This window comes from Hypanus sabinus, chromosome 6 (assembly GCF_030144855.1).
Source record: "Hypanus sabinus isolate sHypSab1 chromosome 6, sHypSab1.hap1, whole genome shotgun sequence".
Lineage (NCBI taxonomy): Eukaryota > Metazoa > Chordata > Chondrichthyes > Myliobatiformes > Dasyatidae > Hypanus > Hypanus sabinus.
This window is the reverse complement of record NC_082711.1, coordinates 80,424,686-80,915,764: the sequence shown is the minus strand read 5'-3', so window position 1 is coordinate 80,915,764 and position 491,079 is coordinate 80,424,686. Positions and strand designations below refer to the sequence as shown.

Sequence of the window (491,079 nt, the reverse complement as noted above, 5' to 3'; positions counted from 1 at the left end):
CGGTGGCTGCACCGAGTTTGAGTCAACCACATACCCTTTGAATGTCGCAAACTTTAATAAGGCTGTCTGTTGTTCACAGATTTAAGGAATAGAGGCCTATCTTGCAAAACCTGATCTCATTTCAGAGGTCTAGGATCAGAGGTGAACTATTACTGCAAGTGCATTTTTCTTTATGTAGGGAGACCAACATTATTTACAGTTCTGGGGCCCCTCTTCTTTGTGATTTTTATAAATAACCTGGATGAGGAAGTAGAAGGTGCGGTGATATCATGTGTCATGTGTAAGAACGTGATTGGACAGAGTTCAGATTATGCGCAGAAATGAAAGAATGATCGAGAAGCTTGTGTCATGAAAACGTGGTTGCTGTTTCCTGTTAAATAAAAGTTGTAGTTCTATTCTTCCAGAATGTTTTGTTATTAGAAACCCATGGTATGTAAAAGAATACAACGTGGTGTCAGAAGTCAGTCTGGAAGAATAATACAGAAAAGGGAGAATCAAAGATAATTGAAGAAAAAGAGCGCAAACTTTTTTAGTGTTTGCCAACAGCTTTACAAATCCGAAAACACTTCAGCTGACTGGGGACATAGCTGAAAACTGGAAAAAATTTAAACAGCTTTTTAAAATTTATTTATTGGCGATCGAAGCAGAAAATAAATCGGAAAAAACAAGAGCTGCCATTCTACTCCACATGATAGGGACGACGCAATTGAGGTATATAACCATTTTATTTTTGAGAATGGAGATAGTTTGAATCTAAAAGAATAATGAACAAGTTTGAAGCATTTCGTATACCAAAGCAAAATGTGATGTATGAACGGTACAAATTCTTTACATGCAAGCAAAAAGCTGGTCAAACTATTGGTCAATTTGTCACCAAGTTGAGAAGCCGCAGTAAAACATGCGAGCTTGCAGAGCTAATGGTCTCTCTCATTAAAAATAGAATTGTTTGCGGCATTCTGGATAATGGTCTGAGAGAAAGACTCTTAAGCGAACCAGATGTAGATTTGGAAAAAGCTTTGATTCTTTGCAAAGCTTCAGAGGCTGTGACGTTGCAGGCTAAAGAGCTTTTTATTGAGAGCTACGTAGACGCTATGGAAAAGTGCGAACATGTTAGAAAAAATAATAAAGCAGCAACAAAACCGACAGAGAGCAAGATGTCTTCTGAAAGAAAAAAAACTTTGTGATCGCTGTGGGTGGGAGCACTGACCTAAAAAAAAGTGTCCAGTGTGTGGAAAAATGTGCAAACCCTGCAGTAAGAGTAATCATTTTTCATGCTATTGTAGAAGTAAAAAGGAAATAAAACACATAAATGCAGCACTTGAAAATGAACGTGAGGAGTTTTATATTGATGTGCTTTGTGAAAACAAACAAAGTAAGAATGATTGGACTATGCCATTGCAAGTGAACCAAAACATTATTCTGTTTAAATTGGATATTGGGGCACAATTAAATGTTCTTGCAGAATCTGAGTTTAATGTATTAAAGCCAAGACCACGTTTACATCAGACAAATATAAAAGTGACTGGGTATTCAGGTGCAGACATTCCAGTTAAAGGAACATGTGTGGCAAAAGTATCACACAAAAATAATTAGCACACGCTTTCTTTTGTGGTAGTGCCAAAAAATGTACAGTCAATATTCGGTTTTTCTGCCTGTTAAGAGATTGAATTTGGTGGAAAGAGTCTTAGTCCTGGACAGTGACGCAGAGTCAGAATACAGTGACTTGATGAAAGAGCAAGAGAGAACAGAATTTGATCCCAATTCAGCAAAAGTAAAATAAGGCATAAAGAAAAATCCCAGACCCATCCCTTTGTTACCAGCATCTAGCAAAGCATTGCCACCAAAACCAAACTTGCCGGTACAGTACAATACTGATCTGAAACCAAAGAGTAACAAGAATCAGGATCCAATGAAGAATTGAAAGCACAAGTGAAGGAATTGAGAAGTTTTATTGAAATGATGGAGGCTCAGCATAATAAAGAGATTACAGTTAGTGAATGAATTGCGATTTTTTCTTAAAGACCTCAAGAAAGAGCCAACTTCAGAGTTTCAGTTAACTGATGGAGACCAGACGAAACATGAAAATAACAATGAAGCACAAGAACTGTATGAACCATTTAGGTCTACTCGTGTTCGTAAAGCCCCAGAGAGACTGATAGAGACAAGTTAAATTATGCATTTGTTTTGATAAATGTTGCTAATTGCTTTTCTTTTTATGGAAAGAAAGATGTGCTGATATCATGTGTCACATGTAAGAACGTGATTGGACAGAGTTCGGAGCTTGCACAGAAATGAAAGAATGATCGAGAAGCTTGTATAGTGAAAATGTGGTTGCTGTTTGCTGTTAAATAAAAGTTCTATTTTTATTCTTCTGGAATGTTTTGTTATTAGAAACCCATGGTATGTATAAAGAACACAACAGAAGGGTGGGTTAGTAAGTTTGCTGATGACACAAAATTTGAGAGTGTGTGGATAGTCTGGAAGACTATCACAAGTTTGCAGTGGGAAATCGATAGGATGCAGAACTGGGCTGAGAAATGGTGGATGGAGTTCAACCCAGCTAAATGTGAAGTGGTTCATTTTGGTAGGTCAAATTTAAAGACAGAAGGTAATATTAATGGTAAGATTCTTGGCAGTGTGAAGGATCGGAGGGATCTTGGGGTCCATGTCCATAGGACACACAAAGCTGCTGTGCAGGTTGACAGTGTTGTTAAGAAGACGTATGGTGTGATGTCCTTCATCAACTGTGGGATTGAGTTCAAGAGCTGTGAGGTAATGTTACAGCTATATAAGACCTTAGACCCAACTTGGAGTGCTGTATTCAGTTCTGGTCATCTCACTACAGGAAGGATGTGAATACTATAGAGAGAGTGCAGAGGAGATTTACAAGCTTGTTGGCTGGATTGGAGAGCATGCCTTATGAGAATAGGCTGAGTGAACTTGCCTTTTCTCCTTGGAGTGGTGGAGGATGAGAGGTGACCTGATAGAGGTGTATACGTTGATGAGAAGCATTGATAATGTGGATAGCCAGAGGCTTTTTTCCCCAGAGCTGAAATAGCTAACATGAGGGGACATAGTTTTAAGGTGCTTGGAAGTAGGTATAAGGGAAATATTTCTGTGTTCTATGTAGTAGTAGTACTAGTATAGTTTCACTATGAGACTGGGTGCTGGAGGTCCATTATTAAGGATCTCCAGCACCCAGGGCATGCCCTTTTCTCACTGTTACCATCAGGTAGGAGGTACAGAAGCCTGAAGGCACACAATCAGCAATTCAGGAATAGCTTCTTCCCCTCCGTCATCTGAATTCTAAATGGACTCTGAACCCATGAACACTACCTCACTTATTTAATATATATTTCTGTTTTTTGTATGATTTTTAATCTATTCAATATACTTACACTGTAATTGATTTACTTAATTATTTATTACTATTATTATTATTTTATTTTGTTTTTTTTCTTCTATATTATGTATTGCATTGAACTGCTGCTGCTAAGTTAACAAATTTCATGACACATGCCGGTGAAAATAAATCTGATTCTAATACTGTATAATTGCTATGATAATTATTTACTCCTGTTGTCAAATTGCAGGTGTATGTTAGTTTTCAATGTTTTATGTACAAGGACACCCTGCTCAGCTGAAACAATATTATTCCTCAAGTCTGACCATTTAAAAATGTTCCACGTCTCTGTTATTTCCACAGAAAAATTGAAAGGTGGGAAAGCAAAAGGTAATGGTTGTTGTAAGTTTTATAATGGGAGAGATATACTGGGGTTTCATGGGTCTTAGTACTAAGTTTCTCACTTTTTGAGGTCTTAATTGACTTCAAATGGAAATAAATTGGAATGAAACTGCAAAATATTATGTTTAAGGTGTTAAACAAATTTATATCTGTGTCACTTTCACTGCAAGTTCTTAATTAATAAAATTGTGATTGTTTCCAGAACATTAGAGTGGAATTTGCAGTCATCAGCTTAGTGTTGAAAAGATCTCCTAAGACCACATTCTACCTTCATTAAGAGGCCCAAACAAATGCTGGAAAAAACTTACTGATAGCAGTATGTCATGCTCTATCGCTTTTCAAACTATTGAAACTCCCTTTTTGGCATCCAGAAACAGCCAAAAACATTCCCAAGCTATTAAAATCTCACAAAAATATTCAAAGTCAAGTAAAGAATTAGTTACCTTAAAAAGGACACTTAAAGCAGTTAAATAAACATAATTATAATCCAAAAATGCTAACATTAATTTCCCACAGTTGTTCTCCAGTATACCAGGGTGAATTTGATACTGGCTCTTCAAGCAGATTTCCTAGCATAAGTGCATTGCACTCTGAGGCTGGACTCCACAAGCCATCACGGACTCAGGTGTCTAACATTGGAGCACTATCAGGAAATAACAGATAAACAACTACCAATTATTTTAGGATTCGTGTGTTCATGCAAATATGAGCAGAAATCCAAAACTTAGTTTAGAAAATGCTTTATTGGAAATGTCAATATTTCTTTAAAAAACCTGGTTCATAAGTTCTCATAGCAATGGTCAGTTTTATAAAAGCTGAAACAGTAAAAATCAAGTATAAAAACATTATATATAATTGACCAAATTTAATTGGTGTATGTATGTGTGTGAATATAAGAAACATACAATATTTAAAATTACTGTGTGTGTATGCACATGAATTCAAAAGAGGGGAAAATAAGCTAAACAATGCTGAGTAATACTGGCAGCCACGAAGCTGCTCTTTCTCTGAGAGGATAAGTCTGCCTTCATATGCTAGGAAAAAGCCCACAACCAAACTGTAACCTGCCTGCAAAACATTGGGATGTTTGGCCTCAATCTGTTGCTGTCGGGCAGTAATTGATAGGGGGCTAACAATTCTTTTGAACTTTCCAAGATAATTTTGGGAAAGGTTTTCAACATTGTGATGCTGAGCCTGGGTAGAAACGTGATTAGCAGTCAGGGGATACACCTGAAAAGGGCAAACAGCCATAGTTAAGAAATTGGAAATTAGGGAAGGCAGTCTTGTCCTCACCAAGAGTGACAACTAATTTGTACTAATAAGGTTGGGAAGTGGAGAATTGGGTGGGGGATGTGGGGGGAACAGAGAAGGAAGAAAACTGATGCCGGAGTAGGTGACAAAGGTAGAGTAAACTAAAGAAGGTAGGCGATCAGGGTAAGGATGGGTGTGAGGGAATGGAGCCAAAGAAGAGTGGTTTGGTAAGATCATGTGTTTGTTTCCATTTGCAAGAGTGAGTAACACACACAAAATGCTGGAGAAAATCAGCAGGCCAGGAAGCATCTATGGAAAAGAGCACAGTTGATGTTTTGGGCTGAAACCCTTCGGCAGGACTGGAGAAAAAAAGCTGAGTAGATTTGAACAGTGGGTGGAGGGGAGAGAGAAACTCCAAGCGATAGGGAAACCTGGAGGGGGAGGGATGAAGTAAAGAGCCGGGAATTTGATTGATGTAAGAGACAGAAGGCCATGGAAGAAAGTAAAAAAAGGAAGAGGGGAGGAGCACCAGAGGGAAATGATGGGCAGGCAAGGAGATAACATGAGAGAGGGAAAAGAGGATGGGAAACGGTGAAGGGGTGGGGGGTGGAGGCGGTAGAGGCATTACTGGAAGTTTGAGAAATTGATGTTCATGCTATCAGGTTAGAGCTACCTGGACTATCTCTGGAGATAGCTTATCCACCGGTGCTTATTATAAACCAAAGGACTCTCACAGCTACCTAGACTATACCTCACCCCACCCTGTTACTTGTAAAAAACAGCATCCCCTTTTCTCAATTCCCGTCTCTGCCACATCTGCTTTCTGGATGAGGCATTTCATTCCAGAACAAAGGGGATGTCCTCCTTTTTCAAAGAAAATGGCTTCCTTTCCTCCACCATCAGTGCTGCCCTCAACCACATCTCTTCCATTTCACATACGTCTGCTCTTACCTCATCCTCCCGCCACCCTGCCAGGGATAGGGTTCCTCTTGTCCTCACCAGTCTCTGCGTCCAGCACATTATTCTCCAAAACTTCCACCACCTCCAAATGGATCCCACCACCAAACACATCTTTCCCTCCCTCCACTTTCTTTCCATAGGAAGTGCTACCAATGCAACTCCCTTGTCCATTCATCCCTCCCCACTGATCTCTCTCCTGGCACTTATCCTTGCAAGCAGAATAAGTGCTACACCTACAGCTCCTTCCTACCATTCAGAACCCCAGTCATTCCAGGGGAGGCAACACTTCACCTGTGAGTCTTTTGGGTCATATACTATGTTCAGTGCTCCTGGTTTGGCCTCCTGTATATCAGCGAGACTTGACGTAGATTGGGAGACTGCTTCACTGAGCATCTACTCTCCAGCCACTAGAACAAGCAGGATTTCCAAGTGGCCACCCATTGTAATTCCAATTCCCATATGTCCATCCATGGCCTCCTCTACTGTCGTGACAAAGCCACACTTGGGTTGGAGGAACAACACCTGGTATTCCGTTTGGATAGCCTCCAACCTGATGGCAAGAACATCGATTTCTCAAACTTCCAGTAATGCCCCCCCTTCACCATTTCTCATCCTCTCTTTTTTCTCTTATTTATCTCCTTACCCACCCATCACCTCCCTCTGGTGCTCATACCCACTCCACATTTTTGTTTCTTCCATAGCCCTCTGTCTCTTTCACCAATCAACTTTCTAGCCCTTTACTTCATCCCTCCCTGCTCCAAGTTCCACCTATTGCCTAGTGTCTCTCTCCCCTTCCCCCAACTTTCAAATCTACTCCTCAGCTATTTTTTCTCCAGTCCTGCCGAAGCATTTTGTCCCGAAACGTTAATTGTGCTTTGTTCCATTGATGCCACCTGGCCTGCTGAGTTCCTCCAGCATTTTGTGTTTGTTGCTCGGATTTCCAGCATATGCATATTTTCTCGTATATGAGTGTGTGATCAGTGTGCATTTGTGTGTGCTTAGAATCTGTGTGATTTCAGGATCTGGTAGCTAATTGTCTAAGACTCCTTACCACTGGTCCAAGATCATACACTGTTGTATTGATGTGGCAACAATTCACGCACATTGATACCTCAGAAATAGAAGGAGAGTCATCCTCAAATGGATAGTTAAAGGAAAAGATATGGTATATATGTAATGATTTATTTGGATATTTACATAATTATAGATGAACATGTAAATCATATAAAATTGAGTATTGTGTAATTTCCTGTAAAAGTTAAGTCTGCACTGTCAAGATTTTGACAAGTACACTGCCTTCACAGTTTATGTTATATGTAATAGCTTTAATAATAAATTTCACCTAAGAGAATTAGATACAAGATTGGAAAGATAGAAGATAAGCAGATCGTTGGGATTTTAAATTAATATAAATTCCGGGGACTGGAATCTCACTAGATATGGAAATATTCCTTTTTACTCCTGTACTAAGTGCACTTTTACACTCAGTGGCCACTTTATTAGATACACCTGCATATCAATGCAAGTATCTAATCAGCTAATCACATGGCAGCAACTCAATGCATACAAGCATGCCAACAAGGTCAAGAGGTTCAGTTGTTTTTCTGACCAAACACGAAACAGGGAAGAAATGTGATCTATGTGACTTTGACTATGGAATGATTTGGAGTATGCTAGATGGGGTATTTAGAGTATCTCAGAAACTGCTGATCTCCTAGGATTTTCATGCACAACAGTTGTGAAGCAGTGTAAAGAATGGTGCGAAAACAAAAAAAAAGGCTATTCTGTGGTTGAAAATGCCTTATTAATGAGAGATCAGAGGAGAATGGCCACTGGTTCAAGCCGACAGGAAGGCAACAGTAACTCAAATAACTGTGTTACAACAGTGGCGTGCAGAAGAGCATCTCTGAATGCACATCAAACTTTGAAGTGGATGGACTACAGTAGAAGACCATGAAAAGCACCCAGTGGCCACTTTATAGTAGGTAATATCAGAACTGCTTTTTAGAAAGCCTGAATCATTACATTTGTCAACTCCAAATTTATTTTGAGATTCTTGGTTGAGGTATCATACCATTAGCATCTTCCACTTAGTCTTCTTTGCTTGATTCCATTTCTTGGGTGGTATAATTTGTTTTCCCTATTTTTTGAATTCTTCTCCTTTTAACTACTTTCATTGCAGCTTTAAGCTGAGATCCACAGTAATTTGCAAACTTAAGTGAGTTTGAGGGTCAGAAACAGTAGCACTGAAATGTAACCAAGTACTGCACACAGGTTAGAGGCAATAGATTTGGACCATAAGATATAGGTGCAGAAGTAGGCCATTCGGCCCATCGAGTCTGCTCTGCCATTCAATCATGGTCTGATCCAATTCTTAATAGCCACTTAATAGATAGTGAAGCAAGAAGTTTCTTGGATTTGTGTATTTGGTTGGAGATTTTTAAGACTATTTTGCATCCTGCTCAATTGATCCGCTGGTTTATATTATTTTAAAAATAAACTGTAATGTAGCCATTTGAAATTGTGAAGTGCTTGGATATAGCCTGTGACCATCAATTAGGAATCTTGATAGAAGTTCGTAGAATATAATCACACATATATAGTAGTAAGCATATAACTAGTGGCCATACACTAGTAAAGCACTAATTAGCATGAGCAATTTGACAATATAAACAATGTTAGCATGTAACTTTTACTGTAAGCCACAAGGTATTGTGCTTATTTTACACAAAATTAACTTATTTTTATACATTTACATATTCTAATACACCCATGACTAAAAGTCTACACAAACACTTTGAACATTTACTCTGAAATAATTCTCTCCAAGTACTGATATCAGGAAATTTGCTGGCAAGGAGCCCGATGTTGGGTAAACTTGGATTGTTTTCTGTGGAGTATTGGAGATTAAGGGGAGAACTTAAATTATGGGCTTAAGCCCGTTATGAGAAGCAGATGGAGTTGATAGCTTGAGCCCTCTTCCTATGGTAGAAATGTCAAATAATAGAGGGCATAGTTTTTGGGTGAGAGGGGATAGTTTGAGAGCAGATGTGTGGGACAGATTTTGTTTAAACAGAGTAGTAGGTGCCTAGAACGTAGTGGAATTTAGACAAGAACATGAACCATGTGTGACTCATTTAATTTGGCATCATGGTTGGCAGAGACATCATGGGTTGAAGGGTCTGTTTCTTGCTGTACTGTTCTGTATACTTTCTCAAAAAACTTAATTGTGTTTGAGAGGCATGAACAAGATAAGCTATCTCTACTGTCTATGCCTTTCTAGCTGAGAATAATTACAGTCCATACGAATCTCCAATGACTTCCCGATCAGTAAGGCTCATCTGCCTATAATTTCCTGGATTATTCCAAACAATGAAACAAAACTGGCTATCCTCTGGGACTTCACCTGTGGTTAAAAAGAATATAAAGATCAATGCCGAGGCCCCAACAATCTCCAGCCTTGCTTTACTTGGTTTTCTGGAATAGACCCCATAGGTGAACATTTATCCACCTTAATGTTCTTCAAGAGATCCAACACTTTCTCCTTAATATCAACTTGCACTTCTCTGTTCTATCATCCATGTCTTATTCCTTGGTGAATTGAATATCTGATGCAAAGTATTCATTTAGTACTTTGCCCACTTCCTCCAACTTGAGGCATAAATTTCTTACCTTGGTCTTGAGTGAACCTATCCTTTCCCTAGTTTCCCTGGTTTTTAAATACAGTATATGCATAAATCGCCTTGGGGATTTTCTTAATCCGATTTGCTAAGCACACATCCTGGCCTCTTTTTGTCACCCTGATTCCATGTGTAAGTTCAATCCTGCTTCCTTAATATTTTTCAGGGACTTTGTACGATTCAACTTCTGAAAACTTATTTTATTTAGAGATACAGAGTGGAACAGGTCCTTCTGGCCCAATGAGCTACACTGTCTAGCAATCCACCTATTTAACACTAGCCTCATCACAAGACAATTTACAATGACCAATTAACCATCGGTATATGATAGGGCTGTGGGTGGAAACTGGAGCACCCAGAAGAAACCTACGCATCAAAAGGGAGAACATGCAAACTCCTTACTGATGACACCAGAACTGAACTCCGAAATGCTACCGCAACACCCTTTTATTCAGTATGTTCTTCCTTTTTCTTTTGACTAAATGTGCAACATCCCTTGTCACCCAAGGTTCCCAAGCTCCAGATTTAATATGGTCTTCTCACCGTCAAGTAGCAGGCTTAAGGTCTGAAGAGTTCAAGAGGCAACAAAAGCAATAAGCGCTTTAGTAACGTCAGCATTTTGGCTCTTTTTTGCCTATTCCTTTGTATTGTGTGATCTATTGGGCACGTCCTACAGTTTCTATTATTGGCAACATATTACGCAGCCAAAGCAGCTTAATCAGATTTTAACTGCTACCGTGGTCTGGTGTCCATCTGGTAGAACTATTTTCTTTGTTCTGTCCATCCTCAACCACCTTCTTTGCTGCTGTTTTCTGTCTTTTCCATTCTTATGAAGAGACACTGTTTCTTTTTCCACAGATGCTGTCTGCTCTACTGATTGATTACAATACTTCGCTTTTACTTCACAAAATTTTAAATGTTATTCATATTGTTTCAATAATAAATTAAATTATCAATCCTCAAAATAGCTGTTGAATACATATCCCTCGATAATCAATAAAACATTACAATTAGAGATTGGAATTAAAAACTTAACTAATAGTGGAAACTCTATATCTGATAGTGATATTATTGTTCAGTGAAATAGGAAAGTAGATCAAGGATGGCTGGACTGAAGCTATTAGTAAGAGATTACATACATCAATTTATTAAAAAAATATTTTCTAATGGAAATTTAAGCATTAATACATTATCATCATTCACCTAGATATAATGCTTCATATACAGCTACGTTCATTTTAAACTTTTATAACACTATTTTGATAACCAACATCAAGTATTTACTCAAAGTGCCAAGAAAGAGTAGACGTCAAAGGTTTAACATTCTGAGAGTTAATCTATATGCTCATCAAACCCAGATAAAAGGACCAAATGACTTTCCTAATATTTTTATATGCAGTAAATAGCATTGCCATGCATTATGGATTATCATTTTTACAAAATGAAACAGAAATAAAAAAAACTTACAAAGATGAAAGAAAAACATGCCTTACTCAATCCACATCTTTTACAGATTCTCTCTGCTGCATTTCTATGTATTTTGATATTGAATATTCACACTGTTTCTGTAATACTTTTCAAAATGGTACTGCTCAATACCATATTTTACTTAAAGCCTGAAATTTTGCATCCTTTGTTATTCTGGGACCCAAACAGCAGACCTTAGGTTACAGTACAGTCGGCCCTCCTTATCTGCGAATTCAACCAACTGTGAATCGCAAAAACCCAGAAGTGCTCTTCCAGCATGTTGTTCGAACATGTACAGACTTTTTTTCTTGTCATTATTCCCTAAACAATGCAGTATAACAACTATTTTACATAGCATTTACATTGTATTAGCTGTTATAAGTAATCTAAAGATGATTTAAAGTATATGGGAGGATGTGTGGATTGGGATCGAAAAAAATCGGAAGTTCTCTTACTAGGTAAGTCAGAACAGGTACATCCGGTATTATTTAGCATCAGTTAATCAAATGTTTGCATTCATATATAGTATATATTTTACCTTTCTATGCATATAAAACACTTAAGAACATATGTTTCAGTGCCGGGCTCGGGAAGTTCCCGAGTTCGATCTAGTGACAGATCACTATCGAGTGCGTTCTCCACGGTGCCGGGTTGATGTGGAGGATCAAAAACCCAAAACCCAATAATTAAACCACTGCATTGCTTAGTAATAATTGTAGCTTACATCGGGGTAGGGCCTTTCACATGCTCCATTAAAATTGTTCCGATCGTTGACTGACTGTAGCCTAACGCTTTTCCAATGACCGATGGCGTTTCACCTCTTTCCAATCGCTTTATTACTTCCACCTTATTTTCAATCGCGATTGTGATTATTTTCGTGAATAGAAACACCACAGATTCAGAGCTACGCTGGGTCCTAATGCCCACCGCTCTGAACAGGTTAAGTCCAGGGTTCTGCTGGGTCCTAAAGACCACTGCACTGATTCAGGTTAAATAAGGGACTTGAGCATCCGCGATTTTTGGTATCTGCAGGGGTCTCGGAACCAATCCCCCGCAGATAAGGAGGGCCAACTGTAGTACAAAATCCATAGCAAAAATTATTAAATTTTAGGAACATTGTGACTGATTTATGTCTCACTGCTAAATAATTTTTTTAGCTTTTGCAATTACATATTTAAATGATTGTAATGAAGTATGACTTCAATCTTTTCTTTAAAACCTTTGTCCCTCAAGAGACACAAGATAATAATTGTTTCAATTGATGATTATTTTACTGTACATACTCATGAAAAATATATTCAGTTAGTTTTGAATTTTTTTTAGACAATTATTCCTGTAAGCTTGTTAGTTCTTTATAAAGGGTAAAAGCTTGGACTGAATGCCACTACAATTTGAATACTCTACATTTACACAAAATTAATAACTTATTTAATACAAAGTCTTGCATTGATCAAAACAGAGTTTAAAATGAAATATCTGGTACAATAAATATTTAACAAAATATGCAAAATAAAACTATCCTACAAGTCTATCAAGTTGTCAATTAAGTAGCATGTTAGCTCAGAAATTACTTTCACAGTAATATTAGTAATTGTTCAGTTATAGACCGCTTGGCACATGCAGCATAAGAAAACCTGGCAATAGGGTGGGGGTAGAGATGCTCTCTTACTCTGTCCAAGTAGGCACTCAGTATGGTCCCACTGATCAGCCAGAGCCTCACAAACAAAACGAAGATTTGCAACTCTAATTCTTATTTTTCACATTTTCATTTGTCCAAATGCTGACTATTATTCAAATGTATAGTCATACATTCATTTGAGGGTCCAGTGAAAAAAATATTCTGAAAAGAAAATTTGCATTCATTTTAAGATCAAATATTTTTATGTTAATATTCTTCTGCAACAATTTAGTTATGGAGTCCCCATTAATATGTAGAAAGTCAAAGCAACAATTAATAGCAGGCAGAAAGGTGAAGAGAAGGTTTGAAAAGCTGCAGAAGGCATGAACACATCTTCATACTTGTAAATGCTGACAACATCTTCAGATACTGGTGGAGAGTCAATATCATGCCTGGTAATTGAGCCTTTCAGGTCAAAAAAGCAGAAAAGAAAAAGTTAAAAAATGAAACAAAACATCATGATATTTTAATTGAATTTAGATGCCTTCAATGGTATAATCAAGGATTTTGACATTTTTTGCTACAAAATATTTTACTTCTTCTTTGTCACTCTGATTATTCATAATATTACTGTTTTCATTTAAAAATAATTAAGTGATTTCTTAAACTTGTTTCTAGACCCACAGCGATATGGATGACAGTGGTGGGGCTCATCACCAACAACAATAAGATGGCCTACACAGAGGAGGTAGAAGAGCTAGAGGGTTGGTGCCAGGCAAATAACCTTTTCCTCAATGTCAAGACAAAGATGGCTATCAACTTAAGAAGAACTCACACCCCTCTTTACATCAGCAGCATAGCAGTGAAAACTGCAAACAGTTTTAGACTTCAGGGAGTGCACATCTCACACAACTTCTCAGTGTCAGAAAACATTAAACATAATTAGGGAAGCTCACCAACGTCACTACTTTGAGGAGGCTGAAGAGAGCTCGACTATGAAAATCTATACTCACACCATTCTACGGATGTGCAGTAGAGAGCATCTTAACAAACTGCATCACTGCATGGTATGGAAACTGCACTGTAGTGGACAGGAAGGCTCTATAACGGGTAGCTAAAACTGTCCAAAACTGGCACCAGCCTACCTGCTCAAAAGTATATATACACAAAAAGGTGCTGGAAAAGGGCAAGTAACTTGATGAAGGATCTCATCCACCCTGCTCATGGGCTGTTTGCCCCAGTGCCATAGAGGAGGAGGCTATGTAGCATCCACACCAGGTTCAAAAACAGCTACTTGCCCCAAGCAGTGAGTGTGATCAACTCCTCCAGCCATTAACCCACCCTCTACACCCCCAACCACTACTACTTTATAATTTCCTGTCAATCACTTTATGTACAGACATAAAGTACAGACATGCCCACTGTCACTTTATGGACATCAATCCCTATAAGCTAACCTGCGTACTTATATTTATTGTGTTCTTTATCTTATTGTGTTTTTTTTGTGCTGCATTGGATCTGGAGTAACAATAAATATTTTGTTCTCTTTTATACTTGTGTACTGGAAATAACATTAAACAATTGTGAATCCTGAACCTTGACTCCCTTTTAAAATATCCAGTCCTCCTTGGACAACAAATACTAGACTTGCCAGCAATGCCCACATCCTGTAAACAAACCTAAAAAAGAAATCACTCTGATAACAACTTTCAACTGAAATGCAAACTGCTGAAATCATTCAGTAGGCCAGCAAGTAACTTAACAAATAGAAAATAAATTGATGTTTCAGGTCAAAATCCCTTCGTCACATTGATATCTCCACTTTTTCTTTTCATTTCTTAGTGTTCCCTATGTTTTCTGTTTTAATTTCAGATTTTCAGAATACCCATTTGTTGACTTTCAACATTCTGTAATTTTGCTTAAGTAATTGCAGTAAGGTTGAATATTTGAAACTGTGCATTGTTCTTGATAAGGAAAGCAGAATATCAAGACTAATCACCAAAGATTACCCAATAGTGTTTTTGCAATCTTTACCTTAAAACAATGAATGCTTTTGCTGTAAAATTTCAATTGATTTTCTGAGAACATTTGATTGTAATTGATAAATAATAGTATGATGGCAATGCAGAAATGATTCAATGGGTTATGAAATTATCTGTGATGCCAAGCAATAATACTGTGTTCTGTAACTCTTGAAGATTAGTCAACATCACCTATAATTAAATTTAGTTTAAACCACAAAAATACATTCTTTGTGTTTCTGCAAGTCAGTGCATATGGTTTCTGAATTTAAAATTATGATTAAACCGAACATTGGCTAGCTCAACTGATATGACCAAAAATGGAAAGTAAGTTTCGATCTCTAAGCTTGTAATAGACAGGATAATATTGTTAAAACACAATCCCTACAGTACAGCAATGGGAAACCGATACTTTTTGAAGATGGCAGCATTAGTGCTTTGTCTATCATTTCAGAATTATCATAAATCTTAATAGTCATGTGGAGCATGAGAAAATTAGGAGTTAGGTCTCTGACCTATATATGGAAGATTTATGTTACAGCTGGGAGAAAATATAAAACCTATAAAGCATTTAGACAACACACAAGAACAAAATGTTTTGTTGCAACTTTCTCATATTTCCAATGAGCTGATACTTTTGTGAAAGTATAAGTTTATGAATAATAACCCATTTCTATCATCTGAGCACTTTTTTTCTGGAAGATTAGTCTGATAACAGAAAAGTTACAATGCTATGTAATTTTATTATAATATGTTCGATATAATTCATGTTAATAAAAAAAATCAAATCAAATCATTAGAAAGAGGTGCATAAGATTGGAAGGTGTTGAATTGTTGTGGGTAGGGCTAAGGAACTACAAGGGTAAAAGACCCTGATGGAAGTTATATACAGACTTCCCAAACAGTAGTAAAGAGGTCTACAAATTACAAGAGGAGATGGAAAATGTATGTCAAAAAGACAATGTTACAATAGTCAAGGGAGATTTCAGTATGTGGGTAAATTGGGAAAATCAGGTTGGTGCTGGATCCCAAGAGGGAAAATAGCTAGAATGCCTATAAGATGGCTTTTTGGAGGAGCTTGTGGTTAAGCCCACTAAGAGATCAACTATTCTGGATTGAGTGTTGCATAATGAATTGGAATTGATTAGAGAGCTTAGGTAAAGAAACCCTAAGGGGTCAGTGATCATACAATGATAGAATCCACCCTGCAATTTGAGAAAAAGCTAAAGTTAGATGAATCAGTATTACAGTGGAGTAAAAAGAATTACAGAGTAAAGAAAGAGAGGAGCTGACCAAAATTGACTGGAAAGGAATACTAGCAGTAATGAAGGCAGAGCAGCAATGGCTGGAATTTCTGGGAACATTTTGGAAGGCACAGGACATGTACATCCCAAAGGAAGTATTCTGAAGACAGAATGACACAACCGCAGCTGACAAGAGAAGCCAAAGCCCATATAAAAGCAAAATAGAGGGCATGTAATACAGCAAAGATTAGTTTGAAGTTAGAGGTTTGGGAAGCTTAAAAACAAACAAAAGGCAACTAAAAAAACATAAGGAGAGAAAAAATTATATATGAAGGTAAGCTAGCTAAAAATATTAAAGAGGATACCAATTTTTTTCAGATATATAAAGAGTAAAAGAGGTGAGATTGAATATAAGACTGCTAGAAATGACGCTGGAGAGGTAGTAATGGGGGATAAACGGGCATAAGTATTTTGCATCAGTCTTCACTGTGGAAGACACTAGCAGTATGCCAGAAATTCAACTGCCAATGGGCAGAAGCGAATGTTGCTATTACTTAGAAGAGGGTACTTAGGAAGCTGAAAGGTCTGAAGGTATATAAGTCACCTTTACCCATCTCTTTCAGGGAGAATAAAGTAACTTATAGGCCAGTCAGCCTGACTTCAGTGGTTGGGAAGATGTCAGAGTCCATTATTAATGATGAGATTTTGGGGTACTTGGAGGCATATGATAAAGTAGGCCAAAGTGAGCATTGTTTCCTTAAGAGGAATACTTGCCTGATGTTGGAATTCTTTGAGGAAATGATAGGCAAGATAGAACATAGGAGAGTCATTGGATATTGTTAGCTTGGATTTTCACAAGGCCTTCGACAAGGTGCCAGACTGAGGTTGCTTACCAAGATAAGAACCCATTATGTTACAGGAAAGGTATCAGCATGGATATAAGACTGGCTGATAGGCAGGAGGCAAAGAGTGAGAATAATGGGAATAAGTTGGCTGTCAGTGACTAATGATGTTCCGTATGGTTCAGTGTTACCACTGCTTCTGTTTGACATTACATGTCAATAATTTGGATGATGGATTTGGTGGCTTTGTAGTCATATTTGCAGACAATACATAGATAGTTAGAGGGCCAGGCAGTGTTGAGGAAGCAGGGAGTGTAGAGAAGGACTTGGACAAATTGGGAGAAGGGCAAAGAAGTGACAGATGGAATAAGACCATAAGACATAGGAGCAGAATTAGGCCATTTGGTCCATCGAGTCTGCTCTGCCATTTAATCATGGCTGATCCTTTTTTCTCCTCCTTAACCCCAGTTCCCGGCCTTCTCTCCATAACCTTTGATGCCATGTCCAATCAAGAACCTATCAATCTCTGCCTTAAGTACACCCAACAACCTGGCCTCCACGTTTTCATGTGGCAACAAATTCCACAAATCTACCAGCCTCCGCCAAATGCAATTTCTCCACCCTGTTTTGAATGGATGTCCCTCCATCCTGAGGTTGTGCCCTCATCCTAGACTCTCCCACCAGAGGAAACATTCTTTCCACATCTACTCTGTCCAGTCCTTTCAACATTTGAAAGGTTTCAATGAGATCCCCCCTCATCCTTCTAAATTCCAGTGACTGCAGACCCAGAGCCATCAAACGTTCCTCATATGATAACCCTTTCATTCCTGAAATCATCCTTCTGAACCACCTCTCAACCATCTCTAATGCTAACGTCTTCTAAGATGAGGTGCCCAAAACTGTACACAATACTCAAGGGGAGGCCTCACCACGGCCTTATAAATCTTCAGCATCACATCCCTACTCTTGTATTCTAGACCTCTTGAAAGGAATGCTAACATTGCATTTACCTTCCTCACCATCGACTCAGCCAGCAAGTTAACCTTTAGGGTGCTCTGCATAAGGTCTCCCAAGTCCCTTTGCATCTCAGATTTTCTTCCTGTCTAGAAAATAGTCCGAACATTTATTTCTACTACCAAAGTGCGTGGCCATGCATTTTCCAACATTATATTTCATTTGCCAGTTTCTTGTTGTCTAAGTCATTCTGCATCCTACCCATTTCCTCAACACAACCTTCCCCTCCACCAATCTTCGTATCATCTGCAAACCTGGCAACAAAGCCATCTATTTCATCATCTAAATCACTGATATACAGCATAAAAAGAAGTGGGCCCAACATCAACCCCTGCGGAACCCTACTAGTCACTGGCACCCAACCAGACTTGGATCATTTTACTTCCACTCACTGCCTTCTTCCAATCAGCCAATGCTCTAACCATCTTAGTATCTTTCCTGTAACACCACGAGCTCTTAACTTAGTAAGCAGCGTCATGTGTGGCACCTTCTGGAAATCCTTCTGGAAGTCCAAATATTCAACATCTACTTCATCCCCTTTATCTATCCTACTTGTAATCTCAAAGAATTCCAACAGGTTTGTCAGGCAGTATTTTCCCTTAAGGAAACCATGCTGACTTTGCCCTATCTTGTCCTATGTTACCAAGTACTCTATCACTTCGTCCTTAACAATTGACTCGAACATCTTCCCAACCACCGAGATCAAACTAACTGGTCTATAATTTCCTTTCTGCTGTGCTTTTCTCCTTTTTTAAAGAGTGGAGTGATGTTTGCAATTTCCCATCCTCTAGCACCATGCCAGATTCCAATGATTTTTGAAAGATAATTTCTAATGCTGCCAGAATCTCTAACGCCACCTTTTTCAGAACCCTAGGGTATAGTTCATCTGGTCTGGGTGACTAATGTAGGACACCCCCCCCTTCCTTTTTTTTCTCTCTTTGCCCATCACTCTTTGCCTGTTCTCCATCTCCCTCTGGTGCTCCCCTCCCCCATTCTTTCTCCCTAGGCCACTCGCCCCATAATCCTTTCCCTTCTCCAGCTCTGTATCCCTTTTGCCAATCACCTTTCCAGCTCTTAGCTTCATCTCACTCCTTCCCATCTTCTCCTATCATTTCAGATTTCCCCCTCCCCCTTGTACTTTCAAATCTCTTACTATCTTTTCTTTCAGTTAGTCCTGACGAAGGGTCTCGGCCCGAAACATCAACAGTGCTTCTTCCTATAGATGCTGCCTGGTCTGCTGCGTTCCACCAGCATTTTGTGTGTGTTGCTTGAATTTCCATCATCTGCAGATTTCCTCATGTTACTGATGCAAAATACTCATTGAATTCATCTGCCATCTCCTTGTCCCCCGTTATTATTTTTCCTGCCTCATCTTCTAGTGGTACTATATCCACTCTCATCTTTCTTTTATTTTTTACATACTTGAAAAAGCTTTTACTATCCACTTTGCTAGCTTGCTTTCATATTTCATCTTTTCCTTTCTAATGATTCTTTTAGTTGCTCACTGTAGGTTTTTAATAACTTCCCAATCCTCTATCTTCCCCACTAATTTTTGCTTTGTTGTATGCCCTCTCTTTTGTTTTTATATTAGCTTTGACTTCCCTTGTCAGCCACAGTTGTACTACTTTGCCATTTGAGTATTACTTGACTTTTGGAATACACGTGTCCTGCACCTTCCTCATTTTTCCCAGAAACACACACCCTTGCTGCTCTATTGATATCTTGCCAGCAGCTCCTTCCAATTTACTTTAGCCAACTCCTCTCTCATACCACTGTAATTTCCCTCACTCTACTGAAATACTGCTACTTCAGACTTCACTTTCTCCCCATCAAATTTCAAGTTGAACACAATCATATTGTGATCACTGTTTCCTAAGTGTTCTTTTACCTTAAGCTCCCTAACTGCCTCTGTTACATAACATCCAATCCAGTATAGCTGATCCCCTAGTAGGCTCAACGACAAACTGCTCTAAAAAGCCATCTCTTAGGCATTCAACAAACTCACTCTCTTGAGATCCATTACCAACCTGATTTTCCCAACTGACTTGCATGTTAAAATCTTCCATGACTATCATAACATCGTTCTTTTGACACACCTTTTCTGTTTCCTGATGTAATCTGTGGTCCACCTCCCAGCCAGTGTTGGGAGGCCTGTATATAACTGCCATCAGAGTCCTCTTACCTTTGAAATTTCTTAACTCAACCAACAAGGATTCAACATTTTCCAAACCTACGTCACACAAGATGTTGTGGACACGATCTGTGACATCCCTGACCCTGGCACCTGGGAGGCAACATACCATCTGGGTGTCCCATTTACGTCTACAGAATCTCCTGTCTGTTCTCCTTACTATTGAGTCCTCTATCACTACCATTCCCTTTTTCTCTCCCTTTCTGCACCCAAACCCTGTAAGCTGATTGCCGTGGCATTCCCCCAGATGGTCATCCCCCACAAAAGTATTCAAAGCAGTATACTTATTTTTGAGGGAAATGGCCACAGGTGTGCTCTGCTCTGCCTATTTGCATTTCCATTCCCAATGTAGTGTAGGGAAGTATATGGTCATGCAGTTTGGTAAAAAGAATAAAAGCGTAGGCTATTTTCTGTTACGAATGTACCACAGCTCTGAGGGGCCGAAGGGTGCGGGGTAGCCCCCTCCTTTGTGAGAATCGCAAGATCACTATTAAGTCAGTTCAGGAGACCCAGGAAATGAGAGAAAGACATGCAGAATCCACAAAGAGTTGGAATGTGTCCTGGCCTCCGAAAGGCGGAGCCATTGATATCAGCTATTGTCTCTTGGAGACGGACGTGTATTGAATCCGGAATGATGTATCGAAGCCCCAGGCAATGAACCGAGGGGGAGGTTGGTGGAGGGATTGCATCATTCTTACCTGATTGACATCTGAGACCCTGTGAGTCAGGATAAAAGAGGGTCTGTGGGAACAGCCCCTCAGACGCACCAGAAGAAACGCTAGCGAAAGCCGGTGGGAAGGCCACGTGCGTCCGTTTCCATTTGCCCCGGAAGCGGTGGTCCTTTACCACGGAAGAATGGTTTTGAGCTAACAACGGGGAAATCAACTCCCAACGACTCTCCAAGGATTGACATCATAAAAGGAATGGGCAAGTTTAACCCGTCTTTCTCTCCAACCAAAGAGCTGCAGCTTGAATGAACTAAAGTGACTTTTATATTTCCATCGGACAATACATTATCCCCTAGACAACGATAGAGCTATCTCTTATTGATTATTATTATACCCGCGCTTTTAGATTTAGTATTGATGACGTATATTATCTGTGTGTTTGCATTGATATTATTTCTGTGTATTTTTATCAATAAATACTGTTAAAAATAGTACCATCAGACTTCAACGGACCTCTCTATCTTTGCTGGAAAGTGACCCAGTTATGGGGTACGTAACATTTCTAAATGGAGAATATTTAAAAAATCAGAGGTGCCAATTTGTGAGTCCTTGTGTAGGATTCCCTAAAGGTTAACTTGCAGGTTGGTACCAAATGCAATGTTAACATTTATTTCAAGAGGACAAGAAAGTAAGAGCATGGATGTGATGCTGAGGCTTTATAAAGCATTGGTCAAACTGCATCTGCGATATTGTGATCAGTTTTGGGGCCCTTATCGAAGAAAAGATGTGCTGCCATTAGAGAGGATCCAAAGGAGGTTCACAAAAATAATTTGGGGAATGCAAGGGTTAACATACGTGAAGTGTTTGACAGCTCTGGCCCGTACTTAGTGGAGTTTAGAACAATGAAGGAGGGTGTCATTGAAATCTATTCAATATTAAATGGTCTTGACAAGAGTAGATGTGGAGAAGATGTTTCCTTTAGTGGCTGACTCCGGGATGGAAAGGTATAGCCTCAAAATAGGAGGACATCCATTTAGAACTGAGATGGGAAGGAATTTCTTTAGCCAGAGGTTGCTGAATCTGTGTAATTCATTGCCACTGATAGCTTTGGAGGCTAACCCATTAAGTACGTTTAATCCAGAAGTTGATAGGTTCTTAGTTTTCAAAGATAATAAATCAGCCATAATGGAATGGCGGAGCAAACTCGATGGGCTGAGTATCCTAATTCTGCTCCTATGTCCCATGGTCTTACAAATATATCATTATGTATTAAAATTGCTTACAACTACTTACAATGACCCTATTAACATATTCCTTGAAATGATATGGTCAGAAAGTAGAAAATAAATCAAGACCTCACTGAAATGCCAACTCGTGCTTCTATTTCTTATGTTCTAAAACCAGCCATTTACTAACTGCTAACATTGATGCAATATCTTAAAAGCATTAGTGATCAAGGCAAATTGTAGTACCAGTTCTGATATTTTGGCACTGTTAAAACTTTTGTAAACTTGTAGTGCAAGAAAGAGTGGATGTAATTGGAAAATGCAAAGCAAATTTAAGTATGATTGTAGTTATATGGAGTCACTGTTAGAAACACCAGGTTCCTTAGCACATGTGGCAATGCACATGGCACTAGAAGTAGAAAAATACTCACTTTATTAAAATAATTGGCCTCATTTCAAATTATTTTGAATTGATGATATAAAACCAAAAGAATTGTTATCAATGGATATCTATAGATTTGCGATATTTGAATAGACAACTAAATCTGTAAATCCTTTTAAAATGGTCTGAATGACTTGCACACTATGTAATTCATCAAATATACTCGTAATTAGATATCATTTAGAAATATTAAGATATCATTGATAAGCTAATATAAATTACTTATAATATTCCTGCAACATTTAAAATGTTGACGTACCTTGTATGGCAGGGCCCCATGCAAATAAGTAATACCAGCTCAAGTGAAGGTCGATAATTGTTTCATCTCTAGGAACATACACAGGTCGTTTAAATCGACAGGTTACTCGGTTGTCCTCAAAAATACCTTCTTCATCTCTGGCTGGATTTCTTTTTATTTCCTTTGCCCATTGTCCAACGTTGTAAAAGTGTTGGATTCGAACTCTGCCATTGTCATCATGCACACAAGCCATTACATCATCACCTCCCTACAAGAAGAAAATAGGAATATTTCTGCATTCAAATCAATACAGATATCACATTGTTTACTGTATATGTGCTTTACTGACTGGAAGTCTGTAACCAGTACTGGACTGCAGACATCAGTGCTGAAATTTTTATTTGTGATTCATATTAATGACATAAATGTAAATGTAGGCAGTACATTTCGTAACTTGGAATTATATGAAAGTTGCTGGTATTCCAGATAGCAAGGAAGGTTATTCAAGGCTATAGCAGAATATAAAAAATAGATAGTTGGATGGATTCACAGATAAAATTTAATTCCAAGAAGTGTGAGGTGGGAAATTAAATAGAGGTAGGACATACACAGTAAATCGTAAGGCACAAAGGAATGCTGATGAATAGTGGGACTGTGGGGTTCAAGTGCACATTTCCCAGAAACTGCCATACAAGTCTGTGGCATGTTTGGTCTACAGTAGTCGAGGCACAGAACATGAAGGCTGAGATTTTATGTTACAAGTCTACAAAAGGTGGTTGCACCATACCTGGGAGTACTATGAGCAGTTCTGCTCACGCTATATGAAGGGTGTGGTTGTGCTAGAGAGAGTACAGATAATTAGAATGAGAGGGTATCAGTTTGGTGAGAAAAAGTAGTTTTAAGCATGGATTTGTTGCTGTTTATTTTAAATTATTTTTACATACTGTACTGATCTGAAATTTGCTACCAGAAGAGATGTTAAGAGTCTGGCAGGCACTTAAATAGGCAAGCCATAGAAAGATATGGACTTAATACAGCCAGATGGGATTAGTGTGGATGGGCAAAAAAAAAGTCAGCATGGACAAGGATTTCCCTCTGTATAACTGCAAAACATTATGCTTCAAGGCAATATTAAATATGTTGACAAAGTGTGTAGACATGCAAGAGATGCTATGTAATGTGGAGCTTTTAATTGGCCCGTCTAGTGAGGCCACCAAGTGTCAGCTATTTGTGGTTCTAAGAATGGAAATTGAAACCTTTGTTTGTGTTGCTATGCTGAAAAATATGCCACTTCAGGATATCCATCTACAACTACAACATTTTAATGAATCCTAATTATACCGTATGATCACTAACATATTCTGAAATCCCCAAGGTATGGGTACTTTATATATCCTCCCACATTTCCTCACATACATCAGTACTATCAGTTGTGGTTAATCTGTCCATGAGAATAGTTAGGTGATGGTAGCATATGAATGCTCAAATGTGATCCTTCTGCAATGAATGCTCAAATGTGATCCTTCTGCAATGAATGCTCAAATGTGATCCTTCTGCAATCAAATATTTCACCAGCTCATGCATATCTGCACAAAATAGCATTAACTATATAGACTATATGTGCTAACAGTGACTATTGGCACTGTTTTACACCTTGGCCCCATAAGAACAGTTTGTTTTGGCTGTATTCCTGTGTAGCTGAATGACAACTTAATTTGAAATTGATAACAGAAGCCACTTGTATTCAGCAAATACCAAGGCCTCAGTTTGTATTAACTAATAATCTACCTTCATGATTTTTTTTTAAAAAAAAACAAAATCTAGAGGATGTTAACTCAAACTGAGATGGAGACAGAGGCAGAATTAAGATGGCACTAAACAGCGACTCCTTTGCTCGCATCTTCAGAAACAGCTATATTTCCATCTTTAATTTTCCCTTTCAGGGTTCTTTTGAAGACACTAACATGGAACTACATGCTGACTTTGGTTCTTTGCAGGAATGGGACCCGTTCTCGGGGATTCAAGACTGGCCGATGTGCAGCATGACAAGGGGTAGGCCTGAGAGGCGGCCTAATATTCGAAAGCCTAAGATCTCGGAGCTCTGGAGACGGGCGGATCAAGGGTCAGTGTCACTGCAAGACTCATGTGTCGCCGGGGAGGCCAGAAAATCTTTCACTGTGGGCCCGAAGACCCGAGATCTTTGTGATCTTTGGGCACAGAGCTCGTAAAAAGTGACAAAACGGACTTTTTAGCATTGTAAAGCAGTGGGTTGTTGTTATGTCTCCCACTCCCTGTGAAAATGGGGGAAACCTCCCTCTCCCTTGCCATGGGAAGAGAGAGAAAATCTATGGGTTGATGAATGCCAGATGAAATGCGATAGTCTTTGGGGTAACTGCAAGGTCTGTGTCTTTGCTGTCGCTTACAGTACTAATGTAAGTCTTTCGTAACAGCGAGTTGTCATAAATCGAACGTTTGAAAATTGGGGGACACCTGTAGCTCACAATTGTACTCGGTAACAAGTGCGCTTTTTATTTTGCTGGTGGGGGGGGGATCGCTGCTCACCACTGCTTACACGCGGGAGGGTGGAGCGGGAGGGGGCAGACTTTGGGGTTCTCGCGTTTAACTGTCATTCATTCTTTGGGGCACTTTTCTGTTTTTGTGGATGTTTTGCGAAGAAAAAGCATTTCAGGATGTATATTGTATACATTTTTCTGACATTAAATTGAACCTTTGAAACTGTTAATTACTGTGGAAAGATAAAATTATAGACAATGTATCTTTAAACCCCAATGAATAATCCATTCATTTGCATTACTTTATTAATAATGAAAAATTATAAAATGTTTATGTATTTATTTCTCACATTTCATCCATATTTCTATTAAATATGTTGGTGAGGTGGTTTACCATCAGTTTGTCAGATGAGAATCCAACTGCAACCCAACCATCAGTGTCAGCACTTAATTCAAATTCCACATCAGCACCTATTCTGCGATAACTGAGGAAGTAATCACATGTGTCTGCATCACAGCCAGGTTTCCCATACCTGTAACAGGAACAGAATATCTTCATACAACGTACAAATCACTTTCCTTCATCTGATTCTTTAAATCATCTTGTAGAGATGTAATTTGTAAATTGGAACATTTACTACACTTATATCTTCTGAACATAACCTCATACTTCATGGTTTACTTATATAACACTGCAAAACGTTTACCATATCTGTTAAATGTTTTTAAGTAGTCTATTGCCATTCTTCATTAAAATAAAGTCTCAGGATTCCCAAGAAAAAGAGAAGAAAAGTGATACATGTTATGGAATCTGGATAAGTTATAAAAATAGTCTGTTTCTTAAAGGTAATAATCTCTAAATTAGTATCTCACAATGCATATAGCTTGAGTGTATGTCCTCAGGTTCCTGTACCTCCTCCCTGATGGTACTAATGAGAATAGGGTATGTCTTGGATGGTGATGCTCCTTAATGATGGATGCTGCCTTCTTATACCACCAGCTTTTGAATATGTCCTTGCCGGTGGGGAGGCTAGTGCCCATGATGAAGCAGGCCGAGTCTACAACCCAATGCAGCTTTTTCTGATGCTGTGCATGGAGTTTTCAGTCAGAACGCTCTCTATGGTACTTTAGATCTGAATTAATTTGCTTGAGTCTTTGGTGATTACCAAATCTCCTCAAATTCCTAATGAAGTATAACCACTACTATGCCCTTGTGTGTGATGTCTTTAATCTGTTTCCTTTCCTGCCTTCCTCTGTAGAGCTAAACCTATACGATTCTTCCTCTATGTGCTTAAATTTGCTCTTCAATCCCCTTGAAAGTTCCCACAATCAATGTCCATATGGTCCTTAACACATGCTGCAATGAAGATTTCTATTTATGATATGGCATGGAGAAAATATGGCTCCCACTGGACACCTCTTCTGATGTGGATAAATGAACAGGATCATAGAAGGTTTTGCATGTAATAGAGAATGGAGTAAAATAAATGGGCAAGACTGCCAGAAAATGAAGAGGTGGGAATAAATGAGAGAGAGCAGGTAGAAATGGAGAGTAAAGGATGGGGGCCATGTTTTCTCCATACTTTGCTGCAACATGAGGTGTCACTGAATATCATGAGAAGTCTAAAGAACCAAAGGAGCAGAAGACAGAGAAAGTGGTGTCAAACAAACCACTCTTAATGTTTTACTTGTTAACGTTTGTACAATTGGGAACTTAAGGTAAGATGGGAAGTCTGACTAGATTAGTTAAGGGTTATGTAACTGCATACTTAATATGCAAGCTTAATATGTAGACTTCCGTTAACTTCTACACCGATCGTCAGTTTGTAATTACCTAAGGAGACACAATGAACTAAGATGAGGTGCATCATTAAAGTGGCCTTTATATGGGCCAACCATTGGTGCAATCAGTTGCCTGTTGCCAACTCAAACCTGGAATTAACCAGTTATTAGGTAAGGGATGTGAGCAATTTGTCACAAAATGGAGGAAGAATGAGTTAGAAATTATGTGAAAGAGATAATAGAATGATGGGAAAGATTGTTATAGGTGTAATGATACAAAAACAAACTATCAAAATAATATGAGGTGCTGATTTAAAAGGTCACCTGGAATCTTAAGTAGGAATGTTACTTTCAAGCACACTAGTGACTATACTTCATTAGGAATTTGAGGAGATTTGGTAATCACCAAAGACTAACAAATTTATACAGATGTACGATAGAGAGAATTCTGACCGACTGTATAACCTCCTGCTATGGAGGCTCAATGCACAGTATCAGAAAAAGCTGCTGAGGTTGTAAACTCAACCTGCTCTAACAATGACACTAGCCTCCCCACCATCAAGAATAAGGTGGTGCTCAAGAGAACAGCATTGATCATTAAGGATCCTCACTATCCAGGACATGCCCACTTCCAAACAGCAGCAACTGGAAGGTATTTGTATTTGGAGTTATTGACTGTGATCAGTTTTGTGTTTAGAAGTCAATTTGTGTAGAGTTTGAAGCTTGAATAAAAGGTATTGAGAAGACTGGGCAGTTAGAATTATACATATAACAAGCTTACCTCTTATTTGGTTTAGTTCAGTTGTATCTCTGAACACAAACTGGAAAGTATTGTTGTACCTCTTATGTTTCTAATTGGTACAATTCCATTTTTTTTAAAAGCTGGGCTTTTTGTTTTCTTCAGTTGTCATTAATTTCTAAATACTTAAAATCTCAATGTGGTAAAAAAATGTACATCTACTTAATTTAAACTTTTTCATAATTTAAATGTAATTGGAAGTTAACATTCATATTTGCTGCATTGATGAAATTATAAGGTAATTTAAGATAGTGTATCCCAAGTAGAATGAGTCTTGCACAGAAAGAATCAGCTTGGCAAATAACCAATGTGAGACCTCAACTGCTTTGAGATATTGACAAAAGACACAGCAAGTGTTGGAATCTGGAACAAAAAACAGACATTGGAAAAACTCAGCAGGTCAAGCAGCATCTGTGGGGCAGATATGGACATTGGCATCTCAGATCAAAATTTTGCATTAGGATCAAGAGGGAAGAAAAGGGATACAAAACAATATACAGTATACTGGCATTCTTTCCTCTTCTCTCTCAATCTGGATATGCAGGGCCTCAACCCAAATCATAGACTTATAATATTTGCCTCCAAAGATGCTGCATAACCCATTGAATTCTACCAACATTCTGGTTTTGTTTTGGTAAGTTGGTTTATTGCTTTGCGATATTGCTGACCTGCAATGTTGAGAATTGTAGTTAAAATTGTTGCAGCTCTTTCTATATTTTGCATGAATTAATTATAGTTGTTGTACCCATGGCATAGTTGAACTGTAAACGTAAAATGTAAATGTAAAGCAGTAATCTGAAGTTTAAAAATACAGTTTTGCAAAGGATGTGTAATTTTCAAGAGAAATCCTCTGAGTTTTCTGTTTTAAGTGTTGTTTGCATTTAAACACGTATCACTGAAAATAAATGAACTGTGCTTTAAACTACTTTGATAACTGGAAGTATCTTCTCCTTGGTAGGGAGATGGTACCCCACTGCTCAAATAGTGGGTACTGACAACTAGATTTGCCATGGAGAATAAATAGGGAAGTAAACTAGCTTTTAAAGATTGGGCAGTTACTACTTTTAGTGAGAGTACTTGCGGCTATTTATATCTGAAAGAGCTTAAAATCTACATTTGAGTTTAAAACTTTACAGTTAGCAAACCCAATACCATCACAGTTGCTATAATGCATTGTCATAAAATATTAGCTTGGAACTTTTGATGTGGTAAAGTTTTGTATTAATTGCAGGAAAATCCTAGAATCCTGTTCTCTCCTTGTATCTCTACAACTTTGACTTCATATATTTATTTCTCAAATGTATTTGTGAATGGCAGCAAGGCAAAGGGAACTGGATTATAAAGAAAACTGTGCAGCTATTTCAGGTGTGGAATGGGAGGGAATGGCATGGATATTATTTTGTCAGATGACATTTACAAAATTAACATGCACTTCAAATACCCACCTAAAGCAGCCTTTAGTTTTTCCACAATCATCTACCCGTATTTTTGCAAAAGGATCCACTGGAGGAGGGGATGGGAAAGCATAACCTGCAAAACCAAAATATAAACTACTACTATGATGACTATAAAAATGAATGTTTGTCAATATATGAATGATTCAACAATCTATTAAATGTAAATGGAGTTATTAGTCTGTGAATTATAAATTATTTTAACTTAATTTCAATGTCCTGAAACAAGCTACAGTTGTATAGTTAGTAGAATTAAATATTTAGCATTTATACCTAACTTTGTACAGTAGAAAATCAATGTTGTTTGAAACAACAATATTGCTAAACAAAGATTTCTCTTTGTCCTTTTGCTCTTAAGTTAGAAAGCTAAGTTCATGTTAGCAGGCTACATTACTGATTGCTGCTAAGTGATCTTACAACCATATAACTATATAACAATTACAACACGGAAACAGGCCATCTTGGCCCTTCTAATCCGTGCCGAACACTTACTCTCACCTAGTCCCACCGACCTGCACTCAGCCCATAATCTTCCATTCCTTTCCTGTCTATATACCTATCCAATTTTTTTTAAATGACAAAATTGAACCTGCCTCTACCACTTCTACTGGAAGCTTGTTCCACACAGCTACCACTCTCCAAGTAAAGAAGTTCCCCCTTGTGTTACCCCTAAACATTTGATCCTCAACTCTCAACTCATGTCCTCTTGTTTGAATCTCCCCTACTCTCAATGGAAAAAGCCCATCCACGTCAACTCTATCTATCCTCCTCATAATTTTAAATACCTCTGTCAAGTCCCCCTTCAACCTTCTACGCTCCAAAGAATAAAGACCTAACTTGTTCAACCTTTCTCTGCAACTTAGGTGGTGAAATCCAGGTAACATTCTAGTAAATCTTCTCTGTACTCTCTCTATTTTGTTGACCTCTTTCCTATAACTTGGTGACCAGAACTGTACACAGTACTCCAAATTTGGCCTCACCAATGCCTTGTACAATTTTAACATTACATCCCAACTCCTATACTCAATGCTCTGATTTATAAAGGCCAGCATACCAAAAGCTTTCTACACCACCCTATCCACATGAGATTCCACCTTCAGGGAACTATGCACCATTATTCCTAGATCATTCTGTTCTACTGCATTCCTCAATGCCCTACCATTTATCATGTATGTCCTATTTTGATTAGTCCTACCAAAATGCAGTACCTCACACTTATCAGCATTAAACTCCATCTGCCATCTTTCAGCCCACTCTTCTAACTGGCCTAAATCTCTCTGCAAGCTTTGAAAACCTACTTCATTATCCACAACACCACCTATCTTAGTATCATCTGCATACTTACTAATCCAATTTACCACCCCATCATCCAGATCATTAATGAATATCACAAACAACATTGGACCCAGTACAGATCCCAGAGGCACACCACTAGTCACCGGCCTCCAACCTGACAAACAGTTATCCACCACTACTCTCTGGCATATCCCATCCAGCCACTGTTGAATCCATTTTACTACTTCAGTATAATACCTAACGATTCAACCTTCCATGTGGAACCTTGTCAAAGGCTTTAACGAAGTTCATACAGACAACATCCACTGCTTTATCCTCGTCAACTTTCCTAGTAACCTCTTCAAAAAATTCAATAAGATTTGTCAAACATGACCTTCCACACACAAATCCATGTTGACTGTTCCTAATCAGACCCTGACTATCCAGATAATTATATATACCATCTCTAAGAATACTTTCCATTAATTTACCCACCACTGACATCAAACTTACAGGCCTGTAATTGCTATGTTTACTCTTAGAACCCTTTTTAAACAATGGAACATGAGCAATACTCCAATCCTCCTGCACCATCCCCGTCTCTAATGACATTTGAAATATTTCTGTCAGGCCCTTGCTATTTCTACACTAATCCCCCTCAAGGTCCTAGGGAATATCCTGTCAGGACCTGGAGATTTATCCACTTTTACATTCTTTAAAAGCACTAGTACTTCCTCTTCTTTAATCATCATATTTTCCATAACTACCCTACTTGTTTCCCTGACCTTACACAATTCAATATCCTTCTTAGTGAATACCGAAGAAAAAAAATTATTCAAAATCTCCCCCATCTCCTTTGGCTCCGCACATAGCTGTCCACTCCGATTCTCTAAGGGACCAATTTTATCCCTCACTATCCTTTTGCTATTAATATAACTGTAGAAACCCTTTGGATTTATTTTCACATATCTTCTTTTAGCTTTTCTAATTTCTTTCTTAAGATTCTTTTTACATTCTTTACATTCCTCGAGCACCTCATTTACTCCATGCTGCCTATATTTATTGTAGATCTCCATCTTTTTCTGAACCAAGATTCAAATATCCCTTGAAAACTATGGCTCTCTCAAACTTTTAACCTTTCCTTTCAACCTAACAGGAACATAAAGATTCTGTATCCTCAAAATTTCACCTTTAAATGACCACCATTTCTCCATTACATCCTTCCCATAAAACAAACTGTCCCAATCTACTCCTTCTAAATCCTTTAGCATCTCCTCAAAGTTAGCCTTTCTCCGATCAAAAATCTCTACCCTGGGTCCAGTCCTATCTTTATCCATAATTATAATGAAACTAATGGCATTGTAATCACTGGACACGAAGTGCTCCCCAACACATACCTCCGTCACCTGACCTATCACATTCCCTAACAGGAGATCCAACACTGCCCCTTCTCTAGTTGGTACCTCTATGTATTGCTGCAAAAAACTATCCTGCACACATTTTACAATCTTTATGCTGTTATTCCCTATAATACATTGGAAGAGGAAAGGGGTTGCATCTGAACAATTTACTATTTAGAACTGGAAAGGAATATCTAACTAAAGTATAGCCTTAGAGAACAGAAAAAAATTACAGGTTCTTGGTCCAGCCAGCTATCATAAGACCATAAGATATAGGAGTGGAAGTAGACCATTCGGCTCATCGAGTCTGCTCCACCATTCAATCATGGGCTGATCCAATTCTTCCAGTCATCCCAACTCCCGTCTTCTCCACATACCGTTTGATGCCCCTGCCAATTAAGAACCTATCCATCTCTGCCTTAAATACACCCAATGACTTGGCCTCCACAGCTGCCTGTGGCAACAAATTCCAGATTTACCAGCCTCTAACTTAAGTAATTTCTCTGCACCTCTGTTCTAAATGGACGTCCTTCAATCCTGAAGTGGTGCCCTCTTGTCCTGGACTCCCCTACCATGGGAAATAACTTTGCCATATCTAATCTATTCAGGCCTTTTAACATTCAGAATGATTCTATCAGATCCCCCCCTCATTCTCCTGAAGTCCAGGGGATACAGCCCAAGAGCTGCCAGACATTCCTCATATGGTAACCCTTTCACTCCTGGAATGATTCTCATGAACCCTCTCCAATGTCAGCATATCCTTTCTAAAAAAGAAACCAAAAAACTGCACACAATATTCCAAGTGTGGTTTCATGAGTGCTTTACAGAGCCTCAACATCACATCCCTGCTCTTATATTCTATACCTCTAGAAATGAATACCAACATTGCATTCACCTTCTTCACCACCGACTCAACCTGGAGGTTAACCTTTAGGATATCCTGTACAAGAACTCCCAAGTCCCTTTGCATCTCTGCATTTTGAATTCCCTACCCATCTAAATAATAGTCTGCCCATTTATTTCTTCCACCAAAGTGCATGACCATACACTTTGCAACATTGTATTAATTTGCCACTTCTTTGCCCATGCCCCTAAGCTAAGTCTCTCTGCAGGCTCTGTTTCCTCAACACCACCCACTCCTGCACCTATATTTGTATCAGCAGTAAATTTAGCCACAAAACCATTCATCCCATTGTCCAAATCACATATATTGTAAAAAGCAGCAGTCCCAACACAGACCCCTGTGGAATTCCACTGGTAACTGGCAGCCAACTAGAGTAGTATCCCTTTATTCCACTCTGTTTTCTGCCGATCAGCCAATGCTCCACTCATGCTAGTAACTTCCCTGTAAATCTAAGGGCTCTTATTTTGCTAAGCAGACTCATGTGCAGCACTTTGTCAAAGGCCTTCTGAAAGTCCAAATACACCTTATCTACTGCATCTCCTTTGTCTACCCAGCTTGTAATTTCCTCAAAAAAATTGCAGTAGGGTAGTCAAGCATGATTCTCCTTTCAGGAAACTATGCTGGCTTTGGCCAATCTTGTCATGTCTGTCCAAGTACTCCGTAACCTCATCCCTAGCAATCGATTCCAACACCTTCCCAACCACTGATGTCAGGCTAACAGGTCAATAGTTTCCTTTCTGCTGCCTCCCACGCTTCTTAAATAGCAGAGTAACTTTTGCAATTTTCCAGTCATCCGGCACAATGCCAGAATCTGTCAGTTCTTGAAAGATCATTGCTAATGCCTCCGCAATCTCTCCAGTGACTTCCTTCAGAACCCGAGGGTGCATTCCATCAGGTCCAGGAGATTAATCCACCCTCAGACCATTAAGCTTCCTGAGCACCTTCTCAGTCGTAATTTTCACTACACATACTTCACTGCCCTGACACTCTTGAATGTCTGGTGTACTGCAGATGTCTTCCACTGTAAAGACTGAGGCAAAATACACATTCAGTTCCTCTGCCATCTCTACGTTTCTCATTATAACATCACCAGTGTCATTTTCTACTGGTCTTATATCTACCCTCAACTCTCTTTCACCCTTCATATACTTAAAAAAGCTTTAGCATCTTCTTTAATATTAGTCACCAGCTTCCTTTCATAATTCATCCTTTCCTTCCTAATGCCCTGCTTAGTTTCCTTCTGCAAGTTTTAAAAGCTTCCCAATCCTCAATCTTCCCACTAGCTTTGGCTTCCTTTTATGTTCCCTGTTTTGCTTTTACATCAGATGAATTACACTGGACAACAAAGATTTTGCTTCCTGAATAACTTTGGGTGTATCTTATGGATTTTGGGCTGCTGATTATGAAAATGACCATGAGATTTCCCAACCATGCACCACGTTTTTGAATCACAAACAAGAGAAATGCAGATACAACACAGCAGGACAGGTTTTAGAATGGGTATAAATGCATCATGCACACATTTGCGATCACATGGCCTGCCGAAGGGCCTTGGCCCGAAATGCTGAGTTCCTCCAGCATTTTGTGTTACCATGTTTTTGAAATTGCCTATATTTGTTATACATATTCATAATTCAAGTGAATTAAGATGTTGCCCACAATGTAAGCTGAAAAGTTTTCTACCATGCTTAGCCAGGGTAGATGCTGCACAGCAGGGCAGATTTTAGAAAGGCTATAAAAGCGTCACTCACACATCGTCCTACACATTGCATTTGCAATCAATTTGATATGCATGCTCTACATGCATAGTATATTGTGTGTTTTTCATTATAATAAACTAATTGTATGTTCAGGAGTATTTGTGGTAGTAAAATGTCTTGGCAATACACAACAGCTGCAATACTTTCTGTTATTTGCGGCGAGTGTATGCTTAAATCTCAAAGATGGAGCACAACTCTTATTAAGAAAGCCTATGAGCTCTATTTTGGGTGTAAAATTGGTAACCAAGACAAAGCCAGGGCTCCTCACATTTGTTGTACAACAGACATTGTCAATCTTAGAGGTTGGCTCAGAAGTACTCTGAAATCAACGCCATTCACTGTCCCAATGTTGGCAACAGCAGGATTATGTGACAGACTGCTACTTCAGTCTGACCAGTGTGTCTGATTTCTCTGCTAAAAACAGGAAATCCATTGAATATCCCAATCTCCCTTCAGCCATGAGATCTGTGCCACATGACGATAGTCTTTCAGTACCGAAGCCATCAGACATGGAGTCTTGAGGATGCAGATGAAGATGTCATGATGCACAGACCAGGAATGGATGACCATATTGATATAGATTTTGAACCTTTTATGTCAAATGAGCCTCAGCTGATAACTCAATCTGTGTTAAATAACCTGATTGGAGACCTGGGTTTGTCAAAGGATAAAACAGAATTACTGGGTTTAAGACTGCAAGGATGGAATCTGCTGTCACTAGGCACAAAAATTTCAGTGAATGATTTGAATATGTGACAGATGTTTCCCAGAGTAACTGATGCCAAGATTAAGTAAGGCAATTTTGTTGGTCCACCAATCAAACAGGTCATCAATGACAAATAATTCAAGGAACTTCTGGTGGGACTCAAGAAAATTGCATGGAAGGCATTCAGGTTGACAACATGACTCAAGCATACAAAAGCAACACGTCACTAAAGATTCATTTTCTGCATTCCCATTGAGACTTCTTCCCTGCAAATCTTGGCACTGTCAATGATGAGCATGGTAAAAGGTTTCACCAGGACATTGCGATCATGGAGGAAAGGTACCAGGACAACTGGAATCCAACAATGCTGGTTGATTATTGTTGGACACTTAAGCAGGAAGCCTCAGATACAGAGTACAAAAGAAGATAATCAACAAAACATTTGTAGCTTAATTGAACTATCGCAAAGTGCCAGCACTGTTATGCAATTAAATACATTATATTCAATAAAAGTTAATTTCTTGTTTCTCCAGATTCCTACCTGATACAAATAGTCTGAAATTATATTTGTGTTCAGCTTCAAGAGGTCTATCATTTAAAAAATTCTGAGGAAGCAACACATTAGAAAAAAAATTGCTGCCCAGTGTGACTGTTATTTAAAGCTACCACCTGATTTCCTCAAAGAATACAGTGACTGGCAATACAAGGATTAATGGAGTTTTCTTTATTAAGGGAATTAAGGATATAGATTTGGTGCTGAATTAAAAGATCATCATTGAGCTGAATGACTGAGCAGCCACAAGGAGGCAATTGGCCTATTCCTGCTTTTATTTTTAATTAAGTTGCAACGAATGAAAAGGATACTTATAATTTTATTGATCTCTTCGCCCCCGTTATTGGTAATTATCTATATTTAGAATCTTTGCTGCTACTAATTGTTAACATTTTTTCAGTTAGTAGCTAAGCTTTTTCATCTAATATGAATCCGCAGGCATCACGTTTAGAGGGGTACAAAGCGAAATGCAGAATTTAGAACAAACATTTTTCTGAAACCTCAAGGCCAAAACACCCAACGTTGAGCAACTGTGATGGATGAAAATTTCACTTCCCTTGGTGTTGAAAAAGAGTAAAGCCTCCTGAAACATAACTGCCAAATACAGAACACGGTACGAATTCAAAATGCTGCAGGAAATCTCGCAGGCCAGGTATCATCTATGGAAAAGAGTACAGCTGACGTCTTGGACTGAGACCCTCAGGGCCTCCAGCATTTTGTGTGTGTTGCTTGGATTTCCAGCATTTAAAGATTTTCTCGTTTCAAATTCCTACGCGGCCGAATTATGTCTTTTCCCTCACTCAAATTACTCCTTCTTCCTTTTTACAACGAAACGACTGCACCAACCTTCATCCCCCCAATAACGGGGCTCCAACAGTTCCGCCGCAAACGTGTTAAAGGATTCCTGGTGCTTCTCGGTGGCACCCGAGTCCTCCAGCTGCAGCCCGCTCTTCTCCAGCTCCTCCAAGGCCACCCTGCCTTGCTCCTCCAGCTCGGGCTCGCTCGCCATCGCACCGCGCGGCAGCGGCTCCTCGGCTGCACCAGCGCAGGCGAGCAGAGAGACGACAAGTGCCCATGTCACCGACATGGTGGCGGCAGACAACCGCCGAAAGGCGGCGAGGTAATGAGCAAAGGGGGACGGGTCAGACCCACACCACGGCTTGTCTCAGCATAAGCCGGCGGAGCTGAAAGCGCGCGGAAGCACGCACCGGCTCCGGGCGCGAGCGGGGGTCGGACGCGCGCTGCCCCCCTCCCCTCCCCTCCCCCTGACGGCAACATCTTGGACAGACCGACCCAGTGAGAGCTGCGTGGGTGTGGGGATAACATCGTATCAGCCAGTCAGTTTGAACGAAAAGCAAACCGCAGTAAGGACTCGGCACGAAGATCGTTCCTTTCCCTTCCGCTCCTCAGAGGCTACTCGACGCGCTGTTTCTTCCTGCAGTTTTTTTCCCGCTCCAGATTTCTCCAAGATAGAAGATAGACTGGCAGAGGGCAAAGCGTGGGAATAAAGAAGGCCTTCACTGGTTGACTGCCAGTGATTAGAAGTCGGTGTTGGGACCCGCTTCTTTTAACTTTATGGAAATGATTTGGATGGCGTAATTGATGGTTTTGTGACCAGCTTTCGGACCATACAACAATAAGTAGAAAGCAGTGAGTGGGCAGAAGGACTTGGACAGATTAGAATGGGCAAAGAGGTGGCAGATGGGCTATTGGTGTAAGGAAGTGTATGGTTGTGCACGTTGGAAGAAGGTATATATAAAGATGTAGACAATTTTCTAAATGGAGAAAATTTCAGAAATTGGGTGGAAAGGCACTTGGGAGTCCTTGTGCAGGATTCCCTAAAGATTAACTTGCAGGGGTTAACATTCCTTTCAAGAGGATTAGACTATAAAAGCAAGGATGTGATGCTGAGGCTTTATAAGGCATTGGCCAGACCACACTTGGAGTACTGTGAACAGCTTTGGGCACCTCATCTAAGAAAGGATGTGCTGGCATTGCAGAGGGTCCAGAGCAGGTTAATGACAATGATTCTGGGAATAAAATAGTTAGCATCTGAGGAGTGTTTGATGGCTCTGGGCCTGTACTTGCTGGAGTTTAGAAGAATGAGGGAAATCTCATTGAAACCTATTGAATAGTGAAAGTCTGTGATAGAGTATACACTGAAAGGTTGTTTCCTAAAATGGTGGAATCTAGAACCAGAGGGCACAGACTCAATATAGTACAATGTTCCTTTAGAACGAGATGAAGAGGAATTTCTTTAGCCAGAGTGTGGTGAATCTGAGGAATTCAGTACCACATTTGGCTATGGAGGATAAGCCATTGGATATATTTGAAGTTGGTGGTTAGTAGTTCTTGATTAGAAAGGGTGTCAAAGGTTATGGAGAGAAAGAAGAAGAATGGAGCTGAGAGGGATAATAAATCAGCCATGATGGAATGGTGGACCAGACTCAAAGGGGGGAATGGCCTAATTCCACTTCTATGGTTGTCAGGGACCGGGTTGCCCATCTGGAGCAGCACACAAATGCTGGAGGAACTCAGCAGGCCGACTGCACATCCCCCTCCCACCCCGCAGATGCTGCCAGATCTGCTGAGTTCCTCCAATGTTCTGCATGTTACCTCAGATTCCAGCATCTGCAGTCTCTTGTGCCTTCTTTGCAGGTCAGTGTGAGTCACTGCCAGTGGTTGGTCAGACAGCAAGTTGGACAAGTGGTCAGAGTCGACGAGAGATGACAGGAGTCGGGGGAACCTCTCCAAGGCCTCAGCCTTGCTCAGAATGGGATGAGGTGAAAGACATCAATTGGGTGTGGAAAGTCTGCGAATGTCTCTGAATTAGATTGAGTATGGAAAATTTTGCATGCCACTGTTGCAGATTATCTGTGGTGATGTCAAATTTTAATTTTATAATTAAGAAGGACTTCACTTCAAAGAGAGATAAACATGTGTATTGGTTCCTGCTATCCTATGCACTGTGATGTCTCTTTCGTCAACAGGCACATGTGAATGGAGGCTAAATACCTGCGCCAATTATTTGTAGGTACAGTATATTGCTTTACAATAATGGATATGTTATTTTCTCCATTGTTTACATTTTAGCTTCCTCTTTACTATTACACACCATTATGAAATTAACCATTCATCAGTTTCTGTGACTTAATACAGCCAAATAAGATCATGTTTAGCTGCCCATGCAAAATGACTGCAAACTGCAACACTCATTGAAAGAATGCATTTGTTTCCTGTTGACTGTTGTTTAGCTACAAAGAAAAACAAAAATGTCATGGAGATATCCAGTATTTATCAGATATCTGAATTTAAAAAAGAACAAATGAAGCATATACAATGTTTAGGAAGCTAAAATCAAACAGATAAGACAGACAGACATACTTTATTGATCCCAAGGGAAATTGGATTTCGTTACAGTTGCACCAACCAAGAATAGAGTAGAAATATAGCAAAATAAACCAAAAATAATTAAATGATAATTAAGTAAATTATGCCAAGTGGAAATAAGTCCAGGACCAGCCTATTGGCTCAGAGTGTCTGACACTCCAAGGAAGGAGTTGTAAAGTTCGATGGCCACAGGCAGGAATGACTTCCTATGATGCTCAGTGTTGCATCTTGGTGGAATGAGTGTCTGGCTGAATGTACTCCTGTGCCTAACCAGTACATTATGGAGTGGATGGGAGACATTGTCCAAGATGGCATGCAACTTGGACAGCATCCTCTTTTCAGACACCACCGTCAGAGAGTCCAGTTCCATCCCCACAACATCACTGGCCTTGCGAATGAGGGCCTTTAAGAAGTAAAAAGGAAGCAGCACATAATCAAGAGGGCTAAACAGGTCCATGAAATGTTCTCTGTGAGCAGGATTAAAGATAATCCCAAGCACTTTATACATACATTTAAAATAAAGGGTAACCAGGGAGAGGTTAGCACCACACAAGGAGTAAGGAGTAAATTTATATCTGGAGACAGAAATGTGGGAGAGATATTAAATTAGCACTTTGCATTATTATCCGTGAAGGAGAAAGATATGGAGAAATCAAAGAGAGGTATGCTAATATTCCAGGGCATGTTGATACCCAAAATGAAGAGGTGTTGGAGCTCTTGAAGAGCATCAAGATAGATAAGCTGCAAGGCATCAAACCACAAGACCCTACAGAAAACCACAAACGAGAAAATCTGCAGATGCTGGAAATCCAAGCTACACACACAAAATGCTGGAGGAACTCAGCAGGCCAGGCAGCATCTATAGACAAGAGTACAGTAGACATTTTGGGCTGAGACCCATCATCGGGACTGGAGGAAAAACCATTTTACTGCTCTCACCCCCCTCCCCTGTGATCTCTGCTACCCTCCACTCTTTGCCTTTGATCACATGGTCGAAAAGTTGGAGGGCAGCAGAGATCATTGGGGGGGGGGGGGGCGCGTGGTGTAGGTCAAAGTGAGACAGGGATTTTTTTCTCCAGTCCTGATGAAGGGTCTCGGCCTGAAATGACAACTGTACTTTGTTCCGTAGATGCTGGGTGGCTTGCTGAGTTCCTCCAGCATTTTGTGTGTGTTGTTCAGGATAGTAAAAACTGCCAAGAGGATCACAGGCGTCTCCCTCACCCCTATTTGTGATATTTACCAGAAGCATTGTACACAAAGGGTCCAAAGTATTGTTGAGAATCCCTACTATCTGTCCCACAATCTCTTTGACCCTCTACATCAGGAATTGTACAGTCAAACAGGTTAACAGCTTCTTCCCTGAGCCTGTGAGACTAATGAATACCTTACCACAACCGAGATCTCGTCACTAGGACAGCGAGTGTTTACTGTTTACCTGTGCTGTGCTCTAAAAATATTTTTGAATTGTATTTTGTTAACTTATTATTTTGTTTTCTGTGCTGTATGTGTCATATGTATTGTGGGTGCACAGTGGTCCAGAAGGACATTGTTTTGTTTGGTTGTATATTTGTACAGTCAGATGACAAACTTGAACTTAATAATTCCCCCATCTTTATGTGATATATTTTATTGAAAAGCAAAAGAGCAAGATTGTCATTCAACCATACACATGTATACAGCTAAACAAAAAACAGCATTCCTATCAGGCCAAGGTGCAAAACAGTACCAATAGTCGCACACGGCATTTTCTAGCTTGTAAAGTTACAATAGCAGAAAAACATGCCGTTGCATGGGCCTTCATGTGATATCTTTTGAATCACTGGCAAGCTCTGAGAGCACTGGAGATTAGCTGATGATATTCCTCTTTTTAAGATAGATAATGGAGACCAATACCAAAACTGTTGGCCAATGAGCCTTGCATCAGTGGTGATGAAGAAGATTCTTAGGGATAGGATTTGTACACATCTGAAAAAGCATAGACTTAATGAGAGATAGTCACCATGGCTTTGTGCAGAGATGTCATATCTTACAAACTTAATAGTTTTGTTGAAGAGGTGACAAAGATGATTGCTGAGGGTAGGGTAGTGCATAGATAAAGCTTGCAACAAAGTCCCACATGTAGGCTGATCTGGAAGATGAAAGCACTTAAGATCCATGGAGAGTTGGCCATAGAAGACAAGGGATAAAAGTGGATGGGTGTTTTTCTGACTGGAGATCTGTGACTAGTAATGTTTTGTAAGGATTGTTGCTGAGATCTCTATTATAACTGGGTCACTTACCAGCAAAGATGGAGTCGTCCGTTGAAGTCTGATGGTACTATTTTAACAGTATTTATTGATAAAAATACACAAAAATAATATCAGTGCAAACATACAGATAATATATGTCATCAATACTAAATCTAAAAGCGCGGGTATAATAATAATAATCAATAAGAAATAGCTCTGTCATCGTCTGGGGGATAATGTATTGTCCGATGGAAATATAAAAGTCACTCAAGTTCATTCAAACTGCAGCTTTTTGGTTGGAGAGAAAGACGGATGTTTAACTTGCCCATTCCTTTTATGATGTCAATCCTTCGAGAGTCGTTGGGGACTGGTTTCCCCTTTGTAGTTAGCTAAAGCCGTGCTTCCGTGGTAAAGGCCCACTGATTCTGAGGCAAATGGAAAAGGATGCACGTGGGCTTTCCACCGGCTTTCGCTATTACGTTGTTACAGGAGTTCTAGCATTTCGTCTGGTGCGTCTGAAGGGGCTGTTCCCCAGACCCTCTTTTATCCTGACTCACAGGGTCTCAGATGTCAATCAGGTTGGGATGATGCAATCCCTCCACCAACCCCCCCTCGGTTCATTGCCTGGGGCTTCGATACATCGTACCGGATTCAATACACAATTCCGTCTCCAAGAGACAATAGCCGTTATCAATGGTTCCGCCTTTCGGAGGCCAGGACACAGTCCAAACTCTTTGTGGATTCTGAATGTCTTTCTCTCATTTCCTGGGTCTCCTGAACTGACTTAATAGTGATCTTGTGATTCTCAAAAAGGAGGGGGCCACAGATGTAACAATGGTTTGGATGAAGATGTAGTTGAGTTGTTCAGTAATTCTGCATATGATACAAAAGTTGGCAGAATGCTTTTTAGTGAAGAAGATTGTTAAAAGCAGAACACTGACCATTGGAAATGTTAGGTGGGGTGGGGTGAAACCTGGATAAATGTGAGGTGTTAAGCTTTGAGAGGTGTAACTCACAATTGAACTTTCAGATGTAAAGTGGGGAGCAGTGTTCCAGTCAAAAGGAGTTAGTGATAGTATTGGAACAAGGGAAAAGGCCTCAAATGTTTCCATAAAAGCAGTGACCTCTGGAAATTCTGAATACAGCAAAGAGTCAAATCTTATGAATCAGTAAAAATTAGAATACAAAAGTTAGTTTTGAAACTATAGTCCACTCAAGTACTCATGGATATGTTTGTAAGGAAAATAGCAGCTAATGTGTGTTTCTTATAAATTGTGGAGAATAATGATATAACAGAGAAGTTAAGATTTTGTGTCTAGAATAAAACAGAAAATTTGAGAAATAGCTGTGGGAGGAGGAAGAAACAATTCAACTCAAAACATTAAGACTCTTTGTCAGAACTAGGAAAGAGACAAAAAAAGCTGATTTAAGTTACAGGGATGGTGGATGATGTCTCGGACATGGTAAAACCTGGGTGATCATAGGAATAATCTGTAAACAAGGTTAACTGGCCTCATTGTAACAGTACCTGTCTATCTGTGGCTGCCTGTACTGTTAACATTGAGGCCCAATACAAGCATGAGGACATTGCAGTCTTTTGGATTTAATATTGAATTCTGCAACCTAGGATAACTGTCTGTATGAACCATCCATTTGTGATGTTGGCTCAGCTTGTTTATGGCTTTTATTCCCATTTTTATTTATTTATTTTTACTCTGGGTGAGGGGAATATGCCTAGCCTGGCCAGTTGGGCATGTCTTCCTGCTCTACATTTTGCAACATCTGTGTTCCTTTGTGTATATTCTCACTCTCATTTATTATTAGTTGGCCATTTCACATGGGTTTATGAAAATCAGATTTGATAAATCTGTTGCAGCTTTTTATCTGGCAGAATAAATGATAGTGAACCAATCATTGGGGTGCATTTTGACCTTGAGATGGCCTTCAACAAGGTGCCTTGGAAAAGAGTATTAAAATTAGAATATTGCAAATTTTTGGCTTAAGGATTGAGCAATTGAGAGATTAGATATTTAGTGAAGTTTTAATTATTTGGAAGATTCTGCATGGATTTGTTAACAATGAATTTTGTCTGACTAGCAGAAATGAATGTTAATAAATGGGAATATTGGTGGAGAGAATCTTAGAGATATCTTGTATATTGATTTTCTGGTTCCTTAAGGTTGTTATAGTGGGGGGAGGTAGTGTGGATTAGTTCCCATTACTTACTAAATGGTCCCAATTGTGTGCATCTCAAATAGCTTCTGACAATCAAGTCCAGCTCCTGGCCTTTATGTGTGGTTTAGCTACTAAGTCGGGCTGAACCATTTTTACTGACAGGAGAAGGGGGCATATGCAGGTTACTGGCACCTTAAAGCCAGTTGTTTTAGGCAGATGGGGCTCATAAGTTGTGGTTGGCAACTCATCTAGGAGATGGAAAACTCTGATCTCAAACCTCCCCTGCCTTGCTGCTATACCCACTCATGGAGAAGGATTTGGGAGTAAACCCCAAGGGAATAATCCAAAGCTGGAGTCTATAAGGCAGTCTGACATTGAGTTCAATGGTGACTGGCAACTCCTGTGACACCACTGGTGCCAAAATGTATTGGTCTCTGACGTTCCTTTAGCTATATTAGTTGTGTGGAGAGAGGCAGCCTGCTACATGGGGAATGGCTTGCTTTTCAAATCATACTGCCCTGGCTAGTGTATCACGTCAATGGCTGGGATGGAACATCCATAGTTGATCTTGACCAACAGAGGGCCTTTATCTGATTTCCAGAAGATATTTGACAAGTGATACAAAGGATTAGTGGCATGAACCTGAGACAGAACACAGAGAGTCTTTGTAAAACTTTGACAGACATGAGGGCTCCAGATTATGACATGGTTCTGTTACAGAGAACTGTACATAATCCTAACTGTTCACAAGTCAACAATGAACAAAACTGTGTGGGAGAGGGTCACAGAAACAGCTGTAATAGAAAAAAGGAGGTGGTGTGGGAAGAGTAGTCACCAGCTGGACTCTCAGATTTGGTGTATGAGAGAATGAGTCTGCTCAGGGGTCCGAGCACCGTTTGGCTCAACCCACCTCGATTACTTGAACTAGAATTGGAATAGGATGTGAGGGGGTTGGGTGGTAAGGGAATCTGTGTGGAAACACCCTGCTCCCAAATGGCAGAAGATGCCAGAAGCCCAGCAGCAGCTGGCAAATCCATCCTATGAGTCTCCCAGATACTCATTCATATGTATAGTCTGAATAAGTCAGGCATTTGAAACCTGGGAAGGATCTGTACTGATGTTCACTGGGGAAGTGGTAGGATTTTTTATACAGTATGAAGTACAAAAATGACTTGGATTTGGGCTTGTGGGTGAATTTCAAAACTTTCAGACAGCACCATACCTAAAAGTAGTAAGGAGAATTATGATAGACTACAAGAAGACATAACCAGACTATGAAAACTTAGAGACAAAGGGTTAATGAGAATAAACCATATAGTGAAAAGACAGAGTCTAAATGGTGTGCAGAAGCAGAGGGAACAGGTTGTACATTTATATAAATCTTTGAAAGGACTTGTCGAAAAACTGGTTAGCCAGTACAAAACCAGCAAGGCTGCAATAAACTGTCATGAAGTACTGGCACTGTAACTAAAGCACCATATCCCATTGTCACCACACTTAAGGAGAAAGAAGTCCTGGAGAAGATGTAGGAAACAACAGTTAGAACACAGAAGCCAAGGTTATTTTGCTTTAGAGCAAAAAGTTGAGAGGCATTTTAATGGATGTATGCAGGATTTATAACTGGTTTAGTTAGGAAGAAAGTTAATCTATTTACCCTATTTATTTATTTATTCATTTTCCAGAAACTGCGAGTGACTGCCAGTGTCAGCTCTTTTCTCCCTCAATCTTAAATTGCTCTTGAAGCTTCTTGACCGAATGCAGTCAGCCTGGTGAAGGTACTGCCTCAATACTGTCCTATAGGGAATTTTAAGTTTTAAACATAATAATAATTAAGAACTGAAGATATTTCCAAATCAGAATAGCATATAATTTGTGAAATGTCTTGGTGGTAGTGTTTGTATGCATCTACTATCCTTGTCCATCTTGTTGATAGAAGGATTTGAGAAGTGATGCTATTAGCATTCTGGTTTAAGACTTTAGTGAACTGCATTCATTTGGTAGGTGATGCATATTGTATCCATTGCACAACAGTGATGGAGGGGTTTCTTACAGGTAAAAGATACAAAGTCCAGGGCATACATATTCAAGACTGTGTGCTGAGCCCATGCAGTATACTCTGCTTGCACATGACTGCACAGTGAAACATCCAAGTAATCAAATTGTCAAGTTCGCTTATGACATGCAAGTAGTGGGGCTCGTTACCAAGAACGATGAGATGCTAGGTAAATAACCTCTTTCTTGATGTCAACAAGACAAAGGAGATGGTTATTGACTTTAGGGGAACTCGCACCACTCACATACCTCTTTACATTAGCAGCCCAGCAGTGGAAACAGAAAAAAATTTTAAACTTTTGAGAGTGCACATCTTGCACAATTTCTCATGGTCCCAGAATATATCCTACATAATCAAAAAGTCTGAAGAATGCTGGACTATGCACGTCAATACTCATAACCTTATACCGATGTGAAGTAGTGAGCATTCTAACAAGCTGCATCGCTGCATGGTACGGAAACTGCAATGTGGAAGGGTCTTTAATGGGTAGTCATGTGTCCAATGCATCATTGGCACCAGCCTACTTGCTATCAAGAACATACAGTATATACAGAAAGGTGCTGGAAAAAGGCCAGTAACATCATGCAGGATTGTACCTATCCTAGTTTGTCCCACTCCCATCAGGAAGGAGACTATTGTACGTAGCATCCACGTCAGGACCACCACACTCAAAACAGTTAATTTACCCAAGCAGTAAGGCTGATCAACTCTTCCACAGCCATCAACAAATCAATTAATTCCTGTCAAAGTTACTTTATGTACAAGCACTCCTCTACCTAGCATTGCTTCATGTACATACAATTAATCCATGTGGGTTGTCTTATGTATTTACATGTTTTTGTTGTGTTCTTTGTGCTGCATCCAGAGTAACAATTATTTTGTTCTCCTTCACACTTGTGTACTGGAAATGACATTACGCCATCTAGAATCTTGAAAATGATACAGGTCAAGATGGTAACTGTTTTCAAATCAGAAGGTTGTTTGCTCTGGACCCGACTGACTGCAAAACCAGAATCAGAGTACTTGAAAGGTAATCAGATAGGCACCAGGAAAAGTAATTTTTGGAAACAGCAGGAGAATGGGACTGAATGGATAAACCTGTTGTGGATTTCACAGGTCAAATTACCTTCTCCTGCACGATTACAATTCTGTGATTAATGTTCTTACAGCTCTTGAGTTGTCACTAAAAATTTTTAAAAATCAGTCGACGTTACTTCTTTCCTTACTTAAAAACTGACAATTTGTCTCAATACTCATTGCTAGCCTTTTTGTGTTTATTGTATGCAATATTTCACACACTTTCTTTTTTACTTCTATATATTCTCTTGCAAAGCAATCTAAAGTTTATGTTTTAATTTTAACCACATTTTTCCAACTTTTTGCTTGGGTTTCCTTTTTAGTTTCTTATTTGCTGTTCTAAAAATGTCAATTACTGATAGACAGTGTTTCCTGTTAAATTTAATTTGCTAAAGCTCAATAAATTCAATTCAAATAACTGACATCATTAATTACATTTAACTATATAGTACATTATCAATTACATTTGAGTCAATTTGTATTTATTGTCCAAAGAAGGTAAGTGTTCGTGCTGCCTTGAGGGTTAACTTGGAGAGTAGTGGAAGAAATCTTTTTCGAATTTTCATTTTAACACCAGAGTTGGAGAACATTTTTTTTGACTTTAATAGCAAATAACATCCAAAAAAACTGCATAACTCATTTCAATACTTTACATGAAATAGAATGACTGTATTCAATTTCAGAACATTTTATTGGTACAAGGTTGTGTGTAATCAACATTGATCAGCACACGTAAATAAATGCTATTAGCAGCAGTGTACCACAATGCAAATTTTGTAGGGTTGGTACAGTATTTAATGCAGGAATTGCACAATAGTTGTTGACATAACCTTTAAGTGCTAAATAACTAGAGTCATAAAAGCAGTACAAGACTAATATCACATGGAGAAAATTTACGGGCTTTAACAATGAAATTTTCATAATGGCACCACAGATATAATTTTTTCCGATTATCATTCTGAAAATACAGTCCATCGAAGATTCATCAGTCAGCTACAGCCCACCAAAACACCCATCAATCATCATACAATTCAACACCGGTATTTTACAATTTCTTTCTGAAAATTATTCAAATACCAAGCCTCCAGAAAATTGGTTTCCAACAAAAAATGCTGATTTAAAATAAAAAGCATTTGAAAATCATACACATCATGTAAAAAGTCTTTAATATTCTACTTTAACTAGTTGAGCATCACGTCACTCCTTTCTTAGCATTTTTTAAAATACATATGACCCACTTATTTACTGTGATACTCTACTAAAGTGGAAATAAGTACTGAAGAACGTTGTGTACAATAGTGGAGCAAGATCAGTACTAAATATAAAATCGTATGTTCTGATAGCAGTAATTAACTGTGATTTAAAGGAAATACCAAATTTAAATGACATAGACCTTTAACCCCAACACACTCATTAAAATGTTTCACAGTTAATTGCAATCCTGAGGTCTCCATTAACAGTTCAATGGATAAATGTTACATAAAATTGGGCTATGCCAGTCCAGATGGTTCTGTGCATGTATTTTTGGTCTGTACTGACCATTATTAATTATGATTGGCTTTGGAACTACCTAGGAAAGGATTTGAGAAGGAGAAAGAAAGGTAGAGGTGGACAGCACAGGGGCAGATAGAACCACATGCTCTTCATTTAGGTACTGGGAAACATTTATTGACAAAGAGACATTTTTTTAAACTGTAGGTCAAGTTTGAAAAGGGTGATGGTTATCTGTTGTGCTATCCACAGTCAGAAAGGCTGCTGATCTACTAGACTTGCAAACAAAATTAATGGCTACTTGGATTCTGCAGTGAAGAGCTCCCAGTATCAGTGAAATCAGATTCCTAAATGCCTCATTGACCTCTGGGTAGGAAATAAAGTAAAACAATAAATTCTGAGCATTTATCCTGATTCATTACTGATTATTAATGCATTCTATTAAATTCTCCACTTAAGAATTGCCAAGATAACGCGTGAAAATTATAATTTCATTAATACCTGGGGTACTGACATACACAGTATTTTACAGTAGTACTAAAATTGCTAGGTTTATCAAATGTCATTACTTAAAATTAACAAATTAAGGCGTATTTTCACTGTAAACATTCCACTTATTGTTGATCTTTTATTAATTCAAAAAGTAAAAAAAGTAAATTGAAAGTAAAGGCAATATTCTCAAAAATATCAATATTATTTTACAAATTTCCTGAATCGTTCAGATCTATCCATATTTTGTAATATTTTGGCTCTTTCACAGGATAAAATAAAACATTTACAGTTTGCAATAAAACTATTAATCTTTCACAACATAAAATAAAATCAGCACTTAAGACCAAATCCACTTTTAGTTTGTTTTTACATCAATACAACACAGTAAAACATGACACCTGAGTCACTAATTTGATGTTGTTTCCAATTTACATATCATTTTGGCATCTTAACTGGACTGCCTGAAACATACTTAAATAACTTTACTAATTATTTTGAGCCAATAAATATCCAGTTGTCTTGTTGGCACTTAATTAATTTGAAATTATATTTTTTGCATATTTGACAGGCAAGCAATTTAATGTTAAGTCAAAATGCTACTGATCTGAAATGGCCTATCACTACAAAACAGTATCTGCAATTGTTTTATCGTGCCATAATATTAAATAGGTTCTCAGCATTCAGGCCAACTAAGAACACTCCACATTAACATGAGTATATTATGTTGTTGCTGTTATTTTAGCTATAATGAAGTGTTTATGGCAAGATTGTAGAACAAAACAATGCTCTACCCCACAGTTTGCTGAATGGTTATCAAGGTGTCCTTTACTGTTGAAAACCCTAAGTGTTACTGATTCAACAATCAGTCAGGTGACCTGTGATTTTTGAGTAACGTTGACAAATTTTAGCCAGTTTTTTTCTCTCTGCTCCCACCCCCCAGTCAAAATGAACATAGAGAATAAGATTAAGATTATAGTAATTGGCTCATGCTGCAGTTGATGAAAAACTTTAAATGTTCTTTGCAAAGCATTGCAGAAATATTTATGTTAAAAATGAACAGCAACCTTCAAGAAGCCATGCAAGGAATCAACTGGTGTTTTATCATCTCCTGAAACATTCCAAAATAATTTGACTGAGTAACTTATAAGTAATAGGCAAACACAGTAACAATTTTACACAAAGCCTGATCTTATTAACATCTTATTGAATAATTACAACTTATCAATTGATTGTTGGCCAAGTTCTACACTAACTGTCTACTAGTTTTCAGATGATATCATCATAGTGGGCTGTATTTCAAATAATGATGAGCTGGTGTATAGAAAGGAGATAGAGAGCCCTGTAATATGGTGTCATGATAACAACCTTTCTCTCAATGCTGGCAAAACAGAAGGGCTGGTCATTGATTTCTGTGCAAAAGCTCCTGTTTACATCAACACTGTTGAGGTCGAGAGAATTGGGAGTTTCAAGATCCTAGGAGTGAACATCACCGATAGCCTGTCCTGGTCTAATAACTTTGACACCACAGTCAAGAAAATTCACTAATGCCTCTACTTCCTCAGGAGGCTAAAGAGATTTAGTATGTCCCCTTTGATCCTCCTCAGTTTTTATTGATGCACCATAGAAAGCATCCTATCTGGATGCATCACAGGAAGGTATGGCAACTGCTCTGAACATGACTGCAAGAAACTGCAGTGTGTGTTGTGGACACAGCTCTGCACATCATGGAAAGCAGCTTGCCCTCTATGGAATCTGTCTACACTTCTCATTGCCTCATTAAAGCAGCCAGCATAATCAAAGATTCCATTCATCCTGCTGTTTTCTCTTTAACACGTACCATCAGGCAAAAGATAGAAATGCTTGAAAGTACATACCCCTAGGTTTAAGGACAGCTTCTACTGTTTGCCTTGTACGATAACATGGACGACCTCATTATCTACCTTGTGACATCGTACCTTAAATTCACCTGCACTGTACTTTCTCTGTACTGTTAACGTTTTATTCTGCACTGCTATAGTTTACCTTGTAATACTTCAATGCACTATTGTAATGAATTGATCTGGGTGGGTGGTATGTAGATTTTTCACCAAACTTTGGTACAGGTGTCAATAATAAACCAATATACCAATTCATTTGTTGTACAAAATATTGTCGTGGACTCAGGGAATATTCTAGTTATTTTTAAAAAGGAATAGGAATTTGGGTGAATAGGTTTACCAATGACTGCTCCAAGAAAACAAAGATGGATGCTGAGGAAAAAATTCTCAATAAAACTACTTATGAATATGCATCCTCAGTAGATTTATGCTGACCATACCAATTTCACTACTGATATAAACCTGTAGTATATGCACATACTTCCTCAAGCTTCACTGAATAATTTTTGCTCTGTAATTTGCGATTGTAATTTGTGAACATCTTCTCTTTTCTTTCCAGTATAGCGTTACATTAAGACATTTCTGAAGCAAAATAAAAATGATGCTGCTAATTGAATAAATTATCTCTGTATTTTAAATTCATCTGTAGGTGGTTATCATTAAATTGCTTGAGTGAATTACATGTGATGAATACTAATAAACATTATTTTTAAACACAAAATGCTATCCAAGCTGCTATACAGCATTGTACTAAAGGAAATGGTTGTGTAGTGATAATTGGTATTACCTTGATTGAATAGTACAACCATATTAATAAATGTGTTAGAATAATTTATTCTTTCTGGCCAACAAATGGGATTTGAAAACTGCTGCTACTAAAATTGAAAAACAAATGTTGGAAATATTCAGGTCAGGCAGTAGCTGTGGAAAAAGAAACCGAATTAATAACGCGGGTTATTTTGTATTAATAAACTCTGGTGAAATATGGCAAAAATGTCAGGGTCACTTTTTTGCCAAAAGCTTACTTAATCCACAAAAGTCAGATAAAATTAAGTTTCATTGAATTGAATTTTTTTGTTTTATTGCTCAGATTAAAGACAAGTTTTCACAACAGCTAAGTGAGTAAATATAATGTAAACTACTGAGCAAACCTGAGTCTCATGTTCATGCTCTATGCATGGTAGTACCTTTCCTGTAATAACCATGAACTCTTGTTAAGAAGCCTCATGTGCCTTGTCAAAGGCCTTCTAAAAGTTCAAATACACAGCATCCACTGATTCTCCTTTGTCTATCCTGCTTGTTACTTTCTCAGATATTTCTAACCGATTTTCCCTTAAGGAAACCATGCTGACTTTGGCCTGTTTTATCAAATGCCTCTAAGTAGCTTGAAACCACATCCTTAACAATCGACTCCAACATCTTCCCAATCACTGAGATCAGGCCAACTGGCCTATAATAATTTATTTTCTTCTGCCTCTCTCCTTTCTTGAAGAGTGAAGAGACACTTGCAACTTTCTAGTCCTCCAAAACCATTCCAGGATGTAGTGATTCTTGAAAGATCATTACTAGTGCCTCCACAATCCCTTCAACTATATCTTTTAAAACCCTGAAGAGCAGTCCATCTGGTCTGGGTGACTTATGTACCTTCAAAACATTAAATTTCCCAAGCAGCTTCTCATTAGTAATAGTAACCACACTCTCTTCTGCCCCAAATCTTTTGAAGCTCTGGCATACTGCTAACATCTTCCACAGTGAAGACTGATAAAAAATACTTAATCAGTTAGCTTGCTATTTGCTTCTTCCCCCATTACTACTTCATCAGCATAATTTTCCAGCCTCTCATTTATTCTTTATATATCTGAGAAAACCTTTGGTATCCTCTTTGATATTGTTGCCTAATTAACCTTCATATTTCATCTTTTCCTCCCCTTATAGCTTTTTAAGGTGCCCTCTGTTGGTTTTTGAAAGTTTCCCAATCCTCTAACTACCTACTAATTTTTGCTCTATTACATGCTCTCCCTTTGGCTTTTATGTTGGCTTTGACTTACCTTGTTAGCCACAGTTGTGTCATTCTCCCTTTAGAACACTACTTATTTGAGATGTATCTATCCTGTGCATTCTGAATTGCTCCCAGAAAATCAAGCTATTGCTGCTTTGCTGTCTTCCCTGCCAAACAACTTTGGCAGCACCTCTCTCATGTCCCTGTAATTCCCTTTACTTCTCTATAATACTGACACATCTGACTTCAGCTTCTCCCTCTCAAATTGCAGGGTGAATTCTATCATACTAGGATCACTGTCTACAAAGTGTTCCTTTACCTTAAGCTCCCTAATCCAATCCGGTTTATTAGGAAACATCCAATCCAAAATAGCTGATTCCCTAGTGGGCTCAACCACTAGCTGCTCTAAAAAAAAAAGCCATTTTGGAGGCATTCTACAAATTCTCTCTCTTGGGATCCAGTACCAACCTGATTTTCCCTAGCTACTTGCATATTGAAATTCCCCCCACAACTATCATATCATCGCCCTTTTGAATTGCCTTTTCTACCTCCAAGTATAATTTGTAGCCCACATCCTGCCTATTGGATCTTGATCTAGCATGTGTAGCAAATCACTTCATAGCAACCAATAATGAAGAACCATGAAAGCATCCACTACATGTTCTAGATCATTTCTCCTGTTAGTTTGTAACTATAAATGTTATGATTTTTGAGACCACCTTTCCTCTCAATAGACCAGTGAGGTAACAAGTAAAATATTGGAAATGAAGATTAATTCAATTATATAAAGTATTATCAGGTGGGATCTAGTATCAGATGGTTCAGGCTCATTACAATATATAGTCAGAGGTAATACTGAAATATGCACAGTGTTCACGAGCTGTACATATGGGTTCTAAAAGGAGATTAACATTGTAACTTTCAGGAGACACCATCAATTCATCTGCAAGCCACCCAAACTGAGGAAATGCAAAAAAAATGAAGACAGTTGAAATTATGAAAGTATGTGACAAGATAGAAGTAGTCAAGTCTCATTTTTTCAAAAAAGGAAATGGGTATGTGATGAAATTCATAGCATTTTAAAATTCATTTACAGGGTAGTAAATCAGAGATCATGATCAAACCATAAATTGTATCAATTCCTAGATCAGACTAGATAGAAAAGAGGGCAATAGCCATCTGGGAAATGTAGTTAAACCTTATGTATATAAGGATAAATCCCAACAAAAATTTGTAGCCTTTTGTATTGCCTTTTGATGTTAATTAACATGTATTTTCTATTTTTAGGTCAGAATTATGTCATGTTAATATTTCATTTTCATGTCCCTTTGTCGCTGAGAAATAGTTTTAAGTCCAGTATATGCAGGACTTTCTATTCAAAAACGGTATCATTGCAAAGTTGCAAATAACAAAACATTTAGTTATGCTGGTAGCTATTGTACATTTGAAACACAGAATACCCAATTGTTAATGTTTTATTTTGGCCAATAATGTAAATTGAGGTTATCAAGCTAAAATATAATCCACAGTCCTGTTGAGGTATCACTGCATGGAGATACTGGAGTTAATGCTCATCATTTCAACCCATTAGTTTACATGGCAAAACAATTCATGGCGGACTACCCTCAGATTTGTTAAAGGAAACTTCCCCTAAAGAATTAGAAATACCAAAATGACATTAAATATGGATTTTATATCATACATGATAATCTACACTTTCATACATCTTTGTAATAAGTACCTACAGTACATATTTGCCATAACCTCCAAGCAAAAGCTCTCAAATTTCTGGTTCCATTAGCATAACATTTATAAATTATTAAAGCAACCAGTTTCACATCTTTAAACACTTTAAAAATCATTCCAGTTTGTTTAGACAAATCTCAAAGAATATTATTTACAATGAAATATTTATAATCACAACTTATTTGGCTTCAGTTGGCACTGTCAGGCATGTGCAAATACAGTGAATTCCAGTTAACTGGACCATCATAATTGGGACAGCTGCTTACTTGAGACAACTCAAAGAACAATAATTGCGAAAATTGCCAGAATTCCCTTTATTTGGGACTCTATCCTGCTTAATTGGGGTAGGAGACTGTTGCTAAACAATTTCTAACTAGCATCAGATGTGTGTACTTGTGCGGCATTTGACACTACAACATGCTTAGAACGAACAGTTTTTAAAATGTCAGTTGAGTATATTTCTGTCCAAAAAACAGTGATTATTGTCGCTGATAATTGGCGAGAGTTAGGCAGTAAGACAATTCAGAACTTTTGCTCACTGCAGTTTCAAGCATTCAGGCTTGGAATGGCTGGGAGTGGAAGTGAAATGATTTTACTACTTGGACAAGTTAGGAACTATGAAGAATTCAAAAGTATCGACCATAATCTTGAATGTGATAATGAAAATGAAGACTTAGAGGATGCAATCATCGAAAGTATTGTTAAAAGACAGTCCCTTATCTGCACCTGGTGTTGTGCTAACTTTGTTCATTTACATCAATCAAAAGAATACGGTAGCGCACACTGGATGAATTCCTCCTTCAATAACTATTAGGAACTAACACACAGTTTTATAGTACTGTAGTAGTATTGGTTGTGCTTTAATTCATTCGGTATTTCATCCAAGTACATAAATTATTACTCAGTTTATCTTTTTTATACCTTTTTAACTACTTCCATGAATCTTCAGCTAATTGGGACAGCCATTTAGTTGGACCAAAATGTACTGATCCCAATTAACTGGAATCCACTGCATATCAGTAAAAACAGCCAGTACCATTCTGGAAAATGATTAATGAATCATTGAAGAAGTCTCCTGTCTTCAATGTGTAAGTCACAGTACTGGTATATTTCAACATATATTTGTGAAAATATCTTAATGAAATCAAATAATCTTAAGACATCATCACTGGAAATTTCCTCTGGATCAAAAATGATCAGTTATGTGACTCTGGAGTCGCACTCACAATCTCCATTAATTAAAATAGTCATATGCTTACTGTATGCCATGTGCACCATTCCATCAAATGCAAAAACATACAGCAGTCCACAAGAAGAATGTAAACGATTGTTCAAAGAATCATTTTTCAAACTAGTGTCCTAGTGTTAAGCAATGTATAATGGAAAATACACTATCATTATTATACTCTAATACAATAAAATTTTATATTCTAATACAGAAGTCAGACATATGAGTATCACTGCTCTAGAGGATTTCTCAGTTACCTTCCAAACTTTTCTTCGGAACCCACGGTCTGAGCATTCTACCAAAGTTTTGAAGACTAAAAAAGAGATCCCATCCCCATTCACACTCTGTGCAAAGAAAATATCTACAAACTAGGTTTAGTAAATTGTAATGAAAAACATTTTGGAAATTTGAGTGTTACTGTAAGATTAAACAATTCTGCATCAGCACTAGTATATGATAACCCAAGTATAGTTGTGGTTTCCTGGACCAGTCTTTAAAAAAAAACTAAAATAAAATTAATTACAATTGAATTTTAAAAATCTTTAAATCTGATTTTCAAAAATATTATTTATAAAATGTATACCTATATCCTTCCATTTTGTACACATACACACATAACTGGAGAAATAATGTACCTGAACTGTTCTTTCTGTTCTTTTAAAAAAAAGTCCTGTGACAAAATTGTCTTGCCTTACAGTAAACAATGAACAATACTAAATTATTTGAAAATAGGTTTAACTGAACATGGCCTTTTGTCAACTTTCCTTTTGGAAAAATATCAGTTAAAGGGCATTTTAGTAAAGATTTTCATTCATGGTTCAGAAGTTCTTGTAGTATGCTGTTAGCATCCTATGAATTGTATGTAAAGCACAAATATCTGGCCGAAGTCTATGTCTCAATTTTAGATTTATCTAGATTACTACATTATGGGAATATGCAAATATATTAAATACAAATTTGAGTATTGCACATCTCAATCCTATTATTTAGACATTTAATTTGGCAGCAGAATATACAATTTATGTTCAAATGATTTTTTTTAACAATATTAAATATTATAGTTTACTCTCTCCTTTCACTTAAAACTAGACCATCAAAATGTAGTGGCTCAGTAATAGCTCCAGATATACAAAGTGACGGTTTTCCACAATCCTATGAAAATATTCTCCAAAACGTAGTGCAAATATAGACAAACTTTTTTTCCTTACAATTAAATAAGCTGTGTACAACATTTTTTGTGAATGGCCTTTTTCCCCCCAAAGCAAACCTTCAAACTGTTGCATTGGTGACACTGGTTACAGAGGCAGTGTCAGGGATTAAATGTATGCTGACCCTTGTAAAGCAAGCCCTTCCTGATTATAGCAGGAAAGTAATATAAACATCTAGTTCAGTATGATAAAAAATGCTTTTCCATGAATCACAATGAAGAAAGTGTAACAAACTACACACATCAAAGCTTCTTTGACATTCAAAAGGAATGCCAACAGACAAAAGGCACACAGAGGCCCTGATCCAGTTCTGCAACTTGATCCAAGCTACGCTTTCACAATTCTGTCATTAAAAGACGTTTCATTATCTTCTCTCGATCCAGCTCACGCCTCAAATTATCAGCACTGCAAAAAAAAGGATAACTTTGTTAAAAACTCAAATCTTAAGTGTAGCATTGTACAATAATAATATAATTATTTTACAATAGTACAGGATCTCCCTGTAAAATGAACATCTGAATTAAGGGCTGTTCATACATAACGAATGTGCATCTAGGAACCTGGTGGAATTTGCTAAGTGCCATGGACTGCAGGCACCTTCTGAAAAGTGGGAATGGGGCAACCCACATGCTTTTGCTCCTCAGTGCACCCCCTCCTTCTTACGTGAACCATAACAGGAGGGGCTAAGTCGAGCAAGAGCAGGAAGCGCTGAGCAGACTCTCACTGTGTGACTTACAAACAGTATGGGTTAAAAATAGTTCTCAGGACCAGGACCCTGACATAACCTGGGGACTGCCTGCAGTAGTTTATTATGTAAAAAAATTAAAGGGAGATGAGAGTGGATATAGGACTGCTAGAAAATGAGGCTGGAGAAATAATAACAGGAGGCAAGGAGATAGCAGATGAACTAATAAGTACACGTTTGTATTTTGCTTCAGTCTTCATTATGGAGAACACTAGCAATGTGCCAGATGTTATGGTTTGTGAAGAAAGAGAAGTGAGTGCAGGTACTATTACAAAGGAGAAGGTGCTTAAAAAACTGAAAGACCCAAGGGTACATAAGTCAACTGGACCAAATGAATGCTCTAGGGTTCTGAAAGAGGTAGCGGTAGAGATTTTGGAGGCATTAGGAATGTTCTTTCAAAAATCATTGGAGTCTGACATGGTGCCAGGGGACTGGAAAATTGCAAATGTCACTCCACTCTTTAAGAAAGGAGGAAGACAGCAGAAAGGAAATTATAGACCAGTTAGCTTGACCTCAAGTATTTGGGAAGATGTTGGAGTCAATTGTTAAGAATGAGGTTATGGAATACTTGGTGACACAGGATAAGATAGGACAAAGTCAGCATGGCTTTCTTAAGAGAAAATCTTGTCTGATAAACCCGTTGGAATTCTTTGAGGAGATCACAAATAGGATGGATAAAGGGGATGCAGTGGATGGTGTACATTTGGATTTTCAGATGGCCTTTGACAAGGTGCCACACATGAGGCTGCTTACCAAGTTAAGAGCCCATGGTATTACAGAAAAGTTACTAGCATGGTTAGAGCATTGGCTGAATGGTAGGAGGCAGCAGGTGGGAATAAAAGAATCCTTGATTGCCAGTGACTAGTGGTGTTCCACAGGAATCGGTGTTGGGACCATTTCTTTTTATGCTGTATATCCATGATTTAGATGATGAAATCAATGGCTTTGTTGCCAAGTTCGTAGATCATACAAAGATCGATGGAGGGGCATGTAGTGTTGAGGAAACAGGGAGGCTGCAGAAGAACTTAAGACAGATTCAGAGAATTGGCAAGGAAGTGGCAAATGAAATACAATGTTGAAAAATGCATGGTCGTGCACTTCAGTAGTAAAAATAAATGTGCAAATTATTTTCTAAATGGGGAGAAAATCCAAAATTCTGAGATGTAAAGGGGCTTGGGAGTCCTTGTGCAGAACACCCTAAAGGTTGACTTGAATGCTGAGTCGGTGGCGAGGAAGGCAAATGCAATGTTAGCATTCATTTCAAGAGGTCCAGAATACAAGAGCAGGGATGTGATGCTGAGGCTTCATAAGGCACTGGTGAGGCCTCACCTTGAGTATTGTGAACAGTTTTGGGCTCCTCATCTCAGACAATATGTGCTGAGATGGAGGGGGGGGGGGGGAATCTCATTTAAACCATTTGAATGTTGAAAGGCCTAGACAGAGTACATGTGGAAAGGATGTTTCCCATGGTGGGAGAGTCTAAAAGGGCATAGCCTCAGGATAGAGGGCTATCCAATGAAAACAGAGATGTGGAGAAATTTCTTTTGCCAGAGGGTGGTGAATTAGTGTACATCTTTCTTCTTCTTAACCAGACTCTTAGGTTCCCTAAACCTGTTAGCGGGAACATACAAATTCTGTACTGTTAATATTTCATTTTTGAAGGCCTCCCTCTTACCAAGCATCCCTTTGATGGAAAACAATCTATCCCAATCCACTCACAAACAAGGGGAAATCTGCAGATGTTGGAAATCCGAGCAACACACACAAAATGCAGCAGGAACTCAGCAGGCCAGGCAGCATCTAGGGAAAGAGTACAGTCGAAGTTGTTTCAGGCTGAAACCCTTTGGCAGGACTGGAGAAAAAAGTTGAGGAGTAGGTTTAAAAGGTGGGGACAGGGAAGAGAGAAACACAAGATGGTAAATGAAACCTGGAGGGGGAAGGATGAAGTAAAGAGCTGGAAAGTTGATTGGTGAAAGAGACAGAAGGCCATTGAAGAAAGAGAAGGGGGTGGAGCACCAGTGGGAGGCGATTGGTGGGCAAGGACATGAGGTGAGAGAGGAAAAAGGGGATGAGAAATAATGGGAGGCGTTACTGGAAGTTTGAGAAATCGATGTTCATGCCATCAGGTTGGAGGCTACCCAAACGGAATATAAGGTGTTGTTCTCCAACCTAAGTATGGCCTTATCACAACAGTGGAGGAGGGTATGGATGGCCATATTGGAAAGGGAATGGGAATTGGAATTAAAATGGGTGGCCACTGGGAGATCCCGCTTTTTCTGGTGGATGGAGCGTAGGTGCTCAGCGAAGCAGTCTCCCAATCTACATCTTAGGTTGGAGGAACAACACCTCATATTCTGTTTGGGTAGCCTCCAACCTGATGGCATGAACATCAGTTTCTCAAACTTCTGGAAATGACTCCCCCGCCCCCCCTCTACCCAGCACCATTTTTCATCTATTATCACAACCTTATTTTTCTTGCAGTTGTCTGGCATCACTCTACAAATTGGCTCCTCTAAATCCTGCTGATTGTTGGGAGGAATATAATACGCCCATTAATGTGGTTTTTCCTTTCTTTTTCCTCAGTTCCAACCATCTTGCCTCAGTAGACAAGCCCTCCAATATGTCCTCTCTGATCAATGCTGTGACATTTAGACTGATGAGTAATGCCACCTGTTCCCTTTAATACCTCCCACTCTACCATGTCTAAAACAAAAGAAACACAGGACATTAAGATGCCAGTACTGACCCTCACATGGGTTTTTCTGGTATTGGAGGTCTTGAATTATAAGAGGAGACTGGATAGGCTGGAATGAAGGAGGCTGAGGGGTGAACTTAGAGAGGTATACAAAATCACTTGGGGCACAGATGAAGTGGATTGTCACAGTCCTTTCCCAAGGTAGGGGAAACTAAGAGGTGAGAAGGAAAAGATTTAAAGAGGACCTGAGGGTCAATTTATTCCACACAGAAGTGGTAGGTATATATAACAAGCAGCTGGATAAAAGAGTAGAGGCAGTTTAAAAGATAATTGGACTGGTACATACATGGATAGGAACAGCTTTGAGGGATATTGGCCAAACAAGTAAATGGGACTCGGTCATGTAGGCACCTTGTTTGGGTGAGTAGGGCCTGCTTCTGTGCTGTAAAGCTTCGTCTGTCTCACTGGCCACTTCTTTTAAATTCCTATAATTAAAATTAGGCTGTTTATACTGTATCTATCTGATGAAATCACAATGAACAATAAGGATAAAGAAAGCAAATGAAAAACTTTTCATGGTCAAGCCAAAAGGCAAAGATATTGTAATGTGTATTACGTAATTGGGTCAGGAATGTCTTTAATTGAATCCATTCCATTCTGACAGGGAAGGGTGAGAAGCCAGAGGTTGTGGCCCACGTCAGTACCAATGACTTAGGCAGGAAGAGTGACATTAAAGATATTACAGAACAGAAAAAAATTAGAGTAATCAAATCAAGCTTTGTAAAATGTAAATCGTGTGTGAGTAATTTATTATAATTCTTTGAAGACATTACATTTACTGTGGATACAAACGATCCAGTGGGTGTACTAAACTCAGATCTGCAGATGGTATTTGGTAAAATAATGCAGCTGAGGTTATTGCGGAAAATGAAAGTTTTTTGTGTGGGAGGTAATATACTGACATGGATAGAAATAGTGAATAGACATAAAGAGATCTTTTTTTCTGATTGGCAAGGTTTAAAGAGTTGTAAACCACAGGTATCAAGTACAGCAGCCTCATCTTTTCACAATTTACATCAATGATCTGGATGAAGGCACCAGCTAAATTTTCTGATTTTAGAAAAGTATACAATGAAGAGTACATAAGGAGACTGCAATTGAATGTAGGGAAGTTAAATGAGTGGGAAAGATCTGGGAAACGAACTATAATGTGGGGAAATGGACTATAACATGGGAAAATGTGGAATTGTACATTTTGATAGTGAATGTTAAAAAACATATGTAATTTAGTGAGGCACCCCTAAAATTTAAGATGTAGAGGATATGGGGATTTCATTTCATGATTTGCAAACATGCGTAAGTACTGCATATAATTAGGAAAACTAGCAGAATGTTAGGGGAATTGAATACAAATGCTGTACTTGTGGGACATCTGGAATACAACGTTGGGCTCCTTATTTTAAAAAATATGTTAATACTTTGAAAACTGATCAGAACAAGTTTATTAGAATAATATTAGACTCACATTTATTAACATATGTGGAAAGGATGACAGACTTGACCTATTTTTGCTGGAGTTTGAAGAGTGGCAGAGGATGATTGAAGTATAAAAGACACTAAGAGCTTTTGACAGAGTGGATGTGAAGAGAATATTCTCTTATTTGAGAAAATCTAGAACACTGTTTAAAAATAAGGGGTTACTTATGTACCATAGATAGATTTTGAATTTTGTTTTCCTCCAAGGGTCATGAGTATTTGGAACTTCCTTCCTCAATGATTATGGGAAGCAAAGTCTTTGAATACTTTTAAGACAGAAATAGATAGATTCCCAAAAGAAAAGTTAGGGTGGTTAAACAGGAATATGTTGATATTACAATCACCTTAGTTAGGCATAATCTTACTAAATGGTAGAGCAAACTTGAGGGGCTCAAAAGCCTAATTCTTCCCAAATTTATGTATATAAATTGTCATTTTATTTCAAGTAAGTTATATTGATAGAATGTCCAAATTACAAGCAAAAATATAAACATTCATTCTGTACCACCTGAATCACATCACAATTTTCATCAGAACTGGTAAACATGAAAAGTTCTGCAGATGCAGGACACCTTGAGCAATGCACACAAAATGCTGAAAGAACTCAGCAAGTCAGGCAGCATCAATGGAGGGAATAAACAGTTGACGTTGAAACCCTTCATCAGGTCTCTGATCGTCTCACCCCAAAACATCCGCTGTTTATTTCCCACCATAGATTCTACCTGGCTTGCTAAGTTCCTCTAGCATTGGGTCTGTACATTAACAACACATTACAAAAACAAAGATGTTTAACTCTGACCTTAAATAATATTAAAATGCCACATTACAGTCCTATTCTATCAAATATCTCCTTTGTCTGACCCATTTCCCTTATTTAATCAGTAACCAAAGATTAACTATTTTCTCTTTCCCAGTCTAATGAAGGGTCCTCAACCTGAAATGGTACATGCTTCTATTTTCACAGATGCTGCCTAACTAGGACCTTCAGCCTTTATTTCAGATTTTTAACATCTTTTAAGCTCTTTTGATTTTCATTTACAGGAAGGTATATTCTGTCACTTGGAGGAAGTGATGACCAAACTAATCAAAGCTCATTGTGAAATATTGCATACCAATAACCCCAGAAAAAAGTGAAGTTCCCATAACATGGAATTAAGCTTCTTGGACTATGGAGATCTGCCTGCTTGGTTTATAAACTACTAAGAATGAGGCAGAACAGTCACTGAAGATGTATAGTAAAAGACTGCAATCTTTAAGAATTTATATGGAGGTTTGTGAAATAAAGATACTTGTCAGATAAGATCATCTTTAACTGTGCATTTAACCTGTATCCCTCAAAATCTTTCTTACATATACTTGTCCAAGTTGCTATTAAATGTTGTTAATATACCTGCTCTAAGAGCCATATATCTATTTTCTGTCTGTATTGTATTTTTGGTGTTTTTAATATGGTAATCTGTCACGTGGATTGGGGTGTAGTAAAAGTAAATGAGTAGTTACTTATCTTGCTTTGGGTTAGTTATTAGTGGAGAGGGGGTGAGCCATGGGAAATTTTTTCTGTTGACTGCTAGTTGGCCATTAATTGGAACAGTATTAGATCATTTGAATATGTATAGAATGCCAATTCTGCTATCACTAATTAGAATACTTAGTTACCCTGATTTCAATGCTAAGAGCGCTGCATCGCTAATTTAGTTTTGTACGTTTTTTAAAAAATCGTTAAAAGATCATTAGTCTTTGCTGATTTTGTAACAAAGGATCAAATGTAGATGAGACCGCCTCTGTCAATGGAGTAACAGTAATTTTGTGCTGCTCTTAGTTTTCTCTCTCTCCCCCCAGTTTAAATTTTGAATTTAAAATTTTTAATTGCTGATTCTTGAAGGGGAGTAATATCTCTACGTCTACGAGAAGTGGGAAGAATCTGCATGAACCTACTGATAAAGGTAATGGAAAAGGAAAGGTGCAAAAGGAAAGATCTGATGAACTGCCATCATGGGCGGAAGATATCGTTCGGACACAATTCAATTCAAGATCAGAACAGGGCAATTAAAGATCAACTGGAAAAGAATAATAATTAAATGAAGTTATTTCTGGGAAAACTTAAAGATGTGGAAACTCAAGTTACTAAGCATGAAGAGGAATTGAAGTTAACTAAGCAAAAACTGTCTGAAACTACAACGCGTTTGGAAAAATATCAAAATAAGATTATAGACCTGGACACTAGGTCTCGCCGAAACAATATATGAATCGTTGGATTGCAAGAAGGAACTGAAAATGGAGACTTAACGGTTTACTTTGGTAATTTCTTTCAAACTCTATTTCCAACTATTTTATCACAGCCACCTGCTATTGAAAGAGCTGTCTACTTCGAAATTTAAAGACTCAAGCAGACCAAGATTTATTTTGGTTTGTTTTCATCACTTTAAAATTAAAGATCAAATAATGCGACAGGCAAGAAAACAGAGAGTTTTCAAATTCAACGAGTCTGAGCTCCGTTTTCATGAAGATTATCCGAGAGAAGTAATGGAACAAAGATCAAGATTTGCTTTGGTAATGAAACAAGCATATGATAAGAAACTATTTTCCTCTTTGAGTTACCCGACAAGACTGAAAGTTTTTTCTCCCAATTCTTCTCCACGCATTTTCTTTGACCCAAAAGCCACACTGGATTTTGTTCAGGCTATACCTGTCACCGTCACTGATGTTACTACTGAATGAACTATCTGAAAAGATGTTTGATTATCTGTATATTATTCACATTTTGAAAAGAAGATATATGAAGTTATATGAAGGCTATTTGGATATTTCATTGAGAGATTAATAAAAGAAGATAAGAAAACCTGCTCATCATTACATCCTATTGGATTTTTTTATGGAAAGAAGATTTACGGTTCAAGTTTGACTGTTTAAATGGCTAATTAGATATTTGACTGAGAAGAGGATACAAGGATTTGTTCCTTTTATCTAATTTTTTTGATGTTTCTTTTTGTTGTTTCTTAATTTACTAATTGGTAGGTTTTTTCCTATTAATAGGGTTTCTTTATATATATATATATATATATATATTATATATATCTGGGAGGGTTTAGCTACATATTATATTACTAATTAATATTTTTGTAAATTTAGTTCAGTTAAATATACTATTAACCTTTTTTATCTGTTTGATTATAGTGTCCTATAACCGAATTTAAAGTTTTCTTAGATGTTTAAAACTAAACTTAAGATGGCACTGGTTTTTCTCTCTAAGAGATTATATTATTTTGGTTCTGTTTTTGTTTAATATTTGATGGAATGTAAACACTGTCCTTTGTTGAAACATTATTGTCTTTCTTGCAAGGCCATTTTATTTTTTTCTGTACTGGCTGGGGGAAGGGAGAGATGAGACCGACAGAGCGGCCCATGGCTTTGTATTCTATCTTAGTTCGCTTGCCTTTTGGGAGGGTGGGTGGGTTTAGAGTTAGGAGTTTTTTCCCATTGGGTGGTTCCGGAGCATGTGTGTTTTCTATATGGTTGTATTCTTCATCATCGTCATCTTTGATAATCCCGTATTGGTATGTGTTCTAAGCATGTATAAAGTAAATTAGAATAAAATTATAGTATGGCAGTTAAACGGATTAATGTAATAAGTTGGAATGTACGTGGTTGGAATCATCCTATTAAATGAAAAAAGACTTTTAAAATTATTAATCGATTCCAACCTGATATAAATTTTGCTCAGGTGACACATATCAAGGCGGGAGATCAAATTTTTTTTTTGGACGGTGCAATGGATTACAGCTCCATGCTACTTCTCAGAGTAAAACTAGAGGCACGTCTATCTTTATTAAATCTAATATATTTACTCAAGAGGATATTGAATCAGATTCTAATGATATATTTTTAATTGTTAAAGGATTGATTTATAATAGAAAGGTTGTTTTGGTCAATTTGTATGGCCCTAATTTAGGTGATCCTTCTTTTTTAAAAAAATTATTTGCTTTATTGCCAAATATGTTGATAATGGATGGGGATTTTAACTGTTGTTTAAATCATATGATTGACAAGAGCTCTACTAGTCAGTGACTTCCAAATCGTTCTGCGTCAGTTATTAACTCCTTTTTGACAGATTTTGGGTTGATCGAATTATGGAGGCATTTGCACCCTGATAACAGAGAATATTCCTTTTTTTTTGCATGTCTATAAAAATATTCAAGGATTGATTATGTTATAATTGATTCCGGCCTTTTGCTTAATGTTAAAAACTGTGAATATGACACTATTGCTATATTTGATCATGTGCCTTTGAGTTTGTCCTTTGAATTTGATGTCATTTTTGCCCGTCCACCATGGTGCACGTCTCAGACTTAATTGCAAAACTCTGATTTTGTAAGTTTTATTGAAAGCCAGATAAAAGAATTCTTTCTTTTTAATGATATAGGAGGTATGTCAATTTGACTTTTTCCTTCTCCAAATCCTGTTTAATCTTAAGTAAAGGAAGCTTATCCCATTGTAATAATAAATTATAAATTCTTCCAATAGAACCTTTTATCGAAGGGTTCATATTCAGGATTGGACATGGATTCTGAAGCTGGTTAACTCTTCTTTGATCTGCGCTAGTCATTCACTGATTTAATTTAAAATAGTATATCATTACCATTTTACAAAGGAGAGACTTTCTAAAATATTTCCCAATGTTGATAAGTATTGTGATAGATGTAAAACTGAGATAGCTACACTAACACATATGTCCTGGTCATGTTCTATATTAAAACAGTTTTGGAAGTCAGTCTTTTCGACAATTTCTAAAGCACTCAGAATCAACTTACAACCTAATGAATTGACTGTGCTTTTTGAAATAATTCCTCAAAATATCCATGGTATTTCTGTGTCTGACCAACATGTTATTGCGTTTGTTACATTGACAGCTAAGAGGGCCATCTTGTTGAAATGGAAGGATATATCAACTCCTACTTTGTCACAATGGTTCTCTCAAGTGATGCTGTGTCTCAGCTTGGAGAAAATTAGAAGTCAAACCTAGAAACTCATGTGAGGAAGGAGGACAAATTTCATTTTTTTAGATTTTGGCGGGGTCAACAGTATCACGCAAATTCGAACGCTAAAGTAAAAGGAGTTTCAATTTTTATTGACTCCTCTATTCCATTTGTTCAACATGATATTTTTCGGATCTGAATAGTAGATTTTTGTTAATTATGGGTTTACTTTGTAATAAAAAGGTTGCTTTGGTTAATGTTTATGCTCCAAATGTGGATTGTCCTGACTTTTTTAAGTCCTTATTTACTTCTTTACCCAATCTAAATGAATATAAGTTAATAATGGGTGGTGACTTTAATTGTTGTTTAAATCCTTTGATGGATAAATCTTTATCTATTCAGACTTTACCTAATAAGTCGGCCACTTGTATTAACTCTTTTTTGACAGACAATGGAGTTTTTGATGTTTGGAGATTTCGGCATCCTAATGACAAAGAGTTTTCTTTTTTCTCACATGTTTATCACTCTTATTCGAGAATTGATTATTTTTTTGTAGACTCTTGTTTTATTCCATGGGTAATCGGTTGTAACTATGATATTATAGCTATCTCTGATCATGCTCCATTATTACTTTCTATGAAATTTACGGATACAGCTTCTAATGCCAGACAATGGCGATTTGACTCTACCTTATTGCAAGACTCGGACTTTATAAAATTTATGAAGGAGCAGATCGACTTCTTCTTTTCAACTAATTCTACAGATGATATCTCCTGCGGAACACTTTGGGACACTTTTAAAGCTTATATACGTGGACAGATTATTTCTTATTCTGTTGGTTTGAAAAAACGTACTAAGACGGAAACTCTTTTATTGGTTAATAAAATTAAAGAGATTGATAATAAGTATTCGATTGCTCCTAGTAAGGAGCTTTACAAACAAAGGGTTGAACTTCAAATGGAACATAGTTTATTACTTACATCCTCAATTGAAAATCAATTAATGAAAACTAGATCTGATCTTTATATACATAGTGATAAATCTGGTAAACTGTTAGCTAGTCAATTGAAGAATGCTTTGGTTAAACGTCAAATCACTAAGATTTGTCAGCAGAATGGGAATTTGACAGTTAATCATGATGAGATAAATAAGGTATTTCAAGACTTCTATACCTCCCTGTATCAATCTGAATTTCCTCAGGATCGTAATACCATGTCTGATTTTCTTGGGAAATTAAATTTTCCAAGATTATCATCTGATGATCTTTTCAATATTGGATACTCCAATTACGGATGTAGAAATTAAAGGAGCTATTTCCTCAATGAATTCTGGGAAAGCACCGGGTCCAGATGGTTATACAATTGAATTTTTAAAAATTTTTTCTGCTACTCTTTCCCCTTGGTTATGTAAGGTTTTTGAGGAAGCCATTAGATTGGGGAATTTGCCACAATCTTTTTATAGAGCTTCCATTTCTCTAATATTGAAGAAAGATAAAGACCCTACTAACTGTGCTTCCTATAGACCAATATCTTTATTGAATGTAGACTCCAAGATTTTTTCCAAGTTACTGGCATCTAGATTGGAGAAGGTATTACCCAAAATTATTTCAGAAGATCAAACCAGTTTTATTAAAAATCGCTATTCTTTTTTTAACATTAGGAGATTATTGAATATTGTTTATACTCCCTCACATGACACTTCAGAATGCGTGATTTCATTAGATGCGGAGAAAGCACTTTTTAGAGTTGAATGGCCTTACTTATTTAATGTGTTGGAGAAGTTTAATTTTAGTCCGATATTCATATCATGGATTAAATTGATTTATCATACTCCAGTAGCCTCAGTGTTTACCAATAATCAAACATCTCCCTTTTTTCGCCTATTTCGGGGCACTAGACAAGGATGTCCTCTTAGTCCATTACTATTTAACATTGCCTTAAAACCTTTGGCAATTGCCATCAGACAATCACAGGATATTTTGGGTATTAATCGTGGGACAGACATTCATAAGTTATCTTTGTATGCAGATGATTTATTACTATTCATTTCTAACCCGGAGAAATCTATCCCAGCAGTTTTATCATTATTGGCTCAATTTAGTGAGTTTTCTGGGTATAAGTTAAACCTTAATAAAAGTGAATTGTTTCCTTTGAATAGACAGGTCCCAACTTATGGAAATTTACCTTTTAAATTAGTTAATGATTCTTTTATTTATTTAGGGATCAAAATCACAAAAAACCATAAAGATTTATTTAGATTTAATTTTTTACCCTTAATTGATCAGATTAAAGGTTTATTTACTAAGTAGTCACCATTATCTTTATCCCTAATAGGTAGGATTAATGCTATGAAGATGGTTATTTTACCTAAGTTTTTATATATTTTTCAAGCGATACCAATTTTTATTCCGAAATCTTTTTTTACTAATGTTGATTCAAAAATTTCCTCATATATATGGCAGAATAAAAATCCCAGGTTAGGTAAAATATATTTACAGAAGACAAAAAAGGTAGGCGGGTTAGCATTACCTAATTTCAGATTTTATTATTGGGCAGTTAATATTAGATACTTGTTATGCTGGTTGAAAGATTGGGGTGGATCTTTCGACCCTCGCTGGGTGAGTTTAGAAATTAAATCTGTATCAGCTTATGCTCTGGGTTCTATTTTAGGGACTTCTCTCCCTTTTGCTCTTTCTAAATTGCCGAAACGAATTGACAACCCGATAGTTAAACATATTTTACGTATATGGTTTCAATTTCAGAGATTTTTTGGGTTGACTCAATTCATTTTAAATAGTCCTATTGTATCTAATTGTTTTTTCCACCCTTCCATTATAGATCAAGCTTATTCAGCTTGGAAAACTAAGGGATTACTAAGATTTTCTGATTTATTTTTGGACAATTGTTTTATGTCTTTTGAGCAATTATCCAACAAATATAACTTGCCTAGATTTCATTTTTTTAGATATTTACAGATTAGACATTTTTTAAGTTCTGTACTCCCTACGTTTCCAAATTTTGTGCCTTCGGATATTTTGGAGTGTTTATTTGAATTAGACCCTTTTCAAAAAGGGCTTATTTCAAAACTTTAAAATATAATTATGAAGATACGTTCAGAGTCCCTTTATAAGACCAAAAAGGATTGGGAAAGAGAGCTTAACATTATTTCTAGTGAGAATTGGGATAGAATTCTTCAATTAGTTAATGCATCATCGATATGTGCCGAACATACATTAATACAATTTAAGGTCGTACATAGGGCCCATATGTCCAAGGATAAATTAGCTCATTTTTACTCTTATATTAGTCCCATCTGTGATAGATGTCAATCTGAAATTGCGTCTTTAACTCATATGTTTTGGTCTTGTTCATTTTTGGAAAAATATTGGAAAGATATTTTTGATATTATTTCTGCAGTTTTGAATATTGATTTACAACCTCATCCCATTACCGCAATTTTTGATTTACCAATGTTAGACTCACTGCATTTATCTCCTTCTGCCCGTCGAATGATTGCATTTCTAACTCTGATGGCTAGAAGATCTATATTGTTGAATTGGAAGGAAATTAATCCTCCCATTGTATTTAATTGGTTCTCTCAAACTATGTTATGTTTAAATTTAGAAAAAATTAGAAGTGGTGTTTTTGAGACTTCTATTAAATTTGAAAAGTTATGGAGACCATTTATTCAACATTTTCATATGATGTAATATGACCCTGTTCCAAGTTCATTTGATTTCCCAGCTTTTAGCTTATGTATGTTGAGAGGACCGGAAGTGTCGGCATTGATGAATATTTATTCTTGTGAGATATTATAAACACCCCCTTGTTTTTTTTTTCTCTTTTTTTTTCTTTTTTTTGCTTCTTTTTTCTTCTTTATTAGTTATTAGATTAGTAGATGAGCTAATTTTGCATTATATTTTTTTTTCTTTCTTTTTTCTGTTTTTTTTATATCATATATTATGAAATATTTAGACTTAACATGTTCATACATATATTGTATGGTTTACATCTTGGTAAACTCATTTATATTGTAACTATTGTTTATGTTTTTTTTCATCTGTAATGGAATTTGTATGTTTGTAATTTCTTTATTAATATATCATTTGTATTCTGTCCATATTACTAATAATAATAAAAAGATTTAGAAAGAAAGGAGTCAAACCTTTGAACCTTTATTTGATTTAAAGAGATGGGCCTCATTTGCTCGTTATTATCATTGCAATTAACTGATAGATTTCCTCCATGATCTAAGTGTAATTTTTTCTTCTTGATATATTTTTCTTTCTTGTTGGCGGCTTGATGCTTATTTTTAGAAGCTTTTTGTATGATGCATGGCTCCGGGGTTGTACCCCTAATGGGTTTCTTTTTTTTCTCTCATTTTTCTTGCTTAGTAGGGTTTTTTTATTCACAAAAATTTTCAATCTTTAAGATAATTTTTTTTGGAGGCATTGTAAGTGTTGTTACTTCGATGTACTTGTGTTATTTTTGAATAATAATAATAATAAAATATGAAAAGAAAGAATCAAATGTACCTTTTTCAACTTTGGGACTTCGTTATTTGGAAATGTGTCATACAGTGTTGATCTCCTGGATTAGTCTCTCAGTGGTTTTGGTTTGTTTTAAAGTAGCCGCTGCATTTTGTCAACAAAAGAAACCTGACAAGCTATATGAGCTGTACACATTGAAGTGGTATCTTGTTTAGACACAGATTCCTTTGTCAATGCACTTTGACGCTTTATAGCAAGATGGGAACAGCTTCGTGAATTGCTCTCTGATAGTGCGATAAACTTTGTTAGAGCTGAGTGTGAGTTGAGTAAAGTCATTGAGAAGTGGGGTCATTGATGTCCTTCTTCAAAGAGGAATTGTGGATTTCTAACACTCTAGGTCGGGAGTCGGCAACCCGCGGCTCCGGAGCCGCATGCGTCTCTGGAGCCGCATGCGTCTCTTTCATCTCTGTGCTGCGGCTCCCTGTGGCTTTGGAAAATAAATGGTCAGTATTTAATTAAAATGTATTTTATGTTAGTTTGTTAGTTTTTGAAATGTAATTCTAAATTTGAAGATTATGGTGATCTTGTATAATCTAAATAAAACATTGTGCCGACCCATTTCTTGGCACATCCGAACCGGCTCACAATTAGCCAGCATTCAGGCTAAGGGAGATAGCCTACGGGGGTTTGTGAGTACGTGTCTTTTGGAGCATCCGCGCCCATGGGTGGCGGGTTGAGGGAGGCTTAAAAGCAAGGCTGTTCAGTTCGAATAAAGTTATCTTTGACTGCATTTTACTGACTGCGTGTAGCACACCGCTACAACGTGTTTTTATCGCTGGCTGTCCAGAGGGGAGGTGCTGAAACGCTTTGTCGTGTGTCTGGAAGAAGTGAAAACTTTCCTGGGCAGCAACGGGCTCACCTTTCCTGAGCTGGAACAGCCAAAGTAGCTGGAAAATCTACACTTCATGGTAGACATGACAGTGCACCTGAACACGCTGAACACAGCTCTTCAGGGGAAAGGACGTACAGCCCTGCACATGTTGGAGGATGTTTTGGCATTCGAACGCAAGTTGACAGTGCTTGCCAGAGATTTACAGAAAGGCACATTGTCTCAATTCCCCAATTTGAGATAGTTCAAACAAGGTCACGACATGATAAATTCGGAGTATTTACAGTCTGCAATCAGCGCAATGCAAACATCGTTTGGGAAACGCTTCTGTGAGTTCAGAGAGGAAAAAAACACATTATCCTTCCCGGTCACTCCCCTAAGCATCGATCCATCCCTACTGAATACGACTGCATTGGCAGGTGTGAGTCAACCTGATCTTGAGATGGAACTGGCCGACATAGCCAACAAAGACATATGGGTGTCCAAGTTTAGACGCTTGACAGCAGACCTTGAAGATGTTGCCCGTCAGAAGGCTGTTCTTGCTCAGAATCACAAATGGAGTGATATTGAAAACCTCCCCAAACTGGACAAACTTGTGTTCGAAACATGGAATGCTATCCCTGACATTTATGTAAACATTAAAAAGTATGCGCTTGGAGTCCTGTCGATCTTTGGATCCACATATGTATGTGAGCAGGTGTTCTCCAACATGAACTTTATTAAAAACAAACATTGCGCACGCCTCACAGATGACAGCTTGCGATCCTGTGTAAAGATGAAGGTGACGTCATACAGCCCTGATGTGCAGACGCTGTGCGCTGAGGTCCAGGAGCAGAAATCCCATTAACCAAGTATGATAAATATTTTAATTGCCTATTATTTTACGTATATTCATATTTTTTCATTGTTCAGTGAAATAGTCCTTTTAAATTTCCGGTTGACAGCTGGCTGACGTTATTTTGCTGCTGGCAGACAATTTAAGGTCGGCGTTTTTCATAAATACAAGAAGGACTCAAATAGACATTGAGTATTTTAGTTAAAAGTAACCTTCAACCCAACGTCTTTTTTTCGGAGTTCAAAATGTTTTTGTTGCATGCAGAAATGTAATTTCGTTTTCTCTGCAGGAGTTCATCGATTTCATAAATGCAACACATTATAGTTTGTTTATACATAGCATAAAGGTAAAAAAAACGTTGTATGCAGTGTTATTTCATTTTAAATGTCAAACGGGTTTTGTGGCTCCCAATGTTTTCTTTTCTGTGGGAAACGGGTCCAAATGGCTCTTTCAGTGGTAAAGGTTGCCGACCTCTGCTCTAGGTGGTTCACATCATGGAGAAAACAGGAGAGATTGATCAGGTCTGTGCAAAAGGTCCTCGTGTCCCACCAAATAAATATACACAATCTTTATGAATAGGGTTTCCACACATATCATTGTGAAGTAGAGGCTATTACTGATGGTCATCCAATTACTAAAACATCCTCCAATCCCAATGATTTGCAAGTACAAACACTCAACCAACTATTCCTTCTGATGACCTCATCAGCCTTACCACCAGGAATTTGCAAAAGGAAGACATTTATGCTCATCGTAGATGGAAGCAGGTACATGTCAAACTTGCTTTGGAAATGGTGGGTCAAGAAGTATTTACCACAGTTACAGGAATGTCAGAAATTGTCAGGTATAAAACGCAGTTTCCTCCCAGGAGACATTGCGCTCATAGATTGTGGGAAGATTCATTCACGTCTTTCAAGATAGAAAAGGATTTGTGCGGCAGGTGCACATCGAAGCTAAGACCAGATGTCTGGACAGGCCTATAACCAAGATCTGTCTTCTACAGGAGCAGAGTTTTCAGGAGCTGCAACTCTAGAAGCTTCGTGATTTTGACTTGACTTACTGATTTGACAGAAAGTGATGGTAAAGGTCACACTGTAGTTGGCTAAGTGCTGGTAACCCCTGGCCTAGATGACTGTTACATGACTTGATTGGAAGAAGAAAGAAGAAAGAGGACATTTGTATAAATGTTGAGATGTTTGTCCTTGAAGATTTTGTCCCTATTTTAGCATTATGTTGTAATTATTATAGTGTAATAATTAAGGGACTGGGATGTAGGAGCCATGTGTCTGTTTTCTGCCTGTATTGTATTTTTGGCACATTTATTATGGTAACCTGCCACATGAGTTGGGGTGCGGTAGAAGCCAATGAGTATATTTATATATCTACACTTTGGGTTAGTTAGTTGTTAGTGGAGAGGGGGTGAGCCACGTGACCGCTATTTGACTGTTAATTGGAACACTATTAGATCGCTTAAATACATTTAGAATGCTAACTCTAATATTGCTAATTAGAACACTTAGTTATACTGTTTTGAACACTAAGATTGCTATATTGCCAATTTAGTTTCACTTTTTAAAAAATTGTTACAAGATAGTTCATCTTTGGTGGTTTCGTATTAAAAGACTGAAAACATGTTTTTTTGAGTTTGGAACTTTGTTATTTGGAAGCACGTCATACAATGTCAATGTCCTGGCATAGTCTCCCAGTGGTTTTGCTTTGCGTTGTGTATGTGGCCATTTACACAACAATATCATAAATAAAAACGCTGGAGACTGAAGCTACGTTAACAGGGTTCTTTTTACTAACTAAAACCAAACTGAAAACTTATATACAGATCAATACATGCCCCATAGTGCATGCTCAATTATGTGATACTACGACATAAAATAGTCCCATATTATACAGTAGGCTATATGGTACACTCCTCCCCTTTTATTTAAAAAGTGTATCAACTTTTTTTTAAAACGCTAAACAAATACTGTATGTGTACCCTTAATATCCAAACGCCCACCCATTGTTTAATTAGTAACTTAATAACATGAAATTATAACAAAGTAATGTAATAATAATAATAATAATAATAATAATAATTATTATTATTATTATTATTATTATAATTCAAGTCTTTTCGGGGGGGGTCTTCTCTGCCCCTCTGAGTAATGTCTGTCAATGAACTTGTTTGTTTTAATACAGATTTCCATATAAAAGTCATAAAAAGTTGACCTTTGAGCATAGGGACTTTCCAAGGTCTGCTTCAAAGATGACTTGCCACCAACAAAAGAAGTGGTTGGTGATCTGCTGTCTCTACTAGTTATTCAAAAGTCGGGGCAATAAAATGACTTACAGAAAGATCAGTACTTTACCAGTAATCTTCCAGTTGATTGAAATCCTGTTGTTCATTCCATTGTTCTTAAGCTGCTGTTAAAGTACAGTTTTGCCTATATTAAAGATTACCTGCAGTGCTATCTGTCTGGCTCAGAGTGAGAATTCCTTCAGATACACATTCAGCACAGGTGTGAAAATACACTAACAGAAACCTTACAGTTTGTTGCCATAATTTGCCTCTGCTTTGATGCTGCTGTATCCTAACTTCTTTGTAAAAAATAAGACACATTGGCTGAAGATTCAAAATATGTACGTGCAAAAGAAACTTTCCTGCAAAGGATTAAGTGTATGATTCTCAATGGAGGAAAAAGTCAGTTCAAGATTTACCTTGTGCGAAAGCTGCTGTTTGAATGGAATTGATTTTGTCCTCTGTTAAGTTTACCTTCTTCTCCAGCAACCTGGTTTCCATTTATTTCACCACTGTCAGTAATTTCTCTGAGGCTGGTTGCTATATTGTGGGCAGAGACCATAGCGACAACAAACTAAGTGGGTAACGCTATTTTCTGTAAGGAGTACGATGTTGCTGATTTTGATAATTTTAGTTTTCTCCATCTGTGGCTGACTCTGCTCCATCTCCTTTCTCTCCACCTTCAATGTTCTGTTGGTAATTACATGGTGGACCTTGGTGGCAAGGGTTGCAGCGATGATAATGATTTCTGTCCTTGACGTATCAGCTTCCTTGGACTGGAACTCCTCTGGGACCAGTTACATTTGCTGCTTTGGCACCCTTTTCACCTTCCCCTACATTGAACTCCATAGTTTCACTGTCTCCAACACTGCGGAGGTATTTCCGTTGTTATTCATTTTTATAGCGGTCTAATGTACAAACACATTTTCCTTTGTATCACTCCTGTTGATGAATCCATATCCATTTTGTACATTGAACCACTTTACTGTTCCAAGAACCTTTGTTGCGATGACTTTTTTCTCCCCAGGGATTTGGGTTTGTCTGGCCGTTGCTGCTGCTGTTCTGATTGTTGCTCCGTCTTGGCCTCGCTCATGGTGTTGACAGGCTGCGTGAGGTGGTTGCGGCTCGGGCCGGTCTGAGGTGGGGGCTTCTGCACTCTCTCCGCTTCTTTCTTCTCTCTAATATAATTCCTGTCCACTTTTTCTGTCTCCAGTTGCAGAAAAAGCTCTGCATTTTGTATTCCTTGCTTGTATTGTGATCTAGTTCCTTTATCCTTTTCTGATACTTCTGCAAAGTGCCTTCCTGTAACTGCTGTAGCTGTCTTTTGAGAGATGTCAATTTCTCCTGGTACATCTGCTCTTTTACTTCCAGGTCGTCTTCATCATCCTGCCTATTGGCAATATCTGTCTCCCTGTCGACTCTGTCTAGCTCCTCCTCGTCATTGTAATAGTTGACAATGGGTAAGAGGAGAGCTGCGGACATCTTCCCCGCCAAGGTGCCCTCCTTTGTTGACACATCTAGTGCCTTGCTGGTGTGTCAATTCAACTGGATTTTCCTGAGCCATTCACGTCCCAGCAACGGTGGTCCTCCATTTTCCAGTACATAGAGGTTCAGCTGCTGGGTTTTGTCCCCCGTAGGTCACTGTCACTTTAATTTTACCTTTGGGATGCACTTTCTGTCCTGTGCAAGTCTTTAGCAGTAGTTTAATTCGTTTCAGAGGTATGTGAGAAAGCAGTTGTTTGTAGTCGTGTACAGAGATCACTGTTAAAGCTGAGCCTGTATCCAGCTCCATTTTCATCTCACGCCTGCCACTTGTGGAGTGATCCTTCGATCACCTATCTCTTTCATGCTGTGAAGTTGCAGACAAGACAATTCACTTTCGTTTGAGTCGTTTTCATCAGAACTGCTTTCTTCAGAACTGCCTTCTTCCATTTTGTGTACCTTGTTGTATTTTCCTTCCTGGGGTTTCTTGTTTCTCTGTATTTTGTCCTTTTCCTGCTGTTTACTAGCTTTGAATACTCTGCCAGCGTGGCCCTGTTTGCCACAGTTCCTGCATTCTTTGTCTTTAAATTAACAGTAATCAGGGTCTTGTGACATGTTCCCACAATGGTAACATTTTTTTCCTTCATTTCTGTTCAGCATGTCCCCACAACAGTAACATTTCTTTCCTTTGTTTCTGCTTAGTGACATTTTAAATCGTAGTGTATTCCAGAAATCTTTGTTGTATCTCTGAAGCACCTCATGCGGCTATTTCTAATGATATTGAGATGTTTAGCGCTTTCTCGAATGCAAGGTCTTTCTCACGCAGGAGCTTCTTCTGTGTGGTTTCACAGTACATGCCACACACTAACCTATCCCTCAATGCATCTGATTGACCCGCTCCAAATTGACAATGTTCTGATAATTTACGCAATTCAGTACAATATTCAGAAATGCTTTCACCTTTGCTCTGATTCTGATTGTAAAATTTAAATCTTTCAGCAATGACCAATGGTTTGGGGTTTAAATGCTGTTGAAGAGTGTCTACTATTTGCTTAAACGTTTTGTCAGCTGGCTTTTCAGGGGTTAACAAGCTCCATAGCAGCCTGTATGTTTTCACGCCCATTACACTAAGTAAGACACTGGCTTTCTTTTCTTCATTTACATCGTTAGCATCAGAATATAACTCTATTTTTTCAATATAAGTTGCCCAGTCTTCAATGCCACTATCAAACGCTGTAAAAGTTCCAATTAACGTCATCCTTGTTATGTTAGTTTATTCTTGTTATGTAAATTTAGCCTCAGTCCCTCGTTAATTTAGCCCCAGACCCTTATTTTCTTTTTGACTCACGTGACCTTTTGTTATTGCTAGCGTCACGAGCGTACTCTGGCTAGATGCGTGTGTTGCTCCTTGTAAATTTCTTCTGTGTTCTTTCCAACTTAATGGCATCTTTTCTACAGCAGAGTGGCCAAAACTGAACACAATATTTCAAATGTGGCCTCATCAACATCTTGTACAACAGTAACATAACATCACAACTATACTCAGTACTCTAACTAATGAAGGCCAGCATGCCAAAAGCCTCCTTCCACACCCTTTCAACCTGAGACACTATTTTCAGGAAATGTATACGTCAATATCTCTGTCTTACAACACTCTCCAGGGCCATATCATTCACTGTGAAAGTCCTATCTTGATTTATCTTTCCAAAATGTAAGACCTTGCATTTATCTGAATTAAACTCCATTTGCCAATCCTCAGTCTACTTAACAAGTTGATTAAAATCCCACTGTAATTCCTGATAACCATATTCACTGATAATCATCTGGCCAAGTACTGAAGAACTATGCTAATTTGGAGTGTTTACTGACATCTTCAGCCTCTCGCTTCGGCAGTCTGAAGAACCCACCTGCTTCAAGTGCTCAAGAAGAATGTGGTAACCTGCCTGAATTTCGATTGCCCAGTGGCATTTACAGGCAGTGGCCACTTTATTAAGTACACCTTTACACCTGCTCATTAACACAAATATCTAATCAGCTAGACATGGTCAAGAGGTCCATTTGTTGTTCATACCAAACATTAGAATGAAGAAAAAATGTGGTCTAAGAGACCTGACCATGGAATTATTGTTGGTGCCAGATGGAGTGGTTTAAGTATCTCAGAAACTGCTGATTTCTTGGGATTTTCATGCACAGCAGTCTCTAGAGTTTACAAAGATTGGTGTGAGAAACAAAAAAACATCCAGAGAGCAGCAGTTCTGTGGGCAAAAATGCTTTGCTATTGAAAGAGGTCAGAGAAGAATGGACAGACTGGTTTAAGTTGCCAGGAACGCAATAGTAACTCAAATAACCACGTTACAACAGTGGTGTGCAGAAGAGCATCTCTGAATGCACAACACATTGAACCTTGAAGTGGATGAGCTACAGTAGCACGAACCTACACTCGGTTTACATCCACTATGATGAAATGTATTGAGAGGCTGGTCATGAAGCATATTGACTCCAGCCCGGGAGTGACTTGGATCGACTCTAATTTGCCTACCATCACAACAGGTCCACAGCAGATGCCATTTCATTGGCTCTTCACTCAGCCTTGGAACATCTGAACAGTAAAGATTCTGTACATACATCAGGATGTTCTTTATTGGCTTCAGCTCAGCATTCAAAGGTTCACTTATTATCAAAGTACACAACTCTAAAGTTTTTCAGTTCTCCAGGTAGCCACGAAACCAAGAAAGAATAGAAAGGCAGCACGATCATCAACTCCCAAATCCCACCAACTCACAAAAAAAACAAACAAAAATTGGAACAGGCACATCAACCCCTAAATCCCTCCTCCCGCACAAAATAACAGGAAAGATTAAAAAAAAAAGATGAAAAACACAGAATTAAAATTGTAAGACTTAAAGAAAGTGTGTATAGTCCAAGTCCGCATCTAAAATACGCAAACAACCTGGGCAGCACCCTTCAGGCACAGTGGCATTCTCTCCTCTCACCAGTACAGAGTAATTGATCCAAAGGCAAGCAGCTGGTGCTCACCCTCTGCACTCACTTTGATGCTTCAATCTCCTTTGTTGATTTAATCAGCTTGTGCCCCATCTTGCCTGCTACAAGGTTCGTGCACACTGCCTCTTGCAATCCTCTTGGAGACTGCAGAGTGCTGAAACACCCAAATGATCTCCAAACTTCTGCACTCGCCTTGACATTTCAATTGTCCTCATCACTTTAATTGACAAACAATGGAAGTTAAAACTGGCGAAATGGGGTAAACTCGCATGCCATCTTGCAGCCTTCTCGCTAAGAGGTTCGCTCACACTGTCTCTGCCTACCGGAATCCTCTCGGAGACTGCAAACAGCAAAACACAGGCTCCAACAGTTCCACAATCACATTCAAGACCAGAAACAAATGTAAAATACATAAAAGAAGTGGAAAAAGCTGGTTCCATAATCTATCCAGATGATGTTGATCAAAAGAGCATTATATGCAGGCGCCATCATGACTGGAAGTCAACACTATCGTCCCCTCAAAACTAATCAATACATTCCAAGGTACTTCCTCGTACAACTGGATCCTTCATTTCCTCACTTGTAGTTTGGATTGGCAACAAAATTCCCTCCATAATCAACGTCAGCACAGGTGGATCACAAGGCTTTGTGCTTAGCCCCTTGGTCTCCACATCTTATGCTTATGACCATGAGGCTAAGTACACTTCCAATGCCATATTCAAGTTTGCTGACGTTGGCCAAATCAAAGGTGGTGACAAATCAGCATATAGCAGGTAGATTGAAAATATGGTCAAATAATGTCAACAACCTCTCACTCAAAGTCAGTAAACCCAAAAAGAGCTGATTATTGACTGCAGGAGGAAGAAACCAGAGGTCCATGAGTCAGCTCTCATTAGGAAATTGCAGGTGGAGAGGGTCAATAACTTTAAATTCCTTGGTGTTATCATTTCAAATTGTATCATCATATGGTGTTCTCATATCATATCATATTCTGGGACATGCACGTAAGTGCCATTTCAAAGAAAGCACGGCAACACTTCTACTTTTGTCAAAGTTTGCATAAATTTGGCATGTCATCTGAAATTTTAACAAACTTGGATAGACACACAGTGGAAAGTATCCTGACTGGTTACATTATAGCCTGGTATGGAAACACCAATGCCCAAGAATGGAAAGCATACAGAAAGTGCTGAATACTCCCAGTCCATCACAGGAAAAACCCTCCCCACCATTGAGCACATCTACAAAGAGAGCAGCCACAAGAAAGCAACATCCATCCTCAAAGATAACCTCCATCCAGTCCATGCTCTCTTCTCACTGCTACCATCAGGAAGGTGGCACAGGAACCTAAGGTCCCATACCACCAGGTTCAAGAACAGTTATTACACTTCAACCATGAGGTTCCTCAGTCACCTCAACATTGAACTGATTCCACAACCTATGGACTCACTTTCAAGCACTCCACAACTCTTGATCTCAGTATTATTTATTATTTGTGATTTTTATATTTGTATGGTTTGTCTTCTTTTGCTCATTAGTTGTTTGTCAGTCCTTGTGTGTAGTTTTCCCATTGATTCTATTGTAATTCTCTGTTCTACTGTGAAAGCCTGCAAGAAAGCGAATCTCAGGGTAGGAAATGGTGATATATACTCACTTTGATGATGCATTTACTTTGAACTTTGAATCACTGTTCACTGCTCCACCTATTTTAGTGTAATCTGCAAATTTACAAATCATATTGATATATTCTCATTCTATCATTATAAATGACATATAACAATGGGTTGAGCACTGATCCCCAAGGACACTTCAAGTATGGGTCTCCAGTGCAAGAAATAACCTTTCACCAGTACTATTTGCTTCCTACCATCAACCCAATTGTGGACCCTATTAGCCAGCTCACCCTGGATCCCATGTGTTCTGACTTTCTATAGCATCATGCCTTGTAGAAACTTATCATAGGGGCCTTAATAAACATCATATAGACCATGTCTACTGCTCTGCTCCAAACAACCTTCTTGGTTGGGTATTTCTTCAAAAAACTCAGTCAAATCTGTGAGACATGATCAACCATGCACCAAACTGTGCTTACCCTCATCAACCCAACTTCCCAAGTACATGTATCCCTCAGAATCTCCTCTACTAATTTACTTACCACAGATGTTAGGTTTACCAGTCTATGGTTCCCAGGTTTTTTGCTGCAGGCCTTCTTAAATAAGGGCACACCATTACGCATGACCAAGCATTCTGGCACTTCACCTGTTGCTAACAATCCTACATACAGTATAACTCAGCCAGGGTTCCCTCAATTCCTTCCCTAGTTTCCAGAGTGTTGCTGGATATACATGATCAGGTCCCAGACATTTATCTGCCTTCATACTTTAAAGGTACCGAGTACCTTATCTGCTATAATGTGGACTACCCCCGAACATCCCCATTAACTAATTCAATTTCTGAAGAGTTTCTCCATGGATCATGGATTAGAGGAGAAATAATCTTTCCCTATCTCCTTCATGTTTGAAGTATACTCTGAAACAAGATATGACTCAATACAACCATCAATCCATTACAGAACCATCCTTACCTGTCTGTTGGAGATGTGGCATGTTGAACTGGTGGGAGTGGATCACTTAGATACCTAATTGCATGCAAAGGCATTGCTGATGTAGAAACTGCTGGATCAGTCATATGTCTTGCTGCATGCAATGGTGTTACTGATGATTTTCCTGGATCACTTGGATATCTGATTGCATGCAAAGGTGTTACTGATGATGACATTCCTGGTTCAGTCAGGGGTCTTGTGGCATGCCAAGGCAGCCCTGATGAGGATTTTCCTGGATCAGTCAGATGCCTGTTGCCATGCAAAGATGTTACTGATGATTTTCCTGGATTAGTTGAAGGTCTAGCTGCATGTACGTATGTCATGGTTGAGGGGTCGCTTGGAGCTCTAGCTACATTCAAAGGTGTTGTGGATGAGGATTTTCCTGGTGATGGTGGGAAGTCAAAACACTGCAAAATGTTGTCTGTTAGTTCAACCTGGAAATAATGGATAACAATGATGAGAAATTGCAACATAACTGACCATATTTTAACATACACAGTGGAATCCATTATGTTAAGGGAAAAGATCTATATTCTATAAATATGCATATTGCAGAAATTTGTGAAGACAGTAGTAACACCAGAAAATGCAACATGGCAAAAGTTATGATGAATGAAGACAGAAAAATGACAAACATATCCAGCAGCATATTCAATATACTATATGCTGAGTGTTAAAACAAAACTCAGCAATTAACTACTTTCTTGTTTGCTAAGTACTTACTGGAAATTGCTGTACAGGTGAAAAAGGATGAGCTGGCACAGTCTTTACCTGCAAAATTAAGGAATGTAAAAATTAAGTAGTGATATTGCCATCTTGTGAAACACCAGTATTGCAATTAATTGCACAGAAACCATTATTTACCATCTTGTCATGACAGAGATTTTAAGAAAAAGGAACCAAATCTGTGAATACAACAAGCAAACTAAATTCATATCCTTCTAAATGCCTTCAAATTGACCTTAAATTTTCCAGTTGACTCCTAGTTTACATACAGTACCTTACCTGCAAGAAAGAAAAAGTAATAAGGCAATATTGCCTTAAAGGATATATATTACTTCAATTTAGTAGTATATTACTACATTTCAATGGACTTCGCAAATGTGAACCCAGTGATTTTAAAGGAAGCTAAAAATATACATACACTATGGACCCTGACTCAAGGGAGACATCAGAGATAAATCATTATTAAAGAACTATAATAACACTTTGGTAACATTTTGCCTTTGATGGTGCTGGACTGTAAGATTTTCATAACTATTGCATGTTACTCCCACTAATAAATAAGCACACTTTCATCTATGAGTTTAAAAGAAGTGTGAGATAGACATGCACTCTGGACTCTGGCTCTGGCTGCAAACCTACCCTCGTTCCTGACCCTTGGCATTCCAGATCCCAGCTCTGGGCCCAGCCACATTCTACACACATTACATATGTACATAAGGTTACTTATGATCACTTATGAGCTAGGGTGCACTTGACCCTAGCACATATTCCAGGCTAATGAGCAATACAAACAGCAAACCTTCAATTAATGGACAATAATTTTACAGTAATTCATTGGCATGTTCCAGAAGCAGACCAATTAATTCCATATTAATGGTTCACATTATCAAGTCTTATTTAGAAAGATCCACTTTTAATCCTCCATTCTCTTCACCTAACCATATATTCAATCACTATTACAAGTCTGTTCAAGAACACAACAGGAGTAGAAGTCCACCAATCCACCAAGCCTGTGCCATTATTCAATATAACCATGGCTGATCTGTACTGGCCTCAATTCCTATTCTCTGTTTCTCTAAACCCTCAGTTCCTCAAACTTTCAAAATAATATTCAAATGACAGAACAAAGTGTAATTATTTTTCAACATACAATTCTTTCCAAAATGATATATGGCCAAGACACCTTCACAGAACTGTTCTCAGACTCTCTGCCAAATTAATCATCCCTGTTTTAGAATCGCTGTTTATGCTTTAAATAAATTACTTAATAATAAATGCAAATAGAAACATATAAAAGGTTGCAAAATTAACACAGAAGAACTTATGATTTAATTTTCAAACTTAATGGATATATATCTGAGCAAAATAAACCAAGTAGTTTCAGATCAATTCCTGGACAGTCCTGAATTAATTAAGCTCAGCCAAGTAAAAAGTTCTTCCCACTAATGGACTTGTATTAATATGGTAATAGGAGAATACAGGGGAGGAAGTTATTCAGGATTCCAGACTTTGAGCATCAACTCTGATGCCATTTTGTATCACAAAAGGAAATTCAAAAATATCAGAAACTCTGGATGAAAATTACAGTACTGTGCAAAAATCACAGGCACGCTAGATCTTTTATATAAATTTAGTCATAGATGTTTATTTTTGTCTTCTACATTAGTGTGTCAATAGAAAAGAACAAATTTTAGATTTCTGAACTTTTTTCCCCCCAAAATTAAATGTTACAGAAAGAGTTTTGAATTTTGTTAAAGAAAGTAACATTCAGTAATAGACCACTTTTCAGATAAAAATGATCACTTTGTAGGCATACAACATAGTGCATGATTAAACTAATTTAACAAACAGGTGCTAATGATCAAAGACATAATGAGTTAACTAAACTAAACTGATTAACTGAAACAGAAATGAGTGTAGAAGGAATCAGACTGGGTGAATTAAAAGGTGAGGGTGTGGGAGATGTAACAGTTTAACCTTCAAATCATCAGTTCCTGCACCATGGCAAGAGTGGGCATAGCAACAAAACACAAGGTGGTCAGCCTACACCAGAAAGTTCTCTCCCAAGCAGAAATTTTTCAGCAGACAGGAGTTTCATGATGTGAAAAAGCACAAAGAAACTGACTAGGCTGAGGATCAGAAACATTGTGGTCGGCCACAGAAAGTGAGTGCAGCAGACAAGAGATATGTCAAATTGATGCCCCTTTGAAAGGAGAAGTCGTCTAGCATTATTTTCAGCTCTGAACTCAGAGCAACCACTGGAACCCAAGTACAACCCTCTATAGGCCAGAGAAGTCATGTCAGAAGTGGTCTTCGTTGAATTGGAAGCAAAGCTAAGAGAATCAACTGGACACAAAAACAAAACAAGGACTGGGTGCTGAACAATGACAGCAAGTGCTCTGGACTGATGAGTCAAAATTTGAAATTCTTGGCTCTAACAGGAGGCTGTTTGTCTGTAGACGAGCTACATGGATGAGTGTCTGCAGCCAGCAATTAAGCACAGCGGAGGTTCCCTGCAGGTTTGGGGCTGCATTTCTGCAAATACAGTTGGTGATCTGGTCAGAATTAATAGAAGCCACAATGCTGAGAAGTACAAGCAGATTCTCATCCATCACACAGTATCATCAGGGAGGAGTCTGATCAGTCCCAATTTCGTTCTGCAGTAGGACAATGACCACAATCACACAGCCAAGGACATTAAGAACTATGCTCAGCGAAAATAAGAACAAGGAGTTCTGCAACAGATGGTATGGTCTCCACAGATTCCTGATCTCAACATCATCGAGGCTGTCTGGGAAGCAAGCAAGATATCAAAAGACTGCACAGCTATGGCAAGTTTTCCAAGATGTCTGGAAAAACTGACCAGCCGACTTTCTTATAAAACTGCACAACAAAGAGAAATGATAGAGTTTTAAAGGTAGAAGGAGACCGTGCCTAATATTGATTTGATTTAGTTTTTTTTACTGGTTACTGTACTTTATAGTAATTTGTTTGATATTTAGGAACTTTCCATTTCATTATTTGGAACTATCTTCACTTTACAGATTTTTTACATGTGCCCAAGACTTTTGCATAGGACTGTATATGGGCAAAGATTTGAGAAATAGCAAAATAGTATTATTTCCTTGAATATTCACAAGGTGATGTTTGCAATCGGTATTTTGGTCAATAAATTGAATTATATAAAACTGCAGACACCAAATACAAACCAGAGGAGTAGCTTCAGTGAAGTCCATCAGTAGATCTCCTGGAGAAGCTAAATCTGTTTGGTCTTCTTCTGAATTATTCTGTTAAAATACAATTGTTATAAGTATAAGTAAATAAATGTTTCAAACAATTTGGGCTTATTTCACATTATATTTAGAGCCATAGAGTACTACAGCACAAAAATAGGCCCTTCAGTTCATCTAATCCATGTTGAACTGTTATTCTCTTCAGTGCCACCGATCTGCACCTGGACCACAGCCCTCCTTAATCCACCCACCCAAGTACTTATCCAAATTTCTTTTAGATGCTGAATTCGAACCTGCTTCCACCATTTCTGCTGGTAATTAGTTCCATGCTCACACCATTTTTTGAGTTACAAAGTTCCCCTTAAGTATTTCACGTTTCACCCTTAACCTCCAGCTTTGGTCTCATTCAACCTCAGTGGTAAAAGCCTGCTTGCTTTCACCTTATCCATATTCCTCATAATTTTGTGTAGCTCTAATGAATCTCTCCTTATTCTCCTACATTCCAGGGAATGAAATCCTAATATATTCAATCTTTCCCTACAACTCAGGTCCTTGGGCAACATCCTCGTAAATCGCAGTTGACTGATCGATCTTTGAGACTTTCCCAGAAGATCCTGGAAAAAAATGGAAAATGTGCACCAGGCAGAAAAGACCGGAAGCAAAACCCTGCAACCCAGAAACAACCTCTCCCCACAATCAGCTCTCTGCAGCGGGAGCACCACTACATCACCATTATCCTAATCAGCATCAATCTATCTTTATAATACTCACATTGCAACACTACTCCCCCTTTAAATTTCAACATTCCCCAAATGTAAAAGAACTGGGAAAAAACAGAGGTGTCATTAGGTTGTGAACCTCTAAAACTTATACTGGTGTCTCAGTACCAGTTTACCGATAAAAACGTGGCAGATTCAACATTCAGTCTAACAAAGGAAACTATCCATTCAAATATTCAGTCTGTCAGGAGGTTTGCGAGGGTGCTATGCTGAAACAGATGAAAATTATTAAATCTAAGTACAGGAGCTGTCTTATTGACAGACAACTCACAGACTGTCTCAGACTGGCTCTCTGTAGTTATGAGCCAAATTTCAGGGAACTAGCAGAAAGAATTCAGCCCCAATCATCATACTGAGTGCAACAGTCAATTTTTATTCATTTATTTTTCGTGTTGAAATAAAATTAAACAATAAAACATAGAATTAAAGGTGTTGTAATGTGAGCATTATAAAAATAAGTAATACCAATTAAAATAATGGTAACATAGCAACACTCCAGCTATGGAAAGCCGCCTGCAAAGAAAGGCTGCTTCCGGGGCTGAGGGGCTCCACTTCCGGTCCCTTCTGCCCAGTGTGCATGTGTGTGTCTAAATGATTTAGTAAGTCAATCTTGCCTTTCACCAAGGCAGAGGTAGGGGATCTTGGGCTTAAAAAGGTTGGCAACCACTGCTGTCGGTAGATGTTCAGAACTGAGCACAACACTCCAAATTTCACCTCACTAATGTCTTTTTCAACTTCAATATAACATCCCAATTCCTCTACTCAATACTTGGAATTATGAAGGCCAATGTACAAAAGACCTCTTTATGAGCCTATCTATATGTGATGCCTCTTTCAAGGAATTTATAAAACTCCCCATAAGAAATGGCAAAAAAAAATGTTCTTGAATTGCAAATGTGTGCTCATAAATATTTACAGTAAGTAACTGGGTCCTAATTCTGAAACGTTGTATGTCACAAACAAGAGGCAGAAACGAAATACAAGGCCAAGGAATCATACTTAGTCAATTCATTATGACATCAATTGTTGCAGGCTCGATTTTTATTGGTTCCAAAGAGACTGAATGAAAGAAAGAGGTTTAGATAACAAACAGAAATTAGTCTTTCACTGGAAAGTTTACCTGTAAATAATTAAGAGAGGCTTTTTAAGACAGAGCAGAATAGATTTAACCAAAAGGTTCCAGAGAAACATGGAAAGACTAGAACAGCTAGGGTTGTTCTTGTTGGAAATCATGAGCCTGTGGGGAACTGAGTGAGAAAAATCACAAAGGCTATAGGCCACATACTGTAGACAAAAATTCTCATGGTGATGGGATAAAGCATTTGCAGAAATAGGCCATAGATCCATAAGACATAGGAGCAGAATTAAGCTATTTGCCCATCGAGCCCTGCTCCACCATTCCATCATGGTTGGTTTATTATACCTCTCAACCTTGCCTTCTCCCTGTAACCTTTGATGCCCTGACAAATCAAGAACTTATCAACCTCTGTTTTAAGACCTCTGTGGAGGCTAATGACTTGGCCTTCACAGTTAACTATGGCAATGAATTTCACAGATTAACCACCCGCTGGCTGAAAAATTCCTCGTCTCTGTTCTAAATGGATGTCCGTCTATTCTGAGGCTGTGTCCTCTGGTCCTAGACTCCCACACAACAAGAAAATTCCTCTTCAGCTAGGCATTTCAATATTTGATAAGCTTCAATGTGATCCTCCTTATTCTGCTAAATTCCAGCAAGTACAGGCCCAGTGCCTTCAAATGCTCCTCATATGAAAACCTGTTCATTCCCAGAATCATTCTTGTGAACCTCCTCTAGTCTCTCCAATGTCAGCACACCTCTTCTTAGATAAGGGGCCCAAAACTTCTCACAATACTCAGTGCAGTCTGACCAATACTTGGAATGTAGGGCTATGGCTCAGGTGTAGGTCGATCTGACTAGGTGGAATAACAGTCGGCTGAAGGGCCAATTTCTGTGCTGTAGTTCTATATTACAATATGACATGACATTAAAAAAATGTACTGGTTTTGTACGTTAAGATGTGGAATAACTTCTAACAGTAGTAGAAATAGCAGATGCAAGTGCAACAATCCACAGGGATCTGGATAAATACCTGAAAGACAAATATTTGCAAGACTTGGAAGGAATAGGGAGGAGATGTGGTCAGCTGTTTTGCTCATCTATTGACTTGGTAGTCACTGCAGTAACCATTTTGTGATACACTGCATATCAGGAGAAACCCAGACAGTCAGACTGACTGGCTGACCTACCATGAACTTGGAAATGAATGGCAGTGTAGATAAAATAGGGAAAGAGGTCAAGAGAATATGGATGTAGTGTGAATAGAAGACATTTTTGCCTCTTTTGCCTCACATGTACAAAAGTAAAAATGCTTATGTAATTGATTTCTTCTTGGGTCATTAAACCATAATCATAACTGCAGGCTGCAGCCGACAAAACCCATTCTAGATTATTTGAAAATCATGGATATTTTCTTGGGTGCAGAAACTTAGACACTTAATTTTTAAAACCATAGAATCATGTTTATATAAATCAACTTTTCACCTCAGAGATAAATTTCTAGTTCAAATCACACTAGTCCCAGAAGTTGACCAGGTGGTACCACTGAGATTCACCTTTACACTCCTGATGCAAATTCTACACCAGGTACATATGAATTAACACCCTTCTTCAGACAGCACCTGAAATATTATGGCAAAAGTAGTGCATGTTGCCTGGACAGCATCTGTCAGTAGATTGTTTTAGGACAGCCTTCAATCAAAAACATCAGCCAATCCAATTACATTACACACTCCCTTCCTTCCGGACTAAGTCTTTCCTACAATGGTACCCATTACTCTACCTTGCAGTCTCATCCTTGGTCCTTTGTTAGACCCCATCCAGGTAAAGGCTCCAGCCTTTTTATCCTCACCTCATTCTGATCGCCGACTAGTCTGAACTCCCAGAACAAGGGCTCGATTCACTCCAGACCTAATACAGCTCCCGATTACTGGGTCTCCCCAACAACCATATCCCGGACATATCTTCTTTTATGCACTATAGAGTATGTACAGGACTGTACCTGTCAACATGGGAGTGGAGAGCAAGTTTGTAAATCTGGCAGGAGCAAAGGATGGGGCAGCAGGAGTGGTATGGGACGAGTGGAAGAGAAGGAACGCAAGGAGCGGGTGTAGGTGCTGATGCAAACGCACCCAGTCCTGAGACACTAGGCAAGGTCATTTGACTCCAAGCAATTGGTTTATTGATCATTACAGAATGTCAGTCTGGTGCTTCCTGCTCCCTCTCCTCTCCCAACCATGATTCCCCACTCAGGACCCCTTGACACTCTCAGTCCACAATAGAGACCCATATCAGAATCAGGTTTATCATCACTCACATATGTCATAAAACTTGTTTTTTGCAACAGCAGTACAGTACAATGCTTAAAATTACTACAGAACTGTGCAAAAGTCAGGCACACTAGCTAAATACATGTGCAATGTTCACACTATAGTTTAAAATAACCACTTAGTTCATTATTGATCTGTGGATTTGCTGTGTTTCAAAATGTTCCGACACTGGGACAGTTTAATCTTTAAGAATTTTACATTGATTTCAATAAAGTAAACTTCATACCTTGATGCAGGTGGGGTACTGTAACTGCTGAACATCAGTAGCGGACAGTCTGCTGACGGGGGGAGGACTGCTCCGTGTGGCTGCAGCTAAGGCAGGCGGCAGGTCATCCTCATCACTGTGATTACTGTAAGATAAGACAAAGGACATTACTATCAATCTTCAATCAACAAGGAACATTACAGTTTCTAAAGAACTACTCAATCCATAAAGAATCAAATTTTATTAATCACTGTGTGTGAACCTTTAAAAAGAACAGTTTTCAATACAAGCCAGGCAAGAAAAATAAACTTATTTGGAATTTTAAATGTTAGTCTTGACTCACTCACATACACATGTACAGATTTCTGCCAATTTTCAGCAAACATTATTGAGAAACTGGTGGGGTGAAGAAGGCAAAAGAGAAGGTGGTGGTAAGTACAAATAACTAAAGTAACAAAATTTCAGCACGAATCCAACCCCTCCAAGCATTGGAAAATACAAGTTAAAATCCATCCGATAACATGAGGGAGTAAAAACCTTTGCATTATGACTCCATTGAATGGCTTGTAGAAAGAAGCTGTCCTGTAGCCTGTTGGTCCTGGCTTTAATGCCATGGTAGTGTTTGCCAGACGGAAGCAGCTGAAGCAAATTATGGTTGGGGTGACTGGTGTCCCCAATGATCTTCCAGGCATTCTTTCTGCACCTGCTGCTGTAAATGTCCTCAGTGGAGGGAAGTTCACATCCACGGATGCACTGGGCTATCTGTTCCATTCTCTGCAATTCCATTGCCAGCAATCAAAGTTGGTGCAGTTCCCGTACCAGGTCGTGATACAGCCCATCAGTATGTTCTCAATGGCGCCCTTGCAGAAGTTCTTGAGGATTTGGGGGCCTTTGCTGAATTTGTTCAGTCGCCTGAGGTGGAAGAGACGCTGTTGTGCTTCTTTTTTGCCACACAGCCGGTGTGTACAGTCCAGGTGAGATCATTGGTGATGTGTATAACCAGGAACTTGAAACTACTCACCCTCTCAACTGTAGACCAGTGAATGTTGATCGGGGCCAGCCTGTCTCCATTCCCCCTATAATCCACAATCAGCTCTCTTGTTTTTTGAACATTGAGAGAGACGTTGTTATCCTGGCACCACTGTGTCAGGATGTCAACCTCTCCTCTGTAGGCTGTCTCATCACTTCCATTAATGCCCCTCCTCCCCTTCTTACCCCATCCCTGATAAACTTAGCTTTTCCCCCTCCTCTTTTTTCTCTCTCTCTCTCTGCCCATCACTCTGCTTGTTCTCCATCTCCCTCTGGTGCTCCCCTCCCCCTTTCTTTCTCCCTAGGCCTCCCGTCCCATGATCCTCTTCCTTCTCCAGATCTTTATCCCTTTTGCCAATCACCTTTCCAGCTCTCAGCCTCACCCCACCCCCTCCAGTCTTCTCCTGTCATTTCACATTTCCTCTTCCCCCTCCTACTTTCAAATCTCTTACTATCTTTCCTTTCAGTTAGTCCTGACGAAGGGTCTCAGCCCAAAATGTCGACAGTGCTTCTTCCTATAGATGTTGCCTTGCCTGCTGCGTTCCACCAGCATTTTGTGTCTGTTGCTTGAATCTCCAGCATCTGCAGATATCCTCATGTTTGCTTTTTAAAAAAACTACCTTTTAACTGAGTAACAAATTATGTATTTAAATGAAATACAAAGCAGATTAGAACAGGGAGGAGTGTAGTGTATTTAGTATTTCAGTAATATCAGTAATATTGTAAATACATTGTTTCATTAAGGATTGTTTACATAATTCATTACGTGTTATATGTAAAGGTATGTGAATGGCAAACGTCATAATACTACCACATCATATGTGCACACCTCAATTAAGTAAAAACTCCGTGCTTTTCTTTCAAGTAGATTTACGTTTTGGAGCTACATAACAGTGATGATGAAGATGATTTAAAGTGAACCTCAGATGGCTACTTAGTACCTGTTGAAATGTAGCAAGACATTCGAGTAAAAAAAGAGCGCAGCACCTTTCTACTTCACCAGAGGATAGAGATGGTCGAGTAAATAAAAATGGCACAAAATGGACAAAATTCACAAATAATGGGCAGTGGGTGATAATAATCATAAATCAAAAAAATGCAGAAATGGCTGGCTACATTGGATAGATTAACACATTCGACAGCATAAAAGATTACTGGGTGATGTATACTAAGCGAATTGAGCAATATTTTGAAGCAACAGAAATAGCCAATGAGAAAGGAGTGGCAGTTTTGCTAAGTGCATTTGGTGGAAGAGGATACTATTTGCTTAGTTTAACTGCTTCAACCAAGCTAGTTGAAATATCATGAAAGTAATGCTTTAAACCGAAACAATTGTTGAATGCAGAATGCTTTAATTTTCATAAATGGAATCAAAAGGAAGGGGAATATATTTCAGCTTATGTAACTGAACTGAAGAAATTGTCTGAGCATTGTCAGTTGAATGATGGGCTTAATGATGCACTGAGAGATTGTTTAGTTTGTGGAATCTTACAAGAAAGCATTCAAAAACAATGTGGTGAACTATGTGCCTGTCTGGACACGCCCCCTGCTGACTGCTCCTGTGGCTCCTCCCACAGGCCCCTGTATAAAGGCGATCTGAGGCCTGACGCTCGGCCTCAGTCTCCAGGACACAGTATGATGGACACTCACTCCTGGTTCCTTCTTCCAGTCAATAAAAGCCGATATCTCGCCTTACGTCTCAGTGTGAGTTATTGATGGTGCATCAAACAACTTTTACCTGAAGCACAATTCACATTTAAAAGAACAGTTGTGATTGCTGTTATCACAAGAAACCACAGCCAGAGGTTCAACTGAGTTGTGTCAGAAATGAAAATGAGCATGAACAAATTTGCAACATCTGAACAGAAACCTCCCTGGCTGAACAAATTGTTATCATTGTGGCACCACACTGGTGCCACTTGTAAGCTCACTTAAATCATACCAATGCAGGCTTGAAGGTGACTTACAGAAAATGCAATGAAGTACAAAGAGCATATCAGGCAGGTAAAAATAAATGGACTTCACAGGAGAGAGAAAAAGCTAAGTTGCAGTTTCAAAAAGTACTAATTTACATGCCGTTGATAAAAAATCTGATAACGATGAGAGTGTCACAGGAGTCACACTCCTGACTTCAGATTTACAACATGGAAACTAACAAGAAACAAGCAACACACACAAAATGCTGGAGGTACTCAGCAGGTCAGGCAGCATCCATGGAAAAGAGTAAACAGTTGAAGTTTGGGCGAAGATTCTTCATCAGGACTGGACAAAAAGAGACAAGCAATATGGCTTACACCAGAAGTGAACGGTAAACTAATTAAAATGGATTTGGACACTGGCTCCGCTGTTCAGTCATTCCACAAAAAGAGTTTGAATGGCATTTCAAAGATACTGAACTAAAGTCTGCAAATATTCAACTAAGAACTTATACTGGAGAAAAAAATAACTCCTGTGGGAATGACATTCGTAACAGTGAAATATAACAACCAATAAGCCACATTGGGCATGTACATGGTAAAAACAGGAAGGCCAGTATTGTGGATGCCTGATTGGCTAAGACAGCTACAACTTGATTGGAGATCCAACCACTATTTGCATGCCACATTTCCTGCAATAGAGTCAACCGAAAGTAAATTAAGAAAGGTACTGCACAGCAGTGTTCAAGGGTAGAACTGGAAAACTCAAACTTGCCACACCCAAGTTTTACAAGGCCCATCCAGTTCCTTATACCATTGTGAATAAGTAGCCACTGAGTTGGATCATATGGAGGCTGAAGGAATTCTTTCCGAGGTTGAGTGGATCTCATGGGCAATGTCAGTGACCCCAGTAGCTAAAAAGAATAGATTTGTCAGAATCTATGGTGATTTACAGGTCACTATCAATCTAGGATAGAAGATACCTTTGCAAACCTTTCCGGAGGAAAACACTTCAGCAAAGTGGATGTAGCTGAAGCCTACCTATAAATGGAGATGAAAAAAGAGCCCAAAATATTTCTCACCAGTAACACACACAACGGGCATTATTGCCACACTATGCTTATTTTTGGAGTAGCAACTGCACCTGCACTCTGGCAGAAAGCTGTGGACCAGGTGCTGCAAGGATGCCCTGGCACTCGTTGTTACCAGCAAGGTTGACATGGAACAGCTCCAAAATGACAAGACAGTTTTAAAAAGATTACATGATTATGGGCGCTAAGCACAATGCAACAAGTGTGAATTTTGTAAACCAAGCATTGCTCACTGTGGTCACATAACTGACACACAAGTGCACTGAGAAAATTCAATCAGTGGTGGATGTCTCAATGCCAAAGGACATGTCACAGTTGCAATCCTTTTTAGGATTTGTCAATTACTGTAACAAGTTCCTGCCAAATCTGGTTATGCTGCTCCACCTCTTGGAATCATTACTACAGATCAGGAAGAAATGTTAATGGACAAAGCAGTATGAGGTGGCTTTCCAAAAGGTAGAGGAAATGGTGAGGTCAGGCACAGTACTCACACATTATGATCCACATCATCTAGCGTAGCTTGTCTGTGATGCCTCTCCTTATGGTATAGGGTGCAGTCATGTCATGGTACGAGTGATGGAAGTGAATCCCCCATAGTCTTTGCATCATGTTCCCTTACCGTCGCAGAGAAAATTTGACTGTCGACAACTTGCATCCGTTTTCAGTCTACAGCAGGGTGTTCTACTAACAGCAGCAGCACAAGTGCAGAGATTTGCTCTGTTTCTTGGAGAACACAATTACAAGATTGAATTCAAGAGGACGATTATGCTGATGGATTGTCCCATTTAGTCTTGGAAAAGGAAGTACCTGAAAAATTTACAAAAATATACACTCCTCTTGATGTATTCTCCCTAATGTTAATCGAAAGTCTCCCTATCAGAGTAGAGGTGATCCAAAGAGAAACCAGAAAATAAAACACACTGTCTCAGGTCTACACGGCCACCCGTCATGTTATAAACTTTTTTTTAGTCTTATAGTTTTTTTTATATTCTGTGTTTTTTTGCCTGATCTTTCTCTATTTTTGTGTGTGCAGGAAAGGGAGATTTGGGGATTGATGTACTGTTCCATTTTTGTTTGTATTTTGTGTGGGGAGGAGGGATTTGGGGTTGTTAATCGTGCTGCTGTTTTCTTTCTTGGTTTCATGGCTATCAGGAGAAGTATTGTAAACTTTGATAATAAATGGACCTTTGAATGTGCAACAGAAACACCAGTTCTCTCTTTTTACCAGCACTGGGACGAACCTGCCCTTGATAGGAGTTTGCCTTATGTGGGGATTAAAAGTTGTTGTACCATCCAAGCGGAGAGCTAGTGTTGGAGGAGCTACATACCAGTCATCTAGGCATGGTCAAAATTAAAGCATTGACTCTAAGCTATGTCTGGTGGTTTGGGATAAATCAACAATTTGCCATGCACTGTTCAGGGTGCCAATATGAACAAAGATGTCAAGAGTGGTGTCTCTCTATCCCTGGGAATGACCTGTACTGCCCAAGCAAAGGATTCATGTTGATTTTGCCAGACCATTCAAAGGCACAAATTTCTTGATAGTGGCAGATGCAGCTACAAAGTGGCCAAAAGTGTTCCCAACAGCCTCCACTACAGCTTCACACACTGTAGATGTGTTGAGAAGCCTCATCTCAAATATTGATGTTCCAGAACAATTAGTCAGTGACAATGGACCACAGTTTGTTGTGGAACAGTTTCAGTCATTCCTAAAAATGAAGGGAATAAGACATATTACATCTGCACTGTACCAGTCAGCTTGGTAGAAAGGTTTGTCCAGAGTCTAAAGAATGTATTGCAAATAATATCAGCACAACACACTACACGACAGAATCAGAAGCTTGCCAATTTCCTCTTTGCATACTGCAATGCAGCACACTCCACAAACAAAAACTCTCCAGTTGTGCTGTTCCTGGGTCCTCTGCTTATGCATCTGCTTGGATCTCCTCAAATCCAATCTCAGAAAGAGTATGCAGAATAAACAGCTGAGACAAATTGAGGACTACTCAAATCACGAGGTTTAATGTTTCACTCCTGGACAAGCAGTCCTGGTGAAGCACTATAGAGTATATCAAAAGTAGATACTTGAAAAGGTTAAGAACAGAACTGGATCACTCTCCTACACAGTGGAGATTGTGTCTGACATCTGGAGATGACACATTGATCAGTTGAGGAAAACAAAGTCAATTATTAGAGAAGAAAGGTGTCCAGAGCCGGCAAGTCCATTTCTTGCAGTCCTAGAGTCAACTCCTCCAACCACCACAGAGGGTCGGGTCAAGTCAAGTCAAGTCATTTTTATTGTCATTTCGACCATAACTGTTGGTACAGTACACAGTAAAAATGATACAACATTTTTCAGGACCATGGTGTTACATGACTCAGTACAAAAACTAGACTGAACTACGTAAAAAAAAAACACAACACAGAGAAAGCCACACTAGACTACAGACCTACACAGGACTGCATAAAGTGCATGAAAACAGTGCAGGCATTACAATAAATAATAAACAGGACAATAGGGCAAAGTATCAGTCCAGGCTTCGAGTATTGAGGAGTCTGATAGCTTGGGGTAAGAAACTGTTATAGTCTGGTCGTGAGAGCCCGAATGCTTCGAAGCCTTTTCCCAGACAGCAGGAGGGAGAAGAAATTGTATGAGGGGTGCCCCAGAACCTGAGATTACTTCTCAGCCACAAGTCTCACTTGCCAAGCAGAGTGACCACCCCCGCCCCCTCCCCCCAACTTGTCAGGGAAGATGTTATTTCACAAGAATAATAAATCCACAACAATGATTAAATCTTCAGGCCTGAATGGGACAATTTGAAATTTACTATGATGTTATTTGTATATAGTAGTTGTATAACATGGTATACTGTATATACGGTACATATACAGTGGTATGCGAAATTTTGGGCACCTCTAGTCAAAATTTCTGCTACTGTGAATGGCTAAGCTATTCAAAAAGATGACCTGATTTCCAAAAGGCATGAAGTTAAAGATGACACATTTCTTTAATATTTTAAGCAAGATTACTTTTTTATTTCCATCTTTTACAGTTTCAAAATAACAAAAAAGGAAAAGATCCCGAAGCAAAAGTTTGGGCACCCTGCATGGTCAGTACTTAGTAACACCTCCTTTGGCAAGTATCACAGCTTTTGGAGACAGCTAAGAGTCTTTCAATTCTTGTTTGGGGGATTTTTGCCTATTCTTCCTTGTAAAAGGCTTCTAGTTCTGTGAGATTCTTGGGCCATCTTGCATGCACTGCTCTTTTGAAGTCTATCCACAGATTTTCGATGATGTTTAGGTGGGGGGACTGTGAGCGCCATGACAAAACCTTCAGCTTGCGCCTCTTGAGGTAGTCCATTGTGGATTTTGAAGTGTGTTTAGGATCATTATCCTGTTGTAGAAGCCATCTTCTTTTCACTTTCAACTTTTTTTTTTACAGACTGTGTGATGTTTGCTTCCAGAATTTGCTGGTATTTAATTGAATTCATTCTTCCCTCTACCAGTGAAATGTTCCCTGTGCCACTGGCTGCAACACAAGCCCAAAGCATGACTGATTCACACCCATGCTTAACAGTTGGAGAGGTGCTCTTTTCATGAAATTCTGCACCCTTTTTTCTCCAAACATACCTTTGCTCAAGTAAATGAAGGGAATCCTGACGATTTTCTTGATTAGTTTTCGTTCATTAAGAGTTGGCCCAAATAAGCAGCTGCCTCAATTAACCAGAATCCACTGTACATAGTATTAACATTTTTTGTTCCTTATCAAAAACATTAAAGTGTATGATTTCGCAATGTCACAAACTCATACATTTTAGAAAAGGAAACCATTACCTTCGCAAATAAAAATATGACCAGTATGTCTTCCACTCAGTTTTGCTGATAAGCATTAAGCATTAAGGCTTTTACACAATTATGCTAGCTTTCTTGTTCAACTATTAAATTATATCTTTCTTTCACCCTTTCAGATGACATGATTGGTCATTTAGCTCTATTGAGTATTATGCTTTCTTCCCCTCCATTCAATTTTACCTGCAGCATAATTTCCCAAATTCTCATTAACTCTACTATCCAACTACGAATGGGATGAAACAGAAAATCTGTGCAGTCACAGGGAGAATGTACAAACTTTACACAGACAGTACCAGAGATAAAATTTAAATCTGATCACTGAAACTGAGAGGCAGATGCACTAACTGTGGCACTATTGTGCCAATGCCAGTTGAAATGCTCTGCTGCCAAGAATAGCAGGATAACACTTCTATCTAAACTTCAGATGTTTTAGAATATAAGCTTTACTTCTCTCATTAATATGATCCAGAAGTCCATGCTTTATTTAGTTACCCACACTTTGCTGCTACCTATACTAATTTATTTCTATTATTTTATGTTGCTAAGGACTTCTCTTTCCACAGATGCTGCAAGATCTGCTTAGTTTTTCTAATATCTTTCATCTTAGAATAATAGAGCTGTGCAACACAGAAATGGGTCCTACAGATAACCACATCCATTTTCCCCTATCTACTGGTTATGGGTTTGGTTCATGGGTTCAGGGGTCTGGCAAATGGGGACAGAAGATGGTCATTGCCAGTATGTAAGTTAACTATTTATTTACAGGACAAGATGGGCACTTGTCATTCAGTAATCCATTCAAGTTACACACATTGGCAAACACTTCAGTTAAGTATTTAGGCCAAGTATGAACCTAGGCCCTCTCTCACTGCAGCACACTTCTACTGTTTCTATGCCACTGTCTACAACCTGACCCATGGTGACCCAGAGAGCAAAAAGAGAGCATGTGGTTTCTGTGCATTAAATTTAAATTCTACCGGCACTGAGACGTCATCAGCTAAATGGCAGCTAGGGGGAGGGCTGTAGTGTTCCTTAAAAAGGCCAATCCCTAGTTAGCACAGGGAGTGGCTTTCGATGAACAGGTAAGATGAACACCTACTGCAACATTTACACCACTTGTTCATATTACGACTATATCCTATCTCTTCCTATTTAAGTGCCTGTCCAGATGTCTCTAAAACATTGTGATGGTACCTGATTCCATCTGCTCCTCCAACAGCAAATTCCCGACAATAACCACTGTTTAAAAAAGAACATTGCTTTCAAATTCCCTTTAAAACGCAATCCTCACACCTTAAACCTATACCCTCTTGTTTCTGGCACTCATGGCCTAGAAAGAAGATTTCCCATCCACTCTATCAATCTCTTTTTAATATTAATATTTAATACTCAATGATTCCAGAGCAGCTTCTTTCCTTCTGTGACCCAGATGTCTGAATGATCTGTGAACACTACCTTGTTTTTTTTGCATTATTTATATATTTTCATACAATATAGTAATTTTATGTGTTTGCACTCTACTGCTGCTGCAAAAGAACAAAACACATCATAAGTCAGTGCAATAAACCTGATACTGATTTTCTCTAAATGATCTACTTCCCCTTTCCTGAACTTATTGCATTGCATATCCTTCTCCTAGGTGAATACTGATGACATTGTCTGGCTCCACACACATAGATCATCCCTATAGTTCCCCAGAGGATTCACTCTTTCCCCAGCAGCATACAGAGAATGCTGGAGGAACTCAGCAGATCAGGCAGCATCTATGGGAGGAAGTGAATAGTCAATGTTTCAGGCTGGGAACTTTTGTAAGGACTTGAATGATTTTTTACAGAACTGAACACAATATTCCAAACGTGGAACAACCACAGTTTTAAACAGCTGCAACGTGACTTGCTAATTTTCATATTCAGTAATCCAACCAATGAAGTCAACTATGTCATATGCCTTCTTTGCCGTATTTTCCACTTTCTGGAGTTTGCATCTCAAGATCTTCCGGTACATCAATACCCCTCAGGGTCTTGCCATTTATTGCATACTTTCCTTTTGCATTTGCCCTCCCAAAATAACTCACTTTAGTCTTGTTTGCCATTTGTTCAACCCAACTTTCCCTCAGATATCCAATGGACCTATATCCTACTGTATTCCTTGGTCACACAGTCATCATCAATTTTCATATCATCTGCAAATCTGCAAATTAGATCACCTGCATTTTCAACAATCATTTATACGTATTATAAACAGAGTTCCCAGCACTGATATTTACAGAACATCACAGGTCATAGACCTCCAGTCAGAAAAACAACCCTCCACCATTACACTCTATTGTCTGAGATCAAACCTATTTGGTACAAATTACCAAGTCATTCAATAATATTTTGGACTAGCCTACCAGGACAGACCTTGCCAAATGCTTTAATAAATTCCATGTAAATAAATGCCATACATTATACACTAAATGCTTAACGAATAACGCATGAGTTTCTGTTACAACAGACCAAATTAGGATTGGAATATTCAATTATGGTCTAAAGTGATTAATCTGAACATTCAAATCTTTAACAGAACATGCTAAAAGCTTTGCCAAGTCATTATACTCACAAGCTGTATTGTCTTGTCAGTTTCCTGATACGGGAACTTTTTGATCGTGGCCTTTCCTGAACACCAGTTGTTTTTGTGCTATCTTGTGATGTATCCAGGCACCTAGCATTGTTTAAGAGTACAGTCAAATTTTGATTTGTTCACTTCAAAAAACAGTTCACTTAATATCAATTGTTTTTCATCATATTGTCTAAATAATTTTACCATTGATAATGAGAAGGCAATCATCTTTAAAGAAACACTTACTTTGTGAAAATGTACTGCATCTATATTATACAAAAATGACACAAATTCCATCATAATTTTTCATGAATGTGAAGAATAGACAGGCAGCGTTTCGCTTTCAAGAATTCTCTTGGGAATGGAAAGTGGAAATACACTTTCAATCTTTATATAAAGATCCACAGCACCACTTATAAAGATATATACAATATCCATACAATTCCATTTGGGATTGCATGGGATTCTATACTTTAGATACTACCAAAATATTAGTTACTTTTTCAATAAGAATGTGGGAAGAATTCAGAAGTAAAAACAATATCACAGATTGTAGAATTTATTTAATATTTCTTGAAAGTATTCATTTATACAGTTCCAAGGGGAACAACCAACATACCTTAACCTGATCCCACTGTATCCTTCAAGAAATTAAATGTTTTAGTTGGATGTAAAAAGAAACAAGGTTGTGCACAATCCATTTTCATTGATTGTCATAATGTGCACACATTTCAGTAACAAACAACATTGGAAATTTTCCCTGCTTCAGTAACATGGGGCAGATTTCAGCAATTATTAGAGGTTGAATTTCTTACCTGCCTCACTTATTTTACCCACTACCTTGCTGTGCATCTTACAGTACTTGTAACAATGCTCTGTGTATACCAAATAAGACCACCAGCAATCTGAAACCTGTTGTTCCTCATAACCGCAGAGTGAATGATTGATTGATTTCCTAGCACTGATAAAATCATGATTCATTGGCAGTGACTCTTTTCCCTTATATCAAAGCCTTCCTAGATAATTATACATTTCACTATTCTGCCGAATCATTGATTGGTTCTGTACAGACAATCACTTGATGGTCTTTAAGTGCAGAAGGCGACCATCTGCACTTGCAGATGGTCTTCATTTGCTAGTGCCTGCATCTACTCTGTTGTTACCTCTTGTTCATGGAAAATATCCAAAGTCCCTTAAAGCTGCACTCTTACATGTTTAAATTTCACAGCTTGACTCTTGACAGAGCATGAACTCCCACTACAATTTCTCCCCCATTTACCCTGAGTGTAGCCAGCATCATCCCCATCAGGATTATAAACATGACACCACCAGTTATCTATTCCCATATTCTGGTTTGCTCTACTTGCAAGTATTTTCTGTTGTCCTTTCACCTTTATTTTATTTTACTAAAAATAGCTCCAATCAGAGTAAAAAATATTCTCAGTTACTTGAGACCATAATCTTATCACATCCTCTCCAAAGCATTTCACACTGTAAATCCACCTTTTATCTTCCTTTAATTCTTCTTTCACCTTTCAACTCAGTGGAATTTTCTTGGCATGGCTTCATTTAAAACTTCAAGAGTTTTGCCAGTCCAAATAAACAGCATCTTATTTTACCCTCTGCTGCAGTTCTCTGTGGCTTGTTTTGCAACTTGTCCTCTTGCTTATTGATACATTGCTTCTTGTTGTCAACACCTACAGAAATGAGTTCTTCCAGAAGCAATCAATATCACTCAGGGCACCACCACCTCTACCACTGTTGTCAGTTCTCTGTCTGATGTTTAGTCTTGGATACAGTCATAGCATTACAAAGACCAATGCTGGATTTCAGCACTAACAACATAGATGTACAGCCTTTCCCAGCTGGTTCTGCAGACAGCACCAATGTAACTTTGACATCAAAACCCATGCCTGTCAAACACATACTCTACTTGCACCTCTGCAATAATTACCTCTCTCTGCTCTTCATCATGGTATTTCACCCTGGCTCCAACACATTCATTGCCAGTCTTCCATTCTCCACAGAAAATATTTCATCACTGCACTTACCATCTCATTTATAAAAACACCTGTCTGCTCCCGCAATGCTTACCAATTAACAGCAGGTTTATACTCCCACAAGTCTTAAAACCTTTGCAATGATTTTCCCACTCTGCAAAATTCTATGGATCTAAATTCCTCTTTTGCCACATATTTTAAACCTGCTTTTCCCTTGTTATTTTTTTTCGCAAAAACTTCAATAACAGGCTTTTATTTTCATCCTTATCTATAGTCCAATCAACTTTCTTCAACATAATTGGAAGTCAGGCACCTTTTACCACAAGGCTTTAATGATGTAAGTGATTTGAATTAATGCTGGAAATATAACACAATTTTTCACTGTTGCTGGGTCAAAATCCTGAATCTTTCTTCCCGAAATCATTGAGAGTACAACCACACATCAAGGACTGCTGCAGCTTATGAAGGAAGCTCACTGCCACATTCTCAAGGGCAACTAGAGAGGATTAATTAAATGCTGGCTCAGCCTGTGAAGCTCCCATCGTTTGAATGAAGATGAAAAGAAACAATTAGAGCTTTAGTTCTTTTTCTTGTGTACTACTAAGCTGGGCATTTAAAGAAATATTTACCATAGTTGTCCAATTTAAAATGTTTTATACACCAGGTTCAGAATATACCAGAAAAGTTGGCCGAATTAATAATAATTACCAAATAACACACAGAATTTCAGGAATTGCCCATCTCAGAGGTGTTTCTGTCTCACAGCTCCAGCTTGTTTCTGACCACTGGAGTTAGAAGCTGCATGTTTTCTCTGAGCAAACAGGTATTTTTCCCCAGATGCACCAGTGATCTCCCACATCCTAAAGACAAGCAGGTTGTCAAATGCCTGATTTACATTGCCCCTTATTTGTAGGTGAATAATAGAACTGATGGGGGTATGGGGAGGATAGGTTATTGGTAAAAATAATTGGGGCAATAATCGGATTGCCATATGAGACAATCAAATTTGTTAAATTGAATAGCTTCATTGTTTGTATGTGAATTCAAGCAATGAAGCTGGATGATTGTTTTGACTATAGAGGGCACTCTTTGCAATTAAATGTGCCTGTGTGAAAATGAATAAACCTGGACCGAATTCAACTACACCACTTTGCGAATGTTCTCAGAAATAATTCTCATTCAAAAGATATATCAAATAGAGAAAATTGCTACTTCCACTATAAAGCAAACTTTAAGAAGAAAAAGAACATTTTACTGGAAAAGATGCAGCTGACAAAATCCACTGGTTAACATGAAAGGTAGTATGTTCATAAAAAAATAATCCTATAGAAACCTACTGTACCTTAGGATGTGAAAGTTCAAACTGTGAGGAAGGTAGTCTAGGAGGAATTATGGTGTAAAAAGAACCACAGAGGGATTTGGGTTTAATGTAATGGCATACGGAATAAAACTAAAGGTCTTTTAAATGATTTAGTAGCAAGATTACAGCATGTGTTCTTTAATAATAGAAGTTAGAGTTCTGGGAAATCATACTTTGTAGACTTAAAATTCAGTGAAAGTTCTCTACTATTTTAACACATATATGCAGTTATTAGGCCTAGGGAATTAATCAATCATCAGATATTATTTCAGCATAATTTAATGCAATTTCAAATTACTATTCTAGAGAATTGTGACAACACTCTGTATCACTAATTTGTGCTCATTTTCTTGTAGAAACATTTTGTCCCAATTTTGGATTTGTTGTGAGTTAGCAAGTACTGAACTACAAGGATGTGACTTAATAGCTAACTTAAAAAGTAATCAAATGTGATTACTGTTTGCAGACCATTATGGGTACAGTGATGGGACAGTGGTTGTTACCAGGCCAATAACTCTAAAACCAGTATAAACAATACAGAGATCATAGTTTAAAACCTATCCTGGTAGCTGTGGAATTTAAATTTATTTGATCATTTCGAATTTGAAAGACAACGAAAAAACATGAGTAATTATGATCATAAAAATGTGAGCTGTTTAAATCGTACTGTTAAGCACCATTCATTGTTAATATGGAAAGGAAGTCTGCAAGTGACTGCAGCTCCAGACTTCATTGACTTTTAGATGCCCTTTTAACTGTCCTAGCAGGTGACTCTGATACAACACTTCTACAATGCTAAAATGGAAAAAGAATACAACAGGATAGACAGTCTCCATTGAATCAGATGCTGAATTTGAATAAAGCCTCATTGTCTTAATGAACAGTGTCTTAGTCCAATGGTTAGAAGGTTCCAAGGCAGCTGGAGACCATGCTCTGCTGAACAGACTTAGAGCATGGGTGTGCATGCACACATTTTAAATGCACATATACAAACACTGAACATACATTCACAATGAACACAGGAACAAAATCATCCATACATTGTTTTCCACAGCTTGTATCCTAACCCCACAAAATTGATCTCTCCCTCAGTTCCTCTATTTTTGATCATCTTCCTCCAAATGCCTTTCTTGATTCCCCCATTCATTGTCCCTCATGGTTCCTTCACTCTTTGATCACCTCATTCACAGTTAGACAAATCCCTAAGACAGAGAAAAAGACCATAAGACATAGGAGCAGAATTAGGCCATTTAGCCCATTTTTCTCTGCCATTCCATCATCTCTGATCCCAGATTCCACACAACCTCATACACTTGCCTTCACACCATAGCCTTTATGCCCTGACTGATCAGAAAACTATCAATTTCTGCCTTAAATATATGCACCGACTTGGCCTCCACTGCCATCTGTGGCAGAACATTCCACAAATTTACTACTTTCTGGTTTAAAAAAATCCTCCATATCTCTGTTCTAAAGGCTGTGCCCTCTAATTCTGGATACCCCCACCAGGAAGCCATTTTACCATGCCCTTTTTAAGCTTCTCTTGCTTCCCTCTCCTGCACTCCTTCTGAGCTCCACTCTTCTTTTTCGTAATTGCTGCATACTCTCTCACGAACTTTGAGGACAACTTTAGCCTAGTCCCATCAGTGCCCTGGCTTAGCTTAACAACTACCTGTATCTTTTAGAATTTATTTTAAAGTTCTGTTACTTGTTTTTAAAGCTCTCAATGGTCTGAGACTGGAGTACATCACAGAATCACTTTCATTTTATAACCCTGCTCAAGCTCTCAAGTCTTCTTCCACTGGTCTCTTAAATTTAAACAATCTCCCTCAAAAGGTAATTAGCAGGCCAGCTTTTTTGAACCATACTCCCAAACTGTGGAATTCAATACCTAAACCTATAAGAGATGCAAACTCAGTTGACACTTTAAAGCTATAAGAAGTTGTAAAATTAGTCAGCTCCATCTTGAGTACTAGCTTCCAGAGTATGTAAGGTACCTTTAAGGAGTGGTGCCTCAAAAAGGTGACGTTCATTATTAGGGAGCCCCATCATGTATATACACACAGACTTTATCCCATTGCAAAGCACTTTGAGCTATAGTGTCTGTATGAAAAGTACTATATAAATAAGTTATTATTATCATTATTAATTTTCTATGATTTCTCAAATCATGATTAATGATACACAGAAGGAAAGCAAAGTGGAGATAGGAGAGCAGAAATGGGACAAAGGAAAAAAGACATACAAAACAGTGAAAGCCTAGAAAAACACAATACAAAGAATTACAGGAAGAGAGAGGTGATGAAGATTTCTGGCAAAGGGATGCTTATGAAGTGGGAGGCATTCAAAAGTGAAATATTGAGAGTGCATAGCTTGTACACATGTTCGAGTTAGAATAAAAGTCCATGCTACATGGACTTCAGCACGGCCTTTGACAAAGTCCCTCATGGGAGTTTGGTCAAGAAAGTTCAGTCGTTTGGCATTCAGGATGAAGTAGTAAATTAGATTTAAGATTTTCTTTGTGGGAAAAGTCAGGGAATGGTAATAGATGGTTGCCTCTCTGATGGGAGGCCTCTGACTAGTGATGTGCCACAGGGATCAGTTCAGAGTACGTTGCTGTTTGTCATCTATATCAATGATCCGGTTGATAATCTGGTAAACTGGATAAGCAAATTTGCAGATGACATCAAGACTTAGGGTTAGTGGACAGGAAGGAAGACTATCAAAGCTTGCAGCGGTATCTGGACCAGCTGGAAAAATGGGCTGAAAAATAGCAGATTGGATTTAATGTAGACAAGTGTGATGTGTTGCACTTTGGGAGGACAAACCAGAGTCCAGTAATGTGCAAATGTCTTAGGCACATACATAGAGTTAGGATGCCTAAGACTTTCACACAATACTGTAGTAATTTTATGTATTGCACTGTACTACTGCTGCAAACAAAAAAAAAATAATTTCATGACATTGTGAGTAATGACAAACCTGATTCTGCTTATGGGTCTCTATTGTGAACTAAGAGTGGGAGGGTGGCAGAGAGAAGGTAAGGAGTAGGAAGCACCAGAGAGACATTCTGTAATGATCAATAAACCAATTGTTTGGAAACAAATGACCTTGACTTCTCTGCCACTATGCCACACCCTTTTCGCTGTGTGTGTGTTGTTATGATTCCAGCCCCCTCCTTTGTGAGAATCGCAAGAGCACCCGTCGAAAGGTGGGGGGGGGGGGGGTCAGTAGACCCAGTCGGAGAGAGAGAGAGAGACGTGCCAAATTGCAGGTACCACCAGGGATACAGAATAAAGACAACAGCGACTATTGTCTCATGGAGACCACGTGAAAAGCCCTCGGGCAAGGTGGACTGGTTGAGAGAGAGATTGCATCATCCCAACCTGATTGACACCTGCGACCCTGTGAGGAAATATAAAGGAGTCTCAGGGGGACAGCCCTTTAGACGCACCAAGAAGACACGAGAGTGTTCCTGCAGCAGCGGGAAGCCATTCTGAAGGAAGCCACGTGCGTTAGATTCCGGGATTGGAATTTGTGGCTGGAATCACAGAAAACCGCTTTAACTAACATCGGGGAGAGGAAACCAACGCTCCCCCGATTTCACAGAAGATTCATTGAGACTCGGCAAGTTCTTTCTCTTCTCCCCCCAATCTCTCTCTCTCGGTCGCCCCACGAAAAACCCAGAGATTTCCAACGGGCTGAGGCCGGCAGACTTTCAGAGTGACTTTTATATTTCCAAAGGACAATCTATTAACCCCTAGACATCAGCAGAGCTCATTTAATAATGATGATTATTAATATACCTGCGCTTTAGATTGAGTGTTGACAATGTGCCCTACCTGAATGTATGTATTAACCCTACTTTTGTGTCCCTTTACGAATAAAACGTTTGAAAATAGTGACAACAGACTTCAACAGACCTCTCTATCTTTGCTGGTAAGTTATCCAGTTACGGGATACGTAACAGTGTGTGTGTGGGTGTAGATATATATATAACGTACATGTATATATAAAACAGTACCATACAGTAATGTAGGACAAACAGTGATACAAAAGGTTCCTTAAGGTGGTTACAGCAGGCAGTGGTAATGGGGACATGCTCCCAGTGGCGTGCGACTCAGACAGCCTCTGACAACCAAGACCAGCTCCTGGCCTTCATGCATGCCCAGCAGAACCATTTCTACAGTCAGGAGGAGGAGCAAAGGTGGTCTACTGGTACCTTAAAACCAGTCACTTTGGGCAGATGGGGCTCGTCAGCCATGGTCGGCAGCTCATCTACGGGAAGGAAAACTCTGATCTCAAACCTCCACAGCCTTGTGGCTATACCCCCTCATGGGGAAGGGTTTGGGAGTAAACCCCGAGGGAAAACTCCAGAGCTGAAGCTCCTAAGGCTGTTCAACACTGACTGGCAACTCCTGCAACATTGCTGGTGCCAAACTGTATCGGTCTCTACCATTCCTTTGGGTTAATCAGATGCATGAAGAAAGGGAGTTTGCTACATGGACAATAGCTTGCTCTCCATTTTGTACTGCCCTGGCTTGCGTATCCAGACAGCTAGGATACAAAATCCACTGTCGACCCTGACCAACGAAGGACTCATCATCATCAAGTACAAAAATTGGGATGTTATATAGAAGTTGGTGAGGCCAAATTTGGTGTATTGTGTGCAATTTTGGTCACCTACCTATGGGAAAGATATCAGTAAGATTGAGAGGGTGCAGAGAAATTTTTACAAGAATTTTGCTGGGTCTTGAGGACCTGAGCTATAGGAAAAGGGTGAATAGGTTAGGACTTTATTCCCTGGAGCATAGGAGAATGAGGGAAGATTTGACAGAAGTATACTAAATTACGAGTGGTATAGGTAGGGTAAATGCAAGCAGGCTTTTTCCACTGAGGTTGAATGAGACTAGAACTAGATGTCAAAGGTCAAGGGTGCAGGTCAAAGGGACTAAACTGTTTGGCACAGACTAGATGGGATGAAAGGCCTGTTAATGCAATGTAAGATTGCAAAACCAATGACATAAAGGCAATAAAATACAGTCAAGTAGACATAGAAAAGAAAAATAAGAGAAACAAATGAACAAAAGCAAATAAAAATCTGGAAAGCAAAATATTAATATATATTAAATTAAGCACAATAGCTAAGGAAAACATACACTAACACAATTCTGGCAAACAAATGAGGTTAGTTCACTTGAACATGTTTTCTGGAACTCAATTCTTCACTGTGAGACAATTATTGATTACAGCTCAGTATTCACCACTTTCACCCCTCAATAGTAACAAGCTTCAAAATTACAGTTTACAACTGGATCTTAGCTATAATCTTTGAATCCTCTTTGGCTGCAGGGGAAGTGCTGGAGGACTGGAGAATGGCAAATGTAGTTCCCTTGTTTAAAAAAGGTAATAGGAAGAAACCTGGGAACTATAGACCGGTGAGTCTTACGTCGGTGGTATGCAAACTACTGGAAAGGATTAAGGATAGGATCTACGAGCATTTGGAGAAGTCCAGTCTACTCATGGATAGTCAACATGGCTTTGAGAAGGGAAGATCGTGCTGCATGAGCCTGATTGAGTTTTTGAAGAGGTGACAAAAGAAATTGATGAGGGTAGGGCAGTGGATGTGGTCTACATAGACTTTAGCAAAGCATTTGACAAGGTCCCTCATGAGAGACTCATCCAGAAAGTCATGAGGCATGGGTTAAGTGGAACCTTGGCTGTTTGGATAAAAAATTGGCTTAAAGGAAGAAAGCAGAGGGTAGTTGTGGAAGGAAAGTATTCTGCCTGGAGGTCAGTGACTAGTGGAGTGCCGCAGGGATCTGTCCTGGGTCTCCTGCTATTTGTGATTTTTATAAATGACCTGGATGTAGAGGCGGAAGGATGAGTGAGTAAGTTTGCGGATGACACGAAGATTGGAGGAGTTGTGGATGGAGCTGTAGGTTGTCGAAGGTTACAAGAGGATATAGACAGGCTACAGAGTTGGGCAGAAAAATGGCATATGGAGTTCAATCCGGACAAGTGTGAGGTGATGCATTTTGGAAGGACAAACCAGAAGACTGAGTACAGGATTAATGGTCAGTTACTTAAGAGTGTGGATGAACAAAGGGACCTTGAGGTTCAAATCCATACATCCCTCAAAGTCGCTGCACAGGTTGATAGGATGGTTAAGAAGGCCTATGGGATGCTAAGCTTCATTAACAGGGGGATTGAGTTCAAGAGTAGAGAGGTCATGTTGCAACTCTACAAATCTCTGGTGAGACCGCACTACAGTATTGTGTTCAATTCTGGTCACCTCATTATAGGAAGGATGTGGAGAGGGTGCAGAGGAGATTTACCAGGATGTTGCCTGGTTTGGAGAACAAGTCATTAGAAGCAAGGGTAGCAGAGCTGGGACTTTTCTCTTTGGAGCGTAGAAGAATAGGAGGGGACTTGATAGAGGTCTACAAGATTATGAGAGGCATAGATAGGGTGGAAAGCCAGTACCTGTTTCCCAGGGCACCAATAGCAAACACCAGAGGGCATATGTACAAAATTAAGGGAAGGAAGATTAGGGGAGACATCAGGGGTAAGTTTTTTTGCACAAAGGGTTGTGAGTGCCTGGAATGACTTGCCAGGGATGGTGGTGGAGGCTAAAACATTAGGGGTATTTAAGAACCTCTTGGACAGGCACATGGATGAAAGAAAACTGGAGGGTTATGGGGTAATGTGGGTTTAGTACTTTTTTTTAAGGATTTTATGGGTTGGCACAACATGGAGGTCTGAAAGGCCTGCACTGTGCTGTAGTGTTCTATGGATCCTCAACATCCTCATTGGAATACAACTGTCAATGCCAGTAGGTAATAACACAGACACAACTCAAGGCAGTGTGTTTAGCTCACTACTTTTCTCTTTGCACCAATACTGTGTGGCTAGGCACAGCTCAAATCCCACCTATAAATTTTTGATGACATAACTTTTGTCCACAGGATCTCAGATGGTGGCAAGGAGGCAGACTGGAGTGAGACAGCTCAGCTGGATAAGTGGTAACACAACAGCAACCCTTGCACATGGAGTCAGTAAGACAAAAGAACTGATTGTGGACTTCTGGAATGGGAAGTCAAGAGAACATCTTCATTAAGAGGTCAGTAATGGAAAGGGTGAGCAGGTCAAGTTCCTGGGTATCAACATCTCTGAAGATCAACTGTATCCTTGGCCAAAACTATTGATGCAATTATATAGAAGGCATGCCACCAGTAGCTATACTTCATTAGGAGTTGGAGGAGATTTGGTATGTTACCAAAGGCTCTAGCAAATTTCTACAGATGTACTGTGGAGAGAATTCTAATGTTGCATTACCATCTGGTATGGTGGCACCACAGCACAGTGTTTGGAAAAAGCTGCAGAGGGCAGTAAACTCAGCCAGCTCCATCATGGGCATGAGCCTCCTCACCATTGAAGACATTGTCCAAAGATGATACCTCAAATAGACAGCATCCATCATAAAGGACTTCTACCACCTAGGACATGCCCCCTTCTCATTCCTAACATCAGTGATTGAAGTATGGTCCAGAATTGTCGATTTCTGTATCACGTGTGAATTACCAACTCCAGACCAAACCTGAATCACTGAAGGATGCTCAGCATCTGTGGCTGTGCTTGAATGCTATCACTTCCTACAAAGGGAAGCAAAGTGATATAGGTGACAATAGGGCTTTGCTCCCAGATGAACTCAATGCCTTCAATGCTCGCTTTGATCATCAAATCATGGAGGAACTTTCACGAACTCCTGCGGCCCCTGATGACTGTGATTTCAGTCTCTGAGGCCGACATGGGAGCATCATTCATGAGCAAGCCCACAGAAAGCATCCGGCACAGATAGGGTAACTGTTTGAGTACCAAAGACCTGTGCTGATCAACTGGCTGGATTGTTCACAGATATCCTTAACCAGTCTGAGGTACCCCCTACTTCAAGCAGGCTTCACTTACACCAGTGCCTAAGAAGAACACGGTAACCTGCCTCAATGACTATGGTCCAGTATCACTTATATCCAGTGTGATGAAGTGCTTTGAGAGATTTGGTGATGAAACATACCAACTCCTGCCTGAGAGGTGACTTGGATCCACTCCAATTTGCCTACTGGCACAACAGGTCCAGAGCAGATGCCATTTCACTGGCTTTTCATTCAAAACAGGAACATTTGGACAGCAAAGATGCATACATCAGGATGCTCTTTACCAACTGCAACTTGGCAATCAATATCATCCTCCCCTCATAACTAGTCAATAACTTCAAGACCTTGGCTCATTACCTCCTTGTGCAAATGGAACCTTGATTTCCTCACTTGCAGACCCCAGTCAGTTCAGACTAGCAACAACATCTCCTCCACAATTTCCATCAGCAAAGGTGCACCACAAGTCTATGTGCTGAGCCCCTGCTCTACTTGCTTTATACTTATGACTGTGAGACTAAGCACACTTCCAATGCCGTATTTAAATTTGCTGATGACATCACAATTGTTGACTGAATCAAAGGTGGTGATAAATCAGCATATAGGAGAGAAATTGAGAGAGAGTTGTGCCACAACAACCACCTCTCACTCAATGTAGCAAGACCATGTAGCTGATTATTGACTTCAGGAGAAGGAAACTGGAGGTCCATGAGCCAGTCCTCATCAGGGGATCAGAGGTGGAGAGAGTCAACAACTTTAAATTCCTTGGTGTTATCACTTCAACAGATCTATCCTGGGCCCAGAACATGTGCAATTATGAAGAAAACATAACAGTGTAGTTGTGCGCAATGCGCTACTAAAAAAACACATGGAGGCAGAGAGAGCTGAACTCAGAATGCCTTTACTGATTCAAAATCACGCACTTAAATCTCCCCTCCCATGGGCCCCTGCAACCCACGGGGCAGACGTGACATCAGACTGTCCCCGGAAGGTCCGCCCCGAGCGGGTAGTTCCAAATGCGCTACTGTGTGTCTGCCTGCAGCTCCCGATGGCGGTTCGAGTCCCGTGTGTGCAGGCCGCCACAACAGCATCTTTTCTTCCTTAGGACGTTTGAGAAGACTCGGCATGACAAACTATATACAGATAATATATTAACTGGCTGCATCTCACCAATACCCTTGAACAAAACATTCCTAGTGGTTATGGCCCAGTAAAGCCCTCCCCACCACTGAGCATATTTACATGGTGCACTGTCACAGGAAAGCAACATCCATTATCAAGGACCACAGCTACCCAGGCCATGCTCTCTTCTTGCTGCTGCCATCAGAAAGGAGGTACAGGAGCCTCTATACCCACGCCACCAGGTTCAGGAACAGTTATTACCCCTCAACCATCCAGATCTTGAACCAGAGGGGATAACTTCACTCAACTTCACTTGTCCCATCATTTAAACGTTCTCACAACCTACGGTTTCACTTTCAAGAACTCTTCATCTCATGTTCTTGATATTTATTGCTTATTTATTTATTATTATTATTATTACTTCTTTTGTAGTTGCAGTTTGTTGTCTTTTGCACACTGGTTGGCTGCCCTGTTGGATGTGGTGTTTCATTGATTCTATTATGGTTATTATTTTATTATGGATTTATTGAGTATGCCCACAAGAAATGAATCAGAGGGTTAAATATGGTGACTTTCATCATAAATTTATGTACTGCAGCCACAAAACAACAAGTTTCACAAAATGATCTGATTCTAGTTTGATGGATTCAAAGGAAACGTGGATTCTGGAAAACTGAAATAAAAAGCCAATATGCTTAGAAATACTTTAATCCTCTGCTGTTACACCAGTATTTATTGAAGGGGTATTTTTCAATGCCTATTTTTTTTTACATCACCTTTGAATACAAAATAAGCACACTTAATTTCCAACAATTGAGAAGGTGGGCTGGTCAACTGTGAAACTGAATGTATCTGTTCAGTTGAAGTTTTAACAAAAGTGAAAAAGATGGAAGGGAATCCAACCTGTTTTTGAGGCATTCCTTTATGTATTATTGCTGTGAAATTTTTAAGGTATATTTAAGATGTTATTCTAATTCCAGATTTAACACTGGTTAATTTAACCGACTGAACATGAGATGAAAGAGTTCAAAATATTTTTCTAGTACTAAAATGCTTTACCTCATCTCAAACTACCAAGTTAATTCCCCATTTCATTCCCCAAGTGATGCTATCCCCAGCAATCAGAACCACTAACTCTGTAATTGAATACTCTGCAGCCTCGCTCCCTGTGGTATTCTTCAAAGATCCCTGGGCTTCACCTCCCACCCAAAAAGGACCATGCCTCTTTTTACTGATCCGTACTATGCTTCCATCATGTAGCATGCTCCTTCTTTTCTGTAGCTGTATCATCCTCACCTCTCAGTACCCCATCACTCACCTGCCCTCCAGTTTCATCTACTACTCACACATTCCACCCACCAATTTCCCACCTTATTTCCCCACCACTGGAGTAACTCATTGGGTCGAGCGGTAAGTGGTGGATGGGTGGGCGGGGAAGTGAGCAGAACTGTTGGTGTTGAACCCTTGAGTCAGAACAAAGTGTACAGGAGAGATAACCAGTATGAAGGACAGGGGAGTGATGAGATATGGGTTAGAGATGTCTTAGGACTGAAGTCGAAGGATCACGTTAGGGAAAGGAGGGGAAGGGGTGGAATTAGGAGACATCTTTTTCCCCTCATCCCTATTCATCCTCCGCAGTGACCACTCTCTCTGTGACTCCACAGTCTGCTCAAACTTCCCCCACCACCACTCCCCTCTGTTTGTTGGCATTTTCCCCTGTAACCATTGGAGGTACAACACTTGTTCTTACATTAGTCCCTCATCTCCATCCAAGAACATAAACAGCCCTCTCCCCATTTGCTTCAGGTTTCACTTACCTTTCACTTCTCCCCAAATGGTTCCCACTGTCACTATATTATCAAACTGGTTGCTTATGTGTTCTTGCTCATCACCTTCCAGCAGCTGTCTCCACCAATGCCTCCCCCACCTGACTAGTTTTTGTCTGCCTCCATCTATTTTCCACCTGCAGTACCCTAGCTCTACCCCGCAAAATGGCTCAATTTGCCCATCATCTTTCATCGGTGTGCCAAATCTTGAGCTCATTTCACCACTTTGTACTAGCCACCTCCCCTCTACATGCAAACGTGATGCAGGTTTTCAACCCAGAAGCCTACCAGGTACTTTCCCTCCTGCAGATGCTGCTTCACCCACTGAATTCCTTCAGAAGATTGATTGATGCTGCAGATTCCAGCATCCGTAGTCTTGTGTCTCCTGTATTACTAGCCTTTCCAATCTCTATCTGCCTCAAAAATTTTAGTCTTGAGACCTCTCTTAGCCTAGAGGTGATCAACAACTAATATTAGTCTGGTAGATTTAAGTGTCAAAGAATCAAAGAAGAGTAGCTAGGCAAATGAGATAGAATAACTTGCAGAACCACAGGGAAGAAAGAAGTGGACGTGCAGGGTTTGCTGGAGAGATTTGTCTGCCAGAAGTCAGCATGAACTTCATTACACAAATGTCTTCCTTTTGTGTTGCACTAGATAAAATATTAGTCTAGCAATGAATTTATATAACCCTAACAAAAGCTAATTAACACAAAAAAAACTTCCTAACTGGAGGTAGTCGTGAAAGAACAAGCCCTGTAGTGACAAAATTGAAATAATATTTCATAAGACCATAAGACAGAGGAACAAAATTAGGCCATGTGGCCCACTGAGTCTGCTCTACCATTCCATCATGGCTGATTTATTATCCCTCTCAACCATATTCTCCTGCCTTCCCCTATAACCTTTGACACCCTGACTGACCAAGAATCTATGACCATCTGCTTTAAATATTCCCAATGATTTGGCTCCATAGCTATCTGTGGTAATGAATTCCACAAATTCACCACCTTCTGACCAAAGAAATTCGTTCTCATCTCTTCTCTAAATGGATGTCCCTCTATTCTGAAGCTGTGTCCTCTGGTCTTAGACTCACCCAATATAAGAAAAATCATCTCCACATCCACTCTATTAAGGCATTTTGATAGGTTTCAATGAGATAACCCCTCATTCTTCTAAACTCCAACGAGTCTAGGCCCAGTATCATCAAATGCTCCTCATATGTTCACTCCCGGAATCATTCTAATGAACCTCCTCTGGACCTTCTCTTATGCCAGTCCACCTTTTCTTAGATAAGTTGTCCCAAAGTGCTCACAATATTCCAAGTGCAGTCTGACCAATGTCTTATAAAGCCTCAGTATCACATTCTTCCTCTTATATTCTAGTCCTCCTGAAATTAATGCTACATTGCATTTGCTTGATTCAACCTTCATGATAACTTTTACAGAATCCTGCAAGAGGGCTCCCAAGTCCCTTTTCATCTCTGATTTCTGAATTTTCCCTCCCATTTAGAATAGTCTACCCTTTTATTCTTTCTCCCAAAGTGCATGACCAGACACTTCCCTACATAATACCCCATCTGTCACTTCTTTTCCCATTCTCCCAATCTGTCCAAGTCCTTTTGCAGACTCCCCGCTTCCTCAACATTACTTGCCCCTTTACCTATCTTATTATCGTCTGCAAATTTGGCTACAAATCCATCAATTCCATCTTCCAAATTATTAACATACAACGTGAAAAGAAACAATCTCAATTCTGACCCCTGCAGAACACCACTTGTCACAGGATGCCATCCTGAATAGACCCCCTTTCTTCCCACTCTTTGTCTCCTGCCAGTCAGTCAATTTTCTGTCCATGCTGTTATCTTTCCTGTAATACCATGGGCTTTTATCTTGTTAAGCAACTTCATGAGTGGAACCTTGCCAAAAGACTTCTGAAAATCCAAGTAACCAATATCCACTGTCTGGCAAGATTTCTCCTTAAGGAAACAATACTGACATTGCCCTACCTTATCATGCGCCTCCAAATACCCAAAATCTCATCCTTAATAATGGACTCCGACATCGTTGCAACCACTGAAGTCAAGCTATCTGGCCTATAATTTCCTTTCTTCTGCTTCCCTCTTTTCTTAGAGTGGAGTGATATTTGCAATTTTCCAGTTCTCCGGAACCATTCCAGAATGTAGTAATTCTTATAAGACGATTACTACTGCCTCCACAATCTCTTCAGCTGTCTCTTGCAGAACCCTGGGTGCAGTCCATTTGGTCTAGGTGACTTATTTAGTGTCAGACATTTCAACTCCCCAAACATTTTCTGCTTAGTAATAGCAACTGCACTCACTTCCTCCCCCTGACACTCTCAAATTTCTGGCATATTCTTGTATCTTCCACAGTCAAGACTAATGCAAAATTCTTAGTAAATTTATCCGCCATTACTACCTCTCCACTGTCATTTTCCAGCGGTTTGGTATCCACTCTCATCTCTCTTTTACTCTCATCTCTGAAAAAAAACTTTCTGTATCTTCTTTATTATTATTGGTTGGCTTACCTTCATACTTCATCTTTTCTCTCCTTATGGCTTTTTTAGCTGACTTCTGTTGGTTTATAAAAACTTCCCACTAATTTCCATATGCCCACTCTATTGCTTTTATGCTATCTTTGATTTCCCTTGTCAGCCACTGTTGCCTCATCCTCCCTTGAGGATACTTCATCTATGGAAAACATCTTTTCTGTGTCTTTTAGAACATAGAACAATACAGTATGGTACAGGCCCTTCGGCCCACAATGTTGTGCCGACCCTTAAACCCTGCCTCCTATATAACCCTCCAACCTTAAATTCCTCCATATACTTGGTAAATTCATATTTTGAATTGCACCCAGAAACTCAGCCATTGCTGTTCTTCCATCATCCCTGCTAATGTCCCCTTCCAATCAACTTTGGCCAGTTCCGCTCTTCTGCCATTGTAGTTCACCTTACTCTACTGTATGACTGATACACTTGACTTATCTTCTCTCTCCCTCTCTCTCTCTCTCTCAAACTGTCTCCTATGGATTCCCTTACCTTAAACTCCTTATTGAAAACTGGTTGATTACACATCAGCCAATCCAAAATTGCCTTTCCTTTAGTGGACTCAATCACAAGTTGCTCTAAAAAGCTATCTCATAAACACTCTGCAAATTTCCTCTTTTGGGATCCAGCACCAACTTGATTTTCCCAATCTACCTGAATATTGAAATCCCCATGACTATCATAACATTTTCCTTATGACATGCCTTTTCAATTTTCCATTGAAATTTAAATCCCATTCTGTCTACTGTGTGAGGACCTGCATATAACTCCCACCAGGGTCCTTTTACCCTTGAAGTTTCTTAACTCCACCCAAAAGAATTCTACGTCTTCTGACCCTATGTCAAAACTAAGAATTAGATTTCAGTTTTTGCCAATATAGCCACCACCTCCCACCTACATACTGGTCCTTTTGGTACAAGTTGTATCCTTGGATGTTACGCTCTCAACTATGATTTTCTTTCAGCCATGACTCATTGATGTCCACAGTGTCATACCTGCCAGTCTCTAACTACACTACAAGATCATCTACCTTATTCTGTATACTGCATGCATTCAAATATAGCACGTTCAGTCCTGTATTCATCACCTTTTTCAATTTCACCCCCATGCTATACTTCAACATCCACAGACTGCAATTTTGCCCTATAATCTGCCTGTCCTTTTTCACAGTCCCGTTACACACTCCAACTGCTTCATCCTCAGCTCATCAGTTCCCATTCCCCTTAATTTAAACCCTCCCCAGCAGCTCTAGAAACATGATTGCAAGGATATTGGTCCCCCTTGGGTTCAGGTGTAACTTGTTCTTTTGGTACTTGTCATACTTTCCCCAGAAGAAATCCCAATAATTCAGAAGTATGAAACCCAAGGATTTGCATCACTTCCTCAACCACTCATTCATTAGTACTATCATCTATTCCTGCCCTGACTAGCACAATAAGGAATTTGTCACTTCAAATGAATACATGATCCTTAGGCATTCTCACAGAAAAAGGGATCTCTAAAATACATTAATGTGACACTATTTGAGGAAGCATCTTTTGGTTTCCACATACCATGCAAAGACAACAGAAAATCTGCAGATGCTGGAAACCATAGCAGGTTTAGTCAATGTTTTGTGCTGATTCCTGCTTGGAACATCGATTATACTCTTTTCCATAGATGCTGTCTGACCTGCTGAGTTCCTTCAGCTTTTTATGTGCATTCCACAAGACTCTAACATGCTTCCTAGCCATGACCTGAGCACATTAAATATAGACTAATACTCTGGTTACCAAATCATTGCTATACAGAACCTGAGGCACATTGTACAGTACACGAGAAAGAGGATCGACTCTTTTTGATGGTGCTCCTTAAATTTCAAGAGGCATAATATAATCTTTTTTGGTAATGTTAGTTGCAAAAAAAACTTGAAAGCTAATGTACTAATCATTTCTGATTTATCACCGATGAAATATTGTATGTTTAAGCTGTATTAAAATTATAACTTTATGTAAGCATAAAAAATAATTCAGTTCTGGAACATTTGATATTTTGCAACTAAACTTGTGCTCATGCCTTTACCACCAGTTTAGAGGAAGGCTAACTTGACCAGTCTTAGTTTTAGGGAACTTTGCTCATAAGAAGATCTGTGTTGAAAGGTTCTGACTGACCTTGAACCATCTGTCAATGTGCCTGAGGATTTATTGTTGCTGCTCAATGCTGGCTCCTCTTTCTTACACTGTTGAAGAAAAATGAACAATTAGTAATAAAAATAGTCTTTATTTTAATTTGTTACCCAGAATCAACAGCAGCTCTACTCCTACCAATGTATGAATGTACAATTAATTGATTTTGGGTAACATCTGAGACAACAGAAGACAGCAAGATGGAGATAACCTGCTTCAGCCATTCCTTTGTACAAATATGGCATTACATAAAACAGAAGCAAAGAAAATGCAAATTCAATCTAATTCAAAGGTTGTATGAATACAGCTACTAAAAATAGCTCACTTTAAAAAAAATTCTGAATCACTTTGATTTGAATTTATTGACATCTGATAAGGTACAATTTTGCTCATATGACCATCAACTGCTTCAGGTAAAAGATTTCAACTTTAAAAAGCTAACAGTTTTTTAATAGTATGGTAACTTAATTAATGGATGACAACCATAGTTGTGCATCATTTATCCAAAAACATGAGTTTGAATCTCAAAATAGCACATGGGGCGTTCAAATTCAAAGAATTACATTGGTAGTTGGGTTTTAGGAACAGAACCCCCCCCCCCCCCAGAATTTCAGGTATCTACTTCAGATATTCTCACTTCTTATTCTCACTAAAATTTGCCAATATTCAGCAGTGACAACTGTAGCTCCAAACAATATTTCCTCTCCTTCTGCAGCACAACACTATCCTTTCAGAACATGAGCCTACATACATTTTCTCCAATTATCATAGTAGAAACAAGCAACATAGTGGAGCACAACCATTTGACCTATTTGTTTTAATCATCTCTGGTGAACCAGCGTTTTACTAACAAACACAAAATGCTGGAAGAACTCAGCAGGCCAGGCAGTATCAATGGAAAAAGTACCGTCGACTACTCGGGTCGAGATGCTTCAGCAGGACTGGAAAAAATTAACTGAGGAGTAGATTAAAATGGTGGATGGAGGGGAGAGGTGATAATGAAACCTGAAGAGGGAGGAATGAAGTAGAGTCGGGAAGCTCATTGGTGAAAAAGATACAGGGCTAGAAAAGGGGAAGTCTGATAGAAGAGGACAAAAGGCCATGGAAGAAAGAAAAGGGGAAGGCGATGGGCGGGCGCAGAGATAAGGTGAAGGAGGGAAAAGGGGATGGGGAAAAGTGAAGGGAAGGGAGGGCATTACTGGAAATTCAAGAAATTGATGTTCATGCCATCAGGTTGGAGACTACCCAGACAGAATATAAGGTGTCGTTCTCCATTCTAAGTGTGGCCTCATCAAGACAGTGAAGGAGGCCATGGATAGATATACAGGTGTCCCCCACTTTACGAAAGTTCAAATTACGCCACTTCACTTTTATGAAAGACCTACATTAGTACCTGTTTTCACTAACCGAAAGAAATCCAAAGAGGATTTTCGCTTTTACAAAAAAGGCGCCCGCTTTAAACTTGTGTTTACCCTGAGAAAGACTACCACGACCGTGAGGCCTTACGCGGGAACATGTGTGCGCATGCGTGTACGTTCCAATTTTTTTCTACAAATCGGTTTTTGTGCTATTTGGTATGATTTGGTAAGTTATTTTTTGGGCCTGGGAAAGCTCAAAAATTTTTACCATATAAATTAATGGTAATTGCTTCTTTGCTTTATGCCATTTCGGCTTCATAGGAACACTCTACTTTCAGATAGCAGGGGAAACCCGTGTCTGAATTGGAATGGGAAGTGGAACTAAATGGGAGGCCACTGGGTGATCCCGTTCTTTGGGCGGAAGGAGCTGAGATGATTGATGAAGCAGTCTCCCAATCTATGTCGGGTCTGACCAATATACAGGAGACCACAACGGGAGCACCGGGCACAGATATGACACCAAAAGACTCACATGTGAAGTGTTGCTGCACCTGGAAGGACTGGTTGGGGCCCTGAATGGTGGTGAGGGAGAACTTGTAGGGACAAGTGTAGTACTTATTCCACTTGCAAGGATGTGTGTCAGGAGGAAGATCGGGGGAAGGGATGAATGAACAAGGGATTTGCATTGGGAGCGATCCCTGTGGAAAGCAGAAACTGGGGTGGTGGGGGGGAGAGGAGGGAAAGATGTGCTTGGTGGTGGTATCCTGTTGGAGATGATGGAGGTTGCAGAGAATTATGTGCTGGACACAGACGATGGTGGGGTGGTAGGTGAGGACAAGAGGAACCCTATCCCTAGTAGGGTGGCGGGAGGATGAGGCAAGAGCAGATGTACGTGAACTGGAAGAGATAGTTGAGGGCAGCATTGATGCTGAAGGAAGTGAGGCATTCTACTACATCACATTCATAAGTTTCTTGTTATTTATAAAATATGCTCCAATGTCTATACAAATTTATTTTTGAGGACTAGCAATAACTTAGTATTTAAATCTCTGTATTTTTACTACCATTCATTGCACTGAGATAATTTGGTTGTTTTACCAATTTCTATTAATCACAAAAGCAGTAGATTATACACGTTTCAAAATGCATGCATTTTAATGAAATATTTTTTTGCTTCCAATGGTATTGGACATCCCAAATAAACCTAAATGACTGTATCAAATTTGCTTCAGTAACATCAGAACCAGGTGCTCTGAGACATGAAGCTGACAACGGATCCTTGATTTGAAACATTAACTCTGTTTCCTTTCCCACAGTTGTGGCCTAGCCTGCTGAGTATTTCTATCATTTTAAAAAGAAAATATTTTGTTGATTTTCATATAATGTAGATAAAAGATCAACAATATTCTTAGGTCTTCCTTGAACAATGACTCCACAGAATTGCAGGCACCTGTTCAAAATGGAGAAGGAACATTCAGGATAGCACCAAGAACTTCAAATCCCTTCACTGGGAACACAAAGAAGTGCAGCAAAAAATGGAAGGTATGCATGTTCTCACATTCTATTGTCCATTCCACCAGGTACCAAATGTCTCATCTGTAATAACACTGTATTCCATATTTGCCTCCTCAGTTACTGCAGCACTGGAATATAGTGGATTCCAGATAATTGGACCATCACTTAACCAGGGCAGCCTCTGATTTGGGACAACTCTTAAAGAACAAAAATTAATTGAGAAAATAGCTAGAATTTGCTTTGTTTATTTGGGATGCATGCCACTGGATTCCAACAGGAGACTGTTGCTGAACAGTTTTTAACTAACAACTGTCGTGAGCACGTGTGGCTGTTAGACACTACGCCGTGCTTAGTGCAAACAGTTTTTAAACTAGCGTCAGTTACGAGTGCTTGTGTTCAAAAAACAGTGCTTTTTTGTCATTGATAGTTGGTGACAGAAAGCAGTAAGACAATTCATAACTGTTGTGTTAACTGTGGTTTTAAGCGTCCAAGCTTGGAGTTGCCAGAAACTGTCAGAAGTGAAAATGAAACAATTTCACTACTTCAATAAGTTACAAACTACAAAGAATTTGAAGGCATCAACAATTATTATTCAATGTTACAATTAAAATGAAGGTTTGGAGAATGCAGTCGCTGAAAGCATTGTATGATGCAAGTCTGATATCTGCGCTGGATTTGTTCATTTACAGTCAATCAAAAGAACATGCCAGCATAAACTAGATGAATTTCTCCATTGATAACTATTAGGAACTAATACAGTGTTATAGTACTGTAGCAGTATTAGTAGTGTTCTAATTTGTTCTGAATTTCATTTAAATACATAAGTGTTATTCAGTTAAATAGTAATTTGTCTTTTTTATTAAACCTTAACTATTTCCATGAAACTTTGGCTAATTGGGCCAAAATGTACAGGTCCTGATGTGTGCTAATTAACCGGAATCCTCTGTATATACAAATCATCCTTGATTCCAAACAGCTATCAAATTGAAGATCACTTTGCTAATCTAGATTTTTAAACTTTATTGTCTTAACTAAGCAAGTTAAATAATTGAATATTGATCTGAATTGTTGAGGTCAGCTCAAGGAATTGTAATTGTCAGGCTCCTGTCAAAGAATAAATTTCCCAAAAAAATTGATATTTTTATTTACATTTAATGGTGTGAAAATTGATATTCATGCCTTCACTGGGCAAGAAAACTTCATATATTACAAGTATTACTCTAATATTACAAAGTACCACATTTCCTTCATGTAGTTACAGTATTCTACTATGTAATGCAAAAATAAATTGTTCTCCCATTACACTCGCTCTATGCCATTAAGGTGAGAAAATTGCTGTAGAGACAAACTATTAAATTTGTACACTTGTACCCATAAATCTTAATAAAACACATAAGTTAGTATATTGCAAACAGCATGGCCTCCACACTGTATTAAAACATGAATATGAAACATATTTCCTGTATCATGCTTTTCCAATCCAAGGTCTACATTGTTAACAGGACACAATACAGGAGAAAAACCAAATGCAAACATTAATGGCTTAGTTTTTGTTGAGAAATGTTAGCAGATGTTGAAACTGACTTCATTTCCCCCCATGTCATCAAGAAGCATAGGACACACTATGCAAGTATTAAAAGTACTGACAGGCTCTCAAAAGCAGTTTTCCTATTTGCATCCAGGCATCGAGCTCCTTATGGAGCCCAGTGGCAGAGCATCAACTCAGCAGTTCCCAACAACTATGCAAAGAAAAGAAGTAATTTAAATTTAAATAATACAATATAGAACAGTATAGCAAGGAACAGGCCATGCGGACCACAATGTTGTACCTAACTGATTAATTAGTAATCAACTGTCCAACAAAACTGTGCATATCTAAATCTTTTGAATGCCTCTGTTATATTTGCCTCCAACACTTCCCTAGGCAGCACATTCCAAGCACTCACCAATCTCTATGTGAAAAACTTGCCCTGTATATCTGCTTTGAACTTATAGCCTCTCACCTTATGTGCATGCCTTCAGTTATTAGACAATTCAACCCTGGGAAAAAGATACTGGCTGTCTACAGACATTGAAACAGGCATTCAACAAGCTTATGAGCTCAGAATAACAAGATGGACTCCAACACAGCAGCCTGAGGCCATCCCCACAAATCTCTGACATTTTTTGACATATTGTTAGCCATCAAAATCTGTGAAGTGCTTTTTAACAGATTTTGCATTGTGTGTCAGATACATTTGAAAACTATTCAGAGGTCTGAATAATTGTAAAAAATAAATATTAGGATAAATGAAGAAAGAAAAATAATTTTAGTTAAAAGCATCCAAATACTGATGTTTTCACAGGTGGGAACAATTAATTGTTGTAATTTAGTCCTGCTGAAGGGTTTCGGCCCGAAACGTCGACTGTGCTTTATTCCATCGATGCTGCCCGGCCTGCTGAGTTCCTCCAGCATTTTGTGTGCATTACTCGCATTTCCAGCATCTGCAGATTCTCTTTTGTTTGTAATTTATTATTCATTATAACAGCACAAGAGACATATCGAAATCCATGAAATGAGCCTCTCTTAGATGTAACATTACCTTAGGTTGTACGTTAATAACAGCAGGTTAATAACCTTGGAATATTAATTATTCCCAGCTGTAAAGTGCAATCCTCATCTGCACTTAAAAACATAAATAGGTGGGTATGATTATTAGTTAATCAACCCTGAATGTTTTTAAGCCACTCATATAATCTTCTGTTATACTTTGGGGGGTTGGATGAGATTAGAAATCATAGTTCCTCATTCTTTGTTTAATAGATTACAATTTCTTCAGCTACTTGTCGTTAGAGGGATAATTCTGAAGAGTAAAGTCATTAAATGGAAAGCTAAGAATTGTGCTGTTCAGCCTATTGAATGTCTTTTTTTATTGTATCACACGATGCAGATAATGAACAAATAATCACCCTACTTTCTATGTTACCTGATGCAATTAAGTTTGATATTTTCCTGTTTTAACACTTTTGAAACAACTAGATGCAAGAAGTTTGTTTTTGTTTGTTGTTAATCAGAAGTACATATCCAGTTGTCCAGAAAGCTGCTGCATTGGTATCATATGCAACTGAAGGAAACAAAGGGTAGAAACATAGACTTGCTGTGGAGTGCAATAATGCATCAGGAGGCTCACCTTCAGTGCAGCATCCATTTGAGCTTTAATGATGTTGCTCTTCATCTGATCAGGATGAGAAGAGGGTGATGCAGGAGAATGCAGGGCCTTTTCGAGCAGTTTCTTTTCCTCACCCTGGTGGTTACAAACCGTAAGTACCTTTAATAATTTATAAACACAAATGAAAACTTGATGACTAAATACTAAGCAAATATTTCTCATCAGTATTCACTGAGGAAATGGTCTCTTTATTTGAACAGTTTAGCAAAGGCATGGTGAAAGTCTCAAATAAAGAGGATATTCAATGCCTTAGTGGGCTTAAAGATGGATAAAGATTTGGATAGAATTTATCCCAGGCTGCTGTGACAGGCAAGGAAAGAGATTGTTGGGTTCTTCAGCTGAGATTGTTAAATTCTCACTGATGAGTGAGATTCAGTTTATTAGAAACAACAAATGTGATCTCCCTTTTCAAGATGGGCACAAGGTAAAATAATTATGCACCTGTGTGTCTAATATCAGTAGTAGGGAACTTATAGAAGAAACTGCTGAAGGGCAGGATTAATGATCTCTTAGAATGACAAAATCTAACCAGAAATTGCTAATGTGGCATTCTCAAGGGCAGATCTAGTCTAGCTGATCCAAAGGAATTTTTTGAATTGGTAACAAAAGTATATTAAAGAGATGAGAACAACAGATGTAGTTACATGGATTGATTAGTTATATGACAAGTTCTGACATGGGAGACAGGTCCTACAGACTGGGGTCTTAGGAAGGCATATGAGATACCGGTTTTCATTTGTCAGGGCAGTGGATACAAAAGCAGGCAGGTTATATCCAATTTCATATACCTTTGGTTCAGCCTCCACTAGAGGATTTCTGAGTGCCACTTTACAGGAAGCATGATGTAGCACTAGAGATCAGTACAGCCAAAATTCACAAGGATGTTGATGCAACCTTTTAGTTCAGAGGAGAGAATGGAGGAGACAGGTCTGTTCTTTCTGGAGCAAAGGATGTTAATCACTGAATTATATAATGTGAAATTTGTTGTTTTGCAGCAGCAGTACAGTTCAAAAACACAAAATTATTATAAATTATAAAAACATATAGTGCAAAATAAAAAGGAATACAAGGCAGTGCTCACTGAGCATTAAGAAATCTGATGGTGTAGAGAAAGAAGCTGTTTCTGAATCATTCAGTGAGAGTATTATTCTCCTGACCCTCCTCCCCAAAGGTAGTAATGAGAAGAGATCATGTCCTGGAATGTGAGGGTCCTTAATGATGTATGCTATCATCTTGATCTTGAGTAATGAGAAGAGAGCATGTCCTGGAATGTGAGGGTCCTTAATGATGGATGCTATCATCTTGAGGATGTTTTTGATGGTTGGCAGAGTTGTGTTTGTGATGGAGCTGGATGAATATACGGCCCTCTGCAGCTTCTTGTGATCCAGCATATTGAAGCTTCCATACCAGGCTATGATGCATCCAATCATAATGCCCTCTGCCATGCATCCTTACAGAAATTTATAAGAATCTTTGGGGACACGCCAAATCACCTCAAACTCCCAATGAGGTAGAGCTGCTGGTGTGCCCTCTCACTGATTGCATCAATGTGTTGGGCCCAAGATAAATCCTCTAAGATCATGACACCCAGGAACTCGAAGCCACTCACTCTTTCTACCATTGCCCCTCAATGAGGACTGCTGCGTGTTTACCTGATTTCCTATTTCTGAAGTCTACAATCTATTCCTTGTTCTTGCTGACATTGAGTGTGAGATTGTTGAGGCAACATACTCAACCAGCTGATCTAGCTCATTCTTGTACATATCATCACTGAGTTCTGTCAACAATGGTATCATCGGCAAATTTGAAGAAGGGACATGATTGGAACATAATTATTAGCGCTATAGATAAAGTACAGAAAACTTTTCCCCATGAGAGGTTAAACAAAATGAGGGTACATCAATTTAGAATAAGGACGAAGAAACTTAGAGGGAATACGAGGGGGACCTTAATTCACCAAAGGAGTTTCAAGTACCTGGAATGCACTGCCTGAGGCAGGACCACTAATGGCATTTAAGCAGTGTCTAGACTTGAATCACTTAGACAAAGAAGGTTATGGGCCAAGTGCTGAAAGACAGAATGAATGTCAGTGGGTGTTCACTTATCAGTGTGGACGTAGTGGGCCAAATAGCCTGTATCTAAGCTGGATGTCTTCAGATACTATGACAATGATAATTGTTAGAGGCTCCACAGAATTTTGTTTTAACAAATCAAAATAAAGGTTCTTACACTAAGATTTTGACCTTTTTACAGCTGCAAGGAGAGCTGTACAAATAATCTGGTTTAATGTTATTCCAACATAATAATTATTAGAAAAAATTAATCTGTGTTACTGTGGTTCTACATCAACACAGTTATGTAATGACTGTTCATTTCAGACCCAGTCTGAAGAAACATTTGACTTTTAAGCAAATATACTCAATTCAAACTTCAACCAATTTGGAAAAAAAGTCATAATGTGGATTAAAATAACTAACAGTCAGTATTCATAATGTAGAAGTAGATAAACTATCAATATTGGATATGAACTATTTAAGACTTCCATTCAACTATATTGGTAGGTTTCTCAGACCATTCTAATTGTATGTTATTTTATTCAGAGTGATATTGCTATTTGATTTTGCATCTTACTCTTCTGAAGGCAATGAAACCGTGTAATCACAGGACAAACTCTCGAAGCATTATACAGTGGTGGCAAGGACATTCTCTTTTTTAATTCAGGCAGGGTCAAAGGGCTGAAGGGGTGGATGGATACCAGGTGGGGAGGTGAAGGATCAAGATGAAAGGCAGGAAAAGGAAAGCATAGAAGCAAAGTAGGGAGAAAGAATGGAAGAGGAGAGAAATGAAAGACAAAGCTAAGGGGAGAGATGTAAAGAAAAATGCAGGAAGAAATCTGGATGAAGAAGAGAATCAGGGAGTGAAAATAATCTATGATAGTGAAAGGGTAAAGAAGAAAATGTATTCAGCCAAGTTTTGGAAAGTTATTAGAAGAGTGCTGTGGGGATGTCAGGGCCAAGGTGTGAAGTGTGTGTGTGCCATAGCGTTACAGTTCTGATTCAGATTTATTTATTTAATCACATGCACACCATGCATACAGTGAAACATGTGGTTTATGTTAACAACCAACACCGCCTCAGTGGGTGCTGAGGGCAACCCAAAAGTGTCACCTCACATTCTGGCACAAACATAGCATGTCTACAATGTTCAACAGAACAACACAAGCAAGTACAACAGAACAACAGCAAAAAAACCACATACCTCCCTCCTACCCACTCACTCACAGACACAGACAGCTCTCCAACTCTAGGACATGCCTTTAGAGGACTCAAGCCTCTGACTGCACCCATGGACTTGCAGACTTCTGTCTGCAAGATCTCTGATCCTATTATCTTCTGACCTGGAGGGCCACCAGCCCTTGCCTTACTGGTCTTTGTTCATAGCACTTGCCAGCCTGACATCCATCCACAGACTCCTTCATGCTATGTCCATGACACTGGCCTTCAAACACAGAACGGGAAGCACAGAGTAGAAGCTTAGACTCTAGCCTGACCTCTAACTTCGCCACATCCTTGTCCCTGAACCTTCTCTGACCCCAACCCCATTTTTGTCCCCAAAACCATCTTTGCAAACCTAAAAAAAAACAACTAAGTCTGAGCCTCAATGGAGAACACAGTTCAGAGTAATCTTGACTTGCAACTGTTATAACCATGGTTCTGTAATTGCAGTTAAACTAATAACATGACTTTAACCTTTTAATGATTACCCCAACGTAATACCAGAGCCATCACATTCAACAAATAACAGAAATCTCAAATGCTGAATCCATCAGATAAACTTCAGTATGCAATTTTGCCTCACCTGAAATTGAGCTTAAACAAGTTTATCAGCTTCAGAAATATTAATCTTTGAAAACTTTATCCTTGCCACACAGAATGTAAACATATGCATTCCATGGCACAAATTGATTTCAACAACAATATTTATTTTCCTCCACACTCTATACTACACTAGTTTCATATGTTATTGGATTCAACACTTCACGCTCTGTTCCTTTCCTTCATTAAACTTAATTCAACCTTGACGCCCCTTAACCTCAGAATCAGAATTAGGTTTAATATCACCAACAAACATCATGAAATTGTTAACTTATTGGCAGCAATACATGATAAACATAGAAAATCATAAATAAATGAATTACAGTAAGTATATATGTGTATATTATATAGTTGAATTAAAAATAGTAGTGTAAAACAGAAATGATAAAGAAGTGAGGTTGTACTCTCATGGGTTCAATGTCCATTTAGAAATTGGATGGCAGAGTGGAAGAAACTGTTCCTGAATCACTTCTGTATCTTCTTCCTGACTGTAACAGTGAGAACAGGGTATTTCCTCAGTGATAGGGGTCCTTAATAATGGATGCCACCTTTCTGAACTCTACTCACACCTTTATTACTACTGTCAATGATGCACAAGTTCCTTCTGCAACAATCTTATTATAATCAATGTTACCTTTAAGCTTTTACAAGTAACATTCTCATTTTGTTTCGAAGTCTTTTACCTTTCAGCTGTAAAACTTACTTACCCAAGTCCAACTTACAGAATTCTTTTCCAAATCTCCACTTCACCCTAAGTATCATTTTAAAGATGTCTGAATAGCATATTTTCATCAATGTTATGAGACCATAAGAATTAGGAGCAGAATTAGGCCACATGGCCCATCGAGTTTGCTCTGCCATTTCACCAAGGCAGATCCAATTTTCCTCTCAGCCCCAATCTCCTGTCTTCTCCCTGTATCTCTTTATGCTCTGACCAATCAAGAATGAATCTACCTCTGCCTTAAATAAAAACTTGGCTTCCACAGCTGCCTGTGGCAAAAAATTTCACAGATTCACCATTCTCTGGCTAAAGAAATATCTCCTCACCATTCTAAAAGGATGCCTCACTATTCTGAGGTTGTGTCCTCTGGTTTTCGGCTCTCCCACCACAGGAAACATCCTCTCCAAATCCACTCTATCAAGGGCTTTCACCATTTGACAGGTGTCAATTCTCCTGAATTCTAGTGAATACAGGCCGAGTCATCAAAGACTCTTCATGTGACAAGCCATTCAATCCAGGAATCATTGTCGTGAACCTCCTTTGAACCTCCTCTGGTTTCAGCACATCTTTTCTAAGATAAGCAGCCTAAAACTACTCACAATACTCCAAGTGAAGCCTCATCAGTGTTTTATAAAGTTTCAACATTACATCCTTGCTATCCAGAAGTGGCCATTGTGCTGTCTTTACGACAGTTATTTAGTTTATAATATTTTCGCTTAGTAATTCATTCAATAGTATTTTCTAGTTAGAATTAGAAGTGTTTAAAGTATATTCATTGCATGTAAAATATATCGGCATGCGATGACGTCACATCCGGTTTCGCCGCGTCTTGTGGGAAAATACCGGTTTGAAATTAGCGCGAGGGTGGGGGCTTACCGCGAGGCTCACCTGAGCAGAAGTTGTTTTGCAGGCATGAGAAATCACAGTGAGAGCAACGCTGTAAGTTAATAGATAATCGATATATTGAACTAAGATGTTAATGCCGATCCTGTTAGAAGTAACGACGGTAGATAATGTTTATGCTTTCGTTAGTTAAAGAGTCGCGGATAGTTTGCATGGAAGTGTATTTAAAGTAGTCAATGGAGCAGGTAAACTCTCCCTGTATACTGCACCTTAGTGTAATGTAGTTATGGTCACCTTTGCAAGTATTTACACTTGAAATGTGATATTAAGGAAGGAACAAATACTGTATCAATCTTGTATTGTTTTGTCAACAGTTTTCACCATATGTTAATGTGAAGAGTGAACAGTAAATGGTTAATCTTACTGCGATCTGGTTCTTATTAACTGGTTTATCTCGACGTTGAATTCGGCATTCGTTACACGCGAAGGAGAACGTTACAGCCATGCTAATGCAAATTTTAGTAATTAACTACACATATCCTTGCTTTTAACTATTCAGAAGTCACACATTGATGTGATATTTTTGCTGCTTGATGATCCCCAGTGCATTTCCATTTTTTTGTTCACAGGCATTTCTTCAAGCAAAGGCTATCTGCATTTGTTGAAGTTGTGCCGTACATTAAAAGCACCATTAAATGTTCCCAATTTCATTTCAAAGCTACATCAGGACCAAAAAAAGTTATTCCTTAAGAAACAGACCTGTACAAAGGTATGTTTGTCATGCAAAATAATCCAGCTCAAATTCAGACTATATGAAAGACCAAATAAATCACAAAACATCATTATCTCCAGGAACTAGGAAGCAAGCAAATAGCATTTTCAGTGTGAGACATGATAATATTTGCAGAGAAGCAAATAATTAATATTTATTTGGCTTAACACACCCAATACATACTTCAAGAAAGAAACAATATAACTGGTTTAAGTGCAATGAATTACCTTGTTATTTATGTTGATATGCAATGAGGGCCACTGCCCAACCACCTTACTGGAATCAGCTTCCAACTGCTTAAAACACACTCCAACCTCATCATAGTGTGGAAGAACAGTTGAGCTCAACTCTAAAAAAAATATAAAGTTTATATAAAAATAGAACCATATTGCAAGTGCAAGCTTTATAAGTAACAAAGGAATAATAAAAATGACATTCTGACATCTGTTAGTAATATTGTCTCAGAAGAAATCTGGTTCAAGGAAAAGTTGAATAAAAGCACACCACTTAATCAAAGAGGAAACATGAAGAACCTTTTTTATTGCAATATTAAATAATTCATCTGGTGGGAGTCACTTGCAAAGCAGATAACCAGTAAGGGTTGAAGAAGAAGATTGGTGATAAATTGGGGACACTAAGGCTGATGAGATTCAGGAACAAGGATGGAGTGGATGGGTGGGGGGGGGGGGGGTTAAGGTCTGGGATGCAGTAAGCTAATTCATCCATACCTTAACTCATGAGACGGTATACCAACAGAAGACTGTACACAAACCCATTGTATGTGCAAGAGAGCACATGTTCATGCGGCAGAGCCTGGTACCAATTGTCTTTAATCCCTTGTTACTGGACTAAGACCTCAGTCTGTCAAGCCCCTGTGGTGTTATGTATGCAAGATTCTCAAAATTACAGAAAGGTCACAGTATATTCTGCTCTTTATTGGAACATTCTACCTAATACCTTTCTACATACTTTATCTTACTGCTCTGAAAATATTCATTTCATGTACCTACCTAACCATCTTTTGAATATAAAGATAGCTAATCTAATCCCTTATGCCTACACAATGCCCATATCCTTCCATCTTCCTCACATTCATGTTCCTATCTAAATGTCTCTTAAAAGTCTCTCATAACCTTATAACCAAATCTCCACTCAGTCTCCGATGCTCCAGAGAAAACAACCCAAGTTTGTCCAACATTTCATTGTAGCACATGTCGTCTAATCCAGGCAGTTTCCTGGTAAACCTCTTCTACATCTTCTTCAAAGCCTCAAAATTCTTCCTATAATAGGTCAACCAGAACAGTATACAATACTCCAGATGCAACCTAACTAGAGTTTATAAAGCTGTAATATAACTTCCTGACTTTTGAACTCAATGTCTTCATTAATAAATGCAAGCATACCATACGCCTTCTTGATAACCCTCATGTTAATTTGGGCTTTTTTTTGCCAAATACCTTCATTGTATGCCCCCTACTTTTTAAAATTTTTCCTATACATTGCATACACTAACTAGTTTGATTCAGTATACACTATCTATATACTTCATGATTTTAAATACCTCTTACTCCACAAGTACTTTTGACCCAAGAACAATCCCAGCTTTTAGTCAGTCAAATTCATTCAGCTCAGAATCATTCTGGTAAGCTTGCATCTTTCCTAAATTCATGGCAGCCAGTAGTCACAAACCCTTTGTTGTAGCCTAAACAGTGACTATTTCTTTATGAATTATTTGCTGTTATACTCACTGCCTATATTTATAGAGCTCAGGATCCTGTATGTCTTTTTAACCACTTCAACTTGCCCTGTCATTTTCATTGAGCATATTTCCCTTTATCTCTCTGTTTTTGCATTCCTTTTAGAATTTTGCACTCTAGTTTAAGTTCAAGTTTATATTGTCTCTTCATGTTCTCCCTACCAAAATGTAACATACACATTTCTCAATTTATCCAACATTTCTACCAGCCTGTCTGCATCTCATTCAGAAGTCTACTCATAACTGGCTTTTTCATCAAATTTTGTGTCATCTACAAATTTGGAAACTATGCTCTGTAATTCCAAGCCCAAGCCTTAAATAAATCAAATAAAGCAATGTCCAGGAAATACTATTGAACACCTTCCTACAGTCTGAAAAAATTAACAATTTTCACTACTACTCTGTATTTTGTAACTTTGGCATTTTTTTTATCCATTCGACCAAATTTACATTTACTACAAAGCCTTCAAATATGATCACAGCCATTGTGACAGTGGATCAATGTTCAATTGTGAAGTTAAGCATCTTTGGCTGGTGAGCTTCAGCAAATGGAATGCAGGTAAGGTACCTTGAAACTCCTCTTAGAGCATTCAATGGCAGTTAAGGCAGTAGTATGTTCCTCCTGCAAGATCTGTGTGAAGTGTGTCTAGCTGCAGTTCCTAACTGACCATGTGAAAGAGCTGGAGGTGGACACAGTCAGGATCATCTGAGATGCTGAGTTTCATAGGTGTGAGTTTTAGCAAGGTGATCACACCTAAGGTACAGGCAGAAAGTAGTTGGGTGACCACCAGGAAAAAGAAACAGACAGTTAGCAAAAGATTCATCTGTGGCCATTTCCCTCAAGCAAGGATACTGTTCTGGACACTATTAGGGAGGTTTTCCATCCAGGAAAAGGCACAGTAGCCAGATCTGTGGCTCCAGGACTGGCACTGGAGCTCAGTAGGGAAGGGTGAAGATAGAAGAACTACAATGATAGGGGATTCAATAGTTAGGGATAAGGGGGGGGGGGGGGAGACCACAAGCATGAGATGCTATGTCCACAAAAGGAACTCTAAAAATGGTGTGTTGCCTCCCCCATGCCATGGTCTGGGATGTCACAGAGCAGCTACAGAACATTCTCAAGGGGGCGGGTGAGCAGCACGTTGGCACAAATGACATAGGTAGATAACAGGATGAGGTCCTACGGAGTGAATACGTAGAGCTAGGGAACAAGATAAAAAGCAGAATCTTGAGGGTAGTAATCTCTGGATTACTTCCAGTGCCATGTGCTAGTGTGGGTAAGAATAGACGGATATGACTGAAAAATTGGTGTAGGGTGCAGGGATTCCTATCTTTGGAACATTGGGATCTCTTCTGGGGCACAGGAAACCTGAACTGGAGGGACAACCAATGTCCTGGCACGCAGATTTGCTTGCGCTATCTGGATGGGTTTAAACTATATCGGCAGGGCAGTAGGATCCCAAGATTCAGAGAGGCAAATGAGAGACTGGAAATCAATGCAGAAGTCAGTGACAAGAAGCTTAATAAGCATGATAGGCAAGAAAATGGTATGGAATGAGGAATACCTATTGGATTAAATTGCATTAATTTTAATGCAAGAGGTCTAATGGGTTAGGTGGATAAACCTGGGGCTTGGATAGCTATGTTCAAGTGGGATATTATAACCATTATGGATACATGTCTAAGGGAGGGACAGCGCAGACAGCTTAACGCTCTGAGATGAAATTACTGAAGGGTCATCTAATGAGGCTTTATGGATGGAGCTGAGAAATAAGGTGGTGAATGGTGACCTTGTTAGGATTGTTGGCCCCCAGAACAGACAACAGAAACTAGAAGACAAATATGCAGTGAGATTGTACAATGAAATAATAGGGTTATATAGAAGGAGATTGTCAAGGACTTAGATGAATTGGTATTTGTTAATTGTACTCAAATTTCTTCATACAATATATTGAAAGCCCTACCAGGGAAAGGGCAAAGTCCTACCTTTTCTTGGATAAGAGGGCAGGCAAGTAACAGAGGTGTTACCAGGGAGAACTTGGGACCAGTTACCATAATTCTAATAGTTTTAAAATAGTTCTGGAATGAAACAGAACTGATCTACAGGTTCAAATGCTAAATTAGTGCAATGTGAATTTTGACAATATGATACAGGAGCTTGCAAAGTTGTTTGGGGTAGGTTGTTTGCAGACAAAGGGATGGCTGGGTGGCTTTTAAAGGTGAGATGGAGAGAACTCAAGGTCTGTACGTTCCTGTTAGAGAGTGAAGGACAAGGCAGATAGGATTAAGGACACTGGATGACAAGGGATATTGCGGCACTGGTCAGGAGAGAGGAGATGTGGGTCAGGACAAAGACTGTTGGGATGAAGTTAATCCCTGGAGTACAAGCGATGCAGAAGTGTACTCAAGAAGGAAATCAGGAGGGCAAAAAGGAGACATCAGACAAATATTGTGGAGATTAAGAAAAATCCAAGAAGTCTTTATATTAAAAGAAAAAGAGTCACTCAAGAGAATAGGGCCCATCAAAGGTCAAAATAATTTTTCTTGTGTGGAGGTACAGGAGATAAGCAAGGTCCTTAATGCCTATTTTTCCTCTTTTTAACTGTGAAGAAAGACATGAAAACTTCAGAACCAGGAAAAGTAAGTGTGAAGGTCTTGGAGATCTGTATACCTCTATGCCTTTTAAGAGATCCAACACCTCCTCAACTTTAATGCAGACTATCCCCAAGGCCTGACCAGGTTTATCCAAGAACATTACAGGAGACTAGAGAAGAAATTGCAGGAGCCCTACCTGAGATACTTGCATTATTGTTAGCCATAGCCAGTGGACCAGAGGGTAGTGAACATTCAGCCTTTAATTAAGAAAGGTAGCAGAGAAAACCTGGAAACTATAGAGCAGTAGGTCTAAGATCAATTACTAGAGATGATTTTGGGGGAATTAGATACATGGATATCCAGACAGACTAGTTGATTAGGGATAGTCAGCATGGCATGTCTATTCTGCTATTTAATAAGATCATGGCTGATCTGATCACAATCTCTACTCCACATTCTAGTTTACCCATCGTTACCTTTCAATTACTTTGCTTATCCACTATTGCCTAAAACATACAAAAGATGCAGCTTCCACTTCTCTTTGAGAAAAGGTATTTCAAGAACTCTTGATCTTCAGAGGAAAAAATCCTTGTATCACCAAGTAAATTCAACAACCATATCTTTGGCAATGTCATCCAAACCATTCATATAAATCAATAAAGTTGAAGCAACATGCTCCAATCCCTACGGTACACCACCCATCACATCTTACCAACTAAAGATCCTCTTATATCAACTCTCTATTTACTGATAACTTCCCCAGTTTATTATGCATATTATCTGGTACACCATGAACTTTTATTTCCCACAATAAGCTTTGATCTGGACTTTTTATAAAATGCTTTCAAGAAAATTCAGAACATCAGTAAGATTTCCTTAACTTCAACCTTCCTATGTCTCTAGGATCTGCCTGGTATGGACTCTCATGTCCCAATTCTTGACTCCTAAAACAAATATTCCATTCCAGTGTCTGTCATAGGTAAAGATTACAATACAAATACAGAAAAATATTTTGGGCTGTTCTTAAGAGTTTCTTGAACATATTCAACCTCCCCACAAAATCCTGTGAAATTCTCTTTGTGATAACGGCACAAAGCGGAGAAGGAAGATTTGAAATGATGTTGAGAATCTCAGCTCTGTGTACCAGGAACACATTGTAAGTGGTGAAAGGAGCACACCATTTCAAAGACTACTCAACACATCAACTACCTCCTCTTGCCCATTACAGCATTGTAGTTCCGACACTGGCTGAACAGTACCCTCAGAACCCACAAAAACAGAGAGAAGGTGGGGCTGCCGAAGAAGAAGATAGCAACTTAAACCACCATCTTTCAGTGTTCATTCTACAGTTCTCAAAGATCGGTCCATCCTGTTGCTAGTTTTATTTAGATTAGAATTTCACACTTTTGGCAGGCTGTTTTGATGATGGATAAATGGTTTCAGACAAACTACATAACATCAGCATCAGTCCAGTACATGCCACTACTTAATCTTGACATTTAGTGTGCATGACACTAAGTGGATAGAACAATAAGTTAGTATTTTAATGAAAATAATTAGAAAATGTCAAAACTATTGGTTGGAAAACTGCAGCTCAGGAACATTAATCTATTTAGTTGATTTTGCTAACAGTCCCATTTAATGTATTATAATGAAAAAAAACTTCAGGTTAGTATTTTGCATTAAACCTTTAACAGTTTTAATTTATGGAATGCATGTAAATCAAAGGAAAGAAATATAATATCAATAAATGCCCACCGTCAGAGGTCTCTAAAAAACTAGCTTTAATGAATGGACATTTTCTTAATGTCTAACTGTGCTACATTTCAATAAGAAAAAGTCAAAGAGGCAATCTGTTATCTTTTATCTTTTGGATCTCAGAGCTGCTGCAAAGAGAACACAGAAACATCAGTTTACAATTTTAGAGGCACTTGAAATAATTAAATAAGGCTTTAAGAAATTGAATTAACATTGAATCAGTTAATTCAGCTGAGAAATTCTGCTACCTCCTCCCTCTCCTTCGCGTGACATCCTGAACAGTTTTCCAGATTTCTTCTTCCTCAACCTACCCACAGAGATTTTTTGTCCATTCTTGGCTTTTCCTCATCCCCAATTAATTCATCATACTTCTGACATTCACATTCTAATCATACTGCTTCTCTTTCTTTTCCTAATCTTTTTCAAAGGGATAGTGAAAGGGGATAATGGAATCCCTTTTCACAGATGTGATGCGACAGATATGGAGAGAGAGGTGGTGTTGATGGTGGGCAAAAGCAGGAATGTGAAAATCAGTTACAGAGATACACAAGCTGACTGCTAGGATAGAAAGGATCATATGACTGTAAGACATAGGAGCAGAATTAGGCCATTTGGCCCATTGAGTCTGCTCCATTTTTCCCCTCTTCAGCCCCACTCCCTGGCCTTCGCCCCATAACCTTTGATGCTGTGTCCAATCAAGAACTATCAATCTCAGCCTTAAATACGCACAACGGCCTGACCTCCAAGCTGCTTGTGGTATCAAATTCCAGAAATCCATCACCCCCTCTGGTAAAGAAATTTCTCGGCATCTCTGTTTTAAATGGACACCCCTCTATCCTGACCCTCTGCCCTCCTGTCCTAGAATCCCTCACCAGGGGAAACATCCTTTCCACATTTACTCCGTCTAGGCCTTTCAACATTTGAAAGGTTTCAGTGAGATCTCCCCTCATCCTTCTAAATTCCAGCAAGTACAGACACAGAGCTATCAAACATTCCTCAGATGATAACTATTTCATCCCCAGAATCATACTTGTGAACCTTCTCAATGCTAGCACATCTTTTCTTAGATAAAGAGGCTGAAGCTGTACACAATACTCCAGTGAGGCTTCACCAGTGCTTTATAAAGTCTCAGCATCACATCCCTGTTCTTGTATTCTAGAACACTTGAAATGAATGTTAACACGGCATTTGCCATCCTCACCACTGAATCTACCTGTAAGTTAACCTTTAGAGTGTTCTGCACAAAAACTCCCAAATCCCTTTGCATCTCAGATTTTTGGATTTTCTCCCTGTTTAGAAAATAGTCTACACATTTATTTCTACTACCAAAGTGCATGACCATGCATTTTCCAACATTGTATTTCATTTACCACTTTCTTGCCCATCCTCCTAATCTGAAAATGTCCTTCTGCATCCTACCTGTTTCCTCAACACTACCTGCCCATCCACTAATCTTCATATCATCTGCATACTTAGCAACAAAACATTTATTCCATCATCTAAACCACTAACATGTGGCATAAGAAGTGGTCCCAACACCAACCCCTGCAGAACACCATTACTCACTGGCAGCCAACCAGAAAAGGATACTTTTATTCCCACTCACTGCCTCCTACTAATCATCCAATGCTCTAAACATGCCAGTAGCTTTCCTGTAATACCACAGGCTCTTAACCTGGTAAGCAGCCTCATGTGTGGCACCTTGTCAAAGGCCTTCTGAAAATCCAAACATACAACATCCACTGCATCTCTTTAACTATCCTACTTGTAATCTCCTCAAAGAATTCCAACAGGTTCATCAGGCAAGATTTTCCCTGAAGTAAACCATGCTGACTCTGTCCCATCTTGTCCAGTGTCACCAAGTACTCCACAATTTCACCCTTAACAATTGACTCCAACATCTTCCCAATCACTGGTCTTTAATTTCCTTTCTGCTGCCTTCCTCCTTTCTTAAAGAATGAAGTGACATTTGCAATTTTCCAGTCCTCTGACACCATGCCAGAGACCAATGATTTTTGAACAATCACTACTAATGCCTCCATAATCTCTATTACTACTTCAGTCAGAACCCTAGGTTGCAGGTTATCTGGTCTGGTGACTTATGTACCTTTAGATCTTTCAGTTTTGCATCCTCTTAATAGTAACTACACTCACTTCTCTTCCTTCACACACTATAATATCTTCCACAGTGAAGACTAATGCAAAACTCTCAGTTTGTTCATCTGCTAGTTCATTTAGCTCATCATTTAGTTTATTTCTCTGGCCTCATTTTCTAACGGTCCTATATCTACTCTCATCTCTTTTTTTATACTTGAAAAAGCTTTTTCTCTCCACCTTGATATTGTTTGCTAGGTTGCCTTCATAATTCATCTCCTCCCTCCTAATGATTCTTTTGGTTGCTCTCTATAGGTTCCCAAGCCTCTATCTTTCTGCTAATTTTTGCTTTATTGGATGTCCTCTCTTTTGCTTTTGTATTAGCTTTGACTTCCCTTGTCAGCCATTGTTGTACTATTTTACCATTTGAGTATTTTTTCATTTCTGGAATACATCTATCCTGCACCTTCCTGATTTTCCCCAGAAACTCACACTATTGCTGCTCTGCTGTCATCCCAGCTAGCATCTCCTTCTAAATTACTTTGGCCAACTCATACCACTGTAATTTCCTTTACTCGACTGAAATGCAGCTACGTCAGACTTTACTTTCTCCCCATCAAATTTCAAGTTGAACTCAGTCATAGTGAGATCACTGCCTCCCAAGGGTTCTTTTACCTTAAGCTCCCTAATCACCTCCAATTCATTACATAACACCCAATTCAGTACAGCTGATCCCTTAGTAGGCTCAACAACAAACTGCTCTAAAAAGCCATCTCGTAGGCATTCAACCAACTCACTCTCTTGAGATCCATTAACAACTTGATTTTCCCAATCTACCTACATGTTGAAATCTCACATGACTGTCATAACATTGCTCTTTTGACACGTCTTTTCAATTCTCCATCGTAATCTGTGTTCCACTTCCCAGCCACTGTTGGGAGGCTTGTATATAATTGCCATCAGGGTTCTTTTACCCTTGCAGTTTCTTGACCCATAAGGATTCAATACCATCCAATGTTATGTCACATCTTTCTACTGATTTGATGCCATTCTTTACCAGCAGAGTCACACCACCCTCCCTGCCTACCTTCCTATCCCTCTGATACAACATATAACCTTGGACATTCAGCTCCCAACTACAACCATTCTTCACCATCAATTCAGTGATGACCACAACATCAAACCTGACAATCTGTAACAGTGCAACAAGATCATTTACCTTATACTCCGTGCATTGAGATATAACACTTTGAGTACTGCATTTGCTACCCTTTTTGATTCTGCACTCCTGCCTGGGCAGGGTGAAAAGCATTATCAAGGATGCATCTCACCCTAACCATGGACTTGTTACTCTACTCCCATCTGGTAGGTGCAACAGGAGCCTCCGCTCCTGCACCAGCAGGCTCAGGAAGAGCTCCTTCCCTGAAGCTGTGATCCTGCTGAACCTCACATCACAGCGCTAAGCAGTATTGCACCCATATTGTACTATCTCAGTACTTTTATATTTGTATGCAGTAGTACTTACTTTTTATTCGCAGTTATTTTGTAAATAACACTATTCTTTTGCACTTTTGGTTAGATGCTAATTGCATTTCATTGGCTTTGTATCTGTACTTTGCACAATGACAATAAAATTGAATCTAATCTAATCTAATGATACTCACCCTACTGGCTGCAATTTTGCCCGATCCGATGCCTTCTTTTCCTGACAGTCTGACTGCAAACTATCTTTGCTCTTCTTTTACCACCTGTACTATCCTGAGTCCCTTCACATGGTTCCCAACAACCCTGCCAAATTAGTTTAAAACCTCCCCAACAGCTCTAACAAACTTGCCTGCAAGAATATTGGTCCTCGTCATTTTCAGGTGCACCTTTGTACAAGTTATACCTCCCCCAGAAGAGATCCCAATGATCCAAGAACTTGAAGCCCTGCCCCCTGCACCAGCTTCTCAGCCATGCATTAATCTGCCAAATCATTCTGTTTCTACCCTCAATAGCACATGGCACAAGCAGCAATCCAAAAAATACTATCTTGGAGGTCCTGCTTCTCAGCTTTCTGCCCAGCTCTCTAAATTCTCTTTTCAGGACTTCTTTGCTTTTCCTTCCTTTGTCATTGGTACCAGTTTAACTTAGTAGGCAAAGAGGAAGGGTTAACAGCAGATCAAGTGTCTGTACTTTGAAAGTAAGGAGGTTTAGGAGAACACAGAAGAATAGGAAAGGCACTGAAGGTAAGTAATACTGGTAATAAACATAAAGAGCCAGACAGTTTTAACTTTATCAACACAACTTTTCTTCCTACCAACCCTCCGCCCCCGCACAAACAAATTTTCCCTTAGGGTTTAATCCTGAAACCTTCCCCATGAGTGGGTATAGCTGCAAGGCCATGGAGGCTTGAAATTAGAGTTTTCCTTCTCCTAGATGAACACCCAACCATGGCTGACGAGCTCTACCTCCCCGAAAGAGGGACCTTAAGGTATGTAAGTTATTAGGTAGATAGTAGGAAAATTTTTCTCAGAGAAGAGGTGCTCAAAGTTCAAGGACACAAGCTTAAGGTAAGAGACAAGAGGTCTAAAGGATCCAAGGAAGATTACTTTCACCAAGAAACTGATTTGTATCTGGAAAACACTACCTGAAGGGACGATGAGAGCAGGCATTCTGACAAAATTTAAGAAATACATAGATGAGTACTTGAATTCTATAGGATACTACGACCTAATGCTGGTAAATAAGATGTGAATAGATGAATATTTGGTAGTTGTTATGGACATGGTGAGCCAAAAGGGCTTGTTGCTGTGCTGTATGAATGCCACAATGGTAGATACAGGTAAAAACCTCATACAGTGCCTATAAAAAGTATTCACCGTCCCTAGGAAGTTTTCCTATTTTATTCTCTTACAACATTGAATCACAGTGGATTTAATTTGGCTTTTTTTGACACTGATCAACAGAAAAAGCCTCTTTTGTATCAAAGTGAGAACAGATCTCTTCAAAGTGATTGAAATTAATTACAAATTACAGCACCCCAAATCAGCACTGGTGCAACCAACTAGTTTTAGAAGTCACATAATTAGTTAAATGGAGATATGTTTTTGGATACCTGTGTGCATTCAAGGTGTTTCAATTGATTGTAGTAAAAACCTGTATCTAGAAGGTCCAACTGCTGGTGAGTCAGTATCCTGGCAAAATCTACACTATGAAGACAAAAGAACACTCCAAACAACATCACAAAAAGGTTACTGAAAAGCACAAATCCCAAGATGGATACAAGAACATTTCCAAGACACTGAATGTCCCTTGGATACAGTTAAGCCAATCATCAAGAAATTGGAAGAATATGGCACAGATGTAAATCTGCCTAGAACTGTCCATCCTCAAAAACTGAATGACCATGCAAGAAGAGGACCAGTGAGGGAAGTCACCAAGAGACTTATGACAATTCTGGAGGAGTTACAAGTTTCAGTGGCTGAGATGGAAGAGACTACGCATACAACAACTGTTGCCTGGGTGCTTCACCAGTTGCAGCTTTATGGGAAAGAGAAAGCCACTGTTTAAAAAAAAAAACACCTGAAATCTTGGCTAGAGTTTCCCAGAAAGCATGTGGGAGATTCTGAAGTCAACTGGAAGGTGGTTCTAAGGTCTGATTAAACCAAAATTGAGCTTTTTGGCCATCAGACTGAACATTATGTTTGGCATAAGCCAAACACCACACATCATCAAAAAGACATCAACCCTACTGTGAAACATGATGGTGACTGCATCATGCTGTGGGGATGCTTCACTGCAGCAGGCCCTGGAAAGCTTGTGAAGGTAGAAGGTAAAATTAATGCAGCAAACTACCGGAAAATCCTGAAGGATAACCTGATGCAATCTGCAGAAGAACTGCGACTTGGGAGATTTGTATTCCAGCAAGACAATGCCGCCAAACATAAAGCCAAAGCTACTTGGGAATAGCTTAAAAACCACAATGTCCTGGAGTGGCCAAGTCAGAGTCCAGATCTCAATCCAATTGAGAATTTGTTGCTAGACTTGTAAAGGACTGCTCACTCACAATCCCCATGCAATCTGCCAGAGCTTGAGCAGTTTTGTAAAAGGAATGGGGGAAAAAATGGCAGGTGTGGAAAGCTGATAGAGTTCTATCCACCAGACTCAAGGCTGTAATTGCTGCCAAAGGTGCATCTACTAAATACAGACTTGAAGGGGGTGAATACTTATACAATCATTTATTTGTGTTTTATATTTGTAATTAATTTAAATCACTTTGTAGCAATCTGTTTTCACTTTGACATGAAAGTCTTTTTCTGTTGATCATGTTAAAAAAAAAGACAAATTCAATCCACTGTGATTCAGTTTTGTAAAATAATAAAACATGAAAACTTCCAAGAGGGCTGAATACTTATTATAGGCATTGTGCGTAAAAGTGAAGTAACATCATGAGGGATTCAATATGTGTGCACACAAACAAACAGAATACATAGAAAATGTGTAACCTCCTAAATTTTACACAAGGTATTCATTACATATTCCTTGTTAACTTGTATGACTGAAATATTCCAAAATCTACATTTGCCTGGAAGAATATCAGCAGACTTATTAAAAGCAATGACATTTTACTCATTATCTTATTGATTGTTCTCTTTCTATGACATCTTACTTTATTATTTTTTTAAAGATTTCGTTCATTTGACTGTGTAATGAACCAGATTGGATTAAGGAGCTTAAGGTAAAAGAACAATTATGAGAACAATTAGTGATCATAATATGATATAATTCATCCTACAATTTGAAAGGGAGAAGCTAAAGTCAGATGTATCACTATAACAGTGGAATAAAGGGCATGAGAAAGCAGCTTGCCAAAGTTGATTGGAAGGGGGCATTAGCAGAGATGATGGCAGAACAGCAATGAATGGAGTCTCTGGGAATAATTGGGAAGGGACAAAATAAATACATCCCAAAGGTGAAGAAGTATTCTAAAGAGAGGATGAGGTAACCATGGCTGATATGGAAAGTCAAAGACAGTACAAAAGGAAAAGAGGGCATATAACATAGCAAAAATTATTGGGAAATTAGAGGATTGGGAAGTTTTTCAAAACCGAAAAAAGGCAATTAAAAATACCATAAGGAAAGAAAAGATGAAATACAAAGGTAAGCTAGCTGATAATTTGAAGGAAGATAGCAAAATATTTTTCTGATATATAAAGAGTAAAAAAGAGGCAAGAGTGGATATTGGACTACTGGGAAATGACACTGGAGAGGTAGTAATGAGGGCAAAGAAATGGCGGACAAACTTACTAAGTATCTTGCGTGATGAAGACATTAGCAGTATGCCAGAAATTTGAGAGTGTCAGGGAGCAGGAGCGAGTGCTGTTGCTATTACTAAAGATAAAGTGTTTGGGAAGCTCAAAAATCTGAAGGTAGCTAAGTCAGCTGGACCAGCTGGAATATACACCAGAGTTCCGAAAGAGATAGGAGAAGAGATTGTGGGGGCACTAGTAGTGATCTTTCAAGGATAGTTCCAAAAGACTGGAAAGTTTCAAATGTCACTCCACTATAAGAGAGGGGAGGCAAAAGAAAGGAAATTATAGGTCCGTTTGCCCGACTTCAGTGGTTGGGAAGTTGCTGGAGTTCATTATTAATGATAAGGCTTTGGGCTACTTGGTGGTATATGATAAAATAGGCCGAAGTCAGCATGGCTTCCTTAAGGGGAAATCTTACCTGGCAAATCTGTTGGAATTCTTTGAGAAAATGTCAGGCAAGTAGACAGAAGAGAGTCAGTGGATGTGGTTTATTTGGATTTTTAGAAAGCCTTGACAAAATGCCGTATATGAGGCTGCTAAGCAAGCTAAGAGCTCTTGGTACTACGGGAAAGCTAACAGCATGTATAAAAGATTGGCAGGAGGCAAACAGCAGGAATAAAGGAGCCTTTTTCTGGTTGGCTGCCAGTGACTAGTGGTGTTCTGTAAGCATCAGTTTTGGGACTGCTTCCTTTCATGTTATATGTCAATGATTGGCATGCTGGAATTGATGGCTTTGTGGCTAAGTTTGTGGATGATACAAAGATAGGTCACGGTAGTGTTGAGGAAGCAGGGAGACTACAAAAGGACTCAGACAGATTGGGTAAATGGACGAAGTGGCAAATAGAATACAGTTTTTGGAAGTGATGGTCATGCATTTTGGTAGAAGGAATAAAGGTGGAGACTATTTTGTAAACAAGGAGAAAATTATAAGACCTCATGCAGGATTCTCAAAAGGTTAACTTACAGGTTGAGTCTTTGGCAAGTAAGGCAAATAGAATGTTAGCATTCCTTTCAAGTGTAGAATATAAAAGCAAAGATGGAATGCTGAGGCTTTATAAGGCATTGGTCAGACCAGACTTCAAGTACTGCGCGCAGTTTTGTGCCCCTTATTTAAGGAAGGATGTGCTGGCATTGGACAAGATCGAGAAGAGGTTCACAAGAATGATGCTGGGAATGAAAGGGTTAACATATGAGGAACATTTGATGACTGTGGGCCTGTACTTGCTGGAGTTTAGAAGAATGGAGGTGGTGTGGAATCTCTGTTCTTATTGAAACGTATCGAATATTCTAAAGCCCAGATAGAGTGCATGTGGAGAGGATACTTCCTATAACGGATGAGTCTAGGACCAGAGGGCACAGCCTCAAAATTGGGGAACATCATTTAGAATAGAAATGAGAAGGGATTTCTTTAGCCAGAGGGTACTGAATTTGTGGAATTTATTGCCACAGAGAGCTGTAGAACCCAAGTCACTGAGAATATTTAAAGTGGAAATTGATAGGTTCTTGATTGGTCAGGTTATCAAAGGCCATGTGGTGAAGGCAGGAGAATGGGGTTGAGAGAGATAACAAATCAGCCATGATGGAATGACGGAGCAGACTTGATGGGGCGAATGGCCTATTTCTGCTCCTGTATCTTATGGCCTTATGGACAGTTTTTGGTCCGTGATTAACTCTGCTCTAATCCTGCTGTATTACTCTCTGTTTTGCCTCACTCCTTTTAATGACTGCTTTAGGTCTAAATTTATAGGTCATATTCTCATAATTATTGCTTTAACTCTACGGTTACTACACAAGAGCAAATACAAAATACAGCACTGTATATAGCTCATGTCCAGAAGGTTGTTGGCATTGACGGTGATGGTGGTAAGGACATTCAAAGATGGGGCTTTCAAACTGAGGTGGTTGTAATCAGTAACAAAGAGAAGGGATAATCACCACAAAGTGAATCAATTACTCCAACAAAATCTATTTTCTCCAAATGAGTTATGTTTTAATTGCTTTCATTCACAGTAATTGAATGTGGCAGTAATGGAAAATATATTTTGGCTTTCTTATTTAAAATAAATTACTTCAACCAGAAGTAGGGGTGAGCTTTTGCCACCAACCCTTCACAACACACAAAACGCAGCTTAAAATAAAATATCAGCAATCAGGAGCATCTGATATTCTCCTATGAGTCATTGCTCATAGTGAGAAATAAAATGGCTCTCTCAATATAGATTTGATTTTAAAAGGCCAACTAGAAATACCTGACAGATCTATTATACAACAACCTTCAGAAGAGTGGAACACTCAATAGGAAATGTCAGTGAGGAGGAGGAGCAGGACCAAATCCAGAGCACTAACAGGCTTTAAATGATACAGCATAATAGGCACTTACTATCTAGTGGCAAATATATACATAAACAAATCATCTAAAACGTGACTCCATATTACATTTTGGTATTATTTTAGCAGGTTTTAAATCCATACAATGATGTTAAATAATGTCTGCCTGACAAAACCAAACTCATTTGATATTTTACAGATAGCTATTCTGAATGCGGCTAGTATTTTCTCTCAATTACAATTAAGTGCTTTTCATCCTTAAATGCAACTTGCGTAATTAACTCCATGACTTCAGGACTAAAAGGGAATGATGTCACTGTTCATCCTAATATCCTATCAGAATATTATACATTATTGCTTCCAGCTGATAATAATGATCTGAGTATAAAATCAAAAAGCAACATTACTGAATATTTATAAAGCAGTTGGCTTAATAGTTAGTGAACTCACTTTACATCCAGAGTCAAGTCATAGATCATCCTCCCATTAACTAATTAACAGGAGTTTGTTCAGATAATGGAACCTTTTACAGGAGCAGCAGGAAAGCAGATATCATCTAATTAGCTTCTGCCAGCACATTAGTTGATGTTTAAATTATACAAGGCAAGAGCCCTCTGTTGCATTTCTCTGGCCTAGTTTAAGTCAGGTAAAGATCTGCATGACATGTTGCCTCCATTTATAAAGCACCTCATTTTGTCAAAATATTGTAAAGTCATGACCAACATTTGCGACTCCAGACATTAAATATGGCTGACTTTTAAATGGCCCAGCAAGGCACAAAGCTGGGAAAGTAGTTGGAGGGGGAGGGTATCAGGATGGAGAATTAGTGAAGGCCTCGTCAGCAATATCTACGTACTGCGAACAAAGAGCCAAAACTAGACTGTATCATTTAATTTGAACTAAAACCTCATGTTGTGCTGATTGCATACTGCATTAGGGCTATCATGCTTCAGGATGATATTTGCAGCATAAGCCTCATTTCACAAAGATGTAAAGTATGAGATTCTTAATTTCCAACCATCACCAAAAGAAAAAAGGTAATCATAATCACCTTTACTATTGGTGGATGTTGGCATGCAAATCCGTTGCAGGTATTTGAATGGCTCAAGTAAGAACACAAATTATAATGGCAACACAAGTAAATCTGCAGATGCTGGAAATAAATAAATAAAAGATGCTGTCTGGCCTGCTGAGTTCTGCCAGCATTTTGTGTTTTTTTTAAAACACAAATTATAAAATTTGTTTAACCATGTTCTCCAAAATCTTTTGGAGTCACTATACCACATGTTCGATGATCTTGCCCTTAAGTATAATGGAAAGAAATAAGTGTTACATTCATTTGAATTGTTCTCAATACACTAAAAAAAACAGGCTAACTTAAGTTTTCAATATTAAATATGGCACTGATTAAAATAAAGACTCAAATTTCTTGCAAGACAAGGATTCAAAATGCCCAAATTGAACATTCATATTATTAAAAAATGGGAATTAAAACAGAGCTTTTGCAGACAAATGGCTGAAATTATGTCATATGTTAACAGGAAAGATGATTGCAATGAAAACCATATAACATAAAAAATGCTGAAGGAACTCAGCAGGCCAGGCAGCAAATGTGGAATGGAATAAGGACTCAATATTTTGGGGTAAAACCCTTCACCATGACTGGAAAGGAAGGTGGAAGAAAGTAGGAAAGTAGGAAAATAAGAAAGTAGGGTGGGGAGGGAAGGGGAATATATGTAAGCTGAAAAGCGTTAGGTAAAACCAGGTGAGGGGGAAGGTAGGTAGGTGGGGGAATGAGGTGATTTCCATAAATGCTGCCGGACCTGCTAATCTTCTCCAGCATTTCATGTGTGTTAGTCTGGATTTCTAGCATCTGCAGAATCTCTTGTGCTTATGAAAAGCATAAATGGCTTTTAGAAACATTTAAATTAGTAAATGGATATGATGGAGGATAAGTTTGTTTACATCCCAAAAAGAAACCTTACTTTTCAGTTAAATGACCTATTTTCAAAATATTTTGTCATTGCATTTGTAAAGATCAGAAATACTTTCAGCATCTTTAAGATAAAAGGTAATGGAAGTGTTGAGCCATCTGCAGCGAATGTGCATTACAAGTACAGGATCAGAACACAATATGCCACAGTTCTAACTGTCTGCATATGTTCATAATCACAAGAGGTTCTCCAGATGCTGGAAATCTTGAGGAACACACACAAAGTGCAGGAAGAACTTAGCAGGTCAGGTAGCATCTATGGAGAGGAATAAATAACATCTTGGGTCAAGACCTATGTTCACAGTATTATTTTAAACACAAATTATAATGTTTTCTTTTATGGTTATCAGTCAACTTAACTCCCAAGGTGGTATTCAAACTTACTAGTTGGACTTGGCATTCCAGAGTAAGCATCTGTGTCTTCCAGCTCCAAAGTAATCAGACCATGGTTTGGGAGATGATGTCTTCCAGTGGCTGAACCAGTAAATGGTGTTCCCCCGTTCTCTTCTACACTGAATTGCTGTATATTCACGCTGTTTAATAGTGGTGATACCAAAGGATGGCTGTAATTTTATGTACATTAGAGTCAAAAAACACTTTCCATGAGAAATCAAATAAAACTTGTGAATTATGTGTCTTAAAAGTTATCAAATAGTTGGTGGTAGTCATATAAAAGTTAAGTGAATGAATCTTTGCAAACCTCTGAACCAAGCTTTTCAGTTCATCTCAGTTTGGTAACATTTAATTTCCAATGAACAGCACTTAAGTCAACCAAAGGTTTTCATAGGGTGGAATACAAAATGAACAAACAGATCAGAAGCAAGATTGGGCGACATGATGCTGCTTAACCACTTATCGACCAAGACTGGCCTGAAAATAACCTCAACACAATATTCCTGTCTTTAACAGCAATTTTTTTTGTCACCCTGCATACAATAATTTAGTTACGTAACTCTTAAATATATTTAAAGTATTTGATTTTATGAGGAAGAAAGTTCCAAACACTTGCAATATTCAGAAAATATTTCACTTCATTCTGGTCATAAATCAATGACCCCTCAATGTGACTCCAGTTCTAAACTCTTCCACAAGGAGACATTCCCGTTTACATACACCCTCAAGATCTTGTGTTTCTATCAAGATCTCAGTCACCTTTTGTAAACTCCAATGGATATAAACCTAACCTGGTTAACCTTTTCATGTAAGACCATTGACCAATTAATCTTACCTGAACCAATGCAATTACATCGTACATACTAGCCTATATTAAAAAAAAATCAAATCATCCACTCAGATCCATCTGCACTCAAAACCCTGCAACCTTTCAATGTTCGGATAACGTGGTTCTTTATTTTTCCAGCCAAAATGGATAATCTCACATTACCTGGAGATTATACAATTTTGAATCATCATTAAAATCACTGAGGAATATTCTTGGAAAAGCAGGATATGATGATGTAACTATTCACAAAGATGTGAAGTGCTGGTGGAAAGTTTCAAATTAATACTCATTTGGTAGTTTGAGCAACAAAAAACATAATGTATGTACTATGGCAAATTACTCATCAATGCACAGTAGATTTCTTCTCCCAGTGTTAAATAAATAATTTGTTTCCAACCATGACAGCTACACAGTACATACAGAAGAATTAAATTTACTAAGCTTCCAAAATATTTCACAAGCAATTTAAGTACTTTTGCAATTTAGTCGCTGTAATACACAAAAATGAAATGAAATCCATATAATCTATTTTTCTCAAAAAAATAGTATTGATTGAGGGAAGAAGTGTACTATGACTTCACAGATTTTCTCTGAATGGCACAGTGACATTTTTAAAACCATGAAGACAGACATTTGTAATATCTTGCCCAAAAGGTAGGAATACAAACAGTACAGTGTCCTCTAGCATTTCCTATGGAAGGCGATGCAACAGATTTCAGTTTGATTTCTCTCTCATCCAGCTACGAACAGAGCTCTCTTTCACATTCTGAGAGTTTCTGCTCCCCCACATAAGAAAAGTACACATACAAATTTCCATACTTCAATGATAGTTCTATAAGTGATGCCACCTTAATATTAAAAAAAATCCCCAGGGCCATGGAGAAAGAACAGGAGTTTAGAATTAAATGAAAAACTTACAAAGGGATGGCAGAGGCACATTGGGCCAAGAAATCTTCTTTGGTGCTATATAGTAACTGATCCTCAGCTTCCTGAACTAATAGCTAAATAATTTTGGAGTAAAACACAATGTTCAACTACAACTTATCTTTAGGTATTATTGAGAATTAAGCAGCTTTAATATGCAGATTATCAGTTAACCAGTTTGGAAATAAATTCCTTTACTTGCCATTCTTCCTCAAATTAAAAAATAATAAAACATAGGAAGTGCCATCTGGCTACTTCCATTTCATCATGACCCTACAATAGTTTCTTTTCTAATTATTTATACAAAATGCCTCTGACAGTCAATTTTGAATTGAGCCATCACTCTTTTGGGCTGTTCTAGGAGAGTAATAGCAACCTAATCTGAAAATGAATTTTGCCTAATTTCTCAGATTATTTTGTGATTTACTTGTAGCTAAATCTACATTCTCATTCACAGCACCAGTGCTGATAGAAGCAATTTCTCTGTTTTAACAAAATCCTACAAAATTTTGAACTCTTGGAACAAACAGTTTCATTCAGTCTTCCTAAATTAAAACAGTGCTTGGAGATACAAAAAGATTGCTGACCTGAAACATCAACATCTACTTGTCTCCATAGATGACACTTGACCTGCTGAGTTCCTCGGCAGTTTGTTTTTACTTAAGACTGTTTTTGCCTTATCTACCTGAGGAGAATAATCCCAGTTTCCTTTCACATGCACAACTACTCTCGTTCTTCTTTCTGGTACCAATTACTAACTAGGGAAGTACTGGTATTAATTTTTTTCCATCCCTCCTCAGATATTGCTTGACCTACTGAGTATTTTCAACATTCTGTTTTTTCCCCCTTTATCAAATTCCAGGCTATTAATGTATTTAAAAAAAAAACACACCAGTTGCACTGTGGGCAAAACAATGTATTTGGCACCAGTTTCCAAAAATAAGTTTACTGTTATTTTCTGTTTTCTGTCCCTCAGTCAATGTTGTATCCAATAACAAGTTACATTTTCAATGAAAATGAAAACAAAATTGCTGATTTAGGAAATATGAAATATAGAGAGAAAATGCAAAACAATGCCCAGCAGATCACGTCGAATCTATGGGAAGAGAAACAAAAGTTAACATTTCAGGTTAAAGACCCTTTATCAGAACTGGCAAAATCTTTCAAGTACAAAGAAATAGCTCTACTGCCTTTCCCTCATTGACACACACTCCTCAGGTACCATTTATTTTTAAAGCATTAACATCTCAAATTCTTCCTACCATACCACAGGGTTTATCCATTACATTTTTGAAAGTGAGCAAGATTTGAAATGTGTATTTTTCTGAGACAGATTGTATATGCAAGGATTCAGACCTAAATATGCTAAATTTCTACGCCACAACCCTAAGCCTCAAGGTACACCCTATTTAAACAAGTTGATATTTTTCTACTTTGAACAGTGAATCTGCTATTTTTAACCTATCCAATTTCTCAATTGCCACCTCCTCTTGACTTTCACAGCATCACCTCCATATAGACTGATGTAATGAACCATTTAAAAATTCAAGTGCTCTCTGCCTCCACAAGATCACCAAGCCTGGAATCAACACCATTCATACTTTGACTGACACTGAAATGCTTCTGCATTCTATTTTGTTACTTTACTTTGATATATTCGTCATCTCTTTTCCTCTTTCATATTTCCCTATAATTCCTGTACGCAGCTTGATTTTCTACTGTTAGTCTCTGCTTATCTTTGAATATCCGATTTTAAAAAATGAATATAATCACAACTAATAACTATTTATCATTATGAAAGAGCAGTCAGTATCAACAACTTAACAGTGTACATGCATTTAACTCCTTTAGCAGGCTCAGAACCTCCCAGGTACTTTACCAGAATCTGAGAAGATAAAATATGACATTAAGGTGAACAAAGATATTCAACAAGAAAGCAACAAGTTTTAAGGGCTGTCTCATGAGACATGATGCAGGTAGTGAAATGGCAAGGTTTACAAGGAAATTCCAGAATTGAGTCCTTTGACATCAGAAGGCAAAATTACCAATGGTAATGAAATGAAAATTATAAATGCCCAGAACTTAAATAGTCTGGAAGATTGTCGGGCTGTTGGTGGTAGTGGAAATGGGGGGGGGGGGGGGGAAGAGATGCAATTCCTTAGGATAACTCAGACAGAAATATAAATTTTTAAATCAATGTATTATTGGACAAAGATCAGTGATTCATGGCACATTGCTCAATATCTGAAGAGCACGCAAACAAGATACGTGCAGTTTGAAATGTAAATGTGCTTCCAAAGGAGGGAAAGGGTGGGTGGCTCATAACTTTTCAAGCCCAATGGAGAAAGTGACAAGCTACTAATTGTATTTTACCACTGACTAGAATGGTTATGCTCATGAATGCATGTTTGTTGCACTAGTATAAATGTGTTACTTTGACTAAGCCTGGTCAAAATTACAGCACTTAGTGTCGCAGCCTTCTTTCAGCAGAAGGTTTTACAGTGAAAGGAAAAAAACAACGATCCAAAATCAATGCAGGATAAAACCATAAATATGTACCATGCTCATATTTTTCATATTCTTGTCTTGCAACATTTAACATTATGTTTAAACTTTGTATCATTATCTATATAAACATCCAACATTCAGTGCCATGAGTGTTCTCACACATTTTTATTTCTATTTTAGCTTGATTTTTTTTTAAGATTGGGTACTTCTGGTCATCATTTATTGCTTATCACTTGATGGTACCAGCAACACAGTTTCATTTTCCACTGCTGCCTGTCAGGAGTGTGTACGCTCTCCCCGTGACTACATGAGATTCGTCTGGTTTCCTCCCAAAGACGTATGGGTTTGTATAATAATTGGTCACATGGGTATAATTAGGTGGGTCAGAAGGGCCTGTTACCCTGTTATAAATCTCTAAATCTAAAAATCCAGTATTGTGGCTTTATATAAAAGCAAATTAGTGCAGATGCTTAAACTCTAAAATAAATTAGACCGACTTCATTTAAATTTAGATGATACAGTTACATGACACACAGATTGGGAAAGAGAATAAATTGAATGAAATTGAATGTGGTGGAACATGAGGCAGATTAAATTACAAATTAAAGTGACAATGGAGCAAGGTTAAAGGTAGTGATAATGGGACAAATGACACAACATATTAGCCTGTTCATATTGTAAATAGGGAAGAAGAACCTTTATTTTCCTTTGGTAATTTCAGGTATTCAGGGGGACGTAATGATACTTGAAACATGAACAAAAATAAGCTGAAAATGATAAATACTGTTGCTCAATCCTGCAATGAACCTCAGAACATTTTAAGAAGCAAAGGACAGAAAGATCAGAGTATGAGTGGGAGAGAGAATTAAAGAGATAAATAGCTGGGATCCAGAGTCATATGTAAACTAAATGGAGCTGTTCCAATTACTGCTTTGTCCCCCAGTTTAAAGAGATAATTAGTAACCAACACAATATATAAAATTGAAAGTAGATCATGTTATTATTTTCCCTGGAAAGTGCATTTTAGGCATGGAAAGTATAAAGGGAGAAGCAGAGATGACAGGTGATGCATCTCCTGCAGGTTTGAACAAGGCGCCTTAGTAAGGCCAGTGGGTAAATCCAGGAGGTAACTAATGCCTCACAAAAGGAACAATATGTGCAAACTGTTGGAAAGTGAGGTCAGGGAAAGAAATGCTTTGTGGTGCCACAAGGTTGGAAGTGTTAAATTTTAGGAGAATAATCCTCCAGCTGGATTTGAAATCAGATGTTGAGTAAGTGCAGGGAAAAAACTACTTTGGTCCTCAACATAAGGAGAAAATAAAAAAATAGAAATTTAGTAATCGTACCAAATTAAAGGGCCTGCCATGCAACCATGCTGGATTGGAATCCTCAACTGAGGGTAAAAAGGAGTGGGGGAAAATCAGAGGGTAAGTATAAAATAGAAATTACTAAAGTACTCAGCAGACCAGGCAGCATCTGTGGAGAAAGAAAAAGCATAGGAGGTATGTTTCTACGAGCATGATGTTCTCAAAACTGAGAAAGATAGAGCATAGAAGAAGATAAAAATATTAAAACTTTGGTTGTACTGATAAAAAATAATGTCAATAACATGAAATGTTAATGCTGCTCCTCTTCACAAATGCTGGTGAGTGCAGAATCAGGCACTAAGATGACATTCTCAGAATAGATGTGATGGAGGAAGAGAAAATGAGTAAATGGAACAAAGTTTTTACAAGAACTGGTGTGGGAAGGAATGTAGTTGTGGAAGTCAATGGATATTAATTACTAGTTTATCTCCTGAAAATGGAGAGGGCAAAATCAAAGCGAAGAAACAGACAATGATTAAGATTAGCAAACAGTGAAAACTGGCTGCAAAAGTTTATGAATTGTTCTAGTTCAGAGGTTGAACAAGAAATGATACTGATATAAACATCAATGTACAGAAGAAAGGGGTGGTGAAGCAACCCGTGCAGGACTGAAAAACTGCTTCACGTATTCCACAAATGGACAGTCACAGCAGTTATTTTAAAGATCCGCCAAATCAAAGAAGTTGTTCAAGGGAAGGCAAAAGGGCTCATATAATGTTAATGGGCTATGTTGGTTCACATGGGCTACTGGTGGTCACCAAAATACCCACTGTTCACCACTATATCCAGGGAGCATGACAGGGAAGTCTGCCCCTCAAGTAAAATTCTGTAAGTGTGATTATATCATGCTTAACTAGTCTTGGGAAAGCACTACCAATTTATTCACAGATGGTTGAAAAGAATTGTGCAAGGTATTTGCTAGGTCCAAATTTAATTCCAAAGTTAACACCAGGTGGTCTGACTGACTTTTAAAAAATAATTCTGAGCAACTCAAAGACATGTGTTTAGCCTGCTGCTCTACTCTACACTGATGACTTTGTGGCTAGGCACAACTCATACACATTTATAAATTCGCCGAAGACATAACTGTTGTTGGCAGAATTTCAGGTGGTGATGAGGAGGAATACAGGACTGAGATAGATCGGTTGGTTGAGAGATGTCGCAATGACAACCTCAGTAAGACTAAGAAACTGATTATGGACTTCAAGAAGGGGAAGTCAGGAGAACACACATCAGCACAACGATCAGCAGTGGAAAGGATGAACAGTTTCAAATTCGTGAATGTCAACATTTCTGAAGATCTATCTTGGATCCAACATTCTGATACAACAACGAAGGGGAAAACTAGCAGCTGTATTTCATTATGTATTTGAGGAGATTTGGTATGTCACTAAAGACTCGTGCAAATTTGTACCGTGGAGAGCATTCTAACTGGTTGCAGTACCACCTGGTACAGAGGTGCCAATACACAGGATCAGAAAAGGCTGAAGAGGGATGTAAACTTAGCCAACTCCATCATGATTTTCCCCACTATTAAGAACATCTTCAATAGGCGGTGCCTCTAAAAGGTGGCATCTATCATTAAGGACCCTGCCACTCAGGATATGCCCTTTTCTGATTACTACCATCAAGGAAGAGGTACAGGAGCCTAAAGACACATGCTCAATGTTTTAGGAACGGCTTCTTTCCCTCCATCATTAGATCTAAACGGATAATAAATCTGTGACCACTACCTCACTATCTTTGTACTACTTATTTTTTTACATATATGTTTCAGTGATCTTATAGTGCTATAATTTCAATGCATTGCACCGTGACGCTGCTGCAAAACAACTAATTTCATGATGTACACACAATGGCCACTTTATTAGCTATACCTTTCTAGTACTGGGTAGGACTCCCTTTGATCCAAGAACAGCCTGAATTCTTCGTGGCATGGAGTCAACAAGGTGCTGGAAACATTCCTTAGAGGTGGTCCCTGTTGATTTGATAAACTCATGTAGTTGCTGCAGATTTATCGGCTGCATATTCGTGCTGTGAATCTCCCATTCCACCACATACCAAAGGTGCTCTATTGAATTGAGATCTAGTTACACCACATCTCAAAGATGCTCTGTTAGACTGAGATCTAGTAACTGTGGAGGCCATTGAGTACACAGGACTCATTGTCATGTTTGTGGAACAAGTCTGAGATAACATGTGCTTTGTGACATGGCATGATATTTTGCTGGAAGTAGCCACTAGAAGATGGGTAGACTGTAGCTATTAAGTGTTGCACATGGTCAGCAACAAAATTCAGGTAGGCTGTGGCATTTAAACAATGCTCAGTTAATATTAAGGGGCCTAATGTGTGACAAGAAAACATTCCCCACATCATTACACCACGAGTAACAGACTCAACCATTGACACAAGGCAGGATGGATTTACGGATTCATGTTGTTTATGCCGAATTCTAACCCTAGTACCTACATTCTGCAACAGAAATCGAGATGCATCAGACCAGGTGATATTTTTCCAATCTTCATTGTCGAGTTTTGGTGAGCCTGTGGTCATTGTAGTCTCAGTTTCCTGTTCTTAGCTGACAACAGTGAAAGCCAAGTCTGGTTGTCTGCTGCTGGTGCCCAGCTACTTCAATGTTTGATCAGTTGTGTGTTCAGGGATGCTCTTCTCACACCACTGTTGTAAGGCATGGTTATTTGAGTTACTGTTGAACTTCCTGTCAGCTTGAACCAGTCTGGCCATTCTCCTCTGACCTCTGCCATTAACAAGGTGTTTCTGCCCATAGAAATGCCACTTCGTTTTGTTTAGTTTTTCACACCGTTCTGTGCAAAATCTAGAGATGGTTGTGCATGAAAATCCTTGGAGATCAGCAGTTTGTGAGATACTCAAATCACTCTGCCTGGCACCAACAATCATTCCATGTTTAAACTCACTTAATTTCCAAGATGGTGGCGCGACGCAGCTTGCAGCAGCTACTCTGGAGCTGATTATCTGTTATTTGTGAAGTGGGGTGCCATGCGCAATCATAATCGATTGAAAACGGACATGGGAGCATGGAGGAACATCGGGAAATCTCCAGGAAGACCTTCTTCATTGCTTCTGCTGCTGTGAGGTCCGGGACTCTGCTGGGAAGAACAGGCCCCCAGTCCTCGGGGTTGCGTTGTCGATGGCCATTGGCAGGGCCGTCTTAATACACTTGGCAGAGGATGGTGCTCGGAGAAGCTGTGCCGGAGGGGATGGTCGTTGGCTGGGAGGTTCGACGGACTCGGAGTCCGCTGCGGTCAAGTCACCTTTGGTGTGTGCTGCGTCTGCGAGGCTGGGTTCAACAGAGCTTTCATTGTGTGCAGCATCTGCGAGGCGGAGTCGGGTGGCGCCGTGGAAGTCCATAGCGGAAGTATTCCCTTCTGCCACCTGCTTGGGATGGCGAGTCTGTCAGGACCCTGGGGACTTGTGGAAACTGTGTGGTGATTTCTTTTGAACTTACAGTCCTTTAACATATTTTTACTGTGCCTATGGTCTGTTTTTTTTAAATCAATTATGTTATTGTTTGCACTGTTGTAACTATATGGTTTTGTGCAGGTCTTGTAGCTTTAGTTTTTGGTCTTGTTTGTCTGGTGGATTTGGAACTCCTTTCCGGGGAACGCGCTAAGACAGTAGCGCGATATTAATATGTAGCAGCCTCTCCGGACTCTGGATTGGGGATTGCCAAACGTTATGTGGATTTTCTGGTGTAGTCTGTTTTGTCATATGCTTTTGTGATATCATTCTGGAGGAACGTTGTCTCATTTTTTAACTGCATTGCATTTGTGGTTTCTAAATGACAATAAACTGAATCTGAACTTCTATCACATTCCTTCCTAATTTTGATGTTTGGTCTGAACAACTGAACCCCTTGATCAGATCTGGATGCTTTTAGGCATTGAGTTGCTGCCACATGATTGGCTGATTAGATATCTGCATTCTAATAGTTTCATTTCCCACAAACATACCTGTACTGGCTTTAAACATGTTTTCTATATACTCAACATAACCGCCAAAACCCTGCCTGCAACCCAATAAAAAAAACACATTCACTTCTGTTTAGCCAAGACAGCATATGCTTTCCTAACTGCTTTCTCAACACATCTGCCACTTTCACAGATTTAAGCACAGCTACATATTCTGCACACACTTTAGAACTGTGCTATTTCACCTCCATTGCTTCTTCTCGTTCTTTTTTTGTTAAAATGTATAACTTCACATTTCTCAATTAAGTCCCATCTGCCACTTGTCATCCTTTGTTCAATCTTCCACTTGAGCACATCCACATGTATCTTTGAATTCCCAGAGTCTGCTGGCTTCAGTTGGTAATGAGTTAGGTTTTTCCCATATTGGATTAGTGGACTCCCTATGGAGTACAACAGTGCAGTACAGACTTCAATATTTTATAGCTTTCAAGCTGGAGCATTTTTCCCACTGAGCCTACTTCATCTTAAACCTGCACATAAGAGCCCAACTGAAATCAATGGAAATGAAAATATGCCAAGACAACTGGACGCATCTTTCTCATTTAGAATCATGAAGTTGTACAGCATGGAAACAGATCTGTCTGTCCAACTGGTCCATTGTATCAAGATGCTAATCTATGGTAGTCCCATTTGAGAACGTTTTGCATATAGCCTTTTAAACATTTACCATTCATGTACTCTCCAATGATTTTTCCTCTGTGTAAAATAAAATGTTTTATTCCAATTAACACCCAATTTAACCCCAAACTTATCACGGGACAATTTACGACGACCAGATTACCTTACTAACTGGTACATCTTTGGACTGTGGGAGGAAACTGGATAACCCAGACTAAACCCATACATTCCATGAAGAAGGTGCACAGACTGCTTACAGATGACATCAAATTTGAACTCCTAACTTCGATAGCCTGAGCTGTAACAACATTGTGCTAACCGCTATGCTACCACAGTGCCTCCAGTTCCTAGTTAATCTTTCCCCTCTCATCTTAAGCCAATGTTTTCAAGTTCTTAATTCTCCAGTTCTAAGAAAAAAAACACGTGCACTCACTCTATCTATGCTCCTCATAATTTTATACACATCTGTAATATCACCTCTCAGTCTCCTAATCTCCAGGGAAAACAATCTAAGCCTGTTCAACCTCTCCCTATAATTCAGTCTCGTAAGTTCTGGCAACATCTATGTAAATATTTTCTGCTCTCTTTCCAGTTTAATAACAACTTTCCTTTAGGAGGGTGAACAGAGCTGAACACATTACTCCAAGTGTGGATTACCAGTGTCTAATACACCTGCAATATTATCTCCCATCTTTGGATTAGTAAGTATGCCGATGATACTAAGGTAGGAGGTGTTGTGGATAATGAGGTGGATTTTCAAAACTTTCAGGGAGATTTATGCCGGTTAGAAGAATGGGCTGAACGTTGGCAGATGGAGTTTAATGCTGAGAAGTGTGAGGTTCTACATTTTGGCAGGAATAATCCAAATAGAACATACAGAGTAAATGGTAGGGCTTTGAGGAATGCAGAGGAACAGAGAGATCTAGGAATAACTATGCATAGTTCCCTGAAAGTGGAGTCTCATGTAGATAGGGTGGTGAAGAGGGCTTTTGGAATGCTGGCCTTTATAAATCAAAGCATTGAGTACAGAAGTTGGGATGTAATGCTAAAGTTGTACAAGGCATTGGTAAGGCCAAATTTGGAATATTGTGTGCAGTTCTGGTCACCGAATTATAGGAAAGATATCAATAAATTAGAGAGAGTGCAGAGACGATTTACTAGGATGTTACCTGGGTTTCAGCAATTAAGTTACAGAGAAAGGTTGAACAAGTTAGGTCTCTATTCATTGGAGCGTAGAAGGTTGAGGGGGGATTTGATCGAGGTATTTAAAATTTTGAGAGGGATAGATAGAGTTGACGTGAACAGGCTGTTTCCATTGAGAGTAGGGGAGATTCAAACTAGAGGACATGATTTGAGAGTTAGGGGGCAGAAGTTTAAGGGAAACACAAGGGGGTATTTCTTTACTTGATAGCTGTGTGGAATGAGCTTCCTGTAGAAGTAGTAGAGGCCAGTTCAGTTGTGTCATTTAAGGTAAAATTGGATAGGTATATGGACAGGAAAGGAGTGGAGGGTTATGGGCTGAGTGCGGGTAGGTGGGACTAGGTGAGATTAAGGGTTCGGCACGGACTAGGAGGGCCGAGATGGCCTGTTTCCGTGCTGTGATTGTTATATGGTTCTATACTCAATGTCCTGACTGATGAACACCAGCATGCTACAAACCATTTTCACTTTGTGACTCCACTTTCAGGGCAACATAACTAAAATCCAAGTCACTCAGATCTACAACAATCCTCAGAGCCCTATCATTAACTGTGAAAGTCCTATCTTAATTTGATTTCCCAAAATACAACACCTTCTATTTGAATTAAACTCCATTTGCCATTCCTCAGTCCACTTACTCAGCTGATTATGAACCCCTGTAATTTTTGATAACATCTTTCACTGCCCACTATGTCACCTAATTTAGCTTCATCTGCAAAATTACTAAGTGTCTTATACATTCTTATCCAAATCTTTGATATAGATAACAAAAAACAATGAGTCCAGCACTGACCCATGAGGCACATTACCAAGGGAAAAAACCTTCCATTATTACCATCAAGCCAATTGTGTATCCACTTAGCCAAGTTTCACTGGATTCCACATGACCTAACTTTCCAGAGCAGCCTAATATGTGGAACCTTATCAAAGACCATGTATACTAAATTTCCTGCCCTGCCCTCATCAATCTTCACCAAAAAACTCATGTTCCTAAGACATGATCTCCCATGCAGACAGCCATGCTGACTACCACTAATCAACCAGTCTTTCCAGATGCATTAACCTTCAAAATTAAATCAGTCAATTAAATCAAAACTAGAAGATAATCAAATCAGAAGTTGATTTAATTGTCACTTTCAAAGTACTTGATTGTTACTTAGTGGATTTGTTGGTTTACCTTTAAGAATCCATTCATCTGTGCATGATCCCAAACTGGGGTTCTACCTGCAACCTCTCTGTGAGCACAAAGATATCAACCAAACAAACCAAAGAGATCCTAATCAAAAATAAAAACCAAATTTTGAAGTCTTCAACTGGTAATTTTCATTCCATTTCTCCATTTTAACTCTAGAAAGCTGACTTTTCTCAGAATGTGCTTCACAAACTTTTCAGCTGCAGGAAACACAAACTGTCCACTGCTTACAAACTGCCCTAAAGTCAGCCATAACTGGCACCTGGGAAGATACTTTTGGCCTCTCGAAAAAGAACCAGGAATGGTTTAATATGAATTTCTGAATTGGTAGTTCCTCTATTAGTCAAGAAAATGAAGCAGTATAACATGCACCTGATGTGGTGATATCACGTGTAAGAACATGATTGGAGAGAGATCTGAGCATGCGCAGAAATGATAGAAAGATCTGGAAGCATGGCGCTGAAAGACATGTGTGGTTGTTGCTGTTAAATAAAAGTTCTATTTCTTCCAGAACATGGTTCTTTATTAGTAACCCACAGTACATATTAATATAAAGAACACAACATGGTGTCAGAAGTCGGTCTGGAAGAATAATACGTTACCTAACATGGGAGAATCGAAGATAATCGAAAAGAGTTTGAACTGTTTTGGTGTTTGCTAGCAGTTTTACAAATGGAAGGGCTGCAACCTCCACCAACACTTTAATTGTCTGGGAAAGTAGCTGAGAACTGGAGAAAATTTAAGCAACATTTTGAACTATATTTATCGACGATCGAAGTGGATAAAAATCCAGAAACAACGAAAGCTGCGCTTCTACTGCATGTAACAGGTGACGATGCAATTGAGGTATATAACCATTTCTTTTTTGAAAATGGAGATAATTTAAAGTTAAAGTCGATAATGGAAAAATTTGAAGCATTTTGTATACAAAAGCATAATGTGACGTATGAGCAACATAAATGTTTTTACATGTACGCAGAGAGCTGGTGAAACTATTGATCAATATGTTACTGAGTTGAGACACTGGAGTAAAACATGTGAGTTTGGAGAACTGACAGACTCTCTCATTAAGGACAGAATTGTTTGTGACATTCTGGATAATGGTCTGAGAGAAAGACTGTTAAGAAAACAAGACTTAGATTTGGAAAAAGCTTTGATGCTCTGCAAAGCTTCGGAAACCGTGACGTTACAGGCTAAAGAACTTTTCACTGGGAACTGCAACATAGATGCTGTGATTAAGTGCGAACATATCAGAAAAAATAATAAAACAACAACTGACAGACAGCAAGACATCATCTGAGATTTTAAAAAAGCTATGTGATCGCTGTGGACAGCAGCATCGGCCAAAACAGCGTCCAGCATATGGGAAAATGTGCAATGGCTGCGGTAAGAGTAATTATTTTTCATGCTGTTGCAGAAGGAGAAAGAAAATAAAACAAATAAAAGCAGTGCTTGAAAATGAACTTGAGGAGCTTTATATAGATGTGCTTTGTGAAAACAAACTAAGTAAGAATTACTGGACTACTCCATTGCAAGTGAACCAAAGCAATATTCTGTTTAAACTTGATACTGGAGCACAAGTAAATGTTCTGGGAGAATCTGAGTTTAATGCATTAAAGCCAAGACCAAAGTTGCATAAGACAAATATAAAAGTGACTGGATATTCAGGTGCTGACCTTCCAGTTAAAGGAACATGTGTGGCAAAAGTATCACAAAAATATCCTGCATACGCTTTCATTTGTGGTGGTGCCAAGGAATGCACAGTCAATACTGGGTTTATCTGCCTGTGAGAGACTGAATTTGGTGAAAAGAGTATTAGTCCTGGACAGTGACACAGAGTCAGAATACAGTGACTTGATGAAAGAGTATGAGGACTTGTTCAAAGGGCTTGGTTGTCTTCCAGGAGAGCACACGATTAAAATTGCCAACACAGTGCCACCCGTAGTACATCCATGTAGAAAAGTGCCTTTTGCATTACATCATCAACTGAAAACAAAGCTTGACAGAATGGGACGGGTAGAAGTCATAAAGAAAGCTCCCAGGCTCATCCCTTTGTTACCAGCATCTGACAAAGCATTGTCACCAAAACCAGGAGTTTCAATTTTGCCCTCTGGAAGTAACTCACATGCAACAGTGGGCCATGCATTCCATCACAATCTCACCTCTGCAGGAGGACAGAGGCCAAACTTGCCGGTACAGTACAATACTGATCTGAAGCCAGTGACAAGAATCAGAATCTGATGGCAGAAGTGAAAGCACAAGTGAAGGAATTGAGAAGTTTTATTGAAATGATGAAGTCTCAGCATAAAAAAAGAGATTACACAGTTAATGAATGAATTAGATGAAGAAGATTTGTATTTCATTACAAATGGAAGTAGAAGGAATGAAGAAAGCTACATTACTTGAAGAAGTACAACCCAGATCATACATGGTCCGAACAGAAGAAGGAGCAGTGTTAAGAAGAAATCACAAAGACCTTAAGAAAGAGCCAACTTCAGAGTTTCAGTTAACTGACGCACACCAGACAAAACATGGAAATAACAATGAAACACAAGAACTCTGTGAACCACTGAGAAGGTCTACTCATGTCCATAAACCCCCAGAAAGACTGATAGAGACATGTTAAATTGTGCATTTTCTTTGGTCAATGTTGCTAATTGGTCTTCTTTTTAAGGAAAGGAAGATGTGATATCACATATAAGAACGTGATTGGAGAGAGTTCTGAGCATGCGCAGAAATGATAGAAAGATCTGAAAGCATGGCGCTGTAAGACATGTGTGGTTGTTGCTGTTAAATAAAAGTTCTATTTCTTCCAGAACATGGTTCTTTATTGGAAACCTACGGTACGTATTAATATAAAGAACACAACACCTGAAGGTAAAAGGTCCATCTGAAGAACCAATCAACAGGTGGTGAATGGCAAGAGGTGGTGGTGCAGAAACTCACTGACAGCCACGACATGCATGGGTTTTTCAGTGCTACCAATGAAGGGAATATTGGTGAACGTTCATTTCTTAATCTGGAGAAAGGTAGTGGCATTCCCCAGGGATCAGTGTTGGATTCAATGCTATTTATCCCCACTATTTTTAAATTTGCAGGTAGCACATTTGGTAATATTATGAATTTTAAGAAAAGTGATATATTGTAACAAGATGTTAATAAACAATTGGAATGGGAAAATGCATGGCTGATGAGGTCTGATTTAGAAATATGATGCATTTTTGTATGAAAATCAGAAGCATTAGAGGTACTCTTCTAAGTGGGATGTAAGAGCATTCTGATTGATGGATCAGTGAAGATAAATACTTAGAAGTGGCAGGGCAGGAAGTACTGAATAAGGCATATATAATGAACAGAGATCATTAACAGATCAATAGAGATATGCTGTATAAAAGTAGGAAAGTCAGGCTAAACAATAATAAAATTTTGGCCTATATATTGTGTTGTTATGATATTAAAGGTATTGTTCCATGATTGAGGGATTTATGTTACAAGGGTAGATTTTAAAGGCTGGGGATGTTCTTTTTAGAGAATTCTGACAGGAGATTTTATAAGATATAAATAAAAAGTGGTCTGAAGAGATCTCATGGGAGGAGTGAAATCGAGGACAAGAGGTCTCAGGTAATAAATAAAGGGATAGAAATTAAGAGAAAAAGATGAGGGAAAATGATAGCGGTGCATATACAGTGCCTATAAAAAGTATTCATCCCACTTGGAAGTTTTCACGTTTTATTGTTTTACATTGATTCACTGTGGATTAAATTTGGCTTTTTTGAGACTGATCAACAGAAAGACTGTTCCGTGTCAAAGTGAAAAAAGATCTCTACAAAGTGATATGTCAATTACAAATATAAAACGTAAAATAATTGATTGTATAAGTATTTATCTCCTTTAATATGACACAGCAAATCATCAATGGTGCACCCAATTGGTTTTAGAAGTCACGTAATTAGTTAAATAGTGATCACCTGTGTGCAGTCAAGGCATTTGATTGTAGTAAAAATACACCTGTATCTGAAAAGTCCAACTACTGGTGAGTCAGTATCTTGGCAAAAGCTGCACCATGAAGACAAAAAAAAACCCTACAAGCACCTCTGCAAAAAAGTTATTGGAAAGCCCAAGTCAGGAGATGGATGCAAGAAAATTTCCAAGTCATTAAATATCCCTTGGGGTACAATTAAGTCAATCATCAAAAAATGGAAAGTTGTCAGAAGGTATGTGGGAGGCTCTGAAGTCAACTGGAAGAAGCTTCTATGATCTGCTGAAACCAAAATTGAGCTTTCTGGTCATCAGACTAAATGCTATGTAAGCCAAACACCGCACATCATCATACCTATCTACATAGACTCAAGGTTGTAATTGCTGCCAAAAGAGCATCTGCTAAATACTGACTGTAAGAAGGTGAATAATTATGCAATTATTTTGCTTAATAATTGTAATAAATTTAGATGAATTTGTAAGAATTTGCTTTTACTTTAACATGAGAGTCTTTTCTGTTGATCAGTGGCAAAAAAGCCAAATTAAATCCACTGATTCCATGTTGTAAAACAATAAAACGGGAAAACTTCCAAGGGGGGTGAATACTTGTTATAGACACTGTAGTTAGAATATGGATGGCAATGCCAGCAGACATGGAGGAAGAAGATTGCATTGTGACCAATATACTGAGAATTGAGTTATTTTGTTATGGAGCAAGTGTGTAAACAATGGTCTCAATGGTGGCTTCACTACCACAATCATTCTGTAACTGATATTAACACAGCTGGATCCATTTTACAGCAGCTTATCTCAGCCAGCCTTGCAGCACTCTTGACTAACAAGTTCGTTTCCTAACTAACAAATATGACAAGACATCCAGATCAATATTGCCAATAAAATCCTAAAAATCATTGAAGAACTTCAGCACAAAATCCATGATCTCATCTGTAAATTAAAACTGAGAACACTGCAGCTGCTGAAAACTGAAGTGAAACAGAAAATTCTTCAAACATTCAGCAAGTCAGGCAGCATCTGTGGAAAGAAAATCAAAATCAACATTTCAAGTCAGACAGTATTTATCACAAACAGACACATTGACTCAGCTTCATTTTCTATTTTTATCCATAATCATTCTCCACAAATGAAAGGAGATGTGGTAACTCAATATGTGGTAACCATAAAGAGGTTTCCATGCTGACTGTCACTAGGAATCCTTATGGGTAGAGTTAAGAAACTGCACGGGTAAAATGACCCTGATAGTAATTGTATACAAATCTCTAAACGGTAGTCAGAATGTGGGGTACAAATTACAACAGGAGATTTTTTAAAAAAGCATTTAAAACTGCAATGTACTATAGACATGGGAGATTTCAATATACAGGTAGATTGGGAAAACCAGGTGAATCTTCTGGATCCCCAAAGAGAGAATGCCTACAAGATGACTTTTTAGAGCAGCTTGTAGTTAAGCCCACTATAGAAAAGGCAATTCTGGATTGAGTGTTGTGTAATGAACCAGTTTTTATTAGGAACTTATGGTAAAGGAACCCTAAGGAGGCAGTAATCATAGTAAGATAGAATTCACTCAGCAGTTTGAAAGGGAGAGACTAAAGGCAGATGCATCAGTATTACAACAAAGCAAAGGGTATTACAGAGGCATGAGAATAGAACTGGCTAATGCTAACTGGAAGTGGATGCTAGCAGGAATGACAGCAGAACAATGATGGTCAGAGTGTCTGGAGGCAATTCCAAAGGTGCAGGATAGATACATACCATGTATATACAATAGTGCAGCACAGGAAAAGGCACTTTAGCTCACAACATGGTACCAAGCTAATTAAATTATTAATCAAATGGCCAACTAAACAAATTCCTTCTGCCTACACATCCATCCATTTTCCTTTCAGGTACTTATCTACATGTTTCTTAAAAGTCTCTAATGTGACAGCCTCTACCACCATACCAAGCAGTGCATTCAAGCACTCATCACTCATTGTGTAAAAAAAAAGCTTGCCCCTCACATCTCCTTTGGAATTACCCCCTCTCACCTTAAAATGCATGTTCTCTGGTATAAGACATTTCAACCCTGGGTAGAAGATACTGTCTACTCAATAATGCTTTTCATAAAATTATAAACCTCTAACAGATCTCCACAGCCTCCACTGCTCCAGAGAAAATAACCCAAGTTTGTCCAACCTCTCATAATAGCACATACCCTCCAACTAGAGTTTAATAAAGCTGCAACATAACTTTCCGACTTTTGAAGTCAATGCCTCATCTAATGCCATTTGCCTTATCAAGCACCCTATCAACCTGTGTAGCCACTTTCAGGGAGCTATAAACTTAGACTCCAAGTTCCCTCTGCTCATCAGTGCTTCCCCTTAACAGTGTACTTTCTCTTCACATTTGACTTATCAAGCTGCAATTTGGCTGTGCGAAACTCCATCTGCAATTAATTAGCCCATATCTGTAATTCATCTATATCCTGTGTTTTCCTTGCCAGACTTCTGTGATAACCACAACACCACCAATCTTAATACCATCTGCAAACTTCCTAACCCCTCCATCAATATTTTCAATCATGCAATTTATATACATCACAAACAGCAGAAGTCCCGGTACAGAACTACCTTCATCAATCACCCTTAGGTAGTAGTATTCTAAAGGATGGATGAGGCAACTATGGCTGTGGGAAGTCAAGGATAGCAAAAAACCAGAGAGGGCATACAATATAACAAAAATTAGTGGTAAGCTAGAGGATTGGGAAGCTTTTAAAAACCAACAGAAGAACTACAGATGGACTACACCCCAGAGTTCTGAAAGAGGTAGCTGAAGAAACTGTGTAGGCATTAGTAGTGATCTTTCAAGAATCATTAGATTCTGGAATAGTTTGGGAGGACCAGAAAACTGCAAATATCACTCCATTCTTTAAAAAGGGAGGCAAAAGAAAAGAAATAATCAGCCAGATAGCCTGATTTCTGTGGTTGGAAAGATGTTGGTGTCCATTATTAAGGATGAGGTTTCAGGGTATTTGGAGGCACATGATAAAATAGACTAAAGTCAGCATGGTTTCCTTAAGGGAAAATCCTGCCTGACAAATCTGTTGTAATTCTTTGAGGAAATAATAGGCACAGACAAAGGGGGGTCAATAAATGTTGTTTATTTGGATTTTCAGAAAGCTTTGACAAAGTACTGCACATGAGGCTGCTAAACAAGGTAAGAGCTCATGGTATTACAGGAAAAATAACAGCATGGACAGAAGATTGACTGAATGGCAGGAGGCAAAGACTGGGAACAAAGGGGCCTTTTTTTGGTTGGCTGCCGATAACTAGTGGTGCTCTGCAGGGGTCAGTTTTGGGACTGCTTCTATTCACATTATACAGGTGGTCCCCGCTTTTGAACGTTCGCTTTACGACAACTCGCTGTAACGAAAGACCTACACTAGCACCTGTTTTCGCTAATCAGAGAACTTTCGCTTTTACGAAAAAAAGACACCCACTTTATACGTGTGTTTACCCCGAGAAAGACTACAATGATCATGAAGCCTTGTGTGGGCAGTTGTTTGCGTATGCGTGTACGTGCGTACGCGTGTATGTGCCGATTTTTTTTTTCTCCAAATCAATTTTGGCTAGCTGCCTTTCCGAGTTTGATAAGTGAAACTGCACCATACCTACAATATTTTTACTTTATATAGGGTGTATATTTATCATATAATTCCTGCTTTTACTATTATGTTAGTGTTATTTTAGGTTTTATGTGTTATTAGCTTTAGTTCCGTAGGTTATTTTTTTGGGTCTGGTAATGCTCAAACATTTTTCCTATATAAATTAATGGTAATTTCTTCTTCGATTTACAACATTTCGGATTACAAACGGTTTCACTGGAACGCTCTACCTTCGGATGGCAGGGGAAACCTGTATGTCAGATACTTGGATGATGGAATTTACAGCTTTGCAGCCAAGTTTACAGATGATGTGAAGATAGGTATAGAGGTAGGTAGTGTTGAAGAAGCAGAGAGCCTGCAAAAAGGACTTAAACAGATTAGGAAAATGGGCAAAGAAGTGCCAGATGTAACTATAGTGTAGTGAAGTGTATAAACATGCACTTTGGGAAAAGAAATAAGTGTGTAGATTATTTTCTAAATGGTTAACGGGGAGATAATTCTGAAATCAGAGGTACAAAGGGACTTTGAAATACTTGTGCAAGATTCCCAAAAGATTAATTTGCAGATTGAATCAGTAGTAGGAAGGCAATTGCAATGTTAGCATTCATTTCAATAAGACTAGAATATAAAAGCAAGAAACATAGAAATCTACAATATATTACAGGCCTTTCAGCCCACTACATTGTGTCGACCATGTAACCTACTCTAGAAACTGCCTAGAATTTCTCTAACGCATAGCCTTCTATTTTTCTAAGCTCCATGTACCCATCTAAGAGTCTCCTAAAAGACCCTACTGTATTTGTCTCTATCACCTTTGCTGACAGAGCATTCTACACACCCACCATTCTCAGTGTGAAAAGCTTAACTCTGACATCTCTCATGTATCTACTTCCAAGCACCTTAAAACTATGCTCCTTCATGTTAGCCATTTCAGCCCTGGGAAAAAGCCTCTGGCTATCCATACACCTCTATCAGGTAATCTTGAGGTTCTATAAGGCATTGATCAGACTGTACTTAGAGTATTGTGAGCAGTTTGGGGCCCCATATCTAAGAATGGGTGTACTGGCATTGGAAAGGGTTCAGAAGAGGTTCATGAGAAATATCCTAGGAATGAAAGGGTTAACATATTTGGAGCTTTTGATGGCTCCAGGCTTGCTGGACTCATTATTCAATGAGTGAGGATCTCATTGAAACTGACTGAAAGGCCTAGATAGAGTGGATGTCGAGAGGGCATTTCCAAAAGTGGGTGAGTCGAGGACTAGAGGGTACAGTCTGAGAATAGAGGGATAGAACAGAGATGAGTTGGAACTTCTTCGGTGGGTGGTGAGTCTGTGAAATTCACTGACATTGACTGCTGTGGAAGCCAAGTCACTGGTTCTTGATTAGTAATGGTGTCAACGGTAAAGTGGAGAAGGCAAGAGAATGGGTTTGGGAGGAATGGTGAAGCTCTGTCACAAAACTCTGGACTGCAACCTATACCTCAGGGTACCTCTCACCAAAATCCCCCAGCATCTGAGCCGCAGTTCCAGCATATTTTAACTGCATTAAAGACAATGTGTACAATATATATCCTTGATAGATTTTTGTTAACACCCAAACTAGAACACATTATTCTTTTGTTTAAACATCTTTCCTTTCAACGTCTCCATTCAATACCTGAAGGCCATTAGCTTTACATCCCACAGTTCCTCTTCCTGTGCACATACGTACTGAATACTTAATTAGTCCAAATGAACAGAGTTCAACAATCTTCAGTGAGAAACTAACACACAATTACATTGTTTCCTAGTTATTTCATAATCTTAAACCTAGTAGTAATCTTGGGATTGCTGCTTGTGCCACGCGACAGTGAGGATAGGAATAGAATAAGCTGGCAGATAAATGTGTGGCTGAAGAATTGGAGCAAGAGGGCAGAGATTCAGATTTCTGAATAATTGTGACTTTTTCTGGGGCAGGTATAACCTGTACAAAATGGATGGTTGCACTTGAATCCAAGGGGGACCAAGGTTTATGACAGCAGTTGGGAGTGGTTTAAACTAATATGGCGGGGGGATGGGAACCAGTATGACAGAGCTGAGGATGAGCCAGCAGGTTTACAAGTAGATGATAGATGTAACATAAACGTATGGAAAAACAAGCCAATGATTGGGTACAAATGCAGAGAGAGGAAAAAGAATTAAATTGTACCACAGAGGCAAAATTCAGAAGGGTGAAAAATGCAGGACTGAAGGTGATATATTTAAATGCACGTACCATTCGGAATAAGGTGAGCAAACTCCTGACGCAATTAGAGATTGGTCGGTATAATGTTGTGAGCATCACTAGTCATGGCTGAAAGAAGGCCATAGTTGGGAGCTTAATGTCTAAGGTCAGGTAGGAAGGCATAGGCGGTGTTGTGGCTCTGTTGGTGAGAGACAGAATTAGAAAAAGGTGACATAGGGTCAGAGAAAATTGAATCTTTGTGGGTGGGGTTAAGAAACTGCAAGGGGAAAAACAAACCATTATGGGAATCAAATAGGCCTCCGAATAGTAGCCAAGATGTGGGGTTGAGATTCCAAAGGGAGCTGGAAAAGGCATGTAATAACGGTAATGACACAATTGTAATAGGGGACTTCGATATGCAAGGAGATTGGGAAAATCAGATGGGGGTCAGATCACGAGAGGGAATTTGTTGAATGCCTATGAGATGGCTTTTTAGAGTAGCTTGTGCTTACGCCTACTCAGGGAAAGTACTATCTTAGGTCGGGTGTTGTGCAATAATCCAAAGCTTATTAGGGAGTTTAATGTAAAAGAACCCTTAGGAAGCAGTGATCATAATATGATTGAATTCACACTGCAATTTGAGAGGGAGAAGCTAACTCAAATGTATCAGAATTGCAATGGAATAAAGGGAATTACAGAGGCATGTGAGAGGAGCTTGCTCAGGTGGATTGGAAGAGGATACTGGCAGGGATGATAGCAGAGCAGAGATAGCTGAAGTTTCTGGGAATAGTTCACAAGGCTCAGGATAGATATGTCTCACAGAGGAAGGTCTCAAATGGCAGGGGTAGGCAACCGTGGCTGACAAGGGAAGTTAAGGACTGCATAAAAGCCAAGGAAAGGGCATATAAGGTAGCAGTAAAGAGTGGGAAGTTGCATGATTGGAAAGCTTTTAAAATACAACAAAAGGCACCTAAAAAGCTATAAGAAGGGAAAAGATGAAATAAGAGAGCACACTTCCCAATAATATAAAGCAGGATACCAGAAGTTTTTTCAGTTATATTAAAAGGGAGGTGGGAGTTGATACAGGATCACTGGAAAATGATGCTAGTGAGGTAGTAAAGGGAGATTAAGAAATGGCAGATGAACTTAATGGGTACTTTGCATCAGTGTTCACTATGGAAGACACTAGCAGTGTGCCAGAGGTCCATGAATGTCAGAGAGCAGAACTGAGCGCCTTTGCTATTACAAAGGAAAAAGTGCCAACTTTTTTAAGGTACATAAGTCACCTGGGCCAGATGGACTACATCCCACAGTCCTAAGAGAGGTTGCTGGAGATAATGGATGCATTGGTCATGATCCTTCAAGAATCGCTTGATTCTGGCATGGTCCCAGAGGACTGGAAGACTGCAAATGTCACTCCACTCTTTTAAGAAGGGTAGAAGGCAAAAGAAAGGAAATTATTGGCCATTTAGCCTAATCTCAATGATTAGGAAAATGTATTGAGCTCCACAATGTAGGAGCACAGAGGCACTATTGCAGAGGTACCCAGAGCATGCCCTTTTCACACTGTTTCCATCAAGTAGGAAGTGTAGAAGCCTGAAAGCACACACTCAGTGATTCAGGAACAGTTGCTTCTCTTCTGCCATCCAATTCCAAAATGGACATTGAACCCATGAACACTACCTCACTTTTTAAACATGTATTATTTCTGCTTTTGCACCATTTCTAATCTATTCAATATATGTATACTGCAATCTATTTATTTATTGTTTGTTTATTTATTTTCTTTGCATTGAACGGCTGCTACTAAATTAACAAATTTCTTGACACCTGCTGGTGATAAGAAACCTGATTCTGAAAAGGTCTTGTAGATAGGATTTAAGAATTGAATAACACAATACAATTCCAAACTCTGCTAATCAGCAGTTACATTGAAATAACAATAGAGTCAATGGAAAAACCACAGCTGATAGCACCACAGTGCAAAAAACTGATAAGTAAATGTCATGATTATGGTCTTCTCAGACCATAATTCATTCCTCTTCTCAGACATGGGAGTACATGCTATGGATTTACCTCAGAAGTTCTTCACCATTGAGTTTTAGAACTAGCAAAGATACCCTTTATTCCCCAAGACCTTCTCATTTTTCAGTTGAAATAGAGTTAACAATCTTTTATTGCTCAAACATGGTGATGAAGCTGGACTAAATAGTTTGCAGAGGACAGAGTCAAGGATAATGTCACAGTTTTCATCAAATTGTTCATACTAATTTGTTGATTGCTTCTACCTTTGATAAGTTCACCTCTGTTGTTAGTTTTCAGTGGTTTGGGCTCTAGGTTGCATGGTCTGTGGAGTGCTTTAATGGTACTGAAGGATCGATGAGCATTATACATGTCAGCAACTTGCTGGACCTCCTACTCTCTTCAAGTTATGGATTTTCAGGTGCCCATACAGCTATAACTTTTCTCACAAATCTGAGTGGATTTTATGACTGAGAATATATTGAATTTGCTTTAATTAGCTCCTGGAACCCAGTAATTCTCAAATTGTAATCGATCAGATGCCACTTCATTCAGATAAATTTGTTGCCAGGCTGATAGATATAACAGCAGAACAGTAGTGGTCAATCCAACAGTCATTGGCATCGATTAAGGCATGGATTATGTGAATGTGTTGTCCAGGCATTGATATAATCTAACATGTACCAGTGCTTGGATCTGTTGTGACAAGAGGTTTAATGTTCAAGTCTCTGATGAAATTGCACTAGTTATGACAAATCTCTACTTCAAGCATTTTGTCAAGAGTACTCTACAGAAGTTAGCTTTCCTGATGCCATCACAGCTTCCAGAGCATCGCATCTTCTACTATCCCTTGTATCAGAAACAGTTTGTATTCTTTAGAGATGTGGAGCAGACTTTATGCAAGGTTTAAGTAGAAATTCTCCTCAACTGTTCTGATGACCATATCATGATGTTTCTGTCTTGAAGTGAGCTGGATGGTCAAGATATATTTACTTACCTTACAGGGAAAGGCAATAAGACGCCAGAGTAGTTCATTCTTGATAACAAAACATATTCCATGAAAATGACAGTATAAAAAATGTTTACTTGTCTTAGTAAACTAAGATTTCTGATGCTTGTGGTTTCAAGCGTGTTCTCACTGGATTTACAGTTATTGATTTGTATGCAAAGACAGCGGATTCACAAAATATTATTCATATCAGCAATGTTTGCAATGCTGTTTTTGATGTTATGACTATTTTACACATCTTAATTTCATCTATCTTGAGTAACATTAAATTATCCCATGGTCGGATTGAATTTCTGAATGGTATAGAGTGCAATAGACAATCGACAGTAGGTGCAGAAGAAGACCATTCGGCCCTTCGAGCCTGCACCGCCATTCTGAGATCATGGCTGATCATCTACTATCAATACCCGGTTCCTGCCTTGACCCCATATCCCTTGATTCCCCTATCCATAAGATACCTATCTAGCTCCTTCTTGAAAGCATCCAGAGAATTGGCCTCCACTGCCTTCTGAGGCAGTGCATTCCAGACCCCCACAACTCTCTGGGAGAAGGTTTTTCCTTAACTCTGTCCTAAATGACCTACCCCTTATTCTCAAACCATGCTCTCTGGTAATGGACTCTCCCAGCATCTGGAACATATTTCCTGCCTCTATCTTGTCCAATCCCTTAATAATCTTATATGTTGCAATCAAATCCCCTCTCAATCTCCTTAATTCCAGTGTGTACAAGCTCAGTCTCTCTAACCTCTCTGCGTAAGACAGTCCGGACATCCCAGGAATTAACCTCGTGAATCTACGCTGCACTTCCTCTATAGCCAGGATGTCCTTCCTTAACACTGGAGACCAAAACTGTACACAATACTCCAGGTGTGGTCTCACCAGGGCCCTGTACAAATGCAAAAGGATTTCCTTGCTTTTGTACTCAATTCCCTTTGTAATAAAGGCCAACATTCCATTAGCCTTCTTCACTGCCTGCTGCACTTGCTCATTCACCTTCAGTGACTGATGAACAAAGACTCCTAGATCTCTTTGTATTTCTCCCTTACCTAACTCTACACCGTTCAGATAATAATCTGCCTTCCTGTTCTTACTCCCAAAGTGGATAACATCACACTTATTCATAGTAAACGTCATCTGCCAAGTATCTGCCCACTCACTCAGCCTATCCAAGTCACCCTGAATTCTCCTAACATCCTCATCACGTCACACTGCCACCCAGCTTAGTATCATCAGCAAATTTGCTGATGTTATTCTCAATGCCTTCATCTAAATCATTGATGTAAATCGTAAACAGCTGTGGTCCCAATACAGAGCCCTGTGGCACCTCACTAGTCACCACCTGCCATTCCGAGAAACACCCATTCACAATTACCCTTTGCTTTTTATCTGCCAACCAGTTTTCTATCCATGTCAATATCTTCCCCCCAATGCCATGAGCTCTGATTTTACCCACCAATCTCCTATGTGGGACCTTATCAAATGCCTTCTGAAAATCGAGGTACACTACATTCACTGGATCTCCCTTGTCTAACTTCCTGGTTACATCCTCCAGAAACTCCAATAGATTAGTCAAGCATGATTTGCCCTTGGTAAATCCATGCTGGCTCGGCACAATCCTATCATTGCTATCTAAATATGCCACTATTTCATCTTTAATAATGGACTCTAGCAGCTTCCCCACTACTGATGTTAGGCTGACAGGACGATAGTTCTCTGTTTTCTCCCTTCCCCCTTTCTTAAAAAGTGGGATAACATTAGCCATTCTCCAATCCTCAGGTACTGATCCTGAATCTAAGGAACATTGGAAAATGATTACCAATGCATCCGCAATTTCCAGAGCCACCTCCTTTAGTACCCTAGGATGCAGACCATCTGGACCGGGGGATTTGTCAGCCTTCAGTCCCATCAGTCTACTCATCACCGTTTCCTTCCTAATGTCGTTATGTTTCATTTCCTCTGTTACCCTATGTCCTTGGCCCATCCATATATCTGGGAGATTGCTTGTGTCTTCCCTAGTGAAGACAGATCTAAAGTACTTATTAAATTTTTTTGCCATTTCTCTGTTTCCCATAACAATTTCACCCAATTCATTCTTCAAGGGCCCAACATTGTTCTGAACTATCTTCTTTCTCTTCACATACCTAAAAAAGCTTTTGTTATCCTCCTTTATATTCCTGGCTAGCTTGCGTTCGTACCTCATTTTTTCTCCCCGTATTGCCTTTTTAGTTAAGTTCTGTTGTTTCTTAAAAATTTCCCAATCATCTGTCCTCCCACTCACCTTCGCTCTGTCATATTTCCTTTTTTTTTTAATGCTATGCAATCTCTGACTTCCTTTGTCAACCACTGTGGCCCCTTTCCCCCCTTTGGATCCTTCCTTCTCCGGGGGATGAACTGATTTTGCACCTTGTGCATTATTCCCAAGAATACCTGCCATTGCTGTTCCACTGTCTTTTCTGCTAGGATATCCGTCCAGTTAACTTTGGCCAGATCCTCCCTCATGGCTCCATAGTTTCCCCTGTTCAACTGCAACACTGACACCTCCGATCTGCCCTTATCCTTCTCAAACTGCAGATAAAAACTTATCATGTTATTGTCACTACCTCCTAATGGCTCCTTTACTTCAAGATCGCATATCAAATCCTGTTCATTACACAAGACTAAATCCAGAATAGCCTTGTTCCTGGTCAGCTCTCGTACAAGCTGTTCCAAGAATGCATCCCATAGGCACTCTACAAACTCTCTATCCTGGGGTCCAGCACCAACCTGATTCTCCCAGTTCACCTGCATGTTGAAATCCCCCATAACTACTGCGACATTACCTTTGCCACATGCCAATGTTAACTCCCTATTCAACTTGCACCCAATATCCATGCTACTGTTTGGTGGCCTGTAGACAACACCCATTAGGGTCTTTTTGCTCTTACTGTTCCTCAGTTCTATCCACACAGACTCTACTTCTCCTGATCCTATGTCCCCCCCTTGCAATGGACTGAATCTCATTCCTCACCAACAGGGCCACCCCACCCTCTCTGCCCACATTTCTGTCCCTACGATAGCACATATACCCTTGTACATTAATTTCCCAGGTCTGATCTCCCTGCAGCCATGTCTCCGTTATCCCATTCGCACCTGGGCTTCAAGCTCATCCGCCTTATTTCTGACACTTCGTGCACTCAGATATAGAATTTTTAGCCCATTTCTCCTCTCTCTGTTTAAATCGTTGCCTATTGTGCTTAACCCAGCTCCCCGAACTCCCATCGGGCTATACGCCCCTTGAATTTTGTTGTCCTTCCTAAATTCACTTATTCTTTCTGCACATTTAACTCCATGTTCCGTCAGACCATCCCTCTGTACATGTGGCCTCCTTATCACTTGTTCCACCTCACCTTTCTCTACTACACACTTAATATTCCAGAACCGTGTGGTCCCCACCTGTCCTTTATTTTTCATCTCGCTATCCTCTCTCGCATTCTGGATCCCTGCCCCCTGCAAATTTAGTTTAACCCACCCCCCCGAGAAGCACTAGCAAACTTTCCTACAAGAATGTTAGTACTGCTCCAGTTCAGGTGTAAACCGTCCCGTCGGAACAAATCCCACCTTCTCTGGAACAAAGCCCAATTATCTAAAAACCTGAAGCCCTCCCTCCTGCACCATCCTCTCAGCCACGTATTAATCTGTATAATCCTTCTGTTCCTTGCCTCACTCGCATGTAGCACAGATAGCAATCCTGAGGTTGTTACCCTGGAGGTCCTGCCCTTTAGCTTCACACCTAACTCCCTGAACTCACTACGCAGGACCCCCTCACTCATCCTACCCACGTCATTGGTCCCTACATGGACCACAACATCTGGGTTCTTGCCCTCCCTCTCAAGAATAACCTGCACCCGATCTGAGATGTCCCGGACCCCGGCAGCAGGGAGGCAACATACCATCTGAGACTCCTGATCTTCCCCACAAAATCTCCTATCCGCCCCCCGACTATAGAATCCCCTATCACTACTGCTCTCTTCTCTTCCCTCTTCCCCTTCCTAGTTGAGGGTCTAACCTCAGTGCCAGAGACAGGACCACTGCAATTATTGATCATGAATGGAAATGGAGCCAAAATTTAATTGATCGAAATAGAGTGTGTCTGAATCATTGCAACAAATGTATCTACGACATTTGGAAGTATGCAGTATGCATCTAGTCCAAAGTCTCTTAATAAGCAAATTATGACCATCAGAATATTAATTAATAAGACAAACATGAAAATACAAGCACAGTCATAAGTATTTCAATGTTGCATTCAAAACATGATACTGGGTTATGTCAACATCTGCCAGCCACTGACTCTCTAGTTGTGGCCACGTATGCCACAATAGTAAGTTTGCCAAGCTCCTAACAGCTCTGCAGCTTGACCAAGTGGTGAATTCAGCACCAAGCGCTGATCACAGGTGTATGGAGGGTCAGTCATATGACTTTCCCACAAGCACTGATGATTACACTGATATTTATTTTGATGAAAGCCATTCTTTCCCAATCCTCACGTGGGTTGTAGGGATACTGTTTTTAATTTTAATAATTTTTTTGTTCAATTCCAGGGGAATAATCCAATTCACAGAACAATACAGAATTCTAACTAGGATTACATTAAAAAGCGTTATTCCACAGGAAAGGCTATGTTTAACAATTAATATACTCATGTTAATAGAATCTTTATAAAAGAACATGAAGGAACAAAGTCAGTCTGAAACATGTTTACATTCTTAGAAGAAGGATATTGAGACAAGGTTCCTGCTCCATTCCAATACTGTATAATTTTTGATTGATGTACAGTGTCTTGAAAAAGTATTCAGCTCCCACAGAAACATAGAAAATAGGTGGAGTAGGCCATTCGGCCCTTTGAGCCTGCACCACCGTTCTTCAGTATGATCATGGCTGATCATCCAACTCAGAACCTTGTACCTGCTTTCTCTCCATACCCCCAATCCCTTTAGCCACAAGGGCCATATCTAACTCCCTCTTAAATATAGCCAATGAACTGGCCTCAACTGTTTCCTGTGGCAGAGAATTCCACAGATTCACCACTCTCTGTGTGGAGAAGTTTCTCCTCATCTCGGTCCTAAAAGGCTTCCCCTTTATCTTTAAACTGTGACCTCTTGTTCTGGACTTCCCCAACATCGTGAACAATCTTCCTGCATCTAGCCTGTCCAATCTCTTCAGAATTTTATATGCTTCAATAAGATCCCCCCTCAATCTTCTAAATTCCAGTGAGTATAAGCCCAGTCGATCCAGTCTTTCTTCATATGGAAGTCCTGCATTCCCAGGAATCAATCTGGTGAACCTTCTCTGTACTCCCTCTATGGCAAGAATGTCTCCCCTCAGATTAGGGGACAAAACTGCACACAATATTCTAGGTGTGATCTCACCAAGGTCTTGTAAAACTGCAGCAGAACCTCCCTGCTCCTGTACTCGAATCCTCTTGCTATGAATGCCAACATATCATTTGCCTTTTTCACCGCCTGCTGTACCTGCATGCCTACCTTCAATGACTGGTGTACAATGACACCCAAGTCTCGTTGCACCTCCTCTTTTCCTATTTGGCCACCATTCAGATAATAACCTGTTTTCCTGTTCTTGCCACCAAAATGGATAACCTCACATTTATCCACATTAAATTGCATCTGCCATGAATTTGCCCACTCACCTAAACTATCCAAGTCACCCTGCATCCTTTTAGCATCCTCCTCACAGCTAACACTGCCGCCCAGCTTCGTGTCATCCACAAACTTGGAGATGCTGCATTTAATTCCCTCGTCTAAATCATTAATATATATTGTAAACAACTGGGGTCCCAGCACTGAGCCCTGCGGTATCCCACTAGTCACCGCCTGCCATTCTGAAAAGGTCCTGTTTATTCCCACTCTTTGCTTCCTGTCTGCTAACCAATTCTCTATCCACATCAATACCACACCCCTAATAGTGTGTGCTTTAAGTTTGCACACTAATCTCTTGTGTGGGACCTTGTCAAAAGCCTTTTGAAAATCCAAATATACCAATCCACTGGTTCTCCCCTATCCACTCTACTAGTTACATCCTCAAAAAAATTCTATAAGATTCATCAGACATGATTTTCCTTTCACAATTCCATGCTGACTTTGCCCAATGATTTCACCGCTTTCCAAATGTGCTGTTATCACATCTTTGATAACCAACTCTAGCATTTTCCCCACAACCAATGTCAGGCTGACTATAATTCCCCGGTTTCTCTCTACCTCCTTTTTTAAAAAGTGTGGTTACATTAGCCACCTTCCAATCCTCAGGAACTAATCCAGAATCTAAGGAGTTTTGAAAAATTATCACTAATGCATCCACTATTTCTTGGGCTACTTCCTTAAGCACTCTGGGATGCAGACCATCAGGTCCTGGGGATTTATCTGCCTTTAATCCCTTCAATTTACCTAACACCACTTCCCTACTAACATGTATTTCCCTCAGTTCCTCCATCTCACTAGACACTCTGTCCCCTACTATTTCTGGAAGATTATTTATGTCCTCCTTAGTGAAGACAGAACCAAAGTAGTTATTCAATTGGTTTGCCATGTCCTTGTTCCCCATGATCAATTCACCTGTTTCTGACTGTAAGGGACCTACATTTATCTTAACCAATCTTTTTCTTTTCACATATCTGTAAAAGCTTTTACAGCCAGTTTTTATGTTCCCTGCCAGCTTTCTCTCAATCTTTTTTCCCTTTCCTAATTCAGCACTTTGACCTCCTCTGCTGGACTCTGAATTTCTCCCAGTCCTCAGGTGTGCCGCTTTTTCTGGCTAATTTGTATGTTTCTTCTTTGGACTTGATACAATCCCCAATTTCCCTTGTCAGCGACGGGTGCACTACCTTCCCTGGTTTATTCTTTTGCCAAACTGGGATGAACAATTGTTGTACTTCATCCATGCGATCTTTAAATGCTTGCCATTGCATATCCACCGTCAACCCTTTAAGTATCATTTGCCAGTCTATCTTAGCTAATTCACATCTCATACCTTCAAAGTTACCCTTCTTTAAGTTCAGAACCTTTGTTTCTGAATTAACTATGTCAGTCTCCATCTTAATGAAGAATTCCACAATATTATGGTCACTCTTACCCAAGGGGCCTCGCACGACAAGATTGCTAACTAACCCTTCCTCATTGCTCAATACCCAGTCTAGAATGGCCTGCTCTCTAGTTGGTTCCTCAACATGTTGGTTCAGAAAACCATCCCGCATACATTCCAAGAAATCCTCTTCCTCAGCATCCTTACCAATTTGGTTCACCCAATCTATATGTAGATTGAAGTCACCCATTATAACTGCTGTTCCTTTATTGTACGCATTTCTAATTTCTTGTTTAATGCCATCCCCAACCTCACTACTACTGTTAGGTGGCCTGTACACAACTCCCACCAGTGTTTTTTGCCCCTTAGTGTTATGCAGCTCTACCCATATCGATTCCACATCCTCCAGGCGAATGTCCTTCCTTTCTATTGTGTTAATCTCCTCTCTAACCAGCAACGCTACCCCACCTCCTTTTCTTTCCTGTCTATGCCTCCTGAATATCGAATATCCCTGGATGGTGAGCTCCCATCCATGGTCACCCTGGAGCCATGTCTCTGTGATCCCAACTATATCATATTCATTAATAACTATCTGCACATTCAATTCATCCACCTTGTTACAAATGCTCCTTGCATTGACACACAAAGCCTTCAGGCTTGTTTTTACAACAGTCTTAGCCCTTATACAATTATGTTGAAAAGTGATCCTTTTTGCTTTTTGCCCTGGATTTGCCTGCCTGCCACTTTTACTTTTCACCTTACTACTTTTTGCTTCTACCCTCATTTTACACCCCTCTGTCTCTCTGCACTTGTTCCCATCCCCCGCCACATTAGTTTAAACCCTCCCTAACAGCTATATTAAACAATCCCGCCAGGATATTAGTACCCTTTGAGTTAAGGTGTAACCCATCGTTTCTGTATAAGTCATGCCTTCCCCAAAATAGATCCCAGTGATCTAAGAATTTGAAGCCCTGCCCCCTGCACCAGTTACTTCGCCACACATTCATCTGCTTAATTCTGCTATTCTTACCATCATTAGCGCGTGACTATTTTCATATTTTACTGTCTCATTTTCTGAATCTAAAATATATCGAAGTTGGATTATTTTGAACTAATCTACAAAACATTGTGGATCATATCAAAAGAAAAGTTCTAAATCCTGTCAACAATTTACTAAAAATTAAAAACCAAAATTATAAGACAAAAGGTATTCATCCCCTTTGTAATTACTACACTACCATTCTTCAAGTGCAACATTACCTTACTAATTCACCCAATTTGTTGATGTAGAAGACTGGAGCATCACCTGTTTTCTATTAATTCATAAGAAAGAATACACTACTCTCTCTGTAAGGTCTTACAGTATGGTAGATTTTGAACAGACCAAACCAAAATGAAGGCAAAAGAGCATTCAAGACAAGTCAGGGAAATGATAATAGAGAAGCATAAATTTGGGGAAGAGTACAAGATCATCTCAAAGGCACTGAACATACGTTGGAGCATCAACCAGTTAACACCATCCCTACTGTAAAGTATGATGGAGGTACTATCATGCTATGAGGATGCTTTTCAGCAGCAAAGACTGGAAATCTCATCAGGATTGATGGAAAAATAAATGCTGTGAAATACAGAGAGATTCTGGATAAAAACCTACTAGCCTCTGCCAGAAAGGTTAGACTGGGGAGGAACTTCATCTTTCAGCAGGGCCATGACCCAAAAGCACACTGTCAGAGAAACCGAGGAATGGCTTCAAATGAAGGAAATTTATGTCCTTGAGTGGCCCAGTCACAGTTCTGTCCTTTACCCGACTAAACATCTCTGGCAAAACCTCAAGGCTGCTGTCCACCACCACTCCCCAACTAACCTGGCTCCGCTTTAACAATTTTGCAAGGAGTAATGGCAAATACTGCTCCATAATGTTGAACAAAACTACAAGAAACTAATCCAAAAAGAGAGACTACTATCTGTAATATCACGGAGAAGTGGTTCAACTAAGTACTGAGAAAAGTGGGGGGGGGGGGTATACTTCTGAATTGCTCACTTTTCAAGTTTTTCATGCTTTGCAATTTTCCCTGTTCCTTTTGAGTTCTGCTGTGATAAAAGGAGCATGTGATTCACAAATAACAATTTTCACTTAAATTGATCAAAATCCCTGATTGTCATTCTCATTTACGCGAACAAGGTTGGGGGCTCAACACTTTTTCGAGGCACTGTATCTGACATTGAATGTGTGAACCTTCTCTGACAATCCGATCTGAATAATAACTTAAAAGGAAAATAGAAATTCTAGCCATAAAATTGGAAATGAGACAACCCTTAATTAATTACATACAAAACTTGTATGATTTTATTTCACTATTCATGATTTAAATTAACATACAGTTGGTTTTCATGAATTGAGTCTTAACAAGTAATTCTTGAATTAATTATTAGAAATATAAAATTTATTTTATTACTTGATTGGATCTAATTTCAAACCTGAAGCCACAAATATACTATCAAACTCCCAGTCATGGAATACTTTTTCTTTGAATATTGATCTGCTCCCTCAAGCCACACAACTACTTTGTGATCTCCTCTCAATCTGCTATACAACTTTCTTTTCATCTACAACTACACCCCTCAGCTGTTCTTCAGTCTCAAGAGCTGAGCCCTAATCATGTTCTGCTGCCCCAGACCTCTCTCACAGATCACACCAGCTAATGGTTCCACCCATACTCTGTACATATCTACTTTCATTCAATGCCATACCCCATATAAACATTTAACCTGTTCCCCTCCATGCCTTAGCAGAATACTTAGCTCTGTTCTTTGCCGAGCTCCAACTGAACCCAGTCTGTTCCAATCATGCATCAGCTGGACACTTGGCCCCAATAGCTACTATAAGAAAATGAAACACAAGAGCAGAATCAAGCCCCCATACACACCTATTCACCTAAATACCAGCCAGTACTGGCCATTAACTGCTCCTTATATGTTAAACCTTTCATTCCAGGATCACTCTCATGAACATCCTCAAAGTTCCCAGTATATTCATCAAAGTACATATGTGTCACTATATGCAATCATGATATTCATTTTCTTGTGGGCATTTACAGTAAATACCCAAAAGCACTATCAAATCAATGAAAGACTGCACCTAATAGGACGGACAAACAACCGATGGGAGGGGAGGGGGAAGGAAAAACATGAGATGAAGAGTTCTTGAAAATGAGTCCACAGGTTGTGGGAACAATTCAATGATGGCGCGATTCAAGTTATCCCCTCTGGTTCAAGAGCCTGATAGTTGAGAATAACAGTTTCTGACCCTGGTGGTGAGGTTCCTGAGGCTCCTGTACCACCTTCTGATGGCAGCAGTGGAAAGAAAGAATGGCCTGAATGGTGGGGGTCCTTGAGGATGGATGCTGCTTTCCTGCAACAACACTCCATGTGGTAGTGCTCAATAGTGAGGAGGGCTTTATCCTTGATGGACTGGGCTGTGTCCACTACTTTTTGTAGGCTTTTCTTTCTAGGGCATTGGTGGTTCCATAACAGGTCCAGGGTGCCTCTGGACCCCCTCTAATTACAGTACATCTTTTCTTAGATAAGGGGTCCAAAACTGCTCACAATTCTCTAAGTACAGTCTGATTAATACCTTATAAAGCTTCAGCATTGCATCCTTGCATTTATATTCTAGTCCTCCCGAAATGAATGCTAAAATTGTACTTACCTTCCTTAACACCAATTCAACATGCATGATAGCCTTAAGAGAATCATGCATGAGGACTCCTTAATCCCTTTGCACCTGTGATTTTTGAATTTTCTCCTCGTTTAGAAAATATTTAGTGCCTTTATTCCTTCTACCAAAGTTCATGACCATACACTTCCCAACACTATCATCCATCTGTCACTTCTTTGCCCATTCTCCTAATCTGTCCAAGTCCTCTGCAGACTCCCTGCTTCCTCACATCTACTTGCTCCTTCACCTATCTTTGTATCATCTGCAAGTTTGGACACAAATCCCCCAATTATTCACCGGCAGCCAGCTACAAAAGGGCCCCTTTATTCTCACTCTTTGTTTCCAGCCAGTCAGCCAATTTTCTCTCCACGCTGGTATCTTTCCTCTAATACCTTGGGATCTTATCTTGTTATGCAACCTCATGAGTGGAACCTTGTCAAAAGCCTTCTGAAAATCCAAGTAAACAAGATCCACTGACTCTCCTTTGTCTATCCTGCCTGTTAATTTCCTTAAAGAATTCCAACAGATTTGTAAGGCAATATTTTCCCTTAAGGAAACCATGCTGACTTTAGCCTATTTTAATGTGTGCCAACAAATACCCTGAAACCCATCCTTAAGAATGGACTCCAACATCTTCCCAACCACTGAAGTCAGGCTAACTGGCCTATAATTTCTGTTCTTCTGCCTCACTTCCTTAGACAAAGGAGATTTGATTAATGTTGTGTACGTGGAGTTTCAGAAGGCCTTTGACAAGGGGTCACACATGAGGCTGCTTCACAAGTTATGATCACAGGAAAGATTCTAGCATGGATTAAGCAGTGGTTGATTGACAGGAGGAAAAGATTGGGAAGAAAGGGAGACTTTCTGGTTGGTTTCCAGTTACTAGTTGTGTTCCACAGGGGTCAATATTGAGACAACTTATTATTATGTCAATAATTTGAATGATGGAATGATTACTTTGTTACAAAGTTTGCAGACAATATGAAAAAAGGAGGAGGGGCAGGTACTTTTCAGGAAGTAGAGATGCTACAGAAGGACTTTTCTCTATTAACCTTAACCACAAGCTGCTCTAAAAAGCCACCTCCTAAGCATTCTACAAATTTCATCTCTTGGGATCTAGCAGCAACTTGATTTTCCCAATCTACCTGCATATTGAAATCCCCATGACTACAATACAATAACATTACACTTTGTTCATACCTTTTCTATCTCCTGTTGTAATTTAAACCCCCTACCTTGGCTACTGTTTGGAGGCTTGTGTATAACTCCAAACAGGGTCTTTTTACGCTTGCGGTTTCTTAACTCTGGCGCTGACGTACATTGGTGACTCTTTGCAGGCTGCAGAAAGTTGTTCCAGTTCTCCTCTTAAATATACTTCTTTTGAATTACTTTTGCTGCAGTCAGCAGCATGTAGATTTCCTCTTAACAACGGACTACGAAACTACATCAATGATCTTCAGATCTCGCAATCGACAATTGAATGCGGAGCAGAAGTCAGGAGCTCCAGCACAGCAGTTAAGCATAGCACCTTTAAAGGTTAACGCCATGGATGGAAATGCGGCAGGAGAGGTGGAATTCAAACCAGGCCTAAAATCCCAGGAATAAGGCCTGCTCTACCCAGTATCTTGTTGAATGTGCAGTCACTGGAAATAAGACTGACGATCTCAGGGCAAGGCTGCTGTATCAGAGGCAGATCTCAATTGGTTGTTGCATCGAAACTTGGTTAACAGCAAATATGACAGATGCAGCTATCCAACCAGATGGTTTTGCAATTTTCAGAATGGATCGAAACGTGAACTCTGGTAAGAAGAAAGGTGGATTTGTGTGCTTTTTAGTCAATTCTCTTTGGTGTTCTGAATTGGGGGTTATATCGAACTCTTGTTCCCGACTTAGAACACTTAACGATCAAATGAAAACCATTCTATTTGCTTCAAGAGATCTCATCTATTACCCTGACTGCAGGTTATATACTACCAGTGGCTGATTATAAGCAAGCACTTGCAAAACTGCACGATGTCATCTGCAGGCAAGAAACAGCCCAACCTGGCGCATTTCACATTATAGTTGGTGACTTTAACTAGGCCTATTTGAAGAAAACCCTATCCAATTTCCATCATCAAAAAATCCTCACCACCCAGACCATGCTCTTTTCTCACTGCTGCCATTAAGAAGGTGGTAAAAGTGTTTCAGGACCCGCACAACCAGGTTCAAGAATAGTTACTATCCTCAAACAACACACACAAAATGCTGGTGGAACACAGCAGGCCAGGCAGCATCTATAAGGAGAAGCACTGTCGACATTTCGAGACGAGACCTTTCGTCAGGACTAACTGAAAGGAAAGATACTAAGAGATTTGAAAGTAGGAGGGGGAGGGAGAAATGCGAAATGATAGAAGACCGGAGGGGGTAGGGTGAAGCTCAGAGCTGGAAAGGTGACTGGCAAAAGGGATACAGAGCTGGAGAAGGGAAAGGATCATGGGACGGGAGGCCTACGGAGAAAGAAAGGGGGAGGGGAGCACCAGAGGGAGATGGAGAACAGGCAGAGTGATGGGCAGAGAGAGAAAAAAAACAAACTAAATATGTCAGGGATGGGGTAAGAAGGGGAGCAGGGGCATGTTCATGTTCAAGCCATCAGGTTGGAGGCTACCCAAATGGAATATAAGGTGTTGTTCCTCCAACCTGAGTGTGGCTTCATCTTGACAGTACGGGAGGTCATGGATAGATATATCAGAATGGGAATGGGACGTGGAATTAAAATGTGTGGCCACTGGGAGATCCTGCTTTCTCTGGCGGACAGAGCGTAGGTGTTCAGCAGAACGGTCTCACCTGCTTTCTCTGGCGGACAGAGAAAGGACAGAGGAAGAACACCTTATATTCCGTCTGGGTGGCCTCCAACCTGATGGCATGAACATTGATTTCTCTAACTTCCGTTAATGCCCCTCCTCCCCACATCCTTGATTTTATTTGTTTTTTCCCCCTCCCTCTTTTTTTCTCTCTCTGCCCATCACTCTGCCTGTTCTCCATCTCCCTCTGGTGCTCCCCTCCCCCTTTCTTTCTCCCTAGGCCTCCCGTCCCATGATCCTTTCCCTTCTCCAGATCTTTATCCCTTTTGCCAATCACCTTTCCAGCTCTCAGCTTCACCCCACCCCCTCTGGTCTTCTCCTATCATTTCCCATTTTCCCCTCCCCCTCCTACTTTCAAATCTCTTACTCTCTTTCCTTTCAGTTAGTCCTGACGAAAGGTCTCGGCCCGAAACGTCGACAGTGCTTCTTCCTATAGATGCTGCCTGGCCTGCTGCGTTCCACCAGCATCTTGTGTGTGTTGATTGAATTTCCAGCATCTGCAGATTTCCTCATGTTTGCTATCCTCAACCACCAGGCTCTTGAACAAAAGGGATAATACACTCATTCTACTTCTGGTGTTCCCAGAACCAATGGTCTCACTTTAAGGACTCTTTATCTTGTTACTTCATGCTCTTGTTACTTATTGCTATTTATTTATATTTGCATTTGCACAGTTCGTTGTTCATTGATTCTGTTTAGTTACTGTTCTATAATTTGCTAAGTATGCCCACAGGAAAAAGAATCTCATGGTTGTATGTGGTGACATGTATGTACTCTGACAATAAATTTTTCTTTGAACTTTTGGACTTAAGGATTCTACATCTTCCTATCCTATGTCACCTCTTACTAAGGATCTGATTTTTTTTTAACTAACAGAGCCATCCCACACATCCCCACCCCCCCCACGCGCCCCCCCGCTTACCTGCCTGTGCTTTTGATCCAAGGTGTATCCTGAAAGGTTAAGCTATCATCTTTCATCCGTGTCTCAGTGATGGCCACAGCGTCATACCAGCCAATCTCTTAAGGCAGTACAAGATCATTTACCTTATTCTGTACAGTGTGTGCATTCAAATATAACACCTTCAGTCCTGTTTTCATCACTTTTTCTGGATTTTGTCCCCATGTTACACTTCAACTCATCCCACTGACTGCAATTTTCCTGTATGATTTGCCTGTCTTCCCTCACAGCCTCACTATACACTGCATCTACTTGTATACCAGCTGCCCATGCTCAGCCCTATCACTCTGGTTTCTGACCCCTGCCAGCCTAGGGTCTGGTTGTACAACCAGTGTGCTCTCACCAAATGCATAGACCTTCCCCCCACCCTGCCCCCATGAGCTTCCAAACTCCTACAGTGGAACTGATCTACAGGAGCAATCAGAAACTGTTTAACCTGCATCAACTCCGCTCAGAATCAAGGTCATCCCAATGTCAGTAGTCGAGTTGCACACAACACACCTAGATGCAATGTCAGGTTTTAAGTTTTTATCAACTCATTCATCTACCGAACTGCCTCGAATACACAAAACTATCATAAGATACAGACTCATTGTGATAACCAGAAAACATTGATCATTTCCCACATCTCAGGAGTTATGGTTCAGTGAAGATAGACACTGGTGATTTTCAATATTCCAGCACAGCCTTTCACAAACTGAGAGAGGAAAAAACATTTGAAGATCAATACTTCAAACCTGGCATAAAACTCTCAGTCTTTCAGGCAGTGTTAATCCCTGCCTTCCAACACATTTCTGAGACCCAGACCATACCAGCACTCCCAAATCCAGTCCTCTGCCCGGTCAAAAACTATCACTTAAGCATTAAATACTGATAGCCACCTTCAATGGGGATGGCCTTTACATTCCCATTTTTGAGCTCTGCCATGCAAAATAATTACCAGGTCAACAAATAAATGATTCAAAAGTGTTCTCTTTGGAATCCCTGGACCATGATGAGATCTTGGGAGATCTTAGCTGTTACGGTGAGTGAAGCAAGGGTCCTCAATGAAGTATTCCCCCCCCCCCCCCATCTGCAATGGATCTCACCGATGCAGAAGAGGTTGCACCAGAAGCAGAAGATGCAATAAAGGACACCAATGGATTCACATGCATAATGCTGCTTCACAAGGAAAAACTGCCAGGGGCCTGAATAGTGGTGAGGGAGAGGGTGTAGGGGTAGGTGTAATACTTGGAATGATTGGAGAGATAAGTGCTAGCAGGGAGATCTGTGGGGAGGGACAAGCAGAAAGCCAAAACAGAATAGGGGAGGGGAAGGGAAGATAAGCCTGGTGGTGGTATCCCTTTGGAGACAGCAGAAATTATGGGGAATGATATGTTGGATTTGAAAGCTCATCAGGTGGTAGTGAAGACAAGGGGAACCCTTATCCCAGTAATGTTGTGGTGGAGGGTATTAGGTGAGGCCACTATAAAGGAACTAGAGGATATATGGGTGAGAACTGCATTGATAGTAATGGAGGAGGAAACCCCATTTTGAGAAAAAAATGTATAGAAATCCTCATCATGAGAACAGATGTGGAAAAGGCAGAGGCACTGAGAAAGAAATAGAATCCTTGTCAGTGACAAGTGGGAAGAGATGCAGCCATGGTAACTGTGGGAGTTAGTGGGTTTGTAAAGGACATCAATAAATAATCTATCCCTAGAGATCAAGCAAGGGGAGAGGGGTGTCTGAGATGGACCAAATGAACTTGAGGACAGGGTGGAAGTTGCTGGAAAATTCGAGAAACACTGCCGAGTTCCACATGGTTGCAGGAAGCAGCACCAGTACAGTCATCAATGTAATGGAGAAAAAGTTGGGAGCATTACATGTGTAGGTTTGGGATATGGTTGCCATTGAAAAGGCAGGCATAGCTGGGTTCCATGCGAGTGCCACGGCCAAACCCTTAATCTGGAAGAAGGTGGAAAAAGCTGAAACAGAAAACAAATAGATGCTGGAAACCCAAGCCACCCACACAAAATGCTGGAGGAATTCAGTAGGCCAGACTGGAAAAGAATACAGTTGACGTTTTGGGTTGATGTTTCAGCCCTGCTGAAGGGTCTCAGTCCAAAACATCGACTGTACTCTTTTCCATAGATGTTGCCTGGCCTGTTGAGTTACTCCAGCATTTTGTGCGTGGAGCTGAAAGAGAAACTGTTTAAGGGGAGTGTCAGTTTTGCCAGACAAAGGAAGGTGGTGGTCGTGGAGGGGAATTAGTTTGGTCTGTATTAAATGAAGCAGAGCGCCTTGAGGCCTACTTGATGGACTTTTACACCTTTAGTCCCAAGAAAGTCAAAAGAGAAGTTTTTAAGGGCAAGTGCCAGTTTATCAGTATTTGTTTTTTAAAGCTTATTTTTCTGCTTCTGAGTAAACATTATGATGATGCCCAGTGTTGGTCAGTGTAGTAAATTCACAGCATTGTAGTGTTACATAAAATTTGAAAGGCAAAATAATATGGACATTAGAATCCGAAATAAAAACAGCAAACACTGGAAATATTCAAAAAGTCAGGAGCCATCAAAAAGACAGAAACAAATCTTCAAGTCATTGATCTTCTCCAAGTTAATATCATCAGTACAAAATGCTGACTTGTTGAATACCTGCAGCATATTTTTCACTGTCACATCCAGATAAATAAATCAAGCTAGCCACACCTTCCAGATCCATAGCAGAGTAAGGCACTTCTGTAACAGATAATTTTCCAGTTTGTTGTAAGGCTCCCTTTTGCGTAATGTGCAACCATAAATCACCAGTGAAGAGCGCAAGCAGCCTAGTTCACATCTGAAAGAAGATACATTTCGGGAGTCTGTATGGTAACACATTATGAAACTAAGCAATAAATCAGATTAGATTTACTAGCCTAACAACAAACAAGAGCCTAGTAGGGCAAGCAAATGATCAAAATGTGATCGAGTTCAACGTAGTGTCTGTAAAAAAAAACTAAGCAGAGCTACCAAGATTCTAAATCTGGAGAAGTCTGCCTTCCATACAATAGACTGACTGCTTACAGTGAACTAACTGGACAAATCCACTCACAGATACAACCAAAAAGAAGTAGGAGCTGTTCAGAGTGAAGAGGATTCAGAATGAGTTCATATCCAAAAAGGACAAGAGCTCTATTTGACAACACTGTGGGTAAGAGTGAAGAGTTAAAGGTACAAGACTAAAGACCAAAATAATTACAAAAGGCAAGTACCAATTTATAGACCCTGGTGACTAGGGGAGATACAGCAAAAAAAATTGTTTTAAAAATGCAAGAGGTATCAAGTGAACTTTTCCCTCAATATTATAGAAAGGGCAGTCAAAAGCAATGTGGCCCCTCAACTGAATTATGGGGTGAGGTGATAATCTGACAGAAGTATATAAAATTAGAAGCATAGATAGGATAGATAGTTCTTTTCCCCCAGGATGGAATTAACAAATGCTATAGGCTTATTGCAAGAGGAGAAAGTTTGAAGGAAATGAGAGTGGCAAATTGCCATGGGAGATGTAGAACCAGATACAACAGCAATGTTAAAGAGGCAGATAGATCAACTTGAATAAACAATGAACAGAGCAATGAAATCCAGGTCAGGCAGATGGGATTAGTTAGATCATGGATGATAATGACATGGAAAGCCAAAGGTCCTGTTCTTGTACTGTTATTCTATGTTCTATAATGGTGGTTAGTTTGAGAAAATTCATTAAAAATAGCATGATGCTAAGTAGAAGATTATTATTAACCATCCTATGAGCACTTTTAGAAAATAATTGAAGCCTATGATTAGGAGAGAAAAGCTAATCACTTTGAGTCACCAGAGATTTATGAATGTTGTGTCATCTGATGACATAGAAGGGAATGTTCATCAATGTGATGAGTGTTTGTTCATATAGATTTCCTGAAGACATTTCATAAGTCCCTAATACTAAATTGTCAGCTAAGTTGAAGCTCCTGAAGCCGGAAGCAAGAATTGATTTAATACAGGAAATTAAAAGGCAAATGATTGATGGTCAGGTTAATGGTCAGTTAATCAAACTGGATTGATGCTGGTGTGGTTTGTTGCAAGGATGCCTGTGGTAGAAAAATCGTTCAGGATCCATACTGAGGAACAGTCATATATTACTCAGCTGATGAGATAGAAAGTCATTCATACAAGTTTTATAACAATAAAAAGATTGGTGATAATGCATTCAACTTGAATCAAAGCACCAAACCACAGGACTGTTAATCGACAAAATCATGACAAATGGATCTCAACTGGAGCAAATAAGAAGTTAACCATTTCAAATAAAAATATATAACAAAGAACTTCCTACATGATCAAAAGCAAACACTGTTACAGTCCAGAATAAACTTTGCAGGAGTGTGTGACTGTGATACCACAGGTAATGAGGGCCCAATCAGATCACAACCAAGTGCTGTGAAATTAAATGGAGAACATGCATTGGAGGGAAATATAACATTAATTACTGGTGGAATATAAGTTTGCACAAGCTGTTGCTTGAGGTGCGTAAGCACAACATTAAAAAAGCAACCAGGTCTTGTCAGGACTTTTGGTGGAGCTTGAGATTGCTTTGGGTAATAGGCACATGGCAGGGCCAATAACAAGAAATTACTTTTAAGCTTTGTTGAAGTGGGTCAGTGTTAGGGTGGGGATCTGAGAAGAGGCAGAGACTAAAGTAAGCTTCTGGTAAGTTGCTTTCTTATTGCATAGTTAGAATAGTGGAAATGACAGTCAAGATAGTGGAGTGCCCCTCTTGCAGGATGTGGATTAACAAGGAGATCTCCGTTACCGTTGAGGACTACACTGGCAAGAAGTGCATTCAGCTGCAGCTTCTTACTCACCATATTTGGGAGTTGGATGAACTCGGGATCACTCTAGAGGTTGAGGGGTTGATTGACAAGAGGTACAGGGAAGCAGTTGCACCTAAGGTAGCAGACAGGGAAAGGAAACAATGTGCAAGGTACACCTGGGCTGATCTCCCCAGTAAAAGTATATTGCTTTTGGATACTACTACAGGGGGTTGTGGGGGGATGACCTAGCAGAGGAAAGCCACAGCATTCAGGTCTCTGGCACTGAGCAAGGCTCTGTGACTCAGAAGAGATGAGCAGTAGTGATAGGGATTCATTGGTTAGGGGAACAGACAAGAGTTTCTGTGGAGAAGAATAAGATTCCCAGATGTATACTGCCTCCCAGATACCAGGATCAGGGACATCTTACAGCAAATTTGCAACTTTCTTAAGGGGGAAATTTAGCAGCCAAAGTTCATGGTCCATGTTGGTATCAATGACAAGGAAGGGTGATGAGGTCCTACAATGTGAGCTCAGGGAGTTAGTTGCTAAGTTAAAGGACAAGACAAGTTAGAGGTACTAATCTCAGGATTGATACCTGTGCCTCAGGCTAGAGATGAGGCTAGAAATAGAAAGATAATGCAGTCTAACACATTGCTGAGGAGATAAGTGAAGAAGAGAGGACTTCAGATTTTTGGATCATTGTGCTCTCTTCCAGGGAAGATGAAACCTGGAAGATGAAATGGGGCAGACTGCACCTGAACTGGGGGGAGATCAATATGCTCAAGGGAAGGTTTACTGGTACTACTTTGAGGGGCTGAAACTAGAGTTTCAGGGTGATGGAAACCAAAGTGCCGGGGCAGCTAGCGGCAAACAAGAGAAAATCTGGAGATGTTGGAAATCTAAGCAACACACACAAAATGCTGGGGGAACTCAGCAGGGCAGGCAAAATCTAGGAAAAGGTTGCAGTTGACATTTCAGGCCTCTTTTCCTAGATACTGCCTGGCCTGCTGAGTTCCTTCAGCATTTTGTGAGGGCAGTTAGTGGAGAGGTTATGGGGAATAATATTAAACCTACATACGAAGGCAGTAACTGAAAAGTTGAGCATTGTGGGAGGAATGTTCTGAGTTGTATTTATATCAATGCAAGGTATACTATAGGTAAGGCAGATTAACTTAAGAGAATGGATCAGCACGTGGAATTATGGCATTGTAGCCACTTAAGAAATTTCGTTGCAGGACTGGCTGCTCAGTGTTATGGGATTTTGTTGTCTTAGACATGATAGACAGCCAGGAGTGGCATTACCAATCAGGGAAAATGTCACAGCAGCACTCAGACATGACAGATTGTTGAGCTCATCCACTGAGGCTATATGGGTGGAACTGAGAAATAAAAAAGGTATGACCATGTTAATGGCATTATATTATAGATCTTCCAACAGTCAGTTGGATTTTGAGGAGCAAATTTGTAAAAAGATAGTAGACAGTTGCAAGAAAAATCATAACTAGAGAAAGTGTGATACTGGTTAAGAAGAAGGAGGTGCATATCAGGTATAGGCAGCATTGAACAAATCTGGTACTTGAGGAGTCTAAGAAATTAGAAGGGCTAAAAGAAGGCATGAGGTTGCTCCAGCAGACAAAGTAAAGGAGAATCCCAACGGCTTCTGCAGATATATTACGAACAAAAGGATAGGACAAAACAAAATTATCTCATTGTGGTCATCTATGCATGGAGCCAAAAGAGATGGGATATTTTGCATTTGTATTTACTCAGGAGGCAGACACAGAGGTTATAAAACAGAGGTAAAATGGTTGTGAACCATATCCAAATTAAAGAGGAGGTACTAGCTGCTTGAGGCAAACTAGGATGGACAAGTCCCTAGGGTCTGACAAGGTGTCCCCTTAGGCTCATGGGAGATCAGTGCAGAAATTGCAGGGGGCCCTGGCAGAGACATTTAAACCTTTCCTAACGACAGGTGAAGTGCCAGAGGACTGAAAGATCAGTCCTGAAGAAGGATATCAGCCCGAAGTGTCAACTGTTGATACATTTCCATAGATGCTGCCTGACCTGCTGAGGTCCTCCAATATTTTGTATGTGGTATTCTAGGTACAAATAAATCCCTCAAGTTGTTTAAGGGCAGGCTTAAGAGGGAAATCAGAAGAGGAAAAGGTGTTATGAGATGGATTTGGCACACAGGTTTAAAGTAATAGGTGATGAGGAAGAGACTTGGTCACCGTAAAGACCATCAGGATGCCTGTGTGTGGAGCTGCAGAAGATGGCTGAGATTTTTAATTCTCAAGTACTTACTTAGGAGAATATCATTGATGCCAAAGATATGAAAGTAATAGGTCGTGAGGTCTTGCATCACAGGTTTATTATGAAGGAGGTACTGTACAGTATTTGCAACCTTTAAGTACATTAAGGTGGCCAAATCCCTGGGCCCAACCAAGTGCACTTCCAAACGCTGTGGGAGGCCAGGAGAGAAATCACTACAGAGAAATTTGCTTCATCATTAGCCACAAGTGAAGTTCCAGAAGATTGAAGAGTATATGTTATTCCATTGCTCAAGAAAGGTAGCAAGGACAGGTCAGGGAACTACATGCCAGTGAGCCTGATTTCAGTTGTAGGGAATCTTGAGGGAAAAGATCTATCATTATTTGAGGAGTCAACACCTGATCAGGAATAGTCAGCATGGTTTTGTGCATCGGAGGTCACATCTCACTAATTTTTGGAGTTTTTTTGAAGACGTTACCTAGGGGATAGATGAAGATAGGGCAATGGATGTTGTCTACATGGGCTTTAGTAAGGTCTTTAACAAGGTGCTGCATAGCAGGCTGATATGGAAGGATTCAGGGGGAGCTAGTGAAATGGATTCAAAATTGGCTCAATGAGAGGGAGCAAAGGGTATTGGTTTAAGGTCAGCTAGAGGCCTGTGACTAGCAGGATGCTGCAAAGGGCAATCTGTTATTCATTACGCATATAAACAGAGTCACAGAGCCATAGAAAAGTACAACACAGAAAAAGGCCCTTTAGCACATCTGGTCCACACTGAACAATAGTGAAATGATTTGGATACGAGTGTACAGGACACAATTAACAAGTTTGATGATGATGCTAAATTTGAGGGGTTTGTTGACAGTGAAGCAAGTTATAATGAATTGCAAAGAAATCGTGATCAGTTAGACAATGGGCTGAAGAATAGGAATTAGGAATTAGAGGAATAGGAATGAGGAATAGGGCTGAGGAATTTCAACTTACCTAAGTGTGAGAGGATACATTTTAGACAGTCAAACTGGGGTAGGACTTGTACAATAAATGGCAGAGCACTGATAAGTGTTGTGGAACAGAGGAACCTGGGAGGACAGGTGCACAATTTGCTGAAAGTGGTTGTGCAAGTAGATGGTGTTTAAGTAGGCATTTAGCATGCTAGTCTTCATCAGCCAGGCGAGGAGTAGGGATGTTATCTTGCAGTCATGCAAGTCATTGGTGAGGCTGTATGTGCTGCATTATGTGTTTGTTTTTGGTCACTCTGTTACAGAAAAGTCATTGCCAAGCTGGAGAGGGTGCAGAAGAAATTAATGAGGATGCTAGCTGGACTAGGTGGCCTGAATTATAGGTTGGTCATGCTGAATCTTTATATCTTGGAATGTAGGAGATGTGATGTGACAGATGTCTATAAATTCATTTAGGGTATGCTAAGATGGATGGTCATAGTCTTTTCCCAAGTGTGGGAAGTTCAAGACTAGAGGGCACAGACACAAAAGGACAGAGATTAAAAGAGACCCAAGAGGCAACTTCTTTAAACAGCGGGTAGTGAGTACCTGGAATGAACAGCCAGAAGAAGTGGTTGAGGCAAGTACAAATGAAACATTTAAGAGACATTTAATTAGATGCATGGATGGGAGGGTTTTGGAGAGTTCTGTACTAAATACATGCAACTCAGATTAGCGGGGAGGATGTGGTGGTCAGCATGAACCTGTTAGGCTGAAGGGCTGTTTCCATGCTGTATTATTCCATGACTCTAAACCAACTATGACAACTTATTTTTATGTTGGGGTGTTTCAGACTCAGTGACAGAGTTTAAAATTTTTAAGCTGCATTATTCAAGTAGGAACACTTTCTCATTTGTTACAGCTCCATACAACTCTTAATAGGATTCTCTAAAAATTCTAAATTTTAAGTATTTCTAATGATCAGACCTCTGCAACTCTGGACTGTGGAGTTCTTCAGATACACTACTTTCTGAAAAAAGAATTTTCTACCCCACATTGGTCACTGGCCTCTTATAATAATATTCCCTTATTCAAAACTCTCCTAGTAGTGAAAACATCTTAACATCTATCATGTCGCAACCACCCAGAATTTTATATGCTTCCATAAGTTCACCCCTTATTTTTCTAAACTGTAGTCGATACCAGTCTAAACCATTTATCCCTTCTTGACAGGGTAACCCACTCATCCCAGCAATTTGCCTGGTAAATCTCTATTCAGGAGTAGTTTATAAGGATTTCAACTGCTCCATGCAAAAGAGAATCCAACACTTAATAATTTTAAATAATAACACTTTTGAATTGAAGAATATAAGGAAAAGGTTGGTCAATGAATTTTGTCACAGATAGGCACAAATTCCTATTTCTTTTTATGTCTGCATTATAATCTGACCAGCTAGGTTGAGCACTACACATAGCAACCACTAGTTGCCCTCACAGTTTACGTAATTTTCGCATCTTCAAAAGCAAAAATGGAATGTTAAATAGTTAAATTTTTGACTGTTCATTTTTTTATTCTTTCCCCAAATCTATCCACCTGTATGCTACCAAAAAGATGCAATTTGTCAGTTAGTCATCTTGCTTTCCTTCGGGTGTTATTCTGGGAAGCGGCGATCAGCTTCAATCTTCATGAAAGCTGTTCTTTGTTGCAATGAAGTTACAGTTCCGGGATTCACTGAACTTACCAAGTCTGTTCTGCTGCAGATTGTGGAATGTGCAATACCCTTTGCCACTCCTCCAACAGTATTTGCAGCAATTTGCTCAGAAGACGATCTCTCTCTGCATAGCAGTACACATTTTGATGTTGTCCTCAAGTACATAGGGGTGTATATGGCAAGGGAGAGAGACAGGGCTATGATGAACCTAGTCTGCACAGGAAGTACCTCAAAATTTAGATATTTCTCTCTTGTGACAACTTAGTTCCAAAGATTTCTACTGAGATACAGTAACCAGTTGCATCACGGAAACTCAGCAATCGAATGATACTTTAAGAAGATAGTACACAATCAGGGCCATAAGTCCAAACTCGACCACTGACAATGAAGGACTATCTGATGGTGAAAGTGATGACACTGTAAGGTTTCAAATGAAGTCGCAATGCTGTTCAAGTTGATCCCATCATTATACTTGGACATTTTGGAAGTTATATGACAAAGTAGGATGAATGGGAGATCTTTCCTTTGATAAAAAGTACTGTACTTCGTGGTGCTTTGTTGATGATAAGCAAAACAGGGAGACTTAATACATAAAACAGATTGACCATTAAGACTACATTGACATGAATGACCTTCTCATGTATCTTAGTTAGCCCGCTCCCATTCCCCTTTGACATCTTCTATGAGGCTTTCAGTAATAGATTTTACTGTGAGACAATATTGTACAACAATCAATACACTTCCAGATCTCTGGCTGCTATACAATGCATACTAGACTTAGCTACACAACATAAATACTATTTTGATAGCTTATATATGAACTCTACAATTACTTTAATAGAAGTAATAATGGCATTACTTTGCAAGATCTGAGAAAGTACATTGGTACCACCTGAGCCAGGGGTGAATCTTCTGAGAATGTTGATTAACCATGAACCACAGAAATCCTTTACGTTTTCAACCAAATAATACCAGCAAGGTGCAGAAACAGACAACACTGGAAATACTAAGCAGGCCAAGCAACATCTGCAGAAAGGAAAGCAGTCAATGCTCCAGGCAAATGAAAAGTCAAATGCAATGTTTCATCGATAGCAGAGATCTAAGGAAGAGGTCCAAAATGAATTGGAATTCTACAGCAGAGAACAAGCATCTGTGGTCTGCAGTGAAGTCTGCTGGCAAAGGGCACACATATAGTTAGCAGCAGAATAGTTCAATGTCATGTCAAGTTTGGAATTCATTAAGAGAAGTATATAGGGGGATGATGCTTTTGTGGATGATGGATTTTTTGAAACCAATGGGGGAAGATTACAAGGGACAGTGGAATCTTAGATATCATAAAAGAAAAGGGGAAAATGCTGTGTTTGCAGCAATCAATGTGGTGAAGAAAGATTACTTGCATGGAGAATTGTCTAAAAAATGAAGGATTCTTTTAACCTATGAACATGAATTACTTAAAAAAAATTGTACTGTATGCAAATGTGCAGTACATTCATGCATTTATTTCACTTAATGTTGACAGATAATGGAATAGATCAAGGACATGCATAAATCCACACAGATGTAAATGGACCCTGAAGAACTGTCAGTCAAAAATTACTAAACACTGTCCTACACTCTTTGGTATTTCATACAGCAGGCAACACTTCTTCATTTGCTTTATGAATGTGCATAAACCGATGTCCTCAGTCGCAGTCCCCGATGTCCTCACATCACAAGTTTCCTGAAATTATACTCATCTTATAGCGATGTCTAATGGTAATATGGGGCAGTGATTTGTTTGAAGTAATGTATTACCAATAGTTTCCAATGCAAAGTGCTCTTTGCAAGTTATAGTAACCAGTGGTTGTTTGGCATTTTTAAAGTACAGCAAGATGTGCAAACACCACTCCACATGAGTGCTACAAAACAAAGATTGACCACAAGCCCTATTTTTGGTCAGAAGATTAAAATGTCATTAAAACATGGTTAAAAAGTGTTTAAAGGAGGGTCTCAGGGTAGGAAGGAAATAAAAAAGAGAAGTCTAGGATGGAATTGCAGACCTGACCACTTTGGTAATTGAAGGCTTGGCTGCTGATGCTGGAGGCATTAAATGCAATACTTACTTTCACAAAAATGGTAGAGATACATCATGGAAGCATAATTTTCAGCACACCGAGTCTGTGCCAACTTTCAAACACCCATTAACATGAAGCTATTTTATTGGTTCCACATTCTAATCAATTCAGTCCAAATACTACCACTCACCTACACACTAGGCTCAATTTACAGTGTGGTCAATTAACATACCAATCTGCAAGTCTTTGGGATGTGGGAGGAAGCTGGAGAAAACCCACATGGTCAGAGAGAAGAGACCACAAATGCTGGAGACTGGAACAAAATACAGAACTCTGGAAGAATTCATTGTGTTAAGTAGCATCTATGGAGGTAAACAGTTGCTTCCCTATCTGATTCCACCTATCACCTACCAGCCTCTGTTTCACTGCTCTCTCACAAGGATGTGGAAGCATTGGAAAGGGTACAGAGGAAATTTACCAGGATGCTGCCTGGTTTAGAGAGTGTGCATTATGATCAGAGATTAAGGGAGCTAGAGCTTTACTCTTTGGAGAGAAGGAGGATGAGAGGAGACATGATAGAGGTGTACAAGATATTAAGAGGAACAGACAGAGTGGACAGCCAGCACCCCTTCCCCAGGGCACCACTGCTCAGTACAAGAGGACATGGCTTTAACGTAAGGGAAGGAAAGTTCAAAGGGGATATTAGAGGAAGGTTTTTCACTCAAAGAGTGGTTGGTGCATGGAATGCACTGTCTGAGTCAGTGGTGGAGGCAGATAATAAGAGACTACTAGACAGATATATAGAGGAACTTAAGGTGGGGGGTTATATGGGAGGCAGGGTTTAAGGGTCGGCACAACATTGTGAGCCGAAGGGCATGTAACGTGCTGTACTATCTATGTTCTATGTTGACCTGAAACATCAGCTTAAACACTTTGCCACCACAGATGCTGCCAGACTACTGAGTTCTTCCAGAGTTCTGCTCTTTTGGTCACAGGAAAAAATATGCAAACTTCATGTAAACAGCTCCCAAAGTCAGGATTAGGGTCACTGGAGCCATTGTGCTGCTCCTTAATTCAAATAAAACCTTTAAATCCAAGTTCAATTGATTTTGGCTTGCTAATGATGCCAAATGGATAAAGAGCTAATATGATAAAAGAGTAGAAGCACAGATTGGTCACAATCTCATTGTACTATGCAACAGGAAGCCTTCTCTTATTTTAATGTCCCTAACAAACTGGTAGTTACTAAAATGTGTTGAAGCCTTCAACAGATTATTGCCAAGCACTCTGTGCATTGCCTGACCAGCTGCCTCCATCAATGCTCTTCCTCAAAAAGTTTGTCTTTTTTTAGAATTGAATAGGTGTAATGGGAGCTTCAGAGCAAAAAACACTCAGCAGATCTTGAAGTAGATACCAACATAGGAGTAAAAGCTCCATTAGCTAAGAAATTATCTTGCCATTCATCCTTTTTACAATATGTTAGTTCTTAAAAGAGAACTGCTGTCTTCTCGTTATAGCATGGCACCATTGGGTATCCTTGATCATTTTTGCTGGGTTCTAGTTATTAGCTGGGCTCTAGTTATTGCAGGAATAAAAAAAAAATGTAGATCAGAAAGATACTAAAGTTGATAGGGTGCAACAAATTCTTCACCTGATACCTAAAAGTTAGAAAGTATTCTTCAGAAAAACTCTGCACATTCAAAGTTATCAAAAACTAGATATTCTTCATGTACAGCAAAACCAAAAAGAAAACGAGAGTAATTGAGTTATAAGGTGCACACCTTCACCTACCCATCCTGTGTATTTCTCTTAATTTGTCCAACATTGAAAGGAATATAATTTCTGCCTTCACTACCTGCCTGACTCTGGTCCACTACATCAGGCAATAGAATCAACAAAATGAGAACCTGGGCAGATTTCAAAGCTAAACACTAAGGTATCAAATAAAGCCAAATTAAAGCAGTGACAGGTAGCTACTACCATGTTATAAATGTGGTAATAAAGTCCATAATTATTTTTAAAGGTAATTATCCATATTTTCTGACATTGAGAGTTTCTAGTTTAATATAGAAATAATAAGGTATCATTACTAATATCATAATATCCGAAGGCCCAAGCAGTGGCAGGAGCAGGCCACAGCGACGAGGTTTCTCGCAAGTCCGTGATGCTTGTTTAAAAGTACAGAAGAGACAAGAGGGCAGCCATTGTAGCAAGTAGGCCAGTGGTGAGAGTAGGAATGTTGCTCTTTGGCTCAGAAAAGCCACTAGCTCTGGTTAAGTTTCTGTTAAGATTCCCTTTTTCTCAGGAGATCACTGATCAGAGTTACAGGGAAGCAGCCACCCCAAAGCTGCAGGAGGCAGGTAGCGGGGTGACTGTCAGAAGAACTGGAAATGTGAATAGGCAGAATGACACCTGTGGTCATTCCTCTCAAAAATAAGTATGCCGCTTTGGATACCGTTGTGGGGGATGACCTCCTAGGGCAGGGGTCAGCAACCTTTACCACTGAAAGAGCCACTTGGACCCGTTTCCCACAGAAAAGAAAACACTGGGAGCCGCAAAACCCGTTTGACATTTAAAATGAAATAACACTGCATACAACGTTTTGTTTTGCCTTTATGCTATGTATAAATAAACTATAATGTGTTGCATTTATGAAATTGATGAACTCCTGCAGAGAAAACGAAATTACATTTCTGCATGCAACAAAAACATTTTGAACTCCGAAAAAAAGACGTTGGGTTGAAGGTTACTTTTAAGTAAAATACTCAACGTCTATTTGAGTCCTTCTTGTATTTATGAAAAACGCCAAACTTAAATTTGCCGCCAGCAGCAAACCAAAAATAACGTCAGCCAGCTGTCAACCTGAAAAATAAAAGGACTATTTCACTGAACAATGAAAACATATGAATATACGTAAAATAATACGCAATTAAAATATTTATCATACTTCTTCAGGTTGACTCACACCTGACAATGCAGTCGTATTCAGTAGGGATGGATCGATGCTTAGGGGAGTGACCGGGAAGGATAATGTGTTTTTTTCCTCTCTGAACTCACAGAAGCGTTTCCCAAACGATGTTTGCATTGCGATGATTGCAGAATGTAAATACTCCGAATTTATCATGTCGTGACATTGTTTGAACTCTCTCAAATTGGGCAAGTGAGACAATGTGCCTTTCTGTAAATCTCTGGCAAGCAACGTCAACTTGCGCTCGAATGCAAAACATCCTCCAACATGTGCAGGGCTGTACGTCCTTTCCCCTGAAGAGCTGTGTTCAGCGTGTTCAGGTGCGCTGTCATGTCTACCATGAAGTGTAGCTTTTCCAGCCACTCTGGCTGTTCCAGCTCAGGAAAGTTGAGCCCTTTGCTGCCCAGGAAAGTTTTCACTTCTTCCAGACGCGCGACAAAGCGTTTCAGCACCTCCCCTCTGGACAGCCAGCGATAAAAACACGTTGTAGCCGTTGCTACACGCAGTCAGTAAACTGCAAAGATAGCTTTATTCGAACTAAACAGCCTTGCTTTTAAGCCTCCCTCAACCCGCCCCCCATGGGCGCGGATGCTGCAAAAGACACGTACTCACAAACCCCCGTAGGCTATCTCCCTTAGCCTGAACGCTGGCTAATTGTGAGCCGGTTCGGATGTGTCAGGAAATGGGTCGCCACAACGTCTTATTTAGATTGTACAAGATCACCATAATCTTCAAATTTAGATTTACATTTCAAAAACTAACAAACTAACATAAAATACATATTAATTAAATACTGACCATGTAGCGGTGTGCTACACGCAGCGCTAAAATTACGACACGGAGTCGGTAACTGCAGTCGAAGGAAAAAAACTTTATTCGAAATCTTCAGCCTCACTTTTAAGCCTCCCTCAACCTGCCCCCCCCCCCATGGCGCAGAGGCTCCAAAGCTCTGTGCTCGCAAACCCCCGTAGGCTATCTTATTGTGAGTCGGTTCGGATGTGCCAGGAAAAGGGTCGCCACAACCAATTATTTCCCAAAGCAACAGGGAGCCGCAGCACAGACGTAAAAGAGCCACATGTGGCTCCGGAGCCGCGGGTTGCCGACCCCCGTCCTAGGGGAATGCCACTGAGCATGGGTTTGTGATGCAGAAGAGTAAGAGGGAGAAGAGGGGAGTAGTAGTGATAGGGGACTCAATAGTGAGGGGAACAGACAGGAAATTCTAAGGACGAACAGGACAACTAGACGGTATGTTGCCTCCCAGGTGCCAGGGTCAGGGATGTCTCAGATCGCATCCACAACATTTTGGAGAAGGAGGGAGAGTAACCAGATGTCTTGGTACATAGTGGCACCAACAACATAGGAAGGAAGAGCAAAGAGGTCCTGTAAAGAGAATTTAGGGAGCTAGGTAGAAAGCTGAGAAGCAGGACCCCCAGGGTAGTAATATCTGGATTGCTGCCTGTGCCATGCGCCAGTGCGGGTAGAAACAGGATGACCTGGTAGATAAATGTGTGGCTGAGAAGCTGATGCAGGCGCAGGGCTTTAGGTGCTTGGATCATTGGGTTCTCTTCTGAGGGAAGTATGACATGTTCAAAAGTGACAGGTTGCACCTGAACTCAACAGGAACCAATAATCTCGCAGACAGGTTTGCTGGAACTGTGAGGGAGAGTTTAAACTAATTTGGTGGGGGTGGGGTAGGAACCAGCGTGAAGGGACTCAGGATAGGGCAGATAGCAAAGATAGCATGCAGTCAGATGACAGGACATAATTGCAGCCAGCAAGATAAGTATCAGTGAAGTATCAAAAAAGGTAGCAAATGCAGTATTCAAAATGTTATATCTCAATGCATGGAGTATAAGAAGTAAGGTGGATGATCTTGTTGCACGATTACAGATTGCAAGGTATGATGCTGTAGCCATCCCTGAGTCAGGCTGAAGGATGGTTGTAGATGGGAGCTGAATGTCTTAGGTCACAGGTTGTATCAGAAGGATGGGAAGATAGGCAGAAGGGATGACATGGCAAGGTTCTTGTTATGACACCACTCAACCAATCAATCGCACTCCTGTACAGCTCTTGGTCACCATCTGAAGTTGTTTCAGTAATATTGCTGTCATCGGTACATTTATAGATGATGTTTGAGTTGTACCTAGCCAAACAATCGTGGCCAGAGAGACAGTAAAGCAGTCCACTAAGCACACATCCCTGAGGTGTGCCAGTATTGATTGTTAGTGAGGAACAGATGTTGTTTCCGATCTGCACAGGCTGTGGTCTCCCAGAGAGGAAGTCAAAGTTCCAATTGGAGAGGGAGGTACACAGGTTCAGGCTTTGGAGCATGTTGATTAGGACTAAGGATATGATGGTATTTGATACCAAGCTGTAATCAATAAACAACAGCCTGACGTTGGTATTACTACAGACCAGGTGATCCAAGGCTGAGTGGGGAGCCAGTGATATTGTATTTGCTGCAGAATTATTGCAATGCGTCCAGGTCCCAGCTTAGGCAATTGATTCTGGTCATGAATGACTTCTCAAAGCACTTCACAGTAGATGTGAGAGTCACTGGGCGATAGTTATTGAGAACGTTCACCCTGCTCTTCTTGGGCACTCGTATAATTGTCGGCCTTTTGAAGCAGGTGGGAACTTCTGATTACAGCAGTGAGAGATTGCAGATGCCCTTGAACACTGCTGCCAGTTGGTTGGCACAGGTTTTCAGTGCCCTACCGGGTACACCATTAAGGCTTAATATTTTGTGAGGGCTCACCCTCTTGAAAGCTGTTCTACCATCGACTTCTGAGACAGAGATTACAGCGTCACTGCAGGGACTCGCACAGATATAATTTTATTCTTCCTTTCAAAGTGTGAATAAGGTATTGAGCTCATCTATGAATGAAGTGTCATAGTAATTCATGATCTTGAACCTTGAGTATGGTGTTGAAATTATTCTCTGTTACTTTCTCCAATGTCCCTCCAGTTTAAACAATAACAGGCTCTCAAAATAATTTAAGGAGACAAAGTCCTTGTTTTTAGAAGGTAGTATGAATCAGGGGTCACCAAACATTTTTGCACTGTGGACTGGTTTAATATTGACAATATTCTTGCGGACCGGCCGACAGGGTTGGTGGGGGGGGGGGGGGGGGGGGGTGGTGGTGGTGTTAATCACCACCGGAATATAGGTGGTAAGTCAACTATGAGTCACTTATAAGTGGCTAATACACTGAATTTCAATTCTAAAAGGGTTTATCTAACGGATTTAATATTAAAAAACACACAGTGCATATTTTCCTCGCGTGAATAGAGTGATAAGTCAATTATATGTCACTTATAGGTCAATAGCATCATAACATTTTAAGTAACGTTTGGATATTAAACACACAGCACATATTTTCCTCACATGGACATGTAAAATCATTGCAACACATCAATATCGCTGAATCAGTGGGAGCCCTGCGCTTGTTTCCCTGCAACAAGATGGTCCCATCGAGGGGTGATGGGAGACAGCGATACTCGGAGGGGGTTCCTCATGTCCAGTCTATTCTGCAATTTAGTTTTCGTGGCTCTCGTGCTTCGTGCTTCTGTCCTGCTTGCTCAAGTTTTTTTTCGCTCAAAAAACTCAACGGGTTTGTTTTTAAGTGCGGGATGCTTGGACTCAGGGTACCGAAGCAGTTTTGAGGGCTTCAGTGCCTCATTAGACAGCCTCTGGGTCCGAACTCCAGCCACCCACCCGCCTGCTGCCAGAAGCCTTGGTCAGGTGAGGCTGGTCATGGGTGGGGTGAGAGGACAAGTTAAGAGCTGGAGGTCCCTGTGTTGGGGCCGTGGCGATCGCAGTCCAGAGAGAGCCACTGACCAAGCAAGGAGGAGTGCGACAGGGCATGCATCCGACCCCCCCCTTGTAGGCAGGTAGGATCTATTGGCTGACAAAAGTTTGGCTCGAGGGAAGACTTTCAGTAGACCCCAGCGAGGTAGCTGTTCTGTTACTTATGAAACCCTGAGCCCGAATTAGGTTATCTGCGAATATTTTAGCACTGGGTTCCCCACGACCATTCGGTGTGCCAAACAGGTTTAGAAGCAGCGCCCATCTGTCTGCGCTCCAGACCAGTAGTAACGGCACTTCTCGCCGGCCGGTTACCTGAGGCCAACCAGTGATCCCTAGCGCTAGGTTATCACTGCGTTTAGGCAACTGATGACCTTGCATGGGTAATGACCTTGCATGCATTTAAGTTCAACATAGGGCGTGACAGGGAACGAGGAAAGGTGCAGCTGACTCATATTGTTTCAAATCGCCAAATCATATAGTTTCCTCGTGGCCCGGTAGTACATGCTTTGCGGCCCAGTGGTTGGGGACCTCTGGTACACATATACAAAAAGACACTAACTTCAAGCATTACTAATTGTCTGAAATGGTTCCTTGCAAAGACCAGGGTAAACAATATTTATGCACAAATGGAAGCCTATTCTGTCATAAGCATGTGTTGCTAAGAAGAAAACAGGCAACTAAATTGTCCCTTTCTTTTGTTATAGAGGGGGAGCCTTGAAGTTACAAAAAAGTAACTGCTTTCATTATTATTAATTTTGCTCTGAAGAATAAAAATTGAAGGTTAAATGCTTAGAAATTGGTCAATATGCAACAAAGACTGAGAACTGCAGGTAGGGATTCAAATTATTGATATTCAAGATGAAATATTGCCAGCTAATTTTATTAAGAATCACATTAAACTGTTTGGCTGAGAAATAATGGACAGAAGTTTTTCGAAGATTTTTTAAAATCACGTTCAGATCTTCAATTGAAGTAACTAGACGTCAACAGTCACTTTCTCATAATACATATTCCATGAAGTGTTTTAATGATGAACACAGAAGCTTTTGCTCTGGTATCTAAGTTGACAATAATCTGAAGCTCTTTATTTAAAGAAAAAATATACCCCTTCTAACATCTCACACAGGAGGCAACATGGGGGGGGGGAGGGGTCTCTTCAGCAACTATACACTTCTCATCAATGGCCCACCATCATCTACAGCCAGTAGATAAGCATTAAAAGCAACTAGGATACTTCTGCCCAGCATGCATAACAACGTTTAGATGTGTGTAAAACAAGAGAATATTTACAATGTGAATATCACAGTTATTTTGATTAAAAACTTTCCACAGATATACAATATGATTATAAAACAAAATTGTTCCAGACAGGATTTAAAATGAATAACCAATAGCTATGTCATCTACAAGTTTTGATAGAATAAAACCAAAAAGACTCCAAACTGTGAAATTATGACTTTGTTTAGGAGAGGAATAGTAAAATTCAATGTTGTATCTACTGCCAATGGCTATGAGCTCAAGTAAATACAAGGTTATGAAATCTAATTCTAAATACATAAAGGACAAGTGACATGATACAAACCACATTGATTAGACTTCTGCTGGATCAACACTAATGTATGCTGCCACTAATCTTATTTTGTTAACCCTTTGAGAAAGGAAGGAATTTTTACTTCTAGATGTAACAATCTGCCAATTCTAGTCATAAAAATGTACATTTTTACAACAAATTTGTTTTACAATCAATGTGATGTTCTGATTCTACCTCACACACTCCACTTTTTAAAAAAACATTCAATCTGAATCATGTTAGAAATTAACATTATATAATTGTTTTAGCCTAATTAAAAACACTATGGGTTATAACTGAAGAATTAACTATCATGAACTGATGACTAAGGAATAATGTTCAATTAAATTGCTCACCAAATAGTCACCATGTAGCACTGGACTGCTTGCAGGGATGGAAGGGAAGAAAATTTTATTTAAAACTTTTGAGATATTGCTTTGTATCCAAGATGATAGAATATATAATGCTCAGCAACAAATACTTGGACTAATTTATTCCGTTTCCCTTTACTTCAATGCAACCACCCTCAGACATAAATTAAAATGCTTCCTTTTAAAAAGGATTTTTTTAACCTATTGCACGAGAACCATTTGATACTACTCATCGCTCTCATCAGTGTCATACTACCTAAGTTTTGATTCATTCATATCAGGTCTAACAAATATAAAGGCAACTCATAGCACTGTTTAATCAAGCCCTAGAACATAGACTAAGTGCCAAATGATTCTTGAAATAAACTATGCTACATACTGATTTTAACAAAAAGGGGCCATCTTAAAATTAAGAAATAATTTTTAGCAATATACTCATTTAGCAACATATTCAGTTTCATAATAAATAAGCTCCAAAAGCATTAGAAATATTTGTTCTGGGAAGCATTCAATTCAGTCCATATTTATAAGGTGATAGATTAACACCAGCTGGCCAGAAGTCATGAATTTAGTTTTTTTTTAAATTCATTTTTAATTAAAGCAGCAAGGCAAAATTGAGATTCCAGAACATTGCAACAGTATACAAGCCTACTTGATCCTATTTTTAATATTTCACATTCTCAGCTCCAATGTAAGTACAATGAAGGCTATGTGCATCCTTACAGAATACTGATATTTCTCCTTCAGCCTCTACCAAATATGTTCACTCATGCTTCAGTTGATAGGTCTCGTGAAGGTCCAGTGTCATGAAAGCCAAAAGATGGGCAATTGCCCATATGGTTATTCTTCATGTGTGTTGAAACAGTAAAATGTTCCCATCAAGAAATGAAAAATCACAGTTGACACTAATGAATTTCAGCAAGGGTCACTGCATAATAAGCAACAATTGGAATCACCAGCATGGGAACTGAGAATTAAATAATTGAAACAGCTTCCAAAAACTTTCTACTGGTTTCAATGTAATGAGAACAGTTGAATGTGTGACCTTCATTTCCTGCAAGTCTTAACATGAGCACTTAGATGCTTTTGCTCTTGGAGCCTGAAAAGAATACTCTTAAAATATTTTAATTTGTTTAAGATTATTCCTAATAAATCTACTTGCAACTGATTAAAAAGCTGTAGATTAAAAGCATATTGGTGGTTCCCCTTGTCTTGATACCTGATGGCACTTAAGTAATATAGCAAAGCCTCTGAAGAATGGAGCAAAAGTATAAAAACAATGATTGATGTTAATAAGTACAGTTCTAATTTAACATTAATCAGGATAAACAGACATGATGCTCATAAGCAATCACAGCTTATCCCATTAAATGTAACATTCACCTTCAGATAGAGCAAGGGTACTAAATTCCGAAAGTACAACTTCAAATAAAATTCCAAGAACAAGGCAGAATATTTGAAGAAAACCCATCTAGACACTAATTATTATCTACAGTCTTATTCGAATCCACAATAATGAGACTTTGCATTAGCTATTATCCAACTTTTGCAAATAATTTTGCCTGCTCAAACTTCTTTAGCAATCATAAATCTGGTTCATGAAAAAGGTGAACTGCTTGTCCTGTGTGATGCACTTTGTATCAAGAATATCCAGGCAATTTAAAAGGTCTTGTAGATGTTTCATAGAAATATTGAAAACTTGTGATATAACGCACTGAAGTGATTAGCATCTTCAAAGTATGCAGAGATGTTAAACGGGAATTGTACATCATGCTTGGAAATGTGGTTCTTTTCACTTTTAATTTTTCTTCACAATTCTGGATTACCGCTTGAATAAAACGTGAGGTGGGTGGGAGTATGGGGTTCCAAACCAGAGGTGGGGTAACACTTTGCCATTTGTTTTTCAAAGTGTAGTCATGAGTTTATCTTGATCAATACTATGCATCCTGCCTCCCATGTTCTTCATATTCTGCTCTTGAACATATCTTGCGTTTCTCCCATTTCCTTCCGATGCTGGTGTCCGGTTGTAATATTTTTGCCTGACATCACTGGGTGGTGGCCTGTACCATGTGCACAGTGAGCAGTTAGTGAGACAAGACTTTACACAACTTATGTGGTTACTGATCAAATGAAAATGAGACAAATTGTGGGAGGGAGACAAAAAAGCATAGAAGGTAGAATATAGAAATAAATACAAATAATTGTTAAAGTGTAATCTTGTCCCAAATAGCTTCCATGGTATAGGTACCAGCTTCTAACATAACTAAAGTATCAGTTCAAAGGTGAGTAGCACAGCACAAGATTACTATGTCATGCATTGAACAATCTGTAGATTGAAGCTCTAATTTTGGAGATTTGCAAAGAGACAAGTTAGTTTCCAGCACATGCAGGGACATGCAAAATTCAACTTGTAAAGAACATTCCTTCCCAAAGGCTTGGGCTCCCGTAAATTCCATACATACTAATTTTTTTTTTGAACAGGCTGCATTTGTTTTGTTTAAAACCTGAAGAGGCTCATGGACTCTTTTATCTCATTTCACTCACTATTGTCAATAACAAGTAAATAAGCATCAAGTTCAAAGAGTTAAAAATAATTTATCATAGCAGAGCTATCAAATTCTCTGACTGAAGCAACCACATCCACGCTGGTGGATGTGCGCACACATATACACAAACACACACAAAATCAAGCCATTTGGAAGGATAGTTGTAAAACTGAACGAATTGCTCCACCACGTAATTCCCTCCACCAAACAATTAAATAGGTCAGAGAAATTGAGATCACCCTTCACCATATGATTAGGTACACCAGAATAGCAAAGATAACTCCCAACAACAGAAACAGTAATTTTGTTTTACAAAGCACCATTAAGTCACTTCTTTAGCAAAAAGTGCAATCCATCAGCACATCACACTCGACAATTTAATTTACAATACAAAAGGAAAGGCTTAGTAGTATCTTTCATAACTTATTTTACTTAATTTATCATAGTTGTCCTTTGGCATGCAATATGTTCAATTCAGGAAGTACTTAAAATGTAAAAGCTGCATCAATTGATGCAATTTATTAAAGCTTAAATACCAATAGAACTTTGCTCTAGACACTCATGCCATTATAGAAAATATATATTCACTTAATCTGCTTGTTAATCTTTAAGTATGTCATTAAATATAACCATTAGTTCTTCATTTTAAGTATTTTTAATACATTGCACAATCCAAGTAGCCGATCCAACTGAGGATGTAGAATATAGTTATTGTTAAAATTAATTATGAACAATCAGATTTTTAAGTTGTAGACTGACCTTACATTACTGGAATGCCAGTGCTGCTGAACAAGGGGAATGTTGCACATAAATGGAGTCTAAAAACAGATATTCAAGTGGATAATTACTACCATTTTAAGACAATTATTATCAGATGTGCAATAGCCATTTACTCATTTAATAATGCCATTTTTACCTGGTATCCACACATTCCTGTATTGCTCTGTGCACTGAAAAATGTGAAAAAAAATTAAGTTCAATCAATAATTAATCTTCAAACTATTACAAAAATGGAAATAAAACAATATAAAATGCTGAAAATGTATCATGAACACTAGAATCATGCCAAGTTACAATTTATGATTTGGGCTTGGAGATATATCAAAAGTCACTTCCATCAAAATATGCACCTTTTATCCACTCCAGATACAAGGCAATAACCTGGTGTTTGCCACATTAAGGTTTTCTGTTAATGACTATCCCTCAAACAAATTCCATTGGACATAGTACCGTTGTTCCTACCTGATAGAAATATTTTCCTTTTTTAATAGGGTGACATGTGCAAGAAAAGATTGATTATCAATTGCTATGTCTTAAAAGTTAATTTCACTCCAATGCACCATGTATGAAATCTAGATACAGATTAGTTTATTACTTTACTGCTTTGTCTGAACATGATAAATTGAACCATCTACAATTCCACCAAGGCTTCTTTTTAATTTTATAAAATCTAAATTCATTATTCAGTTTGCATTCCAAAATGTTTTCACAGATGTGCATTAACTGACAATTGAGTACAGAAGTTGGGATGTAATGCTAAAGTTGTACAAGGCATTGGTAAGGCCAAATTTGGAATATTGTGTGCAGTTCTGGTCACCGAATTATAGGAAAGCTATCAATAAATTAGAGAGTGTGCAGAGACGATTTACTAGGATGTTACCTGGGTTTCAGCAATTAAGTTACAGAGAAAGGTTGAACAAGTTAGGTCTCTATTCACTGGAGCGTAGAAGGTTGAGGGGGGATTTGATCGAGGTATTTAAAATTTTGAGAGGGATAGATAGAGTTGACGTGAACAGGCTGTTTCCATTGAGAGTAGGGGAGATTCAAACTAGAGGACATGATTTGAGAGTTAGGGGGCAGAAGTTTAAGGGAAACACGAGGGGGTATTTCTTTACTCAGAGAGTGATAGCTGTGTGGAATGAGCTTCCTGTAGAAGTAGTAGAGGCCAGTTCAGTTGTGTCATTTAAGGTAAAATTGGATAGGTATATGGACAGGAAAGGAGTGGAGGGTTACGGGCTGAGTGCGGGTAGGTGGGACTAGGTGAGATTAAGGGTTCGGCACGGACTAGGAGGGCCAAGATGGCCTGTTTCCGTGCTGTGATTGTTATATGGTTAATTATCAATATTAAACTTTGTTCACTTTACATCTAATGGTTTAACTGATTGAAATTGTTTGCAAATTGTGAATAAAAATGCTGCAGATTTGTTTTTAAATTAGGTGAAGAAAAAGCAACTGTCACACAATTTAACATTTAACAAGAAAGAAATATTTCAAACCTGGTGTGTCCATATTTTACTGGATTTGAACCTGCAGAACACAAACAAATTATTAGCTAATAAAATTGAAAGGGTGCTAGGCAACACTGCAATATTTACAAGACAACCAGAAAATAGTATTATCTACCAGGTCCCTCAATCCTGCCCTACCATTTAATATGATCAATGGTGGCTTCAGTTCTTCTATTCTCCATAACCCAATTCCTTAAACTCCTTAAAGTATTTATCTTGCTCCATCCTAAATATATTTAATCACCTGATCTCTGCCACCCTCACAGCAGATAACTCCAGAGATGTGTTAACTTCTCAAAATGTAATGTACCTTGGTTCCTATAAACTAAAGTACAAGTACGAAATGTGCTTCTGTAAACATGCCAAAGGGGTAAAGCAGGTACTTTCAATATTGAGTTTGGTCTTGTAATATTACCACCAGACCTCATGGAATTAGAATCAGGATTATTGTTCCTGACTTATGTCTTGAAATTTGTTAACAAGCAGTGATGCAACCAATCAGATTGCTCTGCATGGTATATCTATAGACATTTGCTCGAGTATTTGGTGACATACCAAATCTCTTCAAACTCCTAATGAAGTATTGCCGCTAATGTGCATTCATGATTTCATCAATGTGTTGGGCCCAGAAAAACCATCTGATATGTTGATGCCCAGGAACTTCAAACTGCCACTGCTGACCCCTCAGTGAGGATTGGTGTACATTCTCCTGACTTCCCCACAAGTTCATAATAGTTATTGGGACACCACTCAAACAGCCACCCATCTTACTCCAGTACAATTCCTTGAGCCAACTGAGATTCTGCCACAGTGAAATCATTGGCAAACTTATAGATCGATCTGCGCTGTGCCTAGGCACCAAATCATGAGTGTAGAGAGTGGAGCAGTGGGCTAAGCACACATCCTTGAGGTGCACCTGTATTGACTGCAAGCAGGAGATGTTATTACCGATCTGTACTGACTGTGGTCTCCTGCTGAGGAAGTTAAGAATCTAGATGCAGAGGGAAGCTTCTGATCTAGCAGTGATTAGCTTCTGATTATGTTGTATGAACTGTAATCGATAAACAGCAGCCTGACATACATATTGCTATTGTCCTGGTTGTCCAATGCTGAGTGGAGAGTCAGTACAACTGTGTCCGCTGTAGACCTTCTATGGCAGTGGGCAAATTGCAATGGGTCCAGTTTTTTGCTCAGGCACGAAATAATGCGAACCATGACCAACCTCTCAAAGCACTTCATCACAGTATATGTGAGTGCTATCAGACGATATCCTTTGATGCATTTCACCCTGCTCTTCTTGGGTACCAGTGTGATTGACGTCCTTTTGAAGCAGTTGGAAACATCAGAATGCAGTAGTGAGAGGTTAATAATGCCCTTGAACACTCCAGCCAGTTGTTTGACATAGGTCTTCAATACCTTGCCAGGTACACCATCAGAGCCTGACACCCGCCAAGGGGTTGTTCTTTTGAAGGATATTCTGATGTCAGAATCTGAGACAGAGCACAGAGTTGCCAGATGCTGTCTAGGTTCACACATCTTTATTCACCCTTTCAAGCACTGGGGTCATCGAAGAGTGAAGCATGACAGTCATTTATGCTGTTAGGTTTTGCCTTATAGGAAATAATGACATGAAAACCCTGTGACAGCTGTCATCCATTTGACTGCATCACTTACTTTACATGGAATTGCCTTTTCACTCTCACAATGGCCTTTCATAGGTCATATCTGGACTTATTGTAAGGTTCTGGATCACTGGTCTTGACCACTACAGATCGAGCCCTCAGGAGATTGCAAATGTCCTAATTCAACCAAGCCTTTGGGTTTAGGTATGCTTGGTATGTTCTTGGATCCACTCATCCACACAGGTCTTAATGAAATTAGTGATGACTACAGTATATTCCTTCAGATCCGAAAATGAAGTTATAGCTTTCCTGATCTAGGTGCACATATTTGTCAACTTCTTTCTGAATTATTTAGTGGATAAAAGCATCAGATTTCTGAATGGACAATGAACCCATGTACACCACCTCACGATTTTTTCTCTTTTTTTTGCTCTTTTTTCACTATTTAATTTTTTATCTATATATGCAATTTACAATTTTTTAAATTATGTATTTCAATGCACTGCTTCATAAAATAACAAATTTCACAATGTATACCAGTGATATTAAACCTGATTCTCATTCAATTATTCTTTATCTCTAATTGAAGTAGTTAAGTCAATATATCCCAGAGCAGTTAGTTAGCTAATTTGCCTTCTTGGAGAATCAGATTGTTTTAATTTCAGTTATCATTACTGACACGAACACATTTTCATCCTTTTGATCCAAGATCAATGAATTTTCTGTGCAATCATCAGCTATATCCCATAATCCAAATTCACTAATGTGGATGTGCTAACTAATAAAGACGCGATCCTTCATCTTGGCACAAAATAGCAATTGTTCATTCCCCTCCAAAGATGCTGCCTGCCTTGCTGAGTTCCTCCAGCATTTTGTGCATGTTGCTCAAGATTTCCAACATCTGCAGAATCTCATGTTTAAGAAACAAGCTGCTCTCCCTTTCCACTTTCTCTTCAGTTGTCTCTAACGCCTTTCCTTCCAGATATTTATCAAGCTCCTATTTGAACTCAACATTTGAATTTGGTTTTGGTACTAACCCTAGCAGTGCACACAAACCCTTAATACTTGCCAGCTACAAAAAATGATTTGTTGTTACTTTAGGTTCTTTTGCAAATCTATTCCTTTACTTTTCTGTCAATGTTAACCATTGCTTTCAATCTTCTTTGCCCATGACCATTATAATATAAAATACTGGATCTCACCACAACAACCTGTCCAAAGGTGAACAACCACAACTTTTCCAATCTATCCACATCACAGAAGTCCCTAATCCTGAGAATCAATACAATGAATCTCTTAAAGGCATATCCTTTAAAGCCTTTCGATGTTCCTGAAAAGTGGCTGCTGGAACTAAACACCTCATAAGTGGTGAAACAGTATGTCAAAGATTCATCATGACTCCTTGTTCCTACTTATAAATTCCACTCAATTCTGTTAAGCCATATTTTCAAACTATCTTGTGTGTGCCATGATAGTATAGTGGTTAGCATGACACTATTGCAGCTCAGGACATTCTGGAGTTTGGACTTCATTTCCAGCGCCATCTGTAAGGAGTCTTTCTATGTTGTCCCTGAGGAATGCGTGGGTTTTCTCTGGGTTCCCACAGTCCAAAGGTGAAGCTGGTAGGTTAACTGGTCATTGTAAATGGTCCTGTGATTAGGTTACTCAGCGTTGTGAGGTTGCTGGGGCAGTGTGGTTCGAAGGGCTGGAGGGGCCTACTCCATATTGCATCACTAATAAATAATCTTGTCACTTTTCACTAACCATACATATTTACTGCCAGAATTAGCTGTTGTTGCTTGTGCTTTGGAATTGTGCCATGTAATTTACATCGTCCCATTCTCATTCTTTCTAACTTTACATTTCTCAGCATTAAATTTGCATGTTATCATTTGTAAATAATGCACAATTTGCCCAAGTAATTAATATACACTAACTACATATAGTTATCTTTATACCGGCCCCTGGAGAAATCCACCATCCACTTTCCTCCAACCTGTTTCCCTTGAAGATTAACTTTCTATGTTACAGTTGCAAGGAAAAAGTTTGTGGTTTTCTGCACTAATTATTCACAAAATGTAGTTTGATCTTCACTTCAGTCACACTGGTAGACAAACACAATCTGCCTAAACTAATAACACATACACAATAGTATTTTTCATTTCTTTATTGAACACATTGTTTAATCATTCACATTCCAGGTTGAAGAAAGTACATGAATAACTGGCAGAACCTCTTTTAGCAGCAATAACCTGCACCAAAAATTTTCTGTAAGCTGATGATCAGATTTGGACAATGGTAAGGAGGAATTTTTGACCATTTCTCCATACAAAACGGTTTCAGTTCATCAATATTTCCAGGATACCTTGCATGAACAGCCCTCTTCAGGTCATGCCACACAGCATCTCAAATGGGTTAAAGCCTGGACTCTGACTTGGCCTTTCCAAAACACAATTTTTTTTCTTTTTAAACCATTCTGGTGTTGATTTACTCTTGTGTCTTGGATCACTCTCTTGTTGCAAAATCTAACTTCTATTAAGCTTCAGGTGATGGGTTGAAGGTTACTTTTAACTAAAATACTCAATGTCTATTTGAGTCCTTCTTGTATTTATGAAAAACACCGAACTTAAATTGTCTGCCAGCAGCAAACCAAAAATAACGTCAGCCAGCTGTCAACCTGAAAAATAAAAGGACTATTTCATTGAACAATGAAAAAATATGAATATACGTAAAATAATAGGCAATTAAAATATTTATCATACTTGGTTAATGGGATTTCTGCTCCTGGACCTCAGCGCACAGCGTCTGCACATCAGGGCTGTATGAAGTCACCTTCACCTTTGCACAGGATCGCAAGCTGTCATCTGTGAGGCGTGCGCGATGTTTGTTTTTAATAAAGTTCATGTTGGAGAACACCTGCTCACATACATATGTGGATCCAAAGATCGACAGGACTCCAAGCGCATACTTTTTAATGTTTACATAAATGTCGGGGATAGCATTCCATGTTTCGAACACAAGTTTGTCCACTTTGGGGAGGTTTTCAATATCACTCCATTTGTGATTCTGAGCAAGAACGGCCTTCTGACGGGCAACATCTTCAAGGTCTGCTGTCAAGCGTCTAAACTTGGACACCCATATGTCTTTGTCGGCTATGTCAGCCAGTTCCATCTCAAGATCAGGTTGACTCACACCTGCCAATGCAGTCGTATTCAGTAGGGATGGATCGATGCTTAGGGGAGTGGCCGGGAAGGATAATGTGTTTTTTTTTCCTCTCTGAACTCACAGAAGCATTTCCTAAACGATGTTTGCATTGCGATGATTGCAGAATGTAAATATTCCAAATTTATCATATCGTGAGCTTGTTTGAACTCTCTCAAATTGGGGAAGTGAGACAATGTGCTTTTCTGTAAATCTCTGGCAAGCACTGTCAACTTGCACTCAAATGCCAAAACATCCTCCAACATGTGCAGGGCTATGCGTCCTTTCCCCTGAAGAGCTGTGTTCAAGTGCGCTGTCATGTCTACCATGAAGTGTAGCTTTTCCAGCCACTCTGGCTGTTCCAGCTCTGGAAAGGTGAGCCCTTTGCTGCCCAGGAAAGTTTTCACTTCTTCCAGACACACGACAAAGCGTTTCAGCACCTCCCCTCTTGACAGCCACCGGACTTTGTTGTGCAGCACGAGATCAGAATATGCGTTTTCCAGCTCCTCCAGTAACAAATGGAATTGACGGTGATTTAAACTTTTTGCCATTATTTTATTGACAATCTGAATGACAACATCCATTACTTCTGTGAATTCCGGAGGAAATGTTTGAGCGCACAGTGCCTCTTGGTGCAAGATGCAGTGAAAAGTCAGCAGCTTTCTGTCCAGCGACTTCTGCAGTAAAGCCACAAATCCCTTGTGCGCTCCTGTCATACTTGGTGCCCCATCAGTAGCTACTGACACCAGGTGGGTGGTCTTTATTCCTTTGGCTCTTAAACAATTCAAGACAGCCTCACAGATGTCCTCCCCCCGTGTTTGGCCTTTTAGAGGTATCAACTCAATCATTTCTTCCTATGGCCCGGCAGAGTTTACATACCGGCAGAACAGCGCTATTTGTTCAATATCACCTTTGTCTTTAGACTTGTCACAGGCAATCGAGTAGGCCACAGCTGAATTGATGTCTTTAGTTTGCTGTCTTGTGATGTCTTCTGCCATTTTTATGGTTCTGTCTTTGACAGTCTTTGCAGAGAGGGGCATATCCCTGATTTTCTGCATAATTTCACTCTTGTTTTTAAAGTCTGTGAATAGATGTTCTGAAATCTTAATGAAAGATTCTTTTATATATTCACCATCTGTAAACTGCTTCCCGTGCCTCACTATTTCCTGAGCGGCAACAAAACTAGTATATGTAGTTGATTTTCCAGACTTCATCCACTTCTTGAAATGATTTTTGCTCAGATCAACCTTCCGCATCAGTTCCGAAACGGCTTTTTTTCTCTCATCTCCATCCGGATATTTTTGAGCAAAGGCTGCGTGTTTATTCTGGAAACGTCTTGCACCTTTTGACTTGTTGTTGTTTGCTAGTTTCTCATTGTATATTAAGCATACCGGTAAACCAGTCTCGTCAGCAATGAAAGCAAATGAATCTGCCCACGTATCATTAAATGTTCTGTTTTCTTCAGTCACTTTTCTTTTTTTAGAATTCTCCATAGTTAGCCTACTTTGGATCGAAAAATTAAAGAAATTGCACACTGGCGGGTGTCAGGTATTGGCAGTGGTGACGTATATTAATAGCGACAAAAAACGTTTTATTTAGATTGTACAAGATCACCATAATCTTCAGATTTAGAATTACATTTCAAAAACTAACAAACTAACATAAAATACATTTTAATTAAATACTCATCATTTATTTTCCAAAGCCACAGGGAGCCGCAACACAGAGATGAAAGAGCCGCATGCGGCTCCGGAGCCGTGGGTTGCCGACCCCTGGTCTAGACCCAAAGCAACAAAGCAGCCCCAAACCATGATGCTCCTTCCACATGCCTCACAACTGGGATGAGGTTCTGGTGTTGGTGTGGAATACCAATTTTCCTCCAAACATAATGGTGGGTATTTCTGCTACAAAGTTCCAGCTTTTGTCTCATCTGTCCACAGAATATTGTCCCAGAAGCATTGCGGAACATCCAGGTGGGTGTTTGGAAACTTGAGACAGGCAGCAATGTTTTTTTATTAAAGAGCAGTGGTTTCCTCCATGTCCTTCCATTCTTGTTCAGTGTTTATCTTTGAGTGGACACATGAACAGAGACTTCAGCAAATTCTGGAGATTTCTACAGGTCTTTTGCTGTTACCCTTGGGTTCTTTTCACCTCCTTCAGCATTTCACGTTGTGCTCGGTGTGATCTTTGCAGGATGGCCACCCTTAGGGAGAAGCAACAGTACTTAATTTTCTTCCATTTGTAGACTGTGGACTGATGAATACTCAGGTATGGAATTACACCATAAACCCTCCAGGCTCAACAAGAAGCTCAAAGACCTCGACCTTCACTCTGCCTTATGTAGCTGGATCCTGGACTTCCTGTCATATCAGCAGTAGGTGGTAAGAGTGCACTCCCTCACCTCTGATCCTCTAACCCGCAACACAGATGCCCCTCAGGGCTGCGCACTAAGTCCCCTCCTTTAATCTCTGTATACCCATCTGCTAATTAAATTTGCTGATGTTACTACACTAATTGGCCGAATTTCAAATAATAATGAGGCATCCACAGAGAAGAATTCATCACCCTGACATAGTGGTGTCAAGAAAACAACCTCTCTCTCAACATCGCAAAAACAAAGGAGCTGGTTGTGGACTACAGGAGGAATGGAGACATCTAACCCCTATTGACATCACTGGAACTGGGGTTGAGAGAGTGAACAGCTTTAACTTCCTCGGCATTAACATCACCAAGGATCTCAGATGGTCTGTACATACCGGCTGTGTGGTGAAAAAGGCAAAACAGTGCCTCTTTCATCTCAGACGATTGAAGAAGTTTGGTATGATCCCCCCCAAATTCTAAGAACTTTCTATAAGAGCACGACTAAGAGCATCCTGACTGGTATGGGAACTGCACTTCCTTCAATCACAGGACTCTGCAGACTGGTGCGGACAGCCCAGCACATCTGTAGATGTGAACTTCCCACTATTCAGGACATTTACAGAGACAGATGTGTAAAAAGGGCCTGAGGGATCACTGGAGATCCAAGTCACCTCGACCACAAACTGTTCCAGCTGCTACCATCTGGAAACGGTACTGCAGTATAAAAGCCAGGACCAACAGGCTCCGGGACAGTTTCTTCCACCAGGCCGTCAGACTGATTTAACTCATGCCGACACAACTGTATTTCTATGTTATATTGACTATCCTGTTGTATATACTATTTATTTTAAATTACTATAATAGCACATTGCACATTTAGACAGAGACGTTACGTAAAGGTTTTTACTCCTCATGTATATGAAGGATGTAAGTAATAAAGTCAATTCACTTCTTTAGAAATGCTTTTGTATCCTTTTCCAGCTTCATGCATCTCTATAATTCTTCTTCAAAGGTCCTCTGAAAGTTGTTTTAATCAAAGCATGGTGCACATAAACAGATCTTTCTTGAGAAGAACAGGCTCTGTCAGTAACCTTACTTTGTGTGTCTTTCTTATAGGAAAGGGCACCTCTACAACCCACACCACCAATCTCATCTCATTGACTGGAACACCTGACACTAAATAGCTTTTTCAGAAGGTATTATCCCTACGTCACATACTTTTTTGACCTAGACTGTGATTGTTTAAACGGTGTACTCAGTATTGATGAGAAGTACAATTGTTTCTGTGTTATTAGTTTAGGTAGATTGTGTTTGTCTATTACTGTGATGATTATTGTGTTATTCACAAACTTTTCTTGCAACTGTATATATTTAATGAATTTCATTTTTTGATGTTACATGACAACCTTTCAAAAGACTTGAAATTCGATACAAACTTCAGCTGCATTTCCCTGAATGCCATTGACTGTACAGTTTTGCTATTTGGGCTATGATTAAGCAGACTGGGCTTACACTCAGGTGAGTTCAGACAAATAAGAGGCAATGTTATTCAAAAATATAAAACACATGACAAGATAGACATGGAGTTGATGTTTCAGTGGCTAAGTGGCCAGTGGGTAGAGTAGGGAGGGAATTGGCAGAGGGTCGTGGGTTCACAGAGTATAAGTATAGGTCGTCTATTCAGGATGGGAAAGAGAAGATAATTTCTTCACCCAGAGAGTGGTGAATCTCAAAGTGGCTGCAAAGGCTGGAGTACATTCAAGATCAAGTTTGAAAGATTTTTTAGGGAATCAAATGAGGTGGAATTTGTGCAGGTAAATGGCACCAGGAGAAAAGATGAAGCAAGATGAATTAAATTACTTACCCTTGGTTCTATTTCTTACAGTCTATTAACCCTCCCTATATTAATTCATCAGGACACTTTATTATATTAATTAGACACTAGTTACCTTTAGCAAATCCATGCTTTTTTTCCAAATCAGTCACAACTGAAACACGATTCTGACCCTGATTACTATTTTTTTGCCTGACTCATGCACTCCAGAATCTAGAGACATAGGCTGCTTACAGAAGGAGACAGCAATGTACATTTGCAAACAAACTAACACTCCAACAAATTCAGGGAGCAGGAGTGAGTGCCTTTGCTATTACAGATGGACTACATTCCAGAGTCCTGAGAGGTTGCTGAAGACATAATGGATTCATTAATCATGATCTTTCAAGAACCATTTGATTCTGGCATGGTCCCAGAGGAGTGGAAAATTGCAAATATCACTCCACTCTTTAAGAAGGGAGGAAGGTAAAAGAAATTATAAACCAGTTAGCCTAACCGTAGTGGTTGGGAAAGTATTGGAGTCTATTGCTAAGGATGAAGTTTTGAGGTACTTGGAAACTAATGATAAAATAAGACAAAGTCAGCATGGTTTCTATAAAGGGAAAGAGTTCTTCGAGAAGTAACAAGCAGGGAGCACAAAGGAGAGGCAATGGATGCCATTTACTTGGATTTTCAAAAGGCATTGATAAGGTGCCACACACAAGGCTGCTCAACAAGATAAAATCCTATGGTACTACAGGAAAGATACTGTCTTGGACAGAGGAATGGATGATAGGCAGGAGGCAATGAGTGGGAACAAAGGGGGCCTTTTCTGGATGGCTGCCAGTAACTAATGGTGTTGCTCAAGGGTCAGTATTGGGACCACTGCTTTTCACATTGTTTGTCAGTGTTTTAGATAATAGAATTGATGGCTTTGTGGCAAAGTTTATAGATGATACAAAGATAGGTGGAGGGGTAGGTAGTGCTGAGGAAGCAATGCGATTGCAGCAGGACTTAGACAAATTGGAAGAATGGGCAAAAAAATGGCAGATGGAATATAATGATGGGAAATGCGTGATAATGTATTTTGGTAAAGGGAACAATAATGCAGATGTTTCTAAATGGGGTGAAAATACAAACATCAGAGGTGCAGAGGGATTTAGGAATCCTTATGCAAGACTCCCAGAAGGTTAATTTACAGTTTGAGTCTGTGGTAAAGAAGACAAATGCACAGATGGCATTATTAGAATGGGAATAGTATATAAAAGCAAGCAGATAATACTGAGCTTTTATAAAACACTAGCCAAGCCGCACTTGGAGTGTTGTCAACAGTTCTGGGCCCGTATCTCAGAAAGGATGTATTGCTATTGGAGATAGTCCAGAGGAAGTTCATGAGGATGATTCTGGTAATGAAGGGGTTAATAACCGAGGAGTGTTTAGCAGCTTTTGGGCCTGTACTCACTGGAACTTGGAAGCAGAGTGATATCATTGAAACCTACCGAATGTTGATAGGACCAAATAAGGTGGGTGTGGAGAGGATGTCTCCACTAGTGATGTCATTCAGAATTAGAGGGCACACCTTAAAATTGAGAGTCGACCTTTTAGAATGGAGGTAAGGAGGGATTTTTTTCAGCCAGAGTGCAGTGAATCTGTGGAATGCTCTGCCACGGGCTGCGGTGGAGGCCAAGTCCGTGGGTACACTTAAAGCAGAAGTTGATAAGTTTCCTGATTGGTCAGGGCATCAAAGGATATGGTAAAAAGGTGTATAGGGATGAGTGAGATCTGGGATTAGCCACGATGGAATGGCAGAGCAGACTCGGTGAGCTAAATGGCCTAATTCTGCTCCTCTGTCTTATGGTCCGAAATGCAACTTGATCCTCTTTTATCCATACAGCACCAGTGATGTACATATACATCCCATTCAGTGCATGACCTAGAGCAAGTATATAATCAATGGGCCTTGCTTAAAATAGCTGAAAGCTCAGTTAATACCTTTAACAGTGGAGTGTCTTCTTGAGGGATATCGCTTGCTTGGCCTCCTTTCAAATGTACTTGTCCGTCGGAGTCTACTTTTATGTGTTGCTTCATATTCCGTCCGACCACTGGAAGAAATATTGGTTCAGTGTTGCATAAAATACATTAAAAGAGCTAAATACAAACAAAACCAAACTGTAAGATGATACCTGAAACGAAAGCGAGATCCCAAACGCAGCAAATCTGATCGTCCTTCTTTAGTTTGAGTTGGTGCTCGTAGTCGGAAAAATGCATGGTTTTCCACAGCACATCTCCATAAGTGTTTACATGCTTTAGAATTATCTAACCGGAAAACAAATGTATGCTCCTGTTCTCTGCCCTTTTAATTAAGGTGAAAAATTATAAAGAACATAATTAGAAATGCAATTTAATGGAACTCAGCCTTTTAAATAAAATACAGTACTTCAATGAAAGCAAATGTGAATTGACCCATTCTGGATCTGCTAATGATAAAATAAAAAGGTCTATTTTCTCAACACCAGTGTTGGGATATCATGTACATGGATCATTGCAATGTCATGAAATGCTGGTTTCACATCTAGGGGCACAGAAAGCATTGGGTAAGAAGTTAAACTGCGTCTATGTAAAGCCTTGGTTAGACTACACCTGTGGTATGGTGAGCAATTATGGACATTTACCATAGGAAATTGATATTGGCTTTGGAGGGAGCACAGTGTAGATTTACCATACTTCTCTTAAATTTCCCAAAAAGATAGAAAGCAGCTATTCACTTCACTGTGCCTATGCTAGCACACACAGCAATCCCATCAATCTATTCCTTCATTCATTTCCTTATTTACAATAACATGGCCATTAACTTCACTCTAGCTCTATCATAGATCCACAGTCTGGATAGCTCACAGAGACTCATTAACCTAGCTACCAGCACAACTTTGGTTGGGAGGAAATTGGAACAACTGAAAGAAAACCACGTGATCACGGGGAGACTCTGAAAACTCCATGCAATGGAAGTCAGGATCAAAACCAGGTCACTGGAGCCATGAAGGAGTAGTAATCCCTGCTCTTTCACTGTGCCCCACGCTTTCCTTTGAAACAGTGACATTTGGCTCCAGCCACTATCTAGGGGAAACATCCCTGCTTCTCTCATTATATCACCAAGTAAATTTGAGGGCAGAGAGGAAGTTAGGTGCAGAGTTGATGAAATTGATGAACTCGGAATGCGTACAGGAAGCAGCGCCAATACAGGGGTCAATGTAAGAGAGAAAAATTTGGGGAGTGTTACAAGCGTGGGCTTGAAATATGGACTGTTCCACATAGCCAACAAAAAGGTAGGTATACCCGAGACCCATGCAACTTTATTTGTCACATAGACATCAAAACATACCGTGAAATGCATCATTTTGCCTCAAAGATCAACACAGTACAAAGGTGCTGGGTGAAACCTGCAAGTGTCACCATGCTTCCAGTGCCAACATAGTGTGCCCACAGCTTATTAAACCCAACCCAAATCTGTATGTCTTTGGAATATGGGAGGAAGCCCACGTGCGCATGGGGAGAATGTACAAACTTCTTAGAGACGGCGGCAAAAATTGTACTTCAATCAGTGATAACTGACAGAGGTGACGAAAGAGAAATTGTTGAGGGTGAGAACCAGTTCTGCCAAACAGTATCATACCATGAAGTACACCTTCCCTTCCACCTCACCACCACCCCCCTTCCTCAGAGATGGCACTCCCTTGTCCACTCATTCCACCCCAATGAACTCCCTCCTGGCACTTAACCCTGCAAGCAATACAAGTGCTGCACTTGCTCCTACACCACCTCCTTTATCAACATTCAGGATACCAAACAATCTTCCAGGTGAAGAAATACCTCTCTTGCGAGTCTGTCGGGGTCACTTGTTGTATCTGGTGTTCTCTGCATAGGTAAACCCAAGAAAGATTGTGGGACTATTTCATTGAGCACCTTTGTTCAGTCCGCCACAAAAGGCAGGATCTTCCAGTGGCAACCCATTTCAATTTGACTTCCTATTCTGACATGTCTGTCCCTCTATTGCCACAATGAGACCAAACTCAGGTTGGAGGAGCAACACCTCATTTACCATCTGTAAAGCCTCTAATCTGATAGCATGATTTCTGTAACTTGTGGTAATTATTCCTTTCTTCTCCCATCTCATCTCGTCACCTGCTCATCACCTCCCTCTGGTTCCCCTCCTTCCCTTTCTCCCATGGTCCATTGTCCTCTCTTATTAGATTCCTTCTTCTTCAGCTACTTACCTCTTTGCCAAACACCTTCAAGCTGTTTACTACATCCATCCCACATCCTCCCCCAGCCAACCATCTCACCTGGTTTCACCTATCATCTTCCAGAATATACACTTTCCCCTTCCCCCATCTTCTTAGTCTGGCTTCTGCCTCCTTCCGTTCCAGTCATGATCACGCTTCTCAGCTTGAAACACCAAATGTTTATTCCCCTCCATAAATGCTGCCTGAATTGCAGAGTTCTTCCAGCAATTTTTGTATGCATTGCTCAAGATTTCCAGCATCTGCACAATCCTGTGCTTATGATTGTTAAAAGTAAATTTGTAAATCAAATCAGGTACAGAAGATAACACTGCTGTGTTCTAATGCACTGTCCTGTATAGATTCCTTAACTGTGACTCACACTAGCTGCTCACCTGTTCATCATCCTCCACAACAATGAGAGTTAGTTTGTTCTTTCTGAAATCCAACTGGGTAATTTTGGGCCTGCATAACATAAAGAAAATGTGCTTACAGGGGAAATGAAGTAGCTTTCTAAAAATATTAATTACAAACAGGAAAATATGATGTAGAATTCTAATAGGTTTACCAAAAAAACAAGCCTATTTTGTTTGATCCTTCAAAAACCAATATGCCTGTTGGTGTTAATCCAAGAGAATATTCATAGCCATCTCTTCCCTAATTAAGAAAAAATATTACAGAACAGTTATGTAATAAACACATGTAAATTTATACATACATGCACAATATTTTTAAACAAAAACTTTTATTATCTTACCTTGACTATGTGCATGTCAACTCCATACATTTCCAGCCATTTGGCTTTGTTCAAATAGCATAATTCTGCCTGTGCTGGGCTTTTCCCCCTATCACAATGAGAAAGTAAAACCAGATATTACATCTAACAAGCAAACACGAGGAAATCTGCAGATGTTGGAAATTCAAACAACACACAAATAACCTTACACTTCCTCCTTCACCACCGTTCAGGGCCCCAGACAGTCCTTCCAGGTGAGGCAACACTTCACCTGTGAGTCGGCTGGTGTGGTATACTGCGTCCGGTGTGGTCTTTTATATATTGGTGAGACCCGACGCAGACTGGGAGACCGCTTTGCTGAACACCTACGCTCGGTCCGCCAGAGAAAGCAGGATCTCCCAGTGGCCACACATTTTAATTCCACGTCCCATTCCCATTCTGATATGTCTATCCATGGCCTCCTCTACTAAGATGAAGCCACACTCAGGTTGGAGGAACAACACCTTATATACTGGCTGGGTAGCCTCCAACCTGATGGCATGAACATTGACTTCTCTGACTTCTGTTAATGCCCCTCCTCCCCTTCTTACCCCATCCCTGACATATTTAGTTGTTTGTTTTTTTCCTCTCTCTCTGCCCATCACTCTGCCTGTTCTCCATCTCCCTCTGGTGCTCCCCCCTCCCTCTTTCTTTCTCCCACGGTCTCCTGTCCCATGATCCTTTCCCTTCTCCAGCTCTGTATCACTTTCGCCAATCACCTTTCCAGCTCTTGGTTTCATCCCACCCCCTCCGGTCTTCTTTTATCATTTCAGATTTCCCCCTCTTCCCACTATTTTCAAATCTCTTAGTATCTCTCCTTTCAGTTAGTCCTGACGAAGGGTCTCGGCCCAAAACGTCAACAGTGCTTCTCCTTATAGATGCTGCCTGGCCCTTGTGTGTGTTTTCACATCTCACACCAGTTTCTATTATATAATTATTCCACACCATAAACCTAAAAATAAATTAAGCACTGTTTTCCCTTTAATACTAGAAATTCTTCATGAGTGCTTGCATAAAGTGTTAAACAAAATTTACTCTTCTATATACAATTCAGTAGATGTAGAAGAAATCAGTTAAAGATTCAATATGGATTTAAAGCTGAGGCTATTCCAGCTAAATTTCCTATCAGCTGATAAAATGTTCTAGGTTTCAACAAGGCTCGGGACTTGTCATTACATATTTACTTTATTTTTGGTTCATTTATAGAATTATAACTACAGTGAAGTCTACATTCCAAACTGCCTCATTCTCTGATGGCCGGCAATGACAGAAGCTATGTAAAGGAAAAACCTGAGTATTTTCAGACTGGTAGGGCCACAACAATTTTTAATATAGTTTGCTTCATGAAGCGATCGCTGTATCCATAATGCAGCCAACAGAATAGAAGAAGTGACTTTACATCTAGCTCTTTTACATCTTTTTGAGACCGTTGTTGAAATTGCATTCATCCAAGCATGTAGATTCTTGTTCATTGTAGATAGCATTTTGGTGTTGAGAGGTGAAGCAGAGGCTACAGGGTGCCTAGCTTCAGAGCTGCTCTTGAAATCAGAGTATTTATATGTCAAATTCAGTTAAGCTTTTGAACGATGATGACCCTTTGATATTGATGGTGGTGCTGTGGCCATTCAATTTTAAAGGTAGGTGATCTGACAGATGCCATGATGCACTTGAGTCATTAGATGATTTTTTAATCTCCATGCAAAACCATACCCTAAGAATTTCCTGGGGTGGAGGAGAATATAGAGATTGAGAAAGATGAGGCCATGAATCGTTCTGAAAATGAGGAACAAGAGGCACCAGTGGTCATCAAGCACAGGGATAAAGTAATAGTACTTAATGTGTTGCGTATGAGTTGTACAGTATGTACCGTGTTATGCACCTTAATCTGGAGGAACATTGTTTCATGTATGAATGACAACAAACTTGAACTTGAACTTGAACTTGGATGGCACCACTAGAGTACCCATATACTGAATGGAAGTGCGTGAAAAGTTTAGCACATTTGGAAGTCACCTTGTCTAATTAGCAATGTAATCACTGCTAATTAATAAGTCATCTTCAAATTAATTAGCACAGTGTTAGGAACTATTTTAAGTGACAACTTCAGCATGTTTTGTAAAATCTAGTTTAATATTAGCAGCAGTATTCTGCAGAGTCAGAACAGGCTATTTCCATCAAATATACCAAGGAAACTTTTAGCACTTTATCTTTATAGAAAAAAAAATAACCTAAATTAAAAGATTACTTTGAAGAATCATACAGGATTGGTTGAAGACAACACCTGGAATATTCCGTTATACTACAATTCTTTCTTTGTCCTGTACACTAAGTTTAATTTTGGTTGAACTAATAACCAAATGTGTCTTTTTCAGAAACACTTGCTAAATATTAACGAACTGCAATATTTTGTATTAATTGTTATGCTTTATGACCCAATTCATCCACTTAAGTTACATGAATATCACACTCCTGATCAACGTTCCCTCTAATTTGTAATGACCAATATGTGCAAAAATCTTGTGACAATAACATGTGTGCACTGAATTTTAGATGCAGAGGTACTCATTTCAACACCTAGCAAAACACTGTCAATAAGAACTTTAATCTCCTCTGGGTTTGATAGTTTTTGCTCTCGTTCATCTGCACTCTCACAAAACATACACAGCAGGCCTGTAATGGATAATGAAGGATTTTCTCGCCAGAGCTTTTGCACACCATCCATATGTGAATTGCTTGCTAAATAATGCTTCCAACTATCATTCCACTTCTTCCCACTTGCATATTTTCCAGCAACTTTTGCACTGTGACAATACATGCAGGTAACACCAGTTTCTGTATTGTACATAAGTATTTCTCATAGTAGAATTTCCTGACCTCATGAGCTTTCAATGTAGCAATTTCTACCGTTTTATTAAGCAATTCCACTTTAAATGAACAAGCAGTGCTTTTGCATTTCATGCACTTTTTTGGAATCTGACATAGTCAATCAATAATTTCTTCAATAAAAACATTATTTAATAAGCCAGTTCTAAAATTTGCAGACAAATCTAATTTTGCAGATAGTGTTTAGAAGAGGAAATGTGATTGTGTATGATTGTGAAATACACAACATGCCAATGAGGTAGAGGCCGATAACTTTTATTGCAGACACACACGCACCCTGAAGTTCCAGAAAGTGCTCTTTACTCCTCTAATTAAATCTTCTTTTAACTAAGGCTAGCATACTGCTACCCTTCCAAATTGATGGGTTTTCCTGCATGTTAAATTTTAACAATTTGTGAGAAGACAGCCATGTTTCTCTGAACACAAAACTTTGCAATCTATCATTCCAAAAGAATATTAATTCCCACTTTGCCATCAAATACTCTTATGGATTTTACTTTGGTGGAACCTTGGTAGCACAGAAAATAATGTAAACAGCTGCCCTTATTTCATCCATCATCTTCAAATTACCAGCCAAAATCAAAGCATATTTTCAGAAGGATGTTCTTATTTGTAAATTTTGTGGTATTTTTGCCTCCAATTATTGAACGGTTTTTACAAAAATGTGTTTCCTTATTTGATTGGTCTGTTGGTTGTGAAGGGGTGTTACTGAGAATGGGGGCTAAGACCTGTGGTGTGTCACAGAGATCTGAGGTGGGCTTGCTGTTGTTTATCATCTTTAATAATCAGTTGGATGACAATGTTTTTAACATGGTTAGTTAGTTTGTGGTTAATGGGCAGTGAAGAAGATTATTTAAGACTATACCAGGGTCTAGATCAACTGACGAAATGGGTCAAGGAATGGCAGGTAGAATTTAACTCAAGACAAATGTTAGCTGTTTCATTTTAGTATAACAAACCAGGGGAGAACTAACATAACAAATGGTAAGATCCTGAACAGAGAGATCGAGAGAAATGGGTACACAGTTCACTGAAAGTAGCAATACAGGCAAATAGGGGAGGGTGAATGTGGTATTTAGCATGCTCACCTTAAAAGTCAGGCCATTGAGCACTGGAGTTGGATTTCATGTTGCAACTGTACAAAACACTGTTGAGATCACACAGGATATTATGCAGAATTTAGGTTTGCTAGCTATAGGAAAGATGTCATTAAGCCTGAAAGGGTACAGAAATGTTACCAGGAATGTTACTCAACCTCCTTTGCTCCAAAGAACAAGTCCCAGACTATTGAGTCTCTCCTTGTAACTCAAGCTAAAGGGTGGCTAAATTGAGGTATATAAATCATGAGAAGATGGATTTGTCACAAGTATTTTCCCAAGGATAGGGTAGTCTTAAACTAGAGAAGATAGACAAAGTAGAGAAGAAAGATTTAAAAGACACCTGTGGGTAGTGGTATATGGAACAAACTGCCAATGTTTAAAAGATATTTTGACAGGTACTGAGATCAAAAAGGTTTAGAGGGATATGGGCCAATGCAGGCAAATTGCACTAACTGATAGACACTTTGGGCAGAATGGATTAGTAGGGCAGATTTCAATAACATATAACTCTATGACCCTAGATCTTACTGAAGATATTTTTCCAAACCCCTTTGAAGAGCTTAACAAAAGTAATTCAAAATAATTCACCATATTATATTTTACTCCCACATGTTTACAATTTATCTACTTTTCTCAAAAAAACCCTGTACTTGTTCCTTCATTCTATTTTCTCCATTAGTTGAGAAGTTTCACTGGGTGCTATTTATTCTCTGGATCTTATTTGTTCTTATACTAAGCATTCTTAAAATATCCCAGCAAATGAATACTCTATGTTCCTCATTTTTCCAACTGCAGTCCCTCAATGCATACAACCTATATTTATCTAACATCACTGGTTGAATTAGTAAACACTAACCTTTCTCCACAATGAATAAAGTTGAATAGTAAGAGTATTATCTTTCATGAGATATTAAAGCAATAACCATCTTACCTTTCAGAAAAATGAAAAGATTCAATGTCCCCATGGCTCATCCATTAAAAATCAGAACTAAAACTGTTTACTTGTTCATCACCATATTTTGTGGGACCTTGTTGTACACAAATTGGCTGCTGCATTTTGTTGATTAAATTTCAGTATGACCTTCAGTCATAAGGGTTATACATATTAAAACCAGCTCTATTCATCCATTCCACCCTTGATGTTCATTAGAATTGGTCCAATTTGCCTGTATCTTTTGAAAGTTTTTTAAAAACATTTCTAATCATGCAAAGTTCTATTTCTTTCGATCAGAAATAAATTTATTTATAGAGAAGGTTAATATTGGCTTCTTTTTCAAAAGTAAAATTAGTCTACAAGGAAATACTGTGAATGTCATATCTATCCATTTTCAGTTGCAACTTGCAAGGTTGAAAAGCATGTTTAAAAGCAATCAAGAATACAAAACTGGTATATTCCCATATTGTTAGCAAGTAAAAATCTTGTTTGATTGTCTACAAATTAATGTGAGACTTGCAATAAAAGTGTGCTCAAAAGTTATTTCCTAAGAGATTTTTTTTCTTGTAAGCATTTACCTGCAATCCTTCCACCTTGTAAAAATATCTATTTCCATATCCTCTGTCTGATTGGGATTAAATCTGAATTCTGACACCAGCTCCGAAGTATGTTCAAGAGGCTCACAGTCCCCAAGCTCAGCTAAAGAAAAATTAACATTTTATCTGTAGTTATATCAATACTTTTTGCCACAGAATATAACACAATTTTACAATGAAATAAAAATAGAAAGGGCTTGAAATATTCAAGAAGTCAGTCTGCTTCTGAGGAGACAGGAACAGTTAATATTCTAGATTGAATAATCTTTGTCAGAACTGGGAAGGAGAGAAAAGACCATTAAACTGCAGTGGGGTTGGAAGGGAGTATGTCTCCGGGATAAAACTGGGATGACCATGAGGCTAAGCAATAAACAAGATAATCAAGTCAATGAGTAAATGAAAACAGAGAGCGATAACAGACATAAAAGAGAAGTTTCTCCCCCTCTCAGTTCTGATGAATGGTATTCAAGCTGAAATAGCATGACTTGCTGAGTATCTGCAACATGTCAGTTATTTTTAAATCTCCAGTTTTTTTTTAATTTTCATCTCCTCAGGTTGACAGAGAAAGACATACTAATGCATATCAGCCTTTGTTACACAACAAAATTATATTCATTTCTATTCAGTAAACAGAAAGCTATAAGGTTATTCATCTAATGATAACATTTGAAATCAACTCTGTTGTTCCAAGATAAATACTACACTGATAACTTCTGCTTTTAATCTCAGTTTCACCACCTTCAGTGGCCTCATAAATGAATGTTCTTGATCAGGAAAAGAGATTCAGTGATAATTTCAGGGGTTTATTTTCGGTTTGATCACAACTATTTGAATAAAGCAGCTTGTCGACTCTACAATAGAACGTGGACAATATCGATGTTTGGCTGGCAAGTTGTAGTAAACATTTATATAAAAAAATACCGTTTTTATCCTCTATCAACTGACAGCAACAGTAATGGAACATTTGCAGTGTTTCTCCATAACTTTCAAGGACACTGATTTGGCTTAAAGAATGATAGGGGTTCTAAAACACTGACCTTAAATTCTATACTTATGTTCCTAATAGAACTAGTAGGTGGACAGTATTTTTAAATAAGGTGGTCTTTTTCAGCATATGCTTTTGCCTGAAGCTGGAGTATAATATAAATATAATCATGAAAGATTTAAACAAAAAGCACAGACAACTGGCTACTAAGAAAAAAAAATGGCTAGCAAATTCAAAGGCTTAAATATTTAAACTTGGTTCAAGATTATAAAGCCAGTTTTATAAGCAAGTTTTGTGTTACTAACAATAACACCAATGGAAAACATTTCACTTGACATAGAGAACTGATTTAAGAAAATACATTAATGAATTGTTCATTAAAAACATGTCATACAAACATCTGCAAAATTACATTCCAGTAGTCAGATGTGAAGTTGTTTAGAAGTGCTTTATGATGGACCTACATCCAAGCACACTCAAGCAACTGTTGGTGAATACCAAAGAACCCAGCCTGTAATATGAAAAGAACAAGAGGAAAGCCAGTCACAGAGACTGGATCAGAGTTCATGAGCACATTGATCGGGATTCTCAATAATTACACACAAAAATGATTTTATTGGATTTGCCTGAGGAAAATTAGAGAACTAATGTAAAGAGAAAACACATTCAAACCGCATTAAAAGTGGGGGGAGGAGGGAAATATTCTCCTTGTTTTTCTTTCTCAACTGCTTTACCATAGTTTTCTGGGTATATTTCCTTTAGCAATTCATATTTTTAAAAATCCGAATCCAATAATATCTTTAGTTCACCACTGATTTTTAACATTATGTTAACCAGGAAAAAAAAATGTTAATCCTAAATCCAAGTTACCATTACTTGCTAAAGGCAGATGGGTGTGTATCAATACAGGGATAGGATAAGCTGAACAATATCAAACTTGGTGCACATTACTGGCTGCACCCTTCCAAAGTAGTGGCCAGTGTTCCAGTGGTTACTCCTCATGTTACTCTACGCGGTTAGGAAGTGAGGTACCCATCACAGGATAATCAGCAGTAGCCCAGCAACACTCTTGTGATCAGGTGTTGATTTAGCTTCTACAGTTCAGACTCTGGTCAGAACATAAAAACTTTCTTACAGTTCAAGACAACTCTTTTCCTTCTGTTCTGTTAGATTTGGTCATTATTTTGTAATATATGCATTCTTGATATGAATATCACTGCTAAAGCCAACATTTATTGCCTAACCCTAATATGCCTTGGGAAATAAATGGTGATTTACCTTCTTGAACCGTTAAACACCATCTGATAAAGTTCTCCCATAGCACTATTTGGTAGAGTTTTGAAACCGTGATAATAATGACTTGCTGAACCTTCCGAGGCAGGATGTTTTGAGACAGGAATGCTCTCACTTAATTGTTACCATCCAGGTTACAACTATCATGGGAGCTGGGAGACACTATTGAAAAATCCATGACAATATGAAGTCAGTTGTATAAATTGTGAGTCATTCATCAAAGAACACCCAGCCACTGACCTGCTCTTGTAGCTACACTATTTATGTTCCTTTCAAGTTTTAAGTCAATGGTTATACCACAATTCACCTTTCAGGGCACTTGGTGAAGGCATTGACAATGGTATCACAAAGGAAGGCAAACACGTTCTTTGCTGGAGATGGTATTTTCCTTTGAGTGTAACTTATCAACAAACACTATCCAGGTCTTGTACTTGAAGGCACTGATGGCTTCACTATTTAAGATATCCAAATGTTATGTCTCCCTCAATGAATTAAGTACTTTCACATTTAACCCTGTAGGTTCCCATTGCCTCTTTTAACTGGAAGCTGCCAAGAACCTAACTTCTAATGTGCTGCAAATTCCACTATCGAAGCATTAAGAAAGCATCCAGTATTTAGATTCCTGACAATGAGAGCTGACAGTCATTGTTTACAGTAAATAGCAGGTTTCTTAGTGGCATTGAATTACACAGGGATTCTGGGCTACAAGTCCAAAGGACTCTGAAAGTGGCAACGCAAGGTTGCAAATAAGCTGTATAACATACTTAACTTTATCAGTCAGAAAACAGAGTACAAAAACTGGCAAGTTACACGGAAGGTGTATAAAACTTTGATTAGAAGTATTGTGTGTACTGGTCATATTATAAGAGCAGACCTCGGTTAAGCCGGTCTTAATTTAGCGCTCAGCCTACCCAAGTTGGGAGACAGAGAATATAAGGAGCAGATTTGGGCAAGGCTGGTCTTCTTGGGTTGCATAGGTGTGGAAAGTGTCGGCATCAGAGGCTTGAACTCAGCTGCAAATAAAAGGAGGGTAGGCTCAGGCGAAGCAGCCACTGTTGGAGCATACCATTGATAGAGTGTGAAGGCTTCAGCATGAATAAGCGAAGGATACCCCCTGAATGTAACTATGAAAGAACAGAGTGCCACATGGGTGGCAAAAAGCGTGAAAATGTAAAGACAGTAAAGGAAACCACTGTAAAGATTTGAAAGTCATTGAATAGTTTATTGTATATAATTTTATTTTTGAATAAAGTCTATTTTGTTTAATAAAAAAAACAGTTAAAAGAGGTAAGCCTCTCTCTTTACTAAGCATAGAGTGGTCAGGATAGAATGCTCCTCCTGTCAGATATGGGAATTCAGGATGTCTGATGGTTTCCCTCATGACTACATCTGCAGGAAGTGCACCCAACTTCAGCACCTGATTGATCTGGTCAAGGAGCTGGAGTTGAAGTTGGATGTACTCAGGATCATTCAGGAGGCTGAGGATATTATAGACGAGACTTTCAAAGAGGCAGTCACACTCAGAGCACAGGCTTCGGACAGGAGAGATAAGGGGATTAAGAAGTCAGTGCAGGGTTCCTCTGTGGCCATTCCCCTCACAAGTATGTCTCTCTGGATAATGCTGGGCAGGGGAGGGATGTTGGCCCATTAGATCACGTCCACAGCAGCGAGGCTGGTGGCAAAGTAGCCGGCTCTGAGGCTCAACAGGGAAAGGTAAAGTCAGACAGTGGAGTAGTTATAGGGGACTTGATATGAGGACAGAAAGGAGATTCTGCGGCTTCGAAAGAAACACTAGGATGGTGCGTTGCCTCCTGGGTACTAGGGTCCATGCTGTATTAGAACAGCTACAGGATATTCTCAAGGAGGAGGGGGAACAGTCAGAGATCACGGTGCATATTGGCACCAATGGCGTAGGCAGAAAAGGGGAAGGAGGTCCCCTTATACAGTGAGCATATGGAGTTATGAAAGAGGTTGAAGAGAAGGACCTCCAAGGTGGTCATCTCCGGATTACCCCCTGTACCACAGGCTAGTGCAGGTAGAAATGGGGTGACAGTATGATGGAATGAGTGGCTGAGGAAATAGTGCAGGATTTGGAATGTTAGATCATTGGAACCTTTTCTGGGGAAGGTGTGACCTGTACAAAAGGGACAGGTTACACCTTAACTATCAGGGAACCAACATCCTGGCTGGGAGGTTTGCTAATGCTTCTCGAAAGAGTTTAAACTAGCTTTGCAGAGGGCTGGGAACCACCGCACTGGGTCAATAAGGGAAGGATCAGGCCAGAAGGTAGATGTCAGGGAAAGTATTGAAAGGCAAAATCAAAATAACAGATGTGATGGGTCAGACAGTTTGAAGTGTATATATTTTAATGCTAGGAGTATTATGGGTAAGAGTGATGAACTTAGAGCATGGATTAGTACATGGAACTACAATGTTGTAACCATTACTGAATCTTGGTTGGGAGAGGGGCAGAGGAATGGGTGATGAATGTACCAGATTTTCAAAGTTTTAGAAAAGATAGAACAGGAGGCAAGGAGAGGGGCAGGGGGAGCATTATTAATCAGGGACAATATCACAGCTGTATTCAGGTAAGCCAACCTGGAGGGATCAGATACTGAGTCAATTTGGGTGGAACACGGGAACACACATCCCCCTAATAGCCACTGGGACACAGAGGAACTGATACGTAATCAGATTAAGGAAATGTCTAATAATAATAAGGCATTGTCATGGGGGATTTCAACTTCCCTAATATAAACTGTAACCTTCTTAGTGCAAAGGGTTTAGGTGGGGCAGAATTTGTTAAGTGTATCCAGGAAAGTTTCTTAAATCAGTATGTGGACTGTTCAGCCAGAGGAGGGAACATACTGAGCCTGTCCAGATGACCGACCTTGCAGTGGGTGAACAATTAGGGAACAGTGACCATGCCCTCCATAATTCTTAGGAGAGCTACAGATAAGGATAGGTATGGTCCTTGTGGGAGAGCTTTAAATTGGAGTAGGGCATTAGAGAGAAACTAAGAAGCACTAATTGGGAACATCTTTTCTCTGCAAGTCCACATCAGACATGTGAAGGGTGCTTAAAGGTCAATTGCACAGAGCACAGGAAAGGTATGTTCCTGTTGGAAGGAAGGACAGAGATGGAAAAATAAGAGAACCTTGGATGTCCAGAGAGGTGATGAATTTAGTCAAGGAAAAAAAAGGGAAAATATGTAAAGACGCGGAAATTAGGATCAGAGCAAGCACATGACAAGTGGCTGGATAAACTTGGGTTATTTTCTCTGGAGCACCAGAAGCTGAGGGGAAATCTGATAGAGGTTTACAAGATTATGAGAGGCATGGATTATGAGAGTGGGTAGAGAGTATGTTTTCCAGGGTTGAAATGTCTAATACTGGAGGGTATGCATTGAAAGTGAGGGGGGTAGGTTCAAGAGGGATGTGAGCAGTAATTATTTTACTCAGAGTGGTAGATGCCTGGAATGGGAAACCTTTGGACTGGCACATGGATGTAAGGAAGATTGAGGGATATGAACATGGTGTAGGCAGAAAGACTTAGTTTTTGAGTGTTTTTGATTTGCTTTTTAGCTCCTTTGGCACAGCACTGTGGGCTGAATAGAACTATGCTGTACTGCTCTATATTCTATATTTACAGGAAAGATGTAAAGACTTTAAAGGAGGTGAGGAAGAGGTTCGCCAGAATGTTACCTGGATTAGAGTGTTTTAGCCACAAGAAGTTGAACAGACTTGGACCATTTTCTCTGCAGCATCAGAAGCAGAGAGGCAACCGGACAGATGTATGTAAAATTAGAAGGGTAGACAGGCTGGATAGTCAGAATCTTTTTCCCACAGCAGAAAAGTCAATACTTTAGGGTGTAATTGTTAAAGTTTAAAGAGGATTCATGTGGCAGATTAGTTTTCCCATACACAGGAAGTGCTGTATGCTTGGAGCTAACTGCCAGACAGGGGGTGGAGTGGTTAGCAATGTTTAAGAAACACTTAAGACAGGCAATTGAACAAGAAGGGAATGGAGAGATACAGACCATGTGCAGACAGATGGGATTAGTTTAAATTGACATTACAGTCTGCACAGAAATCATGGGCCAAAGGGACTGTTGCTGTTCTGCGTTTTATTGTTCTTTAAACTGAACCTGCAAACACTCCACTACATTGTGCCCACATCTCAGCAGGCTAATATATGCTGCATTCCATATCTTTCCAGACAGGGTTTTAGCTTCAGCGACATAAAAACATATTGGAGCAGTCATCAAACAACTTACTGTCAATAGATACTGATATAAATACATCCCAAGATGTCCAATTAAACAGATGAGATCTTGTACTACATAGATCAACAATATGTCGTTAAATTTAAAATTTGAAGTCTATGGAAAACCTGGAGACTTCACCTTCCCATTACTAACCACTAGTGACTATCAATTTCCGCGACCGCCAAACTACTGTTCTTCATTCCCCCAGAATATTCACTGACTTCTACTTTTTTCCCCCACCCATACTCCCAGAAGCATAACTTTAGGATTGTAATCTCACACCTATTCCCTATGCCATGTGCTGGTGATTATATAAACAGAAAGATAGGACAGTGAAATGTGTGGCTGAAGAGGTGTGTGGAAGGAAGGCCTTCAGGTTCTTGGATCATTGGAAACTCTTCTGGGACAGGGGTAACCTACTTAAGTACTAAACCAGAGGGGGACATACTCCCTTTTGGCTAGTGCTATTTGGAAAGGTTTAAACAAGCGAGGCAGTGAGGTGACACCCAGAATGACAGTGAGGTTATATAGATAAAATATAGGAACAAAGAAAAGGATGGTCACATGTAGATGTGCCTCCCAGTAGTCAGTAGAGGTAATAATACTAATTGAAATCAAACAGGGAACTTTAATCTTCTTGGTATTGACTGGGATATTGTTTAAGGAGCTTTGATGAGGAGAAATTCATAAAAAGCAATCCAAAAGATTTTCTAAAGCAGTGTGCAGTCCTACTAGGCAAGGCTGGGGGGGGGGGGGGGTGTACTTTATACCTTATCTTAAGGAATGAAGATGGGAAACTATTTTAAGTGTCTGTGTGGGAACTCTTTGGAAACTGTGACTATAATTTGGTAATCTTTACAGTAGTTATGATAAAAAAAAATTAAAATAGCACTAGACAACAGCTGGGAGAGGTAGATTGGGAGGAACTGCTTGAGAGGAAAACATCTGATGTGGGAGGTTATTAGAATTGAGTTAGTAAGAGTTCAGAGTCAGGTACAGGTAAAAATGGTAAGCTTAGATAACTTTGGTTGATGAAGGATATTGAAAGTTTGATCAGAGAAAAGGAATGTATATCAGCTATAGGAAGTTAGCATCAAAGGAGTTAGTTGAGGATTATATAGGAAATGGGGGGAAAAAACTTCAGAAATTAGGAGGGCAGAAAGGGGCCATGAAGTGATCTTAGCAAGTAGGATTAAGAAGACTCCTAAAACCTTTCATCAGAATATTAGAGGTAATTCCACGAGGAATCTCTAAAATTAAAAATACAGATACACAAGATGGTAGTGAACAGACCCTCTTAGAGACGAGAGGCATGATTTACATGTGCATCCAGGAGATATGAGATAAATTGTAAATGACTGTTTTTCATTCACATTTACCAGGAAGGAGGACATGGAAGCTGGAGAGTTAAGGAGGGGCACACTGGTACTCTGCAGAACAACTATATCGGTGGAGGGATCTACTAGACATAATGAGGCATATTAGGGAGAACAGATCTCCAGTGGTAGATAGAATCCATCACAAGTTACCAATGAATCTTATATCATTGGTAGGCAAGTTGTCAGAGAAGATTCTGAGTACACTATTTATGTTTACTTGGAAAAGCTGGAATTGATTAGAAAGACTAAACATGGTTTCCTGCAGGGTAGATGATGTCTCACAAACCTGATAAAAGAGTTTTGTTGAGGGGGTATCTGAGAGAAATGATTAAATCAGAACAGTAGATTTGGTTTATAAAAGCTCTGATAAGGCTCCACATAGCAAAAACTTGTCCAAAAAATTAAAACACAAGGAATCGGAGGTGTGTTGGCAAACTTGTTCCAAAACTGGCCTGATGACAGGAGGGAGGAGGTTGTTTCTCTGACCAGAAATCTGTAAAGAGTGATGTACTACAGGTATTGATTCAGGAACCTACATTGCCTGTCACATACTATATATAAATGACTTGGATAAGAATGTAGAGAGTGTGATTAGTAAATCAGTAGACAACATGAAATTTGGAGGAGTTGTATTACACAAAGAAGCTGGTCCAAGGATATAGTGGGATACAAATCTCCTGGAAAATTGGACACTGTGATGGCAGATGGAAGTTAATCTAGACAAGTATTTTGGGAGGTCAAGGTCAGCTAGAATGTACAGGTATAAAATAAATAGCACAGACTCCAGGCTTAGAGAGATGAACAGAGAATTTCAGGTGCAAGTTTATTGATCCCCAGAAGTGATGACACAAGGTTGAAGAGATAGTGGAAAAGGCATTTGGTATGCTTGCCTCCATAGGCTGAGGCATTGAAGATAAAAAGTGGAATATTATTTTGAACACAGTCATGGCAGATAGAAGAGTGAGGATAAGAAATGGGATATTGTGTTCCAGTTGTACAGAATATTGGTAAGACTGTAATTATAGTGTATATTTCTGTTCATCACACTACAGGAAGAATATGACAGGAATAGAGAGAGTGCAGAAGAGGTTCACCAGAATGATGCCTGGAATGGGGGAGTTGTAGTAATAGGTGAAGATTGTAAAGGCTGGGTTTATTCTTACTTGAAGGCAAGGAGAGTGAGGTATGACCTTATAGGGAGTTATAAAGGTAGCAGGAGCATAGATAGGAATAGTCAGATCTTTTTTTCAGGGCAGAGAAGTCTAGAACTCAAGGGCACATGTTTAAGGTGAGTGAGGAGATATGTAAAGGAAATCTGAGGAGCAAACTTCTCACACAATGATGAACTCGGGAAATAGCTGCTCATGGAAGCGGTAGAACCAGATGCAATGGCAATTCCAAAGGCATTTTGACAGGTACTTAGACAGAAAGGCACAAAGGGTTATGGGTCTACTTGGGCAAAGGGTAATAGTGTGGATAGCGTTATAGTCAGTATGGATGAGGTAGAACATAAGATCCCATTTCTATGCTGTATTTTTCTATCATTCTTGATTCTTCTATGAAAATTACTCAATCAACTTTCTACTAATGAAGACAATTGAGAGGCCACAAGACACAATCTTTATTTAATCTTAATCAGAACAATCTTCATCAGAGGTGGCAAATAATTGGTTACAAGTTTCTGGTAAATGGACCAATTTTAGATTCTTTAGTGCTACAACTACTGGATCAATTTGTCAACAAAAGCTTCAGTTATTTTCTTTAAGTTTGGAGCCAAATTTAAATGGGGATTATTGTTGCATATCCATCAATAAGAATATTCAGCAGTGGTCAGTTTAGTTTTGTAAATGACTGTGCAGTATATTTTAACAAATACACATGTTTAAATTGATGTCCTTTCCATTTTGTAATCATAAAACCATAGATTAACATACCTCAGTGGCCTCAGTCAAGGTCTTGGCATTACAAGGCCTCCTTGAAGATAAGCAGGTACAAACTGAGAATTTTTACAAGATTTACTATGCTTTCATATTGCGAGTCAGAAAGTTCTATTGCTCCCAAATAATTCAATAAGACTCCTAAATAACTACATGAAAAAGCAGTAATAACATCCATTCCTTTTATCAAGAAGTAACATTCCACTTACATTGAAGGCAGTAAGCAGCTAATTCTACACCAATTTCATAGGGACATTTCAATCTGCAAAAAATAATAAAATATGTTTGGATCTTATTATGTAGTTCCATTACACAACTGTTCAAAGGCTAACTATATTGTAAGCTTCCCTCATTCAGCATATTCAATTGAAAATGTCATCAGCTGTGTTACGAAATTAACTAACTTAAATGTAGTCAGATCTTTTAATACACTTGTTCTTGCAATAATAGCCATAACATGACAGGCTGGATACTAAATATACAAAAATTACTTATTTAAATAGAGTATATTTTTGGAATCAACTGTGTATGGCTCTACATGAAGAAACATGATGGTCTGACATCAACTTACTTTCCAGACAGAATATCTTGTCTAAGCTGTAACACAAAGAGGTATCTGAAAAACAATACACTGAGTTAAAGGTCTGACTTTACTGAGATATCTGCTGTGCATTTTCAGTAATTTATGCCATTATTTCCAGATTATTAGAAGTCAGTATTTCTGAATATAAGGTATACGATAGAAGGCAGATTCTAACCAATGAATTCAGATGATAGAATATGTTGCAACAACAAAACACAAGTGATTTATAGTTTTCCTGTATGCAAACCTAAAATTAGCCAAGTTTTCAAAAAGAAAACAATGATCTTTAAGAGGAGATACAAGAGAGTGCAGATGCCGGAATCTGGAGCTAAAACCAAACTGCTAGAGCAACTTAATTGTTGGACAGCTTGGGTCAAAATCCTTAACCTGGACTGAAAGACAGAGGGGAGAAAGCCAGTTTTAAAAGGTGAAGGGAAGGGGCATTGCAAGAGTTGGCAAGAAATAGATAGATCCAGTTGAGGAGGGAGTGATAGATGATGATCTTTAAGATATTGTTTCTATTTTATTTTGCCAACCACAGTTTTATCTTGTCTTATTTGAAAGATGATTAAATTTAAGGATGAAGAATAATTGGTTCAATATTGGTGCAAATGTCAGCTGGTTATGAGAAATTAAGTAACAGTCTGGGTTACACAACAAAAATACATGAAGGAAAAACAATCGCTAACACTATTAAAGGCTGTATTTATCTCTGGTAATTTACATCAATACCCCAATATATATAACATTCAAATAAATATACAAAATATTAACGTATCTGATGGATACAGGAAGGTGTTTTGATATAACATGTGCATAATCTGACCAGAAAGGAGCCTTATTAGACCTCATATTAGGATATGAGCCTGACAAGAAATTGGAGTTTCAATGGACATGTTTTAGGAATAGTATTCATACTCCGTAAGTTTTTAGATAGTTATGGATCAAGACAAGGCTGGACTTCAGAGGGGGAAATTTGTAAAATGGGGAAGGCAGGAGCTGGGGAGAGTAAATTGGGAACAGTTGTTATTGGCTAAATACACATCTGACAAAGGCCAACTGGTCAGAATTTAGGACCAATATATTCTGTGGGCAATAGCAAGGCAAATGAGGCAAGGTTAACAAATCTAGTCAAAAAGAACAGGGAAGCATATTAAGTTTAAGAACCTGAAATCAGACAGGACTTTTGTGAAATACAGACATGAGAAAGAACTCAGTCAGGGATCAGGAGCACTAGAAGCTTTGAAATATCCTTGGTGAGTATGATTAAATAGAATCCCATGCCATTTATACATATATTAAAATCAAGGTGGCTATTAAGAAGATAATAGGACAAAGGATGGAATTTATGTCTGGAATCAAAGGTTTTAGACAAATACTTCACTTCAGTATTCAACGACGAAAAAGACATGGAGGGTAGTACGTTCAGATAGTGGTATGCTGACATTCAAGGGCATATTGCCTTTTTTTTTATAAAGTGTTTTTTTATGATCACAAGACAATGCTGGGCATTAAGAACTTCAAGTACTGCCAGTCTATTCCAAAAGCGAGTTGCTCATTGGTGGCAGACCTGGACTTGGTGTGCGAAGGCTGTGTGCAGTCTAACAGTGATTTTCTTGGACATCTTTCTTGCGATCGCAAGACCCTGTTTGACATTGGTGATGTAAATTACCGCGAGAGTGGTTTACTGGTTTATTGGTGGGGCTAATGATAAGGGAGCTACACGACATCGACTGCAGTGAGTACTAGGCCTCATTCTGAGAGCTTGCCTGTTGCAGCAGTCCAGGAGGGAAGATGCCAGAGGTGGTGTGGCACAGCATCTATGCTGGATTGCATGCATATGTGCATCTGTCTATGAACTGCTAAGAACTGTTTGTCCTTGCTAATATCACCCATGCATCATAAATTCACAGGACATGTCACTCAGTGACTTTGGCAATATACATACATCTATTGCATGATTAAATAATTACTGCTATCTTATACAGAGTGTGCTCTATGTGCCTTGTGCTGTGCATGAACTTTGGTACTACGTTTTGCGTTCTGGACCTGTAGGAAGGCTGCTTTATTTTTCGGTATTCATGTATGGTTCAATGATTATTTTAGTAAAGCTTTCAGCAAGATCCCTCATGGCAGGTTGATCTGGAAGATGCAGGCACATGGGATTGGTAGAGACAGCAGACTATTGAAAACTGGCTTAACCATGGAAGATGGAGGGTAGTGGTAGTGGAGATTTTCCTGACTCTGGGACCATGACCAGTGGTGTTCCACAAGAATCAGTACTGGGACCTCTGTTGCTCATGAAAAGCAAATTGATTTGGAGGAAAATGTTATATATTCAGCTTATTAATGTCTGCAGATGACACAAAAATTGGCAGAATTGTGGATGGAGAGGCAGGTTGTCAAAGAATGTACAGTAGCTGGATATGTGAGCAGAAAAATAGAAAATTAAAGTTAATCCAGGCTAGTGTAAGGTGCTGGACTTTGGAAGGACAAAGAGAATAGGCCAATTTTGGTGTGCAAATCTGGAGGCTGCATCAAGGAAAGAAGTGTAGCTTTGGAAAGGGTGCACAAGACGTTCACCAGACAGTAGACCGTATTAGCTATAAAGAGAGTTTAAACACACTTGGATTTTTTTTATTAAACGTTGGCAGCTGAGGGGCAATGTCATGGAAGATAAAATTGTGAGAAGCCAATAGAAGGTAGATAATCAGAGCAACACACACAAAATGCTGGAGGAATTCAGCGGACCAGGCAGCATCTATGGAAAAGAATATTATTGATGTTTCGGGCCAAAACCCTTCAGCAGGACTGGAGAAAAAAAACTGACGAGTAGATTTAAAATGTGGGAGGAGGGGAGAGAGAAACACAAGGCAATAGTGAAATCTGAAGAGGCAGGGATGAAGTAAAGAGCCTGGAAGTTGATTGGTGAAAGAGACTGAGGGGAAGAGGGGAGGTGCACCAGAGGGTGTCAATGGCTAGGCAAGGAGATAAAGTGAGAGGGAAAAAGGGGATGTGGATAGGTGAAGTGGGGGGGGGGGGGAGGGCATTACTGAAAGTTCGAGAAATCGATGTTAATGCCATCAAGTTGGAGGCTAACCAAACAAAATATATGGTGTTGTTCCTCCAACCAAAGTGTGGCCTTCATCATTAAAGTGGAGCTGGCCATGGAGAGACATATCAGAATGGGCATGGGAAGTGTAAGTAAAATGGGTGGCCACTGGGAGATCCCGCTTTTTCAGGCGGATGGAGCGTAAGTACTCCACAAAGTGGTCTCTTAATCCACATCGGGCTTTTCATTTTAGAATGAAAGAAATGTCTTCCTTTTTCAAAGAAGGGCTTCCCTTCCTCCACCATCAAAGCTGCCCTCAACCTTATCTCTTCCAGTTCACACACATCTGTTCTTACCCATCCTCTTGCCACCTTACCAGGGATAGGGCTCCTCTTGTCATAGAAACATAGAAACCCTACAGCACAATACAGGCCCTTCAGCCCACAATGCTGTGCCGAACAGATACTGACTTTATAAATTACCTAGGGTTACCCATAGCCCTCTATCTTTCTAAGCTCCATGTACCTATCCAGGACCCCCTTAAAAGACACTATCATATCTGCCTCCACCACCGTTACCAGCAGCCCATTCCACGCACTCACCACTCTGCGTAAAAAACTTAACCCTGACATCTCCTCTGTATCTACTTCCAAGCATCTTAAAACTGTGCCCTCTCATGCTAGCCATTTCAGCCCTGGGAAAAAGCCTCTGACTACACCTTATCTTATCTTATACACCTCTATCAGGTCACCTCTCATCCTCCACTGGTCCAAGTTCACTCAACCTATTCTCATAAGGCATGGTCCCCAATCCAGGCAACATCCTTGTAAATCTCCTCTGCACCCTTTCTATAGTTTCCACATCCTTCCTGTAGAGAGGTGACCAGAACTGAGCACAGTACTCCTAGTGGGGTCTGACCAGGGTCCTATATAGCTGTTTCATTACCTCTCGGCTCTTAAATTTAATCCCACGGTTGATAAAGGCCAATGCACCGTATGCTTTCTTCACCACAGAGTCAGCCTGCGCAGCAGCTTTAAGTGCCCTATGGACTTGGATCCCGAGATCCCTTTGATCCTCCACACGGCCAAGAGTCTTACCATTAATACTATATTCTGCCATCATATTTGACCTACCAAAATGAACCACCTCACACTTCTGAGTTGAACTCCATCTGCCACTTCTTAGTCCAGGTTTGCATCCTATCAATGTCCCGCTGTAACCTCTGACAGCCCTCCTCACTATCCACAACACCCCCAACCTTTGTGTCATCAGCAAATTTACTAACCCATCTCTCCACTTCCTCATCCAAGTCATTTATAAAAATCATGAAGAGAAGGGGTCCCAGAACAGATCACTAAGGCACACCACTGGTCACTGACCTTCATGAAGAACATGGCCTGTCTACAATCACTCTTTGCCTTCTGTGGGCAAGCCATTTCTGGATCCACAAAGCAAGGTCTCCTTGGATCCCATGCCTCCTTACTTTCTCAATAAGCCTTGCATGGGGTACCTTATCAAATGCCTTACTGAAATCTATATACACTACATCTACTGCTCTACCTTCATCAACGTGTTTAGTCACATCCTCAAAAAATTCAATCAGGCTCATAAGGCATGACCTGCCTTTGACAAAGCCATGCTGACTATTCCTAATCATACTATGCCCCTCCAAATGTTCATAAATCCTGCCTCTCAGGATCTTTTCCATCAACTTACCAACCGCTGAAGTAAGACTCACTGGTCTATAATTTCTTGGGCTATCTTTACTCCCTTTCTTGATAAGGGAACAACATCCACAATCCTCCAGAACCTCTCCTACCCCACTGATGATGCAAAAATCATTGCCAAAGACTCAGCAATCTCCTCCCTTGCCTCCCACAGTAGTCTAGGGTATATCTCATCTGGTCCCAGAGACTTATCCAACTTGATGCTTTCCAAAAGCTCCAGCCCATCCTCTTTCCTAATGTCTATATGCTCAAGCTTTTCAATCTGCTGTAAGTCATCCCTACAATTGCCAAGGTCTTTTCCCATAGTGAATACTGAAATAAAGTATTAATTAAGTATCTCTGTTCTCTCCTCTGGTTCCATACACACTTTTCTATTGTCACACTTGATTGGTCCTCTTCTCTCACGTTTTATCCTCATGCTCTTCACATACTTATAGAATGCCTTGGTGTTTTCCTTAATCCTGCTCACAAACGCCTTCTCGTGGGCCCTTCTGGCTCTCCTAATTTCATTGTTAAGCTCCTTCCTGCTAGCCTTAAAATCTTCTAGGTCTCTATCATTACCTAGTTTTTTGAATCTTATGTAAGCTTTTCTTTTCTTCTTGACAACATTCTCAAGTCTCTGTACAGCACAGGTCCTGTTCCTTATCATCCTTTCCGTATCATTGGAACGGTCCTATGCAGAATGCCACACAAATATCCCCTGAACATTTGCCACATTTCTTCTGTACATTTCCCTGAGAACATCTGTTCCCAATTTATGCTTCCAAGTTCCTCCCTGATAGCTTCATATTTCCCTTTACTCCAATTAAGTGCTTCCCTAACATGTCTCTTCCTATCTCCAATGCTATGGCAAAGGAGATAGAATTGTGATCACGATCTCCAAAATGTTCTCCCACTAAGAGACCTGACACCTGACCAGGTTCATTTCCCAATACCAGATCAAGTACAGCCACTCCGCTTGTAGGCTTATCTATATATTGTGTCAGGAATTCTCCTGAACACACGTAACAAACTCCACCCCATCTAAACCCCTCGCTCTAGGGAGATGCCAGTCAATATTTGGGAAATTAAAATTTCCCACCACGACAACACACTTATTATTACACCTTTCCAGAATCTGTCTCCTCATCTGCTCCTCAATGTCCCTGTTATTGTTGGATGGTCAATAAAAAACACCCAGTAGAGTTATTGACCCCTTTCTGTTTATAACTTACACCCACAGAGACTCAGTAGACAATTCCTCCATGACTTCCTCCTTTTCTGCAGCCGTGACACTATCTCTAATCAGCAGTGCCACATCCCCTCTTTTTTTGCCTCCCCCGTCCTTTCTGAATCAGCTAAAGCTTGGCGCTCTAGTTGCTACTCCTGCCCCTGAGCCATCCAAGTCTCTGTAAAGACCACAACATCATAGCTCCAAGGACTGATCCACACTCTCAAGCTCATCCGCTTTGTTCATGATACTTCTTGCATTAAAATAGAGACATCTCAAAACACTGGTCTGAGCGTATCCCTTCCCTATCACCAGTCCTTCCCACACTGTTTCCAAGCTTTCTCTATTCGTGAGCCAACCGCCACTTCCTCCGTCTCCTCAGTTCGGTTCCCACCCTACCACCCTGCAATTCTAGTTTAAACTCTCCCCAGTAGCCTTAGCAAACCTCCCTGCCACGATATTGGTCCCCCTCGGAGTCAAGTGCAACCCGTCTTTTTTGTACAGGGTACCCGTTCCAAAAGAGGTCCCAATGATCCAGAAATCTTAATCCCTGCCCCCTGCTCCAATCCCTCAGCCATACATTTATCCTCCACTTCACTCTATTCCTATACTCACTGTCGTGTGGCACAGGCAGTAATCCTGAAGTCCTGAGGTCCTGCTTCTCAACTTCCTTCCGAACTCCCTGTACTCTGTTTTCAAGACCTCCTCATGTTTCCTACCTATGCCGTTGGTACCAATATGTACCACGACCTCTGGCTGCTCACCTTCCCATTTCACGATATAGTGGATGCAATCAGAAACATCCCATCCCTGGCACCTGGGAGGCAAACCACCATCTGTGTTTCTTTCCTGTGTCCACAGGATCGCCTGTCTGACCCTCTAACTATAGCGACCCCTATTACTGTTGCCTTCTTCCTTTCCCTACCCTTCTGACCCACAGGGCTGGACTCTGTGCCAGAGGCTTTTCTTCTGCCAGGTAGGCTGCCCCCCACCCCCACAGTACTCAAACAGGAGTACTTATTGTTAAGGGGGACAGCCACTGGGGTACACTCTAGCATCCGACTCTTACCCTTCCCTCCCGACTGTTACCCATTTATCTGTCTCTCGAGGCCCTGGTGTGACTACTTGCCTATAGCTCCTATCTATCACCTCTTCACTTTCCTTGACCAGATGAAGGTCATTGAGCTGCAGCTCCAGTTCCCTAACTCGAATCCTAAGAGGCTGCAGCTTGATGCACCTGGCACAGATATGGCTGTCCAGGAGGCTAGGAATTTCCCAGACATCCCACATCTGACACCCAGTACAGAACACCAGCCAAACAGACATACTTCCTGTTTCTATTCTACACAAGTATATTACCTTGCCTCGAACTGTTATTGCCAAAGCCCCATTGAGCCAAAGCCCTCCAACTCTGTCTACCACTACTCCAACACCCGCTCTTTAAAGCTGTCTTCTTTTTAAACTCTTTCCACTGGTCTAACTCATCGACGTCCACAGCTGCGCAGTCGTTCCTCAATCAAACTGCCAAAGAAAAAATGATCGCCTTTTACTCTTCCCACTGGTCTAACTCACATGTCCACGCATCTGCGCAGTTGTTCCTCGATCCTACCACCCCACCAGTCTCTGCATCCAGCACAAAATTCTCTGAAAAATCTGCCATCTCCAACGAGATTCCACTAACAAGCACATCGTTTCCTCCCCCCCCCCCCCCCATTTCTGCCTTCTGCAGGGATCACTCTCTACATGACTCCCTTGTCTATTCGACCCTCCCCACTGATCTCCCTCCTGGCACTTATCCTTGCAAGCGGAACAAGTGCTGCACCTACCCCTACACCTCCTCCCTCACTAACATCCAGGGCCCTAAACAGTCCTTCCACGTGAGGTGACTCTTCACTTGTGAGTCTGTTGGGGTCATTTACCATGTCTGTTGCTCCTGCTGTAGCCTCCTCTATTACCGGTGAGACCCAACATAGATTGGGAGACCGCCTCGCCGAGCACCTATGCTTCATCTGCCTCTTAGTGGCCACCCATTTTAAATTCCACCTCCCATTGTGGTATGTCTATAAATGGCCTCCTCCACTGTCGTGATGAGGCCACACTTAGATTGGAGGAACACCACCATATAATCTGTTTGGGTAGCCTCCAACCTGATGGCACAAACATCAATTTCTTGAACTTCCGGTATTGTACCCCCCGCTTCATCATTTCTCATTCCCTTTTCTCTCTCTCTCTCATCTCCTTGTCCACTCATCGATTGCCTCTTGAGCCCCTTCCCCACTTTTCCTTCTTCCATGGCTTTCTGCTCTTTCAACTATCAACTTCCAGGCTCTTTACATCATCCCTCCCCCTTCAATCTTCACTATCAACTTGTGTTTCTCTCTCCCCACCTTTTAAATCTACTCCTCAGTTTTTTTTTCCCTCCAGTCCTGCTATAGAGCTTTGGCCCAAAATGTCGACAATACTCTTTCCCATAGATCCTGCCCGGCCTGCTGAGTTCCTCCAGCATTTAGCATTTTGTGTGTCTTGCTTGGATTTCCAGCATCTGCAGATTTTCTCTTATCTGTGAGAAGATAATCAAAGTCTTTTTCTCAGGATGGAAAAATCAAATACCATAGGGTAGAGGTTTAACGTGAGAGGCGGAATAATTAAAGGAGATATAAAGGCAGATTTTTTGCCCAGAACATTCTGCCAGGAGTGGCGACCGAAGCAAATACAATAGCAAAAATTTTAAAAGGCTTTTAGCCAAGCATCTGACAGGCAGGGAATAGGGGGATTTAGACCATGTGCAGACAGATGGGATTAGTTAAACTATCATCAAGGATGGACAAGGTGTAGACCTGAAGAACGTGTTCCTTTGCTGTATTGTTCTGTGTTTTGGACATATGTCACATGAAATTTGTTGTTCTGTGGCAGCAGTACGGTGCAGTACATAATCATAAAAATTGCATTATTGCAAAAAGAATATCTTTATATATAATAAATTAAATATGTAGTACAAAAAGGAAGCAAATTCAGACAATGATGAGAGTGACAAAGGACTGGACAGCCTTGAAATCTAAATGTGAAATTTAACACTAAGGACTCCGCCTTCTGCTCACGGACATGTAAGACATAGTTTCTTTCTGTCCGCCTTTAATCTCTCTCTTTTCCAACTTAAAATTTGAAATTTCAACTTTATTCAGTCGGATCTGTAGAGCAACAGTTATAATTATGGCTACTCTAAGAAGCACCAAAAGGAATCCAGACCCAAACAACGGAAAACCTAACAAAGTTGACGAGTTCTTGGAGGAACCTATTTGGGTGAAGAGTTTAGAGTCTCAAATCAGCTGTATTGGCACTGAAATAACTCAACTAAAAGATAAATTTCTTCCTTTTGAGTAAAAAATTGACTCTCTGAGCCTCGATCTTAAAGAAGTTAGTTGAAATGCAGCTGACCTTTCTTCTCATTTGGAAAAGGCTCAACAACGAATCATCGATCTGGAAACTCCGTCGCGTCAGAACAATATCCGAATTGTTGGATTACAAGAGAAATCAGAATCTGCCAACACACTGGATTATGTTGCTAAAATGTTTCAGTCTTTATTTCTGGAGGCTTGTTCGCAACCGCCGGAGATTGAAATGGCTCACAGAATCGGTGCTTTAAAACTTTTGGACCAAGGTAAAAACAGGCATATTGTTGTGCGTTTTCTTTGTTTTAGAGACAAAGAACGCATTATTAAGCTTGCATGAAAACAAAGGTTGTTTCAATTTCAAAGTTTGGAGATTCGCTTTTTTGAAGATTTTCCACACAAAATTTTTAAGAAGCGTTCTGGATTCGCCTTGGCCATGCGTTTAGCTTACCAAAAAAAGCTCTATCCATCACTTCAATATCCAGATAAATTAAGGCTTTTTGTCAAAAATTCTGGGGCTCGTATTTTCGATGTCCAGCCGAAGCATTGCGTTTTATTAACTCTTTCCCTGATGTCTGAAGCCTGAAGGTTGAATGATTTACAGCTGTTTGACTGTCTCGCAACGTAACTAACTATGCGCCTAACTATTCTTTTTAGATACAATGTCTCATGATGATATCTAAACAGTTAAATGTTTTAAGTAGGAATGTCTGTGGTTGGAACCATCCTATAAACCACAAGAAAACATTTAAATTATCGATTCCAACATGATATGATCTTTGCAGAAGAGACGCATAGCAGGTTATGTGATAAAAATCACATATAATTGATTTTTTAAATATTGGAAGGATCCTCAGTTTCATGCAAACTCTCAAAGTAAAATTAGAGGTGTTTCTACTTTGATTGATTCCAATATTCCTTTTAATCAGGAGGATATTATAGCCGATAACAATGGTAGATTTTTGATTGTTTAAAGGAATAATTTATGATAGGAAAACGGTTTTGGTTAATATTTATGGACCAAATGTTTATGATCCCTCATTTTTTAAAGCTGTCTTTGCTCTATTACCTGATTTAAATGAATATATGTTATTAACGGGTGCTGATTTTAATACTTGTCTAAATCCTTTAATGGATAAGTCATCATCCAAACATCAACTCCCTAATCATTCTACATCACTTATTAATTCCTTTTTAATTGATTATGGCTTAATTGAAGTTTGGAGGCATATGCATCCTAGTGGTAGAGAATATTCTTTTTTCTCACACGTTCATAATATTCAAGAATCGACTATTTTATAGTCGACCCTCGACTTCTATTTGGTGTTCAGAAATGTGAGTATGATGCAATTGTTTTCTCTGATCATGCTCCTTTAAACCTAATATTTGAACTGAAAGACCATTTTGGGGTTTTCCAGAACATTTGTTACAAAGTTTAGAATTTGTTGAGTTTATTGAAACTCAGATAAAAGAGTTTTTTCTCTTTAATAATACAGGAAATGTCTCAAAGTTAGTAATCTGGGATACATTAAAAGCCTATTTACGTGGTCAGATTATTTCATATATAGCTAAACTGAAGAAACAAACAAGAATGGAATTAGATAAAATCTCTAAACATATTAAAGAATTAGATAACATCAATGCAACCTCTCCAAATGTTGTTTTGTTTAAAAGAAGAGTAGAATTACAATCACAATATAATTTATTATTAACTTATCCTATTGAAGGATATTTGCTTAAATTGAAAAGTCAGTTTTATATTTTTGGGAGTAAAATAATAAGCTCTTAGCTTCCCAATTAAGAGCAGCTAGAGCTAAAAGACAAATTTTAAAGATTTGCAAAAATAATGGAGATATAGCAAGTAACCATGAAGACATCAATAATATTTTTCAAGATTTCTATTCTGATCTTTATAGATCTCAATTTCCTGAAGATTCCTCCAAAATGAAGGCTTTTTTACGTAAGATTAAATTTCCTCAAATTTCTGTTGAAGATCAACAGATGCTTGATGCTCCAATTACTGAGCATGAAATTCAGAAAGCTACTCTATTAATACAATCAGGTAAAGCTCCTGGACTTGATGGTTATTCAGAGGATTTTACAAAAAATTTGAAAGATTACTTTCTCCATATCTTTTGGAAATATTTTATGAATCCTTTCAGAAGGGTAGTTTACCTTCTTTTTATGAAGCTTCTATTTCCTTAATCCTTAAGAAAGATAAAGATCCTACAGAATGTTAATCATATAGACCTATTTCACTATTAAATGTGGATGCACAAAATTCTAAGATAATGGCTAACCACTTAGAAAATATTTTAACTAAAATCTTCTCTATGGATCAAATGGGCTTTATTAAAGGCTGTTACTCTTTCTCCAATGTTCGGAGATTGATGAACATCATATATTCATCACTATCTAAGCAACCCCAATGTGTTATCTCCCTCGACGCAGAAAAGGCATAGAGTTGAGTGGCCATATTTGTTAAAAGCATTCGAAAAATTTGGTTTTGGTAATAATTTCAATAGGTGGATTCAAATGATTTATAAGAATCCTATTGCCATGGTTATTACTAATAACTTCAGGTCCTCTTTTTTTTTACCACTTTCACGTGGTACTAGACAGGGATGTCCATTCAGCCCTTTATTATTTAAACTCATATTGGAGCCTTTGGCCATAACACTCCGTGAAGCTAAAGATATTCATGGTATTTCTATGAATGGAAACATACATAAAATTTCTCTTTACGCAGATTATCTTATTTCAAATCCTGAAGAATCAATTCCTAATCTTTTGGAAACAGTAAAGGATTTTGGTAAGTTTTCAGGATATAAACTTAACTTAAATAAAGGTGAATTGTTTCCATTAAATGCCCCTGCTTTTATATTTAATGATATTCCATTTAGAATTGTTAATTCTTTTAAATATTTAGGTATTACAATTACTAAAAAGTATAAAGATCTTTATAAAGCTAATATAGTTCCTTTAATGGACCATGAAACAACTATTTTCTAGATGGAATCCACTTACTCTCTCTTTAATAGGTCATATCCATGCTGTTGAAAATGATGATTTTACCTAGATTTTTATATATTTTCCAAAATATACCTATCTTTTTAACTAAAAAAACTTTTTGATCAAACTGACTCTTATTTCGTCCTTTATTTGGAACAATAAAAGACCAAGAATTAATAAGTATCATTTACAAAAATTGAAAAAAGATGGTGGACTTGCACTTCCTAATTTAAGACTGTATTATTGGGCTGTTAATATCAGACAATTATGTTTTTGGTTATATTGGCTCGATAAGAGCCGAAAACCAGTTTGGGTTGATTTGGAATTAAAAGCTGTTAAACAATTTCATTTAACTTCAATATTAGGAGCTCCACTACCTTTACAGCTCTCTAAAATTCCAAATTTAAATCTTTACCCTGTTATTAAACAGTCCTTACAGATTTGTTTTCAGTTTCGCAATTTTTAAAAAATTTAAACAACTTAAATTGTCTAGCTCTTTATATCGAAACTTTTTATTTAAGCCTTCAATAACTGATCCCATTTTTCTCCAATGGAGAAATAAAGGGATCCGTTCTTTCACAGATTTATTTTGTGATGGTTGATTGATGACTTTTGAAGAGTTAATTAACAAATATTCTCTTGCTCATACACACTTTCTGCAATATCTTCAGGTTAGACATTTTTTACAACAATATTTATCTAAGTTTCCATATTTGCAAGAATCTGATTTGTTGGATACCATTTTGAATTTGAATCCTTTAGTGAGAGGTTCCATTGGTAGAATTTATAATTTATTTTTACTACAAAAAGAGAAGCTCTCATTAAAGATTAAACAAGGTTGGGAGAGAGAACTTAATATGACCTTTGTTAATGAAGATTGGTTGCGAGTTTTGAAAAAGGTAAATTCTTCTTCTATATGTGCCAATCACTGTTTAATTCAGTTTAAAATTGTTCACCGTTATTATTTAACAAAGGAGAGACTATCCAAAATATTTCCTAGTATAGACAATTACTGTGATCGATGTAAAACTGAAGTAGCTTCTTTGTCACATATGCTCTGGTCATGTTCTTCATTTTTTTTTCTTTTTTTTACATGTTCTTCATTAAAATCTTTTGGGAAATCTTTATTTTCTATAATTTCTAAAGCTCTGAAAATTAATATACAACCTAATAGATTGACTGTTCTATTTGGAATATTTCTGCATCATATTCAGGGTATTTCATCTTCAGATCAACATGTAATTGCATTTGTTACATTATTGGCAAGAAGGGCTATTTTATTAAAATGGAAAGATACTTTTGTCCCTACATTAATTGAATGGTTTTCTCAAGTAATGTTATGTCTCAGTTTGGAAAAAATTAGAAGTAGAACTTTTGATCCTCGATTCGATTTTGAAAGAAGATAGGGCTCTTCTGCCAAATATTATCATTTAATTTGATTTATTTTATATGGTTTCCTTCCAATCTTATATTATATAAACATGAATTGGCGGTTGATGATTCTTTTCCTTTATATATATAGATGATAGTAAGACGTATTGCTGCGGGGGTTGATTCCTAATGTTTTTTTTTCCTTTTTTGTAGTCAGTGGGGGTTTTTTTCCAGTTAGTTGGGTTTTTTTTTCCTTCTTTTCCTTGTATATATATTTTTTTCATTTTCATATACTATGATCAGCTTTTTTTCTCTCTTCAGCTTTATTAATTGTATATATATCAATTTGTTGAAGTTTTGTATCATTGTATAGCTGTAGAAGATTATGTACCAATAAAAAGATTCTAAAAATGAAATGAAAATTAACACTAGACAAGCAATATGGCTTACACCGGAAGGAAAAGCAAGGTAATTAAAACGGATTTGGACACTGGTTCAGTTGTTTCAGTTATTCCACAAATTGAGCTTGAAGAGCATTTCAAAGATAATGAACCAAAGCCTGCCAATACTCAACCAAGAACTTATACTGCAGAAAAGATAACTTCTGTGGGAATGACATTTGTAACAGTGAAATACAACAACCAACAAGGCACATTGGGCTTGTATGTGGTAAAAACAGGAGGGCCAGCATTGTGAGGACATGATTGGCTCAGACAATGACAACTTGATTGGAGATCCATCCGTAATTCATATAGCACATCCATCCACCATTTGTATTCCACATGAGGCAAACTGGAAGCAAATTAAAAAGATACTGGATGATGCCACCATTGTCTCCATGCTGTATACCATGAAGTGTTCCCCAACAGAGGACAAACAAGTGTTGGTGCCAACCTTTGTTCCTCTGGTTGGAAAGCATATTGGACCAAGGAAGGATCGCGTTACTTGAAAGTGATGAAGTACTGGTCCAACTATACAATATTTTGTTGGCAACGTATCTGAGAAAGTTTCTGATATGTTTATCAAGCAGTTACTTACGAAATGTGGCTTGGTTTTCAACTGGAAGAGAGTTCAAGGAGCTGCAGGAAAGTAACAAGCATTCGGATTTTGTGCATATGAAGAATCTGAATCTACTCTGTGTGCATTAAGGTTATTACATGAACTTCGATTTGGAGACAAAAAGCTGCTAAAATTAGATGCTAAGACCAAAGCCTGGATGTATGAATGGAAGACAAAAAGAAAGAAGTCAATGGAGATATGAAAATAGAGGATTCATCAAATATTGTTGTAGATGAGGAAACCAAGAGGAGATCAGATTATAAAGGGAGCAAGAGAAAGAATAATAAGAGAATACTCCAGTGGACTAATACATTTTCCAAGGATGAAGATGCACATCCTAGAAAGAAGAAAAAGGAAAAGCCAAAAAAGAAGACAAATTGAAAAGGAAAGAAGAGGTAGATAGAAAGAACATGAGCAAGAAAGAGAAAGGTTTGAGAAGGAACACAAAAAAGAAAAAGCAGGAAAAAAAGAGATGCCAGTTGAAAAGAAAAGTGTCCAAAGCTGTCAGAACCACTTTCTGCAGTTTCAGGGTCAACTCCTACAACTACAATGGAGGAGGCCTCAGAACCTGAAATTATTTCACAGCCATCTCACCGGCCAAGCAGACTGATCCCCTTTGTTAGGAAAGGTGTTATCCCACTAGAGTAAGAGATCTTTGTATATATCATCACGCTACCATGAAATATGAGTACGCCTCGTTAAAGTAAAGAACTAAGACTTGCATCTCTCAGCTCGCTTGTTGTCCTTTGAATTCAATTCAATGTTTTGAAGTTACCCAAAAAAAGAACAAAATGGAGCAGCTGAATGGTCAGCTGCGAAATGTTGCAGGAAATCTTGACGTGCATCAAATCAGGTATAAATATCATATGATATTTATCATTAATGTCAGTTCACAATGACAATTGGAGAAAGGCACTTGTCCAATGTGGTAACATGAATGGGAAAGGAGGCATAATGAAAAAAAAACATCATGTCAGCAGTATGTCATGTCCTGATATTTCAGGACAAAGTTCACTACCCCTGATTTTAAGAACATATGAGACTATTCTCTTTCCATTATTCCAAGTTTTATGAACAATGGCCAGAAGGTAGGAAAGGGGTATAGAGGATGTTGAAGAGAATTAAGAGAGCTTAAGTACAAAGGAATGAACAATTAAAAGAGAAATTGATAGAGACTGCCCTTTTAACGAAATTCAATACTGAAGGTTAATAGGTAACGAGGTGTAAAATATATTTACTAGCACTGAACCCTCTCAGCTATGCATTTGTGCATCTGTGCAGTAACTGAAATGCTTCTTTGTTTCGGCACAGCAGGAATTTTTTTTTACATTTAAACATTTAGTGTCATACAGTTTTCAGGCCATGTAAAAATTTCCTGCTGAGACAATGGTTGGTCTACGCAGCTGTAAAAAAAAAGAGGGAACATTCTTTATTAGATCCCAAATGTATGTCCTTTAATAGTGCTTTTGGTGGCTAGTGATTATTATGCAAAATGAGAATGCTCAAATCATCACTGGAGCAGTAAATTTATTAAATATAATAATTTTTGAACTGTGACTAGAAAAAGAGATTATGAAAGCTGCTGATTTGTTTCTACATACTCAAAAGGCTCACTATTGCTTTCAATGAAAGAAGAAAATCTGTTACTTATAGTATGGCTTCCTCAAGTCCTCCCGTAAAAGCTTGACTCTCAGTGATTTTAAGGTAACGTGGATGAAGAATAATTTCCAAGATTAATCACACCCCTAAAGCAATTATAATATTTAGAAAGGTAAAACTTCCTGCTATTTATGATAATTATTATTTCCGCATGATATTCCTACCTTGTAAACTCTTCACGAAGATTGTTTGGTTCAGAAGAATAGAATTTTATTCTGAAGTGTAAACTGTAAGGAGGCCCAACTGGAAAAAGTAAATATATTATTTTCCATGTTGGATGGTGATTTTTTTAACCAGATTTATCAAATATTTCATTACAAAATATCTATGTTACATCATGTAAAATGCTTGTCAAATTATAGATATCAATCAAAATAAATACTACATACTGAGCTTTGAATCTACTGTATTTAACGACAGGTACTTACTTTTCATTTGTTTCTTGATGAGTTTTGTATGGTCTAACCAGTGCTGTTCAAATAAAAAGACATCACAAACATGTCAGTATAGATGCAGCTCTTTGGAAACAAAATTGCTTTAAACCTATATTCTAAAGATTCTGCTTTAGTTTAGAGGTTGTAAAGAAAATATTCCCTTTGCTAATATTCGGGATTTATTATCTGTAAATAACTTTTGAGAATGTTGTAAATGTTCATCAGATCAGTTTTCTGGAGAGGTCATTAACCTGAAATGCCAACTGTATCCCCTTCTGAGGATGCTGCCTCACCTCCTGAGGATTTTTAGCATTCTCCGTTTTTATTGCAAATTGTATCTTTTATAGAATTCATTGATGCACTGAGTGTGAGAATGAAGACTCACATATACGAACAGATTTCCCAAGTTTTCAGATACAACTTAATCTATAGACCTTTGAAAGAACATGCAGACTGACTAAATTATTGCAAATCTCATTCTCTAAAGGATTATAGCATTAGTAATTTGCATTTATATAATGGTTTCAATATTATGAACCATCCCTAATACTATGGGTTATCAACAAATAAAAATATCAAACTTGATATTGAAGTTGATCTCAGAACAGATGACCAAGTACTTAATTCAAAATTAGATGTCTTTATGAGCTCCTTAAAGAAGAAAGCATCAGAATTGTTGCTCTGAAATTATAGAGTTTAACAAGTGAATGCATAACTACTAAATCAGAATTGCATTGAAAGGCTGAAATTAAACTTCATTAGTTATCAACATCTGAGGTGCTATTATCGATATTATTTCAGCTCAACCTCCATCAAACATGCAAAATGCTTTGATGTCTTAGTACCTTAAAATTATCTCACTATACCAACAACAAAATAGATTGAAGTCACAAGAATCCTTTGCCAGATTCCAACATCACAATTCTGCAACAAAATATCAACACATTGTTAAGGATGCCGCTATGCTTCTTTACAACTGGTTTCTGGTAACAGATGCATCTTTTTCTATTTTAACTTGCATTCTGAGCTGCTCCTTTTTAAATATTTATGCACAGAATTGTAACAGGGAAAAGGAAGTGTGAACTTGCGCAGTGACTTTATTGAAACAATCTTTGGAATAATGTAAGTGTTCTGGGAATAGGATGAAGTAATAAAAAGAAACCAGTTATCCCCAACTTTGAATTATTTAAACAAGATTTTTGCAATTATCAACCTGAACTTCTAAATAATTGTACATACTAATCTTGTAAGGAAATTTAAATACATAAATTATTGTTAAAATAACTTGCAGCAGATAGATCTTCAATTTTATAATCTTATAAAGCAGAATACCCTCCAAAAAAAACTTCCAGAGAAACTTATCGATACTAAAATAACATTGAAACATTGGGCAGACGACCAGTATCTTAGTCAAAAATGGTAACAGTAACTTTAAAATTACAATCTTTCTTTTATCTTTCAATATTTTTATTAATTTCTTACATAAAATACAGGGTACAGTAAGATAAATATATATCAATTACAATATATTGAAATCAAAGATTAAGTGTAATTATCCCATACCCATATAAATTAAAACATAAAATTGAAAAGAAATAATTTTATTATACAAAAAATCTAAACCCACTACCAGAAAAAAAAACAGCTATTTGGTTAAAAAAAAATCTTAAAAGATGAAAAAGGTGAGCAGGTAGAAGGTTTTGGGAAAAGAATTGCAAAATTTATAGCCTGACTGCTGAAGGCTGATCATGTTGCTGATGAGAACAAAAGAAATAGAAGCAGGAGTAGGCCATCTGGCCCATCAAGCCTGCTCTGTCATCAATAAGATCATGGCTGATCTGGCCGTGGACTCTGCTTCACCTACCTGCCTTTTACACATACATCTTCACTGCGCTGAATGGCAAATTTTTATCTGTGTCTTAAATGTATTTAAAATCGTAGCATCTACTGCTTCCATGGGCAGAGAATTCCACAAATTCATTACTCTCTGGGAAAAGCAGTTTCTACTCATCTCCATCCTAAATCTATTCTCCAGAACCTTAAGGTTACGTCCCTTAGCTCTTGCCTCACTCACCAGTAGAAATACCTTGCTGTCTCCATCTTACCTATCCCTTTCGTAACTTAATGTTTCTATAAGATTCCCACTCATTCTCCTGAATTCTAGCAGTGCCCTGAAGGTTTGTATGGTTAACCTCAAAAAATTAAGAAACAATTATGAAGAAAGCACAGCAGCAACTCTACTTTCTTAGAAGCTGTGAAGGTTTGGCATGTCATCTAAAACGTTGATGCACTTTTATAGATGTGTGATGGAGAGTATATTGCTTGGTTGCATCAGAGCCTGGTATGGAAACACCAATGCCCTTGTATGGAAAAGCCGACAAAAACTAGTGGGTACAGCCCAGTCCATCATGCATAAAGCCCTCCCCACCACCGAGCACATCTGAATAGACTGCTGTCGCAAGAAAGCAGCATGCAGTTTCAGGGACACCTACCATTCAGGGCACACTTTCTTCTCACTGCTGCCATCAGGAAGATGATACAGGAGCTTCAGCATGTGCACCACCAGTTTCAGGATCAGTTATTATCTCTCAACCAATAAGCACTTGAACCAGAGTAGATAATTTCACTTACCCCATCACTGAACTGTTCTCACTGTTACGAAGGTGGAGCAACTCTGAGGGGCCAAAGGGTACAAAGTCGCCCCCTCCTTTTTGAGAATCGCAAGATCGCTATTATTTTGGGTCTGGGACCCAGGAAATGAGAGAGATACACATCATGAGAGAGGGAGATGCAGAATACACAAGGTTTGGAATGTCGCCTGACATCAGCAGAACAGAACCACTGACTACTGCTATTGTCTCTTGGAGAAGGAATTGTGTATTGAGTACTGTACTATTCATTGAAACCTCTCAGGGGACAACCAGAGTGGTCTGGTTGAGGGATTGCATCATCCCAACCTGATTGACATCTGAGACCCCGTGAGTAAGGATAAAAGAGGGGTCTGGGGAACACCCCTTTAGACGCACCAGGAGAAACGCTAGAAATCCCGTGACAGCGTCTTATAGTGAAAGCCGGTGGGGGCTTGTGTGCGCCTGGGTAGCGAGCTCACCACGGAAGAATGGTTTAGCTAAAGGAGAGGTCACACTTGAACGGCCACGACAACGAGACACCTGACGGATCGAAATCATAAAGGAAAGCAGGCAAGTTTTTCTCCTAATCTCTCTCTCTCTCTCTCTCCAACAAAAATTGCAACACGGTGGTCCCCAACGGCTGCAGCCTGTATGAACTGAACGAACTATATATTTCCATCGGACAATACATTATCTCCTAGACAACGATAGAGCTTATTTCCTATTGATTATTATTATACCCACACTTTTAGGTTTAGTATTGATGACATATATTATCTGTATATTTGCATTGATATTATTTTTGTGTATTTTTACTAATAAATACTGTTAAAAATAGTATCATCGGACTTCAACGGACGTCTCTATCTTTGCTGGTTAAGTCACCCAGTTACGGGGTTCGTAACATCACAAACTATGGACTCACTTTCTAAGACTCTTCATCTCATATTCTCGATATTTATTGCTTATTTATTATTACTATTATTTTTTTTCTCTCTTTCTTTTTGTATTTGCAGAGTTTGGTTTTTTTTTGCACATTGTTTGTTGTCCATCCTGTTGGGTGTAGTCTTTTGTTGATTCTGTTGTGTTTATTATAATTGCTGGCTAGAACATGAATCTCAGGATTGCATACTATGACATATATGTACTTTGATAATAAATTTACTCTGAACTTTGAGCAATAGCATTTTATTTTGCACTATGACAACAGCCAATGGAAGGTTTTCTCAATTGTCATTGGCGTTCTTCAGTAGCACACAGGGTCAGTGCTGCTGTTGATAAGTGAGGTTACTCTCAATTTACTTCTAGTATTCAGTGCTTTTATTTTGTCCACATTATAGGGCTATAATGCAGTCTAGAAATAGAGATATATATAGGCTTAGTTCCCTGGGGTGTAATCAATGCAGTACTCGGAATCTGATTTGGGGATGAGGCACTCAAGGGCAGGAGATATTGAAAGAAAAATACTGCAACTGCTGAAAATCTTATGTCATACAGAGTAAATAAATACTTAACAGTACAGTCAACACATAGAAAGAGAATAGGGTTAATATTTCAAGTCAATGGTCTTATATCAATTTTGCTGAAAGTTCATCAATATTAATGTTTAGCTTCACAAATTATGTTGTACATGCTGAGTCCAACTCATATATTCTGTTTAACGAAGGATGCCAAGCTTCTTGGCAAGATGCTTCACAATAGCACCATTCTGGTTTAACAAGCTCTTTTATGTGTGAAGCTATTTTATATTCATGTTATCCAATCACTAAAATTACTAAATAATCATAACCTCTCTTAAAGGAACATTGTTGCTTCTAAGGAATACTACAACTCTTCCTCATTAGTGTGGATGAAATAACATGTACAACAAACTCAAAAATTCCAATCACTACAACTGCAAAGCCAAAATTTGCATGTTAACAAGTTCAGTCTATGTGATAATTTCCTAGCTCATTGTGAACCATGAGGTTCAAAACTGGTAAAATGCTCATATCCTACCAGTCAGTAGTGATCTTGCCATCCCATGCACTCACAGTATGTACCAGAGACATACAGGACCTACAGAAGGCATGTCAAAGCACTGCAGAGATGTCACAAAACCTCTATACCAATTAAGCAGGATTTTTTAAAAAATCAACATTAACATCCCAGTTCAACATTACCAGCATTGAGGGTCAAATTTCACAAAGCTGACTTGATGGAGAAATCACAGGTGCGCCAGAATCACCAGAATCCCAGAACTGGTATTCTGTTCTAGTTCTACTTTGGCAAAAGCTTTTCAGGGAGAAAGAATTCAAGGATGTTCTTAAAGGCTTCCTGAAAAAAATGCCACACCTTCTCTGACTCACTGAAACACAAGAACAATAACCAAACAAAATAGGGAGCAACATCTGAAGTGGAACTGAGTCTCTTCAATGAAAACAGCTGGAAATCCAGCAGAAATGGCATCACCATCACACAAAATATCCAGCGGGGTGTCTGATGCACCATCAATAACTCTCAGAGATGTGAGGCGAGATATAGGCTTTTATTGGCTGGAAGAAAGATGACCACCACACTACATCCTGGAGACTGAGGCCGGCGCTGTGTCTCCAATCGCCTTTATACCGGGGTCCGTGGGAGGAGCCACAGGAACAGTCAGCGGGGGGGTGTCCAGACAGGCATATGTAGTTCACCACAGAGTCCTGTCAATCATCTCCTGCTTAAACCTTGGCTGCAACTAAATTATATAAATTATGGCTTCTGGTCAAGATGGTGCTAAGATGGAGTCTCTGTTGAGGTTGTGGCTCAGACTGCTGTTTATTAAGTTTGTAGGGATGTTTCTGGAGACAGAGAGAGAAGTTAGGGCTCAGGCACAGGGATGTAAGGGAATGAGAGGTCAGACCAGAGTCTAAGCCTCTGTTCCTTACTTAAGGCCAGCGACATGGTCAGGTATTTGGCCAGCAGACTAATGAGGATGATGCCTAGTGTCCCACTCAGGTCCCTGAGTTTTAGCCAGGTTCCAGGATCGGAGTTCCATGCATGCAGGAGGCACAAAGGCCGATGACTCCCTAGGCATTCAAGTCAGCAAGACCAGAGTTCAAGGTTCCAGTCATTAGAGAGTCCGGAGTTTGAAGCCTAGAGTTCAGGGTCATTATCAGCTAGTCCTGCGGTCAACACCAAAGATCAAAGCCCGATGGTCAACTGGAAGTCGAGGCCTGATGGCTAAAGCCCTGAGGCTGCTAGTCTGCCAGGGTCTTTGAGTCCACTAGAGGCCGGTGGTCCGGGAGGGGCATACCTTGGTGGATTGGAGGGCTATTTGTGTGTGCGCCGTGTTCAGAAGGAGGAAAAAGACTTGTTTTGCTGTTGCTGTTTAGTTGTTATAGTTGCTACTACTGCTTGTTTGGTTCTGAGAATATAGTGGGCATACTATGTTGCCGACAAAATATGTTATGACCCTTGCTGGCTGCCCCAGTGCATCCTTAGATTGTGTTGACTGTAAATACAAATAATGCATTTCAGCACGTTTCAATGAAATGTGATAAATTATTGAATCTGAATCCAAATCTGCAGATTCCTCAGTACCCAGAGTAAGGCAGAGGAAGCAAATCATACTTAAACCCAACTGGATAGACAAGAACTATATCACTCTCAATAGATGATAATTTCATGATGCGTCCTCCTCTACAACATTCATTCATGTTGAAAGTGAGTAAACCTCCAGTCCCAATTCAAAAAAATCTTCAGCGACCCATTTGATATTATAATGCATAATGTCTTGTGGTCTTGACACTTCATCACATGGCTAACATTGAAACAAAGCACAGATTTAAACTGCATCACTGCAATCAATGATGCTTCCTGATAGCAAGATTCCTTGTGTGACATTTTGTACAAATACTGGGGCATTAGCTTCAAATGGGTGATCATGAGCTCTGGCAACATACCATTTCTTTGGCTTTTCTTGTTTGGATCATAGAGCAGCACTAAGGTCCTGCTAAAGCAAATTCAAATGTATTCTGATACTTCTGTTCTTTAGTAACTTAGTGTGCTCGACATTTTTTTTTTCACTTTTCGTCATGAAATAGAGAACTTTGGTCTGGATTTAATTTCCTTTCATGCTTCTCAGTTTACCTTTTATAATCTGAACTATTTTCCTTCCGATCTGTTAGAGATTAGATGGAGTTATGTGCATGCATGATTCCACTCCTTTCTTCCCGAGAGTCAAGCTTCTGCATGCTCACAAACAACTTCAAACACATTGGCAAGAGAACAGTTCAGACTGTTAAGGTCAAATGGTAAATGATATTGAGACCCTTATTCAACACAGTAACACTGGTTAGCATGTGACATTTCAACAGTTGTACAAAAATGTTCCCCTAGCCAGGCAGACAAATCAGAGATGACAGGATCTTAGAAACAATTTTCCCCATTGAACTTGGACTGGTCAAAGCAAAACCCTACACAAACTCATTCCAATTTCTAGCATGAGGTTTATACCCTAAAGGATCCATCCAAATCATGCTTAAATGTGGTGAGCATCTCTGTCACTACCTGCCTTTCACACAGTGAGTTCCAGATCCCCCAAAGTAAAGAATACATTTCCTCAACTGTCGTCTAATCCTTCTACTAATATCTAAAGGTCTGCCCTTGGCAACACTCCACCAGCAGCAACGGATTGAAAAACTATACTCAAACTCTTCTGCAATTTCCTGCTTTGCCCGTACTTGAAAACAACCAATACTTCAAATATTCTTTAACATTTATCCATTCTCCTGATACTTGCCCTTTGGTATTTTTATCCCATCCAATGTTTCATTCTTATTTGCCTTAACTTTTATTTTGTGGAAAGTTACTCATTAAGCCCTCATCGCATCAACTGCCTCCACACACAGATTGTTCCTTGTGCTCCCAACAGCTTTTACTCCTTCCTAGCTATCATTTTGTCCTATGTTTTTCTTTTTATTTTTACTCAACAATATTTTGTAATGTTCTCTTTCTTTTCCTAACAGCTCTTTTGATTTTACTGTGATGAATTACAGATAGTGATGAGTCAATTTAACAGAGCAAGCTAGAACACCTGGTTGAGTGCTGCCGCAACAGCAACTTCTCACTCAGCATCAGTAAAATGAAAGAACAGACTGTTGACTTGAAGAAGAGGATAGAAAGAAAACCTTCACCAGTCTACATTTAGGGATCAGCAGAGGACAGAGTCAGCAGTTTTAAATTCTCAAGCATTAACTAATCACATGTCCTGGGCCCTTCACATCGATGCATTCACAACGAAAGTTCAACAGCATCCTTACTTCTGTAGGAGATTAGGGATGTTGAGCTGGTTAGGGATGTTAAACACTGTACTTCTACAGATCCACTACAGAGAGTATCATCATAGTTTGGTACGACAACTCAAATGTACAGGAACACAGGAAACTGCAGATGGTGGTGCGCTCAGTCCAATAGATCATAGGCACATTCCTCCCCATCACAAGTAGTATCTGCCACAAGAAGTCAAGATGTCTCATCAAAGATCCCCACTAATTTCACAGCTACCATAGTTAGCATTATTCAAATCTACAGATATCCCACCCTGCAAAAACTCATTTCATGGAGGTAGCACCCCCGCCAAACCACATCCCCCCCCCCCAGTCGACCTCGAAGGGTGAATATAATACTTTGTTTAGTGATTTTGTCTAATCTGTAAACCAAGTTAGGTATTTGCAGAAAATGTGACATTAAAATATGTGCTTATATTATATTATATTACCATGCAGTCTTTTTTTTATTCTATTACAACTTTAAGCAAGTCTACAGGGAGTTTGGCCTCATCACGTAGGACATCAGTAGAGTAGCTCCTTCGCAGATAGCCAGCTAGTTTAACTAACATTAGCTATGCTAATGAAAGAATGACACCTGTTAAACTCACCTCAACATGTCTTTTACATTTTAACCCACCACGGGCAATAGAAAAGTCACTGTTGCAAACAGTGCAGCAAGCAACATTGTCATTATCTTTGAGGTCGACGATAAAGCTCACCCACAGAGAAAACTGATAGGTCTGCTTAGCACGAAGAGACCAATCAGGATGCTCCCTCTCGCTCTTTCTCACCCTCTCCCTCTCAAAAAGAATTGATTTCCGGGATATTGTATATAATTTGCGGGCATCAGGGAGCCGCTATCAATATGCAGGAGATTCCTGGAACTTCCGGGAGAGTTGGGATGTCTGAGTCTATACCCACCATTTCAGTAAAGGGAAGTCTAGATTCAGCAACCAACTAATTTTGGCTGTTAGATCTTGTTTACTCAGAACTCTCTGAACCTCTTTAAGTACATCTCATCACTTAGAATCTGGGTTATAATCAAGAAGCTGCTTCCAATTGACTTTTGCTGAATCACCTTAAAAGACCAAGAAAACCAGTTATACCACATTTTGAAATAAACATCATCCTTTCCAATATATACGCTAAATCTAAATGGATCAGAGCCAAACAAAAATAATACTCACTACTAGTACTCTATTATGCTTAGTAACTTCAAAACATAAAACTGGAAGAAAATCAAGGGAGTCCAGAATGCCAGTCAAATTTCATTTTTACTTTAAGCAGGGAGCATACATATGACATGGTGGTGTAATGGCGTATACCATTTACATACTTGTACATTTAATTTGCAATACAATAATTAACCAAAGAATGCTTAATCAAACAATATATTTTCAATATTACTCAAATATTACTGAAATATTAAATACACAAAACTCCTCCCTGCTTAGCTATAAATTCCAAATTGACATAAAATATATCTCAACCTATATGCACACATATCAACATATATATATATATATATATATATATATAATGCAACTACTGTACAGACATCTACAACAAAGTAAACTTTATATTGTTACATACAGGACAAAAGATTTATTGCAGAAGATTTCTTACTCTTGTGGAATAATGTCTTTCCTGACATGAGGCAGGTGAGACTTGTGGCTGTCAAACAATCTCAGGTTCTGGGTCCTCCTCCGTGGAAGCTGATGGAGTTGACTCTGGAACTGCAGGAAGTGGCTCTGATAGCTCTGAACACCTTTCTTCTCTAACAGTAGAGTTTGCTCTTAAGTGATCAATTGTTGTCTTCAGATGATATCTTCATCTAATATGTCTAAATCCTTCTGTAGCCCCTCTACTTCCTCAAAACAACCCAGCCCTCCACCTTCACATTGTCAGCAAACTTTGCAACAAAGCCATCAATTGTGTCATCCAAATCATTGCTATATAACGTAAAACAAAGTGGTCGCATAATAGATCATCAATAGTTACTGGTAGCCAGCTAGAAATATTCCCATTCTCTGCCTCCTGCCAATTAGCCACTACTTTATTCATGTTGGTACCTTTCCTGTAATACTATTCTCTCTTAACTTGTTAAGCAGCTGTAACACCCTGGTTCACATATTTACTGCTATGCTGTAGGTATTTCATTTTAGTAGTTCTGTGAAAGCAGTCTGTTCTGCTCTCAGCCTGTTTGGGTTATTCTTGAAATTAAGAGATGCTAAGGAACGTGTGGCATCAATTTAGGATGGTGGAACTGGAAGAAGGTTCACGAGAACACTGGGGGGGGGGGAGTGGTTTTGCAAGGGAGACTAAGGTTGGCCTTGGGTTTTTTTGTTCACTGAGGGATGAAGAGAGCAGACACTGGAGAGAACTGTGCAAGGGATTCAATTGGTGGGGAACTGTGATTCAATGCACTGAGATTGACTGAGGATCAGTGAATACGAATTTTGGGAAGAGTTGAGCACATCTGATTGTTTAATTATAATGGGCCCTTTTTGGGTTTTTTTCCTTTCTTTACTAACCCCCTAGCTAAGATTCATAAAGATAATTCCTTTTATCGCATGAATGTGCTGTCTTATTTCTTGGCACTGAGTTGCTACAGGGTAGCAAATTACACAGCATCCACACAAACCGGGTTTGGGCTGGCAGAGCAGCCTCTATCTCACCAGTTTGGCAGGACTGGCGTGTGTATTCGCCAGACTTACGCAGCAAGGAAACCAGCAGGGTTTCATTTGTGGGGGAATCATCCCAGATCAATTTCACTGGATGCTGCATGAATGCTCTGAGCGTTGATCCAGTGGGTTGTGTGTTTAAGCCCGTGTTAAACTATTGTCCGGTAAAGTGATTAAGATATGTTGTTATGGACGCTGTACGGGTTGAGCAGTGGTGCGAATCTACGGGGTTACTGGTAATGTATGCATGTGTATTGAACGGGGTAGACATTCGTATCCCTGATGAATTGTGAATTCTGACTTTAAATACTGTTAAAGCATTAGGAACAGTTACGATCATTGTCCGGAGGTTTGACAAAATGGTGGGCAAAGACTTTGTTTTAGTTCACACTAGCACAGATCTAACAGCAGTGGATCTGCCTGGTATTACTGGGGACCTGGGGGGGGAGCATGGGCAGGCTATACTTTCTGGGAGGAGGGGAGTGTAAGTGAGTATGCTGAATAGGAAGCAGAGTTTCCCAAAGCTGGGGGTGGAGACAAGTTGCTCACCTTTCTGTGTAGCAAGAGAAAGGTCTAATGAGTCCTCCAGCGAGGGGTGAGCATTCTGAGTTGGTAGCGGCCTTTAATCCTTGGCAAATAAACGGCAAAGTGCACAGGTTCAAAGTCCCAGTTATGTTCTCAGGAACGAAGCCTGAGCATGAGACTTGGATGGAGCAAACCTCTCAGATGCTGGATCAGTGGCAATGCTCTGATTACATGAAAAGACAGTGATTGGTAGAGAGTCTGAGAGGGCTGTCTGCTAACATATTGAGATCCTTAAAGGCACAGAACTGCTACTTCTACAGGCTACATGGAAGTGGTAGAAAATGTTTTTAGCGTGACATTAAGCCCAATGGAGCTTATGACAGGGTGTTGGACATGTTTCAGGAGGAGGAGGAGAAACTTTTTGCCTACGTTTTTCAGCTAGAGGGGCAGTTGCGTTCTTTGCAGCTTAGGGGACCCATTCAAATGGCTGAGGTTAATCAGTTAAGAATGGACCAACAGGAAAAAGTCACAGGTCATAATCACTTGGGGTCTGAGTGTCTCATAAGATGCGCCCCCCCCCCCCCCCATTTGTCGAGCCTTTCCGAGAAGTAAGAGAGGAGGAGAATGTGATGGAGACACGGGAGGCCTCTGTCAGCAGGGTTCAGTCCTCGGTGGTAGCCCCCTTAGCTGAACTGACCACTGACAGATAGCCCACCCCAGGGAGTGGTAAAGGAGCTCGTGGCAGAGTTTAGGACTGAGATGTCCCGGCTGTTACCAGCAGGTGCAGCCACCCTGCATGATAAAGCCAACATGGAGTCAGACCCCTTGTGGGGAACTGACTCAGTAGAGGGCTGCTAGTGAACAGGATCCCACGAGAATGGGAGTGACCGGTATTGTCTGTTATAACTGTGGTGAAGAGAGACACTTCAGGCGTGAGTGTAAAGGACAAGAAAACCCTCTGAGAGTGAGTCCCCGGGTACCTAAGTGGAGAAGTGGAGAGAGATGTCAAGAAACTTACAAGAGACCTAGTGAGGGAACAGCCTGGCATCTGGGGAGGGGGGGGGCGGGGGGGAGGAGTGGGGAAACACGTTCCCGGCAATATATCAGGTAACACCCTACATCAAAAAAACCTATTCCTGAAGGCTTAGTGGCCCAAGCTCCAGTGCATCACTATGGATTGAGGGTATTTATGCTAGAGCCATATTTCACACAGGTTGTCAGGTTACTCTGTTGTACTGTTCATTTTACAACAGGTATTGACGCATTTACCATTGACGCCACTCTGTGCACCGCAGATCTGGGGCCTTAGTACAGAAAACCATCCATATGATGGTTGTGATCTCAATATGATTGAGTTCAACTTGAAACTTGACAGGGAAAAAGTAAAGTCTGATGAAGCAGTATTTCTGTAGAGTAAAGGAAATTACAGAGATATGAGAGAGGAGTTGACCAAAGTCAATTGGAAGGAGCTGCTGACAGGATGTCAGCAGAGCAGCAATGGTGTGCGTTTCTGGGAAAAATGAGGAAGGTGCAGGACATGTGTATTAGAAATACTCAAATTGTAAAATAGTACAACCATGGCTGATAAGGGAAGTCAAAGCTAATGTAAAAACAAAAGAGAGGGTACACGACAAAGCAAAAATTAGCGGGAAAGATAGAGGATTGGGAAGTTTTTGAAAACCTACAGAGAGCAACTAAAAGAATCATTAGAAGGGAAAAGATGAAATATGAAAGCTAGCAAATAATATCGAAGTGTTAAAATATCAAAATATGAAGAATTATAAATATAAAATATTAAAGTTAAAATTAATTGTAATTAAAATTAAAGTTAACATCAAGTTAAAATATTTGATATTATATCAAATAATATAAGTAAAAGCTTTTTCAAGTGTGTAAACAATAAAAAAAAGATGAGAGATGGCAGATGAACTAAATGAGTATTTTTGCATCTGTCTTCACTGTCTTCAAAAATCATTGGAATCTGGCATGATGCTAAAGGACTAGAAAATTGCAAGTGTCACTCCACTCTTTAAAAAAGGAGGAAGGCAGCAGAAAGAAAATTATAAACCAGTTAGCCTGACGTCAGTGGCTGGGAAGATGTTAGAGTCAATTGTTAAGGACAAGGTGATAGAGTGCTTGGTACTGCAGGACAAGATAGGACAAAGTCAGCATGGTTTCCTTCAAGAAAAATCCTGTCTGATGAACCTGCTGGAATTCTTTGAGATTACAAGTAGGATAAATAAAGGGAGACAGTGGATGTTGTATATTTTGACATTCAGAAGGCCTTTGACAAGGTGCCACACATGATGCTGCTTACCAAGTTAAGACCCATGGTATTACAGGAAACTTACTAACATGGTTAGAGCATTGGCTGATTGGAAGAAGGCAGCTAGTGAGAATAAAAGTATCTTTGTCTAGTTGGCTGCCAGTGACTAGTGGTGTTCCGCAGGGGTTGGTGTCAGGACCACTTTTTTCTATGCTGTATATAAATGATTTAGATGATGGCTTTGATGCCAAGTTTGCAGATGATACAAAGATTGGTGGAGGGTCAGGTAGTGTTGAGGGAACAGGTAGGATGCAGAAAGACTTAGACAGATTAGGAGAATAGGCAAGAAAGTGGCAAATGAATTATAATGTTGGAAAATGCATGGTCAAAATAAATGGGCAGACTATTTTCTAAATGGGGACAAAATCCAAAATTCTCAGATGCAAAGATTTGGAGACCTTGTTAACTTGCAGGTTGCGTCGGTGGAGAGGAAGGCAAATGCCATGTTTGCATTCATTTCAAGAGGTCTAGAATACAAGAGCAAGGATGTGATGCTGAGAATTTATAAGGCACTGATGAGACCTCACCTTGAGTATTGTGTACAGTTTTGGGCTCCTCATGTAAGAAAAGATGTGCTGGTATTGGAGAGGGTCCAGAGGAGGTTCACAAGGATGATTCCAGGAATGAAAGGGTTATCATATGAGGAACGCTTGATGGCTCTGGGTCTGTACTCGCTGGAATTCAGAAGGATGAGGGGGAATCTCATTGAAACTTTTCGAATGTTGAAAAGGATTAGACAGAGTAGATGTGGAAAGGATGTTTCCCATGTTGGGAGAGTCTCGGACAAGAGGGCACAGCCTCAGGATAGAGGGGAATCCATTCAAAACAGAGATGCAAAGAAATTTATTCAGCCAGAGGGTGGTGATTTTGTGGAATCTGTTGCCACATGAAGCAGTGGAGGCCAGGTTGTTGGGTGTATTTAAGGCAGAGATTGATAGGTTCTTGATTGGACATGGCATCAAAGGTTATGGGGAGAAGGCCGGGAACTGGGGTTGAGAAGGAGAAAAAAAGGATCAGCCACGATTGAATGGCAGAGCAGACTCAGTGGGTTAAATGGCCTAATTCTGCTCCTCTACCTTATGATCTATTGTCATTGAATCTGGAGTTTTCAAAGGCAGATGTGAGAGTAGCTGAGGTCCTTGATATATTAGTGCTGGTTTGTCCAGACCCAGACAAGAAGGACGAAACCTCAATTCTTGTGGAGACAAGTACTCCTAATGTGAAGAGGGTAGAGGGAGCCCTCAAGGAGAAAGTTAGAGAGAGCTTTCTGAAAATGCTGTCCATTCACCCTATGTAACGAGCTGTTTTTGAGGAAGTGCATGTCCATACTGGGCTGGATGATGGGCATAAACGAGGGACTGTGCAGTATACCCAGTCTAAATGAGTCATGTTACAACCTGGGGAGGTGAGCCAGAGTGATGGGAAACCACAAATTTCCCAGAATGCCTAAGGCCAAGGCCCTCTTCATGGATGCTCCAAAAGACTATGAAGAGAATTCATGCTTACCTGGGAGTACTGATGAGGCCCGTACTACAGAAGCTCTCGGTGGAATTTGGAAAGAGAGGTCACCCTCAGGCGTGAGATGCCACTGGCACACCTCCTTCTGGTGACAATAATGTCTAGTATCCCTGTGAGACAAGCTGCGGGGAAACTCACTCCAAAAAAGGGAAAGTTGACTGCTGAGTCATTCAATTTTGTGGACTCTTTGATACCTGGAGGTTGGAAGAGCAGGTTAATGGAGAAGATGTTGAAGCTGGAAGAAGTGTTTTCTTGTGACAAGTTTGATGTGGGTTGTTTCAAGAGCACTCGCCACATCATCTGGGTGACAGAGGACACCCCATTCAGAGAAAGGTCGCGGCAACAGAGGTGGAAGACGTTCTGCAGCATCTGTGGAAGCTGGGATCATCACTGAGTCTAGAAGTCCTTATGTGCTTCCAATAGCAGTGGCCATGAAGAAGAATGGGCAGGTACGAATGTGTGCGGACTATTGTACTCTGCACAGGCGTACAGTCCTCAACCTGTATATAGTCCCGAGAATCAAGGACACACTGGCCTGCCTGAGTGGTGCGAAGTGGTTCACTGTGCTGGACTTTGGGCAGCTCCTCTTTCATGGCTTTGTAATTTTCTTTACTCCACTGTAATACTAATACATCTGACATTATCTTCTCCCTCTCAAACTGCAGGGTGAAGTCCATCATATTATGATCACCGTTTCCTAAGGGTTCCTTTACCTTAAGCTCCCTTATCAAATCTGGTTCATCATACAACACCCAATACTGAATTGCCTCTTCCCTGAAAGGCTCAGCCACATGCAACTCTAAAAAGGCATTTAGTAGGCACCCCTTCTCTTGGGATCCAGCAGCAAACCGATTTTCTCAATCTATCTGCAGACTGAAATCCCCCATGACTATCCTAACACATTGCCTTTTTTTTAACATTCCTATTCCATCTCCCATTGGAATTTATACCCATATCCTGGCTATTCTTCAGAGGTCTGTATATAATTCACGTCAAGGTCTTTTAACCATTGCAATTCCTTAACTCTACCCATAAAGACGCAGCATCTTTCAAACCTGTGTCACTCTTTATCATTAGAAACTTTTGGGATCCTGTTTAATACTATCGGCAAACTTACTTTCTTATTCCATCTTTTCGTTCTTGATGACTTCTCAGCTGCCTTCTGTTGATTTTTAAAAGCTTCCCAATCCTCTGCCTTCCCATTAAACTATGAACTCTTTTTGGCTTTTATGTTGGCTTTGACTTCTCGCTTTGTAACTCCAAAACATAAAACTAATTGGAAGAAAAACAAGGGAGTCCAGAATTTGAGTCTAACTTCATTTTTACTTTAAGTAAAGAACGTACGTATGACGTGGAGGCGTAATGACATATGTTATTTAAGTACTTTTACATATAACCTGCAATGCATTATGTAAACAACAAAGAATACTTAAACAATATATTCACAATATTACTCAAATATTAAATTCACAACATACTCCTTACACCTACTCAAACTTCATCCTATAAAACTAAAGCCAGAATGACATTCCTTTTTATTTTTTATTTGTTATCTTTTTATTTGGTAAGCTTGCTAATAAAGTTTTTTGGAACAGAATTCAGATTCTGTACCCATTTACAATGAGTCTACGGTGATAACTCTTATCGCCATCAGAAATCTGTTCTACTTTGCTTGTCTACAGTATATTCCCATCACTGTTACTATTTGTTTTTCATTCTATAGTGCAATCCATAACTTCATTTGATAATCTTTCTAACATGATGTTCATTTACAGAGCTGCAAATATTGCCACTGCCACCCCACACCCTTTTTATCCTTTTCTTTATCATTCCTAAAGTAACATTAATCTCCCAGCTCTGCCCTTCTTTAAGCCACCTTCTGCCCCTCTCTCCTTCAACTTCCAGAACTGAAAATAACTGAAAAAGTTAACGTGTTCTTGATTAGTCAGAGTGTCAAAAGATACAAGGAGATGGCAAAAGAATGGGATTGAGAGGTATAATAAATTAGCCACGATGGAATGACAGAGCAGATTCAATGGGCCGAATAGCCTATTTCTGCTTCTGTGTCTTATAGAATTAAGATTCTCTGCAATGTCATTTCTAGATAAAGTGCCCTATTCTTTCCACATATTCAATCATGATTTTACTGAAATTTTGAAACAATAAATATTGGACTATTTCATCTTGAACTACATCTCACTGCAATTGATAGATACATGAAATATACAAATCAGTGAACTCCAACTGTTTCAGCAAACAATTTCACAGCTCCAAAAGGGGAAACAGGTATCTCTGATTCTCAATAAAAGAAAGTAACACCAACTTCAGTGACTATCATCATTAATAATGTTTTATCCTTTAAAACCAATTATACCAATATCATTCTATCTATCCAATCATAAAACTAAAAATGCCAACATTAGAAATTCAACAGCTTTCTCTGTATAAAGTCATTTTAATTACATCTAACTGCACCCTTCTCAAACAGGCACAGATACTGTCTCCTCAATACAATCACATCTCCACTTTCACTGCATAACCACTTTGTCTATAGGGTGGCAGTTAGTGCAATTGCTTTACAACATCTGTTTTCAACTCCCAAAGCTGTCTGCAAGGAGTTTATATTCTCTCCATGATTGCATGGATTTCCTACAGATCCTCCATTTTCCTCACAAATTCCAAAGAGGTTCGGGTTAGTAAGCTATGGCCATGCTATTTCGGCGCCAGAATCAAGGCCACACTTGCAGGCTGACTCCAGCATAACTCTGTGTTTTGATTTGACACAAACTTCACATTTCACTTTATGTTTCAGTGTTTCAAGGTACACGTGACAAAATAAGCTCTTCTTTCAATCTCAGTAGGGGTGACCCTTGCTTCCAGTTACCTGTCACTAATTTTCCATTCCATTCCCACTCTGATGTTCTTACTTTTAGCCAATGAAGCCCAATGCAAACTTTAAGAATGGCAAATCAGGGAGCTCCATACGGAAATGAACAGTTTTGACAAATTAATGTTAATAGCTCACTTGTGATTACTAGAATATCTTTATAAGTATTGCTGAGAGAACTGACATATTTGTCCCTCTTGTTACATAATATATTACACAAATATATTCTTCTGTAACCGCTCAGATGACTGTCAGTGTCACAATATCCTTGGTGAGGGAAACTTGTTCATTTATCATGGTGTGGTGTCATACTCTTCACATGTTAATGTGTATTCAATATAACTGGTCGACTTACTCATCTAATGTGAAATAATGGAAATGCAGTTCTCAGATTTTATTAAAGCCTTATTTACATAAATGACTACATAAACCAATCCTACCACAAATCAAAGGCAACTCACTTTTTGATTCCACAACCACAGTATAAGTCAGGAATGTATTGGAATGAGCTTGTCTAAATTAGACCAGCTCCAACAAAGCTTAAGTTACATCAACAATATCCAGGATAAAGCACCTGCTCAAACATCTTCAACATCCTTGCTCTCTGCTGCAGGTGCACAGTGGTGTACCACCAAGTCAAACATCAAATCACCTATCCTTCATCATGGCTTGGTTAAAAATTCTGAAACATCCCTACCAAATAGTACTTTTAATAGTACTAGCAAAAAAATCGCACTGATTCAAGAAATATATTCACCATTATCAATCTGACATTTTCAGTAACAGCCACATTCAATTAATGAGTAAAAAGAGCTCAAATGGCATTTTGGCATTCAGCTGTGCTTTTCCCAATATTTCCAAATAACCAGGCACTTTAGCTGCCCTGACCAACAAAATCTATACAATACAAAATCCCATTTCACATTGCTGTTCCAGGCACTATTTTACGTAAAAAATAGAGAATGCTGCAGGCACTCAGCAATTCAAGCAGCAACCTTGAAAAAGAAAAGAAAGGTTGAAATTTCAGGTCAAGAAGGGTCGATATTTCATGGTAATGACCTGTTGAGTTTTCCTAGCCTTCTCTATTATTATTTTAGACTTCAAACCTTGTAGGTTTTTTTTTCCCTCTATGCACTTTCCTGGTACGGGGAACAAAACAAACAGTATTTTGTTAATAACCAGTATCCTAAAATTGCCTGTTTAATCACAAAATTTGAGCATCAGAGGCCCAAAAAATCTTCAAATGGAAGCTCAGTACAGGGAATTCATATGTCAGAATTCCCTGTGTATAAGTCAATGAACGTTACTTAGTCACATGAAGAATTATAATTAATACATGGGACAAATTAATGACTTAGCTAATGTTCGACAGTCAATCAAGCATTTAAAAACATGACCTTAAACACCTGGAGATACAAAAAGTCTTCTCTTTAATAAATAAGTGAAGTACTTATAATCCATTTACAGTTGTGTATTTAAATTAATAGATTCTAAGGAAGTTTTACTATATCCTACAGTTAATCTGTAGCAATCTCTCTGGTTCTTGGAATAAAACTCTGAATCTGCCTTGATTGGTTCCTATTGGCACATCTGATCCAGAGAATATATAGAAAATAGAGATTTACAGCCCTCTAGCCCACAATGTTGTGCCAACCATGTAACCTGCTCTAGAGACTGCCTAGAATTTCCTAGCCCATAGCCCTCTATATTTGTAAGCTACATTTACCTATCTAAGACGATTTAAAAGACCATACTGTATCCGCAAATATGGTTTTCTTAACTAGAAGTCCAACCAATAATAAGGTATGGTATTTTGAAAGCAGACCTTAAGTCCATACAATTCTGCTCCATTTATAATCGTACCTCCCCTTTGCCACTTCAAGCCAGCATTATTTGGTATGCCTGTTGTAGGCATTTGTAGAGAAAATCAAGAGTTTATTCTTGTAAGAATATTTGAAAAATGATAGTCTGCCATCTATACTATATTTGCAATGGTCTATCCCTGGGTTTCTTCAGTGAAAATCCTCAAGGCTAAGACTTCCAACAATACTTCCAAATGATGAGAATCCTTTCAAAAGGCAAGCAAAACACAACACTGCTTTTTACCCCATATCCACCCATTCCTCTCAAACATGCCTTTACTCTGCGTTAGACTGTGCCAGTACGTTGTTTCCTCACTGAGACTCAACAAGCCATGTATCTTTTCATCAAACTGAATGTTTCAAATCCAATCTGTCTGGGGCTTTTAAATGTCAAAAAAGTCAAAAACCCCTTTCTCAAAAGATACACACTGGGTCCTCCCTTGTTAAGAGAGTTGACAACATTTCAGTGGCTTATGCTTATCAGTTGAAGAAATGAAGGGTGTGCACAGTGCACTAATTTAATTTGAGGTTCTTTTTCACCTACACATACATAATATTATGCAATCATAAGTTTTTTAAGTTGTTGATCAACTTTGTTCACTATTGAGTTGGCATTTTCAGATCTGTTCTCTCTCATTCCACAAAGAAACATCAGTAAAAATGACAAATTCAATTTTTAAGATCAGTTTAATTTAACTTCTATCTAACTGCCTTCCTGAATCCAATAGAAAACAAAGAATTATATAGACATAACCTGGGGGAAACAAACTATAAAAAAGTTATCCTTTAATATAAACAACAGAAGATAACTTACTGAAACTTGTAAAGCGTCCATGAACTGCAAGCTGAAATATTCTGTCTCCACAAGGTCCAAATGATAAACAACTTGGTCAAAGAGATCTTGGCCTTTTGCATTTTTCTATGAAAATAAAGACCATATGAAATTTGAATTGTTGTTTTGAAGATTGAATTATATGAAAAACATAACCAAAGCAATCCTTATTGAAACCTAACATTCAGTACACTAAGACATTAATAAAATAAAATAACTCATTCATGCATAGTTACTTTTTTAAATTTTATTTTAGAGATACAGTGCAGAACAGGCCCTTCTGGCCTACTGAGCTGCACCGCCAAACAACCTCCCGCTTTAACCCTGGCCTAATCACAGAACAATTTACAATGACCAATTAACCTACTAACTGGTACATCTTTGGACTGAGCACGCAGTGGAAACAGATGCACTCATGGGGAGAGTGCATAAAATTGAACTTAGATGCCCAAATTTGTAATAGCACCATGCTAACTACTACGATAACAAGACGCCCCAATGTAGCTTTGATGCAGATGCATCTAAACTCCCATCTTGTAGTATTATGGATAAAGGCTATTAAATTATCTCACACACTATTCCTTATGCAATGATGCTGCCATCACCTTTTAATAGTATGTGCAAGTCTACTTGTAATTTTATGTTGACAATATGTTGAGGTACCACCACAATTACAACAAAGTGTACAACAATGTTCACTGATCCAATCAATAGTCACTTAAATTACTTATCCACAAATGCAAAATAAGAATAACTTGCGACTGTATGCATCAACCAATCAAGCTCCAGGCATAGCTGCTGAAACAGCCCTACAGACAACAAAACCAGAGAGCCTATTCTTGGAATGTCATATGCCTTCTGAAAGCTCACTGCTGTCAAAACGACTTGGAACTATCTTTAAATGTTTTTGACAATCCAAAACATTTAAGGACAGTTTAAATAGAGCTAAATAGTTGAAACAGGATGATTAAGAAGATAATAATCACTTCACAAGAAAGTTTAAAATATTAAGAAGTAATTTGGAAGTACAATTGAAACAAGAGAACTACTTTTCTAAAGCACCTGCATTTTTATCAAGATCCCACTCACGCAACCTATGCCAACCTCTCCTGGCATATTGTGAAGTGCCTTTACCATCCAAAACCACTAACTTTCACACTGCAATGAACCAAACTGCCCTCAAATGCTCAGATATTTACTGCCTGTCACAAGCAGGCACTAATACCACTGGAGGTTCTTTAATGGAGCATGAAATTTGCACATTTTACACACTCTGCGATACTCTGATTCAATGACAGTCTAAAAATTGGGAATATTAGTTTGTTATTTGACCAATATCTCAAAAATAACTGTCCTAAATTTAGTTTTTGCTTTTTCCCTATGATACAGGTAGATGAAACACTTCTTATAACCTCCTATTCTCTGGAGCAATTTTTCTCTCTAATTAATTTTGAGCAATTTTAGCTAAAACATAAATTACTGTACTTCTTCTGTAACTTACTTTAGAATCTTTAACAGAACTATAAATCTTAATCCCAATATTCCCTTCCCACTATTTCTGGTATTGTCTCATCTTTCTCTATGCATTTGCCTCTTATTTCCTGACAATTCTACTACAACTACTATTTTACAACAACTATCAGCTTTTTAATTTTTCCAACTGTGTAGCCACCAATGGGAATCTGGCTATCGATCTACTAGTTTTTGAAGCTCAAAGGAAATTTATTATAAAAGTATGCACAGTTTATGTCACCATATACTACCCTGAGATTCATTTTCTTGTGGGCATTCAGAGTCGATACAAATCAATGAATAATTACATACAAGCAAAGACCAACAAACAACCAATGTGCAAAAGAAGACAAACTGTGCAAATATAATAATAAATAAGCAAGTAATAAATAATACAAGAACATAAGAAGTGGAGTCCTTGAAAGTGAATCCATATGTTGTGGAATTAGTTCAGTGTTAAGGCGAGTGAAGTTATCCATGCCGGTTCAAGAGCCTGATGGTTGAAGGGTAATAACAGTTCCTGAATCTGGGGTGTGGGTCCTAAGGCCCCTGTACCTCCTTCCTGATGACAGCAGCGAGAAGAGAGCATGGCCTGGATGATGTGCAACCTTGATGATGGATGCTGCTTTTCTGTGGCAGCCCTCCTTGTAGATGTGTTCAATGATAGGGAGGATATTTTCTGTGATGGACTGGGCTGTATCCACTACTTTTTGCAGGTTTTTCTATTTATGGGCATTGGTGTTAAAATACCAAGCTGTGATGCAGCCAGTCAGGATACTCTCTACTGTGCATTTATAGAAATTTCTCAAAGTTTTAGATAACATGCTAAATTTGCAAACTTCTAGAGGTGCTGAAATGCTTTCTTTATAATTGCGCTTACACATTGGTCCAAGGATAGATCTTCTCAAATGATAATGCAAAAAAAGTTATTGTCCCTCTCCATCACCGCTCCCTTAATGAGGACTGGCTCATGGACCTCCAGTTTCCTTCTACAGTGAATAATCAGCTCCTTGGCTTTACTGCCATTCGGTCAGAGGTTGCTGTTATGGCACCTTTCAATCACCCTATCTGCCAATTTGATATCTCCTTTGATTTGGCCAACAGCAGTGTCGTCAGCAAACTTGAAGATGGCATTGGAGTGGTTGTTAGCCTCAAGATTTCAACGGTTTTCTGCAAGTGCTAAAAATTCAACTCAACAGTTCCAAAAGAAGGTTATGTTAAAGAAACAGAAAACAGACTGCTGGCGGAGCCCGTTATATTAAGCAGCAACAATGAAGGCAGAGGGATGGTCAATGTTTCAGGTGAACACCCTGAATCAGAATATATGCCATTCCTGGTAGACCTGTTGAGTTTCTCCCGCAGTTAGTTTTTTTCCCACTTCTGATTACAGCATCTGCAGTAACTTGTGCCTCCTCTTATATCAAGAAAGCTTAGCTTTAATATTCCCTTTTTGTCTCCTGAATTGTACCTGCTTTACACTTATTTTATCACCTTAAAAATTTCCTACTTTTTCTTCCACCTAATCTGGACAGGATTCTATTATTTCAAGTCAAAATTCTGATCTTTATTTTTCCTTTTCCATTCTTGCACCAAACTTACTTCAGTCATCACCTAAATTATCTTTCAGATCATTTCTTATATCTGCTTCAGAGAATTCTGTATATTTGCGGAAACAGCAACAAATTAAGAAAACACCTTAAGAACACTGCAACAAAGACACAACTTTCCCCCAAACTCAAATACAGTTAACGCAGAAGCATTACAATATTTTTAATGTTCCAAAACAACTATGAATAAAACATCATAAACAAAGCAAATTAACTTAAACAACACAAAATTGGGCAGTATGTCAGATGTATTGAAATTGTGTAACAAAAGATTTCTCCCAGCTGGATGTCTCAATCTAACTTGGTTAGTTTCATTTTTATTTAAATAATGTTGTATTCAAAAGCTATGTTACTCAAATATAAATGGATTAGAAATACTTACCATTAAAATGCATGAGCTTATCATTAATGATTTTAAGAAAAATAATTAAATTAGATACTTTGGTAAATCACTTGTTTTATCATTATAATTAAAAACCAATTAATTAACAAATTACGTCAAAGTAGGCAAGTCTTCGAAGATTTCATTTTGAAGAATACAAGCTGCCTCTAATTATACTCCAATTACAAGTCAAGACAATATACTGTCTTAATAAAACAAAAGCAAACCGTGTATACTAGAAATGCAGAATACAAACTGGAAATAGTAAAGAAATAGTCAGCAAATCAAGTAGCATCTTTGAAACATCAAAACAAGAAAAAGCTGAAGAAAATAGATATTAGGATGCAGAGAACAGAAGAAGGATGGAAGCGAAGAGAAGAAAAAGAAAAATTACCACCTGACTATATTAAGATTAAAGTACCACATTGTAGATGCAAGACAGTAGTAAGATCTGATATGACCATAAGCATAATGAGAACAAATTGAGGTTTATACAATTTTTTGGGTTTCTACAGCTCTTCCTCTAAAGTTTCAGTAATTAAAATAACTCTGCAAAAATTCACCCATTGTCACCTAGGAAGGAGCGAAAAAAAAAACAAACCATTGGTGGAACTCAATTGGTGAAGCAGCCACTATGGTAATAGCAAGAGGACTGACAATTCAGATGAAGACCCTGCATCAGCTAACAGTGTCTGCAATCTTGTGGCTCTATTTGTCTGGGAAGATTAGCAATACAGTAAAAGAGACATTTTAGAGAAAGTGCATGGATAGGAGGGCTTTGGAGAGGTACAAGCCAAATGCGAGCGAATGGATTTAGCTTGGTGGGAAGCATGGTCCGCATGGATGAGTCGGGCTATAGGACATGTTTCCATACCATAATTAGTCTACGATTCTAAGAGGTCTTACTTCAAATAGCTGGCTAACTTAATGGCCATGAAGCTACAGTTAAACTAATGTTCATAGTGGTGAGGCTGTTAGCAGTTACTATTTTTTCAAACAGCCACCTAACATAGTTAAATGTGAAAATCATTAAGGTGACAGTGAGTGGCTCCTCTGAACTCCTTGCTTTACTGGCATTTGCTAAAAGGCTTGGCATTGAAAACACACAAAATGACATGACGTTTGATGCAGACCAACGTTGCCAAAAATAAACTGCAACTTGTTTGTTCAAACTCAAGCTAATTTTAAATTGTATGACAAGTATTAATTAGCACTAAACAATCTCCCTACCACTGAAAAACAACACTAATAAGTTTAACTCCTCAACTTTTTAATTAGCAATGACCACATAAAAAATTAAATATATTTTATATAACTTTTTCATGTCCTCTCTCTTATATTCAGTTCTTTCTTTCCCATTTACCTTTTTGTCCGTATTGTAGCAGTTAATTATATATTCTATTATTTTTCAACTTGGGCTTTTAATGTTTACTTTTTAATTTCATGGTTGATGGGACAAGTATTTGCTTATACAGTTACACAGGACCCAAAATCCTATGGTTTATTTAGGTTAGTTGACACAGTTTATTGAAACTTGATCAAAAGTTGTCTTCTAATCAAATTATGAAATGTAAAATGCAAACTGCAGCTACTAACCATTTCCTGCAAGTGAGCAAAAATGGCCTTAAGCATACATTAAGCATATAAATGATTTCATAATGATCCAGTAATCAGTTCAAAATACTTTTAACATAAAGGGTAATACTGATATGGGATTACCTTTAAATTGGAAATTTAATGGAAAGAAGCTGCAGAGGGTTGCAAATTTAATCAGCTCATCTTGGGTACTAGCCTACAAAGTACCCAGGACATCGTCAAGGGGTGGTGTTTCACATCCATTATTAAGGACCTCCAGCACCCAGGACATGCCCTTTTCTCACTGTTACCATCAGGTAGGAGTACAGAAGCCTAAAGGCACACTCTCAGCTATTCAGGAACAGCTTCTTCCTCTCTGCCATCCAATTCCTAAATGGACATTGAACCCATGAACACTACCTCACTTTTTAAATATATTATTTCTTTTTTTTCAAAATTTTTAATCTATTCAATATATGAATACTGTAATTGATTCACGTATTTATTGTTATTTTTTCTCTTCTACATTATGTATTGCATTGCACTGTTGCTGCTAAGTTAACAAATTTCACAGGCCAATGATAATAAACCTAATTCTGATTCTAAAATATTTTATTTCCATTTTTGCTTCAAGTCAGTATTTACTCATTGTTCAGAAGACTTAATCAAGAAACGCATCAAATGTTAAGATCTGTAAACACAGGCAATTCAAACTAACATGTTCTTTTCCTCAATAAATACAACAAATACACTCTGATCAGAGCCCTCTGATAAATATTTGCTTTGCAGCATGCATTTGCTTTACGCATGTTCATGCGGAGCAGAGGTCAAGTATGTTTTCCCTTGAATGCAGGAAATTAAAAGGGGATATGATTGAGGGTATATATTATTAAGGGTACACTGCAGGAAACATTTCCTCACATCCAATGTAAGCAACACCAGGGGACACAGATTTAATGCATGGAATGACAGCTTTTAAGAGTGGATCTGAGAAGGACCTTTTCCATGCTGAGGGCCATGATTACCTGGAACACAATGCCAGAAATACATGCTAATTGTATTTGAATGCTTTATTTTATGCTTGAATTATGCATTTAAGGTAATATAAGGGGTTTAGGGTCATAACATGAGTCAGCCAACATAGAATGCCTATTTACTAATGTAGACATTTAAAATCTCTCTCCATCTGACTGGTTTTGTGTTCTCATATATAATAGTTTCCCTTAAGACTCAACTATGTTCCTTCAAATATTAAAAAAAACTCTGATGTGGTTAAGATCCCCCCACAAACACCAGGCACAGGTTTCTGCACCCCTACAAAACTCTGAGGCCCCAGTTCCTGTGCTCTCTTGAAACTCACCTGGCCCTATATCCAGTCCTTCTTTTAAACTTACAGCATTCAATAGGAAAAGTACAGTCAGCCCTCCTTACCCACGAATTTCACATCCGCAAATCGCGAAAACCTGTAAGTGCTTTCCAGCATGTGTTGTTCGAGCTTGTACAGACTTTATTTTTCTTGTCATTATTCTCTAAACAATGCAGTATAACAACTATTTTACATAGCATTTACATTGTATTAGCTATTATAAGTAATCTAGAGATGATTTAAAGTACACGGGAGGATGTGCATGGGTTATCGTGGATCGGGATTGGAAAAAAATCGAAGTTCTCTTACTAAGTAAGTCGGAACAGGTACATCCAGTATTATTTAGTGTCAGTTAGTCAAACATTTGTCTTAGAATATAGTACATATTTTACCTTTCTATGCATATAAAACGCTTAAGAACATATGTTTCAGCACCGGGCTCAGGAACAGAAGTTTCCAAGTTCAATCTAGTGACAGACCGCTTTCAAGTGCACACTCCAAACTGTGATGTGGAGGATCAAAAACCCAAAACCCAATAATTAAACCACTGCATTGCTTAATAATAATTGTAGCTTTCATCGGGGCACAGCCTTTCTCACTTTGTCCTTTAAAATTGTTCCAATCGTTGACCGATGTAGCCTAACGCTTTTCCAGTGACCAACGGCGTTTCACTTCTTTCGGATCGCTTTATTATTTCCACTTTATTTTCAATCGTGATCGGATTATTTTCGTGAACAGAAACACTGCAGATTCAGAGCTCTGGCGCCGTTTCCTAATGTCCAATGCACTGAGACAGGTTAAATAAGGTCTGGGATTACACTGGGTCCTAAAGTCCACCACATTGAGACAGGTTGAATAAGGGACTTGAGCATCCGCGAATTTTGGTATCCGTGAGGGGTCCCGGAACCAATCCCTCACAGATAAGGATGGCTGACGTATAATATTACTCTGGAATATCCTTAAATAAGTGAACTGAAAGTATGTTGACATGTTTGTTGGAATAACATCCATTGATCATTACTTTCATGTTTCATCTTTTCTCATGGCACTGTAGTAGCTTTCTGCTTTTTTTAAAAGCTTTCCAAACCTCAAGCTTTACATTAATTATTGCTATATTATATGCCCTCTGTTTTACTTTTATGCTGTCATTCACTTCTCAGGTCAGTCACAATTATCTCATCCTTCCTTTAAAACGCTTAAAGACAAACCAATCTTGCATCTTCCTCCCAGAAACTCCAGCCATTGCTGCTTTACTGCCATGCCTTCCAATCATCTGGCCAGCAAACTTCTCAGACCTCTGTGGTTAACTTAATTTTCACTCTCGCAAACAACAGGATGAATTCTGTCAGAATGTGATCACTGCCTAAGGATTCCTTCAAGGTCCCTAACAAATCCTTCTGACAGTCTGATCAAAAAGTTCCAAAACCTAGGCCTCTGTACCTCTCTCTGCAACTTGATTCTTGTCTTCCTCACTAGAAGACAAGTCTGTGCGCATTGGAAATAATATCTCCACCTCATTGATAGTCAACGTTGTGCTTATTCTCTGCTCTACTCCCTCTACAACCATTTTGGCACAGCCCAAATGCCATCTATAAATTTGCCTATGACACAACTACTGTTGGCAGAATTTCAGAAGGTGATAAGAAAACTCACAGGTGTGTGATAGATCAGCGAGTGTCACAGTAACAACCTTGCTCTCACTATCACGAACACCAAGGAATTGATTGTAGACTTCAGAATGGGTAAGACAAGGGAACACACACCAGTCCTCTTCAAGTGATTGATTGGCAGTGGAAAGGTTGAGCAATTTCAAGTTTCTGGGTGTCAACATCTTTGAGGATCTACCCTGGGCCCAACATTCTGATGCACAGCTGTGACTATATTTAATTAGGAGTTTGAAGAGATTTGGTATGTCACAAAAGTCATTTAAAAACGTCTACAGATATACCATGAAAAGCATTCTAACTGGCTGCATCACCATCTGGTATGGGGGAGGGGCACTGCACAGGATCAAAACAAGTTGCAAAAAGTTGTAAACTTAGTCAGCTCCATCATGGGCACCAGCCTCCCCAGCGTCACGGACATCTTCAAGTAGAGATGTCTCAAAATGGTGGCATCCATCTTTAAGGATCCCTATCACTCAGGATGTGCCCTCTTCTCATTGCTACCATCAGCAAGGAGGTACAGGAGCCTGAAGGCACACACTCAACGATACATACTTCTTACTGTAATTAACAATTTTTATTATGCATTGCAACGTACTGAGTGGAAAAGCAAATTGCATAGAAAATACGGAGAGTCTACAGAGAGATATAGATAGGTTAAGTGAGTGGGCAAGCGTCTGGCAGATGGAGTACAATGTTGATAAATGCGAGATCATCCACTTTGAAAGGAAAAATGCAAGAGCAGATTATTATTTAAATGATAAAACATTGCATCAAGCTGCTGTGCAGAGGGACAGGAGTGCTTGTGCATAAATCACAGAAGGTTGGTTTGCAGGTGCAGCAGGCTATCAAGAAGGCAAATGGAATGTTGGCCTTCATTGCTACAGGGATTGAATTTAAGAGCAGGGAGGTTATGCTGCAACCGTACTGGGTACTGGTGTGGCCGCACCTGGAGAACTGCATACAGTTCTGGGCTCCTTACTTGAAGAAGGATATATTGGGTTAGCAGGTGGTACAGGCGAGGTTCACCAGGTTGATTCCAGTGATGAGGGGGTTAGGCTATGAGGAGAGATTGAGTCGCCTGGGACTGTACTCACTGGAATTCAGAAGAATGAGAAGAGATCTTATAGAAACAATTATGAAAGGGATAGATAAGATACAGGCAGAAAAGTTGTTTCCATTGGTAGGTGAGACCAGAACTAGGGGACATAACCTCAAGATTCGGGGCAGTAGATTTAGGATAGAGATGAGGAGGAAATGCTTGTCCCAAAGAGTGGTGAATCTATGAAATTCTCCGCCCAATGAAGCAGTGGACGGTAGATTTTTGCATAGTAGGGGAATTAAAGGTTATGGTGGAGAGCAGGTAGGTGAAGATGAATCCATGGCCAGATCAGCCTTGAGTTTATTGAATGGCGATGCAGGCTCGATTGGCCAGATGGCCTACTCTTGCTCCAATTTCTTATGTTCTTACATTGTTCCTACCAACCAGTATGTCTTTGGACTGTGGAAGAAAACTGGAGCACTGGGAGGAAACCCAAGTGATCACAGGGAGAACGTAGAAACTTTCAGGTAGTGGCAGAAATTGAACCCAGTTCACTAGTACAGTAAAGTGTTGTGCTAATCACCACACTCCCACATTCTGTCTTTAAATGCATGGATTTCCTCCTTGTGCACCAGTTTCTTTCCAAATAATTTGCTACCATCAATTTATCTTCGTGTAGATGGATGGGTTGTGCAGGGAAGTAGTAGTCAATGGAATTGCTATAAAAGTATGCTGGTGGTCTGTATGGTTTCAAAGTTCAAAGTAAATTTATTACTAAAGTACGTATGTGTCACCATATACTATCCTAAGATTCATTTTCTTGCGGACATTCATAGTAAATGAAAACACACAATAGAATCAAAGAAAATCCGCACACATAAACAGACAAATAACCAATGTGCAAATAACAGCAAACTGTGCAACACAAAAGTTGAGTCCATAAATTGTGGAATCAGATCAGTGTTGGGGTGAGTGAAGTCATCCTCTGAATTAGGATGGTTCAAATCCTAATTTGATGGTTAATGGTTGAGGAAACCATTGGTGGTTTAAGGAAAAATAATGCTCCTGAACTTGATGGTGTGGGGCCTGAGGCTCCTGTACCTCCTTCCTGATGACAGCAGTGAGAACAGACACCTGGATAGGGGGAGTCCCTGATGATGGATGCTCCTTCCCTGTAACAGAACTCTTTGTAGATATGTTCAATGGTGGGGAGCGCTTTACCATGACAGACTGGGCTGTATCCATATCTTTTGTTTTTCCTTTTCCATTCAAGGTCATTGGTATTGCCATGATGCAATCAGTCAGTATACTATTCACTTTGCCTATTGAAGTTTGACAAAGTTTGAGATGACGTGCCAAATCTTTGCAAACTTCTAAGACTCGGTAGGCTGAAAGGTCCATTTCCATCAAGTACAGTATGAGTATAGCCCTACCTAGATGCTCGACAACCCAAGGACTGATAGGCTATCAAGGGTATTCAGGATTACAGAGGTTACAATAAGAGCATCCATCATCGCATTAAATGGTGCAACAGATTCAAGGGGGACACTGACAAACTACGAAGGGTCTTGGCCCGAAACATCAACAGTGCTTCTCCTTATAGATGCTGCCAGGCCTGCTGTGTTCAACCAGCATTTTGTGTGTGTTGCTCCTAGTCTATTTGGAATGAAGCACTACATCCGGAACCACACACACAAAATGCTGAGGAACTCAGCAGGCCAAGCAGCATCCAGGGAAATAGACAAACAGTTGACGTTTCAGGCCAACAAATGTCTTCTGCTTATTCATTTCTATGGATTCTGCCTGACCTGCTGAGTTCCTCCAACATTTTGTGTATGTTGCTTTGAATCGCCAGCATCTGCAGAATTTCTTGTGTTTACTATATCAAGAAGATTTTACATTCTCTTTATGCATCTTCTATTAACCACGTGATGAACAAAAGCTTTTTAAAAGTCTTGCCAGAAATTGACGTCAAAATCTTTATCACAAACCTAGTCAAATGTTGAGGACTCTGATGTCATACTTTGAATTTCAAAAATTCTTTAAAGGCTGTTCGATTTAATAACTGACGGCAATTATCAAAATAGCACTCTTCAAATGAAATATGTGATACTGTAACAATGCTGCAGTGTTTATCTGGATAAACAATATTTCAAATTTCTTTTTCCTTGGTTCGTTTGGCTACATTCTTTGCTTGCTTTGTACAATTAAATACATTTTAACTATGTCCCATCACACTGTCGGATAAAACAGAGTGCATCCAGTGTCACAATGAACTGTTGTTTTCACTGCAGTTGATAAGCTGTTGTGACTTGCTTGTCAAGAGAAGGTACAAAATAAGACCTATTCATCTATTTTACATTTTTATCTCATTTTCAATTTAATTCTCTTATTATGTTTTGTCCTATTTAATCATGGGAAATATTCTGATCCAAAAGTAATCAAGCGCAAGATATCCTGGAGCCCTTGACATCCGTTTTCTACAAACAATCACACCCTACTCTCCACATATGCATTTATTTATCTATCAAAGGTGGTTTGTCTAGAATTGTCCATGAGAGCTACATACAAGGAATCAGTATTTCAATCATCTTGAGCCAATAAATAATGAACAAATGGAAAATGGATATATCAGATGATAGACAGATAAAATAGAATGTACTATTGAGTCCATGACAGAAGACCACTGCAGTGAGTCTGGAGGCAAATATGGCCCAGAAATTGTGATATGTTTTTTTTCCTAAGAACACCAGTGAATCACAAATTTTAAAACAAAAATTGGTTTGTTCTATGATTGCCTAATACTGTCCAAAAATAACTGATTTAATCAAGCCTAAGTTCCACAAACGCCATGATGAAATTGAACTCACATCACAATATCGTAAATCCAGGTCATTGGAGATGCAGTGGCAATACAATTAAACTAAATGGTAGATAGGAAGCTACACATTATCAATGCTTTGTTTTGCCTTTTGTCCTGAAAACACTGATTCTTATAAGCAGTAATAAGCAAGGGAGTCAGAACATGGTCCTTGCTCCTTAAATGTAATCAAATGGATCACACCTCATGACCTGCTAAGTTTCACTTTCATTTAATACTTTTCACCATTTCCAAAGGTTGTAGCTATCCACATAAAAGTAAGAAAGATTATGAGGAGCATCAATAGAGTAAATAGTCAAAATTATTTTCCCATTGTCATGGAGTTGTACACCTCAGAGACAGATCCTTCAGCCTAACTGGTCCATGCGATCAAGGTGCCCATCACAGCATTAGGTCCATAACCTTATAAACTTCTCCAATTCATATACAAATTGCAAACTGCCACTGATTAGCTTCAGGAAGACACCAATATATACCCAAGTAATTTCTTTAACATTAATCAACATATTTTGCTAATTCCAAACTCAGTGCCATGTCCTAACTGATCTCCAACAGTGACACAGTAGTGTTAGGAAAACAGCCTTTCTCTCAATGTCGCAAAAAAACAAAGGAGCTGGTTGTGGACTACATGAGGAATGGAGACAGGCTAGCCCCTATTGACATCAATGGATCTGGGGTTGAGTGGGTGAACAGCTTAAATTCCTTAGCATAAACATCATCGAGGATCTCTCATGGTCTGTGCATACTGGCTGTGTGGTGAAAAAGGCACAACAACATCTCTTTCACCTCAGACAACAGAAGAAATTTGGTGTGGGCCCCAAATCCTAAGAACTTTCTACAGGGGCACAATTGAGAGCATCCTGACTGGCTGCATCATTGCCTGATGTAGGAATTGTATTTCCCTCAATCGCAGGACTCTGCAGAAGGTGGTGTGGACTGACCAGCGAATCTGTAGATGTGAACTTCCCACTATTCAGGACATTTATAGAGACAGGTGCAAAAAAAGGGCCCAAAGGATAACTGGCAACCCGAGTCAACCCAACTATGACTTGGTAGCAGCCGGATGTCCAGCTGCTACCATCTGGGAAACTGTACTGCAGCATAAGAGCCAGGATCAACAGGTTCCAGGACAGCTTTTTCCACCACGTCACCAGACTGATTAATTCATGCTGACACAACGGTATTTCTATGTCATATTGACTATCCTGTTGTACATACTATTTATTATAAATTACACATTGCACATTTAGATGGAGACGTAACAAAGATTTTTAATCCTTATGTATATGAAGGACGTAAGTAATGAAGTCAATTCAATTCAGAAAACTGGAATGGCTAAACTTCAAAATCCATCATATAAAATCTGTACCACACACACAAAATGCTGGTGAAACACAGCAGGCCAGGCAGCATCTATAGGGAGAAGCGCTGTCAACGTTTCGGGCCGAGACCCTTCGTCAGGACTAACTGAAAGGAAAGATACTAAGAGATTTGGAAGTAGGAGGGGGAGGGGGAAATGCGAAATGATAGAAGACCGGAGGGGGTGGGATGAAGCTAAGAGCTGGAAAGGTGATAGGCAAAAGGGATACAGAGCTGCAGAAGGGAAAAGATCATGGGACGGGAGGCCTACGGAGAAAGAAAAGGGGAGGGGAGCACCAGAGGGAGATGGAGAATAAGCAGAGTGATGGGCAGAGAGAGAAAAAAAACAAACAACCAAATATGTCAGGGATGGGGTAAGAAGGGGAGGAGGGGCATTAACAGAAGTTAGAGAAGTCAATGTTCATGCCACCAGGTTGGAGGCTACCCAGCCAGTATACAAGGTGTTGTTCCTCCAACCTGAGTGTGGCTTCAAAAAAATCTGTTAGGTCTCTGCATGCCCTGTCAAAAAATGAGAACATATTCCCACGTCAGTAATAAACATTGTGCCCCTGGGAGTTCCTTTCTTGTTTATGACCAGCATCACAAAATTCTTTCACTAATGCTTGAAAATAACAAATAGTTTTAGCCTTTGCCAGAAAAAAAAAATCTAACCTATTCTACACATCTCAAAAGCCTTTGCAACAATTTCTACACATTAAAATTGTATATGGATGTAAGGTTGAAGCAGGTTCATGGGTTTGGTGAGTGGGGCAGAAAACACTGATTACGAATAAGTACATAAATCATTTATTTACAAATGGTAAAAAAAATCAACCAAACACTTAAGCTCCCCCAAGTCACACAAACTGCAGAACTAAATATTCAACAGACAGACACTTAGTCAAAAGTGCATGCTGAGCATATTTTCCCAAGGGCTCTGTGCAGCATGCCTCAGACAAAGGAGAGAGAAGTCAAGCCTCTTACACGTGCTATTTTTCACACCTCAAGACACCTGAAAATGGAAACACAAGCCAACTAATGGGAAAAGAGCTTCACGATTTTAAACAAACCAATCACTGACCAGCATGACAGAAGCGGCTAGTGAATGGCAAATAAGATACATACACCTCTCAAAAGTCGCAATACCGTGACGATCTGGCCCTCAGACTAGCATGACCCTTGTAAACTTGCTGCTAAACTACATATAAAACACAGGTACAATACCCAGTACAGGAAACCCAAAAGTCACTTCCCAGTGTTCTACAGTAATCCACCAGCCTCCCATGGAGTGTAAATGCTAATAAGCTGGTCCCCTACTTATATCTTATACAGCAGCTCTCTGATGTGAACAGCCAGCTGAGTGATACTTCTTGACCCATCAAGAATGTCAGTCCAGCATTCTTAACTAATAACAGCACAAGTGCCACTTTGTGAGCAGGTTATCTAAGCTATCATTCAAAATCTTCCTTCCTCTGTCATAGTCTATTTACTATGCTGACTAGCATGGGTAAGGAGCTTATCCAGTAGTCCAAATGGAATCACTGATATTTAGCCCTGTAGATGGAAGATCAGCATTACTGCACATTTGTTGTCCAATGCTAAAGTCTCAGACTTAAAGAATTCAGTATTTTAAATCTATCAGCCTACTCTGCCACTAGACAGCATAAAGTTCAGCCTTCCTAACATTCCCAACATTACACTGAGGAGAAAAATATGCTTCTCAGATCCTGTGCAAAGTTAGACCTATCAAAAAGTGGAAACCTCTTTGTCCATGAGGATTGCTGAGGCATTTAGAAGATAAAGGATATTTTGCTTATGTTTAATATTCATTAAAGTAGCTTTTAAAAGCATTTGTATAATAGAAATATTTAAAACCAATGAAAATCAGTCACAGCTTTTATAGCTGTTTGGGTTCAGCACAAAAACACAGGAAACTGTAGTAGACTTTTTAGCAGCCCTCATTCCTTATCCAACATTCACATAGACCAGGGATAATCTTTAACCTCATTACCACATTTCTAGCCCATGACACTCAATATTTCAACTTTCATCAATTTCCATTTCAAATATATTTAGCAACTGAGCTCCCAACAATCTTCTTGAGAAGCAGTTCTGAAAATCCATTGTCCTCATCATGAATACATTTTTGCCCTTCTGTTTTGAATGGCCATATCTTTTTTGTTTGAGACTGTAGTCCCTGTTTCTGGACACCCCATTAAGAGAAAATATCAGCTCTTTATCTATGGAAAGGATGCTGCTTGACCTACTGAGTATCTCCAGCATTTTGTGCATCTATCTATCGTGTCCCTTAAGAATTTTGAGTGTCTTCATGCTGTGCTGTTAAAAGACCCTGCTAGTATACTGCCAAGATAACTCAGACAACCATTCTGCTTATGGGAACCATAGGCAGCCATATGAAGTAGAGGACCAGATCACCAAGATGCAAACCACTACTGATACCTGGGAAATGACCTTTCCTCATCTGGATAATGGAATGATTGTTGCAGTAACAGTGCTAATATCTCTAGGTTCAAATAGGACCACCAGGAAAACCTAGCTATAATAGCTATGTCATGACACTTACATGTCTGTGTATCTATGACACATATAACACCTATAATTAAAGAACAGTGGATGTCCATGCTAGTTAGCTAACACCAGTTTAAATATATTTATCACCTTACTGACATGTGGTAAGCTTTGGAGGAGGGTAAAAATAATCTGACACTAAACCAGGGAAGGAAATGTAACAGAGGAAATTAAATGTTACAGGGATAAGTCTAAAAGTGGCATAACATAAGGAGTGAATGATTGAGAGATACAGGAAGGCAACTCAATGGACGACAGCAAACAAAATTGGAGATACACAAGAGGTCAGAATTGCAGTTATCACTGGTATTTATAGTGGTATGTAAAATTTTAAAGAAGTGGAAAAACAAGACTGAAGAGAAATTACAGAACAAAAATCACCACGAGAGGTAGCAGCCTTTCACCTCCTTGTTTACTTATCTACCGTACTTCCTCCTGCTTAAAATATTCAAAGATTCTGCTTCCAGATTTATTCAAGGAAGTGCTGTTGACTCATAAAACTCAGAAAAAAACTGCCTCAAATCTTAAAGTTCTTGTTGTTTTTGAGGGTCACTTATCAATAGTGGCTTTGTTGACCAGTGACCCCCCCCCCCCAACCCAAGCTCCCTTTTCTCCCACAACAGGAAACATCCCTTCCGTATCTACCTTGCAAAGATTCCTTTGAATCTTGTGTGCTTTAATCAAGACTCTGCTCAATTTTATAAATTCTAGCAGAATCAACATATCCTCAAGGCAAGTTATTCATTTCAGGTGTTGGTCTGGTAAGCAATCTTTGAAGTACTTCTAATACACGAATATCTTTCCTCAAATAAGGAGACCAATACTGTACACAGTACTCCAGATGTAGCCTCACTAATGCCCAAGAAACCTGATGCATAATCTTCCAACTCCCTCAGCAACATACGATAAGATTCCAAATAAAGGGAACATTAACAATGCCTGGATTCTAGCCTTTTGGGAGTCATGGCTGGTGGGGGGAGGGGGGATGGAGTTGTCAGCAGAGCATTTGGGGCAGAGGTCGGCAACCTGCGGCTCCAGAGCCACATGCGGTTCTTTGATCTCTGTGATGCGGCTCCCCGTGGTTTGTTAGCTTTTGAAATGTAATTCGAAATTTGAAGATTATGGTGATCTTGTACTTTGCGGAGACACCGTTTCCTGGCACATCCGAACAATTAGCCACCGTTCCGACTAAGGGAGATAGCCTACGGGGGTTTGTGAGTACGTGTCTTTTGGAGCATCCGCGCCCATGGGGACGGGTTGAGGGAGGCTTTAAAGCAAGGCTGTTTAGTTCGAATAAAGTTACCTTTGACTGCAGTCTTTATTTTAGCGCTGCATGTAGCGCTACACCGCTACAACGTGTTTTTTATCGCTATTAATATACATCACAACTGCCAATGCCTGACACCCGCCAGTGCGCGCTTTCTTTTAATCCTTCGATCCAAGGTAGGCTACCTATGTAGTAACCTTCAACCCAACGTCTTTTTTTCGGAGTTCAAAATGTTTTTGTTGCATGCAGAAATGTAATTTCGTTTTCTCTGCAGGAGTTCATCAATTTCAAAAATGCAACACATTATAGTTTGTTTATACATAGCATAAAGGCAAAAAAAACCCGTTGTATGCAGTGTTATTTCATTTTGTGGCTCCCAGTGTTTTCTTTTCTGTGGGAAATGGGTCCATATTGGCTCTTTTAGTGGTAAACGTTGCCGACCCCTGATTTGGGGTAGCAGAATGGTTGTGGGGAAGCCAGGGATTGGGGAAGGAGCAGGTTGGAAGAAGAGAGATGAAGGGAGAATGGGAATTGAGGGGAGGAGGCAAGGGGGGGAAAGAAAGTGAAAGAGAGAGAGCACATTACTGATAGGAATGTTCTGCAGGGGACCTTGTACAAAATCCTGCCACCCCCCATTTGTATGAGAACATGGTCAAGTACTCAGCGCTCCTCTGCTGTCCCCACAACAATGAAATGATTAAAGTCATCTAATCAATACTGAAATAATATGCAACAAAAATTAGAATTATTTTGGTGGGAAGACTTAAAATCTTACAGGGGAGGAATTCACGTATAAAAGTGGCACAAATTTGTAAGCTGCAACACATTCAAAGACTTTAGAAAAGAAAAAGGACATTTAGACCAATATCCGTTCTTAATGTAGATTATAGATTATTTACCTCCATCATGGCCAAAAGATTAGAAGAGTTTCTACCCAAACTGATACATAAGGATCAGACAGTTTTTATACAATGCCAAACACAAGACAATATATGAAGAACACTTCACATTATGGATCATATACAAAAAAATAAAATCGAAGCAATAGTGATAAGTGTGGATGCTGAAAAGGCATTTGATTCAGTTAATTGGAATTCTCTTTACAGAGTTTTACATAGATTTGGTTTCCATGACACAATTATTAAAACTATACAGGCACTGTATGACAACCCTACTGCTAGGATTAAAATCAATGGATATTTATCTAATAGTTTTAGAAAGGGGCATGAGACAGGGTTGTGCATGGTCACCGCTACTCTTCGCATTATATCTGGAACCATTAGCTCAATATATAAGACAAAATGAAGATATCAGAGGAATTTCTATTAAAGGGACAGAGCATAAATTGGCCTGTTAAGCGGATGACATTTTGATCTATCTCAGGCAACCATCATACTCTTTACCTAAATTGATGCAAGCCTTTGAACAATATGGTCAATTATCAGGATAGAAGATCAACATAGATAAAACCCAAGTACTTTTATATAACTATAGCCCACCAAGAGAAACTGGAAGTAGATATCCCTGGGCATAGCAAACAACGTCTTTCAAATATTTGGGCATCATTATGCCAAAAGATTTGGCAAAATTATCAGAATGCAATTATTTGCCTATATATAAAAAAAATTAAGGAAGCTCTACCAAGATGGAACCTAATTCCTTTTTTTAGTCTCAGTTCAAGGATTGAATCTATTAAAATGAATATACTGCCCAGACTATTATATCTCTTTCAAAACCTACTAATAGAGATGAATCAAAATCAATTCAATGAATGGAACAAAATGTTATCAAGATATATATGGCAAGGTAAAAGGCCTAGTGTTCATCTCAAAACTTTGCAATTAGCCAAGGAAAAGGGGGGATAACCTTTTAACCTTCTCTTAGAGATTATTCTGCAGCACAGTTGCGAGCTGTGATATGCTGGTGTAACCCGTCATATGATGCTCAATGGAAAAACAATGAAGAGAGGATACTTTCCATCCCCATACAGGCAATTTTGGCTGATAACAAACTACAAAGTTACATAAATACAATTGATAACCCACGGGTGAAATGGACTCTTAAAATATGGAAAACTATTATAAAAGAAAATAAACTAGAAGGAGATATTTCAATTCTTAAATGGTGTGCACATGACTCAAGATTTTACACCAAATAAACTGGATGCTAGATTTAAGGACTGGACAGCTAAAAGAATAACAGTTCTTTGCAATATATTGAACGAAAGAACACTGTTCAGTTTTGAAATGCTTAAAGAGAAACAGATTAGAAAAACAAGACTTTTATTGGTATTTACAGATGCAACAGTATGTTAATAGGATGGTTAAAAATGTAACCAAGGCAAGAACATGTTTGATAGAGCTATTTAGTAAAGCATATAATTCAGATAAAGGTAGTAGTGTAGCGGGGTGCTACAAGCAGCGCTAAAATTACGACACGGAGTCGGTAACTGCAGTCGAAGGAAAAACTCTATTCGAAAACTTCAGCCTCACTTTTAAGCCTCTGTCAACCGGCCCCCCATGGCGAAGAGGCTCCAAAGCTCTGTGCTCGCAAACCCCCGTAGGCTATCTAATTGTGAGTCGGTTCGCATACGCTAGGAAATGAGCCGCCACAGTAGAATAATTTCAAGCGTGTATAAGGGTTTGTCAAATCTTAAAACACATTCGACTTCATACATTAAAACAAAATGGGAGAAGGAAGGAGGGATAATTATATCTGAGGAAGAATGGACAATAATATGGAGGTATCAATGGAAGTGTACCAGTTCACAGAAATGGAGGGAGTTCAGATGGAAAAACTTGATAACATATTTTATTACACCCTCTCAGAAATCCCATTATGATAGCAACCTCCCTGTTTGCTGGAGAAATTGTGGCAGTCAAAATGCAAACCATTATCATATTTTCTGGGAATGCCCCATTTTCAAATACTATTGGAATGGGATAAATGCCCTACAAGACATCTTTAAATGTGAAATACCCTTAAAAAGTAAGACCATATCAAGAATGGTTGAAAAGAGATAAATATTTAATGAATATACTGGTGCTGGCTGGTAAAAAGACTCTTACCAGGAAATGGCTATCACAGGAGAGCCCAACCTTAAATGCATGGATGGAAATTACAATGGACATTTGCAAAATGGAGAAGATAACAGCATCTGTTAATCATAAGTTGGAACAATTTGATTCATACTGGGAAAAATGGTTTAACTACATAACACCTCATACGCTTGATTTTATTCTCACAAATCAATGAATATGTTGTAAAAAAAAAGATTACTCCTTACTTGTACATAGTTTTCACTCCTTTTGCTTGTTCTTTGTTTCCTCTCTTTTCTCTAAGTCTATAACTCAGATAAATATTATGTGGAGATTTGTGGCATATGACTATGATATATATGTACAATATCTAAAATACATCTTATGGAAAGGTTTGTTTGATGATGAACTTCAATAAAAAGAATAAATTACAAAAAAAAAGAGAAAGGAACTATTTAATATACTCCGAAGACAGAAATGTCATTTATTTTTCTTCTTGAAGTGAGCATAAATCAAAAGTGGAAAGGGGGGTGAAACATATCCAAGAGGATTGCTGACATTACCTGTCATTAAGACCAGGTGGACAAAGGTTGAATGGAAGCAATGTTAAGAAAACAGATGGTTAGAATGATATAGAAGACATGAAGAGTGATAGCAGAGAAATTAGTGAAACATTAACATTTTAGAATAGATTGAGCGCCAATCAAACATTCTACTTTCCCCTGCTGTTGTATTATGAAGTTTCAAACAAGAGAAAATCTGCAGATGCTGGAAATCTGAGCTGGGACCGCTTTTTACATTACATGTCAATGATTTGGATGATGAAACTGATGGCTTTGTAGCAAAGTTTGGATTACATATTAAATTGATATGAAGATAGGTGGAGGGGTAGGTAATTTTGAGGAAGTAGAGAGGCTACAGAAGGAATTAGACAGATTAGGAGAATGGGCAAAAAAGTGGCAGATTGAATACAGTGTTCGGATATATATGGTCATGCACTTCAGTAGGAGAAATGAGAGGGTTGACTATTTTCTAAATGGAGATAAAATACAAAAATCTGAGGTACAAAGGATTTGGGAGTCCTTGTGCAGGATTCCATCAAGGTTAATTTACAGGTTGAGTCTGTCGTGGGGAAGGCAAGTGCAGCATTACCATTCATTTCAAGAGGACTAAAATATAAAAGCAAGGATGTAATATTAAGACTTTATAAAGCACTACTGCTGCCTCACTGGAGCAGTTTTGGTCACCTTATGTTAAAAAAGATGCGCTGAAACTGGTGAGAGCTCAAAGGAGGTTCACAGAAATAATTCCAGGATTGAATAGCTTGTCATATGAAGAATATTTGATGGCTCTGGGCCTGTATTCACTGGAATTCAAAAGAATGAGGGGTGACCTCATTGAAACGTATTGAATGGTGGAAGGCCTTGATAGAGTGGATGTGGAGAGGATGTTTCCTATAGTGAGAGAGTCTAAGATCAGAGGACACACCTCAGAATAGCGGAGCATCCTTTTAGAATGGAGATGTGGAGGAATTTCTTCAGCCAGAGAGTGGCGAATCTGTGGAATTCTTTGCCACAGGCAGCTGTGGAGACCAAGTCTTTATGTATATTTAAGGCAGAGGTTGATAGATTCTTGATCGGTCAGAGTTTGAAGGGATACAGGGAGAAGGCAGGTGACTGGGAATGAGGAAAAAATTTGGTCAGCCATAATGAAATGGCAGAAGAGAATCGATGGGCCAAATGGCCTAATTCTGCTCCTCTAATCTTATCGTCTCATTATCAGTGCAATGATGGGCTTAAAGATCATAAGACCATTAAAGATAGGAGCTGAATTAGGCTATTCAGCCCACTGAGTCTGCTCTGCCATTCCATCATGGCTGATCCCAGATGTCACTCAACCACATACCCCTGCCTTCTCACCATATTCTTTGATGCCCTGACCAATCGGGTAACTATCAACTTGATGCACTGACACATTTGAAACTGGTGCACTGAAAAATCATTTAGTTTGTGGAATCTTAAAAGAAAACATTCAAAAACAGTTCCCAATTGAAGCACACCTTACATTTAAGAGCAGTTGAAATAGTTGTATCAATAGAAACAGCAGATGCGCAACTGAGTTGCAGTCAGGAATGAAAGTGAGCATAAACAAAACTGCAATGTCTAAACAGAAACCAGCCTGGCTGAACAATTGTGTTACCATTGAGGCAGGGGCTCACAAACACCAGATCAATGCAGGTTAAAGATGAAACTTGCAGAAAATGTAACAAAGTAGGTCAGACTCAAAGAGCATATTGGGCAGACAAAAATAAACGGGCTGCACAGAGAAGAGGAAAAGATAAAAAGTCAAGTTGCAATTTCAAAAACAGCACTATTCTGCATGCCATTGAAGCAAAAAGACAAAATAAAATCCTCAGGAAGGCTGGTTTTGTCCTTGGATACAATCTGCTATCCATTATGAATGATTTGGCACATTCTCTCCATGACCTACTGAATAAGCAGCAGAGCACCTTTTCAAAAAGACTAATCCAGCTCCACAGTCATAAGGATCATTACAGAATATCTTTCCTACCAAATGCAATAAACATATAGTCGGCCCTCCTTATCCGCAGGAGATTGATTCTGGGACCCCTCCCACCCGCAGATACCAAGAAACGCAGATGCTTAAGTCGGTGGACTTTAGGACCCAGCAGAGCTCGGGACCCGCCACCCAGAGGGTTTCTGTTCCGGAAAACGATCACAATTGAAAATAAAGTGAAAATTATAAAGCAATCGGAAAGAGGTGAAATGTTATCGGTCATTGGAAAAGCATTAGGCTACAGTCAGTCAATGATCGGAACAATTTTAATGGATAAAGTGAGAATAATGGAGCATGTGAAGGTCCTGCCCTGATGAAAGCTACAATTATTACTAAACAACGCAGTGGTTTAATTATTGAAATACACACATTTTAAGTTTTTTATATGCATAGAAACTAACTGACGCTAAATAATACCGGATGTACCTGTTCCAACTTAGAGAACTTCCGAATTTTTTTGATTCCCGACCCGTGGTAACCTATGTACATCCTCCCGTATACTTTAAATCATCTCTAGATTTCTTATAATACTTAATCCAATGTAAATGCTATGTAAATAGTTGTTATACTGTATTGTTTAGGGAATAATGATAAGGAAAAAAAGTCTGTACATGCTCAAACAACAAGTGCTGGAGAGTGAACTTCTGGGTTTTCCCGATCCGCAGTTGGTGCAATCTGTGCATGCGGAACCTGTGGATAAGGAGGGCCGACTGTACAACAGTTCATCTCTGAGTGACAAGAGAACATGCATCACAGTACAATAGTCTCTGCTTTATTATTTCGAACATTATTGCATATTATTGCACACTGTTACAGTATTGTTTATATTATTATTATGTTATTGTTAGTTATGTCTGCATACTGCTGTGTTTTTAAATATTGCTGCTGTTAACGAAAGAATTTTCCACTTGGGATCAATAAAGTAATTATTGTTAGAAATCTGATAGGGATGAGAGTGTCACAAGACTGATTCGTCTTGTGATTTACAATGTGAATATTAATAATAGACACAATATGGCTTATACCAGAAGTGAATGGCAAATTCATTAAGATGGAACTGGTCATGGGCTCAGCTGGTTCAGTCATTCTACAAAATGAGTTTGAATGGCATTTCAAAGACACTAAACTGATGCCTGTAAATATCCAACTCAGAACTAATGCTTTGGGAATGACTTTCGTAGCTGTGAAAAGCAACAGCCAACCAACCACATCATATGTGATTAAAACAGGAGGGCCAGCATTGTGGGAGCATAACTGGTTGAGACAACTACAACTTGATTGCAGATCCATCTGCCATTATTTGCATGCCACATCCCCTGTGCCAGAATAAACTGGAAGCCAATTAAGGAAGGTACTGGATAATGCCACAACTGTGTCCATGCTACACACCATGAACTATTGCCAACAGGGGGCAAACAGGTGATAGTGCCAACCTCTGTGCCTCTGGTTGGAAAGCATATTGAACCAAGTAAGGGCTATGATGCTCAGAGGGATCATATATAACAATGTAACCAGTGCGTGAAAGATATTAAAGTAGAAAAGCCTTGCACAGAGACGATCCCACTCTCTCGGCCTCAGAAGTCAGGATCCAGTGGCACGAAGAAACATTACGTCTGGCAACTTCCTTGGCTGCATTGGATGGCTGCATCTTCTTAAGTGCTCTGCTGAGCCCTAAGCACTCCACAATGCACTGCTGCAACTCCTTCTGAGCCACTGAAACCCCAGGGTTTCCTCCACCTGATCCACCGAAGTAGTCTTCGCATACTAGGATAAGCAAATTCCTATCTCACCAAGGGTTTCAGACCCATTGGCTATACTCACTTGGTTTAGCCGGCCTGTCAAAGTCGTTGCCTGGGGTGTGGCCGCTGTCACATGTAAACAGCTACAAGGAGCCTCAGGTGAGAGCTGGGCGTTGGTGGGGCCAAAAGATGACAAGCCACTCCAAGAAATGCGACAAGCCCCCCATCTAGAGGTGCTACCCCCCCCCCCCCCCATGCACCCCATGGGATCAAGAAAGTGACAAAAGCAGTAGCCCAACTAACAGTTTTTGTAGGCAATATATCTGAGAAAGCTTCTGATATGTTAATCAGGCAATTACTTGCAACACATGGCTTAGTTTTAAAGTGGAAGAGGGTTCAAGGAGCTTCAGGAGAGTTGCAAGCATTTGGTTTTTGTGAGTATAAGGAACCAGAATTTACTCTGCATACATTAAGTTTATTGCATGAACTTCAAGTGGAAGACAAAAAGTTGCATGTAAAAGCAGACACTAAGACCAAAGCCCAGATGTATGAATGGAAGGTCAAAATGAAAGGAGTCAATGGAGATATCAATACAGAGCATTCATCAGATGAGGTCAGATCTCAAAGGAAGCAATAGAAGGATTAACAAAAGAATACTCCAGTGAACTAAATGGACTTTATCAAGATCAAGATGCATAGACTAGAAGAGAAAGGAAGGAGGAAAAGGGTGTCCAGAGCTGTCAGAACTACTTTCTGCAGTCTCAGAGTCAACTCCTGCAACCACCATAGAGGAGACCCAGAACCTGTGATTGCTTCACGGCTACAAGTCTCATCTGCCAAACAGTGTGAACTCCTTTGTCAGGAAAGACATTATGCAACAAGAGTAAGAAATCCTCCAGAGCAATTAAATCTTAGTCAGAATAGGACAATTTAAAAATTGACTATGCTGTGGATGTCTGTATAGTAGTTGTATTATATAGTATACTGTGCATACAGTTAAGATGAATTCTAAATTGAGTTGGAGTTTAAAGTTAAGCAGGGAGGAATGTTGTGTATTTAATATTTCAGTATTATTTAAGTAACATAAATATGTTGTTGACTCAGCATTTTTTACTTAAATAATTTATCACAGATTATATGTAAAAATACATGAATTGAATATGTCATGACACCACCTCATGACCCATATAACCAATCTTGAAGTAAAAGCTAAGTTAGGCTCACATTTCGGACTCCTTTTGAATTAATTTTGTGTTTTGGAGTTACAAAGCATAACATAAACAATATTCTAGGACTAGGTCCTTACAATCCCATTTAATTTTGCACTAGATGCTACAGAGATTGGAAAACAATTGTAAACCTTGCAAAAGAATAGCGCAAATTATCAAATTTGAGTGTCAGCTATTAAAATCATAAATTAAGAGTACAGAAGGAAGTCTATTCAGCCCATTGTGTTTATACTATCTCTCTACAATAACAATATAGCTTGTCCCACTCTTCTCTTTTGCCTATAACTCTTTAAATTCTTTGTTTTCTGGCACCATCCAATTCCTATTTGAAACTACAACTGATTTGTCTCTAAACACCATCATTGCAATTGTGCATTCCAAACCTTGCCTGAAGAAGACTTTTCACATGCCACTTTTAGTTCTTTCACCTTTGTTCTACATATCATAACTTTTCACCCTTCACACAGTGGTCTTTATCCAGCTTGTCTTTCTCATCTGTACCCACTTCACCAGAATCAAGAGGTGAAGTTACAAATTATAAACATACGATCATTTGTAAGGAAGCAGTGGAAACTCTGACAAGGGGAAGATCAGGTCAGGTAAAAAGGAAGAACATATTTTCTGAAGGAATTAAAATATGTATTTACTTTCTTGGAGAAGCTCTAATCTGGTCAGATTGCTGATGTTCTATTCCAAAACCTTAGGACGGGTTACTACATGCAAATTCACAAAGCGTATGCCAATGAATAAAATGGCAAAGTAGAGAGATTTATTGACAACTTTTAGAGACATTATATGTGGAATAACCTCAAAAGCAAAGCTTTTACAATTCCACAGGGGTCAGTATTGGAATCACAAAGTACAACATTGTATAAATGACAGAGGACAGATGGGATAGAGGATAGAACAAAGAACGTAGACAGTACAGCACAGAAACAGGCTCTTCGGCACATAACCTTATGCTAAACCAATTCAATTACTAACTAAACTCATCTCTTTTGATCTCCACACAATGTCCAGATCCTTCAATTTTTCTTGCATTCATATCCCCATTTAAATGTCTCTTAAAGGTCCCTAATGTTTCTGCCTCTACCAGCACCAGAGGCAGCACATTCAGGCACTGGAAGTAATCCAGTGAATCCTACCTCAGAGGCGCTGCTCCTCTGATCCAAACTGTATTAACAGGAAATGAAAATGGTCAGTGATATTAATGAGTGGAGCATAATCCAAAGAGTACAGATCATCTAGGTCAATGGACAAATGCAGGAAGTCCAAAGTTCTGGAGCTTAGTAAGAAGAGACAAGCATGGATTACATATTAAATTGCCATATATTTGACAGAATGAAGCAGTAAACGTTTCCAAGCATTTAAAAGGATTGGCTATTAAAAATTATATGAATTTATGTTTGTCATTTCGTAATATATGATGCTGCTGCAATATCTAATTTTAATGCCATTTATATTGTGTATGAGTATGCCTATGATAACAATAAACTTGAACACATTAGTTCAAAGTTTACACGCAATGAAATTAGCAAATAAAACAAGCGCTTGCTTAACAGACTGTCTTTACAGCCCTTTCTTGATAAACCATACAGATTCAAACCACGTACAAAGGTTTAAAGATGCTTAACAGTCAGATTAAATAGAAGTTTTAGGAGCCCTCCTTAAATGGGAATAGTGAGCCTAATAAAGAGTTTTACAATAATCAGAATTTTCAGTCCAGCAATCCATGAATTGTTAGTGAATTAACTTTAATAACTTGATGATAGGTTTTGAGATCTGAATCCATGGGGTTGCTGACCCAATTTATTGAACTCTATAATTAATAGAAAACTGATAAATGTTGATGTACAGATAGATTGTCACGTGCTAGTTCAGATTAAGTCCGCCTTTGCTCCAAGCGGTTTGGAAAGGCAGGGTAAAGAAGCCTTTCTGAGGTTAAACAGGTTTGGCCAGATCTCACTTGCACAATTATGTGTAACTAGCCACTGAACTCCTTAAATTGGTATTGTGAGCAAGTATATCCCTGCTGTGGAGTTACTGGTGTACAAATCCATTGAATAAATTATTGGGATGATGGGACTATCCTAAGCATAGACTGAGCACAAGTCTCTGTTATTTGTTGAAATTCAGCAGATTGAGAATTGATCTCATCAAAACACAAGATTCTGAGACGAATTAAAGCACATAAGGCAAGAAGTCATATCCTCTCAATGGAGGGTCTAGAACTAGGGAGCTTTGGTCCTATGGGGTGGGACATTTTGAAAGGACTGGGGAAAAATCTACTTCACATAGAGGTTTATAAGACTTCATAACACTTGATAACAGAGGAGTGAGTAAACTCAGTCATTGACTACATATAAAGAAAGGATCAAAAGACTTTTGGGCATTCAAACCAGAGAATGTGAGGATCAAATAAGAAAATGGATGAGATAGGGCATCCAAAAGAAAAATGCTGGATACAGGAAACCTGAAATAAAATAGAAAATCTTTTAAAGACCTAGCTGATTAGGCAGTCTCCACGGAGAGACAAGAAGTTAATGCTTTAGATCTATGTATGTTAATCAGATGAATTTTATTGGCTTCCATTACAAGTGGATGGAGGAGGAGGAGGTAGTGTCCTACAGTTAAATAAATCTGATTATAATTTTATTTCCTAATCTGCATCCTGATTTATTAGTCAACTTTCTGCTTAAGTGATGGAGATTTACCATCAAAGGGGCCTTATATTTTTTGCCAAACTCAGCTTTCTGAACAAGACAGCTGACACTTCCAAATATCAAAGTGTTGTTTTTGAGCAAGTTAATCTCCAACCAAAATTCTTTGTTTAGCTGCTGGTTGTAAATGGGAGCTTGTCTTTATTTCTTAATGTAAATGACAAGCAATAATCAGTTTGAAGTTGAGAAGACAGCTTTACAAACAGCACTGTCTATGGAGCCACAGATGTGCTGACCCCAAAGCACCTGGGCTAATTGCTCATGATGTGCAATTTAAGAAAACGAGTATGTTAATTTGCCTCACTTCAAACTAGACATTGCTGGCTAAATTGTTTAGTTCAAGGAAGCTTGCAAACCATATTGGTGTTATATTCAGCGCAGCAATAGGTGATCTGTTAACAGTTGGAAGGTTTGTATACTCAGTCAGCTTCATAGCATCATAGTGGGTACCTAGGACCTCTGTCTCCCAAAGCTTTTAGACCATTTGTGTTAAAAGGTAACTGGAAAAGACTCCACATGTGTGTGAAATCACCCAAGGTAAAAAGACAGTATACATGAAGAGAGCGGTTCATGCTTTTTAGGAATGGTCCAGAAACATCAAGAAGAATGATAAAAACACAGGGTGATCTAGAATCTATTACGCAGCCTTCAATTTCTGGAATGGATGACCTTGTTCATCTGTAGCTCATGGGCACGTCTCTTTAGCTTATACGAATTGGATTTGTGATTTGGAGATCCTTGTGTTATAGAAATGGTTTATAGTTTGGAAATCTTTTATGATAGATATCCTCTGAGAGTTTTAAATGTGCTTCAAGAATGTTGTTTGGATTTAAACGCGTATCATAAAACCATATAACAATTACAGCATGGAAACAGGCCATCTCGGCCCTTCTAGACCGTGCCGAACACTTACTCTCACCTAGTCCCACTGACCCGTATTCAGCCCATTACCCTCCACATTCCTTTCCTGTCCATATACCTATGCAATTTTACTTTAAATGACAATACCGAACCTGCCTCTACTACTTCTACTGGAAGCTCGTTCCACACAGCTACCACTCTCTGAGTAAAGAAATTCCCCCTCGTGTTACCCTTAAACTTTTGCCCCCTAACTCTCAACTCATGTCCTCTTGTTTGAATCTCCCCTACTCTCAATGGAAAAAGCCTATCCACGTCATCTCTATCTATCCCCCTCATAATTTTAAATACCTCTATCAAGTCCCCCCTCAATCTTCTATGCTCCAAAGAATAAAAACCTAACTTGTTCAATCTTTCCCTGTAACTTAGGTGCTGAAACCCAGGTAACATTCTAGTAAATCTTTTCTGTACTCTCTCTAATTTGTTGACATCTTTTCCATAATTCGGTGACCAGAACTGTACACGATACTCCAAATTCGGCCTTACCAATGCCTTGTACAATTTTAACATTACATCCCAACTCCTATACTCAAAGCTCTGATTTATAAAGGCCAACATACCAAAAGCTTTCTTCACCACCCTATCCACATGAGATTTCACCTTCAGGGAACTATGCACCATTATTCCTAGATCACTCTGTTCTACTGTTATATGGTTATATAGTTACAATATAACCTTCCTTTAGGGAGAGTACGGGTGGCTATTTATATTGGATAGGACTTAAGGTCTTCCTTTGAGTTTTAGAACATCATAGTCAGCAAACCCAATACCATCACACACAAAGTACAACATTTTTTTTGGTTCTGACTCGCAATTATTGTACAGGCAGTATATTCCCTCATCAAATTCTGCTTATCACTTGTTTTCTTTTTTTAGCCCAAAGGCTGCATTATTATTCATTCCTCTTGCCTTGCCAATTTGAAAGGCAATGAATTTTCCATTGGGTTGGAACCGCAGTGCTAAATTATCCAGACTATTTCTCATGTACTCTACATCTGTTAAACTGGAATGACTGTCTAATCCCACAGCCCCAACATTCCTCTTATTAGCAATTTTCTTAACTATTGCCACAAAATAATGAAATATGATGACATTAAAGTTAATACATTTCCATACAAAGGCATTCATGAATGCAGATTATGCAACAAAATTGCTCTGATCATATCTGCATCACTTTTTAATCTAAATATCTTGAATTATTCACCTTAACAATGGTCTCTATTATCCTTCAATTAAATTATTTTAAATACTAAACTCCCAGAATAAGACTTTTTGATGTGCATTCATCCAAATTAGGCTGACTCTTACAGAGTTTCAGAACAGAGTAGTTGTTGAATGCTCTGTGTCAATAATGAATTAGGAGGCTAGGCAGAGCATACAAATCATGAAAATAAACTTAATTTACTCAGAAAATAGTTTTAAAGAGAGAACAGATACTGCAGCAACTTTTTCCTGATATAACCTGGAGAGTTTTTTCAAACAACTTGCTGTGAATGGAAGGTGAGTACATAAAAATCACATTCATTGGATTACCACATTTAGATCAAGTCTACAAACTGGATTGAAAGCCGAACGACAGGTCATCTCCAAAATAGATGTTAAAAAAATAAACATTCAGCAAGTCAGGCATAATCCAAAGAGAGTTTGCTTTTCAGATCAGAGACCTTTCATGAGAGCAGGGAAAACAAGAAAACAGGGTGGTGGCAGTTCCAGAGAGAAGGGATGTACAGCACAAAGAGAGCATGTCTGATAGGGTGAGGTCAGAGTTGCGTGGCAGAATACACTGTTTATGGAGCCATCTGGTTGGTATGTTAATGGGGGAAGTTACAGAAAAGCAAACAAATAATAGGACATGTAAAAGCTGTCAAATGCAGATCAAAGTTATTGTTGAATTCTAAAACAAAAATGAGCATGTTAAAAATTGCCCAGCAAAACAGGCAGTGCTTGAGGTCAAATTAATATAGATATTCTTTATGTCCAGCAATTTCAGGTCATTTTCTTTTTCTGTTTGTATCAGACAGACTAATTTGATATAATGATATCCATTTACAGTATTTTCAGCTTTTTCTATTTTTATTTCAGACATTATTCCATCAACATTGAACATCAATGATCCATTGTGGCAGGAATAGGATAGTAGGGTAAAAGAACCATGGTGTACAGAGAATGCAGAAAATCTGGTTAATAAGAAACGCTTACAAAAGGTTCAAGAAACTAGGTGGTTAGAACTCTAGAAAATTACGAAGGTGCCAGGAAGGAGCTCAAGAATAAAATTAAGAGAACTAGGCCATGAGAAGGCCTTGGCGAACGGGATTAAGGAAAAACCCACAGCATTCTACAAGTATGTGAAGAGCAAGAGGATGAGCCATGTGAGAATAGGACCAATCAGGAATGAGAGTAGAAACATATGCATGGAGGATGTGCCGGAACACTTGGAAGACATTCTGTTTGTTAAGCTGCCAGGATATTCAAGATATACCCCAGGCTACTGTGGGAAGTGAGGTAGGAGATTGCTGAGCCTCTGGCAATGATCTTTGCATCATCAATTGGGATGGGAAAAGTACCAGAGGATTGCAAGGTTGCAAATATTGTTCCCTTGTTCAAGAAAGGCAGTAGAGATAACCCAAGAAATTATAGACCAGTCAATCTTACTTCAGTGGTAGGCAAGTTGTTGGAGAAGATCCTGAAAGGCAGGATTTATGAGCATTTGGAAAGACATAATCTGATTAGGGATAGTCAGCATGGCTTTGTCAAGGGCTGGTCATGCCTTACGAACCTGATTGAATTCTTTGATGATGTAACAAAACACATTGATGAAAGAAGAGCAGTGGATGTAGTGTATATGGAGTTCAGAAAGGCATTTGATAAGGTACCCCATGCAGAGCTCATACAGAAAGTAATGATGCATGGATTGAAGGAGACCTTGTTTTGTGGATCCAGAATTGGCTTCACCACAGAAGGCAAAGGGTGGCTGTGGATGGTTCATATTCTTCTTGCAGGACAGTGACCAGTGGTGTTCTGCAGGGATCTGTTCTGGGACTCCTCCTCTTTTTGACCTTTATAAATGAACTGGATAAGGAAGTAGAAGGGTGGGTTAGTAAGTGGGTAGTCTGGAGGGTTGTCAGAGGTTACAGTGGGACATCAATAGGATGCAGAACTGGGCTGAGAAGTGGCAGATGGCCTTCAACCCAGATAAGTGTGAAGTGGTTCATTTCAGACATTCAAATTTGAAGACAGAATTTAATATTAATGGCAAGACTCTTGGCAGTGTGGACAATCAGCAAGATCTTGGGGTTCATGTCCATAGGACACTCAAAGCTGCTGCACAGTTTGACAGTGTTGTTAAGAAGGCATATGGTGTGTTGGCCTTCATCAACCATGGAACTGAGTTCAAGAGCCATGAGTTAATGTTACAGTTATACAACACCTTATTTAGACCCCACTTGGAGTACTGTGTTTAATTCTGGGCACCTCATTACAGGAAGGATGTGGATGCTATAACGAAGGTGCAGAGGAGATTTACAAAGTTGTTGCCTGAATTGGAGAGCATGCCTTATGAGAATAGGTTGCGTGAACTTGGCCTTTTCTCCTTGGAGCGACAGAGGATGAGAGGTATTAGTCATGTGTGTAAAGGGGGTTTCTTTTTTCTCTTTGTTACTGTTGGGAAAGGGTTTCCTTTTGGAGAAGATCAAACAGCAGCTACCGATCACAGGAATGAGGAAGAATACAGATTCGATGGACGATGTGCTGGATGTGTGGTACATGCTGCCTTTTGCTGACTTTCCCTCGATTGAGGAAGAGACCTTTGGCCCTTCTCCCATTGAGTCAGGTGTAGCGGGGAGGGTTAGCTGTGTGCAGTGTGGGGCATGAGTGAGAGGTTGAGAGAGGAGTTGGTAGTGGGCCCAAGGTATCCCCAGTTGTGTCCGAGCCTGAAGGGTTTAGGTGAGGGGGTACGGAGGCCTCAGAAGGGTTAGGGAACTCCCAGATAGTTGGCCTAAGTAGCGCCTGAGGAACAGGGCGTGAGGATTACTGTGTGGGGAGGAGATGTCACTGTTTGTGCTTGGGTTACGGTGTGTTGGCAGGAAAGGTGGCGAGTTATTTAGTAGTCATGAGGACATGACTTTTATTTGGTGGAGGAAGTGTGTAAAGGGGGTTTCTTTTTTCTCTTTGTTACTGTTGGGAAAGGGTTTCCTTTTGTTAACTAGCAGGAATGCTAATTTACTGATAACGAGAATGGTATTCCTTTGTAAACCAAATGGGGATTAATGTTCTTTCTTCTGAGTCTGTAAGCTTTTGTTGATGGGCTTTTGGGCAGATCAGCGCGAGGGGGTCGAGAGAGAGGACGCAATGCTCTAAGCTGGGCGAGGATCGGACCCCAAAGGGGGGTCCGAGGCCGGGAGATTCTCCGAGGACGTGGGGGGGGAGATGAAGCTAGATGTGCTTGGTTGACCACTCAGAGGGTCCTGAGCTGTTTGGAGAGTCGAGGAGTTCGGAGAGGATCGAATGGTGGCCAGAAGACTTCAGTAATTGAGCTCCAACGGTTGTGCACGAAGTGGTTTGGACTTTGATAAGTTTGGCGCCTTTTCTTTAATTTTCTCTTCATATATACTGTATCGTTATTAATCACTTAGTTATAGTAACCTTTATAAATTGTACTCATTTAATCGCATATGGTGTACTGTCTGGTTTTGGGCGAGGCGGGGACATCACACAGCATCCACACCAGCTGATTACCCAGTTTGGCGGGGCCGAAGGCAATGTAACTCCCTGGGTCGCCTCAGGCTCGCTCAGTTCGTTCTCGTCTAGGGGGAGCAGCCTTCGGCCCCGCCAAACTGGGTAATCAGCTGGTGTGGATGCTGTGTGATGTCCCCGCCTCGCCCAAAACCAGACAGTACACCATATGCGATTAAATGAGTACAATTTATAAAGGTTACTATAACTAAGTGATTAATAACGATACAGTATATATGAAGAGAAAATTAAAGAAAAGGCGCCAAACTTATCAAGGTCCAAACCACTTTGTGCACAACCATTGGAGCTCAATTACTGAAGTCTTCTGGCCACCATTCGATCCCCTCCGAACTCCTCGACTCGCAGTTCAGGACCCTCCGAACTCCTCGACTCTCCAAACAGCTCAGGACCCTCCGAGTGGTCAACCAAGCACATCTAGCTTCATCTCCCCCCCCCACGTCATCGGAGAATCTCCCGGCCTCGGACCCCCCTTTGGGGTCCGATCCTCGCCCAGCTTAGAGCATTGCGTCCTCTCTCTCGACCCCCTCGCGCCGATCTGCCCAAAAGCCCGTCAACAAAAGCTTACAGACTCAGAAGAAAGAACATTAATCCCAATTTGGTTTACAAAGGAATACCATTCTCGTTATCAGTAAATTAGCATTCCTGCTAGTTAACAAAAGGAAACCCTTTCCCAACAGTAACAAAGAGAAAAAAGAAACCCCCTTTACATGTGGATAACCAGAGGTTTTTCCCCCCAGAGCTGAAACGGCAAACAGAAGGGACACAGTTTTAAGGTGCTTGGAAGTAGGCACAAGGGGGATGTTAGAGGAAAGTTTTTCACACAGAGAGTGGTAGGTGCATGGAATTCACTGCCAGTGAAGGTGATAGAGGCGAATACAATAGGGTGTTTTAAGAGACTCTTAGATAGGTACATGGAGCTTAGAAAAATAGGGAAATGCAGTAGGGAAATTCTAGGCTGCTTCTAGAGTAGTTTACATGGTCGGCACAACATTGTGTGCCATTGTGCGCTGTAGATTTCCTATGTTCTATGTTCTAAAGTGATAAGCGTGCCACAAAACAAACCCATCAGAAATCCAGATGTTGCACAATGTACAGATTCTCTTTCAGAGTCACAGTAATATAGAACTACAGAAGTTTACATGGAAGAGGGATTCCATTTAATCATTGCTGACAGTTTGGTACTGTAATCTGAAATGAATCACACTAACCTGCATACAGTGTATTGTTTGATAGCTTTCACTGTTTCTTGAAAGGCAGTGAGATGAACATTAATCCCTTCCTCAACTACCATCCATGACAATGTTACATGCTCTTTTAACTTCTTTCATTGTTCTTCAAATTCTTGAGCCCTCTTCAGTAATTTTCCAATTTGTAGTGTGAATAAATACTCACACTTCATCGAATTGAAATTTATACAATTTTAAATTGTACTGAATTTCCTTTCATACCTTCATTGGTCTGAAGAACACATAAAATGGGAAGTGTGATTGAATACTTTACACCTATTGCATGAATCTGGCTTCAATATCCATGCAGCCATACAAGACTGCAAAAGTTTTACTGTACACCCTAGATTTTTTATATGGTTTCAGATAGTATGGCCCCCACAAACCCTTGATCTCAACATCTTCGAGGCTGTCTGGGATTACCTAGAGAGACAGAAGCAGCTAAAAACAGCTAAAATCTGCAGAAGAATTGCAGCAAGTTCTCCAAGATGTTTGGAACAACCTGCCAAGTTAATTTTCTTGTAAAACTGCACAACAGTGTAAAGGTTCAAAAGTTCATTTTATTAGCAAAGTATAGAACTCTGAAGGTTCCTAAGGTTGTCATAGCCAGAGTGATAGTGGGGATAAGCTCCCACTACCTATAAAATGCTCCAAATGGTATGTGGCTCTAACAGCCTCTGACAACCAAATCCAACTCATGGCCTTCATGTGTGGCTCAGCTACTAGGCCTGGTGAAACTGTTTCCACTGACATGAGAAGGGGCTAAGGTGGACTACTAGTGGGGCTCGTCAGCCTTGGATGACAGTCCGCCTCAGAAAAGGAAAACTAACTTTAAACCTCCACTGCCTTGCGGCCATACCCACCCATGGGAAAGGCTTCAGGAGTAAAGCCAGAGGAATAAATTTGGAGCCAGGGTCCCTAAAGCAGTTTGATATTGTTTACAGCTTCATTCTGGCAACCTCTGTGATGACACTGGTGCCAATCTGAATCGACACCTGCCCCTCCCTTGGACTACATCAGTGATGTGGAGAGAGGGAGCCTGCTGCATGGGCAACAGCCGGTTCTTCAAATCTTCCCACCCAGGCTTGTGCCCTGGAATGGACACAGTCCAACCAGAGGCACAAACCGATGATCCCCTGGGATCAACAGCTGTCCACTACTACAACTCTGAAATTCATCTTCTCCAGATAGCCACAAAGGCAAGAAATTAAAGAATGGCATCACGACCATCAATCCCCAAATCCCTCCTCCCTGCACAAAAAAACAAAGATAGAACAGGCACAAATGACCCCAAAAACCCCCACTCCCCACACACAAAAAGAGAGGTTTTCTAAGATTGACTTGTCACAAGCCTATCTCCAAATGAAGACTGAGGAGTCAAGCAGGAAGTTCCTCACAACTACCCACAAGGGACTGTTACGGTATAATTTATTTTTTTTCTTCAAAAATACTTTATTCAGGAATATTACAAAATAAAGTTAATTACAATAGAAAAAAATCATTTGTTAAATCTGAGTCCTTATACAATAAAGTTATTTACAATAAATTATGTGTTGGCTCTCTGTTCCTATTCAAATTAAAGATGTTTACAATAAACCATTCATTGACTCAAACTTTAGGCAAGAATTAAAGACTTATTTACAATAAAATAAAAATTATTAGCAATAAACATCCAGGCGTTGACTCTAATTCCTTTACCAAAGTTCCTTTACGGTCTATACATTTCTAGCCACTCTTGGGGCACCATGTTGACTCATCTATCCACACTGCTGATGAAGGATATTTTCCTCCCCACCCGACCCCTCCCACTCCCGCGGGTGATGAACCTTGAACTGCGGTCCTTCCCAATTGTCTTGCCTCTGACGTCGCATCAGTTCCAGCAACTTGACAAAGAGCAATGGACCAATTGTTCCAAAATATCCCAGAAACACAATGTTCCCTTTATGATATCATCATAACTGGCAAGAATGATGAAGAGCACTTCCAGAACCTTGGTCAAGCCTTATCAGGCTGATTGAGTATGCTCTGCATGCAAAGAGAGAGAAATGTGAACTTTTCAAGAATGGAATCTCATATTGGGGACATGTTACTGACAAGCAGGGCTTACATAAGTCATACGAGAAGATTGAAGCAGTGAGCCAGGCTCCCAAACCAGAAAATGTGTCACAACTCAGGACATACTTGGGTCTTGTGACCTACTACCACCGGTTTCTCTCAAACATTGCTGTAGTGCTGTACCCATTGAATGCATTGTTGCAGACAGGTGAAAAATGGGAATGGTCAGAAAGATGTGAAAGAGCATTCAAGGAAACAAAGACTAATAACCTCAGATGAACTGCTCACCCATTATGACCTATCACTACCCATCAGACTGGCGTGCGATGCATCCCCTTATGACATTGAAGCCATTTTGTCACATATTATGAAATAGGAATCTGAACATCTGATTGCATTTGCTTCAAAATCATTGATAAGCACTGAATGCAACTACATGCAGATTGATTGACAGTTCCTTAGTCTAGTATGGGGAATAAAGTTGTTCCACCACTACCTCTACAGACAAACGTTTACGCTAGTGACCAGATCACCAGTCCCTTGTGTCCCTTTTCAATCCCAGGAAGGGAATTCCAGTGATGACTGCTATCCAGTTACAACTTTGGGCACTGTTCCTAGGAGCCCACTTCTAGCCCACTCCATAGAGTTCAAGGGTACCAAACAACACAGCAATGCTGATGGCTTGTCATGTCTTTCACTGTTGGCAACTGAAGAAGAAAATTCTTCATACTGTGACCCAGCAAAAAAAAGTGTTCCACACAGCATTGGTAGACCAGGCACCAGTAGCAAATTCGGAAATACAAAGAGAAACCAGGAATGACCAGACATTGCCTGAAGTCTATGACATCACCATGCAAGGATGGCCAGCTCATGGTAACCCTATGTTTCCAGAGTTCTCAGCGAGACAAGACCAACTCAGAGAGTATCAAAGAAAGCTGATGTACAGATCTTGTGTAATGGTTCACTCTAAACAACATACCATTTAGATCATCTGCATAAAGAACACTTGGGTACAGACAAGATGAAGTCTCACATGAAGTGACATGTGCTAGCTAGGAATAGATAAACAATCTGAAGACTTGGCCAAAAGCTTCTGGGATGCCACAAAGTTCAAAATGCACCTCTACAGGCACCATTACACCCACATGAATGGCTGTTGTCACCATAGCAAAGAGTGCATCTGGACTTTGCTGGGCCATTCGCGGACTCCATGTTTCTGATTGCTGAAGATGCTCTTTCAAGGTGACCGGAGATTATACCAGTGAAGTTAACCACCTGTCTCTACCCTGAGGACTATTTTCACCAGAATTGACTACCTGAACAAATTATGAGTGGCAATAGACCATAATACACGACAGAAGAATTCAGACATGAAGAAAAATGGCATCAGACCTTTCAAGACATCTCCTCATCAACCAACAACGAATGGGTTAGCTGAAAGGTTTATCCAAACCTTTAAGTAGTCCATTAAAACTACGGACCAGGAGGACATTTCTCTACAGCACAAGGTGGACAATTTCAGAACTCTGATCAGGTGACGACAAATTAAATACCTGCAATGCTGTTCTTCAGCAGGAATTTGAGAACTTACATATCCCTCCTGGAACATGATCTATGGAGGGAAGTGCAGGATAAACAGTTCAATTAGTTTCCAAGTGAAGCAGCAAGGAACTTCAAGATTGGGCAGGAAGTCCCAGCACTTGATTACCGAGAAGACAAGTGGACACCCAATAGGATAGCTACAAGAACTAAACCACTGATGTACACAATGGATGTTGGAAATCATACAAGGAGATGTCATGTGGACCAGATACTTGATGCTCAACTGAAGAACACACACCAGTCAACTGCATCCAATGAGACTTGACACGTTACAGCCACCGGACTTGCCTCTCAGGGATGATCATGTCACTGAGCGCAATGTGGCACAGGCAACCGAGAGCATTGTTTTAGACAAGAAACCACCCAAACGTGGTGCCACTCCACAGGTCCAGAAGCGCTATCCTGAAAGAAACAGAGCACCACCCTAAAGACTAAATCTTTAGTATAGTGAAGTTAGTCATGGACCATTATTGTGAAAGCTTGTTTATTTGGAATATAGTTTATGAAAGGGAAATTGAATATTTTGTACAGAAAACAGTTTTATGTTGCATTAATCTAAAGGGGAAGGAAGTGTAATTTATGGACTGTTGTCTACGCATGCACATTAATCTGTGGTCTACTTATGCACATTCTGCTCTCTCTCTCTCTCCCCCCGCTCGCTGCAATGTGAATAAACCAGTTAAAGCCATGTCCCGTATGCGTGCTTTTATTTAAGTGATATGTGTAGTTGCACAGACACAACAGTACTTTCACTTGAAATACCAATACACAAAGGGATCAGATGTTACACTTATGAAGGACCTTGAGCAGTGGAGAACTTTGTGCAGTTCTTATTGCTTTGAAGGTTCTCTGTACTGATGTTTGGTACTGCAGGATAACTTTATGAAATTAGGTCAAGGAGGCAATTATTTACTAGAGTTCAGAAGAGAGACAGGTGATCTCATTGACATACTAGATACACTGCTGATACACCACTTTTCAAGATGGATGATTTAATATTTGATAGCTTGGGAGTGTACTGCAGGGTCATAAGCTAAAAATTTAATTACAGCTAAGTTACTGATGTAAACTACAATCAAAAATGTATAATCCCACATATCCTACAGTATAAAAATGTAACTTTTAAAACATTTTTGGGTAACTGAAAGATAGTTGTTTTCTGTCTCTAAGCAAATCATTAAATTTAATAATACTCCTTGTCTTCTAAGACATTGTTCTTTTAACTAAGACACATCAGTTGTATTTTTTAATGTTGAATCAGAACCAGGTTTAATATCACCAGCATATTTCATGAAATTTGTTGATGTTGCAGCAGCAGTACAACAGTAAAAAAAGCTGAATTACACTAAGTATATGTATATATTAGGTAGTTAAATTAAAATAAGTAGTGCAAAAACTGTAATAAAAAGTAGTGAGGTAGTGTTCATGGGTTCAATTGCCATTTAGAAATCAGATGCCAGTGAAGAAGACGCTGTTCCTGAATCGCTGAATGTGTGCCTTCAGGCTTCTATACCTCCTTCCTGATGTTACAATAAGAAGAGAACATGTCCTGGATGGTGGGGGTCCTTAATGATGGACACCACTTTTCTGAGGCACTGCTCCTTGAAGACATCATGGATACTATGGAAACTAGTACCCACAACAATAGACAATAGGTGCAGAAGTAGACCATTCAGCCCCTCGAGTCTGCACAACAGAGCTGACTTATTTTACATCTCTCTGTAGGTTCTTTTGATCCTGTGCAGTAGCTACCCAACCCCAAACCAGACAGTGATGCAGCTAGTCAGAATGCTCTTTACAGTACATCTGCAGAAGTTTGAATGTTTTAGGTAACAAATCAGATCTCCTCAAACACCTAATGAAAGATAGCCACTGTCTTGCCTTCTTTCTAGTTGCATCGATATGTTGGGACCAGGCTAGATCCTCAGAGATATTGACACCCAGGAACTTGAAATTGCTCACTCTCTTCATTTTTGATCCTTCTACAAGGATTGATTAGAATTCCCTTGAGTTACCCTTTCTGAAGTCCATAACCAAATTCTTTGGTCTCAACTGATGTTGAGTGCAAGGTCATTGCTGCGAGACCACTCAATTAGTTGGTAAACCTCACTCCAGGACACACTCTCCATCTGAGATTCTACCAACAATGGTTGTTTCATCTGCAGATTTATAGATGGCATTTGAGCTATGCCGAACTGCAGTCATGGGTACACAGAGAGTAGAGCTGTGGGCTAAGCACACATTCCTGAGGTGCGCTAATATTGATTGTCAGCAAGGTGGAGATGTTATTAGCAATCTGCACAGATTGTAGTTTTCTGGTTAGGAAGTCAAGGATCCAATTGCAGGGGTAGGTACAGAGGAACAGTTTCTTTTGCTTTTCAATCAGGAGAATAGAAATTATGGTGTTAAATGCTGAGGTATAGTCAATGAACAGCATCCTTATAAAGGTATCTGTAGTGTCCAGGTGATACATGACCAGCCTCTGAAACATTTCACCACCATAGATGTGAGTGCTACTGGATGATAGTCATTCACCATTCAAAAAAGATCTAGTGCTTTCCCAGTGTACATGATGAATAAACTCTTTCCAAGCTTCCAGCCAGGTACAGGTATTGATTATAAGCAACCTTTTGATGACAAACACTGCTATCTTCATCAGGCATCAGGCAACATTCCTATGAAGATGGTTGAGTTTGTCATCAAAACATTCGTTATAATTGGTACTTGTACTCAGTTGGAAGCCAGAGAAGAGTTTATTCGTTCACCATAGAAGTTCACCATTTCACTCATGCCATCCCAGGCTCAACACCATCAATTCCACAATTTATGCCTGGACTCATCAAGATTTTTTAAGCTGTACCTTATGTGAAAACAAACTGGTGACATACATCAGAATAAAGAATGGTTCTAGCACTAAGCACACTGGCACTTCATCCAGGACGATCAGCAACCACTCTTTATCAATGCTGCCACACTCACTTTGACAACATGGATTTCAACCGGTCACTACTTTTCTATTTGTCCACAAATGCTTCAATGCAGGATAACAAACAATTCCTTAATTGTGTTAGCCACAAAGATTGCTGCATCATGCATTTACAAGGTGCCAGCTTCAGCATAGGCTTTGAAATGTGAAGCTCAAGTTTGTCAAACTGACAACCTTTCTATAGAGTTAGCTCTCCTAACACAGTAAAAGATAAGCATTTAATAGATTAGAGATGCCCTGCCTTGCCTCTATCCATCACACTAATTGAAATAGTTGAGGTTTCAAATCACTTAATAATCTTAAGGCAGTAGCTTATCTATTAAAAATAGCTGATGTTACTTCCATTCACTTCTGATTTGGCAAGAGATCTTCTTTTAAAAAAGGAGTAACACTAACGCAATATCACTTGATAAAATGCAAATGCATGTTATTTATACTTCCCATGAATCAGAACAAAAATTACAAATATAAATCAGTAACTGCCTCATCCTACACTAAGTCCCCACACTGACAAAATCGATGTTCTGCTAAGTTTCATTCCATGATCAATCCAAATCGACAACAATGTTTTTCGTTTTTCTTTTAAACCACATTCAAGTTCACAAGTCCTGACCTAGTCCCTTGCAAACATCCTCTAACATTTCACCAGTTACAGATGATTGAGGGCTTAACTGTCAGCTATCAACAGGTGTCTTACAAAGTATCTGCCCAAAACCAAATTTTATCACAAGTAAAATTTCCATTAAATTTAGGATATTGAACTGAATTTCAAATTGATATCCACAAAATGACAAATTCCCATATTGACCAATTTCCCACAATAACACAGTTATAACAGCACTCTCTTCAAGTTCTCTGTGCAATCATTCATTAGCATCCATTTTCATCCATTAACCTCAATTTTCATCCATTTTTTTTAAAGATTGGCTTTGTCACATGCACATCGAAACATACAGTGAAGTATGCTGTTTGCATCAACGACCGACAGTCTAGGATGTGCGGGGGACAGTCCAAGAGTGTTGCTGTGTTTCCAATGCCAACGTAGTATGCCCACACTTCATGCCCATGCATCTTTGGAATGTATGAGAGGGGAAAATAGAGCAGCCAAAGGAAATTCACACAGTCACAGGGCAAACTCCTTCAGCAGGAAGTGAATCCCAATCACTGGTGCAGTAAACCGTTACACTTACTGTTACACTACCACACCCTCTTGTAGTACTTCTGACTTTGGAATCACCATCATTTACACGACCAAATTTCATCCCTCCCAGCATCAAACCCAGGCAACTGGCACCATTCATGATTTCACAAAAACAAAAAGCTACATATATTGCAAATCTGAAATAGAAACAAAATGCTGGAATACACAGAAAGTGGCATAATGGATAAAACAGAAGAACCAACAAGTTATTTGCGTTACATGTAAACAAAAAAGATGAATAACTTTCTCATCATCAAGGGGTATTTTTAACCTCCAATTGTGTTTTTGTTCTGTGAATTCTCTCCAAGTGCTGTCCTCTTTAGGTTGCTTTAATGGTTACATGTCTCCAACTTTTTCCATAACTGCTGCCTGAACCCATTTGTTTCTAAAACAGCACTTATAACTCTGATGACTCACTGAAAAAAATCTCCACAACTTATTCTGCACACGTGTGGTGCTAACACATGCAAAACAGTCACATTTTTGTGCTTTAATGCTGAGTGTCATACATAATCAGGGAAGTTGTTCAATGTCAAACATGCAAGTGCTGAAAATAATAACATGAAATGGAGCTTCAGACTTAAAATAACTGCAAGATTATTAAACGCATAAACTTACAGGAATTTGAAGTGGATATTGATAAGGGAACACTTGCAAGATTATAGCAATGAAATAAAGCTGATGAAAAACCCAACAATGAAAATGTGCACTTAACAATACCCATACTGCTGCAGCTAATTAGAACAGTGCATCACAGACTCAAAGGATCATTTCTTGCATTTTATGGTCGATAAAATAGATTGAAATACTACCAAGCACATTAGATAGCCAGTTTCTCAATTCCTTCATAAATATTAAAATCTAATTAAAATATTTTACCTGAATACATTTATGAACAGAAGATATCAGACATATCAGAAATCTTATTTTTGATTTAGTGAAAAATAAAACTACTTCAAAAAATCCTTGAGCTGCCTTTGCAAACAGCCTTATGATTGAATCTGGCCACATCACCAAGGCAACCCTACATGAAACATATTTCATCCAGACACTGGGGCGTATTCCTGCAACAAGATTTCTGCTTCTTCTTTTATCCAAAAGGCTTTCCTGAAATTAGACTATCATGAATATTTCTAGAATATTGCATCTGCATGCTGAGCTAACTAGTGGTTTGATATACCAATACTGCAATCAGTTCTTTTCTTTTATTCTTCACCATTGTATTATTTTATTTGGCAAATTGAAGATTTGTACCAGGAATTCTGAACAAAGCTCTGAGTGAAATCATGATATGGAGTTGCTGTTTCTAGGTTTCCACTGAAAGAAAGTGGACTGTATCAAGATTAGTCTACAAGCAAAAAGGAAACAGGAGCACAGGGTAATTCATAGTACTTCCTCATGCCTTGCATAATGCATTAAATTTATCTAGTTAAAGCTGACTGGTGAGCCAATTAAATCCAGCAAAACAAAGCTCTGATAATGTATCAAGTATCTTTCAACATCTTTGCGAAGCCAGTGATCACCAGCTTAGGTTCAATTCGCAACACTCCCTGTGAAGAGTGTGCATGTTCTTACCATGAGGTCCAGGTGCTCCAACTTCCTCCCACATTCCAAAAATGTACAATTCAAGTTTGGGTTAGTGAGTTGTCAGCATGCTATGTTGGCACCAGAGGCATGATGACACTTGCTCAAATTATGTTGGTCACTGATGCAAAATATATTTTGATGTAATGTAACAAATAAAGATGACCTTTAATATTGTACAGGTTTCTGCCACTATCCGAAAGTAGACCATTCCTATGAAACCTTTCATAAGCTGAAATGGCTTAAAGCTAAGAAGCAATTACCATTAATTTATATGACAAAAATTTTTTAAGCATTCCCAAACCCAAAAAATAACCTACCAAATCTTATCAAATAGCACAAAAACTGATTTGTAGAGAAAAAAAAATCAGAACGTACACACATGCCCACACACCTGGCCGTGCAAGGCTTCACAGTCATGGTCATCTTTTTCAGGGTAAACTAAAGTTTAAAGCGGCACATTTTTTCGTAAAAGCGAAAAACCTCTTTGGATTTCTTTCGGTTAGCAAAAACAGGTACTAATGTAGGTCTTTTGTAAAAGCAAAGTGGCGTAAAGCTAACTTTCATAAAGTGGGACACCTGTAATCTCAGCATGGGATGTAATAGGCTTATAAACATTAGATCAATGTTCCTGGACAGTTTAAGGGCTGAAGAGTAACTGAAATTTTAACCCCTATCAATCATCATAAATATTAATCAACGTAAATAACTACTGAGAGGCAAAATTACCAGGTTATGCTGGGATGCACCCATTGTTCAACGGCCTGCTACCAATTCACCTCCAATGAAAATAGTGACATGTTGATTTGCACTTAATGGTAATAATGAATCTTCAAATATCCTTACAAGAATCTGTTAGAATACATCTTGTAATACATAGTGTATTAGATTAGAGGCATTTAACTCAACAATTAAATCATATTGAAGATCCAACTCTTTTCAAATTCTGTAATAATAATATCCAGTTATATTACAGTTGAAATAAAACTTCATTCAAAATCTATTAGGACTGAAGAAAGAATCTATTGCTTTCCCAGAGTATTTGACAAATAAACTCTTCTCGGGCTTACAGCTGGGTACAGGTATCAATTATAATCGAAGCTTTGATGACAAACTCTGCCATTTTCCTTCAAGAGGATGACAGAGTTGTCATCGAAACATTAGTTATCATTGATACCTGTACCCAGCAGGATGCCCGAGAAGAGTTTATTCTTACATTTTTGGCCCTATACAATTTTGGTAACTGTTTGCAGAATCATTATTAGAATACTCAGAATGAAACCAATTTGTCTACTGGCCTTCCAACTTTAAATAAAGACTGAATTTAATTAAAGGCTGGGAAAAAGCATGGAAGAAGGAAGGTGCCTTTGAACTGCAAGTTCATCTTAACACCAATTAATGCCCTTATAATGGCAGGAGATGAAGATTATTTCACATATGAACAAATGTGACTAATGGTTGATTGAAACTACCAATTGAACTTGCTCCTCCATTGACCTTCAGCTTGCTGTGAAGGGATTCATGGGATGGGGTTGGTCCAATGATTTAAGGGATTATTGAGGGCTGGCCATAAGGTTGGGGGAATTTGGGGGGGGGGGGGCCGTGTTCAACATCTTTTGAATTATCCAGTTCTCTGGCATTCTACTTGTTTGGTCCATTAACCTACATTGTTTCAAACAAATTCAATGAATATCAAATTGTCTTTTAATTAGAAGTTTCCAGTTTATATTACACATTTTAACAATTTCTTGTCATAGTCACTGCTCACAGTATTGCATCTAGATATTCTCATTTCTTGCTCCTTTCGTCCCATTGCCATTTACCTTTGCCTTGCCCACTCATTATTTAATCAGTCCAGCTTCCCACCATCTCACTTTTCTCAATTTTTTTCTCAACAATTCTGTCCCTTCCCTGTCTTCAAACTTGCTGAAAATAAATAACATTTTTACTAGCTTCCCTCCAGTTCTGAAAATGGGTCAAGAATCAGAAATGTCAGCTCAATTTTCAGCCACAATAAGAGCCAAAGAAAGGATATATAATAGAGCAAAAATTAGTGGGAAGTTAGAGGATTCTCGACAATAGGTGCAGAAGTAGACCGTTCAGCCCTTCGAGCCTACACCGCCATTCTGAGATCATGGCTGATCATCCACTATCAATACCCGCTTCCTGCCTTGACCCCATATCCCTCGATTCCCCTATCCATAAGATACCTATCTAGCTACTTCTTGAAAGCATCCAGAGAATTGGCCTCCACTGCCTTCCGGGGCAGTGCATTCCAGACCTCCACAACTCTCTGGGAGAAGTTTTTACTTAACTCTGTCCTAAATGACCTACCCCTTATTCTCAAACCATGCCCTCTGGTACTGGACTCTCCCAGCATCTGGAACATATTTCCTGCCTCTATCTTGTCCAATCCCTTAATAATCTTATATGTTGCAATCAGATCCCCTCTCAATTTCCTTAATTCCAGCATATACAAGCCCAATCTCTCCAACCTCTCAGCGTAAGACAGTCCAGACATCCCAGGAATTAACCTCGTGAATCTACGCTGCACTTCCTCTACAGCCAGGATGTCCTTCCTTAACACTGGAGACCAAAACTGTACACAATACTCCAGGTGTGGTCTCACCAGGGCCCTGTACAAATGCAAAAGGATTTCCTTGCTCTTGTACTCAATTCCCTTTGTAATAAAGACCAACATTCCATTAGCCTTCTTCACTGCCTGCTGCACTTGCTCATTCACCTTCAGTGACTGATGAACAAGGACTCATAGATCTCTTTGTATTTCTCCCTTACCTAACTCTACACCGTTCAGATAATAATCTGCATTCCTGTTCTTACTCCCAAAGTGGATAACCTCACACTTATTCACATTAAACATCATCTGCCAAGTATCTGCCCACTCACCCAGCCTATCCAAGTCACCCTGAATTCTCCTAACATCCTCATCACATGTCACACTGCCACCCAGTTTAGTATCATCAGCAAACTTGCTGATGTTATTCTCAATACCTTCATCTAAATCGTTGATGTAAATTGTAAACAGCTGTGGTCCCAATCCCAAGCCCTGTGGCACCCCACTAGTCACCACCTGCCATTCCGAGAAACACCCATTCACCATTACCCTTTGCTTTCAATCTGCCAACCAGTTTTCTATCCATGTTAATATCTTCCCCCCAATGCCATGAGCTCTGATTTTACCCACCAATCTCCTATGTGGGACCTTATCAAATGCCTTCTGAAAATCGAGGTACACTACATTCACTGGATCTCCCTTGTCTAACTTCCTGGTTACATCCTCCAGAAACTCCAATAGATTAGTCAAGCATGATTTGCCCTTGGTAAATCCATGCTGGCTCGGCCCAACCCTATCACTGCTATCTAGATATGCCACTATTTCATCTTTAATAATGGACTCTAGCATCTTCCCCACTACTGACGTTAGGTTGACAGGATGATAGTTCTCTGTTTTCTCCCTCCCTCCTTTCTTAAAAAGTGGGATAACATTAGCCATTCTCCAATCCTCAGGAACTGATCCTGAATCTAAGGAACATTGGAAAATGATTACCAATGCATCCGCAATTTCCAGAGCCACCTCCTTTAGTATCCTAGGATGCAGACCATCTGGACCTGGGGATTTGTCAGCCTTCAGTCCCATCAGTCTACTCATCACCGTTTCCTTCCTAATGTCAATATGTTTCATTTCCTCTGTTACCCTATGTCCTTGGCCCATCCATACATCTGGGAGATTGCTTGTGTCTTCCCTAGTGAAGACAGATCGAAAGTACTTATTATATTCTTCTGCCATTTCTCTGTTTCCCATAACAATTTCACCCAATTCCTTCTTCAAGGGCCCAACATTGTTCTTAACTATCTTCTTTCTCTTCACATACCTAAAAAAGCTTTTGCTATCCTCCTTTATATTCCTGGCTAGCTTGCGTTCGTACCTCATTTTTTCTCCCCGTATTGCCTTTTTAGTTAAGTTCTGTAGTTCCTTAAAAATTTTCCAATCATCTGTCCTCCCACTCACTTTCGCTCTGTCATATTTCCTTTTTTTTTAATGCTATGCAATCTCTGACTTCCTTTGTCAACCACTGTGGCCCCTTTCCCCCCTTTGGATCCTTCCTTCTCCGGGGGATGAACTGATTTTGCACCTTGTGCATTATTCCCAAGAATACCTGCCATTGCTGTTCCACTGACTTTTCTGCTAGGATATCCGTCCATTTAACTTTGGCCAGCTCCTCCCTCATGGCTCCATATTCTCCTTTGTTCAACTGCAACACTGACACCTCCGATCTGCCCTTATCCTTCTCAAATTGCAGATAAAAACTTATCATATTATGGTCACTACCTCTTAATGGTTCCTTTACTTCAAGATCGCTTATCAAATCCTGCTCATTACACAACACTAAATCCAGAATAGCCTTGTCCCTGGTCGGCTCTCGTACAAGCTGTTCCAAGAATGCATCCCATAGGCACTCTACAAACTCCCTATCCTGGGGTCCAGCACGAACCTGATTCTCCCAATTCACCTGCATTTTGAAATCCCCCATAACTACTGCGACATTACCTTTGCCATATGCCAATGTTAACTCCCTATTCAACTTGCACCCAATATCCATGCCACTGTTCGGGATTCAGAAACTTTTAAAAACCAACAGAAGGCAACTAAAAAAGTCATTAAGGTAAAAATGCAATATGTAGATAAGTTAGCCAATAATATTAAGAGAAAATCAGAAGTTTCTTCAGAGACATAAAGGGTAAAAGAGAGGTGAGAGCAGATATTGACCACTGGAAAACAATGCTGCAGAGGTAATAATGGGGGACAAGGATAAAAATGAGCCCAAATTAGTACATTTCAGAATCTAAAGCAATTCAGAATCTAAATTATAAGCATAGCAAATCATATTTATTTTGCATAAATGGTCAGCTTCTACCCTCGTTCTTTCCAATCCTGATAAAGTGTCTTGGTCCAAAACGTCATCTATTCACTTCCCTCCATAGATACTGCCTAACCTGCTAAGATTCTCCAGCATTTTGTCTGCATTATTAGTACAATGCACAAATGTACTTCAGTAAATAGCTTTACTTTCGCCTGTTTTGTTTTCCTATGAAAGTCTTAATTCCATTCAACAAACTTTATTTATTCACCCATCTTAAACAGGTTCTTGATTTCCGTAAGATTGAGCATCAATACCAGTAATCTCGGATGTTCATCCTTCAATCAAAATTGGTACTGCCTCATATGTGGCTTACAGGTCCAGTCCACCTTGAAGCAGTGATGTGTGGGAGAACTGTGAGCTAATAAAATGCTCCAATGCCTCTTAGTCTTTACAGCCAAAATCCAAAACTGCAGAAGGGAACTGAGGTGAGAACATTATTTATCCAAACTTCAAATCAGCAATCAATCATGTAATCTCAGATATTCATACATTCTTTTACAAAAGTATGTTCACTCCATGGTACAATAAGTCTAACACATTGTACTTTGGGGTACTGAATAGTCTCTCCTAATAGAAGCAAGTTACATAAAAAGAACAGATACTTCAATGAAAATAAACAGGATATTTTCAAGGTACATTCTTCTCCTTTTCCCCTTGATACCAATTTGTCTGCTTTTACAGGCTGTACGAAGAAGGCTGCTGTGGAAGAAAACATTGAATCTCTGCATGAAAGCCCCTTGGGTACAACCATTGTGACCCTACTGCTCATTTTCTCCAAGAAATAATTAAATACATTGCTTTAAGTTACTCTGATTCTATTAACATTCCAGAAGAATCTTAGCTGATACCAAGCTTTCTAGCTGGCAAAATAAGCCAAGAACTATAGCAAAGTGTGTGGTTAGGAATGTCAACTTGCTAAACATAACTTTGTTAAATATTGAAATTCTTATTGGGTCTCACACTGAACCACTCCCTGACCTTCAAAATACTTCCAAATTGGTGATTACCTCACAGTTTGTTTGTTGTACAAATACTGCAGATCAACAACTTTGCTACCTGCCATCTGAAATAACTGCAGAGTGTCAATTCTAGCTTAAAATAAGGCTAGGCAGCAACTTGATGTTCACTCAGTTTATAATACTCCAAAAGCAGATTTTAAAACAATTTTAACCAAAAGAAGCAGTCTCAAACTAGGATTTTGTATATTAATCTAATACCCAAATCCAATCATTTTAAATAGACTTGCCATGTGCAAGTACTTAACATTCTACAGTCCTAAATCTACAATCAACTCAAAATGGATTAGACTAGATTTCATAATGTAGTTAAGAGATCATTTTTAGATACACTTTGTTTCAGTAACATGGTGAAAAGTGGAAGATTGATAACAGAATACTGGAGTTCAGTAAAATGTGATGGAGGGTTCCAACAGTAACCCAAAACTGGAAAGAGTACATGGCAGAAAAATAGAGCCATGCAAGTCTAATTTCCAATACCATGTTCCCATAGCCCCCTTTACAATAGATGACACCAGGACCAGTTCCAAACTGCTAATGCTGTTTTATGAAATAAACTGCATGGCAGTGGGCTAAGCAAAACTGAGGGTAATCAAATTTTACTTTCCAACCAAATGCAAATACAGTCAATGACATGCATTTTGCCTAAGAATAATAAGACTAGCAATACTCATAACAGGCAATACATTAGCTTGCAAATTCTGACAGGTGCATATGGTCAATTAAACATGCAGAATCAAAGCACAGTTCTTTCATTGGAAGCTAATTCAAAGCTGGTAATGAATCAGCATATAGGAGGAATATTTAAAATCTGGTTGAATGATGCTGCAACAACTTCTCACTCACCATCTTCTACAATTTCAACATAACATCCCAACTCCTGTACTCAATATTTTGATTTATGAAGGACAATCTGCCAAAAGCTTTCTTTATGACCCTATCTACCTGTGATGCCACTTTGAAGGAATTATGGATCTGTATTCCCAGATCACTCTACCACAGTGGTCTGTGACCTACCACTCATCATGCAAGACCTACCCTGGTTGGTCCTCACAAAGTGCAACACTCACACTTGTCTGCATTACATTCCATCTGTCACTTTCAGCCCATTTTTCTAGCTGGTCCAGATCCCACTGCAGGCTTTCATAATCTTCCTAGCTGTCCACTACACCCCCAATCTTGGTGTCATCAGAAATTTGCTGATCCAGTTTACCATATTATGATCTAGAGTGTTAGAATAGATGACAAACAATAACAGACCCAGCACTGATCCCTGTGACGCAACACTAGTCACAGGCCTCCAGTTATAGAGGCAACAGTCTACTACCACTCTCCGGCTTCTCCCACTAAGCCAATGTCTAATCCAATTTACTACCTCATCTTGAATACTAACAGACTTCCTGATCAACCTCCCAAAGGCCTTGTAAAGTACATGTGGACAATATCCACTGCCTTCCCTTTATCAACCTTCTTGGTACCTTCCTCAAAAAACGCTATAAGATTGATTAGACACAACCTACCACGCACAAAGTCATGTTGACTCTCTCAAATCAGTCTCTGTCTTTCCAAATACTATACTTAAATACCGATCCCTTAGAATACCTTCAAATAACTTTCCTGCTACTAATATCAGGCTCTCCGGCCTATAATTCCTGGTTTCAACTCAGAGTCTTGCTTAAACAATAGGACAATATAAGCTATCCACCAATCCTCCAGCAACTCGCCTAAAGAAGTTTGAAATATCTCTGCTAGGGCCCTGTAAGTTCTTCACTAGACTCCCACATGGTCTAGGGGAACACTTTGTCAGTCCCTGGGGATTTATACACTCTAATTTGCCTCAAGATAGCAAGCATCTCCTCAGTAATATGCATACGATCCTCGACCACACAGCTGCTTTACTTCACTTCTGTAGACAGTATCCATTTCCCGTGAAAATATTGCAGAAAATCCACCTAAGATCTCCCCCACCTCTTTTGGCTCCACACATCAATTACCACTCTGATCTTCCAGAGGACCAATTTTGTCCCTTGCTATCTTTTTCCTCTTAATATATCAGTTAAAGCCCTTAGCTTCACATTTTCTGATAAAGTAACCTTGTGACTTCTTTCAGCCCTCCTGATTTCCTTCTTAAATGTTCCTTTGCATTTCTTACACACCTCATTTGTTCCTGCCAACCTATACCTCCTGGGCACCTTTCATAACCAGGGTCTCAATATCTTTTGAAAACCCGAGATTCCCTGAACCCACTATCCATGTCTTTTATTGTGACAGGAACATACAAACATTGTACTCTCAAAATTTCACTTTTGAAGGTCTGCTACTTACCAAGTACACCTTTGCCACAAAACAGCGTGTTTCAATCTGCATTTGCCAGATCCTTTCTGACACCATCAAAATTGGCATTTTTCCAATTTAGATTCTCAACCTAAGGACCAGACCTATCCTTTTCCATAATTACCTTGAAACTAATGGCATTATGATCACTATATGCAAAGTGTTTCCCTACAGACACTTCTATCATCTGATCTGTCTTATTCCCTTAATAGGAGATCTAGTATCGCATTCTCTCTACTTGGGGCTTGAACACATTTGATAAACACTTCCCATCCAGCGATTTTACAGGATGGAAGTTCCTGCCTATAGAAAGTTAAAATCACTGACTATCATCACTTGATGTTTCTTCCAACAGATTGCGCTCTCTCTACAAATTTGCTCCTCTAAATCCAATGGACTGTTAGGGGGTCTATAACATAAGCCCATTAACCTGGTCATACCTTTCTTATTCCCCATTTCTTCCCATAAAGCCTCACTAGACAAGCTCTCCAGTCTATCCTGCCTGAACTGTCATGACATTTTCCCTGACTATAGATAACACCCCTCTCCCTTTAATCCCTCCCACTTTATCACATCTAAAACAATGGAACCCCGGAAAATTGAGCTGACGGTCCTACCCCTCCCATAAGCAGTTCTCACTAATGGCTAGAATGTCATAAATCCACTTGTTGACCCATGCTCTTAACTCATCCGTCTTTCCTACAATACTCCATGAAGTGAAATATATGCAGCTCAGAACATTAGTCCCACGTTGCTCAAACTTTTGATTCCTGACTTTACATGTATGCTTAACAACACATTTCTCCACCACCCCCGCCAAATGCAGCATAGCAAACTTTCCCACTAGAATATTCGTACCCCACCTGTTCAGGTGCAAAACCTTCTGTGCAGGTCCCACCTTCCTAGGAAGAGAGCCCAATGATCCCAAAAACTGATAGCCTCTGTCCTGCAACATCTCTTAACAGTGTGCTGAACTGTATGATGTTCCTATTTCTGCCCTCACTAGCATGTAGTCCTGTCCTTTAACTTCGCACCTAACTCCTGAACTCACTTTACAGGACCTCATCACCACTCCTAGCCATGTCATTGGTACTGACATGGGACCACGACCTCTGGCTGCTCACTTCATTAGGAGATTAAGGAGAGTTAGTTTGTCACTAAAGACTCTAGGAAATTTCTACAGATATACGATGAAGAGAATTCTGATTGTGACTCATTGACTGGTGTGGAAGCTCCAATGTGCAAGATGGAAAGAGGCTACAAAGGGTTGTAGAATCAGCTAGCTCCATCATGGGCACAACTCTCCCCAACAACGAGCATGTTTACTGCCTTCTTGAGGCCAGCGCCTCAAGAAGGCAGTACCCATTATTAAAGACTCTCACTATTCAAGCTTGTGCCCATTTCTCATTACTGCCACTGGAAAGGAAACACAGGAGCCTGAAGACCCACAATCAATGTTTTAAGGACAGCTTCTTTCCCTCTGCCAAATTGCTGAAGTGTTCATAAATCCATGTACATAACCTCACTATTCCTCTTTTGCCCCATTTATTTTCTGCAACTTACAGAAACTTCTATGCTTTACATTGTACTGCTGCCACAAAAGAACAAATTTCATGACATTTGCCAACCTGATTCTGATACTCCATTTACTGCAAGTATGTTTAATACTTGTGAATCCTAATAACTGCCAGCTCAAAGATGGCAATTTAAATAAAGTAATTTCTTTAACATTTTGCTTCTGTCTCTGTACTCTTTTATATCTTTTATTGTTCTCTCAGTAGTTGATTCTACATCAATTTATACATGGTAATTGACCTTTCCAGAACAGATTTTTATGATCTGATTCACTGATGACACATGCCTTTGCTTGCCCTTTTCACTGAGGTCCCAGATTCCTGTGAAGGATGCTGTTCTGTTTTCTCTAATCATCACAAATCTCAGACTCAAAGCTTACAGAAAATCTGTAGGCAAGCTTAAGTACATTGAACAATAAGTGCCATTACTTCAATGCTAACTGCAAAATAACAAGCACTATTCTTAAACACTGTCTATTCTCAATAACAAATTATTTTAAAAACACATTGGAGAATGCTTCCTTTCCAGAACATCAGAGATGTCCTCCTTCAAAGAGAGGGGTTCCCCTCCTCCACCATTGATACTGCCCTCAAACACATCTCTTCCATTTCTCAGATAATCCATCTTAACCCCATTATTCCATGTCCTTCACAGGGTTAGAATTTTTCTTGACCTCACCTGCCACTCATGAACCTACTCATCCAGCGCATTACTCTCTGCAACTTCCACCATCTTCAAAGGGATTCCTCATCCTGCACCCCCCCCCCACCCCACACACTCCACTTTCTGCACAGATCACTCCTTCCATGATTCCCTTGCCCTTTTGTCCCTCCTCACTAATCTCTCTCTTGGCACATCCTTGCAAACAGAAGTACTACACCTACCCATTCACCTCCTCCCTCACCTCCATTCAGTGCCTCAAACAGTCCTTCCAGTTGAGACAACACTTCACCTATCTATGGGGGTCATCTACCTTATACAGAAGGCCCAATATGGCTTCTCTAGCCCAACACAAATTTGGGGACCACTTTGTCATACATCTTCACTCCATCTGCAACGAACAGAATTTCCCACTGGCCAATTCCAATTCCCATACCCATCCCAACATGTCGGTCCATGGCTGCCTCTACTGCCATGATGAGGCCACTCTCAGATTGGAGGTGCAACACTTCAATATTCCTTCTGGGTAACATCAGCTTGATGGCATGAGCATTGATTTCTAACTTCCGGTAATTTTTACCTTTTCTCGCATGGTCCACTCTCCTCTCCAATTCCTTCTTCTATGGCCCTTTTCCAAATATCACCTTCCAGCTTCTTACATCATCCCCTTCCCCATCCACCTAGCTTCACCAATTACTTTGTAAGCTTGTACCCCTTCCCCTCTCCCCCACTATCTTATTCTGGCTTCTTCCCCCTTCCTTCCCAGTCCTGATAAAGGGTCTCAGCCCAAAACATTGACTATTTATTCAATTCCATAGATACTGCCTGACATGCTGAGTTCCTCAAGCATTTTGTATGTATTATTTTATCAAATTAGTAGTCAGTAGCTACACAAATGCATCAAAATGAATTACCAACACAGACAGCTAAAAAAGATTCTCTTTATTCCTTAACACGAGAAAATCTGCAGATGCTAGAAATGCAAAGCAACACACACAAAATGCTGGAGGAACTCAGCAGACCTGGGGGCATCTACGAAAAAGAGTAAACTGTTGACGTTTCGGGCCAAGACCCTTCTTCAGGACTGGAAAGAAAGGGGTGAAGTCAGAATAAAGGGGGGGGAGGGAGGAAGAAGTACAAGGTAACATGTAATAGGTGAAACGGGGTGAGAGGGAGGAGGTGAAGAGGTGGGAAGTTGATTGGTGAAAGAGATAAAGAGCTGGAGAAGGGGGAATCTGATAGGACAGAATAGAAAGACCACAAAAGAAAGGGAGCACCAGAGGAGAGGTAATGGAGCACCAGAGGGAGGTAATGGGTCAGAGGTAAGGTGAGAGAGAAAAACAGGAATGGGTAATGGTGAAGGACAGGATGGGGGGGAAGTTACCAAAATTTCGAGAAATCAATGTTCATGCCATCAGGTTGAAGGCTACCCAGATGTAGCACCAAAAACAGGGATGTCCCAGTGGCCTGCCATTTCAATTCTACTTCCCATTCCAACATGTTAGCTCATGGCCTCCTCTACTGTCACGATGAGGCCAAACTCAGGTTAGGGGAGCAAGACCTCATGTTCCTGCTTTTTTTGTTAGGCCTTGGTTAAATACTGTAAGAGGCCATAAACATGCCATGGAATAGGGACATTCAGTATTTTATGTCCACTTAATAGAGCAGACAACAGCTCAAAATCTGGTTTGGAAAATACCACTTCAAACATTGCTGTGCTAGGTCACCTCGGACTATATGCTGGAGTTACTGGAATGGGACATATATTCATAGCATAATGTTTCCAATACTTTAGTGTTCTGCTGAGGTCCAAAACCTTGTGATGTCTTTATTCATTATCATAATTATCTTCACTATCTTCCTGAAAATAGATAAAAGCTGGTTGGGAAAATTACCACACAGCCACATAAATTTGGTGAGCAATGGATTCTCTATTTTTTTTTTTTACAGATTTCAACAAATCAAGAGTTGATTTTATCCAAGGAATTGTCTTGGTATAGCCGTACAACAGACCTAAAGCTACTTAAGACTGAAAGTACAACAAGTGTCAATAATCACATTGCTTCAACTGATATCATAACTGATATAACATACCAACTGACATTTATGTCTCTCTCTGCAGCTCTAAAAAAATCAGCTTCCATGACTGAATCATCAGCACTGAATAATTCAAAGATTCCTATGTAAAAAAAAATATTGCTCATCAATGCATTCATAAATTTAACAGAAACATGCAATTACTCACTTAATCTGGAAAGACACTAGACATTCACTAGGTGCTAATAAATAACCTTGACTGAACGTCAACATTTTTCCATTTTTTTTTTACAAAAGTAACCACACTCAAATATCTGGTGACTGTACATAAAACACTATCATACATAATTTCACTTTCTGAAGGAAAACTGTTCCTATCATTAACCATCTCCATCCCATCAATACTACATTCTGTGGGAATTAAGAAACAACTGTGGTTAATGAAAATATCAGGATGTGTAAAAACATCCCTGTCAAAGGCTCCATAATTTTACTTAACTTATAGTAAAGAATAAATTAAAAAGCCAAGCTTTCAGATGGTGATTTTTTTTTAACAAAAAAAAACTGTTACATAATAACTCCTAGTAATTAAATTCCCTGGTTAAGATTTTTACTGCTATGCTGTAGATATTCATTTTAGCAGTTCTGTAAGACCAGTCTGTTCTACTTTCAGTCTGTTTAAGTATGAGCTAAGATGAGGGGCTTTGTTGTTTAGCTTAGGAATGTTGTGTCAGCCAATCAGGATGGTAGGATTGGGAGAAGATTCTAGAGAAAGCTGGGCGGAGAGGTTTTTGTGATGGGACACTGGTGTGGGTTAAGGTCTTTTTGGCAGGAACTAGGAGAAGACAGGAGGAAAGATAGCTGAGGATGTTGTCCGTGTTGCACAAGGTGCTTTGTAGATCAATGACTTCAAGGAGGAAGCAGCAATACTCCGCTAGGAGAGCCCGTTTGTTCGAGATGGATTTTGAGTGACATTCAGAACGTGGCGTGTGCTTTCACGCAGACTGCAGGTCCAGCATGCGAGTTAAAGACAACTTCAAGAAGAGCTCCAACTTATGTGCATATTTGACTGTTTAATTATGATGGGCCTTTTTGTTTATCTTTCTTTAATAACTGGTTAACATTCATAAATATACTTTTTATATAATTTTATGCAGTGAATGGTCTGTTACTTCTTGCTGCTGGGCAACTGGATGGGAGCTGTAAGTTACAGTTTTCACACATATCGGGGTTCAGGTGAATGAGACGTCCCAACCTCGTGAATTTGGCAGGACCCAAGTCATATCTACTTTCGACAGATGGAGTCTGAGAAAGGTGGTTTTCTCATCACTGGGTCCGGTGGCTATTAGCAAGGGGCTAACAACCCACACCTCTAGAGATGCCTGGTAAAAAAGGGGGTTATCATCCTGGATTGAATTCATTGAATACTGTGTGATTGTTCTAAGAATTAATGAAGTGGTTTTTGTGTTTAAGCCTGGGGAAGTGATTAAGATATGTGATATACACAGGGGTTAAGCATTGGTGCTTGTGTTCTGAGTGGTGTGGATATATGCAGCCCAGATGAATTGTTGATCAGAGATTTAAGTACCGTTATCATATTAGGGAGAGTTGCGATCATGGAACAGCCATTCAACCTAACAGTGGTCAAAGACGTGGTTTTAGTTTAGACTAATGATGACACGATGAGATTGGATCTATCCTGGGAGCGGTAGGGCCATGGAAGATGCTCTTGTAGCTGACCTTGGGATGAAGTTTAGGCACACATTCAGGAGGAAGGAGAAAAGTTGCCTACATTTTCAGGTTAGAGAAGCTGCTGCACTGTTTGTTCCACAAAGGTGGCATTCAACTGAGAGAGACTGCAGAGGATGGAGCAAGTTGTGAAGGGAATGTTGTCACATGATGTGATTGCTCTACATATTCGAATGACCCACAAAATGTGCCCTCCTCCATCTTTTACCAAGTTAATCAGAGAAGCTGGAGAGAAGGAGTAAAAGACCTCTGTCAACAGCACAAAGTCCTCAGTAGTAGCTAAAGCGACCCCTGATGCCAAACAACCAGGGGTTTGGCAGGATGTCATGAAAGATCTGAGGGGCGAAGTATTTCAGATGATATTGGATGCTGCTGCCACCAAGCATGACATAGGAAACTGGACCCACTGGTGGGATGTACCAAGGCAAGAGCGAGTACTAAGTGGGGTCCCTTGACCAAGGAAGTGATCGGTACTTTGTTTATGAAGGTTCTTAGTCATCCAGGTCATTGTACATCAAGCAGTAGTAAATCAAGTCAACTGAACTTGCCGTGTTGTATAGAACATATTTTTCTTCATTTCTGATCCATGGTGGGTAGTTTTCCGGCTTATAAAGTCTGTGCATTGTTTAAAGGTATAACAATACATGAAGGTCATTAAGGGTCACAGCGGTAATGAGAGGGTCATTAGTTATATCTTTGCAGCAATGCAGATGTGAATTGTTGTGGAGACACCAGGGTAGAGACGTTGGGACTGCACTGTAAGTCGGTGGTGTCGTACCCACCCTCTCTGTTCAGGGCTGGGAAGAAGCCATCTTTGTCAAACTGGAAAACCCATCCCTTAACAGAGGGAGTGGGATACGACACTACCTATCAGCTACTCAGTTAAACAACTCACAGAGTTTATAAGCCAGAAAACCATCCACCATGGACTAGACAGGAAGAAGCAATAAGTTTTAAACTCAGCCAGCTTCACCATAGGCACTAGCCTCCCCAGCATAGAGAACACCTTCAAAAGGCAAAGACCCAAAAAGGCGACATCCATCATTCAGGACCCCATCATCCAGGACATGCCCTTTTCTCATTGCTACATCAAGGAAATGGTACAGGATCCTGAAGACACACAGTTGATGTGTCAGTAACAGCTTCTTCCCCTCTGCCATCTGAATCAATGAACACCACCCTACTATTTTCCCCCCTCCCTTTTTTTCACTACTTTATTTTATTTTTTTACATATACTTATTAAATGTATAGCTTATCTTAATATTCTGCATTGCAATGTACTGCTGCCGCAAAACAACAAATTTCACAACATATGTCACCAATTAATAAACTTGATTCTGATCATTTTTGTTCTCTTTTGCATTGCTAATTTGTAGCATTTTTTATGTAATGCACTGTCCTACTGCAGAAAAACAACCAATTTCATGAGATATGACAATGACAGTAAACCGGACTCTGACTGTGGTCTTCTAGCAAATGGAAGCCTCAGATTGAAGTAGACAGGTTAAAAATGTCTGTTTATACTCCCTGCCAGCTAATCTGCTCAGGATCAAAGGACACAGCCAGAGTCACTTGTCAGACCAGATGCTTTCTGCAGGTTCACTCTCAGGAAGATTAGTCTGATGTTCCACAACAGTGACCATGGGTATAGGTGCATTGGAGACTGCTGGAGCAGGTGGTGACATTCTATTCCCCGTGTTTAAGACATGCAAGCTCATCAGGAAGGGCTGCATAGCTACTGGCAATGCTGTCCAACTTCATTTTATGACACGTAAGCCCTGTCACAACTAGCAGCTGTTCTGGGACTCTATTTATGACTGGTTTTATCTTTTTGCATCCCCAATAGCTATAGAAAGACTGTATCTCAATTTCTTGTATTGGTAAGAGTTACCTGACAAACACCACACTGCTGGACTTGATTAAGAACTGGACCTGGTAGTTCATCTATGGTTTCTGAGAAACACATTTGGTAAACCTTACATTACTTAAAGCATCACTTAAACTCCAAAACATGGTCACCAAAACTTATGCAGCTGGTTCAACAACATAATCAAGTAGATGCAAACATTTCCGTGTTGAAAATTATGATCAATAAAATTTACTACCATCTTGCAGAAAGTCTACAAGAAACTACAGAATTCTGGACACAACACAGCACATCACAGAAACCAGCCTCCCTTTCATGGACTCTGTCTATATTTTTCACTGCTTCAGTAAAGCAGCCAGCATAATCAAAGACACCATCCAACTCGGACATTTTCTTGTTTTTCCTCTTCCAGAGGATACAAAAACCTCTAGGACAGCTTCTACCCTGCTGTTATAAGACTATTAAATGGCTCCCAAGTACGACAGGATAGACTCTTGACCTCATTATGATTTTGCACCTCATTGTTTATCCTCAGAGCACTTTCTTTATAGCTATTAGAGTTTATTTTGCATTGTTATTATTCTACCCTGTCTCCTCAATGCACTGTATAATGATATGATCTGTATGAACAGTATACAAAACAAACTTCTCACTGTATCACAGTACATGTGACAATAATAAAACAATTCCAGTCAAATAACTAGAGAACATCAATACATTTGAATGCCTCAATGAAAATAACTTATTACTGAGAGTGAGACAGCGCATTATCTGGAGACGAGAGTGTATATGCATTCAAAGGACAACCGTGAGAGAAATGGGCAAATGAAGGAAGCAGGGTTTTGGGATTATTGCTGAGCCACTGACTGACAAGAACAATGGACAAAACCGTTTAATGATTACAGTAGTGGAGTTAGGTCTTTTGCTAAGTGGTTGGACTTTTGCTGCACGCCTCCCATCGCTCCCTTTACCACCCTATCCTAAGACGACTGCCTGCTGACTTGTCCAATAGCAGCTTATTTTTTTAAAAAAAGCACAATTTATTAAAAAACTAGCTAGAATATACTCATGTTCCCATGGTAAGACGTATCATTCCACCTAAGATTAAAAGTACTCTTAGCACTTCAGTTTTTCCTTTCCATATGTTCTAAGACCAATAGTACAAAAGATTTATTTTTAAAAAACATGGATTCTAGTCTCTCAGCAAACAACAGAGAGTTGGTCTTTGACTGTCCTTTCCCATGGAACCTCTTGAGGCAACTGTAATAATCTTTGGTCTATCCTTCAACATGTTGAACTGGATCTGACAATGTTTTGGTCTTCATACTTCGGACACAGACAACTCCTTGCAATTTATAACCACTAGAATCAAATGCCATGTATAAATTTGCAGATGCCACTACAGTTGTTTTGGAAAATATCAGAAGGCGATGAGAAAGTGTACAAGAGTGAGATAATTCAGCAGTGTTGCAACAACCTTCTCCCAATCAACATCAGCAAAACAAAGGAATTGATTGTGGGTTTCAGAAAGGGGAAGTCAGAATACATATTAGTTCTCAATAAGGCAGAAAGGGCAAGAGGCTTCAAATTCCTGGGGAACAAGCATCTCAGAAGACCTATCCTGAACCTAACATATTAACGCAATCATGAAGACGACACACCAGTGCCTCCACTTCATTAGGAGTTTGAGGAGATTTAGTACGTACAAATCTTATTGATAATTTGATATGTGCAAATCATATCTCTTATAAATTTCTATAAATGTACAGAAGGGTGCGTCATATATTTGTAAATGCATAGTGGCTGCATCACAGACAATGCTGTAGAATCACAAGCAGTTGTAAAAGGTTATAGACTCAGCCAGTTCCATTACGTGCACAACTCTATCTACCACCAACATCTCCAAAAGGCGAGGCCTCGAGAATGAAATATCCATCATTAAAGAGCCTTACCATCCGGGTCATGCCTCTTTTTGTTACAGGCTTTGGGGAAGATTTATAGGAGCCTGCAGACTCACACTCAATGTTTCAGGAACAGCTTCTTCTCCTCCATCATCAGATTTCTTAAGTCCCTTGAAATTCTTCTTTCTTGCAGAATTTTGTAATCCATAGAAATTTTTATGTTTTTGCATTGTACCATTGCCACAAAACAACAAATTTCATGTCATACAAGTTGGTGCTAATAAATTTGATTCTGATTTGAGGCAGACAACAAGGTAGGATAAAGGGCATCTCTCACAAGTTGATAAGCTTCCAACAGTTGGCAATCATCTCAAAGCATGTTCCTGAGCATATCACAATGAGCTGATGAGTTGAAACTCAAGACAACCATTTCTTTCCAAACCTCCATGGCAAATACACATTCCAGAAGAGACAGATAATGGTCTCAGATTTCTCAGTCAATTTATGGTTTGGATGCAGTGGACCCTAGACTCCAGTTATGCATGAAAGATCTAACAGGGAAACTCCTTCTGACAGTCAAGCAAGTCTTGATTCGAATTCAGAGATTTCAGTTATGAGGCATTCTGTCAAATAATTGAGGATAGTCAGCTTGGGAGCTATATAATAACGTTCACATTACTTCACATTAGGCTCAAGAGCATTCCATGCAAAACACTCCTGATTGACCACAAAGATACTTTTCTGCTTATATAATTTGAGGAAGAGACTGCAGCTGAATGGAACATTCTGCACCAACATAATCTGAACCACTCTTCACAACATATGATAAAATTAACCTCATTACATAGTGATGTTAGGTGTTTGCCTATCACAAGGCCTGTGAATCTGACACAGCCAAAGAAAGATAATAATTGTGATAAGGACCACAAAGGGCACATTACCTCTCTCAGTTCCTCCAACACTCACAAAATACTGGAGGAACACAGCAACCCAGACAGTATCTACAGGGAAGAGTAAACAGTCAATATTTCGGGCTGAGGCCCTCATCAGGACTGTAAAGGAAAGGGAAAAGAAGTCAGAATAAGAGGGTGGGAGGAGGGGAGGAAGTAGTACAACATGGTAGGCGATGGATGAAATCAGGAGATGGGCTGGCTAGTAGAGAGCTGAAAATTTGTCTGGTGAAAGAGATAGATATAGAGGACAGAAGACCATGGAAGAAAGGGGAGGAACACCAGAGGGAGGTGATGGGCCTGTAAGAAGAGAAGATGTGAGAGAGAAACAAGCATGGAGAATGGGGTGCTGAGGGGGAGAAGGCAATTACTGGAAATTTGAGAAATCGATGTTGGTGCCATCAGATGGGAGGCTATCCAGATAGAATACGAGGTGTTATTCCTCCAACCTGAGTGTGGCATCATTGCGGCTATACAGGAGACCATGAACCAACATGTCCAAGTGGGAATGGGGGGTAGATCTGGAATGGGTAGCCACCGGGAAATCCTGCTTTTTGAGGCAGATGAAGCAAAGCTGCTCAACAAAGCAGTCTCCCAATTACACTGGGTTTCACCAATATGCAGTAGGCCGCACCAGGAGCACCAGATACAGTAGTTGATCCTAACAGACTTGCAGGTGAAGTGTCCCCTCACCTGGAAGGACTGTTTGGGGCCCTGAATTGTAATGAAGGAGGTGGCACTTCTTCCACTTGCAAGGGTTAAGTGCCTGTTCCTCCACTTCTGTCTGGACTTTTGAATATTGCTTTTTGCCAACACAAGCTACATTCGATTTCTGGATAAAATGGAAGGAGGCTGGGATGGCACAGCAAGAATGGAGAGCATTTTATTGTCAATGACCAAGTACTACTCTGCAATCAAGAGAGTATGTCACCTTGGCAATCAGATTCTGCTTCACCTGCACTATATGCTCCACCCAATTCTTGGTGAATGACGTGAGCTCCTTCAATCCATACTCCCAGCACAAAGTACTTTATTGGTAGGAAGTTAGAATTCAGGCCTAAAGCTGCCATCTGGATGTCAGCTAATCATTTCAGTTAACACCTGCACCACCTGTGCTGATGGTGCTGATGGTCTTGATGGTGCAAGTGAGGGGTCATCCAGCTTGATTCAGGAACAAGGTCTCCAAGATCTGAGACAAGACACCAAGCCACATGTGACTGGCAAAAAGTATTATAACACTCACCTGGCTTCACCTATCACCTGCTAGCTTGTGCTCCTTCACCTCCCCACTCCCCCACCACCTGACTCTGGCTTCTTCCCCCTTTGCTTTTTAATCCCGATGAAGGCCCTTGGTCCGAAACATTCACTGTTTCTTCCTTCCCATATGCTCAACATTTCCTCAGCATTTAATGTGTATTACTCATGACATTTATCCTTTCTAAAATTATTTCCTCCCCCCCCCCCAGTACTGCTGTCAGCATTAGAGATCTTTTAGAGCAATACAGCATGGATAAAGCTCACCAGCCCAAACAGCCCATGCCGACCACATGACCCAATTTCCTGCGTACGGCCCATATCCCTCTAAGACCCATGTCGCCACGTACCTTTCCAAGTAATTCTTAAATGATACCATTAAAACTGCTTCAGCCACTTCCTCTGACAGCTCATTCAGTAAAATGTGAGCAAGTAGGACAGAAGCCAAGCGCTGAGAGCCACATAAACTAAATTGCAGAATAGACTGGACACATAAGAAACCTGCTTCAAGTGTTGCTGTATTCCAGTGGTGTTTAACACCGCCCCCCCCCACCCTGTCAGCCGGTCCGCAAGAATATTGTCAATATTAAACTGGTCCGCGGTGCAAAAAAGGGTGGTGACCCTTGGTGTACATACATTATTTCTACTTCTGGGTTGCGGGGTTTTACTTCCGGTCTTTTCTGCCCATGCATGTGACTAACCAATTTAGTAGGTTGATCTTGCCTTTCACTAAGGCCAAGGTAGGGGATCGTGGGTTCAAAAAGGTTGGTGACCACTGGACTACACCTACTTGGGCATTCAACCAGTGTGCAAGAGACATAAACTATGTAAATATAAAAAAGAAAGAAAGAAAGAATAATGATAAATAAATAAGCAATAAATATTGAGAACATGAGATGAACAGCCCCTTGAAAGTGAGTCCATAAGTTGAGGGAACACTTCAATGATGGGGAAAGTGAACTTATGCCCTTTGGTTTAAGACCCTTACAGTTGGGATAATAACTATTCCTGAATCTGGAGGTGCGAGTCCTGAGGCTCCTGTATCTTCTTTCTAATGCAGCAGTGAGAAGACAGCATATCCTGAGATGGTAGAAATCACAGATGATAAATGCTGCTTTCCTGTGACAACATTTCATACATGATGGACTGAGCTGCATCCATGCTTTTTGGAGGATTTTCCATTCAAGGATTTTGGTGTTTCTGTACCAGGCTGCAATGAAGCCAGTCAATATACTCCCTACTACACATCGAGAGAAGTTTGACAATCTCCCAAGGAAGTCATGCTGAATCTTTACTAACTCCCAAGGAAGCAGAGGCACTGCTGTGCTTTCTTCATAACTGCTCTTACATGCTGGGCCCAGGACAGGTCCTCTAAAATAATAACACTAAGGAATTTAAAATTGCTGAGGACTGGCTCAAGGATCTCAGGTTTCCTTCTCCTCCTTAAGTCAATAATCAGCTCCTTGGTCTTTGTGAGCCAGATTTTCAATCTCCCTTTTATACGTTGATCGGTAGTGATGCATTGTGCTGCAACGTTTATTTCAGTCTGTGCCCTTTGCTTCATCCTGCATTGGTTCTCAGCTTGAACGTCAATAGCATATGAACCTATGTCCATAAGGGATGCCAGGTGTGCTCTCATAATAGAGATGGTTGATAATCTAATGGTATTTGACCATTAAAATTAAAGTTTTTCAAAAATACAACTTCTTGGATCCAAAATTTGCACTCCAAATAGTCAGATTTCTTTTGCAATGGCAACTTTGCAATACTGCTTTGATCAGCCGATGCCAACAGCTACTATAACCTCACTGAAGCAATCCAAGATGACACAGAGCTGCGACATCCATTGATTGTAGCTCAGATTTAGCAGTTCTTTGATTTTTTTTTTAAGGTTCATAAGGATTGTTGCAGGGACAGAAAGGGGTGTTAGGGTATAGAGACAGGGATGTGGGGGAATTAGAGGTCCGGCTGAAATCTAAGCCTCCGCTCCGCATTCAAATGATCTGGACATGAAACATGCATGGTTGGATGTCGGGCTGGCTGAAAATTGACAAGGGCTCCCCCGGGTCAGCAAGATGTCCACAAGTTCTGGAGGAATGAGGTCCACTGGCCCCGAGTTTGCAGATCAGCAAGACCCGAGTTTGAGGCCCATTGTTGGGGTTTGGTAATTGATGAGGCTTGATGTTCAGTGATCAGTGTGTCCTGGGATTAATGCCATAGATTGTGGTCCAAGGGTTGAATTGGAAGTCCAGAAGTCAAGGCCAGTTGGTCGGAGCATAGTCTGTGAATTTTTGTGGGTCTGCTGCGGAAGGTGAGGCCCCATGTCTGTGGGTCTGACTTTGCTGGAGGTCTGTCCTAGGGTTAAAGGACAGAGTATATGTGTGGGTGGGCAGAATGAATTGTGTTTGTTTTTGTGCTGTTATTTATTTTATTTTATTTAGAGATACAGCACGTTAACAGGCCCTTCTGGCCCAACAAGCCCATTGCTGCCCAATTACACCCATGTGACCAATTAACCTACTAACCCATGTGTCTTTGGAATGCGGGAGGAAACCAGAGCATAGAGGAAATAAACATGATCACAGAAAGAATGTATTTTGAGAAAGTCATAGAATAACTACAGCACAGTAACAGGCCCTTTAGCACATTCAGTCAGTGCCAACTCCTTCAAACTGCCTCACCCTATCAACATGTTGCTGGAATATCACCCCCCCCCCCCCCATACCCTTCCCATTCATGTTCCTATCAAAACTTCTCTTAAATGTTGAAATCAAAATCATATTCACCACTTGCACTGGCAGTTTGTTCCACACTCTCACCACCTGAGTGACGAGGTTTCCCCTCATGTTCTGCCTAAATATTTCACCTTTCACCCTTAACCCATGACCTCTAATTGCAGTTTCACCCAACCTTCATGGAAAAAGCCTGCTTGCATTTACCCTATCTATGCCCCTCTTAATTTGTAAACCTTGATCAAATCTCCCCTCAATCTTTGACATTCTAGGGAATAAAGTTCTAACTTATCTTTCCTCATAATTCAGGTCCTCCAGTTCCAGCAATATCCTTGTAAATCAGATTGAAAGAGTACAGAGAAAATTTCCATCTTTCCTGGAGGTCAGTGACCAAAACTGCACACAGTACTCCAAATTAGGCCTCACCACCTCAACATAATATCCCACTCCTGTACTCAAAATATTGATCTATTGAGGCCAATGTGCCAAAAATTTTCTTTATACCCCTATCTACCTGTGACACCATTTTCAATGAATTATGGATCTGTATTCCCAGATCCATTTGTCTATTTATGACAGCAGCAGAATCTGTGGTGACACTTACAGGCTATCCCTGGCATACTCTCAGGTGTGTTGGCTGTTAACACAAACACCATAATTCACTGTATGTTGTTTCGATGTACATGTGATAACTAAATTTGAATCTTGAACAAGGTCAAACCTTTCATTTGCTGACTTCCACACATAACAAGATTAAGCAGATACTGAAGTAATTAGGTTTAGCAGTTTGTGATGTGGTTTGACTTGAATGTTCCACTAGAGATATTTTCCTCTGTCTTTTCTCAGACTAAACTGATTTACATTTTCCATAATTTTAGTACCGAATTACAACAAATGAGCCAGTAACAAGATATATCTTATACAGCAACACATTACAAGACTCTTTCTGAACAATACCTTTCCTACGTAAACGACATCTTACCTCAGTCATGATGTAAACAAAAGCTAGGATTTGCCTTAGCTATCTTTCCAGGTATAAAATTAAAATCTGACCTAAACACAGCAATACAACTTGACCCAAACTGCAGAACTTAACAATTTTTCATACCCAAACCAAATCCTTCACATTGAGTGGACAGGCTACACTATAATTGGCGTTAAAAGGCCTGCTGGCAACATTTCACTTTCAGATATGTATTGAAACATTTAAAATAACAACTTGATTATCAAGACTAAATGCCACAGATTTTATATTGTTAACTAGCAGCAAAACTAAATTGGAGGCTCTCTAGTTCCAAGAAGCAGAGTCAACAAAATAATATAGTTTGAGCACAATATATTGCAAAATACTCTATTAATACAAAGGGCAAAAAAAAAAATTCCCTGAAGGTTAGATCATATGGGATCCAGAGTGAGCTAGCTAATTGGACGCAAAATTGACTTGGTGACATTACAGCTACTTTTCAGCTTGAAGGCATGTGACCAGTGATGTGTCACAAGGATTGTTTGCTGAGTCCACCATTATTTGCCATTGAATTTAACAAATTTGATGAGAGTTTAGGTGGCATGATTACGAAGTCTGCATGTGACACCAAAGTTGGTGGTATAGTGGATAGTGAAGGCAGCCATCCAAAAATTAGAACAGGATTGAGATCAACTGAAAAAGTGGATCAAGAAATGCCAACTGAATTTAACTCTGACGTGTGGACCTCAGGACCTTCTGGGTCGTAATTTCTGGATTAATGCCTGTGCCATGTGCCAGTGAGGGTAGAAGCAGGATGATCCGGCAGATAAATGTGTGGCTGAGAAGCTGGTGCAGGGGGCAGGGCTTCAGGTTCTTGGATAATTGGGATCTCTTCTGGGGGAGTTATGACCTGCTCAAAAGTGATGGGTTGCACCTGAATCCAAAGGGGACCAATATTCTCGCAGGCAGCTTTGTTAGAGCTGTTGGGGAGGGTTTGAACTAACTTGGCAGAGGGGTGAGAACTGGAGTAAAGGGACTCAGGATAGGATGGACAGTAAAAAAGTAAAGATAGCATACAGTCAGATTGTAAGGAAGGGCGGGCAGGTGATGGGACTTAATTGCAGTCAACGGGCTGAATATCAAATCTTTAGAGATGCAGAGTCAGAAAGGACAGCAAATATGCTACTCAAGGTGGAACTAAATGTGCATTGTACAGGCAGTCCTGGGTTACAAACGAATTCCATTCCCGAGTCCATCTTTAAGTCAGATTTGTAAGTAAGTCGGAACAAATACATCCGGTATTATTTAGCGTCAGTTAGTCAAACATTTGTCTTAGTATATAGTATATATTTTACCTTTCTATACATATAGAACACTTAAGAAACATATGTATTCCAATAATTAAACCACTGCGTTGCTTAGTAATAATTGTAGCTTTCATCAGGGCAGGGCTTTTCACAGGCTCCATTATTCTCACTTTATCCTTTAAAATTGTTCCGATCGTTGACCAACTCTAGGCTAATGCTTTTCCAATGACCGATGGCGTTTCACTTCTTTCCAAACACTTTATTATTTCCACTATATTTTCATTCAGATTGGGAGCTGAATTCCAAGATTACATGTTATATCGGAGGGATAGGAAGGTAGGCAGAGGAAGTGGTGTGGCTCTGCTGGTAAAGAATGGCATCAAATCAGTAGAAAGATGTTGAATCGTTGTGGGTTAAATTAAGAAACTGCAAGGGTAAAAGAACATTGATGGCAATAAAATACAGGCCACCCAACAGTGACTGGGAGATGGACCACAGATTGCAACACAAAATAGAAAAGGCAAGTCAAAAGGGCAATGATATGGTAGTCATGGGAGGTTTCAACATGCAGGTCTATTGGGAAAATCAGGTTGGTAATGGATCTCAAGAGAGAGTTTGGTGCATGCCTAAGAGACAGCATTTTAGTGAAGTTTGTCATTGACCCTACTCGGGGAGCAGCTATACTGGATTGGATGTTATGTAATGAACTGGAGGCAATTAGGGAGCTTAAGGTAAAAGAACACTTAGGAACCAGTAATCATGATTGTGTTCAACTTGGAATTTGATAAGCAGAAAGTAAAGTCTGATGAAGCAGTATTTCACTGGAGTAAGGGAAATTACAGTGGTATGAGAGAGGAGTTGGCCAAAGTAAATTGGAAGGAGCTGCTGGGAGGGATATTAGCAGAGCAGCAATGGCATGCATTTCTAGGAAAAATGAGGAAGCTGCAGGACATGTGTATTCCAAAAATTAAGAAATACTCATTTCTGGCTGACAAGGGAATTCAAAGCTATTGTAAAAGCAAAAGAAAGGGCCATACAACAAAGCAAAAATTAGTGGTAAGATAGAGGATTTGGGAAGCTTTTAAACACCTAGAGAAAGCAACTCAAAGAATCATGAGAAAGGAAAAGATGAAATATGAAAGCAAGCTAGCAAATAATATCAAAGTAAATAGTAAAACTTTTTGCAAGTATGTTAACAATAAAAGAGAAATGAGAGTGGATATAGGACCGCTAGAAAATGTGGCATTAGAAATGATCTTTCAAAAATCACTGGAATCTGGCATGCTGCCAGAGGACTGGAAAATTGCAAATGTTACTCCACTCTTGAACAAAGGAGGAAGGCAGCAGAAAGGAAATTATAGACCAGTATGCCTGACCTCAGTGGTTAGGAAGATGTTGGAGTCAATTGTTAAAGGATGAGGTGATGGAATACTTGGTGACACAGGACAAGATAGTACAAAGTCAGCATGGTTTCCTTCAGGGAAAATCATGCCTGATGAACTATAGAAATTCTTTGAGGAGATTACAAAGAGGACAGATGAAGGAGATGCAGTGGATGTTGTATATTTGGACTTCCAGAAGGCCTTTGATAAGGCACCACATGAGGCTGCTTACCAAGTTAAGAGCCCATGGTATTACAGAAAAATTACTAACATGTTAGAGCATTGGCTGATTGGTAGGAAGTAGCAAGTGAGAATAAAGGATCCTTTTCTGGTTGGCTGCCAGTAACTAGTGGTGTTCCACAGGGGTCAGTGTTGGGACCACTTCTTTTTATGCTGTATTACATGATTTAGATGGTGGAATAGATGACTTTGTTGCCAAATTTGCAGATGATACAAAGATTGGTGGAGGGGCAGGTAGTGTTGAGGAAACAGGTAGGATGCAGATTCGACAGATTAGGAGAATGGGAAAGAAAGTGGCAAATGAAATACAACATTGTAAAATGCATGGTTATGCACTTTGATAGTAGAAGAGATGCAGAGGGACTTGGGAGACCTTGTGCAGAACACCCTAAAGGTTAACTTGCAGGTTGAGTTGGTGGTGAGGAAGGCAAATGCCATGTTTACATTCATTCGAAGAGGTCCAGAATACAAGAGCAAGGATGTGATGCTGAGGCTTCATAAGGCACTGATGAGGCCTCACCTTGAGTATTGTGAATAGTTTTGTGCCCCTCTTCTGAAAAAACATGCACTGGAATTGGAGAGGGTCCAGAGCAGATTCATAAGGATGATTCCAAGAATGAAGGGATTACCGTATGAGGAATGTTTGATGGCTCTAGGTCTGAACTTGCTGGAATTCAGAAGGATGAGGAGAAATCTCACTGAAATCTTTTGGACACTGAAAAGCCTAGACAGAGTAGATGTGGAAAGGATGTTTCACATGGTGGGAGAGTCTAGGACAAGAGGGCACAGCCTCAGGATAGAGGGGCACCCTTTCAAAACAGAGATGCAGAGAAATTTCTTTTGCCAAAGGGTGGTGAATTTGTTGCCACATGCAGCACTGGAGGCCAGGTTGTTAGGTGTATTTAAAGCAGAGATTGATAGGTTTTTGATTGGACTTGGCATCAAAGGTTACAGGGTGGGTACTGGGGTTGAGGAAGAGAAAGAAAAAAAGTATCAACCATGATTGATTGGCAGAGAAGACTCAATGGGCCAGATGGCCTAATTCTGCTCTTCCATCTCGTGGTGTGCGGTCACGAGGAAATCTGAAGATGCTGGAAATTCCAACAACACACACAAAATGCTGGTGGAACACAGCAGTCAGTCCTGACGAAGGATCTCAGCCCGAAATGTCGACAGTGCTTCTCCTTATAGATGCTGCCTGCTGTGTTCCACCAGCATTTTGTGTGTGTTGTTATGGTGTGCGGTGTTGCATTTTGGCAAGTTAAACCATGGCATGTCTTATACAATGGAAGGACCCTGGAGAGTGTTTCAGAACAGAAAGACCCAAGGATACAGAGATATATAGTTCTCTGAAAGTGGAAACACAGGAAAATTGTGTGAAGGCACTGACACACTTGCCTTCATCATTCAGAACACTGAGTACAAAGTGCAAGAGTTGAAATGTTATGTTACAGCTGAATGAGACATTGATAAGAGCGCACTTGGAATATTGTGGGTAGTTTTTTTGCCTAGTTATACAAAGAGCATAATTAAGCTGGAAATGGTGCAGAAAAGATTCACACTGATGTTATTATAACACAAGTGCTTGAGTTACAAGGATAAACTGAATATGCTGGTTAATTTTTCCATGAAGCACAGAAGACTAAGATACATAGAAATCAAGAGGAACATAAATAGGGTCACAGCCTTTTTTCCTGAGTAGGAAAGACTAAAAGTAAAGGGCATAGTGTTAATGTGAGATGGGAAAAATTTAAAGGGGAACCGAAGGACAAGCTTTTCCAGAGAGTGATGAGCATTGCTCCTACCAGAAAAAAAAATTGGAAAAGATGGGTACAATCGCAATTCTTGGAAAATATTTAATACAGGTACATAGATAGAAAAGATTTAGAGGGATATAAGCCAAATGTAGACAAATGGGACTAGTTGAAGGAAGCAATGTAGTCCATAGCTTCAATGTCAGCTACAAATTTACCAGTAACACTACTGTTACTGGAAAAAAATCACAATGGTTATGAGGTCTGTACAGGAGTGGGATACATCAGCTTGCCGAATGGTGTCGTAACAACAACCTTCTACTCAACATCAGCACAACCAAAACTGATTGTGGGTTTTAGAAAGAGGAAGTCAGGCAAACTCACACCATTGAAGGGTCTGCAGTGGAAAGGGTAAACAGCTTGAAATCCCTGAATGTCAACATCTTTCCAGGGCCCAGCACATAGCTAAAACCATAAAGACAGGGTACCATCTCTCTATTTTCTTATAGGTTTAATGAGATTTGGCATGTCACCTAATTCTCTTACAAACATCTACAGATGTACAGTAGAAAGAATTCCGAGTGGTTCAATCACAGACTGGAATGGAAACCCCAATACACAGGAATAAAAGAGGCTTCACCAGTTCCATCATGGGTATAGCTCCCACCACGACCGTGGACATCTATAAGAGTTGATATCTCAGGAAGGTGGCATCCCTGCCATTTGAGTCATGCCCTCCTGTCATGGCTGCCAACAGGAAGCCTAAAAATCCACACCTCAAGTTCCAACAATGACCCGTTTCCCAGTGCCCTCAGGTTCTTGAGCAAACCTGTAAAATCATAATTCTAACTCATGTTGGCTACAAATAGCTTTCTAATTTATGTTTCACATGTTTGTAATGTAAAGTACTGCTATATAAAAAGTTAATTTTCATGGCACTTGTACCCTGGGTGTGTATGCCCATAACAATAAGCCTAAAGTTGGTTGCTGTGAACAACCTGGGCCAAAGGGCATGTTTCAGTGGTGTATAATTCTATAACTTAAAATAAAACTTCTATTCCAAGAACCAGTCTCTTTCTGTTTTTACATTGCAGAATTTCTCTCTCCCCCTTCACAAAATGCAAATTTATGATACATATGATTCACACAATTTAGTTTACTCTTTATTCGTCCATTTGCTTTAATAGCCTCAGTTTTCTTTTGTGGAAAATACAAAAAAATTTTAGCCTTTCACTTACATCCATGCTGCGTATTCTTCGGCTCTAAATACATAAGCTTCATAATTTGATCACATCACTGTTGTATATACAAGTAAATTACCCATACTTTAAAATTATTAGTAAACCTATCTCTATAATACAACTAAGTTAAATGTTGCCCCTCTAGATACCATTACATTAGGTTTACAATCATTGGAATTAAAAAAACGTTGATTTTAAAAGCAATCCTGAAATAGGTGGTAACATTTTAACAATCAAATTGTATCACATGGAGGGGAAAATTCAGCCATAATATTTCTAAAAAATGCAGGAAAGCACTGCAAAATGATTTCTATGAGAATCTGAATCAACTGAGGACTAGCATGCAAGCCATTGATAATTTGCGATGCAGGAGGTAGGGGTGGTGGGGAAGAAGAGGAACATACCCACAAGAGAAAATCCCTTCTGAAAGTGTCACTAAATATTATGTACAGTGGTGAGAGTGTAGAAATACTTCCCTGCAGCAGAAATTTTGTGAACACAAAGCACAAGACTCAAAATAAGTTCCTAAGTATAAATCTGTCACACGCAGTTATTGAAAAATAAACAAAATTCTGTATGTTTGAGTAACAGAAAACAGATGTACATAAGAATAAGTATTTTTGTTCTGCTCACAATACAACTTGTAGTTTTTATTTAAATTGAAAGTACCTCAATCATCGAAAAACCCAAAATAAAAATTGCTGTAAAGCACTAATGAAAGAAATGAAAATCACTGCAGCGTTACCCTTCAACAAAATATTAATGCTGTGCTTGACTAGCCTGAAAGAAAGAAATAAAAATCTGAAATCCTTTGAGGTAACCTCATTTTAGTGAATGAAAAGTATCCACAACATTAAACTAAAAACTGCTATAGTTTCTATGAATCATCACTCAAAAAGTATTTTCCTGCCTCTTTCCTTCAAATAATCCAATTACAAATATATCTATCAAATCAAATTGACAGCCTAAGTGCCATTTGATAGCTTGACCTTTTTCTTTTAAAAAACACCAATACAGGCAGTCCCTAAGCTATATAAAGATCCACTCCTGGGAGCTGCCCATAAACTGTCTTTTCCATGTCAGAAATATCTGTTTTCTATAGCTATCCATATTGTATTAATCTGCATTCTTTCATTTTATCAAATGCTCACTGAATAAAACCCATAATTAAACTAATGGAATACATATTGTACTAAGTTTTTAATGAATTTTGTTTGGTGATTACACTCTAAACTGGTTTGGCATTAAAAATTAGTCAAATTCTATCACCAAGGTATGAATGTTCATAAAAAATATTTGCAATGACATGCATCAATATTTGTTTATTTGGTTGGTCATTTTTTTTAAAATCAAGCTGAGAGTGACAACTAAGCTGGCCATAGATATAATTTTCTTATAAAACTCCAAATAGACTTGAAAATTACAGTATCAATTACAAACTTAGAAGAAAGAGCAGATTTAAAATACAATGAATTAAATGATAAAACTAGACAACATATTGTTCAGTGCACAAAAATTACTCTCTTTTTGGTTTTAGAGAAAAAGAATTTGTCAAACGACAGGGTCCCTTGTCAAAAGAAGGAATTGAATAATCTTACAGATTATTCCAGATTATTTTCGACTGCAGATAATATAAAGACATTTCCCAAAATAAAACTTTTCATATGCATCTACAACTTTTCAACAAATAAAACTGCCCATAAATTAACAGTAAATTATAGTAAAATTTCTTCCCATCCACACATTTCTATCAAACTTCACTTAACCTTCTCAGTTTTATTAAGAATTCTAATTTCCCTAATCTTCCACAAAAACGTGTCCCTAACCCAATACGTTCCAATTCAAACAAACCAACTACTGTAAATTCCGGACTATAAGCCGCTACTTTTTTCCCACGCTTTGAACACTGCGGCCTATACTACGGTGCGGCTAATGCATGTCTTTTTTTCATGCTGCCAAAAACAGTTCGCCTCGTAACAGTAGACCAATAAAATTGATGAGTAGTTCACAGAGGTCCAATGAAATTGTACGATAAATCAAGCGCACTTTCACAATTATTGTAAATCAGTCATTTGTACTCACCCTCATCAACATGGAAAACACTCGAAGAAAAACATATGATGCAGCTTTTAAGTTAAAGGCGATCGATCTGACGGTTGAAGAAGGAAATCGAGCTGCTGCACATAATCTTGGCATAAATGAATCGATGGTGAGACGGTGGAGACACCAGCGTGAAGAACTGAGTCAATGCAAAAAGACGACAAAAGCTTTCAGAGGTAATCATAGCAGATGGCCCGAACTTGAAAACTTTCTTGAAGACTGGGTTAAAACACAGAGAGCAGGCGGCCGCGGTGTTTCCACCGTGCAGATCAGACTGAAGGCTAAAGCAATCGCCACCAAAATGAAAATCGAAGATTTTAGAGGTGGGCCATCGTGGTGTTTTAGATTTATGAGACGAAAAGGCCTGTCCGTCAGGGTACGCACGACTCTGTGTCAGCAGCTCCCTCCCGACCACGAGGAAAAGCTTGCTAACTTCCGCACATTCACTCAAACAAAGATAGCGGAGAATTCCATTGGGCCAGATGATATAAATATGGATGAAGTACCTTTGACGTTTGACCTGCCTCTCACTCGGACTGTTAATAAAAAAGATGACTCGTCCATCACACTGAAAACAAGTGGCCATGAGAGAACGCATTTTACTTGTGTTCTGAGCTGCACAGCATCCGGACTAAAGCTTCCACCGATGGTGATTTTTTAAGCGGCTGACAATGAAAGTTCAGTGAAAGCTGCCATCAAGAGTACAAACTCAATTCCAGCTGTGATTCCTGGGGGCACCACGAAGTATTTGCAGCCACTGGACATCAGCGTGAACCGGGCATTTAAAGTGGCGCTGCACGTTGAGTGGGAGGCTTGGATGACGAGCGGCGAGAAATCCTTTACCAAAACAGGACGCATGCGAAGAGCATCTTTAACTCAAGCCTGCCAGTGGATCCTAAATGCGTGGAGCCGTGTCACAACATCCACCATCACCAGCAGGTTTCGAAAGGCTGGACTGCTGCGTGATGAAGAGGACCGCGTGCGCTCAAGTGAGAGCGATAACGAAGAGACTGAAGTGACTGACGAGATCCTGAGGTTTTATTCAATTCGGACACAGAAGGACTTTGATGGTTTTAGTGCGCAGGAGGAAGATGAAGAAGGCGATCAATAACTTTTCCTGGTAGGCTGCAGTATATATATATTTTTTTACCAGTCGTTAGGAGATATTGGAATGTTGTTCGTGCACTGTTCAGTAAAAAAGTATACGCAACGTAATTTGTGTGTTACCGATACGTATGTATATTTAAAAGTAGCTGTGTTACAGGCACTGTTCAAAAAAAAGCTTTTGCAATATGTATTTGTTTATGTTACCATACGGATTTAATTAAAAGTTAAAAAATCTTCACGTGTAATATCTTTGTGTAAATATCTCATATTACAACGTGGGACACCTGCGGCTTAAAATCCGGTGCAGCTTGTACAAGTACAAAATTGATTTTCTTTCTAAAATTAGAACGTGCGGCTTTTAATCAGGTGCGCTCTGTAGTCCGGAATCTACGGTAATCTTGCATATTAACAATCTTCATAAGGGTAGTAGGCTAGAATTAAATGCAATACACCAGATACTTTCTAGCTTGTCAAAGTAATACTTTGCTTTAGCCTTTGCCATTTCCAAACCTCCGCATTCCTGCACTCACTTTATCTCTATTAATTTCAAATCAGCACTCCTAGTTTGTTGTACTAAAATCCATCACTTCACATTTCTCTGCATCTCATTTTCTATATGCTTTTGTTTTTAAATCATTTTTTTGTCATGAGGTCTGTTTACCACAGTTGAAAGTATTGCGTCATGAACTGAGGTGCAGAAGGCAGTAATAGTGTATATATCTAAGAAAAGCTGAAAAGGCATTAGTCCTCATACTCTCCAGGCAATGTCACCAACATTTTACCATCTGGCTGGGGTGACAAACAAAAGTGTTTTTGTCTCTCTTTGCCACATCCTGATCCACACCATCAGTGCCCCTAAAATCTTACAGGTTCAATTTTTCCAGCATCTATTATATGACATTTTATCAAGTCCTTTTGAATATGCAAATATATTTTAACTTGCCCTCAAAATTATAATTTAAGAAAAATAAATCTCAAGTTTGTCTGGTACAATATGTTTTTAGTACATTTGAGAGGGCTTTCACATACTCACACACAAATTTCCCAAGTAAAACATATTTTGTCCCAAATAGCCATCTGAATTTCTATTTCACAAATAACTGTATGGCATGTCAAATTCAGATTTACTATCACTGACAGTATAGTGCAATACATAAAATATACCACAAAATATAACAATAAAAAAATGAGAATAAAGTAATGAACTTTATTAAATAAATAGATAGATAGATAGATAGATAAATAAAGCAAATAAAATTATGGACAGGAAAGGAATGGAGGGTTATGGGCTGAGTGCGGGTCGGTGGGACCAGGTGAGAGTAAGCATTTGGCATGGACAAGAAGGGCCGAGATGGCTTGTTTTTGTGCTGTAATTGTTATATGGTTATATGTTATATGGTTAAAGTTAGTGTTCCTAGGCTCATTGTCCATTCTGACAATGGCTGATACATGGCTGTTTCTAAAACGTTGAGTGTTTGTCTTTGGGCATCTGCTGGAAGATTTGAGAAGAGGGCACATTCTAAGTGGTGGGGGTCCTTAATGATGGACGCCGCCTTTGCAAGGCACTGTGCTTTGAAGATGTCTTCAATGGTTGACAGGCTAGTGCCCATAATGGAACTGGCCGAGTTTACAAACCACTGCAGCTTTTCCAAACCAATGTTGGCAACCACCTAAGTTTATCATCCTCCTTTTGTGAACAGGAAGATGCAATCATCCAGTCCTCTAAGAACATGCCCACATCAAAGCAGGTCTGAAAAATACTGTGCATAGAGTTTCCACTTCTCCCCCCATTTACTCAGTATTCTGAATTACACTCAATTTTTTTTTACATTGAAATCCTCTAATGATTACTGTACCTCTTTGCCTTTTTATAAACTTTATAATTTCTCTAACTTCTCTATCCCAGGTTTTGTCAAGATGTATAAAGTACTCATAAGTACATCAGCCATGTTGTTTCCATACTTCACCTTTGTAGTACCTAACCAATCCCATCCTTCTTTTTATATCTTTTTATTATTCGCAGACTTGTACAAAAAGCTCTCCTGATGTTACCCACAAATAGTATGTCATATATCTTCTTTGCTTTCACTGCCTTTTATGAGGATCTATTATACTCTAGCCTGTTACACAGTATATTCCCCACTTTGATACCTTTGTCCTTGGGAAAAAAAACATTTTGATCTCAGTTCTTTTGATTATCTATGATTCTCTAACTGTGAATGTATTTTCCCACTCATCCTCAGAAATGTGTCTGGTACGTATCTAAAAAGTCTCTGTTTTGAAGGAACCTTAGAGGTAAATTATCTCAATGTTTGTTTCTAATCTACTTACACCAAATTCTTTTTCAATTCACAAAAGCAACAACCTTCATTGCACTCTCTTGACTTGGGATTCTTCCCCGTTCATTTTCATAACCTCAATAAACTCAATGATAGCTGAAATACATCATGAGCCCCAACATCAGGTAATACAGTACCTTGTCAATCTGGAGACAGTCAGAAACTTCTCATTTAGTCTTCCTTCAATTGCTTATGGAACTGCCCTGTTATCAAAAACTATTAGAGGGGGATACACAATGCCCTTCAAGACATCTTTAAATGTGAAATACCCTCAGAGAGTAAGACCATATATTTTGGATATATACCTCAAGAATGGTTGAAAAGAGATAAATATTTAATGAATATACTGTTGGTGGCTGGTAAAAAGACTCTTACTAGCAAATGGTTATCACAGGAGAGCCCAACTTTAAATACATGGATGGAAATTACAATGGACATTTACAAAATGGAGAAGATAACAGCATCTGTTAATCATAAGCTGGAACAATTTGATTCATACTGGGAAAAATGGTTTAACTAAATAATGCCTCACAGGCCTGATCTTATTCTCACAAATCAATGAATCTGTTGTAAAAAAAAGATCACTCCCTACTTGTACTTAGTTTTCTTTTTGCTTGTTTTTTCTTTCAACTCTTTTCTATAAGTATGTACCTCAGATAAATACTTTGTGGAGATTTGTGATATATGATTATATGATATATATGTACAATATCTGAAATACATCTTATGGAAATATTTGTTTGATGATGAACTTCAATTAAAAAAATTACAAAAAAAAAAGAAAGTTGCTCTATTATTTCACCATTTCTGCATGTATAGCTTGCATAATAAAAATAAATTCTATGTAAAATTTTATTCCATTTACAGTGTTTACCTATTCTGCCTGGTTTCTTAAACAAAAGTTGTTTATCAACACAATTAACTTATAAAATCAGACTGCACAAGTTCAATGAGCAGGTTTTCCCTCAATTGATTGGATGTGATCAACTCAATCTACAATTGTCTTTTGAAGTCAGATTAATCCAAGTGAGATGCACTTTGTAATTGTTTGATAAACAAGATCCAACTATTCCTACCATGCTGTGTGTTAAGTGCCAGGGCCTAGCCGACAGAGGTTCAATGAATCAGAATCAGAATTAGATATATTATCACCAGCAAATGTCATGAAATTTGTTAACTTAGTAGCAGCAGTTCAATGCAATATATAATAGAGAAGAAAATATAATAATAATAAATCACTGAGCATATGTATATTGAATAGATTAAAAATCATGCAAAAAAAACATAAATAATATATACTTAAAAAGTGAGGTGGTGTCCAAGGGTTCAATGCCCATTCAGATGGCAGAGGGGAAGAAGCTGTTCCTGAATCACTAAGTGTGTGCCTTCAGGCGTCTGTACCTCCTACTTGATGGTAACAGTGAGAAAATGGCATGTCCTGGGTGCTGGAGGTCCTTAGTAATGGAAGCTGCCTTTCTGAAATACCACTCTTTGAAGACATCCTGGGTACTTTGTAGGGAAGTACCCAAGATGGAGCCAACTAAATTTACAACCCTCTGCAGCTTTTCAGTCCTGAGCAGTAGACCCCCTATACCAGACAGTGATGCAGCCTGTCAGAATGCTCTCTACGGTACATCTATAGAAGTTTTTGAGTGTATTTGTTGATATGCCAAATCTCTTCAAACTCCAAATGAAGTATAGTTGCTGTCTTGCCCAATTGTGTATGCCCAATTTCAGTGATTGCAATTTTAGGAAGAATACTTATCTGCACTTTCCTTGTATATTCTTTTCCTGTATAGCTTATCCTCCATCTATAGCCAATTATACAAAATATAAACAGTATTCCATTATTGCTTCAGATCAATGACTTCAACTGATGAAAAGTTAATTGAACTTAAAGCTTTTTTCATCTTTACACATGCTGCTTGTATATTTCAACAATTTTGTTTGCAATGCTGTCATCCCCAAAACATCCAAAAATAAAACATGCACTTTGCTAAGATTTGTTAAGTGATAGAGAGCAGTTATATTTTCCCTTTGAAATAACAAATGAAATACTTATCAATTGTAATCATTAGAATCCAAGTTATTCCATGTTTGATTTGTGTTCATTTAACTAATGAGAGCCAAATTAAAAGCAGAACTATTAGGCTTAGTTATCATCACCCACAAAATCAAATGTTTCCAGCTGTGACTGTTCATTTGTAACATCCTACTTGAAGTACACAAACACAAGGAGATCATGAATTGCTGCTGATTAACAATCCACAATTTCCTTTCCCAATTCATGTGAATAAAAACCAGAAAGAACTAATGAACAAGTAGTTTAAACAAACTTATTTTTTCATATAGAGCATAATTTAGGACAAATGGCATATCACAGTTAGTCCATCCAACAATCCTGACAGTTTTTTTGAAATTTTATTTTATGTTGTACTCACATCTTAATTTCTCCGGTTGAACAATAAAATCTAAACAAACCACCATCCTGCATTTCCAACACTGTGCACAATTCTCAAATTAATACTAATTAAGGTAGTGCTTATGCAAAATATAAAATTTCTGCCAAACCCAAATTTAAACTTTTAATAGATACTTCCTATCAAATACCTTTTATTGACAAAGTGGCTTAAACCATTCAACAATTTCCCTCCTACTTTTGTTAGTATACCATTTCCTTTCCATTTACCCCAGATTAATTTGCAGATTTAATTTCTTATTCTTCAGAACTATCCAAAGAAAAAAAAACAGGGCTTTGGTAGCTGACCAAGAAAATATAAAAACCATAATTCAATTTAATCATATCATAACATGTAAAAATATTTAGCCAGATCTTTATTTTTCCTATATCAATTGAAACCAAATACATTGAGAAGCTTCGAACCTGAGGAATAAACTACTTGCACAAACATAACACCATCAAACTATTTAATGGGACTTAAATTTGGAGATAAATTTCACATGGCATCAAATTTAAATTCTTCATTGAGAAAATTGGTGAGTCAACAAATTTGGTCTGCAAATTTAGAGCACACCTTTGTAAGCAGAGATACAAAAGGAACACACCCCCATCAAAAATTCTAACTTAGCAAGAAACAAAGCATTGTAAAACCAAAATCAGGATGTATGACCTAGCAACTAGGTTATTAAATGTTCACAATGACTGGCAAAATATTATTTCCGTGGTACTGTACACTGCTATTGTCAAATTAACTACATGATTAGCAGCTGAACCAATCAAACAATTTTCAAACAGTAATTAACACATGACCCAACTTCCAGTTAGGATTTCAGAAATATTGATCATTTCAATGAAGGTATTTGAAGCAAACAATTTTGAGTCACAATTTAATACTTTGAAAGTTAGGTTGCATTTCACCAATTATGACAAGCAGAAGGGCTCACAATACCAAGATTCCAATATTGAGACATCAAAACAATGCAATAAAGTTAAACCAAGTAGAGTCTGAAATATCAATTTTACAAACAACTAAAGCATTTGGAACATGAATTACAAAAAAGAATTACTGAAAACATGCCATATGTCAGATGGCTGGGATCTGCAGTGATCTCAGTCATCTGAGCTAGCATTCCTTAGAACTATTGTGCTTATGCACGATTGTTTACAAATGGACACATGCATTCCTCTATCGATGTGTACAAGAAATATCCAGTTAAGAATATAACTGGCTAAATAGTTAATCACTGTATGAATAATACCTAAATCTGTAATACTGATGTCATACTCCGGTCCATCTGATATTTTTTAAAAAGTGTTTTTTTTTTAAAACTTCAATGCTTTCACTACCCAGACAAACAATATCCTCCAGACAAGATTTAAAAGGAAAGGAATAACACTGTCACAGACTCACAATTAATGACTCAAATCATCCATAAAGAAAACTGGGGTGTGCAACCTCTTTGTTCTTACTTTGGAACTCCTCTTATTTTCATCTACTACAAGTGCATCGAATAGCACACGATAGAGATGATAAGATTTCACCATGCCAAATGCCTGGACCATAATAGGTTCCTTTTCCCCTTCTTTCTTCATTCACTCAATATCCAGCTTCATCTCCCATGTTATGGCTTAACTTTTCTTGGCTGGGACAGACAATGATGGGCATCTGGAATATCATACTTATTGGTTGTGGTTAGAAAAATATGTAAAAATACTGCTTAGTTTCAGATGTATATGGAACACTAAAGAGCTGTAAAGTGATGCTCTGAGATTAAGTTGTGTAAACAGATTAAATCAAGAAACAATGTCTTCTGTTGGGAGTAGATACTGTGTCAGATGCAAAATATCTTACCTACCCTATGATGAAGTGAACGAAACATTTTTAAACAGCAAAATAAAACACCCTCATTATAGCAAAGACTTAGTAATTGTTAAATGGCAGAGAACTGTATACAGGCTTTGCTGATCAAACCTCTAACATAAGCACAAAAACCATACAGCCTCTGGGTAATAACTTATACAATGCAATTTTGTTACTTGGCCAAACCTCAAAGTTGAGAACAGCTTACTTTCACTCACAAGTTGTTCTCACTTTCCTGTGAGTTCTTTGATGGCTAATGAGGTCAATGAATCCAATGCAGCTACAGGGAGCTAAGTTGAGCTCGTCAAGATAGTCAAACATGTATTATTAGGTTGTGTATCTTCCTGACATTTATGTTGGTATTTCACGTGATTCCAAAGATACTCAAGAGTCTGTCAACTGAGACATTCGTTCTCTAGTTTGGAAAGTCATAGGCAAGGGATTCTCATGAAATGGTGGGAGTGTTGATGTTTTCCAAAGGAGGCTTTGAAAACATCGTTGAGTAGTTTCTACTGCCTCCTTTGTAATTGCTGGCTGTGACAGTGCTTGAGACAGCCTGTTTTAGAATGTTGATCATACGGCCTGCATAGGAGGAGCTGATTGCATGATTGCAATTTGTGTCTCAATGCTGATAGTCTTTGCTTTTCTTGCCAGCAAATTTAAAGGATACCTACACAGGAAACTATAAACAAATATCCACAACAATGCTATCCTGGAATACAGGCAGTCCCTGGGATACGAACGAGTTCCATTCCTGAGTCCATCTTTAAGCTGGATTTGTACGCAAGTTGGAACAAGTACATTCAGTATTATTTAGCGTCAGTTAGTCAAACATTTGTCAGTATATAGTATATATTTTACCTTTCTATGCATATAAAACACTGAAGAAACGTGTATATTCCAATAATTAAACCACTGCATTGCTTAGTAATAATTGTAGCTTTCATCGGGGCAGGGCCTTTCACATGCTTCATTATTCTCACTTTATCCTTTAAAATTGTTCCGATCGTTGACTGACTGTAGCCTAACGCTTTTCCAATGACCGATGACGTTTCACCTCTTTCCAAACGCTTTATTATTATCACTTAATTTTCAATTGCGATCACTTCCCATCAATGGAAAAGAAACACTGCGGGCGGTGGGTCCCAAGCTCCGCCGGGTCCTGAGGTCTGCTAGGTCCTAAGGACCACCGCACTGAATTCTCCAGGCCCTAAACTCCACCGCACTGAGACAGGTTAAATGGGACAAATGGGGGCTGTGCTGGGTTTGGGTATTTGATCCTCCACAATATTCCGCATGGGAATTTAAACTGGAGGTGGCAGTGTTTTTTAATGAGGTTGAGTTGCGAGCTCGACGTCAACCCGGCACGGGAGCAGTCTGTCACTGGATTGAACTCAGTAACCTCCGTTCTTGAGCCCGGCGCTTATCTCACTGCGCCACCAGCCGACCATAATGGGGGTGGGGGGGTGGGGGGAGAGTCGGGGTGAATCCGGCTAAGAAAAATTCAAGCCAAATACAAAGTTACACACTCAACACAGTGTCAACGGCAACGACTTAAAATGGCAGACGGCATCGCGATCCGACTTAAAATGGCGGACAACGTTCTCCTTCCTCGGTTCGTAAGTATGAGTTGTCCGTAAGTCGGACGTTCGTAACTTGGGGACTACACAAACACAAGAGATGTTGCAGATGCTGAAAATTTGAGCAACATTCATAAAATACTGGAGGAATTCAGCAATTCAGGCAGCACCTATGGAGGGGAATAAACAGTCACAGCTTCGGGCCGAGACTTCATCGTGTAGAAGGGATTATGGACACTGTATAGGTAGAAGAATTAGTTTAGTTGGGCATTTAATTACTATTTTAATTAGTTTGACACAACATTGTGGGTGAAGGGCTTGTTCCTGTGCTGTATTCTTCTATAAATAATCATAAGATCACAAACTCAGATAATGACATTTTTTATCTGTTACTTTTCCCTTTTTATTATAAATTACAGTGAATAGAACACATTTTAATGTCTTTCCATAATATTATTCCCCACTTCTTCAGGCACTTTTTGCATTTGCTGTTAGTTAAAATTTGGAAACCATTATTAAAAAACTGACTGTCTTTTAAAGGAAAAATACAAAATTTTCAGAACACTGCATTAACCATAGGGTTACCAAGGTGGACAGGCCTACCTTCCTGCATAGTGTTTAACATAGGGAAGAAAATTCAAACAGCATCAATGTGCATATTACAAACGCAAAGACACACTCAGAAAACAATAGGCCATTCAGTATGTAGAAACCTCTCCATCGCCAATGATCAGGTATCTTAGTCCGCCCGTGATCTTTAACTTTTTCATACTTTAACTAGAGGGATTTCTTCAATTTAAAATTATTTGAGCTGACAGACTAATTTCAGCGGATAGTCCCACACCTGTAACTTTAAGAGTTTTTTTTTTAAAAAAAAGGTTGTTTTTAAACAAAATTCCCCTTTTTAGTCAGAATATAACAAGGGCTCCTTGCCCTAGAAAGTATACCAACAGTAAGACTTTATTTATCTTAACATTTTCTTCTAGGACATTAAAGACATTAATCAAGTCATCTCTTAATCTTGGTTTATGTACTCTCATATCTCAGCCAAGCTCTTGTAGCCACAGCAACATTCAGATTAATCAGCAAAGCAATCCTTTCAAGGCCAACCCTCAAGTAGAGTGTCCAAATAGGCTAGAATACTCTGAACATAGTCTAATCAGGCCATTATACAGTAACTATCAAACCCCCTTCCCTTTTTTCAAGTTCAAAAAATCCAAACATTCCATCCATTTAGAAACATAGAAAATAGGTGCAGAGTAGGTCATTCAGCCCTTCGAGCCTGCACAACCATTCAGTATGATCATGGCTGATCATCCAACTCAAAACCCTGTACCCGCTTTCCCTCCATATCCCCTGATCCCTTTAGCCAGAAGGGCCATATCTAACTTCCTCTTAAATATAGCTAATGAACTGGCCTCAACTGTTTCCTGTGGCAGAGAATTCCACAGATTCACCACTCTCTGTGTGAAGAAGTTTTTCCTCATCTTGGTCCTAAAAGGCTTCCCCTTTATCCTTAAACTGTGACCTCTCATTCTGGACTTCCCCAACATCGGAAGCAATCTTCCTACATCTAGCCTGTCCAATCCCTTTAGAATTTTATACGTTTCAATAAGATCCCCTCTCATTCTTCTAAATTCCAGTGAGCCTAGTCGATCCAGTCTTTCTTCATATGAAAGTCCTGCCATCCCAGGAATCAATCTGGTGAACCTTCTCTGTACTCCCTCTATGGCAAGAATGTCTTTCCTCAGATTAGGGGACCAAAAGTGCACACAATATTCTAGGTGCGGTTTCACCAAGGCCTTGTACAACTGGAGTAGAACCTCCCTGCTCCTGTACTCAAATCCTTTTGCTATGAATGCCAACATACCATTTGCCTTTTTCACCACCTGCTGTACCTGCATGCCCATCTTCAATGACTGGTGTACAATGACACCCAGCTCTCATTGCATCTCCCCTTTTCCTAATCAGCCACCGTTCAGATAATAATCTGTTTTCCTGTTCTTGCAACCAAAGTGGATAACCTCACATTTATCCCATTAAATTGCATCTGCCATGAATTTGCCCACCCACCTAATCTATCCAAGTCACCCTGCATCCTCTCAGCAACCTCCTCACAGCGAACACCGCCACCCAGCTTCGTGTCATCCGCAAACTTGGAGATGCTGCATTTAATTCCCTCGTCTAAAATTGTAAACGACTGGGGTCCCAGCACTGAGCCTTGCGGTACCCCACTAGTCACTGCCTGCCATTCTGAAAAGTTCCCGTTTACTCCCACTCTTTGCTTCCTGTCTGCCAACCAATTCTCTATCCACATCAATACCATACCCCCAATACCATGTGCTTTAAGTTTGCACACTAATCTCCTGTGTGGGACCTTGTCAAAAGGCTTTTGAAAATCTAAATATACCACATCCACTGGCTCTCCCCTATCCACTCTACTAGTTACATCTTCAAAAAATTCTATAAGATTCGTCAGACATGATTTTCCTTTCACAAATCCATGCTGACTTTGTCCGATGATTTCACCTCTTTCCAAATGTGCTGTTATCACATCTTTGATAACCGACTCCAGCATTTTCCCCGCCACCAATGTCAGACTAACCGGTCTATAATTCCCCAGTTTCTCTCTCCCTCCTTTTTCAAAAAGTGGGGTTACATTAGCCACCCTCCAATCCTCAGGAACTAATCCAGAATCTAAGGAGATTTGAAAAATTATCACTAATGCATCCACTATTTCTTGGGCTACTTCCTTAAGCACTCTGGGATGCAGACCATCTGGCCCTGGGGATTTATCTGCCTTTAATCCCTTCAATTTACCTAACACCACTTCCCTACTAACATACATCTCCCTCAGTTCCTCAATCTCACTAGACCCTCGGTCCCTTACTATTTCCGGAAGATTATTTATGTCCTCCTTAGTGAAGACAGAACCAAAGTAGTTATTCAATTGGTCTGCCATGTCTTTGTTCCCTATGATCAATTCACCTGTTTCTGACTGTAAAGGACCTACATTTGTCTTGACCAATCTTTTTCTTTTCATGCATCTATAAAAGCTTTTACAGTCAGTTTTTATGTTCCCTGCCAGCTTTCTCTCAATCTTTTTTCCCTTTCCTAATTAAGCCCTTTGTCTTCCTCTGCTGGTCTCTGAATTTCTCCCAGTGCTGCTTTTTTTTGCTAATTTATATGTTTCTTCTTTGGACTTGATACTATCCCTAATTTCCCTTGTCAGCCACGGGTGCACCACCTTCCCTGGTTTATTCTTTTGCCAAAATGGGATGAACAATTGTTGTAGTTCATCCATGCAATCTTTAAATGCTTGCCATTGCATATCCACTGTCAACCCTTGAAGTATCATTTGCCAGTCTGTCTTAGCTAATTCACGTCTCATATCTTCAAAATTACCATTCTTTAAGTTCAGAACCTTTGTTTCTGAATTAACTATGTCACTCTCCATCTTAATGAAGAATTCCACCATATTATGGTCACTCTTACCCAAGGGGCCTCGCACAACAAGATTGCTAACTAACCCTTCCTCATTGCTCAATACCCAGTCTAGAATGGCCTGCTCTCTAGTTGATTCCTCGACATGTTGGTTCAGAAAACCATCCCACATACATTCCAAGAAATCCTCTTCCTCAGCACCCTTACCAATTTGGTTCACCCAATCTATATGTAGATTGAAGTTACCCATTATAACTACTGTTCCTTTATTGCACGCATTTCTAATTTCCCGTTTAATGCCACCCCCAACCTCACTACTACTGTTAGGTGGCCTGTACACAACTCCCACCAGCGTTTTCTGCCCCTTAGTGCTATGCAGCTCTACCCATATTGATTCCACATCCTCTGGGCTAATGTCCTTCCTTTCTATTGCGTTAATCTCCTCTCTAACCAGCAATGCTACCCCACCTCCTTTTCTTTCCTGTCTATCCCTGCTGAATATTGAATATCCCTGGATGTTGAGCTCCCATCCTTGGTCACCCTGGAGTCATGTCTCTGTGATCCCAACTATATCATATTCATTAATAACTATCTGCACATTCAATTCATCCACCTTGTTACAAATGCTCCTCGCATTGATACCCAAAGCCTTCAGGCTTGTTTTTACAACACTCTTAGCTCTTATACAATTACATTGAAAACTGGCCCTTTTTGCTTTTTGCCCTGGATTTGCCTGCCTGCCACTTTTACTTTTCACCTTACTACTTTTTGCTTCTACCCTCATTTTACACCCCTCTGTCTCTCTGCACTTGTTCCCATCCCCCTGCCACATTAGTTTAAAGCCTCCTGAACAGCAGTAGCAAATGCTCCCCCTAGGACATTGGTTCCAGACCAGCCCAGGTGCAGACCGTCCTGTTTATATCAGTCCCACCTCCCCCAGAACTGGTTCCCATGCCCCAGAAATTTGAATCCCTCCCCCTTGCACCATTTTTCAAGCCATGTATTCATCTGAAATATCGTCCTATTTCTACTCTGACTAGCACGTGGCACTGGTAATAATCCAGAGATTATTACCTTTGTGGTCCTACTTTTTAGTTTATCTCCTAACTCCCTAAATTCACCTTGTTGGACCTCATCCCATTTTTTACCTATATCGTTGGTACCTATGTGCACCACGACCACTGGCTGTTCACCCTCCCATTCCAGAATGTCCTGCAGCCACTCAGAGACATCCTTGACCCTTGCACCAGGGAGGCAACATACCATCCTGGAGTCTCTTTTGCGGCCACAGAAACGCCTATCTATTCCCCTTACAATCCAATCCCCTATCACTATAGCTCTCCCACTCCTTTTCCTTCCCTCCTGTGCCGCAGAGCCACCCATGGTGCAATGAACTCGGCTGCTGCTGCCTTCCCCTGATGAGACATCTCCACCAACAGTATCCGAAACAGTATATCTGCTTAGGAGGGAGATGACCTCACGGGACTCCTGCACTACCTGCCGACTGCTACGCTGTCTTGTGGCCACCCCTTCCCTTTCTGCCTGTGCAGCCTTTACCCGCGGTGTGGCCAACTCACTGAACGTGCTATTCACGACTTTCTCAGCATCGCGGATGCTCCAGTATGAATCCAATCGCAGCTCCAGACGCTCAATGCGGTCTGCCAGAAGCTGCAGTTGGACACACTTCCTGCACACATAGTCGTCAGGGACACTGGAAGTATCCCTGATTTCCCACATGCTGCAGGATGAACAAACCACGGGGCCGATCTCAGCTGCCATGACCTACCCAATACTTGCCTCAACTTTTGAAACTTTCTCCTTTGAAAGGAACTTACCCGGCCTTACCTCACTTGGAGTGAAGCTCATCCTCAGCCTCTCAAGTCAAAGCCTCAAATCTCCACTCCTTCACTGGCCGCTTTCCACAGGCTGCTCTGCTTGAGATAACCCTCTATTTATTTGTTTGAGCCTTTCAAACTGATTGGTGACCTGACCTCGACTGCCCAATCAGCTGCTTTCTGCTGAGTCTGAGCTATTCAAATCTTGATTGTCTAATCAACGGCTTTCTGCTGAGCTACTCAAATCTTGATTGACTTAATTGCACAGTCCAACTGCCAAAACTGCCAGAATCTCTCGAGTCAAAGCCTCAAATCTCCACTCCTTCACTGGCCCACTCACTCACTGTCCACTCACAAAAAAATAATTTTTCTGATTATTTTGTATTTGATTTTTTTTTTTGAAAACTTTTTTTTATTGCATTTTTAAGTAGTTACAGAATGAAGTATGGAAAAAAAATGTATATAACCCTTCCCCCCTCCCCTTAACCCCTCCCCCCTAACTGCCCTATAGAAAAAAAAGAAAAAGAGAGAAAAAAAGAAAGAAAGATTGCCTGGTTGTTGGAAGATCTCCACATGCTCCATGGAATTCGTAATAACTTTAATATGTATATTTATTTCTTTCCCCAAATAACCAATTGTTTCATCTTCAGAACATCTATAGATTTAATCCTGTCTTTTGTAAATAAGGGCTCCAAATTTTCAGAAATGTTTCATATTTATCTCTTAAATTATAAGTAATTTTTTCTAATGGAATACAACCATAGATTTCTTTCTTCCAAGAGTCTATACTTAAATATGTATCCGATTTCCAAGTAACTGCAATAGCTTTTTTGGCTACTGCCAGTGCAATTTTTATAAATTCTTTCTGGTATTTATTTAGTTTGAGTTTTGGTTTTATCCCTTCAATATCACCTAATAAGAGTAATATTGGATTTTGAGGAAATTGTGTTCCTGTAATTTGTTCCAGTAAAAGTCCTAAATTTGTCCAAAAAGGTTGAATTTTAGAACAAGACCACGTAGAATGTAAAAAAGTACCAGTTTCCTGGTTACATCGGAAACACTGATCCGATAAGTTTGGATTTAATTTATTTATTTTTTGTGGTGTAATATATAATTGATGTAGAAAATTATACTGCACTAATCTTAACCGAACATTTATTGTATTTGTCATACTATCAAGACATAGTCTTGACCAATTTGTTTCTTCAATTTTAATATTCAAATCACTTTCCCATTTTTGTCTTGACTTGTGGACTCCTTGTTTAATTGCCTGTTTTTGAATCAAATTATACATACAAGATATAATTTTTTTAATATTTCCTTTTTGAATTAAAATTTCTATTTCATTAGGTTTCGGCAATAACATTGTTTGACCTAATTTTTCTCTTAAATAAGCCCTTAATTGAAAGTAACAAAATAAAGTGTTATTTGATACTTTATATTTATTCTTTAATTGATCAAATGACATTAATATACCTCCTTCAAAACAATTCCCTATATATCTAATCCCTTTTTGAATCCAATTATATAAAAGTTGATTGTCCATTGTGAAAGGAATAAGTCTATTTTGAATTAAAGATCTCTTTGCTAATAAAGATTTTTTTGTCTCATCATCAACATTTATCTTATTCCCTAAATCAATCAAATGTTTTAATATAGGAGATTCCTTCTTTTCCCGTATCCATTTAGATTCCCATTTGTATATAAAATCTTCTGGTACGTTTTCTCCTATTTTATCTAGTTCTATTCTAACCCATGCCGGTTTATCTTTCTCAAAAAAAGATGCAATAAATCTAAGTTGATTTGCTTTATAATAATTCTTAAAATTTGGAAGTTGTAATCCTCCTAGATCAAATTTCCATGTCAATTTTTCCAACGATATTCTTGACATCTTACCTTTGCAGAGAAATTTCCTCACATATTTGTTTAACTCTTGAAAAAACTTCTGGGGTAATTGTATTGGTAATGATTGAAATAAATATTGTAGTCTAGGGAATATATTCATTTTTATAGTACTTACTCTACCTACTAATGTTATTGGTAATGCCATCCATTTATCAAGATCTTCCCGAATTTTTTTCAAAAGTGGTAAATAATTTAATTTGTATAAGTTTTTTATGTCATTATCAACTCTTATACCTAAATATTTTATACCATTTGCTGGCCATCTAAATTGAGTTATTAATCGACATTGATTATAATCTCCTTTAGTAAGAGGTAAAATTTCACTTTTATCCCAATTTATTTTATAACCCGATATTTTCCCATATTCTTCTAATCTATAAGATAATTTGCGTAGTGAATGTAATGGATCTGTTAAATAAAGTAGAACATCATCAGCAAATAAGTTAATCTTGTATTCTTCCTGATTAACTCTGAAACCCTTAATATCTGGGTCCATTCTAATTAATTCAGCTAGTGGTTCTATTGCCAACACAAACAAAGCAGGTGATAATGGGCAACCTTGCCTAGTTGATTTTGTTAACTGAAATGATGTTGAAATTTGACCATTTGTCACTACTTTAGCTATGGGATTAGTATTTAAGGTTTTAATCCATTTTATAAATGATGTTCCCAATCCATATTTTTCCAATACCTTAAATAAAAAATCCCATTCCAATCTATCAAATGCTTTTTCTGCATCTAAAGCAACTGCCACACTCATTTCCTCCCTCTTTTGCGCTAAATGGATTATACTAAATAACCGGGTTACGTTATCTGCCGATTGTCTATTTTTGATAAATCCTGTTTGATCCATATGCACTAATTTTGGTAAGCATTTAGATAATCTATTAGATAAGATTTTTGCTATTATTTTATAATCGGTGTTTAATAAAGAAATAGGTCTATATGATGCTGGTTTTAAAAGGTCTCTATCTTTTTTTGGCAATACTATTAAAATAGCTGTTGAAAAAGATTCTGGAAGTTTATGCGTTCTTTCCGCTTGATATATTAACTCCATAAAAGGAGGAATTAATAAATCTTTAAACTTTTTATAAAATTCAGGTGGAAAACCATCTTCTCCTGGAGATTTATTACTTTGAAGTGATCACAAAGCTTCCTCAACTTCCTTCAATGTAAAAGGCGTATCGAATCCCTTCTGTTCTTCTGTATTTAATTTTGGAAGAGTTATTTGTGATAAAAATTCTTCTATCTTAACATCATCATTCTTTGATTCTGATTTATACAACTCAGAATAAAAATTCTTAAAAGCCTCATTAATTTCTAGAGGCTTATAAGTAATTTCATTCACTTTTGTTCGAATTGCATTTATTGTTTTGGAAATCTGATCTGTTTTTGACTGCCATGCAAGAACTTTATGTGATCTTTCACCTAGTTCATAATATCTCTGTTTAGTTCTCATAATTGCTTTTTCTGTTCGATATGTCTGGAGTGTATTATATTTTAACTTCTTATTAATAAGTTGTCTTCGTTTTTCTTCTGTCATATTTCTTTGAGATTCTTTTTCTAATTTTATAATCTCTTTTTCCAATTGATCTATTTCTATCATATATTCCTTCTTAATTTTAGAAGTATAACTTATTATCTGGCCTCTCAAATATGCTTTCATTGCTTCCCACAATATAAATTTATCATCAACTGAATGTAAATTTGTATCTAAAAAGAACTGAATCTGCTTTTTCATAAAATCACAAAAATCTTGATGTTTTAGCAGAATTGAATTAAATCTCCATCTATAAATTGATTCCTCTCTATCTATCATTATCATTGTCATTATTAAAGGAGAGTGATCAGACAATATTCTTGCTTTATATTCCACATTTTTCACTCTATCTTGAGTATTTGTTGATAATAGGAAAAAATCTATCCTTGAGTATGTTTTATGTCTATTTGAATAGAACGAATAATCCCTTTCTTTTGGATTGATTCTTCTCCATATATCAATCAAATTTAAATCTTTCATCAATGATAGAGTTAATTTTGCTACTTTTGATTTTGTAATAGCCTTTGTTGATCTATCTAAAACTGGATCTAAACAAAAATTAAAATCTCCACCTATTAATATTTTATCATGTGCGTTAGCCAAATTCAAAAAGACCTGTATAAATTTTACATCATTTTCATTTGGTGCATAAATATTCATAAGAGTCCATAGTTCTGAAAAAATTTGACAATGTATAATTAAATATCTTCCTGCTGAATCAGTTAATACATTTTGTATTTTAATTGGTAAATTTTTATTAACCAAAATTGCAACTCCTCTCGCCTTTGAGTTAAATGAAGCTGCAATAACATTTCCAACCAAGTCTCTTTTTAATTTCTGATGTTCTATATCCGTTAAATGAGTTTCTTGTAAGAAAGCTATATCTATTTTCATTTTTTTAATATATGTTAAAATTCTTTTTCTTTTTATTGGTTCATTAAGCCCATTAACATTAAAACTTAAAAAATTCAATAGATTAGTCATTATTTTTAATTATGTTACTCCAATCTATAATAATACCTAATCTTTCAACTTTCATTGTACCCTGGGAAATCTTTTTAGAAGTCTCCATGTTGCTATGTGTGTCCCCACCAATCATCCAGGCAGAAGAATAGAAGAAAAATAGAAAATAAAGAAAAAAAACAAAATACCCCCCTACTAATGTTGTGAAAGAAAAAAAACACAACATTACCCACCTCTATTGTACGGGTTATGGCAATCGCCATGATTACACACGTGAATCCTGTAGTAACCGATTCAAAGCTCCCCAGCCCCCCCGCAACATAAAAAGTATATATATATATATATAAAAAAAAGTACTATTCTCAGTTATTATTTCTAAAATTTTACTTTTCTCCCTTATATCATCCTTAAATGTCCATCAGTTCCATTCGCTATCTCTGTCTTCATCTTTAACCATTACATTTAAAAGTCTCTACGTTTAATTAGCAAAGAGATGGGAGTTTTTGTGCGAACACCTCCGCTTCTCGATAATCAGGAAAAGATCTTTTTCCCTCCTCCAAAAAAATTATCAGTGTTGCTGGGTGACACATTAAAAACTTATAACCTTTTTTCCATAAAACATTTTTAGCTGGATTGAATTCTTTCTTTCTCTTCAAAAGGTTATAACTTATATCAGGATAAAAAAGAACTGGTTTCTCTGCTATCATCAATGGACCTTTTCTTCTTTTAGCACCTTGGGCAGCCGCCTTCAAAATCTTTTCTTTATCCTGGTATCTTAAACATCTTATCAAAATTGATCGCGGATTTTGATCATCTTGAGATCTTGGTCTTAAGGCTCTGTGCACCCTTTCAATCTCAATTGAAGTTTCTTCTCCCATTTCCAATTTTTCAGGAATCCATTTTTGAAAAAAATTTATTGGGTCTTCTCCTTCGGTACCTTCTTTTAGTCCAACAATTTTAATATTGTTGCGTCTACTAAAATTTTCGAGCTTATCAATTTTTCCCACGAGTTGTGTTCTTTCTGATGTCCAGGCATCATTATCATCTTCCATCTTCTTCATTCTTCCATCCATTTCTTCCACTTTGACTTCCAAATCAGTAATTTTCTTTTCCATTTTTTCCTGTTTCTTTGTCATTTTATCAAACTTAGCCTCCATTTTTGTTATTTTTTCTTTAATTACTTTTAATGCATTTAATTTTTCTAATTTATGCATTATTTGCCTCAAAGTCTTTTTTGTATTTTCAGAGGAACTTTCATCTCCATCTTCGTCTGATTTTTCCAGAGAGTCCGTCTCTCTCTCAGGCTCACTTTCACTGTTGGTTTCAGTCGTTGCTGGGTTTTGTAGTTCTGGTTGCACTCGTTTGCTCATGCTCGTTCCTTTACGCATGCGCAGTTCTCGTTGATCCTTTCCTTTAGAAATGGCCGATGCTGCCGCGGTCTCCTGTTCTGTTTCACCGGTGGTGTGTTGTACCTGAGTCCGCGGTTCTTCGGTAGAAATAGGCCTTGATTCTGTTCCAACTTGAGCGGTCTTCGCGGAAGTAGTTTTCTTCATCCTCTGTTTATGAGGCATAGCTTAAAACAATCCAGAGTAGTTTATGAGTAACCTTAAAAAAGTATTGATTGACTTTTCTTCACTTAAACATTAATTTATTAACTTTTTTTTACGGGAGGGCTGAGTTCCAGCGTCTCGATCCTACGTCATCACGTGACGTCCCCCCCTGTATTTGATTATTATATTTAATTAACATACCCACATGAACCCCTGAAAATCTCCTGATCCCATACTTCTCATTATTTCTCTACATAGATTGCACCCAGATCCAAACAAGTTGGGTAAGCAAGAAAACCAACAGATGCAGTTTAAGGTGGGTGAGATGGGTGTACTGCTACACCACTGTCAAAAAGCAGACATTCAATCACAGAAAGTGCAGCAACCATTTTGGCCTTCACAGTAAGAGGATTTAAATACTGGGCCTAAGATGTCTTGCAACAACTGTACACAACCTTGAAGAACATTTCTACAGTTAAATTGAATTGAATTGACATTATTACTTATATCCTTCACATACTGAGTAAATATCTTTATGTCGCATCTGTCTAAATGTGCAATTTATAGTCATTTGTAATAAATAGTATGTACAACAGGACAGTCAATATAGCATTTGTAGCAGCGTGAATTAATCAGTCTGATGGCCTGGTGGAAGAAGCTGTCCTGGAGCCTGTTGATCCTGGCTTTTATGCTGCAGTACCGTTCCCCAGATGGTAGGAGCTGGAACAGTCTGTGGTTGGGGTGACTCAGGTCCCCAGTGATCCTTCAGGCCCTTTTTACACACCTGTCTCTGTAAATGGCCTGAATAGTGGGAAGTTCACATCTACAGATGCACTGGGCTGTCCACACCACTCTCTGAAGAGAGTCCTACAATTGAGGGAAATACAGTTCCCATGCTAGGCAGTGATGCAGCCAGTCAGGATGCTCTCAATTGTGCCCCTGTACAAAGTCAGCATGAACTTTTGGTCTCCGTGGGAGAAGTGGAACAAAGGTTTATCAGACAGATACAAGGACAGCAGGACTGACATGTAAAAGTTGCTTCTATATTGACTATAATGTAGAGGAATAACAGGTGAACTTACACAAACCTACAACATCCCATCAGGTAATAACAGCTTAAGTGCAGAGCAGATTCTTCCCTATGACCAAAGAGCCACAGGCACAGGGCATGGCTAATGCTGTTAAAAATGAGATCATGAGAAATGTTTAACAAAAGATGATAAACCTCTGAAATTCTATACCAAAGGCAACATTGGAGTTAAATATGCAGGCAGTTCCTTTTTTCCCTGATTTTTCTATCAGTCAGAAACAAAACATTTTCAATGAGGACTGATTAGCATTAAGTTTTATTTACTGTCCTTGCACAAGCAGTTAGTGGTGCAGAATAACACATCCCACATCCAATGGCTGGATTCAAATTGCTAAAATATCAGTGCTTGTTATATTGTTTTGACATAAGTATTGTACAATCTATATCAGAGATTTGCCTTGTCAGTTTCCAAAGGAAATTGTTTTCAAGAGGCCTGCTGAGAATCAGTAGCTGCATTCTTAAAGTCAATATATCTGATAACTGCAGGGAGATTACATGTGAACAGATGGATCTTGAAGACTGGTTGTCTTCTGAATTAACTAGCTGCTACCTCTATTCATTAATTCCCAAAAACGCTTGCATTTGTTACCAACTTTCCTGTCCTAAAAATTGCTTGAAAACATATGGGAGAATTTGAATTAAATCAGATTTCCTTAAGTCAGGTCTTCCATAACCTGGGGAGTCTCTGGATCGAAAAAGGAAGGAGACACATTTTAAACTGAAGGGATCAATGCACATGGAATAAAAAGGAGGAACAGGGTAACATAGAAGATGATCAGCTGCAATCGTGTGAGCAGGCCTGAAGGACAGAATGACCTACAACTAGGTGCAAAATGAAAATTAAATATTGGCTTTGTGATTAGAATACTTTGAAATGTATGGAACTTCCTACTTTACAGAATTAGTTAAACAAAAGAGATGGTTGTTAACTTCAGGAGAGCACGGAGCGACCACTCTCCGCTGAACACCAACGGCTCCTCTGTTGAGATCATTAAGAGCACCCAATTTCTTGGTGTTCACCTAACTGAGAATCTCACCTGGTCCCTCGACACCAGCTCCATAGCAAAGAAAGCCCATCAGCGTCTCTACTTTCTGTGAAGGCTGAGGAAAGTCCATCTCCCACCCCCCCCCCCCCCCCCCAACCTCATCACATCCTACAGAAGATGTATCGAGAGCATCCTGAGCAGCTGCATCACTGCCTGGTTCAGGAATTGCACCATCTTGGATTGCAAGACCCTGCAGCGGATAATGCAGTCAGCTGAGAAGATCATCGGGGTCTCTCTTCCTGCTTTTACAGACATTTACATCACATGCTGCACCCGCAAAGCTAACAGCATTGTGAAGGACCCTCACACAAACTCTTCTCCCTCCTGCCATCTGGCAAAAGGTACCAAAGCATTCGGGCTCTCACGACCAGACTATGCAATGGTTTCTTCCCCCAAGCCATCAGACTCCTTAATATTCAGAGTCTAGACTGACATCTACATCTTTATTATTATATTGTAATCTGTCTTCTACTGTGCCTATTGTCTTGTTTATTAATTACTGTACTGCCCTGCACTGTTTTGTGCACTTTATGTAGTCCTGTGCAGGTCTGTAGTCTTGTGCAGTTTTTATTTTATTTTACGTAGTCTAGTGTAGCCTTGTGCTGTCTCACATAGTCTAATGTAGTTTTGTGTTGTTTCATGTAGCACCAGGGTCCTGGAAGAACGTTCTTTTGTTTTTACTGTGTACTGTACCAGCAGTCTATGGTCGAAATGACAATAAACTTGACTTGATAAAAATCACAAGGTTTCTGAAGATGAGTATTTTTTTTATTTATTGACATACAGCAATGCCCTTCCAGCCACTCACCCAACAATTCCCTAATTTAATCCTAGCCTAATCACAGGGCAATTTACAATGACCAATTAACCTACCAACTGGTACATCTTTGGAACGTGGGAGGAAACTGGAACACCAGGAAAAAACTCATGCGGTCACAGGGAGAATGTACAAACTCCTTACAGGCAGTGGTCAATTAAGTCCACATGTATAAACTGTGCTCTCTGTAAGCTTCTCTGTTGTAACTGAGGAAAATCAGCAAATTGATGAATGAATTACTCAACATAAAATAACCTGAAAAGATAATTACATAAAGTATAGGGAGTTTATAAATGGCACAAGCAAGTTCAAGTGGCATATCATGTGAAACATTTTAAGATTATCAAATTTATGCAAAATTATTATTCCCCCAAATAAACAAGATACAATGTATCTAAAAAAATAAAACTGTTATATTTCAGTTAATGCACATTCCAAACAATTGAAAATAGTACTAAAAATTAAGCTATTGTCTTCCTGGTTTACTGTCCGTCTGTTAGAAAAGATAGATTCCATTATCACCTTAGCTAGATCATGTAGCTAGCTCTCCTCAAGGTCAGCAGCAAACTGTCACATCTTCACTGTTCAATACAAATCCAGGTCAACTATTCAACATTAACCATTCCCTTATTTTCTCAGGCAAATAATTCTATTTTGTTTATGGAATTTCTTATTGGTCTCGACTTAAAACACAGGTGCTGGAAATAGTCAGATATGGCAACAATTGTAGAAAGAGAAACAAAAAAAGCTCTTATGGAAGGTCATGAAGCCGAAGCATTAACTTTGTTCATCTCTTCACAGATGCTGCTCAACTTGCTGAGCATTTCCAGTATTCTCCTATTTTAGATTTCCACTATGCAGCATTCTGCTCTTCCTTCCAATAACTTACTCCAAGTGATGTCTCACCAGTTCCTTATAAAGCCTCAGCATTAGATCCTTGCTTTTATATTCTAGTCCCCTCATAATGAATGTAAACATTACATTGGCCTTCCTCACCACCAACTCAACCTGCAAGTTAACCTTTAGGGAATCCTGCACAAGGACTTCCAAGTCTCTTTGCACTGTGGATTGTTGAATTTTGTGCCCATTTGGAAAATTGGCTATGCTTTTGTTCCTTCTACCAAAGCGCATGACCATACACTTCACGACACTGTTGAAACGGTATGTTCTTTAATCCAGGCAGCATCCTAGTAAAATTCCTTTGCACCCTCTCTAGTGTCCACACCTACAATCACCCTATTCCTTCCATGGACAAGCCAATTCTGAATCTATGCGGCCAAGGTTCCTGAATCTCGTGCCTCCTAATTTTCTGAATGAGCCAGCCATGGAGAACCATGTGAAATGCCTTACTAAAATCCATACACACTACATCCACTGCTCTGCCTTCAGCAATAACCCTGCAATAATTCTGAAAGAAGTAGCTGAAGAGACTGTGGATACATCAGTAGTAATCTTTTAAGACTAGATTCTGGAATGCTTCCAGAGGACTTGAAAATTGCAAATGTCACTCCACTCTTTAAGGGAGAGAGGCAAAAGACAAGAAATTATTGGCTGGTTAGCTTACCTTCAATGGTTGGGAAGATGTTGGAGTCCATTATTAAGGATGAAAATTCAGGGTACTTGGAGGCACATAATAAAATTGGCTAAGGCCATCATGGTTTCCTCAAGGAGAAATCTTGATGAACAAATCTGTTGGAATTCCTTGAGGAAATAACAGGCAGGATAGTCAAAGGAGAGTCAGGGGATGCTGTTTTCTTGGATTTTCAGAGGACCTTTGACAAGGTGCTGCACGTGACGCTGCTTAACAAGTTAAGAGCTCATTGTATTATAGGAAAGGTAGTAGAATGGATAACAGATTGACCAACTGGCAGCAGGCAAAGAGTGGGAAAATTGGGAATTTTCTGGCTGTCTGCTGGTGACTAGTAGGTTTCTGCAAGGATCAGTGTTGGAACCGCTTCTTTTCACATTATATGTCAATGACTTGGATGATGGAATTGATGGCTTTATTGCCAAGTTTGTAGATGATACAAAAATAGATGAAGGGGCAGGTAGCATTGTGGAAATGGAGTATGTAGAAATACTTGGGCAGATTAGGAAAATGGACAAAAAGGTGGCAGATGGTATACAGAGTAGGGAATTGTATGGATTGTGCCTTTATTCCTTTGGTAAAAGGAATGAAGACACAGAATATTTTCTAAATGGGGAGCAAATTAAAAATCTGAGGTGCAAAGGAACTTAGCAGTCCTCGTGCATGATTCCTTAAAGGTTCATTTGCTTGTCGATTTGGTAGTAAGGAAGGCAAATGAAAAGTAAACAATCATTTCCAGAGAATTAGCATATAAAGCACGGTTGTAATGCTGAGGCTTTTTAAGGCATTGGTCAGACTGCAATTAGAGTACTGTAAGCAGTTCTGTGCCCCTTATCCAAGAAAGGATTGCCAACATTGGAGAGGGGCCAGGAGAGATTCACAAGAATGATCCCAGAAGTGAGAATTAATGCATGAGGAACATGTGATGGCTCTGGCCTCATACTCACTGGGCTTCAGAGGAAAGAGGAGATATCTCATTGAAACCTATTGAATATAGAAAAGGCCGCAACAGGGCAGGCATGGAAAGGACATTTCCTGTAGTGGGGAGTATAGAACCAGAGGACACAGCCTCTGAATTGAAACAGATGAAACAGCTTTGGAACAGATGAAGAGGAACTGAATCTGTGACATTTATTGCCACAGATGGCTGCAGAGGTCAAGTATTGGGTATATTTAAAGCAAGGGTTGATAGGTTCTTAATTATTAAGGGCATCAAATGAGAGGTATGATAAATCAGCCAAGATGAAATGAAGGAGTAGACTTAATAGGTTGAATGGTCCAATTCTGCTCCTGTGTTGACCATCCCTAATCAGGCTATGCTTATCTGAACACTCATAAATCATATCCTTAAGAATCGTCTCCAATAGTTTGCCCACCACTGATAAATGACTCAAGGACTATAATTCTCAGTTATTCTTAACACCTTTCTTGAACAAAGAAATAGCATTTTGCCACCCTCATCTGATAACTACTCCTGTGGCCAGTGAGGACAAAAAAGTCATCACCACTGGCACAGCAATCACTCCCCTCAGTAATTCGTTGGATATCCCTTCTGGTCCTGGGGACTTACCTATCCTAATGCTTTTCACAAGTTCCAGCACATTCTGTTTCTTAACACTGACATGTTCCAGCCTGTTCTACACTGATGTCACATTCATCACTAATGAATATTGAATCAAAGTATTCATTAAGGACCTCCCCCATCTCCTCTGACCCCTGGCACATATTTCTTCTTCAATCCCCACTCGGTCCTACTACATCTGTACTTCACATACACATAGAACACCAAGGAGTTTTTCTTATTCCTATTCATCAAGGCCTTCTCATGTCTCCTTCTAGCTTTCCTAAGTCCATTCTTCAGATCCTTTCTGGCTACCTTGTAACTCAGAACCCTGTCAGATCTAAGCTTCCTAAACTTTAAGTACACTTCTTTCTTCCTCTTGACTAGATGCTCCAGGTTCCTTCACTCTATCTGCCACAAAGGAACAAACCTCTACAGAACCCCATGCAGGTGCATCCAAAACATCTTCTGCATTTTGGTTGCGCATGATGTCCCTTACATTTTCCTTTTGGCAGATGTTAAGCCAATATGCCTTTAGTATGCTACTTTCTGTTTCTTTCTAATCTAAATGGAGGTGGGAACCAAAGTGATAGGCAAGTTGAATGGGACAGTTGTTGTAAATGTAGATGCAGCATGTAGAGAGATTGTGAGAAACAAACAGTGGAAAGGGCATAATTGCAGTCAGTTGGATGTGTTGAAACGTGTCTATTTTAATGCAAGAAGAATCAGGAGCGAGGGTGATGAACTTTGAACATAAGTCAGTATTTGGATCTACAATGTTGTGACAACCCACTCTTTGTAATGGCCACAAGGGCAGGAATGGCTGCTGGGTGTTCTGGAGATTAGATGTTTCAAAAGGAACAGGGAGGGAGGTAACAGAGCTGGGGGAGTGGCATTTATGATCAAGGATAGTATCGCAGCTGCTGAAGGGGAAAACAAACTGGAGGGATCATCTACTGAGTCAGTGTGGGTGCAAGTCAGAAACAGGAAGGGAGCAATCACTCTTTCAATAGTATTCTATAGACCTCTTCCCCATTTGCAACAGAGACACTGAGGTGCACAGTGGGAGGCAGATTTTGGAAGGATGCAAAAAGTAACAAGGTAGTAATCATGAGTTAGATTTCAAGAAAGCATTTGATAAGGTGCAGCAACAGTTGTTCCTCTGGAAAATATCAGTAATAAACAAAAATTTCCTGATTAACAAGATACAATACAGACATAAATAGGATTTTATCTAGATGGCAAAATATAACAAATATGTACCACAATAGTCAGAAAAATATGAAAATAAAGATATTGAATGCTGAGAGATTTCAAGGTGGTCTCTGTATCTTAGTGTACAATTCACTTTACACTAATATACAGATACAGTACATCAAGTAATTACAAAAACTAACAAAACACTTATTGTTGAATACAAAAATACAACACAAAAATAGCGAAACTATATTCACAAGCAGAGGGCTTGGTAAAACCAAATTTGGTGTGCACACATACTACTTACAACTTATGTACAGATGCCATAAATATTCTTGGAAGAATTTCCCAGGTTTACAAGTCTAATAAGACAAACTGCTCATTCTAATTATGAGGAAATGTAGGACAGACTAAATAACACCTGGAGATCAAAAAGTGAAATGGTGAAGTTACAATCAGGTTAGTCATGATCTTACCAAAATTAGCTTGAGGGACTGTAATCTACTCCTAATTTGTACATTCCTAAAATTCAGATCTTTGATCATGGTTTTGGTTATCTCCCCTCTCTCCTAGTTTGTATCTTATCTTGCTTCTGTGTAGCACCTTGAAATGGTCACTGGGGCAGGGTTTCAGATTTCTAGATCAATGAGATCTCTTCTGGGAAAGGTATGGCCTGTACAAAAAGGACAGGTTACATCTGAACCCGAGGGTACCAACATCCTTGCGGGCAGATTTGCTACAGCTGCTGGGGAAGGTTTAAGTTAGCAGAAAGATGGGAACTGGAGTGATAGGACTTAGGCTTGAAAACAAGTGCGTACTGAGATTGTGAGAATGGACAGGCAGATGATAGGGCAAAATTGCTGTCAGTCAGATGAGTCAGATGTCAGTGTTCAATGGAGCAAAAATCAATAAGAGTGATGAATACAGGACAGAAGGTGGTATATTTGAATGTGTGCAGTATGTGACCTTGTAGCACAGTTACAGATTGGCTGGTATGACATTGTAGGCATTACTGAGACATAACTGATAAGATCATAGTTGGGAGCTTAACAATCAAGAATATAACTTGTATCAAAAGGACAGGTAGGTAGGCAGACAGTGTGGATTGACTCTGTTGATAGCAAATTAAATCAAACCCTTAGAAGGAGGTTACACATGATCAGAAGATGTAGAATTCTTGTAGGTAGAAACTGCACAGGTAATAAGACCCTGAAGAGGTTATACGTAGGCACCCAAACAGCCATTATGTGGGACATAAATTTCAATGGGTAATAGAAAAGGCAATGTTATGAAAATGATGAGGGATTTCATTCTGCAGATAGATTGGGAAAATCAAGTGGGTGCCAGATCCCAAGAGGGGGAATTTATTGTTATGAGATGGCTTTTATAGCAGCTTGTAGTTGAGACCACTAGTGGAAAGGCAATTCTGGACTGGGTGTTGCGTAGCAAACCAGATTTGATTAGGAAACTTAAGGTAGAGGAACCCTTAGAAGACAGTTATCATAATATGATAGAACTTGCCCTGCAGATGGAAAGAAGACAAAGTCAGATGTATTACAAAGTCAGTATTACAGTGGAGTAAAAGGAATTATAGAAGCATGAGAGAGGAGTTGGCCAAAGTTGATTGGAAGGGGGCACTGGCAGGGATGATGGCAATACAGCAATGGCTAATTTTGCTGTAATTCAGAAGGCCAAGGATAGATACATTCTAAAGATGAAGTAGTATTGTAAAGGGAGGAGGCAACGATGGGCAACAACAGAAACCAACAACAGCATAAAACCAAAGGAGAGAACATAAAATATCACTAAGAATAGTGGGAACCTAAGAGGATTGGGAAGCTTTTAAAACTCGAAGGCAGCTGAAAAAAAACAGAAAAGATGATATATGAAGGTAAGCTAGCCAAAAAAATCAAAGAAGATACCAGAAATTTTTTCAGACACAGGATAAAAATAGAAAAAGAGAAGCGAGAGTGGATATTGGACCACTGGAAAATAATGCTGGAGCAGGACAAAGAAATGGGAGATGAACGTAAGTATTTTGCCCCAGTTTTCACTGTGGAAGACACTAGCAGTAAGCTGGAAGTTTGAGAGAATTGGGGGAGCAGAAGTGATTGCAGTTGCTATTACAAAGAAAAGGTGCTTGTGAAGTTGAGAGGTCTGAAGGTAGGTAAGTCACCTGGATCAGATGGACTGCACCCCAGTGTTCTGCAAGGGGTAGCTGAAGAGACTGTGGAGGGATTAGTAATGATCTTTCAAGAATCACTAGATTCTGGCATAGTTCCAGAAAAAACAGGAAAATTGAAAGGAGCGAGGCAGAAAATGTTTTTAAGAACTAACAGGCAGGATAGGCAAAGGTGAGTCAGTGCATGTTGTTTATTTGGATTTTCAGGCAGCCTTTGACAAGGTGCCACACATGAGGCTGATGAACAAGAGCTCATGGCATTAAAGAAAAGATACCAGCATGGTTCGAAGATTGGCTAATTGGCAGGAGCTGGAATAAAGGGGACCTATTCTGGTTAGAGTCTCCATAATAAAATAGAGAAGACTCGATGGGGCAAATGTGGCTCCTACGTCATATGACAGCTGGTGACGAGTGGTCAGTACTGAGACCGCTTCTTTCCATGTTTTATGCCAACGACTTGGATGACAGAATTGATGGCTTTATGGCCAAGTTTGCAGATGATACAAAGACAGGTGGAGGGCCAGGTAGTATTGAGAAAGCAGGCAGTCTGCAAAAAGATTTGGACAAATTGAGAGAATGGGCAAAGTAGTGCAGATGGAATATAGTGTAGGGAAGTGTATGGTCATCCTCTTTAGTAAAAGGAATAAGGACATAGACTATTTTCTAAATAGGGAGAAAAATCAAAAATCAGAAGTGCAAAGGGATCTGGAGTCCCTGTGATGGATTCCCTAAAGTTTAACATGCAGGTTGAGTCAGTGGTAACTACGGCAAATGCAAAAACAAAGGAGTAGAAGATAAAACATGAATCTAATGCTGAGGCTTTTTAAGGCATTGGTCAGACTACACTTGGGAGTATTGTGAGAAGTTCTAGATGACTTATCTAAGTTAATATGTGCTGGTATTGGAGAGGGTCTAGAGGAGATCCAAGAGAATTATCCTAGGAATGAAAGGGTTAATGTTTGATGGCTCTAAGCCTATAAATGAGTTTTTTTTGGGGGGGGTCTCATTGAAACCTATTGAAAGGCTTAGAGAGTGGTTGAGGAGGGGTTATTTCCTATTGTGGGTGAGTCTAGGACCAGAGGGCACAGACTCAGAACAGAGGGATGTCCATTTACAAAAGAGATGAGGAATTTCTTCAGTCAGAGAGTGGTGAATCTGTAGAATTCATTGCCACAGACAGCTTTGGAGGCCAAATCATTGAGTATTTTTATTTACTTGGATCATCAAATTGCATGGCAGAAAGGAAACATCTTAGGCAGTATTTTTTCCAGTTAATCGCTGAAAATTTTCCTGAGAACCAGGTCATCCTTATCCTCAAACTAGCTTCATTTAGCTGGGTCTTGACTATTCAGTGGCCACATTTGAGGCAAACAATGAATCAAACTGTCAAAGGATATATAACCCTCTTAAACACAAGCACTCCCCCACAAAAGTGAACGAATGAGATATCACAAAAACGAGATTATTTTGCAGAAGAGGATATTGTGAGTTTCTGGTGAAAAACTTTTTGGAGGCGTTCAGACTCTATTCGATAACATGAATGCAGGCTCCATTTCGAGGTTAAGCTTCTAAATCAAATACTGCATCTTAAACTGACCTCTGGTTCCAAAGATAATTAAGGATTTTCTTTAGCGGCGGGCAGTTTTTCACTTTATCCATTTCAAAATCTATTAATTTTAAGAAAAGAAAGCATATATTTGCAAACAAAAAACACAAAAGGAAGAAAATGGCAGACAATAGAGGTAATAAACGTCGCTGCAAAACAACATGTCTGTATAGTGCTACTTGCAATAGTTTTCAGATTCACTGATCAAATACAAATCAGAATGAAATGGTCCATGACAGCTCCAAGATTTACTCAGAAACCAAGTGGCTGAGTTTCGATTGCGTTACCAGATCCGCCAAACCCTATTTTGTGCCCATCGCGTACAACTTCCGCGTGTGGCTCAGCAGCTGTTTACCCACTGGTGTGAATTCAGGAACATCCTTCAAACTTTCACCTGAAATCAGTTGCTATTTGGAGTCTAAGCCGGTCACAGTTCTTAACTTCTAGTCTGCCTGTTTCCTTTCTGCATTTTCAGAGAAGGATGTATTTATGTTTTTAGCTGTATTTGCATTAGACTGCATAAACATTGTCAACTAATTACATAACTAACCACATTTCAGTCTGGTTATTCTTCCCCCCCCTCCCCCCAGGTGGCTCACAAGCACTTTCTTCCCCATACCCGATCGGCGGTTTATTTCCTTTCATTCCCCCCGCTGCAAAATTCTCCTGCATTTTCGCATTCTGATACGTCTTTTCCCACGGGATGATGACAAACCAAGGTCTGTTCTCATTTGCCCCTATTGTAAACGCAATCACAGATCTCGGGATGATATGAAAATAGTCAAACAAGAACGAAGTGCACAGGATACAATACTCTTGTTTAAGGAAGCAGGAAGACAACACGCACGATTGCTCCCCTTCAACGCATCAGTTCACTGAGAACTGGAACGATTCTCTTAACACTTTTTTCTCAAACGCAGCTACGCTTCACATGGTTATAGAATCAAACCAAGACAAACATATTGTAGATGCAAATAACAGGTATTAAATTGAGCAATACACAGAATGGAACTTACAGCTACATTGATAGAAAGCAGATCTACGAAACCAAGGCGAACCTGCATGGGTAGGAAGAGTTTACAACCTAACCTGCGCACAGGTGGACTCAGATTTCCATCTGCTTAGGAACTGACGCTCCAGAAACTCACCGGCAATTCCACGCTGATGTCCGTTCCATCCAAAAGCTGCACTCTGCAGGTCAGGATCGACTTACTACTGCCAGCCGCGGGAATGTGGACCATGGTCCCAGTGGGCACAGGTGTGGCCGCATGAACTCCAGCGACGGCTCCAGCAACAGTTGCGGCGTCCCGGTCTCCTCCGTGACCACCACTTCTTCCGCCATCCCGTTCGTCCATGTAGCGGCGAACTGAGCGGCGTCCGAATGTCCTCCGCAAAAACCTCATCATTTTCGTCCGCTCGGTGTTTCTCGCCCCCAGCACAACCGCCGTTGCCCACCCCCCGCCTGGCGACTGGCCGATCGGCTGTCACTGGCGGCTCCCGCGCGCCTCGGTGTCGTTGAGCGAGTGCGGCCACGGTCCGAGCATTTACCGACAGCGCGAGCAGCGAGCACCGAGCACGCCCAGGTGAGAGGCAGACGCCAAAAACCCGTGCGGCACCGAGCATGCGCGTACCTACACTCAGGCACCCGCAGAAGGCATGCGCGCACCTACACACGGAGTCGCACTGAGCATGCGCTTCCGACTGGAGACGACGCCTCCATCTCCCCGCCCCCCAACCCCTTCAACACCCTACCTTTCCTCTCGGCACCCAGCTAAGCATGTGCGAACGTGGCACCGGTTTCGCGTTCACCTTCCTTGCATGGATAGGAAATGACGTACACGGTGCTCACCTGGACAAGTAGCTGAAAGGAGAGGAGCAACCTGTTATTTATTCATTATCACGTTCTAGGTGATTGGGAAAAGTCAGCATTATATTTGCCCTTAAGAAGGTTCTCTTTCTGATTAGGGGACCCCTGTAATGCTGTTGAGTGGCAAGTTCAAAGATTTTCCCTAATTGACATCATAAGTTGGGCAGTATGTTTCAGGTTATATTGTGTGCCTTGAAGTGGAACATGTACTTGGTGGTTCCCATGCACTTGAAGGACTTGTCCTTCCTGGTGGAGATAATTGGTTTGGAAGGTGTGGCTGAAGTCAGCAAGTGGGTAACTGTAGTTAGATAATACACACTTAAAACAGAGTGGTCTGGTGATAAGAGGAAGGGAAGTTTGAGGTTGTAGAAGAGATACAAAATCAAATGAGGTTCTTGGATGGTGATGAGTGTTCAGTCTCATTGAAGTTGCTATTTTCTATTGATTAGTATTCCATCACAATTCTGTTGTTACTTCAGCTGGTGAAAGGACATCATTTGCCATGGGATTCTCTGCCTCAGAGCTGTTCTCATTGCCAGGGTAATTTGTGGCTGTTTCGGTTGAGTTTCTGTTCAGTGATGCCTTTGAAGATGTTGTCAGTGGTGGAATCTGGCAATGGTAGTGCTGTTGGATGCTAGATTGTCATGGATTATTGATTACCTAACTGGCAGACCACAGTACGTGCGCTTGCAACACTGTGTGTCAGACAGAGTGGTCAGTAGCACTGGGGCTCCACAAGGGACTGTCCTGTCTCCCTTTCTCTTCACCATCTACACCTCGGACATCAACTACAACACAGAGTCTTGCCGTTTTCAGAAGTTTTCTGATGACTCTGCCATAGTTGAATGCATCAGCAAGGGAAATGAGGCTGAGTACAGGGCTACAGTGGGAAACTTTGTCACATGGTACGAGCAGAATCATCTGTAGCTTAATGTGAAAAAGACTAAGGAGCTGGTGGTGGACCTGAGGAGGGCTAAGGCACCGGTGACCCCGTTTCCATCCAAGGGGTCAGTGTGGACATAGTGGAGGATTACAAATACCTGGGGATACGAATGGACAATAAACTGGACTGGTCAAAGAACACTGAGGCTGTCTACAAGAAGGGTCAGAGTCATCTCTATTTCCTGAGGAGATTGAGGTCCTTTAACATCTGCCAGACGATGCTGAGGATGTTCTACAAGGCTGTGGTGGCCAGTGCTAGCATGTTTGCTGTTGTGTGCTGGGGCAGTAGGCTGAGAGTAGCAGACACCAATAGAATCAACAAACTCATTTGTAAGGCCAGTGTTGATGTGGGGGTGGGACTGGACTCTCTGACAGTGGTGTCTGAAAAGAGGGTGCTGTCCAAGTTGCATGCCATCTTGGACAATGACTCCCATCCACTCCATAATGTACTGGTTAGGCACAGGAGTACATTCAGCCAGAGACTCATTCCACCGAGATGTAACACTGAGCGTCATAGGAAGTCATTCCTGCCTGTGGCCATCAAACTTTACAACTCCTCCCTTGGAGTGTCAGACACCCTGAGCCAGTAGGTAGGTCCTGGACTTATTTCCACTTGGCACAATTAACTTATTATTATTTAATTATTTATGGTTTTATATTGCTATATTTCTACACTATTCTTGGTTGGTGCAGCTGTAACAAAACCCAATTTCCCTCGGGATCAATAAGGTATGTCTGTTGTGAGTGTTACCTGATGTTTACCATCCCATATTTGAATGTTGACAGGCATTTGCTGATGCATTACAAGTGGAACTGAACATGATAAGTGAACATCAATTTTTACATGATGATAGAAGGCATTTTAAGTTGTTGATGTTTAGGTCTGCAGTAATATCCTGGGCTATAATGATTAATCACCAACAGTCATAACTATCTTCTGAGTCTATCCCATATAACACATTTATAGTGCCACATAACCGGACATATGATGTCCTCAGTGTGAATACAGGGCTACCTCTACAAGGACTGAGGTTAGCATGGACTTGTGCATCTACTACAGGTAAATTGGAGAGGACAAGACCAAATAGGTTTCTCTCTTGAGTTAGCTTGTGTCTGCCACAAACCCCACCTGCCAGCTGAGTCCTTCTGTGGCCAGCTTGGACCATGGTGCTGCAACCAAATCTGTCATTGATGGGCATTGAAGTCCTCAGCCCAGATTGCTTCTGTGCCGTTGCTATTTTCGGTGTTTTTTTTTCTAAATGTTTTCAACATGAAGGAGGTCTGTCTTATTGGCTGAGCAAGAATATTCTATAGTAATTATAAAAAGGCTAATTTGTCCGAATTTGATTCATAGGATCTGGAGTCAAAGTTGAGGACCATCTGTATGCTGCTGGCCAGTCAATATGTCCCCAGGGCTGAGATCAAGGAATCTGAAAGGGCATAATTCTGTGTGTATGACTCTGTCTGGTTGTTACTTGACTGAGTAACACCAATCTCTAGGGATTTGTGAGGAGGTAGCCACAGCATTGACAGGGTAGGTAATGACTTTGCCATGCAGGTAATTTGTACAGTTTTATTTCTTCACTGCTATCAGTTATCAGGTTGCTAAACCAATTCATAAAGGCTGATTTATACTTGGACGTCGCATCTACGCCATAGGTATTGTGTACCCTACGCCATAGGGTGATGAGTACCTCTCCAGAAAAGTTACTCGTGTGTCGCAGCGACGCAGACCACAACAACTGTGATTGGTCCGCTTGGTAGCATCATATTTCCTCCTATGCATTTCCAGTTGCTTCTTCTCTGCCATGTTTGTAGGCTGTGCGTACACCGATACGAAATAGATGAACCAAATCATCAAATCTACCTGCTGACATGCAAAAATGTTTGAAATGCATTTCCTCGTCCATGTCTCTCATGAAGAAACTCAACACGGTGGCATAGAAACCCCACCGCCAACTAGCGTTTTGGTGCACACCAACGCATGCTCGCTACGGCGTAGAGCGACACAGAAGTGAAAATCAGGGCTATGGCATAGGTTGTGGCGTAGCCTGTATGCACAAGTATAAATCAGCCTTAAGGCATTTAACAGTGACTGGGTCTGAAATCACATATTGGTTAGACAGGGTAAATTTCTCATCCCTGTTTTAAAATCCTTCCAAACATTCCCCTTGTCTGTTCTGTGATCTCTTTCAGTCATGCAATGTATTTAATCAATTATCAATGCTTTTGTAGCTCAAATTGAATTGCTATACCGTTGATAGCCAAGTCCTCATCAGCTAAACACTAAGCTCTGGATTTCTTTCTCAAACATTGTTTGTATCTTTGTAAACCTTTCAGCCTTTAAGTGCTCCTTAAAAGCTACCTTTAGGAAGATTAATCTGACATATTCTGAAATAGTAAGGTTACTGATGCTGGAACGCTTCAAATTTTAAATCCTATTCTGATGGGAACCAGTTGGTTTGCATATGAGGGCTACAACATTTTTAAAAAGTTAAATTGCAACTATATAAAAGTCAATTCTCATTTTTTGCCAAACAGAAGCCAATTTTGGGTGAAGGTTGTTAGTTTTACAGAACAGGTGTAAATTAAACACTGAAATACAGCTGATGAACAGGAAATTGGAAAAGTTGCATTCCAACCTACAAACAAGGGAGGGAAACTTATTCATTGATCAGTGGTAAGAATCTATAATTTCATTTTGCAGCTTATCAAGCTCATCATCAACCCCACTGTGCTGATGTTTTGCAGCATTTGGACAAAGCAATATATTCAGTTTTATGAATTTCATATTTGTTATCTCTCATTAAGTACACTTGGAGTATACTTAGATCCCAGAGTCATTGTAATGCCGCTACCATTCCTTGCAAGAATCATGACTTAAATAGTAGCAAAACAAATTTTAGCAACTGCTGAATAATACTGTAATCATTAGCCAGTAGAGAAACTGCTTTTCCTGTGGCATTTTAAAGGAGGTTGAGAGTGACATTTGAGCTAATCATCGATGAAATATGTTGGTGGTCCCTGTGGCTTTCAAGCCAACTGCAGTTGTGAACTCATCAACATAGCAGTTCATGAGCTGGTGTAAGGTTAGTGCTGAGGTGTAGGTAGGAGCTTGATATTGGAGTGCATGTTGGAAATAAGCAGGCCCCAGAGAACCCGTCACACATTTAAAGATTAAGATGCCCAAGTAACTTGTTAATCACAGAGCAACAAGCAAATTACTGAACATCGTAAACAAGATTCTGCAAATGTTGGAAATCCAGAGCTACACATAAAAAATTACTTCTGATTTTAAAAATGGCAATTTAGCCAAAACTCAAATCTCCATGAAAATTTTCTACCCAGGAAGTTAGAAACTAATAGTTGATATGATTATTGGTGAATTAAAATTTAAAAATCACCATGTGTATTTCTACAGAAGGGGAGAAGGAGAGGGAGAAATGTTTGAGCTAAAATAACAACACAGCACAATTTTTTCCTGGGAAGGGGAGAGAGAAAGTTGTTTTTTTAAAAAAAGACTGAAAACAGATGAAGTTCACAAGTTCATAAACAGTGAGCATCAGGTGAGAATAATAATAAAAAAAAAGTAGAAATGGCTGGCCACATTAGAAAGATAGACATGTTTGATTACAGAACAGATAACTGGATGATGTATGCTGAAAAAAAAATTGAGTGTTATTTTGAAGCAAAAGAAATAACCAATGCAAAGCAAGTACCACTGAGTGCAATAGGTGGAAAGGCATATGGTTCACTAACTGCTCCAACCAAACCAGCCAAAATAAGCTTTGCTGATATCATGATCGTAACTGTGGAACATCTAGAACTGAAATTATTATTGATTGCATAATGCTTCGTTTCATAATTGGAATCATAAAGAAGGGGAGTCCATTTCATTTTAAATTGAAGAAATTGAGCATTGTCAATACAGTGTGGGTTTAGTGATGTACTGAGAGATCATTTAGTTTGTGGAATCTTGCAGGAAAGCATTTAAAAAAGGCTCCTAACTGAAGCACAGCTCACATTTAAAAGAGCAGTTGAAATCACTGTATCAATGGAAACAGCAGCCAGCAATGCAACTGAGTTGCAGTCAGGAATAAAAGTTAGCATGAACAAAGTTGCACTGTCTAAACCAGAGGTTCCCAACCTGAAATCCATGGACCCCTTGGTTAATGGTAAGGGTCCATAGTGTAATAAAGGTTGGAGATCCGTGGTCTAAACAGAAACCTGCTTGGCTGAACAAATTGTGTTAACATTGTGGCAGGATCTCACATACACCTGACTAATGTAGGTTTAAAGACAAAACTTGCAGAAAATGCTTCGAAGTATGACATATACAAGGAGCATGTCAGGCAGACAGAAATAAATGGTCTGCACAGAGATGAGAAAAATACAAAAAGTCAAGTTGCAGTTTCAAAAAGACCACTAATCAGCATGCTGTTGATGAAAAATCTGATAATAAAGAGAGCAAAATAGGACTGGGTAGCCTTAAGATTTATAATGTGAAAACTAACAAGAGACAAGCAGTATGGCTCACACCAGAAGTGAGCATCAAATTAATTAAAATGGAGTTTGACACTGGCTCGACTTTCAGTCATTCAACAAAATGAATTTGAACAGCATTTCAAAGATACAAAAGCCTGTAGACATCCAACCAAGAACTTGTACTGAAGAAATGATTACTCCTGTGGGAATGACATTCATAATAGTTAAATACAACACCCAACAGGCCACATTGAGCTTGCGTGTGGTAAAAACAGTCTGGGGCCATGATTGGCTAATATAACTACAACTTGATTGGACATGCATTACAATTTACATGCCACATTCCCTGCAATAGTGTCAACTGAAAGCTAATTTAAAAAATGGTACAGGGTGATGGCACAGCATTATTCAAGGATGGGATTGGAAAACTCAAAAATACGAGGGGTAAAACAGTTATCCTTAAATGAAAATGCCACACCAGGGTTTTACTAATCTCGTCTAATTCCTTATGATAAAGTAGCCATTGAGCGAGATCGCATGGAGTTTGAAGGAATTATTTCCAAGGTTGAGTGGAGCCCATGGGCAATACCAGTGGTCCCAGTAACCAAGAAGAATGGGTCTGTCACGATTTGCGGTGATTTTAATGTCACTATCAATAAAGTCCTGCAAGTAGATCAATGTCCTCTGCCCAGAATAGACGACTTCTTTGGAAACCTTTTGGAAACGAAACATTTCAACCACATAGACTCAGCTGAAGACTACCTACAGATTGGGATAGAAGTGTTGTCCAAAAAGTTGTTGTCAAAAAGTCCAAAGTGTTACTCACCATAAACTCCCACAGAGGGCTTTATCACTATAATAGACTTATTTTTGGAGTAGCATCTACACCTACAGTCTGGCAGAAAGACGTGGTCCAGTTACTGCAAGGCTGCTCAGGCACTCAGTGTTACCTAGATGACATCATTATTACTGGTGAGGATGAGAAGGAAGATCTTCAAAATCTCTAAACTACGTCAAAAAGTTTAGATTATGAGCCCGGAGAATGACATGACAAGTATGAATTCTTCAAACTAAGCATCATTTACTGTGGTCACACCAGTGATGCACAAGGATTTCATAAATATGCTGAGAAAATTTAACCTTTGCTGGATGCACCAAGGCCAAAGGACTTGTATTGTTGCAGTCCTTTTTTAAGATTAGTCAATTATTCTTGACAAGGTTTCTGCCAAATCTGACTTCTGTGCTCCACCCCTTGAACTCATTACTACAGATTGGGAAGAAATAGCAATAAAAAAAAACAGTATACAATGTGTTTCACTAATTTATTTTTAGCAGTGTGCTGTTGTAAAATTTTCACTGTCCTGGGATGTTTACTCACTGTAGTTCTTTCTCTACCTTTCCAAATCATTTGAAAAGGATAATTACAAGACATCATGTTCCACCTTGGTAGTTTGGAACCTGACAGCAAGAACATTGATTTTAATAACTTCTGGTAACTAATGATTGCTGAGCCTCTGGCAACGATCTTTGCATCATCAATAGGGACTAGAGAAGCACCAGAGGATTGGAAAGTTACAAACGTTGTTCCCTTGTTTAGAAAGGCAGTAGAGGTAACCCAAGAAATTATAGATCAGTGAGTCTTACTTCAGTGGTGGGCAAGTTGTTGGAGAATATCCTGAGAGGCAGAATTTATGAGCATTTGGAGAGACATAATTTGATTAGGGATAGTCAGCATGGCTTTGTCAAGGGCAGGTCGTGCCTGACGAGCCGTAATAAATTCTTTGAGGATGTAACAAAACACATTGATGAAGGTAGAGCAGTGGATGTAGTGTATATGGATTTCAGTAAGGCATTTGATAAGGTTCCCCATGCCAGGCTCATTCAGAAAGTAATGAGGCATGGGATCCAAGGAGACCTTGTTTTCTGGATCCAAAAATGGTTTGCCCACAGAATGTAAAGGGTGGTTGTAGATGGTTCATATTCTACATGGAGGACGATGACCAGTGATGTTCCACAGGGATATGTTCTGTGACCCCTCCTCTTTGTGATTTTTATAAATGACCTGGCTGAGGAAGTAGAAGGGTGAGTTTGCTCATGACACAAAGGTTGGAGGTGTTGTGAATAGTCTGGAGGGTTGTCAGAGGTTAAAGCAGGACACCAATAGGATGCAAACTGGGCTGAAAAGTGGCAGATGGACTTCAACCCAGGTAAGTATGAAATGGTTCATTTTTGTAAGTCAAGTTTGAAGACCGAATATAGTATTAATGGTAAATCACTTGGCAATGTGGAAAATCAGCGAGGTCTTGGGGTCTGTATCCATATGACACTCAAAACTGCTGCACAAGTTGACAGTATTGTTAAGAAGGTGTATAGTGGGGGTGTTGGCCTTCATCAATTGTGCAATTGAGTTCAAGAGTGGTGAGGTAATGATACAGCTGTGTAAGACCTTAGTTAGACCCCTTTGGAGGACTGTGTTCAGTTCTGGTCACCTCATTACAGGAAGGATGTAGATGCTATAGAGAGAGTGCAGAGGAGATTTACAAGGATGTTGCCTGAATTGGAGAGCATGCCTTATGAGAATAAGTTGAGTGAACTTGGCCTTTTCTCCTTGGAGCAACAGTGGATGAGAGGCATTGATCGTGTGGATAGCCAGAGGCTTTTTCCCAGGGCTGAAATGGCTTACACAAGGGGGCATAGTTTTAAGGTGCTTGGAAGAAGGTACAAGGTGGATATCAGAGGTAAGTTTTTCACACAGAAAGTGAAGATCCCTACTGCACCCAGTGACCCTGTGATCTCTGTCTCAGAGGCCAATGTTAGGCTGTCTTTAAAGAGGGCGAACCTCCAAGTGGAAGATGCCGATGGAGTACGTGGTAAGGCTCTGAAACTTGTGCCAACCAACTGGTGGGTGTATTCAAGGACATTTTCAACCTCTCACTGCTATGGGCAGAAGTTCCCACTTGCTTCAAAAAGGCAACAATTATACCAGTGCCTAAGAAGTATAATGTGAGCTGCCTTAATGACTATCGCCCAGTAGCACTCAGATCTACAGTAATGAAATGCTTTGAGAAGTTGGTCATGACTAGACTGAACTCCTGCCTCAGCAAGGACCTGGACCTATTGAAATTTGCCTATCACCACAATAGGTCAATGGCAGATGCAATCTCAATGGCTCTTTACACAGCCTTAGACCACCTGGACAATACAAACAGCTATGTCAGGATACTGTTTATCGACTATAGCTCAGCATTTAACACCTTCATTCACACAATCCTGATTGAGAAGTTACAAAACCTGGTCACAACATACGAATGCAGTTATAAAGAAGGCAAGACAAGGACTATACTTCGTTAGGAATTTGATGAGATCTGGCATGTCAACAAATACGCTCAAAAATTTCTAAAGATGTGCTGTGGAGAGCATTTTGACAGGCTGCAACACTGTCTGGTATGGGGGTTGCTACTGCACAGGACTGAAAGAAGCTGCAGAAGGTTGTAAACTTAGCTCCATCTTGGGTACTAGCCTACACAGGATATTCTCAAGGATCAGTGTCTCGGAAAGGCAGCATCCATTATTAAGGGCCTCCAGCAGCCAGGAGGTACTGTTATCATCAGGTAGGAGGTACAGAAGCCTGAAGGCACACCTTCAGTGATTCAGAAACCTCTTCTTCCACTCTGCCTTCCGATCCTAAATGGATATTGAACCTGTGAACACTACCTCACTTTTTGAATATATATTATTTCTGTTTTCGCATGAATTTTAATCTATTCAATATACATATACTGTAATTGATTGATTTAATTATTATTATTTTTTCTATTCTACATTATGTATTGCATTGAACTGCTGCTGCTAAGTTAACAAATTTCACGTAACATAGCGTTGATGATATACCTGATTCTGATTCTGGTGGGTGTGTGGAATGTGGTAGAACAAAGGTGGTAGAGGCGGATGCAATAGGGTTTTTTAAGAGATTCTTAAACAGGTACATGGAGCTTAGAAAAATACAGGGCTATGTGGTAGGGAAATTCTAGGTAGTGTCTTGTGCAGGTTACATGGTCAGCAGGACACTGTGTGCCAAAGGGCCTGTAATGTGCTGTAGATTTCTATGTTACTCCCTATCTTCTGCTCCCCCACCCATTTTGTTTCCCCTCATTCTGATGGCTCTCTCACTCCTCTTTCCCTCACCCATTTTTATGACTTGCTCACCACCTCCTCCATTCCCCCACCTCCTTCCCTTTTGTTCCATGATCTACTCTCCTCTCCTTTCAGATTCCTCCTTCTCCATTCCTTTACCTGTTCAACCTCTCACCTCCTAGCTGCTCACATCATTCCCTTTCATCCTTCCTTACCCAGCCACTTACCTTCTCCCTCACCTGGACTCATCTATCACCTGCCAGCTTGTATTCCTACTTCCCCCAACCCCACCTTTTTATTTTGACTTCTGCTCTCTTCCTTTCTAGTCCTGCAAAGGATCTCAGTGTGAAACTTTAACTGTTCGTTTCCCTCCATAGCTGCTGCTTGACCTGCAGTGTTCATCCAGCATTTTGTGTGTGTGTGTTGCATCTAGCAACATTTTTGTTTTCCTTTCCTTTTCTTCCTGCAGTGCAGATAAGGTGAAGTAAGAGAATGAACGTGCAGAGTTTATGTATTTATTGTTACGGTTTAGTAGAGATGCTTCTTGACCTTGTTGGATACAATGTGAATTATAGAAATTTAGCGAAGCACTGGATAAAGCTGTTAATGCTGTTAATGAGTGATGAGCTTTAACAGAAAGTGAATTAGAGAACACGGAAAGTTCAAAACATGTTTTGTTATTTCCATTGATTCTGTCACATTTTGATCTTATGGCTTGGGTCTAATTTTACTGTGCCATTGTATACCCCAATTTTTTTCAGAACTCTAGCTTCAGACTTTACCCGAGGACAAAATTGAGAAAGGTATTGCAGGCTGCAATCTGTTATCTGTTGAATGTGTATTGTGGACAGACTCCTGTGCTCCTGCAGCATACCAATAGCTTATTCAATGAACCTCCTTCTCCCAGTGTGACTTCTTTTGCTGACTCCTGAAATTTAATGCCACCTTCACTGCTATCTCTTCACTATGCATATTTTTCTATACATAATATGCAGATGGTACAGGAGGATTTTATTTCCCTGGCTTATTTACAAATTGCTTAAGATAAACAGGGAACATAAATAGAGCATTACTGATATAATGCTGCTGAATACATTGAGAGATAAAAGAATAGTTGATGACTCATCCTTATCTCCGTTAATACAATGAGTCTGCTTCCTGTGAGCAATACAGTTTGTGGAAGATGATTTTAAATTCAGAGAACCAATCAAATTTAAACAAACCAAAAATCAGTTTCCATAGATTCAAGCAGAACACTATATTTTATTGATGTTAGCAATTGTAGAAAATCCTATTATTACACACATATTGAAACAGAACATAGAAACGATTTAACAATTCAAGGACAATTTGAGGAATTCTTTATGAATTCGCAGCCAGAACTCTGATGAAGAAGCATGACTTCAAATTTATCTCTCAAAATAGTCACCAGCAGAGTTAATCAAATTCTCTTTCAGCCTCATACCCATATTGACCTTTCCTACACAATATTCTGAAAATAGATTTTGGCAAAATTAATTGTTTTTCTTTCCCTGTATTTTCTGCAAATCTAAACCTCTCCAGCATCTGCAATGTTACTAAAATAGTATGTGCAATTTTATCATCTGAGCAAAATTTGTCTGATGAAAACTTATAATTTCTTTGTAAAAGTAGGTTAAGTTTGGTGAGCCCATAAAGTAGGCTGGGGTAAATAATCCAGTAAACCTGTAAGCATCAGTTGAGATTGTTTTTGATTAAATGATGGTTTACTTTGATGAAAAATATATGGGGATCCTCTCTGTGTTCGTGGATTATTGGCAAAATGCTTACTATAAGGATCCATCAAAGTTTCGTATAAAGCAGACAATGCTGTTACTATGGTCCTGTCTTTTCACTTAGCAGAAAGGGAGTATGATCAATGGCTAAGGCTTTTTGTGTAGTTTGCTACTTATCCAGCAGTTGTTATTTTATTTTTAGCACTACTTTTCTGCCTATTTACAATGTGCATCTTCATATGTGTGGTTGACAGTATGGCACAACTCTGTATCTACAAACATTGTTTACTATTGCATCCGAACATTTATTTGTCCACATCATGAAAATATGAAATTAATATTTTATATTTCATATATCTGTTTAAAATTTGGAACCATTCCTCACCAATAGTTCCCTCTGGAATAAAGTAGCAACACACTAAGTTCTCTTGATATTAAAAATATGATGAATTCCCTCACACTCCTATTTCTGTGGAAACATGAGACTGCAGGAGCTGGAATCTGGAGTGCAATTCTGTTATTTCTGATTTGTAAAAGAAAGGAAGGCTTTGGGAAGTCAGTGGGTGAGTCATTTGCTGAAGAAGAAAAAAGCCTCTGAGTTGCTCATGGAGTTATATATTTGTATGATTAAGTCTGTTTAGTTTTCTGGTTGATTGTGACAGGTTCATCCCAGCCACAGCCCTGGATGTGTCAGCCATTTGGAATCGGTTAAATCATGCTTGTTGGAGATGGACATTGGCTTATACTAATAGCATTAATATTTTTTGTTCCTTATCTGCCTAAACCTGAATTCTTTCCAAGTCTGCACATGGGATTTCTGTGAGGAGCAATTGCCACTGAAGACATACTATTAGTTTGTCAGGAGCACTAGACAATAGGAGCAAGAGAAGGCTACTCAGCTCCTCAAGCCTACCATTCCATTTTATAACATCATCAGCTCTCATTGCTATAGCTAGCTGTTCCCACCTGCTTCAAAAGAGCACCAATCATACCAGTACCCAAGAAGAGCAGGGTGAGCTGCCTTAACAACTATCATCCAGTAGCACTCACATCTACAGTGATGAAGTGCTTTGAGAGGTTGGTTGTGGCAAGAATCAACTCCTGCCTCAGCAAGAATCTGGATCTGCTGCAATATGCATATCACCACAATAGGTTATTGGCTATTCACATGACCTTGGATCACCTAGACAATACTAATTCTTATGTCAGAATGCTGTTTATTGACTACAATTCAGCAATTGACACAGTTATTCCTACAGTTCTGATCGAAAGGCTCCAAAACCTGGACCTTAGTACCTCTGTTTGCAACTGGATCTGCAACTTACTCACTGGAAAACCACAGTCTGCGCAGGTCAGAAATAACATCTCCACCTCGCTGATAATCAACACTGGCATATCTCAGGGATGTGTACTTAGCCCACTGCTCTACTGTCCGTAACTATGTGGCTAGGCACAGCTCAAATACCATCTATAAATTTGCTGACAGGAGCAAGATATATCAGCCAGTTGAATGTTGTTACAGCAATAACCTTGCACTCAACATCAGTAAGACCAACGAACTTGAGAAAGGGTAAGATGTGGGAACATGCACCAGTCCTCAAAAAGGGATCAGAAGTGGAAAGAGTGGCAATTTCAAGTTCCTGGGTGTCAGCATCTCTGAGGATTTATCCTGGGTCCAAGTATTGATTCAGTTACAAAGAAGGAATGACAGTGGCTATATTTCATTAGGAGTGAGGAGATTTGTTATGTCACCAAAGATGCTGGCAAATTTCTATGAATATACTGTGAAGAGCATTCTAACTGGCTGCATCACTGTCTGGTGGTGGTGGGGAGGGGGAGAAACCTGTTGCACAGAATCAATAGAATCTATAGGAAGTTGTGAACTCTCAGCTCCATCATGGGCACTAACCTCCGTAGCATCCAGGACATCTTCAGGAAGCGATGCCTTAAAAAGGCAGCATGCATCATTAAGGACCCCCACCACCCAGGGACATGCCCTCTTCTCATTGCTACCATTAAGGAAGAGGTACAAGAGCCTGAAGGCACACACTCAATGAATCAGGAACAACTTCTTCCCCTCTGCCATCAGATTTCTGAATGGACAATGAACCCATGGATACTACATTTTTTTTGCACTACTTATTTAATTTAATGAGTTTATTATTTATTTAGATATATACGTATACTGTAAAACAGTTTTTTTAATTATTTATTGCACTGTACTGCTGCCACTTAACAAATTTCATGACATATGTTGGTGATATTAAACCTGATTCTGATTTTGATATGCTAGCCTCAATTCCTCTTTTATACCAGTTCCCCATAACCCTCAATTTCTCAATCTTTCGAATATTTATCTATCTCTACCTTAAATCTGTCCAATGATTTTGCCCCCGCCATCTGTAAAAGCTGCGAATTCCAGAGATTCCGTACCCGATGAGAGGACAAAGTTCTACACCTAACAATTTTAAATGACAGGCCACTTATTGTAGCTGTACCCTCTTGTTTATGAGTCTCCCATGAAAAAAATAACACCATAACATCTACCTTGTCAAGCCCCCTGAAGATCTTGTATGTTTGAATGGGGTCACCTTTCTTTCTTTTAGTCTCCAAAAAATGGAAATCTAAACTGTATAGACTCTCTTGCCAGGATAACCCTCTCGTTCCTGGAAAATCTCCCAAGAATCACCAGCATTGCTAATGAATCCTGGCCTTACTGCATTGCCCTTCTCAAGGGCAACTAGGGATGGGCAATAAATGATGGCTTAGCTGGTGATGCCCACATCCCATAAATGAATAAATAAAAAAGAAGATAGGTCATTTGGCTGAGTGGCCACAAAAACAATATCTCAGTCAATGTCAGCAAAACTAAAGTGCTGATTTTTTGACTTCCGGAAGGGGAAGAAGGGTGAACATATGCCAGTTTACATTAATGGAATCAGTGGTGGAGAGAGTCAACAGTTGTAAATTTCTGGGTTGAACATAATTGGATGAATGTCCCTGGGTCAGGCCATAGATGCAATCATAATCATAAATAAACTTCTACAGATTATTGTTGAAGATATCCTGACTGCATCATTGTCTGGCAATATGAATGCAGGAACCTGCAGAGAGCAGTGGACTCTGTCTCATACATCAAAGGAAGGTCCTTCCCCACCATAGATAGTATCTACAGGAGGCATTGCCTCAAAAAGGCAACATCTATCATCAAATATTTCCACCATCTGGTCCACACCATCTTTTCATAGCTCCTAAAGGGCAGTTTGTATAGAAGCCTGAAGTTCTATACCACCAGGTTAAAGAACAGCCACTTCCCTTCGACCATTCTGTTCTTGAACCAACTGGCAAAATCCCAATCAGTACAACTTAACAATTCTGCCCTGTTCTAATTATGTTTTCTTATGTTTTTGTTGTGAATGCTGCTTATATGATGCTATGTGTCCGTGATACTATCACATAAGTTTTTTCATTGCATTGGTGCATACATGTATTGTGCATAAGACAACAAACTCAACTTTGATTTTGACCCTCTCCCTGTACAGTTATATCAAAACCTCCCTGTTTTAAAACTCCACCCCTTTTGCAGTTAAGGCCAATATGCCACTTCCTGCTTTATCGTGGTGTTGGACCTTGCTAAATTCTTGAGATTACTTTCTTCTGCATATGTTAAAGGTGTTCGTGACATCACCTGCTCTTCCTATCAAATTAAAATCTGTTCATCCAAATGCTACTAGATTCTGTCCCTCAGAAGTCCATCTAGTAACTTCCCTATCACCAGTCACAATCTCAGTTCCAGCCGCTCTAATAATGGCCAAAACGCTCTCTTGTAGGCCATCAAGCTGATGAACGTTTAATTGTATGATGCTAATCTACTTGCTGATTTTAAGATGTCTCTCATGTAAAGTCTGGAAAATAGAACTACAGATGCTTGCAAATGAATTGCACAGCTCATTCAACCAGTGCTATCAGAACATCATGGTGTTCTCACCCTCGGTCTCCCATCTGCGGAATTAATTGAGGTTATAAGTTATTAAAGTAGGGCCAAACCAAATGTTGGTATATGTTTGGATTGTCAAATTGCCTTTGATAAGACCATGAGACCATAAGATATAGGAGCAGAATTAGACCATTTGGCCCATTGAGTCTACTCCACCATTTCATCATGGCTGATCCAATTTTCCTCTCAGCCCCAATCTCCTATCTTCTCCCCATCTCACTTCATGCTCTGACCAATCAAGTATCTCTGCCTTAAATATATATAAAGACGGCCTCCGCAGATGCCTGTGACAAAGAATTCCATAGATTCACTACTCTCTGGCTAAGTAAACTACTCCTCATCTGGATTCTAAAACAAAGCTCCTCTATTCTGAGACTGTGTCCTCTGGTGTTAGGTTCTCCCACCACAGAAAACATCCTTTCCGCGTACACTTTATAGAGCCCTTTCATCATTCGATAGGTTTCAATTAGGTCTTCCCTCATTCATCTGAATTCTAGTGAATACAGGCCCAGAACCATCAATTGCTCTTCATATGGCAAACCATTCAATCCTGGAATCATTTTTTATGAACATCCTATGAACCCTCCCTGGTGTCAACACATCCTTTCTAAGACAAGGGGCTCAAAACTGCTCACAATACTCTAAGTGAGGCCTCACCCATGCTTTATAAGATTATGTTCTGCTTTTTTTATGTACTAGTTCTATTGAAATGAATACTAACATCACATTTGTCTTCCTCACCACAGACTCAAACTGCAACTTAAACTTTAGGGGATCATGCAAAAGGACTCTCAAGTCCTTTTGGACTCAGTTTTTTTTTGTATTTTCTCCTCACTTAGAAAATGGTCAACCCTTTCATTTCTTCTATCAAAGTGCATGGCCATACACTTCCCAACACTGTATTCCATCTGCCATTCCTTGACCCATTCTCCTAATCTGTCTAAATCCTTCTCTAGCCTTTCTACTTCCTCAAACCTTCCTTCCCCTCCACCTATCTTTGCATCGTCTGAAAATTTTGCAACAAAGCCATCATCCAAATCATTGACATATAACATAAAAAGAATTTGTCCTATCACAGACTCCTGTGGAACACCACTAGTCACCAGCAGCCAACCAGGAAAGGCTCTCTTTATTCCCGCTCTTTGCTTCCTGCCAATCAACCACTGCTTTATCCATTCTAAAATCTCTTCCTGTAATACCATGGGCTCTTTGCTTGGTAAGCAGCCTCATGTGTAACACCTTGTCAAAGGCCTTCTGAAAATCCAAGTATATAACATCAACCAGCTCTCCTTTGTCTATCCTGCTTGTTATTGCTTCAAAGAATTTCAACAAATTTGTCAGGTAAGATGTTCTCTTGAGGAAACCATGCTAATTACAGTAAATTTTATCATATGCCTCCAAGTACACTGTGTCCTCATCCTTAATAATCAACTCCAACATCATCCCAACCACTGAGGTCAGTCTAACTGACCTCTCATGTCCTTTCTTCTGCCTCTTTCCCTTCTTGAAGAATGGAGTGACATGTAAAATTTTCTAATCTTCCAGAACCATTCCAGAATATAGTGATTCTTGAAAGACCATTACTAATACTTTCACGATCTCTTCAGCCATCTCTTTCAGAATCCTGTGTTGTAGTCCATCAGGTCCAGGTGACTTATCTACCTTCAGACCTTTCAGTTTCCCAAGAACCTTCTCTATGGAAATGGTAACTTCACACACTTCATGAAGCCTGATATGTGGAACTGCCAGCATACTGCCAGTGTCTTCCACAGTGAAAACTGATGCAAAATACTTAGTCAGTTCATCTGCCATTTCCTTGTCCTCCATTATTATTTGCTAGCTTGAGGAATCACAGAGGAAATTATGAATGAGTGTACAGTATTGAAGATTGATTACTGAATAGAAAACAGGCATTAAATGGGATTTTTCAAGTTAGGGAACCGTGATCAGCGGGGTGCCACGGGTTTCAATATTGAAGCTTCTCACCATCCATGCTGATAATTTTGATGAAGGTGTCAAGTTTGCTGATAAGCCAGAGTTAGATGACAATGTGGGTTGTGAGGATGATACCGAGAACAGCACACAACAGGCACCTTGGTCTATGATGTTTATCCCAACCACGATGAGAATTTAAACCAATCCCATCCACCTGCACATCTGTTCCCTGCCTGTTCATGTGTCTGTCTAAATGTCTCTTAAACTTGCTCTCATGTCATATACTTTTCACTGCCTCAGTAAAGCAACCAGTATAACCAGAGTGACTATCCATCCCAGATATTCCCTCTTCTCCCCCCTTTCACCCCCCCCCCCCGCTCTCATGGCAGAAGATACAAAAGCCTGAAAGCATGTACCACCAGGGTCAAGGACAACTTCTATCCCACTGTTATCAGGCTCTTGATTGGGCTTCTTGTCCAAATAGATGCACTCCTGGCCTTACAGTCTACCTCGTAGTGATCTTACACTTCATCATTTACCTGCACTGCACTTTTTCAGTAGCTTTTACACTTTATTCTGCATTGTTATTGTTGTACCTTATTCTAAGTCAAAGCTCTGTGTAAATGATTTGAACTGTATAAATAGTATGCAAAACAAGTTTTTCACTGTGTCTTAGTGTATGTGACAATAATAAACCAATACTAGTACCAAATACCACATTCCATGGCACCACTTTACAGGCACCTATCACTAACTATGTGAAAACAAAAACCTGGCTCAAATCTTTAAATTTCCTTTTTTTAACCTTAAAGTTATAGAACTTAGAACAGTACAGGCCCTTTGGCCCACAATGTTGTGCTGACCCTTAAACCCTGCCTCCCATATAACCCCTCACCTTAAATTCCTCCATATGCCTGTCTGGTAGTCTCTTAAATTTCACTAGTGTATCTGCCTCCACCACAGACTCAGGCAGTGCATTCCACACACCAACCACTCTCTGAGTAAAAAATCTTCCTCTGATATCCCCTTTGAACTTCCCACCCCTTACCTTAAAGCCATGTCCTCTTGAATTGATGTCTTGGGAAAGAGGCGCTGGCTGTCCACTCTATCTGTTCCTCTTAATATCTTGTATACCTCTATCATGTCTCCTCTCATCCTCCGCTCCAGAGAGTAAAGCCCTAGCTCCCTTAATCTCTGATCATAATCCATACTCTCTAAACCAGGCAGCATCCTGGTAAGTCTCCTCTGTACTCTTTCCAATGCTTCCACATCCTTCCTACACTGAGGTGACCAGAATTGGACACAGTACTCCAAGTGTGGCCAAACCAGAGTTTTATAGAGCTGCATCATTACCCCATGACTCTTAAACTCTATCCTTCGACTTATGAAAGCTAACACTCCGTAAGCTTTCTTAACTACCCTATCTACCGATGAGGCAACTTTCAGGGATATATGGACCTGTACCCCCACATCCCTCTGCTCCTCCACATTCCCAAGTATCCTGCCATTTACTTTGTACTCTGCCTTGGAGTTTGTCCTTCCAAAGTGTAGCACCTCACACTTCTCCGAGTTGAACTCCATCTGCCACTTCTCAGCCCCCTCCTGCATCCTATCAATGTCTCTCTGCAATCTCCGACAATCCTCAACACTATCCACAGCACCACCAACATTTGTGTCATCTGAAAACTTGCCAACCCACCCTTCTACACGCACATCCAAGTCATTAATAAAAATCACGAAAAGTAGAGGTCCCAGAATCAATCCCTGTGGGACACCACTAGTCACAACCCTCCAATCTGAATATACTCCCTCCACCACGACCCTCTGTTTTATGCAGGCAAGCCAATTCTGAATCCACCTGGCCAAACTTCTCTGGATCCCATGCCTTCTGACTTTCTGAATAAGCCTACCATGTGGTACCTTGTCAAATGCCTGACTAAAATCCATGTAGGTCACATCCACTGCACTACCCTCATCCATATGCCTGGTCACCTCCTCAAAGAACTCTATCAGGCTTGCTAGACATAATTTGTCCTTCTCAAAGCCATGCTGACTGTCCCTGATCAGACCATGATTCTCTAGATGCCCATAGATTCTATCTCTAAGAATTTTTTCAAACAGCAGCTTTCCCACCACAGACGTAAGGCTCACTGGTCTACGATTACCCAGACTATCCCTACTACCTTTTTTGAACAAGGGGACAACATTCGCCTCCCTCCAATCCTCCAGTACCATTCCCATGGACAACGAGGACATAAAGATCCTAGCCAGAGGCTCAGCAATCTCTTCTCTTGCCTCGTGGAGCAGCCTGGGGAATATTACGTCAGGCCCCTGGGACTTATCCATCTTAATGTATTTTAACAACTCCAACATCTCCTCTCCCTTAATATCAACATGCTCCAGAACATCAACCTCACTCATATTGTCCTCACTGTCACCAAGTTCCCTCTCAATGGTGAATACCGAAGAGAAGTATTCATTGAGGACCTTGCTCACTTCCACAGCCTCCAGGCGCATCTTCCCACCTTTATCTCTAATCGTTCCTATCTTCACTCCTGTCAACCTTTTGTTCTTCAGATAATTGAAGAATGCCTTGGGGTTTTCCTTTCCCTACTCGCCAAGGCCTTCTCATGCTCCCTTCTTGCTCTCCTCAGCTCCTTCTTAAGCTCCTTTCTTGCTACCCTATATTCCTCAATAGACCCATCTGATCCTTGTTTCCTAAACCTCACATATGCTGCCTTCTTCCATCTGACTAGATTCTCCACCTCACTTGTCACCCATGGTTCCTTCACCCTACCATTCTTCATCTTCCTCACTGGGACAAATCTATCTCTAACGTCCTGCAAGAGATCCTTAAACAACGACCACATGTCCATAGTACATTTCCCTGCAAAAACATCATCCCAATTCACACCCGCAAGTTCTAGCCTTATAGCCTCATAATTTGCCCTTCACTAATTGAAGATTTTCCTGTCCTCTCTGATTCTATCCTTTTCCATGATAATGTTAAAGGCCAGGGAGCAGTGGTCACTGTCCCCCAGATGCTCACCCACTGAGAGATCTGTGACCTGACCCGGTTTGTTACCTAATACTAGATATAGTATGGCATTCCCCCAGTCGGCCTGTCAACATACTGTGACAGGAATCACTCTGGACACACTTAACAAACTCTGCCCCGTCTAAACGATTGGAACTAATCAGGTGCCAATCAATATTAGGGAAGTTAAAGTCACCCATGATAACAACCCGGTTATTTTTGCTCCTTTCCAAAATCTGCCTCCCAGTCTGCTTCTCAGTTTCTCTGCTGCTACCAGGGGGCCTATAGAATACCCCCAGTAGAGTAACTGCTCCCTTCCTGTTCCTGACTTCCACCCATACTGACTCAAAAGAGGATCCTGTTACATTACCCACCCTTTCTGCAGCTGTAATAGTATCCCAGAATTGTAATGCCACCCTTCCTCCCCTTCCCCCTCCCATCTCTTTTAAAGCACTGAAATCCGAGAATAATGGCCACTACATCATAATTCCATGTATGTATCCAAGCTCTCAGTTCATCACCTTTGTTTCTGATGCTTCTTGCATTGAAATACACACACTTTAGCCCTTCTGCCTTACTACCTTTACACCCTTTATTCTATTTCTCTTTCCTCAAAGCCACTTTATATGTTAGATCTGGCTTTACTCCATGCACTATACTTGCAGCTCTTGCATGACCTTAATCCTCCTCCACCTCACTATCTGCTCTAACACTCACATTCCCCTCCCCCTGCAAATCTAGTCTAAACCCCCTGAAGAAGCACTAGCAAACCTTCCCGCAAGGATGTTAGTCCCCCTCCAGTTCAGGTGCAACCCGTCCTGTCAGAATAGGTCCCACCTTCCCTGGAACAAGGCTCAATTGTCCAGAAACAGGAAGCCCACCCTCTATTATTTTATTAATACCCTCTATTATTTTATATTTCCAATGAGGAAAAGAAGAGTTTGACTATATATCATTGTATCTTGATAGATACCTCTCAGCCTCGAACGCTCCAGAAAAAAAAATCCAGATTAGTCCAACTTTGTAGCAAATATCCTCAAATCCAGGTAATATCCTGGTGAACTTCTCCTACACTATTTCTAGAGCTTCCTGTAATGCAGTGACCAAAACTCCACACAATATTGCTGATGTGACTGAACCAACAGCTGCAATATAACCTCATGACTTTAATGCTCAGCAGTCTGTCTAAGGGAGGCAAGCTTGCCAAATGCCTTCTCAACCTATCTAATTGTTGGAATTTTTAGGGATCCATGGATTTGTACCCCAAGATTGATCTGTACCTCAAAGCTCCTAAGGGTCTTGCTGTTTACTGCATACTTTCCTTTAACATTTGACTTTCCAAAGTTCAACACCTCACAATTGAATAAGTTAGACTCCACCTGCTATTTCTCTCCACATCCATTTAACTGGTCTGAATTCTAGTGAATTCTTCGACAACCTTTCTCACTTTCCGCATCTCTACCAATTCTTGTGTCATCTGCAAACTTACTACTGAACACACCTTAATTTTAATCTAAATCACAAACAACAGAGATCGTAGCACTGATCCTTGAGAATCACGTTTGGTCATAGACCTTGAGTCAGTATAGTACCCCCACCACCACCACCACAGCATCATCAAGGATGTTTACCACACTAGCCATTCCCTTTCCCTCTTCTACCTTTAGAGCAACATATAAGGGCTTGAAACCCCAGACAACAAGACTGAAGAACAGCTTCTTGCCTACTGTTATCCTGCTTCTCACCTCATTCACATCCCCTTCCAAGTGATGCTGGCACATTCTCAAACCCTTAACTCTACCTCTTTCATTATTGTTACTTCAGCATTTCTTTCTGTACTATCATACTTGGCACAATTCCATAATTTTCACATTTGATACGGCACTAATTTGATTATTCAAATGTGTACTGTTTACTCTTTAAGCATCACACAAACAAGACAGTTCATTGTGCCCTGGTATATATGACAATTATCTAGTCTGAATTTTGAATCCTATCTATTTAGTCTCAATGGATTTGACTTTCATTTGGATCAGCCTACCATATTAAAACTTTACTGAAGTCCATGTATACAACATCCACAGCTCTACACTCACCAGTCAACTTGGTCATATGTTACAAACTTGACTAATTTTTTTGAGAAATTATCTTGCACAACAGTAAAATTGATCAAGTTTGTAAAGAGTGACCTTTCCCACACAAAGTCATGCTGACTATCCCTTATAAGTCTATCCTTTTCTGGATGGGAGTAAATCCTATCCTATGAATCTTCACCAATAATTCCCCTAGCACTGATACTCATCAGCCCATAATTTCCTGGTTTATATCTATTGCCCCTTTTAAAGTGAGGAACAACATTAGCTGTTCCCCAGACCTCAGAGACATCACCTCTGGCTAAAGAGGTTTCTAAGATCTCTGTCAAGGCCTCTGCAATTTTTTCTCTTGCCCTTCAGTAACCTGGGATAAATTCTGTCTATCACAATTTAATGTTTTTCAAGTGCCCCAGCCGAGTCTCCTTCTTAATATGAAAATGCCTTAGGATATCAGAGCCTTCAGGGTGAATAAATGATGCAAAATAGTTGTTTAGTACCTTACTCATTTCCCCCAGAGGTCTCCAACCCTATTCATAACTATCTGAGAACTTAAGGAGTTCTGATCACTGTTCCTAAAATGCATTTCCACCAAAGTTTGGATTATCTGCCAGGCTCATCTCCCAGTACAAGATCTGGTATGGCTACTTCCCTGTTGGGTTATCAACACACTGTACCCTCCTGGATGCACCTAACAGATTCTACCCCATCTAAGCTTTGACACTAAGGGACTCCCAGTCAGTATTGGTGAAATTAAAGACACCCACTACAACCATCCTGATTATTTTACATCTTTCCATAATCCACCTGCATATTTTTTTCTGTATCTCCTGTTGCCTATTAGGAAGCCTATGCATCATAGACATTGCACCTTTCATATTCCTGAGTACCATTTTATTTCACTGAATAACTCCTCCAGGATGTTCTTTCTAAGCTTCAGTTCTCCCTGATCAGTAATTCAATCACCCCAGTTCTATATCCCTCTCTATCACATCTGAAACATCAGAATCCTGGAACACTGAGCTGCCAGTTTTGCCCGTCTCTTAACTAAGTTTTTGTAATGGCTACAGGGTTGTAGTTCCATGCTAATTCAGGCCTTGTCTGAAGAAATACACCAGTCTATCTGCCACACCAATTTCATTAACCTGTTTGTCCTTCCCTTCTGCTCACTTGACCTAATTTCTATTTTCCCTTTGATCCATTTACTTGCTGTGGTTCCCACCCTCCCTAGAAGTGTTATCAAGGCCTTCAGGCGAAGATATTAGTGCATTCCTAGCCCCTCGTACTGTCCTACGTGCCCCGGATGAGAACCCAATGACTTGTGTACCTGAAGCTTCCCTTCTGCATTGGCTCCTTAGCCATGCACTGAATGATATTACATTGTTACTTCTTGCCTCACAAGCACATGCTGCTGGGAGTAATCTCAAGATTACAGTAACAGAAATCATGCATTTCAAACTTCAGCCAAGCTCGCTAAATTTTCTTTACAAGACCTCACCTGTCTTCCTGTATCTATTGTTAGTACTAGCATGGACCACAGCCTCTGACTGCAAACCCTCTCCTTTTGGAATGTCATTACCCACTTAGTGATTTCCTTTACCCTGGCAGTGGGAGCAACACAATAACAGATCTCCAATTATTAGGGAATGAGACAGTAGAAGTGTATTTTAGGAGATCAGTTTGGATCTAGTGAGTGTAATTCCATTAACTTAAAGATAAATATGGAGAAATACAGGACTGGTCCTTGGCTGAGTTTCTAAATTCAAGACTTCAAGATGGCGTCGCGACACAGTTTGCGGCAGCCTCTCTGGAGTTGATATCTGTTATTTGTCAAGCGGGGTGCCTTGCACAATCATAATCTGATGAAAAATGGACATGGGAGAATGGAGGAACATCTGGAAGTCTCCAGGAAGGCCTCCTTCATTGCTACTGCTGTTGTGAGGTCCGGGTCTCTGCTGGGAAGAACAGACCCTCAGTCCTTGGGGTCACATTGCCGGTGGCCGGTAGCAGGGACATCGTAGTGCACTCGGCAGAGAATGGAGCTCAGAGTAGCAGTGCCGGAGGGGATGGTCAGAGGCTCGGAGGTTCAACGGACTCAGAGTCCGCTGTGGTTGGGGCGCTTTCACTGTGTGCTGCGTCTGTGAGGCTGGGTCCAGCGGCGTGGAAGTCCATAGCAGGGGTACTCCCTTCTGACACCTGCATGGGATGACGAGTCTATCAGAACCCTGAGGACTTGTGGAAACTGTGTGGTGGTTTCTTTTGAACTTATAGTCTTTTAACTTCTTTGGGCTATTTTTACTGTGCCCATAGTCTGTTTTTTTTTATCAGTTGTGGTATTGTTTGCACTGTTGTAGCTATATGTAACTGTGTGGTTTTGTGTAGGTCTTGTAGCTTTAGTTTTTGGTTTGTTGGGTGGTAGAGTTGGTCTCCTGACTTGGTGTGTCTGGGTAGTCTTTTTTTTGTCTGGTGGTTTTGGAGGTCCTTTCTGGAGAATGCGCTAAGATGGTAGCGCGATATTAATATGCAGCAGCCTCTCCGGACTCTGGATTTGGGGATTGCCAAATGTTATGTGGATTTTCTTGTGTAGTCTGTTTTGTTGTGTGTTTTTGTGTTATCATTCTGGAGGAACATTGTTTCATTTGTTAACTGCATTGCAGTTGTGGTTTCTAAATGACAATAAACCGAAATTCAATTCAATTCAATAAATTGGAGAAAGGCCAATATTGATAGTATCAGAAAAGATCTGGCAAGTGTCGATTTGGACAGGTTGTTTTCTGGAAAAGGTGTGCTTGGTAAGTGGGAGGCCTTCAAAAGTGACATTTTGAAAGTAAAGACTTGTATGTTCCTGTCAGAATAAAAGGTAAGGATAGGGAACCTTCATTTTCAAGAGATAGTGAGGCCCTGGATAAGAAGCAGAAGAAAGTGCATTGTAGGTATAGACTGGAAGACATTCTAAAGGACCCGATATATAAGTATTTGGATAGACAGGAACTGACTAGAGATAGTCACATGGCTTTATGTACGGTTTTTTGAAGAGGTTATCAAGAAAGTTGATGTGATCATAAGATATTGAAGCAGAATTAGCTCATTTGGCCCAACGAGTCTGCTCCACCATTTCATCATAGCTAATACAATTTTCCCCTCAGCACCAATCTCCTGCTTTTTCCCTTTCTCCCTTCATGCCCTGACCAATCAAGAATCTATCAACTATTGCCTTACATTTACATAAAGACTTGGCTTCTGCAGCTGCCTGTGAAAAAGAATCCCACAGATTCACCACTCTCTGGCTAAAGAAATTCCTCCTCATCTTCATTCTAATTTGATACCCCTCTATTCTGAGGCTGTGTCCTCTGGTCTTAGACTCTCTCACCGGAAGAAACATCCTCTCCGCATCCACTCTATCAAGGCCTTTCACTATTCAATAGGTTTCAATGCAGTCACCTCTCATTCTTCTGAATTCCAGTGAATACAGGCCCAGAGCCATCAAACGCTCTTTACATGACAAGCCATTCAATCCTGGAATCATTTTCGTGAACCTCCTTTGAACCCTCTCCAGTTTTAGCATATCCTTTCTAAAATAAGAGGCCCAAAGCAGCTCACAGTAAGAACTGATGAAGGAAAGGCAGTGGATGTTGTCTACATGAACATTAGCTAGCTTTTAACAAGGTCCCTTATGGCTGTTTGGTCAAGGAGGTCAATTAATGCAGACTAGTATGTGGTGAACAAACCACGATGGGACTTGCACAGTGAATGGTACGGCACTGAGGAGTATGGTAGTACAAGGGTTTTGGAATGTAGAGCCATAATTACTTGAAAGTGGTGCCACAAGTAGCTAGGGCTGTAAAGAGAGCTTTTGGTGCATTAGCCTTCATATGTCAAAAGTATTGAGTTCAGAGTTTGGGGTGTTATGTTGGAGTAGTATAAGAAATTCTTGAGGCCTAATTTGGAGTATGGTGTTCTGTCTGGTTACCTACCTACAGCAGAGATATCAATATGATTGAAAGAGCTCAGAGAAATTTATAAGGATATTGCTGAGTCTTGAGGACTTGAGCATTGGAGATTAAGGAGAGATTTGACAGAGGAATACAAAATTATGTAGGATATAGCTAGGATAAATGCAAACAGGCATTTTCCATTGAGTTTGTGGAGACTAGAACATGAGGTCATGGATTAAGGGTAAAAGGTGAAATTTTTAAGGGGAGAATGAGGGGGATGCCTTCGCTCAGATGGTGAGTGTATGGAATGAGCTGCCAGTGGAAGTGGTGAATGTGAGCCTGATTGTAACATTTAAGATAAGTTTGGAAAGATACATGGACGGGAGGAATATGGAGGGCTATGGTCCAGGTGTGAGTCGATGGGACTAGAGCAGGGGTCTCCAACCCTTTTTTTTTACCATGGACCAATAACATTAAGCAAAGGGTCCATGGACCCCAGGTTGAGAACCCCTGGACTAGAGGGGATAATAGTTCACCATAGACAAGATGGGCTGAAGGGCATGCTTCTGGGCTGTAGTTCTCTCTGACATACCATCTTGTGCCCCTATCTAAAGAGGAGCACACCAGATAGATAGAAGGATACAGGAAGATATAGTCAGGCTAAATGTACGGGCAAGGTGCTTGGCAGATGGAGTGTGATGTGGAACAATGTGAGCTCATCCATGGGGGGGGGGGGGGAACAAAGAATTATTTTTAAAAGATGAGAGACTGAAAGGAATTAGAGTTTTGAATGACAAGGGTATTCTTGCATGCAAAGTACCGAAGTTAATTGGGTTCAGAAAGCAATTAGCAAGGCACATAATATGTTTGTCTTTATTGCAAGAAGATTTGAATACAAGATTGAGTGTAAGACATCTTATTCCAGTTATACAGAGCACAAGTGAAGCTGCATCTATAGCAAATATTCACTAGATTAATATCTGGGATGTCAGGTTTATCATTCAAAGGTTCAATTTATTATCAGAGAACACAACTCTAAAATGTTTCTTCTCCGGGTAGCCATCAAACTACGAAAGAAAAGGAAGGCCCCCAAATCCCCCCTCCCACACAGAAACCAAACAAAAATGGGACAGACACATCGACTGTCAAATATACCCCCCATCCCTGGAAACAAAAAAAAAACGAGAAAGGTTAGGCAAAAAACACAGGATACAAAAAAAACAATGAGACTGAAAAAAGAGGAGAGGTTTCAGCAGACTGGGAGAGCATTTTTCTTTTTAGTATCGGAATCATGTTTATCACTGTCTCATATGGTGTGAAATTTGCTGTTTTGCAGTGCAAAGGCATAAAATCACATTAAATTAAAAAATTAAATACAATAAATAGTGAAAAAAAAGAATAACGAGGTAGTGTTCATGGGTTCATAGGTTGTTCAGGAATCTGATGATGAAGGGAAGAATATATTGCTGAGTCTGGGTCTTCAGACTCCTGCAGCCCTTCTCAGTGATAGTAACAGAAAGAGGGCATTAATGATGAATGCTGCCTTCCTGAGGCACATCTTGAAGATGTGGGGAGGGTTGTGCCTGTGATGGAGCTGGCTGAGTCTGCAACCCTGTGCATTGGAGCCTCTATACCAGACTGTGTTGGAGCCAGTCAGAGTGCACTCCACCGTACATCTGTAGAAAGTTGCAAGAGTGGTGGCATATTGAAAGTCCTCAGCCTCTTCATCAAATAGAGTCACTGGCAAATATAAAAGAGATCCTTAAGAAATTTTAAGGTGGCTGACAATGTAGATGCCAAGTTGATGTTGACATTTAAAACCATTATCAACAAAAATTTTATCATCCTAAGTGTGGAGGGTCTTTGGAGATTGAGAGGGGATCTGATTGAAACATATAAGATTATTAATGGATTGGACAAGATAGAGGCAGGAAATATGTTCCAGATGCTGGGAGAGTCCAGTACCAGAGGGCATGGTTTGAGAATAAGGGGTAGGTCATTTAGGACAGAGTTAAGGAAGAACTTCTTCTCCCAGAGAGTGTGGGGGTCTGGAATGCACTGCCTCGGAAGGTAGTGGAGGCCAATTCTCTGGATGCTTTCAAGAAGGAGCTAGATAGGTATCTTATGGATAGGGGAATCAAGGGATATGGGGACAAGGCAGGAACCGGGTATTGATAGTAGTTGATCAGCCATGATCTCAAAATGGCAGTGCAGGCTCGAGGGGCCGAATGGTCTACTTCTGCACCTATTGTCTATTGTCTAATTCTCAGTCCAAGTGGGTTGTCTAGGCTCAGTTTCTGAATATATTCAAAACAGGTATCAATCGATATTTGGATATTTAAAAAAATACCTTCAATAATTATGAAACAAACAAAACTGCTGATGATGGAATTTAGAGCTAAAAACCAAAATGCTGGAGGAACTCAATGGGTCATGCAGCATCTGTGGAGAAGAGGATGGTTGACATTTTGGGTGAAAACCATGCATCAAGACTTGTGGAATTGGTGGTACTAAAGTGTAGGTCAAGGATGGCCTTTATATGCAATGGAGCAGGGGCAAAGGGTCTGTGAGTTATCACTATTTTTCATATTGTTACATCTATGCAGTCAATGGCTCCTTGCACTTGCTGCTAAATCCTGAGTTGCCCATGTAAGCTTAATTAATAGTGGTGGAAGAGAACCAGAGATGAATTTAACAGCATTAACATCAGATAATGTTGCACAAAGATTGACATTATGATCTACCTACTCTGAATATTTCTGGTGTGTACATGTTATAGATACTGATTGTGTTAAACTATTTATGGATGCTGGAGGTTGCAACACCACTACAAGAGAACTAAATTGGTTGTAAAGCAATTAGGGATGTCCTGAAAGGCACTATATAAAAGTAAATGATTCTCATTTTTTGCCAAACACACAGGAAGTGGATTACTTGGATTTCCAGTAAATGTTGCATAAACAGCACGAGCTGCATTATAAAATGGAAACAAGTATAATAATGAATGCCTGAATGACAAACAGCAGAGAAATTCTAAATCAATTGCTGCATTCAAAAAGGCAATGAATAGTTAATTAACTGAAAATGTATTTAGTATTGGGAAGAAAAGGAACTATTGCAATGGTTTATGAACGGAAGGAGAGAGCAAAAACAACATCAGCCTGGGGCGCAAATGATTTCACTTTGCTCATAATAGTTATACTTCTAATTTATATTAGCTCTGTGACAAGGATCTATGCAAAACTGGATTAACTAGTTTTATACTTATGTGCAGTTTTGATCATGTGATTCCATGCTATTTGTCTGCTTCATTGCTCCTCAATAAGTAAATAAAATATTAATTAAGGCCAGCCACGCAAATGAAATCAATCAATTATTTGAACAGTCATTGAATGCAGAAATAATGTTTGAGTATGAAAATTTTTCATCACATTGAAGAATGAGCAGGAAGTTGAAGAATAATGATATAATAAATATAATAATATATTTGCAGATCTCTCTGGCATTATAACTAATATCACAATTACTACTGAACAGAATCTAAATGTTTACTGATCATTGGCATAAACTAACTTTAAAATGAAGTTGCAAGAGGGTGGTAGAGTGGAGCTGTGAGCAGTGTAGCTGTCTCATTGTTTCTACAATCTGAGTTCAATCCTGGCCCTGTGTGTTGAATCTGTGGATTTTGTACATTCTCCCTCTGATCACATTGGCTTCCCCCGAACGCTCCCACTTCCCAAAGGATTGGGATTTCTGGATTCCTTAGAGAGCTTTGCGACTTGATGGGCTGTATGACCTCATTCTATGTCCTAGGGAAATATGGGAGTGTCATTGATTTATTTTGGTGAAGTTGACACATAATCAAACCTCCTTCCAGATTAACACACTACTTAATTACTTTTGAAGGTGTGGTATTATTTCCCATTTCATCTATCCATTTTGTACTTCAATTGACTTGTTTTTTCTTCCGGGGGGGGGGGGAGGGCTGTCATTGTAACCATTGCATTTGTATTCAAGATTCAGAATTGTTTATTGCCATTCTTCAGTGCACAGTGTAAAGGAGAACAAAATGATTGTTATTTCAGATCTAAAGCAATTATGCTGTTAATGTCAAGTGCAAAGCTAGAAATTTAGGGAAAACAGGAATTATTTGCACAAATTTCATGGCAGCTGAAAATCTGATTTACCTTTGTTTGTCTGGCTAAGTATATTTAATATGAGTCTTCTTACTCTTAGTTCTTTTCCATTAATTATATTCTCACAAAGAAAACCTCAGCAAGGTCTTTAAATATTGACTGTTACATTAAGCTATACTAAAAGTACACTGCAGTTGTTAAGTGGTTTGAGTTAAAAGGTAATCTAAGATCCATTTTAGCAACACTAGCCTATTCAAACTAATGCAATTACTTCTATGGAAACAAAAGGGAGTTGGGAGCAAGACCAACATCTTACAAACAATAACAGGTATAATAACAAACAAAACAGTACATTCCATTAATTATAAAAATCTACAGTAAGCAAGCATTTCATTCCAGACTTTTAAGAAGCACTGTTTTTTAGAGGAGCAAGAAATGGACGCAGCTAATGGAATTGTCTTGTATGCTTTAGGACAGGGTTTCCCTCCTGGGGTCTACGGACTCCTCAATTAATGGTAGGGGGTCCATGGCATAAAAAAGGTCGAGAACCCCTGCCTTAGGGTAACCACTAGATTTGCCTGACATACATTCTATTACTTAATGTATTCTTTTAACTTTGTGGAAAATTTTTTGTGTTTGAACTTTAGCTTTGCCTGTATTTGTAGCTCTTCGGAAAAGCAACCAGTCAAGGCATTCATTTCATTTTCTGAAGTGTTTTTTTTTTTCTCTTTCATATTTTCTTTTCATTTGTAGCTGTTAAGGTTAAAACTCTAATTAGGACAACAGGAAAATAAATTGTCTGGTTGATCAATTTCCGTACATAATTATTATTTTGTAATTTTGTTCTTTGGAACAATAAGAACAAATCTGGTGGGTGCGGAGAGCAGATGCTAAGAAGCTTTTCCCATATCAGAAGTGTATAAAGTGAGAAACCATCAATATAAATTAAGAGGTAGGAGGTTCAGAATGGATCTGAGCAAAAATTTTCTCCTGCAGAGTGTGGCTGGAATATGGATCTCATTGCCTGGAAGCTTGATGGGGACAGACTCACACACAATTAATAAATTCCTGTTTGAGTACTTAAACTGCAATATGTACTGTAGAAGACCATAGATCAAGTGCTGGAAAATGGAATTAACATGAATTGGTACTCATTGGTGAGTCTGGATGTGGTAGAGGTGAAGATCCTGTTTCTGTGATTTATGAGAAAGTTTAATTTTCATGTCATTGATATTAGCCTTCCTGCTGTTAGGAAAAAGAAATGAGAAAGAAAAAAAAAACCTCTGCTCTTAATTTGAGGAAGAATTTTACGTTCCCCCATTCTTCCTTCTAAGATTAATCTCTTTGTATTCCACTGAATAAAATTTCATTGGCTTTGCATCAGCCTACTTCCATCAACAGGCTACATCCTCTTGATCGATTACATTCAAACTTGCACTTTACTACAGCTCTGAATTTTACCATTCACAAATGTGTTAATTGTACTAATATGGAAAAGTTACAGAATTGTATTAAATAGTGGTATCTCTACCACCAGTTCCTGGGGATGTTCATTGTTTCTGCCACTTCAGTCTGCGTGGCAACTGTATATCAAGATTTCCTACACTGGTCCACCAAGCCAATTTCTTACAGAAGCTGGCTTTGTCCTTTTACTATCATGGGCTTTATTATGTTTTGTAACTCCAAAACATGAAAATAATTGAAAGAAGAACATGGAGAGATCAGGAGATCATTTTTTACTTTAGCAAGGTGCAGACATAAAATGTGGTGGCGTAATGACTTCTGCCACTCACGTACATTTACATATAACCCATAATGAATTATGTAAACAATAAAGAATGTTTAATCAAACAATATATTGAGCATTTTCTTTACTGCTTTGAGGTTGTTTTTCTGTATGTTACTAGATCAAACAGACTTCTGAAACAGACACTCTCCTTCATGCTTTATCAGGGGAAAATACTACCATGCAGACAGAGAAAAAGATTCAGGGATGAAACCTCGTTGAAGAAATTTGTATTTCCACCAACTTGTAGGACTTTCTGGTTCATACTTAAAATGAAGAAAGAAATTCAGGATGACATTGAGTCCATTTGACAGGAGTGCTTCAAAGTCCTGCTTAGGGGTTAGAAGGAGGACACAATATCACTAATTATACACCCAATTAGACAACTCCTGCTCCATCTGTGGAAGAACTTATTGTTCCCCAGTTAGCCTTATTAGTCAGCTCAGAACCCACAAAACCAGAGCGGAAGCAAGACATCCTCAATTCCAAGAATCTACTGATGAAGATAATGTCAATGACATTGAAGATTGTACTTTGGAGTTTTCTCAGTGAGGCCTGTTGGGTGCACTCAGTGTTTGTTCTGCTCTTTGCCCTGAAGTTACCTGACTGAATAGATACAGCTGATCTTGCTGATTGGCCCTGCATGGTACACAGTGGTACTGGGCAAAGTACAGAGTCCAGAACAAGCTTCAGCAATGAAACTCCTTTGTCACCGTCCAAATGAATGGGCCTGCAGATCTGTCTCTAGATCTATTCTGTGACAGGGATGTAAGAACATCAATCAGCTCCCACAGGATACCCAGCCTCAGATCTGCAATTGTATCTATGGTGTTAGAGATGGTATATTTGAGGTGCATTTGTGTTACTTGCCGTTTATCAGCCCTTGTCTGAGTGTTGCCTAGTTTGTTGCATGCAGGCATGGGTTACTTTATTTGTTGAGGAGTTGTGAAAGGAGTTAAACATTGTGCAATCCTCAATGAGCATCACCACTTCTGGTCTTATTTTGGAAAGTAGGTCACTGATGATGCAGCTGAAATAGTTGAGCATAGGATACTTCCCTGAAGAACTTCTGCTGCTGGGATAACAGACCTCCGATAACCACAACAATCTTCTTTTATGCACTTTATGACTCCAGCCTCTGGCATGTTTCTCCTTTGATGCCCGTTGACTTTTGTCTCATCAGGACATCTTAAAAACTACATTAGGTCAAGTGCTAATGTGGTGTTGATGAAGGGTCTTCGCCTGAAACATCAACTGGTTATTTATTCCCACAAATACTGCCAGACCTGCTGAGTTCCTCCAGCATTTTATGTGTGTTCCTTAGGTCCAGTGCTGCCTTGATATTACTCTCACCAGTCTCAGGAACTCAACTCTTTACCCCTTGGCAACACGAATTGTGCAACAACGAGCAGGTCACTGGTGAGTAAATGCCATTTGATTATCTGTTGATGTTGGCTTCCATCACTTGAGAGTGGACTGATGGGGCTTTTGTGACAGTCAATGAAAGCCACTGGAAACACATGCAGCTGGTAGTATGAAAGACTTTATTCAGCACATGCAAGCTGACAGCATTTGGAGTCACTCTGGAGATAAGCTCCTGACGCAATATTATATGACATTTTTATATGTTAAAGATCAAAGGTAACAACTGGACAATTCTGTAGTTACACCGTATTCATAATGCTTCCTTTGAGTTACACATAATTTTCAAACACCTAGATCTTCACACCAACACTCAAGACGCCCCAAACTGAATGCTAATCACCGCTGCCTCTGAGCTGCATTCATGCATATGCAGATATCTCAGGTCAACGGGGTGTTTCTCACTTTGCAATCGACCCCAGTAAGCAGCTCCAAGAACACCATTGTTCTGAGCTGCATTATAAATTCAATCTACAATCCATGATCAGATCTGAAGACTGGTTGCTATTGAAATTAATATTTGGTATATTCCATAACTCCAGAATACACCCTAACAGGGTGACAGTAAACATACATTTGTCTTACGTTTATGAATGGAACTTGGTTAGGCAATCTTCTGCCATTGTCAGATTGTAACTGCACTGGAGTTACTTGGATAGAGAACAACTCATTCTGGAGCTCAGGTGTTCAGCACCACCATGGGATTATTGTCTAGACCTGTAGTATTTGCTCTATACAGTCCCCTCAGCCATTTCAAGATTCATGGGGAGTGAATCCAAATGAATGGAAACTATCGCAACAACAACTTTGCGCTCAAGGTCAGCAAGACCAAGGAATTGATCATGAACTTCAGGAAAAAGAAGTCGGGAGAACACACACCAATCCTCAATGAAGGGTTAGCGGTGAAAACGGTGAGCAGCTTCTAGTTCCTGTGTGTCAGTTTCTTGAAGAATCTATCCTGTGTCCAACATGTTGATGTGATCACAAAGAAGGCACACCAACAGCTAAGCAGTTTGAAGAGATTTGTTATGTCACCGAAAATTCTAGTGGATTTCTCACAAAGGTGCAGTGGAGAGCATTCTTACTGGTTGCGTGACCACCTGGTATGGAGGATTGAAAGAAGCTGCAAAGGATTGTACACTCAACCAACTCCGTCACAAGCACATCCTTCCCCAATATCAGCAACATCGTGAAAAGGCAGTGCCTCACGAAGGCAGCATCCATCATTAAGGACACTTATCATTTGAGACATGCCCTCTTCTCATTACTACCATTGGGAAAGAGGTACAGGAGACTGTAGACACACATTTAGCATTTTAGGGACAGCTTCTTCCCTTCTGCCAGCAGGTTTCTGAAGAGTCCAAGAACACTACCTTGTTACTCCTCTTTGAAATTATTTATTTATTTTAACTTGCCTCTGCTACTTTTACTTAAAGAATAATGGTAGAGATTTTCATTTTTAAGATATTTATTAGCAGTGAAGCAATTTGAAGCATCCCAAAGCTATGAAAAAGCATTATATTATTGGTACACCTATAATGATGGTTAAACATGGGTTAAGTGCTATGGGTTTCCTTTGGGGGCTCTGGTTTCCACTCACATACAGGGTGGTAGGTTACTTAACATCTGTCACTTACCACTGGTGTTTAGATGAGTGGGAGGTGTGTATGTGCCAGAGTGATGGGTGTGGAATGGGGTGGAAACTTAAGGAATGTGCAGATAATACACTAGGATTAATGAAAATGGGTGCCTTCTGGTCCTCATGGACTCACACAGATGAAGGGTTTGTTTCTCTGCTGTATCTATGTGTTGTCTTTATCTGGACGACATTGGTTTGCTCTTGGAAAGATGAAAAACACATTTATTTCTCATTTATATAAATTTTTTAAGAGCTGGGCTAAAATCTCCCATAATTCCAGATCCTTGTAAACTTTTCAACGCACACTCTGCTGTCTTTATCTCAGTACATTCTCAAATTATAGAAAGTATTTCATCATCTTCAAATTTCTGTAGTTTTGTAATTCAGAATTCCTTACTATTGCTCCATCTTATCTTTCCCCAGTAACTGCTGAATTTCTAAACCTTAACTTGACCATGTTTATGTTCACAGACATGAAGTCCCTTGTGCAGATGTGCAAACGTGCAGAAGGCCTTCACCCTTAGTAATGGTTTCTCACTAATTTTGACTATAAGATATAAGAGCAGAATTAGGCCATTTGGTTCATTGAGTCTATTCCACCATTTCATCATGGCTAATCCAATTTTCCTCTCAGCTCCAATCTCCTACCTTCTCCCCATAACTCTTTGTCTCCACCAGTCAGGAATCTATCAGCCCTTGCCTAAACTATATATTAAAGACTTGGCCTCCGCAGCTGCCTGTGGCAAAGAATCCCATGGATTCATCACTCTCTGGCTAAAGAAATTCCTCCTCATCTCTGTTCTAAAGGAATGCCCCTTAATTCTAAGGTTGTGTTCTCTAGTCTTAGACTCCCCCACCATAGGAAACATCTTTTCCACATCCACTCTATCAAGCCTTTCACCATTCCATAGGTTTCAATGAAGTCACCCCTCAGTCTTCTGAATTACAGTTAATACAGACCCAGAGCCATCAAACACTCTGCAAATGACAAGCCATTCAATCCTGGAATCATTTTTGTGAACCTCCTCTGAACCCTCTCCAGTGTCAGCACATCCTTTCTGAGATAAGGGGCTCAAAATTGTTCACAATACTCCAAGTGAGGCCTCACCAGTGCTTTATAAAGTCTCAATATTACATCTGTGCTTTTGTATTCTAAACCTCTTAAACTGAATGCTAACATTGAATTTGCCTTCCTCACCACAGACTCAACCTGCAAATTCATATTTAGGGAATCCTGCACAAGGGCTCCCAAGTCTCTTTGCACCATAGTTGTATGTATTTTCTCTCCAATTAGAAAATAGTCAACCCTTTCATTTCTTGTATCAAAGTGTATGACACTACACTTCCTGACCCTATATTCCATCTGCCATTTCTTGACCCATTCTCCTAATCTGTACAAGTCCTTCTGTAGCTTCTCTACTTTCTCAAAACTATCTGCCCCTATCATCATATCGTCTGCAAACTTTGCAACAAAGCCATCAGTTCCATCATTGACACTTAATGTGAAAAGAATCGGTTGCCACACAGACCCCTGTGGAATACCACTAGACACCAGCAGCCAGTGAGAAAAGGCTCCCTTTGTTCCCACTCTTTGCCACTTGCCAATCAGCCACTGCTTTATCAATACTGGAATCTTTCCTGGAATACTGTGGGCTTGTAGTTTGTTAAGCAGCCCCATGTGTGGCACCTTGTCAAAGGACTTCTGAAAATCCATGTAGACAACATCAACTGATTTTCCTTTGTCTATCCTGCTTGTTATTTTTTCAAAGATTTCCAATAAATCTGTCAGACAAGATTTTCACTTGAGGAAACCATGTTGACTATGGCCTATTTTATCATGTGCCTCCAAGTACCCCAAATCCATATCCTTAATAATTGATGCCAATATCTTCCCAGCCACTGAGGTCAGACTAACTAGCCTAGTGTTTCCTTTCCTTTGCTCTTCTCCCTTCTTGAACAGTGGAGTGACATTTGCCTTTAATATTATTGGCTAGCTTACTTTTATATTCCATCTTTACCTTCTTAATGACACTTTTAGTAGCCTTCTGTTGATTTTTAAATGCTTCACAGTCCTCAAACTTCCCACTAATTTTTGCTCTATTATATGCCCTTTTATGTTGGCTTTGACTTCTCTTGTTAGCCAGGGTTATGTCATCTTTCCTTTAGAAAACCTCTTCCTTTTTTGACTGTATAAACACAGTATATAACTGTGCTTTCTGAATTGCTTCCATTGTTATTCTGTTTTCATCTCTGCCAGTTCTTTTCCAATCAATTCTGGTCAACTCTTCTCTCATGCCTCTGTAATTCCCATTACTCCACTGTAATGCTGATATGTCTGACTTTAGCTTCTCCTTCTCAAATTTCAGGGTGAATTTGATCATATTATGATCACTCACCCCTAAGGGTTATCTTGCTTTAAACTCTCCAATTAATTTTGGTTCATTGCTCAATACCCAATCTAGAATAGCTGATCACCTAGTGGGCTCAACCATGAGCTGCTCTAAAAAGCTATGTCACAGGCAATCCAGAAGTTCCACAACTTGGAATCCAGCACCAACCTGATTTCCCCAATCAGCCTGCATATTGAAGTCACTCATGACTATTATAACATTGCCCTTTGGGCATGCATTTTCTATCTCCGGTTGTAATTTGTAGACCACATCCTTACTAGGGGTTAGGGGTCTGTATACAACTCCCATCAGGGTCTTTTTACCCTTGCATTTCCTTAGCTCTATCCACAATGATTCAGCACCTTCCGACCCTCTGTCACCTCTTTCTAATGATTTGATTTCATTTTTTACCTACAGAGCAACACCACTCCTTCTGCTTTCCTGCCTGTCCTTTCGATACAGTGTGTCCCCTTGGATATTAAACTCCCAGCTATAGTCTTCTTTCATCCATGATTCAGTGATGCCCACAACATCATACCAATTGGCAACTGTGTTGCAAATGTATCTACCTTATTCTGTATACTGTACACATTCAAATACAGTATAACAACTTTGGTCCTGTATTCACCCTTTTCAATTTTGTTGGTACTTTATCATCCTGATCACTGTAAATTTGTCTCTCCTCACTACATGTTGCCTCTGTTTTAAACAATCTACTTTATCTTCAGCACTTTTGTATGATACTTCTTGTATTGAAATACATGCAGCTCAGGACGCTAGTTGTACCTTGCACAACCATTTGATTCCTAACTTTATCTGTAGTCTTACCAACCTCTCCATTAACTATTCTGGCACTCTGGTTCCCATCGGCTCGCAACTCTAGTTTAAACCGCACTGTGCAGCATTAGTAAACTTTCCTGCTAGGATATCAGCTCCCCCTCCAGTTCAGGTGCAATCCACCCCTTCTTTACAGGTCCCTCCTTCCCTGGAAGTGAGCCCAATGATCTAAAAATCTTAAGCCCTCCATCCTACACCAACTCCTCAGCCACATATAAACTGTATAATCTTCCTAGTTCTGGCCTCACTAGCACATGGCACAGGTAGCAATCCTGAGATCACAACCCTGGAGGTCCTGCCCTTTAACTTAGCACCTAACTCCCTGAAATCCCCATGTGGAACCTTCTCACTCATCCTATCCTTGTCATTAGTACCTATATGGACCATAAATTCTGGCTGTTCACTCTCTCACTTAAGAATACTGACGACTCGATCCAAGATATTCTAGACCCTGGCACCCGGGAGGCAACATACCATCGGGAATCTCGTTCTTGCCCACAGAACTGTCTGTCCAGGCAAATATCATATGCCACCTATATGCACACAAACTTCGCTTGTATAGTGATATGTTAATGTAAAGTGGATTCAACCACCTAAAATGACCCCATAAATAGACACTTAAGACCTGTGATACAACTAGAACATTAGCAGCAAATCGCAAGTTATGTTTCCACCACTAGTCACACCTCTCTTCTAACCCAACCCCACCGCCACCCCCATCCCCTTATCAGCTCTCTGCAGAGACCACACTCAGTGACTCCATTGTTTGCACATCCTTACCCACCTTGTCTCCTCGTGCTTTCCCCTGCAACTTTACAAGGTGAGACACTTGTCTGAACCCCACCACCTTCATCACCTGCAGGGACCCAAATCATCCCTTCTCCATCAGATAAAGATTTATGTGCATCTCCTCCAACCTTGTCCACTGCATTTGCTGTTACCTTTTCAATGTTAATGAGACCTTGATGAGCACCTATGCTCTGACTATACATATACTAAATTGCTACTCTGAACCCCCACTTGCATCCATTTCAATTCCCCTTCCCATTCACTCACCGATTTGTCTATCCTCAGCCTTCTCCAACATAAACTAGAAGAAGAGAATCTCATGTTTTGCCTGTGTAATCTACAACCCAAAGGTATGGACATTGAATTAATCAATCTCAGGTAACCCACACTCCCTGTCCTTCTTTCTTTCTGCTTTTTCTTCCATTCTCTTCCACTAGTTGGTTCCATACTCTTATCACCTGCACAACTTCTAGTTCTCCTCCCCCAGGATGATCTATCTGCCAATCATTCCTCCCTTATCTGATTCCATTTATCACCTTCCTTACTTTACAGATTCCACTTATCACCTTCCAGTCTCTGTTTCTGCCTCAAGCACTTTCCCTCCCTCCCCCAATCACTTGGCTTCATCTGCCCATTATCTCGATCAGAATCAGACTTATTATCACTGGCATGTGTTGTGAAATTTGTTAACTTCGCAGCAGCAGCAGTTCAAAGCAATACGTAATATAAAAGAAGGAAAAAACAAATAATAAATAAATTACAGTATATGTATATTGAGTAGATTAAAAATCATACAAAAACAGAAAAAATATATTTTAAAAGAGTGAGGTAGTGCTTACAGGATCAATGTCCATTTAGGAATCGGATGGCAGAGGAGAAATTGTTCCTGAATCGCTGAGTGTGTGCCTTCAGGCTTCTGTACCTCCTACTTGATGGTAACAGTGAGGTAAGAGCATGCCCTGGGTGGTGGGGGTCCTTAATAATGGACACTGCCTTTCTGAGACACAATTCCTTGAAAATATCCTGGGTCCTTTAAAGGCTAGTACCCAAGATGGAACTGACTAAATTTATGACCATCTGCAGCTTCTTTCAGTCTTATGCAGTAGTGTCCCATACCAGACAGTGATGAAACCTGTCAGAGTACTATCCACTTTACAACTATAGAAGTTTTTGAGTGTTTTTTTTGATATGCCAATTCTCTTCAAACTCCTAATAAAGTACAGTTGCTGACTTACCTTCGTCATAGTTGCATTGATATGTTGGGACCAGGCTAGGTTCTCAGAGATCTTGACACCCAGGAACTTTAAACTGCTCACTCTTTCCACTTCTGATCCCTCTGTGAGGATTGGTATGTGTTCCTTTGTCTTACCCTTCCTAAAGTCCACAATCAGCTCTTTTGTCTTACTGATGTTGAGTGCAAGGTTGTTGCTGTGACACCACTCCACTAGTTGGCATATCTCGCTCCTGTACACCCTCTTGTCTCCATCTGAGATTCTACCAACAATGGTTGTATCATCAGCAAAATTATAGATGGTATTTGAGCTGTGCCTAGCCACACAGTCACGGGTTTAGAGCAAGTAGATCAGTGGGCTAAGCACACACCCCTGAGGTGCACCAGTTTTGATTGTCAGCAAGGAGGAGATACTATCATCAATCTGCACAGATTGAGGTCTTTCAGTTAGGAAACTGAGGATCCAATTGCAGAGGGAGGTACAGAGGCCCAGGTTCTGTAACTTCTCAATCAGGATTGTGGGAATGATGGTGTTAAGTGCTGAGCTATAGTCGATGAACAGCACCCTGATATAGGTGTTTGTATTGTCCAGGTGGTCTAAGGCTGTGTAAAGAGCCATTGATCTACTGTGACGATAGGTAAATTGCAGTGGGTCCAGCTCCTTGCTGAGTCAGGAGTTCAGTCTCGTCATGACCAACCTCTTAAAACATTTCATCACTGTAGACGTGAGTGCTACCAGCTGTTAGGCTTTAAGGCAGCTCACACTATTCTTCTTAGGCACTGGTATAATTGTTGCCTTTTTGAAGCAAATGGGAACTTCTGCCCATCGCCGTGAGATGTGGAAAATGTTCTTGAATACCCCTGCTAGTTGGTTGGCACAAGTTTTCAGAGCCTTACCAGGTACTCCATCAGGACCTTCCACCATGTGAGGGTTCCCCCTTTTTAAAGACAGCTTAACACTGACCTCTGAGACAGAGGTCATAAGGTCACCGTCTGCAGCAGGGATCTTCACAGCTGTAGTTATATTCTCCCTATCAAAGCAGGCAAAGAAGGTGTTGAGTAATCTGGTGGTGAAGCATCGCTGCCATTCATGCTATTGGGTTTCGCTTTGTCGGAAGTAATGCATCGCAAACCCCATCAGAGTTGTTGTACATCTTAGTCGCCTCCAGTCTTGTTCGAAATTGTCTTGTTGCCCTTGAAATAGCCCTCTGCATGTCATACCTGGTTTTCTGGTACAGACCTAGGTTGCCAGCCTTGAATGCCACAGATCTAGCCTTCAGCAGACAACATACCTCATGGTTTATCCATGGCTTATGATTTGGGAATGTACAGCAAGTCTATACAGCAAAAAAAGCATTTCCTTCTTTGTTGTTGAAAACAATACAATAGAAATATAGAAATATGGAAAACGTACAGCACAATACAGGCCCTTCAGCCCACAATGCGGCACTGAACATGTACTTTCTTTACAAAAGCTCCAGCATATCCTCTTTCTTAATGACTATTTGCTCAAGCTTTTCAGTCCATTGTAGGTCGTCCCTACAATTGCCAAGGTCCTTTTCCATAGTGAATACTGAAGCAAAGTGTTCTTTAAGTACCTCCTCCAGTTCCATACACAGTTTTCCACTGTCACACTTGATTGGTCCTATTCTCTCATGTCTTATCCTCTTACTCTTCACAAACTTGTAGAATGTCTTGGGGTTTTCCTTAATCCTGCTCACCAAGGCCTTCTCATGGTCTCTTCTGCCTCTTCTAATTTCATTCTTAAACTCCCTCCTGCTAGTCTTATAATCTTATGGATCTCTATCATTACCTAGTTTTTTGAACCTTTTGTAAGGTTTTCTTTTCTTCTTGACTAGATTTTCAACAGACTTTGTACACCACAGTTCCTGTACCCTACCTTTCTTTCCCTGTCTCAGTGGAACGTACCTATGCAGAATGCCACTCAAATATCCCCTGAACACTTGCTACATTTCTGCCATACATTTCCAAGAACATCAGCTCCCAATTTATGTTTCCAAGTTCCAGCCTGATAGCTTCATATTTCCCCTTACTCCAATTAAACGCTTTCCTAACTTGTCTGTTCCTATCCCTCTCCAATGCTTTAGTAAAGGAGATAGAATTGTGTTCATTATCTCCAAAATGCTCTCCCATTGAGAGACCTGACACCTGACCAGGTTCATTTCCCAAAACCATATCAAGTACAGTCTTTTCTCTTGTTGGCTTAGCTACATATTGTGTCAGTAATCCTTCTGAACACACCTAACAAACTCCCCCCATCTAAACCCCTCACTCTAGGAAGATGCCAATCAATATTGGGGAAATTAAAATCTCCCACCTTGACAACTCTGCACCATTCCAGAAACTGTCTCCCTATCTGCTCCTTGATGTCCCTGTTTATAAAAAAACACCTAATAGAGTTATTAACCCCTTCCTGTTTCTAACTTCTACTCACAGAGACTCAGAATATAATCCCTCCATGACTTCCTTCTCTACTACAGTCGTGACACTATCTCTGATCAGCAGTGACATGCTACCTCTTCTTTTGCCTCCCTCCCTGCCCTTTCTGAAACATCTAAAGCCTGGCACTCCTGTTGCTATTCCTGCCCCTGAGCCATCCAAGTCTCTGTAATGGCTACAGCATCATAGCTCCAAGTACTGATCCTCGCTCTAAGCTCATTTGCTTTGTTCATGATGCTTTTTACATTGAAATAGACTCATCTCAAACCATCAGTGCATCCCTTCTCTATCACCAGCCTATCCTCTCTCTCGCAGTGTCTCCAAGCTTTCTCTATTTGTGTGCCAATCGCCCTTCCCTCTGTCTCTTCAGTTCGCTTCCCCCCGCCATGAATTCTAGTTTAAACTTTCCCCAATATCCTTAGCAAACCTGCCTGCCAGGATTTTGGTACCCCTCAGATTCAAATGCAAGGATATTGGTGATCAAGTGCAAGGGCAATACTTGTTCAACAGTATGAAGTTAATTATTTAGCAGTTAATATTTTTGACACAATTTCATGATCCATTTAGCTTAGAAATGATTATATCCCACAGAGAATTTGTTGTTCTGTGAGTATTTTTATATTCCTCCCTTCTGGTCTTAATTAGTGTTAAATCGACTATTTTTATAGATGTTCAAGTTCCCTGATCAAAAAATTCTGCACTTGCTAAAATGATTCATTTTAATTCATATTTCTGAGTTAGTTAACTATACATTCATCTTTTATGATAACATTTAAATTTAATAGATGTCAGTTGTGGTAATACTGCAATGTACAGTTAAAAATAATCCATGGTGTCGAAAAGGATGGAAATGATGTCTAGGATTTTAGTGTTCTACAAATACTTAACTGCTATTTAATTAATTGTAAATCTGCTCAACAGTTATCACCAGACCCTCTTACTGATTTAGGTTCAACTTTTCAAAAATATATTAATTTTGAAATTATATTATTGTGTCATATTATTAACTCTACTCTCGTAGAATAGAGATTAATTTTCCCCCCTAAAATAGATCTGGGGCTCTTTAGAGGGTTTATAGATTGATAAAACTCAGAACTGTCTATTTGAACTGTTCCATATAAATGTGGTGTCAAATGATCCATTTTGTTCAAATGCTCAGAAGAGTGCAAATGTTTCTTTTCTTTTCAAATGGAGATCAGACAACACTTAGCCAAGGCAAAGTGTTAGAACTGGAGATTTTAATAGTTGCACTAGAGATATAATATAAAACAGCCTATAGCAAGGTACTGTATGTACAGTATATAAAAAGTGCATTCTGCACAGATTTTTTCCTTAAAAGTGTTGATTTCTGTACTGTAGTGTAAAACTAGTGGTGGTGAATTGGTGCTCCATTTTCCATTTGTGGTGATGTTTTGGGAATTAGCCAGGCTGTCAAATTATTTTCCTCCTTTACCAGGAATCACCATTTTCAAACTGATTAGGAACAGGCCTTACTTGACTTTGTAATGACTGCGAACTGATTAATTGTCTTGCAAACAATTAACAATGAATTTGACAAGGGGGAGTTTCACTATGATGTTGCCTCAATTTGAAAGTAGTAATGACAAAGACAGTTTGGACAGACTTGAATTGATTCCTCTGGAACATCATAGGCTGAGAGGTGATCTGATAGAAGTATATAAAATTACGAGAGTCATGGAAACATAGAAAACCTACAGCACAATACAGGCCCTTTGGCTCACAATGCTGTGCCGAACATGTACTTACTTTAGAAATTACCTCGGGTTACCCACACCCCTCTATTTATCTAAATTCCATGTACCTGTCCAGGAGTCTCTTAAAAGACCCCATCATTTCCGCCTCCAACTCCAGCACTGAGCACAGTACTCCAAGTGGGTTCTGACCAGGGTCTTATACAGCTGTAACATTACCTCTCGGCTCTTAAACTTAATCCCACGGGTGATGAAGGCCAATGCATCGTATGCCTTCTTAACCACAGAGTCAACCTGTGCAGCAGCTTTGAGTATCCTCTGGACTTGGATCCCAAGATATCTCTGATCTTCTACATTGCCTAGAGTCTTAACATTAATACTATATTCTGCCATCATATTTGAGCTACCAAAATGAAGCACTTCACACTTATCTGGGTACAAATCCATCTGCCACTTCTCAGCCCAGTTTTGCATCCTATCAATGTCCCCCTGTTACCTCTGACAGCCCTCCTCAAACATCCACAACACCCCCAACTTTTGTGTCATCAGCAAATTTACTAACCCATCACTACATTTCCTCATCCAGGTCATTGATAAAAATCATGAAGGGAAGGGGTCCCAGAACAGATCCCTGAGGCACATCACTAATCACCACCCTCCATGCAGAATATGACCCATCTACAACCACTCTTTGCCTTCTGTGGGCATGTCAGTTCGGGATCCACAAAGCAAGGTCCCCATGGATCCCATGCCTCCTTACTTCCTCAATAAGTCTTGCATGGGGTACCTTATCAAATGCCTTGCTGAAATCCATACACACTACATCTACTGCTCTACCATCATCAATGTGTTTAGTCATATCCTCAAAAAATTCAATCAAGCACGTAAGGCACGACCTGCCCTTTACAAAGACATGCTGACTACTCCTAATCATATTATACCTCACCAAATGTTCATAAATGCTGCCTCTCAAGATCTTTTCCATCATCTTACCAACCACTGAAGTAAGACTCACTGGTCTATAATTTCCTGGGCTATATCTACTCCCTTTCTTGAATAAGGGAACAATATCTGTAACCCTCCAATCCTCTGAAACCTCTCCCGTCCCCATTGATGATGCAAAGATCATCACCAGAGGCTCAGCAATCTCCTCCCTTGCCTCCCACAGTAGCCTGGGGTACATCTCACCCAGTCCCAGTGACTTATCCAACTTGTTGCTTTTCAAAAGCTCCAGTGCATCCTCTTTCTTAATAACTACGCTGTAACTCATCCCTACAATTGCCAAGATCCTTTTCCATAGTGAATATGGAAGCAAAGTATTCATTAAGAACCTTTGCTATCTCCTCCGGTCTCATACACACTTTTCCACTGTCACACTTGATTGGTCCTATTCTCTCACATCTTATCCTCTTGCTCTTCACATAATTGCAGAATGCCTTGGGGTTTTCTTTAATACTGCTTGCAAGGGCTTCTCATGGCCCCTTTTGGCTCTCCTAATTTCATTATTAAACTCCTTCCTACTAGCCTTATAATCTTCTAGATCTCTATCATCACCTAGGTTTTTGAACCTTTTGTAAGCTTTTCTTTTCTTCTTGACTAAATTTTCAATAGCCTTTGTATACCACAGTTCCTGTACCCTACCATCCACCCCTGTACCTATGTGAAACACCACTCAAATATCCCCTGAATATTTGCCACATTTCTGCCATACATTTCCCTGAGAACATCTGCTCCCAGTTTCTGCCTCCAAGTTCCTGCCTGATAGCTTCATATTTCCTCTTACTCCAATTAAACACTTTCCTAACTTCTCTGTTTCTCTCCCTCTCCAATGCTATGGTAAAGGAGATAGAATTGTGATCACTATCTCTAAAATGCTCTCCCACTGAGAGACCTGACACCTGACACCTGACCTAGTTCATTTCCAAATACCGCATCAAGTACAACCTCTCCTCTTGTAGGTTTAGCTAAATATTGTGTCAAGAAACCTTCCTAAACACACCTAACGGACTCCACACCATCTAAATCCTTTGCTTTATGGAGATCCCAATCAATATTTGGAAAATTAAAATCTCCCACCATGACAACCCTGTTATTATTACACCTTTCTAAAATCTGTTTCCCTATCAGCTCCTCCTTGTCCCTATTACTATTGGGTGGTCTGAAAAAACACCCAGTAGAGTTATTGACCCCTTCCTGGTTCTAATTTCCACCCGGAGAGACTCAGTAGACAATCCCTCCATGACTTCCTCATTTTCTGCAGGCGAGACACTAACTCTGTTCAGCAGTGCCATGACCCCACCTCTTTTGCGTCCCTCCCTGTCCTTTCTGAAACATCCCTGTGAGTCTTACTTCAGTGGTTGGTAAGTTGATGGAGAAGATTCTGAGAAGCAGGATTTATGAACATTTGGAGAGGGATAATATGATTAGGAATAGTCAGCATAGCTTTGTCAAAGGCAGGTCGTGCCTTACGAGCCTGATTGAATTGTTTTTGGATGTAACTAAACACATTGATGAAGGTAGAGTAGTAGATGTAGTGTATATGGATTTCAGCAAAGCATTTGATAAGGTACCCCATGCAAGGCTTATTGAGAAAGTAAGGAGACATGGAATCCAATGGGACATTGCTTTGTAGATCCAGAACTGGCTTGCCCACAGAAGGCAAAGAGTGGTTGTAGACGGGTAATATTCTGCATGGAGGCTGGTGACCAGTGGAGTGCCTCAGGGATCTGTTCTGGGACCCCTACTCTTCATGATTTTTATAAATAACCTGGATGAGGAAGTGGAGTGATGAGTTAGTAAATTTGCTGATGACAGAAAGGGGCTATTGTGGATAGTGTGGAGGGCTTTCAGAGGTTACAGTGGGAAATTGATAGGATGCAAAACTGGGCTGAGAAGTGGCAGATGCAGTTTGACCCTGATAAGTGTGAAGTGGTTCATTTTGGTAGTCAAATATGTTACGGTATGTCTCCGGCAACAATGAATATAGAATTGAGACAGTTTTTTTTATAAACAAACAAACATTTCACTTAAACCTGTTCAACAAAAATAAAAAGTAAACAAACAACTAACTTAACTGGAAGGTAACTGCTATATGGCAACTTGAACAGTTCTTAAAGCGATAAATGCGAACACAGTTCTTCAAGTGGTAAATGTGAAAGTCTAAATGATTTATACAGTCTATTAGGAGAGACTTTCCTGAAGTAATGAATTCCTCGCGACATGACGTTACTGCTGATCCCAGCTGAAATATGCCTTGCCCAAAAGACTCACGATGAAGGAAATAAAAATGGCTTAAAGGAACTGACCTTTTCCTTGGTGAATAACACTGCCCCAACCCTTTCTGCTCTTATAGCAGGGGTTATCTCGGATGCAGGTTACTATTTCCTTGAACGAAGATCCAATAAGGTCAATCCTGTATTAAACCGCTGAACTTTACTCGATCTTTTGGGTTCCCGTACTTTGTTGAAGTCTTCATTCTCCAATACTTAGACTTTAAAATTAAATCAAAGGTACATCAAACATAACTGGCAGTGATTTTCAAAACTGCTGGCACAACTTAGAGTAGAAGGTAAAACTCCACTTTAAAACAAAACTGCGTCATGAAACCAAATACGCAGCATAGTGGAGTAATGGATGACTTAAACAACGCCCCAACAAAAACTCCTGCATCATAGCAGGCTTTCCCCGTTTTATACCTGCTGGAACAGGCCATCACATGAACTCACACTGGCGGGAAAATTATATCATGTGACATTACACTGGCGGGATATTACATCCCCCAACCATCACAAGACCATTACATCATGCTCACCAGATACTCATTTACATCATGGTCATGAGACAGTCTCAAGATACCCACGGGTATGTAACAAATATGATGGTAGAATATAGTATTAATGGTAAGACTCTTGGCCGTGTGGAGGATCAGAGGGTCTTGGGGTCCGAGTCCATAGGACACTGAAAGCTGCTGCTCAGGTTGACTCTGGTTAAGAAGGCGTATGGTGTATTGGCCTTCATCATTCGTGGGATCGAGTTTAGGAGCTGAGAGGTAATGTTGCAGCTATGTAGGACTCTAGTCAGACCTCACTTGCAGTACTGTGCTCATTTTTGGTCACCTTACTATAGGAAGGATATGGAAACCATAGAAAGGCTGCAGAGGAGATTTACAAGGATGTTGTCTGGATTCGGAAGCATGGCTTATGAGGATAGGTTGAGTGAACTCAGCCTTTTCTCCTTGGAGCGACGGAGGATGAGAGGTGACCTGATAGAGGTGTATAAGATGATGAGAAGCATTGATCGTGTGGATAGTCAGAGGCTTTTTTCCAGAGCTGAAATGGCTAACACAAGAGGGCACAGTTCTAAGGTGCTCGGAAATAGGTAGAGAGGAGATGTCACAGGTAAGTTTTTTACGTAGAGTGGTGAGTGTGTGGAATGGACTGCCGGCAACGGTGGTGGAGGTGGATACAATAGGGTCTTTTAAGAGACTCCTGGATAGGTTCATGGAGCTTAGAAAAATAGAGGGCTATAGGTAAGCCTAGGTAATTTCTAAGGTAAGGACACGTCTGGCACAGCTTTGTGGGCCGAAAGGCCTGTATTGTGTTGTAGGTTTTCTACGTTTCTATCTAAAGCCTGACACTCCGAGTAACTATTCCTGCCCCTGAGCCATCCAGGTCACTCACAATCAAGTCTTTTTCCTGCGGTGGAAACGTCAAACTCTGCAAGGCATCAGTTTAAGGTGAGAGGGGTAAACTTAAAGGAGATTTAGAGATTTGCAAGGCATGAATTTTTTCACCCACCCAGACAGCGGTAAAGAATAGAGAGATATAGACCATGTGCAGGCAGATGGGATTAGTTTAGTTAATTATTTATTTATTGATTGTGATACAGTGCGGAAAAGGCCTTTTTGGCTCTTCGAGCCACACTGCCCCACAATCCCCCAATTTACTTCTAGCTTAATCGTGGGATGAGGTACAATGACCAATGAACTCACCAACTAGTATGACTTTAGACTGTGGGAGGAAACTGGAGTACTCAGAGGAAACCCATGCAGTCACGGAGAGAATGTATAAGAAGACATTGTTGATGTTTTGGGTTGAAACCCTGCATCAGGACTGACAATGTGACCAGCACAGAGAGGAGAAAGTGACTGGTAAAATTTAAAGAGCAAACACGAGGAAATCTGCAGATGCTGGAAATTCAAACAACAACACACACAAAATGCTGATGGAACACAGCAGGCCAGGCAGCATCTATAGGGAGAAGTGCAGTCGACGCTCTCCCCCTCTTTTTGCTTTTCGCAGGGATCGTTCCCTACGAGACTCCATTGTCCAATCGTCCCCCCCCCCCCCCCATCCCTTCCCACCGATCTCCCTCCTGGCACTTATCCTTGTAAACGGAACAAGTGCTACATCTGCCCTTACACTTTCTTCCTTACCACCATTCAGGGCCCCAGACAGTCCTTCCAGGTGAGGCGACACTTCACCTGTGAGTCGGCTGGTGTGGTATACTGTGTCCGGTGCTCCCGGTGTGGCCTTTTATATATTGGTGAGACCCAACGCAGACTGGGAGACCGTTTCGTTTAACACCTACGCTCAGACCGCCAGAGAAAGCAGCATCTCCCAGTGGCCACACATTTTAATTCCACGTCCCATTCCCATTCTGATATGTCTATCCATGGCCTCCTCTATTGTCAAAATGAATTTAAACTCAGGTTGGAGGAACAACACCTTATATACCGGCTGGGTAGCCTCCAACCTGATGGCATGAACATTGACTTCTTTAACTTCCGTTAATGCCCCTCCTCCCCTTCTTACCCCATCCCTGACATATTTAGTTGTTTGCCTGTTCTCCATCTCCCTCTTCTGCTCCCCCCCTTTCTTTCTCCTGAGGCCTCCCGTCCCATGATCCCTTCCCTTCTCCAGCTCTGTATCACTTTCGCCAATCACCTTTCCAGCTCTTAGCTTCATCCCACCCCCTTTGGTCTTCTCCTATCATTTTGCATTTCCCCCTCCCCCCACTACTTTCAAATCTCTTACTATCTTTCCTTTCGGTTAGTCCTGACGAAGGGTTTCGGCCCGAAACGTCGACAACGTTTCTCCCTAAAGATGCTGCCTGGCCTGCTGTATTCCACCAGCATTTTGTGTGTGTTGCTGACTGGTAAAATTTAATGGTTTGCTTGTACATGACTTCTCATGGCAGATGGAATTATCTTTGATTGGCACCATGGTTGGATAAAGGGCCTGTTCTTTTTGTTCTACTTCCTCTCCAACTACCAAGCGGCATTTCCTATCCCCTTTCCTACTCTGACATGTCGGTCCATGGCCTCCTCTTGTGCCACAATGAGGCCACTCTCAGTGTGGAGGAGTTACACCTCATATTCCATCTAGGTTGTCTCCAACCTAATGGCATGTATATTGATTTCTCCTTCCGGTAATTTTCCCCACCCCTTTCCCTCTTCATCCGTTTCCCACTCTTACTTCTTAACTCTTCTCCTTACCTGCCTATCAATCCACTCCAGGTGCCCTCCTTCTTCCCTCTCTCCTCTAATACTAGATTCTTTCTTCTCCAGCCCTTTACCTTTCTCATCCACCTAGCTTCTCCAATCACCATCCCAATAGTCCTCCTTCCCCTCCTCCCACCGTTTCATTCTGGCATCTTCCCCCACCTTTCCAATTCTGAAGAAGGGTCTTGGCCCAAAATGTTGACTGCTTATTCATCTCCAGAGATGCTGCCTGACCTTCCTCCAGCATTTTGTGGGTGTTGCTTTGTTCTTTTTGTCGTATTGTTCGATTTTCATATGACAGAGATTGCACAGAGTTTTAAATTTGACTTTAATGGTAAAGCAGGCAGAACGTATTAGTCAACAATGAATTGAATAGTCAACAATGAACCTAGAAAAAAAGTGACAATGATTACAAAGATATATGTTGTATGATGGTCAATCAATGTGTATCTCTAAAGGGCAAGATTTCTACCCTTTGTGTGATCACCCTACTAGGTAAATAAAAAGAGCAAATGCTGCGTTGTGTAGCAATTCAATGGAATGGGAGAAATGCAGATGGCAACAAAAGGATACTTAATTAAAATAGTTGTAGAAATTAATTCTGCAAAAGATATCTGCAAGTGATAAAGCTTAAAGTGAAAATTTGAATGAATACATTTACAATATTTAGGGTTAAGGAAGGTATGAGCTCTTTAAACATGATGCAGATGATGCTATAATAGAAAATAAGTTAAATAAAAACAAACTTGGCCACAATCCTAACAACCTCTGCAGTTTTAGTAATCATAAATTATTTATGAACCATAAGACACATATGTAAAATGTTAGGATTTTTGCAATCTTTAAAACTTTTAAAATGCAGAGATACAGATATCTAACACTTCACTGTAGCAAAAGACATTTGATTGGTGTGTATTTTACAGGCTTTTTACCATATTCTCTGCTACCCTGGAAACACATAGAAAAGGCTCCAAGTAATTATTAGTTGTTAAAAATAGCTTTTTCATTGTACTGTCTCATCTTGACTAATGTTAAATTAACTCCAGGAAGCTGCCTTGGGTATTAAACGATGATTTGGGTTGATGAATCATGGAAAAAAATTAACAATTTTTTCCCCAGAATTAACTGGTAATAATATTGTAAATTCCTTGCAGTACCTGCTCAAATCGAATACAAGTACTTCCCTCTGTAAATTTCTGGTTTACTTCCCCCACCCACCACCTCAGCTGCCTCCCAATCTTCTTAGGTATGCCAGGAATAATTATCTTGTTTCTGGTCAGCTGTCAATCTGTCCTATACGCTGCTGCTATCAGTCACCTCCCATCATGTAAAGTATATGCGAAACTAGTGTATAGTTTACACAATAAGAATACAAGCTTTACCACACTTCACAGCTAGAAAGAATGAAGACCCAGCTGATTGTCCTCTAAACGTGTGGTCCAAGCAGAAGGTTACCTTCTTCAAATGCAGTTCCTCATCCAGATCATAGTTCAAGCCAAGTCCAATGAACATCATTATGGAAGGAGTGCTCCCTTGTCAAAAAATGCAACCTTCCCAATAATCTTTCCCTTTCATCTTAAAAACAAGTAAGTTTTCTTGATTGTTTTGGTGTTTAAACATGACCTTTTATCTCAGGTGGGGTACTGCAAGTCTGTCTTTGCTGATGCTTTGCTGCACACTCGAGTGCTCAATGGTGGGCGTTGATGCTTTTTTTGCTGGTGGTGGAGGCGGGATTGTTGCTTTGCTGCTGCTTACACGTGGGGGGGGGAGCTGGGGGGTTCTCACATTTAACTGTCAGTCATTCTTTGGAGGCACTTCCTTAAATTGTGGTCTGTTGTCACTCACAATTTGTTCCAGTAAGCCATTTCTGGAGAAGATAGTCCTTGGAGCAGAAACAGTCTTCTCTGAGGTGGTTGACTTCATTGAAATGAGCATCCACAGCAATAAGAAACATGGAGTCCATGAGTGGACCAGCAAAGCCAATGTGTACTCTTTGCCATGGTGAAGATGGTGACTGCCATGGGCGTAATGGTGTCTGTGGGGGTGCGTTTTGAACTTTGTGGCATTCCAAACAGTTTTTCGTCAAGTCTACAAACTGTCTTTCTGTTCCCAACCACCACACGTAGCTGCAGGTGAGACTTTTCATCTTGAATGTACCCAGCTGTCCTTCATGGAGATTTTCTGACACTCTGGAGTACAGTTTAGAGGGAACCACAATATGAGAACCACAATCAGCATTCTTCGACATACAGACAGTTGGGCTCATCTCACTGCAAACTCTGGAAACATGGGATTACCATGAGCTGGCCATCCTTGCATGGTGATGTCATAGACGTTTGACAATGTTGGGTCATCTCTTTTTTCTCTTTGAATTTCTGTATTTGTTATGTTACGAACCCTGTAACTGGGTGTCTTACCAGCAAAGATAGGAGTAGCCGTTGAAGTCTGATGATAATATTTTTAACAGTATTTATTAGTAAAAATACACAAAAATCATATCAATGCAAATATACAGATAATATACATCATCAATACTAAACTTAAAAGTGCCGGTATAATAATCATCAATAAGAAATAAGTTTTATTGTTGTCTAGGGGATAATGAATTGTCCGATGGAAATATAAAGTTCAGTTCAGTTCATACAGGCTGCAGTCGTTGCTGATCACCGTGTGGCAATTGTTGGAGAGAGAGAGAGAGAGAGAGAGAGAGAAAAACTTGCCGACTTTCCTTGTTACGATCTTGATCTGTATCCGTCCTTTAGCTAGACCGTTCCGTGGAGGACTCGTCACCCAGGCAAGGGTGGACACACACACACAAGCCCCCCACTGATCTCGTAGCGTTTCTCCTGGTGCGTCTGAGGGGTGTTGCCCCAGACCCGACTTTTATCCTCACTCATGGGGTCTCAGATGTCAATCAGGTTGGGATGATGCAATCCCTCAACCAGACCACTCTGGCTGCCCCCTGAGGGGTTTCAATGAATAGAACAGTACTCAATACACAATTCCTCCTTCAAGAGACAATAGCAATAATCTCTTTGACAATAGGAGACATTCCACCTTTGTGTTTTCTGCGTTGTCTATAACGACTGCCTGTTATCCTGTGTCTCTCTCATCTCCCTTGACAACAGCATCGGAATAGTAGCGATTTGCGATTCTCCAAAAGGAGGGGGCGACTTTGCACTCTTCAGCCCATCAGAGTTGCTCCACATTCGTAACAGTTACCAGCAACTGGTCCACTGATGTTGTTTGGAACACCTCTGTTGAGTCACAGTATGAAGACTTCTTCAGTTGCTGACAGTGGAAAATATGACAAGCTGTCAGCTTTACTGTGTTGTTTGGTACCTTTGAACTCCATGTCATACGAGTGGGCTCCTAGGGAAAGTGCCCAACATTGCAACTGGATTGTAGACATCACTGGGATTCCTTTCCTGGGATTGAAAATGGACACAAGGGGCTGGTGGTCTGTCATTAAAGTAAACATTTGTCTGTAGAGGTAGTGGTGAAACTTCTTTATTCCCCATACTAGACTAAGGGCCTCGCAGTCAATCTGTGCGTAATTACGTTCTGCACGCATCAGTGATCTTGAAGCAAACACAATTAACATTCAGATCCATCTTTCATAGTGTGTGACAAAATGGCTCCAATGCCGTAAGGGGACTCATCACACACCAGTCTGATGGGCAGGGATGGGTCATGATGGGTGAGCAGTTCATCTGAGGTTATTAGTCTGTTTATTTCCTTGAATGCTCTTTCACATCTTGCTGACTATTTCCACTTTGCTCCTATCTGTAACAGTGCATTTAATGGATGCAGCACAGTAGCAATGTTTGGGAGAAGCCGGTGGCAATAGTTTACAAGGCCCAAGTTGACCTGAGTTGTGACACATTTTTCAGTTTGGGTGCCTGCAGCACTGCTTCAATCTTCTCTTGTGACATATTTAATCCATGCTTGTTAACAACATGTCCACAACATGAGATTTTATTTTTGAAAAACTCTCATTTCTCTCTCATTGCACACGGACCATACTCACTCAGCCTGGTAAGCAGTTGACCAAGGTTCTCTTCATCGTTCTTGTCAGTCACAATGATGTCATTATGGTAACATTGTGTTCCTGGGATACCTAGGAGTACTTGGTCCATTGCTCTTTGCCAAATTGTTGCAGCTGATGTGACACCAAAGACGAGATAATTATACTGGAACACCCTGGAGAGTGTTGATTGTGAGGAACTTCCTGCTTGACTCTGCAATCTACATTTGCAGATAGGCTTATGACAAGTCAATCTTTGAAACCCTCTCCCTGCCTGTCAAAGATGCAAAAATGTCTTCTATTCATTACAGGGTTATTGTCATGTCTTGTCTTCTATTGTCATGTCATGTCTTGTCTTCTATTCATGACATAGTATGCAGCACAGGGTTGATGCTCACTTTGAAGTCACCACAAATGTAAACAGCTCTGGCCTTCCCTTTCTTGATCTCTGGGACAATGGCTATGGTCCAGTTGCTCCACCCAACCTTGAAGAGAATGCCAGATGCATCTAAGCTCTGCAGTTCAGTACCCACTATACGACATAGTGCATAAGACTCTGGAATCACTTTATGGAATCTTAGTGTTGCTGCTTCACCCAGTTCATTCTAGGCTTCGTGTCTTTGAGTTTACTAATGCTTCCCTCAGACACCTTCTCAATAGCATTAAGCAAGTGAGGCACTCTCCGATTAGTGCTACAGTTTGGGCTGCAGTTGCCTGTTGATGACACATTGGGAGCTTTGATTGTGTGCCAGTCTAGTTGGATTTTTCTCAACCATTCACTTTCAAAATATGCTGATTGACCCTCTATTCTTCAACACATAAAATTCTAACAGCCGTGTTTTGCCTCCGTACGTCACATTCACTTTCGGTTTGCCTTTGGGAGACATGTTTTCGCTTGTTTATTGCTTTAGCATCATCAAGGTCTTTTTCAAAAGGTAGCTTAGAAAACAGTCTGTTGTAGTCAGCCCCTGAAGTTATAGACAGAGTTGACCCTGTATCCAGCTCCATTTTCATTTTTACAGCAGACGCATCTATTATGATCCATAGGATTTTGTCATCTGCTTCAGTAATGCTCTGCAATTCTAGGCATGATAGCTCACCTTTTTCAGACTCTGAGTTATCTGATTCAGTTTCACATTCAATCACTTTATGCATTTGCTTAATTTTGTGTTTGAAACTTCTCACTCTGTGTGTTTTTTCTCTTTGGTTGTGCTTTTTGTCTGACTTGCTCACTCTTTCTATGTGACCTCATCTGTGACACTTTCTTTGAACCAACAGTCATTTGCATCATGGGAGGATTTGCCACATCAATAACATCTTGGGCTTTTTGCACCATTCAGGGACATTTTGTGCATTTCACTTTCTAAACCAGCCTTTCTCAACCTTTTTGCCCTGGAGGAACCCTTGAAATAATTTTTAGGTCTCAGGTAACCCCTGCATAAAAATTATTATATCTACAGTTCACGGTATGTTAGACTGATCAGTAAGTTGTAGATATAAGCCAGAAGTAATTATCAATGGTCCTTTGAGTAGAGAATAGATTTTTAGCCAACCGTCCATGAAAAAAGTTAAGCTTAGCTTTCACACAGGTTTTAAACATCCTTAAATGAACTGCTCTTTTTTTTAAATAAAGTTAACCATTTTTATAGCATCATCCAGAACTATTTTCATTTCATCGCCAAGAGTTTTTGACATCAGCACCTCTCTGTGAAGCAAGCAGTGTGTTGTGACAACATAAGGATTTTCTTTTTTTATAAGAGAAACGAAACCTCCCATGGAACCAACTATTGATGGGACACCATCTGTACAGATGCCAACACAGTTCCTCCAAGACTGACCTTTTGTTTCCAGATATGAAGACAAAACATTGAATGTATCTTGGCCTTCGCTTGTTTCTTTGCCACTGAAAGTTTTCTAGAATTTCACCATAATTTACAAATCTTACAAATGCTACAACATGACATTTATTGGTGAAATCTGTTGACTCATCAACCTGGATAGAGAATCTGTTGTTTTTCAGTTTATCACACAAAACCTCTTCAGCATCATGTGACATGTTATCAATATGTTTGCTTATTGTACTGTTTGAGAATGAAACCTTTTCAATATCTCATACAGCACCTTGTCCTAGCATTTTACCCACTGTAATTTTACATCCTGGCATTATTAGAATCTCATCAACTGTGTGACTTTTCCATTTCTGGGTAATAAGTTCTGCCACTAAATAATTTGTTTCCTGAAATTTTTTTACTGACTGTGAATTTATTATCAAAAGCTTTACTCTGTTTGTTTTGAGATTCCAATAGCCATTCAAAATAATTAGCACTTTTATGTGTCACATAGCTGTGATTTGTACTTAAGTGTCTTTTCAATTTTGCTGGAGCCATTGCTGCATTTGTAAGTTGTTTGCCACAGACTAGGCACAATGGAATAGGACAACTTGGATCACCAGTCCGTGTATAAGTAGATTTCTTTGTAAAGACTGACTTGCTTTGTGTCCACTGTTGCACTAGTGCAATGAAATGACTCAGAAGATTGTTATTCTTCTTCATTAACCTTATCAGAATTGTCCATAGGCCTATGCCTAGAATCATCCTCTTCCATCTCACACCTCCTCTTCAAAAATCTCCAATCTGGACCATCAGACATATCTGTAAAACTCAGGCGGTAACAAAAGGGGAAGTTGGGGGAGGTGATTCGGGAGGGAGAGGCTGACGTCACAGCCCAAGCTGGGTGAGACCATTCAAAGCTTGGAAAATGCACTTCACGCCCCTCATCAGCCTACTGTCCTCCCCTCCGAGCATTACAGCACTCACCAATTATCAACAGCCTGTCAAATACTGAGAATGGACTTAACCAAATAAACACGATCCTACTGCACAGTGCTGTACAGGACTGAGGGATCTCTAATGAGATTGCTAATGGGGCTGCTCAGTCACTGCCCACCACTGCGAGCCCTAGCATCGCACATGGTGCAAAGTCCAAAAATGATGTTTATTTTTTAAATCGCGATCTCTCACAGAACCCCTATCAATCTCGGTTGAGAAACCCTGTATTAAACTATTTTTCTGTAGTTCTGGTACATCCATTTCTGAAGTCTCCAATGGTATTGTGATGGTCAATGCCTGTTCTAAGGTTAGGTCTCTTTCTGACAGTAGCCTCGTTTGATGCCTTGACTATGCATGCCATGTACAAGCCTATCCCTAATGCATCAGAAAGTCACAATATTGGGAAAGTTTGTGCAGTTCTGCAATGTATTCAGAAATGCTTTCATCCTTTTACTGGTTCCTTTTGTGAAATCTAAATCTCTCAGCTATTACTGGCAGTTTGGGGCTCCAATGATTTAGCAAAATTGCAACAATTTTGTGGAATGTCTTGCTTGTTGGCTTTTCAGGAGTTCCTAAGTTGCATAAGAGCCTATACATCTTAGCACCCATCAAACTAAGAAGTGTGGAGACTTCCTTTACCTCATCCATGTTGTTCACATTACAATACAGTTCAGCCGTCTTGATATACAATTCCCAGTCCTCATTAACATTATCAATTTTATCAACTTTCCTGACTAAGGCGATCATCACATTATTTTCATTTTAACATTGCTAGTTTTGCGCCTCTCACTGTATACATGCACTATTACTCACACATCCCTTTGTTAGTGTCTGTGACAGCTTTCTCTGTACTGATTCACTCTTTCCTCTAGCAGTCTCTCTCTTCCTGCAAATTCTGTCATCTTGTAATGGTTGGTGCAGTTGGTGATATCCACTGAAATTCAGGTTCATGCTCATCACCACTTTGCAGCATCTCTACAACTATATTTCAATTAAATAAAAGCATGAACATGGGAGGTGAAGGTAACTCGTATTACTTAGCAGTGAGAGACAGCAGATCAATGTGCATGTGTAGACAACAGATCAATGTGCATGGGTAAGTTATCAGCCCATAAGTAGTGCTAAGGAGAGTTATTGCTCCATACATTACAGGAGGGGCTATGAAAAGTCCTTGACAAGTAAGATTGAGAGAATCCCAAGGTATTATATACATACATCAAGAGCAAGCAGATAACTAGGAGCAGATATGACCTGCTCCTGATAGAAAAGGGAGAACATGAGCTTGGAGCTGGAGGAGGTACTCAATGTCCTAACTTGCATTAGTATCTACCAAAGAACCAGGCATGGAGGATAGGGAGATCAATGTGGAGTGTGCTAATGTACTAGGGCAGTTTGAGATGGAGGAGGTTGTGTTGGACCTCTTAAGGAACATTAAGGTAGATAAGTCTCCAGGACTATATCCCAGGTTATTGAGAGAGGCAACAACTGAGATTGCTGGGCCTTTCCCAATACCCCTCTAGCCACAGGGGAAGGCCCAGAGGACTGGCAGGTATATAATGTTGTTCCATGACCAAAGAAAAGAAATAAGGATATTCCAGGAAACCATGGACCAATAAGTCTTCTATCAGTGGCAGGAAAGTTCCTGAAGAGGACTTTTTGGGATAGGATTTATGATCATTTAGAAAACCATGTCATAATTTGGGACAGCAGGGCAAGGCATGTCTTACTAACTTGATTGAATTTTTAGAGGAGGTGACAAAGGTGATTGATAAAGGTACAGCTATGGATGTTGTCCACTTGGGTTTTAGAAAGGTGTTTGACAAAGTCCCTCATGGGAGGCTTCTCCAGAAGATTAAAGTGCATGAATTGACTGTTTGGATTTAGAAGTGGCTTACCATAGAAGACAGAGTGGTGGTCAATGGGATTTATTCTGGCTCGAGGACTAGTGGTATTCCACTGGGACCTCTACTGTTGTGATATCAATGACCTGGATGAAAATGTAAATGGGTAGTTTAGTAAGTTTGCAAATAATATGACTATTAGTGGTGCTATGGATAACATAGAAGGATGGTAAATGATACAGAGGCATATAGATCAGTTGCAGATATAGGCAGAGAAAAGATGGAGATTAACTTGGTCAAGTGTGAATTGTTGCACTGTGGGAGATCAAATATAAAGAGACAGTATTTGTTACTGCCCAGACCCTTAACAGTGTTGAGGTGCAGAGGGGTCTTGGGATCCAAGTGCATAGATCCTTGAAAGTGGCTACACAGGTTGGTAGGATGGTAACAAAGGCATTTAGCATATTTGCCTTTAGTTGGGAAATTGAGTTCAAGAGTCAATTGAGTTTGGGAAGTTATGTTGCAGCTTTATAAAACCTGAGTTAGACTGCATCTGGATTTCAGATTAGATAAAGTGATGCATTCAGAAGAAATGCATTTTGGACATTCAAACCAGGGTTGGTCCCAAACTGTGGACGGCAGGGCACTAACAAGTGTTGTGGAACAGAGCAACCTCAGAGTATAAGAACACAGTTTACTGAAAGCAGCTGTACAAGTAAACAGGGTGATGAAGAAAGTGCTCAGCATGATGGTCTTGATTAATTATGACACCAATTTTAGAAGTAGTGACATTAGTTTGCAGTTATACAAGTTGAGACAGCAGTTGGAATACGAGGAACAGGTTTAGTCACCCTATTATAAGAAAGACACTGTCAAGCTGGAGAGGGTGTAGAAGAGATTTAGAAGGATGCTGCCTGGACTTTGAGATATAGGGAACTGTTGGCCATGCTATATCTTCATTCCTTGAAGTATAGAAAAATGAAAGAAAGTTCACAGAAGTTTATAAAATTTTGAGGAGTATGGATAAGGTCGACTGTCGTAGAGAAAGTGCTAGAAGGCACTGACAGAAGATAAGAGGGGAGAGATTTCAAACAGACCTGAGAGTTAACTTCTTTACACAGAGGGCAGTCAGTACCTGGAGTGAGCTGCAGGAGGAAGTAGTTGAGACAGATACAATTGCAAAGTGGATGAGCTTAGAGTGCGGATCAGTACTTGGAGCTATGCTGTGGTGGCCATTACAGAGACTTGGGTGGCTCAGGGGCAGGAATAGTTACTTTAGATGTTTCAGAAAGGACAGGGAAGGAAGCAAAAGAGGTGGGGGCATGGCACTGTTGATCAGAGGTAGTGTAATGGCTGCAGAAAAGGAGGAAGACATGGAGGGATTGTCTACGGAGTCTCTGTGGGTGGAAGTTAGGAACAGGAAGGGGTCGATAACTCTACTGGGTGTTTTTTATAGACCACCCAATAGTAACAGGGACATCGAGGAGCAGATGGGGAGACAGATTCTGGAAAGGTGCAATAATAACAGGGTTGTTGTGGTGGATTTTAATTTCCCAAGTATCCATTAGCATGTTCCTAGATCGAGGGGTTTAGATGGGGTGGAGTTTGTTAGGAGTGTTCAAGAAGGTTTCCTGACACAGTATGTGGATAAGCCTACAAGAGGAGAGGCTACTTGATCTGGTATTGGGAAATGAAACTGGTCAGGTATCAGATCTCTCAGTGGGAGAGCATTTTGGAGATGGTGATCACAATTCTATCTTCTTTACCATAGCTTTGGAGAGAGGTAGGAACAGAGAAGATAGGAAAGTGTTTAATTAGAATAAGGGAAAATATGAGACTATCAGGAAGGAACTTGGAAGCATAAATTGGGAACAGATGTTCTCAGGGAAACATACGGAAGAAATGTGGCAAATGTTCAGGGGATATTTGCGTGGCATTCTGCATAGGTACGTTCCAATGAGACAGGGAACGGATGGTAGGGTACTGGAACCGTGGTATACAAAGGCTGTTGTAAATCTAGTCAAGAAGAAAAGAAAAGCTTACAAAAGGTTCCAAAAACTAGGTAATGATAGAGATCCATAAGATTATAAGGCTAGCAGGAAGGAGCTTAAGGAGGAAATTAGGAGAGCCAGAAGGGGCCATGAGAAGGTGGGCAGAATTAAGGAAAACCCCAAGGCATTCTACAAGTATGTGAAGAGCAAGAGGATAAGACATGAGAGAATAGGACCAATCAAGTGTGACAGTGGGAAAGTGTGTATGGAACCAGAGGAGATAGCAAAGGTACTTAATGAATACTTTGCTTCAGTATTCACTACGGAAAAGGATCTTGGTGATTGGAGGGATGACTTACAGTGGATTGAAAAGTTTGAGCATGTAGTTTTTAAGAAAGAGGATGTGCTGGAGCTTTTGAAAGCTTCGAATAAGATAAGTCTCCGGGACCGGATGAGATGTACCCCAGACGACTTTGGGAGCCAAGGGAGGAGATTGCTGAGCCTCTGGTGATGATCTATGCATCATCAATGGGGATGGGAGAGTTTCTGGAGGATTAGAGGGTTGCAGATGTTGTTCCCTTATTCAAGAAAGGGATTGGAGACAACCCAGTAAATTATAGACCAGTGGGTCTAACTTCAGTAGTTGGTAAATTGATGGAGAAGAGCCTGAGAGGTGGGATTTATGAACATCTGGAGAGGCATAATATGACTAGGAATTGTCAGCATGGCTTTGAGAAAGGCAGGTCATGTCTTACAAGCCTGAATGAATTACTTGATGATGTGACTAAACACATAGATGAAGGTAGAGCAGCAGATACAGTGTATATGGATTTTAGCAAGGCATTTACCCCATGTAAGGCTTATTGAGAAAATAAGGAGGCATGGGATCCAAGGGGACATTGCTTTGTATATCCAGAACTGGCTTGCCCACAGAAGGCAAAGTGTGGTTGTAGATGGGTCATATTCTGCATGGAGGTCAGTCAGCAGTGGTGTGCCTCAGGGATCTGTTCTGAGACCTCTTTTCTTCGCAATTTTTATAAATGACCTGGATGAGGAAGTAGAGGAATGGGTTAGTAAATTTTCTGATGACACAAAGGTTGGGGGTGTTGTGGATATTTGTGGAGGGCTGTCAGAGGTTACAGCGGGACATTGATAGGATGCAAAACTGGATTGAGAAGTGGCAGATGGAGTTCAACCCTGTTAAGTGTGAAGTGGTTCATTTTGGTAGGTCAAATATGATGGCAGAATATTCTATTAATGGTAAGACTCTTGGCTGTGTGGAGGATCAGAGGGTCTTGGGGTCTGAGTCCATAGGACACTGAAAGCTGCTGCGCAGGTTGACTCTGGTTAAGATGGCGTATGGTGTATTGGCCTTCATCATTCGTGGGATTGAGTTTAGGAGCTGAGAGGTAATGTTGCATCTATGTAGGACCCTAGTCAGACCCCACTTGGAGTACTGTGCTCATTTTTGGTCACCTCACTATAGGAAGGAAATGGAAACCATAGAAAGGCTGCAGAGGAGATTTACAAGGATGTTGTCTGGATTGGGAAGCATGGCTTATGAGGATAGGTTGAGTGAATTCAACCTTTTTTCCTTGGAGTGATGGAGGATGAGAGGTGACCTGATAGTGGTGTATAAGATGATGAGAGGCATTGATCGTGTGGCTAGTCAGAGGCATTTTCCCAGGGCCAGAATTGCTAGCATGAGAGACTACAATTTTAAGGTGCTTGGGAGTAGGTACAAAGGAGATGTCAGGAGTAAGTTTTTTATGCAGAGAGTGGTGAATGTGTGGAATGGGCAGCTGGCAACGGTGGTGGAGGTGGATACAATAGGGTCTTTTTAGAGACTCCTGGCCAGGTACATGGAGCTCAGAAAAACAGAGAGCTATGCGTAACCCTAGGTAATCTCTAAGGTAGGGATATGTTTGGCACAGCTTTGTGGGCCGAAGAGCCTGTATTGTGCTGTAGGTTTTCTATGTTTCTATGTTTTCTATCTAAGAGGAAAATGGATAGGTACAAGGGGAAAGCTTGGATAATTCTGGACCAAATGCAGACATTTGGGATTAGAAGGGAGAATGCTGTAATCAGTTGGCCTGAGCAGCCTGTTTCTATACTGCATGATGCTATGACTCTATTGCACTTAGTTCTGGTCACTCCATTCTAGAAAGAATATGGAGGCTTTGGAGTGGATGCTAAAGAAGTTTACCAGGATACTGCCTGGATTAGAGGGCACACACCATAAGGAGAAATTTCCTATGGAATGGGAGAGGCTGAGGGGAGATCTGATAGAGGTTTATAAGATTAGGAGAGGCAGAGATGAAGTAGATGGCCAGCATCTTTGCCCAGGATTTAAATGTTTAATACCAGAGGGCATGCATTTCAGGTGAGGGGGGGGGGGTAGGAGGAGGTGTGCAGGGCAATTTCTCTTTTCACTGAGAGTGGTTGGTCTCTGGAATGCATTGCTTGGGGTGGTGGTGGAGGCAAATACAAAGGTGACATTCAGGAGGCTCTTGGATAGGAATGTGAACGTTATGGACAAAATGGATAAGTTAATTTGGGTATTTGATTACTAACTTAATTAATTTAGCACCTGATTGTGGGTGAAAGGGTCTGTTCCAGTGCTGTCCATGCAATTATCTGAAAAATCTGCTTGCCCAACACCAAAGTCCTGGGCCAGCTAGGTGAGAGAGTTTTACTGTCACTTTTCCCTCGGATATTTGTTGGCCACCATTTGCAAATTAGCAGTCACATTCTCTCAGTTTACCATAGCAATGCAAATGGACTTTGAGATGTCCTAAGCTCAGGAAACATACTTCTTAAATGTGATTTATTATTTTTTCTATACCTGGCCCCTTTTGAAACTTGGGTAATAGAATAGCTGAAGTACCGTTAATGTTCCAGAGCCCTAAGTGATTCAGAAAATACTACTATTTACAATATTTTTATTTCCTAGAGGTTATTTTTGTTTATGATGCATTACGCTTAACCAGTAAAGTTCTTAAATTGTGTTTTAACTAGTTCTTGAATAAAATTGCTTTTCTTACCAGATTTGTTCTAAGAATGAAGCTCTTTGATGTCAAAGCCAGAGCCTTTCCTCCTTTCTGTTGCCCTTTATACAAAGAGTTTAGAAGAAAGTCAACATTGTGTCATTGAATGATTCATTTGTTATAGGATGTCTGTTCATTTGAAGGACCCTTCCCAGAATTCATGTACTATGTGTCATCAGCTGGTAAGCATCTCTTCCATTCTCATTTGGTCTCAACTGAATTAGGCACATTTTAGAACCTTGTGTTATGAATCATGTCCTCTTCCTGGGGGGGGGGGGACTTTCTGTCATTAGTTCCTGAATCAGGTAGCTTGAAAGGAAATGTTTTTTAAGAAGAAAAACTATATAATGACACATACCTCACCAAGGCAAAGTGCCATGCAGTTTGTCAATCAGTAGAGGTTAGTGTTGTTGAATATACAACACAAATATTCTATTTAAATGTAACCCTCAGTTTGGGCTAGTGGCGTTCCTCTAGGGAAGACAATCTCTGGCTCCACCCGTTTGTGTGGATGCTGTGTGATGTGTTCCCCTGTCACAAATCAGTACCTCGAAATAACAGACAGTATACCGTATGCAATTAAATGATTTAGCTTTATAATTCTTAATTTGGCTAAAGGGTTAGTAAAGTAAAACAGAAAGAAAAGGGCTATTTAATGAAACTGTCTAATGTGCACGTTGGAGCTCACCATTTCCCTTCTGCTGGTCTTCCATTGATTTCCCTGGGCTTCATCGACTCGTGACCACACTCCAAGTCCACTCTGTCCTGGTGTCCACGACTTCTCCTTTCTGGCATCTTCCGCCAAACACACCCTTCATTGGACGGTACACATTCCAAAGCCCCGTTATCTCTAGCCATAACCCAAACAATGCTTCTACAGAAAAACCCATTATGTTAGCAGTGACACCTTTCCCAGGGCATTACACTCTTCCCCCACCCCCCACCAAATTTAGTGTAACCCCCTGGGTCGCCTCAGGCTCGCTCAGTTCGTTCTCGTCTAGGGGGAGTAGCCTTCGGCCCCGCTAAACTGGGTAATCAGCTGGTGTGGATACTGTGTGATGTCCCCGCCTCGCCCAAAAACAGACAGTACACCAAATGCGATTAAATGAGTACAATTTATAAAGGTTACTATAACTAAGTGATTAATAACGATACAGTATATATGAAGAGAAAAAAATAAAGAAAAGGTGCCAAACTTATCAAAGTCCAAACCACTTCGTGCACAACCGTTGGAGCTCAATTACTGAAGTCTTCTGGCCACCATTCGATCCCCTCCGAACTCCTCGACTTGCAGCTCAGGACCCTCCAGACTCCTCGACTCACAGCTCAGGACCCTCCAAGTGGTCAACCAAGCACATCTAGCTTCATCCCCCCTCCTTGGAGAACCTCCCGGCCTCGGACCCCCGCTTGGGGTCCGATCCTCATCCAACTTACAGCATTGCGTCCTCTCTCTCGACCCCCTCGCGCCAATCTGCCCAAAAGCCCGTCAACAAAAGCTTACAGACTCAGAAGAAAGAACATTAATCCCCATTTGGTTTACAAAGGAATACCATTCTGGTTATCAGTAAATTAGCATTCCTGCTAGTTAACAAAAAGAAGAAACCCTTTCCCAACAGTAACAAAGAAAAAAGAAGAAACTCCCTTTACGTTAGTCATGTCCTCATGACATTTAGATAATTTGCCAACCCTTCCTGCAAAGCACAAAGTCCAACCCAGGTGGAAAAGGCAATGTCTTAGCTCCCCAAAGCAGTGGGAGCTACACTCTGTTCCCCCGGTGCCTATCCAGTGGTCTCCTGACCCCTTGAGACCTCCGTCCCCTCTCATCTACTTCTTCCTGGCTGCTACTATTGGGGATGCATAGTGGCTTCAGGACTCAGAGATGATCCCAGCTTCCTTCAACTTACACAAATGGTGCCAAATGTCTTCCACCTCTGCAGGGGCCAGTTGCCACAACCTCTCTCTGAATGGGGTGTCTTTGATCATCCGGATAGTGTGACAAGAGCTCCTGGTACAATTCACATCAAACTTGTCAGTGGAAAAGACACCTTCCAGCTTCACCATCTTCTCTATCAACCTCCTCTTCCCTCCCGCAGGTATCAGGGAGTCCCTGAAGTTGAATGACTCAGTGGTCAACTTTCCCCCTTTTGCAGATGGTTCCTCCCCAGCTTGTCTCAATGGGAGGCTAGACATTACTGTCACCGGGAACAGATGCGCCAGGGGCATCCCCTGCTTGAAGGTGACCTCCGTCTTCACAGTGTTCCTGACAAGCAATCACTGCCATCCTGCTCGCCTGTACAACCGAGGGCTTCTGCAACTCGGGCCTCACCAGTACCCCAGCAGGAAATCTCGTCTCCTCCTCGTGGTCTTCCGGAGCATCCACTAAGAGGTCCTCGCCTCGGGCATTCTGGGAAATTTGGGGGTCCCCATTACTCTCGCTACTTCCCTGGGCTGCAACATGATTGGCTTGGCACACAGTCCCTTGTCCAAATTCAGTATCTGCAGCCACGCATTTCCTCAAAAGCAGCTCGAAACACTGGGTGAATGGACAATTTTCTCAGAAAGCTCTCCTTGCAAGCCCCAATGAGACTCCTCCCCACTAGAATTGAAATGCCGCCCCTCTCAACAGGGTCCGGACAAACCAGCACTAATGTATGAAGGACCTCAGACTCTCCCACATCGGCCTCGGAAAACTCCAGCTTCACTGACAACTAGCCATCATGTGGATAATCCCCAGAACCAAGACCCCAGATCTCTAGTGCACTGAATGGCATCAATGGTAAATGCATCAAATACTGGTTGTAAAATGAACGGCACAGCAAAGTGAACTGTGACCCTGTGTCAGGTATGGCTCAAGCATAAATACCCTCTCTCAATGGAGCTTGGCCCCACTAAGCCTTCAGGAATATGGTTTTTCGCATTAGGGTGCTCCTCAATATATTGCTGGGAATGTGTTTCCCCCGATACACCAGGCTGTCCCTGCACTGGGTCTCTTTTAAGTTTTCCAACATCTCTCTCTGCTTAGATACTTGAGGTCTCACTCTCCAGGGGTTTCCCATTATTCACACTCCTGTCTGAAATGTCCCTCTTCACCACAGTTATAACAGACAATACCAGCTGTTCCCCTTCTCGTGGAACCCTGTTACCTGCAGCTGCCTGCGTAGTCCGTCCCCTTAGGGGGGTCCTCCTCTCTATCCTTTCCATCAAATGGGGGGGGGGGCCACACCCGCGGACAACAACCGGCACATCTCAGTTCTCAACTCTGCCATGATCTCCTTTACCACTCCCTGGGGCAGGCTATCCGTGATCACTTCAATGCAGGGGCCACTACTGAGGACTGTACCCTGCTGACAGAAGCCTCCTGCGCCTCCAACACGTTCTCCTTCTCTCGTACTTCTCTGATCAGTTCAGTAGTCAGAGACCCCAAGTGATCAGGTCCTGGGACTGGGCACCCTTTGCTATTTGGTCCATTCTTAACTGATCCACCTCTGCTGCCTGAATTGCCTCTATGTGGCACAAGTAATTTAGCTGCCTTTCCAGCTGAAAGATGTGGACAGAAGGCTTCTCTCCCTTCTTCTGACACGTTTGGAAACCCTGTCTTGAGCTCCACTGGGCCTTCTGTCATGCCAACACATCTTCCAGTAAGTGGCAGCAGTGGCAAGGGGGTACTGGGACTTCATGGCTCTCACAAGGTCACAGCCCATCACCTCGAGCTTTCAACCAATCTGTCTCTTTACGTCATCAGAGCACTGTCACTCACCTTGCGACTGAGAGGCCTGCTCCGCCCAAGTCTCATACTCCTCCTCCCTCGGGGGTGGGCGTTATTCCAGAGAATATTCTTAGTTTCCGATAACTAGAACCCTCTGCCTGTGCACTGGGCCATTTATTTGCTGGAGAGGCAAGGGCTGATTCCAACTCAGAACTCTCACTCTTCACTGGGGGACGGGGACTAATTAGACATTCCGAATCAGACCACTCTGATCGAAAAAAAGGATGAGCCATGATTGAATTGTGGAGCAGTCTTGTTGGGCCAGGTGGCCTAATTCTGCTCTTATGGTCTTAAGGTCACTCTTTTCCCGCACTAAGCAGAAACATGAAAATCCTGTCTTTGAAGTCTCCGCCTCCAGCTATGACTTGTGATTCGGCCTGCTCACCTACACTCTCTTCCTCCCAGAAGGTATGGACAGTCAACGGCCCCCCCTCTCCTGGGGCCCCAATAGTACCAGGCAGTTCCACTGCTGTTACGTCAGCGCCACTCTGAACTAAGACAACGTTTGTGCCTGCCATTTTATCAAACCTCTGTCCCACAATCGTAACTTTGCAGACAGCTTTAACAGTACTTAAAAGTTGAATTAACAATTCATCCAGAGTATGAATACCTACTCCACTCAACACGCACGCATTTGTTATCGGTAACCCTGTAGATGCACATCACCACTCAACCCTGGCAGCAGCCATACCTGCGTATCGTGATCACTTTACCGGACAATAATTTAGCACAGACTTAAAAACTCATGTTTGAGTGGATGCTGTGTGATGTGTTACCCTGTTACAAATCAGTTCCACAAAATAGCAGACAGCACACCATATACAATTAAACAATTTAGCTTTATAATTCTTAATTTGGCTAAAGGGTTAGTAAAGTAAAACAAAAAGAAAAGGGCACATTTAATGAAACTGTCTAATGTGCACTTTGGAGCTCACCGTTTCCCTTCTGTTGGTCCTCCATCGATTTCCCTGGGCTTCGTCGACCCCAGCCACACTCCAAGTCCACTCCGTCCTGGTGATTATAACCTCTCCTTTCTGGCATCTTCTCTCCTCATCTTCCACTGAACAAAAGACCCAGATCACCTTGCTCTCAGACACACAACAACAAAAAAACTCCCTTCATTGAACGGTGCACATTCCGTTATCTCTAGCCATAACCCAGACACTGCTGCTACAGAAAACCCATCATATTAGAGGAGATTTATAGGGATGTTGCCTGGATTGGGGAGCATGCCTTATGAGAATAGGTTGAGTGAACTCGGCCTTTTCTCCTTGGAGCGATGGAGGATGAGAGGTGGCCTGATGGAGGTGTGTAAGATGATGAGAGGCAATGATCGTGTGGATAGTCAGAGGCTTTTTCCCAGGACTGGAATGGCTAACATGAGAGGGCACAGTTCTAAGGTACAGAGGAGATGTCAGGGGTAAGCTTTTTACGCAGAGAGTGGTGAGTGCGTGGAATGGGCTGCCAGTGACACTGGTGGAGGTGGATACGATAGGGTCTTTTAAGAGACCCTTGGACAGGTACATGGAGCTTAGAAAAATAGAGGGCTATGGGTAACCCTAGGTAATTTCAAAGGTAAGGACATGTTCCATTTTATGGGCCAAAGGGCTTGTATTGTGCTGTAGGTTTTCTTTGGAGATGTGCTCAATGGTAGGGAAGCCTTTACCTTTCATGGACTGAACAGTATCCACTTCTTTTTGAAGGATTTTTCATTCAAGGGCATTGGTGTTTCAATACCAAGCCATCATGCAACCAGTCAACATACTCTGCACCAGACATCTATAGACTTTCGTGAAAGTTTTAGATGTCATTCTGAATCTTCGCAAACTTCTAAGGAAGTAGAGGCGCTACTGTGCTTTCTTCGTAATTGCACTTATCCAGTGCAGATCCTCTGAAATGATAACACTGACAAATTTACAGTTGCAGACCCTCTCCACCTCTGATCCCTCAACAAGAACTGTCTCATGGACTCCTGAAGTCAATAATCAACTCCTTGGTATTGCTGACATTGAGTGAGAGGTTGTTGTAGCACCAATCAACCAGATTTTCAATCTCCCTCCTATATGCTGAATCATCACCAGCTTTAACTTGGTCAGCGACAGTGGTGTTGTTGGCAAACATAAATATAGCGTTGGAGATGTGCTTATCCTCACCAACATAATAATGAAGTGTGTAGAACAGGAGGCCAAGCACACAGCCTTGTGGTGCAGCTGTGCTGATAGAGATTGTGGAGGAGATGTTCTTGCTGATCCAAACTGACTGGAACCTGGCAAATGAGGAACTCAAGCATTCAATTGTAGAAGGGGGTATTGAAGCCAAGGTCTTGAGTTTGATTAGTTTAATAGAGAAAATGAGGAAAAGTTGAGGATGGAGTGTGGTTCTTACATTGTATAGTACCAGTAGAAGTGTATTGAGTACAATTTGCATGCACTCATTCAAATTTTTATGAAACACACTCCTTTACATGATTGTATTATTCAGATTCCACAAATCGCCCTATTAAGTTGATTCCCACTTCAGCAGGAAGCCACAGTTTTGTGAATGCCTGCAGCCATTTGAAGCCTCTCTGTCACCTTTTAATGCCAAATTACACCTCTTAACAGGGAAGGAATATAGTGTGAATATAAGCTAGTAAGAAATAGTATTGGACAACACAAGTTTGTCTTTATTTTTCTGAAATGATAGGCAGGAAGGAAGAGCGATGAGGTCGGTATGCAGGAAACATGGGCAGAAATACTGAGGAGATGAATATCAAGGACAATAGAGGAGTTCTAAGTTTATAAGCACCACCAGGCTTACTGACGGCACAATCAAAAGCCATTTCCAATGTGGAGTAGGCCCTTCTGCCCCCTTTAGCCATGCCGAATCTTGAATACTGACCAATGTACCACACACCTTATTCATTAATTCAGCACAGAACAAGCATTTAATTGCTCCATATCACCTTTCCTTTCGCATGAAAAAGATGAGTAATCCTATCATCACATTTGTAAATCAAAATCACCCACATGGAGGTGAAATTAGGTAATACAGAGTGTTAAAGAGAACCTAGGTTTCTTCAATTACTAACCGCTGTGCGCCATAAATCTGGTGTGTCGAAACACCCAATAGTTTGCTTGAAACAGCAATCCATCAAAATAAATTAGTAACCAAGTGCAAATCCCTTTAAATAGGACAGGAGGACTGCATATTGAATGAACTTGATTTTCCTGCTGATGAAACTAAATCCTTACTTGTAAGGTATAGTATATGTGACTTCAGGCAAAAATGAGTTGTCAAAGTGAATACAAAATGGTAGCTAAAGAGTCAAATAACAAGCATCAATATGCCAAAACTTGCATATAAAATGTGTAATCTTCGGATTTGTTTGTTATCAAAGGAATATTTTCCGGTAGTATTTATGAACTCTCTGTTTCTTGATAAGGGTGGGATTTATTGCTCATTTCAAAGGTTATGGGGAGTGCCCGTTGTAAACTACAATAGCTTGTATATTAAAGTTCCTGTTACTGGAGAGTTCCAGATTAGTAAAAATCAAGGAAAAGTCATGAATGGCTATCATTGATCTGAAACATCTATTTGTTTTATTCTCTACAAATGCTGCATGAACTGCCAACAATGTCTACCTTTTTGTTTCTATTTGAAGGAAAGGTGACATACATGAAAGTTCAGATAATGCTTGAGAGAAATTTGTAGATAGTGGTCTCATCATGGCCCTGCTGCTTGTGTCTTTCCAAGTTGTAGGAATTGAAGATTTGAGGGAAGCTGTTGGGAAAGGCATAACTGGTTGCTGGAGTGAAGTTTGTTAATTATATGTTCTGCAGCTCAATTCATTGCTGGTAGGTGGAATGAGTGTTTCGAGGAGCAACTTTAAAACAAATCACCTGCTTTGAGCCTTGATTATTATTTGCAGCTGCATTCAATCAGGCAAGGAAAGAGTATTGCATTCCTGATCTGTGCTTTGATGGTGACAGGAAAGTTTTGGCAATCGTGAGGTGAGTCATTCACTGCAAGATACTCAAACTCTGAACTACCATAAAGATAGCAGGAAAGAACCTAATCATGGCCATGAAATATCCATAGTAGGTAGGATTAGAGGGAACCCCAAGGTATTTTATATTTGCATTAAAAACAATGGGATAATCAGGGAGAAGGTAGAATCACTCAAGGATAAAGGAGGGGGTTTATGGTTGAAGTCAGAGAATATAGACAAGGTGATGAGTACTTTGTCTTCACATTCACCAAGGAGAACAACATGGGGTACAGGGTGAGAAATCGCCAGGACATTTTGAGATCAATGAGGAGGTGGAAATGGATTTTTTGAAGGGAACCAAGGGGGATAAATTCCAGAGCTTGATGGGATATAGTCTAGATTATTGAAGGAAACAAAAAGGAGGTTGTTGGAGTCTTGACTTAGATTTTTATATTACTAGTCTCTGAAGAAGATAATGTTCCTTTATTCAAGAAGGGAAACAGGCCATTGAGGCTCACATCATTGATAGGGAAGCAATTAGAGAGGATTTTTAGGGACAAAATTTATGTACATTTAGAAAACAAAAGAGTCTGATTAGGGACAGTCAGGATGGCTTTGTGCAGAGCAGGTCAGTTCTTAAACTTGATGAGTTTTCTAAGGAGGTGACATAGGAGATTGATGTGAATAATGGCAGTGGATGCTGTCTGTGTATATTATAATAAGTTGAAAATTTAACAAGGTCCTTCATGTTAGGCTGATCTAGAAGATAAAAATGCATGGGATCCATGGGGTCTTGGTATTTTTGGATTCAGAACTGGCTTGCCCATAGAAGGCAGATGGTGGTCGGAAATGTGTTAGTTTGGCTAGAGGTCTGTGACTAGTGGTGTTCCACAGGGTCTGATAGCAAGACCTTTCTGTTATATACACAACACGAAATACAGAAATGGGCAAAGAAATAGCAGATGGAATTTAATCCGATCAAACGTGTGAAGTGTTGCATTTTGGGAGATCTAAAGTAAGCGGAAGGTATTCAGTTAATGTTAGGACACTTGAAAGTATTGATGTACAGAGGTATCCTGGGGTTTGAGTCTGAAACCTCACTAAAAGTGGCCGTGCGAGTAGGTAGAGCAGTAACGAAGGCACATGGCTTGCTTTCCTTCATTGGTCATGGCACTGAGTGTAACAGTAAGGAAGTCATGTTGCAACTATATAAAACAATGGTTGGGCTGCACTTGGAGCATTGTGTGCATTTCCGATAACCACAATAGAGGAAGGATGTGGAGGCTTTGAAATGAGTACAAAATAAGTTAATCAGGATGCTGTCTGGATTAGAGGGTATGAGACACAAGGAGAGAGATGACAAACTTTGGAGCCTCGAAAACTGAGGGGAGCCCTGATAGAATTTTATAAGACTATGAGAGGTAGAAATCAGATTCTTTTCCCTAAGGGCTGGTCATGCATTTAAGGTGAGAGTGGAAAAGTCAAAGGAGATGTGCAGGGCAGGTTCTTTATACACAGTGGTGAGTGCCTAGGTTAGTGGTGGAAGCAGAAACATTCTTGGTATTGAAGAGGCTTTTAGAAGGAGACACGGAACTGGAAGTCTATGAATCAATTACAGGCAGAAGATACTGAGTTTAATTCTGCATAGCATTCAACAGTGACATCACTGGATGAAGGTCCTGTTCCTGTGCTGTACTGTTCTTTCTCCCATTCACAACCCCACCCCCCACATGCGATATATAACCATATAACAATCACAGCACGGAAACAGGCCATCTCGGCCCTCCTAGTCCGTGCCAAACTCTTAATCTCACCTAGTCCCACCTACCCGCACTCAGCTCATAACCCTCCACTCCTTTCCTGTCCATATACCTATCCAATTTTACCTTAAATGACACAACTGAACTGGCCTCTACTACTTCTGCAGGAAACTCATTCCACACAGCTATCACTCTCTGAGTAAAGAAATACCCCCTCGTGTTTCCCTTAAATTTCTGCCCCCTAACTCTCAAATCGTCCTCTCGTTTGAATCTCCCCTACTCTCAATGGAAACAGCCTACTCACGTCAACTCTATCTATCCCTCTCAAAATTTTAAATACCTCGATCAAATCCCCCCTCAACCTTCTACGCTCCAATGAATAGAGACCTAACTTGTTCAACCTTTCTCTGTAACTTAAGTGCTGAAACCCAGGTAACATCCTAGTAAATCGTCTCTGCACTCTCTCTAATTTATTGATATCTTTCCTATAATTCGGTGACCAGAACTGTAAACAATATTCCAAATTTGGCCTTACCAATGCCTTGTACAATTTTAACATTACATCCCAACTTCTGTACTCAATGCTCTGATTTATAAAGGCCAGCATTCCAAAAGCCTTCTTCACCACCCTATCTACATGAGACTCCACCTTCAGGGAACTATGCACTGTTATTCCTAGATCTCTCTGTTCCACTGCATTCCTCAATGCCCTACCATTTACCCTGTATGTTCTATTTGGATTATTCCTGCCAAAATGTAGAACCTCACACTTCTCAGCATTAAACTCCATCTGCCAACGTTCAGCCCATTCTTCTGACCGGCATAAATCTCCCTGCAAGCTTTGAAAACCCACCTCATTATCCACAACACCTCCTACCTTAGTATTATCGGCCTAGCTACATTTTTTTTGTCCATGATGATATTAATGGTGTATTCAGACCTGCTTGCACTCTTTTTGTCTAGCCCAACCTAAAAAAAAACTTCCTATTTCTTGTTTTTGTGCTAATTTTCTTTTGGCACAATGTTCTCTTAATTTTATGTGCCGATCCCCATACTAAATTAATTTAACACCACCTCCACCCACGGCACAAGTAACCAGCCCCAGTAATTGGTTTCATCTCAGCTGAGTGCAATCCATTTAGCCTGTATGGGTTTGTCATTACTAAATCTGGTCTCTATGTCATAGGAATTTGCAGCCCCACCTCGTGCACCACCTCTTCCGCCATGCAGTGATCTTTGACGTATTCCTGTGGGTGCATGGTACAGGGAGTGATCTGGAGATTACTATTTAGAGATCCCAATCTTAATTGTTTTCCTAACTCCTGAAGAATCACTTTACTATTACATCTAATTAGTACCAGCACTGATATCTAACCTGGTCTGTGTAGTTGAAAACTCTTTTATTTGTGAGCAGTAGTTCTTGTGAAAGAATTCACTTATTGGTGCATTCCTACTGAACAATAGATTCCAGTTTTTGCAGCACAAAACAGTCTTTATGTAGACTTTATTGATTGTGGTATTGATTGCTCAGTTGATAAATTTGTTGTTGAATAATAATGTGCAAACCTGTCAACACAAGTCTGTTCTTTTTCTGAACACAGAAAATGTTCATATAGTGGGAAAATGTAAAAAATATACAAGAACAAACTGTTTATGCCATCAAGTAGCTGGAAAGCAACACTCAATAAAACACTGAGTACAATGGGTTAGAAGCCAAAGTGAGGGGGAATTCTGTAATTGTCTTGGACACCACTTCCTTACTGAGGGAAGAGGATAGTAGTATGGGATGGGATAATTCTGCATGATAAGGAAATGAACAGGTGAATACGAGGAGAGGGCCCTTACTTGAGTTGTAAAACTCCTTCTTAGAGCCAATACAGATGTCACCCTCGTCTTTCTCTGTGCCACATGACTCTGATTTTGAATATTACAATTAGATAACAATGTATTAGAAATCTGCATTAATTTACCAGAAGTCAGCTTTTCCAACAAATATTACATCTATAACTAAAGACTCCATTATGGAGTTCTCATAAGCAGATAAAATCAGCACGACAAACTGTTCAAAGTGTCACTACCTTTTGACGCTGGTGTTCAAAGGGAGAATGAGGGTGTTACATATGTCCAACAGATCATAAACACAGGAGATTCACACGCAAAATGCTGGAGGAACTCAGCATGCCAGGCAACGTCTATGGAGGGGAATATTTGCCATGAAGAGCACAAGTTCTTTACACTCTCTCAGGATTATAGAATTTGTGATCTCATAACTCCCTGTATATTCATGCTTTTGCAGTAATTTGTTACCCAAGTATTGCTTCTGCTCATTCAGAGGTAATCCAGAACCAGGCCTTCTTTTCCTTGAGTTGCTCGGGGCTATGCCTCAGGGCCATCCGCAGCTTCCTCCATGACATTTCAGCAGCTCTGCACCAACTGTAGCAATCACCAGGGAGCACTGCATGACCCATAAAGCCAACAATCACTTTATTGGGGGTAATATGATGTGTTTCTCTGAAAGATTAGTTTAGATAGCCAAATGAATATTAAGGCAAAGAATTATGACCCAAAGCCTAAAAGCTTTTCAAAAGCTAACCTCAGCTTGGACTTCACAATTCCACTCTCTGAAGACAAGCGCACATCACCACACTGCGCATTGTAGCTTGTAATCATGTGCTGGGCAAGGTCCAAATAACTTTGAAGTAAAGTTATTATCGAAGTATATATTTGTCACCATATACAACCTTGAGATTTATTTTCTTGTGGCCATATACAATAAATCCATTAACCATAATAAAATTAATGGAAGACCACACCCAATAGGGCAGGCAACTAGTTTGCAAAAGACAACAAACTGTGCAAATACAAATGGGGAAAGAAAGAAATAATAATAAATAAATAAGCAATAAATACCAAGAACTCAGGATGAAGGGTCCTTGAAAATGAATCCGTAGGTTGTGGGAACAGTTCAGTGATAGGGTGAGTGAAGTTATCCCCTCTTGTTCAAGAGCCTGATGGTTGAGGTGTACTAACTGTTCCTGAACCTGGTGACGTGGGTCCTGGTGGCAGCAGTGAGAACAGAGCATGACTTGGATGGTTGGAGTCCCTGGTGATGGATGTTGCTTTCCTGTGACAATACTCTGTGTAGATGTGTGGTGTGGAGTGCTTTGCCCATGATGGACTGAGCTGTATCCACTACCTTTTGTAGGATTTTTTTGTTCAAGGGCATTACCAAGTTGTGATGCAGCCGGACAATAGACTCTCCACCACTCATCTATAGAAATTTGTCAAAGTTTTATATGTCATGCTGAACCTTCACAATTTCTAAGGAAGAAAAGGTGCTGTCATGCTTTCTTTGTACTTTCAGTTACGACCTGAGCCCAGAACCGGTCCTGTTAAATGATAACACCTAGGAATTTAAAGTTGCCAACCCTCTCAACCTCTGATTCTACTTTGAGGACCTCTGGTCTCCTTCTCCTGAACTCAATAATCAGATCCTTGGTCTTTCTGATATTGCATGAGAAGTTGTTGTTGTGGCACCACTCAGCCAGATTTTCAGTCTCCCTCCTAAATGCTGATTTGTCGCCACCTTTGATTTGGCCATTGACAGTGGTGTCACAGGACTGCTGTTACTCCAAATGCTTTGACTGGAGCAGGCTGAGGCCCAACTCCCAAAGAAAGCTGAAACATGCCACTGAATTCCCATAGATTAGTTGTTGTCTGCTTCAATAGCAGCGTACATTTAGGATCAGTGGTTCAGTCAAGTATTTAGGACTGAGAGATTGTAAGAGTTAGCAGCATCAGAGAGTAAGAAATAATGGAGAATGATAGCAGTGATGTACAAAGAGCAAGGTCTTTGAGAGTGGCAGACTGGAGTGATGTTGTTACTTGGCAACATTAGGGAAATAGGGGGTTGATATGGTGAAACAGTGGATTACAACTGTGTAAACGGTCATGAAACTCCTGGTTACTTAGAGTTCTGAACAGAATATAAGAACACATGAATGCTACAAATTGTTTACTTTTGTGAAAAAGGAGGGGAAATGCTCGGTAGATGTTAGGTTATAGGTTCCAAACTGATGGGAATTTATTATAGGAATCTTTAAAATGAAGAATTTGGAATGAAGGTAATATAAGTATTAACTTAAAATTAGGACAAATGCAAAGTGAAATGCAGCATGGTGAACAAATCTCTGGTACTTCAACTAGCTCAGAGGAGTTGCTGTTACTAGTTTGCATCAACTATCTATCTCTATCTATCTAACCGTCTATCTCCAGCATTTGGTCCCTTCCTGCTTCAGCCTTTACCTCTGGATTTCCCCCAAAGATAAATCTTTGGCTTCCTCTTTCTTCCTTGCCTGTTCCTCAGCAACATTATGAGATAAATGGTTGACAAAAGACATACTGAGACACACTCCCTTGGATTGAAAGCAATTTACATGAAACAAGCCTGAGTTCACCGTTGTGTTTTCAATTATTCCTGGAAGGTTTCCACACTGCAAGCTGATGCCTACCAAAATCAGAGTCGGGTCTATTACTGCTGCCTGAAATGATGTGAAATTTGTTGTTTTGTGGCATCAATACAGGGCAAAGGTTAAAAATAGTATAAATTATAACATTAGTAGTGCAATCAAAAAAGAGGAATAATGAAGTAGTGTTCATAGTCTCATGGACGATTCAGAAATCTGATGAAAGAGAGGAAAAAATTCTTCCTGAATTGTTGGATTTTCAGGCTCCTGTACCTTCTCTTTAATTGTAATAATGAGAAAAGGGTGTATCCCGGATGACGGGGTCCTTAATGATGGATGCTACCTATTGGAAGCACCTCTTCTTGAAGATGTCCTTGACGATGGGTAGGGTTGTGCCTATGAAGCAGCTGGTTGAGTCTACAATCCTCTGCAGCCTCTTGGGATCCTGTGTATTGGAGCTTCTATACCAGGCAGTGATGCAACCAATCCGAATGTTCTGCACCATACATCTATATAAAGTTACAAGAGTTTTTGACATACCAGATTTCCTCAAAACTCTTAACAAATTAGTGCCACTGATATACCTTGTTTGTGATTGCATTGATCTGTTGAGCCCAGGACAGATCCTAAGAGATGTTAACAACCAAATACTTAAAGCTGATCAGCACACACAAAATGCTGGAGAAACTCAGCAGGCCAGGCAGCATCAATGAAAAAGAGTAAACAGCTGACATTTGGGGCCAGGACCCTTCATCAGGACTGGAAAAAAAGATGAGAAGTCAAAAGAAGCTTGACTTATCTTTTTTTCCCAGTCCAGATGAAGGGTCTTGGCCTGAAACGTTGACTGTTTTATCTTTTCCATAAATGCTGCCTGGCTTGCTGAGTTCCTCTAGCATTTTGTGTGTGTTGCTTGGATTTCCGGCATCTGCAGATTCCCTTTTGTTTGTGATTGAGCTGAGCCCTCAATAACTGGTGTGCGTTCTCCCAACTTTCCAATTGTTTAAAGCAGTTTCCATGAAAGTTTGAATTCTATCCTGCTTTCAACATATTATTGATTTACCTGCAATGTACCCAGTAATACATTATATTTTTAAAAGGTTGTACACCTACTAACAAAGGTATCTTGTCTGCATTTTGATTTTAAACAAAAGAGTAAAGATTAAATTTATATCTGAATCCAAAATGCAGTTATCCTAAAGTTACAATTCCAAATGAAGGTATATGCAAAGAGCACATAGCAACTGCATTTCCATTTGACATTTGTACTGGAAGACTGCCACATCACCTGCAATAAATGCAGTTCATGTTCTCTCACACACACATTGAGGTGTTGCGCTTGCTTGGAAGAAATCTGCCATTTACAGCAATTTCCAAAGAATTTTATTAGATCAAGGTTGATTTCAATGGTATACTACATAAACCTATCACAAGTCACCAGTAATGGAGAATAGAAAATACGATTTGATAAAAAGACTGAAGCAGCTCAGCATAAAAATATTTCATGCAACCTTGTACAGATAATAACACCAGTGGATTATTGACTGAAGTACAGATTTCCCTGCACATATCACATAGAATACAGCTACACTGATGTTTTTGGCATCCAAGGATTAATATCTGACACTCGTATAGGATGAAATAACTTCAGAATGACATTGTTCAAAAATAACTGCTGCCATTTTCAGTGAAATACATTGTGGATGGAATGAAGGACAAATGGATATAGATCTACTGTCTGTAGTAAATATGGTTTTAAACGCTGAATATGTGCTCTCAGTGTGATGGGAAATACATTCTGTTTCAAGAACGTAGACATATGAAGCTGCAGGTGCTGCAAATGTTGAGTGACAGACAATCTGTTGGAGTAACTCAGTGGGCCAGGCAGCATCTGTGTGAGGAAGGGAATTTGCATTGTTTCGGGCTGAAATTCTACATCAGTCTTATTGAAGGGTTTTCACCCAAAATATTGGTATGTGTTTCCTTTCCTCCCACAGATGCTACTCAGCCCAGTGAGTACCTCTCGCAGATTGTCATTTTAACAGTGTTTGGAGAAATGCCACAATGAAGGAATCTATCTATGTTGAATATGTCACGCACTACATGACTTAAAAAATTTATAAGCATCCAAACCATGCTGGATGATCACTTCCTTGGGAACTGTCTCTACCTTGAGACATTCTGTGTGACATTGAGTGGGTGGATACATTAGAACCTGTTACAGATAATTGGCAAAGGGACAAATAGGTCAAGCCTGGAAATAACTGCAGATGCTGGAAATCTGAACTAAAAACAAAAATGCAGAAAATACTCAGACAGGAAGTGAAGAGGGGAAACATTGAAGAGACCAGAAAATAAGTGAATTTATGAGGGAAGATGGCTTAATGAACAAAGGAATAGTAATGGGTAATATAAAGAAGAGTGGTCTAGCTCAGGTTTAAACAGGAACAGAGTTATTACCAATAACATAAAAATAGGGTCAGTAATCATGGTGTCAAATTGTAGACCTCCAATTTGAGATACAAAGCTGTAATTGGCTCGAGGAATGTACTTCTCGGTCAGCTTCAATGCAATCCTCCAAGAGGACCACAGCCTTGTTGTAGGGTTTTGAGGCTTGCAATGACCCGGGGAGCTATGTTGGCTGGAGTCAGGGCCTTGTGCTTGGCTCTTGGTAGGGCCACCCATGCCAAAAAGGTCAAAGGGCAGAGGCCGGACAGAGTGGCCCACTGGTCTTCCAGGTTTGTGGATTGAGCTCAAGGCTAACAACCCTGACTGGTCATAAAACAATTCTTATGGAAAGACCAATGAAGAATCCTTCTATACAAAGATGGAGGACCTTACACAGCGGTGCAACAACCAAGTGCTTCAATGCAATATCGAGAGCAAGGTTGATACAAGTGAGGAGGAGAATTCTAGCAATCATGATCAGAAGATCCATGTGCAGGCAAAAAGGACGTTTTGTTTAATATGGCCACCCAATTTGCATACAGTCATCAATCTATGTTCTGCCATTTTAGTACACTTCATTAAACATAAATTTCTGATTTATCTTGGTAGTATGCTTTTTGTCCAGCTGAAGGGGGGGGGGGAGTTAAAAAGCCAAATGTTGCACTCCCCCTACCTGCAGAGGTACCTATAGTAAGGGCAGAGTGTCATAATAAAAACTTATGATTCAACCCAAGTATCTTGGTGGGAAGTACCCCTTTCTAATTTTGAAAAAAGAGGGTGATAATCTTGTAACATAATATTGCAAGGACACAAAAACAGAAATAATAGAAACAGGAAATCTGAAAAAAAAACATAAAATGCTGGAAATACACTGCAGGTGATCTGTGGAAAGAGAAACAGAATTGTCCTTCAGCAGATATTGATCTAGTATCATGAAGGGTCATCAGCCGTAAACATTAACTTACTTTCTCTTTCCATAGATGCTGTCTGACCTACTGTGAACTTCTAGCAATTCCTATTCTTATTTTAAATTGATGTTGTTCATAGCTATTCTACCTTACAATAAAATTGTGGCTGAGCTCTTGCATCAGCACCACTTTGCTGGGTGAATCCGGTATCTCTTGATGTCCTAAAATCTGTCAGTCTCTGTCATGCATATACTTAGCAATTGAGCTTCCTTATTCAGGGATAAAGTAATATGACCAAAAACAATCCTCTTGCACTCCCCGCTCCTACCAACCATCAAGTTGCCATCTATAGTAATTCCAGTAATGTAAATTTAGCCCAATCTTTCTTTGCCTCGGTAATTCATCCTGACACTTATTAAATAGTGTAAGATATCTGATACACCACTCATTCATGCTGCAAATTTCTGATTCCAACTTGCCCTCAGATCCTCTCGAAAATTACCTTACACCTTACACCTATGCCATTTCATTTCATGCACCTTTAGTATGGGAGAAATTTGCTCTCAAAGATGGTGTCATGATAGTGTGCTTAGTACGATGCCATTACAGCTTGGGGCATCAGAGTTCAGAGTTCAATTACATTGCTGACTGTAAAGTTTTATGTACTCCCTGTGACCAGGGGCATTTACTCCTGGTGCTCCGGTTTTGCTCCCACCATCCAAAGACATGCCGGTCAATATAAATTATCCTGTGTTTGGGTTAGTGTTAAATAGTAGGGTGGGTGGGTAGTGCATCTCATTGAGCCAGAAGGGCCTGTTCCATGCTGTGTCTCTAAATAAATGAATACATTACCCACACATACCATAAATCTACACATTTCATCGGGTCCGGCCTCAGCCTTCTTCACTCTGAGGGAAACAACCCCAACCTGATCCTCAGAAAACACAAGAGATTCTGCAGATGCTGGAAATCCTGAGTAACACACTCCAAATAAGTCTTGGCCTGAGTCATTGACTCTTTATCCCTTTCTATAGATCAGGGGTGTCAAACTCATTTTAGGTCACGGGCCGGATTGGCCAAAATGCAGCTTCATGCGGGCCGGATCAGTCGGACGCGTGCGAACGCAGCTTTCATTGCCTCCGTTTTTTCAGCCTGCTCTCATGTGTCTCAGTCTCTGCTATAACTACAAAGTGTTTCACTTCACAAATTCTGTTTCTTATGAAGAAGACTGCTGAGCAAGCATTATTTTTATGATTGGTATTAACTTACAATCGTAGGCTTCATATCGCCGGGCCATTAATAATTAAAATAATAAATCTATCTAAAATGATCTCGCGGGCCGGATATGGCCCGTGGGCCTTAAGTTTGACACCTATGCTATAGATGGTTCCTGACCTGCTAAGTTCCTCCAGCATTTTGTGTGTGTTACTTTAGTCCTCATAACTGAAGCTGTCCATTCCAGAAAACATCCTGGTGAACCTTCTCTGCACCTCCTTCGGTGCGATCAGAACTGCACACCGTAACGCCTAACCAAAGCTTTATGAAGTTGTAACATCCATGCAGTTAGGCTGTGTGCCCTAGCTAAAAATAAAAATGAAATGTAAGTATCCTTATTGTCTTCTGAACCACCCTATCTACCTGTGCTGCCACTTTCAGATACCTTTATTCCTCAATACTCCCTCGATCCCAATCTTTATTAACCCTCACAAAATGCATCATATCAATTGGAATTAAATTCCACCTTCCATTTCTCTGCCTGCCCCATCAACTCATTAATAGTATCCTGGATTCTAAGCCCATACTTCTCACCATCCATGCAGGCTACTAATTTGCACATTATCAATGAATCTCTAATCTTCCGGTAAATAAATCTTAAGTCTGTTCTGAATAGCTTCTTATATTGAAACAACCCCTGGTTCTTGACATCCTGGCCTGGGGAGACTTTAATTCAGATCTGCCCTGTCAAATCCCATAGGAATCTTGTACATTTCAGTGAGATCATGGGTTATTCTCCTAAACTCATGAGTGAACAGGCCATGTCTCCCATGTCCAAAAATTCTACTATCCCAGGAATCAATTGACTGAACTTTACCCACACATGCTTATTGTAAGTACAGCATTCTCTTGGTAAGAAAATACATAGGGAAGCCTGTACACAATGGTTCAGAGGTGATGCCACCAGGGCCCCATATAACTTGAAAGTGATACCTCTACTCTGTACTGAAAACCTGCATTAAAAAACAATTTGCTATTTACCTTTCTAAATGCTTAATTGAGTGTTTTATTTATGACATCTTTAATTGGAATTTTTATTATTGTCACATGTAACAAGATATATTGAAATGCTTGTTTTGCATTCTGTTCATACAGATCAGTACATAGAGATATTATAGGGTAAAGCAATTACAGAATGCAGAATAAAGTGTTACAGCTATAGAGAAAGTGTAGTGCAGATAGACAATAAGGTACAAGGTCTTAAAGTAGGTTCAAAGGTTCATTTATTATCAAAGTATACAACTTGGAAATTCTTCTCCAGGTAGCCATGAAACCAAGAAAGAGAAGAAAGCCAGCATGATCATTAACTCCCAAATCCCTCTCCCCACACATAAAAATGAACTAAAACAGAACATGCACATCAATCCCCAAATCCTGCCCCCCCCCCCCACCGCATAAAAAACTGAGAAAGATCAGGTGAAAAACACAGAATATAAATAACCGTAAGACTGGGGGAAAAAAAAAAGTCTACATCCAAAATGCAGAAAACCTGGGTGACATTGTCCGGGCACAGTGGCAGTCTCTCAGCCAGCAATCAAAAGGCTCACCTTCTGCATTTGCCTCTCTGTTTCAATCTGCTTTGTTGCTTTAATCGGTGAACAATGGGAGCTTTATTTGGCAAAATGGAGTCGAACTTTGGCTCATGCTGATGTTGTGAGGCATTTAAAATATTCTATCTCTCTATTTTTACTATCAATATGGTTAACTTCAGCTTTTTTTTCCCATAGGCTATGTCCTTGACCCTTCACTTTACCTGGCTGTCTCTCTTTGATGCTATAGTGGAACATCCTCAGTTCAATGTAACACACAGAAACAGCAGGAGAAACTCAACAGGTTCGGCAGCATTTATGGAAAGGACTTAAACAGTCAACATTTTGGGCTAAGGCCCTTCATCAGGACTTATGGCTGAAGTACTTCTATCAATATGTTGTGCTTGGGATAGATCTCCAAAGATCTATCCTGGGACCCATGATATTGATGCAATTTTGAAGAAGGCACATTAACAGCTATATTTCATTTGAAGTTTGAGGAGATTTTGTATGTCACTATCAACTCCAGCAAATCTCTACGGATGTACCATGGACAGCATTTGGACTGGTGGCATCACCACCTGATATAGAGTTGACAATGTAAAGGATCAGCATGTGCATTAGCATCCCCATTGAGGAGACCTTCAAGAAGGCAACATGCATCATTAAGGCCCTCACCATCTAGGACATGCCCTCTTCTCATTGCTACCATCAGGGAGGAAGTATAGAAGCCTGAGGACACAGCATTTTAGGAACAGCTCCTTCCCCTGTCATGAGATTTCTGAATGGACCATGGACATTACTTCACTTTTTGTTTTCCGCTTGCACTACATCTTCACTCTTCACGTGGGATTTGGAGGAATGGAGCACAGTGCAGGTGGGGACAAGATCCCTTCGCAAGTGGGCTCACCTCACAGTGATCTATCACAATAGCGACAGCCCACTGGAGGGTCACAGGTTAACCTTGACCATGGTATGGTATTTAGTTAAAGTAGCAACTCCCCACCTACGAGGAGTGGTGTTGCCCTTATCGGGACCAGCGATAGGGGTTACTGTAGATGCCACCATCAGATTAGTGGAGGGAATGAGGGTGGGGGAAGGTCTCTGTAGTCGGGTGCACAAGTTCGACAAGCAGCTTGGGTGCAGTGGGATCCACATGACCCGTGAGGAAATGTTTTTTGGTGTTGCAGTGAGGCAGCCGGTAGATGAGGCTCCTACTCTCCCCCTGTATGACATGTGGTCAGAGCACTGCCAAGGGAAGAGAGGCAAGGGAGAAAGTTCAAGCCTTCCTCCAACTGGGGCTCCTTCTGTCCTCTGCAGGATTCCTCGCATTCCACTCATATCCCTCACTGGAAGCTCCACAAAGACACTGTCGGATCTTACGCGGCAGCTGGAAATGGTGGTGGATGGTGCCCCTCAGGCCCTGCTCATGTAGGAATGCAGTCAGGGGTCCTGGCAGATATGCTCGGTGGCCAATATGCCAGCCAGGGAACATAATGCCTTGCATGCCTATTGCAGTACAGTGGGAGAGAGAGAATGTGCAGTGAGGGGTGGCATTTGCATTTGATAAGGCCAGGACAGTATCTGCGAGCTGCCCTATCTTCCAGTAGGTTAAGCCCAGAGAGTGCAAATGGGATGCATCCAAAGTTGCATAGGGACTAGACAAGTATGAAAAGTAGATTGTGTGAGTCTCTACTTCCACAGGACAAGCAACAATATGTGCTCACAATGGTGCACACAATTTCCAGGATCCTGATCAGTGCTGTGCAGCCACACTGTCCAGGAGCGTACAATAAAAGGGTTGCAGCACTTGCCTGGGTCATACAGTTGGACAATGGTCAAGTCAAGTCAAGTCACTTTTTATTGTCATTTAGACCATAACTGCTGGTACAGTACATAGTAAAAATGAGACAACGTTTTTCAGGACCATGGTGTTACATGACACAGTACAAAAAAACTAGACTGAACTACGTAAAAAAAAAGAGGAAAAAGAAAACACAACGACTACACTGGACTACAGACCTACCCAGGACTGTATAAAGTGCAAAAACAGTGCAGGCATTACAATAAATAGTAAACAAGACAATAGGCACAGTAGGGGGCAGTAAGTTAGTGTCAGTCCAGACGCTGGGTATTGAGGAGTCTGATAGCTTGGGGAAAGAAACTGTTACATAGTCTGGTCATGAGAGCCTGAATGCTTCAGAGCCTTTTCACAGATGGCAGGAGGGAGAAGAGATTGTATGAGGGGTGCGTGGGGTCCTTCATAATGCTGTTTCCTTTGTGGATGCAGTGTGTAGTGTAAATGTCCGTGATGGCGGGGAGAGAGACCCTGATGATCTTCTCAGCTGACCTTACTATCCGCTGCAGGGTCTTGCGATCCGAGATTGTGCAATTTCCGAACGAGGCAGTGATGCAGCTGCTCGGGATGCTCTCAGTACAACCGCTGCAGAAAGTGATGAGGATGGGGGTTGGGAGATGGACTTTCCTCAGCTTTTGCAGAAAGTAGAGACACTGCTGGGCTTTCTTTACTAGGGAGTTGGTGTTGAGGGACCAGGTGAGATTCTCTGCCAGGTGAACACCAAGAAATTTGGTGCTCTTAATGATCTCTACAGAGGAGCCGTCGATTTTCAGCGGGGAGTGGTCACAGAAACATAGAAAATAGGTGCAGGAGTAGGCAGTTCGGCCCTTTGAACCTGCACCACCATTCAGTATGATCATGGTTGATCATCCAACTCAGAACCCTGTACCTGCTTTCTCTCCATACCCCCTGATCCCTTTAGCCACAAGGGCCTTATCTAACTTCCTCTTAAATATAGCCAATGAACTGGCCTCAACTGTTTCCTGTGGCAGAGAATTCCACAGATTCACCACTCTTGGTGTGAAGAAGTTTTTCCTCATCTCAGTCCTAAAAGGCTTCCCCTTTATCCTTAAACTGTGACCCCTCATTCTGGACTTCCCCAACATCGGAAACAATCTTCCTGCATCCAGCCTGTCCAATCCCTTTAGAATTTTATACGTTTCAATAAGATCCCCCCTCAATCTTCTAAATTCCAGGGAGTATAAGCCTAGTCGATCCAGTCTTTCTTCATATGAAAGTCCTGCCATCCCAGGAATCAATCTGGTGAACCTTCTCTGTACTCCCTCTATGGCAAGAATGTCTTTCCTCAGATTAGGGGACCAAAAGTGCACACAATATTCTAGGTGCGGTTTCACCAAGGCCTTGTACAACTGGAGTAGAACCTCCCTGCTCCTGTACTCAAATCCTTTTGCTATGAATGCCAACATACCATTTGCCTTTTTCACCACCTGCTGTACCTGCATGCCCACCTTCAATGACTGGTGTATAATGACACCCAGGTCTCGTTGCATCTCCCCTTTTCCTAATCGGCCACCGTTCAGGTAATAATCTGTTTTTCTGTTCTTGCAACCAAAGTGGATAACCTCACATTTATCCACATTAAATTGCATCTGCCATGAATTTGCCCACTCACCTAACCAATCCAAGTCACCCTGCATCCTCTTAGCATCCTCCTCACAGCTAACACCACCGCCCAGCTTTGTGTCATCCACAAACTTGGAGAAGCTGCATTTAATTCCCTCGTCTAAATCATTAATATATATTGTAAACAACTGGGGTCCCAGCACTGAGCCTTGCGGTTCCCCACTAGTCACTGCCTGCCATTTTGAAAAGGTCCCGTTTACTCCCACTCTTTGCTTCCTGTCTGCCAATCAATTCTCTATCCACATCAATACCACAACCCCAATACCGTGTGCTTTAAGTTTGCACACTAATCTCCTGTGTGGGACCTTGTCAAAAGCCTTTTGAAAATCTAAGTATACCACATCCACTCTCCCCTATCCACTCTACTAGTTACATCTTCAAAAAATTCTAAGATTTGTCAGACATGATTTTCTTTTCACAAATCCATGCTGACTTTGTCCAATGATTTCACCTCTTTCCAAATGTGCTGTTATCACATCTTTGATAACCGACTCTAGCATTTTCCCCACCACCGATGTCAGACTAACTGGTCTATAATTCCCCGGTTTCTCTCTCCCTCCTTTTTCAAAAAGTGGGGTTACATTAGCCACCCTGCAATCCTCAGGAACTAATCTAGAATCTAAGGAGTTTTGAAAAATTATCATTAATACATCCACTATTTCTTGGGCTACTTCCTCAAGCACTCTGGGATGCAGACCATCTGGTCCTGGGGATTTATCTGCCTTTAATCCCTTCAATTTACCTAATATCACTTCCCTACTAATATGTATTTCCTTATTTCCTCCATCTCACTAGACCCTTGGTCCCTTACTATTTCTGGAAGATTATTTATGTCCTCTTTAGTGAAGACAGAACCAAAGTAGTTATTCAATTGGTCTGCCATGTCTTTGTTCCCTATGATCAATTCACCTGTTTCTGACTGTAAGGGACCTACATTTGTCTTGACCAATCTTTTTCTTTTTATGTATCTATAAAAGCTCCATGTCCGTCGCTCCGTGCCCTCCTGAAGTCAACAACCATCTCTTTTGTTTTGTTCACATTCAGAGACAGGTTGTTGGCTCTGCACCAGTCCATTCGCCACTGCACCTCCTCTCTGTAAGCTGTCTTGTTGTTCTCGCTGATGAGACCCACCACGGTCGTGTCATCGGCGAACTTGATGATATGGTTCGAGCTGTGTGTTGCAGCACAGTCATGGGTCAGCAGAGTGGACAGCAGTGGACTGAGCACACAGCCCAGGGGAGCCCCCCTCGCTCAGTGTGATGGTGTTGGAGATGCTGCTCCCGATCCAGACTGACTGAGGTCTCCCAGTCAGGAAGTCTAGGATCCAGTTGCAGAGGGAGGTGTTCAGACCCAGTAGGCTCAGCTTTCCAATCAGTTTCTGAGGGATGATTGTGTTGAATGCTGAACTGAAGTCTGTGAACAGCATCCGAACATGTGTGTCTTTTTTGTTCAGGTGGGTTAGGGCCAGGTGGAGGGTGATGGCAATGGCGTCATCTGTTGAGCGGTTGGGACAGTACGCAAACTGCAGGAGGTCCAGTGAGGGGGGCAGCAGGGTCTTGATGTGCCTCATGACGAGCCTCTCAAAATACTTCACAATGATGGATGTGGGTGCAATGGGACGGCAGTTATTTAGTCATGACATTGAAGACTTCTTCGGCACGGGGACGATGGTGGTGGCCTTGAAGCATATTGGAAAGGTGGCACTGCTCAGGGAGATGTTGAAGATGTCAGTGAGAACATCTGCTAGCTGGTCCGCATATCCTCTGAGCACTGTACCAGGGATGTTGTCTGGTCCAGCAGCCTTCCATGGGTTGACCCTGCACAGGGTTCTTCTCACGTCGGCCATGGTGAGACGCAGCACCTGGTCCTTTGTAAGAGGGGTGGACTTTCTCGTTGCCATGTCATTTTCCGCCTCAAAACGGGCGTGGAAGTTATTCAGCACATTTTTTTTTTTGCTCACATTTTGCAGGAGCCAAAACCCAGGAGTGGGCTGTGGAGTCCAGCATTTTGTGGGTATTCCACATCCCATATCACAGGCAGCAGAGCTGATCAGGTGTATGAATGGACTATTGAAATAGGAAAATATGTTATTGACTCCCAGGTAAGTGCAAATCTTATCTGTTCACGGAAAGCTGCTCCCCAGTGCTTACTAGGGAGTGGCCTATTTAAGGAGTGTTGCAACCCTTCCACTGGCTGCTGCAAGGCACCAGAGTACGGGTAGATCCTCTGAAATGATTACACCAAGGAATTTAAATTTGCTGACCCTGTTCACCTCTGATCTCCTGACGAGGACTGTCTCATGGACCTCTGGTTTCCTCCTCCTGAAGTCAAAATTCAACTTATTGGTCTTGCTGACATTGAGTGAGAGGTTGTTGTTGTGACAAGCTCTTCCTCAATTCCCCTCCCATCCGCTGATTAATCACCACCATTGATTCAGCCTACGACAGCAGTGTCATCAGCAAACTTAAACATGGCTTTGCAGCTGTGCTTAGCTACATAGTCATAAGAGTAAAGTGAGCACAGCAGGAAGCTACACACACAGCCTCGTGGTGCCCCTGTGCTGATGGAATTTTGTTGCCAATCCAAATTGACTGGGGTCTGCAAGTGAGGAAATTGAAGATCCAATTGCATAAGGAAGTATTGAGGCCAAGGTCTTGAAGCTTATTGATTAGTATTGAGGGGATGACAGCATTGAATGTCAATAGATAGCATCCTGATGTATGCACCTTTGCTGTCCAGATGTTCCAGGGTTGAGTGAAGAGCCAATAAGGTAGCAACTGCTCTAGATCTGTTGTACCCATTGGCAAACTGGAGCAGATCCAAGTCACTTCTTAGGCGGGAAATGTTATGTTTCATCACAAATATCTCAAAACGCTTCATTGATGTGGAGGCAGGTTACCATGTTCTTCAGCACTGGTACAGTATAATCGAAGCCTGCTTGAAGCAGGTGGGTACCTCAGAGTGCTGAAGCGAAAAGTGAAAGATCTTTGTGAATATTCCAGCCAGATGATCAGCACAGACCATTTAGCCCATCTAGTTCAGATGCTTTCTGTGGGTTCACCCACCTGAAGGATGCTCTCATGTTGGCCTAAGAGTCTACAATCACAGGATCATTGGGGGTTGTGGGAGTTTGTTGATGGTTCCTCCATGTTACGATGGTCAAAGTAATCATAGAAGGCATTGAGCTCATCTGAACGCAGAGCGTTGTCGTCACCTATGTCACTTGATTTTACTGAGGTGGTAGTATTCAAGCCTTTCCAAAAACGTTGAGCATCCTTCGTTGAATCAGGTTTAGTCTGGACTTGCCACTTCATCTGTGAGATGGCTTTTGTACCTGTTGCAACTTTCTTGGTCACCGGGCTTGTAGCCTCTGATCTGGCCATCACCAGACTATGGCTCTCATAGTTCATCCGTTTGGGGAAGACTCTGAATGATTATGAGGGGACACACTTGTCTACAACTGTTTTTATAAAACCCATTACAACCATGGTGTATTCATTCAGATCCAAAGATGAGTCCTTGAACACGGCCCAGTCAATTGACTCAGAGTAATCCCATAGCCACTCCTCTGCCTCCTGTTACCTCTATTGTCCTAATCACTGGAGCTCTCTCTTTAGTTTCAGCCTGTATGCGGGTAGGAGAAGAACAGTCAAGTGATCAGATTCCCCAAAATGTGGTCTGGGCATGGAGCAGTAGGTATTCCTCATCTTAGTATAACAGTGGTCTGGTGTGTTGAGACCTCTGGTCCTATGGGTTATATGCTGATGGTAACTAGGCAGGGATTTCTTCAAATAAGCCTGATTGAAATCCCCAACTATGATATGAAATGTGCCAGGATGGATTGTTTCTTGTTTGGAGATGGCACCATGCAGTATCTCAAGTGCTTGGTTATAGTCGGCTGCTGGTGGTATGTAAATTGGAGTCAGGATCATGGATGAGAACTCCCTTGGTAAATAAAACGAACAGCATTTGATTGCTAGCTGTTCACAGTCAGGGAAACATGGGTTCAACAAAACCACCACATCAGAGCACCACAGAAAGTTTATCATGAAACATACACCTCCATCTTTTGCCTTTTCCAAATCAACAGTTCGGTCCATCCGGTGCATCAAGAATCCTTTGGCTCTGATTGCCATACTTGGCATACTTTGAGTAACGCAGAACACAAAAATCTCTCATTTCTCTTCGATCCTCAATATTGTTCTCCAGCGGAGAACATTTGCCAACAAGATGCTGGATAGAGACAGTCTCATTTCTCTGTATTTCAGTCTGGCTTGGAGTCCCTCTATCTGCACCCCACCCCCACCACCTCGCTTCAGGCCATGGCGATAAACCTTCATCCGCTTAAAGGTACTGTATCTGCTTGCTTGAGATTCAAGTCAGCCAAGTCCTTCAGAAGATTGTGAAATCTGTAGTTCATTAAGTCAATTTAAAAGAACATTGCTTCAAGGGCAGTTCCATGCCACAGGTTGCAGTGAGAGCAATTTAAGAGGTATATTTAGAATTATTGTACGAAGCCTGCTGAGCATCACTGGCACCATCATTGAGCACGACCATTAACTGTGCTGCCACTTTCAGATCCCTTTGTTCCTCAGTACTCCCGAGAGCCCTATCTTCATTCATCCTCACAAAATTCATCACATCTCACACATCAGCATAAACTTCTATCTGCTATTGTTCTGCCTGCCCTGACAACTTGGTAACACTATCCTAGATTCTAAGCACATACTTCAGACCGTCCATGCACACTGCCAATTCACGTGTCATCCCTTTTGGTTAGAGAATTCCAGTGAATCACTAACTTTTAGATGAAGAAATCTCATGCCTCTTCTAAATTCTTCTCTTTATTTGAAACTTGACCTCTGGTTCTTGACATTCTGACCTAGGGAAACTTTTAACTCAAAGTTTCCCTTGTCAAATCTCCTAAGAATTTTGCACATTTCAATAAGATCACAGGTTATTCTTCTAAACTCATGAACGAACAAGCCTCGTCTACTTAATTTCTCCCATGAATCAACTCCACTATTCCAAGAATCAATCCCGAGAATTAATTCGCACACCTTTATTCCCTGGGTAAGGTAATGAGACCTGTACATAGTGATTCAGATGAAATCCCACCAGAAACCCATATAATTGGAGTACAGTATCTCTATTCGTGTACTGAAAACTTCGGCATTTTTCTTCCTAAATGCTTAATTAGATGTTTTATGTATAAGGACACCAGGTCTACCAACACCTTTCATTTGAATTGGCTTATTATTGTTACATGTAACAAGATGCAGTGAAAAGTCTGTCTTGCATCCTGTTTGTACTGATCAATTCATTACACAGTACACTGAGGCAGTACAAGGTAAAGCAGTAACAATGCAGAATGAACTGTTAGAGCTACAGAGAAAATGCAGTGCAGATATCCATTAAGGTGCAAAGTCATAACAAGGTAGGTTTAAAAATATTTCTTACTGTAGCTAATTTTTATGCACTGTACTACTGGCCACAAAACAACAAATTACATAATAAACCTGATTCTGATAAATGTATTTTAGTTCCTCTATGAAAGAAGAAAACCAAATGGGTGGGGGGTTGGAAACAAATTATTGAGCAGCAATACTTGTATAAGGCATGTAATCTTTGGGCATTGGTCCATGACCTATTTGCATATGTTTTGCATTATTGAATAATAAACACAATGCCACTAGAACTAACTCCTATGGTGTCTGGACTGACAAAAAGATTATATTGAATGTAACTTCACCCTTCCAAAATTCTTAAGGAAATAGATTAAAACAAGAAAAGAGCAAAGGACGTAAATCCAAAATAAAGAGCAGAGAATGCTATAAATGCTCGGATAAGGTCAATTCTGTTCTTAGGATAATAGTTATTGTTTTAGGTCAGTAACTTTCATCATTGGTAAATTGAAGCTTCGTATGAAGGAAGGTCAGCTGACAGGATGCAATTTATCATCAAGCTAATGTATCCATTGCTCAGTCAGATAGTGTGCTATCTCATCCCAATCAAATGCTTCACCTTTTCCAGAAATTGCAGCTTCAAGTCCCAGATATACCATATACTGTATTCTAGATAAGTATTGTAATATTCTAACCAACAGGAAATGCTACTGTTTGAAACAGACTGAGACTGATAACCACAGACATATCCTATGTCAAGGGGGGCAAGATTCAACCTAGGGTGCCTAGGGTTTGTGGGGGTGTGTGCCCCTTTTGGACTTTAGGATTAGGTTTGAGTGTTGGGCTGGTGGATATATATATCGGGTTTGTGGGGGTTTAGCAAGGGTTAATCAGGGTGTGCTTAGGGTTTGTGGGACTGAAGCCAGGGTTAATCGGGAAGTGCCTGGGATTTGTGGGGGTGTGTTCCCCTTTTGGACCTTAGGATTAGGTTTGAGTGTAGGGCTGGTGGATGTATATGTTTAGTTGGGAGAGGTTAGGCTGCAGAGTTTTGAGTATGAGCTGCTATGGCGGCTAGGCTTGTATAGGGAAGTCAGGTTAATCTGGTCCATACCTTTCATTATCGTGGTCCGACCCCACTTGGTTCAACGAACCGGGTGTACACTGGGACACATCGTCAGTAATGCACCCTCGGATCATCAGGTGTTTCGGGCCACAAATCTTCCTCAAAATTCTACCTAGGATATTGCTTTGATTTGAGCAATCCTGTATAGCATGTAGCATCCTGTACAGGGGACACCACTTCCTCTAGCAAAGTGTTCCAGGCACTTACCCCTCTCTGTGTAAAAGAAGATCTTGCCTCATAAAACCCTTCTCTCCTAAAACCTCACATAACTGCATAGATTTCTATCAGGTCAACAGCTTTCAGACTTATTCAACCCCATCGAATATTTCCTCATACCTGATACTTTCTAATCCTGGCAGTATTCTGGTGAACCTCTTGGGCACCCACTCCAGAACCTCCACACCCGTCCTATAATGTGGCAACCAGAACTGCACATAATACTCCATATGTTGTTTAAGCAAAGTTTTATACAGCTGTTGCATGACTTACTTTTATACCCCAAGCAAGTATGCCATATACCTTCTTTACTACCCTTGCTACTTGTGTTGTCATTTTCGGGGAATTATGAACTTGCACCTCAAGATCCCCCTGTACATCAGTGCTCCTAAGGATCTTGCCATTTACTGTATACTTCGTCCTTACATTAGATCTACCAAGGTGTTACCCAGATCAAAGTTTGCACTTTGTTCTCAAACTTACTAACCAGCCTAACACACATACACAAAAAGTCTCAGGGAAAACCACTGCTCACAGACCTCAAGTTAATGTAACACTCCTATTAAATTGCCCACTCTCTTCTATGTAGAATCAATTCTGAATCTAATCTGCCAAGTCTCCATGAATCCCATGTAACATAACCTTCTGAACCAGCCTACCATGTTGAAAGCTTCACTGAAGTCCATGTGCATAGCATCTGCTGTCCTACCCTCAATCCTCTGTCACATCCTCAAAAAAAAAAGATGATCCAGTCTCTCTCCTTTAATGGAATAGAAGGTTTTTCTTAGGATATAGAAGGCTCTGTCGAAAAGCCAGTGAGGCTCCATGCATGTTTCTTGGAGTTGTATGGATAAAGATAGACTGAATCCATACTATTATTCAGAGAGCAGCTCTTCAGCTTCTGAGATAAGGCAGCTGAAGAGAATCCTGTTCACTGTCTTTGCTTTCTCTGTGGTGAGCATTGTAATGGTATGGTTTGGCTAACCAGGAGAAGATAAATCAAGACCACGATTTCCATTGACCTGACTATGGTGGATGGCAGGGAACTTTCTCCAGCACTTTGGAATTCAGGAAAAAAGCTGATGAGATGGTATGTAGGACATCTTCTGTGTGCCTCGTATGCTGATATTTGCTATATATGATCTTTTGCTTCTCACTGCTGCATTACAGAAACCACAGTGAGCTCAATCAGCTCAGTGAAGAATCTTACATTTGCATCAAAACTTGGACTATTTGGAGCAGCAGGTCAAGTAGCTCCTCAGAAGGGCAGTTGGGTGCCTTCAGTATCTCCTTGGTAATTTCTGCCATTTAGTGCTCTTTACACAAAGAGGCTAACACCTTCTGAAAGGCCTCTGCTGGTTCCTCTGCAGTCACCCCCACCTTCCCCTGGGGTGCTTCTACCAGCTCTGTCCTACCACTGCTACCTACAATCATTTCTTACCTCAACTCTCTGTTAACTGAAATGAGGTGGACAAATTGTAGCGTGACTCCTAATAGACTACTTCCCATGGTCAGACTGTGAAAAGAGCTGCTAAGCAAGTGGAAACTTAACCCCTACCACACACAGTCTCTGAAAAGGTGTTACATGTGGGAGTTTTCTATCCAGGCTTGGAACTGGAGAAAATGAACTTGACAGATATTGCACTCTTCAAAACAGAATTGGAGAGGTTGCTAACCTGTTTTAAACATAAGAAAAACAGATTTTCCAAAGCCAGGGCTTCTTAGATTATGGATCAAAGCCATTGCCTTTAATTCCAGCACATTAAATTTTTTTTCACATGTCCTGGAGAAGGAAGGAAGGCACCTCTAACTTAAGTCCAGGAGTTCCAAGCTTGACGAGGAGCTGGAGTCACTG

At 39.8% G+C, this 491,079-nt stretch overlaps 2 protein-coding genes across 2 annotated transcripts; both read right to left on the bottom strand.

The window, feature by feature from the left end:
* Positions 1-8,731: 8,731 nt before the first annotated feature.
* Positions 8,732-36,942, bottom strand: LOC132395024 (DOMON domain-containing protein FRRS1L). Its single transcript, XM_059971347.1, has 5 exons — positions 36,600-36,942; positions 29,147-29,231; positions 25,515-25,653; positions 22,629-22,875; positions 8,732-13,186 (listed from the first exon to the last, which is right to left on the bottom strand). Exons 1-5 carry the CDS (start codon positions 36,838-36,840, stop codon positions 13,014-13,016), a joined length of 885 nt encoding a protein of 294 aa, XP_059827330.1. The 5' UTR covers positions 36,841-36,942; the 3' UTR covers positions 8,732-13,013.
* Positions 36,943-53,707: 16,765 nt separating this feature from the next.
* LOC132395619 (band 4.1-like protein 4B) lies at positions 53,708-393,699 on the bottom strand. Its single transcript, XM_059972481.1, has 25 exons — positions 393,194-393,699; positions 283,478-283,582; positions 262,932-262,974; positions 262,668-262,746; positions 246,013-246,057; positions 245,651-245,703; positions 235,563-235,683; positions 230,050-230,137; positions 229,861-229,949; positions 229,688-229,757; positions 227,199-227,368; positions 227,008-227,117; positions 216,007-216,037; positions 214,647-214,680; positions 214,490-214,548; positions 150,561-150,739; positions 132,586-132,707; positions 126,109-126,222; positions 120,051-120,118; positions 101,097-101,198; positions 90,629-90,752; positions 86,195-86,272; positions 82,983-83,030; positions 82,242-82,693; positions 53,708-57,122 (listed from the first exon to the last, which is right to left on the bottom strand). The coding sequence occupies exons 1-25, from the start codon at positions 393,449-393,451 to the stop codon at positions 57,053-57,055; spliced, it is 2,712 nt and encodes a 903-aa protein (XP_059828464.1). The 5' UTR covers positions 393,452-393,699; the 3' UTR covers positions 53,708-57,052.
* Between the last annotated feature and the right edge of the window lie 97,380 nt (positions 393,700-491,079).

Coding starts and splice junctions, on each gene's coding strand:
- LOC132395024 (XM_059971347.1), bottom strand. CDS start 36,840: ATGTCGGTGACATGGGCACTTGTCGTCTCTCTGCTCGCCTGCGCTGGT. Junction 25,654..29,146: donor AAAACTAAAGGCTGCTTTAG/GTGGGTATTTGA, acceptor TTCCTGTTACAG/GTATGGGAAACCTGGCTGTG. Junction 22,876..25,514: donor TCTCATCTGACAAACTGATG/GTAAACCACCTC, acceptor TTCTTCTTGTAG/GGAGGTGATGATGTAATGGC.
- LOC132395619 (XM_059972481.1), bottom strand. CDS start 393,451: ATGATGAGGTTTTTGCGGAGGACATTCGGACGCCGCTCAGTTCGCCGC. Junction 283,583..393,193: donor ACATCAGCGTGGAATTGCCG/GTGAGTTTCTGG, acceptor TTATTTTCATAG/AAAAATGCAAAAGGCCAAGA. Junction 57,123..82,241: donor GCCACATCTCCAACAGACAG/GTAAGGATGGTT, acceptor TTTTTTTTGCAG/TGCTGATAATTTGAGGCGTG.